The 576,716-nt window shown below is 38.9% G+C and overlaps 7 protein-coding genes and 1 long non-coding RNA gene across 10 annotated transcripts; 6 read left to right on the top strand and 2 right to left on the bottom strand.

The window, feature by feature from the left end:
- The first annotated feature begins 27,499 nt into the window (after window positions 1-27,499).
- Window positions 27,500-64,015, top strand: ST8SIA6 (ST8 alpha-N-acetyl-neuraminide alpha-2,8-sialyltransferase 6). Its single transcript, XM_032235069.1, has 7 exons — window positions 27,500-27,594; window positions 35,135-35,233; window positions 48,350-48,436; window positions 59,467-59,611; window positions 61,028-61,137; window positions 62,855-62,947; window positions 63,547-64,015. Exons 1-7 carry the CDS (start codon window positions 27,500-27,502, stop codon window positions 64,013-64,015), a joined length of 1,098 nt encoding a protein of 365 aa, XP_032090960.1.
- A 21,106-nt stretch (window positions 64,016-85,121) lies between these two features.
- VIM (vimentin) lies at window positions 85,122-97,597 on the bottom strand. The gene is made up of 9 exons (XM_032237058.1): window positions 96,968-97,597; window positions 95,265-95,325; window positions 89,364-89,459; window positions 89,118-89,279; window positions 87,820-87,945; window positions 87,188-87,408; window positions 87,046-87,089; window positions 86,469-86,551; window positions 85,122-85,658 (listed from the first exon to the last, which is right to left on the bottom strand). Exons 1-9 carry the CDS (start codon window positions 97,498-97,500, stop codon window positions 85,620-85,622), a joined length of 1,365 nt encoding a protein of 454 aa, XP_032092949.1. The 5' UTR covers window positions 97,501-97,597; the 3' UTR covers window positions 85,122-85,619.
- A 37,935-nt stretch (window positions 97,598-135,532) lies between these two features.
- Window positions 135,533-159,123, top strand: TRDMT1 (tRNA aspartic acid methyltransferase 1). Its single transcript, XM_032237437.1, has 11 exons — window positions 135,533-135,623; window positions 143,868-143,977; window positions 145,126-145,202; window positions 146,002-146,073; window positions 148,079-148,144; window positions 148,913-148,982; window positions 150,444-150,527; window positions 152,168-152,526; window positions 154,689-154,746; window positions 155,883-156,012; window positions 158,029-159,123. Exons 1-11 carry the CDS (start codon window positions 135,557-135,559, stop codon window positions 158,139-158,141), a joined length of 1,206 nt encoding a protein of 401 aa, XP_032093328.1. The 5' UTR covers window positions 135,533-135,556; the 3' UTR covers window positions 158,142-159,123.
- CUBN (cubilin) lies at window positions 158,164-345,201 on the top strand. Its single transcript, XM_032235067.1, is given in 51 exon segments — window positions 158,164-158,242; window positions 165,238-165,379; window positions 165,519-165,648; window positions 168,120-168,212; window positions 170,203-170,241; window positions 170,347-170,448; window positions 171,766-171,869; window positions 183,860-183,986; window positions 185,331-185,499; window positions 188,066-188,161; window positions 189,960-190,072; window positions 194,412-194,481; window positions 196,206-196,387; window positions 198,183-198,345; window positions 198,820-199,010; window positions 204,162-204,318; window positions 204,931-205,109; window positions 207,377-207,539; window positions 216,325-216,511; window positions 219,076-219,236; window positions 220,392-220,573; window positions 221,630-221,786; window positions 222,802-222,989; window positions 230,262-230,421; window positions 232,021-232,165; window positions 253,140-253,192; window positions 253,195-253,355; window positions 270,589-270,763; window positions 282,041-282,155; window positions 286,177-286,303; window positions 286,854-286,990; window positions 293,956-294,099; window positions 294,203-294,388; window positions 295,961-296,010; window positions 296,013-296,051; window positions 297,781-297,896; window positions 298,478-298,505; window positions 300,453-300,573; window positions 300,655-300,665; window positions 303,079-303,243; window positions 306,757-307,407; window positions 322,977-323,165; window positions 331,767-331,865; window positions 331,868-331,928; window positions 332,611-332,786; window positions 340,386-340,504; window positions 340,506-340,595; window positions 341,181-341,268; window positions 341,271-341,344; window positions 344,608-344,764; window positions 345,182-345,201. Coding segments are annotated over 50 exon segments (6,729 nt in total). The 5' UTR covers window positions 158,164-158,242; window positions 165,238-165,260.
- An 11,747-nt stretch (window positions 345,202-356,948) lies between these two features.
- On the top strand, window positions 356,949-361,996 carry LOC116522997. The gene is made up of 2 exons (XR_004257020.1): window positions 356,949-357,267; window positions 361,720-361,996. It is a non-coding gene; the product is annotated as an uncharacterized LOC116522997 (long non-coding RNA).
- Window positions 361,997-365,384: 3,388 nt separating this feature from the next.
- Window positions 365,385-459,455, top strand: RSU1 (Ras suppressor protein 1). Its single transcript, XM_032238270.1, has 9 exons — window positions 365,385-365,516; window positions 367,530-367,665; window positions 381,114-381,164; window positions 398,653-398,773; window positions 399,730-399,848; window positions 402,756-402,838; window positions 403,341-403,455; window positions 417,838-417,970; window positions 458,981-459,455. Exons 2-9 carry the CDS (start codon window positions 367,557-367,559, stop codon window positions 459,081-459,083), a joined length of 834 nt encoding a protein of 277 aa, XP_032094161.1. The 5' UTR covers window positions 365,385-365,516; window positions 367,530-367,556; the 3' UTR covers window positions 459,084-459,455.
- A 67,347-nt stretch (window positions 459,456-526,802) lies between these two features.
- Window positions 526,803-535,841, top strand: C1QL3 (complement C1q like 3). Its single transcript, XM_032237548.1, has 2 exons — window positions 526,803-527,659; window positions 534,547-535,841. The coding sequence occupies exons 1-2, from the start codon at window positions 527,072-527,074 to the stop codon at window positions 534,724-534,726; spliced, it is 768 nt and encodes a 255-aa protein (XP_032093439.1). The 5' UTR covers window positions 526,803-527,071; the 3' UTR covers window positions 534,727-535,841.
- A 2,766-nt stretch (window positions 535,842-538,607) lies between these two features.
- Window positions 538,608-576,479, bottom strand: PTER (phosphotriesterase related). Of its 3 annotated transcripts, none has more exons than XM_032235079.1 (6): window positions 576,262-576,479; window positions 569,878-569,929; window positions 554,489-554,950; window positions 549,609-549,874; window positions 544,067-544,207; window positions 538,608-539,299 (listed from the first exon to the last, which is right to left on the bottom strand). In XM_032235079.1, the coding sequence occupies exons 3-6, from the start codon at window positions 554,918-554,920 to the stop codon at window positions 539,089-539,091; spliced, it is 1,050 nt and encodes a 349-aa protein (XP_032090970.1). In that variant the 5' UTR covers window positions 554,921-554,950; window positions 569,878-569,929; window positions 576,262-576,479; the 3' UTR covers window positions 538,608-539,088. The 3 variants fall into 3 exon arrangements, with proteins under 3 accessions (XP_032090970.1, XP_032090969.1, XP_032090968.1); XM_032235078.1 differs by lacking the exon at window positions 569,878-569,929 and adding an exon at window positions 559,572-559,665 and having other exon boundaries at window positions 576,262-576,478; XM_032235077.1 differs by lacking the exon at window positions 569,878-569,929 and having other exon boundaries at window positions 576,262-576,478.
- Between the last annotated feature and the right edge of the window lie 237 nt (window positions 576,480-576,716).

The following is a 576,716-nucleotide window of genomic DNA, read 5'->3' as shown; positions in this document are numbered from 1 at the left end:
AGAGCTGTGCTGAGGGATTGTTCATGCATTAATTGGGTTAAACTCCATTGGAATTTTACTTATTGTTTTTCACTTAGTAGCATCTGTACTTGTTCAATGTACAATTGATTTAAGATGTTTACTGCCACAAGGGACATTGATATTCACATTACTTTAGTTAGCTTTTTAAAAGCATTAGCTAAACCGATAGAAGGTAACATTGTCATTAGTCCCTAGATTTTGAAACCCATTGATTTTTTAAAAACATCTACAGCTGCAAAAATGTACTGTATCAGGCATGTTCTTATAATGTTCTGTCAATCATTCACTATTGCACTAGAGAAGGAATAACATTAACTATAAAAAAATATTGTGGTAGGTTTTCCATGCCAAAAGAAAACTCATTTATTTATCATTTAGGTCTCTAGGACTACTCAACAGCAAAATAAGAATCTAAAAAAAAAAATCTGTTCCTAATTCTTACCTGGCTTCTGTGTATTTTTAAAAATTGTTGGGTTTTTTGCATTAAGGAAAAATCCTCTAGCCCAGTGTTTCCCAACAGGGGGCAATTTTATTTTTAATGGGAGCAATGTGAACCCTGTTTAAACTAGGTTAATGGCATTTTAGGCTTTCTTGGTGTGAGTAGAGTTCACTTTTTGAGTAAAATAAGAATTGTATTTGAGGGTGGGGGCATCAAGATTTTAAAGATGCTTAGGTGGGGCATGGCCAATTGGGGCATCTGGAGCTTCAAAACTGCAAATGTATGTAACAAAGATAGAGGACCTGACTGTGCCTGCTTTCCTGTAGACCAAGGGTGGCCCCAGGCTGGATGCGTCACACACAAGCCATGCCCACCCCAGTCTGCAAAGGGGGAAAATGTCACGAAACGCCACGTGACAGCAACATGCCATAGCAAGTTTGACACCCGTGCTGTGGACTATGACTCCTCCCATGGAAGCCTTCTTTTGGCTCAGCTGGCTGAAATTATGATGATGCTTTGATTTCCTAGATTTTCTCCCAATATATAACATTGCATCTTTTCTTTTTCTTTTGATTGATTGACTGATTGACCTTTACTTCATACTCTTCAAGGCACAGCACCTCCAACTATTTTTTTCATAACAAAAATCCAACTGGCAAAATGGACAATGACCTATATTAAAGTTGACTCCTAGCATGCTAGTATATGTTATTCAAAAGGAAAGTATAGAGAATTAACTCAGTTTAAGTGTGAAAACACTGCAATTTATTGGACTTTTTTTTTTAAAAAAAAAATGGTCCTTGTACAGACCAAAACAAATATAGCATTATAAAAAAATAATAGGATGTGCATTTGTTAGTAGTAAATACTGAATTTATTACCAAAGAAAAAATACTGAGTTGTCTCTTTATTTAAGTCTGTAGATTATTTGGATATATCCTCTTTTCCTTTAAAATGATACAAAAAGTCTCACAGAGAATGGATATTCTGTGGTTTTTAAAATTAAAAACACATTTTTCTAATCGTTACACAAGTCTGTCCTCAGCTATTAATGCAAATTAGGGATTGCCCAATTGTTCACAAAGAAGCTGACAATTCAGCCAGGGAAATCTAAAGACTGTTAAAGAACTCATTTCATTTCAAGCCATTAATTAAGACTTTACTGCCACTTTGAATTATTATCACACTGCAAAATGATAAATTTCTCTTTTGGCAAGGCAGCAGCTGCCTGAGGTGTAAAAAAAGAAGTAGCAATATTTATAAGATGATAGAAAGAAGATTTAGTCCAATTTAATGATAAGAGCAAACCCAGCAACAGCCTGCCAGTGTATCTGAAGAAACCTGAATGTATTCAATTGTAATGCCAATTTGAATGGAACCACCTTTCTAGATTCAGGTATGATGTAATCTTTTATAAAATAGCAGAAGGTGCCTAGTGTCTCTTTAAAACATCAGTAGGATGTAATTCAAAGGGAACAGAGAATAAAAGAGAAGAGACTAAAATAAATCATTGTTTGTTCTATCAATTATTCTTCAAACTGAGGGCTGCCCCAGGCTTCATGAATGGCATCTCTGGGGCAATACTCCCCAAAAATATGGTAAGATGAGACAAAAAGTAGGGGTGGTGATTATTTAATTTACTTTCAATTCAGTTTAATTAAATGCAAAAAAATATGATTATTCTGTCTTTGATGATGTTCCCCTTTTTTTCCACATAAAAGTACTAATTTAAGACAAACTTTGGGGTGATTGTGGGCCTGTGCTCAAGACTTTGTGGGCCATAGATATATTCAGATCCTTTTTTAATATGCCCCAAACTTGTTAGATTATTGGTAACAGGACTTACATATTCAACTTGCAATTAAATGGTTATACTGAGATATTCAAATTTTGCTTTTCATAAAGATAAGATCTTTGATGCTGTGATCTTCTAGATATTTATATGTAAATTGGGACCATTAAACTTAGTTTGAACAGCATGAAAAGCTTTAGAGTTTCTATGAGATTTGGTTTTCAGTGCAAGCCTTAAAAAGAAGAAACACATGTTGGTGCAAGAGAGTATGTGATTCTTCCGCACTACTAAAAGCCCTGCAATTACTTTTTTGCTTTACTTTCTAGACTAGCTCGATGGCAGATTGGCGAGTTCAGATATGAGTTATGGTAATAATAGCAGTTTTGCAAAACACAGTTGGTACTTAATAAACATATGACAAACAGGCCAGCACAATATTTTCTGTGCTTTGGATGTCAACAAGACCACATCTGGAAGCTGCAGAAGTAGGAAGCAATAGAAGAACATTTTTGACAACTATTAAAATGCACCCGTAGACTTCATTTGTTTGTTTAGATCAGGTTTATTTCTGAAAACTTATAACAAGCCGCCTGGGAAAGCCAAGGGAAATCATCAAAACCATTAAAAAGTGAAAGTTAGAATATTTTGGACATGTGATGCGACACCCAGAAAAATATGACATACTTCAGTAATCTTCCAAGGAAAGATTGAAGGCAAATGAGGTCCATGTTGAAGAAGAACATCGTGGCTTCAAAATTTAAGGGATTGGTTTGGACAAAACTCAACAGCACTTTTTCATGTAGCTGCTGATAAAAATAGGATCACCAACATGATCACCAACGTCCAATGACGGATATGGCACAAGAAGAAGAAGCAAAATTAATTCACAAAGAAAGTGAAGGATTTCATGAGCTTTACTGAATCTCAAATAACCAAATACAATGAAACTGTTGTTGTTCAGTCCCTAACTCATGCCCACCTCTTTGCAAACCCATGACCATGGCATGATAGGCTTCCCAATCCTCCACTGTCTCCCAGAGTTTGCCCAAATTCCAGCAGAAATAACAGCAGGGTCTTTTATTTGACATGTAAATAATGATAAAGCATATCACGTTTAGCGGCAGAGAGAAAAATACCAAGATGCTTCTTTAACTCTGTCTGGTTCTTACTGCCTCTTTCTTCTTGGCTGTTTCCATTTATAGCAGGATCTCCCTTTTAAATAGTCAAATCTGTGCCTCAGTGATCTTTACAGTTTCTGAACTGCAATGTCAAAAGTGTTGAAAGAAGCAAAACAACCTAACACATTATATTTTTTTAAAAAAAGTAGGAACCTCCCTCTATTACTGCCCTAAATAAATGCAGCTGCTGCCATCACACTAAATTTCATTCAATGAAATTTCTTTCACTGATGATGATAATCCACAGACTATCATTCTTTCAGTTCAGCCAGTAGACTCAGTCAGGATTTTTTAAATTATTCTTTTTAAAATCTGTTTTGTTTCCATAGAAAAGGTAAACTTTGTTTTATCAACAGCCCTTTTAGTGCCTGCCATTTTTATTATGGTAGGCTGCAGAGTCAGCCAGATTTTAGGCAAGATTTGGCATTTTTGTCCACCTATCAAGTCCTTCCCAAGAACCTGGAATAGACAAATGTTGTTATTAGATGGTGTTCAAAATATTGTTGTGGGATATAAGCTGTTGCAATAAACCTGCCTTTTACAATTGACTCATTGCAATTGATTTTTGTCAATGCCAGTGGTGTTCAAGCAGTGCTCCAAATGTTTTGGGATTACACCTAAGGCATCTATAGTTATGAATGCTGCCTTGGCTTTTTCTTGCCGCAGTCATTCTATTTGCAGCTTTTTATATTTTGTGGTTTTCTATAGTTCTTTTCTTCTATTCTGCTGACTCCAGGTATTACAGCTACTACTATCCACTATCCAGACTTTTATGTCTTTCTTATCAAACATCGTTAAGTCTGGGGTATTGCATTGCAGGTGCTTGTCTGTTCTAAAATCCCAGGAACTTTAGCTTCTTCATTTTCTATTACTTTGTTTATTTTGTGACCCCATCAATTCTTGCTTGCAGGCAAATGGTATTTCTTGCAGATACTATACACATCGTGGAATACTCTTGCTTATATTATCATGCCATTGTTTATAGTCAGTCCGTGTGATCTTCTTGCAGCAGCTAATTAGGTGATCCACTGTTTCTTCAGTTTCTCTTCAGAGACAACAACAATTACTATCTTTTGCTGTCTTCTTAATTCTGGCTTTATATGCATTTGTTCTTAATATTTGGTCTTATGCAGCCAGAATTAGTCCCTCTCTTTCTTCAACTTTTCTGCTCTTAGTGATTGCAAGGTCTTGTTTTATATGCTTTGCCTGCTAGTTTTGTGTGTGTGTGTGTTTCTGGCCATGTAATAATTTGCCTTGCCATGTCTCTTTTCTGTTCTTCATTTGGTCTTTTTTATACACCAGTTTGATCTTTCCAGTATTCAATAAGCCTTAGGGCATCTTCTTCACTATCCTTCAGATATTCTTCCAATCCGCTTTTTTTCTTCTTCAACTGCCTGGTGTACTTGAAAGATTTCACTCCACCTACTGTATGTTCCTTGGCAAATAGAGTCTGTCAATATCACTGGGTGGATGAAAGGCATGATTCATTGTCACTATTTTTCTGGTCTTCCATCCAGGGCTTTTAATTCTGCCTGAGTCCAATCCACTATTCCAGCTGTGTATTGAATGACTGAAAATTGCTCAGATGTTGATTGCTTATTTCCTCCAAGGAATTTGGACTTAGGATCCCCTTCACTGTCATGATGTATTCACTTCTAAACTTCTTGACTTCAGTTGTCTTCATTCAGATACCTGATATTATTTTCTTAGAGCATCTTAATTCCTTCAGTTTTCACTATTTTCCCCAATTGATGGTAAGGTGCATTTGCCCAATTCAAATTGCATTGCGCCATCTTGGTTCTAGATATATATGGACAGTGCTGAGCAGCGATTCCTTTTCAGATCATGTTTTTCTATATAGCTTCAATATTATCCATGTAAAGGAGCTGGAATAACCTGTTTTTGATGTTTGAAAGTCATGGCTTGAGTTGTTTAGTATTTTTGACTGAGGGAACAATGCAAGGACAAACAGTAGTGACAATAATGAGCCCTTTTAAAAGAGTCTTTTTTTCACATTAATCTCTCTCAGTCTATCTCCATTATTATTGTTCACTGCAGCAGTGGGATTCATGTTCTCCCTACCAGATTGCAAATGTGAGCATGCATGTGCCACAATTGCACATCCGCATGACCTTCTGCGCATGCACAGTGCTCACCCATTACATCAGGGCGGGTGGGCAGAGCCTCAGCAATCACTGCTATCGGTTTGCCCGAACCAGAGAGAACTGGCTGAATACCACTCTGGTTCACTGCAGTAGAATGACAATGTTTTCTACCTTCATGTTTAAATTGTAAAATTTTGGACAAACAGAATTCACGGAGTATTCACATTCTGATGCCAGTTAGAGGAAAAGTATTGTTCCCTGCCTATACTTGGTAGAGAAGAATTGTTTTGCCCTTACCTCCACACAATTTAGAGGAACTCAGTGGTGGGTTGCAAATCCTGTTCCAACTGGTATGGTTGGAATGAAGCCGGCAGCGTCCTCATGGGCACACGCAGCGTGCATATGCATTCAAGCGCCTCCGCAATGCTCCAGTTGCTCCAAGGAGCATTGCGCAGGCGCTGTATGCACTATGCACCTGCACGGAAGCGCAAAAGCCTTTAAACTCTGGTGAGGAGTTCGGGCGGGTGGGTGGGCCCTCCGGAGCACCATACCGGAACGGTATCCGGTGCTTCGGGCTGGCTCTGGTATGCGTGTACGGGGGCGTACCACCTGCAACCCACCACTGGATGAATTACAACAATCAAAACTATAACAGACCAACTACTGTTTTAAAATATTCTCTGCAACAGCTAATTTTATAAATGTTATAGAGCAGATGTTGTATATTCAATAAACTTATTTTAACTTGCTTCCCTAACTTTATGCTGCAAATAAAATTATCTGATTTGTACATTATGTTATTACTTCTTTGAAGTCGGGTATTTGATAGTAATTCTGTATATTTTTTCTGAAAATATAGACTTCAAAATAAAATGTCAGATAAATTACAAAAAAATGGAAGCATGCAAATATTAACATGTCAGATATCTAGTTCTGGGAGTATGCATTGGATAAACTATGGATTTATTTTGTTGTTTATTTGACTCAATATTATTAGAGCCATTCTTTATTTTTTAAAAATAACATTTTAAACATTTTCCTTTTACCAGATGGCATATGTTGTTACTGTAATGAAGACACAAAAAGGTGAGCAAAAATTCCAATTTAGGTTCAACATAGATATGGAATATTATTATTAAATGGTTTATTTTTTCTTCTTCTAAGCAAGATATAGTGTATTTTCATTGTTTTTGTGCTATTAGTGCTTTAGTAATCATCCAGCTTGCTTCTTTTTTGGAATAGTTACTGTGCCATCTAGTGTTTTATCTTATTGATGAATTATGTGCAAGATGGGAAAGGCATTGGAGATAATTATGTGTAAGCAGCTGCATGATGGCAAATAAATATGGAAAATTAATCCAAGCCTCTTACAGTTTTAACTGAGACTTTATGGAGACTACGCAAAACATTTAAAATACTTTTCCAATAAAAAAAACAATTAATATAGGTAATACAATCTAAAGCTCCTATTAAAAAAACCATCCCAAAATCCAAGAAAAAGATTAAATATCATTTTCAGATATATTCTGTATCATAAAATCCTCATAAACCAAAAACCATGAAAGGTACTGTGAATTCAAGTTACTATTTTTTTTTTAAAAAAAATAAGCATCTGAATGGAATTTCATATCCCATAGAACAAAGATATAGCTGCTTTCTTGCATTTCTCATTTCAGTTTATTATTTACCCTGCAGACAACAAGAGAAAAGTAATATGAAGATCATTTCATTACTACACATTCTATTTTCTCTTTGCTGTTTCTCACATACTGGCCTATAAAGAATTCTGGTGTGTGTGTGTGTGTGTGTGTGTGTGTGTGTGTGTGTGCGCGCGCACACACACATACACACACACACATACACACACACACAAGTATTCTCTATAAAAATGGATTTTCAAAGCTTTTGGTGTGCGTCAATGTTACCATTTACCTGGTTCATAATTAGTCATTCACTAGAATTAAATAACATAAAGAATTGAAGTCTGGGTTCAGACTTTTTGCTTGGAATGTTATCTGAATCTGGACTTTGCAGTGAAAAAATGAAACGTGTGTCAGAGTTGGTCAAAAATGTTAAGATGGTAGCTACAAACTCCATACTATTTTATGTGCCTCACACATGCAATAAAGTTTTTTTTTTTAAAAAAAGGGATGGGTTTCAATTGTGTTGCTTGTGATTGCCATCTTCATTGTTTAATACATATCCCCCCTCCCCCCCGGATTCCTGTTTTTAAAAAAGGTGTGGCCTGTGGATTGGATGCAACCTCAGTGGTGTTTGCACTTGCACAAAATGCTAGGCATGCTTTCTTTTTATGTTAGTCTTCTTTCTTTGGGACATCACATGTTGGATAAACCCAACAGTTGTGGTGCCTAAAGCATAGTTTTGGACAACATGTTGCGTGAACCCCACTATCTGAAATTTACTCAGTGTTGTGGTCTAAAAAAATTGCTACTGTAGTTTATTCAATAAATTAAGGCCGAGAACAAAATGTGACCTCAATCAAATACTATTCTTCTTGGCTAGATTTTAACTTGATTATTTAAGGTTGTTTAAAAAGAGCAGGAAGTTTTTTAGCATGGCAATCTGGTAATTAATCCTTTAATGCCTCCGGTTTTATTCAGATTCTTTTTCTCACTTTCATTGCTAATAATCAATTATTTATCCATTAATAGTAGCATAAATTCTTAAATGACAGAAACATATGCTGCAGAAAATCAGAGGAACACAATCAGCTGTGCTACAAATATGATTGTTTGATGTATCAACAGTCCATAAGTTGGCTTATGTGAGTATTAAAAGCAGTGATACAAACATTACTCAGCTCTATAACAGCATGGAAAGCAACCTTGAAGGATTCAAGAATAGCACTATAGCATTTTTCAGGCAGTTGTACATCTCTTACTCTTAACATGGCATCCCATAACTAATGCTAAAGAAGTTAATATTTATCACTATTGTTGTGTTCTTCATATGTTTCCTGTTGCTGGAACTAACAATATATTAACTAATTCAGCATGCTTCCACAATATCTGCTGACATGTCAGGGTAAGAAATAGGCATATCATTTATTTAATGTGCTGTGTAGAGCACAGTTCACATTATTTCATATATTAATATATCATCCCCATAACCAGTATGCATCTTCATCTTTCATAATCAGACAACAAAACTTTAGCAATTGGGGTTGAATTCATTGAGTTGTTATTCAACAATTCATGGTTATAACCAATCTGAGATGGTATGATATTAATATTAGTTATTTTTGGTTGTCCATTTAGGTCAAATCCTTTAACATCCTAAACCTAGAATTTCAGTAACAAATTTTCATTCCCAGAACAAATGTTGAGTATTAGAACTTAGAAAATGCTCAACAGGTTAATATCTGATTCTAATTAATTTAAGTCAGTAGACATATTCATATGACCAATCAGATACAAGCAATTAAACTCTAGAAATGATGCAAGCTACTGAATACTGAATAATGGGGCTTATTAAGACAAAGCTTCATAATTGTGAGTTTATTGGGGTTTTATTGCAAATGGTAGAATAATTATCTATAATCTCTCCTTCAATTACTTCTACAGTAGTTGCTGAAGTGAAATATTTTAATTCTCTTTATTTTTAGGAAGTCCTTAAAGAACAGGGGCCTTCTTCAATTGCTAGTTTTAATTTTATTTCTTCTATAGTTTCACCTAATACTTTTGAAATTTGTTTTTGTTCAGTAGGATCCGATGTTCCTTTGGTATTTACTTTCCCTATTTTCTTTTAGCTTACTTTATCATTACAAAATTAATTCTGAGATCATGACTTCATCAGCACTGACCTTTCTAGACATAGATCTGAAAAGTCTTAGATAAACTTTTCCCACGGGACAAAGATAATTTGATCAGTGCCCATATCTAAAGCAGACCAAGAAAGATTTCTGAAGCCCTGAAAAGATCAGGAATTTTAAAATCTTCTGATGGAGGCTTTTAACAGAATGCCTGCCAAGCCTGGATTTGGCTGGTGAAAAAAATATTTGCCTTGAGTCCATATAATCACTATGCTGCACTCCCACTCATGTTTTAAATTCGCATAAGGAAATCTTGACCAGACTGAGATACTCAGATTGCCTGATCGTTGGTTTGAAATGCAAGCAACCACATCCCCTCATATTTTCATATGTGCGTGTGTGTGCAGGGCGCACACAAATGTATGCTTTCTTGCACATGTATGTGCACATATATTTGCACACACACATACACACACAGGTATATACATGACACTGCACAGATATATAAGATTCAAAGACCCAGTTGTGGGACTTTGGATTACTCTTAGTCCTATATTTAAATTAATTTCAATATTTTGTACTGATATAACTGAAATAAATTTATCGAATTGAAAAGGAAAAGAAGCAGAATATTTTTTTGGGGGGGAGGGAGAATCCAACTTCCTCAAAACTGCTTAGGTTTAATCAGACACCAGCAGCAGGGCCAGCTTTTTCATAGAAGCTGAGTTTCACTGAAATAATTGTGGGTCTCCCCTAGCATATTAGCCACTTCATAAGCATTTAATGCTTACTTTGGATATTTTAAAAGCATAAGGAATTTGTGAGCTCTGCATAAGCTTTTCAGGAACAGGCATACTCCAGTGTTTTGCAACTTTAATTCAGCCTTGCAGCTGTTTGCCTTTAAGAATGTTTTGCTCTTTAACCATTTTTTTTGTTATCAAGCCTTTTTTATTGAAATTATGTTCCATATTTATTGCTCAGTACCAACAGCTATCACAATTTCTCCTTTTTCATTGTGCAGTATGTTTCAAGTTAGATAATATATGCTTTCAAAAAATGGTAATTGCTCAATAACTGCCAAAAAATCAAAACACAGAAGCCATTGGGTGAGGGCGCATTCAGGTCCTCATTTAATGGTATGGCTAAGTTTAATGACATCAAATACTATGTGTATATCAGTGAAGGTGAGCTTCATGGCCGGTGAGGCAAAAAAAACCTCGAGCTCCAATGCTCTGAACTCAGAGGCTGGATTCAGACAACATGTGCACACCTGGCGTGGGTTTCTACTTGCTTGCATGACGAGCGCCTCCCACACACCTGCATCGGAAGCGGAGCCAACTGCAGGGAGCCCAGCCAGCCATGGGGGCTTAGCCGACATACCGCGACAGAAGCATGCTCTGCACGTCCCGTGGAGAGTTGGCTTCTGCCGCTGCTGCTGCCACCGCTTCCCCCCTCAGTAACTTTGATCCAGGAGGGAACAGCCTCCCTGTCAATCAGCCACATGCCAGCGGAGGGAGCCCAATCGTAACCCTAGGCGGCCACATTTCTGTTGTCCCTTGGAAGGGAAGGTGAAGGGGAGGGTTATGTGTTCAGGATTTGGATGGGTCTCCGTTGAATGAAACTGCAAGCTCCTTTTAAAGCGAGGTCGGGAGAGGGGGCGGAGGGGCGAGCCAGCCAGCACTGCAGTGGAGCTATGCAGGAGCCTAGCAAAGAGGGAAGCCATGGCGGCTGTCCCTAGCTCAGCAGATTCCTCGCCGGCTCACCTCTCCGCACCTCCTCCAAGCCTCTGTTTGTGGCCGGCATCCCCCACCCACCCCCACTCCTACCCCTCATTTGGCCAAGGCGCCGAAGCCTTTGATCTGCTTGCTGACCCCCCCCAACTCAATTGCGATTGCTCCCCTCAGGTGAGAGCAAAGGACGAGGAAGGTGAGGAGGGCGCTCGGGGGCGCCTCTGGCTTTGCAAAAGGAAAAGGCAGGAGAACCGCAGCCCTTACCATAATTCACCTGCCCAGAGATGCTTCTCCTCCTCCTCCTCCTTCCTCCTCCCTCCCTTCTCCCCCACCTCCTTCTTTCCTTCGTTCTCTTTCTTCTCCCTTCACGGTTTTCTCTCTCTCGCTCATCTGCAACCGAGAAGTTCAACCTGCAGCGAGGAAGGCTTTAACACGCTTTCCCTCTGCAGCCTAGGAAATGGAGTCTCTGTCCTCCCCGCTCAAGCGGCACAAGGCATGATTTGCTGCTCCCAGATCAGGAAGCGGGAGAATCACGTGCCTCCTTTGCATACAATTTTTTTTGCTTTTTAACCCTTGCTTAACTCTTAAAAGGCGAAAAATTCCTTATGCAAAGGAGGCCCATAGTTCTCTAGCCTCCCCCTATAGTTAACACTAAGCAGACTCAAAGTCACTGTGACTTGGAGTCTGGCAGCAACTACCTTGGCCTTTTTAATTATTTTAAAAATTCTTTCCTTTTCTTCATGAGACTGGTGAGGCCCCGCCCCCTGCCTCTAGTGACTGCACGTCCCTGGTATATATTAATGTGTGTTTGTGTGTTTTTCTGGAGCGAGGGACAAGAAGCTCCAGTGGATGGTATTAACACGCCCAATTGGCCACGAGACTGGGATGAAGCTGAAGCCACGCCTCTGTGCTCCACCCTTTACTTCCAGTTTCATCTCAGTCTAGCCAAAAAGTGAGACATAATTTTTTCCCCTCCTGATTAATATTATCTACTAGTGCCTCCTTGCCTTTTCAGCTTCTGGAAAGAAGCTCCCTCTGCCACCAGGGAGATTAGTTTACACTGCTGGGGACTGAATAGATTGGTTCCTGCTGCAGCAGCCATTTTCAGCTCTGCTGAACATGTGGCGTCGGTCCCTGGGTCCTGAGCAATCAGGAGGCTTGCAGGCTCAGGATTTCCAGCTCCACGGCCTCCCATTGCTGCACTTTGCAAGCTGAAGACTTCGGTGGCTAGATTCGAGCCATGGTGATCCCAGAGCGCTAGCAAGTGTGCGAAGAAGGTTTGGGGGGCTGTGGGTGGTGCCACGGAGCGGCAAGAAGGCACATGGGCATCCGGAGCCTCGGCAAGCCTCAGAAGCAACCCCTAGGCATGCCGTTTCCTCGGCTGCCCAGAGGGCGAGAAAACAGCATTGTTTCTGCCTTATTTCTCCTTTACCTGTTGCAGCTGAAGAGAGGGAGTTGAGAGGCTTCACAAGGAAGGTAAGTACTGCCACGTGGCAAGGATGGTGGAGGAAGTGGGAAAGTCCCCTTCTCCCCCATGTTCCCCTGGGGAGGGCCCATCTTCCAGATAGCGCCCCACTGCCTCTACCAGAGCTCAAAGGGCTGCTGCTCCCTCTCGTCCCTCTCATGCCACACAGACGGGTGAGCTAAGGAGGCATAGGGCAATCTCAAAAACTTTTTCCAGGGCTGAGAAATTGAGGGCCCGGCAGGGCAGGCTCTGTGCTCCCCCCACCCACTCTAGATCACCTCTAGGGAGTGAGCCTCAGCCAGTTCCCCCCAGGCTCTCCAGAATCCCTGGGGAGGTTTTGGGGGGAAGTTTCCCCCTCTCCACCTCTTTCCCTGGAAGACCAGGATATGGACTTGGAAGACTCCTGTGTCCACATGGAGCCCTTGGGGGATCAGGCCTTGCCTAGGCCTACCCTGGTTCCCTAGGCCGGGGTAGCTCTAGATCCAGGGAATTCTGGCTGGGATTTCTTGGATGTGGACAATCTCCAAAAATGTTTGCAGAATCTTATTGAAAGGGCCATCTCCTGAGGAATTACAGCTGGTTTGCAGCAACAGGACACTCGGCCCTTAGCATTAGATCAGGACCAGACCCCTAGAGCCAGCTCCTCTCAGGCATGCCCTCCATCTGCATCTGCTTCCCTTCCCTAATTAGTCAGGGCCCGCTAGCAGGGGATAAGGCCCAAAGAGACCTTGATCTATCTGAGGATGAGGAGGATGACAAGCTGGAACCTCTGGCCTTTCCCGCCCAAATTTATTCCAATCTCTTCTGTGCAAGGCGCGTGCTACTGCACTGGTTGAAGAGGGTGAGGGGAGTAAGGAAGGAGTAAAGGATGGGACTAAGGCTGGAACTGCAGAGGGGGCTACAGCAAAGAAACCTCGGGGGCCGGTCTTCTCTTTTCTCGGTTCCCAGCTCGGGTAATAGAGGGGGTCGATGCCCTTCACACAAGGTGGCCAGGTGGGCTACTGTATGCTTTTCCTCCTCTCCCCCTCATTCCTGGGGTAGTTCAGAAGCTAGTCAGGGAACAGGCAGAACTGATCCTGGTAGCATCTCACTGACTGAGGAGGACCTGGTTTGTGGATCTCATGACCCTATCAGTCCAGCCTCCATGGCATATCCCAGAGGGGAAATAGAGTTGCACCAGGGGAAGCTAGTGCACCTGGAGCCACACTGGCTGCAACTAGCCATGTGGAGATTGAGCGGGAGTGTCTGAGGGAGGCTCACTTGTCATTGCGAGTGATTAGAACCATAGAGGCCTCGCACAGACAATCTACTATGAGGATCGATGACTCCCCCTGGATTTCCTTTGTAGCCTGGTGTCAGGTGAACCAGGTGGTGCCCACCAGGGCCTCAGTTCCACAAGTCCTGGACTTTGTCCAGGATGGATTGGATAAAGGGCTCTCCCGGGGTACTGTGCATAGGCAACTGGCTGCCCTTGCTACAGTTTTCCCAGATGAAGGCCCGGTTCCCCTCATCCAACTACTACTAACTACATGTTATTAAGAGGTTTCTTCAGGGGGTCTCAAACTTGATCCCTCCAGTGGTCCATAGGTTCCCCACATGGAATCTCCCTACCGTGTTGCGGGCTCTCATGGATGAACCTTTTGAGCCTGAAGCTCCTAACCCTTAAGGTGGTGTTTTAGTGGCTATCATGTCGGCTAGACGGGTGTCAGAGTTAGGAACACTTTCCTCCAGAGAAGATTTGTGTTTGTTCCACAACAATAGGGTTGTGTTGAGGTTAGATCTGGCCTTTATGCCAAAGGTGAATTCCATCTTCCATCATTCCCAGGAGGTTGTACTTCCGGATTTTTGTCCAGATCCGGTTAGGAAACGTGAACATCAGTGGCACCAGTTGGATGTCCAATGGGCCCTGCGTATTTACTTGAAGCGGACGACCTCCTTCCAGAGGTCAGAGGCACTATTCTTATCCTTATAACCTTCGTCACTGGGTAAGAGGATGATGTCTTCCATCATTAGCCAGTGGATCCGCTTAGCCATTACCCTGGCATAGGAGTCCCAGAAGTTACATGTGCCAGCCGGTATTACGGCACATTTAACGAAGAGCACTGCCACCTTGGTAGCTTGGGCCTCCCAGGCTCCGATAGGTGACATTTGCAGAGTGGCTACGTGGGCTTCCCCATCATCGTTCATTCGGCATTATAGGTTTGACATGTTCGTATTGGCTGATGTGGCGTTTGGGCGTAGGGTGCTACAGCAGGTCATTGCAGATAGTTAGTTTCCTGCCCATGGGACTTAGCCTTGGTGGGTCCCATCCACTGGAGCCTCCTGTCCCTTGCTCCAGAAAATGGCAGTTGGTCTTACCTGAACTGCTATTTTCGGGGCTGGGACAAGAGGCTCCAGTTCTCGCCCTAAGGAAATAGTCTAGCTACCAGTTCTCCTTTGTGCCTTGTTTTCAGGTCTTGAGGGAGCTTGCTTCGATGAAACTGGAAGTAAAGGGTGGAGCACAGAGGCATGACTTCAGCTTCATCCCAGTCTCGTGGCCAATTAGGCATGTTAATATCATCCACTGGAGCCTTCTGTCCCAGCCCCGAAAATAGCATTTCAGGTAAGACCAACTGCCAATCCCCACATGGCTGGATGGTATAGTGGTTAGAGAAGCTTTCCCCAACCTTTCTGGCTTTGCAGACCAGCAAGGGGTGGAGGAGATGGAATGGTTCCATGCAGTGGTGAAATTCAATTTCTTTTACTACCAGTTCTGTGGGCATAATGTGGGCATGGCAGGGGAAGGGTACTGCAAAATCTCCATTCCCACCCCACTCTGCGGTCAGCCAGAAGTGGCTTTTGCTGCTTCTACAAACTACTTAAAATTTCCACTGCTGGTTCTCTAGAACTTGTCAGAACCTGCTGGATTTCACCCCTGGTTTCATGAAAGCAGCAGGCAAGCGTGCACACACGAAGATCCATTTGCACAAGCATTGGGCATGTATGCCTGCCACTTGCACAAGTGCAGCTGCATGTTCACCCACTGCTTCCACAGCCTGATTCTGAATGGGCCAAGGCCCAGTAGTGGGGCATGGGTTGGGGACCCCTGGTTTAGAGTGCAGCCTTTGTGCAGGAGACTGGGGTTCAAATTTCAGATATACCTAATTCACAGTAGGTGTCCTTGACCAAAGACCCCTCCCCCAAAAGACCCCTTTCTGCAAAATATGACATTAATTTGGAAGGCTCATGCTGGCTCAGACCAGATCCGCATCAGATGTTGAGGAAGCAATACTATCTGATGATAGGTGGGCCATTAGAACAAACCATGTGTGAAAGAGACAAGAGAACCTGGAATTGATGTAATATACTACAACAGTAGACCTAATGAGTGGGGATTTATGAAACCTATGAGGGGACAATGTATGGACAAAAGATCTGTTTCCACACAATTGAGAAACAGCTAATTATCCAATTCTTCAACATAATGAAGAGGAAGCTACTCTCACAACTTACAACAGAACAACTTCACACTGCATCCCATATTCAAGAAGATCCAGAAGAACAACTGAAAGTGCAGCCAATCCCTGAGTCTAGAACATCCTCTCCATTACATAATACAACAGTTGATTTGGGGCATAAGATCATGGATAAACTAGCTACAATCAGCCCTTGAGAACAATTACCAAGCCTTAACAGAGAAAACCCATCAGATTACAGACTAACAGAGTTGGAAGGTACCTTGTAGGTCATCTAGTCCAACCCCCTGCCCAAGAAGACCCATCACACATACTCTTGTGGAGAATAAGGTTAGAAGCTAAGGTCAAGACAACTCAGAGAGAGATTAATCACTTAGTACAGTTGTTTTGTTCCTCTCCTTGAGCTTCCTTCCATGTCTGTTGCTGCTTCAAGCATTTTTTCAGCAATTCATCTCTGGATGCCATCTTACAGATATATTCCTATGTGACCTGGACTCTTCCTGGACTTTAACACTCATCAGATCCCAACCTCTCTCTTTCTAGCGTGTACAAGTTTTTGAGTGTTGGACTTGGTAGGGAAACCTCTGTACATCGCGAGGAGCTTCTGGATCTTCAAATTGATGATATCCATGATCTTTTTTGGCCATTTCAACCTTCACACATTTCTAGGTATTAGCCAATTAACCAGACACCATGGCAATAGACAAGCACCAGAAGATATTGATAGTGATAGATGTAATGATGCCATAACCAGGAAGGATTATGAGAAGCTGAAGAAATACCAGAACCTGAAGAAGGAACTGGAGATGATATGGAAAGTAAAGGCCAAGTAGACCTTGTGGTATTAAGAGCATTTGGGTCTCCTAATCTGGAAAGTGGCTCCTCAGATCCAAGCAGCAGCAGCAGCAGCAGAGTTCTCTGTCCAGAAAAGTGCAGTGCTAGGAACATTAGGAACCCCCCACCCCAGGAAACTCAAACTATTTTGTTTATCCGAAAGTAAGACAGGGTCTTATTTTCTTTTGACAGCCCTCCCCCGAAATAAGCACTTGGCCTTATTTTCAGGGAGGTCTTATTATTTTTGAGGTGCAGGAGGTGAAGAGCATGGTCACCTCATGGCTGCTGCTGCGTTGCAATATTTTCAGGGAGGGCTTATTTTCAGGTGAGGGCTTATTTTAGCACATGCGCTCAAAAGCCCGATTGGGCTTATTATCTGGGGAGGTCTTATTTTCAGGGAAACGGGTATACCAGGCCTCTGGTAGAGGACCTGAGATTGAAGAAGACACAGACCACACCTAAGGGTGAAAGAGATGGGTTTTTTTTTTTTTGCTAACTATAACAACCATAAGATATGATAAAGTACAATAAAAATATAAAGCACTAATAACACAGGAGGGAACAATATATTGAACAATGAATGAGTGATATTTATACTAATGTATATCCATAAAATGTTAAGAAAGAACTACAGCAGATCCTTAATGTATTATTGAATCTAACCACATAAACCATCTATTGCTGCATCTTCTACGTTATAGACCAAGATGTTGTTTCAGTACAATAATATTTATATAAAATGCTTAGATTAATATTCAATTAAGCAGGTTCCCTAGAGTATTAAATGTAGATAAGAGGAAATAAAACAAAAATGAATATTCCATCAATATTAGTACAATTTCAAATGCTAGTGTTACAAACTTCATAATTATTTGACTTTTTACTGTATATGTTGTATGTTTAATGCCTTCAGCCTTTATTTATTATTATTTATAAAAAATAATAAAGACAGGATTTAAACACATACACACAGAGAGAGCTAGAGAGAAAGTTGGGGAAGATGGGCTATTAAGCAGCTGTCAATCCCATTGGCACATATGTACCAAACTAAACACCAGACTGGAAATGCTTAATTTAAAATAATAACAACGATCATTATCATCATCAAGATCATCTGGTGTTTCTGACATCAGCAGGTCCCTGCAGACAAAGCCAAGGAATGGAAATTTCAGTATTTTTTCCAAACCTTACACAAAGTTGACTTAAATTTTGTCAAAAGAAGAATACAAGTTTAGCCATTTAAATTTACTCTTCGTTTGCAAAAACTCACTGGCTTCCACAGGTAAAGAAAAAGCATATTAAGATTGAGTAGTAATTCCATATTATGTGTGTCTACATTATTTTTATACTCTGGGATTGGTTTGTTTGCTTGTTTGTTGGCACATTGACAAGACCAGTATGCACAGATTGGAGTGTAAATTTTTTTTTAAAAACAATCTGATTGAATCTTGACATGGATGGTAATCTAACATTTATAGAATAATTGACATAATGAGTAGGATAATAGGATTAGTAAAACTATTTTAATTGGATGAGGACAGTGTTAGAGATGATTTTATCATGCTGACTCTGAACAATTGCTTTGAATTCTCCAGCAAGCCACATGCCTGCAGCTCAATTGGAAAAGTCTGCACAACTTTATTTGCATTCACAATGTGCTTCATAATAGTTCCTGGAGAATTCACACTGTGAACTTGTGTGAACAACAGAGTAAATTCTAGGTTTCTGTGGAAAATGCTTATATGCAGTGATTATGAAGATAATTGTTCTCTGCTAGCCAGGCTAATTTAGGATATCAAGAATCTCCTAGAAATAATCAATTCTACTTCCTGCTTCATTTGTTGGCTTGTATGTATGGAGAATGCATGCAGTAAGAAGCTTATGATGGATTGATATTGCCTGCAGGAACAAAGAATAAAATTGAACTTGATAGCTTTACATTGCTTTTGAATTCTTTATTGCAGATCTTCATGTGCCTCTGTATTTGATCTGATCTAAATGTGGTTCCTTGAGAGCTACTTTCCACACTGGTGAACTTGCAAAAATGTGAATCAATGCAAATGCTTGGAGTGCCAATTTTAACTCCTTATATAATCAATAGATTCACCAAGAGTCACTTATAACATCCTCAATTATAGAAAAATTCAACCCAGTTATATCCTACAAGATATAGTTAAAATCCCCTTCCCCCAAGAACTGTCTTGGGTAAATCAGTCCAATATTTTGGCATTTTGGCCTTCTCTAAAGATTGGAGAAAGTTGCCTGTTTTTCCCCAGCATTTTTATTTTCACTCTAAAATTTGTCAGAGCAAATTGGTTTTCACAATGGGGCAGGAAATGCAAGAAATCACTTAATTTTTGCCTTTTGAAAAAGGAATGGTACACATGTACAGTTATCTAAAGAGGAATTATGGAAGAACATTAAGTACAGGATCTGTTATTTATCATGGATCATGGATGCAATTCTCAGTCCAGCCACATGACCTTCTTATGTCATTTTCTATGATGCTTCATGTGTTCTTCAAACGTTGAACAGCAATTAATTTCTCTTGACGGAAAATCTCATTCCACAGGGAAATAGGAAAATGTTTCAAAATATTTTACTGAGTTTAGTCAACCAACAATTGAACTTAAGGAAAGGATTGTGTCTGGAATTTTTGAGACAACACATTATTTTATATTGGTGGACTCATTGAGGATCGGGAGTATATTTTGAGAGCATTCCCAAAGTGGTCCCCATGTGTAAGAAGCCACAAACATCATTTTTATGAAAGAATTCCCTCTTAGTTGGAAAGAATATAAACGTATGTCTGACAGCTTTAAGTATTCTTTAAATAAAGTTGGTTCTGAGGCTACTGCTTTTCTCTACAGCATGCTGATTTCCCATTTATTTTTATTTTTACTTAAAAGAAGCTTTAGAAGAATTAAGTAAGTTGAAAAATGAGGGTTTGTTAGTGCCAAGGGAGATGTCTGCAAGCATATCATTTCCCATGGGCACCAAGTTCATTTCTCTTGCTAAAATTAATTAAGATTCCTATAGGAGCCCTTCAGTTTGGAATTGTCCCCAGGAGCCGCTTACATCATATGAATAAAGGAGAAAATCTGATGTTCCATGAACAGAAAGAAAACACTCAACGCCAGACTGCATTTGGAATGAAAGTTGTTTTAATTGATGGACTGTAACTGTTATTACTTTCACTGATGGTATTATATTTCTGCCCCATTTTATTTTTCTTTTTTGTATTCCACTTGGGGGTCCTTCAGGAGGGAAGAGTAATATTAAAATAAAGTAGCATAAATTAATCATCAATAATACCGTAAGTGAAGTAACGACTAAAAACAGCAGCCACTTCCAGTTTCAGCAGCAACTGAGCGTCATCCAAGATTTAAAAACCTCACCAAGTTAAAGAGACTTCACCTAAGACATTAGTTTTCCTTTTAATTATTTCAAGGTCTGGCAAGGAGCTGAAGACAATGAAAAATGAATAAATTGCTAAGCACATGAAAACAACAGTAAAATGACATGACTGATGCCATAATTGATATTAGATCACTATTAATGTTTCTATGTTGTATATAAATCCCTTTGGGTTTTTTTTTCCTGAATCAAAAGACTAGATAGAAATAAAAATAGCTAGCAAAAGTAGCAACAGGATGTGGATGGCTAAACTTTGGGTTCACATCACATAGCATTCCAGCTACCTTTGAACATCTGCGGCTGTTTTCCTTCTGGGTTTTGCCATAGTAACTAATTTATATAACTAGGGGGTTTTATTAAGGGAACAAGACGGCTAGAATTTTTTCAAGAGCAGCTAATGAATGGATATTCATCACAAAAGAACCAGGACAAGAAAACATCAATTTGTTTGCACATGTTGTATAACATACACACAAACACAATTGAGGAGAGATAAAAAAGATAAGGACTGCTCATGTGATTGAGGTCGAACCCAGCGGTGGGATTCAATTTTTTTACTACTGGTTATGTGGCCGTGGTTTGGTGGGTGTGGCTTGGTGGGCGTGACAGGGGAAGGATACTGCAAAATCCCCATTCCCTCCCGATCAGCTGGGGGTTCGGAGGCAGAGAATAGAGGGGGATGGAGTTAGTCAGAGGTGGTATTTTCCGGTTCTCCAAACTACTCAAAATTTCTGCTACCATTCTCCAGAACTGGTCAGAACCTGCTGATGTTTGTAACATAAACACAAACACTAATTTTAAAATAAAATAAAATAAAATTTTAAAATGTTAAGGGATTGGGCTATAGAGACTGAGAGACATAAGTTCTACTCCCACCCTCGGCACAAAGCCTGAGTGGTCATGGGCTAGTCACTCTCTTTCAGCTCTAGGGGGGAACACTTGTGAAGAGCCTTGAGAAGAAAACCTCAGGGAATTGTCCAGGCAATCTCGGAGAATCAGACGTGATTGAACGAAAAGAAAATACATGTACACCAGGGGTGGGTTCCTGCCAATTCTAACCTCTTCTATAGAAGAGGTTCCACAAATCTACATTGCCATTTAGAACTAGTTCCAGCTCCCTCCCCCTGCCCATCCGCATATCATCAAGATGAAGAGCGAGAGGAGGAATTCTGGGAGTTGAAGTCCACAAGTCTTAAAGCTGTCAAGTTTGAACACCCCTGGGGTTTTTATCCAAAAGGGTTAGGGGTGCAAGGGTCTTGTAACTTGACAGCTTTAAGACTTGCATGCTTCAAATGCCAGAGTTTCTGAACCAACATTTTGGTTACTAAGCAAGAGCATTGTTAAGTGAGTTTCACCACATTTTACAAGTTGGCCACGCCCACCCAGTCACATGGCTGGCAAGCCACTCTCACCCAGTCACATGGCTGGCAAGCCACTCCCACAAACCAGGCCACACCTACAGAAGAGGTTCTACAAAATTTTGAAACCCACCACTGATGTACAGATATACACCCTACAGGCACCCCCTACCTTTATCATTTTATTAGTCTTGCTTGTCTGGATTCCCGCTAAAACCCCTGGAATTTTGCAAAAGGGGACCTGTTTGCAAACTTTCCTTTTTGTTGCATGCATAGATAAACATAGAGAAATTTATTCTAACTCTCCTTGATTATAACCAACCTGGAGGATGAAAACCCAAGGTTGTTTTGGCCATAAAAAAGAAGCTCAAATATATATTAAGGCAAAGTGGTTAATTCAATAACATGCAAACCATTTTGGTTCTCTATGACTGCTTCTTAAGAATGACGGTAACCAAGCAAAATGATTTAAAAAATTTTCTTTTTTAAAAAAAAGATTCTGATTGACATTGTGACTACATCTCATCTTGTGATGGGAACAGTCTTTACACTGTCTGTTCTGACAATAAGCCGAAGGCCCTGCACATTTCTTGATTGTTTAGGATTTACTAAGCTCTTTTCCAAAAGCTTCTTCTCTTATTAACTTGAGAGATAAGACTCAAGCTGAGCACCTGATAAATACATGAACACTTTCTTGTACATTTCTTGGCAAAACTACAAAAAATTAATAAACATGGAGCTTGGTAGCACTTTCAAGACTAATCAAATTTATTAGAGCATAAGATTTTGAGAACAGCTTAAATCCTAATGAACTTAATCTTGAATGTACTATCAGACTCTGTTCATAAACTAACTTGGCTCTTCCCCCTCTCCAGTTTAGACTATATTTCCTGCTATCTCCTGCTGGGATACTTCTCTGAAATATTTTACAGCTTTAAAATATCATGGTGACCCTAGTATCAACATGTTTATCCCTGCACAGCTATTCAAAATCACCCAAGGTTGCATAGATGTTTAAACAAACAGGGAGGCGATGGAGGAGGAAAAAAGCCACAAATAACACATGCTTTATTTCAGATATTTTCTTTTGGTATGGCAGCATGAAGGAGCCATGGCAGATGATAGAGGAAGCGATGGAAAAGGAACTGATCCTAGACAGATAGTGTGAAAAGTCTGCAGCAAACTGGCAGTGGCTGTAGGCAAGGCCCGGGGATGACAGGAAGAAACATAATGAATCACATGCTCTGTCAATCCTTGGGTCCATTTCATGTTTTGTCTGAATGTGATCTGAGTTTTCTTCCTTCCCCTTTTCTTTTGCTTTGCATAAAGTGACTTAGCATATTCAAATGCTCGTACAGTATTCTGTGCTCTTGACTTGAACTACCATTAAACATTATTACCTTAATTTGCATGTTAGCAAGCATGAAAGAAACATTCAAGTGGGTCCAGATTGGAAATCATGTAGTCATGTAGTTACCTAAGTGAAACACTTATGTTTAGAGAAGATAAATCTCTGAAACCCAAATGCTGACAGCAGACATTAGGGGACAGCTGTTGACTAACAATTACAGTTCCTGTTTACAAATTTACAAGAAACATCTGGCTGACCACTGGAGGAGACACAGTAATTAGGGAATGGTTTAATTCTGTAGAGTTTTTACCCTATCTGAGTGTCATCCTTGCCTTCATTTCTGCTTTGTTGGATGTCCTCTAATTTGTCATGAAAAGAATTTTTCACTTTTTAGATGTTCGGTACTGCCGGCACTTAAGAAGAATTTATTTTGAAGTACATTTAAGTGTTCTTAAGTTCAGTGGTATGAACACATTTCATTATGAAACAGATCATAAAGAAGTTCACCCTCTTGAACACAAAAATATTGACTCAACACTTTGATACAATTGGTGGTACATTTTTGGGGGGGGGGTGAAAGTGGAGGGAGAACAGGTACCAAATTTATGGCACGCTAAAAATAAATGTTCTTCAGAGCATCAAAAGCCTCTTCATGCATTGAAACAGCATCTCTGAAGGACAGAAATAAAAAGAGTTGAGTTAACTGGAATATGATTCCCTCTTTTTTAGAGTTCAAGTATAAGAACTTGTTCCTTCCCAATGTCTCTTACTGTAAAAATTACACTGACATAGGCACACAAGCATTTTGCATATCAAGTGACTATCTTTATATCTTGTGGTGTGCAAAATCCCCAGGAAGACAAAAATCTGACACTAATAACCTCGTATTAGAAGTGCCTGCATATATGACATGTTTCTGTCAACATCTATCTGAGGCAAAACAGCTTTTGGAAGCCCCACAGGGATTCAGAAAGCTGGTTTTGTTTTCTCTTTTTTTTAGCCAATTCAATTATCTTCTATGAGTTTCTTTAAATTATCCATAAGCGAAAAAGGCTTGCCATTTTGTATCTGTAGACGTTTTGCTTGCGTAATACAATATTTAATACAATTATTGAAGGAAAAGTCTTGCTATGTTGGTGGATGATAGACAACAAACTATACTAGGCTGGCTGTAACTTCCAAACAGAATTCCCTGAAGGACATTTCTGTAAAAACAAAGCATTGAAATTTAAAGAGAAGCTTTGCACAAAGTCTCTTGACTTGTCTGCCTCACTGAGATTTATGGAGATTAACCTTCCTATGCTAGCAAATTTCAGATCAGTTCAAACAATAAGCAAAAGACAAAGAATAGTTATTTGGTAGTCCAATCTCCATGACAAATCCAGTGAGGAAATCATGATGATCAAGGGCCAAATCCAAGAGTAAACATATGACTCTTTATCAAGATTAAAGGGATGAGTAAATATTAGAGTTGGGCATGGGCCATCTTCAATGTGCCCTCCCTATTTCATGTGCCCTCCACACAATTTAGACCTTTAGAAGGATAATCTCTGGTAGTCTTCTGAATATGGGGGTGGGGGGGTGGGGCGGGGCAGGAAACAGTGAGAAACAGAGAATCAAAGAGAAGTGAAAAAAGAATCAGTGAATAAGAAGATGGCAGAAAACAAATATATTTATTTGGTTTTGTCCAGCCTATTATTTGTCTGGTATATCTTTTTTCAGATTTCTATGCCACCTTATTTTCATGTACAACTCAAGATGACAAACATACACAATACTCTTTCCTCCTCCTATTCTCCCCACAATAACAAACTTGTGGGGTGACCTGGGCTGAAAGAAAAGTGATTGGCCCGAAGACATCCAGCCAGCTTTCATGCTTCCTTCATGACTTAGGCACATGCCCTATAGAGATCCTTACCATGGTGGGTTGTTGCCGGTTTTACTACCGGTTTGCAACCCCTGTCTGTGCCACATGCGTGCTATGTGCATGTGTACTGTTCAATGTAAATTGTTCTTTGTGCATGAACTGCGCATGCACAATCACTAAAAACCAAAATGGCAATGGCCCAGAGGAGGCAAGGGAACCAGTTTGGGGGTGTGGCAGGTCTGGGTCACTGCTGGTTCTGCAATCCAGGCCTGAATTCCACTACCAGTTCCGCCGAACCGGGCTGAACTGGGAGCAACCTACCTCTTACCGTTACCCACCCACTACATTTGGGTCCCTGCAGGTGGTTCAGAAAGGAAGATAGCTCTCCCGCAATAAAAATATTTCCTATTCCATGTTTAAAAGACAGGATGAAGACAATGTGATGCTGAATTAGACTATACATTCTTCCAGTCCAGCATTTTCTTCTCAGCTCCTTTCCACAAACAGCTATTCAGGGAAGCCTTGGAAAAAGCAAAAACAGGACCTGTGGTCTGATGCTGGGGATAACAGCCTGATACTTCACAAGCTATGGATTCAAAAAATATATTCATTCATTAAGCAGGTTAATGCAGTGAATGGAGCCAATGAGTTTGTTTGTACTGATCCATGACTAAGTTCTAAGTTTACATGATGAATAAATATTTTTTTTAAAACCTCAAAGTAAAAATAACATTTAGCATGTTGCAACTGCACATGTGCTAGATATAGAAGTGATCTTCTCAAGATGGTTGTGTCAATACATTGTTGATAATTTTTTAGTATTTTTTTAGTATTTTATTGGAATTTATAGGCCGCCCTTTTCCCTGAGGGGACTCAGGGCGGCTTACAATCAAAAAGGGGGGGGGGTGCAAATACAAAAACAAAAACAGTAGGTGAATAAAATAAGACAATAAAAACACAACTTGCATTCAACATTCAACACTTGGGTGGGGCGAATTAGGAACTTATCCCCAGGCCTGACGGGATAGCCAGTTCTTGAGGGCTGTGCGGAAGGTCTGGACGGTGGTGAGGGTGCGAATCTCGACGGGGAGGTCGTTCCACAGGGTCGGAGCTGCTACAGAAAAGGCTCTCCTCCGCGTAGTCGCCAGTCGACATTGACTGGCGGATGGAATTCGGAGGAGGCCCAATCTGTGCGATCTAATTGGTCTGAGGGAGGTAATCGGCAGGAGGCGGTCTCTCAAGTACTCAGATCCACTACCATGGAGAGCTTTATAGGTGGTCATTAGTACCCTGAAGCGCACCCGGAGATCAACAGGTAGCCAGTGCAGTTCGCGGAGGATGGGTGTTATGTGGGCGAACCGCGGTGCGCCCACTATCACTCGCGCAGCTGCATTCTGAACTAACTGCAGTCGCCGGATGCACTTCAAGGGCAGCCCCATGTAGAGCACATTGCAGTATTCCAGCCTAGAGATCACAAGGGCTCGAGTGACTGTTGCGAGGGCCTCCTGGTTCAGGTAGGGTCGTAACTGGCGGACCAGGCGAACCTGGGCAAATGCCCCCCTGGTCACAGCTGACAAATGATGGTCGAAAGTCAGCTGTGGGTCCAGTAGGACTCCTAAATTACGATAACAAAAGTAACTAGTGAGAAGACATGAGGAGGGGCACAGCTGACCCTCTTCTGTTTGCCTTTTCTCACTATTATCTATAAAGGAAAAGTGAGCAAAACATTGGTCTCATGGGAGGGCTTGGCATTCCTCCACTCTAGTAGTAGCTTTGGATGGATGCCCACAGTTTAAACCTCAGAAATTTCCTATCTAGAAGGTTTTACAAGTTATGGGAGCTTCATCACTGGAAGCTTTCAAGAAGAGACTGGATTTCATCTGTCAGAAATGGTGTAGGGTCTCCTGCTTGAGCAGGACTAGTTGATATACAAGACCTCTTCCAACTCTGTTAATCTGTTAAACATGGTAAACCTCCCAAAGCTTGGGTTGAAACCTTAACTCTCGGGACACTATCATTAAATACAGAAAGGGCTCTGGTGGCTTTTTCACACAATGCTTGCTTGGGCCTCAGGAGAAGATTAAAACCTAGTTATTGTCCCTAAAGCTTTATGAATCCTTACATGCTCAGTGGCACCCTTTTTCTGTCGGTTTACACCAGTTGCTGCTGAAAAATGGGTGCTGGCAAATATTTTGGTTTCGCTCCGCTCTTCTCTTTCACGACGCCCGATTACTCCCACCATCTCCTCCCCGCGCCACCCTCCCTCCACCTCCAACCCCCAATTCCGTTTCCATCCCTCCAGGCGCTGGTGTCGAGAGGAGAAGAGCGAGCGAGAGACCGCGGGGGAGAGAAATGGAGGCGGGCTGCCAAGGGATGCTCGCGGGGCTGGGACAAGGTGCTCCCCTCCCCTTGGCTTCGTCAGACCCAGAAGGAGGCGAATCTCGTGCCACCGAGCCGGACTGGCGGTGGTCGCCCCTCGCGAGTTGAAGCAGCTGGGGAGGCGGCGCGGCGCGGCCAAAGAGGAGGAGGCGACCCTGGGCGGGCCCCTCCTTTATCCACCACCGCCACTGCCGCCGACCTGACTGGGTTGCCATCACTGCAGCGGGGGTCTGCCATCGCCGTCGCTTCTTCATCCTCCGTTCTTCGCTCTTTCTGGAGCTCTCGGCTCGCATCGCCGTCCAGCTGCCCCGGCAGATGCAGGCGGGAGAGCGCACGATGCGGGCGGTCCTTGCCCTGCTTGCTCTGGTCGGTAGCCTGCTCCTCTTCCTGTGCTTGGCGCGGCTCCCGGCCGACGGCGCCGGGGGCGCAAGGTAGGTGGAGGAGACCCGGAGCTTCCACGGGGAGGCGTGGCTTAGGAAGGGGGGAACAGAGTTCGGAGGGGGGCGCAGATGGCAAATGGGGGAGCCGCTATCCCGGACCGGGTGTATGTAGCTCATAGGAACTACAAGTAGGATTAGCCTCTGGGTAAGGGCGTGCTGTGGCTCTTGCTGACCTCTCCTTTCGCTGGGCACTCTAAGACAACTTTGGTCTCTCTTGCTTGCTTCCTTGCTTGCCAGTGGCTGGGACATGGAGGGCAGAGCTGCGACGGACTACACCCCCAGAGTGATGAGGTACCTTCGGTCCCCCGCGAATGTCCATCTGGTCGCTCCTGCGGCCCTCAACAGGTAAAGATGGTGAGGGGCTTGCTGTGTTGGGAATACATCTTTGCGTTATCTGGAGCCAGAAAGGGTTACTGCTAACATCAGCCTGCGCTGAAACTGTGAAGCATCTCAAAAGCTCTCAATGGTTTGTCAATTTGGGTTGGGCAGTAATGTAAGGAATTATTCCACAGGAAGTTAAGATGCCCCCCTCACCCTTCTTCTAGATGGCTGATCCAATTATTTCCTAAAGTTCAGTTGTCTGTTAGTGCAATAATCTTTCATTACACTAATAGTTGGGCAAATGTGTCTGATGTTCTACTTGCAGCACTTTTAAAACTTTGTGTAAGTGTGTGAGACTATATACAATACATATTTTAGATCTCTTGAAGTAAACCCCAGAGTTTCAGTAAATGCTATCTTTACACAACAGCAGAAAACACACTAATTTGTAACACTGGAAAAATGGTATGCTTTGCCTTAGACTTGATTTTGTTCCACATTTAAGCAAATAGAATAATAATATTTCTGAAGTAGTTTGGAAAATTATTTACTTGGCACCCATTTCTATTTGCTTATATGTTTCTTGAATTTTATCTTTTACTTTCTCTCCTGTCCATTCTTTGATATGTTACTAGATGTTTGTGTGTGTGTGTGCACGCACATGCACATAGTAACATCTTTCATGTGAACATTAATACCATCATCATTTAAAGGTACCTGAGATGAATTTTTTTCAAAAGAAAAGAAATTCACATTTAAGCTCTTTGGCATCATATTTACTAGTACTCATCTATCATTTGTTACACTAGCTTCCTATAAACCTCAAATTCACACAGAGAAGTAGTGAAATATATCATTACAAGTGCCTCTTCACACAATAAACATGCAGCACAAAAAACTAAGTTGGAATTCAAATCAAATGATGGTTGAATAAAGTTTGCAATTACTGTGCTTTAAAAAATAATTACTGTTGTGGTCAGCCAAAGCAATGGCCAAATGACAGACAGAATGGGAAGTAGAGAGCAACCTTCCTGTTCATTTTCTGTTCTCTGTATTAAAAAAAGGGCGGGAGATACTTCAGGAAAAAGTGCTCCTGTTATTTACTTTCAGAAAATCTCTTTGAGTTGACAGGTTGGTAGGTAGGAAAACAGTAAGCCCCAATGCCCTTCTTTTTATGTTTATCAGGTTTTTGATTCCACCTGCATTTTAGAAATATATTATTTTAGGAAGCAGGTAAGTAAAAGGTAAGCACTAGGAATGAAGACACCTCAGTTCAAGTCCATCCCTTCAACCATGGATGGTTTCTTTCCACTGAAGGCACTTCAGAGCCAAGGTGGCGCAGTGGTTAAATGCAGCACTCAGGCTACTGCTAGATCAGCAGTTCAGCGGTTCAAATCTCACCGGCTCAGGGTTGACTCATCCTTCCGAGGTGGGTAAAATGAGGACCCAGATTGTTGGGGGCAATATGCTGACTCTCTGTAAACCGCTTAGAGAGGGCTGAAAGCCCTATGAAGCGGTATTTAAGTCTACTGCTATTGCTATTCATAGGCTTATTGTGGTAAGAGGAAAAAGAGGACAGAACGCTACGCACCCTTGAGCTCTTTTGTGAAAAGTGGGATATCGATCAAATCAGCCAATCAATATCATAATGCAAACCACTGGTCCTTACCATTATTTATTGGAATGCTTTGGACTGTTAAAAGATCTCTCTTCATCTCCCGGAAGGGCAGTGCATCCTGAGAAGTTCATTTACCTCATGAAAAAAAATCATGTTTTTGTTCAGGATACTAGATTTGGGTTACATACCTGCAGGGAGGTACAAGAAGATGCATAAAACTTAACTCTTTGATGTTTCCATGTAGAAGTTGTAAGAGTTTGTAGCTTGGATTTGACAGCTCGATGGCCCTTCCCATTTTAAATAGGCAGATTTCCATGGTAACTCTTTGGGAATGCAGCAGCTCACATCTGCTCCCAATGTTCCAAGTGTATCCCTGGCTGAAAAAAGTTGTTCCACTGTTGTGTGATGTAGCTATATGAAACCAGTTGTCACATAGGAAACACATATTATTTTAAGACCATTTACTGTTTGTTGTACTGCAATACTTTACAAATATAATATAAAAATGTAATGTAAATATTTACCATTACTACCAATCTGAGCGGATAAAAACTGTGATGCTCCAAGAAGTCAGCAAAGAGATACAGAAAACTGTATAACACCTTACTGTTATCTAGCAATTGTCTGGATTTTTGTAGTCCAGATGTAGGTAGCCCTACATTTCTCTCCCTCTCTCTCTCTCTCTCTCTCTCTCTCTCTCTCCCTCCCTCCCTCCCTCCCTCACCCTCCCTTCCCCTCCCTCCTTTCCTCTCCCCTGTTTCTCACGCACATGACTAACTACTAGGGAATGCAACCTTGTTCATACACACATTTTTCTGGTAGATTTATAAATGTTAAATCACTGCAGTGGATGGTTCAATAGAAATTATTTTGCTTAAGAGGATGTGCTCCTTTCCTTGATTCCAAAGAATTGCAAGATAAGGTCTAGAGAGGGGGAAAATAGGGTCAGATTAACAATATTTAAGTTGCAAAAATCCTAACAGCCTCTAGATGCCAGAAAAGATGTACAAGTGTAGATACAAACATTGAAATGTAGATGTGATAGCGCGAGTACCATAGAACAATCTGGTGGCAGGAGGAAATTTCATCTAGATTAGGCATGGGCAAAAGTACAGCACTTTTGGCTAAGTGCGATAAGCTGCAGAGAATTGCAAGGTGCATCTCCAGTGATCCACATAAAGAAAGGAGACATTTTTGAGTTTGGAGGAAGGCTGAGATAGATAATAAATTTAGAGCATTAACATATAAAGCAAAAACCAACAACAACAACAACAAAAACAAATATACCATCCCAACATAGCATCCTGCCATCAATAATTGGTTTAGTTTACTTTGGATTTCTCAAATGTTGGTAGTGAGTTCTGAAGCTGGACTCAGGCTGCTAAATGGGGAGCTATGAGGCAGGCTCTCTCTCTCTCTCTCTCTCTCTCTCTCTCTCTCTCTCTCTCTCTCCCTCTCCCTCTCTCTCTCTCTCTCTCTCTCTCCCTCCCTCCCTCCCTCCCTCCCTCCCTCCTCCCTCCCTCCCTCCCTCCCTCTCTCCCTCTCTCCCTGTGTGTGTGTGTGTGTGTGTGTTCCATAGACTGCACATCCCAATTGACCCAGCAATTAACTGCATCCAATTCAGGAGCTGTCTGAGAAGAAATTATAGAACTATAACTAAAATAACTAGAATTTTTGTAAGGAGTTATGGTATGGACCCAAATTTAGTTATGCTTAGAGAAAGTCTGCTGAAAATACTGAAATGAGACAAGTTACTTATTGCTATCTTAAATCAATTTAAGATATTGATTTCAATGTGCTTACCCTAAGGACAAGCAATGGTTAGAGAAGGTCTTTCCATTGCCATTCTGAGAAATTACAAGGACAAATACTACTCACATCAAATAATATTTATATTATTTCAAGTTTCCATTAATAAAGATTTTCAGAGATAAAAAGGAAAAAGGCCTTTTAAAAAGTAAGAAGGAAGCACTGAATTTTCAAGTTGTAATAAATTACAATGTCTTTAATTTTTCTTCAGTTGCTTAGTGAATGAAGTGGCTAACTTAAAACACTGAATTAAGTCCATACAAAATAATTTACCTTCTGACTTAGGACAATAAGGTAAACACAGAAATATATTTCACTTTGCTAAAACTCTTATAAGAGAAAACAGGTTTTTATTCGTGCCTCTGTGCTTGTTTGTTACTCTTTTATTCTGCCAAGGTATTTTATGCTCCAGAGCACTGATATTTTTATAATCTGTCTGACTGTCTCTCTGTTTCATTTTGTAATGCAGTGATTAGGGTTCACACCATGGCTGAATAGTGTTAATTACTTTATAAATTTGACTACCACCTCTTAATGGTTGTTTTCCTATCCTTTTGCCTGGCTTTTAACTGTGGTCACAATATTAGGAAACAGAATAATAGAATAACAGAATTGTAAGGGAGATTGGAGCCCCTATATCAGTGGATGGTAAACCTTTTAGACACCGAGTGCCCAAACTGTGCATATTCATGCCCAAACTGAAAGGTGACTGCATGCGCGAACATGCTCATGCATGCTCACACACATGTGCAGACATGCAAGCATGCGCAGCAGAGACCCAAAGACTAGCTGGCTGGTGGGAGGTGGGGCATCGCAGCAAGAGGTAAGACCTTTTTCTTTTGTGAGCTTCTGTTTCGTCGTTTGCAGGGAAACAAGCTCACAAAAGAAACGCCACGGAGATCTGATCTGGGGCAACAGCGCGCATGCTAGCAGAGGGGGCTATGTGTGCCATAGGTTCACCATCACGGCCCTATATTATTCAGGACAAATGGCTTTCCAATCTCTTCTTAAAAACCTCCAGTGATGCAGCACCCACAACCCCAAGAGGCAAACTATTCTACTGATTAATTGTTCTCACTGTCAGGAAATTTCTCCTTAATTGTGGGTTGGATCTCACTTTAATAATCTTCTATCTGTCACTTCTTGTCCTGCCCTCGGGAAAACATTCACAACAGCTGCCTTCTTTATCAACTTTTACCGCGTCAAGGGCAGACTTTTAGACCACATCAAAAGCCAAACATTCCTTACTGTGATTATTCAAACATTATTTTTCAATGCCAGTTTCTGTAATGTGCATGTTGTAGGAGCCTACTCTTATCCAAGTGGAAGTGAGAGATAGTATTAGCTGAAGGACAGTGGAAAAGAAGCTGCTTTCAGGGATGAAACAGATTACATCAATATATTGGGCTATGTTCAACTAAAATTCATGGCTGGTTATTGTAAAAGGTTGAGTGCAATTCAGCCCGCCTTCTTATTTCTCAAAGGGCTTTGAGATATTCCTACGTCCAATAGCTTTGTAAATTTCCTTGCTTGTTCCATCTTCGTAGCTCCCTTACAGAATTCAATATTACTTGCAAATCCTGGGAGGAAGTGGAAACATGTCACTTTGACAAATTTTGAACAGAACATTCCAAGATGCTTCATAGGATAATATGCACTATTTCCTTGCTTTGGACTGTAAAATTAAATGGACACATAGCTTTGCTTCTTCTGCTTTGCTTCCTTTCCTTATGCCCTCCTGTGGCCAGAAGTGGACTCCACAAAGGTTAGAAAAGCCATGAATAGAATACAATAGAATTTTTTATTGGCCAAGTGTGCTTGGACACACAAGGAACTTGTCTTTAGTGCATATGCTCTCAGTATACATAAGGAGAATAAAATACATTCATCAAGATTGAAAAAATACAACACTTAGTGATAGTCAATGTTACTAATAAGCTATCAAATCATATTAGGAAAAGATTTCTCTGGAGTTGCAGAAAAGCTGCAGAAACGTCACTTGTAAGCATCCCAACCATTTAATGGAGGCTTTTGGGCTACACAGAGAGCACTTATGGAAGGGCTGAAGAGGATGGGCAGACTATGTGGGCTGCATTTTACCTTCACCTCAAAGAACATAATATCCTTGGGGTATGAAGCTTTTTGTCAGGCTGTATTTAAATGCCTGCCAGAGGCTCAGTGCTTGCAGCCATTATAACGGTTTCTCCCTACTGCATTGCAACCCTCTTGCTGAGGCAACAAATGTCATAAGTTGTTTTTCAGCTTGGCAGTTTTAAGTTTCACGAGCTTCAACTCTCAGAGTTCCCAAGCCAAAATATGTGAGCTCATTTGATGATATTGTTGTTGTGTAGAATAACTAAATTGCCATTTATTTGGCTTTTTTATAGGAGCAAAATGAATGAATTAATAAATGGAGAGATTGGGAGAAGGAGGGAGACATAAGAAGAGAGGGAGCAGAGGTGGGTTTCTGCCAGTTCCCCCCGGATTGGGTGAACCGGTAGTGGCAGCATAGGGGACTCTGCCCAGATGCCTCTGCGCATCCGCAGAAGTGTCGGGCGAGCACACAAGGTAACCGGTAGTAAAATAAATTGAAACACACCATCTAGAGGGAAAGAGGGAGGGATAAAATGAGAGAGAGAGAGAGAGAGAGAGGGAGGGAGGAAGAGAGGGAGGGAGAGGGGGAGAGGGAGAGAGAATGAAAATGGGAATATTTGGAGAAAGAAAAAAAATATTTAGAATAAAAACTTGAACACAAGGTCACAGTGCCACATATAATTAGCTGGATACCCAAAATGCAGGATAAAAGAATCAGCTGACATAAAGATTAGAGCAAAGCAGAGTGACTAAGTATTTGCTTTAACTATAAATAATAATTGATTTGGGGTAAATTAATTTGCCCTAATAACCGCTCCAATTATTAGGCCAAATTAATGGCTACGATGTTGATAGCTGAAGTTGCTTTGCTTTACTAAAGTTTTCTGCTTTTCACTATTCTTCCAAATACTTAAGTTGAATTATCTGTTTTTAATGGCAGCATCAAGTTTTTGCAGTTCTAGTACAACTTCACTCCAGGGTAGCTGTAAGAAGGGAGCATTGATTTATAAGCAATTGCATTCTGACACATTAATTCTGAATGCTTTATGCTGTGCAGTTTGTACTATTTAATTCAGCTAACTTAGATTAGGGTTCACTGTTTTACTTTATATGATCATCTGTCCATAGAACTGTTCTAGGGACAACTGCCCAGCGTAAAGCATTCTGAATGAGTGTATCAGAATGCAATTGCTTATAAATCAGTGCTTCCTTCTTACAGCTGCCATGGACTGAAGTTGTAATGGAATTATAAAAACTTGATGCTACCATTAAAAACAGATGAGATCCTGTAATTTTTTTTAAATAGCATTTTGAGAACACTTTAAAAAACATTTTATATTTATATGTCAGTACAATTTTGAATTGTATTTCTATTGAAGTTGAGAAGTGGGATTGAAATGTATTTCTATTGAATTTGAAGTGGGAATTCTGTTCCTTTTAATGTGTTTCGGATTTACATTAGCATCTACACAATGTGCTACACAATTCAATCAAAAATCAAGTTTAAAAAATAAATTCTGCATGGGGTGGCAATTCAAAGTCATTCTTCTTTAGACTGCAGTAGACCTCATTGATATTTTTTGTTAGTTTCATAATTTGACCTGTTACTTATCTTTTCAGCAACTCATTGTGCTGTTGCAAAGAGTGTTTGCTCTTCTTTCAAATTGATTTTCCTTTTTATATAAACAGACCAATTCTTAATACAGCCAGAGTGCAGAAATCTGAGCAAGCCGCAAAATGCAAGGATATATGGAGTAACAATTGGTCATCATCGATCAAGAAGAAAAGGTAAAGTGTCTGCATTTGGTTATAAATATACTTGACTGGCAAGCAGCAATGGCAATTTTACAAACCTGAACAGCTAAGTATATAGTATAGCAATTTTAGGTGTGAGAAATCCATTGGCATCTCCTTATAAGAACTTGGCCAAGATCTTTTAATAATTGAATTGGCCAACATCTGGTTTAATCTAAATATGGTTAAAATAAGAAATTATTATAGTATCATATCTTACTGTCATGGCCCTTGCTGTCTAGAATGACATATCTCCAGAGGTTCACATGACCCCAACTTCATTGCCCAGCAAATTAGTTTTAATTGTCTGGTTCTTTTCCCAGGCCCTCATGTAATAAATTGTTTTTGGTGCCTTTTTGTTATCAGGTGGACATTTTTGTTTGTTTGTTTGCTTTTCTCATTTTTATCTAGCCTTGCTTTTAATTGGGTGTTTTGTATTAGCTGTTTTGTTGTATCTGTCCTGAGTTGGTTGACGTGGGTAGCTCTATTAATTTGATGCCATGCAGTATATAAAATCACATGAATTCTGATCTGGAATATGTATTTTCCTATTCAGAGAAATGTCCACTGGTGAGTTATATATTTAGATACAAAGATGGAGGTTAGAGTAGAGATAATATGCTTTGTACAAAAATACTGCCTATTGGCCAAGCAAGGATAGAGTCCAGATTGGTATGGAAACTGCCTTAATGACATTCTATGGAAAGCATGAGGATCTAGATTATTGCTTATGTTAGACTATCAAATCATATGCCTTAAATTGCTCACAATGCCACCAATTGAGATCATTCTGATGCATTGTGGGCACTAACCCAATGGCCTGATGCCTTGTAAGGAAAGCTTATCTATATCAGTAGAAAATAGTTGATAATTGTATTAGAGGATATTACATCCAAGATACTCATTAAATAAAAGATGGATTGAGGACTAACCAATCCGGGAATCTACCAGCCATTTGAAAAAATCTAGTTGCTACAGATTATCTCTTCATGTGCCTGAGGCTGTGTTTTGAGACCACCTTGCTCCATGTAATGCCCTCCAAATATGTTGTTTTTCTGCAACCAGAAGATCAAGATCTGGGCATGCTGCTTCTATATAGTCCCAAATTGCAGATGGATACTCTGAAGCCTGAACACAAAGCTGGTGGTTTACCAGCTTTCTGCCTTAACAGTCTATATATTTCTAATACTGTGGGACTTTTACCTATAGTTGAGGAAAGAGGATAATTGAATTTCATCTGTTTATTTAGTTTTAGAAGCTCTGTTTAAGGTGTAATTTCATAAAAATACTCACTTGTGTTAATGCAGTGATGCATGACATCAAACAAGCTATCAGCTAATAGTCTTTTTTTGTTGCTATGGTTGAGTTTTCTTCCTTCCATACTGATTTTTATATTACTGGTTTTAAAAAGCTCAAATTTCCATGGCTTTATTTTTTTATATTTTATAAAATATTTTATTTTATATCTATCTGTCTGTCAGTTAATCTCTGCCTGTCTGTCTGTCTGTCTGCCTGCCTGCCTGCCTGCCTGCCTCTCTCTCTCTCTCCATCTCTCTACGTATCTATCATCTATCTAATTCTTATCTACCTTACTCTCAAGGCACTCATACCAATACCCCTTCCACCTCCTATTTTCTCTCCAGCAACTCTTTCTACTTATGAAGTGAGTTGGGCTGAAAGAAGGATGACTCGCTCAGTTGGCTTTCATGTCATATGTAGGTCTCAGTTTCCAGTTTCCTAGGTCAGCACATTAACTACTACACCAAACTGATGTTTGTACGATACTTTTATTGATGTTGTTATTGCTTTTGTTAGATGTCAAAAAAAAATCAAGAATAACATACTTCCATTCAAACTTTTGGGGTATTTTGATTATCAGCATTGCTTTGATGAAGAATCTCCATGTCAGGACATTCATATATAATATTTCAATGAATTTTTCATGACAAATAACCCAACACAGTTGATTGTCGCAGCCACCCAGCTATACAGTATTGGAGACTGGATCTCCAGGCCAGAAGAAGTCAGAACAACTGACTCAGCAGGGTCAGGCTTTGAGGCACACAAGTCAGGTTGAATCAACAGCAGCCTGTCAAGCTGTTGGTTGCCATAACCCTTGGCAGCCATTACAGAAGTTTTTAAATAGCTGTAAAATAGAATGTTTTTGGAGACTATTTACATAGAAAACCTTTAGCTATTTCTTATTTAAAGATTAAGAACTTGCAATAATCTACATCTTTTGGTTTTATTCACCATAGCATGCTGATAATTCTAATGCAGCTTCAGAAAACTTTGACCTATATCAAGATTTCTTACAGTTATAGATCTTTTATGAATTTACAATAAAACTTTCAAAGCAACACAGTGATTAACAGTATCTGCTTCACTGAACATTAGAATCTGATATCTTCTTTCTCATAGTGCTGCTATGTAAAATCAAGCAGTGATGTCCAATTAAGAATTTCTTTCAGATGATATTACTAGGTTAAAGGCAAGGTGTATAGGTTGGGAAACTTCAGTTTAATATAATTTTGAGACCTCATATCAAAGGGGACATAGAGAAAATGTGACAGAAAGTGTCAAAGTACTAAAATAGGACAAGGTTTATTAGTTATAAATTTCTAATTGGCAACTTCACAATGAAAGACGTGTTGCCAGTGGTGGGATTCAGACAGTTCACACCACTTTGGGATAACAGGTTGTTAACTTTCTGAGCAGTTTGGTGCACTGGTTGTTGGAAAAAAAATCATAGGACAAAATTGGTTGTTAAATTATTTGAAGCTAACCACTGCTTGTTGCTCATTCTTCAGAAACCATAGTATCCTTCAGGTATTAAAGCAATCCAATGATTGCTTTAATACAATATATACTGTGGAAACCACTCTACTCTATGTAGAGTATAGGATTTATCATCTATCACTGATACCAGTTGATTTAGTATTTTGCTGGAGATTGTTCACATGACACTTAGCCAAATTGGTATTTGCATGATCTTTAAGCAAATTGGAGCTTTCAAGAAGTTTTGGGGTATAGCTACTTAGGTCCCTTGTAACTGACTATTCTCAGATGGGACTGACATACAACGGACATACTCAAGTATTAAGAATATAGACAAGAGGCTTTTTATAAGTAACTTTTTGCCATAATGTACTACAGTCTGTTCTGATTTCAGAAATCTTTCTTGATCACCTATAACTTCATCAGAAGTAGTAGAAATCTATTTTACACTTAGTTTATCATTTCAAAATTAAACCACTTATATTCCATATGCTTTTGTAATATCTATAGACCATTAAGGGAATACCATTCCATCTCTGCATAAGCGTGAAGAATTAAGAGTTTCTGAACATTACCATAATATTTCTCTGGATGCATCTACATGTGTATACTTTGTGGATGATACTAATTCTTATCTTTGCTCTATCAATGAAATAGTGGAATAGAATCATTAAAGAAAGGATGCAAAAGGAGGGAGAGAATAAAATGTGAACAGAAAAAATTAAAATAATTGTTATTTATTTTAAATAATTGAATAGAATTGTTAAATTGTTCCACACTGAGTTGTCCCACTGCAAGTTGGCAGTGGTGAATTTTCCTATGGCAAGTTGGCTATGGTGAGTTGGCTTCAGTGAATTGGCTGTGTTAAGTTGTCCCATTCCCCATCTCAGCTTGGCAGCATCTTTATATAGTTCAATTTTGAATCAGCATGTAAATGCAATACCTCTATCCCCAAAAGTAGAAATCTACCCATTCCTTTCCCTACTTTTTCCTCTGTCTTAATGAATCCTTTATCTTGTCTTTCTCATGCTACGGATTAATTGATAGTTGGCTATTGGCAAATTAGGCTTCCTGCCTTGGAAATAAATATATCTCACTTGGATATACTATATAAGTTTGAAGCAAAGAACATGTAATGTCTTATTCGCCATATTTTCTATAGATAATTATTTATTAACAAGGTATTGATTAGACAGGGTTCAATTAGATTGAATTAGTTTCAGTTCAAGATGCTGGAGAAATCAGAGGGAGACTGAGACTGTATTCTGATGCTGAAGCGTGTGTGCCACTTTCAGAAACACCTAAGGAATATTTTTCCAAAGAAAGGATTGCCAGTCCAGCTGGTATTTGGAAATGGAATGGGGAGCGGTATCATTGTGTTATATCTTAGGCCAGTCTGTAAGATAACCGTTCCTAGAAACTGTCCTTGCTTTGAATGAAAGCATCATCCAGAGAAGGGGTGTCAAACTCACATCATCATGCGATGTATCATGACTCCCCCCCCCTTTGTTAAAATGGACGTGGGCATGGCCAGCATATGACACATGGCCATCCATGCATGTGTCCGCGGGCTGCAAGTTTGACACCCCTGATCCAGAGCATATGTTTATTTCATATGTCTAAGCTCGGGTGGAATCCTACTGGTTTAACAACTGGTCGCTGAGCGCATGCTGCGCATGCGTGCACAGTTTGCACAAAATTCACTTTCCACGTTACTGCTGGCGAGGAAAACAGTTGAGATGAAGCAATCCATTCTGCTGCGCCAATCAGCTGGGCTGATTTCAGAAAAGAAAATATAGTATAGCCCAGGGGTAGGTGAGCCCACTTCAAAGTTGGAGTGAACTGGTTTGCTCTCAGCTGATGGTCAAAGCTACTGGTTTGCCTGAGCCGGTCCGAACCGGTAGAATTCCACCCCTGTCTAAGCTATTTAGATTCTGAATTTCAAGGTTCAAGCTTCAGAGAATCTTCCTTCCCATTATATCCTGAGCTAAAGTGCTTCTTTAGGACTGCACAAATCTTTTCAAAGCCTCATACCCCAAGGGCTATTCCTAAACCTTTTGTATCTACTGTGAATTCTAGAGAATATGTAAAAATATCAGATTCCTACTTAATGATTTTAAAAATAGTGTTCAGATTGTGAGATTCTCTGGAATTGAATGTTGCAGCTACCATTTTCCATTATGTTGCCAGTTAATGACTTTTCTTCCGGAGCCAGAGAGTTCTCATTTTCTTATCCCCAGCCAGTGAATGTCTTTAGGCAACAACTTCCCATTGTAAACTGGCAGGAATTTCTCTAGATGAAATAATTGCCCCAAGTCACTTCCTTCCCCTCTGTAATATCAGCTTTTATACTCTACCCCTTAATTTATAGAAATTTCCTCCCTTAAGCTTCAAGCTTCTAAGTAAAATTATTTTTTGTCATATGATGATAACCAGCATAACTAAAGGAATGGCTGAATAGATACTCTTATTCACTCTTTTTTCTCTGCTCTGCTGAATGATAGTCTGACCCCAAGATTTCTATAAAACGGAAAGCTTAGTAAAATTAGCAATATTGGAGAATTGGTTTCTACAGAAACATTTATTGAATACTCCAGTATTCACTACACTGAATGTTTATTTTAAGAGCTTTTAAAATGAAGTATTTAATACTTTCTCTATTTTTGGAGTGTACAAGCATGAATAATAATCTCTCTATATAAATGTCTGTGTGTGTGTGTGTGTGTGTGTGTGTGTGCGCGCGCGCGTGTGTGTGTCTGTCTGTCTGTTCCAGCATAATTCTGGAACGCCTCCAGCAATTGCAACCAAACTTGGTACACAGATGACTTATTCTACTTGAGAGACCGCCTACTGCCAATTACCTCCACCCGACCAATTAGATCCCATAGATTAGGCCTCCTCCGAGTTCCATCTGCCGGTCAATGTCGACTGGCAACTACGCGGAGGAGAGCCTTCTCGGTGGCAGCTCCGACCCTATGGAACGATCTCCCCGTGGAGATTCGTACCCTCACCACCCTCCAGACCTTCCGCACAGCCCTTAAAAACTGGCTATCCCGTCAGGCCTGGGATTAAAGACTGTAACCCACCCGAATAGTATGAACATTGTGCTTTTAATGATGTACTGTCTTATGTGTTAATTGTTTGTTTCCCTCCCTTTTCGAGTTGTAAGCCGCCCTGAGTCCCCCCAGGGAAAAGGGCGGCATATAAATAAATTACTCAATACTCAATTACTCAATATTCTCTGGAAACAAACACTCCGAACACCCCTCGGGATGTGTGTTCTGTTAAGATACAGCTTGTTGTGCCTTCAAGTGGCTTCTACTGTACTGCCATAAAATGGCTTCTACTGTATGGCACAATGGAGTTGCAATGGTAACGGCTTCGCAGTACTCCACAAGGGGCTCCCTCTGGTAAGGGGGAAAATCCAACGTTAGAAATTACGTTTTACCTGGACATTTCCGCCCTATAAATAAATATCCGGGCAACGCTGGGTTATCGGCTAGTGAATTACAAATTGGAAAGATTTGAGGGGGGGAATCTTCTTTTTCCAAATTTGTTTTATCAGCTTATCACTATAATCAGAGTGAACATAATAATATATTATGATTATAATGAAAAAAATGCTGTTACGTGATTTATTCCAAATATCTTGAAATATGTCAGGACGTCCTTCTTCCAAAAACCCCTTCTCATTTCTCAAAGATAGAATTGTTGTGATATTCTAATGTAACCTGCTTACATTCATACCTGCAATGCCTTTTACTGTTACTACAGGGCAAAATGGCATTCAAAATTAGAAAAAAAAACGCCTCTCCTACACTAGAAACAGAAAACCAGTTTGGTATAGTGATTAAGGCATCAGCAGATCAAGAGGCCTAATCCCATCTTAGACACAAAACCCACTTGAAACTAAGTTGGACATACTACATCACATTAAACATGGTAAAGAATCATCATACTTGGGACAAATTTTTAACCTGGGCAAATTTGCTGGAAGTGGGGGAATCATAACAGAGAATACTAATAGCATTCAGAGTTTATACAATAGCAGGATTGGAAGGGACCTTGGAGGTCTTCTAGTCCAACTCCCTGCCTAGGCAGAAAACCCTATACCGTTTCACACAAATGGCTATCCAACATCTTCTTAAAGACTTCCAATGTTGGGGCATTCACAACTTCTGGAGGCAAGCTGTTCCACTGATTAATTGTTCTAACAGGAAATTTCTCCTCAGTTCTAAGTTGCTTCTCTCCTTGATTAGTTTCCACCCATTGCTTCTTGTTCTACACTCAGGTGCCCTGGAGAATAGTTTGACTCCCTCTCCTTTGTGGCAACCCCTGAGATATTGGAACATGCTATCATGTCTCCCCTAGTCCTTCTTTCCATTAAACTACAACCGTTCTTCATATATTTTAGTCGCCAGTCTCCTAATCAGCCTTGTTGCTCTACTCTGCACTCTTGTGCTGGCCAGCTGAGTTCAGCTTTTTTAAAAGCCATTTTTCGCCCTCCCCAGGCTCCAGAGACTTTATAGGAGCCTGAGGAGGGTGAAAAGAGCCCCCCCCCCAGAGGCCCTCCGGAACGCAAAAAAAATGACCCTATGGGCAAACCGGAAGTTCGGGAACAGACTTCTAGTTTGCTCGTATGGTCAGCTTAAGCCCTCTGGAGGCTTCAGGGACCTTCAGGAGATTTTCCTGAAGCCTCCGGAGGACTAAAAACGACCCTATCAGCAAACTGGAAGAGACTTCTGAATGCTCGTAGGGTCATCCTGAAGGTCCCTGAAGCCTCTGGAGGGACTCTTATGGAGGACAGGCTGTTTTCACTCTCCCCAGGCTCCTATAAAGCCTCTGAAGCCTGGGGAGGACAAAAAAAGCATGCAGAAAATGGGGGGAGGGCCCCTCATGCACACTGGGGGTGTCGCACATTACATTATGGGTATGGCACACCTGCACATGACCCCCCTGGCACTCCCCCTGCTTATGGCATGCGAGCCAAAAAAGGTTCGCCATCGCTGACCTATACTGTTCCTGTGCATTTCGTTTTTCTTGCCTATATGTAGAACCTTACTTTTTCACCACTGAATTTCATTTTATTAGATAGTGCCCAATGTTCAAGTTTGTCAAGATCCTTATGTATCTTAAGCCTATCTTCTGGAGTGTTGGCTATTCCTGCCAGCTTGGTGTCATCTGCAAATTTGATGAGGTCCCCATTTATTCCCTCATCCAAATCATTGATGAAGATGTTGAAGAGTATTAGGCCTAAAAGAGAGTCTTGGGGTACTCCACTGCATACTTCTCTCCATGTAGATGCAGTTCCATTGAGGGCTACATGTTAAGTGCAGTTGGTTAGCCAGTTATGAATCCATCTGGTAGTGATGCTGTCTAACCCACATTCTTTTACTTTATCTAGTAGTAGGTTATGGTCTACCTTATCAAATGCCTTACTGAAGTCCAAGTAAACTATATCGACGGCATTCCTCTGGTCCACTAATTTTGTCACTTTGTCAAAGAATGCAATAAGAGTAGTCTGGCATGATCTGTTTTTGACAAACCCATGTTGGCTTTTGGCTATTACTTTGTTTACTTCTAGGTGTTCATTAATTCGTTGCTTGATTATCTTTTCCAGAATCTTTCGTGGTATTGAGGTCAGACTGATAGGTCTGTGGTTTTCTGGATCTATTTTTTTTCCTTCAGTTCAGTGATGATGCTTTCTACCTCTTTGACACTCAGAGTAACCACATGCTACAGCTATTGAAAACATAGAGAAAATGTTTTCACTCTATATAAAACAAAAGACAGAGGGGAAAAAGTTTGAATGGCATCTGTCAGAAGCAAAGAATCAGGACTATTGTAGAAGATTTATTGAAGCCTACTCACAAGAATCTGGTTGACTAAAGTTCAGCACTAAATTGGCACCAGATGAGGATCAACAGAATTCAGGAGAGGTTGGACTTGGAGTACATGTGGGAACTCAATGACTCTAAACTGATGATATACTTTACTCTGCCTGCTTCTATATTATTGTCCTTAAGAATAAGGCTTTAACAATTTAGGAGCAAATTTGTCAATGCATTTAATAAATCTGGCACTTACTGCATAAATCCCCTTCCCTTTTTTTCCACGAATTGAGTATCTCACATTATGTAAATTTTGTTTAAATAAGAGCCGAGGTGGCGCAGTGGTTAGGGGTGCAGTACTGCAGGCCACTTCAGCTGACTGTTATCTGCAGTTCAGCGGTTCTAATCTCACCGGCTCAAGGTTGACTCAGCCTTCCATCCTTCCAAGGTGGGTGAAATGAGGACCCAGACTGTGGGGGCGATATGCTGACTCTGTAAACTGCTTAGAGAGGGCTGAAAGCCCTATGAAGTGGTATATAAGTCTAACTGCTATTGCTATTGCTATTGCTAAGTAAACTTTCCCCTAGCCTGTATTTTCCTTCTTAAACTCACCAGATTACTTGTCATATCCATTTATTCATTATATGCTGTTGGTGGTTTTCTTAGTGTTTGTCCTGCGTGGTTTTAAAGTTTGCTTATTTTTTCAATACACACTAACCTAGTCCTTACATGAGAGGATGACATGAAGATCTTTTTGAACTAGTTCAGCTGACAACCATTTTGAGAATTGGCACTCCGTTCTCATGTCAGCCATTTTGTTCAACTATCCAAAGCATGTGTCCAAAATTTGAAACACATTCCACAGACTTAAGAGGGAGACGCAAGCTTGTTGTGTGCCAAGTAGTATAAGCCACCACCACCTCGCTTTTTATGGTGAACTCCCCTTTAACTGTAGTCCCATTTATGTATGCTCTCTTGGTCCTTGAATCAAGTATAAAGAAATGAAGTTGCATACTTTGCCATGACATCTGTAATGGCTAAAATGTGCCAATTTACCAGCTGCAGAATAACTGGATTCTCATACTCTAACATGGCTGTGAATACAGAAAGAAAAGAGTTGATAAGAAACATTACTGCTACTTGTTTTGCCTTTTCACTGACTTAAAAGATGTGGCAGTATTTTAATCCATGGTACAAAATTTGTTTGGGAATAGAAATTGTGATTTGGGCTTCAGAGGTTCTACTCCTTCTCTTAATATTGCAGTCGAATTACCCACTTTCAATTTTTTCAACATTTGAATTGCTCTAGAAGCAGTGGTGGGATTCAAAACTTTTTACTATTGGTTCTGTGGACTGTCTTGGTGGGCTTGGCAGGGAAAGGATACTGTAAAATCTCCATTCTCTCTCCATTCCAGGGGAAGGTTAGTGCAAAATCCCCATTTCTTCCCGATCAGCTGGGACTTGGGAGGCAGAGAATAGATTGGGGTTGGTCAGTCAGAGGTGGTATTTACCGGTTCTCCAAACTACTCAAAATTTCTGCTACTGGTTCTCCAGAACTGGTCAGAACTTGATGAATACCACTTCTGTCTAAAAATGTTTCGAGTGTTATCCTGCTTAGAGTTCTCATTTATAGACTAAAGAGATTTTTGCATGAATAGTTATATGAAGAAAATTAAATCATACAATGATTTATTCCAGATAGGATTAGGTTTTTCTCATCCCCCCAATTTATAGGAGCTCTACTGAATTACAATACAATTACAAGTCTAAGGGATGAACTGCCTGCACTCCTTACCTGTATTTGAGCTGTTCGGGGCTTCCACGCACATGCACAGAGCATATGGTGCCTGCGCGATGCCCCGCCAAGCAGCTGGAGCATCGTGGAGGCATTGCGGAGTGTCATGGGCGGTAAGCACGCATGAACGTGCTACACGCATGTGCGTGCATGCTGCACACGTTCATGTGGAAGTCTGGCCCCATTGCACCGTACTGGTTGCAACAGGCTCCGGAACCCACCACTGGGTGCAAACCATTGCTGGCAGTAAATTGCACTAGGCTTCATTTTTGAATCTATAGTAGAATCTGAGTAGGAAAATAGAAGTTTATATCAGAGACAAAGAATCTGTCACTACCCAGGCTTTTAGCAAAACAAATATCAGCTGTTCTAGAGAGTATGACATTAAAATGCTAACAATTGAAGTTTGAAAACATATGAAAGGCTGTACTGTAAATTCCTCTTGGTTGGAATATATTATATGGGACTTTCAAGTTATTAATACTAATAACATACATAGGCTCCATGGATTTCAGTCTAGTTACTCTAAAGAAAACTAATTCTGAACCCTAGCCCATTAAATTTGTTTGCTTTTTTTACATCTGAACAAACTCTCTATGCAAGATGCATTATTATAGGAAAAAACAAATTATTCTGTCGCCATCTTTGTAACCTTTAGATGGCTCATTGCATATGAATGTGATATTCTGTGAAAATGTGTCTCAGAAGATAAATGTTCATTTAAAAAAAAAGTATTCAGAACACTGGCTTTGGACACAAAAGCTTGTGGAAAGATGCCAAGAAATAAATCAATGAAAATTCAAGGCAATGTGCCATCCTATGTTGCCTTCACAGAGATTGTCTTTCTCATTAATGTTTTAAGGACCTGATTCAACAACAAGAAGATATTTTTGGCACAAAAATAGGAACAGATCCCTGTCTCAGAAACTGTTTCAGGCAGGATTTCCAGATCTTTCTTTAGAAGGAATTTAGGCTGAACCTGAATGTTCTCTAGTGCAGTAAAATGTATGTCCCATTCAGAATTGATTGGGAAAGCTTTCACATAACCATGAAGTCTATGGGTGCCTGATGGAAGACAAAATCATTCAATTCAAAGGGAATAATCATATTAAGATATGCAATTAACTCAATTCCATTTATATTAAATCCTAGCTCAAAAAGAGTCTTGCTTCTGAAATAGAGGTTTAAATTAAGAATTGTAGTGTATGTGCAAAGTAGAATATATGCCTTTTATTCTGGATGTGAAACAGGAACCATAATTTTAAATTGGTATGAATAAATAAATTATTTCCTCAGCTACACTTTGGACAAGTATAGCAAGTGGATGAGAAAAACATGGATAATCTATAAATAGCAGTTGAGAATGGTGAAAGAGCTGCCTTGAATTGTTTTGGGTTTTTAAAGGAAATTCAGTATTTTTATTTGAATAGTACTTTTTGTAAAGACCTTGGATCTCAGGTAAGTGGCATCTAAAACTTTGCATGTACGTATATATAAATAAAGAGGCAAAAATCTCAGGCCATAGAACTGGCATCACAAAGTACCTTACAACATGTCGTGTCTAAATACTTAAAATCTATTGGCTGAATTATTTTGTAAGTTCTTATTATGTCCTACTAGACATGATAAATGTATTATTTGTCTAATTCCTGTGTCTATGACATTATTTCTCCTATGTTATGCTGTAAAATTTCAATTTACATCAATTAAAAATATTAGCATACATTCCTTCATTCTAGCAAAATCTTAGTACCTGCTGTTTTCAAGCAGGTATATCCAACCTTGGGCCACATTTGTTTGTTCATTTACTTGTTTATAAATTTTATAGGTCACCCATCTTACCACAGGGTAACTCTGGGCAGCTTACAGTTACATCTTAGTTAAAACATAAAATGTTAAAATCAAATCTTAAAACTATGGGAAGTGGAATGGGGGTGGAATGGAGGAGAGGTGTGATTTGCTATTACTCAATCAACCACCTCCACTACATTGTTCTCCACTGAGTCCCAAGCCAACTGGCAAAGCCACATCTTTAGGCCCCCTACGAAAAGATAAGAAGGTTGGTGCCAACCTTTCAGTGGGAGGTAAAATGTTCTAGAGCAGGGGTCTCCAACTTTGGCCACTTTAAGCCTGGGGACTTCAAATTCCAGAATTCTGGGAGTTGAAGTCTTCCAGGCTTAAAGTGGCCAAAGTTGGAGACCCCTGTTCTAGAGGGCACACAGCAAAAAAGGGCCTCTTCCTGGACCCCACCAGCTGGAATAACTCTGCTAATGGAATCTGTAGCATGTCTTCTCTGGTGGCATGAATGGTACGGGCCAATCACAGTGGGGCGGAACGATTTTATACATTAAAATGAATCTATGCAATTCATTTAATGCAGCTTAGGCAAGTCAAAAGTCAAAATACAGCTGTTTTATAGGTGTAACCTAGTGGGTATGCTTTTAGTTCTATTTTAATTTTGTTCTATGCTGCCCAGAGTCAGTTGCTTATGAGATGGGCAGTTCTATAAATGTAAATAAATAAAATACATAAAGAAAGTCAAACTTTGCAATAGATTATTTTTTCTCTTACCATGGAGACCATGGGCTTTTTTTTCTTATCAAGCTTGTCTTTTCAACTCTACATATCTATTTCATCAGATGTTGAGAAAAAATGCTAATATAACCATCTGCTTCATTGCTATGTGTTAAATTCTTTTTCTTTTAGATATTCTGAAGATTATTATTTGCAAATAGTTGGTAAACTACAGAACTGTACCTGGAATAGAAGGCCACAAGAATATGCCAAATTCAGGTAAGGGGTTTTGGAAATGAGCCCCACTGAATCTTTGGAACTAGCTAGTGTGACACATAAACTTAGTTTTTTGTTTCTTAATTCTACAAAATTAACGGCAGAAGAACTTTAAATGAAAATGTGATATACTAAAATAATAAAAATGGTATTTTTAACTCTCTCTTGAAATATATTACTGTTTGCATTTTTACACTGCTTTGGGAATACAGTGCTATATTAGGACACTTTTCAGTGGAATGAAAACTAGAGAAATGATCAGTAATACTACTTTTTCTTTCTATTTTTGTGGATGGATTGCAGAATTAACCAGAATTAGCTTAGTGGCTGCAGCATGTTTCCTTCTATGAGTTATATTACATAGAATGCTCTTACATGGCATGTCCTTATTTATGTGAACATGCATTTATATTAGATACTAATTTTGCCCTTATACTTTCTTTATGGATTCTACCCCTCCACTTTGTGGAGCGGAGACAGGCAGATATTTTTTAGCTATAGGCCACATTCTGTTGCTAGAGGCAGAAGATTTCAGTGACACGGCAATGTGGTTGAAATGTTCAGCCACATGATTTCTTGCTTTTTTATCTTTGTTTTGTTTTCAAAATAAAAAAGTTGTCTAGTAAGGGATTGTTACACTTATTTTGCTTTTTGTTAAAAAAATTTTTTTACCAAAAGATACCATTTAAATGCTTTTTAAAAAATGAACAGAAATGTCATGGAGAATAAAGCTACCAGTGACTCAGTTTGTATGATATGTTTACCGATATGTAATAGAAACATTGCTTAGTCAATAAACTCTTGTTCTGGGTTTGCCCAACACACTGAATCATGGACTAGATGGGGTAATTTGAACAAATGCAATTTGTATTCAGAGCATCATGCAAAGTTCAGCCAACGATGAGTAATCATGTTTGTGACATGCTCCTTCTAGATTTAAATACAAGCTCTTATCAACTGCTAGGGAATTAAGAAATTCTTAATGCCTTTTTGGCAATGCTGTTACAGTGAGCTCTGGGACTAAGATCGTTTGAGATGAGTACTCCTAGGTCTTTAATAGAGTAAGGGTTGCCTACGAGATTGTATTCACCCAGTTTGTATTTTGTGTTCATATTTTTGTTGCCAATGTGTAAGACAGAACGTTTGTTAGTTGAGATTTGGAATTGCCAATTGCGCGACCATTCTGGCACATGATCAAGGTCGTTTTGTAGGGAAGCAGCATTGTTGGTGGTGTTAAATAGTTTTGGGTAATTGATGAAGAGGATACTTATAATATGATCACAAAGGTAATTTATGTAAAGTAGAAAGAGTGTGGGTCCTAAAACGCTGCCTTGGGGGATACTGCTGCTAACTGGTGCCAGATTTGACAGGGCGCTCCCTATTTTGACTACTTGTTGCCTGTTTGACAGGAATGTGGCAATCCACTTGTGCAAGAATCCAGAAATGCTGTAAGAGCTTAGCTTTAACAATAGTTTGTCATGTACCACTGAATTAAAAGCTTTACAGAAGTCTATGTAAATTGCATCTATTACTTTACTCTGGTCAAGTTGTGTGATCCAAATGTTTCTACACTGTAGGACTTGCAAATTATAAGACAAATTTTTCGTGAAACCAAACTGCTTGTTAGAAATCAGGTTGTTTGTCTTTAAGTAGAGAGTGATGGATTGGTTTGTAATTGACTCCATGACTTTACAGGTGATGCAACACAGTTAGGTAACACAAAGAAATTTTTCTTTGTAGCAACTTAGCAATTTTGAAAACAATGTCCAGATCAAAACTTAAAATAACAACTTAAAAAGCAGATTTAAAAAAATATTCTGTGCAGTACTTCTTGTAATTCAAACATGATATAAAGATTCCAATCCAGGGAATTGAAATATAAAATACATATATTTTCATTTCTGCATGTGTAATCAACTGAATTGTCAATGATTCTATGAAAAAAGTATCTTACAAGTATCTACCTCCATGAAGTTGTCTTTTCTCAGTGCTCTTCCTTATTATAACTTTCAGAAACTACACATTAAAATTTTACTGTGATCTTGCTTTGAAAAAACAGAGAATAGCAGGCATTGTAATCTTTTTATAAACATGAGAAAACAGCCTTTTCCTGTTAAAAAAATTACTACAGTCCTGGCATTTTTTTGTGCAAATATATATTGTGTGCTCATATGTGGGTTTCTTCCAAAGGCCAAATGTATTATGAAAACTAACCAAACAATCTTCTAGGAAGTTTGGGTTCAGAGGTCAGAAAATCTCTCTCAGAGTGAAGACACAGAGTCTATTCCTTTAAAAAAGGTGTACTGAATTTTTAATGGAAGATAGGTTGATCCCAGCAAGTAAACTGGGCTTGATTGAAAAGTTTCTGATTTCCACTTATCTCCCAGTGGAATTAGTTGCATGTTCTTGTCTACATCCTTCTCGTACAGTGGTAACCCATCTTCATTGGACAACAGTCATAAAAAATAATTGACATGTGTAGGGGCTACCGTAGGATAGATAGACCATAGTTTCCCTCTCCCTCCTCAAAATCAAATAAAGCATGGCATATGATGGCAGAGATGTACAAAATCAGTGTTGGGTACTATCAGAACTAAAACATTTTTGAGCATCCTATTTATACATGCGCGCGCGCACATGCACACACACATACACATACACACTGATCTATGATTGTGGACAATTATTTGGCTGTATGTATGTATGCATGCATGTATAAAACTGTATTTAATTAATGGGCAGTGTGGAATAGTTAGTGTGCAGTGAGCTTAACATCAATCACCAACCAAGACAAGTCATTTAAAGTAGGAAGTTTGAAGCAGAGAGAATGTCTGTCACCATCTGCAGTCACAAATCAATTCTCAGTTGAAACACACAGCCTGGTAATTAACCTACATTTTTGTTTATGTTGTTGGCCTAAATACCAATGCTGTAATTCTAGGCTAAAGCTGCAATGGAAATAAAAGAGGAAAACTATTGTGGCAGAAAGATATGTTAATAAGTGTATGGAACAATAATTGCTAAAAAAACCCCCTTGATTTAGGAGCAGGTGATTTGAAATGTACTGCACAATTCCAGAAACATTTGAATGTACCATATTTAAGGGGGTCTGTATTGCCCTTCAAAAGAAAATATTAGTCGTAGTCTCTAGACCAAAATGGTATTCGAATATATCCATTAATCAGATTTAAATATTGTTAAATACCATAGGATAAAACTGAAACAATGGAAATAAGATTTATTAAAAGGTTCCAATGCAAAATAAATAGGTATTGACATTAGAAGGACTGAAAGAATGAAAAAAAAAACTACTTTTAACCTGCCTTAGGCACGAAAGCCAGCTAAGTGACTTTGGGTCAGTCATTTTCTATCAGCCTAACCTACCTTACAAGGTGGTTGCTTTGGGAAAACAGGAGGAGAAAGCTCAGATTCGGTTTTCCCAGATGTGCCAACATGGCTCTCTTAATAAATTGGAACTTTGAACAAAACTGATTTAATTTTGGATGTTATTTGGAACCTTGACATTAACCTGAATCTGAGCTTCCTGAATTTTCCCCACCCAGTTGAAAGTTCATGATCTTGCCCCACACCCACAAGTCCATCTCATGGTCCAATCTTCCACTGCCATGCTGGCAGTTCTACCTATCCAGTTCCGGTCAGGTGCAGAGGTGTAGAGATAAAGGATGATCTTGGATCCTAGGAAGGAATTTTATTTTGACAACATCACATTCTACTCCTTACTATTCCCCCTCCCAATTCCACACTAATGAAACAGCATAGCAGAATAGAATATTAGTGTGGCAGGCCAAAGATCCCAAAAGGAACTGGCTGCCTGACATAGGCTCAAATTTTAAAAAGTGAACTGGAAATAAACGGGTTGATTAATACTTACGTAATAGAAGCATAATGTCCTGTTTGGTCAACAATCTTGCTAATAACTGCATATACAGGATGCAATCTGAATCAGTCACTGGGACCAAAAAAAATTTATTCCAAATTTTTAGACTCATGGTGGAGCTGATCACTGGGAAACTTCCAGCACAAGCACAAAACCTTGGAAGAATAAACCTTTGACTCAATGACTGATTCAGATCCTGCAACATTATTCTGGGAGACATATATTTGCCTTCATTCACGAGAGATTTGGGCAACCAGAGCTTTATATACTACATATACTTTTGAATGCACATATTTTAAACACTTAGGGTAATAACTTTATTTTTACAGATGTTTTTATTAACTGAATATAAAACAAAAAATAAATACCAGAGGAAGTTACAAAGAATGTTTTTTTAAAAGATACAGATATAATATTTTTATGTAGATAATATATATCACAATTCTATATATATTTAGTTTTGTTATATGCTGTCCAGAGTCATTTACTTGGGAGATTGGTGGCTATATGAATTAATTACATACATACATACATACATACATACATACATACATACATACGTACACATTTCAATAAAAAGTAACCATAATTTATTATAATCATCCATAATGAATTTACATTTGTTGAGATTCAGGCATACACTCCCAATAACCTTGTTATCTGCTTAGACTTGCAGGAAAAAACCTACCTCTTCTCAATTGCCTTTAATTATCTGGCTGTTAATATCAAAGTTATACATAATATATCATTTCCAGATAATATCCTTATATCTTGATTCATAATTACAATAGTAGTTTCTGGAGTTCGATTTATACAACAGGCACCAGATCCATTTATTTAAAAGTATATTATCTTGTCATGATCCCGCGGGAGAAGCTACTGCAATTTTTACAGTTCAGAGAGTCTGTATTATGTAGCTGGTCTCTTTTGGTGATCTGCATTTTGACACTAATCCTCAATACCTACATAAAGTATTTTTAAAATAAAGTCTTGTAGGTAGCCAATCTCGCAAGCAGCAGCAGCAGCATTTGGCTGGGCTTGGCTGGTCCCCAAAAGCTAAGCAAGCCTGATAGCATTTGAATGGGAAAAATTCAATTCTGGGATTGAGAAAAAATAAAAATAAGAACATCTCAGGAAAGGGCAGCTGCAAAGCAGTTTCATATTGCTGTTAAGCAAACTACATAAATGTATACCCAGGAAGCTTCTGATTCTGACTTGAAAGAAATATTTTAATATGGCTATAAGTGAGAGTGTAGATTCATTCTCCGAGCTTGAGGGTAGTTTCTGAACATTTCGTTACCAGGTGAAGTAACATATTCAGTGGAATTTATGGAATGTCAGTGTTGGTTATTCTACTTATAAGGGTTTCGAGATGTCAGTAGGTCTTGTAATAGAAGGGTCACATCAGGTGAGGGATCAGGTGTGAGTCACGTCAGGTGAAACCTGAAGTGTGGTGGTTGGTAGTGTGACCGATGATTCTTGCATTGCTCCAATCAAATTGGTACTATTTGGTGTCAGTGTGGGTAGGGATTAAGAATTTGGGATCATGGCGATTGACTGCCAGCTGATGTTCATGAATTCTGGTTTTCCGTTGATGTGATGTTTGTCCCCCATAGAATTGGTTGAAATTGTTACAACTGATTTTGTAAATTGCATTGTTTCTTTCAACCTCTAGGAATAACAATAGTCCACAAACCCACAGTCACAATCCGCCAGGAATTATCCAGAACCGAAGACATGATACAGAAGGATGAAAGAAGCAATGTAATTTACAAAAACAATGGTAATAACTGCAGCCAATTCTATGTGGAACAAACATCACATCAATTGAAAATCAGGATCCATAAACGCTAGCTTTCAGTCAAATGCCATGATCCCAAATCCCTAATCTCTACCCACACTGATCACCAGTTGTGATTGGAGCAATACAACATTCATCAGCCACACTACCACCCGCCATACTTTCAAGTTTATTGAAACTTGGCATTCCACAAGCAATTCAACCTACAATCAACCTAAGAACCCCTGAGAATTCAATTAACTGCACAACCAACCAGTGTCCACAATCCCCCCCAACCAACATTTCACTTCCCAATGACTCTCACCTGATGTAATCTCCCCACCATAAGACCCACCACAAGACCTTCACTTTACATGACCCACACTGAGAAGACCCATCATTAGACCTTCGCTTAATTTGACCATCCCATCACAGGACCTACTGACACGCAAAGTACTTATAGGCAAAAGAACACCAAAGCTGACATTCCCTAAATTTTGCTGATGATGCTATCTAGTTTGATAACAGAACATTTGAAAAGCAACCCCCAGACTCTGAGAATGAACCTCAACAGCCGAGGTGGCTCAGTAGTTAGGGTGCAGTACTGCAGGTCAATTCAGCTGACTGTTATCTGCAGTTCAGCAGTTCAAATCTCACCGGCTCAAGGTTGACTCAGCCTTCCATCCTTCTGAGGTGGGTGAAATGAGGACCCAGACTGTGGGGGCAATATGCTGACTCTGTAAACTGCTTAGAGAGGGCTGAAAGCCCTATGAAGCGGTATATAAGTCTAACTGCTATTGCTATCCTACACCTGAGCTACAGATATTTGCCACTGTTATGTACCTATAGATCATATATAATTTGTAATGCAAATCTTCCAGTCATACATCTAAGGCACAGTAACCTGAGAATAATTTTTATGGCTCAAAAAGCTAGATAAAGCAATTGTAGGTGCTCAAATAATGCAAAATTACACAATTTCAATTCTAGTAGGTAAAGGATGCCATTATGATTTTTAGTTTCCTCTCTTATGGAAGTCTTTCAATTTCTGATCATATTTTGATATGGAAGCTTGTGTATGTGGTGTATGTATACATATTTATTTTATTTTATTTGATGTAATCTAATCTGGTTTGATTTGACTCAAACTGAATTGATTTTGGCACCACCTTTCTCCAGAGCTACTCTAAGCATCTTGAGATAGAAATACAATAACATAAATACAAAAATACAATAAAGACTTTGCCATACATTTTTTTCAAGAGTTAATGAACATCCTCCTGGGCTGTTTTATTATGATTTTCCTACCAGTTTAAACTCATTGATTGATGTTTAGTTTATAAGTATGAATCTGGTTTTAATCTGTTAGTTGTAATCTATTATAATGAAACATTTTGTTGTTGACTTTGGCTTTATACGTTTCATTGTATGAAAGAGGGATCTTTGTGTTGTGCTATTAATTTATTTTACATCAAAGTAAGGTATTTTCATAAAATTGTACATTTTATAAATACTAGATAGTAAGTTCTCACATTCCAAGGTGTGATTAAACCAAGGTGATTTATAGACCAAGTATTATTTGGTGATTCTCAAAGAGGAAAGTGTGTGTAATTACAGGTGCTAAAATCAAAACATTGCCAGTATTTAATTTGGCATAATTGTATTCATCTTAAGAAATGAGGAAGGAATAATTTTATAAATATTCTTGTGTTGTCTCTTGCCCCACTGACACATGGTATTAGCATAATACTCCTTGATTGCATTTACCTCATTAGACGAAGCATAAAATTAACTGTGAACTTTTTGTATCAGTTTCTAATTTAAAAAAAAAACATTGGGCCATTTCTGGTTATATAGCTTTGCTTTGCTTCTGAATATTATCCATCATAGAGACATTTTAACTGATATTCACATTTTTGGCTAAAGCAGATATTTGCATAAAAATAAATGTACTTTGTAAAATGCAAATTTAAAATGAAAACATTGCAAAAAATATTATAGCGTTCATATTTGTATTACTGCAATGCACTCCCAAGCTGTGGCTCAGTCGTTAAGATGCTGGTCTTGTAAACTGGACAGGTTTGAGACTCAACACAACAGGATGAGCTCCCATCCTTGCCCCAGCTCCTGCCAATCTAACAGTTCAAAAGCATGCAAATGCGACAGGGGTGGGTTACTGGTTCACAACCTGCGCACACGAGCAAAATAAGCGTGCACGTGTGCTGTTCAATGTAAATTGTTCTTCATACATGCACAGAACAATTTGCATTGAACTGTGCACTAAAAATCAAAATGGTGGTGGCCTAGAGGCAGTGAGGGAATCAGTTCGAGGGCGTGGTAGGCCTGGGTCGCTGACGGTTCTGCGACCCAGGCCTGAATTCCATGACTGGTTCGGGAGCAACCTACTTCTGAAATGAGAGTAGATAAATAGGTACTACTTCAGTGTAAAGTAGTACCTATGCAGCGCACTCTGCAGCATCATGCTGGCCACATGACCACGAAATGTCTTTGAACAGTGCTGGCTCAATGGTTCTGAAATGGAGATGACTAATCCACCCTATAACCAGGAATAACTAGCAGAGTAAAATCCTCATGGACTCCTTTAAAAAAAAAAAAACTACATGGGGTGCCATTGAAGACCACTCAGAAACTTTAACTGGTTCACAATGCAGAAGTGCATGCACTAATGTGATAAAAAATTGGATTTCCCCATGTGTGTAACACCTTTGTGGCATGAGCTGCACTGGCTTCCAGGGGTTTCTTTGTGCAATTTAAGGTGTTGGTCATCACCTAAAAAGCCCTATATGGCACCAGGACAAGTTACATGTGGGATTACCTTTCCCTAAATTATTAACTCTTAATTCCCTGAATATACCCAATCTGCCAGGCCAGGTAAGGGACACATACTTCTATTCTCTTCCCCTAAATATTGCCATCTTACGGGAGCTAGGAAGTGTGCCCCTTCTGTAGCAGCTCTTGTCCCATGGAATCCTTTTCTTCTACCCTATAATGCCTTTGAAGACTTGATTTTTTTCCCCAAGCACTGGAATAAGATTAGATGACTGAATATTTGAAGTTAGATTTGATGCCAGGTTTTTGTTTTTAATGTTTTAGTGTGTTTAGTGTCATAAATTTAATATAGTTTTATGTGATATTTTACTTTTGATTAGGAGCCACCCGGAGTTGGTTAGAAAGTACATGACTGTATAAATGTTTTAATAAACAAACAAACAAGCAAGCAAGTATTAATAATGAATTAAAAATCATTATTTTTTTCCTTATCTGTATTGGCTCCTTTGAACTACACTATTCATGGTAGTAATAGGGTAAGTAAAGCCTTACAGAATTAAAATATTTCATAACAATCTCTCTCCTAATTTGTAACACATTGTGCACCCATTTTATGTCTCATCCCTATTTACTTCCTTGGAGAATTGATTTAAGTAGCAACTGCTGCTGTATAATGAGTACAGTGATGGAGTTGGAAAGGAGAAATCCTCTCAAGGTGCCTGGAGGCTGTGTGGATCTGGATGGGGACAGTGGCTTGGGCTGAACCCTGGCAAGACTGAACGGTTTTAGGTGGATGGAAGTCGAAGATCCAGGACTCAGACATCTTTAATTCTGGATGGGGTGGCACTACCTCACATGGATCCTATCTGCAACTTGGATGTTTTCTTAGATATTCCTGTCGAAGAGCCGCTAGGAGAGTCTTTGCAGAATTTCAGACGCTGCGCCAATTGTGGCCTTTCTGGATCAGGAGTCCCTGTGCTCAACCATTCAAGCCCTAGTCATCTAATCATTGGACTACTACAATGTGCTCTACATGGGGCTAACTTTGAAAACCATTAGGAAGCTTCAACTTGTGCAGAGTGCAGCAGTGCAGGGAATATTTGGAGCCCCCTAGAGTGACCCATTGACTGCCACCTTTTCTGGGTGCAATTTAAGGTGTTGGTTATTATCTACAAAGCCATGCATAGCATATGTACTGGAAGAACCATCTCACCCAGGCCCGCCCCACCCATGTTACAGAGGAGGCAGGCTTCAGATCCTGTCAATCCCAGCTTGTGGGGTCCAGGAGAAGAGCCTCTCTTCCATGACCCCATGACCCCAGTGCTTTGGAACTCTGTGCTCCACCAATATAAGTATTGAGGTTTGTTGAGGTTGGACTTTCAGTGAGGTTACAAATAAAATGCAGCAACCTATATATACATTTACCCAGGAATAATGGGACAATTCTGAATTATGGGATAATTCTGAAATACTAAAGTGTGTACTTCAGAATAGATTTTCTATGAGTTGACCTTCCACTTCTACATCCTGTAACAGCAAAGTGGATTGCTTCATCAAAAGCTTAGGATCCACTAAGATTAGATCAACTAAATTTAATATTATTCAATCCAGTGCCTTTATACTTAAAAGGCCTTTCCCTAGTGTAATGGAGCAATACATAATTTCTTGGAAACAATCCCACTGAAATCCTGAGCTTAATATTCAGCAGAATCGCACTATATAATTATAATTATAAATCTTAGTTTAGATATCATGCATTCCATCACAAAAGGAACATGACTAAAGAAAATGATCAAGTATCATTATTATTCTCATAGTCAAAAAATGAAGTTTTTTAAAAAAAAATGTCTAAAAGCTATAGATAATATTAAATTAGGGTGGGTTTTTTTACCTTTTGCAACCTGTCTGCTATCATGGCTAAATTTACTTGAACATTGAAAATAACAAGAAGCCTTTTAAGTTAAAACACACACACACACACACACACTGTGTAAAACTATCAGATCCTAACATTATAGATACATAACAATATTTTTCCCAGAAGTCTTAAGAGTACCTTGTATTTTAAATCAGAACTTATTCATAAGCTGAATCCACTCTAGCCTTTATGTTAACATACTTATTAATATAAATGGGATGTGAAATTAGAGTTATCTATTAAGTCCTATTTATATCTGTTCAATTTTGTTCTGCCGTAGAATTCTAAAACAAAATCTGCAGCAATAGCATTTTCTCATTGTTGTCTGGTAGTCCTGGATTTGATCAGCACTAAATCCATCCCTTATTTTAAAAAAAATAAGTACGTAGATCTACATAGTAATAAAATAAGTTGCATTCCACCTCTTAAAATCCTCACCTAGCCCTTGTTGGCCAAACTGGTTGATGAATTATATGAATTAAAATCCAACTTATAACAAGAATGTCTTGTTGGGGGTCATTTAATGCATGTTTATAATAATAAACAATATGAATCAGAAGTTAATTTTATTTGCTGATGATTATCATCATATTAATCTCTCTACTAAACTCATTGTACTGGTCTTTCATTTTTATTATGAACTTCAGGGCAGAGCTTGCTTCATGCTGCGATGCTATGCATAATTTTATTGCTTCTCAAAAAAATACCCCATTGGGAAGCAACATGACTTATGAAGTGGACAATAAAAAAACCATCCACATTACAGAGGACATATTCCAGATGTTACCAGAGGTAAGAAAAGCTGTGATGTTTATAATGTACCATAAACAAAGCAGTATAGGACCAATAAGAGGTGAAGAAAAAATATCTTTTGAGTTTAGCTTTCGCAAGAACAATTTTTTTAAAAAAAGTTCTATTCTATGCAACTCTAGTCAGACGTGATGTCGAATTTCACCTCACCAGAACTGGAGAATGTCTCTTGCTTGAGAAAATTATTGTCCGCTTGAAAGATATGATTAGGCAAAATACAATGACTCAAATGTAAAATTGCTTCCATAAATATATCCAAGGTCACTGCTATGTAGCTCTTGTATTTTAGAAAGCAAATATGGTAAGAATATGCTTATGGCTTTGCACAGTGGCATTTCAACAAACCATCATTAAATGAAAATTGGTTTAATGCAACATGTGTATCAGGGACGTGCAGTCACTAGAGGCAAGGGAGGCGGGGCCTCACCAGTCTCCTCAGAGAAAGGAAAGGATTTTAAATAATTTTCTTAAAATAATTAAAGCCAGGGTAGTTGCTACCAGATTTCAAGTCAGAGTGGCTTGGTGTCTGCTCTCAGTATTAACTAGGAGGAGGCCGGAGAACTAGGGGCCTCTTTTGCATAAGGAATTTTTCGCCTTTTAAGAGTTAAGCAAAGGTTAACAAGCAAAGAATTCCTTATGCAAATGAGGCACATATTCTCTTGCCTCCTGTAAAGGGCATTTTTAGAGGCTTTTTAGAGTTCTCTGGGAGCAACTAGCTCAGTCTGACTCAGAGCTCTGGCTTTTCAAGAGGGCAGGGCAGGGCAGGGCAGGGAGAAGCAGAGTTGAAATTGTCTCTGAAACAGCTGGAAAAGGTGTGTGTGGGGAGGAATTCCAAAAGTTTGATCGGAAGGCAGCAGGGGAAGGAGGGGTATGGCAGAGGAACTGCTTTCAAGCCTTTGGAAAATATATCCAATCCAACTTCTATCTTTGTGTTTGAGAGTGAGTGAATGAGAGAGGGATCGAAGTTCTCTGTGTGCGTGTGTCTGTTTGAGAGAGGGGGGAAAGAGGGAGGGAGGAAGGAGGGGGAGGGAGAAGAAAAAGAATGGGAAAATTTATTTTGCAAGGGGGAAAAATGTTGTCGCTTTAAATCGGAACTGAGCATGCCTGGCTGTGGAATTCTGGGAGTTGAAGTCCACAAGTCTAAAAAGTGCCTCACCAGGGCTAAAGCTGACCGCACGTCACTGATGTGTATCCAGAATTATTTGGCCTGTAGAAAATACTGGGAGTTTTAAGGATAGGAGATTTATAATACTTATGAGCAATTGAGGTAATGATTACTCAGTAAGTACTCAAAAGTACTTAAGTACTTAAAAGTTAAGTACAGTAAGTACTTAAAAGAAATGCATGCTCCTGCCTTTTTAAACTCTGACACATTCTGTCACTGTCTCTTGTTTTCAGTCTCAACCTCTGGATTTTCCTTTCAAGCAGTGTGCAGTTGTTGGAAATGGAGGAAATCTTAAGAGTTCCAATTGTGGAGCTGAAATTGATAAATCTGACTTTGTGTTTCGGTGAGAAATTTTAAGTACAATAATCAACTCATTGCAGCCCATTAATAAGAAAGGGAGTGAACCAGCCTTTCCCAATGTGGAGATATTGGCTATGGATGACTGGAGTTATAACTTAATTAATACATCTAGAAGTTGAAGGGACATGTTGTGGAACAGGGTTGTCAAACTCAAGGCCTGTGGTCCAAATGTATCATGCCATGCACATCCCTGGTTTAGAGAAGCAAGGGAAAGTTGTGATACGTCATGGGATGACAATGTGATGCTGCAAGTTTGACACTCCTGTTGTAGAAGAATATAAAGGTCATTTAGCTACAAATATAAAGGGACTCAATGGCTAAGCTTGCCGATCAGAAAGGTCAGCAGTTCGGCAGTTCAAATCCCTAGTACTGCATAACGGAGTGAGCTCCCGTTACTTGTCCCAGCTTCTGCCAACCTAGCAGTTTGAAAGCATGTAAAAATGCAAGTGGAAAAATAGGGACCACCTTGGTGGGAAAGTAACAGCATTCTGTGCGCCTTTGGCATTTAGTCATGCCGGCCACATGACCATGGAGACGTCTTTAGACAGCGCTGGTTCTTCGGCTTTGAAATGGAGATGTGCACTACCCCCTAGAGTTGGGAACGACTAGCACATATGTGCGAGGGGAACCTTTACCTTTTACCTAACTAATAATATGACATTATTTGTCCACACCTTTGAGTACCAGCTGATTGTGCTGGAATTTAGATGTCCAAGGTACAGTATGGTCAGTTCTAAGTGGGGATAGCAAGCAAGAGATGTGGTGGTGCAGTGGTTAGAATGTAGTATTGCAGGCTACTTCTGCTGACTGCTGATTGCCAGCAGTTTGGAAGTTCAAGTCCCACTGGCTTAAGCCTTCCATCCTTCTGAGGTCGGTAAAATGAAGACCCAGATTGTTGGGGGCCATACGCTGACTCTGTAAGCCACTTAGAGAGGGCTGCAAAGGCACTATGAAGTGGTCTAAGTGCTATTGCTATAAAGGGTTGTTGGGTTATTTTGCTATATTTGCCTGTATGCTTTTTTATTGCTTTGTAATGAAATCAGCTGCATCAGATCCATATATGTGTTGAGGTGTGCTTAGTCCTAAGGTTTATCAGTGAATGAAAACAACTGAATCAAATAAATACACGGTACTTCTTCCTCACCAATTTTCTGTCCCCAAATGATTTAAGTACTTCCATTGTAACTTGTTGCAAACGTAACTGGACTTAAGAAAACCTCACATCTGAAGAGTTATCTCTGATGATCCATTTATTCTCCCTTTTGTCAGACAGATACCATGTCTGACAAAATTGATGACATGGTATCTCATTTTTAGCAGATGCATAAATTTGTATCACAAATCCATTTAAATAATTAGATAAATATCCTCCCATTATATAGAAGGAATGCTATAAGTTGGATATGATTCCTAATTTTGAGCCTCAAAAATTATGTATATGATACATTTTCAGCATATTTTAATGCCAAAATGTAAGTTCCATTAATTTCTTAGAGGTATATTTAGAATAAGCCTTAGAAATCCAATCCTTCAAATACAGTAATAAAGCTATTAAGTGATTAAACTACAATTCTCAGAATTCAGTTAGCTAGAAGTTAGATAGAGCCTGATTTGGTAAAATTAGTGTATCTTTTAATACTTGAGAGAAATCTGACTGTTACAATAGGAGTGGAATCTAAACACCTTTTGTAAAATTACAGGTGCAATCTTCCCCCAACCAGCGGAAGTGTCAGTCAAGATGTCGGCAATAAGACAAACCTTGTAACTGTTAACCCAAGCATTATAGCTCAGAAGTGAGTATAACTGTGGTATTATTTGCAATCTGTGTTTAATCATTAGGCTAAACACCCAGAAGCTCATTGGTGTGTTATCATCATCACCATGGCTTCTTAGTTCTACTGGCTTCATTAATGCCCCAAACCCCCTCTTAAAAGGCAGGCTAATGGGACTCCTTAACCTTTTATTCTTTGAGAAAGTAATGGAGCCGTGGAGTCCTATAGTTTCTGCTTCCACAAATTTCTCCATCACTTTGAGATCAAGAAAGCATTGGAATAATGAAAACCATTATCTAAAAAGTGGCAATGGGCTTTCCTGTCTCTCAGTGCCCCTTAAGGTTTTGCTTCAGTGCTGCAGCTAATTTTATATTATGCATTGACTGAACATATGGCAAAGAACCAAAATGAAAGGAGGGAATAGATTCTCCGAGAAACAAAATCTGCATAGTCATTTTGTTAAAAGTGGCTCGCTTTGTGTACAAACTAAATATGCTAAATTTAAATAAACTGTAAGCTCAATCTGACTGCCTGTCTATAGTTAAAGTACTGCTGTTTAAGGTAGATGCCCTGTATTTTTAGCACACATCCACATCCAGTGTCTTTGCTCTTATGATCAGATATAACAAACTGAATGACCAGAAGGCCACCTTCCTGGAAAACATTTCAAGTTATGGAGAAGCTTTCCTCCTACTGCCCGCTTTTTCCTTTAGAAGCAACACAGCAGCATCTTTCAAAGTGCATCACACCCTGAAAGAGTTCAGTGCGAAGCAGAAGGCTATATTTTTCTATCCGAGGTATCTCAAAAGTCTTGCCCAGTTCTGGAGAACTAAGGGTGTCAAAGCCTACCGACTGTCTTCCGGCTTCATGATCACCAGCGCAGCAATGGAACTCTGTGAGAATGTGAAGCTGTATGGTTTTTGGCCTTTCTCCAAAAGCATAGCAGGTATTCCCATAAATCATCACTACTATGACAACCAACTTCCAAAGCCAGGTTTCCATGCCATGCCCAAAGAGTATAACCAGATACTCCAGCTCCATGGAAGAGGTATCCTGAAGTTGCAATTTGGCAAATGTTTGACAGAGTAGCCCAAGGTATGTTTTTGCTTCAGAATGGAGGAAACCTCTGTGAAGGCCATGCATTCCTATTTTGATAGCCGGGAAGACAGTATATGATAGGTGATGCCAGAAATGTTGGATGCTGGAACTCAAACTGGGTTGTAAAACCTCTTTTCTCTCTGTCTTTCTGAAACTCTTTTTCTTTCTTTCTTTGTGACAGTCAATCTGTTTATAGCATTCCATTCCCTGATTCACTCTATTTTACCCGCTTGACATTTCCCAAAATTATTGTCTATAAAGGGCTTTTGAAATGAAGACACCTGCACAGAATTACGGTGAGAACCAGAGGGTGCATTAGGATCATAGGTTTGTCATTTTTACTTTCAATAAAAGAGAATATTTATAGCTCAGGGTTGAACTGTGGAGTCCTTGGTGCTCTCTGAGTCTGGTTGTTTTCTTGCAGATGTTTCATTAGCCAACTAAATAAAATCATTGGTGACTCACATTGATTATATTAGCTAGGCAGGTAATGAAATGTTTGCATGCAAATAACCAGACTTGCAGAGCACTAAGAGCTCCACATCTTTGTTTTATTTGAGTATCTAGTAATTAATTAAACAGCAATGGCTTCATGTTTTATAGCTGGGGAGGACAATCTGTAACCCATAATCACATGCTATCCTCAAAACCAATCTTCTATGATTGAAGTCGATTGCATAGTTTGTTGTTAGTTGGAGATAAGAGATGCATAAAACTTGTAAAAGAAACCCTAAAATATTTTTTAAAATAGTAGATCTTAATCCTGCCCAGGGTTAAATAGGGCCACTACATGATCATTGAACGCCCATATACTTGAAGCTGCTCTAGAAATGTTATTTGACTCCACCACTTTAGAGTGCCTCTGACAACAGTGTTATTACTTGTGAATTTTCCTGGGTATATCCTTAACTAAAATTATAATTTTAATTTTGCTGTGTGCCATGTGGACATGATACTTCCTTGTAGAGGGAACCTTGGAGATAAATAAATGAAGTCTCGCTAGATCAGAATCATTCTATTAAATGTGGTCCTTGTTCCCTACAAAGATCAGCAAGCACGTAAATTAAAGTTTATTTCATAATATATCTAAAAACGTGCATGATGTATGCAAAGATCTTTGAAAAACAAGAACTTGCAGACTTAACATATGAACTTCCAGCCACGGATTTGATACTAGGGGAGATATTGGCTTAGAATGAACAATGTTTAAATTTTTTAAATCATTAACCTTTAGGTTAAAAGAGAAGCTATGTAGCTTTTTATTGAGTTTTCCAAGGAAAGTATTGTTTTGATGATATTCTCATGGAGGAGGTCTGAACTTTTTGTATTTATTTGATATGTAAGGAATTTCAAGGTACTCTTATCTTTCACTGGACAATTATTTCTCCATCAATATTCAGCCTTTTTCTCTTTATTGAATCCCAGAGTAAAATGTCATGACACAGAGTCCCACTGCAATCTGTTGTTGGATTTGATCGTCTCAAATGATTAATTTTGCAAGCATAACTACAAACCATTTTGTACTTAAGTATGGCATTATAAAAGTAAATGTGTGCCATTGTAAATGGTTGTAATCTACTTTTTTACATAGATTACATTTTCAAAGCTCAGAATGTTCACTAAGAAGACACAATCTCAGGATGAAAGTGGTATTTATGTAGCTATTGCATGCTTAGTTGTTATTGTTATAAACATATTTATTGTTTTCTTACTGCAATCTAAAATAGTAGAGCATTGTCTGTCTAGCATCTGGGAATATTACTAAACCTTTTCTAGTGTGCAAAGAGTTATACACAGACTATTTTCAAATGTAAGCCTTTCTCTGCATTTTGCCACTGCTTTCTTGTTTTTGTTACTTGTGGAACATCAATGTAGCATCCAGTTTATTTCTGTGAAGTATTGAATTGCCAAAAGTGCAACTCTCTGCAATCTCTTCACACCTGTGGGCAGGTAACGTGTACTGAATCTTCTGCATATTTGTCTTGTCGCAGTGGTTAAATGCAGCACTGCAGGCTACTGCTAGATCAGCAGGTCAGCGGTTCAAATCTCACCGGCTCAGGGTTGACTCAGCCTTCCATCCTTCCGAGGTGGGTAAAATGAGGACCCAGATTGTTGGGGGCAATATGCTGACTCTCTGTAAACCGCTTAGAGAGGCCTGAAAGGCCTATGAAGCGGTATATAAGTCTACTGCTATTGCTATTATTCTACAGATTCTTCTTTTATACTCATTAAAATAATAATGATTAAGAGCAGGCAAGCAATTTTTAAAAATATTCCAACATGCCTTATACAATCAAATACTCCAAGAATTAACACTCCTTGTCTCATTCTCCAGTTATAATATCAAAAATTACATATTGCTGTATTTTGTAACAAAGATAAACTTATACTTTTAAGTGTGAGGCTAAAGAATGGAATTCATGAGATCAGAGTAGTGTGAAAAAAGAAAAAAAATCGCTTGGCAGTATATACTGACAATGTGCTTTGCACACCCATTTTCCAATCTCATAATACTTTTCTGGTATGGGCAGAATATATTTCTAATTGATGTATGTTTTACAGATAATCATCTGGACTCTGATATTTAATTCTTAATGTGTGTTTCATTAAAATACTATTAGAATTAAATTATTAACAAGTCTTGATTAAATTTTCTTTTCTTAACAACATGGAACAAGGGAGAACAAGTTATATCATGCATTCCAATAAAAAATTGGATATGCCTCTTGGGCAACATTTTCAGACCCATTGATGGCGTTCATTAACCAAATGAGGCACTTGTCTATAAAAATTGGAAAAATAAATAACTTTTTGGATTTGACTTTCTCCAGAAATGAAAGACAGAGCAAATATTCTACTGAGCATTAGACACTGAAATTTTGCTTAATTTTGACCACTTAGTGAACAAAGCTGATGGAATCCGATCTAGGTCAATCTATTTATGAAAAGCATATCTAGTTTTGGTAAATCTCTCTCATATAGATTTTTCATAGCAAAAAAGCAGAAACTACATATGTTCTCAATCTTGCACAAAGATACCACTAGGAGAATACAGAATAATAGAGTTGGAAGAGACCTTGGAGGTCTTCTTGTCCAAGCCGAAGCCCAAGCAGAAGAGACCATATTGTTCCAGACAAATTGAGGACTACACATTGAGTGTGATTGGTCCGCCAGTTGCTATTCTATCTAGTGGTGATACTGTCTCAGATGTTCTATTTTACCAAGAAGTAGGTTGTGGTCTACCTTGTCAAATGCCTTACTGAAGTCCTGAAGCACATGCTACTATTATACTCCAATCCCGATTCTTGATTTCAGAGAAAAGTAATCTAGGTGGAGACACATAACTGACAAGATCCAGGTGAGACATTCCTACACATATGCCATCTTGTCACAATGTCAGGCATTTTGCACTGGACTTAGAAGCATGTTGTATTTGAAAATTGATTAAACACATCAATATGGTTTCAGCTTATAAATCCAGGGAATGTCCTTTTGGTTTTTATGTCTATTGAAAGATAGCTTATATGATTTTCTCCTGGATTCTTAAATAAATACTTTTTCATTGTACTTATTGGTTTATTGAATTTCTACAATGTTGAACTATTGGACATAGAATCCCAAACTATTTATGCTTGTGTAGGTATTTTCCTCTTCTTTTAGTCTCTTTTCAGTAAATTTGTCACAACACTTGATAATTTGCAGTCAAAGTATAATATTATTATCTATTTGAAATTGTTATTAAGTGTCTGACTATATTTATGGATCAATACCTTCATTTTCTGTGCAATGCATTGGGAATTGTACTCTGCTACCTTTCTGTATCGGTGTATTGTTTATTGGTAATATTTTGTCATCAGCCAAAAGACATTGTTGATGCTTTGTTTTAATGAAGTATCTCAGTGCCAAAGATGTTTGCTTTCACAGATATAAAGTATATGTTGGTTGGTGAACTAGAATATTTTTGTGGGTTTTTTTTGAAAATCTTGCTAATAAAAAGTTTTGTGATATTTATTGCATCTACCAATTCATTTTATACCTACATTCAGATCATTATGAATGCATACCCATATTAAAATGAGGGATCCTCAAATATTTTAGGATTGGTGGGCAATGTGGAATTTTGAAGATTGTATGGGCACCATCAAGAAAATGACACCATGGTGCGTATAAGTGTACAAATTATCAAACACATGTGTCAAAAGGCAAGTTGGCGAAGTTATTTTTTTCTTCTGTACATTCTCTGTGGCTTCTCAGAAAATTCTGCCTCCCTCAGATTCATGTGCATGTATGCATCTCTGAGCATTCACCCAAAGAACTAGAATGCAACCATTCAACATGTTTTACTTAAGACTGTTTCTTGAATGTGCAAGGGATTCAGAGATTTTTGTTTCAAATAAAGATTATGTGGTGATTGTGTTTTGTTTTTTTACACATGGAATCATGAAAGTCAAACATACCAGGTCAAACATACCATTAGGAAGATCACCATTAAAATAAAACAGGGGCAGTTAGCATATTTTCTCATTTGCTTATAAACAAGTCAAATGACTTAAAACCTACATTTAAGAAATTAATTGAAGAATAAATAAGGTAAGATTTATTTTATATTGCCTCCATGTAGGGAGCAAGTTTGATTTATTATAGTTGGATTTTTTATGTTGAAAAGTCACCAAAACCAACTGTTTTTGAGAAAATTCTCTTTAAGTATGACCTGAATCATGACATGAAAATGAATTGTTTATCATGGCAGAAAACTGGAACTGTATTTTTATAACCAATGTCTCTGGTTAACTTCTGCTGGAAGATTCTCATTTGCATGGCTTAATTAATTGATGGCCCCAAACCTCCTTCTTCTGAAACAAAAAGTTTTCTGTATGCAGTAGTTGTTAGGTCTGTTGTTAACATGGTTTACACACATAACAAAATCTTGGGAAATGAAAAATCCCCCACTTTCCTCCTCTTAAAGCCATCTAACCTTCTGACTTTTGTTATCAAATCTTAAGGCATTAATTTATATAGATTAATTGTGAAGTATCACAATAACTATTGTACTGCATTTACAGGAAAGAGGCTATATAGTACAAGTCTACTTCAATAAATCACAGAATTAGAGTAGTTTTTTTGTTTTTGTTTTTTGCTCTACTCCTCTCTCTGTCTTTGTGGATAAGAATTTAAATCTAGCTTGCCTTCCCTAAAAATGAGTCACATAAAAAGTGAATTATAAAATATGAAAAAGCACACACACATACACACAAACACAATACTTTAAAATCATAAAATTGACCCTAGATTGGCTGGATTTGTGAGGTGAACTTTAACTGGTTATTATTATTTTTTACTGTGCTGTATGAATTGAGTCTTTATAGTTTATAAACAATGGCTTTATATCACAGTATGAGCCAAATACAATCAGATATAGCTATAGCACATAGACATATACTGCTTCACAGTGCTTTACAACTGTCTCTAAGTGGTTTACAGAGTCAGCATATTTTCCCCAACAATCTGGGTCCTCATTTTACCCATCTCGAAAGGATGTAAGGCTGAGTCCACCTTGACCCTGGTGAGATTTGAACTGCCAAATTGCAGGCAGCCAGTAATAAGCAGAAGTAGCCTGCAGTACTGCATTCTAACTACTGTGCCACCACAGCTTATGTACTGCACATGTTTTATGCAATAAAACAAGGTGACACCTGACTTAACCTTACTATCACCTAGGGCTAGGGGTTTGTTTAGATATGTGTACTTTTTTCTTTTCTATTTTTTTGCCAGAATTTTTTTTATTTTTTTCTCTTACATAGCATTTTAAGTATAAATTCACATAATTGTTATTCTTCTTATACATTTATCATTCTTATACATTTATTATTTCATTTAATAGGATATAATATGCAATTTGGGTTGCTTTATTTACCATCCCTTCCTCCTGTTGTAACACCACATTATTTTCCCTTTCTTTTCTCCCTCCCTCCCTTCTCTACTTTCTTCTTCCTCTCCTTCCCCTTCCTTCTTCCCTTACTTTATTTATTCCTCCATGTCATTGGCTTATAGGTTTAGTTGATCTAATCATTCTCAGCTCCCTCCTTTGTCTTTTTAGTCCCTGTTCCTTATCTTAGCGCTTTCTCTTCCTGTTCTTTCTCGATCCTCCCTTGATCTTTCCCCCTAGTTTCCTGGCATTTGGCTCCTCCCTCTTCTCTTACCAACATTCCCTCCTGTGCTACTATATGATGTTCATAAAATGATTCTGATTTCTCTAGTGTATCTAATCTGTGCCTTTGTTTTTGCCAGTTTACCAAAATCCCTTCTGGAACCAGCCATCTAAAACTCATCCTTTCTTAATCAGACTCTTGGTCAGAAAGTGGTATTCTTTTCTTATTTTTCTAACCTTCCTTGGAATTTGCTTCAGTACCACTATCTCTCTAGACTTGTACTTGATTCTAGTACTTCTTGTTGTTTGCAGTATTTCATTTTTTAGGGCTTTTAAAAATAAATCTTATGTGTACCTCTCTGAGCAGGTTATTTCTTATTACATATCTTGTATGTACTTGTCTCATCTATTCCACCTAAATGTGTTCCTTACTCATTTCTGTGACCCCTGCGAGGATTTCTGCAATCTTCTCTGCTAAATTCTCTCCTTTCTCCTCTTCAATGTTCTGAAATCTTAGGTAGAATTCAGATCATTCCATTTCCCAGAGTATGGAGGATTTATCTTGCTTTTTATCAATTGTTGTCAATTTGTAATCCATCTCCACTTTTTTTGCTGTTATTTCTGCTCTTTCTTCCATCTTCCTTCTGCAATCTCTGTTCGTTTTCCCCCATCATTTCCTAGACTTCTTTCAATTCATCTTCCACCTTACCCACTTTCTCTTCTACTTTGTTTACTTGCTCCTTAAGATCCGGGTGTATGGCTTGCAACATACTTTTAAACTCCAAGGTAGCTTTATCATGTTGCATTGATATACTTGTTACTTTGTGTATCGCTGGACCGGGCGATGTCACTGTTGCAGATGCCTATGGTGTTATTTTCTTCATCTTGGTGTTTGATTCTTACATTGTTGTGTTTGAGTTATAATCAGATTTTATAAACCAAAAATAAATTAGTAGATTAATTGTAATCCTGAAATCGACCACAGCAGCTCAAACACCAGCCTTCAAAATACCGTTCTTGGACCCAGTCTTCAGGTTCTTGCTACCTTAATCCATTCACTTTGTAATGTCAACGTGTGGTAAAAAAAGAAAAAGAAACAAAGAGAAAAAATGGGGATTGGTGAAAAAGCTCTCACCTCAACAAAAAAGAAAGAAAAAAGGCCCAAAATTAATTCCACAATGGTAAACCAATCTCCATTGCTAAAAGGCAAAGGAAAGAAGAAGAAAAAGAGAGGTGAAAAAAAGGAAGGGGAAAGATAAAAACTGCATTGAAAAAGGACTGAAGTAGAAAAGTAAAAGGGAAAAAAGAAAAAAAAACCTTTAGTCTAAGTTGTGTGGTTTATCCAAATTTCTGCTTCCAGTAAAAAAAAAAAAGCACACTGTCAAAAAGTATTCTCTGCTTCTCAGCAGCCCATTATAATGAGCACGAGAGTGCAACACTGTGTTTACACAACTGGTCTCAATTTCTTCCTTCTAGAAAGACTTTATCAGTTCAATGTTATCAGCCATACTTCAAGGTCATTTCTTGTTTGCCATCTCTTCTTTTTTTTCCTATGGCCAACTTTGTTCAACCAACTTTTATTTGCCACTAGATGGCAGTGTAAACAAATAATTCATCATGTCTATCTTTTAAATTCACTGCTTTAAAAGCAAAGAGATTGTCAAAAGTTATTAGAGTTCCTAAAAAAACAAATGCACAAAGTAAAAGTTTGTAAAAATCTGTAAAGAGTAAAGTAAAAGTCAAAATTCCAATTTGGTTTTTAGCTTTTAAACAGTTAAACAGTTCTCAAGATCTATCGTTCCTTTTGTCTTAATGGCTTCGTCTGTCTGTTCACTGCTGGTTTAAGGATGGAGAGCTTTATAACGCCCATCCTGCCCATCTCCTGCCACTCTTTCTTTAAAAAAGTTTTTCAACCCGAGATTAAGGTTAATTGCAAGAATGTTGTACTTTCAAGCAATCTTGTTATCTCACCCAAACAAAGCACTTCACTGATTTTCCAAACTGCTCAGCCATGGAAGCTCACAATGGCTGCCTTTCCTGCTTTGGGTCCAGGAGCATTGCATAGAAATTTGCAGGTGCTTTAGGGGAGTTGCTGGTTCCCCAACCACACCTACTTGTGCTCCCTCTCTTCATGCCCCCACAAGACAGCTATGGTTAATCACCCCTCAACATAGCAGGAAATCTAATGGTTCTTTGGAGAACCTCCTGGAGTACACGTCCTATTGCTGAGATTCAGGCCACACTCCTGGTATGTGTGCTTTTTTCTGAACCTACAGATTACTCTTTCTATTGTAAACCTTGTAATCTTGTAAGTACGATAAATGAAGGTTTGATCTGGCTGCTCTAATGATGTAAGTACCATAACTATGGAGGAATAGAAATACCCCTTTATATTATGCAGCCCTGTATCCATAACATAGTAAGGTATCATGAATTTGGAGAAGGGACAGAAAGATCTCCACACCAATGGCCAAAACAATTGCCCTATATATCAAAATGTTTTCCTCACCTTCAATTTCTGCAGCAACATTTACTGCTCATACATGGAAAACACTGGTTTCCACAAAACCTGACAGCTCACTGAAGGAAGTTGGGACCAAGGATTATGGGTAAGTGTCCTGTTGTGTTCTGAGCATGCTCAGCACATTGTAGTTTCGGCGGGAACACAACTAATACCTGATTGGTGGAGTCATCTGACAGCTCATATAAAAGCAAGCTGTCAGACAGCAACTTCAGCTGCTGCCTGTCAGTAAGCCAGTGCATTTGACTGTTAGCTGTTATTGTAACGGAATAAACTTGTTAGCCTTTATTCATGCCTGAGCCTCAGTTATTCTGGCGCCCCCACTAAGTTCAGAGTATTGAACATGTCCAGTGATAGCTCAGTTCTTCCCAGAGCAGGGCAAGCAGTTTGCTACATTGAAGGATGTTAATCTGTATTGGGAAATCCCTGTCTCTCAGAAATGTTTCCCCTTCTGGATCCATTGCTTCAAGGGATCCATTGCTTCAAGGTTCACCGTGATGGCGAACCTATGGCATGCATGCCACAGGTGGCACATGGAGCCATATTTAGTGGCATGCCAGCTGTCAGCTAATTTTTCACATTTCTGAAGGGCTTCACGAAAGCCTCCGGAGGCTGGGGAGGACAAAAAATGGCCCCAACACATTTTTTTTGCATTTTTCACCCTACCAAGCCTGGGGAGGATTTCCTGAAGCCTAGGGAGAGCAAAAACAGCCTTTCCTCCCCCCCCCCCCCCCAGAGGCCCTCTGGAAGCCAAAAATGGATCATTTCTGAACTTCCAGCTGGCCCGCTGGGAGCGTTTTTCACCCTTCCCAGGCTCCGGAGGATTTCTTGAAGCCTAGGGGGGGCAAAAAATGACCACAACGAAGGCCATTTCAGACCAGAAGTTCGGAAATGGTCTTTTTCTGGCTTCTGGAGGGCTGGGGAAGGCCATTTTTCCCCTTCCCAGTCTTCAGGAAAGTCTCTGGAGCCTGGGGAGGTGTTGCATGCACATGTGCAGGGGAGTCACAGACGCATACACAGTTAGGCAAGGAGATTGAGTGGGTTTGCCATCCCTGTTCTAGGGAAAGCTGATTCGCAATCAGATGCTTTCCTTCCACTTTGATTGAATTTTGGTTTTTTGTAAAAGATATTCATTAGTAGGGTATTTTATATTTATTCATTCTTTTTATATCCTTTATCGATTGTTCTGCACCTCCCATAGCCACATCAGTGAGATAAGCAGCTATATAAATGTGATCAATAAATAAGAAATAACTTCAAAGAAGAACAAAGCTTCCCCTCAGTTCAAACTAAGCAGAACATAATTGGCTTCTCTTGCTGACAAATAATTTGATTATGTCCCATACGTCAAAAAAAATAGGTAAGCTGCAAGCTAGAAAATTAATGTCTAGCATTTATCTGTAAAAGTGGGACTCTGCAGTCTATGGCTTTGGTAAATTGCATTTTTTTTAAAAAAAATTCACAGAAGCACTTTAGTGTAATTTCAATTACTTGAAATGTTTATTTGATGAAGGGCAATTTGACTGAAGGTCTCCTGGGCACTAAGAGAATTCCCAGAAGGAATTTGCCATTCACTTTCAAAAACCAAGCAAAATACTCAGAAGTTAAAAATATTACTTTCCTTGCTTTCCTTGGTTTTGCAGTAATTGCTTGGAAACAGTAGCATTGGAAAGATGGAAACATACATTGAAGATGCAGGCAAAAGAAACATCTTTTTGATAGCTTTGTTGTGACATGAAATCTTTAAAAAAGGGGTAGCTTCATAGTCTTGGCTCCAGAATCAGTGTGTGTTAATGTAGTTATTTAAGGACTGGGAGCAGTGTGTGTGCTCTTTTGTAAATCTTTACAAAGTTTTGTACAGTAAAGTAGAGCTAGGAAGGAATAACTGGGTCATTTGGTCTGGAAATTTAATTCAATTTTTTCTCCCTACCTGTAGGCCAAGGATCAAACTGCTAAATAAAATGAAAATTAATCAGGCAATGACTGTATTCACAATCTCATTGAGCAACAGTTCGATTATCTGTGTCTTATGGAATAGAATTAATTGGCTGTGTCAACTATACCAAAAGCAGGCAAGCTATATCTTGACTTAGAGTGGTGTAAATCAGAAAATAAGTCAATATCTGGTTTGTCTTACAGCTTTTATTGTGAATGAATCCAGCCAATTAATGCTTTGTTAACAAACCATGAGCTGATGAAGATCGCGAGCCTAGAGGCATCAAAAGCAAAGTATTTTTCCTATTGCAAATGCCAGCCATCTGACTCAACCCACCTTCTGCAATATTCATCTATTAATGATTCTCCTTTGGAAAAGGGTTTTCTTGAATCTGTCATCAAAGGATGTTTGATAGACAAAACCACAAACCATTGGGAAAAAAGATGAAATAAACGTTAAAAAAGTGAAATGAGGAGGTGAAATGCAGTAGCACTTAATTTTAAAAATCAGTCTTTTAGTTGTATGACTAAAAGAGCCGAGGTGGCGTAGTGTGTAGAGTGCAGTACTGCAGGCTACTTCAGCTGACTGCTAGATGCAGTTCGGCAGTTAAAATCTCAAGGTTGACTCAGCCGTCCATCCTTCCAGGGAGGGTAAAATGAGGACCCACATTCTTGGGGAAAATATGCTGACTCTGTAAACTGCTTAGACAGGGCTGTAAAAGTGCTATGAAGTGGTATATAAGTCTAAGTGCTATTGCTATGAGTATGAGTGAAAGTTGTAGTCCTTATCCATAATGACATCGTAGTTCAAGTGTGTTGTCAGTGCTATGCTGAGCAAAGGGCTTGTGCTCCTTCAATGTTGTGAAATGCCCTTCTTTAGTACAATTTTCCAAGATGGTATAGTCCTGTCTTGAGGTTTTTGCTTTTTGTTTTGCTTTGTAGCTGGCAACCCAACCTCACACAATTTCGCATGATTTGGCCTTGTGACACATGGGTGCATTTCAGACTGCAGCTGCAGAATTAATGTCTGCTTCAGTGGGCGGAAAGGTCATGTTTTGCTTGTGACAAACCACTATGGTATGAATACAGGGGAAACACAATCTCCAGAAGCCCTTTTCCAAGACGAAAATGTCAGGATCTTATATATACATTATGCATAAGCGTGTGGGAATTACATTACCACTTACATTACCAAGTGTGTGGGAGTTACATTAGAGAATACACTAAATCAGTGTTTCTCAACCCTGGCAACTTGAAGATGGTAGACTCGAACTCCCAAAATTCCTAACCAGCAAAACATTGCACTAAGAAGAAAATCCTGCCTCCTCCTGACCCCTGCACATCCTCACTCAAAACAAATCCTATGAGAAAATTAGTGCTATAATGGTAGGGACTCTTGTCTCAAATAGCCCATTGTTACATCATCCATGACCAGAATAGCTGGTAGATATGATCAAGGTATGTTTTAGCTGGAGTAACTAATCAGCTTCTTCATTTCTTCATACTTTTCTTTATTTGCAATATTTTCTTCCTCTTCACACTTTTTGTATCTTGTTCCAGACATTGCTTGGAATGCCAATTTATTTTATTTTGTCAATGACAATTCTTTAAAAGCACTTAGAAGGCTCCCTTGTATTAAAAACAACCCTGAAACCATCCAGCCCCAATGTAGTTTTTTTGTCCCTTAGACAAAAAAAGTACATCCTTTATGAAAATCTCTCCAGAATGGGGCATGGGGAAATATTAGCAAGATATTATTATTAGAAATATTTTTTTTGTTTTATTGCTTTTAATGTTGTAAGCCACTCATAGTCATCTTGTGGTGTGATGGATGGCAAACAAATAATTAAATAAATAAGCAAGATATATAAAAAAATGCTAAGGAATAGCCAGTAAAAAAATGTTATTGGAAGGATACCTGAGAGTAATTAAAATAATCATGGTTAATAAACGTATTGCTCCAAATGTAATACGACATATGAAGTATTTCTGCCTGGTAATTTAAAATAATCCATAAAAAAGGAAAATTGAATGTTCATGAGTAATTCACTAGGAGGGAATAAAATGGTAATTGGAAAGACAGAAAGGGAAGCCATCTGTGGCGTAAGAACTTCGAAAATATATAATGGCATGATTATGCATAAGGTAATTCCATCAATTTAAAGTACAAATGAATAAAGTGGTGTCACTTGTCTAAGTATCTTAAATAATTTTTTTGAAGAATTTCTTGAAACACCATAGTTAACATTATCTCAAGACTAAATATTATTTATAGATCAAGGAATGGAAGGGTGGAAGTTCATTAAATTAGTTCCGCTTAGTGCACAATTATGGTTTGAACATTTCTAAAAGAAGTTAAAAGAACTTTTTTTAAAAAAACAGCTTAGCCATGGCAGTAGAAATTATATTGTTTTCTCCTCAGAAAACAAAAATTAGAGACAATACATTCACAATTTAGTACTATAGAGACAGCCATACTAGTAATAGCATTTATTGGTAATTATTTATGTCCAGTAATGCTCTCCTTTATTTTGAATACATCAGCATTAGCTTCCTTCTCCCTTTAAGTCAATTCTGGCTGGGGAATTCTGAGAGTTGAAGTCCATAAGTCTTAAGTTTTGCCACCCCTGCTCTGGATTAATCAATGATTCCCAAACTACTTCTTTATGAAAACCACCACATCCTCACTGAAAACCTTTAAGGACCACTATAGAGGTATACAGAACCATGGCACAATGGCTCATGGTTAAGATATTGGGCTTATCGCCTGGAAAGCAGACAGCCCAAGTGCCATGTGAGTTCCCATTACCCATTCCTGCCAAACTAGAAGTTCAAAAGCATGCAAATACTAGTAGATATATAGGTATCACTTTGGCAGGAAGGTTACTGCATTTCATATTTTCACACTGGCCACATGATGATGGAAATGTCTCTCAGACAACACAGGCTCTCTCGGCTGAGAATCAGAGATGAGCACTGCCCCCTTGTTGTCATTTATAACCGGAGAATGGAAACCTTTTAAACCTTTTATAAAAGCAAATAGAAGTCCTGTAGTTCTCCATCCACCCTCCAGCTGGCTTTGAATCCTCCCTCCCTCCTCCCTCCCTCCTTCCTCCCTACCTATCTCCTTCCCTCCTTCCTTCTCTCCCTTTCTCCTTCATTCCTTTCCTTCCTCCCTCCCTCCCTCCTCCCTTCCCTTCCCTTTTTTTCCAGGGCTTCCTACATAAACCTTTTCCAAGGTTGCTGGGGCAATTTTGCCTCAAAAACAGAAAGGGGAGCTTCAGTTCTCCCTCTGTTGGAATGCTATCAATTGGATAATCCAACCATTTTAACTTCTTGGCACAAGGATCCTCTAATTTAACCTATGATGGTCCTGGGCATAATGGATTAATTTTAGGGTCAACATTCTAAGAAAGCTAGTGATCATTTTCTAATTGGACTGCCATTTACCATTTCCCAGGCATGGATGTGAGCATCCTATGAAACTGATCTGGAACAAATTCATTGAAAGCAATGAAAACAGTGCCCTTAACCAGCAGTCCCATTTGTTAGGACCATCGATCCAGGCAAGTTATTGTTTGGTTTTATGCTGTACTGATTTATTGAGGGTTTTACTGAAACTTTATTAAGGTGTCATTACAATACTTTGATTGAACTGTGCAAGGCTCAAGAATTTATTTGTAAAGCTCTTAAACAAATTCAATAAATAAAATGCTTTTCTCTGATCCTTGGTTAACATGCCTCTCTTGATTTATGTTTGTAACAGCAACATCTAGTGGTGGATTACATTACCTACATCCTTAATCAAAGTCAAAGTCCATAGGACTTAAAGTCACCAAGATTGAGAAACACTGATCTAGATGCACCAATTGCAAGGGCATCCACAAGAAGGTCAAAGGGCAGCTGTGACCATGCGAATAAAGCCCTACCTCCTTTTTTTTGGGTCACATGTAACATTTATGAAAATATGGTGGGATCTCACATGATCATTTTGCTTTTTGAACATCCTCTATGGATACTCCCAGAATGGATGCATTTGAAAATCAGTAATATTTGAGAGGCAAATACAGAAAGTTAAATTTCTGAACCATATGCATCCCAAACATGGGAATAAGATGTGTGACCTTCAGCTCCAGAATTGAAGATTGGCAGATTGGCTGAGAAGTTCTGGGAGTTGAAAAGTCCACACATCTTATTTGCCATGTTGGAGAAACAGGAAGCTAGAAAGCATACAGTGATATAAAATCACAGGAAGGAGCAGCATCAAGACATTTGAGTTTTAAGAATAAGGAGGGGAGACCAGGCCTATGTGATTTTCCACCTTTATAATTACCCAGTTAGTTAAAAGATTTAAATAAAAATAAGGTGCTGCTTCCTGCATGAATTGAGACACCCATCTAACAAATATTACAACACAAGCATTATTGCAGGCTTAACTGAGAGTTATTGGCAATATAGTTCCCCAGGGTATAAAAAGCTGCATAGAAGGAAAAACGGACGGTAAACATTGTGCCTTCAGTCTGGGAGGCACCACAATTATCAGGGGAACTAATCTGTGCTTGGCAGACAAAGCAGCTGGGAGGAAAAGAAAAGCCTAATCAAAGAATAAATTCATCCTCTAATGTATGTGCATGCACTCTCACACACACACTTATCCCACCACGATTGCCTTTGCTTGCTCCTATTAGTACAGTCACGTTTGCAAAAATAATCTTTCTTTTCATGAAAAATTTAGAATAGATTGCAAGAATAAAGAAGAGCCACCTTAAGATTTTAATATAAAATGGGAGGGTAGTTTTGTGAACAAGGCCATGAAGCAGTCTTCCATTGCTGTTTTTTTGTTGGTTTACTTTTACAATTTTTCAGCATTACTACCATCCAAATAATAACCCAGCCTACTTTAGAGAGGATGTTATAGTCCATTTTTGAACTATAGTTTATGTTACATGCTGACAGCCAGTATGGTAGGTTCCACCAAGGTCCTCCAATCCAGTGGGAAAATACTCAAAGGTGATTGAGCCCTATAAAAGGGCTTCTGCCAAACAAAGCAGCACTGGATTGTACATAGTTCATTCTAATAAAGAGCTGTTGTTTACTGCTGTACCAGAGTCTGACTCATCCATTCACCCGGTCTAACACTGGCAATGAGGATGGGATTGGAAGGCAACTAGGCATGAAAAGAACTGACAGACAATCCAGCACAACAATCCAGCCAGAGTGAGAGTGGCATCGAGCAGCCATCTTTAAGCGGCAAATTCAAATCTGCCTTGACTGAACAAGATGACAACGCACACCCCACTGTCTCCTTACAACCCAACAACCGAACACTAGGATTCATATATGAGGAGGTTTGAGTGCTTCTTAGAAGTGAAAGCCCTCCTGGGGATCTCTGATAATCGTAAGAGAGCCATGTTCCTGAGCTACTGTGAGCCAGAGGTATTCAACACCACCAAAGACCTATCCGAGCCAACGCCAGTACAGACTGTCACCTGGTCAGTGCTTCAACACACGCTGAGAACACACTACGCTCCCAATCTTTCTAAATATATGTGGAAGCACAAATTCAACCTCCGAAACCAAAAGGAAGGGGAAAGCATAAATCAATATGTTGCCGCGCTTAGAAAATCCACAGCATATTGTGAGTTTCATGACCTGGACAAACTATTGATGTACAGAATAATTTGGGGAGCGGACCGGGGGGCGGAGCCTGTTGCCGAGGAGAGCTCAACCGAGCTCCTCTCAGAGATCTGGTCTGTATATCTAATTAAGATCATAGATATCACCCCTTTTTGGCTAAGAAAGGGGCAGGAAGTAGCTCTGTGTGCTAGGGTCTATTCGTAATTCACAGCCTTTCTCCTTTTTTTTGGCTGTGGGCAGAGATTAGATCCAGCGTGAGCGGAGCTTTTATCTCCAGCCAGTTCTTCTCAGCTGCCTTTTTTTGCAGCCCCAGACAGGCGACCCCCCCCCCCAGGACAAAGCAAAGTTGTTTGAAGCTAGGATTAATACGGGCGGGTCCCACTCCTGTGAGATTTATGCTTTTATTACTATCTTAAATACCAGCACCATTCGTCTTAGAGGCTTCTTTGTTTAAATGGACTTCAAAATGGCGATTTCTCTCCGTTGGTGGCTGATAGGGGATGTACGTAGCCGGTTTTACCTTCCTGCAGACCGCTCCTTAACAAAATAATTTTTTTTTTGTTTTTTTTGGAAACAGAGGGGAGCGAAAGCACTGTTTATTTGTTGATTTATAATGGCACCCAGGTCAAAATTGAAGCGTCTCTCTACAAATGTGCCTAAAGAATCTGTGAAGGAATTTAAAGAATTTATACTGGAACCGCAGCCCTTGTCTCCTACGCCCTCTACTGGAGAATTCTTAACACAGGAATTTTTTTTTTCAAATCTTTAATGATTTTAAACAAGAAATTAAGGAATTTGTATTCGAGCTATATGGTGATTTAAAGTCTAAAATTGACCAAATGAAGGCGAATACGTTTGCAGCCGTGTCTGCCCTGTCAGATTATACCGCTGAAATAGAGAATAAATTGGAAAGTTTGGAGGAGGCTAATTCTAATTTGACTACTAATATTCAAATTTTACAACAAAAAATTAGAGACACTCAGGAACAGCTCGTTATGATAAACTTTAATAAGAAGGCATTCGCAATAAGAGTCAGAGGATTTCGCGAAAAGGAGCGAGAGAATTTGAAACAGACCTTTGTTGAAGCCCTCAGCCATGCGGTGGGAAGCCCGGGACTTAACCTTGATTGGCAGATTCGGAAAATCTAACTTTCCATGGGCTCAACAGTAATTGAGTAAAATTCTAAGCCACTGCAGTAGCTGCTTTTTGGTTTTATTTTTTTTAAATATTTATCAGTCTCTCTTTTAGTTGAAGAGTTGAAGTCCACAAGGCTTAAAGCTGTCAGGTTTGAAGACCCCTGGGTTTTTTTTTCCTAAAGGGTTAGGAGTGCAAGTGTCTTGTAACTTGACAGCTTTAAGACTTGCACGCTTCAATGCCAGAGTTTCTGAGCCAACATTTTGGTTGCTAAGCAGGACCGTTGGTAAGTGATACTGATAATAATATCAAGGGCAACATACGAAATCGACTGATGAACAAAGAAGTTACTAAGCAGCTATGTTAAATAATTTGTTTTTGGTTTATTAAATACAATTATATTGCAATTATATATTTTTGTAGTTTAAACTATAAATTGCGCAAAATTATGTTTTTGTTGAAGTGACACACAACGCGAGTTATGCTCGATTTTTTGCCGATTTTTGACACACCACACCAAAAAGGTTGCCCATCACTGCCCTATTGTGACCCCAGTCAAGCCTGACAGGTCTGTCCGCATCTGAGCAGACTACAAGCGCACCCTAAACAAGGCCCTCCAACAGAACGTTTATCTGGTGCCCATTGTCCAATATTTACTTCATTCTCTTGGCCCGGGAAAAGTATTTCCAAAATTAGACTTACAACAGGCGTACCAGCAACTGCTGGTAGATGCACCACAGTGGAGGACCAGACCATTGTGATGCATAGGAGGATTTAAATATACCCAGCTATAATTTGGCGTTAGTATTGCCCCTGGACTGTTCCAAAGGGTCATGAAATGGTTTTTGCAGAGGATACCAGGAGTCATCCCATATTTTGATGACTTCTTGGTATTGGCTGCAAATAAGGAGCAACTTTTTAAAAAATTATGAATAGTTTTGGCTAGAATTCGAGACAAGAGCCTCTGCTTAAAAAAAGAAAAATGTGAAATTTCTCTGCCAAGGATAGAATTCCTGGAGTAATTCAGGAATTCCTGAATAAAGCAATCCAGGATGCCCCTACACTTCGCAACCAGACCAAGCTGCAGGCATTCCTTGGACTTTTCAATTTTTACAGTGTATTTCTCAAGCAGAAAGCAACTGTAGCTGAGCCCTTGCATTGGCTCCTCAGCAAGGATGCCAGATGAACCTGGGGCAGAGCCGAGGCCATCGCGTTTACTGCGGTCAAGAAACTGCTGTCAGGGGACACATTCCTGGTCCAATATAACAGGACTCTGCCACTTGTCCTGATTTATGATCCTTCGCCTTTCAGCTTTGGGGCAGTCCTCAGCCATCGAATACCCAATGGAACAGAAGCCCCCATCACATACTATTTGAAGACCTTGTCAGCCACTGAATGCAATTACAGCCAATTGGACCGCGAAGCATTGACTGCGGTGGCTGGGGTAAAGAGGTTTCACGAATACTGGTATGGCTGTGATTTTGAAATTATCAGACCATAAACCTCTGCTGGGGCTCTTGGCTGGGGACCGACCAACTCCAGCATCACTGTCACTGTGAATGACCCATTGGACTATTTTCCTTTCTACCGCCTCATTCACCACCTAGGAAAGATTCTGGGACATGCTGGTGCCCTCAGCAGAGGCCCACTACCGGAACTTTTGGACTATCCAATGCCAGAAACCCTGGTTTTGTTAATAGACTCACTTGAGGCCAGTCCTGTGTCATTTAACAAGTTCGCCTGCCACTCAGTGAGAGACAAAACTATCTCTCAAGTTTTGAACTGGGTGTGGAGGGGGTGGCTCCAGAGTCCAGTGAGGTTTGAGTTCAAAACTTTTGTTAAAAATCAAACTGAATTGTCTGTTTTGCATGGGTATCTTCTGTGGAGGGACAGAGTAATTGTTCTACCCAAACTGCAAATTGCAGTATTACAGGCCTTGCACATAGGGCATCTGGGAATTGTCCGGATGAAATCTTTGTCGTTATGTGTGTTGGCCTAACATGGATGGGGAGATAGAAGAATGGGTGGCAATCTGCACTCCATGCCAGGAATCCAGACCAATTCCCCCAGAGGCGCCCTCTTGTGAATGGGAATGACCTTAGGTAACCTAGTCCATGGTACACATTGACTTTGCTGGCCCTGTGCATGGCCAAGTATTTATGGTTGTTATGGATGCCTACTCGAAGTGGCTAGAGGTAGTCCTCATGAACGTCACCACGGCAGAGGAGGTCATCAAGATGCTACAGAGACTTTTCTCCATGCATGGCTTGCCTGACGCTCTAGTCTCAGACAATAGGCCCCAATTCATGGCCATCCAATTTGAGACTTATTTAGCTACCTAGGGAATCAGTCATACCCTGATAGCACTCTTCCATCCGGCTAGCAATGATCAGGTGGAGAGAATGGTGCAATCTGCAAAAGAAGCCCTATCCAGAATGGGGCCAGGAGATTGATAAACCCGGGTAGACCAATTCCTCCTTTACCAGGAGATCACACGAAGTGCCACCACTGGCAGAAGCCCCACTGAGCTTTTGATTGGTTGCCAGCTAAGATCTCCCTTAAACCGGCTACACCCTAATTATTCTGCCGAACCACCAATGGATTCAACCAGCAGAATTAGAACATTTAGTGTAGGGGATCGAGTTTAGGCCCCAACTATGCTGGGGGGAGCTCTCTGGATTCCTGCTACAATTGCAGAAATCACCAGACCTCGCTCTTCCAAATTGGAGCTCGAGGACAGGAGAATTTGGAGGCAGCATATTGACCATTTTCGAGGCTGCCTAGACCAATCTACTCTTAGGCAACCAGAGGTAACTCCTGCATGAGTTAGCCAAAGCCCTACCCAAAAGGAGCAAACATTCACTCCTCTCACAGACCACTCAAGCCCGAAGGTACCGGAGTACTTATCTGAAAAGGTTGCGGGGCCGCAGCGAATTCCGAGCGAACTGGCTCTAGGAACTCCAGCCACGCCCCGGAGAAAATTCCAGGACTTCCACCAGGCGAAGCCAGACAGGCAATGGGTCCGATGAACTGATCGAAGTCTCAGCGCCAACTGAACTGCGCATGTCAGAGGGAGTCTCTAGAAGACCCGCCTATCTGCATGAGTATGTTACCAGCCAGATCAGCCCATCTAACAGGGGAGGGGTGTTACATACTGACAGCCAGAATGGTAAGTTCCACCAAGGTCCTCCGAGCCGGCAGGAAAATACTCAAAGGTGATTGGCCAAGCCATTTGACAGCTCCCTATAAAAGGGCTGCTGCCAAAGAAAGCAGTGCTGGATTGTACATAGTTCATTCTAATAAAGACCTGTTGTTCACTGCTATGCCTGAGTCTGCCTCATCCATTCACCAGATCTAACAGTTTATTTCTGGCTTGCTCCTAATAATCAGTGCCTTTCAAGAAGTTGTGGGTGCTCCAACATTGCAGATTTTTAGGAAGAGATTGGACAGCCATTTGTCTGAAATGGTATAGAAGACCTCCAAGGTCCCTTTCAACTCTGTTAATTATGTTCTGCTAAATCTTAGATGCTACCAGGATGAATAAATCTAATCTGGATCGGTCACAGGACCAGAGTTTTATTCTTCCGAGCTAATAGCCTGGGACTAATACTCCAGTGGAGAGAAGTTCCCCAAGGGTGATTTTCAGGTTTTCCCCTTACATTCAATCCCATGTTAGATACTTCGGTTCTTTCAGCAAAAATGAAAACAAATTAACAAATTAATCATTTGCAAAGTGACTTTATTAAAGCAATAAGAGTTGTGCATACAGTGATGAAAAAAAGTAATTTAATTGAGTACAGAAACTTAAACAGTAGTGCACCTTGATAGTTATTTCAACTAAATCCTGTTTTCTGTAGCCCCTTAACTCATCAAGAGAGAATCAATTCTCAAAATCTAAGGCCTATTATTTCTATCATAACCATCCTGTGCTCATGAGAAAAAGATGTAGAAAGGCACTTGAAAGGGTTAAGTGTGCAAAATATTTCAAATGTGAAAAGCCCTGTCTCAAGTCAGGATCTGTCTCAACATTAAAAGCAGATCCTTCTGATAAGTATTTGGATGCTTTTTTGAGCTTCCTCAAAAATCAAAATTAAAGTGGCCTTATTCCAAAAAGGATATTTCAAACTTGAAACATTTTGCACACTACTTGAAAGCTGTTTTCATTTAGTGTTGCTGGTAAAGGATCCTTTTGTTTCTGCACTAGGTGTGTTACCCTCACTTCATTCCAGCTCATCGTGATGAGAAGTTTCATTGATTACCTGTCAGGACAAATGACATCAAGTATTAGAATGGATTTTAGCAGACTCGGCTTCTAAACATTCACTCATGACCTTAAAGAGGGGTGTTTTTTTTTTTTTTACATTTCCTACATTTCAACTGATGCCAAGAAAATTCATTTGAACTTCTCCATCTGTTCGTCGGACAGTGTAGCTTCCAAACTCAAATCCAAAAAAGTTCTTTCAAAGAACTTTTTGGGAGAAGACTAAGAGCCACTGAGTTTGTAATAGATCTTCTAGATTTATGGGACATAATCTTAGAACTGTTGGCAATAGGTGCTGTGTTTGGATAGCTTTCTGACTTCTGGAAGCAAAGTGGTGCACAGTTCTATAATCCTAGTATGGAAGGGTTACTATTTGATAATTTAGCATTATCAAATATTGAGAACCTTGCCTAGTATAGTCTTCAACTGTTGCTATAGATGAGCAGAGCAAATTACAGGGAATTTGCAATAGCCAACGGCAGTAGCCAAGCTATGAAAGTGAAAATATATTTTAATTCTGCTTAATATAACCCACCACTCAATCATTAAGCACAGAGAGCAGACAGAAAAGTAACAAGCAGTTCAATACTGCCCAAATGGACATGTACATGTTTCTATAAACTGAGCTAAAATTCAGCAGCTTTTGCTCTCTTGGATAAAGATAGGTATCATCTTAACTATTGTCTCAGCATGATCATGATACTGCTAAATGACTAATGTCCATCCTACAAAACTGCATAAAATGTGTGCCTAAACAAATATCTCATACAAACATTTATTTATCTATAATAAGGTTAAGAGCACTCACTTGGCCATCTCTAGTTTCAACAGTCTTGATTAGCAGTGTTCTCTTGGAGTGAGTATCAATTGGGATAGACTCAAGATTGGTTTCTGCAGATGCAAAGGCAATTGGTTACAACATCCAGCATGCAATTGCCAATATATGTGAATTCAAAATGTAGCAATGCTGATTTTAGAGATCAGGCCCAGATAAAGCAGCACACAAAGGAGGGATTTTCAACTTCAGGTTCTATAAGCTTCAGCCATTAAGTTCACTTGTTTGGGTCATTGAATAAACAGTGATCAAAAATATCTGAAATCCACTAGTTGGCAACCTCTCTATAATTGCCAGACCATTAAGTGTTTCAACTACTAGTAAGAATCAAGATAGGAAAAAAAACTAAAGTGGGCTTTCTGACTGTTTATACTACAGTCCATCCATTTAAGGCATTTTGTTTTTTTCAACAATTCAAGTGAGCATGATATGGGGCACACTAACCTGTGAAATCCAAGCTACTTCTCTTGATCATATGACAAAATGATATCTCAAAGTGCTAAATGAAAGCCAAAAGTTCAGTTTCCTGAGACAGCCAACAGCTACTTACCTCTCAGATTCAGGGAAGCAAAAGTTGGGATTGGCACATTAATTCTATATATATAAAAAAAAGGACAAAATTCAGATTAGATGAACCAAGAATGACCATACTGTCACCAACCTCCCCCAAATTCAGCCAACGTATTTTGTACCTGCTCTCCTCTCCCTCCAGCAGTTTCCTGTAAGTAGCAATTTCAATATCAAGAGCCATCTTTACATTGAGCAGATCTTGGTACTCGCGGAGGTGGCGAGCCATTTCTTCTTTCATGTTCTGGATTTCATCCTGAAGTCTGGAAATGCTGTCTTGGTAGTTGGCAGCTTCAACTCCAAAGGCATCTTCCATCTCACGCATCTGGCGTTCCAAAGACTCATTCTGTATTTTTTTAAAAAAAAAAGTCAATATATTAAACCACTGGCAAGCTCAGATTTTAAATTTAAAAATTCCCTTCATCCATTTCCTTTTCTTTATTGTTAACATGTCAACTTTTTAAAAAAACTACTTCACAAATGCTTCACAACAGTTCAATTGCTGATTATTTGTTTACTTTCCACCTTTACTGTTTTTACAAATAACTCAAGGTTGCAAACATATCCAACACACCTTCCTCCTCTTATTTAACCCACAACAACCACCCAGTGAAGTAGCTGGGCTGAGAGAGACTGACTGGCTTGGCTGGTTGGCCAACTAGCCAAACAATATAGCTGGATTTTAACAATAAATAACAAGAGACAAATCCTGAAGTTCAACAAAAGTCATCACTTTCTTGCAACATCTTTCACTTACACTTCCTTTTAGAGCATCCACTTCACAGGTGAGAGACTGAATCTGCCTGCGGTACTCACTGGCTTCTTGTTTAGCCTGACGCAGAGCATCATTGTTCCTGCTGGCTGCTTCAGACAGATCTGCAAACTAACATCACCATGCCAGGTTATGAAACTATAAATGTGCATGAATAACAAAAAAAAAACCTTTATCCATTCAGCATTCTATAAAGATTGTAAGATTTGGTTTGGGTTGCATCAGGACTTCTAGATATCTCTCTTCATTTACTTTCAAAAATCAAAGGTGCTGTTTGCTATCAATATTGCAACAATAAATTTGAGTTACCACCTGCCTTTGAACAGCAACTGAATATGTATGGTTAAAAAACTACTTTTTCTGATTGCTTCTACTTTTCTAGCATAAGGGAGGACATAAAAGGGTGAATAATTTAGCAAAAGCTAGTGTAAATATTTAATATTAGTGCTAAATAAATAGAATCCGATAGATTTATACCTTACTTAACAAGTCACTTCTGGTGGACCAGGTACACATTATTAAGATTCTTTTAAACTTGCATATTAAAAAAACACTCATTTTAATTAGCTCGCTTTGGAAGATTACAGCCTTAACTCCTGGCTCTTTATTTTCAGAGCTTTTGTTTACAAGGCAAAAGTAATCCCTACAGGATTTCACTAGCTTTTTAACAACAAAACCAAACCCACTCATTGATTCTCTGACATTTCTTAGCAACAGTGCAGAAGGGAACCTATTTCTGTCTTGCAGCTTCAGGATATAAGACACAAGGAATCATTTAGATTAGTGATAGCTAACAAATTGACCTGAATTATATGAAATATTCTGGGCTAGCATCGATGAGTCATAAATGTATTTGAGAGTCATGTAAAAAAATCTGGCTGATAATCATATCAGGGCAAATTTAGGCATCACATACCTACCTTTTTACCCCACAGAAGTCAATAGGATCTACTTTTGAGTTGGCAAATACTGAACTAATTCTTTTAACTGAAAAATGCAAGTGTTGACTAAATTCTCTTCTAGAAGTAGAAAATGCAAGGTTCTAAATGGCAAGCATGCTAAAAATGTTAGCATTCTACATTAATATATAAGGCAGATTTTAAAAATACCTGTGTTATTTTTAATGGTCATAATTCTGTCTAATTCCAAAATGCACATTTTGTGCATGAGTGCAGACATGGTTGTTCTACCTTTAGTCAACAGAATTTCAAAATTTTAAGTTGATCAACTACAGAACATTTTTCTTCTTCTTCTTAAAGGGTTACCGATAACATTTTGCTTACTTTGGATTTGTACCACTCCTCAGCTTCCTGAAGGTTCTTTGTGGCCACAGATTCGTACTGCTGACGTACATCACGCAGTGCAGCAGTGAGATCAGGCTTGGCAACATCCATATCAATCTGGATATGCTGATCCTGGATTTGGGCTTGCAGCTCACGGATTTCCTTCAGGGATGAACAAACACTGGTTAAGCATTAAACGCATTTACCAAGATTGGTTTTTGTCCAGAAAACCTTAAAACCATGTACCTCCTCATGAAGTTTCTTCAAGAAAACAATTTCTTCTTGCAGGGTTTCAACTTTGCGTTCCAGATCCAGACGGGCCAAAGAGGCATTGTCAACATCCTGAAGTAAGAAAGAATAAAACTAATTCACCAACCACCTGGAAACACCTTTGAAATGCAAACTAATAATGCCCACAATAAACTCTGTGGTCAATTCTTTTCATGCTTCAAGCAATTACTGTCTAAAGGGTGAGTCAATTCAATTTCTTTTCAAGATACTTAAACCGGTAGGAGGGAAAGAGATCTGACATTTTGCCACGGAAAAAAAAAATTGACAATTTGCAAGGAAGAGAAAGGGCAAGTCTTTCAGTGTCATATTTTTCCTGTAGTGCTGTGTGCTTAACATAAATTGTTCTGTAACATTCAAACAAGGCTAAAATTAAACTATAATTATTATGCTTCAGGTTTACGGAAGTTGGAATTGATAATACCATTCAGCATCTTCACTTTCTTTTATTACGTGACAAGATGAGTGTATGAAACTGTCAGGTCTTTAAAAAAATTACTATCAGTGAATTTCCAAACCTTGCTACCATTTTATACATCTTATACACATAACCAGAATTGGGACCAGCAACTTAAGCTTGTCATTAAGCAAAGCAGTCACTAAATGATATCTCAACTGTGCTTAAAGCTTTTCTTTGATTTAAAGCCTGCTGTAAACATGAGGATTGTTTGCAAATTTATTTTTCACTACTGGTGTTACTGCCAAATGAGGCAGTTGCTAAACAAGGACTATCTGTATGCAGATGTGATACTATGCTTAAACCAGGGGTGGAATGCTACCGGTTTGGACTGGTTACCCGAACCAGTAATAAAAATGCTACTGGTTCTCCTGAACCAGTAGTTAAAAAATGCTACCGGTTCGGGTGAACCAGTAGTTCCGACTGATAAATCACGTGGCACAACTGATTGTCGCACAACTGATCACTGGAACTACTGGTTCGACTGAACCGGCAGCATTTTTTTACTATCTGTTCAAGTGAACTGGTAGTTCCGATGATCAGCTGTGCGACAATTAACTGTGCCACACAATGTATATTCACTGCTTTCTAGCTAATCTACATCACGCGGCACAGCTTCCCCCCTTTGCTGTACTACTTACCTTTGCAGACTCAGAAAAGGCTTCTTAATCCTTTTTCAGCGCTGCACGGTAGCACCTGCGGTGCAAACCGGTGAACCGGTAGCGAAGCGAACCGGTAGCAGACTTCAGAGCATTTGACCCCTGGCTTAAATTGTTATTTATCCAGGATATCCATTTGAGGGATACTGTGAGTTGTAGCTGAACAACATCAGGAGGGCAAATGATTGCTGTTGCAACCACAATGAAGTCTGGAATTTCAGTTGTAAGTTGAGGCACCACATGCCCAGACTTGGATTTTTACCACCGCTTTTACAATGGTCAAATCCAAAATAGCCAATAGGCGTTTATTTCTGTTTTCTAGAGGGGGAAAGAAAACATAGTATATAACACTCATATGATCATGGGATGATGCAACTGGTTGTAAATGTGAACCAGTTACCAAGCACCCAAAGTATATAAATCAAGAACTACCTTTAGTTAAAGCATAGAACACAACAAGAAATATCATGCAACAGTCTGGACCTTCCTCAGTGAAGTCAGCTTAAAAGCCAAGTATAATAAATTACTGTTGGCTCACAAGTGAAATAAATATAACCTTGCCCCAGCCTCCCTTGGCACAGAGTTCCAAAGACTGAAAAAGAAGTCACTGAGAAGCCCCTTTCCTATCTCAACAGACACAGTGTTGTCACAGAATGAGAGGGGAGAAACTCCCCTAAGGCTTATAAAAACTTAGCAGATTTCCGTAAAAGAAGGCACTCTTCTCTTTCTGATTAATTACTATGAACTTTGCTTCACATTCCATTCAGGGTAGCAAATAGGCTACCTCTACAATGTGGGCTTTCATTAAATATGTCAATTTTTCAAGCAAAACATCCAAAATGGAAAGGGAAGAAAATGCTACAACCAAAATTGAAGCACCGTGTACCTGGCAATGTATGAAAAAAAAATAGAATTTGTATCAGTAACTTTGGTCTCCTATGGTCTTTGCAAAACTATCAGACCTTTTCACAAAGCAGTTTAAACTTGAGCATACAGAAAGCTTGGGCTGGGCAAATATAAGCCAGGAGTATGACTTCACATCTTTTTCGAAGTCCATTTTCCAGCCCAGTGCTCACTGAACACTTAACCATACCCATATGACTTTCCAGCAGATTGAAAGTCATCTGGATACGGTTAAATGTATTCAATCCTTCTTGGTGCCCCAACTGTTTTTCAGTAATTAGTGAGTCAAAGAAACCGAACAGCAGGCAGCCTCAAGACTGCGTAGCTAATATTTAGCTACAAAATGCTAAATTATGATGGAAGAGATTTCCATTAAAATTAAAGACTGTCTACCAGTAAAACAAATACATTAAGCCCAGAATGTATTTAATGCAGTGTTTTACTAGTCCTCCCAAGGACTTCATTGCCTCATTTTGCTCCTGAAAGCAGGTGAAAAGACAACGGTGGTCCCATGAGACCGTATGCTGCCCATATTGAGTTAAGGAAACATCTGCAAATGCTGCTATACTGAAAAGTATTTTGCAAGCTGATTTGATTACCATAAGTAGGTCAGTGTTTCCCAACCTTGATGGCTTTAAGATGTTACGGTCCAAAATTCCCCAGCCAGCAATTTAAAAGCCCTAAGGCTTTGAAAAAACCCCACTGCATCAGACTTATGGTAGAGAGAAGAAAATAATATCTCTACCACAAAGCAGGCCATGTAATAGCGTGAAGGGTTTTTTTTTTTCAGTGTAACATTATGGGGAAAAGCCTAAACCAAGTGTAATTGGAAACAATAGATTACAATCCAATTTTTTTTAAAAGGCACTACTGAAGTTTAATTACTGAAGTTTACAGATAATATTAATTCAGAGGCTAGCAATCTTTACTGGCACTTGGAATACTCATAAAATTGTGGAGTTCTAAATTTAAAAAATTAACAGGATAGACCTTTTCTAATTTCAACTGAAATAGCCCAAGTTTCTAAGGAGAGATATCAAAATCCCACAATGTTTTGTAACCTTGCAATGTTTTTAAGATTTGTTTTTAAGTATATTTTGTCAGCCATCTCATTTTTATTTTATTTTATTTGTGGTTTTGCAGTCTTGGTGCCCACAGGGATCACACTAATGGTATTTGAATCAAGCCAAGGTTTGTTCACATTATACTGCCTGGTTCAAAATCACACATTACTGTGGCTGAGAATTTGTGGAGCTGCATTTTGAACACATTATGTGTTACACTAGAAAAAAGTTTTCTTCGGGTTTTAAAGTTATAGAGATGCAACATTCCAAGGGACACTTACAATATTTAAAGTGGCATTCAAAGGCATTTACATAATCTGAAGTATGTAATATGTAAATTTAAAACTTTTCCTCAATGTGTAAAGCTGGTGAGTAAACTAGCTTATGTGGAATGGAAAATGAAGTAGTTGTTTTTTTTCAGGATGAGAAAATGAACTGCCACTGGGAATACCCAACACATGAAATCCAAAGCAAACCACTTTGAGAGCTTGCACTGTTACCTGAAACCAGTGAAGGCAGGACATTGATGCCTCCAACAAAAAAGGCTAAAAGGCAAATGCCTGCCTAACTCAAAGTTAGAAGGGAGAGAAGAAAGCCTTGCTACATGTGACATATGCTAATAGGGAGGAGAAGGCCTGGGATGGGACATCTCTTTAGAACAAGAAACGAAATATACAGAGTGAAGCTCTTCTTTTTGGAAGCCATTGGTACCTCTGTGGGGCTCTTCCTTTTGCCGTGCATATCACTTGGGGGGAGGAGGGGATTTCCTTTTGCAAAAATAAGAGTGTTATTTTATGGGGAATCACAGAATTTGTGAATTATGTCCAATTAGCATGCATATTGAGTCAAGGTGGTGCAGTGGTTAGAGTGCAGTACTGCAGACTACTTCAGCTGACTGCTAGCTGCAGTTTGGCAGTTCAAATCTCACCAGCTCCAGGTTGACTTAAGCCTTCCATCCTTCCGAGGTGGGTAAAACGAGGATCCAGATTGTTGGAGGCAGTATGCTGACTCTGCAAACTGCTTAAAGATGGCTGTAAAAGCCCTATGAAGCAGTATATAAGTCTAAATTCTATTGCTATACAGTATGAATTAAGTCTCCGTGGTTTCAATCACTATGTAGAAGTGTTATTGACACCTATGGCTTTGGCACCATCCTTTCCTAACATATGTAACTGGAGTCTTTTCCATTAACCTGGCTTAAAAATGGGGGGAAAACATTAGAACAGCCTAACACTTACCCATCATTGCTAGTGAAATAAACCAAAACACACAACCTACTATTTTTTTTAAAAAAAAACCTTTTATACTGCAGTTGCTTTAAATTCTTTAGGAGGGGAAAATGTCTCAGAGATTGGCGGCTGAATTATCAAGGGGCCCCAATGATAGGAGGTTCTTTTCTATTTGAGTTAAACGGCAGCCTGTACAAAGAGCTAAGCTAATTGATGGATAAAGATGATATGCAAATCAGCATTCAGATTCAGCACTTTTTCTTTCAGCCTTTGAAGAAAGTTTATTTTGAATGAAATAAACAGCTCTGGTGCCTCTCCACCACTCTCCCCAGGGAAAGTATCTGCAAGGTTCAAACCCTAAATAAACTTTGTAAAAAAAAAAAAAAACCTCTCTCGGTTTAAGCTAGTACTTAAGCCAGCAGTTAAAAAAAAACTATGTTCAGTGCCTGCTTATAAATTGTAATAGATAAAATGACCAATACTTTAATTTGTGGGTTCTTAAAATGTGCTTGCATCGTGACACATTTAGTAAGAATGCAGCCTTTGGTTAGAAGCACCCCAGAATACAAAAGGTTCTGTTATTTCAGTCTCTGGCCACAAGGCAGGCTCCGCATTCCAGACTGAATCCCATAGAAACTATTAATACCTTTCAGCAGAGAGAACAGATGTTCCCCTTTCACCCATACGGAACTGGGGGAGGGGGGTGGATTCCATAGAACCTCTTGGACGGCAGGCAAAAACTTTTGTCAGAATTTTTAAAAACCTTGGCACTACAAATATCTGAGCAAACAAATGTGAAGCGTTGATATGTTCACAAACTAATCTAAACACAGGTCTAAACATTAGATGTAACACTTAAAGAAATTATCTTAAAGCATTTGCATAATAATGAAAATCTCAGTCACGTATCTACAAGCTATTAGCAAGAAGAAATCTCTCGAGTTTTGAGGTTACTAAAATAATCTAAAATTAAGTTGGACCCAAACATTGTCAAAGCCAGGGCTTGCCCCATTTATTTTATTAGGTCTTCTCTGGATCCAGGATACTATAGGAGGAAAAAAAATCTTTCTTCCAGATACCATCTTAAAAGCTGCCCTTTTCTGTGAACACAAAAGTGTGTATTTATGGCACATAAATCAATATGTGGCATACAGATACTTTCCTACATTGTAAGCTATGTCTAGAATTTGAGATAGTAGGATTGAATCTAAAGTTTGGAGAGCTGAAATCTTAAGGGTCATTGTCCTCTTCCTTGCAGTCTTCATAGAAACATGTGTTTGGCTGGTGTATAACAGAGAATTTCTGGATTAAAAGATAGGCATTTTAATGGATCAACTAAAATTCTAATAAAATTATTAATGTATTTCTGCACAGTCAAAAATGTAAGTTTATTAGAATCAACAAAAATGTGTTTATATCAAATAGGCAAGGCTCCCCTTCAGGCATTTTTAAGTTTCAATCTAAAAAACTACTTGCCTACAAACTTTTTAACCACTAGGTGGCTTCAGCGTTGCGTTACATTTTTGAGGAAAGCTACTGATACTAACCTGCCTGAAAGACTGTAGGGTATTCTCAGCATCTTCTCTCTGAAGCATCTCATCCTGAAGTCTGAAAAAATAATTCAAAGATATTGAAAACATCAATCACGAAAAGATTAGATGTCACAGGAAGCCACACCTAAGAAAGAAAATAAGGGGGGGAGAAGAACAAAGCTTCCAATAAAATTATCTTTGTTATGGACAATTCTTCTTTATTGTGGTGTGATCAACTCTGGAGTGAAACTACTTGAACAGCATTATTCTTACAAAAGTTTACAAAAACTTTTTCACCTACTTCAGTCCAATTATAACCTAGCTTTCCTCAACTTGCTACCGTCCAATAAGCTAGGCTGATGAAAAAAAATTGAGGAAGGAAATTTAAAACCAAATAATAAATTCTAAAGCAGACTTAAAATGGCTTTAGCAAATTTAAAAAAATATATAATTTCTGCTCAAAAAAATTGAAGAAAAAGAATCCCACATCCAGCTACATACATGGTGTAACCTCACTTATTGAGAGTTTTATCCCTTCAGTATAAATGAGCTGAGACCAAAATGTTGCCTATCCAATGCTACAAAGCATCAAAGTAAATGGGAGAGAGAAAAAACATATCATTTGTTTCTGTGCTACAGACCGTGGGAAGATGACCGCCTAGTGCATTCTTCTGGACAAAGAATTTTATTGTGCTTCCATTTTTTTTTAAAAAAAAAAAAACTCCATAAGCTTCATTCTGGAAATGTCTTTTCAAGTTTCTATGCAGTTTATCATATTTATGATGATTTTTTTTTTCAGATTAGCGAGAATATGAATTCTTAAGTATTCACTCATATTTGAATACAAAAAAGTTTTCACAAATTTTTAAAACTAAAAATTTGGAATTAACCAAAGCTAACACCAACAAGTTTTATTTCTAAGGGAGAATTGGGAACATCTCATGCTTAATTTCAGCTTCAAGTTCTTGGAAACGAAGATACCCATTTGCTATTTCATTTGCACATATCTAGGAAAAGCTGTATGTTTGCATGTTTATCAAAAAAGAGACTACACATAGGATACATACTTACCCTACAATCAAGGATAAACTATTAAACTGGTGTTTTCCTCTGCAATCAAGTTTATACATTAAAAGGGAATATAGAATGCCCAGTAAATTGGGAGATAGTGAGAAAAGGCTCCTTTTCCCTTGTTCTCCAATACTTGTTACTACCACCAGCGGACACACCCATTATCTACTCGGGAGAGCATGCTCTTCTCTGGCAAATAAGCAGCTATTAACTAATAGTTCTAGTATCCAGATAGTTCGTTTTTAGGAACAGAAGATCTTGTAGTCCACTCTTGAGACTGGACTCACACAAAGGGCTTTATAATATCCTATGTCGGGGCTCCTAAGCAATGATTCTTTGGGGTTGATTTTTAATCCCACTTTTATTATTTCATAAGTTATTCAAGGCGGGGGAACATACACACTACTCTTTTTTTCTTCCCCCTTTCTCCCCATCACAACCCTGTGAGGTGGCTTAGGCTGAAAGAGTCTCACTGGCCCAAAGTCACCAGCCGGCTTTACGTCTGTGGCAGAACTAGAATTCCAGTCTCCTGGTTTCTAAGGCCAGCACTTTAACCACTACACCAACTGGCTTATTCCACCACTCAGCCGAACGGGACCTGCCGAGCACGCTGCCCCAGTATCCCACTCGCTTCACGGGCCACTTACTTCTCGCGCAGACGCTGGATGTCATCGCCCAGATTGTCGCGCTCCACTTCCACGCGCGCCTTCTCGTTGGTGAGCTGGTCCACTTGCCGGCGCAGGTCGCGCATCTCCTCCTCGTAGATGTCGCCCAGGCGGGAGGTGCCTTTGCCCTTCAGCTGCTCGAGCTCGGCCACCAGGATTTTGTTCTGCTGCTCGAGGAAGCGCACCTTGTCGATGTAGTTGACGAAGCGGTCATTGAGCTCCTGCAGCTCGGCCTTCTCGTTGGTGCGATTCGCTTTGAACTCGGTGTTAATGGCGTCGGCGAGGGTGAAGTCGACCATAGAATCGCCGCCGAGGCGCAACGGCGGAAAGCTGCTTCGAACTCTCACGGATTTGGAGGCATAGATGCCGCCGGGAGAGGAGACCAGGCGGACGGAGCTCGGTCGGATGGAGCTACCCAGCGAGTAGCGGCTGCTGGAAGTTATAGAGCGGGTGCTGCTGGGCCGGCCGCCGCCGAACATGCGGCGATAAGAGGAAGAAGTGCTCCGGGTGCTCATCGTTGGAATCCGATGTGCTTCTCGATGCCGAAGTAGCGTCGTCGTCTAAGTCTTGCTTTGAGCGAGAGCAGCGGTGATGGAAAGGAATTGCTCCTCCCGCGCGCGCCCTTTATACCAAACCCAGTCCCACCCTCCGGAGCGTTACCGTAATTATCAGAGAACTGCTTCTTTGGCACGGAGCACCCGTGAAAGTGCAAGCTGATTATCGTCAAACCTAATGGGCAAATCCACCAATCGTGGACAGCTTGCGCAAGAACTCGACACTTTTGAGCAGAGGTAATTTTGCTCTCCAAAAAAACCTGTCCCGTTGCTCTGTTCTATGAGCTATTTAATTAATTACGTTCACCAAACATTTTAAACAAAAAAAGGGTGACCCAAGTATTTTATTGAGCGAACACATTGCGTTTAGAGTCATTGAATACTTCCGCGCTTTCCTCTAAAGTAGCTCTTCTTTTGTGCGTTTGTAACTTTTTGTATCTCAGATCGATTCTCTACCTCCCTGTTCACGTGGGTGGAGAACCTCAGAAGCTGATCTGATAAGCCTGAAAGCCCCCCACCCCAAAAACCTCATCTGTGTGGTTGCACAAACTTAGGGCGGTTTCCTGGCCGAGAATTCTCGGCAGCAGGGCGGCAGAAGAGAGATGGCGGAGAAGCAGCGCTCCCTTGGAGCGGTCCAAGTTGTTGCTACGAAAACGGAAAGAGGCCATCGCGAAAGAAAAGAGGAGGGGGGAGAAAACTAAGGCGGGGGACTCACAGAGAGAAAGAGATGGAAAAATGGGAGGAAGTGAGTTGGAAGCTCGTGGCAGGAGTGGAAAGGCGAAGGATCCAAAAGACTGCATAGTCTTCCCGACGCCTGGACAAAAAGCGAGACTCGCATCCGAACTCCTTCATTTTAGAAGTTGAAAAAGGAGGAAGAAGCGATTGGCACTCGCTTCGTATGCAGGAATTCCTCCCTTGTTGCCCGCTTCTAGGCCGTGGACGGCCTTATGTGTGCCCATTATCAGTCACTTCCATGTGGCAACTCTTCTTATCTTTTTCACGAGGTGCTTTCCTAATAGTGCTGCTGGTGTTAATTTTTCGAATATATTGCCTAAAGGGAAGGATGTGGTATTTAGATCAGGGCATGCTAGGCCAGGGTTTGTTCCAATCATGGTGAGTTATTAAACACACCATGCCTGTCAAAATCAAGTAAACTGGTATGCCAGACTTGTGGGTGAAGCCATTTAGAGTTTGTAGTATGGTAACAAAATATAGTAGATCACCGTTAAAGTTAGTACCAAGTTTGCAAACTTCTCTTGAAGCAACAGTTGTATCTACGCACAATATTTTATCCCATGGTAGAAATTAACTTTTTTCCCTAAATATGTAAGGGAAGGAAAAGTAAACTTAAATTGCACCAAGAAAACTTAAAAGTGAGCCAAATCACTTTCACACAAACTTTTTGGACTATAGAACTGCATTTGAACCTTTCAACAGAGCTAATGGTTCTCTAGTTTCTAATCTGATTTATTTTTTACAATACTGTACTCCAGTTCTGCGGAGCCTGTGAAGAATTCATTTCCTATAGGGGGCAATGTTCTTCTCATTCCACCAAAGTTTGACCTTCATCCCTGGAATTTGCAGATCTTGCTTAAGGTAGACCTTTTCCTATTCAGATGCAATAGAAATATGCAACCATAGTTAGAGATGTTGGAGGGGGGAAATCATCTGATTTGTAAAAATGTTGCTGTTATTTCAACAGCATGAAAAAAATTTCAAATGAAAAAAAAAAGCTTTACAATCAGAGACCTACTTCTGATAGAAATTGTTCAGATATCTGTAGTGGATAAATGAAAGTATACTACATATACTAAAAATGTGGATTGTGTGTTGTAACACAATGTATTTGGAGGGCTTTATAAAAGGGGTGGGATAGGTTGAAGGATAGTTGTAGCTCCAGGATCTGGTACCTTGGAATGCAAGGAAGGTTTGGTTGGCTGGGAGTGAATATTAATATTATAGGATAGTTCAAATGCACCATTGAATGGTGAATATAAAGTGTTCCATGCATGATCTCAGTGTTGTGAAGTTGGTCAGCTGTCCTTCCTCATCTCTGTGGGTCCTTTCTAGAAGTGAACATAAACCATCTTCATACATCGGTACTGTTTCTCAACCCTGGAAACCTGAAAATGTATGGATTGCAGTTCCCAGAATTTTTGCAGTTCCCAAAATTTTCAAGCTGCCAAGGTTGAGAAACACTATACTGAAGGATCAGGAAGTGAAAATAGGTAGCTTGAAGGTGCTTTAAAATTATTTTGCATTAAGATTATTTAGATTATTGGCTGAGAATCATGAGAATTACAGTCCCCATCCTGGAAGATGCTACTTTGGGAAAAGTTGATCTAAATCAGTGTTTTTCAACCTTAATAACTTTAAGATATTTGGACTTCAATGATCATAATCACAGTTCATATATCTTAAAATTTCCAAGGTTGCGAAACAATTATCTAACTACTGTATTTTGAATTTATAATACTCACAAAATAATATCTAGTTCAAGATAAGGTGTTTGTTAACATTGCACATGACTTATCTGGCCACTTGCAACTGTCTTGTCAAATTTAATCTGAATTTATTCTTATCACACCACTGAGGAAGATTCTTTTAAAAAAAAACATGGAAGGAAATATAACAGGAAAAAAGACATTAAAATGCCAATATGAAGTAAAATGTTTTTAAAAATACTGACAGGAAAATTACTTGATAACTAATTCTTTGGCTGAATAATTTTGATTTTGATCTGGAAGAAACAATGATGTCAAATATTATTTAATGTTTCATGTTCTTCTCAAGTTGTAAATAACACTTGATGAATTATAATCCCTGGTGAATGTGGATCCAATTGCAGTGGGGCTAAAGATATCAGTTATGTCATAAACCTCATTGTTTTTAATTGAAATAAAATGAACTTCATGAAGAAATTGTGTCCATGTGTTCATTAGTGATTTATATTACTTTATAGCATGATTTAACCATCACTGTAGCAATATATTAGTTTTTATGTTGCGTCAACAAGTTTTTAAATTACTACAACTAGTGGGGGATGCTACAATCTATATATATAAAAGCCAAGTATCACTCACTCATCATGAAATTTCCAGAACCGTAAAGCCTACAAACTTGAAATTTGGCACGTATGTTTCTCTTGGCTTCTAGGTGTTCACTAAGAAAGGATTTTTTGAAATGACCATCAGATCATTAGTACAGTAATTAATACGCTCTGGTGCTAAGGAGTTCTACTCACCCTTCCCACCTAAAAAGAACTCTGTTCCAACTGCCAGTTGCCTTATATTAACATGCTCTGATGCTAAAGAGTTAGACATTCTATTCCCCCTCCCCACTTGAAAAGAACTGTTCCAACTGCCAGTTGCCTCACATTCCGTTACCTCAGTTCAAACTGACAGACGTTCCACTTCACGCAGGAGCGGTCAGGGGCTCCTTACAGTACTAAATATAGGTACCTCACCAAAATGTCTATGCCTTCCCACTATGGAACTGCTTCCGGACTCAAGGCAGCCACGCGATATTCCCTTATGTTCCCAATCCCCGGCCACCACTGAGCCAACAGATTGTGAACCAAATTTCTCCTGCATAGCCCGATCACATAGTTTCATCCCAAATCATGGCTAGTAAGCTATAAATCAATGTTTATTTTCCAGGTGGCTGGGGAATTCTGGAAGTTGAAGTTAGACTATCTTAAACTTGCTGAAGTTGTGAAAGACCTCTATAAATCACAACTGAGGAAACAGCCTTTGTTTGTTTTAGCTATTCCAAAAGGAAAATATTATTTAGGGGAAAGTGCAGTTTCATTCCTCGGAATTCAGGCAAAGATCATGATTTCTGTTTTGTAAAGAATCCTTTCCCATCCTACACAAACACACTGAAGTAAAAAAAATGCACTAATTATAATTAACTGCATCAAAAGAATTCTGTTACCTCCTTATCATTAATTTATTAAGTTATAATTTGCTTATTTGTGCTGTGTAATTACAAGGGGATGCAGTGGCACAGTGGCTAAGACACTAAGCTTGTTGATAAGAAAGGTTGGCAGCGCCGCATGAGTGAGCTCCTATTACTTTTCCCAGCTTCTGCCAACCTAGAAGTTCAAAAGCATGAAAAAATGCAAGTAGAAAAAATAGGAACCACCTTTGGTGGGAAGGCAACAGTGTTCCATGCCCCTTTGGCATTAGTTATGCCAGCCACATGACCATGGAGACGTCTTTGGATAGTGCTGGCTCTTCGGCTTTGAAACAGAGATGAGCACTGTCCCCTAGACTCTGGAATGACTAGCACATATGTACAAGGGGAATATTTACCTTTACCTAATTACAATAAAAGTGGCCAGTTAGATGGTTAGCTTTTGACAGCGTTATACTGTAATCATAAGCATATAACAGAAGCTACAGTGACATCATGGAATTATCACAGAGATGTGAAAAAATTAATTTTTCATGATACACATGTCTTCATTTATGCTCCGCTGGTGTTCCAGCTATAGTCCAATTTGTTGGTTCCACCACAAAACCGCGGTAGACAAAAGCGCGCTCGACGAAAGCACGTACGTGATGTCATCACAGCGCGACGAAAACATCACGCTGTGAGCGGTAAATTTAAAATTAAAGCGAAAACCTTACCCTAACCCCCCCAAACCTAACCCTAAACCTAACCCTAAACCTAACCCTTAACCTAACGCTAAACCTAACGCTAACCCTTAACCTAACGCTAAACCTAACCCTAACGCTTAACATAACCCTAAACCTAACCCTAACCCTTAACCTAACCCTAACCCTAACCCTTACCTTTATGTGAATCGGCTTGCTTTAATTTAATTTTAATTTCAATTTAATTTATTTTTAATTTTTTTCGTCGCGCTGCTGATGACGTCAGGTACGCGCTTTCATCGAGCACGGTTTTGTCTACCGCGGTTTTGACGGGTCACACAATTTGTTTTCCTTATCAATGGAATTTAAGCCATTAAGTTTGCACTATAATTTTTTGGGAGAGTTCCTTAAAATCTGGGGGAAAAAAACACTTCATTCAAGTTCCTAAAAACAAAAAGGAAGGGAAAGTTGCTGGAAAACTTCATTAATAGGTCTCTGGATTGTAGACAGTTTACATGATAATAGCTTATGATACAATTCATTGGGATTTTTTTTTTCATTTTTATATTGCTCTGTGAAAAAAAATTTAACCCGTACGGCGTACAAATGCTAACAATTTACCCAAGAAAGCAGCTCTTTACATTTTGATATCTCTACATTTCCTGGGTGCAGTCAGTTTTCAGAATTCCCAATCAATGTGGCCGCTAGCCATCCTGGTTGGCAATCCATGGATCTGTAATGTCAATATTAATTAACCCTTCTCTATAAGACAAAGAGGAAGACAAGGAGTCAAACAGGAACCAACCCAAGTAAATTGCATTTGCTACCTAATAAATCAATAGAATAGAATTCCTTATTGGCCAAGTGTGATTGGACACAGAAGGAATTTGTCTTTGGTGCATATGCTCTCAGTGTACATAAAAAGACAAGATACATTCATCAAGAATAATACGGTACTGCACTTAATGATAGTCATAGAGTTCAAATAAGCAATCAAATCATATTAGAAAACAATCAATATAAACCATAAGGATACAAGCTACAGAGTTACAGTCAAAGTCATAAGTGGGAGGAGATGGGTGATAGGAATGATGCAAAGATTAATAGTAATAGTAATGCAGATTTAGTAAATAGTTTGACAGTGTTGAGGGAATTATTTGTTTAGCAGAGTGATAGTGTTCGGGGGGAAACGGTTCTTGTGTCTAGTTGTTCTGGTGTGCAGTGCTCTATAGCGTCGTTTTGAGGGTAGAAGTTGAAACAATTTATGTCCAGAATGTGAGGAGTTTGTAAATATTTTCACAGCTCTCATTTTGACTTGTGTGGTATACAGGTCCTCAATGGAAGGCAGGTTGATAGTAATTATTTTTTCTGCAGTTCTAATTATCCTCTGAAGTCTTGTTTGGTTGCAGAGGCAAACCAGACAGTTATAGAGGTCATCAAACTCTTTGCTTTGACTAATCAACTTCGTATGTCTCTATGAATCTTCAAGTTGAACTACTCTAAGCAGTATTAATGATCAAGATCTTAATCAGCAACCAAACACTTGCAGAAAATGACAAAGTAACTTGTACATTTTGTGGGAGGAGAAACAGGAAGTGAGAGATTCTGAAGAAAGCTGTGTTAGTCTACAGAAGTTAAAAAAATAAATCAGGTGCATGATATGTTTTACAACTAACATATTTTATTAAAAGGCATACACTTTTGTGAGCTGCAGCACATTCCATTAGATGCATAGATTAGCTACACTTTGGTAAGATTTATACCGAGGGGCCGTGTGGCAAGGAAGATATAATTTCATGCTTGTCTGTAATTTAAATGCTATACTAACCTGCGGTTGCTTAACAACTGTGTGCTATAGTTATTAATTTATTTATGCTTTCTAATTCTGTCTTTCATTTCTTGCCCAAATTCCATAGAAAAACATGGCTCCCAGCACAACTACCTCTGCCTTGCTTGTCTCTTCTTTGTGCTGGGCTACTGGGGGAGACATTTTTGCAACTAGCATTGGGGCATCCTTTTTCCTCACCAATATTTGCCATCCTGTTTTGCTTCTCTGTGTTGTGCAGTGATTAACACAGAGTCAAAAAAATTCTGATGCTTATGCAGTGCGAAGTTTCCTTGATCTTGATCAGAGAGCCTTTTCTCAGTTAAAGAGTTCCTTATGTGTCCTGGAGCCAGCAAAACTCTTATTGCCCTTTCCTATCTTTTCTCTGTGGTCTTCTGTTCTGACTTTTTGAAGGATAGTTTTTAGCAATGGCACTAGCAATTGCACTTAAACTTATATATCATTTCATAGTGCTTTAACAGCCCTCTGTAAGCGGTTTACAGAGTCAGCATATTGCCCCCAACAATCTGAGTCCTCATATTATCCACCTCAGAAGGATGGAAGGATGGGTCAACTTTGAGCTGGTCAGATTTGAACTGCTGAACTGCAGCTAGTTGTCAGCTGAAGTAGCCTGCAGTGCTGCACTCTGATCACTGCGCCACCTCAGCTCCTTTGAAGGGAAACTAACTTTGTACACCTTTGGCTTTCCCACAGTTACTAGCTGGTGTGATCACAGCAACATCACTATGTTTCTTTGATGGATGGCCGGCAGGCAGCCAAACCCATGGCATTAATTAACTAATTATCAAAATTGGTAAGATGATAATTGATTTACAGTGGAAGAATAGAGGTTCTCTGCCCTCCCACTCTGTACATCTGGACTTGCTGGTGATAAAAGAGTATTTAAATAAATCTTAAACAATTTTCCCAGATCCAAGCAAGTTTTGGAAGACTATAGTAGAATTCTGTCTACCGCATAGATAGAGCAATAAACGCAACCATGCAAATACATTTTTTTGTTACAGGGTCCCACAGTAGCTCAAATTGCTGCCTGATAACTTGCATAATTTGCCATTCTCACCAGTGAAGAACATTCCTGAGGTTCGAGGTCAGAGCCAATGTGGTAAACGCTATGCTGCTGATCTTAAATCCTCTGATGGTTTTAATTTGTTTTATTCTTAGTTTCAAGAAACATCTTGCTTATTTGAAAACTGTACTTTATTCTCATTTCATTCACTTCTTGGTTGTTAGGGCTAGTAACCAAGGAACGTATACACTCAATAATACTGAGTTTGCATACTGTTTTTGGCTGTTACCATGTAAATCCACCAAACACTTGCAGACAGAAATGAGAAATGCACTGGAGATTTCAAAGGAAGTGACTCTAGAGGTGACTTATACTCAAACTTTTTTTTCTTTTTCTGTTTAGCTTAGCTTTTTAGTTGTAAGTATTTGAAGGGAAGTTGTTATTCATGCCATTCAAATCATTCTATGCTCATCTTATGAGTAAATCTGTTTCCACATTTTAAAGGCTTTTTAGAATTCCCCAGATCTTGTGATTTTACCATTTTTATGATCATTAAAATGTACAGAAATTATGTGATCCATTTTGGATTTATTTTGACTTTTCTGACCACAACTTAGAGACATTCTTAATTTAGAAACCTAGGTAAAAAAAATCAAAATTATGGACACAATGGTACAATAAAACATTCAGATAGTGTAACTACAACTGCCATAGGGGCTAAAACATATGAAGAATGGTTGCTGGAACTGAGTATGTCATGTCTGATGAAAAGAAGGACTGGGGGTAACATGATAGCAGTGTTTCAATATCTCAGGGGTTGCACAAAAAAGAGGGAGTCAAACTATTCTCCAAAGCACCTGGGGGCAGGATAAAAAGCAATGGGTGGAAACTAAACAAGGAGAGAAGCAACTGAGAACTAAGGAGAAATTTCCTGACAGTTAGAACAATTAATCAGTGGAACAACTTGCCTCCAGAAGTTGTGAATTCTCCAACATTGGAAGAGATTGGATAACCATTTGTCTGAAGTAGTATGGGGTTTCTTGCCTAAGCAGGGGATTGGACGGCAACACCTTCCAACTCTAATATTTTATTCTGCATTTGATCAAAGACTGCTTGTCCTTTATAACATCCATACTTTTTCATGTCTTTGGTGTATCTAGATTGCATTTGTAATTGATAATAATATTTTGACCACAGTTTGCAGACACCTTAATCTACAAAGTGCAATCTCACCTGCATTGATGCTTTTCTGCTTTCCCATCCTAAATGCTTCAGTTTTTCAGCAAACAATGTTGTGCCTGGATTTATATGGAATACCATCTCATGAAATCTCAGAGATCAGTTTCAGGGAACCTTTGTTCTTCTTACACTGGGAGCTTAATTGGTCTGTTTATCAGTGAGATCTGTACATGGACATCAATTATGTTCAGACTAATTTCCCCAGGCATTAAGATTCCCTAATCCCTATCTGATTTGCCTTAAAGAACAAGATGCGCACAACATGCAAACATAATGTTTGCTTGGATGTGGCCTGAAATGTTCTGTATATATCCAAGTATTATGGCTTATGAACCCAATGTTGTGTAAACATTGCCAGTGATCATGCGCTGTGTTGAATAAACCATCTTTAAATAAATCATAAAAAAAATGTGCGGATGACTTTAATCTGTGCTAATAAGATCAGAAGCTGTTTTAATTTTAAAATAATAATGTGGCATACTGGAACGCATTGAACCACTCTCCCACATCATTTTTATATCTAAAAATGTCTTTAGGCCACATTTTTAAGAATCCAAAACATTATTAGAAAGAAAAAAATGGTGGATGACTTTAATCTATTAGTAATTATGCTCACCAATTTTAAAAAAGACAAAGATAAGCAGCAATAATGTGTGAGCAAACAAACTGTAGTTTATTTAACAAACTGGCTAAGCAAATCACAGTGTGGTGTTATGTAATCATAGCTGTTGATATTATCCTCAGTTTAGGCTTTAAAGAGCCTATTCTAAAAAAAAAATTCAGATCATAATAATTCATTAATATTGGCAAATAGATTGAATATATTTATAGAGAATTATATTAAAAATGACCAGTGTGAATTTATAAGAGGCAGACAAATGTCAGATGTAGTAAAAGAAGGGTATTAAACAGAGGTGGGTTGCTCCCAGTTTGGCCTGGTTTGGCTGAACTGGTAGTGGCGTCAGCGGGAGGCTCCGCCCACCTACCCGGAAGCTTCTGCAAAGCAGCCTCGCACAATAGAGAAAGAGAAAGAGCATGCACACAAGGGAACTGGTAGTAAAACTAAGGTGACCAGATTTTCAGATTGGAAAAGAGGGACGCCCTTGACCGGGGGGTGGGGGGTGGGGGCTTGATTTAAAAAAATTTTTTTTGTCAAAAGGTCACCCCAGGACACTGAAACCAGCATAAATACGAATCTGTTGCCAAACAAAATTTTGATCACGTGACCATGAGGATGCTGCAACGGTCGCTAAGTGTGAAAAATGGTCGCAACAGTCGCTAAGTGTGAAAAATGGTCATCAGTCACTTTTTTCAATGCCATTGTATCTTCCTGATTATTAAAAGTGCAAATTCACTCAGTGTCAATCATGACTCCTGAGTCCATTTCAAAGTATTGTGCATAGAAATTTTAAAAATGGCTTGTTTCAATTTATTTTGGATAGAATCTTTTTTTAAATAGTTTAAGACAATTTAAAAAAAGAATCAACACAGAATAACACTATTTTTAAAAATCATATGCACAATAAATAAAATATTATTTTAAAATACATTAAAAAAATAAAAGAAAAAACCCAGCTCACTTACCAGCAGGCAGGCAGAGTCAGCAGATCTTCGTAGGGATGGATGGAAGCACACAGGGAGCCTATATATACGCAACTGCAGTAACAATGACAATGATGAAGGATTGGATTGAGTTAAAGAATAAAAGAATTCTGATCTTAGAAGGCCATGACCTGCAGGCAGGCTGGCATAATTTCTTATGGAATGAATGACAAACATAAAACGCACAAATACTTTCAAAATCATTTAATTAGAACTTTACTGCAACAATGGCTCAAAATCAAAAAAATCCACTATGTGAAAACCCCAAATTGGCTATCACCAACAGAAAGAACGACACACCCAAATTTTACAGATTGGAACAAAATTCTAAGATACAGAGATCTAATTGACAGACAGGGAAATTTAAAAACAATTGAAGAATTGGCAGATCAGAATATGAAAGGTGACTGGCTAACCTACCTCCAAATTAAAACTAAATACAATAAAGACACTAAAATATATGGTGTTGAAACAGAACCACACAAATTGAATAAAATTATTCAAAGTCTGGACAGAAAGATGATAGGGAAAATATACAAATTCCTCTTGAAGTATCAAATGGAAGAGGAAATTGGAAACTGTAAAAGAACCAATGATAAAATGGGCACAGAACTTTGGCTATAACATTGAACTAGACAAATGGGAAAAATTTTGGGGAATAAATTTAAGAATGACACTATCAATCCCATACAAGGAAAACCTTGTTCTTTCAATCCTTCCAATATTTTTTTCCTTCATTCCCTTGTCTGTTTCAATATTAAGTACATTTCTTCCTTTCTTCCTATAATTTTTTCCATTTTCTTCCTTATATTCTTTTCCATTTCAACATTGTCTTCCTTTTTTCCTTCCTTCCTTCCTATACGTCTTTCCATTTTCTTCCTTATATTATCTTTTCTGTTTCAACAGTCTTTGTTTCTTCCTTCCTTCCTTCCCTTCCTTCCTATACTTCTTCTTTCATTCATTATATTTTCTTTTCCATTTCAATATTAAGTGTAATTCTTTGTTCCTCCTTCCTTCTTTCAATCCTTCCAATACTTTTTCCTTCATTCTCTTTTCCTTCAATATTAAGTGCAATTCCTTCCTTCCTTCCTTCCTAAGTTATTTCCATTTTCTTCCTTATATAATATTTTCTGTTTCAACATAAACTGCCTTCCTTCCTTCCCTCCCTCCCATCCCTTTCTTTATGTTTTCTTCATGCTTTCTTTTCTTTTTCCTCTGCTCTTTTTAACCCCCCCCTTCTTCTCCTCCTCTACATTTAGGTTGGATTAGTTTGTTTATTAGTTAAGTCAAACGTTTTAATAAAAGTTTCATCTTTTAAGATTCGTCCAACACATCCAATTGTAACCTTAACAGAATCCCATTGATTCACAGACAGCAGCGGGGAGCCCCAGAAGCCAGAGGACGTTCTCTGCTGGCGTCCGCCGCTCCCCCGATATCTCTTCCTTCCGTGGCGAATCCCATGGATTCACGAACGGACTCCACGGAAGGAAGAGAGATCGGGACAGCAGCGGGGAGGCCCAGAAGCGAGGGGACGTTCTCTGCTGGCGGCGCCGCTCCCCCAACCTCTCTTCCTTCTGCGGCGAATCCCATGGATTCACGAACGGACTCCACGGAAGGAAGAGAGATCGGGACAGCAGCGGGGAGGCCCAGAAGCCAGAGGACGTTCTCTGCTGGCGTCCGCCGCTCCCCCGATATCTCTTCCTTCCGCGGCGAATCCCATGGATTCACGAACGGACTCCACGGAAGGAAGAGACATCGGGACAGCAGCGGGGAGGCCCAGAAGCCAGAGGACGTTCTCTGCTGGCGTCCGCCGCTCCCCCGACCTCTCTTCCTTCCGCGGCGAATCCCATGGATTCACGAACGGACTCCACGGAAGGAAGAGACATCGGGACAGCAGCGGGGAGGCCCAGAAGCCAGAGGACGTTCTCTGCTGGCGTCCGCCGCTCCCCCGATATCTCTTCCTTCCGCGGCGAATCCCATGGATTCACGAACGGACTCCACGGAAGGAAGAGACATCGGGACAGCAGCGGGGAGGCCCAGAAGCCAGAGGACGTTCTCTGCTGGCGTCCGCCGCTCCCCCGACCTCTCTTCCTTCCGCGGCGAATCCCATGGATTCACGAACGGACTCCACGGAAGGAAGAGACATCGGGACAGCAGCGGGGAGGCCCAGAAGCCAGAGGACGTTCTCTGCTGGCGTCCGCCGCTCCCCCGATATCTCTTCCTTCCGCGGCAAATCCCATGGATTCACGAACGGACTCCACGGAAGGAAGAGAGATCGGGACAGCAGCGGGGAGGCCCAGAAGCCAGAGGACGTTCTCTGCTGGCGGCGCCGCTCCCCCGATATCTCTTCCTTCCGCGGCGAATCCCATGGATTCACGAACGGACTCCACGGAAGGAAGAGAGATCGGGACAGCAGCGGGGAGGCCCAGAAGCGAGGGGACGTTCTCTGCTGGCGGCGCCGCTCCCCCGATATCTCTTCCTTCCGCGGCGAATCCCATGGATTCACGAACGGACTCCACGGAAGGAAGAGACATCGGGACAGGAGCGGGGAGGCCCAGAAGCCAGAGGACGTTCTCTGCTGGCGTCCGCCGCTCCCCTGATATCTCTTCCTTCCGCGGCGAATCCCATGGATTCACGAACGGACTCCACGGAAGGAAGAGAGATCGGGACAGCAGCGGGGAGGCCCAGAAGCGAGGGGACGTTCTCTGCTGGCGGTGGCGCTCCCCCGATATCTCTTCCTTCCGCGGCGAATCCCATGGATTCACGAACGGACTCCACGGAAGGAAGAGAGATCGGGACAGCAGCGGGGAGGCCCAGAAGCGAGGGGACGTTCTCTGCTGGCGGCGCCGCTCCCCCGATATCTCTTCCTTCCGCGGCAAATCCCATGGATTCACGAACGGACTCCACGGAAGGAAGAGACATCGGGACAGCAGCGGGGAGGCCCAGAAGCCAGAGGACGTTCTCTGCTGGCGTCCGCCGCTCCCCCGATATCTCTTCCTTCCGCGGCGAATCCCATGGATTCACGAACGGACTCCACGGAAGGAAGAGACATCGGGACAGCAGCGGGGAAGCCCAGAAGCCAGAGGACGTTCTCTGCTGGCGTCCGCCGCTCCCCCGATATCTCTTCCTTCCGCGGCGAATCCCATGGATTCACAAACGGACTCCACGGAAGGAAGAGAGGTCTGGTCTGGGCAGCACGCACAGAGCGGGAAAGGCAGCACCAAAGCCTGGCCGCAAGCGAGGGAGCGCGCGGCGAGCAGCGACGCCGGGCTGCTTCTTCCTCCGCCGCCGCCGGCGGCTGCTCCCTCCGGGGCAGGAGAGCTGAGAGCAGCTGCCCGAGAACTTCCACGTGGTTCCAAAGGTTTTGCCGCCCGTTCCAGCACAGCACAGGGGCTGGCTGCGAACTCCGCAAGGGGGCTGTCTCCTTCCCCCAGCCCAGCGCCTCCCGATTCCCACGGTACCAAATTTAATACAAAACATGATTTACTCACCACCAGTGAGTAAGCGCAGCTGCCCAAAACAAAGACGAAATAAAATGGAGACTCGCGCATGCGTCCTCAGCTAAGGAGTCCAGCCAATCAGTGAGCTGGTTGGCCAGCTCACTGATTGGCTGAAGTCCAGCCACTCAAATCAGTGAGCAGCAGGCTGGGCTGGCTTAAATTTGTAGGTGGTAGCATAGAACAGAACGATGAGCCAGCCCAGCAGCTGATGGGCGGGAGCTGCAAGCGCCAAAAAAAGCGTGCCTTTTTAAAAAGCGGGCGGGACGCGGGAAAATGCATCAAAAAGCGGGGGTGTCCCACCAAGAGCGGGACGTCTGGTCACCTTAAGTAAAACCGTTACATACCCACCACTGGTATTAAATATGGGTTACTATATAAAGAATCACCAATTAATTAAAGGCAGGTGTATTAGCATTAGACATATTTAAGGCCTTCGATTGTGTAGAATGGCCTACACTGAAGATATTAATAAAAAAGTTAGGTTTTGGAAAAAGATTTAGAAAAGTGATAAATCAACTATATTCAGACAATAAGGTGAGAATAGTTATAAATAATGGTGTTACAGAGACAATAACCTTAAGCTGGGGAATGAGATAGGTTTGCCCTTTATCCCCAGTTTTATTTGAATTATTGATGGAGGTTTTCACAAATGCAATTAGGGAAGATTCATTGATTTAAGGCAGTGGTTCCCAAACTTGGCAACTTTAAGACTTGTGGACTTCAACTCCCAGAATTCTCCACTGATTTAAGGAATTGGTGTAGAGAAGAAAACTAAAATAAATTTATTTGCAGATGATACATTATTAACACTTCAAAATTCTGTAATTATTATAGAGAGTATATATTTACACCTGAATGAATTTGGTAAATATAGTGGATTACGAATTAACTGGGAAAAATCAGAAATGATGTTATATAGCCATAGTACAGAAGTGGATAAATTGAAAGGAAAATATAAATTAAAAATAATAGATAGTATTAAATATTTAGGTATTGACATCCCAAAAAATATCCAAGAGTTAAAGAAAATAAATTATGAAAAGTTAAAGAAAGATATAAAGGATAAAACAGATAAATATGGGAAAGTAAAATAATCATGGTTTGGAAGAATTGCAATGATAAAAATGAAAGTTTTACCCAAATTATTTTTTTGTTTTGGATGATCCCAATTAAATTTTCAGATCAAGAATTAAAGCAAATACAGAGGTTGCTGAAGTGTATTGTAATGAGGATAAGAGGGCAAGAATAAGTAAAGCTTTATGGTATGAACGATTAAAAAGGAGTGGGCTGGGTCTTGGATAGCTAATCAATTAAAGGTAGTCCCAGATATTATAACATTAACTAGAGATTTAATATGGAGAGATATAGAGTAGAAAGAATTAAGAAAGAATTAAGGGAAATAGGTGATCCTATGGAAACATTGGTTTAAAAAGGACATTAAAAATTGCTATTTTTTGGGCTTCCTGGGAGGAGCTTGCTGGTGGTGGCAGCAAAAAATCAGCTGCCTCCGAATTCCTGGCTACGTACCTGTTTAGAGGATCTTCCATCTGATGTCTTATCAGGTTTTCTTATCCTTCAGGCAAGAAGGAAAGAAGAAACTGTTTTGCTGGCAAATGCTCTTCGATTTTTGCAGCTTTTGTGCTTGCAAGGAAAGGGGGGCTAGCCCAAGGTAGAACGGCTGTCCGTGCTGGGAACTTCAAACTGCCTTGTGCAGGACAAAGTAAGACTCCCCCACTCTGCTCAAAGTTTTGTTTGATTTAATCTTATCACGAGCTGAATCCATTTCCGTGCACAATAATTGTTTATCAACATTTTAGCTTCTTTTCTTTTTCTCCTCCGAAAAATTATTTACTTAGAGGCTTTTAAAATGGCGCCGAGCAGGCTGGTTTCTCCGGTAATAATGAACACTTTTTGTTAATCCTCACAAGAATTCACAAGAATCCAAAACAAAAGAGATTGCTTATCACATGTTTTGGTTTCACAATAGGCCAGCAGAAGCTTTTTAATTAGCTTTATTTCTACAAGAATGTTACTCCTTCATTAACTTTGCTTATCTGGAAGTTAAATGGTGATGAATCTGCTGAACGGTCTTGTTACAATGTTTACTCACTGAAAGTTTTGCCAAGCCTTAACTTCAAAATAAAAGGGGAATTCAGCCTCTTCACTTAAAGCTGCATATTCAGGCAATAGAGTTTTATTAACTGCAGGCAGATAAATTTTGAAATGGCCTCAAAACCAAATATTAACTTGAAGTTGTAAATTTTTTTTTCTTATTACTATTCAAAATACCAGCTTCAATTTTGTAAAAGGCTTTCTTATCCAGCTGCGTTACAAGATGGCGATTTTATAGCTTCTGCGTTTGATATATGACACACTCAATCAGCCCTATTCTCCTGAAGACTTCTCCTTATTAACTGTTAAAAATCTATAAATAGTACCCCATTTAAAACCGAGGGGAGCAGAGACTTTGTTTGTTTGTGCGTTTTTTATAATGGCTCCCAAATCGAAGCAGTCTAAGCGTTTCCTTAATAATACATCTCAAGAAATTGTTACAAAATCGCTGCCCTTGCCTCCCACGCCCTCCACTGGAGATCTCTTAACGCAAGAATTTCTTTTTGAAACCCTTAAAGAGTTCAGACAGGAAATTAAACAACTTTTATCGGACTTATATGATAAACTGGACGCCAAGATTGCTCAAACAAGGGAAGATACGATCAGAGTTATGACTGTTATGACAGGCTATGTTTCTGAAATGGAGGACAAATTGGAACTTTTGGAAAAAACTAATTCTAATTTGACATCTAAAATTCAAACGTTACAACAGGAAGTTGAAAATGCTCAAAAACAACTCGTTATGATAAATTACAATAAGACTGCGTTTGCAATAAGAGTCAGAGGATTGCGTGAAAAGGAACAGGAGAATTTGAAACAGACCTTTTTTGAAGCTTTCAGACGTTCGGTGGGAAGTCCGGGATTTAACTTTGATTGGCAGATTCAAAAAATTTATCGCCAGAACTCGTGTGTAGCAAAACAACGACAGCTTCCGAGAGACATAATTATATATTTCACCACAAGAGAATCCAGAAATGCGATAATACAGAAGTTTTACAATAACAGGCTGCGAATCGATGGACAGGACTTGATTGTTTTTAAAGAAATACCATCTCAAATATTAAGAGCAAGGAGAGACTACACTTTCTTAACTGAAAAACTCAGAGATTCTCAGATACAATATAAATGGGAAGTGCCATCTGGTATCACAGTCACATTTGAGAACCAAAAATATCGTCTCAATTCTGTTTGCGAAGCCCGAGATTTTTACTACAAAACCCTGAAGGCGGGACTTCCTGATTCATCCGGACTTGGAGAAAGACAAGGAGAAGGAGAAGATAAGCAGCGGGACACGTGGCTACAAGGCGGCGGGTGTTGCTTTCCCTTTCCAGAAGGGCAGAAGAGTAAAGAATAAAGATCCAGCTATGCCTTTAAAATACTTCTTAAATTTTTAATTTGAATAAAATTTCAGGACTCCTGTCTGGTATAAAATGACAAAGCTGTATACCGATGAAGAGATATTGAGACTGAAAGAAGCGGTGCTGAATTTGGACATATATTATATGGGACTTATATAAGACTTGTTTGAATCTTAATTTAAACTGCGCATGATCTATTCTTTGGGGCGAGGAGAGCGGAGATCATAGTTTTCTTGGATTGTGGTTTGGGATGAATGGAGTCGGGTGCGTGGGGTAGATGGAAGGGTAGTGAAAGTTCAATTAGATTATCTTGATCCAGAATGTAAGCTGATTTTTGTATAAATTGTTATTTGAATACAAGGTTAAGAAAGATTATCTGGAGAGTCTACACGAGGGTGGAGTAAATATGAGAGGAGCAATGGATGAGGATAAAATATATATGCGGACACGGGTAAAGGCAGGATGGGAGGTATAGAATTTATATGCGGAAGCAGGTAAAGACATTGTTTAAAATTTTAAAAATAATGAGAAGCTGAGTTTAATGTTAGAGAGTATATTGACTTCTCTTTCTTGGGGGGGGTTACCCCCCCTCCTTTTTTTTTTCTTTTTATTATTCTTTTCTTTTTTTTTTCTTTTTTTTTATTATTTTTTATTATTTTGTAACTTCTAATCTATTTGGTTTCAATATACTCCAGACTTTGCTTGATAAAGAACGATGCCGGGAATGGGACCTGGGAAGTCGGAAGGGGGTCAGGGAGGGGGGTTCAGGGGGTGGGTGGGGGGGAGGGTGGAAGTATAGACTCAATTTTCAGAACAATGAATGCACTTGGATACTGTTGTTTTTTTTTTCTTTTTTTCTTTTCTTCTTTCTTTTCCTTTTATTTTTCTTTTGTTTTAGTACAAAACAAATAGACCAATGAATACTAGAAATACACCGAAGCGAGGTGTAGAGGGAAAGAAGAGGGGGGAATTAAGAGGGAGTGAGAAGGGAATGTAAGGAGGGTGAGATGGTGGGAAGGGGAGAAAGGAATGGCTGAGGGGGAGGGGAAGTAGAAGAGGGGATTGTTGGAAGGGAGAAATGAAAGTTGGAGGGGTAGAAGGAAGGGTGTATGTAGGATAGAAGTGTTATGAGTTGTTTATTGCTTCTTTTTTTTTTAACTGCACAGTATTTAAGTGATTGTATAAAGGAAAATGAAAATGTAATAAAAGAATCTTTGATTATAATAAAAAAAGAACCTGCCGAATTTCAAAAAAAAAAAAAATTGCTATTTTTTATAAAAATTGATAGAACTATGGAATAAATGGGGATATTGGTTAATGCCAGGAATTTCTCCTTTAACACCAGTGGTGGAACTAGAGAAATTCCCTAAGATTGAATTGAAAGAATGGATTAGTAAACTAAAAGAAAATCAGATATAAAAAGGGAGGACTGGAAAGAAGAATATAACAGAACTAAAGAACATATACCAGATATTAAATTAAATTGGTTGAATTTAATACAATTAAGAGAAATGGATAAAAGTGAAAGAAAGATTCGAGGAGAAAGATAGTTAACAAAATTTGAAATGATTATAAAAGAATGTGAGGTGAATGAAGAATATATAGGTAAAGAAAGAATTGGGAAATATATAGTATATTAACTGAATTAGACGAGCAGGCAAAAGATTTAAAATTAATTTGGGAATCAAGGAGAAATAAATGATAATGGTTGGAAAAATATTTGGAATAGAAGAGTACATAAGAATATATCAGTTAGAGTTAAGGAAAATGGATATACAATGAAATGAAATGTTTTGTTCCCTTGATTAATATATTATCAGAATTGGAAAGGACCTTATAGGTCATCCAGCCCACCCACCCCCCACCCAAGCAGAAAGCCCTACAGCCTACACCAGTTCTGACAGACAGCAGTCCAGTCTGTTCTTGAAAGCTTCCAGTGATGAAGCTCCCATAACTTCTGAGGGCAAGCTGTTCCATTGGTTGATTGTTCTCACTGTCAGAAAAGTTCTCCTTATTTCCAGGTTGAATCTTTCCTTGATCAGTTTCCATCCATTATTCCTTGTCTGGCCTTCAGGTGCTTTGGAAAACACGTTGACCCCCTCCTATCTGTGACAGCTCCTCTATATTGAGACATTGCTAGCATGTCTCCACTGGTCCTTCTCTTCACTAGACTAGCCATGCCCAATTCCTGTAACCGTTCTTCATATGTTTTAGCCTTTAGTCCCCTAATCTCTTTGTTGTTCCTCTCTGCACTCTTTCTAGAGTCTCAACAAATTTTTAATAATGTGGCAACCAAAACCAGATGCAATGTTCTAGAGTTGGTCCTACTAAGGCTTTATAGACTGGCACTAGTATTTCATTTGAACTTGATTGAATTCCTCTGTTATTGAAATTTACGATTGCATTGGATTTTTTTGGCTGCCGCCGCACACTGTTGATTCAAATTAGGTTGCTTTCATTGCCTCCAACCTACCTTAGGGCTTGTATTACAACTTTCATGTGTTTCTTGCTGTCACTAATGTGTCACCAATTTTTCATAATAACAGTGAGGTAGGGGAGTCCAGAGTTTCCCAAAACTCTGGGGTCATGTCTAATCTTGGAACATCTGCTTTATGAACAACTCAAACTAATGTGTATAAACCTATTTGTCAATGTGCTAATTTCCCAATGACTGCAATGCAACATTTGATGATACACTCCATGCCCCTGCACATCAGGTTCATTGAGGACTTGTGTGAATGGGGACATTTGTTCAGAGTCACTGAATCAATATTATGAAATGCTGAACTATGGGCTAACTTAGGATGTTTTATCAGAACAGCAGCATATTTTCAGTATGATCTACCTCAAAGAACTATTAATGATAGTTTAATAGGTTAATTATATACACGTTGTACAGTATGACAAATATAACTCCTGAGATGTAGTTGAACTTGAATTCCTGGCAGCTGGATTCAGACATATCTGGAGGATGGCAGGTTACCCACTCCTGCCTTCCAAGGCTAAACCCAAAGTGACAGTGGCTACTCAGGAACCACTTTGAACTTGATGAGGATGAAGCAAGAAAATACATTGAAAAAAGACAATGGGCAGATATACACTTCAGGCTAATCTGTAAGGTGGTTAGTTTGTATTAGGCTTAATATATTACATGAATCCAACTTCTGCTATTTATATAACATGCTTTATGACTTAGCCATCCCATTATGGTTTACTCAACAAACTGTGGTTAAATAAGCAACGAAGTTGTGTAAACTCAGCAAAGATTGCACATTACTACTACTCTGCCTCTCAGTAAGGGCAAGTTGTTTTAAAGGCCAGAGTTGTGGTACTTGGGTTTCTATAGTGACAACACCCAGATTACTCGCATCATCCTATAGAGGTTCCTAATAAATTATTTCAGGGTTGTAGATTGTTTCCTTATGAAAAGTATAGCTGATGGCACTTTCCTATTGTTTTTAGAGGCATATAAATGCAACTGTTGGTATCTGACAGTTACTCAAGGCCAAGCTAGATGCATGAAACATTTTCACAATGTCTAGTTGTGGTTGGGTTTAAATGAAGTGTTATGACATGAAATATAAGCCCAGGAAGCTCGAATCATGAGGTTTAAAAAAAGGAGGATCTTCACCTCTTTCCTCACTTTTCCCTGCTAAAAACAAAAGTGTCTGAGCTAGCTTTGTGCAGATGAAATATATACCGTATTTTTCAGAGTATAAGACACACCTTTTTTCCTCAAAAAAGAGGGTGAAATTCTGTATGCGTCTTATACATCAATTACAGCATTTTTGCCTCCTGAAGCCCTGCTCCCTTCACCAAAATGGCCATGCATAGCCTTATGGAGGCTTTCAGAGAGCTCCTGGGGCTGGGGAGAGCAGAAATGAGCAAAAAACAGTCCGTTTTTTGCTCAATTTTGCCCCCACCCCAGCAGCATTCTATAAGCTTCCATAAGGCTATGCATGACAAAAAATGGGCCGTTTTTTGCTCATTTTTGCCCCCCCCACAAGAGCTCTCTGCAAGCCCCCCAAGGGGTTTCAAAAAAGGGTGCCTTATTTTGGAAAAAAAAGGGACCATTTTCATGAAAACAGGCCATTTTTTGGGAAGTTTGCAGAGTGCAAAAACTCCCCTTCCTTTCGGAAAGCTCTTTGGTTGAAGTGATTGATGAGAATTAGATTTATCAAGTGCTGTGCCAGCAGAAACGAAGTCTTAGGTGCTGCAGATTGTCAGCAATTTCCTTCTCCAGCACATGGATAAGTACACCTGGAAACATACCTACCTACCTACCTACTCTCTCTCTCTCTCTCTCCCTCCTTATCTACTGTATCTCTCTCTCTCTTTCCTCTATCTACCTACGTACCTTCCTACTTACTCTCACTCTCTCTTCCTACCTACTGTATTTCTCTCTTGCTTTCTCTCTCTCCCTACCTACCTTCTCTCTCCCTACCTACTGTATCTCTCTCTCCCACTCTATCTACCTACATACCTACCTGTACCTACTTTCTCCCCCTACCTATCTACTCTCTTTCTCTCTCTCCCTCTCCCTCCCTCCCTCCCTCCCTCCCTCCCTACGCTCTCTCTCCCTACTTACCTACTGTATTTCTCTCTCTCTTTGTCTATCTCTCTATCTCTCTATCTATCTACCTACCTCTCTCTCTCCCTGCTACCTACTGTATCTCTCTCTCTCCCTCCCTCTACCTACCTACCTACTCTCTCTCTCTCCCTACCTACTGTATCTCTCTCTCTCGCCCTCCCTCTCTCCATCTACCTACCTACTTTTTTTAAAAAAAATTGCCTCTTCAAAACCTTGGTGCGTCTTATACTTTGGTGCATCTTATACTCCGAAAAATACAGTACCTCTGGGGAGAGGAAACAGCTGTTGAGGAAGAAACCTAACTGAAAACTGTCATTTTTCAACAACTGCTTTCAATTAAATTAAACTATCAAAGGGATGGTGTTTCCACATTATAATATCTAGCATGCATCTGATTGTCTGCCAAATGGTTACAATATACAGTGCATTGAAGCAAAACCAATGTTTTCACTTTTTGTTTCTCCCCCATGCCACAAGTGAGTTGCAGGGATTTGGCTGTATCTTTGAATGCTGATCCAAAAATTATTCATTTGGGGATTAATTGATAGCTGCTTAAACATCTCCAAGAATCTCTTGAGGGTTGAAGTGCAAGAAATTGGTTTCTTTTTTTGGATCAATTTGTTTTAAAGAATTAGAGTGCTTTCTATAGGAAGTCTTGTCTAAGTGCATGCACTCTAAATGAATTCAGTCTTAGCTTCCATCATCCCTAATCATGCTCTTTGCAATAATGGAAATTGTTCAACACCTCCAAACCTTTTATGTGGCTTTTATTTTTATTCTCTCCCATTTAATGATGATTTAGATGAAAAAAAATCTGAAGTCACCTTTAAAAAGACTTGGAATTATAAATGATGAATTTATTTCTTGGCAATCTTATTTTCATGGCATTATGAATCTCAGGGGAAGAACTATTTGCACAACCAATTGGATGCATGACAACATGTTGCTTTTGGGAGGTGGCCCATAGATTTTTCTAGATGCTTTCCAGATTCCTTCTTCCTCCTGTCATCTATGTTGAGCATTATATTGGAACGTTTTTGCTAAGGGTATTAGAGATAAATGGTGCTATTTCTGAGCCCTGAAGTGAAATTGACTAATCTGGCAATTGCTGCTTCTTCTTGTGAGAGGCCAAAGTTATTTTCAAAAAGTTGCCAGCTCATCCTTTTAGCTGGTCTCTAATGCCAATTTGCACTGAGGCCAAATTGCCCATACCAAGTGGGCAGCAAATTGGTACATGTTAATATGACCTTTTCCAAAGAAAAGGAAATTGCCTGAACATTTGTCATGACACACAGACCAGAGGAGTATTGCTCAACACACATTTCTAAAATTTTCCTGTTTGCTAGCCAGCACTATATCTCCAAAAAAGAAGTTAGATCTTTAAAAAAGTTACTATTTTAAATTATCAAATTATAACATCAGCAGAATACAAAGAAAACAGGTTTTATTGTGAAGAAAAAAATAGGTATTTTTAAAATAAGCATAACAAAAGAGAAAAACAATAAAAAGAGAGGAAAGTTAAACAAAATCATTGATATTGCTATAAATTTAAGTCCTTAAATTATCATTAGATATAAAAAGGTTCAGATATCATATTTTATCAGGTCAATTTTTAAATAAAAGCAAATATAGGCCAGTTGTCTCATTGTGTAATAGCTGGAACAGGATGAGGCAATGAGATAATTCCATGAATGAGGAACTGAAGAAAGAGATCTACATATATAAAGATGTAAAGTCATAAGGACTCATCTATACATGGAGCTTTAAAAAGCAAACATTTTTGGTTTTGTGTTGAGGTATTTTAGTTTTGCATTTTGCTCCTCTGGCTTTAGTAATTTTTTAAAATAAATTGGTGTTCAGTGAAGCCATTTACAATCATTTGGGAATCAGATGGTCTTTAAATAAAATAAATACTAAATAAGGCAAATTAAGTAAAAAGCTATAAAATAAATGATAAAATGGCAGTGAAATCTTTCACCTGAAAACAGGTGTATTCTTTTAAATAAGTGCAAAAGTGGCACAATAACAGAAACAATTTCCAAACGGTTTAGTTTGTTGAGGAAAGAAACAAAAATCTTTGACATATCAAGAACGAATCAGTTTGTTATAGACAATTTTATCATTTTTGGTCAAGATAATATGACAAAACCTCAAGAAGAATATCTAGTTCAATGAAAACTTGTGTAATAAAGTGGAGTCCGCAGTCTTTTTTTGGGCAAAGTGATATCTGAAGATTTTGCCTTTCACAGTGGGTCTTGGACAACTCACTGTGGTAAGGTTAACATGGAGGGGTGGGTGTGGATGGGTCAGCCTGGCCACATGAGTGTGGCCAGGTCAGCACAGATGGCTGGATGTGGCCAGATCGCCCCACTGGGTAGTCGCAACCAGATTAGCATGGAACAAGTAGCTTGGCCAACTGGAAATGGAGATAACTCAGTGCCTACCAGATCCTAGTCTCCCTAACTGCCAGCACGCAAGCACAGAGCTGGGTGTTGTTTTGTCCCACCCCAGCACCATAGTCTCAAAGGGAGAGAAATCTGCGAAGACTATCTAAGTCCATGCTGGAGTCCAGTGGTGGTCAATCCACCTCCTCCAAGAATAACTTCCACATCACCCTCTTCCCCCTCCTCTGGCCAGACTAGAGGCTATGATCAGGATGGGGAGGAAGCTGGCTCCACCTCAAGCAGGGGTGGGCTGCTGGGGTTTCGCAGGGGTTCTGGAGACCCTCTAGCTAAGATTCTGTGCAGTTTGGAGAACCTCCAAATTCCACTCCAGATGGCCTCTCCCACTCCCTCCCAGGAGTCCCCATGCATCCTGTTTTGGATGCAGGTAAATGTGCACAGAACCTCAGGGAGGGTAAAAAATGGGCCTACTGGAAATTCAGGAAGGCTGGAAACTGGCCTGTTTCTGACCTCCAGAGGGCCTCCGGAGTTTGGAGAGGTTGTTTTCGCCCACCGGAGGCTCAAGGAAAGCCTATGGAGCCCAGGGAGGGCAAACCCCCCCCCTCTGCCGTGGTGCAGGAGGCTGACTAGGCCATGCCTACCCCGCAACCAGGTAGACAAACCCTTGCTAAATTTTTTGAAACCTACCCTTGACCTCAAACCTAACAAAATAGAGGTTTCAGCTCACAGAGATCTCGAGAGCTGTCATGTTTTATATCTTTAAAATGTTAACTTACCATTTTATCTAATCCTCTCCTTCAGGATATTCCCTACCCTTATCCTGCTTCTGGAAAGTGAATTGAAAATCACTGGATTGCAGATGCCCATTAATTGTATTATTTTATAATATATTTATAATATAAATTATAAATATATTATAAATATATAAATTAAAGAAGGACCAGGGGAGACATGATAGCAGTGTTCCAATATCTCAGGGTTTGCCCCAAAGAAGAGGGAGTCAAACTATTCTCCAAAGCACCTGAGGGCAGAACAAGAAGCAATGGGTGGAAATTAATCAAGGAGAGAAGCAACTTAGAACTGAGGAGAAATTTCCTGACAGTTAGAACAATTAATCAGTGGAACAACTTGCCTCCAGAAGTTGTGAATGCCCAACACTGGAAGCTTTAAGAAGATGTTGGATAGCCATTTGTCTGAAATGGTGTAGGGTTTCCTGCCTAGGCAAGGGGTTGGACTAGAAAACTTCCAAGGTCCCTTCCAACTCTGCTATTATATTGTATTGTATTGTATTGTATTGTATTGTATTGTATTGTATTGTATTGTATTGTAAAAGAAAAAGGTTAGTGAATAGCAGCATTTTGGAGCAGGTCAGCTTCCATTTGTTACGAAAAAAATATAAATTGGGGAGGAGTTGAAGCAGGGTAACGTCATATTGGCAAAAAAGATCTATTAGATTGAAGGTGCTACTATCAAATATGGCTAGATTTCTACTACATTATACACAAGGACCATCATCTATAAACAAGATGGTCAGGAGTCTAGCGCATTCAAAGGGCAGCAGATTCGAGAGGGTTGATCTTGATGTACGTGGATCATATAGAGACCAACGCTTCTCCTTTGTTCAGTAGTCTAGGCAACCAGCCAAAGCAGAGGGTAGCATTCAAATGGTAACAACTCCACAGAGGATTTCCCTCCATTGTTATTTTTAAAGGCTTTACAATCCTTGGAAACAATTCTGCTCAAATCACAGGCTACATCTGGCAATTTTGAAGCAAACAACTTTTTTCTTGACAAATCATCTCTAAAATAGATATTTGGGGTAGGGGGAAGAAACAGAAAAGGATGCTTAATTCAAACAACTAATTTGAAGTTCGTAATCCTTTGATGTTACTTTATGGAAGTAATGATTCTTACAAGAGTCTTTCTGGGGAGTAATAAGATAGATCTCAAGTAAATATGTGCCGAATAAACACAGATGGTTACATTTGGTTTGTTTAGCTTAATTAGTGCCAAAAAACCCCACACAACAGAACAGCTGTGGCAAAGTACTAGCACAGCTTTTGTAGGAAGCTAGAGAAAACTTTTGAAATGTATCAGGCTTGGCATGCTTTAGAAAGCCGCAGTTTTATTTGAGTAATGCAAACCTGATAATTCACTAAGCATACTTGGTCTTAGGGTACAATATGAACCTGACAGGAAGTAACTTCACACATTCTAAACCAGAGTTGGATTTAGCTCTGGCTTGCTGAATATGTTACAAAACTATATTAGCACATACTGAATCGCAATTAACTTAGCTTGCTCTGCACACAGCACTGCACTTACAATCCATAGTGTCTGGATTCACACATTGCATTAATTCTAAACGGTTGGAGGCCTATTCCCTTATGGTACCTTAAAACAACCCTTGAGCGACTGGTGGGCTGATATACATGGGTGCCCATTGCTTGGACAAGTTGAGCTGCTCGGGTGCAGTCCAGCCAGTCACTCATGTGCCCTCATTCTGAATAGGCCACAGCTCAGTAGTGGCCCACAGCCTGAGGTTTGGAGATCCCTGCTCTAAATAAAGGCTTGGGACAAACAGAGAATATAGCTACAATGCAACGGGCTAGAATTTAAAAAGATTACCTGCTTAGCGTTCACATCCAGGACACTATGGGCTTATCCACATTGTGTGGCTGGTTTCCTGCGGCCAGAACAGGAAACCAATCATTTTGTGAGGAACTAACCTCTGCCTTCATTTTCACTTTCAAAGTATTTCTCCAAGAAAATGTTTCTGCCTTTGCTGCAAGCATACTTGCTTTGCACTTGGTACCTCAGTTCAAAACTAGCAGAAAACCTATTTCAAATATAGGTACAACTCTACTATTAAAAAAAAAACCTCATAGCTTCAAGGGGAAAAAAATTGAAATTACTTACTTGAAAACACATGCCAGTTTGGTCTAGTGCTTAAGGCACAAGGCCAGAAAACAGACCGGGAGGTCAAATCCCACCTTAGTCATGAAAACCATCTAGATGTCCTTGGGGCAGTTACTCTCTCTCAGCCCAACCCACCTCACATGATTGTTGTTGTGGAGAAAATAAGAAGAGGAAAATATATTGGATATGTTCATCATCTTGAGTTATTGGTAAAAATAATAAAGGTGGAATATAAATGAACCCATTTGAATTAAGAACTAATGTTCAGAAAGACTCTGTAGTATAACAGCCATAACAGAGAAAAATAACTTCATATTTTTACAACTCATTTGGTAAAGTATTGAATAGCTCAATATTTGTCAACCTCAGCAGCTATAAGAAGCATGGACTTCAGTTCCCAAAATTCTCTGGCCAGCATGTTTCCCTGGGGAATTCTGAGAATTGAGGTCTGCACATCCAAAAGTTGCTGAAGTTGAGAAATTCTGGAGTAGCCATTCCAAGAAATTCACAAAATTTTAAACCAACAATGTATGCACACAGCATTTTAAAACATTAGAATATTAATTACAATTATAAACCCAATGTTTTGGAAGAAAGGAAAACATAGGAAGAATATAGGAAGAATTGAACCTGTGTATACAATTCAACCAGTAAGCTTATCATGAAAATCAGTAATTAAATACATATTTTCAGGAAGCTATATTGCAGTAATAAAATCAGGAGCCTTAACACATTATTTTAACATGGTTTTATTACTTTTTTTAATAAAACATCAAAATGAATAAAGAAATAGATAAGGGAGAGAATAGGAATAAAGATAGAAGTTCAGAAAAGTAAAAATTATAGAAAGACAAAAATGGCTTTGAGTTCTTTTACAGAAGATATATACTGCTCAAAAAAATAAAGGGAACACAACATCCTAGATCTGAATGAATGAAATATTCTTATTAAATACTTTGTTCATTACATAGTTGAATGTGCTGACAACAAAATCACACAAAAATTATGAATGGAAATCAAATTTAGCAACCCATGGAGATCTGGATTTGGAGTTACACTCAAAATTAATGTGGAAAAAAACACTACAGGCTGACCCAACTTTGATGTAATGTCCTTAAAACAAGTCAAAATGAGGCTCAGTATTGTGTGTGGCCTCCACGTGTCTGTATGACCTCCCTACAACGCCTGGGCATGCTCCTGATTAGGTAGCGGATGGTCTCCTGAAGGATCTCCTCTCACACCTGGACTAAAGCATCCCCCAACTCCTGGACAGTCTGTGGTGCAATGTGGCATTGGTGGATGGAGCGAGTCATGATATCCCTAGATGTGCTCAATTGGATTCACGTCTGGGGAACAAGCGGGCCAGTCCATAGCATCAATGCCTTCGTCTTGCAGGAACTGCTGACACACTCCAGCCACATGAAGTCTAGCGTTGTCTTGAATTAGGAGGAATCCAGGGCCAACCGCATCAGCATATGGTCTCACAGGGGGTCTGAGGATCTCATCTCGGTACCTAATGGCAGTCAGGCTACCTCTGGTGAGCACATGGAGGGCTGTGCGGCCCCCTAAAGAAATGCCACCCAACATCATTACTGACCCACTGCCAAACCAGTCATACTGGAGGATGTTGCAGGTGGCAGAACATTCACATCTGTCACATGTGCTCAGTGTGAATCTGCTTTCATCTGTGGAGCACAGGGCACCAGTGACGAATTTGCCAATCTTGGTGTTCTCTGGCAAATGCCAAACGTCCTGCACGGTGTTGGGCTGTGAGCACAACCCTCACCTGTGGATGTTGGGGCCTCATACCACCCTCATGGAGTCTGTTTCTGACAGTTTGAGCAGCCACATGCACATGTGTGGCCTGCTGGAGGTCATTTTGCAGGGCTCTGGCAGTGCTCCTCTTGTCCCTCCTTGCACAAAGGTGGAGGTAGTGGGTTGTTGCCCTCCTACGGCCTCCTCCATGTCTCCTGATGTACTGGCCTGTCTCCTGGTAGCGCCTCCATGCTCTGGACACTACACTGACAGACACAGCAAACCTTCTTGCCACAGCTCGCATTGATGTGCTATCCTGGATGAGCTGCACTACTTGAGCCACTTGTGTGGGTTGTAGACTCTGTCTCATGCTACCACTAGAGTGAAAGCACCACTACCATTCAAAAGTGACCAAACCATCAGCCAGAAAGCATAGGAACTGAGAAGTGGTCTGTGATCACTGCCTGCAGAACCACTCCTTTATTGGGGATGTCTTGCTAACCGTGACCCGACAAAAGAGCGAACGACAAAACCGCGCTGACTAAACCGCGTTGCTAAAACCGCAACGCCATCAGCGCGGCGACAACAGTGCGGAGACAGAAGGGCGATTTCAGTCGACAGAGGGGCGATTTAAGTTAAGGTAAGGGTTAGGTTTAGCGTTAAGTTTAGCGTTAGGTTTAGCGTTGTTTAGGGTTAGCTTTAGGGTTAGCTTTAGCGTTATGTTTAGGGTTAGGTTTAGGGTTAGGTTTAGTTTTACAGCGTGCTTCTGTCGCCGCGCTGTTGTCGGCGCGATTCAGCGCTCGTTCGTCGGAGCGCTTTAGAACACACGGTTTTGTCACCGCGGTTTAGTCGGGCGCGGTTTTGTCGTTCGCCCTTTTGTCGGTGAACCCTTGCTAACTGCCTATGCTTTCCATGTGCACAACAGCATGTGAAATTGATTGTCAATCAGTGTTGCTACCTAAGTGGACAGTTTGATTTCACAGAAGTGTGATTGACTTGGAGTTACATTGTGTTATTTAAGTGTTCCATTTATTTTTTTGAGCAGTGTAGTTAAAACTGAAATTCAATTATTTTACTTTACCATTAGCTTTCATTTTTCCAATTTGCCTTACAAATTCTAAATCATACTTGTTATCTTTAGTATTGTGTGTCTTCCATTAAGCAACTCTTTTCAAACTTTGACAAGATAATTCCTTTTCTTGACTATTAAGAATAGGCAAATTAAAATATTGTGTAAGTAAATTAAAATATTATATACTATTTTTTTATTCCATTCAGATAAATTCTGTTCAGCTGAATGTTAATTATGTTTATGATGAGTCTTCTCTTGAAAGAGTGTTGCCTAAGGAAAACTCAATAACTGAGCTGTAATTAGGGAGCAGTAGTTCTGTAACAAAAAACTATCACCAATGATTATGTATTTAGTTTTGATTAGTATTATGTTGTCAGCAGTTTGACATCAAACCAGAAAATAATCTCCTTGGATTTCAAAGTCAGATTGTTCTGAAAGATATAAGAGATGATTTTATGAGATACAGTAAAAGCAAGTTATGTTTTCTCTTTTTTAATTAAAAGGAAAAATATAGTTTTTCTATCCTTAAAAGTTTCCAGACTGAACAGTCATTGAGCAAATCATTGATCTCATCTCTCTATAAACACAATAAACATACTTAGGTTGATTTAGTCCAGCTTTTCTCAAAAGAGACTCTCCATTCATTGTTCCAATACAGAAGAATAGAAGTTCTGGGTCTCAGAAAGTTCTTTACCCCTAAAATAATTCAGAACCATCCTGACACATATACTTGTTGTGACCAGTCAAGCCAAGGATGACATCCATTCAGCTTTAACATTGACTGTTGATTAGGTTTTCCCTACAATGCCCAAACAATCTTGCTTTCACTAGTGAGGCAGTGAAGCAGGTGACCCTGAAGTTGAGCTACAGATTTCAGGAGCAGGTTGGCCCTCAGTCCATCTTCTAATGGCAACAGTAATTTTATGGCTGCTGCCATTTAAGTAGGAAATGTATCTTCTACTCTTGCCTCAGGTCAGTGTTGTGCTTTTCTCTCCTCTTCCCCCTCCTCCTTCACTAGAGGACATTTCTTTGATTCTTCAGAAGGCCTGGAGGAACGTTATCCATGGGGTCGCGATGGATCGGACATAGCAATAGCAATAGCAGTTAGACTTATATACTGCTTCATAGGGCTTTCAGTCCTCTCTAAGCGGTTTACAGAGCCAGCATATTGCCCCCAACAATCCGGGTCCTCATTTTACCCACCTCGGAAGGATGGAAGGCTGAGTCAACCCTGAGCCGTGAGATTTGAACAGCCGAACTGCAGACAGCTGAAGTAGCCTGCAGTGCTGCACTCTAACCACTCCGCCACCTCGGCTCTGGACATGACTTCGCAACTAACAACAACAAAAAGGGAAGAACAGTCAGAACTCAAGATGACTTCATCATAGACCGTTCTCAGAGTTGCTTGTTTACAAGCTTTTGCACTAAGCTATAAACCAGGGGGGAGGGTGAATGTTCTCAAGGGGCTACATAAGAAACTGGGACTATTGTGAAGGACCAAATCAATAGGCTACATTCCACTTGCTTGCCTGCAAGCCTGCTCTTTTACCGAGGCAGCGATGGGTGGCCGCCAAGCCCAGTCTCTTCACACGATACCCTCCTTGCCCTCAGGCTGCTCTAGGTCAAGAACAAGCATTGCATAGACATAGAAAAGCACTTTCTCTCTTTGCACTCCCGCAACCACAAGCCAACTGTACAAGTACATGGTGACTCCACAGAGCTGGATCTGACTCAACTTCTCCTCACCCCATGGCACCTTATTTACTTTTGATTTCTAATTTCCAGTTGATCTCACCTGGGCTGGACAGGGACCATAAACTTCCCAAGTTTGTCATAAAATATGGTCCTCAAATTACAATGGCTGAGCTTATACAACATGCTAAGCCAAATCAAAACAAGTATCTAGCATGAGGTATTAAACAGGTGATAAAAATTTATTGTTCTGTTTTTATAGGCAACTGGCATAAGTTGTTTTAAAAAATGTAAACAGCAATGGAAAATCAAATTCATTATGACCATCTGTTTTACAATTTCTTTCATCACAATAAAAAATGATATTTCAACCAAAACTGTTTACATCCTTTGGGCAGATGATCCAAACCTGGTGATTGTCCAGTTTTTAGCAGTATTTCTTATAATAGTGTTTGAGATTTTTTGCGGGGATTGGCTTCTTGATATGGCATCAATAAATATATGAGGATGAGATGTTCTGAAACAACTGCCTACTTATTCATTAAAGCATTGCCTTCGTTTTCCCTAAGAGATTTCTTTCAAGTAACAATCTTAAATGAAATGTAAAAGTGAAATGAGCAACTCTTCATGTAATTTACAGGTAATGTTAGATTACCACATCCAAAACATTCTTCCTTTATTTTTTTTTATGAATGCATAGGACTTAGCCTGACGAAAAGTAAATGCTGTATGTACTGAAAATATCCACAGTTCATGAATTACAAAAGTAACATACTATTGAAAAGTAGCTTGTTAGTTGAAAATGCCTACATCCTTGTAAAAACATGACTGTCTTCTTCATCCAGAAAGCAAAGATGACAATTGTACAAGTTTAATATTGCAAATTGAGAAGTACGTAGTAGGACACCTGCAACTTTTTACCAGGACTACAGTTAGGAGACTGAGGCTTATAATTGCAGAAGTAGAGCTAAAAATATTTCTTATATGCATACTTCTTTCAAAACAAATTAACACATGTTAATTTGTTAAATTAACATTAAAACAAACAAATTAAAACAAACAAATGTTTTAAACAAGATTCAACTTATGTTTTCCTGTCACAGGACACAATTTCACTATAAACCATTCAGTTGTATAATGGAACTGTGCATACAATAACCTTTTCAGGCAGGTTGCTCCCAAATATCTGTTGAGGTAGGAACTCCTTTGAATCAACATTGAAGTGCTCCAGGTGTTCAGCAAAGAGTAATGTATTCTAACAACTTCCCAGCTTAGGGACCAGCCACATAATCTGTGCAGGTGCCTATATGTTTTGTAATACTTCCAAATCTTCCCATAGAATCTTACACCTTTTCACCAACATTTTATTAGATGTCTTATTGTGAAGGCACAATAAGACATCTAATAAAATTTCAAAGATATTGTAATCTTGATCTCATGTAACATAAGGAAATGATGGTTGTGAAAATTCTCGGTTATCCAGGGTGCTTTTTTTTCAAGAGGCAACTGGACTTTCTGTTTTTTCTTTGAAGACATTTCGCTTCTCATCCAAGAAGTTGCTTCAACCATTGATTGATTTATTGATTGATTTATTACATTTATATGCCGCCCTTTTCCCCGAAGGGGACTCATCCAGTCAGAACTGAAGAAGCTTCTTGGATGAGAAGCGAAATGTCTTCAAAGAAAAACCAGAAAGTCCAGTTGTCTCTTGAAAAAAGAAAAGCATCTTTGGGATAAGGAAATGATGTTAAGATGAGTAAATCTTGAGATCAAATAATCTCATTAGATTTCAGTTTTAATTTTTCTATTTGTTTTTATAAAACTCACACAGCAAGCAATTATAGGTGCATGCACCTGCTATAATCCTTGAGTGTGACATGCATTTTCCCCTTGATGTTATTGGATTCCCAATTTAGCCATTTCAGTGCCTGGTTAACAGTGAGAATTGTACCTAATTATTTCTAATAAGCTATATATTTGCAGCTCAGTTCATCTTCTCAGATTAATTGCTCTCTTTCCTCATCCTGAAAAGCTGTTTCTTTGGCTGACACTGGCTCCAAGTCTTTTTTTAAAATTACCATGGATTTAATTTCTGGGAGATTCAGTTTGAAGTGATTAAGGCAGCATGATAAAAATCAAGAGACTGTGAGTTCTAGTCCTGCCTTAACCACAAAGTCAGCTGGTTGGACTTGGGCCAGTCTCTCTTTCTCACCCGTAGGAAGGAGGCAATGGCAACCCACTTGTGAAATCGTCTCAAGAAAAGGGCTTGTTTGGGCAGTTGCTAGGAGTCAACACTTTTGAAGGCACAATAATACTTATTTGGTAGGAAATTGTAACCTCTTTTGGAGAGTTCTAAGTTGAGGAAGGCTAATTTATGAATAATTAATTTATGTTCATAATATCCAAGTTAGCATTTGCTATTTTGTTGTGCTGTACTTTTTTTTTTGATGTGTTAGGTTTTTCTTTAAAAATATGAGAATTTTGCTTTATCTATAATTTTATACAACTTTGTAATGATCCGCTAAGGAGGTATTTCAAGGAAATTGTAATCCTTCTCTAGGAAAGCATCAAAGTGGATATGAACAATGGACATAATAGTAATAAACTGCACTGATCATCTTGCTGAAGAAGATAAATCATGTACATCCAGGCGATACAGAATGGTAGGAGTAGACTGGCTTTCTATAAAATATAGACCAAAAGGAACTTAAAAAATATTATTTTATCCTAGACTGGAACACAGATCATGCTAAGCTTTGTTGTGTATGAACTCAATCTCTGTGTTGTATAAAAGCATGACATGACATGACTTAAAAATGTGCTATCACTTGATAGCACATTTTTCAACAAATTAACAATGGAATGGTTTAATGTACAGACACACTTCTGTGTTGCAAAATAGATGTAAAGACATCTAAAAAGGGCAATGGCAAACCACTACTCATAAGTATATAGTTATAGGGTAATCAATAAAGTTCTTATCCATTATCTATAAGTCCCTGCATAAAGTTTGGAATTGTAGAAATTTTGCACAATGCTGTTCTAAAGAAGAAAAACTTTTTTGTCTTTTGAAATATCAATAGGTATTACTAATATACTGTCAAGCCTAATTTTAGAAATATAATTACTGGACATGTGTCTGTTGTTTAAATAAAATATTGTAATTTTGCTGCCACTGAAAACAGGGCATCATCCCTGCAATATTAGTCTGGACACAGATAAATGAAAGTAATAATTTAAATACAAGATGCGCCAATGGAAAGATCACTAACGACTTATTAGTAATCCTGTCAGACTTCCAGATACTTTTTCTATCCAATCTACCAAATCTACAGACTGTACACTATCAAGATTCGGTGCTCATGAGCATGACAGGTGAATAAGAGCAGGAGCAAACAGAACTGCCAGCTGGAATAACAAAAATATTACAGATTAATAGACACCAGATGCTGAAGAAGACTTCAAAGGCAGCTGTCACTGAACAGCAAATATTAGGAAGGTCAATCAACTGTGAAGAACTAAAATTTCATGCACCAGAAAAACATTTAAAACTTCTTCTCCAAGTAAATGTTCAACAATATATTGAGAAGGCTAATAAAGGATTTTATTTGGATAATGAAAAGTAAAGAATTACACTTTAGGTAGAAAATATCATGCAGCATTTTCTTAAACAATACACTTGGTACATCATGCAGCATTGTACATAACTGATAATAAACAAAGTGGCAATAATGAACAAACAGAACATAAAAACCACTTGACTGAACAATTTTGTCAAGGCTTTCAATAATAATGGTTTATACAATGTGGTGCATCGTTCCAGCTATTTCCCCTTCTTTTTCCCAGTATCATATATATTTGTACATAGAAAGATAACAAACAATGAAACAGTTTCACCACTAACTTCCTGTTCTTCTATGCCTTGCTACGCCTATAGGTTCTGCAAAAAAAAACTTTAAAAAAAAACAGTTTCACTTAGTAAAGCCACTGCTATAAAAAGATTTAGTAAGAATTTTTTTTTCAATAACTGAATAAAGCAATCGATTTTGAAAGCATCTAATATTGCAGATGAGAAGTTTTAACTGCAGTTCCAGACAGTTTTTTGGGGGAGTTAAACTCATGTAACCTAGCTGTACCAGAGTTTTCAAGTTTGAAGCCTTTACATTGGACCACTGATCTAGCAATTCCGGTTTTATCCACTGTCCACATGGCCCTGGCCCTCATCTTGATTGATGCTGCCTTATTACACTGTATTTTTTTTTTTTTTGCTTTAATCTTGGCAGCCACAGAATCAAAGAACCCCCCCACCCTTCCAAGAAGGACAATTCATCATTATGCCTATGGCAGTTTTTTATCCCTGCACAGCAAGGTCAGATTCTGTTAAGGCAGAGTGGGAGGGGGCTTTGGGGGCCCAGCTATAGTGGAAGGGGGAGGGATGCAAACCGGAGGGAGCTGATTTGTTGAATTCCTTCAACTATGTTAACCATGTTGGGGCTCTTCCATGACATGACTTATATTGATTTATTATGTGTCTAAAAATGATGGGAAGTTTCACGTAATAATGCCCAGAGGTTACCAGAGATTGAAACAGTGGATTTAGTTTCAGTAAACAAACAAAGGATTTAACATTGTATACTTATTTTTGTTAGGAGCAAAAGGAATAGGTGACATGAGGGTGGAGGTTGGATAAAGGTCAAGTTGTCAGAAGAAAGATAAAGGGTTTGTGTAACAAAAGAAATTGTGTGGATTATAAGAAATAGCAGACAGAACTGTCACTGTGTTGTGTGAGCAGCATTGGAATTAATTAAATGCCATCAAGCTAGGTTCAGCTCTTGAACCCAGTATGGATATATGCTTACCAAGTTGATTAGTGTCTGCTAATATTTTGTAGCTGCCAAGTACAATCTTGCTATTCATCTTATCCTTGTCTTTCCTTTCTTTTTCTAGCTTCAATCATGCTGACCATAATCAATTTTCCAGTCTATCAAATGCTTATATCACATGTCCAAAATATGTGATTTTATGCTTGCTAATTATTGCCTGAAGAAAGCAACTTTCTTTATTTGATTCCAGACTGATTGCTTGATTTCTGGATAGTCCAATATCCAGATTCATACTTCAATTGTATCTCTTGCTCATCTCAATTTCTAGCTTTTATGATTATATACCAGTATTTGAAAATCCTTTGACTTGCTGTTTTAATCTTTGTTATTGTTGAAATGTCTTATCCTTCATGATTTTATTGAGGTTTGCTGTTGTCTTCATTGATACATTCAATCTAATATTTACTTCTCCATCTATCATCCTTCTCTAACCCTTCTAAGTCTTCTTTTATTTTGACTAATGAAGAGGTGTCATTCACACATTTCAATTTGTTAGTATATCACTCTTAACTATCATCCCACTCCATCCTGCTGTTCTCATATTTCTGCATAAGTTAAACAGAGATAAGCATAATATCTATTCACTATTTTTTCTGTTCTTTAGTTTTCTTAATTTAACTCTATCTGATACCAGTAAGTTATGATCTGTTCCACAGGCAGTTCTTGAGTTATGGCCACAATTGGGACCAGAATTTCCATCACTAAATGATGCAGTCATAAAGTGTAACATGATTATATTGCTTAGCTATAGCAATCCTGCTATATTTGCTTTTTGTGGGGGGAGGAAACTTTCACTTGTTATGAATAACACTGAGAACAGGCCACATTTCTTTTCTGCTTTTTTCAGAAAGAGGCTGTAGGCGATCTACATGCACTCCAGTTAATGCTTGGAGCAGACAGCTCTTATCCCCTTTTCAATTGTCCTTGTCCATTGCTCAACTTTTTTTTTCTTGGCACACCAAATACTGGTTCATCCAATCATAAAAGATCTGCTTCTTTTTAGTTTTACCCAGCCTTATCCAGGGATTTATGTGCATCTAACTAAAGGCAAATGAACTTTTCCATAATGAGATATTCTTTCAAAAAAAAAAAAATCCCCACCTTGGAAATCTTAACTAAAGAGAATCCTTCTCAGTGTTTTTAGAAGTGGGATCCTAAGTGGTCCGAAAGGAGAGCTTTCCGACTGGTTGCGTTTTATTATACAAATGCAGGAACGGAGTTGGGAAGGCAGCGAATCCTAAAGGATGTAAACAGAAGCGCCGGCCAACCTTTCAACCGCCTGCAGGGATTCTCAAGTCGCCAACGCTCTTCTTACCCGGTGAGATGAAGCTCTCTCGGGGAGACCGAATAGGAACGAAAAAACAGCGGAACAAAAGGTAGTTTACCCCGCGCGGCCGACCGGATGCAGTTCGGAGTTGCTTCTGCTGAAAGTGAGGATCATGGAGCCGCGGCTGCGAGTATTGGAGTTGTACAGCGGGGTCGGAGGGATGCACTATGCGTTGAAGGGTAGGTTTCTCCTCCGAACCGCACAGGTATTCGGGTCCCGCCTCCTAGGCATGCTTTTCATGGCTTGGCTTCCTGGTGGCAAGGACACCTGCAGTTGCAATCTAAACTATAGGAACCAGTGCATTGCAGAAAATGAATCTTATGCTTAATGTAGAGGGTCATGGACGTTTAAATGATTAGCCCTTCACCACCAATCGATTTTATTCTCCGAAAAGGTAACTCCAGCTTTTGCTTTGTCTGCAAATTTCTGACTTTTCGATTTACTGCCTCTTCAAATCAAGTGTGGTTTCTGGCAAGTGCCTGGGACAGGTGCCTGCAGTTTTCTTGATAGAATTTAGAGGGCTTTGCCCTCTGATTCACGTGGAGGAACAGCTTCAGGCAGCTCAGTTCCTGAAGGACTCCAAAGTGGCCACTCCTCTCATCTGACTACAGCATGCTCTCTGGGGCATTCTCTCTGGGGCGTTGAAATCCATTCCTTTTAAAAGTGCTGAGACTAAGAAAAAAAAATATTCTGGGTCTCCCTGGCCAGCCCTTGTTTTGACTGCTAGAGAGTGTCACTTGACAGCTAAAATTTTCTTTTAGACTTCAAAAAAGGAGGCGAAGAATGATCTTATGGAATGCAAATAGTATGCCAAATAATCGGAGGGAATAAATCAACAATCGCCATCACTTTTAGGTGGGTTTTATCTCTTGAACAGTCTGCTGCCATCCTCACCTGACCTGGAACCAAGTGCTTTTTAGGAAGCTTGGAAATAAGGGCAGGATTCCTGCCCTTATGATGAAGGATCTATGTTGAAGGAGGGGTGGAGGGAGCAACAAGAATGAAGGTAGGCCAGAGATCATCATGGTGGGAGACAATGAGGCATCTGCTCAGGAATTGTTGAGACAGCATAGAACAGTGATGATGAACCTTTTTGGCACTGAGTGCTGAAAAGGGGACCCATATGTGCTCGTCTGGGATGCTATTTGGAAGAGGAGCTGCCCAGGAGGCATGTGCATGCTGGGAAATGCACTTTTTTTCCCCATAGTTAAATGTTTTTTATTTTACATTTTACATTTTCATACAGTCACATATATACTGTGCATAGCCGGGGCCATACAACATTAAACAATAATCACAGCAATTCCTCTTGTCAACAATACCCCCCAAAATAGAAACCCAATATACCTCTTCCACTCTCCATACACCTCTTTCTTCCACCCCCCTCCAACTTTCTATCTTCCCTCCATCATTCCCCTCTACCCTACTTCCCCTCCCCCTCTACCACTCCTCTCTCCCAGTCCACTCCCTCCCTTCCTTCTCACCCTCCCTCCCATCCTCTCTCCCGCCCTCTCTACCCCTCTTTCTTCTATCCCACTGCTCCTCCCCTTGGTGTATTTCTACTATATGTCAATGTATTCAGCTTGTCCTATTTTTACAGAGAAATTAAAGAGAAACAGTATACATGTGAAATCACATTACATTGAAATCTAACACATAGTTTATATCCCCCCCCTACCCTCCCCCCTAACACCCCACCTCCCTCCCCCCCGACTTCCCAGAGCCCGTACACGGTATAGATTTTTAACAAACAAGAGTCTAAAATATATTGAGACAAAAGAAATAAAAAAGAGGTTAATAACATCTCTACATTGATCTTAGATTCTTCCTGTTACACTAACTTTGAACAGTTTAACTTATTCCTGATCTTAAGCATAGGCTATCTGGTATTTCTTAGTCCCATATTTGTTTTGTATATAGTCAATCCATTTTTTCCAGTCTCGTTTATATCTCTCATTTGAATGATCTTTAAGATATGCCGATATTTTAGCCATCTCGGCTAAGTTTGTAACTTTCAATGTCCATTCTTGAGTTGTAGGCAAGTCTTCCTTCTTCCAGTATTGCGCCACCAACAGTCTTGCCGCCGTTATTAGGTGCAGAACCAAGTTAGTCTCTACCACTGTAAAGTCAGTACATATACCTAGTAAAAATAACTGAGGAGTAAACTTTATCCTTCTTTTAAAGATATGCACTTCTGACACCGCACGTGCCACTTAGGGCACGTGTGCCATAGGTTTGCCATCACGGGCATAGAAAGGAAAAAAAGTTTCCTTCCTTATCCTATGGAAGTAACAAGAACAGCAATTAAGAATTCCAGTCCTGTGTAAGGACAGTTACTTTCATAGCTTTGTTTCAATGTGTGACTTCTGTTTGGGTGGCAGCTTTAGAGTGGGAGGAAAACCTACAGCCAAGTGGGTTGGCAGGCTCTCTTTCCTGAGAGTTTAGTCTGCAAAACTCTCAGGAACTTTGATTTTTTGAAAACATTTTCATGTTTTGCTTTCTGGGCTCAGTTTAGGAATGCAGGAAAATGCCTTTCAAGTAGTCACTAAGTTGGTCTACTCTATTGTCTACTTTGGCAGCTGGGAGCAGCCACTGAGTTTCTGAGAGAGGTAACCATCTGCTTCTTGTCCTGTTACAGAAACTTAAGTGGTTCTTCATGCAAAGCATGATAGCAGATCTATCTATCTGGATCTCAATTCTTATTCTCTAGCACAGACTTCCCCAGTCTGGTAGCTCTCTGAACTGTCATGCCTACAATTCTTTTAAATTTTTCACCTATTTTAAAAAAGATGCATGAATACAAGGTCTGAATGCTCTTTTGCTATTAAGTGTTGATAATTTAGCTCTATTTGTTACAACTTAAGTGATTATTGCAATATTTAATACACCAAAAGTGTACTGGAATTCTCTTTATACTTATTTTGATAAGGTTTATAGATTAAACTAGGTGAATTAATTTCTTTGCATGTTGAGAAATTATGTAATCTCTGTAATCACCAAATGTCCGTCTGGATCTTTTGTGCTTGGTGTGGTTGTATATTTATACAAAAAACAAAAGATAACTCAAATATTTATACTTTTAGTGTGCAAAAAAAGTGTTAAAATATGGGTTGATAAGAACATTTTTAAACTAATTAAACCACTTTCCTTATATTTAATAGAATACAAGCTGTATTAAAGAAATATGCAGATATATTATTACAATAACAGATTAATTGAATCTGAGCAGATCTATACCTTTAATATGCATTAGCTTCTTCTCTTACACACATACACACACACACACACACTGTAACACATCCATACACATTGGACTTTAGCTCAATTTATCAAAAGGTTATAAGTTGCAAAACCAGAGCATTATGTCATAAAATAATTAACTGGATTATAAAATCTGTAGATCAACTTTTTTATATCACACTCTCATCTTCTCCATTCATCCTCCCCTCTACTCTGGTTTCATAATGCTGTTAACTGATCTGTTAATTGTTGTTTTTTCTCTTAACCTTCAAATACATATACCAAAAAATGGCCATAACATATCCCACATATACATATTGAAGGACTATTGGCAAATTCATGGCACATTGCATTTAACTATCTGGATAGACCAATAATCTAAAGAAAGACTGTGCATTATCATTTAGTCAAGAATAGTCAACTTGATGTACTCTAGATATTTTGTGGACATAGTAGTTTATAGAAATTTAGTCTATACCAACAACAATATTCTAGTGTATGCATTTTAGTGTACTCTATGAATTCAAAGTAAGTCATAATGTGTTTTGTTGAGTGAATGTAATCATTGTTGTATAATTTATATGGTATGAATCCAGTAAATTATGACTTATTTAATAAACCATAGTTAACCAAATGACTGAACAATGCTTCAATCATGCTGTGTTGTAGGCTCAATTTGTTTGATCAGCTAAAGCTGCTTTGTTACCCACGCTAGTGTTAACTGGTTGGCACGCTGTGGCATTGGTTATCCCTTAAACAAAGCACTCTACAATCAAAGAATACCTATTTGAATTCGGATAACCTCAAATTTTAAACAAGGTTAGACCTTATTAGTGCTTGGGGGAGAGGCCACCAAGAGAGCTCAAAGCTGGGAATTAGACTAGGAAACTACAAAGATATCCTGGAAAAGATGCGAAATCTTGTATATAATATTGCCACAAAAACTTCATGGATATGTTGGTAAAGTCATCAAAAGTAAAGCTTGGTACAAAAGAAATGTTACCTTAATACAAATAGAAAGTATGATTACTGTCATCTGTCTACAAAGTAAAATGTGCTTATCTTAAAACTCTTTTATTTCTGGTAAAGTATATACAGTATAGAGAAACTATGCAAAATTTCATGAATGTGCATAACTTCATATGTTTAATGTTTTTCCTCTAATTTTTAATCTTAATTGTGAATAAATCTTATTATGACTCTATAAGCACAGGCCAAATAACCATTACTTATTTCCAAATAAAAAAATATTAAGTTTATTGGGCACCTGGGTCTGATCCTGCTTTGGAAAAAGCATTAAACATATGTATATATACACTGGCTCACATCTCTAAAGGAGCCTTGATGTTTACTTTGGGGGTGCTGTTGACTATGCTTCCTCCCTCTCTTGATGGTAACTGCTGGAGATGATGCAGGTAACACCACCAGGCAGAAGATAGACTGAAATACAGTATCTTCCACCATGCTGAAGGGCTGGTAGGCCTTCATCTATACCAGTGATGGGCAATCTTTTTGGCGTGGTGTGTCAAAAATCGGCAAAAAATCGAGCATAACTCGCATTGTGTGTCACTTCGACAAAAACATAATTTTGCGCAATTTATAGTTTAAACTACAAAAATATATAATTGCAATATAATTGTATTTAATAAACCAAAAACAAATTATTTAACATACCTGCTTAGTAACTTCTTTGTTCATCAGTCACTTTTTTCAATGCCATTGTAACTCTGGTCACTAAATGTTTTCCCCCTCCTCGAGACTCCTCACTTCTTCCTTCATTCCTCTTGCTTATCTACCGTCACCTTATCTGTCTTCTGCTCTTTCCCTCTCTTCCTTCCTTTCTCCTTCCATCCTCTCTTCTTTCCTCACTCACTCCCTTCCTCCTTTCCTCTTCCTTCCTCCTTCCATTCTTTCAGCTTCATTTCTTTTGCCTATCTACCTTCTCTGTCTTTCTGCTCTTTCCATTTCTCTCTTCCTCTTCGCTTCTGTTCCTTCCTCCTTCCCTCCTTCCCTATTTCTTCCTTCTTCCTTCCTTCTGCCTATCTACTTTCACCTTCTCTGTCTTTCTGCTCTTTCCCTGTCTTCCCCTTTCCTCCCTCCCTCCCTTCTTTCCTTTCTAGTTCCATCTTTTCTTCTTTCCTTTCTCCCTCCCTTTTTCTTTTTTCCTTCCTTCCTCTTTCCTCTTGCCTATCAACTTCATCCTCTTTGTCTTTCTGCTCTTTCCCTCTCTTCCCCTTTTCTTCCTACCTCCTTCCCTCTTTTCTCCCTCCCTTCTTCTTTTTCTTCTTTTTTTCTTCCATCTTCCTCCTTCTCCTCCCATTCTTTCTCCTTCCATCCATCTTTTCTCCTTCCATCTTCTCCCCCCTCCCTTCTGCTTTTCCTTCCCCCCTCCCTCCTTCCTTCCTCTCCTTCCCTTTCTTGCACACAGGAAGGGGAGGGGAGGCTTTCTAGTCGCTTTCACAGCATAATTTCTTTATCTAACTTTTAAAAAACAGTGTGCAAATCAAACTTGAGATTTTCGTAACCTGCGAAGCACCAAGTTATTATCTTCTGTTGTTACAAATTCGCAGCTACTCCATTCTTTCCGATAGGGAACTGCATTTCCCAAGATGCCTCAGGTCCTCAAAGCGCTGAACGCGGTTTTGCAATTGACTCCAGCGAGGCCCGGTAGCCGCCGGCTGGGGTGGCTGTCAAGGCGCTGACAGCGGAGCAGACGCGCCATTTGTTACTGCTTCCAGCAATCGAGACGGACGAGGGAAGCGGCGGTGGCGGACGTCAGCAGCGACTGTAACGACCACGCGGGCAAGGTGCGGAGGAAGAACGGAAGGTCCCTCCCGCCCGCGACGACGGCTCCAGCCATGGACGAGCAGGCTGGCCCCGGCGTCTTCTTCAACAACAACAACAACGCGCTGCTCTTGCCACCACCTCCGGGTGGGAAGCAACCACGCCTTGCCGACTCGCTTCCCACCTCAGCACAGGGGCCGCACAGGCGTGGTTGCTTCCCATCCAGAGGTGGCGGCAAGAGCAGTGCGTTGTTGTTGTTGGGGCCAGCCTGGTCGTCCATGGCTGGAGCCGTCGCGGGCGGGAGGGACCTTCCGTTCTTCCTCCGCACCTCGCCCGAGCAGTCGTTACAGTCGCTGCCGACGTCCGCCACCGCCGCTTCTAATTAATATAATTCTCCCTCTCTTTTTCACTCTCTCTCCAGCACACAAACACAAATGCATAGGGCAGCCCACCTCACACACAGGTAACTCCGGGCAGCTTACAACATTATGATGCACGTCTCCCCATAGGAGAGGAGATGGGGAAGCCGGGGGCCCGGAGATCACCCGGGGGATGCCGAGGATGCCTTACCAATCGAAAGCCGGCGTACCTCGTCATAATGGGGGATGGATTTCTTGCCAGGAAACGCGAGGGTTGGACAACGGCGGAGGCTCGGGTTTGTTTTTTTCCCCGGGAATAAAAGTGAACATAAGACTTCTAAATCCCCAGCAAGAAAAGAAATGCAACTGTAGTGGTCTCTCCCCCCTTCCTCTAAAGAACAAATGTTATCCTGCCGCAGAAGCGAAGAAATCTCAGATTTCGCCCTTCTGCAACAGCCTCCCTCGGGATCCCGCTCCTCCGCTACAGATGCATCGCGTCCCAACAGCGGAACGTCTGGTCACCTTAGGGATGAATCCTGTGCGTGTCACCCCAAATGGCTACGCGTGTCAGCACTGACACGCGTGTCATAGGTTCGCCATCACTGATCTATACCATACCTTGCATCAATTCTGATTCACACCCTGCAACTTGCATCTGTTACTATGTCAGACTCTGCTTGGGAATAGATGTCTTATTGCTATTAGAACCACAAATGACTAACATTGAAAAGCTAAAGCAGATGTTTAATTCCCCAAACAACCCAAAGTTTCCCCTGCAAGAGACTGCAAGGCTGAAGAATAGTCACATTTAACTTCCTTTGGGTCCAAGACTGGAGGTAAATCTGAAGTTTCCTCTTAGACCAGTACTCCTCCTGTAGACTCAGATTCAAAGGGTTAGAGTCAGAGGTGGGTTGCTGCCGGTTCGGCCCAGATCAACCGAACCAGTAGTAGCAGCGGCAGGAGGCTCGGACCACCCACCCGGACACTTCTGTGCATGTGCATCCGAACCAGTAGTAAAGAAATTGGCAACCCACCTCTGGTTAGGGTGATATTCTTGTCTGACATTCAGGCTGCTGTCAGGGAGACTATAATCCTCTGAACCATGACAAGAACTTTTCATCATTATCCATCCCCAGTCAGATGACCCAAGATATAAAAATGACCCTCCTCTTGAAAAAGCATTTGTCACTTGATCAGTAGCCCTTGGCTTGACCTTCCTTCTGACCACTTCCTACAATCGGTGCACATGGGGAATATACTACATGTGGCTAGCTAAGCTGTTGGAGCTGGCAGCTGACATCAGGCTAGAAACCTGGGTGACCATAAATCAATCACTTCCTCTCAGTTTTAGGAAGGTGGAATGGCAAATCACTTCTGAAAATGAAGCAAATGAAGTCCTTTGAATTATCAAAGGGCATATCCAAATAGCCTCCAAGAATCAGACAAAACTGAACAGGGAAAAAAGGGATTATAGTTTGGGCCTGACTCTAAGGGAAGGACATTATCATTTTATGATCTAAAGGGGTTGTATTGAAAAGGAGAAATATGAATGTGTTTTTCTCTTTGCCTTTTGATCATCAACCCATTATACTGAATTAAGGCTAAAACACAAATGCCCAAAGAAGCTTTCTTGAATTAAAACAGGATGACGAGTTTGGAGGGAAGCAGAAGCAGTCAGTCAGAACAATGATCTCCCATTCCAACCTTACGGACTCTTTGGAACCAGTTGGTAAACAGAAGCAAATTCCATAGAGAACCACTGGTTTCAAAAGAATAAGGGCTTCAATCTGCAATTGTTTCCATGACCTTGAAAACCTTGAAGCTCAAGTTGGGCAGTTGATTGAAGAGAATGAAAAGACATTGGTTAAAGTTTTCAGTAGTTGCAAAATAAATAAGGTGTGACTGTTTCCTTTTCTAGAATAGCTTTACTGAGATATAAATTACCCAGTTACACTTAGAGAAACAAACATATTTGTTTGTTTAAATCACTGCTCGACAACTGATGCCTCTTATTCTGTTTGTCCTTCCCCGAAATTTTAGCAAGTGAAATACCTGCAGAAGTTGTGGCCGCAGTTGATGTGAATACGGTAGCCAATGAAGTTTATGCACACAATTTTTCTACCACACCACTGTGGCCAAAAACAATTGAGGTAAGTGAAATAATTGTTTGAAATCCTTATACATTTTTCTTTTTTACACGTTGGTGAAGCAATATTGTCTGGTACCATACTAAATAAGAACCTAATTTGGTTTCCTCCACCCCACTCAATTTTGTACTTTATTTCTCTTGCTTTGTAAATGAGGGTGAAGAAGATTCACCCAATTAAAGCAAATGGCTAGTTTTACAGAGCAAGCTGTGCTAAAATGTGATTTGCTTGTTGATGGCTTAACACAGATTCTCGCACTCAGGGTTGCAATCCCCTGGACACCAGGAACAATTTAGTAGTGATGGGAGGGTCACAGTTTTTCTTTAAACCTGATCAAGGCAACGAGTTTGCTCTGGATTTTGAAATTTTGAAATGACGACATTTGAGAATGCCTGCAGTTTAAAGATTTATAACTAAAAATAAGTAATCTATCCTTTGTTTTGTTCATGGGGACAAATTCAGTTATTATTTAGGGGAACCTCCAAGTTTGGCTCAATGTACTGAATAAAACTAATTATAAATTATAGCCTACCACATCACATGACCCTAGCCAGTTTGGGCTCACTCCAGAAAGCCTGATTAAGCAACCCAAAGCATATTGTAGCAATTGATAATGCAACACCCCTAAAAGGTTCCACAGGTGGGAATGATTCATTTAGGCAAGCTGTTAAGACATTCAAAAATTACAGATAAGAATTTATTGAAAAGGGCCACGTCAATGCATTTTGACAATTACAGTCATTCAGGAACAAGCCTATTTATTGAAACACGGTTCAGGCTCATATATGTTTCTTTCTCTTTCTTCTTTGCTTTGCCTATTCTTTTGAATGATTAATCAATCACTCATGTTTTTGTACCAATATACTGAAAATATAACACCTTAAAATATAATAAAAGAATAGGCAACATAGTAGGTAAAATAAAAACAATGAGCAAGAAAAGTCCCTAAAGTACTTTGTGTAAGTACAAAAGGCCAAGGAACAAGGGGAAAGATGGTGATTCAAGTATAAGTTCTTAAAGTTTACCTTGCAGCTTGTCATAAGCAGCAAGAAAAGAAGACATTGAAATAGTCCCATTTCCTTCTCCCTCTGCAAGCCTAACAATATATTGCATATAATGGAAAATGTTTCATTAACCTCTTATTTCTTTAGGGAATCACACTGAAAGAACTCAACAGTTTATCTTTTGATATGATTTTGATGAGTCCCCCTTGTCAGCCCTTTACAAGGTATTTGCCATTATTTTCGTTTGGGGTGTTTTTCTCAATTTTTCAGTGTAGATTGAGGCAGAGTCCTAGGCCAAATACTGGCCCAAAATTGGTTTCGGTGCCTATCCTCTTGATCTCTCCTCTCCTAGTGTAGCACCTTAACCACTACTCTAAACTTGGCATTCTAGTTATGTTAAACTCACAGATTGGTGTTCTGGTTAATGAAAAAAATCTGCCAGCTAAAAGGCAAAAGTGAAATGACTATTTTACAGTAAAATTGTTTTTTTATAACATATTTGCATTTAATGGAACAACATGATATCCTTCATTTCATATGAGCTGTGATGGTGCAGTTGTTAGAGTACAGTACTTCAGGTTATTTCTGCTGCCTGCCAGGCTCAAGGTTGATACAGCCTTTCATCCTTCTGAGATCGGTAAAATGAGGACACAGATTGTTGGGGGCAATATACTGAACCACTTAGAGAGGACTGTAAAACACTGTAAAGCGGTATATAAGTCTAATTGCTAAGTTCCATGCTGCATGGGTCTTCATTTCCACTCACTAGAGTTTTTTGTATTGATCTGTGAAAGAGCATTAGTGTTTCCACTCACACTACTGAACTAATTCTATTCAACAATTATCACAATTCGAGCTAAAGACTCTCAGCATATATGCAATTGGACATCCAAATTTTGATTCAGCTCAAACAGTTAAGAAAATACTATTTTTAGAGGCAGAAGTTTGAGTTCTTCCTATTTTGTGCACAGAAGTTAAACTTACTGGCTTTTTAAATTTCACATCTTTACTTCTTACGCACAGAATTGGTCGACAAGGTGATATTTCTGACCCTAGGAGCAAAAGTTTTCTCCATATTTTAGATATTCTTCCAAAGTAAGTATTCAAGGTAACTGTTCTCCTCTAATATTACTGGTTAAGATTTCTGATGCCATTATGTCTAGATTTTAAAGCCTATTTCACTTTCCATGAGTTGTAGTTTTGTACAATTTTATGGATCATAGATAGTTTATAGTTACAGAGTTGCCTAAGAAAACATGTTAAAAAGAATATAAAATTTGTATTTTCTGATAAAATATTGAACATGAGAAATGAACACATAAAATTATGTTTTAGGAACTACAGGTTTGTGCTGAGCCTGTATAGGTGCAGCCTTTGTCTCTTCCTCTCTTCTTCTTTGAAAATAGCATATGATATATTAATTTGAGTTGATTTGCCAATACAGTATTTGATTCTATTTATCTGGTGTTTTTTAGTACCTATGAGCAGGATTGATACAGATTGGAAAGAGTTGTTTCTATCATAGTCTACTGTATTTCTATTATACATATGCAATATATTGTTACAGTAAATTATCAAACATAGCATATTAGTAGTTAGATCTTGATAACATCTCATATATAATATGTTTGATAGCCAGCATGATATATACATAATGTTGGATTGTCCTAGGTTCTATCCAGTGATGGAAAATCTATGACACATACATGTGTTATGCCATGTAATTTGTGATATGCCTTGAAGCTGGACTAGAATATGGTGTATTGTTGCACAGTCTTTCGACCTTCTGGAAGTTGTGTAAGACAACCTTGTTCTTGTATAGCCTAAGGAGCCTCTGAAAATTATGAAAGAACATTCTTGCATGTTTTTCAGAGCCTCCAAAAGCTATGAGAGCATGAACCTCTAGTGCAATTTCCAGAAGTTCCAGAGACCATACCACATTCTCATGTGGCTTTGGCAGTCTCTAAAAAGTGGGAAACGGTTTTGTGTGAATTGGGGGACTCCAGAGATTCTTGGGTGATTTTTGGAGACTCCAGACTTAAGAATGTAGTGTGTTCTCACATGATCTCTGAATTCTCTGGAAGTCATGTGAGAGGGTTCTGCCCTCACGTGTCTTCTAGATTAGAGCATCTAAAATGCACATGAATACAGGACATGCTTTTCCACTTTGGAGGTTTCAAGAATATGGAAGAGCATTTTCCAAAATTTTTAGAGCTAGTGCAACCCAAAACTGGTTGGATTGGTTTTTTTTTTTCCCTGAGAGACAAATTGAAAAATATTTACATTTGTCCATTTGTTTGTTTCTTTGTTTATTTAATGTGTCATCCATTTCACTAGTCAAAGTTACTTTGTTATGAATTGTTTCTCTCTCGCTCCTCTCTTCGTATGTATGACACACTAGCAGAGTTAAGTTAACCATTTTCTGAATTTTTGTCACAATGACCCCAAAAATTTGCCATCACTGAGAATCTAGCTTGACCCAAGTTCTCAGAGACTCATGGGTGATTTATATCCAGTCGCGTTTGCCCACTCTAACCTATCTCTCAGAGTGTTTTATTAATCCCAACTATGCTTTCAAGAAAATCACTTCATTGAAAGTGCTTTTTTTTAATTATTTAAAAAATATCTTAGATCGTCATATTTCTATTCTACAAATGAAATGTCTATGTTAAAACACCTCACATGCTGATTAATTATATGTTCCTTTTTTACAAACTCAGATGTATGATTAAGGAAGTAACACAAAAACTTTTTGTTTTTGTTTTTCTATGCTTGGAACAGTCTAGCTTGAATGCACTGTGTTATCTGTAATTTTTAAAAATGCATTTAATCTTTCTTGGCCATATGTCTCAGTGAAACAGCAGTTTAAGTCTTAAGCTGCTAAATTCTGAGACTTGGCCTTACATAATTCTTGTCTCCAGCTGAGATAAAAGTTAATACATTTCTGATTGATTTATTTAACCTGTTGTCAATAATTTCTGTTTTTTAATTGAAATAATGAGATGCAATCTGAGGGTAGGATGAAAAGTAATTAAGCTTAATGTTTATTTTGATCCAATTGTTCATACTTATAACTAAGTTTAAACAAATTGTTTTTCAGGCTTACAAGGCTGCCAAAGTATTTACTTTTAGAAAATGTCAAAGGTTTTGAAACATCTTCTGCCAGGTATATTGGAATTAAACATTAATGCCAATTTTTGCTTTGTTGGCAAAAGAGTAAGGAACTAATAAAATTATACAATGGGTATTTTCAGATTGGAAAAAATGTAACATTGCCAATACTTAGAACATGGAGATTAGCTCATAATACCTTATTGTATTGGAAAAAATAATAAAAATTCCTAATTCATATAACTGAAGTTATATGTTAAACTGTTTTTAGTTGAGATGTAATGATAGTAAGGCTATATTTATCTATTATATATTTAGAATTAATATTTCTATTGGAAAATTTGAGGGCATCCTAGCTTTTTATTTTAAGATTAATTACTTAAGAGGGCAAGAGATCTTTTGTTTAAACTGAAATGTTAACTTCTACTTAGCAGTGAGGAAAAACTGCAGGACTTCCATCTGTTCCTTGCTCTCCTTTTCTACAAATTTTGTAGAATGTGCTTTTTTAGTATCAAAATATTGATGTACTTCTTTATTTCAGGATAAATAGGATGGGCAACTAATTTTTATGAAACATTTCCCAGCCCAAATAACTAAGCTGAATTCACATTTCATGTTTTTCTTTAGCTTAGTACTGTTAGGATCTCAGTCATTGCAGTTCATAACTATTTTATGAATTAAGACGAGTATCTTATTGTAATGACATTAATTATAGTATCTGAATCCAATCGTTATGGCAGTAGTAAAAAATGTATTTAGACAACTTTGGATATTCATTCATAACAGTGGAATTCATGGTTTTGTTTTATTTTCATATTGCCAGGGATGAACTTATACGAACACTAAAAAAATGTGGATTTACATATCAAGAATTTCTGTTGTCTCCAACTTGTGTAAGTAATGGTATTGTTAAAATTAGTTCAGTTCAAACTTTTCCTGTAGATTCACTTACTTTTGAGAGATGCTGATGGTTATATACTGTTTCTCAGACCAAAATTATTCCTACCAGTTTGTTCCTGGATTCACTTTATTATTATTCCATCAATATTGAATTTTGCCTCCTTTCTCATAGTGATGTTGATGCAGAAACATTTCTAAAATAGCAACAGAGACAAATCTCTGAATTTTCTCTCATTGAACATAATGATAAAGAATTGAAATCTAAAATATAACACCACCAAATTATACATACTTGGTTGTCATATTTGAGGTGAAGATATTGGGAATCAGGAAATATAATGATGGAAGGATTTGATATTGTCCCCATTTCAATTAGAGAGGCAGTTTGTTGTCAACAGATTAAGATAACAGAATCCATTTGTGTTTATATAATGAAATGGCACTTGCATGTCAGACTAAAATACTTTGCTATTTTGAGAGGGAGATTTGTGTAGAGAGAAAGAGAAATAGAAAGGAGCAGGGGAGGCAGGAAGGACCAGGAGAAAAGGATCCATCCAATTTGTGGTGAGAAAAGAAAGGGATGATTGAGTTAAGGAAAATCAAAAAACCTTGAAAATAACAGTCTTGTAAAGAGATTTGGACTTCATGCATAAACATGAAACTGTCCTTTCAGATGCAGGCACGTATTCACCATATATTCCCAAGCAAAGTGGGAAAGTTTTGCTTTTTCTTTACTTATTGTGATGCAAATTACTGCTTCTCTGTTGTGATTGTTGAAAATTCAGCCTTCTTTGGAGTCCCTGGAAAGAGAAGGAAGCCTTTACTTCTTTCCTTCCAGTCACCTTGTTCCTGAATGATGTTTTTCTTCACTGCTAACAGTTAAATGGAGAAATAAACCAGGGATTTTCAAGCAGAAAAGAGGGCATCAAGGCCACAGGATTGCCTCTGTTGTTTTTCTTCTGAATTTAATCTGAAATATATTTCACAACTGTCGACGTAGCAATTGGTGTGATGAACTTCCACAGTGGAATATTATGCTAGTTCCACCATTATGTTATTATAAGGTCTGAAATTTTCATAACTCAACCATTGTTCTAATCATCAAGTGTGTCAAACTTGCAGCGTCATGTTGTCGTCATGTAAAGGAATGGTATTCATTTACCTTCCCTACCAGTTCATAAATGTGAGCGTGTGCACCCAGCCTTCTGTGCATGAGCTTTTGGCTAAAAAGGGGCCTATATGGGATTCTGTAGAGCCGTCCATGATTTCCACTACCGGTTCAGGCAAACCGGTCCGAACAGGCAGACTACTGCCTTTGATCATGTGACGTATTGTGACTTTCCCCCCTTTGCTAAAACTGAGGCAGGCATAGCCAGCTCATGTCATATCCGCCCTGCAAACTGCGAGTTTGACCCCCCCTGATCAAAACCATTGAGATTGTTATTTATTTACAGATTGGGATTCCAAACTCAAGATTGAGGTACTTCCTGATTGCAAGACTCAATTCAGAACCCTTTTCTTTTCTAGCACCTGGGAAGGTGAGACTACCTTTTCATTGTTAATCACAAAAGCTACTGGTTGCAGTAATCTCAAAATTCAAGTCATCTGTGAATGGAAATCTTAAAATATATTATTGAAATGTGCTAAACTGTTTAAAGAAATGAGAGAACATTTCATATTGAAGGCGAATTATATCATGCAGTATGCTTTAATATGGCACCTATCAAAAAAGGATTATAGTCAAGCACGATGCTTTTCAGTTTTGTTGGAACTGCAATTTCCAGAAGTCTCTGCTAGAAGAAATGATTAAAGCATGCTAGTTTCAGATTCACAATGGTTTTTTTCCTGTTCATTTGTGTTGTATTAAATTGCTATTTAATTTTATATGAATACATGGATTGTTCTTTCTACAGCAATCTCCAGTTAGAAGCATTTGGAAGGATTTTTTTTCCAGAAAAAAACTTGAAACTGCTCTAATGGAGCAAACAAACTTAGTTGTTTAGGGCATATTGAAATATTGTGCAAAGTGATCCAATTTTGGAAGAAAGAAAGCTGGAAGACTACCCATTCAGTACATTGAAAAATGGGTACTTGAGGACAAGAGGTTTCTCTATAATTACTGGATTTTATTATTAGACTGTAAATATTAGATGTCTGCACTATCATATGTAATATCATATGTAAATATTTTGAATGCAATTTGTACATCATGTGTGCATATGAACACCATTTGAAATAAATACCTGAAACACTAATAAGGAGCTAAGACAATGTCATGGCTGATTCATGTTGTCAGGGAACAAGGACAATTTAAGATTTGTAAACAATTTACCAATTCAGGTGATCAATCAATATCAGATTAGGCATCCTTTACTTCAGGGGTGACAAACTCAGGGCCTAAGGGCTGGATCAAGCCCACAGGGTACTTAGATCTGGCCCATGGGGCCACCCTGGAAACAGTGAAGGACCAACCCCCATCCTTCTGCCAGTGAGAACAGAGCTTTGGATGCAGCTCTCCCAAGCTGTGTTTTTGCTGGCAGAGGGTTGCAGGAGGCTGTGGCAGCTGAAAATGGAGGTCAGGAGCCTGTTTTTGCTGGCAGAGTATTTGGGCCACCACAGAGGCCCCTAACATGGATGATGTTGAGGTGGTCACACCCACCCCAGCCCCCGAGGTCAAACACAACTCTGATGCAGCCATCAGAGAAATAGAGTTTGACACTCCTGCTTTATCTGATGATCATCTTCACTGTTAGATTTCATATATTGCTTGCCCAAAAAAGTGTTTGCTAATATACCTGGGTGGCACCAGATGATTTATAAAATAAAATTTAATTATTTTGAAAATATTTGATAGTTGATAATCTTAGAAAAGGATCTTATTCAATAACCTTATACATGGTGACTGATTTAATATATGGCACTGAAATGCATTTCATTTGTCTTTTTGAATAAAGTATACAGTTTGCTAGTTTGCTTCACACATTGCTCTAAACAGCCTGACTTGCAGGTGTAGTACTTGGTGCATAAAATGCAGCAAACTCCAAACCATACAAATCCCAAGATAGTGGGAACCTGATCTGCATATGTTGTCATCTTTGCTAAAATAAAATTTGAAACTTCCTTTGAATGTTTGTGAATATAATACTTTATGATTAGCTGTATATTTTTCTTCAAACAGATTTTGACTGATTTCCCAATCCAGGAAACAGGGAGTTCAAAGACATGTAAGGTTGCTGCAACTGTGACAGAAGGTGGTTCTCAAGGACTTCTGAAAGACCCCAGTTCTTGTCATGATGCTAATGACAAGCAGTGCCAGGAGAAGGGGCAGCTTCTGTATAAACTTGAAACAGAGTCAGAATTGGAAAGAAAACAGCAGTGGGACAACAATTTGTCTTTACAGATGCTCAAAAGTTTTCTCCAAGATGACAGAGAAGAGCTGAGTCAGTACTTCTTACCATTGAAGTCCTTGCTACGTTATGCTCTCCTTTTAGATATTGTCAGACCCACTTGCAGAAGATCTACATGTTTCACAAAAGGGTAAGATCCTCATTGTTGGTGAACCTTTTCAGCACCGAATGCTGAAATGGGAGCGTGCTTGCACATGCATGTGTGTGCGTGCCAGAAACTGGAAGAGCAGCCACTTGGTGCGCATGCACGTGCCTGGAAAATGATCTTCCTGTTTCCAGTGCATGCATGTGCACTGACCACCTGTTTTTCTGGTTTATGCCCTGCAAGCGCACGCAAAGACCAGCTAGCCATTGCGTATGCCGGAAACCGGAAGATTATCTTCCTGGTGTGCTACTCTGCTGGTTTCCAGCACTCCAACAGAGCAGCTGGCCAGTGCTCCAGAACCTGGAAGGTGATGGCTCACATACCCAGAGAGATGACTCTATGGGCCACTTCCAGCATACATGCCGTAGGTTTGCCATCACGGCTCTGAATTAAGCTGTTAATTCATAATTCATAATAAAAATGTATCTTTGCATCGTCTTTTTTTTTAATTTTCCATAGTCAATAAGCCAAAGCATAGTTCTCCTAAATTCATTTATCCCAATCATTTAAAAGACATGCTGAGAAGAAGAAAATTCTCAGAGGAGATTGACATATTTGATGATCTTTCCAAAGAATAATCTATGTCGCATAAAAGCAAAGCCCTGTTAGTAGCTATTGGCAAAGATATCTGTTATTTCATTTCACATAGTGTTTCAGGACAATGAAGTAAGGGTGGAGAACTGAATCAGGAAAGGGTGGGAAATCAGAATTGGATTCTGTCCATTCACATTCTCCAGATGCCCAGAAGAAGACCAGGCAGCATCATGGTAGTGGAATCCCTCTCCAAAAGACAAGTCTTTGCTGCTCTCTTTGGCATCCAGTTCTCTACAGAGAGCAGGCAGGAACTACCTTCTAGTGGAACTATTATATGTAGTTTAAAGGCTGTTCAGCCTTAGAGATTTACCAATGAATTTTGTGAAATGGTTTGCAGGGGTTTGCAACTAATAAACAATTGAGCAAAAGAGATTTGCTTCATTATCATCAAGCAACTTTTCATTACTATGCCAAATACACAGGATGACTTTGGTTCCTTTTTTTTAAAGTAATGTTACTTCTCTATACAAGTCAGTCTTGTAATATTGTGCATTTTACCTGCAGTTTCTGTCCTCAGAAAGTGTGCAGTGCAGTGGAGAGATGCAGCCTCTATTATTTAGAGGTCCAACTCCTTTTTTCCTCTCTTCTGTTCACCCTGTGACTGTATAGAACAGTAATTTAAATTTGCCCAGCCTTCTTTGTCTCCTTTACTGGAATCAGTGTTTATCTCTAGCTACAGTTCATCTCTCTCTCTCCCATGTCAGCTTTTGTTTTTTGTGAGGGTATGTTTAGTTATTTTGCTTGATAACTGTTTCTCAGGTTCTGCTTGTCCTGTAATTAACAATAAATAACAGTCTGCAAGAAACTGCTGCATAAACGTGTTTATACTAAAAACCCGCAGTGGTTCCAGAAAAAGGATGCCATTATTTTTAGTGCTTCTGTCTCAAATATCAGTGAGCCCAGCATTGTATACATTAGTGCTGTGTACATCTGGAAAATGATTTGCAAGAAGTGTTTTGGCTTTGCAAGAGCACATCATGATTTTGCTGTTCATTAAAGCAGTCTTTATTGTTTTCATGCTTCGACAGCTTACAAAAATGTACCATTTCTTGAAGAGTCACAATAACCTTTGAGTCACTCCTTCAAAGAAAGCAGGACTGTTTTAATGTTCAATACGTTTGTGGTCCTGAAAGGTTCAAATCACTTCTTCCACATTATTTTCAAAGTAGGCATAACCATGGGATGTATAATTGGAAAAAAAAAACTGTGGGCAGATTTATATGCTGAGTAATTTGTATGGATGCAGTTGAAAACAATGAATCCACTATGCATATGATGCACACATATTTCATTTGCAGTTGATCAATATTAAACCATGTTGATGCAGGAAAAAATATTGACAAAGGATTTGAGCCCTCTCTAGTAGCCACATGTATAGAGCATTTGATTTTGTTTATGACCAAACTGGTTGAACTTGTATTCCCCGGACTACTTTTATTAAATTGGTGTTCAGTTAGATGCTTTTATAAGCCATTTGCAAACACAACCTCTCTACTCATTAATGGTGCAAATCTCACAAGGATTGTAATGTATGACTCTTAATTGATTTGAAGGTATGGACACTATGTAGAAGGAACTGGTTCCGTCTTACAGATGGCAGAAGATATTCAGGTACAGTGGAACCCTTTATATATTCATGGTTTAATTTTATGGTGCAGAGTCTTGGCTTTAGTTAATTAAAAAAAGAGATAGAAGTAAAGCTACCAGCAAGAAAACCATACAGGTTGCCTGATGACTAGGACTCAAACTTTGGTATGTTATTTGTTCTTTTTATTAATATATTTAATTACATATTAATATTCTATGGAATAATTATAGGTGGTTCAAATATTTTAAAACTATTCAGATTTCTGAAAGAGATATGTAGATAGTCGTCAGAACATAAACACTCATTTAGCAGCTGTTCAAATTTGTGAAAAACCCTGAACAAAGGGTTTTTTATGACTCGACTTCAGGGTTCTGGCTATCACATGCTCGTCATGATCACATGATCTGTGCACTTCTGATTGCAACATTGAAGTGACGTCGGAGCAGAATATTAATTCCCATTAAAGAAGCTGTGCTAGCAACTTGGCATGAAAAAGCTTTATTGCAGCAGGAGTATAGTATCCTTCATTTGAGCAGAAAAATGAAATCCTCATTTAACACTCTGCACAGTCCTAGCTTAATGATGACAGCTGGGCCTGCTGGAATTGCTGTCAGTTAGCAATGTACTCATGTGATATTGTGCCTTATATCTGTTGTTTAGAAAAGGGCAATACCAGTCCCAACTGATACTGTAACCTAAGGAATACCTATAAAACTAGTACTGAATTTGAGTGTGAAGGAAAATTTATTAATAAAAATATATTATACAAAAAAAATATGTATTTGCAAAGTTTTTTTTTAGTTTTTCAGAATTGCATGGGCGGTGATTTTGAAATGTTATATTTTTAATCTACTTTTTTTCTGTATCACTCACTGGACTTTTCTGGAAGTTTTTATTCCCGTAATAATCAATATAAATTATATCTTTTAAAGTTAATAGTACAGATTCCAGTGGTGGGTTCCTGCCTGTTTGGACCAGCTCAGTCAAAAGCATCAGGTCCTGCAGATATCCCTGACCTAGACAGAGTGTTTCAGCTCAGCTCTGCTAGGATTATGGAGCCTTGCAAATCATGATGATGGATGATGAAATAGTGGATGAAAATAAGATTGTTATATTTTAGTCATACATCATGAACAGTTTGCCAAACTCTTTTCTACAGCTTGAATCTGTATTTAAATCCTTTGATGATTTGTCTGAAGATGAAAAGCTTAAGAATCTATCAATGCTTCAATTGCGGTATTTTACTCCGAGAGAAATAGCAAATCTGCATGGATTTCCCCCTGAATTTGGTATGTGCTTGGTATTTCTTAAAAACAACTATAAATAATATAGAAGCTCAGTGAAGATGCTTACCATATATACTCATGTATAAATTAATCTGCATATAAGCCTACCTGTGAAATTTCAACCAGAATTCCAGGAAAAATGGGTTACTATAAATAAGCACATCTGCAAAATTACAACCAAGCAGAGAATAATTTTCCTTTGCTTCCATTCACAAACTAGTTTTTCACATACCTCACATTCTCTTGTAGCAGTAGCAGAATTGTTTGTTTTTTTTCCATGCTACTCACAATTTTTAGCTTGAAAGTTGCAATATGACAATCATTGGCAATTTCTAGACATTGCAATTTCCTACCTACTGGAAATGTGTACAGAAAAAGTGAGAAACGTCAAACTTTTATGTCATCATTTAAAACTAGTGACTTTTAAAAATAAATCCAAGTTCTGTTCTATGGAAAGATGAACCCAAGTATGGGGATATTTTGGAATAAAAAAATTCTTGGCTTATAGGCTATAAATTGTTCAGCAGGCAGAACATTTCTTCAGCTTATTCAACTTAGTTTGTCCTTATGAACTTTGAATATAATACATTTCTTCTAATATGACCACATATTTTAGATTCTGCATTTGTAGTACATTATAAAATACACATGTTCTCTTTGTTTTTGTTGTTTTTCTATGTGAAAGAAGCACTAGAAGAAGCAGTCATATACTCTTCTAATTGTTTTATTTTCATTAATAAAACCAGTCTCTTAAGGCTGCTGAAATAACATCGTTATACTCAATTACGATGTCCATGCATCTGTGGCTAGCTTTCAGAAAGATGACATCAGATTATTCATAAAATGCTTCTACTGCTAATGTTTTTTCCCCAAGGCTAGCTTAGCCTTTTTTAACCTGGTGCACTTAAAATATGCATGGTTGCATGCAAGCAGAGCATTATACAGATAATGGTCAGATACTTCAGGAAGGCATTAAATTGGATAATGGCTGGGTCAGAATAGAAATGAAGAGAGATGTTGACATACAGGCTTGAGACAGATTTTTCTCTTTTCCAAGTGACAGATTTTTTAGAGCATACCATTTGGTACTGAGGTCATGCTGGAATCCAATTTCTCCACAGTTCAGTGGACATGAATGTAACCAGGAGGAAAAACACTTTAAATGAGGGGAAAAAAATCATTGCTAAATAGTAGTGAAAAGGCAAGAAAGACAAGATGTTCCCTAAAATAGCAAAGTTCTTAAAAGAACCACACTTTACCATGCCAAAGAATAATGCTGAATGTTTAGTGGATTAAATATCATGAAATAATCATGCTTGGTCGGAGTAATCCATATTTCATGGTTCGGATGCTATTTGTGTTGGCAGTTAAATACCAGGAATTATAAAAAAAAAAACAACACCAAATCCCAGGCATTTCTTTCAGTTGAAGGGTTCTTCCACATTTCTGATAATTTTGTAAGTATAGAGAATGCCAAGAAAATATAATGTTTGCAGTACAGTTCTTTTATCTATCTGAAAAGCTCAAGATATTTCCAACCGAAGTTCAATGCCTATATAAAAACAACAATGCAGTTTTCTTGGCAACAATATAGGAGTTTGTCTTTGCTTTCTTCTGTAAAAGTATTTGGGTGGGTTGGTTCGTTGGTTGGTTGGTTGGTTTCTCAGTCTAGTCTATAATCCTGGTGGCTTCCAATCAAAACCCTAAGGAGACTAGCTCTTCTTAGTTTCCAAGCCAAGGTTTTGCTGCTTTCTGCTGAGACGACATATGTTAACTCAAAGGCAATTTATGTTGAGTTCAGTGATCTTGCTCTCAAGTCAAAGAGGACTGCAGTTCTATACTCACCGGCCTTAGAATATGAGTTGTTGAAGTTAACTGTCTATTTATGACTAAGGTTTTATAGGATTTCATTCTCAAAATAATAGCAATAACTGTTAATTGCTTTTGGAAGTAAGATATTTCACATTGCTGAAAAAATAGTGTTTTCTCTCTTTTAAAAAATAATAATTTTTGTTTTAGATTTTCCTGAAAACATTGCCATAAAACAATGTTACCGTCTACTTGGAAACAGCCTCAGCGTATTTGTGGTTGCTAAATTAATCTCATTTCTCGTTGACCCTATCAATAAGTGATGAATTGTTCAAGTGAACTTTCTGGAGACATTACACTACACGGATACATCCATACTAATATGGATTTCTTTCTTGGAAGAGGATTGAATCTGATTACTATGGTATATTTGTGTGGATGCTCATAATTGTTTATAAATAAATAATTGACAAATGTGCACCTGTTTTACCTTTTATGAAAATTGAGGGTCTTACTGAAAGTCTTGTGTTAGTACCGTATTTTCACGCATATAACCCGCGGGTAATGTGCGTTTTTACCTACACAGCATGCCCCCGCGGGGTATAAAAGTGGGCGGGGTATACGGAAAATATTTTACACAGATTAACTAAAGGGAGAGCTTGGGACCACCACTTTCCTCGCGGCAGTGGGCTGGGATGCAGATCAGCGGGCGCCCTTTGCGCTGGCCTAATGTTTTCCACCCTGACAGAATACTATTATTTCTGAAAGGCAGCCTGTGAGTTTAGCGGATGAACGGCAGAGGCGACGCTCCCGGGATGCCGAGGGAGTTCGAGGAATTGGGAGGCAGCTTTACCTCGGCTCCCCGTTCTCCATCGGGGGCACGTGCAACCAGACTGGAAAGGGCTGGGGAGACTTGGCTCGGCGGCTCGGGCTCCTTTTCTCCCTTTTCCTGCTTGGGTTTTGGGACGCCTTCGTGAAAACCCCGCCCCTGGCTATGGGCGAAGCGACCAGGAAGAAGCAGGAGGCGAGAGGAAGCACAGGCGGTGCTCGGCAGTCTGGATTCTGCTTCGCCGCCAGTTCAGCAGCTCCTCGCCTTCTCCGGCTTGGAAGTCCGGCAGGAAGGGAAGGGGAGGTGGCGGCTGGCCTGAAAATGGAGCCACAGCCACGCCACCACCGCCGCCGCCTTCCTGCCGGACTTCCAAGTTTTTCCACAAAAACTTATTTGCATAAATCTTGACTGCTGAGATGGTGGAAGGGACGGGAGGCAGGAACAGGCAGGAACGGAGGAGAAGGGAAAGTGCTGAGGTCGGGGAAGGGACGGGAGGCGGGAACGGAGGAGAAAGCCTGGGCGAGCTGGGGAGGGAAACTGCTGAGATGGTGGAAGGGACGGGAGGCGGGAACGGAGGAGAAAGCCTGGGCGCTGGGGAGGGAAAGTGCTGAGATCGGGAAGGGACGTGCTGTGATTGCGGGTTATATAAGAAGGCGGGGTGTATAAAAACTTTTTTACATAAATCTTGAAAACCTGCGGGTTATTTGCGTGGGCGGGTTATTTGCGTGGGCGGGTTATTTGCGTGAAAATACGGCATTTTAATTTATCAATACTGTATCCTGAATTTATGAAAAAATAGGAGTTTATATAAATCATTTTAAATCTTAAATCCAGCTCAGTACTGGAATATAAATGTTTTTAAATAAAAAAATTAAAGTCAAATATTAAATTCCTTTTAATATCTTGAAAACAGCTCTTTTATTTTTAATATCATTTTATCACTGTTTCTCCCAAAGTAATACTAGAACTGTAATTTCATGATAAGTTCTTATTAGAAACCTCTACTTTATGTTGAATCCAAATGCCATTTTTTAAGTTTCCTCGGGGAAAAGAGTGATTGATAAAGATGCAACTCAACTTACGTTTTGTGGAGTAAATCTATGTATCATAAAATCTCTGCATGTCAAATTTCCTAAGTTCAATTAATAGCATGTAATTATAAAAATAAAAAACAGGCCTTTAAATCTTAGGATTTATATTTAAAGTAAAGAACAAACACCTTCTGGACTCAACACAGATTTACTAGTAGATCCAGTGTTTCATTATTATCAATGTATGTGCCTCTTAGAATATAGAACTCAGAATAATGATTACAAAAACAACCTTTCAGTTAAAAAAAACCTGAATTGCCATAGTTGTTAGAGAAAAAACAAAACATCTTATGATAGAAATTTAAAAATAATTTATCATTATAAATCTTGAATAGATATTAGAAAACAACCATTTGCTTAGGTGCAAAGTTATCAACGAAATCAAATCTGACTTTCTACATTCTTATAATCCTGTGATAGCGAACCTATGGCATGCGTGCCTGAAGTGGCACACAGAGCCATGTCACCTGGCATGCACAGCATTGCCCATTCCTCTTCTGGGCTTTTGGTACACATGCGCGCATGACAAACAGCTAGCCTTTCCTCGTGCTGATTGTCACACGCCCATGTGTGCCAGAAACAGACCAGCTGGACAGCATGCATGTGCATGCCAGAAACCAGAAGTTCATTTTCAAGCATGCACATGCGCCCTGGGCAACTTATCTTCCGGTTGCGCCCCAGACGAGCGTGTGCATCACTCAAATTGCCATCACTCTTATAAAATATAGTACCTTATTTGGTACTATATGGGTATTCAAGAGGTCTGGTTTCTGAATAGTTACCGGATTTTTAAGAGTATAAGACCTACCGGAATATAAGACCCACCAAGGTTTTCCAAGGTTTTGAAGAGGCAATTTTTTTTAAAAAAAAGTTTTTGCACTTTGCAAACCTCCGAAAAATGGCCCATTTTTGCAAAAACATGCTCATTTTTTTTAAAAAAGGGCAAGAATAGCCCTTAGGAGGCTTATAGAGTGCTCCAGGGGTGGGTGGGCAAAAATGAGCAAAAAAACGACCTCCAATTTTTGCAAAAAAAAGCCCATTTTTTGGTCCAAAAAAGGGCATGCATAGCCTTTAGGAAGCTTATAGCGTGCTTCTGGGGGCTGGTGGGGCAAATTAAGCAAAAAATGGCCCATTTTTTTGCTCATTTCTGCCCTCCCCAGCCCCCAAGAGCTCTCTGAAAGCCTTCTAAAAGCTATGCATGGGCATTTTAGTGAAGGGGGCAGGGTTTGGGGAGGCAAAAGATGCTGTATTCAGTGCATAAGATGCACCCAGATTTTCAGCCTCTTTTTTGGGGGGGAGGTGCATCTTATACTCTGAAAAATATGGTATAATGTAGTCGCTTTTCAGACAAGAGAGAAATTTTAAAGTTCAAATAGGATTATACTATAAGAGCACCTGGAATTATGTTGAAAGGGTTGTCAGCATACTGTCATTATGCAAGCTTGAAGACATACTTGTTCTTCAAAACATCTGCAATAGAGTTACAGAAGTGTATATAATTAAACTCTTATCAATGTGATTGCTCCTATTCTTGGGAAGTAATAACTTACCATCGCTCTGAAGATCTGCATATACAAATATACCCTCAATATCTGCCTTGGGAAATACTCTACTGAAGAAACAGAAGAGAAGACTGAGAAGATTTGAAAATGGATTTTATCTATGATACTTCAAAGACACAAAAGGCTCCCAAATTAACATTTTTAGCCCATCTTGAATAAACCCAACTATAACTATCTATATTGAACATATTGCTGCTGAAAGTAATTATAATACACAGAGATATCCAGTAAATATGCTTGAAAATTGTCATAATTTCCGTTTGCATACTAAAATACATTCCTATAATAATGTGTTTTAAAGTAGATTTAATTCAGACTAAATTAATGCTATGTTAAAAATACTAAGAATTTATTGAATAATCTGGAAATTAATTTGTCCTAGCCATACTCATATACAATACTTAATAAATTACAGTATTATGGCTCAACTTCCTCCAGAAGCTGTGAGGAATTCAGAGAATTCATGTGGTAAAGTCTCAGAGAAAAATCCAGACACATAAATCCAGACTGTGTTAACTCATTATCTCTCTGGATTTCATTTTAAACTCTTATTTAGACATAATACTCAATGGAATATCAAAATAGCTGCTAAGGCATGATAATGGTTATGCCTTTTTTAAAAGAATAGAATAGAATTCTTTATTGGCCAAGTGTGATTGGACACACAAGGAATTTATCTTTGGTGCTATGCTCTTAGTGTACATAAAAAGGCAAGATACATTCGTCAAGAATCATAATGTACATTACTTAATGATAGTCATAGGGTACAAATAAGCAATCAGGAAACAACCTCAATATAAATCATTAAGGATACAAGAAACAAAGTTACAGTCATGGGGTCATAAGTGGGAGAGATGGGTGATAAGAATGATGAGAAGATTAATAGTAATAGTAATGCAGCCTTAGTGAATAGTTTGACAGTGTTGAGGGTATATCTTTAAAGTATATCTTCAGTATGATAGCATTTAACATATGTCCAATATGCTGAACATTTTAAAATATTTTCGAAAACTATTTTTAGAACCTAGAAGGAGGAAGAATATAAAAGGAAATGGTCCCAATGAAGTTTTATTGTTTATACATCTCCCTTCTTTTGATTTTTACAGGATTAGCATTTTTGGTCTGCATCTCATAGAATATTGAGATTCAAGATATTATCAAGAAAATCAAATAATATGTTCCTTTTTATTTTGATTCAGTTGCTCAAATCCCTAAAATATTGTTATGAATAAAAGTTACAAATCTTCAAGGAGTATATACAAAAACTGATTTGTTTTGTTAATGGGGAAAAGAGGTGGGGAAGAAAGGAGATGTTTGCTTTTTTAAAAGTTCTGCTGAAATTTTAAAAACTACAAACAAACCAGATTAAAACAAACAAGCTATCAACTATGGATTCAAAGCATCCTTATCCTATTATATACTCTGACTCAGTTCTTACTTACATGTTCTATCTATTTCTTCTTCCTATTTCTTTACACATGTATACAACAATGACATACGTTCCAAGCAGCAGATTTGAAACCAAGCTTAATTAACCTTGCCTAATAGTCTACTTCAGCTTTCTCTAATCTGTATATCTGTTGTGTTACATTTCCCATCTTTCCCAGAAAACATATTCACAATATGAACATTTCACTGTTCTGTTTCATCAGACTATTTGTCTAATTTATAAACACATTAAAAGAATAATGTTAGTATTTCCTGACTAGTAATAAGCCTCCATAACCGGATACATGTACTTTTTAGTTGGAAGTGTGTTCAGTTTAATTTTTAAAAAGAAAGTTGGTATTTTACCATTGAGCTATATATACATTAATGTATTACACAAGTACCATTAAAAAAATCTTGTTAATATAAACTACAAAATATTGTGAAATTATCTCATGTTTTATCTTGGGTATGTCTAGATAAGAAATCTCTGTATAAATGAAGCCTGGAAAATTGCTGACAGTTTCACTGTACAAAATCAGATAATCAATGACCTGACCTGTCATATGTTCTTATGTTCCTGTTTTATTATACCACAAAACCATTATTTAATGGCAATATGTGCAAAGTGGATATGTTATTTTTTTATTTGATTCCATATTTTTAGTTGCAAAGTTTTTGACTAAGGGTGTTTCTCAACTGTGGCAATATGGAGATGTGTGGAGTTCCCCCCAGAATTCCCCAGTTAGCAGTCCATCCATTTTCAAATTGTCAGGGTTAATAAACTTTGGTGTAGACTAATTCTCCCTCTTTTTCTGATATTATGCCAATGATAACACAGCTATCAAGCCTCTCTTAGGCCATCTTCTTGTGCCTAGGCCATCTTCTACAATGTCAGAAATTGTTTCTCAAAGTGTGAAAAAGGCTAAAGTTTAGTGTACACTCTATTGTTGAATCATCTTTATTCATTGGCATAATATAATAATTTGCTTCTGCAAAGATTAAAAGGAATCAAAATTATTAAAAACCAAAAAGTTGAATAGTAGAAACAAAACAAAATTTGGAAAACATTCTTAGATGTGTTTGATCTACATACATATTGACACACAGTTTTCTATTCCAAAGATCCCTTTGGAAAAGCTCGTAAATTAATTAGGTCAGCTCTTGGAAACTTCACACCCTTTCTTTTACAATTTTCTTCCCTCTAACATCTCATTGTCCATCATATAATTAGGCTTCCCTAAATGTGATAGCCTCCCTCCTTTGTCCTTGACTCTTTCTCCCTGCAAATATAGAGTTATACCAGTGTTTGCAAACCAAATATTTTGGCACAAGTAAGAGGGGAAGCCTCCATCTGTTTCAATTCATATTTGTGCTTTTCCAAAGCCACATTCAGTCCCTCTATCCTGTTTCTATGATATCATTTATTTTTCCATTTAAGCCCTTAGGATTTTGTTTCATGCTATATGATTTAGTTAGGAAATACATATTGAATATTATGACTTCATGATACCTTATAACCACTGGGTCTGATTAGAGATGAATGTTACAAAGCTAAATCAGAATAAGGGTACATTTTGCATGTCATCAATTTAAGTGGTGATCAGGAAACACTTTTGCTGTCTCTTACAATATTTTTACAGTTGTTGAATTGTAATGGTGTGTGAACATGTATTTGGGAGACATGGGAGAGAGCTACATGGGGAAAACCATGCAAAAGATTTATCAGCCCATAGAAGAAGAAGGGATGTGAGAAACATTTCCTTTCTTGGTTTCCCACCGAGCAAAAGAAAGGGAGAAATACTTTCAATTAAAATTCCATTAATGTAATAATAATTTAATTTGCCAATACAGATAGGGTGAGTACCTGGATGTCTAAACTACCTCCAAGGATTAATATGAATTCTAATAATACCTCAGTTTTATTGAAATTCCTGCCTCCTTCTGAGCTGTGTTTGCCAAAGTCAATATTTCATAGATATTGATTGAACATGATTAATACATTGTTAATATTTGGTTTATAATTTTGTTTCTTATTATAGGTATTATGATTATCCCCTCATTATATTCACATATAAAATGTACTCTTTTTAATCAGGAATTATTCCTCATGGAGATGAACCAAAGTGAATACCATAAACATGAGGCAGGTAGAAATTGAATAAAACTCAGCTGCAATTCTCAAGAGACAATATAATAATTTGCATGTACATCACACCATTAGAAAATAAGGACCAATATTCCAGTGTCTGCTCAAGAGAAGTCTTGGAAAATTGTTTATTTACTACTTTTAACTACATATTTAGTTGCAAATATGATCTATAGAATAGACAACTATTCCTTTATAGCAAATAAATCATCTCTAGCATTCCTAACTAAGAAAGAGAGGAAAGAAACAGTGCTGAATAAGCATCTCTATGAATATGCAAAGATAATTTCAAGAGCAAAGTACACCTGATATAGGATTAATCCTTGAAGATAATACAGATTTCACTGTATTGACACACAGACAAGACAAGGAAGAAGTGAGGGATGAAGTGTCTACACTTTCTTCCTTGGACCCTGGTGACATTATTGACAATTTTTGGGAAAAACTATGGATCTGATTCTGATGAAAAAAATAGACCCAGAAGGAACATTAATCAGGCACAGTGAGTACCATTCTTGACATTTTAATTACAGATTGCTTAAATTCATATAGATACAGAAAAACGTTGTCACAGGAATAGAACAAATTATGTAGTTTCATTAAAGTTTCTTTACAATGTGTTCTTCCCTTTGACATATCAGGCCTCGTATGTCATCCGAAGGGGGCAATTTAGTCTTCCACACTGGCACTGCCAAGAATATTGAGTTCAGAACTGGATCACAAGGCAGAATAAAACTTAATGAAGAAGACCTTGCTGATGTTTTTAATCAGGTAATGATTTGGATCTGTTGTTTACAATGTTATTTATTACTATCTAAATGCAATTCTTCAAAGGGGATTCAGAAAATCAGATTTAAACATGTTGACACATGATTATTCATATACATTCCCATCAATGATATACTGTTTTCTAAAGATATTATCTAAAGAAGTTTTTAATCTGGTCCCAGATTAAATAATTTCATCCCAAAGTAGGATAATCCATAGATTTTATTTATTTTTATAATTCCTATATTATTTTTCAAAGAATACAGTTACTGAAAGGAGTCCAGTGCATAATGAGAACAATTATTTCAGACATTATATTTCTGTATTTAAAATAGTTATAACCTGCTGTATATCAAATTTCTCAGAATATATTATATTAACCAAAGGTAATAGCTACAATATCTCCAAACCATATAGATAACAAACATGCAGGATGTTTCCATTGGCAGTAAAATATATTGCCTGCAACAATAAATTGATTGAACAAGACTTTGTTATGAAGTGTCTCAGTTATTTCAAATAATACCCTTTAATGTGGTTTTATTTTGCTTTGACTAAGCCATCACTTTTCTGCTTTGCTTATACTATATCTTTATCTATCTATATATCTATCTATCTACACACACACACACACACACACACACACCTGGCTACAGATTCTTGAGGTCCTTTGATATGTGGCAGCCATATCAGTAAGTATCCAGACCACAGATTTGCTCTCTCATATGATACAGTCTTTATACATTTATTAGCCCTGATTACTGTTATTTTGGCAGGCAGCCACAATAGACCAATGCAAGACCAATACTAGGCTCATGAAAATTGTACAGTTTGTATGTCTCATGAATTTTTCAGCATAGGCCAGTGATTAAAAATTGTCATAGAAAGATGAAATAAGGTTTTGTATTTTATTTATTCTTCCAGTCACTGTTACTTTAAATATAGGTCTCTGCTATGTCATTCAATATTTACCATGTTCAGAAATGCAATGCCTAAGTATATGATGACCTAATGCCAGTAGTGGCTGCCCAAGAGTTCATGTTTTTGCTGTGGTAGTTCAACTCCCATTGCAAAACATAACTACCTTCCCAACAAAACACTTGTCAGATTTCAAAAGCCTGCCCAGCTGGGATGCCTGATAGCAGCCACTAGAACAGTGGTTCTCAACCTTCCCAATGCCGTGACTCTTAAATACAGTTCCTCATGTTGTGGTGACCCCCCAACCATAAAATTGGTGTCTCGGTTCCTAAGACCATCGAAAATATGTGTTTTCCGATGGTTTTAGGCGGCCCCTGTGAAAGGGTCGTTCGACCCCCAAAGGGGTCCCGACCCACATGTTGAGAACCACTGCACTAGAAGGATAAGAAACAGTAGAGGTAATAGCATGGTAGAATTGAAAACAAACTCTTCATAATAGCCTAATTATATTGGGTTTTGAATCAACTATCTGGAGTCTTACGTTTTTTAACTAATGGTGTTTAATACTAAAAAGCATGTTATGAAATCTCCTGACTTGTATGGCAACTCAGAAATGCCTTTATATAGAAATATAGTAAATATATATCCTAGTTTAGAAAAGAGATGCCAGCTATGTTAGAAAAGTCTCTATAGATGGTAAAACAGCACAAGAAAATCAACAATTTCCTTCTCCTCCTCCTCTCCCCCACTCCCTCCCAACTGTCTGGATTAGTCCCTGCAGTTTTCTTGGCAAGGTTTTTCAGAAGTGGTTTGTAATTGTCTCCTTCCGAGGGTCGAGAGAGTTGATCAGCAGGCTTTGTTTCTAAGGTGTAATTAAAAATCCAGTCTCCTGGATTCTAGCCAAGTGACTTAAGCGTTACACCAATTGGATCTTTGTCTTTTGTTACAATCCAGAAATCTGTAGAATCTTCAGGGACTCTGCCCCCAGGGTGAAGTTACTCAAGAGTTTCTCAGGGTATATATATAATCTCTGTTTTAGCCAATGTTAGTGTTACAACCCTTTCTCTCCCCCCCCCTCTTTCTCTGAATCATACCCAAATATTGTAAAATAGGGGGATTTTGCAGTATTCCCTTATTTGAACACCTTAGGGAGTGGGGTAGAGTGCTAGACCTCCTCCTACTGATCTACTTCAATGGAACTATTCCACCTTTCATGCATTTGGTCAGTAGGCATTTGTATGTGTAGTGATATACATGTGGCTTAGAGTTTCTCACTCAAGACTGGCAGCTTGATGCCTCATCCATTTTTAATACATGAACTGATCATGTGGGTCTTTCTGCCTGGAGTGGAACTCAATGGAACATTGTTTGCAAATACATCATTCGAAAGAGGACACCTAGCAGAAGCAATCCCTAAAAACAGCAGAGCCTATAAAGAGTAAGAAACAGCGTGTTTCCTTCTTCCTGGACAGAGTTCTCTTCATTCACTGAGAATTATGTTTGCTGAATTTTATAAGCATTTGAGAATTGTTTATTCCTCCTCTTTCTAAATATAGATCCAAAGGAATAAAGATGAAATTGTAGAACTAAAAAGACTCACCAGCATACCTCTCAATGTTTCTAGTGAGATCATCCAGCTTCAATCCCAGGTATTTTTTAAAATATCTCTTATGTATCATATTGTTTTCATAGATTTTCACGGGTGTAGGTAATACAAACACGAAGCTGAAAATACCAGCCTGAAGATGGCAAGTGAGACCTCCCCGAAACGTTGCCAAAACAATCTCAATCTTACACGGGAAAAGACCTGAATACAACAAGGCCAGCATACCTACATCCGTGAAAATCTACAAATACATACATACATACATACATACACACACACACACACACACACACACACACACACACAAACACACACACCGTGTTTCCTTGCAAATATGACATGTCCTGAAAATAAGGCCATGCCACATTTTTTGGTGGGCAAAAATATAAGCCCCTCCTGAAAAAAAGCCTCCAAGCCAAGGGAAGTGGGGGGGGGCAAAGGTGCTCACGTTGCTTGGTGCCTTCAGGATACTGTTAGGTCGATGAGTGACACTGGGCCCAGCTGGAGAGGAAAGATGCCAGGCGGCTGCTCTCTTGTGAGCAGGCTCCCTAAGAGCCGGGCACAGCGTCAGGGACAAACGGCTCTATTGCACTATTGCAGCAGCACAACACAGCAGCCATGAGGTAACCACGCTCATGAACAGCCGCCTGGCAAACCTCCTTTCTAGCCGGACACAGTGCCATTCACTAACCTTGGGGTATTCTGAAGGCACCAAGCTGCAGGAGCTGGGGGTGGGGAACAGGTGCTCACACAGCTTGGTGCCCCTAAGTCAGTGAATGGTGCTCTGCATGGCTAGAGAGGGGAGTTGCATGAGCAGCTGTTCCGCTCCATGCTTGCGCGCCTCCCAGCCTCGCCATGCCCTGACCCAGTTCCCCCTGCAGGGCCAGGGACCACCACCCCTGCCATCCCAGCATGGCTTCTTCTGCGACTTCCAAACCCCAGAGGTAGGCTGCCAAGTCTTCTGGCAATGGCTGCTCTGGGAATACGCTCTAAGTGTGACTGGGGAAAGAAAATGCATACACACACCCCTGAAATAAACGCTTGGCCTTATTTTTGGGGAGGTCTTGTTATTTTTGAGGTGCAGGAGGCGGCAAGCATAGTCACCCCAAGGCTGCTGCTGTGTTGCAATATTTTCAGGGGGAATTTATTTTCGAGGGAGGAATAATTTTAGCGCATGTGCACAAAAGCCAATTGGGCTTCTTATCCAGGGAGGTCTTATTTTCAGGAAAACAGGATTTGTGTGTGTTTGTGTGTGTGTGTGTGTGTTTGTGTACAGTATATGTATATATGCTTGTTTAATTTGCTGTCCTGCAATCCTGCAAAATAGTTTTTATGTCCTGGTTGAAAATCCTACATTTTATGCCACACAAAGAGTAGCCTATGATATCTATCAATTTATATATATATATATTTATTTGCCATAGTTGATCTATAAAGAATAAAATCAATTTTTAACTACTGCCAAAGATGTATTGTTTGAATTACCACTAACTGTAAATTTTGAAAAGAGAATAATTCATTGCTTGTTAATGGGTTCATGTCTTAACCATTGGATGGGGGTTGGGACCGGTACTACTTTAAATATGAAGAAGGACACCTCATGTTGATGAGGAAGTAGAATCTGATGGGCACTGAAGTGCTAAAAGGATTGCGTAGACTATTCTGGATTCAACTTTAGTAAAGGAGAATGGACCATTTAATTATTTTGAAATATCAACACCTACAATTAATGCAGTAAAATAAATCTTTCTTAAATATATGTATTTTTTAAAATTCTGGAAATACTAAAATTCTCAAAGCAGATTCTGCTGAAATAGTACGCTAAGTCAGTTAGAATTCAATTTACCTGAAATCTGAAAATATTCATAAAAGCTACATAAATATAACGTAGAAAATTTGCATTTTCAAAAAAGTTTGTGCTATGGGATGTAGGTGCTTTATTAAAATTAGAAATTGGACAGAGCAGAGTAATATATTATGGTGGCAACAAATAGATTTATGCTAATCTATATGCCATACTTTTTCTGCTGCAGATTGTGAATATTGAAGACCGACTTCATAGTCTTGAGACGGTGAGTAACATAATGTACACTTTTTATGTACTTGGGGGTTAATTAATTGCAAGAAGTAATAATGCTAAAAGAATGATTTTATTTTTGTTTTATGTTTTGTTCCAGACCTTCCTAAAAAAAGCCTGTAATAGCAACCCTTGCCAGAATTCTGGAACCTGCATAAACCTATTAGATGCTTTCTTTTGTCTTTGTCCCAACAATTGGCAGGTAAGGTTCTTAGTATTGCAATGTATAAAATGCACTTTGCACCAGCACTTTGCACCAGCACTTTGCACTACACAAGAGCCATTCCAGTGGAATCAGTCTATCTTATAAAAGGAAATTGGAAACTAGTTAAAAGAGGGCTTGTATGGCCATGCAACAGAATAACATGGTGCAGGAGATATTTGCCAATAGGGCAGACTAGGCAAAATTATGTTGCCATAAATATTAAGAGAATTACAAATTACACAATCTATTCATCCACCTTAGGCAGTGGAGGCAGAACATCTATTATCCAGGTTGTGAAATTCCATTGCTCTCCTAGCCAGCTTCTACATTCTCTCCTTGATCTCAGGCATAATTTGTCTTGGTCCAGTCTAATTGCCATATACCTTAACTTAGTTTGAATAATTATTTCTCCAGATTTTTAGACTGAGGTCTTCCTGTTCATTTGCCATTTAAGATCTTTCTCTTGGAGATGCCAGGAGTTGAAGTGGGATTTTTGGCATGCCAATTTGTATTCTGCTATTGAGTTCCATAATCTTCCCTTGCATTTAATACCTGACAGCTGAAAATCTGATTATTTTGAAAAGTGCTGTATACCAAGGATGGTTAGAAGGAAATTACTTAGTGATGGAATCCTTAGGTATTGAAAATGCATATGCTAGCCAGCCCAAGAATTTTCAGTTGCTTACATTTGTTTGTGTTGTGATGATTCTTCGTTGAAAAATATACAGAAGAGGGCGGTTTAGGGGGGAAAATGGGAGGAGGGAGCAGAAATTATCGATTTCCCCAGGTACAAAATTACAGTTTAATTCGTGCAGACAAACCTTTTTAAAAAAATAATTAGGAATATATATTAGTCATCTAATATTGCAGCAGCAGCTTAATTATCACACAAATGTGTAGTATATTTTCAGTATATCTAATATCAATTTTTTTAGGGCTAACTGTATCTGAGCTAATTTTTAAAAGAGTTTTATGCTTTTTTACAGTATTCCTATGCTTTGATTTAAATGAAAATGCCCTGTACCTCAATGAACAATGAAGGTGCTTATGCTTATGTTTATAAAGGAAGCATTACAGTGGAAAGCTGGATATTCCAAACCAGTCTTTTTTCACCTTCACAGCTTTAAAATGTGTGGATTTTGACTGCCAGAATTCTGCTGGCTTAAGAATTCTTGGAGATGAAATTTACATATCAAATTTGCCAAGATTAAGAAACATTACTTTATTCCTTGAAATTTTATATTATATATTGGCTTGATGCACACATTTTAATCACTGATTTACTTGGAAAATAAACTGTGCTTCTCTTATCAGGGACCAGATTGTTCTGTTGATGTTAATGAATGCCAGGTTTATGAAGGAACATCCTTAGGATGCCAGAATGGAGCAACATGTGTAAATAACCCAGGGAATTACAGGTAATTCTAATGATCTTATGGGAAGTCTTTTGTATAACACTTTTAAGTGCCACTTTTGTATGAGAAAACATCTGTTCTAGTCAAGGGAACAGATGGATAGGAAGTTAACAAATAGATAAATGCTTTTCTAGGACCTTCATAGTAGAACAGGTTCATGTTGCAAATCTCAAACTATATGATTTTACCTTTTCACCATATACTGTAGGTCGTTCTTGATTTATGACAGTAATTGAGATCACAATTTAAGAAGCAGGTTATGACAGTCATAACTGTCACATGTGATTTTAAAAACTTTTTTTGCAGGAGTCATTAAGTGAACGCAATGGTCATTAAGCAAACACCATAGTCATTAAGCAAATCCATTGTTTACCATGGGACATTTTTGGCCGGAAACAATAAATTAACATTGGTTTTTTTTAATGCTGTAAATCATGATCATAGAGTACTAGCTGTACATTTTTGGCTTGATTTATAAACTCACTAGTTACAATACGGTGCAACGGGGCCGGGTGCCCATCACTGAACGTGTGCAGCGTGCACATGTGTACTTACTGCCCGCAAAGCTCCACGATGCCTCTGGAACACTCCAGCTGCTCGGCCGAGCGTCGTGCAGGTGCCATACGCTGCGAATGCGGAAGCCCAAAAACTTCAAATAATGGTAAGGAGTGCGGGTGGATGGGTGGGCCCTCCGATGCACCGTACTGGAGCGGTACCTGGTGCTCCCGGAAGGCACCAGTACGCACGTACTGTGGCGTACCTGTCATAATCCACCATTGTCCTGAGGTCATGTGATCACCTTTTGTAAACTTCTGACAAGCAAAGTCAAAGCCGGATTCACTTAACTACTGTGTTACTAACTTAACAACTGCATTGATTTACTTAACTGTAGCAAAGAAAGTTGTAAAATGGGGCAAAACTCACTTAATACACATCTAACTTAGCAACAAAAAAATTGAGCTCAATTGTGGCTGTAAGTCAAGGACTACCTACATATGTAGAAAAACAAAGAAAAAAATTCAACTCTTCAACAATAAATAAATGTTCTCTCTTTATCTTCTCAGCCGTGCCCACTATTTTCCAGAAAAACATTTGAGTTATCCTTTTTCCTTCAGGCAGGTCACCAAAATCTGTTCGTGATCTTGTTCATTAGTCATGATTCATTTGATTTGAGTTTTGATTTAAAAAGAAACTGGCTTATAAAACTTCCTAACAAAACCTTTCCAATGAAAACCATTTTTTTTCTTGACATTGGAAAATTATACTTAACAATAGCTTTTAAAATAATGTATCTTTACAAATACCAAACTGACATTCTTTTTGTTTTAGAAAATTTGTCATAGCTTAAAAGTTTTTAAGTTTAGATCAACATATACTCAGAGATTCTTTTTGGGAGTGTTATTCAGAGGTTTTCAATGCTTTCAGTTTTAAAATTAAGATCCCTTACAATAAAAAAACTGTAGAACACTGTTTGATCCATCAATCTCCGTTTTAAGTCTTCTAGTGAGGGATATCTTACTGAATAAAATAATATATGAATAAAATCTTGTGAGTGTCAGTATAAGTCTCTGTCTCTCTCTGTTTCTCTCTCTGTCTCTCTGTGTGTGTGAGAGAGAGAGAGACGGGGGGAGACGGAGGGAGAAAGAGAGAGGGAGGGAGGGAGGGAGGGAGAGAGAGAGAGAGAGAGAGAGAGAGAGAGAGAGAGAGAGAGAGAGAGAGAGAGAGAGACTGACTCATATTAGAAGCTGGAGCAACCAATAAATTATTAAAAGTCACAAGTGGATGAAGCCCCACTTTTTTCCTCAAAATTATTTTTCCTCCTGGAATTATTTTTCTTCTATCCCTTGTTTTTCTCTTCTCCCCTCCCCACAACCCAGGAAAAGCTTGTTTGCTAAATCAATTTTTATTAGAAGATTAAACTGACCTTTTTCAGAGGCTTTTGAAACTGGGTGAAAAATAGCATGAAAGTTGGCCAAGTTCCTCTTTCTGTTTAGATAATTGTGTCAAGCCCCAAGCAGCTGTGCAAGATCAAGGAACCAAGACTCACTGAGTTATCTTTAATCCTACATTAGGGCAAATACTGAATCTTGGAAGCTGTTCTAGGATTTCGAGATCTTCATTCATAATAAGGTGAAGATTCTTTGAATAAAACACTTCTTTCCAAGCTTCCTATAGGTTGTGTTTCTGTTTATGAGATACCAGCTGACTTACTTACTGTCTCTTGATTATTCCTGCTCTCTTCTATTTGTTTCACAGCCTCCCCACAATTGTTTCACAGCCTCCCCACAATTCAATAAATTGAATCAGGGATTCAAATTATTCTTACTATCAAAGTGAATTTACTAATGCTCATCTACGGCCAACATTTTATAATTTTAATCAGATTAGATCCAGCTTCTGTCCCCTGTAGTAGCAAAAAGTCCTTTCTTATTCTTTTCTGTGGGACTCTCCATCATTAATTACTAATAGTAATTTTAATTTATTATAGTGTCTAAAACTTATTTCTGTATGAAGAACCAGCTTTGTTATTCTTCTCTGAATATGTTTTAGTTCATCATCTTTTTTAAAATCCTAAACATGATGCAGTACTCCAAATGTGTTACCTCTCATGGAAAAAAATGGTCTAACAGTAGTAGCTATTATGTATGAGAGTTCTATACAGATAGTCCTTGAGATATGTCCATAATGGAGGCTGCCCATTATGGTTGAATATCATGTCAGTTGTTAGGTGAAACATCCCACCTAATGACCCCTCCATCCCTGCTCCTTCCAATGAAATATTGGGGAATGCAGGTCGCTAAACAGAACATGAGGTTCTTCCTGGGTGGGATTGGAGGCCTAATAAAGGCCCTGGCCCACCTATGGCCTCCTCACTTCCCAAATGCCCTTTGTTCCACTTCCCTCACCTTGGGTTCCAGCAGGTCTTTTCCCATTACCACTGAGTCCTCCCAGGCCTTATGCCTGATTCACACCCCATCAGACCAAACATCTTTCTCCTCAATTTCTGAAGAACTCTAAAGCTTTCCAGGGCACTGGAATAACTTCCTTCTTTGTGCGGCCACATTGTTCCACAAAAGCGGCAGCCACATTTGGGTAACTGCCATGAAGCCCATTCTGCTGCATTATCAAAGTCTGCACAATTCTGCAGAAAGTTTCCACATTCAGAAGCTTCCTACAGCACTGTGCAGGCCTCTCTAAGGCAGCAAAATGAAGCGCATTTAGAACACTCTTGTGCATACTGGGGCCATGTAATCTGCCCTCCTTCTACAACATGAGGTCCAAGGAACTTGGACATCATGTTTGAAAAGTTAAGTATGAGATATGATGGGTATGTGGTGGTGGTGGTGGTGGTAAGTCCTGGTGTTGTAGGGTTGCAGTGAGTGGGAATGGGTAAAAAGAGGCAATGGGTATTGCAGCAATCCTGTGCTAGATTGTAAGGACAAACGATTGCAGAACCACTGCAGCTGTCATAACTTTGAAATCAGGTCCTACGTAGCTTTTGGATGGTCTGTTGTACGTAATTTGGAGCATTCATTAAATGGCTTGTTGTATCTCAAGTACTTCCTGTATTCAGGGGAACTCGTGTAGCTTATTTCCAGATGTTGGACATAGAATAAGCATGGATAGTATTGTCTGTACTTTCTCTGAAGGATTGCTGTTTGAGGCATAATTTGGGCCTAGAAACTGGATGGACATTTGATCTTTATTATTTTAGGTGGCAAAAGAATTGTAAATCTTGAACTGGGGATTCTTCAAAGCAACAGAATGAAGACAGCTCTAAAAGTAAAAGACATGCCATCACATATGTAGTAGTAGTAGGAGTAAAGCAGAAAAAAACGAAAAGACTCATTAAAGAATAAATCTATTGCAACACAACTTGCACTGAGTCATAGCTTCCCTAAAGTTCATACAATCAGTGATGGCTTTATGAAACCCTGAGCTTTATACATACAGGACCATAAAATTACAGGTTTACAAAATTGGAAAGGACTTGGAAACTGCCTTGCTCAGCTTTATGCTCAGTGTAAAGTATCAAATGCAGAATGTTGTTATAGCATCTCAGAAAAAAAAAATTTAGTCTCTGCTTAAACATTTAACCATTAATATTTAAACACAGATGAAATTTCCTGAAAAGACTCTTTAGGACATGCAGAATAGATGATGTAAAAATATTTTAGTTTTAGTTTTACATGAACATATTTGAATATATAATTTCTAGATTGATGGCAGACTCCACCTTCCCCCACTGGCTCTCCACCCATCCATTTTTTTGTGATCATATTGATGTATTATTCTTGTTGTGTTCTTTTGTCATTGTTTATTTTACTGTTCTATTACTATACTTCTGTTCTCCTTATGCTTTTTTCATTTTCCATTCTGTCAATTCCTATAAGCTGCTTAGAATAGCTCAATGGTGATATAGTTAGCAAATATATTTACCAAATATTAATAAATTTAACAAATCATATTTTGTTCTCATATAAGCATTCATATGTTCTCTTATAATTTCATGTTACTTTGTCATTATCAGCCAATTTAATAAATCAATTAATCATTGGAAAATCAATGAGATAAATTGCAAGCTGTTTTGTACAAGGGAATTGATCCAGAGGTGGTATTCAACGAGTTCTGACCAGTTCTGGAGAACTGGTAGTGGAACTTTTGAGTAGTTCAGAGAACCAGTAACTGGAGTAGGTTTCAGCTGGTATGGACCTGTATGGGCGTACCGGTTGGTGAAATTTAGCATGCCTTCCCATACCCATTCTTCCGGAGTCCCGGTACCAGAATCCTCACCTCCTGTTCCTTCTTTGGCTGTTGGACAAGCCCGCGTGGCATGCGCTGCCCTCTTCTCTTTGGCAGCCACCTCGTTACCAATGAAGGTGTGGGGAATCCATGCAGAGGGAGGAAATCACATGGATTCCCACCACCTTCATTGGAAACGAGGCGGCTGTCAGAGAAGAGGGCAGTGCATGCTATGTGGGCTTGTGCAACAGCCAAAGAAGGAACAGGAGATGAGGATTCATTGGACAAGTCCACGGGCATGCGCTCTCTTCTCTTCTCTGACAGCCGCCTTGTTTCCAATGAAGGTGGTGGGGAATCCATGTGGAATGGAGGGAGAGTGAGAGAAAAAAAAAGAGAGAGAGAAGTATAGAAAGAGAAAGAAAAAGAAAGAAAGAAGGAAAGAAAAGGAAGGAAGGAAGGAAGGAAGAAAAAGAAAGAAAAAGAAAGTGGGAGAGACAGATGAAAGAAAGAAAGGTAGAAAAAGACAAAAGAAAGGAAGGAAGGAAAGAAGGAAGGAAGGAGAACCTATGACCACAATTGAGCCCAAAATTTTGGTTGCTAAACAAGTGAGTTTCACCACATTTTACAAGTTGGCCACACCTACCCAGTCACATGACCACCAGCCACTCCAACAAAACAAGCCACACCCACAGAATAGGTTCTAAAAAAATTGAAACCCACCACTGACCGGTAAATACCACTTCTGACTGGCCCTGCTCCCATTTATTCTCTGTCTCCGGAGTCCCAGCTGATTGGGAGGGAATGGAGATTTTGCAGTATCCTTCTCCTGCCATGCCCACCAAGCCACAGCCACAGAATGTTAGAAAAAAATTTGAATCCAATCACTGAACTGATCCAATTATTTCCAATCAGTTTCATATACATTACCACATAGGTCCATTCAATTCTGTCACTATATCAACCTGCATTTTAAATTTATTCTTCTAAATTTATTCTTCTGATAAAATATGTAAAATTTTGTTTTTAAACTAATAACTATATTACAATATTTGGAAACTTGAAGGTAACTGTTTTTTATTATTTAAAAGTGATAAAAGCCAAAATACTTTACTATATCTGGTTTTTTTCACTCATATGAAAGAGACCACATTCTAGCTGGGAAAACATTATTGCGTTTCCGAAGTGAGGCGTGGGAGGAGTAACACATGGGTATTAACCCAGGCCTTTTGCCCTGGAGACTGAGGTAAATCTTGAGGCCACACTTCTGTCCCTCCTTCTGACTTCCCAGATTAACCTCAGTCTCTGGCCCAGAAGGAGTGTTTACTGACTCTCCCTTCACTTCGAAGACTTAGATATTTTTATTACAGGTTTTTTTCTACTTTTTACCTTTTTTCATCTCTTCATCTGCTGGATTGCTGCACCACTCCTCTGCCGTGCTCAGCACTGCTAGGTCCCAAGCCCCGCTGCTTGATAGCATGCGTGAGCACCCCAAGCGACCGGATGGTCGCGTAAGAGGGGAAGGAAGCCTTCGCACCGCGTGGTGCGATAGAAACGGCTGTGCGGCCTCCAGAAGGCCAACAAAGATCAGCGGAGGACCGGGGATCCATCGGAGATCGCCCTAACACGCCCCAGCTCCAGGAGGAGATCAGGCCGCAGATCAGCGGCCGCCATCTTGCCCGCCGCCATCTTGAGCACATGAGTGAATGTGTGACCGGCATTCTCCTACGGACACCGAGAGTGCTCTAAAAGCACTGCCAAAGCCAGAAGAGGCTTCTTCAAGGACCAACTCTGCCGGTAATCTGGGGAGGTCTCCAGAGCGGTATCTGCCAGCAACTCAGGCCGTGGATCAGTGGCAGGAAGAGGAAGAACGTGGACTCAGTGCCAGAAGGCTGAATCCACCAGATTGAAGCTGATTGAAAGAGAGAGGAGGTTGGTCGTCAGCACAACTGTAAGTACTATGGCAGAAGTGGCGAGGAGCAGGGATGCTAGGCCCAGATCCCCAGGGGGTGTGGATCTGGACGAGGGGACCTCCGGGGGGCTTCCCCAGTTCCCAGAGGGAGGTCCCCAACCAAGACAGGCAACTCCAGGGCCCATAGGAAGGCAACCTCTGAGAAGGAAGTTAGGATCACCAGGGCTTCTGCTAGGAGGTTTAGGGCAACCACCAGTCCCTCCCCCTCCAGATCCCGCTCTCCCTGCAGGCTTCCAGCTCTGGATGAGGCCCTGGCGGCATCCCCAGGTTCCCCAAGGGTTCAGGCAGAGGGCATAGCTCCCTATCACCCCCCTTATCGCCTGCTAATACATCTGAGCCTAGGGGTGAGCTTTTTGGGTGCAGGGCACCCAGTCCAGCCAGGCATCGGTTGGCACCACAATCCCCTGAACCCAGGGATTACTTACAGCCTCCAGAGCTCCATCCTTCACTGCATGAGCTTCCCTGAAGCTTTCAGGAGGTGCTAGCAGGGCCATAGCCCAGGGGATCACTTCTGTGATGAAGCACCAGCCCCACAGCTCCAGGAGTAGGTCTTCCCGGGACCAGTCCAGAGGTCACCAGGATCGCTCCATGGCATCTGCTGCCAGAGGGGCAGATCGCCTTCTCCCTCCACCGCTAGTGAGGCTTCGGAATTAGAGGAGGGAGAATTGAAGGAGGTAGGGTTTTCTGAAGACGAGGATGCTCAGGCACCTGAGGCCCCCAACATCGCTGGTCTTTTTCCCCCTCCTTGTTTAGCTCCTTACTTCATAAGGCCAGGGCCACAGCAGACCTGGTCCACCCCCCCAGATCCCAGGCCTGCGACTGCCACATCTAGCACTAGCAGGGGTAACAAAAAGGGGGCCTTCCATAGACCTCCGATGGAGAAAGAGGAGATTCCTACTCCAGATATGTTTCTAGAGGTGCTTAAATCCCAGTGGGTTAAGCCAGGTTCATTTCCCAATCCGGGGGGCAATGAGCGGAGGTTCTATAATCTTAATTCTACCTTTGCCCAAGCTCTCCAGGTTCCCGAAGTGGGCAATCTGGTTGCCATTTTAGCTTCACCATCAGCTGTGGTCACTGGAGACATCGCCAACTGCCTTAAAGCGGAAGATAAGAAAGCGGACATCGTGTTGCGTAAGTCATTCCAAGCAATAACCTGGGCCATTATGGCAGCTGCTTCTGCATCCTTTTTCAATAGGTCTACAGTGCTGGGGCTGGAACAGCTGAGGGACAGGACTCCGGCCACAGAGGTATGCCTGCTGCAAGACATCTCTAAGGTGCTGGCAGCCACACAGTTCTCAGCAGATGCCACCCTGGATGCAGTTAAATATGCTTCTCGAGCATTGTCATCCTCGGTGGTGTCTAGGTGCCTGCTGTGGTTGTGCCACTGGCAGGCGGAGTTCCGGGCTAAATGGCACCTAGTAGGAGCAGACTACACCAGGGACAAGCTTTTTGGGACTGCGCTGGACCCTATCCTGGACAAGAATAAGTGGCTATGACCAGAAGGCCAGATCACCGGCATGCTCTATACCCCAGGAGAACTTCTTACCCCCCGCCTGAATCGGACGCCCAGAACCAGAGGTACCAGAACCCCAGGTTCCATAGACAGGGGGATAGGCAGTTTCCTAGAGACAGGTTCAGGGGCAGCAGCAAGGCAAGCGGCCCTTTCGAGGAGGAGGTGGTCACCCATTCTGCAGGTTCAAGTGATCCGTTTGTGGATCACCCCATTGGCGGTCGCCTCTCCCTTTTTGCGGATGCCTGGGAGCGCGTCACTTTGGACGAGTGGGTCCTCTAGACTGTTAACCTCGGGTTACAGCTGGAGTTCCACTCACAACCCCCCAATAGGTTCCGTACCTTCGCCCCCTCCACTGATCCGACCAAACGGGCTCTTAAGGCAAAGGCCATCAAACACCTATTAGATATCAAGGCCATTGAGAGGGTCCCAGAGGGGGAGAAAGGTGCCGGATTCTACTCGAACCTGTTTTCGGTGCCCAAGAGTTCAGGGGGGTGGAGAGCCATCCTGGATCTTAAACTGCTCAATTTCAGGGTGGTCTACCGCAGATGCAAGATGGCCTCTCTGAAATCCATCTTAGAAGGCATCCGACAGGCGATTTCTTGGCCTCCATCGAGCTCACGGAGGCCTACCTTCACATCAGAATCGCCCCAGAACATCGTAGGTTCCTCAGATTCTCCCATGAGGGCAATATAAAGCCCTTCCCTTTGGGCTGGCTTCAGCCCCAGGACCTTTACCAATGTGCTGGCCGCGGCTGTGGGGCACCTGCGAGCCTTTCCAGTCTGACTTTTCTGTTATTTGGATGACATCCTTGTCCTAGCCAGGTCCCCAGAGACTGCCAGGAAGTACCTGGGGCTCACCATCGACACTCTCAGGTCCATGGGATTCTCTATCAACCTAGAGAAGAGGCAGCTGGTCCCATCTACCAGGCTCCAGCACCTAGGATCCATTATAGATTTGGTGTCTGGGGAGGTTTTTCTGTCCCTGGACCGAAAGGACAGCATTGTGCAGCTCATCCATGAAATTCGCAAATTACGCTCTATTCCTGTAGTTCTTCTTTCCAGGCTCCTTGGGAAATTCATTTCTTGTATAGGGATCGTGCCTTGGGCCCACCTATAAGTCAGGGAGCTCCAGTGGTTCCTGCTTCCATACCAGAGAGCCAGGACGAGCGACGCCAACTTCAAGGTTCGAGTGTCACCCCAAGTGCTGCTCTCACTCCGTTGGTGGCTGACTCCAGCATTAGACAAAGGATCCCTCTTCAAGGAGCCAGCAAGGAAGGTATTCACTATGGACGCAAGCCTTTCGGCTGGGGAGCACATCTGGAGGCCCAGATAACCCAGGGCCGCTGGACTCCAACAGACTTGCGCAACAAGATAAACTGGTTGGAGCTCAGGGCCATCCATCTGGCCCTACATCACTTCAAGACCACAGTGACCGGTCACCACATTCTGGTCCTGACGGACAACGTGGCAGCCAAAGTCCACGGGAACAGGCAAGGGTGCACCCACTCCAAGGCCCTTCGCGATGAGGCCCTCTGATTGGGGAACTGGGCAGAGGCATCTGCAGTCCATCAGAGTGGAACACATTTTCAGGCAGAGAACCAGCAAGTGGATTGGCTCAGCAGGGAGATGATCGACAACGGAGAGTGGCAGCTCCATCCCAGCATCTTCCTGCAGATTTGCGAGAGGTTCGGGCGCCCGACGGTGGACCTCTTTGCAACCCCAGCAAATGCTCAGCTGCTGAGATTTATATTGAGATTCCTGTCCAGGGGAGCCATGGACACGGACACCCTTCAATGCAGATGGCCACCAGGTCTTCTCTATGCCTTTCTTCCCCTTCCCCTCGTTCTCAGGATTTTAAGGAAGTTAGTGTCAGAAGGAGCAGAAATGATTCTAGTGGCTCCCTTCTGGCCACGCCGTCCCTGGCTAGCAGACCTGGTGGAGTTGTCCTCAGCTCCCCACTGGAGGATTCCCCGGGGGGAGGTGTCCCTGCACCAGAGGTCTCTGGAGCATCTGGATTCAGAATGGCTCCATCTGACCGTCTGGCGATTGAGCGGGAACAGCTGAGAAGGGCACACTTTTCCACGAGGGTCATTAAGACCGTCGAGGTGTCCAGAAGGCAGTCCACCACTCATATCTACAACACTTCCTGGGTCGCTTTCGCGGACTGGTGTCAAGCTAGGGACATCGTCCCAGCTTCGGCTTCTGTGCCCAGGTTCTGGACTTCCTACAGGAAGGTCTGGAAAAAGATCTGGCCCCCAGCACCCTTAGGAGACAAGTCTCTGCTCTTTCCACAGTCCTGGGGGGGGTGGATGGACCACCCTTCTCCCAACATCTGGTCCTAAGGCAATTCCTTAAGGGAGTGGCAAATCTGAAACCTCCAGTGGTCCATCGATTCCCTACTTAGGACCTACCTATGGTCCTCTAGGCATTGACGGAGGCACTATTTGAACCCCTGAGGGAAGTTTCCTTACAATTCCTGATCCTTAAGGTCGTCTTCCTGGTTGCCATTATCTCAGCCAGGAGAGTATCTGAGATCAATGCTCTTTCCAGCAGAGCTGACCTCTGCACCTTTCTAGAGAACCGGGTCATCCTCAGACTAGACCCTGCATTCATGCCCAAGGTCAATTCTCCCTTCCACAGGGCCTTAGAGATAGTTCTGCCGGACTTCTGTCCACAGCCCTCCAGGGATAGGGAAAGATCTTGGTTGGACATCAGAAGACCCTTGCGCATCTATCTAAAGCACACGGTGCCATTTAGGCATTCAGAAGCCCTCTTTGTATCCTTTCAGCCGTCCACCTGGGGAGCCAAGGTTTCCCTGGCCACCATTAGCAGGTGGATCAGAGCGGCCATCTCACAGGCCTATGAGGCCACCCAGGCTCCCATAGAGGAGATCTGCCGGGCTGCCGCCTGGTCTTTTCCCTCACATTTCATTAGGCATTACCGGCTAGATGCTTACGCCTCCATGGAAGCAGCCTTTGGTAGGAGAGTTCTGCAGGGAGTCCTAGACTCTCGAGGGGCTCAGGCCCATTGATCCGTCTCTAGGACATCTTGCTTTGGTATGTCCCATGTGTTACTCCTCCCACGCCTCACTTCGGAAACTGGAAGTTGGTCTTATCTGAACTGCATGTTTAGAAGAAGGCGTGGGAGGAGTCACTTCCCCTCATTTTTAGGGCGCACCGCACCAGGGGCCTGAGTTAGTTCAGTGGTCAGGCAGGGCCAGGCAGGAAGGATGTGTGCTTGTGTTGTCTCTGTCCCTTCCTTCCGGGTGCTCTGCTACGAACCATCGGTTAATCTGGGAGGTCAGAAGGAGGAATGGAGGTGTGGCCTTAAGATTTACCTCAGTCTCCAGGGCAAAAGGGCTCGGTTAATACCCATGTGTTACTCCTCCCACGCCTTCTTCTAAACATGCAGTTCAGGTAAGACCAACTGCCATTCTATCAAATAGGAATTTTCTCTAATAATATAATATTTCATTTCAAGGTGTAAAAATCAGAAACAGAAAAAATATCAAGTCGTCATGCTTAATGATGTGATGATTTGCTTAATGGCCACAATCAAAAACTGATCACTGGCGTAGTTAAGTCAGGAGTGATCATGTGATGTTGCAATTGCAACATTTAGTGATAGAGTAACTGGCTCCAAATGTTGGTAGTGAGGACTATTTGTAATATAAACATAATGTAAAAATGATGAATGTGCCTGAGTCAAAATGTTAGATTGGACACATAAAAGGAATATTTATATTAATTCATTATTTTCCTTTCAAAAGTTGCATTTGTACACCAGAAACATATGGACAGTACTGCACAACAAAATTTGATGATTGTCAAGGAAGATCCTCTCTTCTCTGTGGGCATGGGGTTTGTGTGGATGGAAACAGAGAACAGCTCCACCAGGTAAGCAAGAGAAACCTTGTATTAAGAGTAGATATCTGCCAGGAATATTTTATTAGGGATTTTTGCAGTATGTGAGTTGTACTCAATTGCTGAAATAGTTTTTTTCCCCAAAACTTTGAAATACACAGCAGTGCAGTTGCTGTACATCCAATTTCCTGGATGTAAGTCTCTTTTTTTTTTCAAATGCCCTTTCAGTTCTACTGAAGATTCCATTAGCTGTGGAACTTAAATCAAAATTAATCTTAGCTAGCTTGGGAATAATAAAATTTGATTTATATTTATTTAGTTAAACATTTAGCAGCAACATTTTCTTAGAATACTGTGCTCAGCATCCTTCATCAACATAAGAAAAAGTGGAAGTGGAAGAAGGAATCTTCAGTGAAGAAGATCACCATTGGCAGAAGGTATCTCTGCCTGATTGTCGAGGATCTCTGTCTTCCATCACCATGAGGATGGATATGTGTTATCACACTCCACCTTATTCCAAAATTCCCCTGATTTTCTTAGTAGCATTTGGGGAATGTTATGCAGACTGCTGGAGGAAAGGGGGGGACAGGAAATTTTGCTTTCAGAAATTGTCTTCTGTAGGCTACCATCCTGCTGTATGAAGAATTCCACAGTTGTCACTATATTTTAGCAATGTTTTATATGTATATTTTCTTATTAATTCAACATTTCCCATTTTTTAATTGCTACAAAATGAACAGCATCCATACTTTGTTTAAAAGATACGTCTCCAAAATGCTTTGATCTCTTTACAATAATATCTTACTTGTCTTTGTAATAACTATAGTTGCCATTTTGTAACAGAGGTGATTTCAAAGAATATCACCATACTATTTGCTGTGTAGTAGAATCCAGACTTTGTCTTCATGATTGCACTTATGTTTGGATTAGGAACCCATTTGATAGCCTGAAAGTCTGTGAATGAGCAACTTTTATTTACCTGCTTCTTTAGATTATAATTACATAGTTTGCCAAAAATAAATCAGCTAATGTTCAGATTGGTGTGTTTCTTACTGCAGGTTTGAGATGTATTTGTTGTTCTACCTCTGTTTAGGTTCATTTCGTGATTACCCATTATTTTCTACCTTTTACAGAGAAAATTATGGGTTTTCTTTTTCTGACATGATAACAATCTTTCACTGCGAGTAAGCATTAAGCTTTAATTGTTGGAGAGGGGAACAGAAAACCTGAGGAAATAAGATAAACTGAAATTGCATCAACAATTTTGACATGTCAGAATCCAGAAGAATGGCTTGGTAAATGTAACAGTGCAATTGAAGTAACTCTTTTAGGAACATTCTTAGTTATTTTCATGTTTACCTTATTTTAACCTGGCAGCCAAATTATACTTGCATCTGTGATGATGGCTGGATGTCGCCTCCAGGGAGCCTTGCTTGCACTGCTGACATTGATGAATGCAGCTTCCCGAACCCACCTTGTTCCGTGAATCCTCCTGTACGGTGTATCAACATGCCAGGCTTTTATTTCTGCGATTCTTGTCCAGCAGGTCAGCAGTATTTCATAAATGTCCTCTCATTTGTTTCCCAGGGGGATTAACATTGGCATTACAAGGAGTTTCATGGAGCCATCATCTTCCCACCCTTCTTTCTGAGATGCTGTTTTCAAACTTTATATTGCTTTATTTGGGGTATTTTACTATTAAAAATAGTAGCTCTCTATATGAGAATCATAGAGACGCCGTGGCTCAGTGGCTAAGACGCTGAGCTTGTTGATCAGAAAGGTTGGCGGTTCAGTGGTTCAAATCCCTAGTACCGCGTAATGGAGTGAGCTCCCGTTACTTGTCCCAGCTTCTGCCAACTTAGCAGTTCGAAAGCATGTAAAAATGCAAGTAGAAAAATAGGGACCACCTTTGGTGGGAAGATAATAGCGCTCCGTGCGACTTCAGCATTTAGTCATTCTGGCCACATGACCACAGAGATATCTTTGGACAGCACTGGCTTTTCAGCTTTGCAATGGAGATGAAACACCCCTCCCTCCGAATCGGGAATGACCAGCATATATGTGCAAGGGGATCCTTTACCTTTACCTATCTGAGAATCGGAGTGGTCTTGGGGAGGAATAACTCCTGTTTGGCCATATTCAAGCATAAGACTAACTTACCATTTTTTAAAAATGTGATTTGATAGCTGGGAGGGAATGGAGTATAGCTCCCAAGGTACTAATGAATTTGAAACAGGCCATGAAAGTTGTTCATCTTTCTCAATTGTGTCTTAACACATTGGAATATATTTTTAATAGTAATCACTGTCCACCAGATAAGAACAAGTCTATATTAGTTAATTAGGTTCACCTTATATTAGTGTGTATGTGTGTGTTTGTATGTGTGTGCATTTATATATCTATCCATCCTTCCTGTACAAATCTGAACAAATGTACTCTTTAATTTCCTTGTTTATGTCTCCATATACGTAATTACTCACACAAATGACTGTATTTATATGATGCAAAAATAAATAATCCACTGCATTTCCATATTGATTATTAGAGGAATAATATTTCTGAATTACAGTAAATACAAAAATTATATTTAATAAATTGAAAAGCACAATACTTTTTGAATAGGTAGTCTTATATAAACTATTGTTCCAGTTGGTACATGTAGCAAAAGCCTTGAACAGAAATATTAGCTCATAACATAATGTAACTTTACACAAGATGTTAGCATGGTCATTATCAGAAGTTGGAATTACCAGGCATTTGCAGAAGTCCAGATTTCAATAACAGAAAGAATGATTAATTATCAGGACTCACTAGCTTGTTACTGTTCTTCTATCCATTGCAAACTCAATCATTTTAGCTAGAAGACTGTCAGTCAATAATACTGTATGAAACAAGGAAAATAGCTGGCATTGCTTGTTTTTTCTTAGGAAAAAAACCTAAATGGGGAAAAGATTGACCATTGAAGAAGGGGGAAAGGATTGTTGAGAACATCTTGTTCAACAGATCTTAGCCAACTCTCTGTCTTCTATACTTAACAATCACAATGGTGTAAGAATAATACAGACAAACTCTGTTAGAGAAAGGGCAAATGTCCAGGAGAAAATAACCATAGATTTCATATACCTTATAAAAAGAGGATTAAGAACAAGAATTCTTAGCTTTGAGAAGAGAAAGCTGAAGGAGAGTTAGGGCTCTTCAAATACCTTGGAGGAAGTCACAGAGAAGAAATCCAAAACTTATTCTTGCATCATTTGATCATTTGCATCTTCCAAGGCAGAAAATAATGGATTTTATGGGTTAAAAGAAAGTAGATCTTGACTGACTTTTAAAATAATAAATAAATGAATAAATTAGCATCATTTTGTATGGAGGTGCAAATTACATTCCTTTTTAAAGAATTTCCTTCCATAAGAGCTGAAGGGGTACATATTGCTATATTTTAATCCAGTGGTAAAATTCATTTTTTTTTACTTCTGGTTTTGTGGGCATGGCTTGGTGGGGAAGGATACTGCAAAATCTCCATTCCCACTCCATTCCAGGGAAGGATATTGCAAAATATTCATTCCTACCCCAGTCTGGAGCCAGCCAGAGATACTATTTGCCGATTCTCCAAGCTACTCAAAATTTCAGCAACTGGTTCTCCAGAATTTGTCAGAACCTACTGAACTTCACAACTGTTTTAATCCATAGTTGAAAATTACCAAATTATTTGCATATTCTGTTTATGGAACAGTTCATCAAGCCATGTTCATCATGGATATCACCATACTGTTCCTTTTTAATGCATTTTGTGTTAGTATAATAACTAGTATTTTGACAAAGACACAAAGATGTCTTGAATCAATGGAATGCAGTATTTAATATAGTCAAAGTCATAAGATTTGATTCTGCTGACCACATTTCCTCCTGATTTATATACTTTGCAAAATAATTAAATGGCTTGTACTGATGTCAGGGGGATCTAAGCCTCTTCCTAAAATGTAGAAATCTGTGAAACAATTTGCCTTTGGCAAAGAGTTCCCTCAACACTGTTGTCTTAAAAAAGTATTTATTCGTACTTCACCATTCCATCCCATCACTACTCACTAAGTTTACTGTTTTCTTTAAATCAGGCTATGAAGGTGATGGGAAAGTATGCACACTGGTTAATATATGCTCAGTCGACAATGGAGGCTGCCATCCACTTGCTGTATGTAACATCACATCAGGTAATATTGAAAACAACAACATTATGTTTGTATAAAGGCTATATCTAGCCAGAAAAAAAATACCCTTTTCTTAGTTAAAATAGTGTTTCTCAACTTGAGTAATTTGAAGATGTGTAGACTTCCAATATCCCAAATTTCCCCCAATATTTTGGCTGGGAAATTTGGGATTGGAACCCACATATCCTAAATATGATTGAGGTTGATAAAAACTGATCTTCAAGACAAGATAGTACCAAATTTCCATTCTGTATACCCAAGCTGGTTGTTGAACCTTAACTTCCAGAGTACTGAACTGGTTCATCTGACAAAACTTATTTAAAGTGCACAGGGCAGGCCACATAATTGGCACAACTGTATCCTTCAGGTGGGCCCTGACACAAATGAAATGAGAACCAATCCTCAGGGCTGATCTTGGAAGAGCACTCAATGGAAAGGGAAAATTATGAAATTGAACTAGAATCCTGACAATCCTGCTTCAAAACTCCATTCAGCCAAAAAGACATATTAGGTGATTTGTTACCTTCCGTCTAAGTTGTTATGAAGGCTTGGGAAAGTAAAACAGGAAGAAGGAAAACCATGCTTATCCTTTAAGCTCCTTGGGCGGTAGACGGGACTTAAATGTGGCAAATCAAATGCAAATCCAAAAAGACATTGCTCAAAACGTACAAGTGAAAAATGCTGGGAGGTTTTATTGTGTGTGTGCATAAGTATATGTACCTGTATGTATGTGTGCTTTAACTTTTAATTTAATTTAATTTTAATCTCTTACTCCTCAATCTTAGCAACTTTAAAATGTTTGGACTTTGAATTCTAGTAGTTCAGGGATGTCAAACTCTATTTCATTGAAGACCACATCATGGTTGTGCTTAATCTTGGTGGACAAGGATGGGCGTGGGCAGCGTGGACATGGCCAGCATGATGTACCTTGTGTCAGGGGGGCCGTGGTGCCTAACCACTCTGCTAGTGAAAACGAGCTCCTGAGCTCTGTTTTCGGCTAAAATAGCCGCCTATAACCCTCTGCCAGCAAAAAAGGAACCCTCTGTCAATGAAAATGGCTGTGTGCGGCCTTCAAGAGCTCTGTTTTCGCTGGCAGAGGCACCGCAGGCCAGTCCTTTGCTATTTCCAGGGTGGCCTCATGGGCCAGATCTAAGCACCCTGCAGACTGAATCTCCAGGGTGCTTAGAAGCTTTGTACTCAGGACTAGCCACAAACATTGTGCTATATGAAGAGGTACAACATGTTGATGTCTCCAAACACCCACTCAAAGGTTTATGGAACACAACTCAAATTTCTTTGGGAGAGTCTCTCAAATTTCAATAACACCTCCATTTGTTTTCTTTATAAAAAAATATACAGTAACAATATTGTTCAGTATCTGACATGTAACCAGGTGGCACAATGGTTAGAATGCAGTATTGCAAGCTAATCCTTACAAGGCTGGTAAAATTAGGACCCAGATAGTTGGGGGCAATATGCTGACTCTGTAAATTTTTACAGCACTTTTACAGGATGCTGTAATGAAGTGGCATATAAGTTTAAATGCTATTGCTATAGTTTTCATAATGCTTCACATTAGCTACTGACTCTGGCTGGTCAGACATCTTCCTTTTTGGCATTTCCTATTACTTTCTTCTCTGTTCACAGCTCTGATCTCTTCATTTTCTGGCATTGATGCTACTATAACATTTGGGTACTCTCAAATAATGAAAAAATGTGGTGTTATTAAAATAGCAGAAAATAAGGATCCCAAAGCAAATTCAGATTATTGTTTTGACTTCCTCCTTTTTTCTATTTAAAGGACCGGTACCTAATTGTGTTTGCCCAGATGGATACACTGGAAATGGTTATGGTTCAAATGGATGTTTTGCCCTATGCCAAACACACAATCCTTGTGTAAATGGACAATGTCTTGTATGTTTTTTTAAAAGTGAATTTATGAACATGAAGTATTAAATCTTTAGTGCTGTTGTTAAACTTTGATTATATAGACTTGTGCTTTCTCAGACCACATCTATCTTATCAATAGATATTCAAAATGCAATTGATCAATGTATTATTGTTATATGAATTATACTACATTATTATTATTTATTATTATTATTGCATGGTTAATCTTTGGTGAGATTCACAGCCTTTGGAGCTGGTTGGTAGCTCAACAGCTTGAGTCCTAACCTTACTTACTAACGTTACTATTAAGATAACGTTGGAGGAGAGAAGCTGTTCCGAGTAGGGTGGTTTTTTATAGAATCAGAATGTTCAAGTCTGATAAATTTAAAATTTCCAAATAGCGAGGTAGCCCTTTAGGTATTGTTCCAAGGCTCCAATTACAATCAGGACACCACACGATTTCTTTTTCCACAGTCACACAACTTCAATTTGCAAGTGCCAGTACTTTGTCATTTTTTCTTGCTGTTTATCTTCAATTCGTGAATCTCCAGGTATTGCAACGTCAATGAATCATACTTTTTTCATTTCAACTATTGTTTTGTCAGGTGTGTGTGGGCCAAGTGCCTGTCAGTCTGAATTCTGAAGTCCCGAAAGATCTTGACTTTCTCATTCTCTAAAACCTTCAGAACCTGATGTTCTCAGTGGTTTTTGCTGTACTCAAATCCAAATTTTTGGCACAATTTCCAGTGAATGATCTTAGCCACGCGGTCATGGCATTGTAGGTAGTCAGTTTGTGAAATTTTGCTGCACCCACTGATCAAGTGGTCGACTGTCTTGTCTTTCTCATTACAGAGGTGACATTTGCTTTTGGTGGTAACATGTTGAATTTTTGCCTTCATGCAGTTTGTGGCTAAGGCTTGTTCTTGAGCTGCCAAAATAAAGCCCTCTGTTTCTTTTTTCAGTGCTCCTGAACTTAACCAGTTCCAAGTTAGTTTTTGGTCAGCTTTGCCATCAATATTTTTCAAGTATTGGCTATGCACAGCTTTGTTTTTCCAATTTTCAGCTTGCTTCTCAATTACTTCTTTCTTATATTCAGCTTTTGACTTAGTTGTCTTCAAAAGGCCTCCTTTATTTACTTCCTTAGTCATTGGTTCTTCACTTTTCTGGATATAATCATTCAAGCTGTATTTTTCTTCTTCAACAGTCTGTTTTACTTGTAGGAGTGCTTGGCCACCCTTTGCTCTTGGTAGATATAATCAGTCAACATCATTTTTAGGGTGCAAAGCATGATTCATTGTCATAAGCTTCCTTGTTTTTCTGTCCAAATTGTCCAATTCCATCTGGGTCCAGTCAGTTATTCCTGAAGAGTATCGGATCACAGGTATAGCACAAGTATTTAAAGCTTTTATGATGTTTCCTCCATTCAATTTGGACGTTAATATATTGCAAATTCGTTGAATGTACTTGGCTGAAGTTAATTCCTTGACTTTATTATGCATTAAGTCAGAGGCCTCTAAAATCCCCAAGTACTTGTAGCCTTCTTCTAGTTTTACTGCCTTTATCATTTCTTCATTCTCAAGTTCTATTCCATCATCTTCTATGACCTTGCCTGTTTTGGTTGCCATTGTTGCACATTTGTCAATTCCAAACTGCATACCAATGTTTTGACTAAATTCTTTTGTGCTTTCAATTAATAAATTCAGTTCAGCTTTTGTTTTACCAACAGCTTCAAATCATCCATGTATACCAAGTGCGAGATTTTCAGTCCTTTCTTTGCAAGTTCGTATCCATAGTTCATCTTCTTCAGAATGATTGTCAGTGGTAGCATTGAGAGTATAAAAAGTAGGGGTGAAAGGGATCGCCATGGAAAATGCCTCGTTTAATTTCAATTTCACCCATTTCATTAGCGATAAGCTTCGTTTTCCAGAGGTTTATTGAAGTTTCCATGAATTTTTGTATGTTGCTGCTGATGCCAAAGATTTTCAGGCATTTCTTGATCCAGCTAAGGGGAACTGAATCAAATGCTTTCTTATAGTCTGTCCAAGCCATGAACAGGTTGGTTCGTCTTTTCTTTGAATTCTTTAGGATTAGCTTGTCAATTCGCAGTTGGTCCTTTGTTCCTCTTGAATTTTTGCAGCATCCTTTCTGTCTACAGGAAGCAAGTTTTTTCTTTCCAAGTATCCATAAATTTGGTTTGCAATGATACCAGTAAGGAGCTTGTATGTTGTTGGCAAACAGGTGATTGGCCTATAGTTTCCAGGATCCTTTCCTTTTTCTTTATCTTTTTGGATCAAAAATGTCCTTCCAGTTGTCATCCATTCATCATTTTCAGGTGTTTTTAAGATCTGGTTCATTTGGGCTGCCAATCTTTTGTACACACTTGTAAGTGCCTTTAACCAGAAGCCATGTAACTAATCTGGTCCAGGTATATTCCAGTTCTTCACTTTTCTTGACTGTCTTTGCACCATTTCTTTTGTTATTTTCACATCTTCCATTTTATGCACTTTAATAGAATCCTCAATCTGTTTGATCCATTTTGTATTTCTGTTGTGCTTCTTGTTGTTTTCCCACAATTTTTTCCAGAATTTCAGAGCTTTCTATTTATCAGACTTTTCATTTGTTGTTACTCCATCTCCACTTTCTAAGCTCTTATAAAACCGGTGCTGATTTGCTCTGAACTGTGAGTTTTCCTTGAATTGAGTTTCATATCTTTTAATCTTTTCAGCAACGGCAACAACCTTCTGCTTCAGCTCTTCGATTACTATCGCAATCTCTTTATTCTCCAAATCATATCTTACTTCCAGGTTGCTTTTGATCTGTTTGTTCTTTAGTTGACGCCTTAAGTTCTTCAAGTTGCTCAAGTCTCCATTAAATTTTTTGATCTTCAATTCCAACCAGATTTTCCATTTAGGCTTCCTCATCTTGCCTCTGGTTCTTTTGTATTTTCAAACCCAATTCTTTGGTGGTTATGAAGGCTGCTACATACATCAGCTGGTTTGTTTCAGCTAATGTAGTGGTTTGAATGGTTTGTACAGCCTCATTGACCTTTTTTAGTACCTTTTTCAATTCTTTCCGGTTCAGGTTTGGCAAATGTGTTCTTTCAGCATCTTCCATTTGATGCTTTATTTTCTCAGCTAATTCAGCAATATCTGTTGGTGTTTGTTTTTCAGTGCTTCCTTGTTCTTTATCTTCATCCATTTCAGCATCCTCTTCTTCCCTTTCTTCCTCAGTTTGCTTTTGAGTCTGCAAATCATTCTTGATGTTACTCTTCTTTGTTGGTATACTCAGACAATTGGTTGCTTTCTCTTCGATTCCTATTAATTCTGCTGTAGTGAAAAATTTGTGGCTTAGAATTACACATTGTTGGTCCATTAGCCTTTGTTTACTGATATCACAATCTGTGTGGTTCACCTTCCAAATCTGATACATTCATTTTTGAAATCCACATTTTGCTGGCTCAGACTGATAGTAAGCTTTCATAATAGAGGCGTTTCTTCCCTAGTCCAGATTTTTCGCTTTTTCACTTTTTTTTCCAGTAGCTTGTCAGCTCCATTCTCTAGTTGCCTAGCAGAGGGAGCTGAGCCCTGTAGCTCATTTTGCGCAGAATGCCCAGGAGCCATAGCATCCAACGGAACCTTTGTTAATCCGGGTGACGATTCAGCCAGCATAAATTTCATTTTTTCGTATTCACCATATTTGAATGGGTTGTGGAGCAATTTTGTCTGGCCCTTCACCTGAGACCTGTCTGATATGGTTGTACCTGTTCAGCATATCTCTTAGGATCATTACATTAACTATGCAATTGCATAGTATTTTCATTAGTACCTTCTCAATTATATGTTGTCTGGATTCAGATATTGCATTAAGCCAGGAGCAAGCTAAACTCAGTTGTTTAGTCCATCAGTTATTAAGGCTTAGTGTCTGCCAAGAAACCTAAAGAAATGAGAGAGTACACCCACCCGGTTGTAAGTCAGGAAAAAGCCAGGATTCTGGATTTAAACACAACCATGGTTAAATAACTCAAGATACACAACACCCACATATATACAGAGTAAGAAACAAATAAAAGTCCGAACTTTAATGTTTGGCTAGCCTTCTCCCACTGCCACCAAATGTACAAACATACTCCCTTCAAAATATGCAACATACCTTGTTAGTTAGGGTTATATGCAAGATTGCCTAGTTTCTAAGCTTTCTGAAGATTCCTGAATGAGCATGTTAAAAAAATCCTAAAGTATAAACTGAATTTAGCTCACGATACCTCAACATGGATAGAATTAGTAATGTATGAAACTGAGTTTTGCTGGGAAATGAAGCATGCTTGCAGCATTACATTTCTTTTTGTTTGGGTTAATATTTACAGGATACAGTCTATGGCTATAACTGTGACTGTGATCCTGGATGGAGTGGAATCAACTGTTCAAAAAACATTGGTGAGTGTTCCAGAAATCCATGTTATTATGGAGAAACTGCATTACTAGCGTGAATGGCTACTCTTGTGAATGTAAGATAGTTGGACTGGACTGCAGTCTCAAATATTCAGCAAAGTAAATGAATATCTCATTTTGATGCAATATAATATTTCCCCACGGAAATTGTGAATGTTGTGGTCTTTGTTTTTAAAGTGTTGTCTTTGTCCAGTTTCCCCCTTCCCTTGTCTATTGTGAGCCACCCGGAGTCCTTCGGGAGTGGGCGGCATACAAGACAAATAAATACAATACAAATACAAATACAATAATGCTAATAGCAGGATGTAGAATAGCAATAGCAATAGCAGTTAGACTTATATACCGCTTCATAGGGCTTTCAGCCCTCTCTAAGCGGTTTACAGAGTCAGCATATTGCCCCCAACAACAATCCAGGTCCTCATTTTACCCACCTCGGAAGGATGGAAGGCTGAGTCAACCCTGAGCCGGTGAGATTTGAACCGCCGAACTGCAGTTAGCAGTCAGCTGAAGTAGCCTGCAGTGCTGCATTTAACCACTGCGCCACAACGACAGAAGTCCTGTTCGTTGACGAGAGAGTTGTTGGTTCAATGAACCATTCCAAGGCTGGTATTCCCTACATAATTGTTTCTTAATCTTGGCATCTTTAAGATGTGTGGACTTCATTTGAACTATGTGGGGAATTCTGGGAGTTCAAATACCCACATCTTTTTGCCAAGGTTGAGAAACACTGCTTTATATAATCAATTTCTTGTGAATGTGACTCATCACAGAAAGATTTAGGAAGAAAGATAATCTGAACAATAAGGCTCAGTATATAAGTTGAATAGCTATAGTATCTGAGAATGGCATTCAGAAAGGTTTTCTTGAGGGGAATTGCTGCAACTAATCCTGCTTAACTCATTATGTAAGAGCTATAACTCAGATATTCCAGGTCATAATGGACAAGGAATCTTGATATTTATATTTCCAGAAAAGTTGTGAATTACTTTATCTATTAGTAGGTTATGGTCTACCTTATCAAATGCCTTGCTGAAGTCCAAGTAAACTATATCGATGGCATTCTATTTGAGGGAGAGCCTTATTCCACTGGGAATGCCTTGTCCCACATTTGCAGTGGGCCCCGTCAGCTCAATTGTTATGGCTGGGGGATTAAGGAAAAGGATATTCTCTGCTGTTGCACATATCCTCTGGAACATCTTTCCCCTCTTTGAGTGAGGTCAGCTCCATCCCACCTGACCTTCCAGAAGAACTTAAAAACCTACAATAGCTTTGTTGGATAACTTGGTGTTCCAATAGGGCAGCATCACAGTGGAGGTAATTGTTCTCCAATATGATGGTCTCTCCAGATATGTTGAATTATAACTTCCTGGTTTGATCACCTAAAAACTATACAGTATATTCTGTCATCTTTCTTTCCTTTCATCCAAATCTAATGAAGACAAGGTAGAAATGCTCAAGGCATTTTTTTCATGCATTTGAATTAAAATTCAGAAAGAAAAGTTTGTACTTCAAGCAGCTAACAAAATAAGATCACCTATGCCCAGTATTAAATATAATATGACTACCAGAAACCATAATAACAATCATAGCCTTAATGAATGGAAAGTTTGAAACAGCTTCCAGAACTATGATGAAAATATTCAAAAGGAAAGTAGTTAACTTTGTTAAATTTTCTCCTTTCCCTCCTCTACCTACCTCTTTCTCTTTAGAATGTGGAGGAGAACTGACCAGTACATATGGGACAATTAATTCACCTGGCTATCCTGGCAGCTACCCTCCCAATAGGGATTGTGATTGGATCCTTTCAACTAATCCTGGTCTTTTTATTACATTTGCATTTGGCTTATTGAGTCTTGAACATCATGACAACTGTATCAAAGATTATCTTGAGGTAAAAATAATTTGAAAAATAAATGGATAGCAACAGCACTTTTTTAAAAACAAAATCCATCACTTAAATAAGCTAAATAGAAAAGGTTGTATATTATAGGAAGGGTTCACACATAGCATTTAATCTTGGTTGCCATGTTCTAGCCAGTAAGTCATCCAGTAACATTCTAAGAAAATCTTAAACAAAAGTTACAAATCATATTATCAGCTTCAATACGGAAACCCTTGTATCATATATAAACCTAGCCACATACATTTCTTGAACACTATACCACTGATTTTCCAAATTACTGTATTGCACAGTCTACACAAATAGATTCTAAAATTTTAGAAAGTAATATATCAATAGACTTAAATATGAATCTGTATTTTTTCATGATAGTTACATTAAAATATTTTCAGAGGTGCAGCTTCATGTCTAGAAAACTTTGCACAAAAATGGGCATTTAGATCTTGTTTACATTGCATAAGAAATCCAATATGTCATTATCCCATTTTTCTAATAAGCTATCAAAAGAAACCACCACAAATATATTACCTAGAGTTATTCTTAGATAAGATTAGATATCTATCCATATTGCAAACAATGAGAACACACTGAAGTTGTTTCAAGTACACCAACAAAAATATGTCAAATGAAACCTGTTTTATAATACAACATAGTTCATAGTTCTAATCTGAATCATTTCTAACCCCAGGCATGAATCAAAAGAATCATATGAAGAACATTTTAAAAAACAATGTTAAGTGCTTATCTCCATTTATAAGAAAATAATTATTTTTCAAGCACTTCTTGAATCATATGCAGCATTGACCACATAAAGAAAACAAACCTCTTCTATTTAACCAGGTGCATCTTCTGAAGGGTTAATAATGTAAACTACTTTTTAAACAGCCAAACATCCACTGTTATTTTTAATGATGTTATCATGCAACGCTTAAGGATTGTTCGATTTAATAAATATCACTAGCTTTTTAGCTACAGTTATTGTCAGGGGAAGCCAGAGAAATCTGAAGTCCACATCTGCAGCTCTAGAGTTTGAAGGTGATAGACGTGGTCTTCTGTCTGAATATGATGGGAAAAAATAGGAAGAAATATTCTTAGATCATGAACACCTCTAGAAAAATGGGTTGGAGTCATAATTCATGGGGAGTTTGGGGTGAATTTATGTGCACAATTGCATAATCCCTATTCAATTTTTCGGGAAGGGGGGATGCAGAAGTATGTGGCTAAAGGTATAGCTACAGGTATATTCTGCCCTTTCAAAAATATTCTAGCCAGCAAACATAACCAATACAACTTTCTATTGTTCCCCCCTCCCCACAACATGTGGGGCTGAACCCAAAGTCTAAGTCCAGCCACCTTGAATTCCCTTCTGTTCTTAACTCCCGTGCATTTTCCTTAATAGTCACTTGGAAAGATTCTTGTAAAGAGCTAATGCTTGCAATAGATCTTTATAGTTATTTGAACTGCCTGAATCTCCTGATTTCTCTGGCCTTTGACACTCTGGTTTCTAGTCTGGTGCCTTAACCACTAGACCAACTGGCTTATTATTTTTCTTGCAGTCAATGATATAAACAGTTGATCAGTTGAATAGCATCAAATAGAACAATAGGTATCTGGGTTGTTGAAATTAATTTATTACAGGCAATATGAAGTATTGTAGAAAATTAATAATTAATAGAAAAATAGACATAATAATAGATAAAATAGATATGCTTTTGATGTTGGATACAGATGGTACATCTACATTTGACAAAGTATAACAAAGACATGACTACATGCTTTTGCTTAGATTCGAGATGGCCTTCTCTCACAAGATCCCCTCCTTGGGAAATATTGCAGTACTGGGTTACCACCTCCTCTTCAAACCACTGGTCCATATGCTCGGGTACATTTTCATTCTGATGGTTTTCATAACAATAGAGGATTCCATATCACATACATAACATCACCTGGTAAGTGTATTTGTTCCTATCAGCCATCTTCTGGTACCTTTCAAATATGTTAGCAATGGAAACCCTAAATTTAAAATTCTCATCCTGCATAACTAGAATGCAGCAAGCTGTACTGGAGCAAAGCATATTCAGATACTTACTGTTCACCAGCTGTAATTGGGATCAGCAACTCCACTGCTATACAATGTGGTTGTTAAGTGAAACAATACAGTTCAGGCAGCTGTTATTAAAAGGCTGACATTATTTGATTGCATTATTTGATTGTGACTTCTTGCTGGTTTCCCCATTGACTTTGCCTATGAGAAGCTGGCTATGAAAGTCATAAATGGCGACCATGTAAATGCATGCCCATTGCCAAATGCAATCACACGGTTGTGGAGTTGCTGGGATGGTCATAAGTATGAAAACTGATTATAAGTGTCCTTCTTCAGTGCCATTCTGAGTAACCTTTTTTAATTGTTCTTCTTCTTGTAGTGGATCCCAACTGTGGAGGAAACTATACTGATAGCAGTGGGGTCATCATGTCTCCCTACTGGCCCAATTCTTATCTGAACAACAGACAATGTGTTTATATCATTCGACAGCCACCCAATGAAAAAATCTACTTGAATTTCACACACCTAGAGCTGGAAAGACACCCTAACTATACTCGGAACTATATAGAGGTAATTATTAGTTCCTATTTTTAAAAAATGGTAAAGAACAAATTAGATTAATCTAAATCTGGCATTCTCTTTTCTATTTTTTTTTCAGAAATGAAAGAAAGGGGGTCTTGGGCCAGTTAGCCTGGCCCAAGTGTCAAAAAGGGATTACGTATTTCTATTTCATTGTGTTCTTGATATCAATCAGCTTCCAGAGAAAATGATATCAGGGGAAAAGTTTAAAGCAGAAAAACAATCCGTTTTAGCCTAAGAGGTGTGGCTAGGCGGTGTAGCTGATGATGTCATAGTATTACCAGAAAGTATTGGGTTGATATTTTTGGCCAGTATATTACAGGATTTGGAAACTGCTCAATTTAGGCTGCTTGAAGGATTTTAAGGAGTGAAATTGATGTCTTAAAATCATCTCTGTCATCTTTTAAATTATTTGAACAATCCAAACGCTCCAAAAAAACAGAAATGTTGTTGTTCATTCTGAGGAGCTACTATAAACTTGTAAACTATGGTTGTGATTCAGTGGAAAATTGTTAAATTAGATTAAATTAAATTATATATATGTAAGTATGTATGTATGTATACATACATACAAGAGATTATCAATTTCATTAGGGTCCAACATCTACAAAGGACAAGAGATAGGTGAAATTAACCAGAATAAAACAAAAGTTCATGAGCAACAAAGATTATCTGTTCCACTCACTCTTTATTTTCCAGCTATGATGATACTCATCTTTTTATGTAATACTTTTTACTGTTCCTGATCACTGTTGATTTGCACATTACACTTATTAATTAAATCTACACCTTATTTTTCCTCCAAGGAGTGCTTTGAATGGAAAACAGTAAGATTATAAACTTAGAATTGTTTGAAAACCAAGCTAAAGTCCAAATTAATCCAGTTTATAAAATAACCAGTCTAAACAAATAACAGTGCATTTATATTCTAAGTCATTTTACAAAACAAAGGCTTTTCTTCCCAAAGAGCTATAGAATATGAGAACAACTATAAAAAAGCAGTTTCTTAATTTCTTTCAAATATTGTTAAGAGAAAATACTCTCGCCTGAGTTACAGTCTATGTGGAAAAGTTTCATAAATCAAAATGTTAATCTAAATTTCATTATCATGAGATCTAGTTTTGTTTAAAGTAGAATGGAGTGGAGTGGAATGGAATGGAATGGAATAGAATAGAATAGAATAATAGGACAGGAGTGGAGTGGAATTGAATTGAATTTTTTATTGACCAAATGTGACTGGACACATAAGGAATTTGTTTCCAATGCATAAGTTCACAGGGTACATATAAACAGGAAGTGATAGGTTATCACATCATACTTATAATCACTAATCATAAGTTAAAAACAATTGATAAATCCTAAGAAACCTATATAAAAAGATAGTAAGAAAAATGGGAAGATGAGAGTAAGACAGTGCTGTGGAATTAAATGTTCAGCAGAGTTAACCCTCCGGGGGAAAAACTATCTTTGTATCTAGTTGTTTGGCATGCAGGTGTCCTGAGGGGAAAAGTTGAAATTTACAATGTGATCCAGCTATTTTAAGATATTCTTTAAAAAGAAACACATGGAGAACACATGACAGTTTTCCTTCAGCTAATTGGAGAAAATTGTCATATGATATTGGTTGAGGTTATTTAAGGCCCAGGGCTTAAAGGGACCTAACTTTATTATTTGAAAGATGGATGAATATTTTTTTTATTCAAGACAGCAGAATTTAACAAAATGCAATAGCTATTCCTGCACAATTCTGTGTGTTGGGAGTTCAATGAAAAAATATAAGTAAATATGTTATTATAGGATGTTATGTAAAGGAAACACAGATAGTCCTTGACATAACCATTCCTTGTAAGTAGTGACCATTTGAAGCTACAAGGCACTGAAAAAAGTGACATGACCATTTTTCACACTTAACACCATTGCCACATTCCCATGGTCATGTGATCAAAATTTGGACACTTGACGACTGGTATATATCTATGATGGCTGCACAGTCATGTGATCATATTTTGCAACTTATGACAAGCAAAGTCAATGAGGAATCCAGATTCATTTAACAACTGTGCTACTAACTTAACTGCAGTGATTCACTTAACATCTGTGGCAAGGAAGGTCATAAAATGGTGCAAAACTCACATGACACTGTCTTGCTTAGCGACAGAAATTTTGAGCTCCATTGTGGTTGTAAGTCAAGGACTACCTGCATGACTATTTTTCCCTTGGGTTCCTCAAAAGATCCTGGGGTCAGACCTTTAGAGAAAAGTGCTTGAATTTTATTGGAACTAACACAAGTCTAGATTTGGTTCAGGTTATTTGCATCCCAATGCTTAAACCCATTTGGAGATTAGTTGGCCCTTGACTGATCTCAATGCATCTGTTTCTGTGATTAGATTAGTTTTAGTTCAGATTCTATTTCAGATTATTTGAAACAGTGGTAAATGCTGCTCTTTCTGATTCTTCAGAACTTGAAGAACTTGAAACATCTGTTTCTCCCAAGATCTCTTGCCTACTTCCTGGTTCAGCTCATATGTTATTCCTTGTTTTCTCCCTGAATATTTCAATGCTTTTTCTTGCATTTGGCAAAGCACCATACAAATGTACACAAATACACGACACAAAGTTCTAGTAATATTTTTTTAATTTCTTTTATATATGGAGTTGGGGTATGGGGATTTTGTTACTTCACAACTCTCAGAGGCTCTAAAGGTGTGTCACAGATTGTGTGATCTTTTTTGTACTTTCTTCTTTGTATTTCTTTGTACTTTCTTCTGTGCATTTGAGTCAGCAAATTGGTTCCATATGGCTTTTTGACTTGAAGCACTAATGAGAAGGAAATGTCCTTAGATGTCTTTATTTAAACTTGCCTTGTGAGAAATGTTGCAAAAGATTTATGTGAGCTAATATAAATGGAGGAAATATCTAGAATGTGTAGATATATTTCTTCTTTCCTTCTGTCATAAGCAGAATTTATTTCTAAAATCACACATAAAATCTGATATAAAATGAAAACAGGAACATTTATTTATTTAGATTCATAATTTTCTTCTCTAGTTGTTAGAAAAAATCATAGTAACATGCCCTAAGCCAGATGAAACAAAGCAAAAACCATTTTAATTAAGAACAATAGGTTTAATTTAGCAAGGCATTTCCTTTGTATTCTGGGAATTAATTCCAGAGATCATAGGTTTGCCTGGTTGAATCTGTGTCTCTTCTGCAGGTCCCTTTCACCCCCTCTGAACCTCCGCACATCCATTGGTTGAGGACTATGAGTATGGAAAGCTACACAAACACTTAGCAACTCAATATTTTTGCTATTTGGCAGCATAGAATCTTGGATGGGGAAAATGGAAAATAGCTCCTTTCTTGCAAGGATCCAGAAAGACTATTTGCCAGATCCTTGGGTTTTAAAATGTGGTGACTGTAGGATACCTGTGAGAAGAATTACCAAGGCCACACATCTTGAAAAATCATAAAGTTCTCATAGGTCCTCAGTGCAATATTTGCTTGCTCAGAAGTGCTAAATATCTAGGATCAAATATGCAGCTGGCTATTTTAGCATGAGTAGGAGATATTTTGACCTTTGAAACAATAACAGTGCCTGGAATTTCTGGCCATTATACTCTAAAACTCCAGATAATATATTTATCTGTACTCTAATGTAAACTCATATCAGAGAATAACTATTGGAAAAGACTGATAATTTCTTAGTAATAATAGCAGTGGGTGCATTATAGGTATAGTTATCAACAGTTCATTTAGTGATCATTCAAAGTTACAACAGCACTAAAAAAAGTGACATGACCATTTTTCACACGTTGATCACATGAATTATATTTGGTTGCTTGACAACTGAATCACGTTTATAATGGTTGCAGTGTCCTAGGATCAAGTGATCTCCTTTTGCAACCTTCTGACAAGCAAAGCCAATGGAGAAGCCAGATTCATTTAACAGCCATGTTACTAATTTAACAAACTACAGGAATTCACTTAACAAACATGGCAAGAAAACTGGTAAAATGGAGCAAAATTCACTTTTAAAATGTCTCACTTAACATTTAATAAATTCTCAATTATAATCATAAGTTGAGGACTACCCATACTTTTTATTAAATACACATCCAACCGCATCAGTGTTCCTCCCAAAGCACAAATTATTGATTAGATATTATTTGTACATGCTTCTAGATGTGGTACTTATCAGCTGTGTTAAGTTGTTCTATTTGCCAATGTGTCAGCGTTCCAAATATATCAAAGTTCCAATTTAATAAGAGAGACATGTTGGTACAACCGGGTGGAAAACCAGCTTCCACCCAGTTATTCAATTGGAACTTTGAGGAAAGCCATGCTGTGGACTCTGATTTAATTCTGGATGATATTTGGAACGCTAACATAATGCTTTTGTCATGAATGCAAATGATGTAACTTGTTCCAGAAAGTGGTGATAAATCATGTAAATTGCAGTTCAGTGAAATAAGGGAACCAAATAGAAGTGTCTGCTGTAGATTAAAAAAAAGTCAGGATGGTGGTCACAATTATGCAATTAATTTTATGAACATCCCAGGTGTTTTGATCATATAGTTGTAGCCACCATTTTATATTTATTTACTTCCTATCTCCCTGCAGATATTCCTGCAGATGTTCAGGAATGTGACAATCCATTCTTTTAACTGATAATGTATGGTACTATTCTAAAAGTTTTGAATTTAAATTAAGTAGCTCATATGTCATATAATAGTGTATTCCTGTAGAAAACAAGTTGGAGACTTTAAAGTGAGCTTAAAATGGCATCTGCATATTTACTGTTCTCAAGCTGCATATATTGCCTTCTCCCAGATATTCAAGAAATTGTATACAGTAAAGCTTTGTAAATTTTGTTGTTATCTCCACTAAGTTTCCCCAAACAAGTGAAATGCAAAAGGGGTGTAAACATTTTTGAAAGAACAAAGTTTTGAAACGCCAGAATGGAAAATATGGAGCAATGGCAAACTAAGCATTCCAATAATTTTCATGTTATTGGCATGTTCTAGCATTTCTTTACTAGCCTTACTATTTCTCCTAATATTTTATTGAGACAATTGTCTGGAATATATGTCAAATTGATGAGATAATTGAGATGATTAGGCTTTTTGTGTGTGTGTGAATTAGATCCGAGATGGTGACACTGAGAGGGCTCCCTTAATCAACAAGTTCTATGGAAGTATGCTCCCTTCTGCAATCACTTCCACACAAAGTAGCCTCTGGATCAAGTTCAAATCTGATATTTCAGTTAATACTTCTAACTTCAGGGCCACTTATGAAGTTGGTAAGTGCAACAACCAACTTAAGGTAAGGTAGCAACTTTTATAAACTTCTAGGAGGTCCGCTAACTTCATGGTCAAACTGTGCTGTAAATTCTGTAGACTATTCTAAATAGTGAACCAAAAATGGGAACCTGATTCTAGAGAAGGGGTGACATATTTTTTTTTCAATCTCACCCATTGCTGTCCTGAAGCAGTTTAGTCTTATAATAGGTTGTTTTACTGTTCAGAATAGCAGATATTTTAGAAGACAGTAATCTTGCGACATTTCAGTCAGATTTTTCTAAGGATCTGAGCGCAGTACTTTTTTTCATGAATCCCACTTTCCTCATTTTTACGTAGGAGATAGGTAGGAGATAAGGAAAGGCTGCAAGAGTGGCCTTCAAACAATTCAGCAGAAAACGCGTAGATAAATTGTTCTGATTAAGTTTCAAATTCCTCCTTATAACTATAACTGTTCCAACTTTGATATTGTTTAAAAAGTAAAGACTTTTTAAAAAAAACCAGCCAGTCAGGCATTTCATAGATTAATCTGGCTCCGTGTCCATGTCAGTCAGCATTCTTCAAATAGTTTGTCAATATTCATTACTAAACTAATTCTCCATTTCTCTTGGCAGCTTGTGGGGGACCCTTGTTTGGTGAAGGGGTCATCAGATCTCCCTACTTTAACAGACCATTGCCAAAGGGTCGTATCTGTGAATGGATCATCTCTGTACCTGAAGACAATATTGTGGTTCTTAAGTTCACTAATTTTCATATCTATAATGACACTACTTGCAATTCAGATTATGTGGAGGTAATTTTTATTAATGGAAATTATTTTGAAAACCAAACATTGCACATGCCATATATATGATCAGCTATGTCCCTTTGAAAAATTACTCACATTTAATTTATACATGATAAGAATCCAAAATCTCTAACGTTACCAATGAAATATAATATTTATCATGACAGAAAGGGAAAACATAAACTTTGTTTTAATGAAATTTAAAGGTTTTTTTAATCAAGGTTAGATTGATCCTATAATTCTAATATATTTGTTTGCACTGAAATTGGTGGGATTCATGCTTTGAGAATACCTACTTAGGACTGAAAGGCGATGCAGGTTTATATATTATTGTAATCTGTATTGAATAGACAATCTAATAAGCAATTACAAGAATTGTTTTTGGTAACTATTAACTTTAGACAATGGTGTCCTAGTTGATGAGGTAGAATTATTTAAATACTTCATAATAATAAAGCAAGAGGTTTGGGAATTTGCACTTCTCAAAATAATATGTAGAATAAAACATCTATGTTGTTTTTACAACATAGCAATACAGCTATACATAGAAACAAAAGAACAAGCAAGTTTCAGATAAGGCAGAGGAACATGGGATCAGACAGATAACCTCAGATGGATAATAGAGAGAGTAAGCAGAGATATGAAGTAATAAAACAATAAACTTTTGCTTTATTGATTCAGTAAGGCCTTTTCCTACGATGCCAGAATGTGGACTATATAAAGGCTAATAACATTCTAAGTGTGCCAGAATATAAGATTATTCTTCTGGTGAATCTTTAAAATGAAGCAGAATTGAAAGAAACAGAATGCTTCAGAATAGAAATCAGGATTAAGGGGAAGAGAAGATGTGGAAGATGTGAGGCTGAGCCTTAGGGAGGGGTCAAATGTGTCATAAATCACGAGTTCCTGTGTCCTGTGAGACATCATATATCTTGCTAATTTCCATTAGTTGGTCAGATTCTTTTAGAGAAATGAAGGCTTGTAATAAATCTTTATACTTTTTTGAACTGCCAGAATCTGATTTCACTGGGACTTGACAGAAGTGAGGACAGGAGATTGAAACATTCTCATTTGGAGATATGCAGATTGACAATGCTTGGTTACACTGAAGTATGGGGAATTATTAGAAGTATTTTGAAAGTGGAAAATAAAAAGCAAAGAACAAGTTTAGTATTAAATACTCAGAAGATAATGATAATAGCTACCCACATGATTAGTGAACTTAACACTTGATAATGGAACTATAGATATGGTATCTGTTGTATTAGGCTCAAAAACAGTTAACGAAAGTAAGGTAAGCTAAAGAAAGTAAGGTAAGATTCATTTTAGAGTGGAACACAATGATAAACATAGGCAGACTCATGAAAAATAAGGATATTTCTACGATACAAAGTTGAAAAAAATTAAAGTTGTACATGGTACAAGTGAGAGAAATAAAATATTTACCCATACATTTTGTATCTGGGCACAGTTACTAAAAATATTAAGGACTGCAAAAGGAGGTATCATTTGATCTTGGTTCCATTAGATTGACTTGCAGAATCTCATTTATTTTTGGCATGTGATGTCTAATGCTTGGCAAGACCAAAGTTGATAAAAGAAGGCAAACACAAAATGGAGGGATGAAATTAAAGATAAAATTATCATTGGGAGAACTACAGGTTACTACTGAACTGGATTGAGATAATTAGCATTGTCCATGCTGAAATAACCAAAGTTGACCCTTGCTCAATGACATTAATTGACATTAGAATATTTCTATTAGAAGAAAATTATTTATGATAGTTGCGAATATTTGTAGCTTGGATGTAGGATAAGAGTGGAGGTTCGTCTTTCAAACTTGTGGGTTGATTTCTAAACATTTCATTACCAGGCTAGATAATATCTTCAGCAGAATTTAAGAGATGGAAGAAGTTACCTAGCCTAATAACGAAACATTCAGAACCAACCCATAAGCTTGGAGAATGAACTTCCACCCTCCAGAAAATGATTGCACAAATAGTTCCACTAAGCCAATTTTATCAAAATGCATATACGGTCAGTCCCTATTCTGTATCAGAAAACATTCTCATATAGAAAGATGAACAAAAATGATATTAATTTTTAAAGCCTTAAAAATGTCTTTAAAAAGTAATAGAGAAGTTGTGTAAAAGCAATCTAAAATAGGAGACAATTTTCCTTCCCTATCCAAAGTCTTGACAGGAATGACTCCCTGTAATATATGTGTTTAGTTCTGTGGTGTTTTCATGGAATTGAACTTTTTTCTTTTGCAGATTAGAAATGGTGGCAATGCAACCTCTCCTTCTTTGGGAAGATACTGTGGGAACACTATACCACCTGTGGTTCATTCAAGACATAACTTTCTTTATATAAAATTCAAAGCTTCATCTACTACAAACCTTGGCTTCATGGCTGAATACAAACCTTTTGATATAGGTAAATTCTGATCGCTCAGCAAACTCTCCCTTTCTCTTTAATTTGTTCCTCAATTATTAAGCAAAATGTAATAAAGCATATAAATTAAATGTACCTGGATTAAATGCTTGGTGAGAGAATTTGAAGTAGATTTCACATTCTTCACCTTGGGCCATGCCATCTGGGTCTTTTAATTCATCAACCCACATGAGGCAACTTTATAAGACTATACATTAATATGTATTAATTACATTTCTTATGTAATGCTTTGCAGGTCTAGTTACCAGTAACTCCCACTGAGTTTAGAGAGCAATAAGGATAATTGAAGGTTAGGAAAGATAAAATTACTGTAATCAACCAAGATCTCTGAAATGATTTTATAGTTCCATTGTTACATTCTTTCTGATTGATATGATGGGAATTTTATTTTCATATGCTATAGCATGTGGAGGTTTTAAAGTTTTCTTTACAACTATGTAAAACAATTTTGAGCATATAACTGAAGCTATTTTTTTTTTCAAAGCAGTTTCCCATTTTAAAATTGATTTTTGGGAAATTTCATATTTAAAAACCAACATATTTTCAAACATAGTTTGTTTGAAACAAAATGTTTCATGAAAGCCTAATTGCCTTGAATCATATCATGAAAATTTCTTATTTAAATTTCTCCTTTTCTAGTTTAGCTAGAAGGTAGATAAGACCAGAGTGGAAATAAGAAATCTGGTTGATTCATTATCCAGTCATCTGGTTGATTAATCACAGTTTGTCAAATAAGTCAATATAGCACTAAGCCATAAACTATATTTCACAAATCAAGTGACTGGGTCCATATAATGTATTAAGCCAAACCAACTAAATTATATTACAACTTAGTGAAAGACTGAAATCTATTCAATATTTCACAAAAATGAATTCCATGAATCCCAGACTAAGTAGAAAGAGAACCTGAGATCTGTACCCTCTAGGAATTACAAATGATTCCTCGGTGCCTTCTTTTTCTGTCTCTCCTTGGTGCCATATCTTTTTAGATTGTTAGCCTGATTGCAGGCTTCTCTGTTTTTATTGACGTATATTCTCCATTGAGAATCTTTCCAGATGAAATGCAGGGGACAAGTAGTCCTCAACCTACAATCACAATTGGGACCTGTCTCACTAAGTGATATGTTCATGAAGTGAGTGCTATCTAATTTTACAGTAATTAACTGTTGTAACTACATAAAATTACATAAAATCATGGTTGTTAAATGAATCTTTATTTTCTACCACCTGCCCCACTTTTTTATTATTATTATTACTTTTAAATACAGCATGTTGTCCATAGTGACGTTGTTTGAGTTGGGAGGTCTTAGATATCTTGAAAATAAATAAATAAATAAAAATAAAATATATGATCTTAGTTTAATCTCTTTCTGAGAAGATACAATTTTGTCTGTTTATTATTAGCTGTTCTTTTGTTCTTTCTATTGAATAGAATGTTGGAAAAGAGTTATGTAAATGACATCAACGTTCTACCCATCAGTAGGATAATTTGTTTTAAAAGTGGATAGATTGGGACTAAAATTTCTTTGCGGAGAAACTAGCAAATTTAAAAAAAAGATGGAGTTTGGAAACGGGCTGTATTCATCTGGGAGCTATGAAGAAAAAACAATTGAGAGGAAAATAATCTCCCATCATTTCATCCTTGTGGGAAAGAGTTGGGCAATGATTGGAAAGTTGTCAGCTTCTCCATACTTACCCTCTTCCCTTTTCCATTCTGGTCACATGATCCAGAAGACAAGGATTTTAAAGAGATGAAAGGAGGGGTGGAATTCAGGAAACTATGTACGCAACCCAGTGCTGGGTTCAATTTTTTTTTAACTACCAGTTCTGCAGACGTGGCTTGATGGGCGTATCTTGGTGGGTGTGGCAGGGGAAGGATACTGTAAAATCTCCACTTCCACCCCACTCCAAGGGAACGATACTGCAAAATCCCCATTTCCGCCCAATCAGCTGGAACTCAGGAGGCAGAGAATAGAGGGGGACAGGGCAGTCATAGGTATTTACTGGTTCTCCGAACTATTCAAAATTTCCACTACCGGTTCTCCAGAACTGGTCAGAACCTGCTGAATACCACCTCTTATGCAACCTTTCTCTCATTTTATAGAATGTGTTGGTATGAGTATGAGGTTTTTGAGGATTTATCAGGTTTTATCCCATTCACTCCAGATTTTTATATTTCTTTCCTTTTTGAGAAGGAAAGCAGTGCTGGAGATCAATTCAACCATTTAGATTTTTTTTTAAAGAATTGCTTTGATTTGTAGCTGTTGTAGATTATTTGTACCAGGAGCAAAACCAAACTTGATTGCACCCAATTAACTAAATGATTTTCAACTATACTAGACAAAAGTTATTGGTATAGCACTCTGGGCAAAGCAGTTATGGCTGAATGCCATAGCATGAATAGTTGCTTATATAACTTTCAGAGGTGTATTCTACATTTCCTTTCTCTGAGCATAGTCAAGATTCAATGAGTCTTTTGGCAAATAACAGGTTCCTCTGAACTGATAGCTCTGGAATAATATTTATTGAAAAATCTGGCAGTTATGAATGAGTTAGGAAATGAAAGCATACCAAAGAAGATGAGTAACTAAAACAAAACATGAACAGAATAAAAACTCATCTAGAAATCCATTTTTACTAAAGTTTCTATACCAAACAAAATCAGATGTCAACTTTTATTAAAATAAATATTTCTTTAGTACTTCAACTTGGAAAAAGCTTCCATCCTTACTTTAAAATAATATGTAGTCTGAACCTGTGTGCTTTAAGGCTACGTAACTTGGTTTCATTGGTGTGGTCCATGCTATGGCCTTTGCAACAGAAGAATACTGCATGCAATGCGGTAAATCAGAAGTGGAGAACTGTTGGCTTTCTAAATATTGCTGAAGTACAGCATCCCTCTCTTTTCACTCTCTGGGGCTGATGAATATATTCTTTAGTATTTCTAAAAGGCCAGTAGTTCCTTACTCAGATTAAGAACAGTTCTTTTTGTTGGAATGGTTTAGCAGTCATTCTCATCTTTTTGTCGTTTTTTTTTTTTTTGTCTGCCTACCCATTTGCTCATATCCTGCTTTTTCTGTTAGTATCCTAGGGGAAATGCTGGGAAAATGTCATCTTTTTCCTTTTTTGCCTTGTCTCTGCAGCTGTTTCTGTCTAGAGATGAATTTTATTCAAAATAAAGTTGAACTCATAGATTACAGTGGCTTACTGCTACTGCCAACTGCCAGTCAGGCTGTACAAATGACTCTTATGCTGGTTTAATCTTGTTGCTTCTTTTTCTTATCCTTTCTATGTATTAAAAGGTTATTGGCATGGTACTTAGTAACTCTGAAGTATATTTATGTAATTTCCATCCTTAGTGTGAAAAGGTTTGCCTCCTTCAGTTATTACAAATCCAGTTAGCTATCATTAAATTAGTTATAGCAGAGCAGAATCTGATCTGGATCACTGATCCTCTATTCTTAATTGCTACATTTGAAGATTTTGTTCAAAGTGATGACAATTCTGTAGATCTCTATTTATATCATTACTAAATATTTCTGCTGGACTAAAAAGAATCAAGGGTTGCTAATGTGTGTTGATCCAACCAATTTATTCTTTGTCCCTGGTAAACCAATATTCTGAAATATTAGGAACATAGGATTCTAAGAAATCCTGTAAGTCTTTTAGTCCAATTCCCTACCTAGATCAGGAATCCTCAGACCATCCTAGACAAATGGTTACCCAACTTTGTTTATAAAAATTACCAGTAATGCAAGCACCTATGGATCCAGAAAATATCCTTTTTAAATCCTCTGCATACTGGACTCAGTATTCCAGGTGCAGTTCTACATCATAGAACAGAATCATCAATCAATTTTGTGATATCAACATCATTTAATGCTGGACTAACACTTTTTACAATCATAGCACAATTGCTATCTTATGCTATGGTTTACCAGGCCACCCCAATCCTACACACACATACTACAGCAATTTAACTAAGTTTGATAAACCAAGTGCTTAGCCTTTAATAGTTATGAAATTATAAATTCTTAGTTTTTTTAAATTTCTGGTGTGCCTTACAATAATCCTTGCTAGCAACAGTCCAGTCAAATCAAACTTGGCATTAGTTTATTATTAGCTAAGTAATAAGTTCTTGTATTTTATTTGCTCTTTTTAAATAGCAAGCACAATTCTGACAGCCAGGATTGAAAAACTGTCATTTGGAGTAAATCTTTCCAAGATGGTGTATTTTTTAGTTGTCTTTTGCAACTAATTAAGCATCTACTTATCATAGAGAAATCCATTTTCATTCCTTCTTATTTCATCTTTCAGGCAATTTGGGATATAAGTTTACATTTCAGAGATTCTAATGAATAATCTTAAAATAGAGGGCGAAGAAGGCATTATGTACTTTAGAGCAGTGATCCCCAATCTGAGAATAATATCCACTTATACCTGTGATAGTGAACCTATGGCACGCTGAGCCCTCTCTGCAGGCATACAAGCCATTGCTATATCTCAGTTCCACCATGTATGCGTGCGTGCCTCCCACCAGCCAGCTGATTTTGGGGTCTCTGCTGTGCATGAGTGGGAAGCAGGGCATAGGCAGGAGACATGCACACATGCGGGAGGGGGGGGGTTGAACACAAATGCATGGGGTGGAGGGAATGCAGAGTGTGTACAGTGCGTATCCCCCCCCCAGGCCAGTTTTTGGTCCCATGAAGCTTCAGGGAGGCCTGCTAGGCTCAGGAGTGTGTGGAGTTTCATGCACACATGTGCCGGTGGGCAGGACACACGGGGGTTGTTGAGTGTACATTGCATTATGGGTATAGGCACATGCCCATGTGCTATTGCACATGAGCACACACTTTCAGCATGTGATGACAAAAAGGTTAGCCATCACTGACCTAGATGGTACCTAGATCATAAACAGCTGAAAGCAGATCTTTTTTGTCCAATGAAGGAACATAAACTCAGGGTAGGAAATTTTATTTAAGGTTTCTTCAATGAATGTACAATATTTGAAAATGAATGCCATAGCCTCTACAAAATCTTCCCTGTTGTTTGCAGTCCTCTTCCCTGAATTGGTCAAATTAAATTAGTTAATTTTGTTGCCTTGTGTCAACAATGGCAATTCCAAGTGTCAATGCTTCCATTGCCTTCAGAAAAATAATATGTTGAGGATGCAAGAAAATTTGGAGGAACTTACAAACTGCTAATTCTCCAAGGAGCTATCCATATCCCTTGAGTATGGGAGATCAGATTATAAAAAATCATCAATGATGCAAGAATCTTTATTTGGCATTTAGAATAAAGAATGTTTCACTTTTGGAAACAGATGGAAGGAAATATGTCTGCCTCATTTTTCCTAGCTTTGTTGTGCAAGCATAGATCAGCAAGAGGCAGCCAAATAATGTTTTAATCTTCTGTTGTCTCTTACAGTTTATCATCCAATAGTCTCACTATTCTTTCTACTGTAGAGCTAATCTGATTATTTGGACCAAAAGCCAGCTAAATCTTTTCATTTTTGTATATTGAAAAAACTTTGTGCATATATTATTCTGTACAATCATTCTTTTCTTTCAATATGTAATTCATATGTTGAAAATTAACACAATAGAAGTTTTTCTATGATTTTGTTAACATAGTAAAACGTCTATGGGACTTTGGCAGAAATGGGTTGCTCCTGCTTTGACCCAAATTGAGTGAATCAGTAATGACCAGGGGGGAGGAGCTCTGCCCAGATGCTTCTATGCATGCGCAGAAGTGTCACATGCGAGAGCAAGTGAACCAATAGTAAAAAAAATGGAAACCCACCACTGTACTTTACCCCCAACAAAAAGTGCAAAATAAAACTTGTTCTTAATTCACATTAGGAGCGTTCAATCCAATAGCTGAATGTGGCATTACCAAAATATTTTCCTTCCTTCATTGAGAAGTCTGGGGAACAGACGACTTACTGTAATGGTTTTGGATAGAACTCCAAGCAAGAAAGCTAGCCAAGCAGGATGTTCATATTTAATATTTTTAGTCATTTGTATTTAATCTCTTGTAGCCATTGTGCAATACTGAGCAAAATGCATGCCCCAGCCCACTTTCCATTGCTTCGTAGATTTTTAAATCTCTTCTTGATTTCTGTGGAAGTCTCAAATGTTTTGATCAGAAGTCAGCTGATTCCTTTTGGGAAAGTAGAATTCTATGCTCACATAACTATATTCATATGTTATTATGAACGGATTATAGGAGACTAGGAGAACAGGATATTTCCAAATATAACATTTATAGCATTTTCAAGGTATCTTCATACAAAGCCCTTCATATTAACTAGTGGATATAGCACTTTTTCCCTACAAATTATTTAAAATAACTGAGTTTTTTTTCATAAGTGTGATTATTCTTCACAGCTGAACACAATTCTGAGGACAGCTGTAGCTGCTTTAAAGAATGAGAATAAGGTGTTAATTCCTTTTTGGGTAAATAAAAAACTATCTTTTCAAAGTAATATCTAAAGCATTATATTACCCCAAAATGTATCTTTTTTTTATAAGTCTCTCCATTTTTTATCACCTCTTTCTTTTTCTTCATGTAGGAAGAAGCAAAGTTTTTTTTATCAACAGAACAATCTATCTGGAAGCATCCTAAATTTTTAACACATTAAAATTAGAACTGTTTGACTTGGGCAACTTAACTGAAATTATTTTTTATACAATATACATTAGTTTTTTAAAATAGCAGAATCAGAAATTAAACACTGGCAAGAGGATTTTAATTTGGTGTTGGAATTTGATGGGATAAGCAACTCTCATACGATCACTTGTTTTTTTTAAAAAAATGTGCTAAGGAATGCCTTGAATTGTCAGGAAAGTCATATGAGTAAAAAGAGTCTTCCACTTGGATTATGATAAAGTTTTTTTTATCAGATTTGTCATCTTCCAAGTTTTGGTATGTCCTTTCAAACAAAGTAGAAAATAAATTCTAAAAAAATCTGATTGAAAGTAGAAACCAGGTTTATTTTTGCCTCCTTCAGATTTGTTTAATTAGGGTAGGGTAGGGTAAGGTAGGGTAGGGTAGAGTAGAGTAAAGTAGGGTAGGGTAAAGTAGAGTAGAGTAGAGTAGAGTAGAGTAGAGTAGAGTAGAATTCTTTATTGACCAACTGTGAATGGACACACAAGGAATTTGTCTTTGGTGCATACGTAACAGCAACAGGTAATAGGAAGGATGAGAAGAATAATTGTAATGCAGTCTTAATAAATAGTTTGACAGTGTTGTGGGAATTAGTTGTTCAGCAGAGTGATAACATTCGGAGAAAAACTGTCCTTGTGTCTAGGGCACAAAAAATTAAAAAGAAAAACAGCATTTCTATTAATAGTATAGCACTATTAAACTGAAATGATTTTTAACCTAAGTCACCATATATTTTGTCCATTGCTAATGTTTCACATAAACATATATCTTATTTCAGATATTAGAAGACACTGTATTTTTATTGACAATGAGAGATGGGACTTTCCCAAAGATGGTTTTCAGTTCTATCCTTTTAGCAAGTTCTGGTATTCAATATTTATAATTACAGTTGGTCACATAGTCCGCCAAATGTTTAGACTAGTTTCAGGGGTGGGTTCTAGCCAGCGCTGCCAATTCACTAGTTTACATGCTTCGCATGCGTATGCTGGATGCGTTCTCCGCATGCATGCACATTTCAATTGAAATTGTTCTACACATGTGCAGAACTAAAAACAAGATGGCGGAGCCGACGACGCCAACTGGGGAACCGGTTTGGGGGCGTGGCAGGTCTTGGTCGCTGCCTGTTCCAGCAACCCAGGCTGCCATACCACTACCAGTTCGGCTGAATGGTCCAAACTAGTAGGAACCCACCACTGACTAGTTTTGGCATTTTGTGCATCTATCAAATACTTCCCAAGAATCTGAGGCAGATGTTTAATTATGTTAAAGGTATTATCACAGGATTTAAATTATTACAGGTAAAGTTGTTTTATGCAATTGATTGATGATGATTTTGTCAATGTTCATAGTGTTCAAATGGCACTCCAAATGTTTGGGATGGCAGCAAAGGCATCTATTACTATTGGTACTATTGGAAAGCATGTTACTATCTGTGCTTTCTTTTGCCACAGTCGTTCTACATTCCACATCTTTATATTTTGCATTTTTCTTCAGTTTTTTCCCTCCGGTATTGGAATGTCTATTATCTACTATCCAGACTCTTTTATCTATCTCAGGGGTGTCAAACTCAACTTCATTGAAGGCCACATGAGGGTTGTGTTTGATCTCAGGGGGCCGGGATGGGCATGGCCATCTCAACGTCATTTGTGTCAGAGGTGCCTATGGTGGCCCAAGTGCTCTACCAGCGAAAACTGATACCTGAGTTCCGTTTTCATCTAGGACGGCCTCCTGCAATTCTCTGCCAGTGAAAACAGAGTTCAGCAGAACTGCACATGGCCCTCCCGAGCTCCAGCGGGGGCGGGGAGATGAATAGGTGAGGCAGACAACTATTCATCTTCTGGCTGGCCAGACTTGCTAGCCTGCAAGAGAAACTTTTTGCCGGGGCTGCCAGCATTCCTAATAAAGGAATCTTTTGAGTTCACATCATAGGGTTTGTCATGTTTGGGGAGCTGAGTCAGAACAAGTATGCAGAATACTACTGGGCCTCTAGAGCCAGTTTATGCAATCTTTCTTTGATTTTCATATGTTAATACTTTGTGATATTTGTGATTACTATCATTATTTTATCAATGTACTTTCTTTTCTATTTCTTTTCTAGTATGTTCACATGAATATATGAACGCCTCTGGTGTGCTAACATCACCAAACTATCCAAATAACTATCCAAACAAAATGGTATGCATATACAAGATCCATGTGGCAAACAACAAACAAATTGCTTTGCATTTCACCAATTTCTCTTTGGAGGATGACGCCATGTGTCTGCATGATTATCTTGAAATTAGGCAAGTTGATTTCCATTTGACCATATTTATACCTCTGAACAGTTAATCACATCACTTCCTGGAATTGTAAGGCATCAAATCAATCAATCAAAATAGAGAATAGAAAGTACCTCGAAGGTCTTCTACTACTACTTTCTGCTCAAATAGAAGACCTGATACCATTTTAGATAGGTGGCTGTCCAGTCTTATTTTTTTAAAAAACACTGTACAGTACTGTAATAGTATTTGAAACTGCTTTATGCTCTCATTTGTTTTTACTCTGTATCCATTGCAACCTGGAACTATCTTCTGGTTCTCTAGAACAGGCATATAAAAGAATTTAAATAAGGAAGGGATTAGGAGCATTCTACCTCAAAGGAATACATAAGATCAAAATACCACAAATTTGTGAAGCCTAACTGATTTCTTAAAAAAAAGCCAACCCATGGAAGATGTAGAATTTGCATTTACCATATGTTTTGGTATATAAGATGCAACCCCCCCAAAAAAAAATGGGTGGAAATGTTTGTGCATCTTACAGAGCAAAGGTTGCTGAACCCACCAACCTCTGCCTCCAAGGAATTTGCCTCCTTGCAGCAAACAACCTGGTCAGCTTCAGCACAGCCTGATTTAGCACAAACAGCTGATTGGCAGTTGGATTGGCCTCCTGGAATATCGCCTATCAGCTGTTCCAGGCTGTGGGGATCGCCACTGCCCATTGCTGCCCATCACTGCCTCCACCTATCGCTGCCTCTGCATGCTCCATTTTTGGCCTCCACGTGTCCTGTTTTTGGCCTCTGTGTGCCCTATTTTCCACCTGTTCCAGGTGGGGATAGGTGGCGGCGGCAATCCCCGCCTCCTGGAACTGGCCAAAAATGGACCTTGCAGAGTCCAAAAATGGAACATATGGAGGTGTCGATAGATGGCAGCAGTGATGGGCGGTGGCGATGGGCGATGGAAGTCCCTGCAGCCTGGAACAGCTGATACGCGGTATTCCGGGAGGCCAATCCAAACGCCAATTACCTGCTCATGCTAAATCAGACTGTGCTGAAGCTGACCATGTTCTTTGTTGTTTGCTGCAAGGAGTCAAATTGCTGGGAGGCAGAGGCAGATTTTTTTTCCTTGTTTTCCTCTCCAAAAGCTAGGTTCGTCTTATACTCTGGAGCGTCTTATAGTCCAAAAAATACAGTAATTGTTTTTATGCACAAAGATATTCCCTACTGTATTTAGTCTTTTAAAAATCCAGTGTATTAGTGTTTGTATAGCAGTCTTCCTTTCCTCAATTGTCTGTATAGTACTATCACATTTCAAGCTACATTGTGTAACTGCCCTTGCTAAGAGATAAATAGATAATAAATTCTATTGTACAACAGACTTCTTATTCCCATCCCTAACAATCAGACAATAATTTCTATTCCTCTTCTTTCTGCATTGATAGATCAACTATTTTTGCTGACACAGATTTCAGCAAAAACTCAGATTTCTGTGAGAATGATTGAGGGCATGAGTGAGTGAGTGAGTGAGTGTTGCCTTTTTTGGGGAGGGCAAAATTTCAGAAGTGATTTGGTATTGCCTCCTTAGAGGCCACTGTAAGGAGGCAATACCAAATCACTTAAAATCATCCTAATAACAGAAAATTTCATAAATCAGTTAAGCATGTTTTTCCCATATAAAAATTAAGAATTATATTATCAGAATATTAAAATATTTGATTATAATAATAAAATATAATATAAACTAAACTTAAATAAAATGTGAATAGAAAGAAAGAAGAAAAGTGCAAGAAAAAAGAGAAAGAAAAGAAAGAGAAAAGTAAAGATGTAATAAAGGGAAAAGAAATGTATAAAAAGTAAATTCTAACTTTCCTCATAACTATAAAGACGTTAGTGGCTCTCTATCCCTTCCATCCCTTTATTTCTTCATCCCATATTTCATTTCATATTTACAGTATAAACAAATTCATAAAACATCATCTTTTCAGGCCTGATGTCAGCAGAAATTCCACAGAAGCTTGGCAGAATAATACATCTTTTTAAAATCTTGGTCAAATAAACCAACTTGATATTCCTTCCTTTTACTTTTAAACATTTTTAAAATGGTTGTGTAAGCAACTTTTTGTTTTGTTTTACTCAATCAGTGTATAGAACTGCATCTATGTAATAGAATGAATATTCCTTTGAATATGTTCAGATTCCTTCTTTAATCTAGTGCCTTAATGTTTCTAATTTGGTGCCCTTGTGTGTAAAATCACACTTGGCCAAATAAAGTATTCTATTCCAAATAGTTGGCTGGAGTTTATAGAAATGGTATTTCATAAAATTAGAGGTCAAAGAAGACTTTTATTCTATTAAATTAGCTATATTTAGTGAGAAATTAATCCTTTATTTTTAGTGGAATGTTTCTAGTACTACAGTACAAATTGCTTTAATATTTTTCTGCTTTTATTTAATTGTCTTTAAATGTAAAAGTGTTTAAAAAGAATTTTCTTATTGCTAAGTATTTAGTTGGCACTTTGTAAGTATAATCTTATTGGAGATTCAGGTTTAATTATTTTTCCTTTTTTGTATATTGATTTTTGAATAAAGAAATGGAGCCTTTGAAACATCTCCTTTGCTTGGGAAGTATTGTGGCTCCTCGTTGCCTCCTGTTACTATTTCCCATAGTAATAATCTATGGATAAAGTTTGTGAGTGATATATATTCAACAAGTACTGGCTTCTCAGCTTATTGGGATGGAACATCAACAGGTAAAATCAAAATATAAAATGTATCAGGTTATTCTTTAGCAAGTACAAAAAGAAGATAAGATAATTGATTTCTTTCATTTTTCTTGGCCATTTTCCTTGATTTCTTTCTTTTTTTAATCATTATCCCCATCTCCCCCTTTAACTCTTAAACTGGCCAATTCAGATCTATGGGAGAAGCCATAATCTTCCTCATATGGAAGAACCTGATGTGGAAAACCCCCGGACATTTTCATAAGTAGACTCAAAATGATAGAATGCTATTCTAAGAGAGATTCAGCAGTGTATGACCCTATACAGGTTTAAAATTGTGACAAAAATTACGGCAGAAGAAAATATTTCATTCCTGGTTTGCATTTTTAAATTTCTCTCTTTGCATAATGTCATTGATCAGTTGCTGTACACACATCTTCAAAAGGGTGTTGCGGGCAGTAAGTACGCATGCAGGCGCTGCACGTGTGCATGCGCGTGCTGTGCAGGTTCATGTGGTGGACACCCGGCCCCGTTGTACTGTACTGGTTGCAACGGGATCCAGAACTCACTAATGGTTTCTTGGCTCAGTGAGAGTGGCTTATGTACAGAAACCCCAGTTTATCAAGCAGGATACCCATCAAAGCAGCCTGGCCTTGACTTGAGGTTCTTTAGAGACTAAATGATTATTCTCAGTGAGACAAAGCATTTTAATGAAATAGGCTATGGGTATCTGGACTCTCTTATTGTATGCTTGATAATTTATGGATTTGGTCTACCCCAATCAGTTGGATGGTATATAAATGAACAGATAATAATTTATACCTATTTTTTTTTATGGAAAGGTTTCATAAATAAAAGAGCTACACAATTGACAGGCAGAAGATTAGACATATTTGCATTCTTACATTTCTCTCTATAAATGTCTATATGGACATTTAAGAAAAATTACGTATGTTAACTTTTAGTTGGAATTTTCATTTCTCTAATTTCAGAAGTGGATGATGACAAGAAATTATCAACATACTGAAAGTTATAAGAAGTATGGGTTTAACCTAAAAAGTAATTACTACTAATTCCAAACTATGCTAAAAGTAAATAGGCACTATTTATACATAGTACTAGCAAAAAGAAAATAATATAGAATTGGTCAATTGTTATTGAATTGAATTTTCTACTTATTTTCAGGTTGTGGTGGAAACCTTACAACTTTTTCTGGAACATTCATGTCTCCCAATTACCCTATGCCCTATTACCAAGATGTGGAATGTTATTGGCTGCTGAAGTCAAGTCATGGAAATGTGTTTGAAATCTATTTTGATCAATTCCATCTAGAGTCGCATCAATCCTGTAACTCTGATTATCTTGCTGTAAGTCTAATTTTCTCTGAGTAAGGATGATAATGGCCAACAATAATAGCTGAAAGACCAATTATTAGTGAAATATAAGTTTTCCACTGCGGAAGTAATCTCAGATCTATATTTCTATAAGAAAAAGAGTACTACCCACATCTGCCATGGAGAAGTACAGAAGAAATCAATATCTATTTTGGGCACTCTGTAACTCGGTCACATACTATATATTGCCATTTTCAGTGTCCTGCAGTCGTGTGAACATAATGTATGATGTTTTTGCATAATTTCCAGTTTTCAGTAAAAGCCATCCAGTAGCAAACAATGTGTTTTCTTAATGAAGGTCATAAAATCAGGCACAGTTGTATGGGTGACCACTTTACAACTTACGATCAAAATTCTGAGCTCAGCTATGGTCATTAGTCTGGGACTACCTCTATATCAGTTCAACATCATTTCAATCTTGCTAGAAAAAAAAGACATAAAAATTAAATTCCTTTCAATTATTTCCACGATGTTAGATTTATGAATTGCTAAACTCTTGGGAAGAGGGGATTATAAAAATGTCTACAACCTTCTCAGCTTGAACTCTGATTGCTATCAGTGATGGACTGCCAATAATGTAAGGTTTCCTGCAGAGTAGAAAAATGCTGTCTCTTCTTTTGGCATGGGGAGAATCTGCTCTCTTATCAAAACTGTCCTTTAACCTTTTTTTCTAGAATGGGGGTCAAGATTTTCCTTGGAACAAGGAAGTGATACATGGCATATATTATGTATCATGTAGAGCTATTCTGGCACAGTGGTTAAAATGCAGTATTGCAGGCTAACTCTGCTCACACCGCTAGGAGTTCAATTACTTCGATCTTGACCGGCTCATCTAGCCCATTCATGATTAGGCAACATTTAAGAACACTAATTGCTTGCTGATAACAGCCTAGGTCATATTTCCAAGAAAGCTACGTGAACATATCTATAAAATTACCAGAAGCAGACTTTAATCCTCCCAAAAATATTGTTTGTTTGCTATATATTAATATTTTTTTTAAAAAAAATTATATATCCCAATAACCACAGGTGTATGATGGCAACAGTAACAACAGTAACATGTTAGGCAAGTTTTGGGGTAATAAGATCCTGCCCACAATTCGTTCTACTGGCAATAATATGTATATAAATCTAAGGACAGGCCCCTCTTTAAATGGAAGAGGTTTCCTTGCTCATTTTAAACAAGGTAAGTTGAAATATTTTAATTAAGTCCTACCAGCTCAAATACATTTGCAGAATCTTTGAATGAACATATAGTACCTTTTTAAAAGTGTGGATGTTACATTTAGGATAACAGGAAATTGTAATCTTGAATTGAAAAGGAGACCTAACTGCTCTAATTATTGTCCTAAAATTGAGGACAATGTAGTTTTTTTTAAAAAAATTGCACTATCTTTGTAAAAATGTATGTTTGTTTGTGTGTGGGTGTGCACGCATGTACATGTGTGTTCAAATTAGCCTTGATTCCTGACAATTTGGCAGAAGTAGTTTGCAACTGCTTTTTACCCAGATTTAAAGAATCAGTGGCCCAAAGGCCCTCAAATAGGTTATATGCCTAAGGCAGGGACTAGAATTTAATAGTGCCTTTAACTACTACTTCAGACTCTCCCTCTATCACATTAAAATGGTTAAAACAGGAGATACAATGATTTACTAATTCTGCTGTACCTGAAAAAAAAACAATGTCTAAATTATCCAGAATTATCCTGGTGATATCACCTTATGTACGGCTGTTCTTTTATTTTCAACTACCTATTATTTCAGGATATTTATTCAAATCACATAGTCCCTTGCTATTTATCAGAAAACCCTGCAAACAGCCTAAAGCTATAACATCATTTCAAGTAGTCTAGATATTACATTCACGACTTTGTCTTTCCAATATAACATTTACTGAGAGCATGGAAGATGAAAAATAATTTGTTGGAGAAGATCAATGGGTGGCATTCTTACCAAAAAATGTTCCTGATCCTTTTTTGAAAGTCATTCTTACATTAAAGGTTATTTGCCTTCTTAAGGTTTATTTCGGGCTTTAGAATTCTGTACTTTATTTCAAAATTAAAATATGTATCCCTTTTTGTAAGTTCATCATATCAAACACCTAACTACTGATTGAACTTACTGATACCAACAGATTCTTTGCATTCTTAAAATAGAAATAATATAGAAAACATATATTTTTAATTTTTTTTTCTTCCAAGTTTGCCAGGGAATAGTAATTGTCAACCATTCCCAAGGCATTTTGGAGAGTTTGGAATACCCTAACAACTATCCTCCAGGTTTATATTGCAACTGGACCATCCAAACTACAACTGGTAACACCCTGAACTACAGTTTCCAAGCACTTAGCACGAAAGGGGGCGACAGGTGTGAACGTGACCATTTAAAGGTATGAAACGCAAATGTTATCCTATATTTTGAAGTATAGTATTAAATATATAACGATGCGGCGGCTTAGTGGCTAAGATACTGAGCTTGTCAATCAGAAGGTCAGCAGTTCGGCGGTTCGAATGCCTAGCACCACATAACAGAATGAGCTCCCATTACTTGTCCCAGCTTCTGCAAACCTAGCAGTTTGAAAGCATGTAAAAATTCAAGTAGAAAAATAGGGACCACCTTTGGTGGGAAAATAACAGCATTCTGTGTACCTTTGGCATTTAGTCATGCCGGCTACATGACCACAGAGACGTCTTCGGACAGTGCTGGCTCTTTGGCTTTTAAAAGGAGATGAGCACCACCCCCTAGAGTTGGGAATGACGAGCATGTGTGAGGGCAACCTTTACTTTTACTTTTATTAAATATATCACTCCTAATATAGAAAATGTCTGTAGTACTGCTTTCTGTTCCTTCCAATCCTGAAGACATTGCTCTTTCATTATCTGTTCTAATCAGATGATAATTATTCCATAACTTCTAGTTTCCCTGCTTATAGGAGTTTGAAGCATCAGGAAGAGAATGTGACATTCAATCATACTCAGTGGCAAGCTTCCATAATTCCATAATTGTTGAAACAACAGCATTATTATTAAATGTTAACCCAGACCAGAAACATTCTGCAACAAATCTTCCTTAGACCTTAAATTTCCAAAGCCCACATCTGCTTGTATATCTTTCATTCTTCATTCTCTATAATTTATGTCTAGTTAAGTTCCTTAAAGATTAGGAACAACCAGACTAGTATACCATTTAATATTAAAATGTACTGTTTTTCATAATATTTGAAAATACTTGAATCACTGAGCTATTATAGCTCTCTAAGTTTATTGCGTATCAGGGGTGTCAAACTTTATTTCATTTAGGGACATATCAGGGTTGTGTTTGACCTTGGGGGCTGGGGCTGTGTGGTCAGGGGATGTGTAGCCATTGGTATTACCAGCTCAACCTCACTCATCTAGGCCCCAATTTCAGCCATGACAGCCTCCTGCAGCCCTCTACCAGCAAAAATGGAGCCTTGGGGGGAGCAGCCTCCTGGGCTCTGTTTTTGGCTGTGATGGCCAGCTGCAGCCCACGTATGGCCTCCCTGAGCTTCCATTTTCTCTAGCAGAGGGTGCAGAAGATTGTTCCAGCTGAAAATGGAGCCTAGGCATGCCACTCATAGCCCTCCGTTTTTGGTGCCCCACAGGTCAGATCTAAGCACCCTGTGGGCTGCATCTTGTCTGCGGGCCTTGGGTTTGACACCCCTATTGTACATATTTTTGCAACTTTTTCCTAAGCCAAAAATGAACACTTTTTAGTTTGATGGATATTATATGCAAAATAAAAGCTCACCTTTTATTTGGTTTAGGGCTTTTTTTAGAAGTAGCTACTACTTTTTATTTTATTATCCTGATAAAAGTCAATATGCACCCAGTGTTTAACATTTTTTGCCAAATTTTGATGATAGAATGTCTCCAAATATTACAAAAAAATGGCCCTGGGAGAAGCCTATAGTTTATAAAGTACTAACTGCTCACGATTTTCTCTTGTTAAAAAAAAAAAAAGCTGTTAATCTCTATCTCAATTGTGACTTGTTATAATATGGAACAGAAAAGGCAAAGTTACCTGAAATTAATTTTATCACTATTCTTCTACAAATATTATTTTAAAATATATTTTCAAAAGCTTTTTTTAAAAACGAGAAGTTTGATAATAAAAATTGACTAGTAAAAGGATAATTACAGATTAAAACTGCATTGGCTCCCTATAAATTGAAGCATACTTCAGAAGGTCTGGTTTTTCCTATAAGGGCCTTTTATTGGACATACAACACCACATCTCTTCTCTTATGCAGCATTAGCTTATGCATCTGATCCTTAAATAGTTAAGAAATTTAGCATCAGGCCATCTGAAGCAGAAGTAAAACCACAGTAGTAATCTACAGGATGCAAGAAGAAATGCCCTCTAATTATAATAAGCCTCAAATGACTAACATACTGTTTTTCCATGGTGCCACCAAAGAGATGGGGGAGGGGTTTCAGACAACTAAATCCCAAAATGAATGACTAATGGCTTATTTTTAGTTGTACGTGTTTCTCAGCTCACATACCCTACCATGTCACTGCAACGTGCCTTTTTCCTCTACTGCAAGAGAACAATTACAGTCCTCTGCCATTGTAAATTGTGTTGCTTGATCTTAGAAAGGGGAAATTTGGTCTCAGATGTATAAATCCCATCTGATGGTCAGAAATCATGGGAACTATTGCTACAATATCTAGAATGCTCCAAGTTGTTTATTCCCCGGTTGCCACAACTCCATTTTTTTTAAATGTACACGTTTGACTCATGAAGTGAGTTCTCATCAAAGGAGAAACAACAATGTTAACCATGTTTACTGATTAGGAATTGTGGAGAAAGTTTTTATATGCTTTCCCAAATAATCCCAATGCAAGGAGAGGTAATGAGAAGTAAAGGAACATCTAATAAATAACTGGCATGCTTCTGAATGATTATGTATCTTTATGAATAAATGGATGGATGGCTATGAATGATCATCAAAGGAGGAGTATGCGCAGTGGTTAAATGCAGCACTGCAGGCTACTTCAGCTGACTGCAGTTCTGCAGTTCGGCTGTTCAAATCTCACCGGCTCAGGGTTGACTCAGCCTTCCATCCTTCCGAGGTGGGTAAAATGAGGACCCGGATTGTTGTTGGGGGCAATATGCTGACTCTGTAAACCGCTTAGAGAGGGCTGAAAGCCCTATAAAGCGGTATATAAGTCTAACTGCTATTGCTATTGCTATTACATACATACTCATTCTTTGATTATCCATCCATATCCAGTCATATTTTTTGTTATGTTGATGTATTTCCATTATGTTCTTTATTTATTTTATTGTTCTATTATTTTACTTCTGTTTACACTCTTTTCCTTTTTTCCTTTTTATTGCTCTAAACCTCCAAAAGTTGCCCCATGGAGAGATAGGAAATAAACAAACAAACAAATAAATAAAAATATAAATACTAAAAAATATAAAAAATAAAATCCAGATTTACAATCCAATACAATAGAGTGTTTGAAAAGACTTTTTGACTGGAAGAGTTACCACCATTTTGGGGAGATAGGACTCTTACACTTTTAATAAAAAGCATAATATTGTGGAATTTTGGTGCTCTTTGAATTTGGTTGATCTATTAAAATCATTATCCAATAGATCAGGACTGTCCAATCTTGACAACTTTTAAGACTTGTGGACTTTTAACTCCTGAATTCCTCAGTCAGCAAAGCTCTGGGAGTTGAAGTCCACAAATTGCCAAGGTTGGAGACCCTTGCAATAGATAATATTATCAGTGAAAGTGAGTGTGGGGCAGAGATGGGTTCCTACCAGTTCGTACCTATTCGGTAGAACCGGTTCGTCAAATCTACCGAATCAGTTAGAAGAGATTCCACCAGTGGACCCGGAAAGCAGGCCACACCTACAGAAGAGGTTTCAAAATTTTTTGGACCACCACTGCCACACACACACACAGAGACAGACAGACAGACAGACAGACAGACAGACAGACTGACTGACTGACTGGCTGGCTGGCTGGCTGACACAGAGAGAGAGAGAAAGAGAAAGAAAGGAAGAAATAAATAAAGAAAAAAGAAAGAAAAAGAGTGAGAGAGAGATGAAAGAAAAAAAGAAAAAAGGGGCAGAGAGACAAAAGGAAGGAGGGAGGGAGGGACAGAGAGACAGACAGAGAGAGAGAGAGAGAGAGAGAGAGAGAGAGAGAGAACACACATGGCCGGCAAGCCATTCCCACCAGGTCACATGGCCAACAAGCCACTCCCACAAAGGAGGCCACACCCACAGAGTAGGTTCCAAAAATTTTTGAAACCCACCACTGGTGTGGGGCTGCATATGTTTGCAGTTAATGCATATAATCAGGGAGCAAAGACCACAAGTAGAAACTGGAGACTGTTTTTATATGTTTATATGTTGTACATTAGAATTGCTCTGTATGACATACATAATGCATAAAGGTAAAGATTTTCCCTGACCTATAATTTCTAATTCTAGGGGGCAGTGCTTATCTCTGCTTCTTAGCCAAGGGAGCCAGTGTTGTCCAAAGACATTTACATGATCACATGGATAACATTATACGCCGAGGCATTCAGAATGCTGTTACCTTCCTACTGAAGTGGGAATAATCCATACTTAGTACTTTCAATCCCACAGACTTCCTCAAAATAAACAAAATTTTTCTTTTCACCTTTTGCTTAGAACTAGCAGACAGAACCCTTCTGTCTCCAACTTGTATTTATTGATGAAGTTTTTTTTTTCATTTCAAAAGTGTCATTCATGAAAGTTGGCATTCTTTATTATTAGTTTCTAGACTTTTTCTGGGACTAGGAGTTAAAATTTGACACAGTATAAACCTATGTGTTTTAATTTTTCGTTTGATTTAGAGAACTTCACTGGCAGAACTTTCTACTCTGTCAAAGCCTTATTGCAGGAAATACCACAGATAACTCCCAAGGTTTCTGGACTAAATTTGCATTTTTTGGCAGTGACTTTTTTTCCTTTAAACCAGAATTTTTTTAAATAAATAATTCATGCAGTCCAGTCATGTGGGTGACTGGTTTTGCTTCTTACCACATTTGTCTTAGATTAACAGATTGTCCAAATGCAGCATGCCTCCTTATGTGTTAGACTACAACTCCCACCAGTTCTAGCCAGCATTGTGAGATTAGGGAAGAATGTTTTAGGTTGTATAATAATGAATGAAAGAATAAAATCTAACATTTGTTAAAACTGTGTACAATATACACTAGTTGGTCATGTAAAAAAACTTCCAGATTCAGCCCTATAGGACTATGGGAAATTACCATGAGGCTGTAGCAGGGGTGGGCTGCTAGGGGTTCACCCGGGTTTGGGAGAACCTGCAGCTAACATTATGGCCACTTTGGAGAACTCCACATCCCACTCCTGGCTGGCCCCGCCCACCCCGCCACCTCCCAGGAATCCCCCACATGGACCATTTTGGATGCAAGGTAAGTGCAGGGCCCGTGCGGAGGCTCGGGAAGGGGGGAAATGGGCCTCCTGGAAGTTCTGGAAGGCCAGAAATGCCCGTTTCCAGCCTTCTGGACCTTCCAGGAGGCCCATTTTAACAGGGGGAGGGCAGTTTTTACCCTCCCAGAGGCTCGGGGAAAGCTGCTGGAGCCTGAAAAAAGCAAAAACAGTCCCCTCCCCATAGAGCAGGAGCCCGATTAGGCCATGCCCACCATGGCCATGCCCACCCAGCAATTGGGGAGAGAATCCGTTGTTGAAATTTTTGAATACCACCCCTGGGCTGTAGCAACAGTTCTAAGGGTGAAAAACAGCCACAAGTTACTTTTTCAGTGCCATTATAACTTAGAGAGGTCACTAAATGAATGATTGTAAGTCGAGGACTATCTGTTTTCAGCTTTGTTTTCCATTTCATCACACTACTTTTGGGCTTCAGTTGAGATCAACCTTAATGAAGGATGATTTCATTTGAAGGGTAGTCAGAGTTAGATAGACACTGTGCTGGGTTTGTTGAGTGCTAAATATTGTTCCCATTAGTTTCAGTTAAGATGGAGAGAATAATATTATTTGGAGCACACAATTCTCACCGGGGCATCTGGTGACTGGAAAATAAGCAATTTCGAACTGTATATTAGTGGTATCCATAAAATAAAAGGAATGGATTTGCACAGGTAATTTTTCAATAAGGAAAAACAATTCTCATACTTTTTCTTTTGGAGACCAAGTTTAATGTCTAAATAATACATATTAGAGAAATGTCTGTCTTTCCCTTCTGCAATCATTACTTTCCATCAATGTCTTCAGGCAAAATATAAAATGAGAAAGGATGAATATCATCACTCTAGAGTGATATCTTGAAAATGCTTTTCTGAGGATTGAATAGCCATCCAGATATCCAAGATAACACAACTGTCCTTTTCTTTTCTAAGCACTGCAAAATTCCAGCAAATGCATTCCACTTTAGCTATCGTTGAGCTTTTTAATATTTACAGCTGTCTTATTTTCAGTTGAATTTAATAATGTGTTCCCTTGCGGACCAAACTGCAGCAGTTCGACATGAAATTATTGTCTGTTTGTGAAAAATAGTCTGTGCAGAAGGACTGCCAAAAAAAAATGATTTATGAAACTGTGGTGTTGGAAGGAGGCCTTTCTCTCAACTGATTAAATAGATGGAAGGAACACTGGAAAGGAAAGACAAATTATTGTTGGTTCCAGATTCTCTTTACCCATCTCTTTCTATTTCTTTTCATCATTCCCACTGTAATCCTGTTCACAAACTAAATAAATCTCAACAGAGAAGCTATAGCAGAACAAGAACATTGGTTCAAGGATACAACCCACATTTCCAAGTACTTGGCGAGTTCTTTATGATCTGCTTTTTATTCTGATTGCGTGAGCCAAGGATTTATCTTGGAATCCACAGCTGCAGTAATTGCAAATATTACTGGTGTCCTCTTTGGGTGTTATGCCATTTTCTCAAATGGTGGGGGAAATGCATGCGCTCTTTCCCTCATATCAACATATCCAATGCAGGCATACGAGCCATGGTGGCGCAGTGGTTAGAATGCAGTACTGCAGGTTACTTCTGCTGATTGCTGGCTGCCAGTAGTTTGGCAGTTTGAGTTTCACCGTCACAAAGTTGACTCAGCCTTCCATCCTTCCAAAATTGATAAAATGGAGACCCAGATTGTTGGGGGAAATAGGCTGACTCTGTAAACCGCTTAGAGAGGGCTGTAAAGCAGAGATGGTAGTGGCGGCGGTGGTGAGAGGCTCCGCCCACCCACCCAGACGTCATCATGGACCATCTGTACATGCGCAGAAGTGTCACGTGTGAGCACTCCTGGTTTTAAACCGGTAATGAAGGTAAGAGAATACTATTACTGCTGTAAAGCACTGTGAAGCGGTATATAAATCTAAGTGCCAGTGCCTGTGCCATCTTCCCTGAAGTGGGAATATGAATTTCCCTAGCAGGGGCCTTGCATTACTATAAATATTTTCTTGCTGCAAAAATTTGCTTTATGATAGTTGAAAGGCTAGGAAGCCAGTTATGGAGGTACAATGAAAAAAATGGAGTCATCAAGTAGATTCCACTTAGAGAGAGCATATACTTAATCATGATCCTTTTTATTATATCCAGATATTTTAAAAAATATAACCATCATCTCACATGTAAATCTTTTCTGCTTCCTTTCAGCTTTATGATGGCCCTAATGCTCAATCCACTTTGATCGGCACATTTTGTGGAGATAATGTTCTTCCATCTGGAGGTACCACAAATTCCAGTCTTCATGTGGTCTTTTTTTCTGATCAAATTGGTGAATCTACTGGATTTCAGATGCTATGGAAAGTAAATGGTAAGGTATATTGGGAATTTGGCAGAAATGATTACTACCCCAAAGCAGGAAACCATCCTCTGAGTTAAGCCTGTAATGTGATTTTTTTTTAAATATATGAGTTGCTTTCTTTTCATTTCAGTTTTAAAATTTTGTTTCATATTTCCAGTAACAGTGATCATTTTGTCTAACAATTTGAAGTCTGGGCTTGGCCATAACAATTTTTGGTTAGGAAAAAAAAAAGTGATATTCCCCCAGAGACAACTGTGCACTCTCTTAATTAGGAATACAATGGTCACAGCAATATTACATTTTAAAAATATTTAAAAGGTAGTGTTAATAGTGACAAGTAGTCTAGTGTAGCACAGTATAAGATTGGATAGCATAGCATAGGATTATCATATTATTATAAACTTTCTTACAGATTTATATTAGGGCGGCAAATACATGTTTTGAAAAGTCATGACAAGATAGCTTTGACCTGAAATGCCCTTCTCATATGATTACTCAGCTGGTTGTAAAGTGGAAAGAATTTCAGTTGATATTGCCATTGTGGAACAAAACGTACACTAATAGTGCAATGTTCTTCTGCCCAGAAATGTTTGAAGAGTTACTGTATTGGCACAATGCTATGTTGTTGGTGAAGGAAAAGAGTTGTGGTGGAGGGCAACAGTTGCAAGGAAGAGTATCGTACTCTTCTGCCAATATTGTAACATACAAGGGATGACCCTGAAGGATCTTTCCACTTGAATTTTTGATAGAGAAGGTTCATATCCATAGACAAACAAGCGAAGCTTCGCATGTATTGGTGATGAATATGGCCATCTGCTAAGATCTGAGCACATCTGAGTTTTGTCACTGGTAATGGGAGCTGTTGGAAACTTGATAACACTGCACCCGGCTGCAATTAATACTTCCTTGCAATGTAAAAGCTTTGCTCTAATAGGCAGATCCACGCTTCTCACTGTCAATTAAGGGTTTTGACCTCTTTCCATTTTAGTTTCCAGAAAAAGTAGTTGTATGACAGGTGAGTTGATTTGTTTACTGTTCATTTATTCCAATTTTAGCAATTATATGTTTCTTTTGAACTTGATGCACATTTTGCTTTTATTTTTATTGTGATCTGTCTGATAAGCAAAATTATCTGTGGGAAATCACCCAGCTATCTAAAAATATTAAAATAAATAGAGAATCCAAGAATTTAGATGCTATAATTAATGGCGAGATGAGATGAGATGACATAAGATAACCTTTATTGTCATTTTTTTACTGTAAGAAGTTTGACCCACATTAAAAATGTAATTCTGTTGCTTGCTCTCAAAAGAAAATGTATATTTACCCATCGACATATATAACACATCTACACAGATGCCACACACACAATCACACACATACACACACATTTATATTATTTGTTATTTAATTGTAAATAAATATATATATATATATATATATATATATATATATATATATATATAAAAATATAAATATATATATATATATATATATATGTACACACACACACACACACACACACATACACACATACACACATACATAATACATACATACATACAGTATATATATAAGTATTAATCACTGTCTATTTTGAATACCTAGCAGAAAAAGGAAACTTGAAAGTTAACAAGGTTGATGCTATATGGAACAAAAATGTGACTGAATCTGGATGTTCTGCTTCAGATACCACAAAGATACCTTTCTCCCAAGGTAACAAGGAAAACTCCCAAGGTAACAAGGAAAACTAGTCATGAAGATGATGTATAGCATCCCAGACAATCCTGCAGACCCTGCTCAAGCACCGTTTATATGCTATGTCCTGGATAGAAGGAAGTGAACTACCAATAATCTTCTCTGCCATCCTCACCACTCTCTGCATTGCCTTCTTGTCTGAAGCAATAATGCTTCCAAACCAGACCTAATGCAGTATGACACGATGCTCTCAACCGTCTCTCTATAGAAAGTGGAAAGGACAGGGAAAGAAAATGTACATCAGATGACCCGCAGGTGAATCCCACTCAGAGGTGTGTAGCTGTGCCTATTTCGTTCTGAAATCAACAATGATCTCTTTAGTTTTTCTTACATTTAAAACCAGGCTGCTTTTGTTATACCAGTTTACCAAACCCTCTAATTCCTTGCAGTAAGCACCCTCATTGTCATCTTGAATAAGGCCCACTACTGTTGTAATTGTAATTGTAATTGTAATTTAATAAATTTATATGCTGCCCAATCCTGTAGGACTCCGGGTGGCTTACAAAAACAAGACTAAAAGATAAAAAGTTGAAAATAGAAAGAGAGGAAAACAAATTTAAAAGCAATGCACCATACACTCAGTCTTGGTGGGGCCAGACCTCATTCGTGTGGTCAACAGCCCCAGGCCTGCCAGAATAGCCAGGTTTTAGTGGCTTTTCGGAAGGCTGAGAAAGAGGGAAGGGTCCGGATCTCTACGGGTAGATCGTTCCACAGAGCCGGAGTTGTATCAAATGAAAGGTATTACAGATTGTAAAATATATTATACTATTATCCCACAATAAGCTGGCCCATTAAGCTCAGACCAATTTGACTTTACAGATGACTTTAGCCCTTCAAATGCCTGGGAGATATGAAATGCTTTAATTTAGTATTGAAATCTAGTAGGCATGTCACAAGGTGAGGCCAAAATTGAAAAGATTCTGTCTCTTTTAAATACTTACCTAATTTTAATTGTAAACAATTTTTGATAATAAACAGATGTTAGGTAAAGTATATAGAGCTGGAAAAGTAAATACTCTCTTGAATCGGACTCTCATGAACTTAACTCCTAAATTCCTATGGGTTTTATGTAGTTTTTATTTTTCCAACAATATGGAAGTTACTCCTCATTGCATTTTTCTGGGATGCTAAGTCCTCTATCTATTCTACAGTTCTAAGAAATTCTTGGTGATCTAAGCTGATGAAACAATTTCAAGACCAATCTAGACCAACTAAGTGCTATTACCATTTATTCATATTTGGTATCCGGAGTCGGTGATCCTGAGTTATTCAGGTTTTAAAAATCAGTATCTAGATCTTGGAGTAGCCCTGGAAATTGTCAGTTTTTTTGTAGGGCTGCGACCAACCCTCAGAGCCTGAGTACCATTAAGATATGTACACACTTTCCTGCCCAAACAAGCATTCATGTGGTTTGATCAAGATGATTATCATTGGTTTACATCTGCCTTTGATGCATGTTAAGAAGCATTAATGTATCTTTGCCGATAGAGCTATGGAATTGTAATAGTCAATCCTTGCAGAGAATGTGAAGATGATGTAAATAGTAATTAAATTGCTACAGCTCCCCTCTCTGCCTAATCAATTTGCATTATTAAATTTGAAGCTGTCCCTTGGAACTGCCTCCAGGCCCCTGGCTGGCTTGAGCTGTTGGATGAATTATTACACAATATCTGAAAGTGAACTCCTTTCCAGGGCAGCCTTACAAAATGCAGTTATTTGTCATCTCTTTCTGGCTAGACTGGTCGCCCATTTCATATTCAAAGGGTGGGTAGGGGGCGGGGAGGAGATTAGGGGATCCTGGCAACATTGGAAAGAGACGGTTTATGGGAAGCAAGTGGTTCTGCTGAAGCTCAGCAGGGAGAAAATGGAAAGGGGATAAGGCTGAAGGGCTCTGAGGTGATGTCACCCCAGAGCTATACAAAGGAGAGCGGGAAGCTGATTTCCTCAATGGAGATGACATCATCCAACCAGAGAGGAGTTTCTAGAGTCTTTTATTAATGTGTAACATCAGTTACATGTGCACATACACAGAGAGAGATGGGGGTGGGGGAGAGAGAGAGATGCATGAATACACATTTTTATAAAGAACAGTGTATAATTTTTTTTAAAAAATAATAATAATAAAATGTTTGACAAATTGGTTATCTTGAAGGAAGGTTTCAACAGGGTTTGGAGCTGATTTTGTGATGCATTCAGGAAGAGTGAAACAGACTCCTGACAGCAGTCCTGAGCACGAGATGAAATTTGGATGCTGTAAAGAATGTCAGCCTAAGTCTTATTATGCTCCTTGGGGGCCCTGTTCACTGCTTTCTTTTTTTCATTAGCAATGCTTCTAAATTGGTTCTCTCCTAGCTGGAAATATTCTTGGATCCTATCAAGAAGGGGAAGGAATGTGAAGGTGAAAGGAAAGGAGCTTTTAAAATCCACTGGCATTTTGCTCTTCAAATTACTCTTTTGGCTTCCTTGTCATCCTTTGTACAATGCTGATTATATTGATGCCTTTTGGGGAAAATTATATTCTTCTGGCACATGAAAAGTTAGCAAACGTATCAATGCCTAACCTTTTGCGGATCACAGTTCACAAACCACTTTATAAATATTTTCTGGGTTACAATTGTTCTTTCCTTCAAAAAGGACAAAAAAGAAATACAATTATTCTTGCTTTTAGCAATGCTGTTTGGTTACTTTTACATACTTGTATCTCTGTGTCTGTTTTTTTTCTTAATCTATGACATTTTTTTTCAGTTGACCCCATTTCACAATAGTCTTAAAAATATGTGCAGGCATTGGCCTTTTAGCTAAACTTTGCTCCTTTGTTTAGATTCAGTTTAGAGTTTTAGAGTTTAGAGTTTTATTAGTATTTGTAGGCCGCCCTTTTCCCTGAGGGGACTCAGGGCGGCTCACATAAAACCGGGAAGGGGGAATACAGACATCAAGATAGAAACATATAATAAAATAGTAGGCAACATACATTCATCATTCGGGAGGGGTAACTATCCTTATCCCCAGGCCTGACGGGCGAGCCAGTTCTTCAAGGCTATGCGGAAGGCTTGTACGGTGGAGAGGGTACGAATCTCCACGGGGAGCTCGTTCCAAAGGGTCGGGGCTACTGCTGAGAAGGCCCTCCTCCTTGTAGTTGCCAGCCGACACTGGCTGGCCGATGGGATACGGAGGAGGCCTAATCTATGGGATCTTATTGGTCGCAGGGATGTAATTGGCAGAAGGCGGTCTCTCAAGTATCCAGATCCACTGCCATGTAGGGCTTTATGGGTGATTAATAGCACCTTGAAGCGCATCCGGAGATCGACAGGCAGCCAGCGCAGCTCGCGGAGGATAGGTGTTATGCGGGTGAATCGAGGTGCACCCGCAATCACTCGCGCGGCTGGGTTCTGCACTAGCTGAAGTCGCCGGATGCTCTTCAAGGGCAGCCCCATGTAGAGCACATTGCAGTATTCCAGCCTAGAGATCACAAGGGCCCGAGTGACTGTTGTGAGAGCCTCCCGATTCAGGTAGGGTCGCAACTGGCGCACCAGGCGAACCTGGGCAAATGCCCCCCTGGTCACAGCCGTTAGGTGGTGGTCAAATGACAGCTGTGGATCCAGGAGGACTCCCAAGTTGCGAACCCTCTCTGAGGGGTGTAAAATTTGACCCCCCAGCCTGAGTGGTGGAATATTAGTCAAATCTTTGGGAGGAAAACACAACAGCCACTCGGTCTTTTCTGGGTTGAGCACAAGCTTGTTAACCCTCATCCAGTCCATAACGGCCTCAAGGCCCCGGCTCATCACGTCTACCGCTTCATTGAGTTGGCACGGGGCGGACAGATACAGTTGAGTATCGTCCGCATATTGATGGTATCTAATCCCGTGCCTGCGGATGATCTCTCCCAGCGGTTTCATGTAGATGTTGAATAGTAGGGGGGATAAGACCGAACCCTGAGGCACCCCATAATTTAGGGGCCTAGGGGACGATCTCTGCCCCCCCACTAACACCGACTGCGACCTGTCCGAGAGGTAGGAGGAGAACCACCGTAGCACGGTGCCTCCCACTCCCACCTCCCGCAGTCGTCGCAGAAGGATACCATGGTCGATGGTATCGAAAGCCGCTGAGAGGTCAAGGAGGACCAGGATGGAGGAATGTCCTTCATCTCTGGCTCTCCAGAGATCATCAATCAATGCGACCAAAGCGGTTTCTGTGCTGTAACCGGGTCTGAAGCCTGACTGGAAGGGGTCTAGGTAGTTTGCTTCCTCCAAGGACCGTTGGAGCTGGAAGGCCACCACCTTCTCAACAACCTTCCCCAAGAAGGGAAGGTTGGAGACTGGGCGATAGCTATTAAGAACAGCTGGATCCAAGGATGGTTTCTTCAGGAGGGGTCTCACCACCGCCGCTTTCAGTGCGGCGGGGAAGTTCCCCTCCCGAAGGGAGGCGGTTACAACCGCCTGGATCCAGCCTCGTGTCACCTCACTGCAGTTCGTAACCAGCCATGAGGGACACGGATCCAGAACACAGGTGGAGGTACTTACAGCTCTCATGGCCTTGTCCACATCCCCGGGGGTAACGTCCTGAAACTCAACCCAGAGCTGTTCTACTTGGTCCCCCTGTGCCTCGGCTGGAACTGCGGGGGTGGAGTCCAAGTCCGACCGAAACCGAGCAATTTTGTCCGCTAAGAATTGGGCATACTCTTCAGCTCTGCCCTGCAAGGGTTCCCCCGCCTCTTTAGTTTAGATTTAGCTTCTTATTCTTTATGCTACTTTGTTGTAGGATTTAATGACATAGCCAGTTTCCTTCTGCTCCCTCTTAAACCAAACAAGGTCAAGGCATAATTACTTTAAGTGTCTTTCTTACACTCCCCTCTTTTTCTCAAAACAAAACTGTCTTTAATTTTGCTTCAACTTTTCCTTCCAATTCTTCTTTCAAGGTTATCGCTGTAGTTTTCTTCATGGACACTTCTGCATGAACTTCAACTTACAAAATTTCCCAGCCAGCATCTTAAATCTGCTGAGCTTGTGAAATGCTGGTCTACATTTATAAAAAAAAAAAAAAAAAAAAAATAGAGCCTCCAAAACCATTCGAACACATTGATTAGGAAATTACCCTGCAGGAAAGGAAGTCTATATGTCCATATAGGGTTTATTTACACAGCTTCTTTTTTCCTGTATATGAAATGATTGTGTGACCACTGAACACTGCATGACCACTTGACTATTTCAGGAAGTGCTGTTTTGTGTTAAAAAGTTCTATAAATGGTGTATTCTGCAGTACATGAAGTAAATTCAGTGTAAGAGAGAGAGATTTCATGAATTTAAGTACAAATAATTTCTGCCACAAAATACACTTTCCTCTTTTATTCCCCTTTTCATTTTATCACAATCAGATAAAATTGGTTTAAAAAAAGCAAGCTATTTTAAAAAATGGTGTAGGATTAATGTACTATAGCAGTGATGGTAAACCTTTTCAGCACTGAATGCCAATGCCGGAATGCTAGAAACCCAAAACCCATTGCCTGGTGTGCACATGGCTGTTTTTTTTTTTTATCGTTTTTGACTGATTTTCAGGCTGTTTTCAGGCCATTTTCTGGCGCTCCACCATCCACAAAGACCAGCTGGCCAGCACGCATGTATGCACCAGAACCAAAAGAGCAGATGGCAAGGGTGTTTGTGCCCACAGAGAGGTCTCTGCGTGCCACCTCTGGCACACATGCCATAGGTTTTCCATTACGGTACTATAAGCAGGAATAGAAAGATAACATGCATTCATAACCCTTCCCTTAGGAAAGAAATTGCCATTTAAAACCTAGTAGGCAGTATGGGTGCCAGAATAATTTTCAGTTAGAAATGCAACAACAGGGGGAAGATACAAAAGAGGCACCTCAATCTTTCCGATTTTGGGGTAGAAAATGTTAAGTTCATTCACACATTTAACTTGCCGCCTGCTTTGCATACCCAGGAGGGGTTCACATAACTTTAGGCATTTAGCTGCTGGAGCTTTTCTTTTTAGTACAGTATTTTGAAAAGATGGGATAGCCAAGTGGGAAGGCATAGATCAGTGATGGTGAATCTTTTGGACTTAATATGTCAAAAATTCAGAAAAATCCTTAATTTGACTCTGCTGGTTTGTCAAACCCAGACACTCCAAACAAAAGTGACACTATTTTCTATCTACCCCTCAACCACCTAGACCACCCTGAACAGTAGACTTAACAGAAGCAATGCGGCTGCGCCAGTGGTGGGTTCCTACCAGTTCGGAGCGATTCGGCTGAACTGGTAGTGGTTTGGCGGCTTGGGTCACTGGAACTGGCAGCAACCCAGGCTTGCCACACCCCTAAACCGGTTCTCTGGGCAGCGCCATAGGCACCGCAATCTTGTTTTTCACTTCTGTGCGCAGAACAATTTTTATTGCACTGCATATTCTTGATAAATGGCTGTCCAATCTCTACTTGAAAACCTCCAGTGAAAGAGCACCCATAACTTCTGAAGGAAAATCAGTTCTCACTGACAGGAAATTTCTCTTTAATTCTAGATAGCATCTCCCTTTATTAATCTTCCATCCAATACTTCTTGTCCTGCCCTCAGTTCAAATTCCTTCTCTGTGAGAATTCCTCAAATACTGGAAGACAGCTATTGTTTAATCCTAATCTTTCTCTCCATTAGATTATACATACCTAGTTTTCTCAATTGTTCATCCTGTGGTTTAGCCTCTGGTCTCCTAATAATCTTTGTTGCTTTTCCTGTACTACCAGGATCTCTGCATTGTTTTGTATTGAGGTGACAACAACTGGGCCAATATTCAAAGTGTGGCCTCACTAGTACAGCATAAAGCAATATTTTCATGTCAGATAATCTTGATACAATCTTCATACTTGGATAGCCCTTTGCCACTGCTTCCACTCAGAAAGGCTACCTTGTACCATTCCCCGAGGTCTGTGAGCCTTAGGGTAATAGTATGATTGCCCCCAGTGCTCCCCAGGATCTGCTTCATTTCACTTATTTGATGCTGTATTCTCTGTTGACAGGCCCATTTGGCCTACCAAAGGCTGTTCTGGGCCTTGGAGTGCCTTCTGAGAATGTTCTTCCATGGTCTCTGCAACCACTAAAAACTGCAAAAGCATTTCTCCTTTTTGGGTAGTTTTTAGGGAGTCCAGAAGTCATGTAAGAACACCCTCCATTTTTGTGTAGCCCCTTCAGTCTGCAAAAATTGTTGAAAAACATGGCGTGTTTTTAAGAATAGTTGCCAGTTGTTGATGAATGCTGGTGTGTCATGCAAAACACTGTTGCATATTATCTTTACCATATTTGTCATAGGTTTGCGATCCCAGTGTCGATGCTTCTCTGATTAGTTTAATATTAGATTTGCTGTAATTTGACATACAGCTTCAAATACATGCATACCGTATTTGATTTTAAAAGAAGTCAGAGTTTATTTAGAGCAGATGCATCCAATGTTGGTTAGGCCTTTTGAAAACCATAATTTATGCCTTTTTCTAAAGAATACAAAGTAGGAAGAGACCATAGAGGTCTTCTAGTCTAACCCCATGCTCAAGCAGGAATCCCTATACTATTTCATAAAAATAGTTGGCCAATCTCTTCTTAAAAACCTCCAGTATTGGAGCACCCACAACTTTTCCAAATCAGCATGTTGCACAGGGTGCTCTTACTAAAGCCAAGATGCCACAGGAAGATACAGTCACCTCTGAGTCATCTGCTTCTTGGTCTTTTTATTTGTTGCAGTTTCTAAGCAATTTTGGCATAGATAAGCACACAGCACTCATACTTAAAAGGAATTTGGAAGTCATTAAAAAATAAACCAATTCTTAAGTTTCATCAGGGGTTTAGAGTTACATCCAAACTTTCTTGCGTAGACCCAAGTATTATTTTGCCCAGCAACCTTTTCCAATCTCATAGTCTTTTGAAGTGATTAAAGTTCATTGACAGATCCAAGTCACTTTTTATATCTTTCTTATAGTCTTATGTATCTGTGTCAACTATTTTAAAATTTGTCTTCTTTGTTGTAACGAATGGCAAAGCTATTCTTTGTCTAATAGCAGCAAAATCAGATATTCCTTTTCCCTGCAGCCAAAAATATCTCTAATCCCACCTTCTGATTTGGCAGATAAATACCAGTAGAGCAAATATTTTCTAACTAATTTTTGCAGAGAGTGTATCATTTCCTCTATAAAGGGAAATTTAGTTATGGTGTCATAATATGATTAGCCTACCATCTGGCTTCATTTTCCTGTCTTTCATATCCATTTGTTTGGAAAATAAGAGCTATTCCTGAACTGGACAGGAACTGTTTCAGAACACCTGCTGAAAAGAATCATGGATATGTATTAACTATGTATGTATGTATGATATGCGCGACTAGACTTCCTCTTACTCTGATCCTGCTTGTGAGTGAGAATGTAATAATTCATTGTACTCAACATTTTATTTGGGGAGCGTCTGTTGGATTCAGTGTGTTAAATGTGACCACTTTCTGCCTGGCCTTAAGTTTTGCTGGTATGTTAGGTCTTTCTGGTGTGGCTGGTTTAGCCAATAGACCTCTAGATCCCTTCTCTACTTCTTTCTATTCTCTCCAACTCAATGGAATATCTATGGAGATTCTCAGTCATCCAGGTAATGGTTGTCGCAAGATGCTTTTTCAAGAGGCAACTGAACTTTCTGGTTTTTCTTTGAAGATGTTTCGCTTCTCATCCAACAATTCTGAAGGAAAACCAGACAGTCCAATTGCCTCTTGAAAAAAGATCTTTGGGACAACTCCGCGGAATGTAAGAAGGAAACAATGTAAAGCAGCTTAAAACTCTGTCCGCAAGGATATTTCCCAAAACCTGAATAGAACTAAACCAGAGTTGCTGTTGGGGAAGAGTCCACCAAAAGTGTAATCAAGTTTGGAAATGATCAGGGCATGCAGAGAAAAACTTTCCAGAAAACAACCACAACCCAATAGACTCTACTGGAAGATGCAGTTGGGAAATGACTCAGAATGTTGCTGAATTTTCCATTCCACTTCTCTCTTTGCTTCTGATCACGTGTCCCAGAATGGAGTGCTTTTAACAGGATTGGAATGACCTCCAGAAGTCACTTTATAAGATTGTTTGATCTCGTTACTTCATGTGGCTCTTCTACAGACAGATGTCTCTGCCAGTAGATCTTGTGGAGTTAACTGTCAGAAAATGGCTTCAACAGCCAAGGGGATTTCAATTGTCAGAATGGCTTTTTGCTTTACTCATCCTAATTGCCTTCAGGCAGGAGGAAGGTAGATTTAACCTAATTATTCAGCAATACAGCTATGTACTGTATTTTTCGGAGTATAAGATGCATTTTTTCCTCAAAAAAGAGGCTGAAAATCTGGGTGCATCTTATACACTAAATACAGCATTTTTTGCCTCCCGAAACCCCGCCCCTTCACCAAAACGGCCGTGCAGAGGCTTTAGGAGGCTTTCAGAGTGCTCCTGGGAGCTGGGGAGGGCAGAAATGAGTGAAAAATGGGCCATTTCTTGCTCAATTTTGCCCCAGCCCAGGGACCACTCTGTAAGACTCATAAAGGCAATGTGTGCTCTTTTTTTGACAAAAAACAGACCCATTTTCATGGAAATGGGTCATTTTTTGCTCATTTGGGGGGGCACCCCCCAGGAGCACTCTACAAGCCTCCTAAAGGTTATTCATGCCTTTTTTTGAGGGGGGAAAACAGGCCCATTTTTGTGAAAAACGGGCCTTCTTTGGGAGGTCTGCAGAGTGCAAAAACTTTTTTTTTAATTTGCCTCTTCAAAATCTTGGTGCATCTTATACTCTGAAAAATATGGTAATTTCAGACAGGTTCTCCTTTTTTAATCAATGCACATAAAGCTGATTTGCTTTAAATATTCTTTCAGAAGAAATAAGGATTATAGAGACATCTTCATGAATGTTATGTGGAGGTCTTAGAAGATGGCCTTTCATCAGATTCAGAATCTTGTCAGGCAGCTTATAAATAACGATCATTTTTAAATTAAAACTAAAACATGTCTAGGACAATTGGTGCAGATGCTTCATTCCAGCTTCCCTACCTCAACCAACCTACCATGTTCATCTCTCCATGGACGTACTGCCCTGGTCGCTTCATCTCAGCCCCCCTGACTCATCATGGCCTTTCCTTCCTGGAAGCCCCCCCACACACACACACTTTTCCCCCGGGTCTCCTCTCCGATGCTTTGTCCAGGTGACTCACCATGGGACAAATTGTCATGGCCAATTTGCTACATGGGACAATTAACCATATGGGAAAGCTCCTAGGATGCAGATGCTGCCACTGCCACACACACAAACATGCCCTGCTGGCCTCAACCCAAGCCTGGAGGATGCAAGGCAGGCCCATCCCCACCAGAGACTGTGCACTCTTCCTGCCTACCTTGCAAAGGTAATTCTCACCTGGCCAGCCTGGCCTTGGCTTCTGCTGTCAGGACCCACATCTGCTCTCGGTGTCAAATCCTACTGAGGTACATTTTTTCCATACACATGGCAAAGATGCAATCATTTTTCACAAGACGCTGCATGCAGCATTGCACATGATCTTGCCATGCACATACACCCTCCACAGTATACACATCACCCTGAGCACATATTTCCAAGCAACAACAAAAAATAAATTTGCAATCCATATAAACAGTCTGGAAGGGGGGGGGAGAGAATACTAGTGAAAGGCGCAAGTCCTGTTAATCAAGTCATTTTTTCAGATTCTCACTTTCTCTACTACCTTGAAATTGAGTTGATCCAGCCAGCTTCTCATGACCACTGCAGTTCCAAAGATGAGTTAGACTAAAGGAGTCTTCCAGGACTTGGACTTTTATTTACCTGGGTTGGGTAATTGTGCAAACACACATACAAGGGTCCTTGTGGCACCTTCAGCTTTGTAGCTTAAGAGGCAATAAAACACAAACTTATATAGAATCGAAGCTGGACTGACAGTGTCCTGATGGGCAAAGTGTATTACAATGGATTATTCACTGTATCTCCTTTTCTCTCTACTTTCCCCCAGGTGGCTTCAAGTCTTTCTGAGGGAGGGGGAGGTGTGGTTGTGCAGTGATAGCATCAGCATCCTGGGAGCTATTAGCTGCACAGATAATTGCCCTGTGCAGTGAATTGTCCTGCAGCAAATCTCCCAGGGTAAGAGGAAGGAGCCACCTGGGAGGAGTGGCCAGGAAGTAGATGATGCATTGGGTTGGATAGGGGGTGGGTGAATGGCTGAGGCAGGGGGGCAGGTGTGGACAATCGTGGTGGGTTGGCTAGGGTGGAAGGGCAGGATGAAGAGGACAAGGTGAGGTGGCTGCAGCCAATTATCCCATTCCAAACTCAAGAACAGTAGGAGATTTAAAGATAAAAGGTGGATAGGTAATTTTGCTAAAGACACAAGCAACTGCAATAAGCTGAAAAGCAGTTTCTTCAAATAAACTAAACATCATTATATATGTATGGTCCTAATATTTAAACCATGAGCAAAGCAATTTATTTGTTGTCTTGCATACTCTAGCTTTCACAATAATGGTTTAATGGTTTTCCATATGTCAATTAAATATGAAGGAAGGCATCAGGAATAACAGAACATGAGGTTAAAAATGGCAATCATGTTTAATTATACCTTAAGTGTACACAAAGAGTAAATAAAGCATGCCTCTGACACATATACAAAGTAGGCAGGGCTTCATGACATTTTCATTACCATGATCTTGGCATGGTAATGTGGTTTTTGTTTAGAGATTACAAAGCATGAACTTCTAGAGAGTTTTCACTTGATGGGAAATTGTGCAACAGAAAGCATCAAGAGTAGAAGTATATATACATCCACACACATTTATTCATTAAGCTTCAAAATCATAGCCTGAAACATTTCTTCAATTTTATCAGTTCTTTTCATTAACTTTTCATTTATTTTTTTAAAAAAATGCTAATCTTTAAAAATATATTTCAATATTTCATCTGAGAAAATAACTTCTCTGTAATCTGAAGGTATAGCACAAGTCTTGCCAAACACAGTTTGCTGCAATTATATGTCACAATTTTTCCACCCATCTATTTCAAATATCAGTAAACCCAATTTTCTTGCTAACAGGATGGAATCAGGAGAAAACGTTTGGATAGAAATGCCTATATTTACACTGAAACATTCCCAGTTCTTTCCCATAACCACAGTGCATTGCTGCCAGAGTATTCACACAGTGGTTTCCTATGGAACTAAGCCACAAAAAAATGCAGTTTCTTGAGAGAAGCTGCATATGTTCCAATATCCTAACATTTATGTTTTGCTGTGAATATTCATTTAAATTCGGATGGCCTGAAGATGGGCTTGCATACAGGTATGGATAAACTTCAGAGGCATCCTGATGCTAGTCTTTGTAATAAATAGAAGGAAATTTTAATTGGTGTATCTTGAAAAGTAACATATTTGTAATGGCCTAATTTTATGGCTGACATTCAAAAAAGTAGATCCAAGAAGGTAATTGAATAAACAATGCAGTCAAAACTAAGTTGATTTGAGTTTTAAATTTTAATTTTCCATAGTTATAATAGCAATAGCACTTAGACTTATATACTGCTTTACAGTGCTTTACAGCCCTCTCTAAACGGTTTACAGATTCAGTCTCTTGCCCCCTCCCCCAACAATCTGGGTCCTCATTTTACTCACCTCAAAAGGATGGAAGGCTGAGTCAATCTTAATCTGATCTGAACTGCCAAATTGCAGGCAGTCAACAGAAGTAGCCTGCAGTACTGCACTTTAACCACTGCGCCATCACAGCTCATTTATCCTATAGGGGCATCTGCATGGGATTATGTATCAAAAAAAGAAACTAACTATTTTTAGGAAAAGTTCCTGTATTTGGCTCTCTGGTTTCATTTTAAAATATTTGCCTTTATGAACCCCCCAAAATGGCTTCTGTCTCCAGTGCTCCCCATACTACACTATGAGAACTGCTGTTCTAAGATAATATGCAATATCATCTGATTGGGATAATTTTAATTAGCTAAGAACAAATGATGGAGTATACATAATGATATTCTTTCTCAATTCTGCATAAGAACAAGTTGCTTTATGTAGACAATGCATAGCACAAGAGACATTACAAGGAGCTAAGCAATCACCTCCTCAAGATAAGAAGCAGGGAAAAATTATGCCCAAATTTAAGATAGTGCTGTAGATATTCTTGATGCAAAGGGAATCAATCCTGGAAACATGTTTATCACACCCATTGATTTTACAGATACCACTACCCTGCATCTTTTCTTTTTTTAAAAAAAAGAAGCCAGAACAAGAACGAAAGGGAATGTACTCTTTTGAAACGATACATGAGCAGAGTAATATTTTACCAAGCTTACAGTGTGAAACTACAAATTTTAAAAACAACTTCAGAACCACAGTTTGATTTACAAAATCAAAAAAATAATCAAATAATTTAATTTAGCAACTATGTTAATTAAGGAAGGCAATCCAATCACTCATATGTTAAAAAAAGTTAAGAAGAGTAATAGATATAAATGCTTCTACAGTTTTCCTTAAAGTCCCCTAACATATTCAAATATATTCCTGTCAACCCAAATGATTTACACATCTCTAATATAATGCCACATCAATTTTTTTTCACAATACAAATAAAGTGCTTAAAGTTTTTATGAACAGGGTAAATTTATAGGTAGAACATTGGTGCCAGAATGATTTTAAAAAAATCAGTATTATTAAGGTAGAAAGGACGTGTGAATTGTTACTGTGTAAGGACACATCTTTGAAGTGAAGTTTTAAATACTGCAAATACTTCAAATGCTAACAAAATGTAGTTAATAATTAGAATAATACCAGGAAATTAGTTTTGCTGGTACAAATAACTGAAACATAAAAGCTCCACATTAAATATCATCTGTGGCTAATCACTAAACAAACCACTGTGATTTAGTTTCAGTAACTTTCTTCTTTTATAACTCTCAAGCACTACCAAAAGTAAATTCTTGTTTTTACACCCAACATTTGTTTTCTACTGAAAATTGATCTCCAAGCATGCTTCCCCTGTGAAGGAGGCATCTGTTTCTCTTACTCATTCTCCAGATGTACTCAATGCATCTAAAATTTCATTTGCAAGTACTGCATTTTTGAATATAAGCCAATTCATGGAGAGTTCAAGTATTTTGGAGGAGGAAAAGGGTACTTATCAACAACTACCATCATTCAGCTGCCTCTATTAGTCACTAAATTCAAATTAATGAGATGTATTGTATTAACTGTTGTTTAGGCAACCCCAAGTTCATGGAACTGGGACCTAATGGAGCAGCGACAAGATATAAAAAAATAAGAGAAAATATGTTCAACCCAGCTTTGAAATTTCCTTTCTTAAGTAAATTCCGATCTTGATCATGTGGCCAAAAAGGAGGGGTACCTAGGACCGGATAGAAAATGTTTTGGGAATTTTTTCTCTGAAGCTTCTTGCTGACTCTAGCTCATTTTTGAATTTTTGAACTTGAACTATTTTAGTTGACTTCTCCAAGCCCCACAAATTTGGACTTGTTCCCACCCTAACTTTCAAAGAGGTATCTTGCTGACAGACAGATAAGAATACAGAATAATAGAGTTGGAAGTAACATTGAAGGCCTTCTAGTCCAATCCCCTACTCAAGCAGGAGGTCCTATAACTTTCCAGAAAAAAATCTCTTCTTAAAAACTTCCAGTAATAGAGCATCACAATTTCTGGAGGCAAGCCATCCATTCTTTAACTTGTTCTGTGATCTATTTTGATAAATGACTTATTGAAGCCCAGATATACTATGTCACCAGGAGTTCCCTGGTCTGTTAATATAATCACTTGTCTGTGAATCCCAACTGTCTCTTTTAGTCTTTTTAAAAGAGACTGGACAATCATTTGTCTGAAATTATATAAGGTATCCCTGCTTGGACTAGAAGACCTCCAAGGTCCCTTCCAACTCTGTAATTCTGTTATTCTTTCATTGGGGTGAAAAAACAATAACAACAAAAAAGAAATTTTTAAACTTTTCTTTACAATTGTGAAAAAGAAAAGCAAAGAACTTAAGACTTGCCATATGTCATTCACCCTGGAGAAAACTTTGATTTTTTATTATGTGTGAGCTAACTTTTGACTATATTTGACATTTGTTAGCTGCTGAAAAGCAAATCCATTTTAAAAACATACTTTTTTGAAATATTAACCACTGATGTGTTAAACTCTAGGACCAATACAGCATGAATGTAGATAACAATAAAAACACTAGAAGAGCCAGTTGGATGTAGAAGTTAAGGTTAAGCCTAGAAACCAGGAGACTGAATTCTAGTTCCACCTTAGGCATAAAAATCAGCTGGATGTCCCATTGTCTCTTAGCCCAACTTGCCTCAAAGGTTTGTTGTTGTGGGGAAAATAAAAGGAGAGGGTATTATTATGCATGTTTGCCATCTTGAGTTACTTATAAAGGCAGGATTTAAAAAATCCAAAAATAAACAAAGAAGTTGTAATTGGGAGGAGGAGAAAGTTGAACCATAAGAAAGGCCGAGCACCAAAGAATTGAGACCTTTGAACTTCAAGACTTTCAAGACTCCTGCGTGTCCCTTGGACTGCATGGCGATCAAACCGGTCAGTCCTAGAGGAGATAAATCCTGACTGCTCTTTAGAAGGACAGATCCTGAAGATGAAGCTCAAATACTTTGGCCACCTAATGAGAAGGAGGGGCTCACTGGAAAAGAGCCTAATGCTGGGAAAGATTGAGGGCAAAAGAAGAAGGGATGAGCGAATGAGGTGGCTGGATGGAGTCACTGAAGTAATAGGTGTGAGCTTAAATGGACTGCAGAGATGGTAGAGGACAGGAAGGCCTGGAGGAACATTGTCCATGGGGTTGCAATGGGTCAGATCTGACTTCGCAACTAACAACCAATTGGTAGAAAAAATGCTTAAATAAATTTATACATTGTTAGCATAAGTAAGCTGATCCCAGTTATGTGGTGTTCTGCAATTCCACATCATCTCCTGGTCAGGATGGGTAATTCTGACTGCGGAAGATAGGAATTCTAATAGCATATATCTGGAGAATGTCATGCTGGAAAAGGCTGTGATAAAATGTGGACTGGAGTTCCAGGCATAGATTAACCCAAAACCATGCATATTTCTTGAAGAACAGCTGTTTATTGTGAAAATGACATAACTAAGCCATTGGGTCTCATATCTTAGGAGGATAACAGCTTTCTTTCTGCATCCAAAATTGAGAAGAAGTCATGTCCTCCCAGGAACTTTTCTCCATACTTTTCCAGACTGAGTCAATGATTCATGCCTGCTTAATGAATCAGATTTGGACACATGTTAGTAGAGCATGGCTCTCAACAATTTCTTTAAACTTTTGAATAGGAGAGAAAAGGAGTTTGTCTCTCAAGAGACCATCTTTGTAATAAATACAATCAAATTACAGATATGACTAATTTTCTTCCTTATGTAAAAAGCAGCAGACTGGCATTAATAATGATTCACTGAAAATATAGTAAAGAAAGGAAACTCAACAAATGTGCTTTTGTTAAATGAATACACTGAATTTTTTTTAGTTTGATTCAAAATTGTTTTAATAGCAGAAAGCTAAGATACCAAGAGTCAAGAAAACTTCTAGATAAAGAAAGGTAATATAGGAAAACTAGAATGGTTTTATTCTAGACAAAGAAAAATTTAGAGAGATATTTGTAAATGTATTTATTTAGTTATTATTAAATTTATATTGCTGCCCATTTGCCATGGTGACTCAAGGCATGTTACAAAATATAAAAACCACATCTAAACACAGTAAAACTAATAAAAAATCAAATACATTAATATAACAAAATCATCTCCATCCCCCATCTCCCAACCCAGCGACAGCCAATTACAGAAGCCATTTAATGGGCTCCATCCGGCTCTGGGTTTCCCAGGCCTAAGCTGGCAGAATCAGGTCTTTAGCACCTTCTGGAAGAGAATTAGAGAGGGAGATGTTCTAATCTCCGGGTGAATGATGTTCCAGAGAGAGGGAGCCACCATGGAGAAGGCCTTCTTCTGGGTCCCACTAGGTATATTTTCCTTGGGGATGGGACCCGCAACATTCCCTGCCTGCCCGCTCTGATGGGTCGGGTATATGTGACTGGTAAGAGATGGTCCCTTAGGCTACCTGGTCCCAAGCCAGGAAGGGCTTTAAAGGTGACAACCAGCACCTTGAATTGCACCTGGAAGCAAATCAGCAACCAATGCAGTTCCTGCAGGATAGGTCATACCAAGGTCTGCATACCAAGGTCACATATGGGCCTGATGCATTTTGCACCAACTGGCACTTCCGGATGCTCTTCTAGGGCAGCCCCATGTAAAGCGTGTTGCAATAGTCAAGCCAGGAAGTGACTAAGGCATGAGCACCTGTGAGTAGGGATGGGTGAAATTGATGAATACTCGTTAGCAACCTTGCCATAGCACACCTGCTCGTGACTTATTAGACTCTATCCCTAGATAGGACTGCCTATGTAGTAACACTATATATTCTCACATAACAGACTTTCCATTTTGATGTGAACATCCCTTTTTTGAGTCACACACCCATGATGAAACTTGTAGAATAAAGTTCTACCAATTGAATGTTTATTTTAAATTTTCAGTAATCTCCGAGTTGTTTTTCTACTCATAATCTTCAAAGCAAATAAACATCTACAGTATTAGTAGTATAACTCTAAGTATAATATCAGGGAGATGGGCAGCTAAGAAATATAAATACATTAGAATTAATTCAAAAGGCTAAAAGAATCATAGTAAAATACAGTATTGCAGCAATGCAATCTATTACCTGTTTATGAATTAATAATCAAATTAGACCCAGCATGTTGTCCTTAGGCTATGATCAGGTATGAAACATAGGACTGCTTGTTTGCTTTCTCAGCATTTTGGCAATGTCATTTGTTAATCAGAATGACCACTGGGTGCATTTTTCTGCTCCACGTCAAATAGTATCTTTCAATATTAGGTTGCCTCAAGCGCTCTTGCATATTTCAAATCACGTGCTTTGGTTTATTGCAGTTCATTGACTACTTTGTAAGTAGAAAGGCCCTTCAAGAAAGCCAATGATTAAAGGCAAAACCAAACAGTGCTAAAGAGTATAAAAAGAACATCTAAGCATTGTCTATGGCTGTGATGGCAAACCTATCGCACATGTGCCACAGGTGGCACATGGAGCCATATTTGCTGGCACAGCAGTCCTCAGTTCTGGCGTGCATGTGCATGCTGGCCAGAGAGTGCAACATCAGAGTGGCTGTGGATGTTGCCCCCTAAGGACAGCCCAGCTAGTCCGTCCTGGACTAGGAGGAGAAAATTTGCTCCCCTCAGAGAGGGTCCGCAACTTGGGGGTCCTCCTGGATCCGCAGCTGACATTGGAACATCACCTGTCGGCTGTTTACCAGGGGGGGCTTTGCCCAGGTTCACCTGGTGCACCAGTTGCGACCCTATTTGGACCAGGAGGCACTTCAAACAGTCACTCACGCCCTCGTCACCTCAAGCCTGGATTACTGTAATGCGCTCTACATAGGACTGCCTCTGAAAAGTGTTCGGAGACTACAATTAGTCCAGAATGCAGCCGTGCAAGCGATACTGGGTGGACTGGATACACCTATCCTCCGCGAGCTGCACTGGCTTCCTATTGGTCTCCGAGCATGATTCAAGGTGCTGGTTATTACTTTTAAAGCCCTACATGGCCTAGGACCTGGATATCTACGAGACCGTCTTCTGTCGCACACCTCCCTAAGATCGATAAGATCGCACAGGATGGGCCTTCTCCAGGTCCGTCAGCTGGACAATTTTGGCTGGCGATGCCTCAGAATAGTGCCTTCTCTGTTGCCACTCCAGCCCTATGGAATGAGCTACCCCCAGAGATCCGGATCCTATCCACTCTCATGGCCTTCTGAAAAGCTATCAAAACCTGGCTATTCCGGCAGGCCTGGGGCTGTTGACCTCTTGATTGAGGTCCAGCCCCGCTTAGATTGGGTGCATGTTGTGTTTCTTTTAATCTGCTGTGTTTTATTTGCTTTTAATCTTTTCTTAATATTTTTATTTCTGTAAGCCGCCTGGAGTCCTCTGGGATTGGGCGGCCTATAAATTTAATAAATAGAAATAAATAGAAATAATAGAAATAGAAATAGAAATAGAAATAGAAATAGAAATAGAAATAGAAATAGAAATAGAAATAGATGGTTTTTTGCCTTCCTGGGGGCCAAGAGAGGCCATTTTCACCCTCCCCAGGTTCATGAAAGTTCCCGAAGTCTGGGGTGGGTGAAAAACAGGTCCAACAGGCCAACTGGAAGTTCGTTCCTGAACTTCCAGTTTGACTATTGGGATGTTGTTGTTGTTTTTTGCCTTCCCCAGGCTTCGGAAGGAGGGCGAAAAATGGCCCAACAGGCAACCCGGAAGTTTATTCCCAAACTTCCAGTTGGGCTGTTTTTTGCCCTTCCCGAGGCTTCAGGAAAGCCTCCAGCGCCTGGGGAGGGCGAAAACTCTTTCTCGCAAGGGGGGACACGCGTATGCCCAGGGGGGTGGGTCATGCATGCATGCCCAGGGGGTGGGTGCATGTGCAATAGCGTGCGCACACACACAATTGTGGCACAACTTTAAAAAAAGGTTAGCCATCTGTGGTCTATTACCTGCCTCCATGTTTTATTTGCTATGCTTTTTTTTGTTTTGTTTTTTGGCCTGCCTCCCGCCATATTCCTTCCTTTGGTTTTGCATTTCTCCTCCTTCTTTTTTATTTAAAGCATAGCAACTATAAGGTTGAAGCAGGCAAGAAATAATGAAGGAACGATTCTCCTTTTCCTGGTATTATTTTGAGCAGCCTCTCTCTCCCTCTCCCCCCTCGCCTTCTTATTTTATGTAGTGTTCTTTTTTCTTATACTTTCTATTGTTTTTTGAAATGGGACAAACTTGATTTTATAGAGGTCTGACTGGCAGATAAGAAAGACAGAAGTTAGAAAGGAAGAGATATTAAAAGAGGGAATATTAAAGTGGAGAATTGTTAAGGTAGAGGATGTTAAGAATCATTGTGATTATAATACTATGATTGTACTACTACTATTTTTTTTTTTATTGAAAAGGCTTTTATTTTCCATTTTTTCATTTTCGTACACTCACATATATACTGTGCATAGCCGGGGCCATACAACATTAAACAATAATCACAGCAATTCCTCTTGTCAACAATACCCCCCAAAATAGAAACCCAATATACCTCTTCCACTCTCCATACACAATAGAGTAGATTGTACAACTACTATTATGGTAATGAATGTTATAACAAAAATGAATACTATGACTGATGAACATTACTATACCCAGACCAAACATTGATGATGAAAATTAGATTAAATATAAATAAAATTAATAAAATGTTTTTTTAAAGAAAGCCAATGATATTTTAGGCCTCTAAAATATTTTGGTGCTATCTTCATTCCGAATGTTGTAATAGCAATACCTACAATACTTGCCCTGTAAATACAAGTTTGCCAGTTTGAAACCCAGCAGAATTTTATTATTTCTATTTTACTTTTCCTGGACTATTTCTTCCTGTGTGTGTATGGTTTTTTTTTTAATAATTAATCCAGCGATGCATCAACTCATTAGTTTTCCAGTCATTGGAGACAGATTTCACCTTCATTTCCAAACGTATATATGAAAGGTTTTGGAAATGGGAGTTAAATCTTTCTACATGACCGGAAAATTATGAAATAGTAAAATGTTAGAATTCTATTTTTAGAAAGTGGTAGTAGAAATAGATTTAAAAGAAGTGATCAATAGGGCTATATAAAAGGAAACTTATTGTAAAACTGCTGTGTGTACAAGTGTGTGCATTTTATGCTTTAAATTTGCTTTGTTGGGGTGTCTGTGTTGTTTTATATTTTTAATTGTTTTTACCACTTTTGTGGGTCTGGAGTCTGCTGGAATGAGTAGTTGTCAACATCCTCCTGCTCCTCTAGTTTTCCAACCAGTACTGCCTGGTTTTTGTTTTCAGAGTGTGGTGGAGAATTGAGCCATCTGGATCTTTCCATAGCCCTGGCTATCCAAATAGGAACCCACAAAACAGGGAATGTTACTGATATATTCCAATAGCACCAAGTAGTAGCATTCAACTGACTATCCTGGAATTTGATGTGGAATACAATTCGAGTTGCAACCATAATGTTCTGGAGATAGTGCTTTTCTTTCAATATGATAATCAATGAGAACTGCAAGTCTTCTGAATGCCCATAGCATTAAAAAAAATCCATCCTTTGTTTTATTTCGGTACTAGCTAGATATCCGTGCTCTGCTATGAAACTATGTGATCGGGCTTGCTAAACCGACACTTTGAGCCTGAAAATTAATGATAGTTACAATTGGCCTCTCCTCTCCCCTTCTCTCCCTCAGGCTTGCCCCACAAAAGCCTCTCCTATCCTCTCCCCTTTTCTCCCTCAGGCTTGCCCCACAGAACCTCTCTTATCTTATCCCCTTCTTTTGGTCAGGCTTGCCCAAAGAGGCCTCTCCTATCTTATCCCCTTCTTTCCCTCAGGCTGGCCCCATTGATCCTCTCCTATTACCTTCTCTCCCTTAGGCTTGCCCCAAAGAAGCTTCTCCTAGCTATCCCCTTCTCTCCTTCAGGCTGGCCCCATTGATCCTCTTTTATCCCCTTCTCTCCCTCAGGCTTGCCCCACAGAGGCCTTTCCTATCCCTCTTCTCTCCCTCAAGCTTGCCCCACAGAGGCCTCTGTACCCAGGCCCAATACCATGTAGTCTAATTCCTTAACATCAGAGTGTTTTTCAGGTATGGAGGGGGAGTAGAATGTTATAAACTCCCAGCTCGCAGGCCGGATGAGTCACGCGCTGGCCACACCCAAGTGGCAGTTGGAACAGGATTCTTTTTGGGTTGGGAGGGGGAGTAGAATGATTAACTCCCTAGCATCAGAACATTTTAATAATAATATAAGCAATACTAATGATCTGATGGTCATTTTGAAAAATCCTTTTTTAGCAAGCACCTAGAAGGTAAAAGGAACATGTAGGCTTTATGGTTCTGGAGATTTCATGTTGTCGCATGAGTGGCATTTCACTTTTATATATATAGATTCTTAGTTTTATACTCTGAATACATTTTGGTTTTAAAAAGTTACTCATAGGTTCAGATATATGATTAATGTTATAACTATTTAATGTTTTTAAGTTTTTAAACCAAGACCTGGCTAGTCAACAGAATCCACAGAGAAGTCTTTTAAAAGAAAAAAGCAAAGTTGGTAGTTATGGTACAATCATGATCAGAGCTCTACTCTCTATATCTACAATTTTGACATTTTTCTATACTTCCTCTCCCCTGATGAATTCATACTTCGCTTTTGATTATGTATTTCTTGATGTAAAGTCAATTCAGGACTCGAGAGCTTATAGATCATGAGATTAGGCCAAATGATAATGCCCATCATTCTTTTCCAGCATGCAATGCTTGGTTGTGGCATTCTGCCACTTTCTCTTTCTTATCCAAGACCAAGCACAAGATTTTAAAGAGATCTATATCTCTTTAAGATAGAAGTATGAAATGCAATGATACTTCTGGGATTCTTTTTCTTGCTTTGGCATGACTTATGCCTAGATATATGCAATGGTCATAATAGCTAATACTTGTACAATGTATAAGGTGACCAGATTTTCAGATTGGTAAAGAGGGACACCATTGATGGGGGGGCTTGATTAAATTTTTTATATTTTGTCAAAAGGTCACACAAGGCGATTATATGACCCCAGGACACTGAAACCATCATAAATACGAATCTGTTGCCAAACATCAAAATTTTGATCACATGACCAAGAGGATGCTGCAACGGTCACTAAGTGGACAGCCTTGGAGGCAGCCGCTAGCTCCAAGAGAGAGAGAAAGAGAGAGGGGGAGGGATGGGCTGCTCAAAGCAACAGAAGAAGAAAAATCTGTGAGGGAAGCCCGCGGTCTCCACATGGAGTAAAGTTATCTCCTCCCTCAGCCACTGGCATCAGCTCCCAAGGACACACGGGCGGGAATGCGCTCGGCTCGAAGAATATATGCTCCCAGTTGCTAGGAGAGCCTCAAGGCGGCTGGAGGCTTTTTCGTAACTTAAAAAAAATCAGGACTTAAAAAAAAAGGGACGCGGGACAAATTGTTCAAAAGAGGGACTGTCCCGCTGAAATCGGGACATCTGGTCACCTTAACATTGTAGTTCATCTTATATTGTTCATGTTTTCCTCCACAGAAGTTACATGATTTCACAAAAATATTTGCAACTTTAAATTGAACTAAATTACGTTAATGCAAGTATTAACATTAATTCCTACTTTTGAACCTAATGTTTTATTTATTTATTTATTTATTTATTTATATCAATCTCCTGCTACCAAGGTCCAAGGTCTTTTTCATTATAATGGGGTTTCCTTGTTTATTACTGAGCAAACCTCAATACTATGTTGGGTTATTCAGCAAACCATCATTAAAGATACAATGGCTTATTTGTTAATACAATGTACAAAACCAGCCACTTTGGATCCAAGGGACATAGTCTCATATTTCAAAATGTATTTGCTTGTCTGTATACTCAATATTTGGGGAAATAATTATCACGATATCTTGAATTGGAAAAAGGAAGGAATCTTGCTATGAGGCTCCTTTAACAAGTCAGTAATCCTTGACTTACGACCACAATTGAGCCCAACATTTCTGTTGCTAAGCAAGACAGTTAAGTGAATTTTACCCCATTTTGTGACCTTTCTTGCCACAGCTGTCAAGTGAATCCTTACAGTTGTTAAACTAGTAACATGGTTGCTAAGTAAATCTGTCTTTCCCATTGACTTTGCTTGTCAGAAGAATGGAATGGAATGGAATAGAATAGAATAGAATAGAATATTCTTTTATTTGCCAAGTTTCATTGGACACACAACAAATTTGCCTTTGGTGCATAAGCTCTCAGTACATACAAGCAACAAAGTGATAAATCATAAGATACAAGCATAAATAATAAAATACAACCAACAAGTGATAGTCATGATGACAATAGAAGTATGTAATAGAAAATGTGAGAAGGATATGAGTTAGTTGCCAAGAGTCTGAATTTTCATCAGATGATCATGGAGATGCAAGTGTGAAACGGTTCACCAACAAAAGAGTGAACGACAAAACCACGGTGACAAAACCGCGTGTTCTAAAGCGCTCCGACAAATGAGCACTGAATCGCGCCGACAACAGCGCAGCGACAGAAGCGCGCTGTAAAACTAAACCTAACCCTAAACCTAACCCCTAACCCTAAACGTAACCCTAAACAAATGTTAAACCTAACCCTAAACCTAACCCTTAACCTAACCCTAAACCTAACCCTAAATGTAACCCTAAACCTAACCCTAAACCTAACCCTTAACCTAACCCTAACCCTAACCCTTACCTTAAGTTAAATCAGCTTTCTGTTGCCGTGATATTGTAAAGCGCCCTTCTGTCTCAGCGCTGTTGTCGCCGCACTGTTGTCGCAGCGTTGATGATGTCGCGGTTTTAGCGACGCAGTTTAGTCGGGCGCGGTTTTGAAGTTCGCCCTTTTGTCAGGTCACGGTGTGAAACATGGTCATAAGTCACTTTTTCAGTATTTTGAACCATCACTAAATGAACTGTTGTAAGCCAAGACTACCTAGATTGCTATTATTAAGAGATATACTTCCTATCATGTGCTATATGATCACACATGTATAAAACATACAGCTTACTAACTAGCATATTGATGGACCCAAGATGATTTGGGGAACATAAACCTAAGACGAGATATGCAAAATGCTGTAGCAAGTTCAAAACAGGTGCAGAAAACATTAGAAGTACCATAAATTTGGGCAGTACAAAAACATACAGTGCTTTTGTAAGATTTTTAAAAATCCAGAACAAAAGATCAGTTCCGATTGCTTGGGTGTTGAAGGATTCATGAGTCTATGGTTAAGATCTCCATATAATTTCCCCAACTAGGAGTTATGTCATTTGTGGGCTTCTTGCTGAGTTGGGCAGTTCCATACACATGATAACAGAATCTAGGAGTTTGGTCATCAGCTTGGACATCAATTTCATTGACAGTAGGAACTCTGTGATAATGGTCACAATTGCTTTTATGTGATTGCTTGACAACAATTTCAGCCCTCTACTATTTCAAAATGTTATTGCTGCAATATCAAGATGACAATGCCGTTTAGAAATTAGAGACATCTTTTTGCAACATACCCTCTAAAATGCATTCATTTATTTCATGTCTTCAAAGCAGATCTGAGGAGACTACAGAGCTGGAAAACAATGAAACCTTGTATTTGCTTCCACTAAACCCTCTTATTTTCTCTGAGGAAGGAGAGCCTTCTCATCTCAGAAGGGCTCCATCCCCTTTGCTAAAACATGTGTTGTGAGTACAGCTAGCCACATAAAGCAGTCTTTTAGTTGATCATAACACTGAATTGTTGGCTCAGCTGCTGCAAAAGGGATGCTAACAGACCAGAGCAAATGGCAAAAAGCAGATAAAACCCTCAGGCTTTATAGGTCTCCTCTGTACCCTTTGCAATCAGTTATATGTTCCAGCTGAACAGCTTTTTTCATTTGATTTGGGCATATGACACTTATGCATGGACCACACCCTGAAATATATTCCAGCTTCCTTCACTGTGGAGCTTTTTTTAAAAATAGATTCATGTGGTAACAATTGGCTTTTCCTCTTACAGACAAAATTCACTTCAAAAAAAAAGTTACAGAAACATTGTGGCCTTGTTTCTGTTCCTGCCTTTATGAAAGGAACTGATTAGCTGAACTGGCATGCTGAGAACAGAGAGGACTTCCAAACCACTCTTGAGATGCTTGTCTTTTGAAATAACTGCCCAAATATGAACCATACAAAGGACAATTGTGAAACTGGCTGGCAATCTAAGAGAGCACTAAACAAATGAAAAGCAAGCTGGAAATGACCATGGACATGAGCAATATTTTCAATGGCCAAGGTACTGCATATGTAAATCCTCTTGTGATATGGCAAAAGGAAGAAGCGTTCATATTTGGCTATTCAATCCAACAACTCAAATCCTGCTCTAGAGTGGGCCTTTCTTATAAACAATAACAAACTCATTGCGAGGTATTTTTCAGATTGGAAAATAGTTTTGTTCTTAGCCAACCAACCTAAAGATCTATTTTTGCCAATAACTCCAGGTCAGTTTGAGCATGATGTCTAGAACTCTGTTTAAAAAATGCTCTTGCCTGGGATAGTTGAGAATAAATACAGTGTATAAAAAAATCCCTGTTGGAAAATAACCTTGGTAAATTGGCTTCTCCTGGACTAAGACATACATATCTGTTCTGCCAAGCATCTTTTGGGAAGCCTTGGGAAGTCTGCTAATATGTAAAAACTTTATGTATTAAATGACTTTGCTAGGAATGGATATCTGTTTCTGCTGTGATTGCAGATGTGGGCAGATGTGTTCTTGTCCATTTCCATTATGCATCTTAAAGAGCGGGTCTGGACTTGTTCAAGTAGGATAGCTTTGTTAAGGCCCCACTCTTCTGCACATAGGTCAACATTGACACTATTTTTGGCCTGAATATTTTCAGTATAAGTTGAAATTGGTTTGATTTTGACTATTAATGCAGCAGAAAATTATTGAGGGTCTAGTGGTTAAGGCAACAGATAGAATACTGAATGAGTTAGTCAAATTGGTCCTGAAGGACTCTTCAAAAAAACTTCATAACTGGAGGTTTTCAAGAAGAGATTGGCCAATCCTTTGTCCAGAATGGTATAGAGTCTGCTGCCAGAGCAGGGGTTGGCTAGAAGACCTCCAAAGATTTTTCCAATTCTGTTATTCTATAAAAACTGACTTGCTGTGGGAGATCCAGGTGGCTAATTCAGGCTATCTCTGCTCAAGGACAGTGGTGATAGAACAAACTTGGATTTACTAACTTTTATTCTTCAGAAAACTGACTTGCTGTGTGACATCCAGGTGGTTTATTAATGCTATCTCTGTTCAAGGACCGTGTTGATAGAATATCCTTGGAGTTATTAACTTTTGCGTTACCTCAATTAAATCTTAAAGTAGAAGAACTCCTATTTCCAAAATGAATTATTAAGGGACTGACTCCCCCTGTGGGAAAAGCCTGTAATTTGTGTTAAAAAAAAAAAAAGGAGCCTTCATTTTAAACAGCATGCTGGCGATAGTAAGATGTTTGACGGAAAGAAGGGTACATTTAGAGTGTCTCCTGGATGGGAGCCATTCAGTCTTTTCCAAATCAACCAATTGCCTTTTGCAGTGGAGAACCTGGCTGAGGGAAAGAATTGTTGCATTTCTGGATCCTCATTTTGCTTATTCATATTCATGTGACTTTCAACAAAGTCAGATCAGTCGACAAACTAATAAGTTATTTTGGATTTGCAATGCATGCCTTTTGTACAGTATTTCCTGGGAGGAGCACTTGCTTTGTGTGTTCCTGTGGATGCCTATGGCTTTGACCTCTTAATATATTCCTCACTCTCTTTCTAGATTCAAAATTAGAAAACCCTTTCACCACCATTATCTATCTTTGAATCACAGTTGCCTTTGCATGATTTTGTTTTAGTTGAATGTTAGTATTTGGATGACTGTGTTTAATCTAAATAAAAGCCTTTTTTAATGTGTCCATGTTGTTAAAAGTAGTTAGGAGTTCAAAAATTGGCAATGCTATTTGTGCCACCACTAGGCATTGTTTGGTTATGAAATCAGTGACATTTGTTTTTTAAGTCTCATTCCTTTATTGCGTAAGTCTTGGAGCAGCTGGGCAAATAACTGCATGTGAACTGAAAAGGGAAAGCTTTTTCAAGGATAGAGGCAGAAAAATCTAAAACATGGGAGCGCTCTCTCTGAGGTTTCCATTGCAGGGAGCCACATCTATTTAAGAGGTTTAATGAAATGTAGGTGAAATATGGTTAATTTGGCAAGTAACTTTTCAACTTTTAGAAATCTGTCAACTGATCTATTCATCAGTAGGCTTGAGTAAATTCTGAGATTCAGAATATGAATCCCATGAATTTATGGAAGAAATTGTTAAAAATACCAGTCTTCAGTAAAAATGATAAAAATATAGCTTTCCAGCAGGAGAGTAAAAGAGAATACAGTAAAATAGAACAAAATAGTAAGAAATAGAAATTAAAAAGCTAATTAAGGATGAGAGCATATACACCAAAGACAAATTCCTTGTTTGCTCAATTACTCATGGCCAATAAAGTATATTCTATTCTATTCTATTCTGTTCTATTCTACTCTACTCTACTTTATTGAGTGAGCTCTTTTCAACAGATGCTACTTGTTATGCCATAGTGAAATTTTCTAGACAATAGATTATTCATCTGGGTAATGATCCTGGTAAGAAAAGTCCATGTTAGTATTTCTCAAACTTCGCAACTTTAAGATATGTGGACTTCAATTCCCAGCATGCTGACTGAGGAATTCTGGGAGTTGAAATCCATATATCTTAATGTTGCCAATTGAGAAACATCAGTCTACAAAGATGCATTGTTACCTTTTCTTCATGCTTTTGATTCAAGTAAGTAACTTTTTACCAAGGTTTTTAATATAGGCTTGTAGCAGTTTAGTTATTTTTTTTAAAGAGTTCCATGGCATACAGAGAAAAACTTACTTTTTTAAATCAATCAGTCATAAAAGAGAGATATTTACAGAAACTCTTAAGGGAGATGTTTTCAAGTTCACACAAAGATAAAAAGGGGAGGACAGAAAGTGCATTTCAGATTTCTGTTACCATAGTTATTCTAATAAAAGTAGTTTAGGCTTACGCAGATGTTTCTTGATTCTAATCTTCCTTTTAGGGCTGACTTAAAAGTAGGAATACCTAGTTTCATTTGGTATGATTCTTGAATTATATTATATATATATTTTAAAAAGTCAATCACAGATTCTGGCTTGTTTAAAAAACTAAAATGCTTTTAAAACAACAAATCATGATTTTCAGGCACAGTGAAATATAATTTTTACATTTATTTTTCTACAGAAATTCTAGAATTTTGCACAATTTATCTCCAAAGAATGGAAAGGATGGAAAAGAAAAGAAAAAAAATACCTGATCTGGCCTACCTAAAACTGGACAACCACTAGAGGGCAGCAGAAGGGTGTCCTCTCTAATTTTTTTTGCTAACATTTAGTCCTCATATCAGTTTTTACAGATAAGATTTTGAAATATTGAAGAAAGACTATGAAATTAGTCTGAAAAATAAACATTAAAACAATTTGGGTATTAATTTCTTGTATGCAGCCAACATTTTTTATTTTGTTATGTACCCCTTGCCTTCCGTGGATTCTTTTCACAGTACAGAAACACAGGTTCCATTTCCTTCAAAGAGATCTAATGTTAGCAGCAATAAAAATTTATATTAATGTACTATATTCATAACATGTTTCAAAAACTAATACAACAGCAAATCTATTAACTCTGAATGTTATTTCTTTCTTCCAAAAATTAAAATGTTCTTAGTTTCTCAGATTTCTGAATGACTATAATAAGCAGTTAACTAAATTGAAGCAAAATCCCATAATTTCTATGCACTTTGGGGGAAAAAGGGTGATTGAATGTCTAGGATATTTTTTTTTACATCCTGCATGAATCAAAGCTATGGAATTAAAGGGGCTGTGCTGTTCTTTCCACTGAGAATTTTCCTTGGGAAAATATGGGGATTCTGTTTTGTTTAATGTAAAAAGGAAGGGCATGGCAGGGTGTACCATTTCAGATATGATAACTACATTCAAACAGAATGAATTGAAATAAATACAGCTGATAATTTTGTTATTTAGGATTCAGGAGACTAATTCTAAAAATTAGACATATTTAGCTATATTATGAACTTTGTAAACTGTGAACTGTAAATATTTAGAAGGAAACCCCAGGAGTTAAAATATACATGGTACAAAATATATATTTAAGCACATATGTAGCTGATACCAGGCATATTATTTTTGCAAATTATGAAAGCCATAAACGTAAAGATAAAGGTCCCCATTGAACATATGTGCTAGTCACTCCAGACTCTAGGGGGCAGTGTCCTCCATCTCCATTTCAAAGCCGAAGTCCCAGCATTGTCTGTGGTCACATGGCTGGCATCACTAAACACCGAAGGCGCATGGAATGCTGTTACCTTTCCACCAAGGGGGTTCCTATTTTTCTACTTGCATTTTTAAGTACTTTCGTACTGCTAGGTTGGCAGAAGCTGGGATAGGGAATGGGAGCACACTCTGTTATGCGGCACTAGGGATTCAAACTGCTGACTGTCGACCTTTCGGATCGACAAACTCAGCGTCTTAGCCACCGAGCCACCGCGTCGCTAATATGAAAGCCTTATAGGAATGATAAAAGTAGGATGAAAGTAAATTCTAAATACAGGTAGTTCTCAATTTATGAACACAGTTGAGCCCAAAATTTATGTTGCTTAATGAAAATTTTGTTAAGTGAATTTGTCCCATTTTATGACTTTTCTGTCCACATTTGTTGCTTAAGAGAACTTTTTTATTTTTTTTTTCTTTAAAAAAAACAAACACAAATATGTCATCATTTGTCAATCATTAAGACATTGAAATACAATTCAATGGGAGGAGCTTACTGGTGGAAGCAGCAAAAAATCAGCTGCCTCCGAATTCCTGGCTACGTACCTGATTAGAGGATCTTCCATCTGACGTCTTATCAGGTTTTCTTATCCTTCAGGCAAGAGGGAAAGAAGAAACTGTTTTGCTGGCAAATGCTCTTCGATTTTTGCAGCTTTTGTGCTTGCAAGGAAAGGGGGGCTAGCCCAAGGCAGAACGGCTGTCCGTGCTGGGAACTTCAAACTGCCTTGTGCAGGACAAAGTAGGTCTCTCCCACTCTGCTCTAAGTTTTGTTTGATTTAATCTTATCACGAGCTGAATCCGTTTACTGCGAGGACAATAATTGCTTATCAACATTTTAGCTTCTTCTCTTTTTCTCCTCCGAAAAATTATTTACTCAGAGGCTTTTAAAATGGCGCCGAGCAGGCTGGTTTCTCCGGTAATAACGAACACTTTTTGCTAATTCTCACAAGACTTCAAAAGAATTCAAAACAAAAGAGATAGCTTATCACATGTTTTGGTTTCACAATAGAAGAATTTTACTCCTTTATTAACTTTGCTTATTTGGAAGTTAAATGGTGATGAATCTGTTGAACGGTCTTGTTACAATGTTTACTCACTGAAACTTTTGCCAAGCCTTAAACTTCAAAATAAAAGCCTCTTTACTTAAAGCTGCATATTTAGGCAATAGAGTTTTATTAACTGCAGGCAGACAAATTTTGAAATGGCCTCAAAACCAAATATTAACTTGAAGTCGTCACCCTTTACTTCCAGGGGCACATCCTCAGTGCCTGGTACAAAGCTGCAGCCTCCGCTTCCTACGCCCCCTGCTGGGGATGTGTTAACGAAAGAATTTTTTCTGAGTAATCTAAGCGAGGCTCTTAATGCACAGACAATTAAAATGGAAGATAAATTTAGAGATAATAGAGAGGAGAGAAAAGAGGAAATAAAAGAAATGAAAGAAGAAATTAAAAGTGAAATTAAAAGTGAAATAAAAGGACTTAAACAGGAGTTGTATGAGAAATTTGAGGCTAAGGTTGATAAAATTAGAGACGACATGCTGAGTCTTGTAACTGTATTAACAGAACATATTTCTGGAGTGGAAGATACTCTAGAGGTTCTTAATGATGCCAATGCTAACTTGACATTGAAAACAGAGGTGGTGGAACAAAAAGTGGAAAATGCTGAAAAAGAAATTATTATGATACAGTACCGACAAATGGAGTTCGCATTAAGAGTAAGGGGGCTGCGTGAGGAGAAACAGGAGAACCTGAAACAGATCCTATCGGAAGCTTTTGACCGCCTGATGGGAAGACCAGGGACCAACCAAGGCTGGCAAATTGACAAAGCTTACCGCGTTAACTCCTGGCTGGCAAAGCAGAAGCAGCTTCCTCGAGACATCGTTATATATTTTACTACAAGAGAGTTCAGAAATATGGTACTGCAAGTGTCTTATAACACTAAGCTTCAAATTGGCGGTCAAGACCTGGCTGTTTTGAAAGAGATACCACCTCAAATGTTAAGAGCCAGAAGAGACTACGCTTTTTTGGTCGAAGAACTCAGAAATCGTCAGATACAGTATAGATGGGATGCACCATTTGGCATCATATTTACATTTGATAAGCAAAGGTACCGCCTCAACTCTGTATGGAAAGCCCGAGATTTTTATTATAATATATTGAAGGCCGGACACCCTGCACCATCTGGACCTAGAGAAAGACCACAAGAAGGACAGGATAGACAGCAAACTACACAACCACCAGACAAGATGGAGCATCTCTCTTCTCTAGAAGTGCAAGGTGCTATGGAACCAAGACCTAGCCGCATGACTACTAGACGTATGGAGAAACAAGCTAAGAGGCAACAGCATCAACAATCATCGGCCATCGATCAAGGAACTACAACAACAAATCTGGAAGCAGTGGGAGGAGCTAGACCTAAGGTTAAACAGGCCGTGCAGGAAGCTCTAAAAATGCTTCAACCAACCAAAGATGACAACTAAGATTTTAACATGGAATGTCAACGGACTGAACTCTCCACAGAAGAGGAAGAAAATATTTCATTATCTTAAACAGTTTAAGAACGATGTAATTTGTTTGCAAGAAACTCATATCAAGTCAACTGATCAAAAATATTTGATCAACTCAAAACTTGGTCAACATTTTGCAGCTTCTGCTATGGAAAAGAAGAATGGTATAGTTGTATACTTAAGAAAAGATATGAAAGCTGAATTAATAGAAGCAGATCCCTTCGGAAGATATATTGCTTTAGACTTAATCTTAGAAGGGAAAAAGACATTACTTTTGGGAATTTATGCTCCCAATCAACAGCAAGATAGATTCTATAGAAATCTTCATGCTAAATTAGTACAGTGGGACTATAGTTCCTGTATACTATTGGGTGACTGGAATGGAGTGATAGACACTAAGAGAGATAAGAAGATTTCCCGCCTAAATACCAAGATGCGAGCAAAGTTACCCAAATCTTTCTTTGACATTATGGATGATTTTGAATTGAGAGATATCTGGCGAGAAAGAAATGCAGAGGAATATGACTTCACTTTCTTCTCGGACAGGCATCAATCCCTTTCAAGGATCGATTTTATTCTAACCACTAATGATTTGCTTTCTAGGGTCAAGAAAACAAAGATTGCAGCTAGAGTCCTTTCGGACCATAACCCAGTTTGGATGGAGTTGGGAAGGATAGTGCAGGCAAGAAGGTTTTGGAGACTGAATGAAAATTTATTTAGATATGAAAACTATATTAATGATTGTAAAAAATTACTATCTGAATATTTTGTTTTGAATATGAATAAGGGTACATCTATGGAATTTGTATGGGATGCAAGCAAAGCGTATATGAGAGGAGTTTTGATGAATATAAATAAAACACATAGAAATAAGCAAGGGCTAAAACGAACAGAACTGGAAGAGGAAATTAAGAGAAAAGAGCTGGAGTTAACAAGGAAACCAGACGATACAAAGGTTAAGGAAGCTATTAACATATTAAAATCTCAATTTGACATGTTGATCTCTGACCAGGTAGCTACTAATTTATTATATGCAAAACACAATACTTTTTGTAATGCAAACAAACCTGGCAGATGGTTAGCTTATCAGATTAGGAAAAAAAGGAAAACTCGAAATATATCTAAACTGATTTACAGAGGGAAGGAGGTGTTCCAACAGGAAGAGATTCAAAAGGCTTTCTGGGAATTTTTTACAGAACTGTATAAAGGGGATAAAATTAATGGTTTAGACATAGACAAATATTTAGACAAGGAGAAAATACCTTCAGTTAGAGAAGAACACAGGCAAAAATTGAATCAACCAATAACCTCGGGGGAAATCCTGCAGGTAATTAAGCAATTAAAGCCAGGGAAAGCACCAGGTACAGATGGCTTGACAGCGGTTTACTACAAAAACTTACAGTTAGAAATGGTAGAACCTCTTAGAGAATTATTTAATATGATTCAAACGGAAGGTAAAGTCCCTCCATCTTGGAAGACAGCGTTTATATCTTTGATACCCAAAGAAGATCAAGATACTACTCAACCCAAAAATTATAGACCCATTTCATTACTGAATGTAGATTATAAAATTTTTACTAAAATATTAGCAAATAGGTTAATGTTGGTCATTCAACAATTGATACATACGGACCAAACAGGTTTTATACAAGGGAGACAGATGAAAAGTAATGTCAGATTAATTATTAATGCATTAGAATATTTGGGAAAGAACAACCAGATCCCTGCTGCGTTTATATTTTTGGATGCTGAGAAGGCCTTTGATCGAGTTAACTGGCAATTTCTGCTGAAGATATTGCAAAAAATGCAGATAGGAGATAATTTTTTACAGTCAATTAAAGCAATATACCAACAGCAAACAGCACAAATCATAGTCAATGGAAGTTTAACAGACTCTTTTCAAATTGGAAAAGGTACAAGACAGGGTTGTCCTTTGTCCCCATTATTGTTTATTATAACTTTGGAAGTATTGTTGAATAAAATACGGGGCTTGGATGGTTTAAAAGGGATCAAGATTAGGCAGCAAGAATATAGAGTCCGCGCTTTTGCGGATGATTTGGTCATAATATTGGAACAACCGCAGGAATCCAGTATGGTTTTAATGAATACGATTAATCAATATGGTCAAGTGTCTGGCTTTAAAATAAACTTAGGAAAAACCAAAATATTAGCTATAAATATGAATATTAAACAAAAGGAAGAATTAGGAGTGATGCTAGGATGTGAGGTAGTTAAAAAAGTCAAATATCTTGGAGTTAACATTTTAACTTCAAATGGGAAATTATATAAGCATAATTATGAACCACTTTGGCATAGCATACAGACAGAGATGAAAAAATGGGAGAAATTGCACTTATCTTTGCTGGGCAGGATAGCGGCAGTGAAAATGAACATTTTACCAAAATTTTTATTTCTTTTCCAAATGTTACCTATACTTAAAAAAGATGCGAACCTTTTAGAATGGCAGAAGGGTATCAACAAATTTGTGTGGGCAGGAAAGAAGCCGAGGGTAAAGATGAAAATAATGCAAGATGTACGCGAGAGAGGAGGATTGAAACTACCTAATTTAAAACTATATTATGATGCAGTGGCATTATCTGTAATTAGTGATTGGATTCATTTAACCAATGATAGAATATTGAACATTGAGGGACACGATCTGGTATTTGGTTGGCATGCTTACCTGTTATTCAACAAAAAATTGGATAAGAACTTTAAAAGTCATATTTTGAGAAATGCTTTATTGCGGGTTTGGAAGAAATACCAATATAAATTAAATGACAAGATACCCATGTGGGCAATTCCTAGACATGCAATTGAAAATATGAATACAGCACAAAAACAGGACAGATTTACTTACAGACAGCTTCTTACCTCGGAAAGGGGGGTATTACAATTAAAATCTTTAGAGGTATTAAAAGAGGAGAAGGTAGTTCAAACATGGTTCCAGTATGGGCAATTACAGGCTAGGTGGAAAATAGATCAAAAAATTGGCTTTATTCAAGTTGAGGATAATCTGTTTAAACAAATAAGAGATCAAAGCTTAATGCATATAAAGAGGATATATAATGTATTAATACAGATGGATTCGGAAACAGAATTAGTTAAAGATTGTATGATAAAATGGGCTCAAAATATTGAGGAACCAATAATGTTGGATACATGGGAAAGAATTTGGGTAAGAAATGTGAAATTTACACAAGCTCAAAATCTGAGAGAAAATTTTTACAAGATGTTTTATAGATGGCATTTAGATCCTAAAAAGTTGGCTTCTATGTATCCGAATGTACAGCCTAAATGTTGGAGGTGTGGTTCTCTCGATGCTACATATTATCATATATGGTGGACCTGCCAAAAGGTTAAGGCATTTTGGATAAAAATATGGTGGGTCATGCAAAATGTTTTTAAAAAAAGGATAAAGTTTATTCCTCAGTTATTTTTACTAGGTATATGTACTGATTTTACAGTGGTAGAGACCAATTTGATTCTGCACCTGATAACTGCAGCAAGACTGTTGGTGGCGCAATATTGGAAGAAGGAAGACTTGCCTACAATCCAAGAATGGACATTGAAAGTAACAAACTTAGCTGAAATGGCTAAAATATCGGCATATCTCAAAGATCATTCAAATGAGAGATATAAACGAGACTGGAAAAAATGGATTGACTATATACAAAATAAATACGGGACTAAGAAATTCCAGTTAGCCTATGCTTAAGATCAGAAATGATTTAAACTGTTAAAAGTTAGTTCAGTAAGAAGAAGCTAAGTTCAATGTAGAATGTCATTAATTTCTTTATTTCTTTTTTCTCAATAGATTTTAGACTGTGTTAGTTAAAAATCCATACCGTGTACGGGTTCTGGGAAGTCGGGGGGGGAAGGAGGAGGGGGGATGGGGGGGTGGAGGGAGGGAGGGGTACACACAACAAAAAAAATTGTATTTCTCTGTCCACATTTGTTAAGTGAATCACTGCAGTTGTTAAATTAGAAACATGGTTGTTAAGGGAATTGTAGGCTCTCCATTGATTTTGCTTGTCAGAAGGTCTCAAAATGATTCCTGAACACTGCAACCATCATAAATATAAGTCATAAATATTGTCAAGTATCCGAATGTAAATCATGTGGCCATGGGAAACTGCAATGGTCATAAGTGTAAAAAATGGTCATAAGTCATTATTTTCAGTGCTGTTGTAACTTCAAATGTTCACTAAACCTGTTGTAAGGCTAGCATTACCTGTATTTTCAGTTTCCAGTTATGTATGGGGTCTTTGAACAAAATATTATGGAAGAGCCTTTTCTTCACAAAAATCTAATAAGATTTCTTTCTATAAATACTTATAAATTAGAGCTGGTTATTTTGAATATTACTAAGTAAAAGAAGTCAGTAAAAATCAAATGCTGAAAGAATGGTAAACTATAAAGTAGCAAAATAATTGTTGAAAAAGTAAAGCCTACTGAGAATAATACTGAGAAAAGTTAAAGTAAAGCAAATCTCTTAAAATTTGATAGTTTTATTATATCAGGTAATATGGCTATCAGATTTAGGCTGCAAAAACCCATGTAAACTCTAGCGGGCAATAAAGAATTAGTTCCCTGCAACATTTTGCTGCTACGCTGATCTACAAATTTTTGGAAATTATCAACCTCCAAGATAAAATGTGTTAATTTTACATATTTTGATTAGATGAATTAGAAAACAGGTGATAAAAGTGCTGGTTCGCTAAAGTTTTCAAGATAAAGATTTATACACAGGGAAGTACAAGGGAGGGAGATGTCTAATAATCATGGTGCCTTGTAATGTCTTGACAAAATACAGTAGAACAATGAAAATGGTACCACATGGAAGTGTATAAATTTATCTTCACTTTGAGAACAACAAGGCAGTTGACTATGAAAAACATGTGGAACATTTGCTTAAGTCCTATTAAGCAATTGGTGCAAATATGTCACTGAAAATTCACTTCTTACTCTCACATTTAGACTATTTCCCTTGGAATTGTGGACACTGAGTGATGAGCATGGGGAGAGATTCACTAAGATACCAAAGGAAATGGAGAAAAGATACCAATGATATCCACCAGGATACCAAAGGAAATGGAGTCTGTCCATGCTCACCGATTACTGCTGGAATCTCCCCAGGGATGATCCTACTGCAATACACAAAAGAAAAGCCAAAAAGCGCAGTTTAGATACTGAATAAAGATGGAACCTTGTCATTTAATCTGATGTTAGAGATTGTCAGTTTTTCATGCAAAAAGCAAGAAAATATTACATGAAAAACCAATAAATGAATGGAAAGTTGTTATTGGTATCAATAAAAAGATAAATTTATAATGATTGGTGTGGCACCATTCTCATTGCTATATTACATTTTGCAGAAAAGTTATGGAGCATAATTACACTTCCTGTTCATAATTTTGAATTATTTTGATGCAATTTTGACCTGAAACTTAATCTTGGAAATTGGAGCCAATTAATACTCAGGAGTTAATTTTCCTTTATTAGTAACCCAATTCTGGTAAAAAATAACCAACTTTTATTTCCGATTAATCAACTTTTTTTCTCCTTGTGGACCAGTGCTATCTACTAGTAGTACTAATCTTTGTCTCAATTACACTGCCAAAATCTTACTGAAATATTCAAGATGATGCCTATCATGTTCTCTTCTCAAATGTTGCATTTTACTCTTGTCCTCAACAAACAATTGTAGAGCTCTTCATTACTTTTACATATTACTTGTTTATCCATTCATTATTTAGCTTTGTTTTGGTTTTTTATATGTCCTTCTAGATCTATGGTGGATATGATTCATCAACACCTAAGCTGGCTCAAGTTCGCACTTCAAGATCATCACAGAGTCCTTTGCATATCTCTAGCACTGGTAATGCAATTACAGTCAGCTTCAAAACAAGTGGGAGAATGAACAGAAAAGAATTCAATGCCAGTTGGCAAGAAATAGCTGGAGGTGAGAATGTGCATGATGATTTGATGGGTGATGCATTCTGAAGTTGTAAAACAGAATTCTGTCTGCCTTGCATCTCCCTATCTAACTCTGTCTGTCTGTCTGTATGTCTGTCTGTCTGTCTATCTCTATTTATCTATCTAACTCTATCATCTGTCTGTCTGCCTGTCTTTCTATCGATCTATCTTCTACCCATCTTAGTGCTTCTCAGTTTAAAGTTGAGATTTGTGTATTTCAACTTCTAGAATTCCCCAGCCACACCTTAAAGTTGCCAAGTTTGAAAAACACATTGATTATTTATTTATTATTATTATTTATTTATTCCATCCATTTCACTATCAAGAGGGTCTGGGCTACAAATATAGGCAGAATTTTTTTAAATTTTTTTTTGTTTATGTGCTTATACTGTACCAAATTCCAAGGAATTGTTTTAGTAATCTTCTTTTTATTATTGAACAGAAATATTACAGATTTAGAATTGGGTGACTACAAATCCATGACCCCCTCTGGTCCTGAAGCCTCTGGAGAGCGAAAAACCACCGAATGCGCAAACCAGAATTTCAGGATTGGGCTTCCAATTTGCACGTTGGGCCGTTTTTCACATTCTGGAGGCTTCATGGAAGACTCCTGAAGCCTCCGGAGGGCAAAAAATGGCCCTAAGGACAAACGGGAAGTCACCATTCCTGAACCTCTACGTTGCTCGTACGGCTGTTTTTCGCCCTCCGGGGAGTGCTGGTCACATGCACATGTGCACTGGTGTCACACGGATAGCATTATGGATGTGGCACGCCTACGCATGACCCTGCTGCACTTCCCCCACTTTTGGCACATGATCCAAAAAAGGTTAGCCACCACTGCTCTAGTGGCTATGTGATGATTCTATTAAAAATAATTTCTATTTCAACATGATAATAACATCCTGTTTGTGGGCTATGATATATAGTATCTAAAGGACACGTGCAAATTATTAAGTAATGAACTAGCATTTATCATGCCTCATCCTATGATACCATTTACCAAATGGCTTCCAGCACTTGCAAATTATTTTTTTCCACTTAGTACCAACATTAAGAAATTTTGCTAAAATTAGGATGGCCAGCTTTTTCTAGTCCTGATGAAGCTGACTAGGGTCCTCAGTTTTAAGTTTAGCAATAGCAATAACTAAAATGTTAATTCAACCCAATGCCTTCAAAAACTGATGTGATATTTATCATTTGTTGTTAGGATGGGAAACAAGAGTCGGTACTTCCATTTGTCTAAACCATAGCAAATTTTTAAAAGATAGAATGTTTTGTCCATAGTCATAGCCTGGTTGAAGTTTATCTGCATTTTTTAAGGTAAAATAGATGCTTCAGCTACCATTGTAAGTCAAAACAAGACTGTTTTATGGCTTTAGGTTTATTATATAATCAGCTGATGAAGATGAACCAGAATTAGAATCATCCCCTTATTTAGCTTACTCTGATGAAGTTGCACTATGTCCTGATTCTGAAGGATATGAATGCACATTGCCATCTTCAATCTTCAATCTGCTCCTAGTCCATCCTAATCTTCTCCCCTCCCCTTTTGCTCTACATCAGTGATGGCGAACCTATGACACGTGTGTCAGTGCTGACACGCGTAGCCATTTGGGGTGACACGCACAGGATTTCATGCGATTCATCCTCGGCTCCTGCACGGCCGCCGAGGATGAAAGAATCTGTGCTGGAGGAACGGGGGGGCGGGATGTGTGATCTCCCCCGCCCACACTCACTTACTGTATCGCCGCCGCCCCTTTCTGAGCGCAGGGGCTGCTGGTAAGGCATGCATGCCGTGCGCACACACGTCATCAGCGCGGCGAGGGAGGACCCGCAGGAGAGGAGCGCGGGAACACTGCGTTGTTTATTTATGAAAGGCTCTACAAATTTAAACTCTGCAAGTTTGAGCATTGCTCACTCCATAGCTCAGCATGCAAAAGCGCTTAATAAGGGAGAATTTATTAAAGAAACTCTCCTAAGATGTGCGTCAGTTCTATTTCACGATATGCAGAATAAAGATGCAATTATTAAGAGAATATCTGAGTTCTCTTGGGGCGGGCTGGAGCGGCATGTTGATGAGGACGTGGAGCTGGAAGCAGCCGACTCCACAGCCCTGGTTCACGGCACCCCAAACAAGTTCAATAATATCAAGGGCAACATACGAAATTGACTGATGAACAAAGAAGTTACTAAGCAGGTATGTTAAATAATTTGTTTTTGGTTTATTAAATACAATTATATATTGTAATTATACATTTTTGTAGTTTAAACTATAAATTGCGCAAAATTATGTTTTTGTCGAAGTGACACACAACGCGAGTTATGCTCGCTTTTTTGCCGATTTTTGACACACCACGCCAAAAAGGTTGCCCATCACTGCTCTACATCAAAGTAGGCTTTTCCAAATTCTGCCAGCACAAGTAGGCCATGTAGTTTGTCTCCTCAACCTCTCATTTTCTTGAAAGTAATATTTCTATTACAATTGGTTTTCTTGTATGAATTGTGGTGGGCACAGTGTCTTTCATCCAGTCACTAATTGCCTCTCTTCACAGTTATTTCACCCAGGACTGATAGAAAACATGAGGACTATTTTTGCTGTTGTTTTTGACAAATGTATCTTTTTAGGGGTTTTTTCTTCTTCTTATCAGATTGATCCAGTGGTGGGTTTCAATTTTTTTTAGAACCTCTTCTGTAGGTGTGGCTTGCTTTGTGGGAGTGGCTTGCCAACCATGTGACTGGGTAGGAGTGGCTTGCCAGCCATGTGGCCAAGTGGGAGTGGCTTGGCAGTCATCTGACTGGGTGGACATGGCCAACTTGTAAAATGTGGTGAAACTCACTTAACACTCTTGCTTAGCAACTAAAATCTTGGCTCAGAAACTCTGGCATTTGAAGCACGCAAATCTTAAAGCTGTCAAGTTACAAGACTCTTGCACCCCTAACCCTTTAGAAAAAAAACCCCCAAGGGTGTTGAAACTTGACAGCTTTAAGACTTGTGGACTTCAACTCCCAGAATTCCTCCTCTCCTTCTTCATCTTGATGATGTGCAGACAGGTGAGGGGAGGGAGCTGGAACCGTTCTAAATGGCACCGTAGATTTGTGGAACTTCTTCTATAGAAGAGGTTAGAACTGGCAGGAATCCACCCCTGGATCGATCCCATGGAAATTACCTAGAAGTAGAGAAATGATAGAGGGCAGGAGCTTGGTGAAGGCTAGATGAGGCTTAGGAAAGATTGCAAGAAGGAAACAAAAAAAATGGAGGAGAAAAGGTCAGGTAGGGGAAAACAAGCAATCAAATCTCAAAATCTTTTGCTGACTATCATAAATATGATGTAGTAAACACGAATTCCCCAGCTGTCTCCAAGCGCAAATACGCCTCCCTGTTTCCTGGCCTAGGATTCTCTAATGATTTGGCTTGTTGAAGTTCTCCTATTGGGCTTACATAGCTTAGTATTTGGAAGAGGTGACAGAGAAGAAGAGCTGGAATGAAGCTGACAACAATTTTGCCAGGTAACTCTTATAACTCAAGTGGCAACAAGAACAGTGAAAGGATGATGTTTTCACACGCTGCCAGTTCGCCAGTGGATTGGTGAAACCCAGACATAAGTAAGCAATATCTGCAGTAAGCGGAGGGTTAGAATCAACAGTCTAGTGCACTGTTTTTCAACTTAGTCACTTTAAGATATGTAGATTCTGGGAATTTAAGTCCACACATCATAAAATTATCAAATTTGAAAAGTCCTCTACAATTGCGTTCCCTATATGTTGCTTGCTCATGTGGATGCAGACTATCCCCAAAACCCCAGCCAAGGAAAAGAGAGCAACTGGTCAGCATTACTATAAAAAAAATGGAAATCCAAATACAGATTTTTGAAGTCAGCTAAGTTTTCCATCATTATGAACATGGTAAACAAGCTGCTTAAGGCTGCCATGTGGAAGAGATCATAATCAGAAGTTGAATAAGTGAAATCAAAGATTCACCCTCATCCAAAATATTCCTCCTTTTAGTAATCCAAATATGACCATTCACTAATCAAAATGAGAACCAAAGGTCTATGGGTTTTTTGTAAACTGTTTCCTAATATTCTCCATCTGGCAATATGACAATCACTAACACATAAAAAAACATACTTTTATAAAAACACCAGAACTGCTATTTAACCTTGAAAGCTAATTAAGAGTAAAAAGTAAACTTTAGAAAGGATTTTTTAAAAAAAAATATTTTGTTGTTATAAGTAGTCCTCATTTAACAGCCACAATTGGGATTGGCAACATGGTCATTAAGTGAAGCGGTTGCTAACAGAAACTGCTTTACAGATTTGTGAAGGTTGTAGATCTAAGAACTAATTGCAAGTTGCTTTTTCATCAATATCATAACTGTGAACACTCATTGTACGAGGCAGTCACTAAAATGACTACATATATATTTTTAGATGGTATTATTTTGAGAAGTTAATTGCTGCTATCCTTATTCATTTAGAAAAAAAAGGAGCAGTAGCAATATTCATATTAACTTGTTTGTTCATTCAAGAAATCTCACTTGGAAAAATAACCAAATTAATTCTCTTTCTGAATAATTTATTCATATTATTTTGCAGCCTCCTGATCTACAATAACAATTTTGAGAAGTTTTAAAACAGGTCAAAAATATGAAGTACTTTCACCGGAAGCAGTTTTGCTTCAGCTATTTTCTAATTTCCTTGTTTTTTTTTCCCCAGCAGCAATAAAGTGTCCAGAGAACAGACTTTGCAAAACTATAATATTCTGCTGATTTCTGAGATGCAGGGATCATTTGATTTAAGTTCCTCTTAAAACCTCTCTACAGTGTCGCTTTTTACAAAGTTATACCTCAGAAAAATGCCATATTCAGTAGCTCTCCAAGATCTGAAAAATCTTGCACCTTCCCATATAGAAACTCAAGAAAAAGAAAATGATTATTGCAGGAAATTTTTATCTGCCTAATATTTTTATTTAGTAGGGACAGAATATAAAAAAGAAAGACCTAAGTATTAGAATAACAAAATTAAATCTGGATAATTAGTTGTAAGAGAATGTTGATTTGTGGCAATAAAAAAGAGCCCCCCAGCTCTTTTTGCAAAATGCTACATGTGTGGGGGGCATTTATTATTATTGCAGTGTTTCTGAACCTCAGTAACTTTAAGATGTGTGAACTCCCAGAATTCTAGGAAAAAATGATAGGGAAACATTGATCTATTATATCAAACGAATAACTTTTGTAAAACATTTGTAGAAAAATAGTTTTTCTATCATTGAACACTTAACGGCTTTCAAGAATTGTACTTCAAATTTTGCTTGCAATTTCTGCATTGATTGTAAAACTTTTTTTTTTTTTGATAATGAAATCCAGATTGTTCTGAGTGACTAATCTTCAGTGGGAATTGTTCGAAATGTCTTCAGCCTCAAGGCCAATATTTTAACTGAGGAAAGCAAGCCTAATCTTAGAGTTGGCAAATGGAAGAGAGTTAGGGCAGAATGGAAAGACAGTCATAGCAGACTGGAAAAACTCTTCCCTTTTATGTATGTTGCATCTTTTTACAAATGTTTTCCATCTGTTCTTTCTTAGTGAGTTTACAGGACTTGGCTAGATTGAAGAGGCTCTTCAAAACGAAGGAGAAAGGGCAATTTCAAATAAATGATTTTTTTCTCAGCTATCAATAAACCTTTGGAATTGTCAAATAATGACAGAACAAACACAGTTGTAAGCAAGCCAGGTATTCATTCATTGCATCTTAGTTTGATTATTAACTTCATACAGATTGTGAAGTTGTTCTTTTTTTTTTTGAGACATTTTATTAGGATTTATAGGCCGCCCTTTTCCCTGAGGGGACTCAGGGTGGCTTACAATCGCAGGGAAGGGGGTGCAATACCAAAAGACAAACAATATGTGCACAGAATAAAATAATAAAACACAACTTGCATTCAACAGTCAACACTCGGGCGGGTAAATTGGGGACCTATCCCCAGGCCTGATGGGAGAGCCAGGTCTTAAGGGCTGTGTGGAAGGTCTGGATGGTGGTGAGGGTACGGATCTCGATGGGGAGGTCGTTCCACAGGGTCGGAGCTGCAACAGAAAAGGCTCTCCTCCGTGTAGTCGCCAGTCGACATTGACTGGCAGATGGGATTTGGAGGAGGCCCAGTCTGTGGATCTGATCGGTCAGAGGGAGGTAATCGGCAGAAGGCGGTCTCTCAAGTACCCAGATCCACTACCATGGAGTGCTTTAAAGGTGGTCATCAGTACCCTGAAGCGCACCCGGAGATCGACAGGTAGCCAGTGCAGCTCGCGGAGGATGGGTGTAATGTGGGCGAACCGCGGTGCGCCCACTATCACTCACGCGGCTGCATTCTGAACTAACTGCAGTCGCCGGATGCACTTCAAGGGCAACCCCATGTAGAGCCCATTGCAGTATTCCAGCCTAGAGGTCACAAGGGCTCGAGTGACTGTTGCGAGAGCCTCCCGGTTCAGGTAGGGCCGCAACTGACGGACCAGGCGAACCTGGGCAAATGCCCCCCTAACATATTCAGGGTCTAAAATTCTGAATTTCTACCATTCCTGGAAAAAATCCTGCCACTCTCAAAATATTCATTGTTGTTGTTAGTTGCAAAGTCGTGTCCAACTCATTGCAACCCCATGGACAATGTTCCTTCAGGCCTTCATGTCTCTACTATCCTCTGAAATCCATTTAAGGTCAGGTCTACTGCTTCGATGATTCCATCCAGCCACCTCATTCTCTGTCATCCCCTTCTCCTTTTGCCATCAATCTTTCCCAGAATTAGGCTATTCTCCAGTGAGTCCTTCCTTCTCATTAGGTGGCCAAAGTATTTGAGTTTCATCTTCAGAATCTGGCCTTCTAAAGAGCAATCTCTTGGGTCCCAACAAATGTGGTTCCTTCACTGATAGTACCTGCATCAGAGTTGATCTCCTCTAGGACTGACCAGTTTGATCACCTTGCAGTCCAAGGAAAACATGTATGCAATTTACTAATCCATATAATGAAAAAAAAATGATTGACTTACTCCAATGTTCTTAAGCAAATGTTCCTTTTTAAAAATGTTTCTAATTATATGTAAATCAGGACAAAATGTAGTTATTTAGAGATTTTTAGTTTTAATTAATGCATGGTTAATAATATTTCATAATTGCACTTACCTTCTATTTGATTTTCATAGGGGGCTCGACATTTACTTGCTGAAATCCAATTTCACTTAAAATTCATCTTATACTTATTATTAATCATTGTATATTATAAATGCATATAATTAGAGATTAGAGTAATCTCTAATTATATTCATAACCAGCACTAGGGTATAGTATTTGCACTAAAATAAATATTATTTTATTATTGTTGCTAAAGATACAAGGTGACGTTTAAGCAAGACTTCAAATAATAAATAAGGACTTTAAATTGTCTGAAATACAAGAAAAAGGATATGGAATGTATTTTTTTTCAAGGAAAAAAAAACAATTTAGTCAGAAATATAATAGGGGAAATAAAGTTTTCATCTCATTTTTTAAAAAGTAACTATCAGGGTAAGAAAAAGGAATTTCATAAACTGGGAATTGAACATCCTTTATCTTTAATAAGCACAGAAAGAGTAGTTTCACACATTGCAGTAAGGCATTTTTTACTTAAAAACTTAAAATATCTGAGAGCCCATAATACTGCATTATGGTGTTTGGGAGCAGAAGTAATGTATTTCTGAAACAGCTGCAGTATTATTTCCTTACTTCCCATTTTTGACTATTACAATGAATAGGCATGGCTGCAATTACTCAAATTTTGTGAAAATGGGTCTGTCCTGTGTTTTATTTATTTATTTATCAAATTTATATAATCCTCTATCTCCTCCCAAAGGGGATTCTGGACAGTGCACAACAATGAATAAAACACCTAATAAAACATATAAATTAACAGATTAACTGATTAACAGATCAGCAGAGTTGGAAATAATGGTGGGTTTCAGGCGGTACGCCCGGTATGGGATCAGCAGCCACCATACTAGAACAGTGCTTGGGATGGCCCACCCGCCCACCTTCGTTCCTTACCTGTATTTAAGCCAACCGGGCCATTTGGCATATGTGCGCAGCATACGGCACCTGCATGATGCTCCACTGAGCAACTGGAGTGTCACAGGGTGGTGGGTGCGCATGCGTATGCAGCTCATGTGCCTGTGGTGGATGCCCGGCCCCGTCGCAGCATATTGGTTGCAACAGGATCCAGAACCCACCACTGATTGGAAGGAACTTTGCAGGTCATCTAATCCAACCGCCTGGCCAAGCAGGAGACCTATATCTGTCTCTACCTAGGATCGAACTCACAACCTCCTGACTGTGAGGCGAAAGCTTCACCTCATCAAAATAAACTTCCAGTTTAATTGGAGCACCAAGGCCTGGCAGCCTAGCCTTATAAAAAAAAGTCAAAAGATTGGAAAAAATCTAATTTCAAAGGGAAAGGATGTTCCAAAAGATGGAGACCACAGCAGGGAAGACACATCTCTTGGGTCCCAACAAATGTGGTTCCTTCACTGATAGTACCTGCAACATGCCTTTTCTTCAAAATCTAATAGAAAACAGGAACTGTGATGGTCAGCATGTCAAAACAAAGGAGACAACTGAACAGGGGAACTGCCAAACAATTTTAGCCTGCATCAAATGCATTGGTAATATGAAAATAATTTAAGGAGAGTCTCCCTTTAAGACACAGGCAGGCTGGTACTAAATATGGATATTTGCATTTGCAGGTAATGCACTTATATAATATATTTCAAATGCTTATAAAATGTTGGAGTTTTTTATGGGACAATTAAACTATGTAATTCTAAAGTTATATTGATTCTTCTCTCCTACAGATTTTTGATGGTCGAAATAGGGAAGCTCAACTTCTTGGAAAAGTCTGGGGTGTGCAGCAATTTTCTTCTTTCACATCTACTCTAAATACTATGTTTGTGTGGTTTCACTATGACTCATCTATACATCTCCAAGGCTTTTGAGATTGGTTCACTGAAGGCAAGTTTCTCAGTGATATAAAATCCCTGCTAGACCAATATCCTTGGCCAAAAAAGCTATTTAAGTATTGAGGTTTTGGATTAATTTAGGCCAATAACAACAATTAAAAGTGGTTTTTTTTGCTGAAACTTTCAAATACAATAGGACATAACTCCGTGAAGAAAAGAGATGAAGTATAATTTGGTCAACTGCACATTTTTAAAAGATGTAAATGAAAACCAGTAGCGGAACTTTTGAGTAGTTTGGAGAACCAGTAAATACCACCTCTGACTGGCCCCATCCCCATCTATTCTCTGCCTCCTGAGTTCCAGCTGATTTGGAGGAAATGGGGATTTTGCAGTAACCTTCCCCTGGAATGGGAAAGGAATGGAGATTTTACAGTATCCTTTCCCTGCCACGCCCACCAAGACACACCCACCAAGCCATGCCATGACTACCACCTGTTCTGGCCTACAGTACCAGTAGTAAAAAATTTTGAATCCCACCACTGGTTTGGTATAATGGTCAGAGTAGAATCCAGGAGATGATGAGTTTTAGACCTACCTTAGACACAAAACCAGTAAATGACCTTGGACCAGTCACTTTCTCCCAGCTCTAGCTCTGGCAAGCTACTTCTGAAAAACTTTTGCCAAGAAAACTGCAAGGCCTAGTCTGGGCAGTCATCAGGAATCAATACTGATTGTTATGCACTTGTGCATGCGTGCACGCACGCACACACGCACACACACCCCTCTAAGAAATCAATCCATTCCCTTCCTCTGAACCACTACAAATGTTGGCCTATCCATGCCAACTGACAACAACTCCCTGAGTCTCCATGCATTTATAGCAGTTAGCTGGGGAATTCTGGAACTGGACACCCGCACATTGCACATTTCCAGGGCTGAGAAAGATTGCTCCAGGGAAGGGGTGTCCAACCCAGTGGGATGGATGTGTCACACGCTTGGCATGCCCACCCCCATTTTAGCAAAGGGGGGGGGAGTCATGATACATCACGTGACAGCAATGTGACGACGCAAGTTTGACACCCGTTCTTTAGGGTCTATCTGAAAAAAACAAGGAATGTTAAAAAATAAAAATAATGGGATATTTAATTGGTGCAGTTCAAAACATTTCATTGAAAACACTTTATTGACATCTATATAATTTCCCAGGAAACAAAATGTATTAGCTTAAAAAAGATCCTAAAAAGAATGTCTATTCAGAAACTTTCCATACAAAAATAAAAATCACACTTTATAGTATTTCAATTTTTATGTTAAATTTCATGCTCTAAACATTTATTTATTTTTTTCAGTTTTTAAAACAAATGTTGAGGTAATTACATTAAAGCAGTGTTTTTCAACCTTTTTTGTGCAAAGGCACACTTTTTTCATGAAAAAAATCACGAGGCACACCACCATTAGAAAATGTTAAAAAATTTTAACCCTGTGCCTATATTGACTATATATAAAGTAATTCTCTCACGGCACACCTTACACTATGTCACGGCACACTAGTGTGCCGCGGCACAGTGGTTGAAAAACACTGCATTAAAGTAGGCATCAGAAAGATTCTGCATAAATTCTGCATATACTTGTAAAATATATTTAAAAGCCTTGGGAAATATTTACAATTGAAAATATATATGAAGAAATTAATATGAAACGTGTGTGTGTGTGTGTGTGTGTGTGTGTGTGTGTGTGTGTGTATCCTCAAACTTTCCATTGTAAATAATTGCAGGAATAAAATAGAAGCTGATTCTGTTTAATGCTTAAAAAAAAATAACTGCAGGGCTTATTCAAACCAGATTTCTCACACAATGCTATCAGGAGCTTGTTCATGTGAGGTAACTATATTCTTGTAGAGAGTTAACAATAGCAATCTGGCTTCAACCTGAGAGTCTACTGATCAGACAAGTTGAATATTCCCAAATGTGAATCCCAGAAAAGAGGCACGTTTAGTGTAGCTCTGCAGATATATAATTTGTATGTGTATGTTGGCGCTCAGCATACAGACTCCTTTAGTGCTTTTCCAACTATATATTGATTTTGTGACTCACTTTCTATATACACATTTTATTCCGTGAAGTTTTAAGTGGAGAATGATGGATACTAGTAGATTTTTATCTATGTAATCAAGTTTCTTTTGGCAACACTATGCCCATTCATTAATTTTGAGATCTATACTATGACTCTTTAATTTCATTGCTGCTCAGCCACTCTAATTACCCGTATTTGCATATTTGTTATCACTCCAAAGTTTGTGGAAATATCTCAGAAGCTTCTTTAGTTGGTGGAGCCATTTCTTCTCCTCTGTATCTAGCAACATACCCAAATAATCAGAATTGTAGCTGGATTATTCAATCTCAAGAACCATATAAATTAATAAATTCATCTCTCCCTGCTGAGAAAGCAAAATGACTAATATCCTCTCCTCTTCTGTAAAAACAATGCAGAATTCCTCCTTTTCTTATCTGCAGGAAATCCTGCATCCTGTTAGATGGAAAATATCAGTAATGCTTATCTCTTAATCTCTTTTTATGGGGATTGAATGTGAAAATATTTAACAATCTGGTGTGAAATGAGATAAAGTGTTTAGTGTACAGCCTTGATTTTTCAGCATTAAACACCATGGGAATTCTATAGGTCAGTTTGCTACACAAGGGAAACCATTGTACAAGCTAGTCCTGCAGGCATAAGAAACATGGACATGCAAACTTACTTACATTTACAATTGAGGTAGTCCTCAATTTATGATCTCTCATTCAAAGTTATGACAGACCACCCAAAAGGTGTTTAGGACATGGTTTCAAATTTATAAATGCTGCAGTGCCATTGTTCATCCTTACAACCAACCAAAGAGACTCCCCCATACATTCCGCCAGGTTCTTGCAGGCCTTGGCTTGCTCCAAAGCCAGCCATTTGGTTCTGTTGATCAGCTTTAAGATCCCTTGCCTGGCTGAATTGGGAGAGAATAAATTTGGGTAATCCCAAGAGACAGGTGGAACCCTTTGGAGGCTATTGGATAGCTGATGTAAAGTAGGCCTTGGCCTATAGGCTGTAACTGCCCTCTGTGTAGTGGTTGCTTCTGCTGACCAGTTTAGGTTCTCTTGCCTGGCTGAATAACCAGCTAGGGATTAGGATGAGGTCTAGGCAACCCCAAGGATCAGGAAACAGAGTATCAAGTGCCTCAAAGGTGGGGAAAGCCTTGGGAAGCACTCCATGTCCCACTTAAAAACCAGCACATTTGTTTAATAATTGCATTAGTGTGAACAGGATAATGGCTATTTGCAATGTACAACCATGGTAGTCATAAGTCGAGGACCACCTATATATATATATTTGGTCTTTTAATTTTAGTTTCCCATAAATGAAGTTAACTCTAGTCATATCTAGTCTAAGAGACTGGCTAGGATCATGAAGTATGCTAAGTCAGAGGTCCCCAAAATATATCAATGTTTATGCAGTGCTATAATGTAGGTTAATTTAGGTTAACTACCTATATAGTGACACTAACACCTTTTTTGAAGCTTAGACATTATGATAAAGGTACTGCTCCTCTTATTGAACATAGGATGAACAATTTCTTAGCCCACACTGAAATTTGTAGTTTGAAAACCTGCACATCATAATTATAAGACCTTAACTTTGCATATATTTAATGGAGAAGGATTCACATTTCTTATAGAGCACAATATTAAATTCTTAAATTCAACTATTTGTTGGAATAGTTGACTGGCTGACCCTGTTTTTTAATTGTAATACAACTTGCTTAGATATCCAAATCATAATTAGGTATGACATTGGAACATTATACAATGTGACAAGAAGGCTTGCATATCCATTGTTTCCCTTTTACCTAGTGACTATTATTCTCCATGTTTTAATAGTTGTTGTTGCTGAAAGCAAATAATAATTTCAGCTTACCCAAAACTAGAGGAAATTTCTGGTTTTCAAACCTGGATGGTGATTTTGAATGAAACATCAGTTTGTGGTATGCATCTTACCTTAGGCAGTGGTGGGGTTCAATTTTTTTTATTACCGTCTCTGTGGGCATGGCTTGGTGGGTGTGGCAGGGTAAGGATACTGCAAGATCCCCATTCCCTCCTGATCAGCTGGGACTCGGGAGATAAAGAATAGATGGGGATGGCCAGTCAGAGGTGTTATTTACCAGTTCTCTGAACTACCTCCAAGAATTGCAATAATCTCTTTTCTCCCCTAATCTTAACCATAAATGCTTCTCTCATTTCTTTCGCATTTAGTTATATATTCCCTAAGATCAGAGGTGGTATTCAGCAGGTTCTGACCAGTTCTGGAGAACCGGTAGCAGAAATTTTGACTAGTTCGGAGAACCGGTAAATACCACCTGTGACTGGTCCTGCCCCCATCTATACTCTGCCTTCGAGTTCCAGCTGATCAGGAAGAAATGGGAATTTTGCAGTAAACATCCCCTGGAGTTGGAATGAATGGAGATTTTATAGTATCCTTTCCCTGTAGTGGGGTGGTAATGGAGATTTTACAGTATCCTTCCTCTGCCATGCCCACCAAGACACGCCTACCAAGACACATTATGCCAACCAAGCCATACCCACAGAACCAGTAGTAAAAAAATTTGAATCCCACCACTGCTGCATCCTAATCACTGACCACCACAGCTCTTTTAAGTAGAAGAGCAGTAAAAGTTATTAAATTTGTTTACAATTATTGTGCAAAGGTTCAATGTTATTTTCTTATATATTTCTTTTCTTTTTATTATTTTATGTTATTATTATTCCTTTGTTTTTATGCTTTATTTTTTTTTCTCTTTTTTCCTTTCTTATTTTTTTCCTGTACTTTTTCTCTAAGTTTAGTTTGTAGTAGTTTTTATTATTGTAATTAAAATTCTTAATAAAAATTATATTTAAAAAAACAAGAACACATTATAAATGACATATCACATACTGCTTGACTGACATCTTGGTTTTCAGAATATACCCTTCTGAAAGAGTCTTATGCTTAAATATTGTCTGGTATTGCTGTTTTTCCTCTGAAAGTAAAAAAAATATCATTGCTAGAGGAATTTTAGATACATTTCACCAAACCTTAATTAAGTAAATTACTCACTTTTTAAGTTCTAGAGCTATAGGCAACAAATCAGATACTTATTTAACTGGCTGAATTCACTTTCCCACTAATTCTATATTTAATGATAAAGGGATTAAAAACTATTTTTGTTGGATGTAAAATTGTTTTATGACAGCTTAGATTTCACATCAGACATATTTAAAAGAGAAAAAAACATCTATGGTTTATTCAGTCTTCTCAGCATTTAGTCAACATAAATATTCTTGGAGGATTTTTTTATTAAAATATAGGAATATTACTTTATTTAAAATTTGGTAGCTATTGATGGATAATTACATGGTTTTAAAGTACCGTATATACTCGAGTATAGGCCGACCCGAATATAAGCCGAGGCACCTAATTTTACCACAAAAAACTGGAAAAGTTATTGACTCGAGTATAAGCCTAGGGTGGGAAATGCAGCAGCTACCGGTAAATTTCAAAAATAAAAATAGATACCAATAATGTTTTTGAATATTTATTTCAAAGAAAAACAGTAAACTAGCGGTGTATTCAATGAAATACTTCACTCACCTCATGATGCTGATGTCCCGCTGTGATGATGATGTCCCGTGCAGCCGCGGGAGCGATGTCCCGCCTCCTATGACACACGGCACAGTGATTCCTATCATTGGATCACTGTACCAGAGGAGGTGGACATCGCTATGTGGCTGCTTGCCATAACAAGGAGGAGGTGGGACATCGTTGCAGAGCGGCAGGAGGGGGAGGAAGGGGAATCGTAAGACAGCCCTGCATTACATTAGAACGTGAGGAGGGGGGATGGTGCGGTGCGCGCTGCGCGGCAAACTGACACAGAGGGAGGGGAAACTCACAGGGGCACTGGGCCATTCACGAGTGTCACCCAGCGGCATGGCCCCACCCCCTTTTCTCCTCCATTTCGGGCAAATTTTTCACTGACTCGAGTATAAGCCGAGGCGGCTTTTTTCAGCCCAAAAAGTGGGCTGAAAAACTAGGCTTATACTCGAGTATATACAGTAGATCATTTCCTGCTAAATAAGGATTTCAAAGTTGTTATTTATAATGCTAACATATGATTTACATAAATGGAAGCTATAGACCAATTTCTTAAAGATTTGCCTAACAACTGATTAGCTGCATGGAATAAGATGCTTGAACTAGATATGACTTCGGTCTGATCCGCAGCAGATCCTCATTCCTGATTAATCTGTTCTATCCAAATTATACTGATAGATCATATCAAGGATGAAAGTTCAGTTCAGTAATCTCTAAAATGCAATACCCTTCCTCATATTCGTACCATTCTTTTTCAACAGTTAACCACATTACATTATCATTCGCTGATTGTGACATTGAAAATGATATACATAGCTGCAGCACTGATTATGTAGAAATTTGGGAAGGGGATAATTCCAATGCTCCTTTTCAAGGCATGAGAAATGTACAGTACTGATTGCCTATATATTTTAAACAGAGATTCTGTTTGTTCAGAACAGAACTTGTTAAGCGATAATGCCACTTTAAAACCAGGTGGGGAACAATGGTCCCTTTATGACTTGTAGACTTCAACTCTCAGAATTCCTGAGCCAGCCATGCTGTATATATTAATCATAGTTCATTTTGAAGACGTAGTGGAAAAATTATGGACATGTTTCAAGGTGTTCTGCATTGTACTTCTGTTTGATGCAACAGTACTAAATTGGTAAAAGGTGTGATCTGGACAAGTGAGATTTGTGAGTGATGTGGGTGATCTATAAAGATGATATAAATAAATAAATAACAAACTCTGAAACTTACTATGTACTTCTAAGATGTGAGGGAAAAAACTACTTATTCCTTAAAACTAGGATTTCCTGTTATAGGCCATATGTTCAAACAATATTTGCTAAAGTGAATTCCATACTTTACTAGATTCACAGTAATCTAGTAAAGGGGTTGTTTTCTCCATTTTCATATTGTACTTTGTCTCATCTCCTGCTTTCCCTGTACAGTTTGGGGAGGGGGGTACCTTCCATATGGGGAGAGGAACCTTCAATAGCCCAAGTTTTCCTGAATCATACCCATTGAACACTGAATGTGTCTGGAATCTTCTGAGCTCCCTTGGCAACTGGCTCCAGCTGTCTTTCATGCAAATCAATTGTTCAAAGAGTTATTGTTTAATCTTTTAATGGAGCAGCAGGAAGGAAATGCTGGGTTTAGAAGAATGTAATTACTGGCATGTAAAACAGTACCCACAACTTGGAAAGTGAATACAATCACAGCCAGAAAGGGTTTGCTTTATTTATTTATTTTCCTATTGCTTATTATCCTGGTCAGCTTTCAGGCAACTAAAATCTATGCTTATAGATACTATCCCAATTTTGCATCTATAACTTTTACAAAGTTACAACAGCAGTTATACATAGGTCCCTCTTTTTTTCTGCTGCTATTGTAAGTTTGAATTATCATTAAATGAATGTTGTAAGGACTGCCTGTATAAAATGTCATATTTGTTGAAGATGCCAGAAAATCTGAGAATATAAATACTGTTCACATTAATTCTAGAAAAAGTTTTCCAGTTTTACTTTATTTAAAACTGGCTGCCATACTGAAAAATACAATATTATTTCAATACAGAAATTCCAGAGTTTACTTAGTACCACTTGAGTTATATTAAACTATGATATATATTTTGGGTTTTTGCTTTCATTGCCCACATGTCAGCCTTGATTTCTGATGATTTCAAGGACAAAGGCCTATTTCAAGATCTATTTTCCACCCTATCTTTATAGAAATGGTTTGTCTTTGTTCAATTTCTGTGACTAAGCAACCTACTCCTAGTCCAGGGCCATAACCATTAGACCAACTCTTGTTTAATTGGCTATACTAAGCTAGTACATTAAAGAGCAATCCCTCCCTCACACCAGGGATCTATTCAATCATTTTCGAGAAAGAATACAGATAATCCTTGACTTATGACCATAACTGAGCCCAAAATTTCTGTTGTTAAGTAAGACATTGATTAAGTGGATTTTCCCCCATTTCTTGACATAATTGTTGCAGTTAGAATAGAATAGAATTCTTTATTGACCAAGTGTGATTAGACACCCAAGGAATTTGAATTTGAATTTACTTTATTTGTATGCCGCCCTTTTCCCTGAAGGGACTCAGGGCGGCTCACAATTCAAGGGAGGGGGAAACAAACAAAGTTACAAAATATAAAGACCATACACAGTTAAAAAACACAACAATCATACCATTCGAAGTGGGGCTGCAAGTCTTTAGCCCCAGGCCTGTCGGAACAGCCAGGTTTTAAGGGCTATGCGGAAGGCCTGGAGGGTGGTGAGGGTACGAATCTCCACGGGGAGTTCGTTCCACAGTGTCGGAGCAGCCACAGAGAAGGCCCTCCTCCGGGTAGTCGCCAGTCGACACTGGGCGGCTGATGGAATTCAGAGGAGGCCTAGTCTGTGGGATCTTATTGGTCTAGTGGATGTAATTGGCAGTAGGCGGTCTCTCAAGTACCCAGATCCAATACCATGAAGGGCTTTGTAGGTGACAACTAGCACCTTGAAGCGAATCCAGAGATCAACAGGCAGCCAGTGCAGCTCGCGGAGGATAGGTGTTACGTGGGTGAATCGAGGTGCACCCACGATCGCTCGCGCGGCCGCATTCTGGACAAGCTGAAGTTGCTGAAGGAATTTGTCTTTGGTGCATATGCTCTCAGTGTACATAAAAAGGCAAGATACATTCATCAAGAATCATAAGGTTGAAAAGTTGATATGTTAGTAACATGGTTGTGAAGTGAATCTGGGTTCCGCATTGATTTTGCTTGTCAAAGGGTTGTAAAAGGTAATCACATGACCATGGGACATAAGTCTGAAGCAGTTTTCAAGCGCCTGAATTTTGATCACATGATCATAGTAATGCCACAAAAATCATAAATGTGGAAAATGGACATGAGTCACTTTTTTCAATGCCGTTGTAACTTTGAACGGTCATTAAATGAACTGTCATAAGTCAAGGACTACTTGTATTCTGAGCATGCACAGAGAAATCTTTAGAAATAGGCTTTTGTATGAGATGGCATGAGATAAAGCTGAAGCCCAGTCCCTTTCATTTGCAATTAAATCAGAACACATGTGGCAGGGATTTTGAGTCATGCATTTTAAGGGGAAATGAATGCACACCCAGTTGGAAAAACTATAAAACTATAAAACAAAAACGTCCAAAGCAACAACTAACACATCAAAGGTTTTTAAATATGGCAAAGAAAATTTCTGGTCACAAGCAGTTCAAAAACAGAAATCCCAACTGAAGAGACTCTTTTCCTAAAAGTGAAAGAAGAGCTCTCTCTATAATGGAAATAAAAACTGATTTTGGAGTGGGAGGTACTGAAGCTTTGCATTCAGCAAATCAACTTTAATGATATATTTTGATCCCCAAAATGTAAAATAATATGCGTGGAGTTCCTCCCTCTACCAAATATTATATCTGGAGTGGTTATGTATTAAGCATCTTTCAAGGAATGCTTTTAGTATGGCATCCAGATGAGCTTGACATTCTAATTTCTCAGTTTAAAAAGTCCAGATACTATCCTCAGAATTGCAATCAGCAGAAACATATACAATTCAAGCTTTGGGGAAGAACAATCACAGCGAATTGACCTACAGGTCTACTCATGGTTCATTTCTCTTAAGATTGCAAATATTATTCTAATTCCCACACACTCAGCTCCATTTCCGTAGGCAATTTAATATTTTCCTTTAGCTCTTAAATGTTAGCTATTGTGTATTGTTTTGTTTTTGAAAGAAATAAATGGAAGGCATGAGAAATCTCCAGCAGGTAGTTTGAAGGTTTAGTACAAAGCCATGACATAAAATAAAATATTCCTTTGGGAAGATAGATAATTGCCTGGCTTAATTCTACTCAAAGTTGGAGCATCTGAGTCATCACATCTGTAATAACAAATTTAAATGTAAACAAAAGAGATTAAAATACATGTAGAAATGCAGCTGGCTAACTTTATTTTAGTCTTTACTTTATTTTACCATTACTGTATATTGGAAAACCTGAAGTTAAAAGAATTGATGAAATATTATAGATAATACTGTTAAAATGTGATCATGGTTCTTTGTGTTCTAAGTGATTTAAGTGGAGTAAAATTAATTGGTCTGGGCAAAGATTTGATCTGAAGGTTTCATGGGCTGTAAAATCAAATAAATAAGGGTTGGCAATATTTTTAGGTGGTGGGCTCATATATGTAACTTTAAATCATAGAATAGACACCAAATGCTTATTTGATTTTCTTTAACAAAGTAGTATTTTTAATTCATTAATATTTTTGCATGTTAACAGATACCATTTAGCAGGATTCCAATGCTGTGCTACAACAGACCACATATGGTGGAATAAATCAATCATATTGGCAGGAATTATTTTTTTACACTGGATAAATAGAAAGAATTAATTCTTTCCATTTTTTTTTAAAAAAATGAAGCTTTCAACAGAATAATACAGGGGAATGGCCAAGGATACAGTGATGCTATCAAAATAAGTGGGACCAAGAGCTTTGGCCCATTTTTTCATTTGGATAGAGCAAGAATGGATCTTTGTAATGCCCTTCTATTCTGAAGAATGGGAGATATGGAAGGACATAACAATCAAATTCAAGCAAATATATTTTTCTTATCTGTAGCAGTGAAAATAAAATTGGACAATTTAGCAGGAAAATGTTTTTGAAATTCTATTAAATTATTATTATTTTATTAAACTTTGTACATTTAATTTATTTATACCAGTATTAATTGGGGTTTAATTGGGAGGGGCAGATATGGCGGGGACTTTAGGGCTAGCCATTACCGGGGAAGGAGGGTTCGCTACATTACAGAGATCCCTCCTTCCGGCCCTATGAGTCCCACTCCAAGACCAGATGGCGCGAGTAGCCAGGACCCTGGTCTCAGGCTGCTGTTGCTAAATGCCAGGTCTGTTATTCACAAGGCTCCTCTCGTCCAGGACTTAATTGTTGACGAGAGGGCAGACCTGGCATGTATTACTGAAACCTGGCTGGGCACAGAAGGAGGAGTCCCCCTTGTAGAGATGTGCCCAGAGGGATTTCAGGTGCTTCATCAGCCGAGAGCCCAGGGAAGGGGTGGCGGTGTGGCTATTGTTATCCGGGAGTCTTTGTTACCTCGTAGGGTCCCTGCTCCGGAGCTTGTCGGGTGTGAGTCCCTGCTGATAAAGTTGGACCTCAAGGGTCAAGTGGGTTTGCTGCTAACGTACCTGCCTCCCAACTGCGTTGCAGCATCCCTCCCCTCGCTCCTCGAGTCAGTAGCCGAGCTGGCAGTTGAGCTCCCCAGGCTTATAGTTCTGGGGGACTTTAACTTGCCATCGCTCGGTGAACGCTCTGACGGGGCACAGGAGTTCATGGCTTCCATGACAGCCATGGGCTTGACCCAGGTAATTCGGGGCCCAACCCATACAGCGGGTCACATGCTCGACCTCGTATTCCTCTTGGAGCAGTGGATGTGTGATCTTGGTCTGAGGGGCAATGAGATTATACCCCTGTCGTGGTCAGACCACTGCCTACTGAGGCTTGACTTCCGGAGGCCAAACCCCCACCGTAGGGAGGAGGAACCGACCAGGTGGTTCCGCCCCAGGCGACTTATGGACCCTTTGAGGTTCCAGACGGAGCTTGGGGTAATTCCTGACGCTCTCGCCCACAGTTCGGCGGAGGCTCTGGTTGCCGCCTGGCATTCGGCGGCATCGGAGTCTCTTGACCGGATTGCGCCACTACGGCCCCTCCGGGTCAGTGGATCCCGGAGACCTCCTTGGTTCACCGAGGAACTCCGGGAGAAGAAGCGCCGGAGGAGACGCCTAGAGCACCTGTGGAGGTCCGATAAGTCCGAGGCGAACCGAGCACTTCTGACCACCTGCACCAAGGATTACATCCGGGCACTAAGAGTTGCCAAAAGAACGCATATCTCCGCCTTGGTTGCATCCGCCGAGTCACGCCCAGCCGCCCTGTTTAGGATCACCCGCTCCCTCCTTAATAAGAGGGATGTGGGAGACCCCTTGCAGGGTAGGGCTGAGGACTATGCCCAGTTCTTGGCGGACAAAGTTGCTCGGTTTCGGTCGGACTTGGACTCCACCGCAGTAGATCCAGCCAAGACACAGGGGGATTATTTGGCAAACCATCTCTGGGTTGAGTTCCAGGATGTTGCCTCCGGGGATGTGGACAAGGCCATTCGAGCTGTAAGTGCTTCCACCTGTATTCTGGACCCGTGTCCCTCCTGGCTGGTTGCCAACAGCAGGGAGGTGACACATGGCTGGATCCAGGCGGTCGTGACCGCCTCCCTTCGGGAGGGGCACTTCCCTGCCGTACTTAAAACGGCGGTGGTGAGACCTCTCCTGAAGAAACCATCCTTGGATCCAGCCATTTTAAACAACTATCGTCCTGTCTCCAACCTCCCCTTTATCGGGAAGGTCGTTGAGAAGGTGGTGGCCTTCCAGCTTCAACGGGCCTTGGAGGAAGCTAGTTATCTTGACCCCTTCCAGTCCGGCTTCAGACCTGGTTACAGCACAGAAACCGCTTTGGTCGCATTGACCGATGATCTCTGGAGGGCCAGAGATGGAGGCCATGCGTCCATCCTGGTTCTCCTTGACCTCTCAGCGGCTTTCGATACCATCGACCATGGTATCCTTCTGCGACGACTGCGGGAGGTGGGGGTGGGAGGCACTGTTTTGCAGTGGTTCTCCTCTTACCTCTCGGACAGGTCGCAGTCAGTGTTGGTCGGGGGGCAGAGATCGTCCCTGAGGCCCCTAACATACGGGGTGCCGCAGGGCTCGGTCTTATCCCCCCTACTATTTAACATATACATGAAACCGCTGGGCGAGATCATTCGGAGGCACGGGATAAAATACCACCAATACGCGGACGATACACAATTGTATCTGTCCGCCCCGTGCCAACTCAATGAAGTGGTGGACGTGATGAACCAGGGCCTTGAGGCCGTTAAGAGCTGGATGAGCGCTAACAAACTGGTACTCAACCCGGACAAGACCGAGTGGCTGTTGTGCTTTCCTCCCAATAATTTGGCCGACATCCCAACACTCAGGCTGGGGGGTCAAATTTTATACCCCTCAGACAGGGTCCGTAACTTAGGAGTCCTCCTGGATCCACAGCTGACTCTTGACCATCAGCTGTCGGCTGTGACCAGGGGGACATTTGCCCAGGTTCGCCTGGTCCGTCAGTTACGGCCCTACCTGAACCGGGAGGCTCTCGCAACAGTCACTCGAGCCCTTGTGATCTCTAGGCTGGAATACTGCAATGGGCTCTACATGGGGTTGCCCTTGAAGAGCATCCGGCGACTGCAGTTAGTCCAGAATGCGGCCGCGCGAGTGATAGTGGGCGCACCGCGGTTCGCCCACATTACACCCATCCTCCGCGAGCTGCACTGGCTACCTGTTGGTCTCCGGGTGCGCTTCAGGGTACTGATGACCACCTTTAAAGCCCTCCATGGTAGTGGATCTGGATACTTGAGAGACCGCCTTCTGCCGATTACCTCCCTCCGACCGATTAGATCGCACAGGCTGGGCCTCCTCCGGATTCCATCCGCCAGTCAATGTCGACTGGCGACTACACGGAGGAGAGCCTTTTCTGTTGCAGCTCCGACCCTGTGGAACGATCTCCCCGTTGAGATTCGTACCCTCACCACTATCCAGACCTTCCGCACAGCCCTCCCAGCAGGCCTGGAGCCTCCCCTGGCTCTCCCAGCAGGCCTGGGGATAGGTTTCCAATTTACCCGCCCGAGTGTTGATTGTTGAATGCATGTTGTGGTTTATCATTTTATTCTTGGTCACTTATTGTTTGTCTCTTGTTACTGCACACCCTTCCCTTTGTGATTGTAAGCCGCCCTGAGTCCCCTCAGGGAGAAGGGCAGCCTATAAGTCTTAATAAAATGTCTCAAATGTCTTAAAAAAAAATGTCTCTTTATTGTTTATACCCCCCTCCCTATTTTATGTAAGCCACCCTGAGTCCCCGTGGGGAAAAGGGCGGCCTATAAATATTAATAAAATACTAAAAAAATACTAAAAAAAAAATTAAAATCCTTTCAGGGACTTTCAGGTGGAAGAAAATGAATGCTGTACCAGAGGCTACATAGAAATTAGGGAAGGTGATTCCAGTGTTCCTCTGATGGGACTGTACTGTGGGAACTCTTTGCCAGTGATTATACCTCAATTACTGGACATCTTCTTTGGGTAAAGTTTGTCTTAGATGGCGCTATCAGTAGAAGTGGTTTCCAGGTTACATTTGCCTACTTTAAGTAAATATTTGACTCAGTTTCCCTTGGTCTTCTTTCAGTTGCACATTAGATTATTTTGAATTACGAGATGGGGCTGATTCCGCAACTCAGCTCATCATTAAACTATGTGAGACCTCTATGCTGGGCTTTCAGAGAACTTCTGGTTCTTCCCTATATATGAGATTCCAATCAAATAGTCTGGAGAGACGGCGTGGATTCAAAGCTAGATTTTCAAGAGGTGCCATGTACATTTAATCCTTGCGTAAGATTTTACTGATCCTAAAATCTAAGGGTATAAAGACAAATCCATGAACTGGTTTTAAAGATTACAATAAATCATCTTCGTCAGGTTCTTTAATCCTTTGAAATACACCAAGTAATGAAAGTGATTTCTGTATCATTGCTCCAATATGTTTAATCTTAGTATTTCAGAACGTTATTAATTATGGGATTTTTTTAAAAAAGTATTTAAAATGAGACTACACTTTTGACGTACATTTCAAAAATATTTGCATAAGTATTAAAAATACTAGAATAATGCAATTATAAAATCATTAAAAATTGGGATTGAATGGTGGAAGGCAAAATATGAACTGATGATACTGATGATTTGGAGAAATTCTTCAGCACCTAGGGCAATGAATGTTCTTAGCTGCTACTTTAAAGGAAATGCTACAAATACAGTTTTATATCATTTCCTCTGAAGTGAACACCAGGAGGCTTCCGCATTCCCTGGAATAATCACTGTCAAGTGTTCAGCAACTGATTTCAATCAAAGGCAAGATTAAAGAGACTTCTTTAATAAGATTTATTTAAATAGAATAAATACAATAAACGAATCTCAGCAACCAGATTACTTCCAATTTAAAACCCAATTTATTTCTCAATGTGTTAGAATGGAGAATTTTTTTCAATTTTTCATTAATGACTTCTCTTAATTGGCGAGAACTCTCTTCATTTTCCTGGTCATTGTGAAATGCATATGTGGTACCTATGAAGTTCTTTCATGCTCTTAACATATAATTATGCCCAGATGTCTTCATTCCTATTCCTAGATTTTCTGGATATATAATGTCTTTCTTCTTTGGAGATGACTGAAAGGGGAATTTCCATAATCATTCCCCCCATGTCCCAGCCAGTTAATTTTGCAATCCCAAGAAGAAATAGTGAAGATGCTTGCATGGCACAAAAGCACTGCACAGAATAAAAGAGGCAAGACTGGAAATGCTCTGAAAAGCATTACTATACTATACAAAAGGTATAGAATCTAAGATACTCACACCTGAAGAGTCAGTGGCAGATGATGATGATGATGATGATGATGATGATGATGATAATGATAATGATGATAGTGATAGTGATGATTCTTCAAGTCAGTCCAGACATTTAATGATTGCATAGGTAAGTCCCTGCAGTATTCTTGGCAAGATTTTTAGAAATGGTTTGTCACTCCCTTCTTAGAGCTGAGAGTGAGTGTCTGGCCCCAAATCAGCTCTCTAGCTTAATGCCTGAGGCAGGACTAGAATTAGGTCTTCCTGATTCTAGCCTGGTGCTTTAACCACTACACTAGCAACCTAGATCTAAATCTTGTTCTCTATAGTATAGTACAGTCACGCTGAAATACATTTTGTCCTTTTTCATGGGAAGGAAATGTAGGACAGGTTCTATGGTTGATTAGCAGACATCTTTGTTTCTTTCAGTGGCAAGTGGTGGCACGCTGACAAGACAAAATGGACTCACTTAAAGTATTGGGTTTTCTGAACTTTACTATCCTGATCATTTATTATGTGAATGGTTTCTCCCTCGACCTGAAATCATTATCTTACCATTAGCTTTGAAGCACTAGATATTCATCACTCACTAAAATGCACAAAAACTACTTGTTAATTCTAGAAAATAGAGTGACAGGTATGTGAATCAATACCATATCTTTTTCTCTCATGCCTTATTGGGTAATTAAAAGGCATATTTTGAGCTATGGCCAACATTACATGGATTTTTAGTTGTGCAATAGAAATACTTTTCAATCTCTTTTTCTCCTTGGCCACACTTTATATCTGTTGTGAAGAGTACTTAAATCTACTTGAGTAGATATAGGGTTGCACAGGGATTTACAGCAGGATAATGGAATTTCTTCCACTGTTAGATGGCTTTTTAATGGCAGATACAATTAGATACAGACTATTGTTTCTCACCGTATCTAGAATTCAAATGGGTAGATTTACTTTTTTTTTTAACACTCTTGTTGCTTATTTTCTTAGCCTACATCTACCCACCCTCCAGCCCTTGAAAACTATTCCCAACTGCTACTTGAATGATGCCATCAAATGTTACACGTGGCTGCATGCCATTTTGTCTAAGATATTCTTGGGAATTTTTCAAAGTTTTGTGGAGATAAATGTTTTAAATCTCCTAAGTGATAACAATGAAGAAGTTAACATTTCCATAGCAAACTATTACATAGACCAGGGGTGTCAAACTTGATTTCATTGAGGGTTGCATCAGCGTTGCTTTTTACCTTGGGGCAGCAGGGAGTAGTGTGGCATGGCCAGCTTGACATCACTCATGTTGAGGAACCTGTGGCGGCCTGAGCGCTTTGCCAGAGAAAACCGGCTCCTGAACTCCATTTTTGGTTGCAATGGCCTCCTGCAACCCTCCGGCAATGAAAGTGGAGCATGGCTGGCCCTCTTGAGCTCCATTTTCGCTGGTAGATGCACTGTGGGCCAGTCCTTCGCTGTTTCCAGGGTGGCCCTGCAGGCCAGCTTTAAGCACCCCGCAAGCCAGATCCAGCCCCCGGACCTTGAGTTTGACACCCCTGACATAGACTATACTTTGCCATAAAAAAACCAGAAATTATTGTTGGCCTTAAGCTTATCCATGAAATGACAACTATGACTCCATTGTCTTCTCTTTCTGTTTCTTTAGACTCTCTAAGCTTTTCTTCAACCTTTTTTACCTACCAATATTCTGTGATGTGCTGTTACGTCCCAAGAAAAAAAGATCTGAGGTTCTCACAAATAGCCAAACCCTGATTGAAACAGAAATGCTTCTAGGTTCAGAAGGAAGTTTGATAATCATTTGTTCCTAAGTTGGTGTTTCATTATGGAAAAAAAACACACAAGTACAGGTAGTCCTAAACTTGCAATAGTTCATTTAGTGATCATTCGAAGTAATAGTGGCACTGAAAAATGTGACTTAGGACCATGTTTCACATTTACAACTATTGTAGCATCCCCATGGCCATGTGATCAAAATTCATAATTATGATGGTTGCAGTGTCCCAATATCATGTGATTGCCTTTTGTAACCTTGAGACAAGCAAAGTTTAATGGGAAATCCAGATTCACTTAACCGTGTTATTAACTTGACAAGTTCACCGATTCACTTAATAATTGTGGCAAGAAAAGTCATAAAATGGGGCAAAACTCATTTAATAACATAAATGTTGGGCTCAGTTGTGGTCATAAGTAAAGGACTACCTGTATACCAGAGAGAGAAATTCAATATTGTGGGGTTTTTTTCCCTTTTCCTGATAAGCCAGGATTAATTTAACCATGAACTCAATTGTCGTCACTTTACTGGGGCCTGTCTACATTTATAGCAAATGTTAGATTGCTTTCTTTTACTTTATCTTCAGGGGACTTACTAGGTAGATGCTATGATGCTACTATACCTGCTGATGTGGACACTGTTAGTAACTTGGCCTATATCAAGTTTGTCATTGATGAATCCATCAATGCTCAAGGCTTTCAGGTTGCATTTTGCTGCCAGTGCTGACGGTAAAATATAACCTCTTTACACATTTCTATACATATCAAATTTCTTTTATATGCAAAGTTTCATTTGCTGCAGAAAAGGGATAAAGTACAGTTTGGGGAGTTCTGAATTTGTATGCTATCTGAATTTTTTTCATTATTGTTTCATAATAGTGACTATATATTCCTGAAATGTGATTACCATACTAGTTGCTGTCATATATCAAATAAAAGAGTATGTATACTGTAGTAGAAGATACAGCAATATAACTGAGTTTTACAATATAGCTTTTAAATGAAGTGAAGAGAGCAATTTCAATATTCTTTATTTTCTGTCCTGAGTATCATTGTAACTTCTTTGTTCCATTAAAAAAAAAAACTTAAAGTCAAAAAAATTGATGTGAGGAGATCTCTTTTTTAACATAATTCCAGAGCATGGAGGTGAACTTAGTGGTACTGTGGGAACATTGTCCTTTCCCAACTACCCGAATCATTCCCTGCACAAATTAAAATGTTAATGGAGAATTCTGTTGCCATTTGGATTACCCTCAACATCAATGACTTGAATTTTGTATCCAGCAAGAACTGTGGTTTGAACTATTTGGCAGTAAGTACATTATTTAGAATTTGAAAAAAGTGTGTACTATGAAACCGGCTACCACAAAAGAGAACACGAGAAATTAAAATGTTGGAAACAATACAAAAGCCATCTCTTCTCTAAGCCAAGGTGATTTACTATTTTGAATGGAAAAGCATATTTCAAAACACGCCTTTTAAAAATACTTATGTAAAAATTAAAATAAGGCTCTACAATATGAACAGTCTTTTCTAGAGGAGTCCTGGCTGTGCTTGATTCATTGATTTATTGTAGGTTCAAAATGGTATTGGTGAAACTCTGTGGTATGGTGACATCTGGCACTCAAGTTAAGTCTTCTGGTAACAATATAATGGTAGTTATAGTAACAAGTCAAGATGACTCAGAGGCCTGCTTCGAAATTACATATACTTGTAATTAAGATGCAAGTAACGGTAAAATATATAAATGTTATATAAATGGTCATGTATGATATTATTGTGGTTTTACTTTAAAAATAGGTGCATATGCTCAGACTTCTGCCCACCTAGCAGTTCTAAAGCATGTAAAGATGCAACTAGAAAAATAAGAGCCACCTTTGGTAGGACAGCGTTCCATGTGCCTTTGGTGTTTAGTCATGACGGCCATATAACCACAAAGATGTCTTCAGACAGCGCTGGCTCTTTGGCATTGAAACAGAGATGAGCACAGCTCCCTATAGTCAGGAACGACTAGCACATTTATGTGAGGGGATCCGTTATCTTTACCTTATGTTCAGACAGTTTTGTCATTTTGTTTTCATTTCAAACAAAATTGACACATGAATTTAAATAGCAAATTCAGAATGAATTTAAATGGTAACACTTCTGACAATTTTTCCAGTGATATCTAAAAACATAATTCTTTTGCAAAGTTTGAGGAAGAATGGGATGTAGATGTAGTATGGCAGGGAGCTTATGATTTATCAATGATTTTTAGAATTTAGGCAATCTATGATATATACTGATCATCAATACAAATGGAAAAAGTGATGGGCCCACAGTCATCCAGTAGGCTTTGGGTCTAAGTTGAGACTAGAATTCATTGTCTCCCAGTTTCTACCTTGATGCCCTTAACCACTATACCAAACTGGCTCTGTAATATAATTATATTCAATACTATTTTTTTAAATATTACTTTTTATTATTTTGGTATTACTATTAAGTTGTTAGAAAATGATATAAGTATTGCCTTGGGAGGTAATCCTGGAAGAAGACTATAATTTGACATTATTAAAGCAAATACATATATAACTGCGATTAATATCTGAGAAGATGTTCTACATATTGTGACTCCCTTCCCTAGGAGAATTCTGAATCAGGACTGATGTTGGAAATATCCTTCCATAAATGTCTAACTTCACAGTCCAAAACCACTTGTATGATTCTCAGGTACAGTGATGGCAAAACCAAGTGCCGAAACCCAAAACCTGGAACCCGGAAAAGGAGCTGCCTAGGGCACATGTGCGTGCCTGAAAATGAACTTCTGGTTTCTGGCGCGCTCATGTGCACTGGCCAGCTAGTCTTTCAGGTTTCTGGTGTGCATGTGCATGCAACAATCAGCTGGCCAGTATGCAGGCTCATAGTGGAAAATGGAAGACCAGCTATTCCAGTTTCCATCACTGCAACATGCACAAAGGCCAGCTGATCATCATGCACACCAGAAACCTGGAAGAGGGACGGGCAACACCATGCATGCCAGATGTCATGGCTCCTCATGCCACTTCAGGTACCCGTGTCATAGGTTTGCCATCACGGCTCTTATCTGTGGCTCTTCCACCTGTCTTCTAAGGTCCTTCCCACATGTACATACACCTACTAAGGTTTTAATATTGATGATTTTTTATTACAAAATTATCTCGAAGTTATATGACATTGGTACATCTACATATCTCTTGAGTATGCATTCATCTTTCTTCAAATATCTCACATTTCATTTTAGCCAATGGTGATGTGAAACAAGCTGAAAGAGGAATTATTTCAAGTCCAAACTACCCACATCCTTACAATAGTTCTACTCATTGTTCCTGGCTCTTGATAGCACCAGAGGGAATACCATCAATGTGAGTAATCAATCATCTGTAGAGAACAAGGAGGCTTTTATATTTCTGATATGTGCTACAAAAATGAGTTTCTGATTTTAGATGGCCATGCAGTTTGTTACCTCTGTTTATATGGATTTCAATTTCCAAGCAAAAAATATAAATCAAAAGCTCATGTTTCTGTAAAGCACCAAAGGGAAAGCTATTTAGGCAAAAAAAAAAAACATTCAAACAAGTGATCTTTACTTTCCACACCAGCAAACATGATTTCCTTTCTTTTAAATTAGATGCCCATTGATTATTACAGTCCAAATAGTTGGAATGTAATAAATAGTTGGACTCCATAGTTGGACTTCATTTATTTTACACACAGTTTGCCCAAACCAAACTCATGCAGTCTATTTTTCAAATTCCCTTGAGAATATTCTTCAATTCCCATTCTTCACTTACTTGATGAGACCAAAAATGCAGTTGTAGAAGAATGGTTAAGGAGAATTTAACAGGAAGAATAAGCCCTTTAGTCAAGCAGCACCTGAGTCAGGCAAGTAGCTGGCAAATACCAGTTCATTGCCTCCCATTGTTGACTCTTGCAACTGTTGTGCTCTCCTTGAGCTTTGGGGACTATGCATCTTAACCTTGAAACATCCAATGGCTATTCTGCCTTGCTTGTTTCAACATTGCCTTGTCTTTTAGTTTAGTTTAGTTTAGTTTAGTTTAGTTTAGTTTAGTTTAGTTTAGTTTAGTTTAGTTTAGTTTAGTTTATTGGGATTTATAGGCTGCCCTTTTCCCTGAGGGGACTCAGGGCGGCTTGCATTCATAGGGAAAGGGGGGGTGCAATATAAAAACATAAACAATATATGAATAAAATAAACAGTAAAACACAACTTTCATTCAGCACTCAACACTCGGGCGGGGTGAATTAGAAACTTATCCCCAGGCCTGACGGGATAGCCAGGTCTTGAGGGCTGTGCGGAAGGTCTGGACGGTGGTGAGGGTGCGAATCTCGACGGGGAGGTCGTTCCACAGGGTCGAAGCTGCTACTGAAAAGGCTCTCCTCCGCGTAGTCACCAGTCGGCATTGACTGGCGGATGGAATTCAGAGGAGGCCCAATCTGTGTGATCTAATTGGTCAGAGGGAGGTAATCGGCAGGAGGCGGTCTCTCAAGTACTCAGATCCACTACCATGGAGGGCTTTAAAGGTGGTAAGTAATACCCTGAAGCGCACCCGGAGATCGACAGGTAGCCAGTGCAGCTCGCGGAGGATAGGTGTTATGTGGATGAACCGCGGTGCGCCCACTATCACTCGCGCGGCTGCATTCTGGACTAACTGCAGTCGCCGAATGCACTTCAAGGGCAGCCCCATGTAGAGCACATTGCAGTATTCCAGCCTAGAGGTCACAAGGGCTCGAGTGACTGTTGCGAAGGCCTCCCGGTTCAGGTAGGGTCGCAACTGGCGGACCAGGCGAACCTGGGCAAATGCCCCCCTGGTCACAGCTGACAAACGATGATCAAAAGTCAGCTGTGGGTCCAGGAGGACTCCCAAGTTGCGAACCCTATCTGAGGGGTGTAAAATTTGACCCCGCAGCCTGAGCAATGGAACACTGGCCAAATTGTTGGGAGGGAAACACAACAGCCACTCGGTCTTGTCTTCTTCATTTACACCATTGTTGGTTGCTGCCCAGGAATTTATTCCTGATCCAGATATGAAATAGAATAGTTGTCACTGGTTCCAGTCTTTAAAAGCCTAGAATGCTGAGTTTTGGTTTTTACCTTGAATTAAAATCATGATTTGAATTAGGATTTGAGAGCTCAACTTCAGTGTCAAGATTAGGGTTAATGTCAGGGTTCCAAATATCACCCCCAACAAAAGAAAACTCTGAGACTTGAGTTTCCTCTAAGTTCCATTTTATTAGAGATGTCATATTGGCACATCTGGGAAAACCAAAATTTGAAAGCTTTCAGGTTTTCCGACCCAGTTGAAGGTTCAAGAGCCTGCCCAGCACCCACATGTCCATCACAAGGCCCAAATGGGAGATGTTTCTCAAGCACACCCATCCAGGTGCAGGGCAAGTGCAGGGCAAATTGACCTTAGCTTCCAGAGAAAGCAATTTTATTTTGACTTTATAGTACCCATACTCCATACAATTCTCCCTCCCATTTTCCCACAGTAGAAAATGTGGCAGGCTTGAAAGGCCAATGTAAAGGCTGGCTTCCAGACCTAGCATTCAAGTTCATTTACACAATCTACAAAAACTCTCAGAATACTAATTATTTTTTAAAAAATCAACCATTTCCAAAATGGCTTTCAATTTTTTTAAAAAAAACTATTTTCAAGAAAAAATATACATGATCAATAAATAGAAGAAGAGAGTGCAACTTTGCTGTTAATATTACTAGAGTTTAGAAAGAATTGCTAATTTATTATTTAATTATAAAATGTATTGACATTATTATGCATTACAATCTTTTTTATTTGTCTGCATAACTAAAAACCACTCTGTGATGTAATCATTCCTTATTCTTGCAGGATGTGATGGCATACTTCATAAAGAAAATGGTACCATAACTTTTCGCTATTGGCCAGAAATCTTTCCTAGTTCCACCAGGTGCTCAAGGGCAGTAATTACCCATGAGAGCAAACATTGTGAAATAATCTTTGATCAGATTCCAGATAACAATTTCCAGATTCCAGGTAACAATGGATACTGCCAGAATAGTTTTGTAAAGAATAAATGGTTCCTTAATCTATCACTGTCTAATTCAATTTCAGAAGTTTTGAGGTTACAGTTCTTAAAATTTGCAGTCAGGAGTGGGTTCCTGCCAGTTCTAACCTCTTCTATAGAAGAGGTTCCACAAATCTATAGTGCCATTTAGAACTGGTTCCAGCTCCCTCCCCTCGCCCGTCTGTACATCATCAAGATGAAGAACGAGAGGAGGAATTCTGGGAATTCTGAGCCTCACATTGGGAACCACTGTTCTAAAGGAAATTCATATAGAATGGATCAATATTGTGGGGATTCAAAATTGGTTACATTTTTATATATCCATTTGAAAGTCTGCTTTTGTTTATTTTTCATTTAGTATCTGAAAATATTCAAAATAAAACTTTTTTTAGTTTATTGATTATATATAAATATATTTGTATATAAGGCATTTCATTTGAAGCGTAGGGATGTTCACAATTCCTAAAAGCTGATAGTTTTTTAAAAAGAATTTGCAAAACTTTGGTCATCATTGTACAAAACTGTACAATAGCCAGGCTGTACAAACTACATAACTCCCACTTGTTGCTAAAGGGCAAACATAATTTGTCAAAATGTAGGAAGTCATGAGTAACTGAGTAACTATTCTTTGCTTAAAAAATGAAAGGGCTGAAATGGCATTTGCTATTTCATTCCTTGAAATATATTCACATAGTCAAGACATTTTGGTGTTTAAATCTTGCCATTATAAATAGTGATGAATATCTTAATTTTAATTTCTATTTTTAATATAACAAGATTGTCAACAATTCTTCCTGTGCCACAAAAGTATATCAAAATGTGAAGTTATGTCTGAATTTTAAAATAACAATGTGTTTGTGCATACTGTTCAGCTCCCAGTGGGTGGGAGTGGGTGGTTTACAATAATAAGGTCAAACAGAATAAACCCAAGAATTAATAAATATATTCTTTAAGAAATAAATGAAGCACATAACTTTGCAAGGTGGACATAAATTGTAATGTAAGTATTTGGGAAGGTAATGGTGATTTGTAAGCCTAAGAAGCAGCTTCTCATTCACTGCCATTTCTTCTATGGTATAGAATTTCTTACAATTTGTCTTCCTGAGCAATTGCTATCAATTACACCAAATTACTGGTGCTATAATATAACACATAAATCAAAGTAAAAATCAGTAATTCTTTAAAAAAAGAATTGGGTGGATTTTTTTTCCTAGTTCTATATTTGGCTGTGATGTGGTAATTAAGGTGTTGGCCTAGAAACAGAGAGGCTCATGTTCCAATTCATTCTTAGAGATCTAATTTACCTCAGGTTTATTAAGAGAAAAAAATAAGTAGGTAATAGTATGTATATTGTCTTGAGTACTTGGAAGAAAGACAGGATATAAATCTCACAACATATAGGATTAGTATTTTAAAATCCATTAAGTTTAAAATCCATTTTAGCATATTTATATGTGTTTGTGTGTGTGTGTGATTTTTTTTTCTCTTATATTCTATTTTAAGTTACTATGATTTCTGTATTTTATGTGCTGACTGTGACCAAATAAAGATTTGAAGTTGAAGTTTATAAAAACAGTTGGTACATAAATAGATGAAGAAAAGATGGATGGTTCCAACATATATTTGCTTCCTAACTTTAAAAATAAATAAAAAGGACAGAGATTTTTAACTGGCAAATGATTCAAGATGTACATGCGCTCAGAGGGGGTTGCTGCTGGTTCAGCCCGGTTTGGCTGAACCAGTAGTAGAATTCAGGCCTAGGTCACAGAACCGGCAGAGACCTAAACCTGCCATGCCCCCAAACCAGTTCCCTCGTAGCTGCCATTTTAGATTTTAGCGACTGCATGTACGCAGTTCACAGTAAATTGTTCTGCGTATGTGCGCAGAACAATTTACACTGAAGAGGGCACATGCGCACACTGCGCACCTGTTGCAAAAAGGCAGTAACACCGGCAGCAACCCATTCCTACATGCACTGATATATAAAATGCCACATGAACCTAAAGGAACCAAGTATAAAGTTTCCCTACCGTGTGCATTGGTGAACCACAGCTATGAAGAAGATTTAGATTTTGTGACAACTATTTTGTGAATAATCTGTGAATGTTTGATATATTCAATATCATTCTGTTGGATTCCACTTAGTGAGTTGGTAAAGTCTTTATTATAATCTCATTTATATTTAGGGATCAGAATATAAATCAGTATCAATGAAAATTACCCTACTGCTTTACATATATACTATCATTTGTCCTCCAGATACTGGGAGGAAGAGATAAAGAACAGGAAGACACCATTTTAGCTGTTGGGTATGGAAACTCAACTCCAGGGCCTACAGTTACTCCAGGAAATGAGATGACTATAGTGTTTCAGTCACAGGACATTTCAGGACATAGGTTTTCTGTATCATTTATAAACAGTAAGTAATTTGTGCAGTGATATTTTCTAAATCTTTCTGCCCTTATATCATGATATCTGTCATAACATTTACAATATTTCATCATAATATACATCATTATTTGCTTTCTCACTCCATGACATCCATGAGTCCAGTAATATTGAAAGATTGTTCTTTGACTTAGTTGAGCGTTCTTTTTCTTTTTTAGTTTCAGTTGATATCTTTAACCTTGTTTTAATTCCACCTGTTGAGGATTAATAAAATCCTTCAGTTACGACCAGGAGGCCAGCAACAGCGTATGCTGAGCCCTGATTGGTCAAGGCGCAGCATAGACTGTTGCTAGCCTGCCAAACCGTTCTGATTGGCCAGGGTACTGCATCAGCAGTTGCTGGCTGCTACCCGGCCGCCCATTGGTTCCCAGTTAAACAAATGTTGTATAAATACCTTGGCGCGGATTTTGACGTTTCGAATCGCTGTCACTACTCTGTTTGAAATAAACCTTGTCTTTTTGGAAGTCCTGGCTCTCGCGTCTTCCCTTCAACCCTCGATCATCAAAACTGGCGACGAGGATGGGATACAGCGATTCCCGTAGCAGAGCCTAGGACAAGGAACGAGAAAGAATTTAACCAGCCGCTCAAGCTGCGTCTAAACCGCCGGTGCACGAACGCTAAAAAAATTTTTTTTTCTCCGCTCCTATCTACTTCCATTTGAACTGTCTCAACCTGGGCGAACATGGCATCCACCTTACCGCCCTTCGCACCATTCGGATCTGCTGGTGAAACCTGGGAAGGTTTCATGGAGCGGTTCGAATGCTACCTGATTGCATCCAAGAACCACAATCAGTCAGAAGAAGAGAAATGCAGCTGCTTCTTAAGCTGCTGCGGGCCCGCGATATTCGCGTCAGCCAGAGCCTTAGCCGCCCTGCGGCCAGTATACCAGCTCAGCTGGGACACGCTCATGACCCGGCTTAAGGGCCACTACGCCCCGGCATCGTCCCACATCACTTGCCGCTTCGTCTTCCGCCGGTGCATCCAGAAGCCAACAGAGAGCATCAGCCAATTTTTGGAATCGCTCCATGTAACAGTGGCCCAGTGCAACTTCCAGAATTTGGACGAGAACTTGGTTGAACAATTTGTGTGCGGCGTTAAGGACATAAATTTGAGAAGCCGCTTCCTGCGGCACCACGACATCACCATGCAGCAGGCCATGGAGGCTGCCAGAGCAGCGGAACTCTCTGAGCAGTCCACGGCCGACATGCAATGCCTGCAGCTGGCATCGCCACCTCCTCCTCCGATGCCGGGGTGCCCTCCACCTGCCACGCAAGCCTGCCTGGTCGATGAACTGTTGCCACCTGAAGACCCCTGCAATGAGGTTGTTGGCCAGCTCAGGGAGCAGCCTAGGCGCCCACCACCACCACCTCCTGCTGCCCCTGCTGCAACCTTGTGCGTGGGTTGTGGTGGCCGCCATGCCCGCACGGCTTGCCCGTTTAAGAGCACAATCTGCCGTCGTTGCAATAAAAAAGGGCACATTGCCCAGATTTGCCGTGCTTCTCTACCTGCGCTGTCCTTCCTACAGCAGCCAGCCGCATCCCAAACGCAGCCGTGCCGCCAACCGCTGCGGCCTGCTCAGCGGGCTGAAGATTACCACACCGTTTACCAGCCGGAGATCGCCGGTGAAACCGTCAGCCAGGCGTCCGCCGGAGCCCGAAAGGTTTCTGCCTCTCTACAACTGGAAGGTCAGCCTTGCCGTATGGAGGTGGACTCTGGCTCCTCCCGCTCCCTGATCTCCTGGGCCGCCTTCTCCCGCCTGTGTCCCCATGTCTCCTGTGCCCAGCTACAACCTGTGGACACTTCCCTTAGGGACTACCAGGGGACTCTCATTCCCACCCTGGGTTCTTTCCCTATCCTTGTTCACTACGGGACCTTTCATGGGCGCCTGCCCATTCTAATTGTAAAAAATTCCCTCCCTGCGTTGCTTGGTCTTGATTGGTTTCCTGCCTTGGGTCTCTCTATCGGGGGGGTGCATAGGGTGGTTCCCTATGGAGCCAAGGTGGCGCAGTGGTTAAATGCAGCACTGCAGGCTACTGCTAGATCAGCAGGTCAGCGGTTCAAATCTCACCGGCTCAGGGTTGACTCAGCCTTCCATCCTTCCGAGGTGGGTAAAATGAGGACCCAGATTGTTGGGGGCAATATGCTGACTCTCTGTAAACTGCTTAGAGAGGCCTGAAAGCCCTATGAAGCGGTATATAAGTCTACTGCTATTGCTACTGCTATTCCCTCCTCCCTGGGGGACGTCCTCTTAGAGTGCTGTCAAAGACACGCTTACATCAGCGGCTGTCTTAGTACAGTACAGTGACAAGCTGCCGCTGACGTTAGCGTGTGATGCCCCCCCCCCTATGGTCTGGGGGCGGTTCTGAGCCATGTCCTCCCAAATGGTTCAGAAGCCCCCGTGGCTTTTTATTCCTGGACACTCTCCTCAGCGGAGCGCAACTACAGCCAGATAGACAAGGAGGCTCTGGCTGCAGTGTCCGGGGTTAAAAAATTCCATGACTATCTGTATGGTCAGCACTTTACTCTTGTCACTGACCATAAGCCACTCCTTGGGCTTTTGGCAGGCGACAAGCCGACCCCCCCATTCTATCTCCCAGAATGACACGCTGGATGGAGTTCCTTGCAGCGTATTCCTATACGCTGCTCTACCGTCCAGGCAAGCAGCTAGGGCATGCTGATGCCCTTAGCCGCTGTCCCCTGCCAGAGACTGACCCCCACCCCTGTGCCCTCCCTGCCAGTCCTCTCGATTGCATCCTCCGGCCTACCCCTTTCGGCCGCGGAGGTCACTGTGAAGTAACCATCCTCTGCTACCAAATGTGATGTTCCCATGGGTCGTCCATGAGGCCAATGTTGAGAAAAGACAGGACACGAACTTTCTCGAGATGGAGCGACCCAGATTGGGGGTCTGAGAGCCCCTTTTATTGAGACAGGACAAAGGCAGGAGGAGCAATAGCATGTGATTAAAAACAGCCTGCAAAAGTACAATTTCTAATCTACTGCTCAGTCTATATATGGTCAAATCCTGGGCGTCAATGGTAGGGCACATCTCAGAATGTTATGTTATGCATTATCAGGATGTTATGGCTTTCTCGGAGCCAGTTGTCTCCTGTGTGATTCAGCGTGACTCTGCAGGCCCTAGTATGAACTAGGCCATGGAGGACACACACCTACACAAGGAACTATATTACAACATCTCCTACTTTTTTATTTTCTTTTTGTCAACAAGACTTTCCCTCTTCATCTGACAGGGCTGATCACAGCATTCTACACATAAACCAATAGAAAATCACATCATGGCAAAGGGTGGGCAAAAGGGGGAACAGAAGATTACAAGCTGCATGGCATTGGGAGGGGAAAGGGCATGTGTGGGAGTAGCTGGCTCACATAGTTCATGTTACATGAGGCTGCATAGTGAGTCCTGGCCCGTTTAGGCCGGAAAGATGTTTCTGGTGCGATGTTTTTGCATCCCTGTGTATGTGTGTTTCAGACAGCAGAAACTGCCCTGCACACACACACCCGGAATGTTTTTGTTCTTTAAAAGGCAGCGTCTCCTTCTTCATCACTGGGCATGCAGAAGGGAGCTTTCCCCATGAAGGGGTTGACTGTTCATGTAACTCCATGTGGTTGACAATGTGAATATTCTTCTGTGGAGCCAAGCTAGAGAGTATATTCTTACACATAGTTAATAAAGAGGATACACATTGAATACAGCAACACAACAGTATCAGCAAAGCAACAAGGGTTATAACGGTCTTGGAAACATTTCCCAACCAGCTAAAATTAGGTAACCAAGAGGTCATCCAATCCCACCAGGAGTCCGAGGCCTTATATGTTTGTCCAACTGTTTGAACGGTATCATGTAATTTGTCCACACTGGTTTCAATTTGTCCGGACTGGTTCAAATAATGACAACAGGTAGCATTCAACCAAACGCATAGTAGGGGGATCTGCGGCGAAAGATGGGGCAGCCTGTCGGTGGAGTGGAGGGTGGAGGGTGCTCTGCTCTGTGTTCCAGATCAGAGACAGAGACAGCCTCAAGCTGTGGTTCCTGCTGGTTGGTCATGGTCAGGTTGCTTCTGTGTTTGTGTAGGTGGTTGTATAGGTGGTGTTGTATAGGTGGTTTTGGCAAATATGGTCTTACGTGCCATCCTGGAATCCAAAGAACTTGTCTTTTAGTTGGATTGCAGCGTAGTTCCTTTCCCAGGTAATCAGGTCAGCAGGTCCTCGCCACATCAAGTCAGGCAAGCAGCGATAGTAGACAGGTGGACGGGAGGTGTCTGCAGTAGGTGGAGCTGCAACATGACGAGTCGCTGCCGAGGATGATGGGCTGCCGGTGTGTTGCACTGCTGGGAGGCCAGGGGGCATTTTCCCCTATTGCCAATATATCTGTCCAGGGCATGTTTTAATGTCTAGTTGGCGCGCTCAGCCAACGCCTGAACCTGGCTGTTATAAGGAATGCCAAATTTATGCACAATGCTCCATTGGTTACAAAAGGCAGCAAAGGCTGCACCTTGTCTGTTTTTAATTCTTTTGGGCGTCCCAGCGATGCAAAGGTCCAAATACAATGATTAATAACATGTTTGGTGGCTTCACCCCTTTGGGGGGATGCCATAATGTAGCCTGAACACGTATCAATGGAAACATGTAAATATTTCCAAGGGGCAAATGGAGGATATTGAGTCACATCAATTTGCCAAATTTGGCAACACTCTGTCCCCCTGGGGTTTACCCCCATCGGGAGAGGGTTTGCCTGCTGGCTACAGGTAGGGCACTGCTGAACAATGGCAGATGCCTCATTTGCAGTAATGCCAAATGGTTTTATGAGCGCTTTTTTATTCTGGTGAAAGTAAGAGTGGCTATCCCAAGATGTGATAGCAGAACAAACATTGACATGGGGTGGCGGGGCTGATGCCGCAGCGTCAGCAACATCATTGCCCTCCTGGAGAGGCCCAGGGAAGGGCTGATGACTTCAGATATGGGAGACATGAAAAAATAACAGCGAGAGGAGACAAGACCTTGTAAAGTGAGAAACAGAGACAAAAGTTGTGAAACAATAGAAGAAGAGAGATAAGACTCATACAAAGAGGTTATAATCTGAGTCACATAAAGACTAGCAAGAATTAAGTTAAATGGTTGTTTGTCAAATAACTGAAAGGCCAAGATGGAAGCGGCCAATTCATCTCTTTGAGCAGATTTTTGTGGCTCTGTGAGCTGGGTGTGCCATGTACCATCCTCCTGCCAGGCACATGCTCCCATCGGCAAAGACAGTTATAGCGTCTTTGATAGGAAAAAGCTGTTGAAGGAGGCTTCCACTGGAGCGGAAGGGCTTTTGTAATTAGGGCTGCAAAAAGGGTGGGTGTCTGAGAAATAGTGGGCAAGTGTCACGAGATCACATTCTTGGGAAATCAAATTTGGATTGGGGAGGCCACAGCGCTCCCACGGGTTGGAGAATTTTATTAACAGCCCACAAATCATGCAAAAAATGCCATTTACCAGATTTCCTTCTCTGTCTCTCTCTTCACTTTCTCTTTCCCTCTCTTCCATTCTTCTGTCACTTTCTCCTTCTCCCTTCTCTTTCCTCTTCTTCTCTCTCCTCTTTGTCTCTTTCTGTCTCTTTCACTCTTTATCTTTCTTCCTCTCTCCCACTCTTTCCTCACTTTCTCTGTACTCTCTACTGCCCAACCTGTCCCCATAATTTACCTACTAATTGGCGCAGTTCCCTTACTGGATCCTTCGCTCACTCAAACACATACACACACAAACTTACACATGCACAAAACCATTTTTCTCCATTCCAATTCGGATCCTATAAATCAATTGCTCTGTGAAACATCTGTGAAAAGAATTCCAAGGGCTTCCCGGGGGGCCGTGGCCTGCAGAGGCCCCGTATCAAACCCATCCCCTCCCCTTAGCTGAGGGGCGGTAACATTGTTGGACAGACCCTTGGCAATTGCCTTGTTAATCTCTCTAAGGTATTCGGAGGTCCAAATGGCAAACTGAGAGGGGGTAAGAAGCATGCCTGACAAAAGGGTTTGGAACAGTCCCTTGCAGTATGGGGATTGCACCCCATAGGTGGAAACGGCTAGCTTAAGATCGTTAACAACCCTATAGAGGATTGAGGTATGAGTGGGCACAACCCCCCCAACCGCGTTGGTTTAAAAGGAAACGGGGAAACAATCCTGTGCCATTTCCATGTCCCCTTGATTGAAAGCATCGCGCAGAGCATCTTGGAGAGCGCTACGCCACACTTGCGGGGTGGGGGAAGGGGCAGAAGGGAGAGGAGAAACCTTCTCTTCCGGAGGGGTCGGGGGAGTTGGAGGGGTCTTGGAGAGGGCCATCGCCTGGCAAGCAGGAGAGGCGATCTCCTTGTAGTGCGGGGGAGATATTGCCGAAGGCTTAAAAGCAGCCCCCTGCATATCTTCCTCATGAATTTGAAGGCATTTTACAAGAAGTCTCCAAGTAGTGAGAACTTCCGGCAGGGCTCGAGGTTACTTTAAGAGAGCCCTTCTCAGGGTAAATGGGACAATTCTTAGATGTAAGCCAATAGAGAGAGGAAATGTTTTTTCGGGGGAAAGGGAAGCAAGCGAACTGCTGCTTGAGAGATTGCAATGGAGAATTTAATGATTTCCCGAAGCTCCTGCAGGTGTGCAGTCTGAGCCTTCGAGAAACCTGAGCCCATACTCACGATTGGGAGGGTGCTCCGTTCGCTAACGGCAGGCCCTGGTTGCGAGACTTTGCCAAGTCGGGGATGAGTGAAAGGCCGGTGACACAGGAAGATCACGTCGATCACGTTGCATCACGTCACGTTGATCACGTCCATCAGAAGGCTGCGTGTTCGAATCACGTCGGGGTCACCAAATGTGAAGTAACCATCCTCTGCTACCAAATGTGATGTTCCCGTGGGTCGTCCATGAGGCCAATGTTGAGAAAAGACAGGACACAAACTTTCTCGAGATGGAGCGACCCAGATTGGGGGTCTGAGAGCCCCTTTTATTGAGACAGGACAAAGGCAGGAGGAGCAATAGCATGTGATTAAAAACAGCCTGCAAAAGTACAATTTCTAATCTACTGCTCAGTCTATATATGGTCAAATCCTGGGCGTCAATGGTAGGGCACATCTCAGAATGTTATGTTATGCATTATCAGGATGTTATGGCTTTCTCGGAGCCAGTTGTCTCCTGTGTGATTCAGCGTGACTCTGCAGGCCCTAGTATGAACTAGGCCATGGAGGACACACACCTACACAAGGAACTATATTACAACAGGTCACAGCCCACACTAAGGCCGATCCAGTCCTAGCCCAGGTCTGCTCTTGGGTGTTGAGGGGATGGCCCTTGGACAAGGTGGCCGATTGTTTCCGGCCGTTCAAGGCCCGGAAAGCTGAGCTCTCCCTCCACGGGGGTGTCTCATCTGGGGGGATCGGGTCGTGATCCCTACCGCACTCCGGCCCCAGGTCCTGCCTCTGCTCCACAAAGACCACCCTGGCATAGCGCGAATGAAGGCATTAGCCCACAGCTATGTCTGGTGGCCTTTGCTGGACACAGAGATTGCGGCCTATGTAGGCCGCTACACTACCTGCCAACTCTCCCGGCCTAACCCCCCAGCCGGGCCTGCTCGAGAGTGGAAGGCTCCGAAAGGCCCGTGGTCCCGCCTCCACATTGATTTTGCTGGCCCTTTCCATGGCCAAACATTCCTGATTGTGGTAGATGCCTACTCTCGCTGGGTGGAACTGGTCCTCATGACCTCCACCACAGCCGAGAGTACGGTCAGGACCCTTCGTCGGTTGTTCGCAACCCACGGGTTGCCAGACATCCTCGTTTCGGACAACGGGCCTCAATTCACATCTACCACATTTCAGGAGTTCCTGGCCTGTCAAGGGATCCGGCATGCGCCCACAGCCCCGTACCACCCGGCCTGCAACGGCCGGGTGGAGCAGGCGGTCCACTCAGCAAAGGAGGCACTAGGCCGCATGGACTGGCAGATGAGGGTGGCGGCTTACTTGCTAAGCCAACATTCCACCCCCTGCCCAACGACCAACAAAAGCCCCGCGGAGCTCTTGATGGGCCGGCGCCTGCGGACCCCCCTGGATAGGCTTCACCCGCTCTATTCAGGGGACCAGCCGTGCAACCTGGGGGTTACTCCTCCCCGTTCCTTCCATCTGGGGCATTTAGTGTGGGCCCGGTCTTTTGCGCGGGAACCTAAATGGGTAGCTGCTGTAATAGTTGCCATAACCGGCCCATGTTCCTACAGGGTCGGACTGGCCAATGGATCTGAGTGGAGGCGCCATTTTGATCAATTAAGGAGGCGCCTCCCTGCGGAGACCAATGGGCCGAAGGATCCAGGGCCCGACGACACAGCTGCCTACCAGCCGGTTCCACCATCACAGGCCTTCCCCCATCCAGGCCTTTCCTGCCCTCTGTTGCCAGAGTTAAATGCTCCAGTTGAGTCTGTTCAAGCCGACCCAGCGCAATTCGAAAGGGCCTTCCCCAGTTCAAGCCCTGCCTACCCCGGCGCCCCCTGTTGACAAGCGCCTCTGCCTTCTCAAACCGCAATCGGAATCCCGCCAAGCTACACCCCTTCACCAGTCACCGCCCCCTTGGCCCGGCCTACCTTGTTCATTGAGCCCGCCTTCTGGGCCGTCCAAAGATGGCGTTGCTCAGAGCTCCACTCCCTTTGGGGAGGAGCTACCACGAGCAGGTCCTACCCCTCTGACGACTGCAGGCGAACTGCGAAGATCGGGGCGGGTCCGGCGCCGCCCTACCTACTTAGAGGACTACACATGCTCCAACCTGGGGCATGCGCTTAACCGGGGGGAAGGGGTGTTGAGGATTAATAAAATCCTCCAGTTACGACCAGGAGGCCAGCAACAGCCTATGCTGAGCCCTGATTGGTCAAGGCGCAGCATAGACTGTTGCTAGCCTGCCAAACCATTCTGATTGGCCAGGGTACTGCATCAGCAGTTGCTGGCTGCTACCCGGCTGCCCATTGGTTCCCAGTTAAACAAATGTTGTATAAATACCTTGGCACGGATTTTGACGTTTCGAATTGCTGTCACTGCTCTGTTTGAAATAAACCTTGTCTTTTTGGAAGTCCTGGCTCTCGCGTCTTCCCTTCAACCCTCGATCCTCAAAACTCCCCCCAAGGCAGGGGTGGGTTCATGCCAGTTCTAACCTCTTCTATAGAAGAGGTTCCACAAATATACAGTGCCATTTAAAACCGGTTCCAGCTCCCCCCCGCCCGTCTGCACATCATCAAGATGAAGAGCAAGAGGAGGAATTCTGGGAGTTGAAGTCCACAAGTGGTAAAGTTGTCAAGTTTGAACACCCCTGGGGTTTTTTTCTAAAGGGTTAGGGGTGCAAGGGTCTTGTAATCTGACAGTTTTCAGACTTGCGTGCTTCAGATGCCAGAGTTTTTGAGCCAACATTTTGGTTGCTAAGAAAGAGCGTTGTTAATTGAGTTTCACCACATTTTACAAGTTGGCCACACCCACCCAGTCACATGGCTGGCAAGCCACTCCTGCCTGGTCACATGGCCAGCAAGCCACTCCCACAAAGCAGGCCACACCTACAGAAGAGGTTCTAAAAAACTTTGAAACCCACCACTGCCCCAAGGCTGGTCATTGTTGTCAGCTATCCAGTTATGTCCAATTCTTGACCATTCTATGGATCACCACTCTCTATGCCCCTCTGTCTGACATTGCTTCCTTCAGATCTGCCATCGACATCTCAGTGTCATCCTTTAGAGTATCCAGCTTGTTTCCACTGATAACTCCTAGCATAGTTGACTTTTTGACTGACTCAGCTCGCATGACATGGCCAAAGACATGGCCAAAGCCTTTGTTTGGTAAATAGGGGTGGTATTAAATTAATTGAGTTGTCCTGGACTTCTATTTGGTTCTTCCCTAACAGATAAGAAGGATTCTGACACCTGTCATTTTTCTATTTTTGTTTGAAGATCCAATTCTAAGACATCATGTTTGTTTGAAATAAAAGGAAAACTTATTTTACTTACAAATCCTTTTCTTGCAAGTGTTTTATCTTTGCTTGTTTGGTTGATTTCTGTAAAGTAAGAGAGTCCAGGCTGATGACATTCATGTTTTTTTTCTTTTTCCAATATCATTCAAAGTCCTTTATCTTTTACCTTTTACCTTTTACATTCATCTCATGCAAAATATTATAAGATAAATTTAAAGTAAAGTCCCATTAAAATTGCTAAAAACTAATATAGTTAAATTGGAAAGAACTGCAAGAAACATGTGTTACTGAGTTGAAAGCTCTCCCACCCCAAATATTGTTCATATTGTTTTAATGTACTAGAAAGCTGCATAGTTAAATGAGAAATAAATTAGGTTGAGATCTTGCTATTTTTGCTATTGAGTGTTTCCACTGTGAAACCCTAGAGTAAATGAAATGCACATATCAGGGCCTTTCCAATTATTTTCCACATAGGACCATCATCTATAGCTATGAACTGAGATACTGACCTAATGTACAGATGCAAGCTTACAGCATAATTGCTCTATGTTGATATGGTAATTCTTGGTCAAATTGTATTATAAGAAATCAAGTCCAACAGATGTGGATGTCCAGAGATATCTGATAATAGTTTAGTAGATATGTCATAAAGAAATTAGTAAGTAACTCTTAAGTCCAAAGTTCTCTGTGCCTCAGTAATACATAATTATATGCATTTAATCTGATACTTCCAGCAATATATGAATTTGTCTACTCATTAAACCCAGCACGAAGACATGATCAAAGCTGGCTTAAGTTTCTGTTCCCAACACTGACTGACACATGATGTTGGATTCTAGGTTATAGGTATATTGGTAGTTGTGAACAGAGAGTCTGCTGCAAATTTCTGCAGGACCTGGTTTTTTAAAATTTGCTCAGATTCTTCCATAACTTATACTGGGCAAGGCTGCTTCAGTGTTGCACAAACTAAGCTATTTTTCTTACTGGGGCATGGAAGCGATCCTGTTTTTTCAAGAAAAGGAAATTCCTGTTTCTTTGATGGCCTTCTGACGTATATGAAGCAGTCAGGCAGCAACAAAGCAACTTTGCTTTGCTCATTAGATGTGGTGAGGCAGATTATTGTATAAAGAAATTATTTTCTTGAGCCTTCTTAAAAGCAAGTCACCCATATAAAGCATACCGTATATACTCGAGTATAGGCCGACCTGAATATAAGCTGAGGCACCTAATTTTACCACAAAAAACTGGAAAAATTATTGACTCGAGTATAAGCCTAGGGTGGGAAATGCAGCAGCTACCGGTAAATTTCAAAAATAAAAATAGATACCAATAATGTTTTTGAATATTTATTTCAAAGAAAAACAGTAAACTAGTGGTGTATTCAATGAAATACTTCACTCACCTCATGATGCTGATGTCCCGCTGTGATGATGATGTCCCGTGCAGCCGCGGGAGCGATGTCCCGCCTCATATGACACACGGCACAGTGATTCCTGTCATTGGATCACTGTACCAGAGGAGGTGGGACATCGCTATGTGGCTGCTTGCCATAACAAGGAGGAGGTGGGACATCGTTGCAGAGCGGCAGGAGGGGGAGGAAGGGGAATCATAAGACAGCCCTGCATTACATTAGAACATGAGGAGGGGGGATGGTGCGGTGCACGCTGCGCGGCAAACTGACACAGAGGGAGGGGAAACTCACAGGGGTGCCGGGCCATTCACGAGCGTCACCCAGCGGCATGGCCCTGCCTCTTTTTCTCCTCCATTTCAGGCAAATTTTTCACTGACTCGAGTATAAGCCGAGGCCGCTTTTTTCAGCCCAAAAAGTGGGCTGAAAAACTCGGCTTATACTTGAGTATATGCGGTAAGTGAATTTGCCTCTTGTTCCCTCTACCAGGGATGGGCAACTTGAAAACCCAAGATCCATTGCAGTACAACTAAAAGTATTTATTTCTTCACCACATAGCAAATGACCAAAGTTATAATAGGCATAGATTATAAGAACTGTACAATATTGCCAAGTAAGCCAAAATGTAACAGTAATGGGACATGACTAGTGGTGGAATTCAATTTTTTTTTACTACTGGTTCTGTGGGCGTGGTGTGGCAGGCGTGGCATGGCTTGGTGGGTGTTGGTTGGTGGGCGTGGCAGGGGAAGGATACTTAAAATCTCCATTCCCACCCCGTTCCAAGGGAAGTTACTGCAAAATCCCCATTTTCTCCCAATCATCTGGGACTCAGGAGGCAGAGAATAGATGGGGGCAGGACCAGTCGGAGGTGATATTTACTCAAAATTTCCACTACTGGTTCTCCAGAACTGGTCAGAATCTGCTGAATACCCCCCACCACTCGGACATTACACAATCATATACTGTTCTCAATTGCATTTCTGGCGGTTGATTTATATAACACAACTGAAAGCAACCTGAGTTATCTATTGTACAAGAAGCACCTAATTTTAATGTCATTGGAAACTAATTTCATATTCAAAGCAGCTCCTCCCCATTTTTTACTAAAAGAGGATTTTGAGATTTGAGATTTGAGATTTTATTAATATTTGTAGGCCGCCCTTTTCCCTGAGGGGACTCAGGGCGGCTCACATAAAATCAGGGAGGGGGAATACAAAACAATGACAAAGACACATATAATAAAAGTAATAAGCAACATACATTCATCATTCGGGAGGGGCGGCTATCCTTGTCCCCAGGCCTGACGGGCTAGCCAGTTCTTAAGGGCTGTGCGGAAGGCCTGGACGGTGTTCAAATTTATTATTTCAAAAGTGACTTAAACGATACCAACATCAACTTCCTTCATCATCTCCATATGTTATAGCTAGAAAACCACTGTTAATTCATCTAGAATACATAAATGCATAACATTATAAAAGGGACTGCCAAAACTGAATGTCCTTGTCCTTCAAAAGAAAAAAGAAAAAAAAAGAAAAGTTTCTTTGCAATAAAAAAAACAGTAAATATCCCAATGTTTATTTCAACTCTAGTATTCTTCTGAAAATATTCATTGTCTCCATGTAGGGATTTTTCTTTTCCTGGCAAATTAAATAAAACCCCAGCTTTCCACTCTGGCACACTTGGAAAATGAATGGGTGAATAGGGAGACCTCAGTAATAGCAACCACACCAGTCATCTGCTCTTGAGTCAAATGATTCCTATTTCCTCATGACAGAATGAAGTTGCTGATACAGATTCATGTGAGACTTTTCTTTAATTGTCTAGTCCATATATCTCAGTAAGAAGTAGAAATAGAAAGGGAGATCTTTTTTAATTGTTGTTTTGTTTTTATGCTTTGAGTCACTGTTGACTCCTGGCAACTGCCTGGGAATTCCAGGCAACTCCCTGTTGTCTTCTTGACAAGATTTTGGAAATTGTTTGCATTGCCTCCTACCTAAGTCTGAGAAAGAGTGACTGCTTGAAGGGCTACCCAGTTAGCTTTGGGTCTAAGGCAGCACTAGAACTCATTGTCTCCTGGTTTCTAACTGCATGCTTTAGCCATACATCAAAATGGCTCTTTTTATTCCATTAGAAAGACTCAATTAAAAGTAAAGGTTCCCTTCGCACATATGTGCTAGTCATTTCTGTCTCTAGGGGGTGGTACTCATCTCTGTTTCTAAGCCAAAGAGCCAGTACTGTACAAAGACGTCTCCATGGTCATGTGGCCGGCATGACCAAAAACTGAAGGCGCACGGAATGCTGTCACCTTCCCACCAATGGTGGTTCCTATATTTCTACTTGAATTTTTATATGCTTCCGAACTACTAGGTTGGCAGAAGCTGGGACAAGTAACGGGAGATCATGGCACTGGGATTCAAACAGCTGAACTGCTGACCTTCTGATCAACAAGCTCAGCATCTTAGCCAATGAGCCACCGCATCCCTAGACTCAAAACACATCATCACATTGCAGATGTTCTGCGGAACCATTTTTGTTCACCCATGGTTTGGCAGAATCAAACCCCACAGTGCTTTAGTGGTCCAAAATTTCAGCTGAAGCAAAATTGGATGGAGAAAGTAGAAAAAGTTGGAATGCATAATCATTCTTTCTCACCAGCACCTACTATTGTTATCCGAGAGTCCCTAGTACCTCGTAGGATCCCTGCTCCGGAGCTTGCCGGGTGTGAGTCCTTGCTGGTGAAGTTGGACCTCAAGGGTCAAGTGGGTCTGCTGTTAACGTACCTGCCTCCCAACAGCATTGTGGCAGCCCTCCCCTCGCTCCTCGAGTCAGTAGCCGAGTTGGCAGTTGAGTTTCCCAGGCTTATGGTTCTGGGGGATTTCAACTTGCCTTCTATCGGCGCTCACTCTGATGGAGCGCAGGAGTTCATGGCTTCCATGACAGCCATGGGCTTGACCCAAGTAATCCGGGGCCCAACTCACTCGGTGGGTCACACGCTCGACCTCGTATTTCTCTTGGAGCAGTGGAGTTGTGACCTTGGTCTGAGGGGTAGTGAGATCTTACCCCTGTCATGGTCGGACCACTACCTACTGAGGCTTGACTTTCGGAGACCAAACCCCCACTGTAGGGAGGAGGAACCGATTAGGTGGTTCCACCCCAGGTGACTTATGGACCCGTCGGGTTTTCAGACGGAGCTTGGGGTTATTCCTGATACTCTCGCCCGCAGTCCGGCGGAGACTCTGGTTGCTGCCTGGAATTCAGCAGCGACAGAGACTCTTAACCGGATTGCGCCTTTACGGCCGATCCGAGGCAGTGGATCCAGGAGGGCCCCTTGGTTTACTGAGGAACTCCGGGAGATGGAGCGCCAAAAGAGAAGCCTAGAGCATCGATGGAGATCCAGTAAGTCCGAGTCAGACCGAGCACTTTTAACATCCAGCATCAGAGTTTACATCCGGGCAATTAGGACGACAAAAAGAACATACATTGCCTCTCTGATTGCTTCTGCTGAGTCGCGCCCAGCCGCCTTGTTCAGGATAACCCGTTCCCTCCTAAATAGGAGGGATACGAGCGATCCTTTGCAAGGCAGAGCTGAGGACTACGTCCAATTCCTCGCGGATAAAGTTGCTCGGCTTCGGGCGGACCTGGACTCCAATTCTGCAGAACCAGCTGAGGCACCAAGGGATAATCTGGTAGGACATCACTGGATTGATTTTCAAGCTGTTACCCCTGAGGATGTGGACAAGGCCATGAGAACTGTAAGTGCCTCCACATGTGTACTGGACACGTGCCACTCCTGGCTGGTTGTAAACAGCAGGGAGGTGACACGGGGCTGGATCCAGGCGGTTGTTGCCGCCTCCCTTTGGGAGGGGGTCTTTCCCCCTGCATTAAAGGCGGCGGTGGTGAGACCCCTCCTGAAGAAGCCATCTTTGGATCCAGCCGTCCTAAACAACTATCGTCCAGTCTCCAACCTCCCCTTTGTGGGGAAGGTTGTTGAGAAGGTGGTAGCCTTTCAGCTCCAGCGGTCCTTGGAGGAAACCAATTATCTAGATCCCTTCCAGTTGGGTTTCAGGCCTGGCTACAGCACGGAAACCGCTTTGGTCGCATTGATCGATGATCTCTGGAGAGCCAGGGATGGAGGTCATGCCTCCATCCTAGTACTCCTTGACCTCTCTGCGGCTTTCGATACCATCGACCATGGTATCCTTCTGCGACGACTGCGGGAGGTGGGGGTGGGAGGCACTGTCTTACAGTGGTTCTCCTCCTATCTCTCGGACAGGTCGCAGTCGGTGTTGGTCGGAGGGCAGAGATCGACCGCTAGGCCCCTAACGTATGGGGTGCCGCAGGGTTTGGTCCTGTCCCCCCTCCTCTTTAATATCTACATGAAACTGCTGGGTGAGATCATTCGACGGCACGGGATAAAATACCACCAGTATGCGGACGATACACAGTTGTATCTGTCCGCCCTATGCCAACTCAATGAAGCGATTGACGTGATGTGCCAAGGCCTCGAGGCTGTTAGGGACTGGATGGGGGTTAACAAGCTTGTACTCAATCCAGATAAGACCGAGTGGCTGCTGTGCTTCCCTCCTACTAATTGGCCAAGTGTTCCACCTCTCAGGCTGGGGGGTCAAACAGTACGCCCCTCAGACAGGGTCCGCAACTTGGGAGTCCTCCTGGACCCACAGCTGACTTTTGAACATCATTTGTCAGCTGTGACCAGGGGGGCATTTGCCCAGGTTCGCCTGGTGCACCAGTTGCGTCTCTACCTGAACCGGGAGGCTCTCACAACAGTCACTCGTGCCCTTGTGACCTCCAGACTGGATTACTGCAACGTGCTCTACATGGGGCAGCCCTTGAAGAGTATCCGGCGACTTCAGCTTGTCCAGAATGCAGCCGCGCAAGCGATCGTGGGTGCGCCTCGGTTCACCCACGTAACACCTATCCTCCGCGAGCTGCACTGGCTGCCTGTTGATCTCCGGGTATGCTTCAATGTGCTAGTCATCACCTACAAAGCCCTTCATGGTATTGGACCTGGGTACTTGAGAGACCACCTACTGCCAATTACCTCCACTAGACCAATTAGATCCCACAGACTAGGCCTCCTCCGTATTCCATCAGCCGGCCAGTGTCGACTGGCGACTACCCGGAGGAGAGCCTTCTCTGTGGCTGCTCCGACCCTCTGGAACGAACTCCCCGTGGAGATTCGTACCCTCACCACCCTCCAGGCCTTCCGCATAGCCCTTAAAACCTGGCTGTTCCGACAGGCCTGGGGCTAAAGACTCGCTGCCCCACTTTGAATGGTATGATTGTTATGCTTTTTAACTATGTATGGTTTTTTATGTTTTTGTTACTCTGTTTGTATTTCCCCTCCCTTTGAGTTGTGAGCCGCACTGAGTCCCTTCAGGGAAAAGGGCGGCATACAAATAAAATTAAACCAAACCAACCAAACTAATGTGATGTATCTCATTGGTTTATTTATCTGTTATCTAAGAGCCAGTAAGATCATGGGGTACAGAGGATGCTGAGCAGAAGAACGGAATGAAACACACTTACTCTTGCCATCATCTTTTATCATTTTTCCCATTTCCCCTGCTGAAGCCTTTCTTTTTTAAAAAGCCCCAGTTTATTCTGTACATAGACCAAAGTAGCCTTACTTTGGTCTCTGCGCCAACCAAATGCGGGAAACATGTATGTATGTCCAACTTAAAGCATCTGAAAGAATTATTCATTGAATACAATGATTACCACATCCCTGCATTCTCCCCCCCCCCCCATTTTTAAAAATGTTTTTAGATATATTTGAAATTCCACATTATAACTAGAAATTTTAGCTTTCTGTAGCTTATTAGTTTTCTTCTTTTTAATAATTTTTCAGTACAATTAATTGCATTTCTTGGATCCTATTTTCTTGCATGTTGTGGATCAAATTTTACAGTATCATCTGGTTGTATTGTTTCTTCTAATTTCCCTGGTCAATATGACAACAACTTGAACTGCAATTATTTCTTAGAGGCAAGACCTCAGGATGTTGTAATTCTAAATTTTGAAAATTTTGACCTGCAGTGTAAGTGGCCAAAATTGTAATTTTACATTTCACTAGTTAATATATGAAGATAAACAATCTGATATGCTGAATAATTTCATTTTTAAGAATCAAGTAGCATCATGATGCTTCGTGATGTAATATATTAATTGTATGTAAGTAAACAAAAAGAATTGTGATTAAAAGATATGTAATTTCATACCAAATTATTCTTCATAGCATTTTATCCATATGCAATCACTTGGCTCTCGGTAGCCTCTCAAACCCATGTCATAATTTTTATTAAACAATGGTAGTTCAATCTATTAAATATTTTTACACTAAGTAATTAAAAAGGATTTTCTCAGCAAACTAGCTGGAGGACCTATGAATTTTATATTACTTTTGTTTGGTAATAAAACTGATTATAGGGAAAAATCACAAGTGTGTGTGTGTGTGTGTATGTGTGTGTGTGTACACCAGTGGTGGGTTCCAAGTGGTACAGCACGGTACGGCCGTACCGGTAGTAGCTGGGAGCAGCTGGTAGGGCCCACCCAACCACCCACATTCCATGGTTTATAATGTCACCAGTCCATTGCGCATGTGTGCATAGCGTGTGGTGCCTGCGTGACCTCCGCAGAGCAGCTGGTTGTTGCAGAGTGGTGGCATGTGCATGTGTGCACAGTGTGCGTGCCTGTCTAGGATGCCTGGCCCTCTATGCAGCGTACCAGCTGCGCTGGGGTCCATAACCCACCACTGGTATGTGTGTATTGATTTGTTTAAAAAGGTATATAACTATGCAAGCATTGGTATATGTTGATGAGTGAATATATATTTAAAATATCCTTACTAAGTTAAGGGTAATTAAGTACTAAGTTTAATGGAACTATTACTATTAAATCAGTTCATCAAACGTCTAGCATTTTCAAATGAATTATAAATCGATTAATTCTTTAAAAATAAGATAATATTGCTTTATATTCTTAGTATTGTTATTTATGGTGCCCTTTCTGCAATTGTGATTAGACCATCAGTTTCAATTATTATCTGTGTTGCAAGATTTAATTGCTTAGTAGTATCATAGTTCAAAATATTTTAGCCCTCTCTATTATGAAGGATATTTTGAGGGAACATAATTCTTCTCTGATAGCAAGTCCGAAGAGTAAGAGAGCTTGCTAAAAAGGAAGCATTATTTAGCACATGCCTCTATTGTGGAATTCCAAAATAACTGTTTGTTAATTTGTCTCTATGAACAAAGAAAGATTTCCACCTTTCAAGTGTTACAGAAGAAATAAAAAATCACTCTCTTCTTAGGAAGTATTCCATACCAGGAGATTTTATTTGTTTTCCAGTACAGTCTTCTCTGTTTGTTAGTTCTTCAAGCTAAATGGCTTCTTAAAAACCTCATTTAAATCACATTATTTTAGCTTTCCTGAAGCTAGTGCTCTATGGATGTGAGAAACAACTCCTACAATTCCCAGCAAGTATGACTAAAAGCACAAAAAATCATCTACACTTCCTGACTTTATTCTGAAAAGGTCATTTCAAGCTGGGTTTGGTTAAAATGTAAACAATTTTGAGCCTTGAATGCTAAATTGCTTTCTTTTTAATGTATGAATATTTGAGGCAGTAAACCATGATCTGGCAATACATCATGGTCTTAAAATGCTTAAGGTCCATTTTCAACAACACTACTTGTGACTGTTCTACTGAAAACACTTGATCACAAGTTAGTTGTATGACTAATTTCTGTGGCAAGCAACTGTTAAAAATCTTGGCATTCACATAAAAAATTGAGTTTCTGGGAGAAAAAATTATTGAGTGAATGTTACTTGTTTAGTAATATTCTTCTGTTTTCTTAAATTATGTTTTTGTTCTCTTTCTATCTTACACATTAAATGTCCATGTATTAAAAATGGACGTTGAAGACAAAGATATGGGCCTAGTAGATTGCATGGCACACGCACATATTGTTAATTTATTTATTTGGATATTGGGATATGAAACCTCTTCATATAATTAACACACAAAGAAAAATCTAAAAATGTATTTCATTTATATTATTCCTTATTGCAATTGGTTTATCAGTAATGATCACTAATCATTATTATAAACTTTGCTTCTATAACATGGGTGGAAAGAAGCACATTAGGATGGATGAGTAAATACAGCCACAAGTTATTGATAAACTGTTTTTCATTTTGGCTCAAAGAACTTTGGAATATTGTGCTTTTGATGAAGTGAAGGTTTTCAAAAGGATTACAATTGTTGAGACACTTTGTGGAAATAAAAGCCCATATTGTTGGCACTAGATTTTTGATCACTTATAGAGTAATCCGTGGATACCCACAAATGCAGCATTTTGAAAATGAAATAACCAAATGTTGTTTATAAGAGGTTACAAATTCATATCCTTATGTGTTTTTCTAAATCAGAAAGGGGACCAAAATGTTAAAAGGAACCAGGGGGAGGAAGGTTAATTCATGCAATCTGTATGTGCAACTTTAAATTTTGAATTTTGTTTCAGAAGTAAGACTCTCAGCTTTAAATAAGACATTATAAATATGTAATTATAAATTTCATCACTATTTGTGCTTTATTTCATAAAAGATAATTGTATACTATATATACTACTAAATGTATTATATATACAGCATTGACCAAATGGCTGTATATATACTACATTTAGTAGTATATATAGTATATAATTAATACTTATTAATTATTATTAGTTTAATAAGACAGTCTTAATTCTATTTTTGTATTGCTTTTTTTAATGGAGTCAATTTTAAAAAGTAACTACATATCCAAAATGTTAGAGATCCAAAAAACTGTTACACATTACAGAAAATATTGATACATTTTTCTCTTTAAAATCTTCCTTCTTAAGTAATAATGAACTTCAATGTTAAAGTCTGATGCAGCCTATTTTTAAGTTGCAACTTCAGTAAACAGTAAACCTAAAGTAGAGGCTTTAATAATTTTAATCTAACATAGTGGTACTACAGTTAATGTTACTGAAATAATCATTGACTTATATTGATCGTTCTGAACATAGAAATAAAATCAACAAAAGACCCTTTCTTACTGATCCAATATTGGATAAGTAACACAAAATTCCAACACTCTGCCTAGCCCAGTATTTGTACTTAATGGGGCATTACAAAAGTAGAGTGGCACTCCTTGTAAATTTGAAAATGCATTTTTCCAGGTTGATTTCATCCCATTAACTTTTAACAGTATAAATTTATATGACAAAGAAATTTACTATACAAACAATTCATACTATAGTTTATGAATATGCATTCTGAGACTTTATTAAATTTTATTAATCTGCCACAAATACTTTGCTTGTAGACGCAAGCCAAAACATTCGCCTTAATTTGCTATTCCATTCACAAAACAAGATTATAATAACAATGGTCAACTGAACTTGAACTCAAGTTCCATTGGTAAATTTCTTCAATAATCCTCGTATGAGTCTTTAAAATATGATGACATGAGTCTGGAAAAATCTTGTGTAAATATTGTTTTCTAAATTTCTGTTTTGGAGTGCATGTGTGTGGCATGGAGGGGGCATTTTAAATGAAACAACAAAGTAGGGTAGGTGAAATATTTTGCTTTCTCTTTCATCCCCCAAATAGACTAGGGTTACCAGATCTGGCCTGCAAAAATCCAATCAGCCATAAAATGGCAGCGAAGAGTTAGAGCAGCGATGGCGAACCTTTTTTGGCTCACGTGCCATAAGGGGGGGGGAGTGCAGGGAAGTTGTGTGTGGGCGTGCCACACCCATAATGCAATGTGCGACACCCTCCCCCAGCGCACATGCGTGCAAGAAAGGCACTCCCCCCATTTTTTTCCATGCTTTTTTCGTCCTCCCCAATTTCCAGAGGCTTTATAGCAGCCTGGTGAGGGAAAAAACACACACACACCCCCCGGAGGCCCTCCAGAGGCTTCAGGGACTAAAAATGACCTTCGAGCAAACCGGAAGTGACTTCCGGTTTGCTTGTAGGGTCGTTTTTAGTTCTCCGGAGGATTCGGGGAAGCCTCCTGAAGGTCCCTGAAGCCTCCAGAGGGCTTAAACCGGCCTACGAGCAAACTGGAAGTCCATTTCTGAACTTCTGGTTTGTCCATAGGGCCGGTTTTTGCACTCCAGAGTCTTCAGGGAAGCTCCTGAAGCCTCTGGAGGGCCCCTGGGGGGCAAAGACAGGGAGACTCTTTTCGCCCTTCCCATGCTCCTATAAAGCCCCTGGAACCTGGGGAGGGCAAAAAATGGCTTTAAAAAGACTGAATTTAGCTGGCCAGTATGCGCATGCGTGCTGGCTGGCTGACAGGGTAACACCAAGCATGTCCTGACAAATGGCTCCGCGTGCCACCTGTGACACATCCCAGAGTTAGAGCCTTCTGTATCTCCTTGCTGCTATCTAGTAATTACTGGTATCTGCTTTTTGGTACCCATGTCTAGTCCCCCTGGTTCATAGTGAAGAACATTGGGGCAATAAAAGTGATTCAATTAGTCTTCTATGACATGATTTTTTTTCCAGATATTTTGGGGTCTTTTTTCTGTAAATTTTTCTGTCTTTTGGGGTGTTGGTTATTCCTACTAGCTTAGTGTCATCTGCAAATTTGATGAGTTCCCATTCTAATCCTTCATCTAAGTCATTTATGAATATATTGAAGAGTACTGGGCCTTAGACAGACCCCTGTGGCACCCCTCTGCTTACTTCCCTGCATGTAGCTGCAGTACCATCTGCTGCTGACGCTGTCTATCCCACATTTTTCTTGTGTTGCTGAAGCCTAGGTATATTATTTATTCAGCATTTCACTGGTCTACTAATTTAGTCAATTTGTCAAACAACGAAATAAGATTGGTTTGGCATGATCTGTTTTTAATAAACCTGTGCTGGCTTTAAGTTATAACTTTATTTGTTTCTTGATGTTCACAGATCTGTTTTTTAATTACCTTTTCCAGTATCTTCCCAGGTATTGATGTTAAGTTGATTGGTCTGTACTTTCCTGGATCTATTTTTTTAAAAGATGGGAACCACATTAGCTCCTTTCCAATCCTCAGGTAATTCTCAGATGTTTCAGGATTTTTGAAAGATATGGTACCATGTTAAAATCATTTCTTTTAAAGTTTAAGACACTTGCTATATTATGTTCTATTGCAAATTGTATTTGCATTATATTGTTTGCATTATATTGAATTTCAAGATAACTTGGTCATTCTCGCACAAAGTTCTGGTAATTTCAACTCCCTCTATCACTTTTTATTAGTAAGAATTAGCTCTAGTATAGCTTTTCCTCTGGTTCCCTCCTATACTTTTTAGGTGCAAAGTTGTCAGCTAAGTTTGTTAGGAATCTGTTTGATCTCCCACTTGCTGCAGAGTTTGTCTCCCAGTTGATATCAGGGTAATTAAAGTCTCCCATTACTATAGTGGTATATTTGCTACATTTGTTAGTATAGCAAAAAGTTCATATATTTCTTCTGCTTGGTTGGGTGGCCTGTGGTATACGCCTATTGCAATGTCATTCTTTTTTACTTTTATATTGACCCTTATAGATTATATGAAGTTTTCATCCTTGGTTTTGTGGATTTCTGTAGAGATGTAGTGATTTTTTATATATAATGCACCTCCTCTTTTGTTAGGTCTGATTCTTTTGAACAGTTTGTATCCTTCCATCAGTACATTGTAGTCAAGATTTTCATACCACCACATTTCAGTAATTGCAATTATATCATATTTACCTTCATATACTAGTATTTCAAGTTAACCTATTTGTTTCCCAAACTTTAAACATTCGGGTTTAGGCATGAGTCCTTTATGAATTTTGAGCATGTTTCTAATATCTCCTACTTTGTATCTGGCTTTTCTATCTTTTCTATCACTGTGTTTTTTCCTTCTCTTTCTTCTTCCTTTTCCTCCTCCTCTTTATTACCTACCTCCTTATATGATTATCTAGTGGTGGTTATCTAGTGGTTTTTGTTTGGAATCAGGTCTAAAGGTCTTGAAGATTGCCCCCATACCGCCTCAATTTTAGTTTTGATTTTAGATATGAGAAAAAGTTCAGAGTCGGAATCAGCTTAGTGGAGGTTATGAAGCTAATTTGAAGATTCTGCATATGGCAGTCTTCCTCAACCATTTGAAGATGTCAGGGTTGACAGATATTACTATTTAGTCAAAGATCAAAAATATTTGTACTTTTCAGCTGATAGTGACTTCTCAGGCAGTGTTCTTATTTATTTTATCTGTGCCTAAATGTCAGTCTTGACTGACTGACAGCGACTAGTCCAAAGTCACCCATCTGATTTCATACCTAAAATACAATCAGAGCTCATGATCCCCTGTTTTCCAACCCAGTGCCTTTAACCACTACACCAAACCAGTTCTCCTCTCACTGCAGGTAAATATATATGAGAGCCAGTTTGATGTAATGATTAAGGCTAGAAAGTGGAAGATTGTGAGTACTAGTCTCACCTTAGCCATGAAAACAACTTGGTGACCATGGGTCAGTTTCTGTCTTTCAGTTCAAATCACTTTACAGGGTGTTGTAGTGGAGAAAATAGGAGGAAGATGGGTGGATATGTTTGCTTTTTTGAGTTGAGTTAAAAAAATAATAAAGGATGGATATAAACAAACAAACAAACTCAGTTGAAACTGGTTGTGAATGCCCCAACACTGCAAGTCTTTAAGAAGATGTTGGATAGCCATCTGTCTGAAATGATATAGGGTTTCCTGCCTAGGCAGGGGGTTGGACTAGAAGACCTTTAAGGTTCCTTCCAACTCTGCTATTGTATTAATGGTAACAGATGGGGGAGTCCTCTTCATTTATTAAGTAAGCTGACTATTCAAAAATACATTCTTTTTGATTAAAAAAAAACCCACTGCCTATAAACATAAATAATCTTCGTTCAAAGTAAGTCACCCTGATAGCTTCTGGCTTGATCGAATAACAACCCTGGGTGACAATATTCATTTACACTTGAAAAAGTCTTTCATAACTCACTCAAATTGGTTGCTGCTATTTGACCTTTGATTTTATGACATTTGTGAAGTATGACTAGAAGCTTTTTATTAAATTGGTTTTCCCCTCCAAAGCAGATTCTAGCAATTAACATTGTTGCCGATCAGCTTTATTCTCAATAAGATTTTTAAAAGGGGGTCTGATGTGTGAATATTTGCTTGCTTATTAAGAAATCTGTTCTCCTATTTTCTGAGTTTAAGTCATTTAATTCCAAGCAGTCCAAAGTGAACTGTTCTCAGTAGACTACTCCGCCCTCTTATAACTGAAAATGGAGACAGAAAACTGGGATAGCCATTGTCCTTAAAAGAGTTTTTGCAAATGTTTGTGACTAATGTGATGACTACTCTTTAGAACTTGGGCAGTTGTGGGTTTCAGCCATTTGTCAAGAGGGCCAAAGTGTGAGTTGCCAAGTCAAGATTATAAAAGAGTACAATTGCTGAGTTGTAAAGCAGGGAATAAAGCCTTATGTCTTGGACTTGGCAAGTCATTATGGGAAATGAAAAAGAAGCTTGCTTGAATATACTATGACTTCTGTTATTGGAAGTTGTTAAGTGGATCTTGAAGGAGAGGACATTAACTTTCACCCCCCAAAATTCATGCAACTAGAAGATCATTCAACTGTGCCGCTTTTGAAAAAAGTTAAAATCTGCTGCTGCCTCCAGCTGAAGCACTTACTGCATATAAAGGCATTCCCAGAAACCATATAAATAAGCAAGGAAGAAGGAAATATTCACCGGCAAAACCTTTAAAAAGGGTCATTTCATCCCACGTGAAGCTACGTAATTTTCCTAAAGATTAAGGAAAGTCTTCTTTTGCTCCATCTCTAACTAAATCTTCTTTGATCAGAACATGCACGGTTTCTTGCAAATACAGAACATATGTCCCTGTGAGAAGTTTTGTATTAGTCTTCTTTATAACGTTTTTTCATCTACTGAAAACTTTTTAATGTTCACCAATTTTTTTAGCTTACAATTTCTTTCTTGTATGTGTGTATGTAGATGATGGTATATCTCCTTAATTGTTGGTATGATTTGCTTTATTTTATATGGATCACTAAATTTTGTAATTTAGTTACATTTATTATTAATTGTACTTTATTTCTAAAAACTTATCTGAAGCACTTGTGTGTTTAACTGGAAAGTCAAAATAAAGGGATGCTGTGATTAAGATGTTGTACTGGAGATTCAACCTCTTTGTAAATCACGACATTTATAAGCTGGTATTATCAGTTACTCATTCTAATTTAGTTTGTTTCATGGTTGTTTTGAGGATTATCAGTATTGCTGCCAGTTAGGCAGAATATATCTATGTATTATAATAAACAGAATTATAAATACCTCTATGAAGTTACCGTATATCCCAAAAAAGTTGATTTAAATTAATACATTATTCAAGACTAAATTTTCACATTCATTTTAATGTAACTGATGCACAGTTAAAAAAAGAGAACACACTGTGGCGCCTTTAGGATTAATTAATTTTATTATATCATGAATCAATCCCATCATCAGATCCACAGATAACCTCATTTAAATCTATCAATGGTTAATGTCTTTTTGTTTGTGCCTTCAAGTCACTTCTATGCACGACTGCATATTTCTTGGAAAATCATAACAGTCATAGTTTTTCATTTCTCTCTTTTCATCAAACCTTGTGGTGGCACTTTTAATGTCTCCAGGGGCAAAATCAAAAGCCCTCTGTATTCATTCACAGAGTATCATCAAATATGAATTGTGCATATCACATATATGTTGAAAACAACAAAATATTGGCAGTCAAGTACGTAAGTCAAAAGCAATTTTTAGTAAACCATAACAACTGTTGTGGGGGAAGATGATGCTTAATTAAAAAAACAGGTTGTTTTTTGAAACAAAAGTAACCTATTGGGACTTTTCTATAATTATGGAAAAACTGTAAGATTGTTGGACCCATATCAAAAAAGAAGTCTTATTCAGGGTCTTTCCATAAAACTATTAATGTTATTTCTTTGAGGGTATAACCATACAGGGGAACCTATTGCCTTCTTGTCTATGGAGATTCTCAGTCATCCAGATCATGCTTATCCCAAAGGTGCTTTTTGATGTTGCATAGTAACCATTCTCTGTATCCTTTAACAGTAGCCAGTATATTTTCTAGGATTAATAGCCATATTTGGCAAGCTACGAGTCCCTCATTTTGGGCTTATAAAATCCCTAAAATCTTACATAGCACAAAGCTGCACTGAAATTCTTTTGTGGCTCAGGTAGCCTACATTCGAGATATAAAAAAAACATCATGCTTTAGATTAATCTTTCCTAATTTAGGCGTTCTTAAAGGTCTCCTGTAAAATGCTTATTCATAACCTGCACAAGTAGATACCAGTTACCAAACCTATATCAGTTGCAGTTACCCTTCTGCATAGATGTGTGTTAAATCTTTACAGATTCAATGGCTTTCACCTTGAGGTCTCTTCTTGTCTCAGAAACTCTGTTGCAGTGTATGATGGCCCAAACATTGCTTCTTCACTACTTGGGAAATTCTGTGATGCAATCCTTCCTTCTCCTATTAAGAGTTCCTCAAACAACTTGCTGCTAGTATTTAGGGCAGATGCCTTTGGAGCTGCTGATGGATGGGAAGCCTCTTTCAGAGAGACAATAGGTAAAATTATATTCATATGAAGAGTTCCTAACATTCTAAATACAATCAGCGGTTATAAAAGTGCTAACCTCTTAGTGATTTCAGGGTCACCAGATTAAAGCAGTTGATCTATAGGCAATCTGCTGCACCAGGTAAGGAAAGGCAGAGAGAGACAATAAGAAGCGTCTAAAAAAATAAGTTGTGAGAGGGAAGGGATAGTATCCCCTGTCTTGTCTTTATTCCTATTCTACAAATAACATTTTTAAAAACAGAGAACAAAATGCAAAACAAAAGATATACATGCAATCTTTTGTTTGTTTGTTTGTTTTTCAAAATTCAAGTCCACAATAAATAGCTAGTTGCTAAAGGTGAGTGTCTTCCTGAGGGAAATAAACAAAAGGCCCTTACAGTCTTCTTAAGCCAAGGCCTTTAAAAGAAAAAGCTAAAATTTTAATGTTCTTTAAAGACTGAGAAGATGGGACCCAGACATATCTCAGGATACTAATCCAGAGGCCAAAAACTGCAGTAATGCTGGATCTTGCGACTAGAGGGCACCAGGGGTGCCAGCATTACTGCCAGTTTGCAACCTGCATGCAACCTGTGCATGTGTGTTCTTCAATGTAAATTTACAATGAACTGCGCATGCGCAGTCACCAAAATCCAAAATGGTGGCAGTCAAGCAGCAGCAAGAGAAACGGTTCTAGGGCATTGCAGGCCTGGGTCGCTACCAGCCTGAATTCCATTATCAGTTCAGACGAACCAGCAACAACCCACCTCTGCAGGGCATTGCTTAATGAAGAGAACAAGAGAGCGCCAATTCTGCCAGATTATGCAAAAATCATGGGAAACAATTGATCCCTGTAACAACTAGGCCTTGTGCCATGTAGGGATTTAAAGGTGACAAGTAGTACCTTGCTCTGCAGTACCTTGAATCCAACTAATAAGCAATGAAACTTCAATGTTTCATAGGTGTGGCATGCTTGTCCATCACTGTTTGTGACACTGAATTCTGTATGAGCTATAGTTTCCACATAGTTTTCAAAGGCAGCTCATATAGAGCAGATTCTTTATGAATGACCATAAGAAAGGATTTTCAGTTTTGGAAAGGCAGAAAATGTCACACCTTGAACATGTTCAAAGACCCTTCTAACAGATGATCATATTAAATAAGGAGAAGTGAGAATACTAACCCCAGGACACCCCACAAATTAGGGGTTGTGGGGTGTCCTGCAGTATCGCAACCATTACACTTGACCAGCAGTACTTCCTACCAATAGTAACTGGAACTGGCCATGGACACATGCGACATAAGGAAAGGAGAATCCTGCAAAACTATGCTCCCATTCCTGCAGTTAGTCTAGCAACCGTGATGGCGAAACTATGGCACACATGCCACAGGTGGCACATGGAGCCATTTGTCAGGGCATGTGAGGCGTGCGCTGGCCAGCTGACTTCGATCTTCTTTTGAGGCTATTTTTCGCCCTCTGGAGGCTTCCAGAGCATGAAAAAGTGGCTGGTTTTAGCCCTCTGGAGCCTTCAGAGAAACCTCCTGAAGGCCCCAAAGGCTCTGGAGGGCTAAAACTGGCCCTAGGAGCAAATTGGAAGTTTGTTCTCGAACTTCTGGTTTACCCGTAGGGTCAGTTTTTCACACTCCGGAAGCTTCAGGGAAGCTCCTGAAACCTTTAGAGCAGTGGTCCCCAACCCCCGGTCCGCGGACCGGTGCCGGGCCGTGGAGTACCTGGCACCGGGCCGCGCAGCGGCCGGGGGCCATGATCGCTGCAGCGGCCGGGGGCCATGATCGCTGCAGCGCAAAGGCTCCTGGGCCGTGCACAAAAGCTCCTGGGCCGTGCGCAAAGGCTCCAGGGAAGAGAGCCCCGCGCTGGTACGCACGTGATATATAAACAATCAATGTGTCGTCGCGAACAACGCCCCCTCACCCCTGCGCGCGCTCAGCGGGCCACGGTAAAATTATCAAAGGCTGACTGGTCCGCGGCGATAAAAAGGTTGGGGACCACTGCTTTAGAGGGCCTCCAGGGGGGCAGGGAGGCTGTTTTCACCCTCCTCAGGCTCCTATAAAGCCTCTGGAGCCTGGGGAGGGCAAAAAAAGCATGCCAAAAATTGGGGGAGTGCTGGTCATGCGCACATGCACGCTAGTGTTGTGCACATTGCATCATGGGTGTGGCATGCCCACGCATGACTCCCCTGCGCTCCCCCCACTTTTGGCACGTGAGCCAAAAAAAGTTCTCCATCACTGGTCTAGAGGAACACCATGTTTAGTAGTATCAAAAGGTGTTGAGGTCCTAATTGCACCCAATCTCATTCTGGTTCTGCCACCAATCATTCATAAACAAACATGATCAATACTGTTTCTGTTCTAGCTTGAACCTGAAAGTCAACTCATGCAGATCTAAATAATCTGTTTCTTCAGAATCTTTGTAGGTGTAACCAAATCACCTTCTCATTACCAAATCATCAAAAAGAGGAGTTTGAAGATAGGATAGAAGTTGCCTAATACATTCTTCTATCTATAAGAAAAGACTATCAGGTATATACAATGGAATTAAGTACTGGATTACATATCAAATCATCATATTCAGATCAGAGGAAACTTATCTGAAGATCTTGCAGAAAACATCTTGCTGAAAAGCTTTATATTCAAGGAACATTTATTAGATCTAAGCCAATTTTTTGGATTTTTCTCTCATGAAGTAATGTTTATTCAGAATTTAAACATTAATTCTGGGTAACAATAATGGATCTATTTTCAATCCATCCTTTCGGTAATATATTAATATCAAAAATAATTAGCTGAAAATAACTACCTATTGAAACAGCCTGAGATAATCCTATTAATTTAGAGTTTAGAGAAAGTAGTAGTTCTTAACTGATCCGTAACAATCTGTAAAGGAAACTCTCCAGATTTAATGACATAAAGCCTTTGTGGTGTAGCTGAACATAGCATTTCACTGAGTCATTGTAACTCAGCCTTTCCCCACCCCCACAGTTAGTAGCTGTTTCTAATTTCTATCAGACTGAAATAGAAGGTAGCTTTCTAAACTTTTGATTTTTGCCAGTGTGATATTCTCACAAAGGGGTGGGATTGAAAAATGTTAGCAACCGGTTCTCTGCCCAGTTGCTGGGTTTGTGTGGCCATGTTGGGCGTGGCCTATTTGGCTCCTGCACTATGGTGGTGGTGGGGAGTTTATACCCTCCGAAGACTCCAGAGGCTTTTCTCAAGCCTCCGGGAGAGCAAAAATGGCTTTCCCGGGCTCCAGAGATCCTTCGGAGGCCAAAAACAGGCCCCTTTTTAAAACTTCCAGTAGGCCCATTTTTCGCCCTCCCCAGGCTCCAGAATCACAGATACTACCTTTTGAATGGATGTTATTAAGCATTTTTTTTATTTAGTGAGCCTTGAAAATACAGAATAAGGTTCCCCTTTTGCAGTGTGTCTCAATTGTATTTCCTCTGCATATGCTAAGGATACAACTTCCAGAACTTTTAGCTACCATGTGAGAGCCATGTGTATTTTGACAAGCAAAAGAAATGAACTATAATGACTAAACTGTTGCGACATCACCCAATCAACAACAGTTTGAGATTCTTTGTTGAACCATTTGTTTCTCATCTGCATTAATTTTTATTTATTTTAAAAAGTCTGCTTAAATCTAAAATGGTTAAATCAAAACCTGGAATGTCGGTTTGAAACAAATCTGCAAAAGAACTCCCTTCAATCCTAAAAGCTTTTATTAGTAGTACAACATATGCTTAACAGGTCTGAAATGAAATTATTCACTAAAGTATAACCAGTGTGTTATTTAGTGACTGGAATATATTAGTAAAGCAACATTGAATCATCTGATTAAAGTATTCTGTTTAATGTTGTTGGTGATTTAGATGAACTATTGGAAGAGAAAAAACAGAAATGGCAAACTCATTTGTAGTAATCTAAGCACTGTTATGAAAAAGCCTCTCATCTTCATTAAGATCTTGACACAAACTATCTTACTTGAAATAATTATCTATGTTTTACCTATGGTACATCTTACTGAGATATAAATCATTTGTCAATTTTAAAGTAAATATTATTTTATTAAAAAAAATAAGTAGTAGGATTGTGATTTTTCCCAAACCATGATCTTACTGCTTTATGCAAGAGCCTTATGGGTTATATTGGGAGCTTGCCAAGTTCATACAATATTTTTCAGAGTATAAGACACACCTTTCCCCACCCTGAAAGAGCGTGGAAATATTGGTGCGTCTTATACACCGGTGCGTCTTATAAAAGTACGGTAGTCTACTTAGTGGAATTCTCAGGTTGCTTAAGTATCCTAGTGCAGCAAATTAATTAAACTTAATTAAATTATAAATTATATTGTCTTTTAATGATGCAATATATGTTTATCACTTTATTTGCAGAATACACTTCAATAGGAGATGATGGGCTGAATTCTGTTTCTACACTTCTAATTGCATTCTTGGAATCATGTATTGATTGTGACTTAGCAGAAAACAAAGAGAAACTATGCTGGGTATTTCCCATCATTTAACCAATATACAGATTTTTGGGCTAGAGTTGCTGTTATTTTCTTTCTCCTTTTCATTCAAAATGGTCTTTTGTAATGCTTGAACTCTAGCCTTAAAAATGTGCCGGCATGTTAATTTTGAATACTGTCAAGAATCCAGATGTATTTGTGTCCATGGAGCTAATTGGAACTGCTTCTCCACCCTTTTCCTATTATAAAAAATTACTTTTGAGAGTCACATTTCCAGATGCTCATACTCTGTGGGTTCCACCCTAATGTTTCCGTCTTCACTGCAACATCTCAAGAGAGCCCCCTGCTGTGGTATATTCACTGCACCAGTGTTTCTGAACCTTGGTAGCCTGAAAATGTATGGACTCCCAACTGCCACAATTTCCCTTCCTGCTTGGGGAATTTTGGGAGTTGAAGTCCACAGATCTTCAAACTGCCAAGGTTAAGAAACTCTGCTCAGAGTCTTGTTGTCCAAGTTTCTTAGTGGTCTTATGCAAATCCTTTATATATAGAATCTGTATCTGCTTGTTGTATACAGGTTGTGAAGGAGCTAATGCAATGCAGTTCCTGCTCCTATCGATATCATAGCAATAACATAACAAGGAGTGTTATGAACATGCACACACATACACAAACACACACACACACACACACACACAAACTTCAAGCATAAATTTTTATTTCTAAGAATGATTTCAGGCCCTTTTTATTCCTAAAACACTCTTGAAATATTAATAATGATAAATGAGTGCTGGCCAGTAATTTCTTTGGATGTGTGCCCAGAACAAACACAGATAAATTGGAAAAATAGCATTGTGGGAGGATAGAGTATTAGGGAGTAATTTCTCACCTGTTTACTTTCAATTAAATGATTTGAATGTTTTGTCCCTCTTGGCAGCTATTTTCTGCCAGCCTTACCAAATAACCAGACAAGAAACATGACCAGATGAGCTACCTCCATTTTACTGTAAAGCTACATTAAACTAATCTTGCAAATCTAAAAATACTTCCCACCACCACCCTGTTTCCCCCTCTGTCCCTTTACTGTCCCCAAATTAAGGAGGGTCCCTCCTCTTGCTGTGTCTGCATTCCTGGTGTGGGTCCGGCTGCCTCTTATCTGACCAGTTCCTTGGCCATGTTGCTTTACCCCAATCTCACAAAATCATTCCCACAAACCATTGCATTTTCAGAAAATAATCTAACATGCTTTCAAATTTCTAAATCTGTTTACTTAGCCAGAAAATATAGGAAAACCTTTGTAAAGGTCATTACATTCCTGTAAAGCAAAAGGAATGTCTTTGTTTTTAACTTTAGGTAGTCATTTAATTAGATCTTATCTCACCTCCTATTGTGAATAAAAATTACCTGCAGGCAATCAGGTATAATATTGCAACTAAAATAAGAGTTCTTCCTCTGGCTCATTCTGATAACTATCACAGCATTTTTCTTAAATAAATCTATATTCTAGCTCTGTGATAAAATGAAAAATGTGGATATGTACTAAGGCTAAGTTTCAATTTTGTGCATTATTTAAACAACTATGGTTAAAATATGGCTTAGTGCAATGGTGAGCCCAGCAATGGTTTGAAATATATCCCTGATTTGGATTATGCCAAAACAAAAATCAGTTTATGTATACCTATCAGTGTATATGTATACTTATATTATGTATACTTATCAGTGTATAATTTTATGTTAAAGTCCTACAGTCTTTCTGATTCATGATAATCAAACAACATTCATTTTTGTTCCTGCATAGAAATGTAATAGCTTAATTTGCAACAGCTCTATAGACAAATTCCAGGAATTTATAGGAATGGTAGTCAAAAGAGAAAGAAACATCTCCTCCTACTGTTCAAAGATAGGAATTGTCTTGGAAGATCAAAGCTGTACTCAAAATTTTATATATATTTCCATTTATTATTCATGAATTCTGGTTTATTTGGCTAAGGAATCTTATGCTGAATGCCAGTTATCTCACTTCATGTAATAAGGAAATATAAGGAAATATTGATTGTGTTTGCTTTCAACACTGATACATTCCATGACTGCTATGAAAAAATCCTATTTTCTGGTGCTTTTTGTTCTCTCTTTGGGCCTTTCCCTATTACTGCACAGAAGAACTATTCACGCATATTCTGTTAGCATAAAATTATATATCAGTATGAAATTAGTTATACTACCTTTACTGAATTTGTTCCCTGCCAGTACCATGACTTTTATCCAAGTTAATGACGATAAAGCGTAACAGATTTTATCCCTTTAAGACTGTTCTTAGATGCTGTCAAAATAAAAAAATAAACCTATTTTAATATCAAAACAGCCAAAGATAACTTAAGGCTATCTTACCCATGGACTATGGATGAGATGACATATCAGCAACATCATGGGAATGATGAAAAACGATGTTGACAGGGCATATTTGATTAGATGCAAAGGAAAAAAGAATTTATAATTGTCAATCATTTACCAAAACTGAAAGAAAATGCTACATACCCGAAGGTACAGTTGCCCAAGAATAATCTAGTCATACTGATTGTTTAAAATTAATAAGCTCAGAGCAAAAATAGTGTAACATAAGAGCTTAAGAAAATAAACAGTAGCCTGCTGGATTGAACTCTTGGCGCATTTAGTCCAGCAGTCTGTTCTCAAGTAGCCAACACACTGGACAAGGAAATCCACTAATCTTGCAACAGCTGGCCTTCAGTGTCAGTCACACTGCAGTCAATGCTCATTACTATGAGCATTGACCTCAGTGTGACTGACACTGAAGGCCCACTGTACTGCCATTTTTTTCCTTCCTCCACACATTCAAAATAATGACAATGTTCATGAATTATTTGGTTGCTTTTCGCTTGGCATCCAACCAATTTAACAATTGTTATACAAGCTCTAATTACTATGATGTGTAAACCAAAGCACTGTGTAAAAGGCATGCTTTTCATGAAAGCAATGTTCTTCATGCTAAACATTACCAATAAGAATAAAGTTACATGTGGTGTATGAGACTGAAAGTAATGATAAAAGTACGGTATCATTTAATGCAGCAATATGAAATATTACTAAAAGGTCATTTGGTTTTTAACAGGTCCTTGGCAAGGTTGTAATGCCCACTTGAGAAACGCAAGTTATAACTTCGGTTCTCTAGACTCTGACAAGGATGGGAAATATAATAAAGACGTAGAATGTGTGTGGGTTTTAGCTGCCCCCAATAAACAAATTGATCAACCTCACCTGTGTATCTTTTGAATTAGAAGCTGCAGCATCTTTTCAAAATTGCCAATATAATTATGTCAAGGTAAGATGATCCATACACCAGATAACAAAAAAAATATATCTATTTTTCTTTTCATTCCACAGCATATATTAGGGAGACAGAGAATGTGTGAGTTACAAATAAATCTTTTTTTAAAATGTCAGAAAGATTAAAACTGAATTCAAAGGCAGCAAGCCAACAAGCAATTGCTAAGTGACTGCAAATGACTTTTTATGAAATAAAAAAACCCCGATTCCGTTCAGATGTACATGTGGCTTATGTTAAGATATGAATACGGTATTATACTTGTGTATCCAATTCCCATGCAATCTTTTTTTGAGTTAAGGTTAATAAATCTTAGTTTTCATTATATTTCAAACAGAAAAGAGACCAGAATTCTTAGTTATCTGTATCTTTTATTTATTAATCTCCATTTCAAGACAGCAAACAAAATACAGGTTATTTTAAAATCCAGGTACAAGAAACAGGTGATAATTTCCTGATTTAAATAAAACAGGACATTTCTTCTACATCTGTTACATTGAAAAGAGATCCATTTATTCATTGATCCAATTTTATTCAAATAATGCCATAAAACCTAATTTTATGTATTTCTGTCGTCTTTAGTTATATGATGGTAGTAATGAAGATGCCAATTTAGTTGGAATGTTCTGTGGCTCCAGACGTCCATTTATTTTCCTTTCTACTAACAACTTTTGACTGTTAATTTTGTCACTGATAGATTGTTAGAAAGAGGTTTCATTGCTACTACATTCAGTGGTGGGATTCAAGTAATTTAACAACTGGTTCTCTGCCCTGATGATTTCTTCCAACAGCCAGTTTGCCAAACTGCTCAGAAAATTAACAACCGGTTCTCCCGAAGTGGTGTGAACTGACTGAATCCCACCACTGGCTATACTACTGTAGATAGTGTTATTTTAAATTTCTTCTAAAGCAGTTTTTTGAATAAAGGATTAGTTTTTAATTTGAATAACTTCAGATAGTCTTAAAAATATAATCACTGAGAGTCTAAAAGTGAGTGATTAAGAAAAGTGAGTGATTAAGATTAATTTTTCTATTAAACATAGAAAAATATCCAGCTTGTACTTTTTCAAAGGTACATTGGAATGAAGAACAGTTGTGCCTGTGAAAGGCAGAGCTTAAAAATTTTCGATACAAATTTGCAGTAAATAATTTTGATGTGGCTTTTAGATTTTACTTTGTAACAGTTATTATTTTGTTTTATATCTGCATCTATCTTTCTTTTTCTTTTTTTCTTTCCTTTCCTTTCCTTTCTTTTTTAGTCATCTAGTCCTTTACACTGAAAATATTGTGCGTTGTGATATTTTTATTAATTTGTACAAACATACTGCACTTCCAAATCAATATTACTTTGGAATTACATTGTAAACTTCCAAAACATAGTATTATACTTACCAACTTGCTTTTCACATGCAAACTGCAGGATCCCCCTATTTTCCAAATGTATATCTACCACTCACATTCTGCCAATGTATAACTGATGCCCCTCCTAAGGGTTAAGCTAGCAGTGTTGAAATTCCATCTTGAGCCCAGCCAAGATTGCACTCAGAATTATCTAGAGTTCCAGGATTTACCATCATTAAGTCAATCAGTCTTACTACCACAGTTACTAGAAATATTTTCTTTCATAGATTGAAATGTTAATAAAAAGAAAACAAAGGTTTCCCTGTTAGTCGTGTCTGGCTCTAGGACATTGTGCTCATCTTTGTGACTTGGATGAGGGAGTCAGTGTTGTCCAAAGACAATTTCCATGATCATGTGGCCAGTATGGCTATATGCCAAAAGCGCATGGAATGCTGTTACCTTCCCACCAGTGGTACCTATTTATTTCCTTGCATTTGCATGCTTTCCAACTGCTCATTGGGCAGGGTCTGAAGCAAATAAAGTAGCTCTCCCCATTGCACAGAGCTTGGGTGTCAAACCCAGACTCTTAGGTCTCCAGCTGAAAACCTCAGTGTTTTTATCCAGTGAACCATTGTGCCCCTGAAATATAACATATTTTTACCTTTATATTAAAGGTAAAATAAAAAGTAAAAATATGCTCAAATTAAACTTGTGCCTCAGTGATTTCATAGAATATAGCTCTGCAGTATCTTAATGATACTATAGAAATGGTTTGCCATTAACTTATACCAGTTATTTTTTGCCTTACCAGTTTAGTTCTCACCCCTGATGTTGTCCATGGTTTCCCTGTGAGATGATACTAGGCTCAATGCTACTTAGCTTCCATATGGTAGGCAAAGGCTGCCATCTGCTGAGACAAAGGTAGTTGAAGAAATGGTAATTCCAATCTGAGTTACTGTGATCCATGCCTTGCTTGCTATAACCTCCTCTTTGTTTAAAACCCTTCATTGGCAGGGCAGGGCAAAATTAAATCTGAATAAATGTGTATAACTTTTGTTAATAAATAACAGCCACAGGTAAATTCAAGCAGCCTTGAAAACAAGAAATTTAACTTTTCTTTCCTTGCCAAAATGTTAATGACCTCTCTGCTTTAAAGTGGCCAAAAGTTACCATTTGCATTTTAAGGAAAACCTTCATCATGAGACATTTACTTGAAATGTAAACATCTAAGGATATACAGAATTTATCAATCCAGGAAAGACTATTCCAGAGAATTCCAGAATTTTTCCATCCTTGGTTTTATATACTGCTCTAGTCACTATGGGGACATGGTGGCTCGGTAGCTAAGACGCTGAGCTTGTCGATCAGAAAGGTCGACAGTTCGAATCCCTAGTGCCACGTAACAGAGTGAGCTCCTGTTAGTTGTCCCAGCTTCTGCCAACCTAGCAGTCCAAAAGCATGTAAAAATGCAAGTAGAAAAATAGGGACCACCTTTGGTGTGAAGGTAACAGTGTTCCGTGCACCTTCAGCACTTAGTCATGCCGGCCACATGACCACAGAGATGTCTTTGTACAGTACTGGCTCTTCAGCTTTGAAATGAAGATGAGCACTGCCCCCTAGAGTCAGGAATGACTAGCACATATGTGCGAGGGGAACCTTTACTTTTAGTCACTGATGATGCTGACATCGATAAGATTAACAAATTACAAAAATGCTGCTTTCTCTGAACTGTGAACTTTGTCTTGGTTCTGGCATTCTACAGACAGTTCAGTACAAATTGCAGACAAGTCCAAATTGCAAATAATTGAAGGTATCCTGGGGATGGTTCGGTTTTTTAAAATATCAGAAGGAAACACATAAAAGACTATTGGATTTTAGAAACCACCAAACAATCCTCTGAAAGAAGCACGTCTGAAGAAGCAACGTGATTCAGAAAGAAATAGAATCTTCTGGACTTTTCAGAGAATAGTCCATTAATAGATCAATGAAATTTTCACATCACTACAAACTGGCTGTTTTAAGAAATGGTATTTATCAGGGCCACAGTAAAATGGTAGAAAAATTAAACATTCTTTCCCAAGACTATTCATTTGTCATCAAATGCTTTCTTTTTACCTCTAGTTTGGCAGTAGTGATATGAAAAATAGATGCAAAAGTTTGGTGGCATTTTTTCCTAAACCTATAAAAATATACAAAGAATTCTGTCAAGACAATAAGAAATCCTTATCACTCTGGGAGGAATAATGACATTAATAAAGATTTCCTCACAGACATTTAGGTATTAGTAGAGGCAGAGAGAAAAATGGGATTTATCACTATTAATGTTCAACCTAGAAAAACTAATTTGTGACTTAATGGGTTTTTAGTATATCCAATTTAATGTTAGTGACTTTTTAAATATATAGTTTAATGGGAGATTGGCAAAGACTCATAAAATCTTGACAGAAAAAAGATTGGATGATTACACACACACACACACACACACACAAACTAAAATAAGATAATGATAGTGATAGTGCCTGAGAGATTTTGTGAAAACACTCCTGTCGTGTTTGTGAAGAACAAAAATAAACATTACTATAGCAATAGAGGGCAATGTGAATTGAATTCTATTGAATTCTTTTATAAAGTTTCATCACTTTACATTTGTACCTCTGTCACATTTCAGGGCATTCAAGAGCATTCTGATTCTATCCACCGATTCTGCACTTCCAACAACTTTATGATCCTAGATTTTTATTCTTACAGGCAAAGTGCCATTGTAATTTTTAGATCAGATGATTATATGATTAATAATGGATTCCAATTCACCTATCAAGCTTCAGGTAAAATTACACAATTTCTTATTGATATTAGCTTCATTAGCATGGAGAAAACATTATTTGTCTGACATAAAATATGAATTTTTTTTTAAAAAAAGGTTCGTGTTGTTGCTGCCCAGCATTCAGTGCCATACAGTGCAACAGGGTGGATGGTTGTCTTGTAAATCTTAGATTTAAGATGGACTGGTATTTGTATGTTATATAACACACCAGTGAGTTGACACCAATGCATGCAGGCTACATTTACCCTTGTTCGCACCTCGCCATTAATATTGCCATTGCCTTGGTAGTGGGATACCGAAAAATGTCCATCTTCTTTAGGTGTTCTCTATTAGAAACTATATAATGGGCCAGACAGTAGTTATCCATCCATTGGATCATACTGCGGATTGATAGTTTTTACTTTTTCTGAATTTTTAGTGAAAGCCAATTTGGTATAGTGGTTAAGGTATCAGACTAGAAACTGGAAGACCAAGAGTTCTAGTCCTGCTTTAGACACAAAGCCAACTGGGTTACGTTTGTCAGACTTTTATTAGAACATTTAGTATTACATTGCAAATATTGAAAGAACAATGGAAAAGTTAAATATGTACTTGCGTACTGTAGGAGCATGGTGAATATAATTTCATTTATTCTTTATCTAAATTATCAACAACCTGTATTTAAATATCTTCAAAATATGTAAAGTGTCATAATGCATTATTCAGAAATATCAATAATTCTGACTCAAAGTGACATAATTAGAAGTCATGCTTTAAACCAAAATGGATCTCTGAAACATCTCTCTAAGAACCAAGCAGTGCAATCCAATACATGTTTATTCAAATCTAAGACTTTTTGCATATTACTTGGCCTGCTCCTTTGAAAGTCTTTTATTAATATGGATTAACTCATACCAAATTGATAAGCAGCATTACTTAAATAACAAAAGAATCTAAATAACCCCAGAACACTTGTTTTTAGTTGTATTTTAATTTTTTTTAAACACCCTAAAAATAGATTGTAATTTTTTTGGGGGACACTTTGGGTTCAACATATTGGAAAAAGTTTATCAAGGAATGACATAAACTTCTCTGTGTTACATTCCCTTTCATTGCACATCCACTGTATTTCCTTGAGTGATTCCATCGGATTGATATCGGATTTGGATTCAAACTGATGCTTATTTTGGACAAGAAAAATAAATAAACAAGAGGATGCATTTATCTTTTACTGGCTTCTCTCTCCAACTAAAGTGGTTCCCTCTCTTATCAGGTAAAACCAAACATATCCTACACATTGCAATATTTGAAAAAACACTTCTGTAAATCACAGGTTTTGTAGTGACATCTAGTGGATATCTAGTGGAAACTTGCTAAAATTATTTTAGAATGAGTTTCTATTGCAGTTTTAAAACTATATAGTTTATGACTTAGGTGGTATAGATCCACCTAATTGGGGCTTATTCAACAATCCTCTGCAGTTTTGAAGGTATACTTCAACTGTTGTTAAATACTGCAGGATTTTATTTTAACGTTTTATTTCCTATTAGAAGCAGCATTTATAGAAACTTGAATCTGGGTGACAAAAATGTGTTGTGATATGCTGCACTGTTTAGTATATCTGTGCAACATTGCAAAAGGAGTGTTATTTCACCATGAGCATAATTCTGTGTCCCAACAATATCTGGGTGTTGCTGCACTTAAAGGTGAGAGGTGACTTAACAAGGCTTAGCTTTTAATACTTTTTAAAACAGTACTTTTTAAAAATAAAAGTACTTTAAATATTTTAAAATATGTTTACCTTAAATCAATGTGTGATGAGGGATGCACCCTCTCCATTAAGGTCTTGGCCAATCTATTCTACATAACAAAGATCTACCTCCTTCAGGCAGAGCCATAATAGGAATCCCAAAGGCCTTTCATTACATCATCACCCAGCAAGAGTTAACCAAGCTTGGGGCTCAGAACAGCTACAGAGTTGGTCCTATGGGAGTCTGACAACCAATCAGAATGCAAGCTCTAATTCAAAAGCCCAGAGAGGGCATAAAACTCAGGCATTCTCAGCATCTCTCCCCTTTTTTTTCTTCGCCCAAGGAAAACAGGCATGTGGTCTTGGAATTGGAATTGGAAAGTTTATTTATAGGCCGCCCTTTTCCCTGGGGGGACTCAGGGCGGCTTACAATTCATGGGGAGAGGAATACAAACAATGACACAAGAACAATACATAATTAAAATAGAGCACAACATTCATCATTCGGGTGGGGACGGATTACAATCTTAACCCCAGGCCTGACGGGATAGCCAGATTTTAAGGGCTGTGCGGAAGGTCTGGAGGGTGGTGAGGGAACGGGAGATCGTTCCAAAGGGTCTTGGCATCCTTCAAGGCTTGTGATCTTGTTCATCAATAAACCTTCTTTCAAAGCAACTTCCATGAATCCAGTGTCTTTTTCCACACTTGGAACTGGACCCAGAAGGATATTTCTTCCAACACTACATTTCTAAAGTAATTTAAATCATGATATAAAGTTGGAATGTTTCAGATCACAATCACAAACACAAACACTACTTGCATTTAAATTTTAGATTAGTTCAGGATCACTCTAAGAGCCTTTCTTGGTGGCAACATGGGATGACCTTGAAAAACTGGAACGAAAAAACCTAGGCCAGCGATGGCGAACCTTTTTTGGCTCACATGCCATAAAGTGGGGAGTGCAGGAGGGGTCATGTGTGGGTATGCCACACCCATAATGCAACGTGTGATGCCCCCAGTATGCATGCATACAAGAGGCGCTTTCCCATTTTTCGCATGCTTTTTTCGCCCTCCCCAGAGTCTAGAGGCTTTATAGGAGCAATGGGAGGGCAAAAACAGCCTCCCTCACCCCCACCCCCCCGGCCCTCCACAGGATTCAGGGACCTTTAGGAGGCTTCCCTGAAGCCTTCGGAGGACTAAAAAGGACCCTACGAGCAAACCATGTTCTATCTGGGAGAACTCGGGTGGAGGGAAAGACTGAGGCAAGCCAGATCTCCTAATGCTAACAGTTTATTGCTAACAAGTTGCCAACACGGCATTTCACTATGCGTGCATCTCAGCTAATGGCAACGCTGAGACCCTGTTTGAAGCTCTTTATATATGCCAACTGTCAAGCAGGAAACAATCATAACTGAGTATGGCACCCCCTAGTGGAACCAGGAAAACTGCCATACATAACACCCCTCCATACTTAGACAGCGCATGCGTAATCAGACAAATATGCTGGGCAGCGCTGGATCTGCCCAGATCTTCTTGGTGTGCTGGCGGCCGTCGAAGATGCAGGTGGGCTCATCCGAGCTTTGGAATTACTTGGTTGTGTTGACTCCTATGCCCCCACTGGACTTGGACTTCTCGCCGCTGGAGGCACTTGCAGAATCCCCGGTAAGTCCCCTAACTGGTCACTATCTTCTGCGGCTGAGTCATTGGTGCCTCGTGGTTGGACTCTTTCCATCTCCTGGTTGGATGATTCTGTACTGCCATCTGTTGTGACATGGCGGGCCCTTAACTGGTTAATATGTCTCCAGACCCTGCCATCCCCTAAGACTATCTCATAAAAGCAGTGTCCTGTGATTCCCCTGACCTTCCCTTGTAGCCATAAGGGGTGGCCAGCATATTTCTAGCATATACCCAATCCTCTAAACCAAACCCCCTAGACTGTCTACAGGACCCAGGAGGCTTCTCAGGGGCATACTCAGGATGCAAACGGTCCAGGATAGTTCTAATCCTCCGGCCGATTAATAACTCTGCCAGACTTAGGTTTGTTGTTGGGCATGGGGTGGCATGCTGCCAGAGGAGATATTATATATTTTCCCCTGCCAATCTCCCCCTTTCAACCTACCAAGGGCCTCTTTAGTGGTACGGACAGCTCATTTGGCCATACCATTGGCTGTGGGATTGAATGGGGCTAAAAATGCATGGTGGATTGCTAATTCCGCTAGAAACTCAGCAAACAGTGCGACCCTTAGCTATGGGCCGTTATCCGATACCACTACATGAGGTATCCCATGTGTGACGAATAATTGCCTAAGGGCTGCTATGACAGACTGCGCATTTGTAGATGACATTACAGACACTTCGATCCATTTAGAGAATGCAACAACTGTCACTAGGAGTGTTTGACCCCTATAAGGGCCAGCAAAGTCTAGGTGAATTCTGGACCATGGTGCCCTCGGCACCTCCCAGCTTTGTACTGGAGCCCTTAGATCGAGGGGTTGTGATGATTGGCAAGGCTGGCAAACGAGTACCCGGCAAGTGATGTTGCTGTCCATCTTTGGCCACGAGGTATAACTATGGGCCAAAGCCTTCATACGCACCACCTCGGGTGCCCCTCGTGCTGGGTAGATAGTACCAAGTGTCACAACAGTTCTGGGATCACCACTCAGTACCCCATAACAAACACCCCTTTTGCGAAGACACTTCGTTGTTTCAGAGTAGACAGGGGCGGAACTCTGAGACCAAATTCCCCACCGGCCACCCCCAATGAACCCAATCCAACACCCTGGACAACACCTTATCTTTCCATGTGGCTCTCGCCACGTCAGCAGCTGTAATGGGTAGCTGCCAATCATCGATGAGTAGAATAGAGGAGGCCAGGACTGCGTCATTGGTGGTAATTGGCAAAGGAAAATGACTGAGCGCATCCGCATGACACAAGTGCTTGCCTGGCTGATGTAGCAATGAATAGTTATATGCGGCCGGGAAAACTGTCCATCTGATCAACCGAGGCAACAGGATTTGTGGTGTCTGCTTGTCTCCCACTTTAAGCCCCAACAAAGGTTTATGGTCAGTCACAAGTTGGAAATGTCAGCCATAGAGGTACTCATGAAATCTCTTTATTCCTGACACTATAGGCAAGGCTTCTCTGTCTAATTGGCTATAGTTCCTTTTTGCGGTGGCTAGTGTTCAAGAATAAAAGGCTTTGGGCACTTCTAGAAGGCAACAGATGGCTTAAGACAGCCGCCACCCCGTAAGAGGATGCATCACAGGACAAAACGAGGTGAAGAGATTCGTTGAACTGCATCAACACGCTGTCAGAAGTTAACAAAGTCTTGACAGCTTGCAAGACTGCAGTTTCGGCTTTACCTCACACCCATTTGGCTGAACGATCAAGCAGTCTGTGTAGGGGTTCCACCAGCGATGCTTTGTGTGGCAGAAATATATTATAGAAATTCAGGAGTCCCATAAAAGCTTGTAACTCTGCCTTGCTGGTAGGTGCTGGGGTCTGATGAATGGCTTAGATTTTAGATGGAGCTAGGCGAAGACCTTCCGCATTCACCACATAGCCCAAAAATTCCACCCTAAGAACTGCAATCTGGCACTTGTTGGCTTCAATTTTAAGCCAACACTCTGGAATCGGCGAAGCACTGTGCGGAGGCTGCTGAGGAGATCAGCATGGGAGATAGTGGATACCAGGATGTCATCAAAATAAGGGACAACACCTGGTATACCGCTCCATTAAGTTTTGGAATAACCCTGGAGCCACACAGATCCCAAACTGCAGGCAGTGGCATTTAAAGCCTCCCCCCACCACCCGTGAGTTACTATTGTCTGGACTTCAGCAGTTGCGTCATCGACAGGCAACTGCTGGTATGACTGGGCCAAATCAAGCTTCCCAAAAATTGTCCCTTGGCCCAGGGAATGCAATAGATGTTGCACCACTGGGACCGCATATGCACTTTGATGCAACGCTAAATTCAAAAAGCATTTGTAATCAGCGCACAAGCGCACAGATCCGTCTCCTTTGAGTGGTGTTACAATGGGGGTCTCCCAGCAGGCATGATCTACAGGTTCCAGGACCCCATGATCTATCAGATTGTCAATCTCCGCATCTACTTTTGGTTTTAACGCAAACGGAACTCTCCGCGGTTTGAACCTCCTAGGCAGGGACCTGTGGATCTAGGCTGAATGATATCGGGTTTTACCCACGATCGCTCGCGCGGCTGCATTCTGGACAAGCTGACGTCTCCGAATGCTCTTCAAGGGCCCATGTAGAGCACGTTGCAGTAGTCCAGTCTAGAGGTCACAAGGGCACGAGTGACTGTTGTGAGGGCCTCCCGGTTCAGGTAGGGACGCAATTGGTACACCAGGCGAACCTGGGCAAATGCCCCCCTGGTCACAGCCGACAAGTGGTGTTTGAAAGTCAGCTGTGGGTCCAGGAGGAGTCCCAAATTGCGGACCCTGTCTGAGGGGCGTACTGTTTGACCCCCCAGCCTGAGAGATGGAAAACTTGGCCAATTAGTAGGAGGGAAACACACCAGCCACTCAGTCTTATCTGGGTTGAGTACAAGCTTGTTAACCCCCATCCAGACCCTAACCGCCTCTAGGCACTGGCACATCACGTCAACCGCTTCACTGAGTTGGCACGGGGCGGACAGATGCAACTGTGTATCGTCCGCATACTGATGGTATTTTATCCTGTGCCGTCGAATGATCTCACCCAGTGGCTTCATGTAGATATTAAACAGGAGGGGGGACAGGACCGAACCCTGCGGCACCCCATGATTCAGGGGCCTAGGGGTCGATCTCTGCCCTCCGACCAACACCGACTGCAACCTGTCCGAGAGGTAAGAGGAGAACCACCGTAGAACAGTGCCTCCCACCCCCACCTCCCGCAGTCGTTGCAGAAGGATACCATGGTTGATGGTAACGAAGGCCGCTGAGAGGTCAAGGAGCACTAGGACGGAGGCATGACCTCCATCCCTGGCTCTCCAGAGATCATCGGTCAGCGCGACCAAAGCGGTTTCTGTGCTGTAGCCAGGCCTAAATCCCGACTGGAAGGGATCTAGATAATCGGTTTCCTCCAAGGACCGCCGGAGCTGAAAGGCCACCACTTTCTCAACAACCTTCCCCACGAAGGGGAGGTTGGAGACTGGACGATAGTTGTTTAAAACCGCTGGATCCAAAGATGGCTTCTTCAGAAGGGGTCTCACCACCGCCGCCTTTAAAGCGGGGGGAAAGAACCCCTCCCGAAGGGAGGCGGTGACAACCGCCTGGATCCAGCCCCGTGTCACCTCCCTGCTGTTAGCAACCAGCCAGGAGGGGCACGGGTCCAGCACACATGTGGAGGCACTTACGGCTCCCATGGCCTTGTCCACGTCCTCAGGGGTAACAGCTTGAAAATCAATCCAGTGATGTCCATCCAGATTCTCCCCTGGTGCCTCGGCTGGCTCTGCGCAATTGGAGTCCAGGTCCGTCCGAAGCCGAGCAACTTTATCCGCGAGGAATTGGACGTAGTCCTCAGCTCTGCCTTGCAAAGGATCGCTCGTATCCCTCCTGCTTTGGAGGGAACGGGTTATCCTGAACAAGGCGGCTGGGTGCGACTCAGCAGAAGCTATCAGAGAGGCAATGTGTGTTCTTTTTGTCGTCCTGATTGCCCGGAAGTAGACTCTGATGCTGGATGTTAAAAGCGCTCGGTCTGACTCAGACTTACTGGATCTCCATTGTTGCTCTAGGCGTCTCTTTCGGCACTTCATCTCCCGGAGTTCCTCAGTAAACCAAGGAGCCCTCCTGGATCCACTGCCTCGGATCGGCCGTAAAGGCACAATCCGGTTAAGAGCCTCTGCCGCTGCTGAATTCCAGGCAGCAACCAGAGTCTCCGCCGGACTGCGGGCGAGGGTATCAGGAACAACACCAAGCTCCGTCTGAAAGCCCAAAGGGTCCATAAGGCGCCTGGGGTGGAAACACCTAATCGGTTCCTCCTCCCTACAGTGGGGGTTTGGTCTCCGAAAGTCAAGCCTCAGTAGGTAATGGTCCGACCATGACAGGGGTAAGGTCTCGCTACCCCTCAAACCAAGATCACAACTCCACTGCTCCGAGAGGAATACGAGGTCGAGTGTGTGACCCGCCGAGTGAGTCGGGCCCCGAATTACTTGGGTCAAGCCCATGGCTGTCATGGAAGCCATGAACTCCTGCGCTCCATCAGAGTGTTCACCGAGCGAAGGCAAATTGAAATCCCCCAGAACCATGAGCCTGGGGAACTCAATTGCCAGCTCAGCTACTGACTTGAGGAGCGAGGGGAGGGCTGCTGCAACACTGTTGGGAGGCAGGTACGTTAACAGCAAGCCCATTTGACCCTTGAGGTCCAACTTCACCAGCAAGGACTCACACCCGACAAGCTCCGGAGCAGGGATCCTACGAGGTACTAGAGACTCTTGGATAACAATAGCCACACCCCCACCCCTCCCTGGGGTCGCGGCTGATGAAGCACCTGAAAACCATCTGGACACATTTCAGTGAGGGGGACTCCTCCCTCCGGGCCCAGCCAGGTTTCAGTAATACATGCCAGGTCTGCCCTCTCGTCTAAAATTAGGTCCTGGATGAGGGAAGCCTTGTGAACTACAGACCTGGCATTTAGCGACAGCAGCCTGAGACCAGGGTCCTGATTACTCACGCCATCTGGCCTTGGAGTGGGACTCATAGGGCCAGAAGGAGGGATCTCTGTAACGTAGCGAGCCCTCCTTCCCCGGTAATGGCCAGCCCTAAAGTCCCCGCCATATCTGCCCCTCCCTGTTAAGACCGTAAAGCCTCCTGAAGGTCCCTGAAGCCTCCGAAGGGCTTAAACCGACCTTATGAGCAAACTGAAAGTCCATTCCCAAACTTCCAGTTTGCCCATAGGGCCATTTTTTTTTTTTTTTGCGCTCTGGAGGCTTCAGAGAAGCTCCTGAAGCCTCTGGAGGGTCTCCAGGGGGGCTAGGGATGCTCTTGTTGTCCTCCCCAGGCTCCTATAAAGCCTCTGGAGCCTGGGAAGGGCACATATGCCATAGGTTCGGCATCCTGGACCTAGGCCGTCCATGGAAACAATTAGGAAAACTTAACAACTGTTGACTAAACTGGAAAGTTAAAAGGAAATCAGAAAACAATAAAATAACTTCTTTAGTGCTACCAATGAAGTATTAGTTCCAACACATTTGGGTAACATCAGGTTATTTTGTGTTTCCAGTACTTTTTAATATTTCTAATAAGGAAGTATATTCTTGTAAGATAGCATTATGACTATTCTGTTGATATGTTACAAATAGGTATCAACTATACAACTATATAGATATGTCTTGAATTGCTCAAAGTACAGATGCAGTTGAAGAAAATTCTTTTTTTTAAAAAAATTACTTTATGTGCTGCAGCTCACATATTATATTACAATTATATTACCTTTCTTGGCCTTTGAAGCAATACAAACCTGTCTCCTGTTCCCTTGGCATGAGTTTCTACTTCAGTATCTGAATTAGATCATTTTATTGGATGTCATCCAACAAATTATTTCAGCTCAACTAGAGGTAAAGATATTCACTGTCAGAATTCTTACTATATTTTTCTTTAAACATCCCATATCTATGCAAATTAAAAATCTCATTTAGAATAGAATATAATAACAGAAGGGAAGGGACCTTGGAGGTCTTCTAGTCTAACCCCTTTCTTAGGCAGGGAACCCTACGTCACTTCAGACAAATGGATATCCAACATCTTCTTTAAAACATACAATGTTGGAGCATTCACAACTGGAGGCAAGTTGTTCTATTAATTAATTGTTTTAAATGTCAGGAAATTTCTCCTAAGTTCTAAGTTGCTTCTCTCCTTGATTAGTTTCCACCCATTGATTCTTGTCCTACCTTCAGGTGCTTTGGAGAATAGCTTGACTCCTTCTTTCTGAGCTATTGGAACACTGCTATCTTGTCACCCTCAATCCTTCTTCCCATTAAACTAGACATACCCAGTTCCTGTAAAAAAAATCTTTTTTTTTCCATTTCCAAAATATTTTCCTTATGAAAACATCTAATCAAATGCTCTCTGGATTCAGAACAAATTCAAATCCTCTGAAACATGATATAAAATAATTTGTTGAGTACTACTGAACAATGAGACAATTAACATTTAGTAAATAGAATGGAAGAGTGACATATACCAATTGCTACCTGTTCCTTGAATAGGAGTCATCAATCCGGGATGCCATTGTTGGAATATCCAACTCCAATATCGTATTTCACTATTGCCCATATAGAGACTATTTGCTTTGCCCCTGGGATCATCTTCACATTTTGGCCACCCTGCAGGAATTTACACCTAGTGTACAAGCATGGCATTCTTTGCTTATTCCTCTCAGATATATTCTCCCCAGGATATATCTGGGCATTTGGGACAGGCAGCCCTTCCATTGGCCTAGAGCAGTGCTACTTTCTGATTAAAATTGGGTGTCATGTTATAAATACCAAAAATTTGAAATGCTAAATCTTCAGTGCCATATTTTTGTTTTTTTACAGCTGTAGTTATGATATTGGAATGACTCACATCACACAGACCAGCAAAAAGTTATACTTTTATTCTTAACTCTTGTTTTTATTCTTATTTTCAATTGCACCGGATTTGCTGAAAGCTCACAAGTTTGACTGTCTTGGAATAAGTAGACTGGGCTTAAAGATTAATCCCAGTATCATATTGAGTTAATTTTTAAGAGAATGAATCATTATAGAATCGGGCAAGAATACAACTTACAGTATTCTTTTACTTTTATAATACATATTTGGACACTAGAAGTGATAATTTTGCCATTTTATTTTTGTACCAGATGCCATGGCAGTACAGTACACTTTTATTAATTATGTCTGTCAGAGCTTGAGGATATATCAGGTTTTTTTTACATGCATAGCTACTGAGGGCTTCAGATGTTACTTTTATGTTCCAGCACTTAAAAAGATGGTATTTTATTCAATCAAAATGTAAAACATAAAACTAGAAACTATGATTAATTCTAAATAATACATTAGCAAGATAATAATAATAAAGTTCGCTAATTAAATAAATTGTGATTTTTTTTTGCAATAGCACTTTGAAGTCCTATGTTAATCAAGTTATCACACAGGCAAAACCCAAAGATGCTTTTTTCAAGAGGCAACTAGACTTTCTGGTTTCTCTTTGAAGATGTTTCGCTTCTCATCCAAGAAGCTTCTTCAGTCAGAGCTGAAGAAGCTTCTTAGATGAGAAGCAAAATGTCTTCAAAGAAAAAACAGAAAGTCCAGTTGTCTCTTGAAAAAGGCATCTTTGGGACAACAATGACCTGAATGACTGAGAATCTCCTTAGGCATAGAGGCAAAAGTGAATGCCAATAATAAATTGTTTTCATATAAGCTTGCTTATTCAATGAAATACCTATGCTTAAATTGAATGGAATGTAAGTAGTAGTGTGTGTGTAGCTTACATTCTGCTTTGTATAAATCAGCTGAAAGTATAATCAAAACTAGAACTAATTATGTATATGTTCATTTATAAAAGGAGGTTCTGATAGCAATATTTTAGACTGTATTACCAAAAATATGGAAAAGGGAGGAAACAGAGATCAAAAACAAATACAAATATCATCTGGAGGTCAAAAAGAAGTTTTAAAACTATCCCCACTATTTTTTTAAGGAATCCAGTCCTTTTAAAATAAGATAATTTTAAAATAGTAAAGCATAGGATAAAGCGGGGGCATTCTTCTAAAAATATAATGGAGTGTAAATCTGGCTCTAAGAATAGAGAAGAAATGAAATAATTAAATAATGAACAATTAAGAGAGGAGTTTCAAGAAAGACTGTTTAATCTTGGGAGAGAAGAAAGTATGAGAAAGAAACTCAACATAACCCCATATCGATCTATTTGAGGCAAAATGGAATAGCAAGACACTCTGAGGTTTTCAAGTTTCTGTAATTGTACCTATAACACTGAAGCACTCCTGAAATCCCTGTAGCTCCTGTGCCTTGATCTGGCCTGCTGTTGAAAGGACTGGAGTAATAAAATAATATAAAGTGTTTATATTTTACTGAAATAGCCCACTAGGGGGAGCTATACCACGTGGTAATGGCGGAGGGAAAGAATATGTAAATGCTTGAGAGGAGAACAATGAATTGTAAAGGGAGTGGCTATGAATTGAGCGGGAAAAATGTGATTGCTTGATTGGCCAGAAGGATGCCAAGGGCTAATTGGTTAAAAATTGTATTTCCAAATAAGGTAAAAGATAGGGTAATTATTGTCTCTGATTGGTCTGTAACCACCCTCGTCAGGCTAGCTGACCAGGAGTAGGAGGAGTTAGGGAGGGTATAACTACTGTTTCACTTTCGAATTTGGTGTGGCTCTCCTTTGTGACTCAGGTGAAGTCAGGGTGAGACCCACCAACGCTTTGCAAACCGTTTTCAAATTAACTCTGATTTTTGGAAAATAAAAAGGAACTTTATTTTTCTACCCCGAACCTCGTCTCTAGAATTCTTTTAAAATTCTACAAACAAATTGGGGGCTCGTGTCCGGGATTCAATCTCTTGCTGGGCTCTAGGGGGGTCTCCCTTGGGTGCACCCCTCTCCGAATTTGAGAGGAGGGGGAACTACCTAGAGAACTGCGGAGCTCTTGGAAGCCCGTAAAAATTGTGCGATAGACGAGTAGTAGGGGGAGTTGAATAAAGGGAAAGAGGTTGAATAAAGAGGAAAAGACGGCTTGGAGATCGACCGGGAAACATCTGTGCACAGAACCCTGAGTGAGTACCTGGTAAAAGGCACCAGAACAAGACCCCAGGGCGGTCACGGTTAGAGTTGTGTGGTGAGAATCAACAACGGGGGCTGGGAAGAAGTCCTTTTGAGGGGTCCTGGGGGACCTGCAGGACGGAGTGAGTGAAGGGGATATTGTTGAATGTCCGGGGACGGTGACGTGTGAGTTTGGAAGGGTTGTTGAGAGGGACATAGGAACACATACTCGGGAGAAAGGTTAGCCATCAATCGGGAAGATGGGTGGTGGAAGTTCAATTAAACCAAAAATGAAGTGTGTAAAGAAAATAAGAAGTAATCCCAAACTTAAAATCAATCCAAATGGCCCTTTGGGCAGAATATTGGCTGGATGGGGATCCCCGCCCTATAACCGGGAGATTTTGAGGTTGGGGTTGAACAAAGAAGATATGGTTAATTTATGTTGTTTTATATAGTGGAAAGATAATAATGTTGAGTGGCCACAAGATGGCGCTGTAAAATTACTTTCAATGCTGTAATCTGTATGATTACGTGAAACAAAAGGGAGGTTTGTAGGGGAAATGAGCTAGCAAACGTGAGGAAAGATTTAACAAGGCAGATGGAGGAAGAGGAACTAATTAGACAGCCTCCTTTGGATTCCACACAAGAAGGAGAACAAATTAAGCAATTCCCTTTAAGGGAAACCCTGAACGGAAATGATCCCAATGGGATTCCGATCATAACATATGTACATGAACCCTTGCGATCATCCGAAGTACGGGCATTTAAGAAAGAAATGAAAAGTTTTGTTGAAGATCCCCTGACCGTAAGCGATCAGTTGGATGCCCTATTAGGACCTAACGTTTACACCTGGGATGAAATGCAAAATATAATGAGAACTTTGTTTAGCCCAGAGGAAAGAAATTTAATTAGGACAGCTGCAATGGCAATTTGGGAAAGGGAGAATCCGGGAGTACAAGGAAATCAAATCAGAGAGGACATTAAATACCCATTAGTAAGGCCAAATTGGAATAATAATGATGCAGAGGGAAGACAGAATATGATGGATTTGAGATCAATAATCATAAAAGGAATGAAAGAAGCTATTCCACAAGCACAAAACATGACCAAAGCAGTAAATATAAATCAAGGGAAAGATGAGGACCCGGCGATAGATTTGCAGCGTCTTAAAGACGGAATGCGGAAATATGCTGGGGTGGATCCGGACAATGCTCTAAATATCCAATTGGTGAAAATCCAGTTTGTTACCAAAGCCTGGCCGGATATTGCTAAGAAATTACAGAAGAGGGAAAATTGGACCACGGAAGCTATGAAGGTTCTGTTAAGAGAAGCACAAAAGGTTTATGTAAACAGGGAGGAGGAGGTAGTGTCCTGAGAACACCCCTCCAGTGTATGTTGAAGAATTTTAAGAAGGCATATAATGGGATTATGGGGACCCCCCAGCAACCCAGGCTAATTTAAAATATTTTGTGAGTCAGAATGGCCCACTTTTGGTGTAGGATGGCCCCCAGAGGGAACTCTGGATCCTAGGGTTATAAGCTTAGTCCATCAAGTTGTAACAAACTCAGGAACTGGCCACCATCAGGTGAACTGAAGAGAAGTTCTACCTGAGTTTCTTCCCCAAAGCGATTAAGAAGTCCACAGGGACATGTTAGAAAGCTGTTAATAGTTGTCTTTTAAAAGAAAAGTAGAGCTCGAGCCCCACCCAGATGCAAATGATGTGTTAATAAAATATCTATATATCTTGCTCTTTAAAACTATGCCAGCGTTCTGCTGGGAGAGCTAAGAGTTTGGACCTTTAAAACTATGCCAGCGCTCAGCTGGGAGGTCCAATCTAGAACCCTGGCCAAGCAATGTGTGGACAAACATCCCTATACATTGTCTCTATAAATCTTGACCTTTAAAATTATGCCAGCGTTGCTGGGAGATCAAGATAGAAATGGAACACCCCAGGGCAGAGACAGGTATTAACAATTTAGTGCTTAAAGAGATAGAACAATGGGTGTAACTTCGAGCAAAAGTAAGAAAGTTAGCAGATAATAAGGTAAAGCCTGACTGAATGGGAAGACCTAGGTAATTGGACTTGATTAATTTGATGTAATGTCTGTTAAAAAAAAAAAAAAAATTCTTAGATGTGAATCTATACTAATAACATGTAGAATTGAATGGCGTTGAATTGATTGTGATATGTTTAACCAAACTAGCAGAATAAATAAGCTTCTCAGCTTGGGCTTGAAGCTATGGGGGAAGGGAGAGTAGTTAGGATTTAAACTGCTCTCTCTGAGTTTCTCAGCTGCTTGGAGAATGAGCCATAAGTTCTCCAAGGAAAGAAATTTGAAGATTTAAAGTGACAGGACCTCCCCCAGGCCTGAAAGTGTTGTTTCATGGTATGTGTGCATGTGTGTGTGTAATCATTTTCAGACCTGGAGGGAAGTTGAGACTTCTTAATAATAGAAAATGGAGCTCATTGGCTTATGTACAGCTCCCTGAAATAATTATAATAATTGCTTTGTATGAAAGAAGAATGAAATGGGATATTTTTGTATGTGAAATTAATCTAAACAAGCAGCCTGATTGCAGTGCAAATGTATGTCATGGTAAAAGTTGATATGAATGTACTATAAAGAAACAGTAAGCTGCAAGATTGTTTAATGGTATATGCATGTATGCTTGTGTGTTATCATTTCCAAACCTGAAAGGAGGGTGAGATCCTCTAATAAATAAAATGAAGCTTGGTGGCTTGTGAAAAAGCTTCCCGAAATAATTATAATGATTGGTTGGCATGAGCAAGCATGATTACAGTATGAATGTATATGTCCCCGAAAGTGATAACTGAAGAGATCCAAAGACCTGTGATCACCTGCGTGAATCCCCCCCCTCTTTTCCCCCTGAGTCATTCTTTGGAGGAAAACAGGAGAGGTGGGGAGAGAGTGTATGTATGTGTTTGGGTGAACAAATGAGGGAATTGCGCCTATTTAGGGAAGTAGGTGAGTTATTGCAAACATGATTAATCAAAGATAAGTATGGGGACAGGTTGGACAGTAGAGAGTAACGAGAAAGTGATAAAAGAGTGGGAGAGAGGGAGAAAGAAAAAGAGTGAAAGAGACAGAAAGAGACAGAGGACAGAATTGTTGCCTATAGCTTTCTGCCCACCCCCAGCTAATGGGCCATTAAGATGGCCCGGCTAGCTCACTTTACATAATAAGACTTCTCCTCACTGCAGCTGTAGGGGGAAGGGATATTACTCAACTGACCACAAGGTATCTGAGAACTCATCACAGCCTAGATGAGAGAGAAGAATGGAAAAGAAAGAAAAAGAAAGTGAACAGAAACAAAGAGATAGAGGATGAGAGAAACAGAGAGAGAAGAGAGGAAGAGGAAGTGTTGGGTTTAGAGGAAGAATGAGATGTGCAGATAGTTAAAATTCAGTTTGTAACTAAGGCGTGGCCAGACATCGCCAAGAAATTGCAGAAAAGGGAGATGAGGTTGAGAAGAAGGGAAACAGGTTGGCAGACCAGGAAGCTAAAGAAGCTGGTATGAATGAAGTTGTTGAACAAATCAAAATTATGATTCCCCATGTGTATGAAGTGAAAGAAATACCAATTTTTAATGAGAAGGAGGAGAATAAAATTAAACAATGGGGGGAAAGAAGGATGAAGAGGGGAAATGGTGGTTACCAGATGGGAGACAAATCCTCAATTACCCCCTAATGAGACAAATCTTTGAGAGATTACATGAGGGGAGCCATTGGGGAACTCAAGCTTTGATTGATGAAGTACTAAGAAGTATGCAGGAATAAAAGTTTATACTGCCGCGCAACAAGTGACCCAAAATGTATAATTTGTCAGAGGGTAAATCAAAACCAATTAAGGGAAAAACAAGAGGAGGGAGGCCTTTAGCGCTTTATCCTTTTCAAAATATACAAATAGACTTTACTGAAATGCCACAGGTGGGAAGATATAAATATTTGTTGGTTATTATAGATCATTTAACGGGGTGGGTGGAAGCCTACCATGTTTTGATGAAACTGCTAGAACTGTTGTCAGATTAATCTTAGAGCATATTATACCAAGATATGGAGTGGTTCAGAGAATCGATAGTGATCAGGGAAGACATTTCACGGGGAAGATTACTCAAGGAATTGCTAATGTATTGGGAATTAAGTGGGACCTGCATAGCCTGTGGCATCCGCCCTCTAGTGGGAAGGTGGAAAATATGAATGGAAAGATTAAAACAATGCTGACGAAATTGTATTTGGAGACAGGGATGAATTGGACAAAAGCTTTGCCGATAGCTTTATTTAGAATAAGAACACAACCCAGGAGGGATGTGGGAGTTTCACCTTATGAAATGTTATTTGGAATGCCACTAAGGAATGCTGGGATACGAATGAGGAATTTACCTAGTAAAGACAAAGGGTTGATACAATACTTGCAAATACTGTCCCAGACTTTTGATTCTTTCAGAAAAGCGGGCTATTTAATACAGACTCCTCCATTGAGCTTCAAAGTACATTCCATTGAAGTGGGAGACCAGGTGTGGATAAAGACTTGGAAGGACGATTCCCTAAAGCCAAAGTGGGATGGACCATTCCTGGTGTTGCTGACCACAGACACTGCCATCCGGACGAAAGAAAAAGGCTGGACCCGTTACACCAGAGCGAAGAGAGCCAACTTGGAGGAGTCGGAAACATGGAAAGCCTTTCAAAAAGAACCATTGAAACTGGTGTTTAAAAAAAAAAAAAAAAAAAAAAACAGTGACTTATATCCTTTTGAATATAACCCTAGTGGCGGTTGGGGGAGAATTATGGATTGAACCGCCTAGAATCTTTGAACCTGATGGAACTTGGACACAAATTTGGTGTTATAATGACAAGGAGAGTGAGTGTTTCCCATGAATTGGATCTTTGAACCCAAAATTTGGTGGTATGAATCTAAGTTACAACCAAACTGGCAACAAGTAGGTCAGGAGGAAAGTTGGATAGTGGTAACACAAAAGAGAGGGGGTAAGTGTCAAACCACTCTATATTTGCAAATAAACCGAGAGACTGTAGGAAGATATACTTGTACAATGTGGGAGGAGAAAGACTATTTAAACACAAGCTCTTTAGTGGTCTCCCCAAGTTCTTTCGAATTTCCTCCTATCCCCTCGTGGATGCTGACTGCTTCAGCTATTAGGAGACGCTCCCTGCGGAGAAAGAATAGAGCCGTTGGTATGGTGATCTGTTTGAAAAGTGGGGGACATCGAAAGGGAGAGTTCCAATACTGGAAAACTGCCCAATATGGATGTAATCTGACTCTGGAGGTAACACCAAGGCAAACTCAGAGAGATCCAGCTTGGACTTGTAAAAATCAAAGTAGAGAGTGGATGAGTGGAATCACCCAGATGTGTGAAAATGCAACCAGGGGAGACTCAAGGTGCTATTGGATAGGGAAGGCCTTGTGGTTCAGTGGTTGTGGCACGGAAGGGGAAGGCACTGAGAATCTCCACTTTCTATGTGATAATACTAGGAGTCAGTATTTACAACCAGGAAGGGGTTGTGTAAAGTATTGTGGGAACCTGCTCGGAGTCATCAACCAGCCTATCCCTTAAACCCCCATGGAAAAAGAAAGAACAGAGCATTACTTGCCATAACCCAGGCCTACTCACAAGGTATAATGTGACCCTGTGGGTTGGACTGGGAATTATTAGTGGACAACCTGGGGCAGCATTACTAAAATATCTTAATCATACGGTGGTCAAGAAGAAGAAGAAAAGAAGAAAATGGGAGCTTTCATTAGATGTATGTAGAGCAATGGATATGATAGCCTTCCGAAAATGTGGTTCACAAACCTGGACTGGCCTGTTAGATGAAGGAGGGTTCCTAGGGGACATTTTCAGAAACTGGAAGCAAGCCTTATTTATGGTGGGTGTAATTTTTATTGGATTAATGTTGTTGCCATGTCTAATCCCGGTAATAAGAAACTTAGTAATCACAACTGTGAAAAGTATTATGCAGGCCCAACAAACAGAGAAAACAATGATGGTACTAAAGGAAATTGGTAACCAAATACACCTGTTGGAAAGTATGGACACTCTACACCCTATGAAAATACTGAAACTGAGAAAGAAAGATTGAAAGAAATAAAAGAAAATATTAAACAAATCACCAAATAAGAAATGGGGGAATTGGAGTAATAAAATAATATAAAGTGTTTATATTTTACTGAAATAGCCCACTAGGGGGAGCTATACCATGTGGTAATGGCGGAGGGAAAGAATATGTAAATGCTTGAGAGGAGAACAATGAATTGTAAAGGGAGTGGCTATGAATTGAGCGGGAAAAATGTGATTGCTTGATTGGCCAGAAGGATGCCAAGGGCTAATTGGTTAAAAATTGTATTTCCAAATAAGGTAAAAGATAGGGTAATTATTGTCTCTGATTGGTCTGTAACCACCCTCGTCAGGCTAGCTGACCAGGAGTAGGAGGAGTTAGGGAGGGTATAACTACTGTTTCACTTTCGAATTTGGTGTGGCTCTCCTTTGTGACTCAGGTGAAGTCAGGGTGAGACCCACCAACGCTTTGCAAACCGTTTTCAAATTAACTCTGATTTTTGGAAAATAAAAAGGAACTTTATTTTTCTACCCCGAACCTCGTCTCTAGAATTCTTTTAAAATTCTACAAACAGGACTGACACAATAAAAAACAGGAAAAAAAATACCCACAATTTAAGAACAGTGTCATACCATTTTAGTTGGCATCCTATGCTAAGCACCCCAGAACAAGAAGTAGCATCCCACCTTTAGCATCCTACTTTTAGTTTCCTAGCATTATCCCCATAACAGTACTGTGAGATAATTGGGATACTGTAATTTTGATTAGTCACAAATCAGTAAATTTGCAATAGAGCAAGGAGAGTTTTGAATTCTTCCTAGTCCACCCTGCACCATCATGCTACCTTTTCCAACCCTCATGGGCAGCCACTGAATATAAATATGGCTCATTTCCGAGAAAGCAAAATAGAATTATATTGCTAATTGACTTGAAGTTATAACTGTGTGGTTTATATTTAAATAGATGATACCAAGCTGGACAAAATCCAAAGCAGAATTATTTAAAGCTGCAGGAAAGCTTATCAAAAATGCACATATATTCAACACATGGCTTAACTATGAATCTTTGCAAATACAAAGATCATTCTTAATTTTTTTTTATACTACCAACATGGATTCTAGAATGCAAAGAAGAGCAACTAAGGAAGATTAGGGGGCTGGAGGCTAAAACATATGAGGAACTGTTGCAGGAACTTGGGCATGGCTAGTCTAGTGAAGAGAAAGACCAGGAGATACATGACAGCAGTGTTCCAATATTTGAGGGGCTGCCACAGAAAGGAGGGGAAGAAGCTATTTTCCAAAGCACCTGAAGGCCAGACAAGGAATAATGGATGGAAACTGATCAAGGAAAGATTCAACCTGGAAATAAGGAGAAATTTTCTGACAGTGAGAACAATCAACCAATGGAACAGAAATTGCCTTCAGAAGTTGTGGGAGCTTCATCCCTGGAAGCTTTCAAGAAGAGACTGGACTGCCATTTGTCAGAAATGGTGAAGTGTCTCCTGCTTTGGGGGGGGGGGGAAGGCGTTGGACTAGATGACCTACAATGTCCCTTCCAACTCTGATAATCTGTATCTGTATACTAACTTCCTCAATCTTGGCAGTTTGAAAACTACTCTATTTTCCTAGCGCCAGCAGAAACGAAGTAAAATAAGCCTGCGCTTAAGGGGAAAAGATCACATTCAGTTTGCCTGCATTGTCACTTGCCCCATATAAACCACCCCACTCCCGGGTCCTACTTTCCTGCATGAGCCAATCTTTTTTTGTTGTTGTTCGTCCTGAATAAATTTTCAGGGACTTCCAACTGCAGAACTGCAGGGCGCTCGTTTCCCCAACTCATTTGGCCGCTTTTGAGATCTTCCCACCAATAGCCGTCGCCCAAAGGCAAAGGAACTTTGGGATTGGGTAGCCGCCGGCCGCATATTCCGAGGGATGGGCGGGCCTTTCGCTCACTCAGGCAATTCGCCTTACTTGGAGCGGAGCGTGGCCGGATCCCCCGAGCCCCCTCCTTTTCGGGCGCCGGGTATCGAAGCGCCTGCGCACTTCGAGGAAGGCAATGACGGGACCCGACGGCGGGAGGCGGACCTTGTGCAGGGTGTGTGCACTGAAGTCCGGGGGCTGCTCTGCTTCCGTACGCTTGGTGTCTCCGATCTCCCGGTCGCTCTTCTCGGTGAGTTTCCCTGCCTCCCCCATCTCCTATAAACCGTAGCATCTTCCACCCCTTTGGAGAAATGTCTTGTGTTGCTTTGGCCGCTTTGAAGCATGAAACGGTCGCCTCGCCCAAGAAACAATTCTTTTCAAGAGAGCAAGCAGTGATAAGCAGGCAGTATTCAACAGGTAGAGTTGTCCCCATGATGGCTGTTGTGATGAGAAAGAAAGATTTTAATCTATGGGTTTCTGCCTAGGGTTTTGCACCATTCTTTAAAAAGTCCTGACTTACATACATATTGCCTCTTTTCTCTTTGGGGTAAAGTTAGTTTCCATGTTTGTCCCTTTTCGTGGTAATGATAGGACAGATCGTGGCCACAGCTATGGCTTTAGTGATGCTCTCCTTTTATGTGTTGGTATATGGCGTGCATTTATTGATGAGGCTTGACATGCAAACTGCTCCAAACTTGATTGCAGAAAATACGACTTCAGCAACAGAGTGCCTGACACTGTGGTTTCTTCCCCAAACTTTAAATTTAGATTGTCTATAGTCGACCTCACCCCATTCCTAAGAGGTCTTTAAGGGGCGTGCATAAGTGCACCAGCGTGCCTACCATCCCTGTCCTAATATTTCCTTGTTTTCATATTCATTTCATGCATTCATGATCATGTTTAGACTTATATCTGTTATCTAATTCATGCCTGATGAAATATAAATAAATAAAATAAATGTCCATACTCTCTCATAAATGCTTCTCAGCCTGAGATTTCACTTCTTCCAGCAGTCCTTCCTTTTTCCCCCTCTCTCTTTTCTTCTTTCTCTAACTATTTCTGTCCCATGGATTGGATATTGGCTGTGGTTTCCTGGAAGAGATGAAATCAAAACTGATGTGAGTTGTCCCAGAAGACAGAAAATTTACATCCACTTTTACAAGGGATGCTTGAGTGGTTCCCAGATAGGTTTAAGACATTTCTTCAAAGTAGTTACTTTCATTAAACCTAACTCAGGTTTATTCCCCACCTAGAAATAATACATACATTAAATCCTGTTTGCCATCCCACTCTCAACAAATATGTCCACTCACTATCAGGGCTAAGTGCAAATACCACATGACGGGGGTCAGTGGTGAAATTCAAAAGAAATTACTACCAATTCTGTGGCTGTGGCTTGATGGGCATGGCAGGGCCCATCCCCATTCCCCATTCCCTCCCCACTCTGGGGCCAGAGGTGGTGTTTGCCGGTTCTCCCAACTACTCAAAATTTCTGCTACTGGTTCTCCAGAACCTCTCAGAATCTGGGACCCTATATCACATTAAACCATATTTTGATTATTGTGCCTTATAGACTAAATCGTATTTGCCTGACTATACGTTCCTATTTCCTATTCTGGACAGTTGCTATTGAAACACAGCAGAAAAAATGGATGTTTTGGAGAAAACCTGAAAACTCTGGAATTTGATTGTACATTTGTAGATTCCATTACTTGTTATTTGATACTTTAATTGCAAATGGAGGGAGCTCAGTTTTATGGAAAGCAGATGGTCTCTCATTGTGATTTGTAGCCATTCATCTATAATCTGTACATTCAGGCAAACAAATTTAAAGTACTTTGACAACTTTAAAAGTTAGGTAAATTGCATTGATTACTGTACATGTAATCAACTGCATTGATTACTTAAATAAAACATGATTAGAGAAAAAAATGTATATTGTTTTTTTAGTACATTTTGCTTTTTAGTACCTGAGAAAAGAGGCTCCAAGATATGCAACCTTGGATGCAACTTCTCAACTTTGCTACTATTTTTTAAATTACAGTTTAATCAGAGAAGGGACTTATTAAATGAATAAGACATAAATATGCATATGTAATTAATAGACTCATACTTAAAGTTTTATTAAATTAAATTTCTTTTGCTTTTTTCAAATGCAATTTTCAGCATGGAAAATCTTGTACATTTTCGGGGTAAGCAATTGGAATTAACTGTAAAAATGTCTGCTTGCTGGTTGTGATTACTATATTTTTTTATTCTACAGTGTACCCTGTTTGTTTCAGTTTAAACCATGTCGAAATCCCTGAAAAAGATTGTAGAGGAAAGTAGGGAAAAAAATATATTGGAAGTGGACATGTGTGAGCGTGGCATATCAAACATGGTGGATATACCTGGATTATGTGAGTATTTTGCTGCTTCTTTCATCAGTGCAAGTTTAATAACTTCTGCAGGCATAAATAAGGATTGATAGGTAAAGTGCTGTTTTGATTGTCTAATACATTTGAATAACAGTTTCATCTTATTGTTTTGCCTCTTGATCACACTTTTTATAAATCAGTCTCAAGAGCTATTATTGCACAATAGCAAAGAACTAGGAAGTCTTAAGTTTCAAAACTTAATTTGTCCAGGAATTCAACATGCGGTATAAATAAACAAATTACTTTACTTATAGGTCCCAAGTGTCATATGGCAGCAAGTATATATTAACTGCACAAGGCATAACAATTAGTTTGATATTTATATGAATGCTTTGTATGTAGATAAATATTTACTGCTGTGAATGATAGTCATAATAGTTGTTATGATTTTATACTTCTTCTAAGATTCAAGGCAACATGTGCCCAGATTCTGGCTTCCAGAAAAATAGGAAAATAAATTTTTTTGCATTGCCTTGCTTGTGATTTTCCAAGGACATCTGGTTGGCAATTAAGGGAAACAATGCATCAAACTAATTAGGTCTATGATTTCATTCCATACATATCTGTTTGATTTTTTTTTAACAATTCAAAGATTCACAACCTGAAGGCCACAGCTCATACCTATTACTTCCCTGAAAACCATCAAGCATCTTTTTCCATATTAGTTTTATAGTGAGAAATGATGCACAGTGTGACTGACAGCCTCATAAAAGATTTCACACCTTAGTCTAAAAAGTCTGTATAAATCCATATTATTAAGTTGAGTTAGAGGACTTTTTCCCTTCCATCAACATTCTCCTTAAGCATAGTTTGGCTCTGCTTAGTACATATTGGCTATGTACTTAATTGAGTACTTGTAAAAAAAATATTAATATGATATCACTGGATAGAAATAACTTCATCGGAGCTATTTTTTTCAGACTTAACTATAAACTCCCTATAAACTATAAACAACTCTGATAGTGTTGTGTAAACAGACGTTTCCAGTACAGCCTTTGTATAACTTGCTCCCTAAACAACAAGATATGGAAGAGGAACTATTCTCCTGTCTGATGCTTTTTTATCAGTTAGCATACACTATTGGAAGTTGTTTGTGATTCACAACAGAATTAAAAAAAACCACACATTCTTTGCCCCATATTTTGTAGTTCTGTTTATATATATATTTAGAGCAATGCTTTTTGTGCTCTCTTGGCTGCCATTCTGTTGCTGACTTTGTCTTTTGGCTGTACTCTAACATCTGGATATGAAAGTTGACACCCCCCCCCCCCAATTTACCTTTTAAATGAGTCAGTTATCATAAACTTGTGGAGAATGGTATGAGAGAAAGGAACGTTTTTTATATGACTTAAAAAAGTAGTTCAAGAATTTTGAGATCTCAATATTTTAAATTATTAGATGACTTGAAAAAAAATCCAATTGATTAAAGTACTGTAGCAGAATGCTGAACCTGTGGTACACGAAGCCATTTTTGAGGGCACACGAGGCTTTGCCTTATCAGCTCCAACGTGCATGTGCACACTAGCCAGCTGATATTCGCCCTTGATTTTCGGCCGTTTTTCACCCTCCAGAGACTCCTCCTGAAGTGTCTGAAGGCTTCAGGAAAGCCTCCTGAAGCCTCTGGAGAGCGAAAAACTGCCCAATGTGCAAACTGGAAGTTCGGGAACGGAATTCCGGTTTGTGCGTTGGGCGGTTTTTCGCTCTCTAGAGGCTTCAGGGAAGCCTCCTGAAGCCTCTTGAGGGAGAAAAACCGCCCAACACACAAATTGGAAATCCACACTTCTGGTTTGCATGCTCTCCCTCCCTCAGGAGGGAGAAAAAAATGCCCAGCTGGCAACCTGGAAGTCAGGAAATTGGCTTTTTCCAGCTTCCAGAGGTCCTCTGGGTGGTGGGGAAGGCCATTTTTGCCCTCCCCAGGCTCCAAGAAAGCTGTGTGTGCATGCGCAGGGCAGCAGGGGGGGCATTAACTTATGGGGATGCGGGTACGCATGTGCTTTTGGCACCCGAGGAGAAAAAGGTTAACCATCACTGTAGTATAGTGTTCTTTACAAAATGACATTAACGAAAGCTTTCTGACGAAAACTCAAATATACATGCTGTCTCAGAATGAAAGGTAGGACATGTCATACAATAAAATATCAATGTATGATTTTCTGATAGTTCATGTTTATATGTTCATATAAACAGTACAGGCAGTGCTCCACTTACAATCCCAATTGAGCCCAGAATTTTTGTTGTTTAGCAAGATGATTGTTAAGTGAATTTTGCTCATTTTATGACCTTTTTTTGCCACAGTTGTTAATTACTGCAGTTGTTAGTCATATGGTTCTTAATGAATCTGGCTTACCCATTGTTTTTGCTTGTCAGAAAGTCACGAAAGGTGATCACATGATCCTGAGACACTGCAACTGTCATAGATATATGCCAGTTGCCAAGTGTGCCAGTTGCCAATTGTGATCATGTGACAATGGAGATGATGTTCTGGTCGTAAGCGTGAAAAATGATAAGTCACTTTTTAAAGTGCCATTGTAATTTTGAACTATCACTAAACAAATGTTTGTAAGTCAAGAACTACCTATAATCTGATTTGTTTCCACCTTCCCGTGTTTCTCAACCTTGGCGACTTTTAAGTCCTGTGGACTTCAACTCCCAGAATTCCCTAGGTAGTTGAAATCCACAGAACTTAAAGTCACCAAGGTTGAGAAACACTGTTCTAAAGGATTTTTTTAGGATTTAGGATTTTATTTATGATTTATAGGCCGCCCTTTTCCCTGAGGGGACTCAGGGCGGCTTACAATACATGGGAAGGGGGGTGCAAAACAAAAACATAAGACAGTGCATAAATAAAAATAAAACAATAAAACGCAACTTTCATTCAACATTCGGGTGGGGCGAATTAGAATCTTATCCCCAGGCCTGACGGGATAGCCAGATCCTAAGGGCTGTGCAGAAGGTCTGGACGGTGGTGATTGTGCGAATCTCCACGGGGAGGTCGTTCCAAAGGGTCGGAGCTGCTACTGAGAAGGCTCTCCTCCGCGTAGTCGCCAGTCGGCACTGACTGGCGGATGGAACTCGGAGGAGGCCTAATCTGTGCGATCTAATCGGTCGAAGGGAGGTAATCGGCAGGAGGTGGTCTCTCAAGTACTCAGATCCACTACCATGGAGAGATTTATGGATGGTAAGTAGCACCTTGAAGCGCACCCGGAGATCAACAGGTAGCCAGCGCAGCTCGCGGAGGATAGGTGTTATGTGGGCGAACCGCGGTGCGCCCACAATCACTCGCGCGGCCGCATTCTGGACTAGCTGAAGTCACCGGATGCTCTTCAAGGGCAGCCCCATGTAGAGCACATTGCAGTATTCCAGCCTAGAGATCACAAGGGCTCGAGTGACTGTTGTGAGGGCCTCCCGGTTCAGGTAGGGTCGCAACTGGCGCACCAGGCGAACCTGGGCAAATGCCCCCCTGGTCACAGCCGACAAATGATGGTCGAAAGTCAGCTGTGGGTCCAGGAGGACTCCCAAGTTGCGAACCCTATCTGAGGGGTGTAAAATTTGACCCCCCCAGCCTGAGCGATGGAACACTGGCCAAATTATTGGGAGGAAAACACAACAGCCACTCGGTCTTGTCTGGGTTGAGTACCAGTTTGCTAGCTCTCATCCAGTTCTTAACGGCCTCAAGACCCTGGTTCATCACGTCCACCGCTTCATTGAGTTGGCACGGGACGGACAGATACAACTGAGTATCGTCCGCGTATTGGTGGTATTTTATCCCATGCCTCCGAATGATCTCGCCCAGCGGTTTCATGTAAATGTTAAATAGTAGGGGTGATAAGACCGAACCCTGCGGCACCCCATATGTTAGGGGCCTCGGGGACGATCTTTGCCCCCCAACCAACACTGACTGCGACCTGTCCGAGAGTTAGGAGGAGAACCACTGCAAAACACCCCCACCTCCCGCAGTCGTCGCAGAAGGATACCATGGTCGATGGTATCGAAAGCCGCCGAGAGGTCAAGGAGAACCAGGATGGACGCATGGTCTCCATCCCTGGCTCTCCAGAGATCATCGGTCAATGCGACCAAAGCGGTTTCTGTGCTGTAACCAGGTCTGAAGCCGGACTGGAAGGGGTCAAGATAGCTAGCTTCCTCCAAGGACCGTTGAAGCTGGAAGGCCACCACCTTCTCAACAACCTTCCCAACAAAGGGGAGGTTGGAGACTGGACGGTAATTGTTAAAAACGGCTGGATCCAAAGATGGTTTCTTCAGGAGGGGTCTCACCACTGCCGCTTTAAGTGCGGCGGGGAAGTGCCCCTCCCGAAGGGAGGCGGTAACGACCGCCTGGATCCAGCCTCGTGTCACCTCACTGCTGTTGGCAACCAGCCAGGAGGGACACGGGTCCAGTATACAGGTGGAGGCACTCACAGCTCGTATGGCCTTGACCACATCCCCAGAGGCAACATCCTGAAACTCAACCCAGAGATGGTCTGCCAAGCTATCATCCTGTGTCTCGGCTGGATCTGCAAAGGTGGAGTCCAAGTCCGACCGAAACCGAGCAACTTTGTCCGCTAAGAACTGGACATATTCCTCAGCCTTACCCTGCAGGGAGTCCCCCGCATCCCTCCTATTTAGGAGGGAGCGGGTTATCCTAAACAGGGCGGCTGGGCGGGACTCAGCGGACGCAACCAAGGTGGCAATATATGTTCTTTTTGTTGTCCTCAATGCCCTGATATATTCCTTGGTGCATGTTGTCAAAAGCGCTCGGTTTGGTTCGGACTTATCGGACCTCCACAGGTGCTCTAGGCGTCTCCTCCGGCGCTTCTTCTCCCGGAGCTCCTCGGTAAACCAAGGAGCCATAGTGGCGCAATCCGGTCGAGGGACCCCGATGCCGCCGAGTGCCAGGCGGCAACCAGAGTCTCCGCCGAACTGTGGGCGAGAGTATCAGGAATAACCCCAAGCTCCATCTGGAACCTCAGAGGGTCCATAAGTCGCCTGGGGCGGAACCACCTGGTCGGTTCCTCCTCCCTACAGTGGGGGTTTGGCCTCCGGAAGTCAAGCCTCAGCAGGCAGTGGTCTGACCACGACAGGGGTATGATCTCATTACCCCTCAGACCAAGATCACAAGACCACTGCTCCGAGAGGAATACGAGGTCGAGCATGTGACCCGCTGAATGGGTTGGGCCCCGAATTACCTGGGTCAAGCCCATGGCTGTCATGGAGGCCATGAACTCCTGCGCACCGTCAGAGTGTTCACCGAGCGAAGGCAAATTGAAGTCCCCCAGAACCATAAGTCTGGGGAACTCAATTGCTAGCTCGGCTACTGACTCGAGCGAAGGGAGGGCTGCTGCCACGCAGTTGGGAGGCAGGTACGTTAGCAGCAGACCCACTTGACCCTTGAAGTCCAACTTCACCAGCAGGGACTCACACCCGACAAGCTCCGGAGCAGGGATCCTACGAGGTGCTAAAGACTCCGGGATAACGATAGCCACACCCTTCCCTGGGCTCTCGGCTGATGAAGCACCTGAAATCCTTCTGGGCACATCTCTACGAGGGGGACTCCTCTCTCCGGGCCCAGCCAGGTTTCAGTAATACATGCCAGGTCTGCCCTCTCGTCTAAAATTAAGTCCCGGACGAGGGGAGCCTTGTGAACAACAGACCTGGCATTTAGCAACAACAGCCTGAGACCAGGGTCCTGACTACTCGTGCCATCTGGCCTCAGAGTGGGACTCATAGGGCTGGAAGGAGGGATCTCTGTGATGTAGCGAACCCTCCTTCCCCAGTAATGGCCAGCCCTAAAGTCCCCGCCATATCTGCCCCTCCCTGTTACGACCGCAATGCTCCGACCCACTCCCGTGGCCGTAGTCCCCCCAACCACCCCGGTGACCCCCGCTTTCCCCGGCAGGCCCTCCGAATCAGACATACTCATTCACTCACTCAAGCAATCCCCACGTAGTAGTTAAAATACAAAAAAATACAACGATAATTGCAATAAAAATGGGAGCATTCACCCAATTACAAGCATAACACATACATATCCCATACTAAGGCAGAAGGAAGAGGAGAGAAGAAAAAGAAAGAATTTAAAAGAAAGATAAAATGCGCAGCTTTTAAATTAAAATTGCAAATTCAGAGAGAGCCAGATGGCTCTCACCCGATGGCTCTGCAGCCGACAATAGCGATGTTGAAACAGAAAACTAAGCCACAGGGAAGAAAGCAGGGGGAAATGGTGTCCATGAGGGTTGCAATGATGGCAGTCACAGTCAATTCCAGAAAGTGGCCAGTCTCTGCAGGCACCCAAACCGCGTTCTCTAAGATAATGTTGATTTAATGAAGGGACCGGAAGTTCAGAAAGCTGGGCAATGTTGATCAAAAGGTGCTGCAAGGATTCAACAAAAGTACACAGTACCGCCATCCTCTGTCCACCCGCGGTCCCGGTAGCAGCCCAGTCCAAAAGTCTTCTTTCTGGGGGTAGAACCGCCCCCGGGGGTCCCCAAAGGCTCACCGTCAAGGGCAGGCAGGGCGAAACGATGGAGCAGACGCTGGAAGTGCCAGAAAACGCCGCCGCCGCTCCCAAAATGGAACCTGCCTCGTCGGCACCAAACGGCCAAGACAACGTGGAGGCCACCGGAACCACCAAAGCCGCTGGAACTACCAAGGTCTGTACGGCCCGGGGGTGGTCTCCCCGGGCCCTCGTCCTCGCTGCAGACAGACAGGGCAGGAAGATGAAAAAGACCACGGAACCGCCGAAAGGCGCCGTGGCTGCCATCAGAGTAAGGCTAGGGCTCCTCTCCTCGCTGCCAAACGGCCGAAATAGTATGGAAGCCGCTGGAGCCGCCAGAGCCTGCGTGATCCGGGGGTGGTCTTCTCGGGCTCTCGTCCTTGTCGCAGACAAACAGGGCAGGAAGATGAAACAGATGGCAGAATCACCGAAAAGCACCGTCGCTGCTATCAGGCTAAGGCTGAGGCTCCTCTCTTTGCTGCTCTTCGCTGCCGAACGGCCGAGATGATATGGAAGCTCCAGACACGTGCAGAACTCTACTGCTTGAAAGTACTCATGATAAGATACCACATTCTGGATTCAAGATTTCAATCTTGTCAAGTTCTTGCATTTTCTTCCACCTACTTCCCCTCCCCAAAGGGGAGAAGCCAGCAGCCGCCACGCTGCGCCATTTGGAACCGATTGCGTAAAGCCCCGGCGACTAGCGCGTCGGCCAGGGGCAGCATTAGTTGCAGGAAAGGACAGGAATGCATTAGTTTCTTGACAGAATAATTTCATATTTTATTTCTATTGGCTAAGGATTAAAGGACTGAAAAATACTATTGTCTAAGACTATTCTTTAATATTATTTCATAGTATATTCTGTGAAGATTACATAAATTAGTAATGATTTTTCTAATTGTAGAAAATCAGGATGAAAAATGTCTTTTGTGTAACCTATCCCTGAATCTTCAGAGACAGACAAATTTTAACTTTATGCTAATTATCTTATAATTAATTCAGTACTGCTGTAAGAAGCTTTCTTTTTCATGATGTGACATTAGTGAAGTCGTAACACCTGTCTCAGGAGTTCCCTTTGTTTGAAACATTAAATTATCCAATCAGAAATTATAATATTGTTTAATAATGCCAAAGATGTTTAAATTATTTATTATTTCAGTATAAAGTAGCTTATTAGGCAGCTGCTGCACTTCAGCTCCCATTGTGGTATTTGGTTAATTAGATAGTAGTTGTAACCAATATCTAGACCACATGGAAAAAGAGTTAACTCTTTTCAATCAAGAGAGAATTAAAACAACATCAAAATTTCTCAGATGTTTAAAGAGAAATCCTAAAACGGAATATACTGATTTGTTTTCAGGTATGGGTATCTTCAACTTGAGCAGAAGAAACAGCAAAAATTACAATGCTTGGTTCAAGGCTATCAAGCCCAATGGCTGACCCAACCCACGCTACGGTTTAGCGAAGGGGGGGGGAAGTCCCAATATGTCACATGACTGCCATGACAATGCGAGTTTGACACCCCTAGCTTAGATTGTTTTCCAATGGTTAAATTACTGTTGCAATTTTAAGGCAGGAAAGAGACAAAAGAAAAAAATTACCAAACACAACTTTTAAGACTGTTTCCAAGGAATCCATTCTGCCTGACATTTAAAAATTGTTATTAAGATGTTAGTATCTTAACACAGAATGTGCAATTTATGTATATATGTACGTATGTACACAAACACACACACACACACACACACACATACATACATATATTCTGACCCTCCTCATTCCACACCAAAGCATACTCCGAACCAGAGATACATTACAGCATTTAATTAACAGACAAACATGTCCTTGACAGCAACCCAACCCAGAGAAGCTTGGGCGGCAATAAACACAGATAAGGCTTGGCAGCAATCCAGCCTGCCAAGCTCACACAAAGTTCTCCGACATTCGATTCTGTGTTGATTTCTGCAAAGAGGGGCGTGTGCACAAGTAGCTTTTTATAGTCTGGAGAGGAGCCTAATGACCACCATCTGAGCGCAATTACCTCCTGTAATTGCGTAATTGTTCCTGACGCCTAGTAGCTCTTAGAAGGCGTGCATCCAGGAACAACTCCCTCTCCGGCTCACTCTCCCTTGTCTCCTCCCCACTGGTCCAAGGCTCAGGTGCCTCCCGGTGGCCAACCAGCCTCTCTGTGCCTTGCTCGGAGTCGGAACCCTTTCCAAGGTCCTCCACATCCTCCAGAGCCGACTCATAGGGCCCCTTGCTGTCAGAGTCTAGTGGCAGTTCCAATGGCTCCTGCTGAGCCACAACATGTGTGTGTTTATGTGTGTGTATATGTGTGTGTATGTATGTGTGTGTGTGTATATATATCTATATATATCTGTATCTATATATATATAAAGATATGAAAATCACCGCCATTAATTCAGTAGATGTTATATCTGAATGAGAATGTATAAGATTATACTGATTATTTCAGCATAATTTAAAACATTATTTCTAGGGGCAAAAGTATATAAAATATTCACATTGAAAATGAAGGTTAGATTGCATGATTTTCTATATCATGCAAATTATTAGTTCCAATGCATAATTGGCTGCTGCTTTTTTGAGTAAAACTAAATAGGTCATGGGTGTCACATGTGGATTGTAGATTACATATTGGATTGTAAAAATGCATAATTCAATTTCCTGTAGCATGTGAAGCTACACTAAAACAAACACTGATTAATAACATGATTACTTAGGCGAATTGGGATGTGTGAGAAATAGCAACAAAAATGCAGTGTTTAAATATGTGTGTGTGATATTTTGTATATATATTCAATTGTGTATGTATATATTTTTTCTTTCATCAGTTTGCTTAATACTAAGAAAAATTAAGGCCTTGTCAGCACTTCTTCCCTTAATCTATGCATGGAGTACCTTTGTTCAAATTCCTCCGTTTGCTCCCTTTCCATCGCTCTCACACGGGTCTTCCGCTCAGACATAGCTTCCTCAAGGAGCCGTTTTGCCTGGGACAATCTGTAATCCTCGACCCCAGCTTCCTCCCATTCAGCTGGTTTCTTTTTCAGTCTCCTTCGGGTGACTCCTGCATCCAATTCTTCAGATTCCTCTTTTTGCCCAACACCCAAAGTCCATCGAGGGCGAACAGTAGGCTCTTCAACTCTTAGGCCAGCCAGCCTTTCAGTTAAAGATGGTTCTGCAGTTGCCCCTTCAGTCTCCTCTTCATCGCTCGCATGCAACGACATTCTTCTCTTTTTTTTTTCTTGTGAGTACACCCCCCCACGGTAGGTTGAAACTCCTGGTGGAGTGTATTGTGAGACTTCACTTAAATGTCAGCACTTCTTCATTGGATAATCAGGAAAGAAAACCACAAGACTCCATTGATAGAAATCAAGTGTACTTTTACTAATTATAAATGAACAGAAGCGTAGCAAAGCGAAGTCTGATTATTTAGGCGCGAAAGCAAATAATATATTGTATAATTCATTCCCCTCCCCTTGGCATCCCAATTGCAGTCCAATCATAATTCTCCCAAGTGTTAGGTGTGAGATAACTTCGAAAGGCATCACCAGGATGGAATGCCGGTGCCGTTGGCCTTGGCGGGAAACCTCCTCCACATGCACAGTAAGGTGGACAGTTCAAACTCCAGAATCTTCCTCCAGCACAACAGTTAGTCCCCTCCCGAATACCATGCCCTCGCCTCCCCGTTTCAGTGGCAGCCAAAGCAGCAGCAAAGCAGAGGCTGACAGGCCTCCTTTAAATTGAATTCTATGACTTATGATCAAATAAAATAATAGATGATGTAAATTAAATAAACCAAGTACATAAATAAAAGGTAAGTCTTCTATGGCACACTTCCCTGACAAACTTTTTACACAAGTCTCAACAGCAAAGGATGCTATTTAAAAATAAATAAATAATTGCATTTGTATAAAAACATTGGCTAGTTTTTTAAAAATCATTCTTGTGTCTAAATTACTACAGAATAGTTAATGGATGCTATATCTACCATTTTAAAATATAGATCTAATTTGATTGGAAAACAGATTCAGTTTGGAAGTAAAAGTTTTATGCCCCATCTAGGCAAGTTCCCTATTAATGCAGTTCCTTTCTTTTTTTAAGACAACCATGTGACAAATGCATATCCTGAGTCTTAATCTTATTTCTGTTTGCTGTACTTTGGGTAACCGCTTTTTTTTTTATCAAAGCCTTATGTGGCTTTGTAACCTCAGAAGGTTTTAACTGCAATCATTTGAGGACTTTTAAAAAGAAAAAATGCTAATGAGTCCTTCTCATACAGCCCAATGTTAAACTGTAGGTCCATTATCTCTTGCCATAGTGGCTGTGGATAACAGAGAAAATATTCCTCAATAGAATGCTATCTCTATTATCCTCAGCCACTATGGCAAGGGACTCATATATCCACGGCTAGTATATGCTTATCTTTTTTTAAAAATTAATTTCAGTGATTGAGTTTTGAAATGAGTAATGCTCATTTTTTTAACATATTTATTTTTGTTTATCAAGAAGAATAAAATACAGAATAGAGAAAACAGAAAAATGACTTTCTTTTTTTCACTAACAATTAAAAAAAGAAAAAAATATTGTGCATTAAAAAAGGGAAAGGAGGAAAAAAGCCAAATGTAAAATATATTGAACATTGAACATAAAGAATCAACCCCAGCTGAATGCTGAAAAATGAATAAACCAACCAACAAACTATAGATTCTCCTTCCCTTACACAATGAGTATACAAATAGTTATAACCATTCCCATCCTTATTTAACAAAAATACTAAATAAATATGTATTCCAGAATTATCTAATAACTAAAATAACCCCACTTTTAATAATATATGCTTGTTATTTTGACATGATGTGCATTATCAAAAGAGATAGCAGAAAAGGTAATATATAGAGTCAGGGACATGATTTTGAAAAAAATAAAACCTTTGTAAACAAAGAGGATAGAAACATTTTTTAACTCTTAGGAAGGTAGTCAGATTTGGAATGACACTTTCAAAATGTTGTTATACAGTAAGGTATAGTTTGATCATACTGTGAAGTATGTTGCCTAATGTTCAGAGGTGGTATTCAGTTGGTTCGGATCGGTTCACCTGAACCGGTAGCAGAAAGAGGCAAATTGCTGGGAGGCAGAGGCAGATTTTTTTTCTCCTTGTGCTAATCAGGCTGTTTGCTGCAAGGAGAAACTCGTAAGTTTACTAACTCTAAATGCCTGTAGAATGTTCCAATTGTTAGACTTACTTTTTAAAGACTGCTTTATTATTGTTCTAGACAACTTAACAAAATGAACATTTTTAAAATAAATGCTTGATCTGAAGAGGCCCAGTGCTATTGTATCTTCTTTTAAATAGCAGAGAATAACTGTACAGTATAGGTGGTACGTTTGCCTAATGATAGTAACTGTGAGAGGGATCTTGGAGTCCTAGTAGACAACCATTTACATATGAGCCAGCAGTGTGCAGCAGCTGCCACATTTTTTTAAAAATTAAAACAAGTTGCCATAGACTTCAGCTAATACTTTTTTTAAAAAAAAAAGATGGAAATCTGTCATTTCCCCTCTGATCCCCCCCCCCCACCAAACTACATGAGATTTACTGTGACAGTATAAACACTTCCTTTCTCAATGTTATGTACTGAATTAAAAACCAAGCTAGAGTGCCATCTTGTGGATCTGAAGGAACAGTTTATTAGAATTTACTTATTAAATAATTTTTTCAGTAATTCCAATTACATTTTTTCTTCCTTATAATCCTTCAATCTTCCTGTTATTCTATTTTTAGTCTTAGGGGTTAATCATTTAATTAAGAATTGGTGGGAAATATTTTTCTCCAAGCATGCACATTCTGTCTTCAAAAATGTTTTAAGTTGCCAAGAATGCAAAATAGTTTTCTAATGTATATAATGCAATAGATAATGAAAATTTATTCTTTTACAACCTGTTGGCAGTATCTTGAATGGCACAGATGTCAAGTTAACATTAATTGATCCCTGCTTAAGTATATGAGCATATTAAAGCATCCTGTATTTAATTAGTTAATTATATTTAATTAGTTTTTAAGTTGCTTTATAAGTACATAGGTAACTCACCATCAGCTACTTTGTTCTTTCTCACTATTATTACTGTTTTCCCCTTCATCTCTCTTCCCCGGAGTCCAACACAAATACGTATTTCCTCTGAAGGTTAGATAATTATTGCTACGTTTAAGTTGATTGAGTTTATTCTTTGTGAACCAATTGAGTCTTTGAAATGTAGCCAATCTTTTTTTTTTTACTTAGTTGAACTTTAATATGAAATAAATTATATACAAACCTATACAGAACATTTACAAATATATACTGTATATATAGAGCATTTTAATTAAGTATGTTTTTAAAACGATACCTAATAAAATAAAAGTCAGGTATTGCTTATGTGATGAGTCATAATTCAAAATTTTAAAATGATATTTTGCAAAGCATAGTTCTATGAAAAGTGTTACCGTGTTTCCCCAAAAATAATTTCTTATTTTCTTTTGACCCCCAATATAAGCACTTGGCCTTATTTTTGTGGTGGTCTTATTATTTTTGAAGTGCAGGAAGTGGCGAATATGGTCACCTCATGGCTTCTGCTCTGTTGCAATATTTTTGGAGAGGGTGTATTTTCGGGGCAGAGTTTAGTTTAGCGCATGCTCTCAAAAGCCCGATTGGGCTTTTTATCCGAGGAGGTTTTATATTCAGGGAAACAGGGTATAGACTTATGGTACTCAAGCCTATCTCACTAACTAGGTCTTTAGGGAAAGTATACAATGTTTTATATGTAAATCTTGCTAGGAAACTATGTAAGAATAACTTCCAACCTGCTATTTACGTACTTTCTGCTTTGTAATTAGAATGTGGGCTGTTTATTCATTCTTTCTTTTTCTTTTTCTTTACAGTCAGTCTGTCTCATATCACACAGCTGGTTCTCAGTCACAACAAGCTCACCTGTAAGTACATTTATGCATATTTCCTTTCTTCCTTGATGTAAATGAATTCCTGGAAATTAATTGATTTGAACACGGTTAAATATTACAGATTTTGTAAGTGTATTGTTGAATGTTTCCAAGCCATTTTATAGAATTTTATTTCTGTTCAACATTTTATTGGCAGGAATAATAGCAATTTCATTCAAATAATGTTGTCAACACTGAAATAGCAAAAATATTTATCAGCATATTGCAGAAATCATTTTTCCTTTGCAATTAATGTTATATAGTCCTAATTTTTGCACTGAGGGAACCTTTCCTGTATCCACTAAATGAGAAGGATACTGAAGATAATCTTATCCTCCTACAATTTACTACTTTTCCATGTCTAACCTGGTAGGTTGGCAGATTAGTTCCAAAGTGGTCTAATATGTTTCATGTATTGTTTGTTTGTTTGAATAGCTTGTAATGGCTTCTAAATTGTATAGTTTGTTGAATATATTTTCATATCTGTATTACATACTTATATATAATGAATTTTGAGACTATTAGTAGTATTGTTTTATTAGTACTTGAACCTTAAATTTCTAACTTAATGTAGAAATCCTATGATTAGTGGATTATTTTTGTATGTTATTTAAACATTGCATCTATAGTGAATGTTATAAATTTCTAAATACTGTATCTGTATGTGTGTATACAATTTTATATTGTATACAAACATTTTAAAATGTTATTTTAAAAAACTTAAACTGTTGAAGTTGATGTGTATACGCACGCACATACGTAAAACACTTTTAATTATATTATGGTATAAATGGGCCCCAAGTGTTCAGTTTTCTGCAGAATTATAATCTCTGTCATTGCCATCAAGCCTTACCTAGAAGTACTTGTGCATATTATTTTGATGTTATTTGACAGCTTTACCAGGTAGACCAAACAAGGAACCAGATAAAATAATTTTAGTTTGTTGTAAAACTACATTAATAGCATCATGCAAATCTGAAAGTACAATTCTCCCACATTAATCTTTACAGCCTGAGAACTTAAGTAATGTCCAGAGGTATGTTCCTACCGGTTTGGCCAAGTAGGTAGTGACTCAACTGGACATGCGCCTGAACCGGTTCTATGTTCGGTGGCGCCATCTTGATTTTCTGTTCTGCACATGCAAGAACAATCTTCCAGTGTCATCTTCCTTTCTATACATATATACAATTAAACAGGGCATGGTTCAGGATAATACAGAAGTCTTTGGATGTATAGTGATGTACCATTTTATGGTTTAAAGGAAGGCTTCTCTGCTGCAAGAAGTCATATTGTATTTGTGTATATTATATACAGGGGAGCATCTGTTCATCAGTGCTTTCAAAGTAAGTAGTACACATAAACACATGAGCTTTAGAGAAAGGTATATTTTGTTTGATTTAGAAAAAGGGTGAGAGTCTAATGGGATTATGTAACAGTTGATTGTGTGATATTTTTTTCACTTTCCAAAACAAGGAGATACTTGAATGGAAGGAATATTTCCATTTTCACATTGTTGATGTGGAAAACATTATCAAAAGTGTATTGGGTAGGAAATATTATAGCAGGATATGCAATTCTCCCCCTGCTCTGAAGGGGAGATCTCTGGAAATAATGGTTTCCACATGATAAAGAGATGTTGAGGCTGGAATAAGCAGGGCATGCCTCAAAGAAACTTTCTGTTCATTGCTAAAAAGAAACATTTTGCAACTACCTTTCAGCAGATTCACCATAGACCCTAAGTGTGGGAGGACCACAGATGAAATGCTGAGGTCATATGCTGTCTGTGAGTTTCCCAGTCCTGCGCTATAAATTATTCAATAGTGTAAGTGAATTTATTACATATGCCCTATTTCCATTCTATAAGGGTCCTCAAGCTGGTAATCTTACAAACAGGATCAAATATAAGTCATTCACTTGTCATCTGATGGAATTGTGCTTTTCAGTGCTTAAATATATTTCATTCTAAGCCATACTTTTGAAACTTCTTGTGAGGCACATAGGAAAAAATGTTGCAAGACAGACTGCAATCCAGCTAAACAATAAATAAAAATAAATAGTGTGTCTTACCATTACTAAAAAACTGGATTTCAGTTTTCTTATTTGTCACATTTGGCATTCTTGACCTAATCCCTTAAAAAGATACAATTAATTGTCTGAGCAGATTGTTATCAAAATGACTTGGGAAAACAATGTCAGTGACATTTGATAAGCTTCACTAAGGTCATATTAGCATCTCATACTAGTTTTCTGGCTTATAAATGAGCATGCTTGCTTTGTTGTTCCACTGTTTATAGTAAATATGTCTATTTTCTAGGGTGGTAAATTATTCATGAAAGGTAAGCAGATGTCCAGTGTTTTCCACAGTTAGTGTTTGCAGCCTGACAAAAACCAGCAAGTTTTATCACTACAATAAGTCATAGCTTCTTGCTTTCAGGCTACCACTTCACCATTTTATTTGTTCCTAGCATGTCTTTTTTTACATTTCTATCCATAAACCTGTCAGAGTTAGGTATACCTGTGTTCTATAGGTAAAGGCAAAGGTTCCCCTTGCACATGTGCTTCCTGACCCTAGGGGGCGGTGCTAATCTCCGTTTTAAAGCCAAAAAGCCAGCACTCTCTGCAGATGTCTCCATCGTCATGTGGCCGGTATGACTAAACGCCAAAGGCGCATGGAATGCTGTTGTCTTCCCACCAAAGGTAGTCCCTATTTTTCTACTTGCATTTTTTACGTGCTTTCGAACTGCTCGATTGGAAGAAACTGGGACAAGTAACAGGAGCTCGCTTTGTCATGCAGCGCTAGGGATTTGAACTGCTGAACTGCCGACCTTTCTTATCAACAAGCTCAGTGTTTTAGTCCTGAGCCACCGCGTCCCTTTTCTGTGTATTATAGAAGTACGCATAAGACAACAATTTATGCCTAAAAGTCTTTGGCTAGGGAAGTTTGTCAAGGGAATGTGTCCTTCTTCCAATTCTCAGCCACCCCTGGAGGTCATCTGAGCAAAGACCAAAGGTATCCTGAAAGCAAAGGGGAATTTGACTTTGGAGGAGTAGTGAGAATCCTCTTCTGTCGAATAGAAAACTGAACTCCCACTGTCTGTTCAAGCTGCCTTTTTCCTATTGTCACACGCAATAAAATTGCCTAAACTACCCCTAGGCAAAGAAAGAAATGTAAAACAGTGCTCAGGCAGTGTGTGTGTGTGTGTGTGTGTTTGTGTGTGTGTGTGTGTGTGTGCGCGTGCACAAAACAATTCTTGTCTCCTCCCCCCCCCCATATTAGAATAAAAATGTGGGAGAAACATTTTATTAGCAGTTTTAGCATTGAAAATGCTCCATGTTGGAATAGTGGGGCTCTGAGCTGAGAATGGGGTGCTGGTTAGGATATTTTATGGTGCTGCGGCAGAGCGTGAATGCAGTTCCAGAAAGTTGAATTAAAAGACTGAATCATCCCACCTGGAAGAGAGACAAAAACTGCCCTCTCTTAAGCAGCACCCTCTTGGACAAGAAGCAAAAAGGATTGCAATTGTTGAATTAAAGTTAAGATTATCGGCTGCTGGAAAAACAGCCACTAATGAGGTTACTATAATTGTTTCTCTTTTTTATCGCTTCTCCGCTTTCTGCTGGGTTGTAGAGGAGGTTTTGTTTTGCATTCCTCATTTTGTTTATTGGGGGAGAAGCCTAGATATACTTTGGTTGCAGACTTCAGAAGCAGTGGTGATTCAGTGTGTTGATGATTTATGGCTGTGTGCCGATGATATCCAGGCACGTGCACAGTTCACTATTTCTTGGTTGAATTTCTTGAGACAAGCTGCAAAGTAAATCTCAGTAAAGTTTTAAACTTTTCAAGCACAAAGAAAGTTGCTGCAGCCTTCTGGCAATTAGAACAAAGGCTCACAAATTCCTTTTCTCATCTCCTTCTGACAACAGATGACAGGGAGACCTGGTGAGAGAGAATCTTGTAGAATCTGAAGAAGGGAACCTTTGAATGTGGGTAAAGTTGGGGCAGATAAAGGGGCAGCTTCATACACATGTCAAAAACAACATGCCAGATAGTAGCAGAGCCTCTCAGACACTTGACTCTTGTTAGGATCATTCCTTGGGGATGACTACAAAATGAATCTAGCAGATTTTGGTTTGCTCAGAAATGATGGATCCATTAATGGATGAAGATGGCAAGAAAGTGATGGAGAGCAGAAAGAAAGAAGAACTTTTCAATTCCCTCTTTGCAGCTATAGTCACATAAAAACCTAGTCCAACCTATGAAAAACAACTAAGGGAACAGGAACACAGAAAATAGACAAGAAATTGGTAAGAAATGTTCATTCTAGATGAGTTCAAATCTCCAGGACCAGATGGATTACATTCCACATTGTCTGAAAGAGTTGGCAGACGTGATCTTGGAACCACTGAAAGAAGTCTTTCAAAGCTCCTGGAGCACGGGAGAACTGCCAGAGGACTGGAAAAGAGGTGATATAGTTCCAATTTTCAAAAACAGGAAGAAAGTGGATCTAGGAAACTACAGACTAATCAGCTTGACGTCAATAGACAGAAAAATCCTGGAATAGATAAATAAGTAGCAGATTTGTGAACACCTAGAAATGAACAAAAGGTAGTTGGTAAAAGCTAGTACCAGTTTGTTAAGAACAGGTCATGCCAGAAAAACATTATTGCCTTCTTTGATAAAGAGACTAAATTAGTGGACCGGGGAAATGCTGTGGATATAGTATACTTGGACTTCAGCATCCCACTTTTTGTGAGATAGAAAGTACCATCAGCAGATGGATTCACAGTTGGCTGACCAACTACACTCATTGTGTAATTCTCAATGGAGCTACATCTATATGGAGGGAATCATTCAGTACATTACCTCAAGATTCTGTCTTGGGCTCAATACTCTTCAACATCTTCATAAGTGATCTAAATGAAGGGTAGAAGTGGAACTCATCAAATTTATGGGTGATTCCAAGCTAGAGATAATTGCTAGCACTTTAGAAGATATACTCAAGATATAGAATTGCTACTAGAAAGAACAGGAATTTCCTGTTCATATTGTGTAAATGTGGTGTACGTCTAAGTTTTGTGTGTGTGTGTGTGTATTTTACATGTTTTTTAATAAAAAAGGGGGGTGGAGAATGAACTCACTAGTCTTTAACACTGGGCCCTATCCAACAAAATGCAATTTATTGGTGAGAAAGTAAGATCTTACATGTAGGCAAGAAAATGCACAGGTATATAATAGGTGGTATATAGGGATATAAAGTATATACTGCCAAGATCAGTAACTGTGAGAGAGATCTAGGTTTCCTAGCGGACAACCACTTAGATATAAACCAGTATGTACTGCAACTATCAAAGAAGCCAATGCAGTCCTACTCTTCCTCAAGAGAGGAATAGTATCAAAATCATGTGAAGGTTAGTATCGCTAGACTACAGTGTGAATACTGCATCCAGTTCTGGTCACCATGATAAAAAAAGTTGTTGATATCCTAGAAAGAGTGCAAAGGTGATAAGGGGTCTGGAGGCTAAACCGTACAATGACTAGTTAAGGAAATGATATCTAGCCTAATGAAGAGAAGGACTGGGGTGATATGATAGCAGTCTTCTGGTACTTTAGGGGCTATACAAAGAAGAGGAGATGACCTGTTTTCCAAGTACTTGATGATAGGACAAAAAGTGGAAGCTCGTCAAAGAAATCCTACCTGGAACTAAGGAGAAATTTCCTGACAGTAAGAGCAATTAATCAATGGTACAGCTTGCGTCCCAAGATTGTGAATGCTTCATCCCTGAAGTTTTTCAAGAAAAGATTGGACAACCATTTGTCCAAAATGATATAAAATCTTGGGTCAGGTAGGGGGCAGGACTAGACATTCCTAACTCTTCATTGACAGAGGAACTGAGAAAAGTGACTATATGCATCTGTGGTGCAAGAAAGTAAAGACTGCAAAGCTCACATACACAGAAATGATCAATATAGATAAACAGAGTACGAGGTGTTTAGTGAACTTTAGTTATTCGGAAGACTGTAACTTTTAGTAATACTGTAAATATTGTTCCATGCTATAAAATTAATCCAAAATTACATCATGTTATTGGAATGAAATAATGTAATCTTCCCTAAATTGATGAACTTGAAATGTGGTTCTAAGATTCTCAAAAAGTCAAACTACAAGCAAAATTAATATTTTTTCTTCTCTTTCTTTCAACTGCATGAAGTGTTCTATTGATCCAGAATTATTTTTGTTTATATGCATTTTTTCTTTATTATTTAATGTCAGAAACCTTTTGTATTTATTATTCAAATGCTTTTAATTGAAAAATAGCTTTTTTGGGGGCTATTTTCTATTTGCCATTTAGTAGCTCACTGATGGTGCTTAAAAATGAGAATTTGGTTGCCAAGTGATATGGATATAGTGTGTGGTATTATGTGAAGGCCATTCCAGTTGCTATTGTTGGGCGAATCCCACATGTTAGCATCTTGCAATCAGGTGATCATCATTTCCAACTTCCTGCCAGCTAGGTTTCCCATTGACTTTCCATGAAGGCACAAATGGCAATCACATGACTGTGGGATGCTGCAACAGCCTTAACTCTAAGGACCTGTTGTAAGTTCCCCTTGTCCAGAGCCATCATAACTTAGAACAGTTGCTGAATAAGTGACGACCTGTTTCTCAGTAACAATGTACTGTTGCTTTGACTCTAATTATAAATTGATAATTCTTGCATTTTGAATTTATGTTATGCTTAATAACACAGTTTCCCTAATTTACATTTTCTAGTTGCATCTACTGATACATTTTTGTACTGATAAATTAGACACATAACACACCAATTTGCAAAAAAAGCAACAACAACAATAAAAAGAGGATTAAATAAAAATATCTGTAGTGGGCAAAATAACTCCTTTCTTTGCATTATTTTTCACTGGTAAATGCAGTATAAGTTTACAAATGGGATTATATATTTATTGCTTATTTAGAAATAACTTTTAATTGAGTACTTGAGATAGTTTGATATTAAATATCTAATATATCCAATCTATAAATTTATTAAGATTAAAAGTGAAATGAGGTTAATAAATACATTTTAGAAGGCAATTCTCCTTTGTTTCTTCTAAGTTCTGATTGCAGTGTAAAAAACAAAGCATTGCATAATTTATCCAGTGGAGGTCACTGCTGAGATATATTTTTACACTTTGACTTGGACACTTAGAAAACTTGTGAGTGGGTAACTGCATTTGTTACAGAAATATTTGTGAGGAACAAGGTGAACCTTTTTTTACTTTCATAGCCTTTTTTCACATGGAGAAAAATGGCCAAATTCTCTCTGTATCATCTTTAAATAGTAGAAGTTATATAATTAATTTTGCAATTTTATAGTGATTGATTTTGCATCAATATAATTTCTCTTTTTACATATGCAGATATGCAACAAGGAATCAGTAGTAGGTCAAAGAAATAGAATTTGAACTTTTTAATGTAGCCATACATCCATGCTATCAAAAACATAATTTATTTGGACACCATTTTGAAGAAATGTGAAAGTGAAAAAATTCTGCAAAATTGGCTTTGGGCCCACTTTCTGTTTTTAAATCACATATTTTCTGCTGCCTATAGATATTTAGTATTCATTTTGGTGTGTGTTTTCCTCCCTAGGTGGTGTTCTGATAGTGTTCTTTTCATATTTGTTCAAAGTCTCCCCCCCTCCCCCTTTAGCTCTGTGAATCATGTTCTGTCCAAAAAAGGTGATTTGTAAACACTCTTACTTAAACAAATAAAGATGGCCTCTTAATTGTGAAATATCTGTTTGGAACCAACTCAAATATTGGTTAATAATAATAAGATTATTAAGCAATAATGCCTTTTCAAAAATACAAAAATTTTGACATTTTTATATGGTAGGCCTTTATATATTTCAGAATAATATACACAACAGTGGATAACTTTGGGCTGAATCATGGATGTTAATTTTAAAATACTTGATGTAGCACTCTTGAGTGATGATGTGAAGGCAGGTGTTTAAAAAGTATTAGAATTTTAGAGGAAGTACTGGTAACAATGCAATTTATAAAATATATTGTTACAATATAAAGGGTATAATCCCAGATATGTCCTATAATAATATTTTATTTTTTAAGTCTCTGTGACTTATAACACACTATTATATTGTATCATATCATATATCATACCATATTACATTAATTTAGCTGTCCTTATGAAAACACGACCCAAGGCATGGTTCAAATAACAACATTGTTCTAAAAGTTTTCACTGATTTGATCCTGTCAGATTCTGGATTTTTTTGATCCAAAAACAGGGAGCAGTGACTTGTAAACCTCTAAGAACATATTAATTATAAGTAGTAGTTTAAAATACTTCATAAGTAATGGAGTAAATCTATTTGGTTGTTAAGAGTCAACAACGAACTTGGTGGCGCATAATCCTGGAAGATACAGAAATATTTTATATTAACTTAATAGTTAATTCTGAAGCTTAAGTTAAAACTTTATATTTAAATTAGCATGATTTATTGGAACCATAGTTTTTATTTGGAGAAAAATGGCTTAAAATTTTGACATAAACTAAAGTAGCTTAATATGGAAGTATGCAGTTAGATTAATGAAGTGGACTGATTTAGTGAGGACAGTAAAATAATCTTTTATCTTGTCAAAAATACAAGTATCTGAAGAAACCAAGAAAAGTGCAACTTTTTTTGTTTATTTTGTTCTTGGACTATAGCAAAAATTTTCTCAGAGCCTTTTCCTTTTTCTGTATTTTGTATTCTTGGCACAGATTACAGACAATATATATGGGTCGTTGTATTTTATTTATTTAAAAGATTTCTAAATTATATTTTATTTCCCAGGATGATATAAAAGAAGACTTAGATTAATGCTTTTCTCCTTTGTCATGAATCACAGAATAGCAAAAAATATCTCCATTGAATCTGCTACTAGCTGTACGAACAAAACTGCTAGTAGCCTGACAGTGAATTTTCTTTGGGAACATAGTAGAGGGTTTAAAAATCTCCTTGCATCATTGCTTTAATTAAGTTTGTTGTGTCCATACTGATTATTAATTATTTTTAAGCACAAGGAATTTGAAGTTTAGAATTTTATCTAATTTCCCTTTGGATGTATTCTTGACTAGATTGCTTTTGTTGTGCCTACTAATGTATAAAATAATTATGGTAGACAATTTCTTTTAAAAATCGGATCTCAATGGTTTCCAAATTTCCTATCTATATCTATCTTCTTTCTGTCTGTCTTCTATACTCTGTCCTAATCAATAAAGTCTCTGAATAGGATACAACAGGATTATAACAAAGAAATAGTACAGCACAGACTTTTATACAAAACTATTAAATAAAAAGGGGGGAAAGCTCACAAAGATGCCCTAATGCTCATATTACCCTAAGAGCTAAACACTCACCGAGATAACATTTTCTAGTGTTTCATTCAGAGGTGGTATTCAGCAGGCTCTGACCAGTTCTGGAGAACCAATAGGAAAAATTTGAGTAGTTCAGAGAACAGGTACTGGAACAGGTACAGGTAACAAATACCACCTCTGACTGGAATTGGAATTGGAATTTATTCGATTTGTAAGCCGCCCTATTCCCCAAAGGGACTCAGGGCGGCTGAACAAAAGCCAAGGGAAGCGGAACAAATACAAAAAAGTAAGACAAAAACAGGACAACGATACAAACGATTTAAAAAACACAGCAAGCACAGCAAATTCGAGTAGGGGGGGGAACTCAACCCCAGGCTTGCTGGGACAGCCAAGTCTTAATGGCTGTCCGGAAGGCCTGAAGGGTGGCGAGGGTCCGAATCTCCACGGGGAGCTCGTTCCAAAGGGCTGGAGCCGCCACAGAGAAGGCCCTCCTCCGGGTGGTCGACAGCCAGCACTGGCCGGTAGATGGAATTCGGAGGAGGCCTAATCTGTGGGCTCTAATGGGTCTATGGGAGGAAACTGACCCTGCCCTCATCTATTCTCTGTCTCCCAAGTCCAAGCTGATCCAGAGGGAATGGAGATTTTGTAGTATCCTTCCTCTGCCATGCTCACCAGGCCATGTTACGCCCACCAAGCCATGCCCACAGAACCGGTAGTAAAAAAATTTGAATACTCCCACTGGTTTCATTTATGAAACACCCAATAGGGTTTTGCCCTTTATACCTCCGAACAAAATATTGCTACTGAGAAACCATTCCAACTTACCCATGCCTCGTGTATTTCTCAAAAGTGAAAGACACACAACAACTCTGTGTACTACAACTAAGTGAGGATATGAGCTATTGTTGCTGGGTGATTTTGATCCATGTAAGGAGATCAGCCTATCATGGGCAAAATGTCTCCTGACCACACTTCACCTGCTCTTCACGGGAAAGTCAAAAACAACTTCTGAGACGTGAATCAAATCTTTTCTGGGAAGCATGCCCTTCTCCAGAGTTACTTTACGGACCAATGTAATTAGCTTGCCATCTTGTCCTGTCTAATAAATACAAACAGTTCTGTCTTGGTAGAATTTGAACAAGTATAAATGATATGAAAATTGTAGACACAGATCCCACTCTCCAGTATTAAAATGTATGTCTATTGAATGAGATGAAAGTGAAAAGATTTTTTTTTTGGTGGGGGGTGTCAGTATAAAATTAATAGCACAGATGTAATTATGGTAAGTGTAATGGTTTTTAAAAAAACAAATTCAAGGAAGGTTAGATTATCAATAGTAATTATTTTTAATGTTATATATTGGCTCCAAATTCAACATCAGTATGTCTTAAGTTCTAGTTGATAAGTAATGGTAAGGAATAACAACTGATAACACTACTGCTTTATCTCTTATCTCTTACGATCTTAGCCAGAAGGCAGAAAAAAAATATTTGGACAGAATCACCAGGACTCTTAGATCCTCAGGTGATATGGGTGCAGATTTTAGTGGAGTATAGTTGTAACTTACCTTTCAACACCAGCAAATGGAAAATCTCATATTCATAACTTTCATCTCTAGCAAAAGAATATATGCCTTTATGCTTTCAGATATCTCCCCCCCCCCCCAAAAAAAAAGTAAGGTCTCCTTCAAATTGAGTTAAACTTCTCATTACTACATAGTGCAACTTGTTCTCTCCAGGCTGGTTTTTCAACTTTCCTTAGCCTACAGCTTGATATTCTGTGGATACTACTCAGGTCTAAGTCTGTCTGGCCTCTGCTTCAAGATTCTGTTATCTGCTGCTACAATTTATTCAAATATACTTCTACTTTAATTCTGAAGTATGACAATACAGGAGAAAGCGTTATCATTTGTGATCACCTACCAATCCATAAATATTATTTGCTTGCTTAGATTTTGCTTTAATAAATAAAAGAGAAAATTAAACCAATAGAGAATTTAAATCTTTATCTGAACTGTAGTATTCATATCATGCATCAGGGCTTTTTTTATATTTCTAGATAATAGCTAGACATTGATTTGATGCTAATCTGATGTAACCTTTTTTGTAAGTATTGATCATAATAGTATCGTCTTTGGAATTGCCTCAAAAATGGTCTGGCTTGATCAGTGTATTATTTATTTTAAGTTAATAGCCAAAGTTTAAATGGAGATTAAATTTAACTGAATTTTAAATTTGAATTTAGACCAAATGCATATCATTTTGAACATCCAATGTTAATATTATAGTTGTATTATCTACAGGAGAAATAAAGTCACTCCTCAAGATTAAATTCTGAAACACCAAATGTTAAAGGAAATAAGAAGCATGCTAAGGTTCCAGTTCTTAGAACACCAGTTGAGATAGTAGTAGTTCTGGTAGTTTGATGGAGCAGGATAAGTGATAGCACTTAAGGATAAGCCAAAAGCTGTTGGTATTTCAAAAGATGATAGAATGGAATGTTTCCTTTACATATATCCTTAATGAAATAACAGCTGCCAGGTAAAAAAATTCAGTACAGGTGCTTGTTCATAAACATTGTTCATTCATCATGAAGCTAAAGCCTACTCAGACATTAAGAGATTTAGAAGGCATGTTAGTGACAACAGAGGTACGTAGCTGGAGACTGCAGGAGTGCATGCCCTCAGAATCCCTCTTATAGATGCTACCAATTTGTAGTTTGAAGTATTGCAGAAGTAAATGTCCAAGTTGCTTAAGTTTATGTTGGGATTTAATGGGATTAATTGTAGAGTTGCCCTGCCTCTGCCATTTTTGAAGTCTAAATTCTGGTGTACTCATTAAAGGTTAAATTGACTAAAAAAGAGTTATAAACTACTCTGTTATAGTGTTAGCTGTCCTGAACTATGATCTGAATAAGACCTAAAACCATCAACATTTTTACTCACTAATATTAGCTTCATATTTGATATATGTATCAGTTGAGTTCTAGATAGACCAAGAAGTCTTGGTAACTGAGACTCACATGTTCATCACCACATGACTAGATCACTGTAACATGCTCTTGGATGCCTCAGGTAGAATCTGTCCAATCCTTGTTTGCTTGCAGAAAGGGGTCATTGAGGGTCCCCTCCAGGGGTGGGTTTCAACCGGTTCGCGGCGGTCCCCGCGATCCGGTTGGTCGCCGAACCCGGAAGTAAGTAACTTCCGGGAACGGCGAAGCCCCCCCCCGCACGCGCCCGCTCCTTACCCGGTTTTGCCGAATTCTGTGCTTCCACGCATGCGCAGGACGCATACAGTGCCTGCGCGATCCTCCAGGAGCAACTGGAGCATCGCACAGACGCTAGTACGCACGCGCGCGCTGTGTGCATGCGCGAGGACGCCGCCGGCCTCGTTCCAACAAAACCGGTTAGAACGGGGCGAGAAACCCACCCCTGGTCCCCTCCACACAAGAATTCAGGAAGCGGGGCTTCCGGGGGGGCGGAGTCTGTCGCCGAGGAGGGCTCAACCGAGCTCTCTCAGAGATCTGGTCTGTATATCTAAATAAGATCATAGATATTACCCCTTTTTGGCTATAAAGGGGCAGGGAGTAGCTCTGTGGTTAGGGTCTATTCGTAATTCACAGCCTTTCTCCTTTTTTTTGGCTGTGGATAGAGATTAGATCCAGCGTGAGCGGAGCTTTTATCTCCAGCCAGTTCTTCTCAGCTGCCTTTTTTTGCAGCCCTAGACAGGCGATCCCCCCCCCCCAGGACAGAGCAAAGTTGTTTGAAGCTAGGATTAATACGGGCGGGTCCCACTCCTGTGAGATTTATGCTTTTATTACTATCTTAAATACCAGCACCATTTATCTTAGAGGCTTCTTTGTTTAAACGGACTTCAAAATGGCGATTTCTCTCCGTTGGTGACTGATAGGGGATGTACGTAGCCGGTTTTACCTTCCTGCAGACCGCTCCTTAACAAAATAACTTTTTTTGTTTTTTTTGGAAACAGAGGGGAGCGAAAGCGCTGTTTATTTGTTCATTTATAATGGCACCCAGGTCAAAATCGAAGCGTCTCTCTACAAATGTGCCTAAAGAATCTGTGAATGAGCTTAAAGAATTTACACTGGAATCGCAGCCCTTGTCTCCTACGCCCTCTACTGGAGAATTCTTAACACAGGAATTTTTTTTTCAAATGTTTAATGATTTTAAACAAGAAATTAAGGAATTTGTATTGGAGCTATATGGTGATTTAAAGTCTAAAATTGACCAAATGAAGGCGAATACGTTTGCAGCCGTGTCTGCCCTGTCAGATTATACCGCTGAAATAGAGAATAAATTGGAAAGTTTGGAGGAGGCTAATTCTAATTTGACTACTAATATTCAAATATTACAACAAAAAATTAGAGACACCCAAGAACAGCTTGTTATGATAAACTTTAATAAGAAGGCATTCGCAATAAGAGTCAGAGGATTCCGCGAAAAGGAGCGAGAGAATCTGAAACAGACCTTTGTTGAAGCCCTCAGCCATGCGGTGGGAAGCCCGGGACTTAACTTTGATTGGCAGATTCGGAAAATCTATCGCCAGAATTCGTTGGTAGCGGAACAGCGACAGCTCCCGAGGGACATAATCATATATTTCTCCACAAAAGAATCCAGAAACGCGATCATGCAAAAATTTTACAATAATAGATTGAGAGTTGATGGCCAGGACTTGACTGTCTTCAAAGAAATACCTTTCCAGATGTTAAAGGCAAGAAGGGACTATACCTTTTTAACTAAAGAGCTTAGAAATCATCAGATTCAATATAAATGGGAGGCCCCAGCCGGCATTACGGTCACATTTGAGAATCAAAGACTTCGTCTCAATTCTGTTTCGGAGGCTCGAGATTTCTATTACAAGACTTTGAAGGCGGGACTTCCTGATTCACTTGGAAAAGAGGAGAGACAAGCCGAAGGAGAAGGCAAGCAACAGACCACATGGCTGCAAGATGGAGGGGGTAGCTCCCCCTCCCTCGGAGAAGCAGAAAAGCGGAGTTTGAGGATTTAGACATTCTAAAATATTCACCAAAGTTGTGGATTGAATGGGGGTTTGCGACCTCTCTCCGGCAGAAAAAGCGGAATGTATTGGTGGGGTGATACTGAATGTATATATGTAAAATGCATGCAGAATGATTTACGTTGTTTAAATTTTGTTAGAAGGGAAAGTTTGAAGAGATTATTTTAAAATAGAAGGTAAACTGATTCTTGTTGAAACTATTATTTGAATATGTGGAATGATCTATGCTATTTAATTTTTATTAGAAGGGAAAGCTTGGTGAAATTATTTTGAGCTAGATTTTAAACTAATGTTTGTATAAATTTGATAGTGGCAAATATTAGAGAAGCAAGGGATGAGGGTAAAATGCATGCGGAATGATTTACGTATATTGGTGGGGTGATACTGAATGTATATATGTAAAATGAATGCAGAATGATTTATGTTTAAATTCTGTTAGAAGGGAAAGCTGGATGACATAATTTTAAAACGGAAGGTAAACTGATTCTTGTTGAAAGTATTATTTGAATATGTGGAATGATCTATGCTATTTAATTTTTATTAGAAGGGAAAGCTTGGTGAAATTATTTTGAGCTAAATTTTAAACTAATGTCTGCATAAATTTGATAGTGGTAAATATCAGAGAAGCAAGGGATGAGGGCAAAATGCATGCGGAATGATTTACGTTGTTTAAATCCTATTAGAAGGGAAAGCTGGTCGGGATCATTTCAAGATAGAATGCAAACTGATTTTTGTGTAAAGTAATACTTGATCCACGCTGCTTAAACTTTACTAAGAAGGGAAAGTTTGGTCAGATTATTTTGAATTATTGTTTGAAATTAAGGTTAAGAAAGGGAAAGTTTGATTATTCTTCTATAAAGTAATATTTGAACATGTGGAATGATCCACGCTGCTTAAATTTTACTAGAAGGGATTATTTTTGAGTTAGATTGTATATTGATGTCTATACAAATTTGGATAAATGTTTATCTGAATACAAGGTTAAGGAAGAGGAATGGGAGAGTCTACAGGAGGTCGGGGTAAATAACAAAGAAGCAAGAGACGAGAATAAAATATAGATAGAATGACTTACACTATTTAAGCATATATAAAGATGGGGGGCTGAGCTTAACACAAAGAGTTTCTTTTTTTGGGGGGGGGTTTGGTTTTTTTTTTTCCTTTAATGTATTGCTTTTATTTTTAATCCATACGAACATAAGATACTTTAGATAGAAGGCAGTGCCAGGTGTGGGCCCTGGGAAGTCGGGAGGAGTAGGGATGGGGATTTATGGTGGGTGGGTGGGTGGGTGGGTGTTAACATAGTCTCAATAAGAACAAGAATGCACTTATATACGGTTGTTCTTTTTTTTTCCTTTTCTTTTCTCTTTTCTTTCTTTAAATTTTTTTTTCCTTGGTTTATTTTACTTTTTATTAGATTATAATAAACAACACTTGAATAAAGGAATACACCAAGGAGGGAGGTAGAGGGAAAGAGGAGGGAGGAGTAAGGAAGGAGTAAGGGGAATGTAAGGAGGGCGTGTTGGGAGTAAGGGGAGAAGGAAGGTTTGAGGGGAAAGGGAAGTAGGAGGGGAGCGTTAGAGGGAGAAAAGGAAAGTTGGAGGGGGTAGATGGGGTGTATGGAGGATGGAAGTGTCAGGTGGGGTTGTGAATGATGAGTTGTGTTTTCTTTTTTATTTTATTTATTTTATTTTATTTTTATTTTTTTTTATTTTTTTTTATTTTTTTTTTCTTATAGCAAATACCCTGTATATAAATGATTGTAAAATGGAATGTGAAAATGAATAAAATATATTTAAAAAAAAAAAAAAGAATTCAGGAAGCCTGGGCCCAAAATACAATCCTTGTCCTTTAAAATATCTTGTCTCCTGCCCCCCCTCTCTTCCAGTCTTCTGCTAGTTAGTGAAAACTGTTTTATTAGAATAAGCCATTCAGAATTTAATAGAATTAATGATTCTCAAAGCAATTTTTTTCATCCTGTTTTTGTTCTGTATTTTCTTGCTGTTTGTGCATTTTTATATTTTGTTAGATAGCCATGACCTCTATTCAGAGATATTTACTTACCTAAATAGATTAACTGAACGACTTGAGGATGAGCAAAAATGTAATCGAAATGGGAGTAACTCCTGCTGGCTTCTAAAATCACAATCATATGATTATAGCACTTGCAACAGTATTGTAATGACCACAACTTTGCATATACAATTTATCTTAAAATGCTTGAAATTTCAAATCCAGGAATAAAGGTCCAGGATTTTGTACACATTCTTTAAGTTACTGCATTTAAGATACCTTGATTAAAAATGGTTGTACTATGATTCAAAATTTCGGGTAATTGAAAATTGCAAGCAGAGAAACAGGAAAGTTTTAGTAGTAAAATAGATATGAACTGTCATAAGTCATGATTGATCCAAGTGATATAAAAGTACTGAAAATAAAACAGATGCAACTAATGATGGCTTAAAACTGTTTTAATGCTGGAAGCAAACCAAATATTATACTATGCTGCCAGAGCATGTTTATGCTGTGATTAGTACAAAAAAATCACTTGAGGACCTACAGGTGGAATGGTGGGTTATGACACGGTGCCTGCTGGGACCACTGGATACCGTTCTGATTCGGTGCTCCTCCCCCCCCCCCGAGCTCTTACTGGTATTTAAACTCTTTGCCGCTTCTGTGCATGCACATGGAGTGTACGGCACCTGTGCGACACTCCGCCAAGCAGCTGGAGCATTGCGGAGGTGTAGCAGAGCATCACAGGAAGTAAGGACGCATGCACGCACTCGTGCTGTGCGCTTTCATGTGATTGACGTTGGGCTCCGTTACACCATACCGGTTGCACCGGGATCCGGAACCCACCACTGTACAGGTGAAGCCAAGTATCAGAAGCTATCAAGGGCAAATTTCCCCTTAAAATGACAACATATCTAGTATTAACTGATTTTGTTATTGTATGCCTACTGCATTGTACATCATACTGTATTGTATGATTTAAACATTTCCATTGATGGGTTGATGTGATTTGTGTGTCCTATCTTGCTTTTGATGTTGTTTTCTTTCTTTTTGCAGCTGTGTCACCAAATATTGCAGATCTGAGGAATTTAGAAGTACTCAATTTTTTCAACAATCAGATTGAGGAACTGCCAACTCAGATCAGCAGCCTTCAGAAGCTGAAACACTTAAATCTTGGGTAAGTAGAAGTTGTGGCCAGTTGTTTTAACTTTGTTTAATTGCCTTTCCCAATCTAATGCTGGCTGGGAATTCTGAGAAGTATAATCTCAACAATCTAGAAGGTACCAGACTGAAAGAAGACTCTTTATAAGATATAGTTGGACAAAATTATTAATTAGTTAGTTGTTTTGAAAAATATTTACCAAATATTATTCATGACCAGCAATTTTATCTTGAAATAAATAGAACTAAAACATTGTTTCTTTCAAATAGCAAATCATTCAACCTTTTGTATCAATATGAAAAATAAAATTGTGTTTCCCAGAATGGAAATAAAATAGAAATTAGATAGATAGATAGATAGATAGATAGATAGATAGATAGATAGATAGATAGATAGATAGATGATAGATAGATAGATAGATAGATAGATAGATAGATAGATAGATAGATGATAGATAGATAGATAGATAGATAGACAGACAGACAGACAGACAGACAGACAGACAGACAGACATTTCCAACTCTGAGTAAGCATGAGAAAAAGATTCACTTTGTTTGTGTTAGGTATAGACTGAAGTACTTGTGGTTTGACGGATGTAAGGATACGATTACAATACCCTGTTAATTAAAGCACCTTTCCTTAACCACTTCAATTTCCTGATCTTGTGAAGAGCTGACATCCATCTTGAAAGTCTATCAAACCCACTTAAGATTTTGATTTTTTTTAAGGATGCCCATTTATTAATTTGACTTTTTATATAATTCTTCCTGCCTTTTGGTATTTGATCAGGGTTTTTATTATAGTATTGTTACCTTCTTTGTTTAGGATTGTGCAAGGTATTATTGAAAAGATACTCCATATGGATTTTAAAATATAGTAATACTGATACAGACTATATATACCATGTAAAATGTCACTATTTCTTATGTATCAAAAATAATGCCAATTTAAAAACCTGCATTCATTTTTAGGATGAACAGGCTCAACACTTTGCCCCGAGGATTTGGCTCTTTGCCATCTCTGGAAGTTCTTGATTTGACTTACAATAATTTAAATGAAAAGTCCCTGCCTGGAAACTTCTTCTATCTAAGTAAGAAATAGTATTTTTTTTAAAAAAAATAAATAAATAAAACTTTAATCATCTTGAAAAGTTACTTTGCTTTCTCTAACTGATTTATTTGAGAAAGACTATCCTAAAAAGAATGTTTAAGATATATGTCTCCTCCTGCGAGTCCTCTTGAATATTTCTACATAGCTTGGCGATTTGTATCTTTTGATCTATAGTCACCTGATATTTGTGGAATAAATGGACAAACAGGCGTGCTTGATAAGCTGCGCTTCAGTCGTATTTCCTTGAATTTTATTCAGCATTTGTAAAATGAAATTTGGGAAATGCAGTACTCTGTTGAGACCATTACAGGAGCTGTTGTTTGTGTCAAGGAATACTAGCTGGCAACCAAGTTGTGATTTACTTTCTTTTAATAACTCTTAGTTATATATCTTATAAATATCATGTTCTCTATTGACAATTGGTATCATCAGACAAATGCATTCACTTCATCAAGGCTCAGTGATGCTTTCCTTTTTTTTTCTGGATACCATACTTTTCGGAGTATAAGATGCACTTCCCCCCCCCCAAAAAAGTGGGTGAAAATCTGGGTGCGTCTTATACACTGAATACAGCATTTTTGCCTTACCGAAATCCCGCCCCCTTTTCTAAAAGGGATGCTTGCAAAGGGCTCCTGGGGGCTTGGGAGGCTTGCAAAGTGCTCTTGGGGGCTGGGAAAGGCAAAAATGAGCAAAAAAAAAGCTGTCCCCCCCCCCCGAAACCCCAGGAGCACTCTACAAGCCTCCCAAAGCTCTGCATGCCCCCTCTTTTTTTTCAGGCCATTTTTGCTCTTTTTGCCTACACCAACCTCCAGGAACGCTCTACAAGCCTCCCAAAGCTCTGCATGTCCTTTTTTTTTTTTTTTTCCAAAAAACGAGGCATGCAGAGGGCTTGGGAGGCATGCAGAGTGCAAAAACTTTTTTTTTTAAAAAAAATTACCTCTTCAAAACCATTGTGCATCTTATACTCCGGTGCGAATAATAGTCCGAAAAATACAGTAGGTGCATATATGTTTTTATGGAGGCAGACAGGGGAAGCGGAGACGTAAAGATAGATATACAAGAATATTAAGTTAATTTTTGAAAGTGCCATTTGCTAAGCATATCATTTCTGATATGGCTTTCAGTGAAATCATAGGGTTAGGGTTAGAATTTGAAATCTATGATTCACAAAGAAATCAGCCCACACAGATCAAAAGAAGCTTTTTTCTTTGAAAAACAGTGATGAAACACTATAATTTCAATTTATACTGAATTTAGGATGGAGGATTAAGGCACAGTGCTATGTCTAATCATAGTCCCAAACTAGTTTCCCCTAACCAGAAATTAAGAAACTCTTCGAAATAATTTTAAAAAATTAAAATATTATTCCAAAACTCTATATTCAATATATGGAAAATTTTGTGTAGGCCTGATAATTAAAAAAAAAATCACAGTTTGGAATAGAAATGGAATGGAACAATTTGAAGCTTGAAAATGAGAAACTAAAATAAACTTTGCTCTTTCCTAAGCATGAGTACTATAATCTGCTCAGTTTTGAATATGATTACTGTTTTTTCGAACGTGCTTAGACATTTCAAATGTCTAATGTCTCATTAATGTTCCATAAAGTGTTTTCTTAGGGCTCCATGACTGGAATGATTGAAATATTTCTGGAACCATACAATTTGTATAAGAACTAGGGGGCAGAATGAAAAATATACAACTAACCCAAATTATTTAAATCTTTGTTCTCTTAAAATGGTTCAACTTTCTGTTTTCATTGTGGAAGTAAAGAGATTTTTATGATGCATAAACAGTTTTTTATTTGTGTGTGTTCCATGCACCAGTTCTCAACATTTCATATTTTAAAATTTCACCAAACGTTTTGTCAAAAAATCTGGTCAGGAAAAAAACAAATTGTTTTTTCCACAAGAAGAAGATAAAGTATTAGTGATTGTGTTACAATATTACTAATTAACTTAATTTAAGCACATAAAACATTGCAACAATATTGCTGACAATACTGTCCTATATTGCAAATATTCTAATATAATAAAAATTGTTGTAAATGGCATGTTGATGATTAGTTAATATCATAATAATAATAAAATAATAATTGTTGGCTAATTAGTGGGGAAGCAATGCTTGCCACTAGGGGGACTATATTTCCACAAGCCTCAATCAAGAAATACATCCAATTAATGAGTGTGTGTGCTAATGAGCTGAAACAGTATTTAGCAATATATGCACAGCCTTCCCCTAAACTCAACCCACAAATTTTACCCAAATAATTTTTGAGAGCTAACTAACTCATAACATTGTTTTATTGTATTTTAACTGAAGAAACACTCTGTAAAAATGCTCTTGGAGGCTTCAATTTGCCTTCATTCTTTTCCATTTCTCTCTCTTGGGGGCTCCTTCAACATCTGGGGAGGGGAATTGTGTCCCGCTGATTATTTCTGCATATTTGAGAAATAATATCCTAGTCTATTTTTTTTAAAAGATGTTACAGCTTCTTGTTTCACAAACCTAACAGATGTATACAAAATAACCTTTTAAGGGAGATTATGGATGCTAATTTGAATAACAGTTAATAATAAGCTTGGATAGTTTCCGTCTTGACAAGTTAGTATTGTAGTGGCATGTTACAACCTGCCAGAGAGTAATGTAGTAGAATTTTTTAATTATGTCGGCCCTTTTGGATATAGATGTTTTCCTGAGCAGAGCAATAGTACATAAGCCAGTAAATCTAAGTTTGACCTGCTTGTTATTATTGTGAGCCTTGGATATGTCAAAGGCTTTTCACCAAGTCAGGGTTATTAATCAAACCTGACACATTTTCATTGATCAGGTCTCAAATGGTCGAGTTGTATGCCACCCTGTTTATATATTACTGTTTAATTTGCAGCCACCCTGCGTGCACTCTATCTAAGTGACAACGATTTTGAAACCCTGCCATCAGATATTGGGAAGCTCACAAAGTTGCAGATAGTAAGTAATTTATCTAAATTCTTGGGGGGGGGGGATCAATTTATTTTTGCAGTCCTAGTTTGAGTAGAATCAAATCAATTTGCAAGAAGTCATGGGAGTTTATAGGAGTTAGCATCAACATCTGTATTGTCTATTTTTAATCAGAAAGTACTTATGCATACATCGGAAGGATGGGTGGAGTGAAATAGCAAAAAGAAAAAGAGCTAGTTTCTGACAAGCCTTGGTCTACTTCTTTTCAGCTGAGAATTGATCTGATAACTTCATCCTGTAACAGGCTTAATATCCTTACTAAATTAACCTGTTTTCTAGTATTATATATACATTAAATAATAATTTGAGCAGTCGGGATTTATGCTACATGATAAATTATTCAGTTCAACCAGTTAAGTCTAACTAAGCTTAGCGTGTTGTACATATGCAGTATCTCGTGTTTGAGTGTATTTTGTATAGGCAGATTGTTTGTGTCTCTGATTAACTCTTAACTATTTTCCTTTTCGTAAAGCTTAGCTTTAGGGATAATGACTTGATATCACTCCCAAAAGAAATTGGGGAACTCACACAACTTAAAGAACTTCATATCCAAGGAAACCGTCTTACAGTATTGCCTCCAGAACTAGGTAAGTTTGGTACTTAGTTGAAGTCTAAATAGCCAAAGAGTTCTGGAAAATGTATAGTTTTGGGTAGTTTTATATTTCAAATCAATTATTGTTGCTTCTCATCTTGTTCTTTCCTCTGGTTTTATTAAATCATAGGGAGTATTCAGCAGCAAAGTTTAATAAAAATTGTTGCAACTTCTATGGGTAGCATAGAAGTTTGAGGGAGGGTCAAAGTTGGGAAGCCAAAGGATATAAAGTGAGTCATCACATGACCAGACCCAATTTTATGATAAAAAGTTCCGCTTCCCCAATGGAGGTTTTTTTTTGTTAGAAATTAACCAAAAAAGGAGTCGCGAATTACGATCACATAGAAAAGTGATGGCTAACTTTTTTCTAAATGTGTGCCAAAATTGTGTACGCATGTGCGATCCTCTCCCACATGCGGTGGGGTTTCGCCCTCCCCAGGTTCTGGAGGCTTTCCTGAAGCCTGGGAAGGGTGAAAATGGCCTTCCCTGGGGACCCCTCTCAAAAATGGAAATGGATCAACCAGTTGGGTCTGTTTTTCACCCTCCCCCGGCTTCAGGAAAGCCTCTGGAGCTTGGGGAGGAGGGGGAAATGGGCCCAATAACCAACCAGAAGTTCAGAAACAATCCGGAGCTTGGGGAGTTTGGGGAGGGTGAAAAACAGACCCAATGTTGGGCCTGTTTTTTGTCCGCTCCAGAGGCTTTCTTGATGCCTGGGGAGAGCGAAAATGGCCTCCCCCGGCCCTCCAGCTGGCCGACACACACATGTATGCCAGAGCTGAGGGCTGCCATGCAGGCAAATATGTCTCTGTGTGCCACCTGTGGCATGCATGCCCTAGTTTCCCCATCACGGGAGTAGAACATTGCAGCTGGTTATAATGTGAGCTGACAAGTGGCCAAATTTCAAACATGTGACTGTGGAAATGAGCAATAGCTGTAAGAGTAAGTACAGATTGTAAAACACTTTTTCCAACACCATCATAATTTTGAACCATTGTTAAACAAGTAATCAAAAGTTAAGGATTACCAATAGAGTTTGAGTCAATTTCTATGTCAATTGGCATAGAAAATGATTGGGAAGAATAATTTGTACCTTGCATTTATGGTGTTCCTTTCTATTTTTCTTTAAGCATTTTTCAGGTTTTTGTGTGAATCTCAAAAAAGATACTGCTGATTTAAGAGTTATATCAATGACACTCTGTTTAATGATAAAGTTCACTGGAGCAGCAGCATCTTTTTTTCAAGCTGACCAGGAACTGAAAAAAAGATATATGTGATTTAATAAATATGAAAGAGATGCTGTGTTCCCAATCACTTTCTGTATATGAGGTAGATAGTATTGTACCTTGGAATATTAAAATACATATTTCCCCCCTTTTTTCAATCGACTAAACTCTTACAATCATTTAGAATTGGTTAAAACTGGATTTACACTTACAGTAAGTTAAGTTATGCCACGAATCAAAGACAAATCTTAATAAGTTATCTTTGTTTTGAATTTTGAATATTCCTTGTACCCATCATTTATCATTTGTGGCACGACAAAACCGCGGTCCACTAAAGCGCGCCCGATTAAAGCGCGTACCTGACGTCATCAGCAGTGCGACAAATACGACCGCGGAGAAAAAAGCGCTTTAAAAAGCGCTTTTAAAGCAAGCCGATTCACGTAAAGGTTAGGGTTAGGTTAAGGGTTAGGGTTAGGTTTAGGGTTACGTTAAGTGTTAGGGTTAGATTTAGGGTTAGGTTAAGAGTTAGCGTTAGATTAAGGGTTAGGTTTAGGGTTAGGTTTGAGGGGGTTAGGGTAAGGTTTTCGCGTTAATTTTAACTTTACCGCGCTGTGATGACGTCAGGTACGCGCTTTCGTCGAGCACGCTTTAGTCTACCGCGGTTTTGTGGTGGAACCGTATCATTGACCTAGGCAGGAGATTAAGATTTAAACTATGTTGTTCGTTTATCAATATGATGTAATGAACTGTTGAATAATGGATGAAATAGAAGAGCCTTCTAAGAGATGGTTCCCTCCCAGTGGAACATTAGCCTACGAAAATAAGACTGCCCCCACTTGGACACTCTTTCAAAAAGCTTTGAAGGCATGGGTTTGCAAGTGAATCTGAAGATGATATGGAGCCCATCAAATACTTGGCTTGATTGTTGTCACCAGGGATATGTGGATTTCGTATTCGGCATTATTATTTCTGTAAGCTGCCTGGAGTCACCGTGGACATGTAAAGTCATATAAGATTTGTTAAATAAATAAAAAGGAATTGCTGAACTATCCATCCCTTCTAACTAACTTTTCTAGAGCTGAAATTGAAGTTCACCACACTTGGTAGACCTTAGGTTACATAGGATATAGTTTTTTTGAAACATAGTTTTGAAAATCATGATAAATAAAGCTTTTCAGAGCTTCAGAGGAGTACTTCAGCTTGATAAAATCTTGGTCAAAATGCCCTTGGTAGTACGGCTTCAGCTTCAACTAATAAGGTACAGTTTCACAGTTTTGATCAACACGCTAAAAGGGGTTTCTATGCATGCACGGCAAAGCAGCAAAATGAATTGAATTGGCCCACTTCAGTGCTTATATTTGATGCATCAGAAGAGCAATATGATTTTCTGACTCCAAGTAAATTAGACTGCTGTCATAGTTTGAACGGTCAGTGCCTTCGGGTGGAGCTGCTTCATACAGCCTTGTAAAATAAGCCCTCCCATGTAAACATTGAAGTTGGTATTCAAATATCCAGGATTTTAAAGTTGTGTACTGAAGTTGAAGACATCTAATGATTTACTGCAACTAAAATATTGCAACCAGTTACGTGAAATGTCACAAAGCACTAAATTTATGAAATGTGTATGTATGTGTTTATGTTTGTATACACATACCTCATGTGTGTGTGTGTGTGTGTGTGTGTGATATTTGTGCTGATAAATAAATAAAGGGAGACTAGTATAGATCTATTTCAAGCTATTTAGCTCTCATCAGCTAGCCATACCCTTACTGGGATTCGAACCTGTGCTATATTACATCTTAGGCAGACGTCTTAGCCATTAAGCCACAGGTCCTCCTCCTTATCAGCTGAATATATATATTTAAAGTCACAACCCCTGGTATGCCCCAATTATGGGAGGAAGTTAACTGCTTCCATTCTCTGTCCATCTGCTCATTACAAGAGACCATCCAGACAGAAAGCCCAATATTTTACTGTTGCCTTTGTTACATTTGTGTAGTATTTGTGCTGATAAATAAATAAAGGGAGACTAGTATAGATCTATTTCAAGCTATTTAGCTCTCATCACCTAGCCATACCCTTACTGGGATTCGAATACCCTTACTGGGATTCGCTAGCTGATGAGAGCTAAATAGCTTGAAATAGATCTATACCAGTCTCCCTTTATTTATTTATCAGCACAAATACTACACACACACACAAACACACACACACAAACACACACATATACATAGAAACATCTACACACTAATTGTTTAAGATTTGGAATATTGCTTTAGGAAAACGAAGAGGGAGGTAGAGCTGAAACAATCAGATACAGTTGTCAAAATCTGTAGGGCATACCTTAAAGTGCATTGCTTTAGCTTGCCTGTGTGCAATGCTATTTAAAATTTTCAGCAAAATGCATAGTAGCCCTAAGTAAGGGACTCATTAATGGTTATAAAATGGTGCAGAGTCATCAGAAAAAACACAACCATCGATGAAATAATGAAATGAAGTTGCACTGCTGTAACAAATTTTGTGGATGTGCAAAAATAATCATATCTAAAAACTGATGAGTGTAGGTTTTATTGCATGCCTTGTTTTATATATAGAAACAAATGATTTAACAAAATGTCAAGAGGAGGAAAAGGAAGAATAAAATAAAGAAAGTAAGGTATTTTGGGTAATGAGTGGAAAGAGGAAGCTGCTTTTTGTTCAGCTTTTGCATTAAAAAATATGCTGCATTTATCATGTGGCTGTGATATATTAGGATTTCTGGAGTCTGGAAACTAAATCATTTAAGATGTATAACTTAAACAGTGTCTGTCATTTGGCACTGGTGATTCTTCCGTAACATAAAATCAGCCTGGTCATCATCAAACACAAAAGAAAGGACTAAACTCCTATAACAAGATCCTATAACAGCATCTTGTTTGTCTTATAGTGGTCTGAAAAAAGTACAGGGAATTCATTTTATCCTTATGTTAAGAAGACAGGATCATCCGTAAAGTTTGCTTTGATGGGAATGCTAGTCATGATATTCTTTGCATGTCAGTTTACTAATTTTATGAATTGAGAAATGCTTGACAAAAGAGAAAACTATATTCACAAGGAGGAATGGGTGTTCCAGAATAATTTCTAGTCTAGATTTAAGCAGATTTGCTAATATCAATTGAGACCAGCATTTGTTGGAAATACTTTGAATGTGGGATTATTTAGCTCTTTTTTTTTTGCCTTTCTCTCCCAACACATTGGATATAGTATTTTCTTCACAAGTGCCAGTGAAGCTTGCTGTCCACCTTGCTCTTATGAGAAATTCATCCCTGTCAGAAGGACTTGCATATCAATACATCCTCAGTGGATTCTGTCATGTCTAAGGCCTTTCTTCTTTTCTTTGGGAAACAAGGCACGTGATCTCAGAGTAATAAAAGCTAAGCTTTTAAAGCATATAGCAAAGCTGAAGAAAATCATAGTTGGCTATAACTGAACATTCTGTTCAGTGGGGTTATCCCATGATTAGCCTTTAATAAAATTGGATCTGGAAGTATTTATATCTAAATAGGAAAATAAAATTAATGTCGTTCCTCATAGTATTGAAGGAGAATATATCCTTTCTGCTAAAGTTAAAAAAAAGCCCTTGAATTTTAGTTTCTGTCATCTGTGACAGAAAAGTATAATAATATGGGAGGATCTTTTTAAGGACAAAGAAACAGAATAAAGAAAGGGCAATTGAGAGAAAAGTGTTAATGGAATAATAACCCAAATATTGGAATATTTAAAAAATATTTCAATGAAAAACTCTTATTTAAAATATGTTACTACCTTAATTCTTTAAAACCTGGCTCAAATAGTATAGTTTTTTTCCACAATGGACGGGCTTTTTTAAAGGTTTTTTTTTTTTTTTTTTTTTTTTTGCTGGTGCTAGAATCAGATTTGAAGTAACCAGAATCTTTGCCTATATGATTCAGTATTGGACTTAGAATGGGAAGACCCTCTCCACAGAAGATTACTGACTTAGTTTCAGCTACAGAGTTACAGCTACAAAAGGGAATGTTGAATATGTTTGAGTATCTGGAAAAAGGGCAGGATACCTAAGGAATAAATAAAATTAGAAAGAATAATTCACATATCTGAATTAAAGAATGGAATTAGGGTTTTGTTTTCAAGTTTTTGAACGCTTTTCAACTGATTTGAATTTTTTCCACACACATTTTAAATTGTTTTATAGTCAGCTGGTGTTTAATGAATGCTTCCCTCTTTCTATTTAAAATCTGGTAATGTACGAATAAAATGTCAAACAGTTTTCTTAATTTTTGGAAAACTCTGCTCTAATTTTTAACATTTTTTTTATGTTTACCAATGTAAATTGTTGAGATATATAATTTTAGTGCTACATCAATAAAATAAATGTACAAATATTAATCCTGAAGTGACTGAGTGGGCAAATCCATACTCATACTTCTAACCACCATACTTTACTGTTTTTCTGGATTGCTGCATACAAAGTTACTTTCCGTCCAAAGGTGGCTACATAAACAAACATTCAAAGTAGAATGGCTGTATTTCTCAAGCTCTCCTACGGAATTTCATATTTTAAAAACCGTTGATTGACAAAGTTGGGAGAAATCCATTCCTCTTTTGAGTGCAAGATGACAGCATCTTTAAAGATGTCTTTATTTTTTGAATAAATCTTTAAGCATCTCAGAAAGATGCGTATTTTGAACTCTATAACTAACTGCAATTTTGGAACTGGGCATTAGCAATATAGCAATAGCAGTAGACTTATATACCGCTTCATAGGCCTTTCAGGCCTCTCTAAGCGGTTTACAGAGAGTCAGCATATTGCCCCCAACAATCTGGGTCCTCATTTTACCCACCTCGGAAGGATGGAAGGCTGAGTCAACCCTGAGCCGGTGAGATTTGAACCGCTGACCTGCTGATCTAGCAGTAGCCTGCAGTGCTGCATTTAACCACTGCGCCACCTTGGCTCTAAGGAAGAACAAAAGATTAAGATGGCTCCTGATGCTCTTCTTCACACCAGCTGAGCTAGCTAAATTTAAGGTGGACCAGAACTCTGAAATAAGAACTGTATAATTAATTGTAGCTTTGGAACTGGACATAATGGAAAGGTGGGAATTTAAAGAACTACATGAAATTATAAAAAATATGCATAAATCATTAAAATCAAGTCTAAATAGAATTTTGAATTCAGAAAAGCAGTAACTGAAAAAAGAAGTGAAGGAAGAAGGGGATAGGGATAATGAATGGGTAGAAACAGTGGCAAATAAAATCAGACAGAAAACTTCATTGGGTTCACAGTGGAATGGGGAAAATTGAAAGGGGGGGGATGTGTCCCAACAAAAGGAAATAAAAAGCAGACAAAAGACCTTATGGAGGTTGACAGTGGCATAGGAAAAACTGAAAAGGGGGTTACGCCCCAACAAAAGGAAATATAAAAGATTTCTTTGGGTGTGACAGTGGCTTGAAGAAAATTGAAGAGAGTGGATGTGTCAAAACAAAGAAAAGGGAGAAGACAGGAATAGAGAAGTGGGACAAAAGACTTACTAGGAAAAATTCAGACAATTAGAAATTGTTATATGGGGAAATATAAAACTGAGATATGTGGTTTACTCCTAAACATGGCAATAAAATCGAGTTGCTAACTGTTTGAACATGATAATGGAAAGATAATAAAATAAAGGTTAAAATATATGGAATATGAGGAGATCATAAAGCAGAGGTGTATGATTCACTTTTATACCTGATAATTAAACTGAGTTGCTAATTGATTTAATATGACAATGGAAGGACAACAAGCATGGGATAAAATATATGAAACATGGACCTATATAGAACTCCTAAGATGATGAACAAAGTGAGATGTGTACTGCTTGTTATTCTATATAGTAGATTGAGGGAATTGTAATTAACATTGAAGAGTAAGGTTTGTTATTTATATATAAGAGCCAAGGTGGCGCAGTGGTTAAATGCAGCACTGCAGGCTACTGCTAGATCAGCAGGTCAGCGGTTCAAATCTCACCGGCTCAGGGTTGACTCAGCCTTCCATCCTTCCGAGGTGGGTAAAATGAGGACCCAGATTGTTGGGGGCAATATGCTGACTCTCTGTAAACCGCTTAGAGAGGCCTGAAAGGCCTATGAAGCGGTATATAAGTCTACTGCTATTGCTATTGCTATTGCTATTATTTAAAGACAATTAAGGGTAACCTAAGCCAAGATATGGAAAAATAGAGAAGGAACATGAAATATACTTACAATAGGAAATTACTGAGATTTAAAGACAGAATCACAAATTTGGTGTGTGTAAGGTTGCATAATTATATAAATATAATGATGATGAGAATAGCTGGGAATTATAACCAAGTCTACATATTGGCCAAAAATAGGCTGGGGGTGGTTGGTTGGTTAAAAACACAATTACTATATATGTACGTATACTTTTTTTCCTCTCTCTTAAAAAAAGGAGAAAGATATATCTTAAAGTTAAATATGTATATTGAAAAGGAATTATAAATACCACCAACATAAAATGGAGCTTGCTCAGAAGCTGGAATACACCAAGTAAATGAGATGAAGAGTGTGAAGTAGAGGAGAGAGGTAAGGGAAGAAGAGAGGGGTAGAAGAGAGGGTGGGAGGGAAGAGGAGGAGAGAAGGAGTGGAAAGGGGAGAGAGAAGGAGAGAAGAGGGGGAAGTAGAGAAGAGAAGGATGGCAGAGGAAAGAAAGGAGGTAGGGAGGAGGAGGAGAGAGGGAGAAGAAAGTGATGAATAAGATACAATTATGGAGTACGGCAAGCAGAAGAGCCAATAATTGTTTAATTGTTTTTGGGAGTTGATGGTAAGAGAAATTGATGTAAACATTAATAATATACGATGTTGGCTATGTAATAGTATACATGTGGTTATATGTTATGAAAATGAAAAAATAAAAAATTTTATATACAAAAAGAATAGTTCAGCAATTCATTTGAAGTACTGTATTTAACCAGTGAGAATGTCAAACTTATATGTGCATGTCTGATTTAGTATTTTCAACCAGTGCAGAATAAGAATCGTGTGCTCTTCCCAGATGAAATTTTTGAAGTATGAATTTTACTTATGTTGTGCAATTGCAGCAGGCTGATTTTTATCCCAGATGTAACATAGCGCTTGCTGAATTGTAAGTCGTGGTTACTGTGTGTGTGGCTTTTAGACAACTTATGTGGTTCTTTTCTACAGGTAATAAAATAGAAAAATCCAATATGCAATTGCAGCATAAGCCTTTGAATGAAATATGATTTTAGTAGCAGCTTTGGTCAGAGGGTTACCACTAATCATACTACTGGCTTGCTTCCCCAGCTCTTGTTTGAACTAGCTAGCATAGATTTAGACAACCCCGCCTTTTGCTTATTAGGTTCTCTTACTCATAGTGCTTAATCCCACTGCCTGATCCTTGTTAAAACAGAAATACTTTTGCAGTCTCTAATAAAGGAGATAGGGTGAACTATGGGTGTTCTTGGGACTGTTGGGAGACTGAATTGCTTCCTACATATTACTTCTTAAGAAAAGATCGGATACTTGGATATCTGGCAGAAGAGCATTACAGGTAGTGCTTAACCTATGACCAAAATTGAGCCCAAAATTTCTATTGCTAAGCAAGACATTTGTTAAATGAGTTTTGCCCCTGTTTTATTACCTTACTTGCATGGTTATTAAGTGAATTGTTTAGTAAGTAACACACAGTTGTTAAGTGATTCTGGCTTGTCAGAATCTCATGACATTGAGAACCGGATACCAAGCATTCGAATTTTGATCACATGATCATTAGGGATGCTGCAATAGTTGTAAGTGTAAAAATAGCAGTAGCAATAGCATTTATAGACTTACAGTATATACCCCTTCACAGTGCTTTACAGCACTCTCTGGTGGTTTACCATCATATTGCCCCCAACAATCTGGTCATCAGAAAGATGGAAGGCTGATTCAAGCTTGAGCTGGTCAGGATTGCGCTGCAGACTGGGAAGAGTTAGACTGCATTCTAACCACTGATCATAAGGCATTTTCCAGTGCTTTCTAATAAGTGTATGTGAGTGTATCACGATGGCAATATAGGGTATTCTGTTATCGTTGTAACCTAAGTTATGAGGGTTGTTAACCAGGAAGTGGCAGGAGTCCCAGCTAAGGAATACAGGATGCCACCCATGAGTTGGTGATGGAATGGCTGAGGACAGAAGGTACAGTGTGCCTTCCATAGGAAATATTGGGAAGGAAGATGCAAAGGGCCTGCAAACAAAGGAAGGCCAGGAAAGGAGGGTATAGGGCCATGTTGGCGAACCTATGGCATGGGTGCCACAGGTGCCACACAGAGCCCTCTCTGCGGGCATGCCAGCTGTTGCCCCAGTCCAGCTCCACTGTGTATGCACGCATGCCTCCTGCCAATCAGCTGGTCTTCAGGTCTCTGCCATACATGTGCAGGTGGTGGAGTGCATGTGGCGGGTACATGCGGCGAGTGCTCACATGGCATTTTGGGAATATGCGTGGCATTCATGCACTCTGTTTTGGCTTCCAGGTTGGTGCTGGAGGCCTTCCAGGCCCAAAATGGGGCGTGGGGGACACAACCCCTCGCACACTGTTTTGGGCCTGGAAAGTCTCCTCCACCAATCTGGAAGCAAAAAAGGGTGAGGGGGGGGTCGGGCGCATAGCAATAGCAATAGCAGTTAGACTTATATACCGCTTCATAGGGCTTTCAGCCCTCTCTAAGCGGTTTACAGAGTCAGCATATCGCCCCCACAGTCTGGGTCCTCATTTCACCCACCTCGGAAGGATGGAAGGCTGAGTCAACCCTGAGCCGGTGAGATTTGAACAGCCGAACTGCAGAACTGCAGTCAGCTGAAGTAGCCTGCAGTGCTGCGTTTAACCACTGCGCCACCTCAGCATGAGCGGGAGCATGCACAAACATGAGTGGGGGAGTGTACAGCGGGTTGTGCACGCATTGCATTATGGGTATGGGCACACGGGTGTGGTGTTGCGTGCACACCCTTTCGGCATGCAATGACAAAAAGGTTAGCCATCACTTGTATAGGGTATAAATGTAGGAAGGCTGGGGAAGGAAGGCATGTGATGTATATGGTATACTGTTTGAGCGGCCTCAGAAAGACGAAAGAAAGGCAGGGTGCTGCATGAACACAAGGAGGCCAAAGGTGGAAGGTCCAGGATGCGTGCAAGCACAGGGGAAGAGGTTTCAGGGCATGTGCAAGCATAGGAAATCTAGGGAAGGAGGGCATGGGATGCACAGTATTTGGAGAATACGGTGCAAGCATAACTTCATTGAAAAACTGACCACTCTATTTAATAAAGTGCTTCAAAATGAAAAATTTGGAAAAACAGTAGTTTTAAAATTCTACTATTGTCATTTATTTTTGCATTCTATTACAAATAAATTCTTCACTTCCAACAATATTCAAACAACTAATTGGTTTATTTGCAAGTACAAGTTGAAGTTACATATTCAAAAATTGTATCCACATGATCAAAAAATCAGAATTAATGAGATTAGAAGATTATTGATTGATGAAATGATGGTAAAATGTGCAAGGTAAACCAGTTTACAAAAAGAGCTTGGATAGATAATAAAAAGGATTTTATCACTTACATAAGTAGATACATAAACTAAGTGGCATTAGAGCAGACATCCAGAATTTGTTTTAAAAAATTCTATAGAAAAATGGAAGATAATTTTGATGGTAAGTAAAAATTAGAAATATGAACACTAAGAAACAATTTTTTCAAGGGTATTCATTATCTCCATTGGTACTTATGATCTCAGTAATAAATCTCATTCATATCCTGAATAAAATAAAATTTGGATATGAACTGTCAAAGCAAAGTGGAAAAATATTCCACTTGTTATAGAAAGATGATTTGAAGCTATGTGGGGAATCAAAAATATGATGCTGAATACTTACATAAGAATATATTGTACACCAAGGATATTAAAATAAAATTGGGATTTGACAGATATGTGATCATCAACATAAGTAAAAACATACCTTTTATGTTCCATTAATTGAATATTAGTACTGGTTTTGTAGCTCTAATTTGTATCTATCTGTAACTTAGAGGTATACTATATTGCCAAAAGTATTCGCTCTGTATGTGATAAACTCCTGATGATAAAAGTGATCTTATGCAATCCTTCGCTGATATAATATAATAAAAGGGACCTTGTAGGTCTTCTAGTCCAATCCCTGCTTAGGCAGGAAACCCTACACCACTTCAGACAAATGGTTATCCAACATCTTCGTAAAAATTTCTAGTGTTGGAGCATTTACAACTTCTGGAGGCTTGTTCTAATTGTCTAACTGTCTGTTCGAACTGTCAGGAAATTTCTCCTCAGTTCTAAGTTGCTTCTCTCCTTAATTAATTTGCACCCATTGCTTCTTGTCCTACCCTCAGGTGCTTTGGAGAATAGCTTGGTTCTCTCTTCTTTGTGGCAACCCCTGAGATATTGGAACATTGCTATCATGTCTCCCCTAGTCCTTCTTTCTATTAAACTAGACATACCCAGTTCCTGCAACCGTTCTTCATATGTTTTAGTCTCCAGTCCCCTAATCATCTTTGTTGCTCTTCTCTGCACTCTTTCTAGAATCATTTCTTGAATTTTTCTTGTTGACTTGTAAGATACCTTTTATGTTATGTTTTTACTCTTTGAATCCATTTCTGTCTATAACATTTTCACCTTTCCTACTGGGGGTGATTTGTTCTTAGATGTACAGATATATAATGTTTTATTGCTGTATTAAATTACTTGTCTGATCTCACTGGCAGAATAACTATCAGTCTGGAAAGTGTGTCAAGGCATTTTCATCCATTGTATTAACTTTCAACCTCAGAAATAATAGCTCATTAGACCACAGACTATTAGTTCAGAGGCTCATAACCATGGAATTGGTGTTAGCTATAAAACCCTAGATCAATATATAAAATTTAGGAATCTATTTGAAATATATATTAAGTCATTCTTATACTTATTGACACATTAAGGAAAATGACAAATATATTAAACATTTTTCAAGTATTATATCCACTATGGAATTGGAAGATATATCTAATTTTATCAGGCACATATCATATCTTGCTACATTGCTTGGATAAATACTTACATTTTGGCTGGAACTTAAATTCTTCCAAAATATTGGCCAAAGATGTGACACATTTTATTTCTTCTTTGTATTGTGTTATTATTTAATAATCTGTTTTAAGATGACACAGAGCATTCTGTTTTGAAATCTTGCTTGAAATCTCAGTAAGTTTGCCAATTGTACCTATTTAAATGTAGATACTTTTGACATCTGAGGGGTGCTATGAAGCCATGGCCATCATGTTGCTTATGCTTCTATCATGGTCTCGAACCTCTTCTTCTTCCAAGCGTCTTCATGCAAGCCTACTACAGTAGATGAAAGAAAACTTCTTTACATGTGTTCCTACTGAAATCCTAACATCATTTTTAGATTTTCATACCTATCATATAGTTATTATATATTTCATAGCAATCTTTCCAGCATTACTTGTAATTGTGTAATACCTTCTTTGGTGAGATGTGTCTGTTACCTGCTTTACAGATAACCCTCACTTAACTATGGTAATTGAGACTGTAATTTCAATCCCTAAATAATATGTATGATTACGAAGTGCAATGTCACGTGACTGCATCATTTAGTGATGGCAATCCCAGTCCATATAATTAAGTGAGGATTGTGCGTTAAGTAAGCCCCTGGTGGTTCTCAAGCAAGCTAGCAGGCAGGTAAGTTGCTGCTGTTGAGTGCAAAGTGTATGGACAAGGGAAGCTATGTGGGTGATCAGCACAAGCATTGTTGTGCTTGGCTGGAGATGGTTCATGCCAAGTAGGAAAGGTTGCTAATGCCATGATTCAAGGGTAGCCGCTGCTAGGCAGGAGAATGGGTGTATGTAGTTGGCAAAGGGTAAGCGCAGCAGCAGATGTTGAGGGCTTACCTGTCTCAAGAGGTGAAGTGTTTCAAAGACTGGGGCCCACTTCTAAAACAACATGTTATCAACCTGACTCACCTCATCTCTCACATGGTAGTTATCCTCAGCATATCTCCTCTCAAATAAATTTTTCTGTTTCAGATCACATGCAAGTATTTTCACGGAAGTCACAATACTTGGATGGCCGGAAAGACAAAGATGGTTTTAGGTTTTAGATGTCTTTTAGGTTGGTTTTCAAGTTTAAAAGGCTCTAAAAGACAGAGATAGAGACGAAAATTTCATATTCATGAGCATATGAATTTTATGACAATATACTAAAATGTCTATCTTTCATATGTCTATCTAGCAAACAAAAATGTTTTTAGGGGCTGGACTGTGCTTAACTCAGCATTTCAAATTATTTTTTGGGTAAAAAACATAAGAGTATCACAAGATTTGATATCTGTCCCTTCAGGACTATAGAGGAAGGTTCAATTTCAAACCTTAAGGGCAAAGATAATGAATCTACAATTTGCAGAAATTTCCAACACAGCCCACACACCTCTCAAGATGTTCTCCCTTCCCCAGAACTAATTTATCAGGTGTTATGACTAGATCATTCCAGGTCTGTCTAATCCTTCATACAGTGAAATGTGCTGAATAATCTAGTGCTGGGAGTCTTCTGGTTACTTCCTATAAGATTGCAGAGAAATCCAAGGAAACTGTATATTAACTTTTAGACTAATAGATTTTCACACCTCTCTTCTAGGTCACATATTGATCTACTCAATATATAGGATTTTGCATACCTCTACTGCCCTTGCTGCAGAGGTAGTATTCAGCAGGTTCTGACCAGTTCTAGAGAACCAGTAATTTCGAATAGTTTGGAGAACCGGTAAATACCACTTCTGACTGGCCCCACCCTCATCTATTCTCTGCAGTAACCTTCCCCTGGAGTGGGGACGGAATGGAAATTGTACAGTATCCTTCCTCTGCCATGCCCACCAAGCCATGCCACACCCACAGAGCCAGTAGTAAAAAAAAAAGAATCCCATCACTTCCTTGCTGTTGTTGCTTCCTCCTGTGTCTCTTCTTATTCTTTTCTTCTTCCTGAGTAGTATTAAAATATTCTTTTTGTAATCAGGTGGCAACTGTTCTTCAACAATATTAAATTCCTGTTTTAATTTTTTCAGGAAACTTGGATTTGACTGGTCAAAAGCAAGTCTTCAAAGCAGAAAATAATCCATGGGTGACTCCTATTGCAGATCAATTCCAATTGGGTGTTTCTCATGTGTTTGAATATATTCGTTCAGAAACATACAAATAGTGAGTATTGCATTTTGCATATGTTTTGTTCTATGGTTCCTTGCTCTGATATTTATTAGGGCATTTTGTTCTGTAATTCATCTCCTCATAAACCAAAGGGTCAACATTTCTCTAAATTTAAATTAATTTTCCCATTCTAATGTCTTCAGGATATAGTGTTACAGTTCTCATCATTTGAAGCCACCATAATTATTGTTTTAATGCTTTTGTTTACCCTAATATGTGATTGTGGCAACGCAGGAGGTTTTTCACATGTATTTATTCCTTCTGGCCTACATTTTGTCTAAACAAAATTGCAGTGTATTTCAATTGAACCCTTCATATGATTCAACAAAACTGTAAAATTGGATAACCATTTGTCTGAAATGATATAGGGTTTCCTTCCTAAGCAGGTTTTTGGACTAAAAGTCCTCCAAAGTCATCCTAATTCTGTTATTCTATTCTAAAAGTTTTATAAATAGATTCTGAATAAGGAAAAAAAAAAATAGAAGAATTTTGCCAGTGTTGTGTTGCATATTACTGTATATCAGTAAATATATGCCTTAAGTAAACATTAAGTAAATAGAACATTATATACTATTGAATTATTGTTTGTAACCTTCACTTGGCCAAAAGTGGAAGGTATAGGGCAACAATTTTTGAACCAAGTTAACTCCAATAGAGTAACTTACAGAATGTTGCGATCCATGAATCCCAGAGGAATGAAATTTGGGCAAGTCATAGCATTTAAACACCATCATGTCTTGCAACTATACTTTCCAGAAATCCATAGGTTATGTGGCTCAAGAGAAGATGGGAACACCATATGTTCACTGTCTTCCCACTTCTTCTGTTACTTACAGCCAATTGGCTGGCAACAAATTTTGACATATGAGCAACCATTGTCTGCTTTGGATTGAGGCTGAAATTTGAAATCTTTTAATAATGCTGGACAGTAAGAAAATTTTGAGATATCAACTCAAATGTCTGCAAGCCCTCTTCCTCTCACTATAGAAGGGGCCTTGAGGTCATGCTATGGTGGGAATCAGGTACAGTTTTCCTAGGATTCCACTCCCTTTGTTCTTTCCGCTCCAGAAAAGTGGCAAACAGTTCCTCTTCCCTCAGCAAAGTGGAAGTGAAGAAGGAAAGGAATGATACTCCCTGCTAGCTTTCCACCAGCAACATCAATGAAAAAAACAGTAGGAAGTTGAAAGTTGCTTCTGGTCCTGTTGGATTTTTGTGGTCTTCATTTACAATATTCCATTAGTTTCCCAGCCAGTCTCACAATCACATACGGAAGGGGGGGAGGGAGGAAGGAAAAATTCTGCTCCCCACCAGAGTCCCCTAAGGAAACACAGTGGGGAAACTGGGAGGAAATTAAAAGTTGCTACAGTTTCCCTGAAAATAAGAACTCCTCAGATAATAAGCCCAATAGAGCTTTTGAGCCCATTCGCTAAAATAAGCCTTTCCCTGAAAATAAGCCCTCTCCGAAAATATTACAACAGAGCAGCAGCCATGAGGTAACCACACTCATCACCTCCTGAAAAGACCTCCCCAAAAATAAGGCCAAGTGCTTATTCAGGGATCAAAAGAAAATAAGACCCTGTCTTATTTTCAAGAAAATATGGTTATTTTCTCCACGGTTTGCTTAACTTTGACTTAGAAACTACCGAGGATGCGGCGCAGGCTGCCTGGAGCTCTGGGCAGTGGATGGCAAGCACCCAGCTCGGCCCTCGAGCTCCCAGAGCACCGGGATCCCACAACCCAGCCCAGCCCCGCTTCCCTAAGAAAGCGCCCATCTGCTCTTACATCTTCCTTGAAGTCACTGCTGCTGTGCTCACTCTCCTTGGCTAGGTTGCTCATGGCGGGTGTGGGAGGAAAAAGTGGGTCAGAGAGAGGCCCACTCCCTCTCCTTGAGAGGAGACCCAGCTTTGTAACCAAAGTTTCCTCAGCTATGGGTGGGAGAGCACCAGGAGAAAACGGGGCAAGGGGATGGCAAAAGGGCAGCAGGCTGCTGGTGCCCAGTGCTGAGGCAGGACTTTCCTCACATCCTCCCTCCTTTCTTCTCTTTCTTCTTCGCCTCTTCCTCCCTTCTTTCTCCTTCTCTCCCACCCTTCTGTCCCTTTCCTTTCCTCCTCCTTCCTTCCGTCTCCTTTTCCTTCTCCTCATCCCCCTTCTCCTTCCTCTCTTCCCCCTCCACCTCCATTTCACACTCTTACTGCTCCTATTCCTACCCTTTCCCTCCTTCCTTCCTTCCTTCCTTCCTTCCTTCCTTCCTTCCTTCCTTCCTTCCTTCCTTCCTTCCTTCCTTCCTTCCTCTGCACTCAGGAAGGGACAAGGGGAGGGGGAGAGATTGTCAGCGCTGCCTGTGGCCATGCCACCACCAGCTGTGACTTTCCTATGCAGGGATGGTCCTGATGAAAGGGAGCCTTGCAGGCAGCGAAGCCATACTGGTGAATGGGGTATAAAGGCGTTAGTGTGAGCGCAAGCTGGTGTACTTTATAATGTGCTGGCCATCAGGCCTAAATGCAATCAGCCTTAGATCCACCTCACTGCCTCAGCCCCACCCCATGGCATGTGCACAGGAGGCAGCAAGCACTGACGTTCTGGGTGAAAGGGAAGCACTCAGAACATAGGCAATCTGCAGGACAAGACTGTTCCCAGGGACATCAGGCTCAGCGTACATGCCGCTTCATGTGTATACTCAGGGGATGGGGCAGGGCAGCACCTCACTGTTTCCAGAGCGGTCCTGTGGGCCAAGTCTAACCACATCATGGGCTGGATTTGGCCCATGGGCCTTGTGTTTGACATGTCTCGTTTAGGGTAACATAAAAATGGGATTAGCAGAAGGCAAAAGAAAGAAAATTCTGGTAGTAGTGAGTAGTGCAAAAGTTGGAGTATCTTTTACATATGGGTAAGATACATCAGTGTAATTGATGTTGTGATTGGAGGAGACTATTTCCTGAATATTCTAAAAGGAAAATTCAAGTAGAATATAAGGAACATTTTAAGTCCTGTTTTATTTTCAAAGGTGTTATAGACACATCCAGAACAGACCTAATCCAGTTACTGAATATGTTTCCTGTTTACATTTAAAGGCCCATTTCTACCCATCCAGCTAATACTGTTAGTGGAATAAATATGTCTCCACACTGGCATAAACAAATTATATAAGTAAAGCTTAATTATGTCCTAAGAACATTATTTAGATGTGAGTCTCTTCCAACCAATGTTACCTTTTTCTGATGGAGTAGAATCTTTGGTAGTATCAGCCTGGATCAAAACATCTCCTATTTCCTGTCATCAATCCTATCTTCCCCAGTATCTACCTATTTACCCAAGTAGATTTATGTGATATTTACATTCCTACCAGTTATTGATTATCTCACTGATTATTGATAATTTGTAATATAAAATAGATTCACAAATTGTCCTAGAATGTTGTTTGTTTGACACATATTACGAAAACAGAAGGTATTTGAGAGTAGTATATCAGCTCTGTGTTTGGAAGTGCCATAGCTTAGAAAGGGAATTAAAGTGCATAAATTATTGAAATAAGCTTTCACCTTCTGGTACATGATGCATTTTCAATGAGGCCTTCAGTAGTAAATGAATTACCTTTCCATGGATTAGAGTATATGTCAATTGCAACCACCATATGTTAGGAATTATGATGAAACCATAAAAAAATGTCTGGCTGTCTTAAATGAGATGTAAATCCAGTAATATTGCACTGAACCATTGTCTTAATAGTTAAGAAGTTGTAATTAGCCAGAGAATGTAATGGATCCTTAATGGATAAGAATTTTTGATGCAATGTAGTTTTGAGACATGTCCTTTTAAGACAAGTTAGGTTCTCTTCCAGGTAGTTTCAGGGTCAGAAATTTTGGGACAGAAGTAACTCTAAGCTCTTTCTATATGCAGAAAGGTTGTTGTTGGTCTTTTGTTTTTGTTTTTTGAGTATCAAATAATAATTTAGGGAACTTTGATTATATTAAAAAGGAAAGTGTTATGTGAGATTATACAAGAAAAAAAGAAAAGGTTACTTTTTATGGTTGTCCTTAAAATAAACACTTAATAAATAATCATTCTAGACTAACTCTGATTTGAAATTCTAAAGCTAATATGAATACATATTCCATTAAAATACAGTATATTACTTTTGATAGTATACCACATTGTGTTAAAGCAATTCTTTCCTTTGAAACAACAAACCATAGTGTATTTCTTTTATCCTTTTGTTGACTTAAGTTTGGGTTTAGTTCTTAGAGGCTAGAGATATTATTTAGATGTTCCATATAATCCAATGTTGTTTTTACTTGCTTATTTATTCATTGCATTTTAAAGTGATACGCTGATAAACCGAAAAGATACGGAAAGGAAGTGTAATGGAAAAGATACAGAGAAGAGAGATGCATTCTTCAAATCCATAACAAAATGGATGTACCTTCCCCAAAATACAGCCAATATATGTGGTTGGGAAAACTCAGAGTTGTATTCTGATCCATCTTGAAGGCTGCACATTAGGAAAAAATACTTCCTAGGATGCCTATATTTAATTTAACCTCATTCCTCCCTCAGGAGAAAGATCAGACCTTTCTCCTTCTTCTAAGCCATGATGCTAAAGCCTTTCCATTGAAAGTATTAACTGTATAGTTTTTATTGTGCTCCTAGTCACCTTTCAAAGTAACCTTTTATATTTGAAGTATAATTCTCCAGGGATCGTGTATGTCTAAGATAGCAACAAAGACATGATGAATAGTAGACTTTATTGGTTATCATGTACTCAGCAAGTGCACATAGACATAAATGTTTAAAACAAAACAGCAAATTAAATTCCTTTGAATAATTGCATTCCTGAAACACTATTCAAAATTGGTATAATGTAATTAGTAATCTGGTGGTAAGCTTTTAATGTGATAAGAATGAAGTAATGTTAAGGATTGGCCTTAGTGGTTAGACTTCATGAAGCAAGAGGAAAATTTCTAAATATGTTGTGCATATTAATTATGTTGTCCTGATTATTTCACTACGTACAGAGCTATTTTTTCTGAACAACATACTATTTCAATGATCTAATTTATGGTCCTGATTTTGAAGTCACAATCTTCGTCTCAGCTAAAGTTTTTATTACAGTGGTTGCACTATTTTTCACTCTTTTGCTTTTTTCTGTGTAACTGTTATACTAAACATACAATTTTTTCACACTTGCTTTGAGAGGTGTTGTTTCCTTCAGTGACCTTGTCATTTCACTTCATGCAGTTCTTAAGAAGTGTTTTGCTTCATTATCATTGTGGAATTAACTTCTAGAATTAACCTTGTAAACCAGAGCAATTCAGTTCCATGTTTGAAAAATGGCCAGTCCTCAGAATGCCAACATTGACCAACATCAGAAGGCGCTTTGTATCTATAGTCCAACACTACTTCCATCTTGTACTCTTCCTCCCTGTTTACAAGAATGGGAATGTCATCTGTGAAGGTAGAGTGTAGGGAGAATTACCTTCCTAAGTAATGATCAATGGAACCCAGAGTGACCTTTAACTGCAAATAGAAAGCTGCTGAATTGATTAGTTTTATCACTGAGAAAGGGCTAATACACTTTGAATCCAGTTTCTTAAATTCAGTAAGAAATATGAGATAGTGTGTGTGTGTGTGTATTGTGGCAAGAAATACAGCATTTTAAATATTGCTGCAATAGTTGGGTTATCTTCTCAGCTTCTTCATGTGATGTCAGATGATTTTAATATGACAAATGAATTTTAATATTTAATAAGTGAAAGAGAACTTTTCAGGAGGGCTAAATAGGAAATTGGACAAGATAAGCTAATTCTACTTTATTATAAGACTACATTACCAGAATTGTGTGAATCTGAAAGTAAAAAGTCTTGGTTTGTGCCATTTTGAGACAAAATTATTTAGGATCCGAATTTCAGAAAATAAGTGGTTTTAAAAATGGTTATATGTTACCTTTGATTCATGTCTTGTACATAGTCTTTTGTTTTCATCCAAATAAGAAATTTCTAAAATGTTGGAATAGAAATATACTGTGCCAAGGGCTTGTTCTCTCAGGTGGATGCTTCTAGGGGAAATATATCACTGCCAAATGTTGTTTAAGGAATAGAGTCTGTTTTATAATAAGTCAGTCCTGAACTCCAGAAAGAATTACTTAGTGATATCTAAAAAAAATTGAGGGAACCCAAATTTTTCAGAACATATTTAATATTTAATGCCCTGTTTGAAGTTACATACTGCTTTTATATCTCCCTTTAGATTATTCAGAATGGTTAACACTGTTCTGTACTAATACGGGGATCGTCTACAAAAAGTTCTATATTAGAAAGAAGGAAAATTGATGACAATATCTGCAATAATGGTTTTCTCTCAAAAGAAGTCTCCTTGGTGACATCATGTCATTACACAAAAGAAATCTTAAGATTGTATAGAGGGATACTTGATCTTCCAGATATAATTGGGCTCCAATTCTCATTCTAGTCAGATTATGATTTACTTCAAGTGATACAGATGTTTGATCATTTGAATCTGTCAGTGCTTGATTGATTAGATCAGCACGGGCCTTTTAAATTATTTTTTTGACCCTTGTGGGCCACAGAGGTATGCAGAGTGAAGAGTGAAATGCTTTTTGTTTTTTAAATCTGAGAGATAGAGACACCTACACAAAACATGCCTGTACATTTCTCCCAAATTTTATTTTTCAATGGCAGGAATAAAATCATGGGGACTCCTGAAATCTTGAAAATGGCATTGCATTTCACAGAATGTCCATCATAGAATTATGAAATGAAACATTTATCTTGGCGTTTAACTAGTTAGCATTCTGTTGTTGATGTGAGTCAATGCACTATGGGATAACAGTTAATTGATGCAGCCTTCCTATGTATAGGTAGACAAGCGGAATCAGAATTGCTAAGGCAGTTGTTTAAGGAAGTCACAATCAATTTTATGACTATTTTTGCCACAGAATTAAGCTAATTACTGAAATTGTTAAGTGAATCATGAGTCGTTAAGCAGATGTGACTTCCATCATTAACTTTACTTGTTGGAAACTGTCTAGGAAGGTTATCAAATGGCTATCATATGTCCCCAGGATGCTGCAACCATCATAAATACGTGCCATGTGCACGGATTTTGATCATGTTACTGGAGGTTCTATAATAGTTGAAGTATAAGGACTGCTAGTAATTTTTTAGTGTGTTGTTATATCTTCAAATGGTTGCTAAATGAATGGTTATAAATCGAGGGCTACCTGTAATCCACATAAGAACAGGTGCTCTATTTCTACTTTATTGTAAGGCTACATTAACAGAATCTTAAAAAGTCTTGAAAGTACGAATCTTCCATGTCTCTTTTACATTCTGATAAGTTAGAGGGCTCCTTTATGAGTTTCTTTCTCTTCCCCTTATGCAATTGCATGCATTGGCCCCTCTAATCTGATTGTTCTTTAGCATTTCTTCCCCCTTCTCCCAAGGTCTTTCCCACACACTATGCTGGAAATGGAACAGTTCAAAACTAAGCTAAGGAAGGACAGTACTAAAAATTGTGACATTCTTAACCCCATTATAATTTCAAAACCACTTGGATGGTTCATCATATTTACAGTGGGCAAGATGAGTTACTATGTACATTGCTTACATTCTACTTGAGACATAAATTAAAAAGCAGCATTTTTATATAAAAGAACACTCTGCAGTTTCTATTCTCTATACAGTAATATCTTGTTTTATTATATGCTGGATTTTTATTGAGCTCCAGTTTCTTATTTCAAGCTTCATATTGTGCAAGACTTTTATGTTATCCCAGGCAATTTGTTTACTTGGCTGTTGAGGGCTATCTGGTAATTGAGAAGTCATTCTTGCATTGTGAACCTTTTATCTAGTGTAGAGGTTAAGTGGATATTATTTCAAATTAACTTGACTAATTTGCAATTTAGCTTAATCCTTAATTTTATTTTAGTGAACAGATGCTACTTAAAGTCTAAAATAACTATTTTCATGCTGCCGTGTAGTAAAAGTATATGGGTAGTACAGCAGACGTAATAATATGAAATCAGAAACTTTGACTAACTATTTAAATGCTGTCCAACTATATTTTAATTTGAAAAATAGGAAAACCAAGTTACTTTCTTTTCAGGATGTTTCTATACATTTGAGAACTTGTGATTTATCAGTGATAGACATTCAGTGTAAGGGTGTATGTCCTTTTATGCTATAATATTTAATTTTTTAGATATTTTAAGCAAAATAAGCTAATATTATTTTTTACTAGTAAGGTTGTACATGTTCTTAAAATTCATCACATGTTAATACCATTCCAGCATAATGTTTTCATTTTTACCTAAAAATTGACTTCTCATAATAATAATATTTTGCCAACATTAGTTTGATGTAATTGTTAAGGCATCAGGCTAGAAACTAGGAGACTGTGAGTTCTAGTGCTTTGGGCACAAAGCTACCTGGGGACCTTAAGCCAGTTGCTTTCTCTCAGTCCTAGGAAGGAGGCAATGGCAAACCACTTCTGAAAAAACCCTGCAGAAACCTGTCCAGGAAGTGTCTGAGAATAGATGTAATTGAACAGTATGTATGTATGTATGTATGTATGTATGTATGTATGTATCCATCCAAACAAGATGGAGACTAGAAGAGTGCTGTAAAAATGAAGACTCTCACTGGCTTAAACACACAAGGCGTTAAAGAGATTAGATAAAGTTGGAAAAGACTCCCCTCAGCTAGTTCTCACAGAAAGTTAAATAGCTCCCCTCATATATCTCTCAGCAGACTTATTTTGATGGGGAATAAATGCTAGCCACAATTTGCTTTGATCAAGAATTCCTCAGTGAGAAACTCCCAAATCTGCACTAATAGAAATTCATGGCAGAATGATTGATCAGTTTTCAAAGAATTTGAAGACTTGCTTGTTTTGTGGTAATGCAAAATATATAAATGTGTCCCAATTCTTCCAACACTTATTTCATTTTTAATAGCAATAGCAATTAATATACCGCTTCATGGTGCTTTACAGCATTCTCTGAGCAATTTACAATGTCAGTATATTGCTGCCAAAACAATCTGGGTCCTCATTTTACCAACCATTGTGTCACCATATCTCCTCTAGTTAAATTTTTGTACCAAACTCTTACTACCCATTGAAATTATGCTCTCTTGACCCAATCAACTGTTTCAAAAAATAAACTCTAATAAATGTGTATTTTACAAAACACCAAGAAAATTGGCTATACTTTTATCTGGGTTCATAACCCTGAGCAGAGACTGGCCTCAAAAGTACTTGGGTGATCAACCACCATGAAATATCAGGACTGAAGTACAGATTGTAGGTTTTACTTCCCAGCAAGAGGCAATGGCAAACTGCTTCAGTATCACTGCCAAAAACACTGACTTTTTCTTTCTCTCTTTAATGAGATAATTCACAAATCTATTCAAACTTTGAAACATTAAAAACAAAGCAGATGCTTCTAATTTAAAAGCATTTATTGCTGAGTGAGAGACCATCTAAGAAGGCCTAGGTGGTGGACTAGGCTAAAAAAATGGAAGATATCACTGAGGAAGACATGTCTATGGAGTCATTGAGAGTCATGCTCTATTTGAAGGTATCTGTCTTAAAAGCTACCCTGTATAACTTAAGCAGTTCACTGCTGATGGGAAAATTTGTGCTGCAACTGTAGGTTTGTTGCTTTTATAGTACAAAAATACTATATAATCCATTATATGTGATCCATTGTCCATATTATCTGGTGGTGGTATCCTATCTGATTTGGATGGTCATAACTTTCTTCCTTCAGGCAACTAAACATAAAGGAACTAAGTTCCTTCCTTTAGTAAATTAAATTACTGCAATATATTTTGTCAATGAAGTTATCTTATGAAGCTTTAATTTTTTCATACTACAGTACCTTCACACTACCCATTGGAACATAATCCATGATGTATTATAATCCACCAGTCTCTCTGCTTCTATATGAACTGGAAGAATACAAAAGATGTTTGGTTTTGTTTCCTATTTATTTTTTGGTGAAAGCAGATGTTCCCAGCATTCTAATATTCAGAGGGTCAAGAATGTCTCTCTTTCTCTCTCTCCTGCTGGATTTTTCCCATTGGTTTATAGGATTTATAAGAGATTTATCAGACAAGCTTTAAGTAGAATCAGAAAGGTCTTCACAATATGGAAAAACTCTTAGTTGTGTATATTCCTACTGACTTTCAAGTGATCTTGAGTAAGCAGATCTTCTGTTATAACCTACTGGATTTCAAGTATAAATACTACTATAATTTATTTTCAGAAAATGTTTGATATGATGCAGTTCTCGCCAGAGAAATATATCATTTTAAATACTCCCCCTAACTAACTTCTGAATATTATTTGTGTTACAGAATTTCCTCATAGTTCTACCTGAATGTTTGCTTAAAGTGGAAAAAGTTATATCAGATTTCACAATGAGGAGCTTGATGGTAAAACTGTATAAAATAAATATGTGCAAAATAATATTGTCAAATGAGCCCTCTTTTTATTCTGTTTATTATGGAAGCTCTAATACATATTTGGCAGTAATTTCAACTTTAACATATGAATTGCTGACAGTTTCAATTCCTCAGACTTATTAATCATGGCGTCAGCACTGGAGGAATTTTATTGGACTTCCCTAGTCATCAAAAATTTATTATCTGATAAATCAAGAAAAACAAGTAGCATCTTAATAGTGAAACAAAGTAGCCTGTGAAGAATCATTTAGGACTATATGTTAGTCAGTCATATTTTGCAATGATTGTTGCTATTGGCAACTTTGTTTATATATTATTTAAGGTGATCAGTGTCAGAATATATATTTAAAATAATGTCTGTATACCTGGACCAATTGCTCCTACGTACAAGCCAAGTCTCCAAAATACAGCATAAGTTGACTTGCATTCAGTGTTGATAATTATACTATGTTCACCCAGAAAAATAGCTAACCTTTTTTTTACCTTTTAAGATCTGTATTCTGTGAAGGTTTACGGTCACTCTATAGACTAGGCTGAAACAAATGCCAGAACTAAAAGTGAGTCCTCTCTAACTGACATCTGAACCGCCAACCTTCTGATCGACAAGCTCAGTGTCTTAGCCACAGAGCCACTGCAACAAGTAGAAGGCCACAAATGGTCCATCTCTTAACCAAATACGCTGTTAATCTAATTATTTAACATGAAGTATATGAGAAGAATTCTGCTTCAAGTTGAATTTGACTTAATGATTTCATGGACATAATAATGCAATTACTTGGTGACAGCATAGTTCCAGTGTCCACTACTGGGATCTTTTCCAACTTCCCAATACATTCTACAACCATTGGTGAGAGATGCTGTGGCACATTTTTAAATTAACATTGTAAGATTCGAACAGTAACCTGATCAACCTTGTCTGTGCTTGAAAGCTAACTAAGCTCAGGCCTGGTAAGTACTTCAGTGGTAGACTATAGAAAATTATTATGGTCGTTTACGTAGTTGGCCAGATGGCAATTTTCTTTCAGATGCTAATTGGTGGCTTACTGTTTCTTCAACTTCTTTGTGAAGGTGGGATATCATGATCTCTTCTCAATTCTGGCTTTGTATGCATTTGTTCTACAGATTTGGTTTTGGGCTATTTTTCTTTCATTTTTTTCTGCTCTTTGCCACTGCCGGTTCTTGTTATCTGCTTTGCCTGCTTTTTAATGTATTGTCCATGTAATACTTTGCTTTGCTCTGCTCTGTCTTTTTACTAATTCATCTGGTCTTTCTTCAAGGCATTTTGGTCTCTCCAGTACTCAGTAAAGCTTCCTGGTGTACTAGATTCAATGCATCTTCTTCACTGTCCTTCAGATCGTATCATTATTATAGTTAGTCTCACAGTCAGCCAGATGTTCAGACTGGGTTTGGCATTTTTGTATTATTATTTAAGATTTAATCCTCAATTCGATTCACAGTCTGAAACTGGTAAAGCCCTTAACCATTCAAGCCCTAACCAAGGACCTAAGAGCTGTTAAATTAGCGTCTGAGTTATCAAGCAGGTCCGAGTATGGTGGTTTTTTGCAGAGTCAGATCTAATAAATTCAAAATTTCCATGTATCTAGGTAACCCTTTGGGTATTGCTACAATAGCTTCATATTACTATTGATACAACCATTGATTTCTTCTTCCATAGTCACTCAATTTCAATTTGCAAATCACAATATTTTATTATTTTTTTCTAACTGCATTATTATAAACTTTTATTCATTAAACTCAGTCAAATGAACATTTAAAAATTTAACACAAATATTATTGACTGGCACTGATAGTTAATAAGGGTTGATGCCAATATTCTAGGTATTAATAGTTAGGTATAAATAAATAAGGTTTTATTATTATTATGTTTCCCTGAAAATAAGACCTTCTCAGACAATATGTCTAATAGGGCTTTTGAGCGCATGTGCTAAATAAGCCCTCCCCTGAAATAAACCCTCCCTGAAAATATTGCAACACAGCAGCAGCCATGAGATGACCACACTCACCACCTCCTGCACCTCAAAAATAATAAGACAACCCAAAAATAAGGCTAAGTGCTTATTTCTTGGGTTAAAAGAGAATAAGACCTTGTCTTATTTTTGGGAAAACATGGTACTACTACTGTAGGATAAATTAGGAAATTGAAAAAAGGAGGAGATAATGGCAAAAGATAAGGGTCCTGGGAATGAATATATTAACTAGAAATTATGCAAGTCAAGGGCATATTTAATTTTACTATTTATACATATTGCAATAGATTAATGTTTAACAACTAATGAGTTTCCAGCTTATGTAGCTATTTATTTCTATTGCCATATTTTCCTAAATGTCACTTTTTATTTTTTGTAGGTGGAACAAAGTATAATTTGATCCTATTGTCTTGGAAACAAGACAAAATTTAGATACTATGGACAAAGTGTTTTCACATTATAAAACATGGCTGTAAAATAAAAATAGGAATTACAAGTGAGCATGTATCACATGTAGATTGATAGTATAGATAAAAGTCTATGGTAATCTAAATGAATAAAAAACTGGTGCAAAATATAGATATTAAAAATGTGTCCATGTATTCATAGACATGATTATTTAATTCTGAGAATTGGAATGTTATAGATGAGAATGTATTGCAGGTTTACCACTGACTAGCTATTTTATGTGACAGAATATCATCATTCCATATTTATTAAAAATATTCATAACTGGCTGCTGCTTGGATGAACTATGCAGTTCATGTCTCTTGAGCCAATATATTATCTTGACCACTTTATCATTGTAATGAAAATCATGTAAATTTTCAACTAATCCATGGGTGAAAAATCCAGTGGCATTTTCAGTGAGCCATAAAACATGCCTGTCCTGGGATGTGCATATGTATGTGTATGTCTAATAAAAAAAGAAGTTCTGTATACTGTAATACAAGTAACAAAGTAAGCATCAAAAATAAGCAAATATGTAGAAAGATTTTAAATGTTACAAGAGAATATTTTTTTGCTGGTTTGCAAAAACGTAACTGACTATGTATAATTTTAAAGAGCAGAATTCTGTTTTTTGATTTAAAAATGTGCTTATTTCACTACTTTTCTCAGATTGTGAAACAAAGTAATCAACCCATTTTTGCAGTTATGCATTCAAAATTATTTTTTCTTTTGCTAGTTAGAACATGGTAAACTGAACTCAAATAACTTTGAGTCCAGAAGAATTTGTTACTAATTCACTTTATCATATTCTTTCTAATTAGGACATGCATAATTAATATGGTAATGTGGAATCCTTGAATCAACTTTTTTCAGCCTATATACCCTCCAGTGTGTGGACTTCAATTCCTAGAATTCCTTAACCAACAGGACCATTTTTTAAGATTATTGGGAATTGAAGTTCACAAAATGCTCTGATTGCAGTAGGTGGTACTTCAAACATATGTTCTATGCATAGCCCCTTTGATTTCCATGAAGTCATTTCTAATCAGATTAAAATCTGATGTAACTAGTTAGATAAATACATGCAACTGTCTTTAAAATAAATAGAAATCTATGTACAGAGTTTCCAGTCAAGAGACAAGAGATTAATACAGTTGCTTTTCTCTATGTATTCTCAATCAACTAAATATGTGCGCTTGACATTTATATTTTGCTTTTCAGCTTATCATTCTGGCAGAATGGTCTCCTGAGCACAGAAAGGCAGTCCCTTTAGAACTGAAGCTATATAGAATTTACATGTTTTTGTAATGTATGGGATCTAAGCATTTCCTATGGTATAATGTGTCACAGAAAACAATCATTTATGAGAAATGTGTATATTGTACACATTTTGGTGCAGAAATTATAAAAATATAAAGGCTAAAGGATTTGTTTCTTAATACTGCACAGAATCTTATGTATACATGTATGGCTACTAGATGATCTAAGTATATTTGAAGTGTAGCATGCATCCAGCTGTCATGCTTAGATGATTTTGCTGTTTGGAAAATAGCTGTCTGACAGAATTAGGAGAAAATTTGCTTGAGTTCACGTGCAAAGGGGGGGGGATCCTTTTATAACTCATTGTTATAAAAGAAAAAATGGCCAGTTATCAAGCCCAATGTCTAACAGGTGCACAATGCACATGTGTTACAGGAAGGTCCTTGACTTACAACCATTCAAACTTACAACGGTAAAGCAGAATGTTGACTTGCATCTGGTTCTCACACTTAACGATGGTTACAGAATTTCCAGTCACATTTGGGTGCTTGGCAACTGGTATATATTTATAATAGTTGCAATATCCTGGAATCATATGATTGTCATATGTGATCTTCTGTGAGGCTTCTGATAAAGATTCAATGGCTCAACAACTATGGTGAAAGTCATAAAATTGGGCATGACTCAATTAACAACAGAAACTCTGGTCTTAGTCATCATCATCATAAATTGAGCACTACCTGTACTAAATATCATTCACTCTCATACCCTTGCTTTTAGCCATATAGTAGTGGTTCTCAACCTGTGGGTCAGGACCCCTTTGGGGATCGAACGACCCTTTCACAGGGGTCGCCTAGAACCATCAGAAAACACATTTTTGAAAAAAATATGGAAAACATAAAACAATTGTATGGTTGGGGTCACCACAACATGAGGAACTCTATTAAAGGGTCGCGGCATTAGGAAGGTTGAGACCCACTGCCATACAGGATTTGGTGGAAAATGAAATTCAGCAACATTTGGCAGATGTTACATTGTGCCCTCATGTACTTGATTACACACAAATTCATTTCGCTATATAATATTTCTTAAAAGAAAGAAAGAAATAGGTGCTGTTCAGCTAATATTATTATATGAGGAATGGCATTAAAAGGTTACAGTTAAGTTCTTCGATTAGTGTGTGGAATCAGTGGTATTTGTTCCATACACTGATGTCATTCCATCAGCAGATAGTGACTGTATTGGTCTCCATGTGAAATACAGTATTGACGTTCTGAAACTTATGGCCCTTTCCAGCCTCAGTAGCTTTTTATATAATGCTGTATAATCCCTTTCCCAAGCCATCCAAATGGATCAGCATCACTAGCACTGAAAAACATTCTAGAGTTTAATTATGTCCTTTGTAAATAAAAATAAAATTGAGAAATTTTTTTCCTGCCAATTCTGAATCTCTCTAATAACATTTTCTAACAAATCTTAATAAGGTAAAGAATGTTAGGCTTTTTTAACTAGTTTCATGAATTATATTATCCTGAACCACCAAAATTGGTTATCTGAATAATGTGTTTTATTTAGAGCAGGGAGAAAAGAGACTTAAAACAAGCTAAAATAATTATTTTCTCAGAGTAGAGCATGCCTTGTTAACCCAATCATTGTTGCGTTCTTTACTATTCCTGTACTTCACAAATTTTAGAACAAAAATCCTGATGAACTCTGACATGGTAGAAATGTCAAGTTTATTTGTTTAGAGTTGTCAGTCCGTAATTTCAGAAATAAATTTTCACCCACACATCACTTTCCTGCACTTTGAACAGTAAATTCATGAGCAATCAAAAATTGAAATGAAAGGATACTAATATAATCAAAATAGTTAAAGCTTATTTGTGAAACTTGGCAGAATCTTGCCTTCTCTAGCCTGTTCTCCAGATGTAGTGAAGTATAACTCCCATACTCTGACGTATAAGGGTGATGGATTTTGAAGTAAAAGCTCATCTGGAGGGCAACGTAAGGGGATGTTGATATAGTGAGCTAAGCATAGCCTTGTTCACTTTCAGAATGAAAATTTGGAGATTATCCAGCATGCTTTCAATTTGCATGTCTGCTAATTACTACTATTTAATTTGTTGAGTTGTTCACCGGTGTTACAACACCGGCTTTATTATGTCAATATTTTATTCTTTTGTTTCAGAGCTGCAAATAAACTTGAATTATGCTCAATTCATAAAAGGTCTTGCTGAATTATTTTCTTGACAAGTTTAAAATACCAGTCAATTTATTAACTTGTTTGTTAGGAAGTATAGTTCAGTCTTTATAGATCAGTGAAAATATATCTCAGGAAGAAGCACTTTTCTGCCTGTGGGTTGCTGAAACTTAATTTTGTACCATGGGAAGTTTTTCAGTTAATTTAACATTTTGTATTTTCTCCTTTTATATTTTATGTCATTTATCAGTTAACTGAGAATTAATTAGAAATATATTCAAAATGATACAGTTCTCTTTCTAGTGACAATTTCTAAGTCAGGTGCTTTGTAATACCAGCAATTATAATATCTGTATATTTTTATTATTTTCATCTGTATATTATATTTTAATTCTTTGTGATATGCACCCCATAGAATTTTTGGCAGATTAGTAAAATATGAACAAATCACCAAAAATAGTTTTATTTGCCAATTTTCCAATTACAAAGTTTGAAAAATAAAAAAGTGTTTGAAGCTATGTATTTTGTGAGCATACACAGATACTAGCTTTCTAATACCCAAAAGCAGAGCTTCAGCTGGTGTACAATCCATCCTATGCCAGTTTACTAACCAATGATCTTATAACTCCCAACTTTTGAACTATTGACTAGGTTAGCCATCTGTCAGCTAAAAATGTACTCTCCTTCCTTAGTAAAATGAATTGTACACTGTGAAGTATCCCTCTTCCCGGAAGTTACTACTATTGTTGAAAAACCTATCTTGTTTGTACCAACATTACAACTGGAAGTTATTTACATTTTACCTTCAAAGTCCACAATGTGTTTCACCCTTTTCTCCAAAGCAAAAACATCATTTTTAATAATCTCAAGAAAATTCCTGACAATGTTTGGTTTGATTTGATTTGATTTATTGCATTTTATGCCGCCCTATTCCCAGAGGGACTCAGGGCGGCTCACAAACCAAAGTAAGGGGGGGGGATACAAACAGGAGGAAAACAACAGACAAACAACAACAACAACAATTTAAAAACAATCAACAACCACACAATTTGAGCGGGGACACAAACTCGTCAGCCCCACGCCTGTCGGAACAGCCAGGTTTTAAGGGCTTTGCGGAAAGCCTGAAGGGTGGTAAGGGTCCGAATCTCCACGGGGAGCTCGTTCCAGAGGGCCGGAGCAGCCACAGAGAAGGCCCTCCTCCGGGTGGTAGCCAATCGGCATTGGCCGGTAGATGGAATTTGGAGGAGGCCTAGTCTGTGGGATCTAATAGGTCTGTTGGAGGTAATTGGCAGCAGGCGGTCTCTCAAGTACCCAGGTCCAATACCATGAAGGGCTTTATAAGTGACGACTAGCACCTTGAAGCGTATCCGAAGACCAATAGGCAGCCAGTGCAGCTCGCGGAGGATAGGTGTAACGTGAGTGTACCGGGGTGCACCCACAATCGCTCGCGCGGCTGCATTCTGGACAAGCGAATGTTATTTGTGCCCACAAATATTAGCATGGAGAATTTGTAATCAGCTGATCCCATAGGCTTTATCAGTCTTTCTGTCACATATCAAATTTCAATATTTGAGAAACAGCATATATACTGAGATTTTTTAAAAAATCTGTCCATTAATTAAGAACTTCTATGCTCTCAAAAATGTATTGTCCACAAGAATATTCCTTTTATAATTGGTATCTTTTATAGCTTATTTTTGTATTAGCTCTTTTGCAGGACAGAGACTAGAATCAGGTGTTGAGATCTATGGGAATATGTTGTGGCCATTTTGTTTCTGATGATAGCATGTTGCCAGCAACTTTATTCCATACTTTATTATTTCCAATCATTCTGACACTCCATTCCATGGTCTTTTCTTAAAAGATTTATATTTTAGCCTCAAGTTAATTATTATTGTTCTTCTCAGCTTGAATCAGAAGAGAGCTGGAAGGAACCTTGGAGGTCTCCTAGTCCAGCCGCCTGCTCAAGCAGGACACCCATTTCAGAAAAGTGCATGTCCAGTCTCTTGTTAAAAACCTCCAATGATGAAGCATCCACAATTTCTGAATGCAAGCTGTTCCACTGGTTAATTGTCCTCACTGTTAGAAGTTTCTCCTTAATGCTAGGTTGCTTCTTTCCTTGATTAGTTTCCATCCATTGTTTCTTGCCCTGCACTCTCATGGTTTGGAAAATAAATTGACTCCCTCCTCATTGTGGCAGCCTCTCAAATACTGGAATACTGCTACCATGTCCCCACTTTTCTCAAGACTAGCCAATTCCAAATCCTGCAAGTGTTCTTCATATGTTTTAGTCTCCAGTCCTTTAATCATCTTAGTTGCTCTTCTTTGCACTTTTCCCAAAGTTTCAACATATTTTTTTAATGTGGTTGACCAAAACTGGATACAGTTTTCCAGATGTGGCCTTACTAAGGCTTTGTAAAGTGGTGCTAATACTTCAGGGATGTGGTGGTTCAGTGGCTAAGATACTGAGCTAATCAGAAAGGTCGGCAGTTTGGCAGTTCAAATCCCTAGCGCCGCATAACGGAGTGAGCTTCCATTATTTGTCCCAGCTTCTGCCAACCTGACAATTCAAAAGCATGTAAAAATGCAAGTAGAAAAATAGGGACTACTTTGGTGAGAAGGTAATAGTGCTCTATGCGCTTTCAACATTGAGTCATACCAGCCACATGACCACAGAAACATCTTTAGACAGCGCTGGTTCTTCAGCTTTCAAACAGAAATAAACACTGCCCCCTAAAGTCGGGAACAACTAGCACATATGCTAGTACATATACTAATACTTCATATGATTTTGATTCTATACCTCTTGTTTACACAAGTAAGGATTGTATTAGGTTTTTTTCATGTTGTGACATTCTTGATATTTGGTGTAGTTTTCAAGCAAGCTGTGGATTCAGATAATAGACATGCTATCCAGCCCAAGTGCCAGTCAGGCTTTCAGATTTTTTACTGAAAGCAAGATATGTCTATATCATTATTACTAATGAAATTATAATCTTAGTTAATAAAGAGCAATTGCCTAGAAATATCTTTTTTATTTTCTGTCTTGGCACCTACACAGATGTGATTTGCCAATGTTTTCCCCCATGTTGTTTTCATAAATTCCAGTCTAATCTATGTAGACTTCATGCAGACTCCCACTGCCTAATTTTCCACATTAATACAAACTAGGTCTGAGACCAACTTACTATTTTGCTTCCTAGATATTTATCTTGAGCTTTAGAGAACTCAGATTGACTGAGATTGACTCTTCTCCGTTCCTCCAACCCTTCCCCAGCTGGCACAGGCTTTCTCCTCTGTTGCCGCCTCCCGTCCCTCTCCGGACGTTCCCTTCTCCTCCGTTCCTCCAACCCCTCCCCAGCTGGCACAGGCTTTCTCCTCCGTTGCCGCCTCCCGTCCCTCTCCGGATGTTCCCTTCTCCGTTCCTCCAACCCTTCCCCAGCTGGCACAGGCTTTCTCCTCCGTTGCCGCCTCCTGTCCCTCTCCGGACGTTCCCTTCTCCTTCGTTCCTCCAACCCCTCCCCAGCTGGCACAGGCTTTCTCCTCCGTTGCCGCCTCCCGTCCCTCTCCGGACGTTCCCTTCTCCTCCGTTCCTCCAACCCTTCCCCAGCTGGCACAGGCTTTCTCCTCCGTTCCTTCCCCCGATCTCAGCAGTTTCCCTTCTCCCTTACTCGTCGCGGGTTATATAAGTGGGCGGGGTATACAGAAAACATTTTACACGATCTTGAAAACCTGCGGGTTATTCGTGTGGGCGGGTTATTTGCGTGGGCGGGTTATATGGGTGAAAATACGGTAATCTAGTTCTGGCTTTCCCTCTTTTGCTAGTTGTCTCTTTTTCTGGCTTTTGGAAGAAAGTAGAAACAAATTTATCCTGTTCCTCTTGACTTCACCTGTTTTCCAAACTTACTTAAAAATCATTAATGGACATTTGACGCAACCAACAAAACTAACACCCACTTTAACTGACACTTGAAAAAAATAACTCATCCTAGATTGAGGAGCTATTGATTGATTATATTTCTATTAAATTCTAGCTAGAATCCTGATCCTTTAATGAGCAAGGCAGTCTTTTGGAAATTTAGTCAAAGGATGGGATAAGTAAAATTTCCCTGATTGGGGCAACAAAAGTTGTCGATTAGTACTATTTTATGCTTTTTAAAAATATATAATTTATTTTTAGACATGATTATCCACACTTCGTCTTTACTTAAATGATTGCTAGTTGTAACCAGCGGTGGGTTCCAGATTCCATTCCAACCGGTACGTTTGGAACAGACCCAGAGTTACCCACATGCACGCGTGCTGCGCGCGCATGCATTCTAGTATCAAATGACTCTTCCGCAAGTGTCCGCAATGCTCCAGCTGCTCCATGGAGCTTTGCGCAGGCGCCTTACATGCCATGCATGTACACAGAAGTGCCAACACCATAAAGCACCAATTACCGAAGCACCATATCGGTATCCGGTGCTCCGGGCAGGATCCGGTATGCCCGTACCGGGGCATACCACCTGCAACCCACCATTGGTTGTAAACAACAAGAATACTGATATTATTCAATTGTTCATATTGTTAAACTTTTATGCTTTCAACAGTGCCACTTAATTCATTCCCTGTATTTCTATGCAGAAGTAGGCCTTTTTAACAAACTTATTTTTCTATTTCTTCAGTTTTGTTGTAACATATTTTTTGCTGTAGTCACATAATGAGAATCATCCCAATAGGTCTCAGTTATGCTTTTAAATCATATTTGCCTTCCTGTAGTGTGAACTCAAGTTTGTTTTGTTTATTTTCCATACCCTTTGCATTAGTATATAGAAAATAAAAGCCATGAATTTTATGAGTCTGGGTTCTTTCTGAATTTTCATTGACAGATTTAATACTGCGTAATCAATTACTAATAAAATGCACAAATCCTTATGTAAAGTTCCTTGAAATCTCTATCATTATTTTTCACCACAGTTTAAAGTTCTTTTGGAAAAATGTGATACGATATAGCCAAATAATTTTTTTGATGAAGAGTGGTCAATCTTGTCCCACCAACCATCACCCAATTAAGAAAGCTTAGATCTAAAATCTACATAGATCAGTTCACATATCACATAAGCCAAATTTTGATTAACCATGTCATTTGAATGAATGACATAGTGAGTTGAGCTAAAAAACAAATATTTTTGCAAATAATTAGTACCTAGGTACATAGAGCATATTCTATATTCAAAACAAGGAATCTATATTTTAATCTTAGTACAGAATAGACAGTGATGGCTAACCTTTTTCTCCTTGTGTGCTGAAATCACGCGTGCTTGCCTACACACATAATGCAACCCCCCCCCCCCGCACATCTACGCACGACCTCCTGTGCTCCTTCCCACGCATGCACGTGATTCTCCTGCGTCCCATTTTGGGCCTAACAGGTCTCCCTGAAGCCTCCTGGCACCAAAAGTGGGCCATGGGGGCATTGCATCTGTGGCACGCATGGTTCGCCATCACGGGTATAGGAAGTCATAGAATTGTGCAAAGCCAAACTGGAAATTTATTTGTGAAACACATATCCTCTGACAAATGAATCAAGAGTGTAGTCAAAAGAAAGTTAAATGGTTGGGTCCAGGATATCTGAGGAATTGCCATGCCCCACTGGAATTGGCCAAACCCACTTGTTCCAGCAGAATGGGCCTACAGGAGACCTGATCAACCTAGAATTTTGGGTGATGTGTATAAGAGAAGGGCCTTTTCTGCTATGATCCATGCCCTTTTGAACATCCTGCTGCTGAAGGTGAGGCCTTCCTCAACCTTTCTGCCATTCTGAAGAGGCCTTAAGAACTTGTTCTGCTGGTTGCCATGTGGCCCTAAGGTCAGCACTTTAGATTGGGGGTGGTTGGTGCAGTGTCAGGAAAGGCACCACTTCCTCTCCATTTTAGCCTATGTTTTTTTAATATGTATTTAATCCTGAAATTTTAACTCTTTTTTACATTTATAATTGCTTTATATTGCTATTTTTATTATTGTCTAAGCTATTCAAAGTTGCTTTAGAAAGCATGAAAAGTGGTATCTTAGATAGATAGATCATAGACAGACAGACATAGTGTGTCTGAATTGCGGGTGTTAGAAACAATAGCGCAAATAACTCAGCTATAAGACATTGCATTTGCCTCTTCAATAAATAAGCTTTATTTTGGATGCAACGCTGATTGCAGAGTATTGTATGGGTATAATATAAGGTAATGCAATGTAAATTCTTCTGAAATCAATATAATTTAACCATCTTGGTGTTCATGAAATCTGCAAAGGAGGTTTTCAGAAGGGGAAGAAAACAACACAATCAGTTTGAGTCATTTTTAGGTATTCGTCAGAGCAGAAATATCTGTTTGTCAACCCATGAAATAGGCTGATGATGCTACTATTAACCTAGGTTGGTTAAGTTTAATTAGTTTAAGAACATTAGGGATAGCAAAGTCATTTGGTCATCATATTTTTGGAGTAGGTGGCTGTATCATCTTCTGCAACATTTCTTTCCAGGTAATTGTTATAATTCCTAATCCTGAAAACAGCCTAATGCTATCACCAAATATAGGGGGGGAGGGGGGAACAACAATAGCATTCTTAATATCCAGTGTTGCCATTAGGTGATTTCCTTATGATAACAACATTCTTTTACTAAAAATATCAGAATGGTCACCCTACCTTCTCTGTTCTTGGGGATGATAAAAAGAGTGTCCATTTTGCTTTGAGTCTCTGATGGATTATTCTTTGAAGACCATATTGCTTTGATTTTTGTTGTGGAATAGTGTGTGCGTGTGTGCCTGAGTGACTGTGTGTGTGTGTAAACTGTTGTCTGAAATTCCTATGTTATGCTGCTTCTACTTTGCCTGCATATTTACAACTCTAGTCTTTTGGTTTATGAGTAGCAAAAACCAACTATCACTATTGGCTGTAAATAGAAGCATTTAATAATTTTTCGGGTCTGCCACATTTGTCAGCTTTGAATATTCTGTCAGTTGAAAATATAAATAGAAGCAACATTCAGCAATATTGACACTAGAAATTTATCTGGTCACCATGGGAAGTATCTACATTATCTAGAAAGCATCAGATACGAACTTGACAAATGAGCAATTTACAGGTGTTCTTTCCTTCCCAATACACTATTTTACTGCTTTAGTTTAGTGGTAAAGAGAATAAGTAATATATATTACTTCATACTGCATAAAATGTGTGACCATTCAGTCAGGTTTCTCATGATGTGTTGCATGCAATCATGCAAAGGTGTCAGGGTACCTGTTTTTAAACTGTACCTAATTATATTGACACAGACTCAAGAAAGCACAAAATTGCTAGATAAGTGGTTTCTTTATATCTCTTGGAGGGATGTTTAATTTTGTAAAAACAAGCATAAAAGTGATATATGATTGCTTCTTAAATTCCATTGATATGTCTAATGCTATTACAGTAATTATTACTATTATAATACATTATTACTCTTCATTTACTATCACAGAGTTTATATTATATATGGTTAGAAGTCAATTACTATTACTTTACCACTATTATTACCTATTGCTCTTACAACTTCATACATACTAGATTCTATGGAAAAATTAGTACATATCAAGCTTTCCTTCTCAAACCTGTCCTAAGCCCCCTCTTTGAGATTTCCTTTTGCTTTCTGTTAATAGTCAGCATGTAGAGTTCTTCCTTTTTCTTTTTTGCACTGTGTTTTGTCTTGCTGTGCTGCTATACTTCATTTGGACCATCTGTTCCTTCTGAAGGAAGAAACACCTTCTTTCATTTGGTTGCTGAACTGTTTCCAATGGCTGCCAAATGCCAAATACAGAACTCCTCCCAAGCTATGTCAAGTTTGCAGTCTTATTGGCAGCTCTACCAGACTGACAGTAATGGGCTGAAATGGGAAGCAAATGGAGGCCCCACAGCACAATTCTGCTAGGCAGCCTACTTTTCCACACAATTTTCATTCACTTGCAAATCATTCTCCCTCCTCACAATGGGGAGGTTATTTCTAACAGGATTACCAGATTCTGTAGCAGTTTTGTTCCCCATGACATTAATCTGATAAACTTGCAGGATTTTTTTTTTTTTTTTGCTATGTACATGTATACACCAGTGGTGGGTTTCAAAAATTGTTTGAACCTACTCTGTGGGTGTGGCCTCCTTTGTGGGAGTGGCTTGCCGCCCGTGTGACCAGATGGGAGTGGCTTGCCGCCCATGTGACTGGATATGAAGATACCGACAACACTTGTCAGAACCACCTTAAATTACCTCACACACAGCACTGGCATGCATAAGAATAGGATGTAAACTTGTTTTTGAAAAGGCATCTTTGGTTTGCGTTAAAACAACTTCAACACATGCAATGTTCTGATTGCACCACAAACGTAGTAGTCATCCTTACCTTTCACAGAGGCACTGGGTTTTATAAATATGAGCATGATAGTGTAGAATAATCATATCCAAGGACCAGTGGTGGGTTTCAAAAAAATTTGGAACGTCTTCTGTTGGTGTGGCCTGCTTTCCGGGTCCCACTGGTGGAACCTCTTCTAACCGGTTCGGTAGATTTGACGAACTGGTTCTACCAAATAGGTGCGAACTGGTAGGAACCCACCTCTGGTACACACCCAAACTTGACTGTGTTGTTTCTTTGAGTCATATAATATATGTGGGTATATGCATAATTTTGTATTTATTTATTTAGTCTGTTTATGTAGTGTATATTGGAGATGGTAACCCACTGAAAGTTGTATGCAATGAAATTTCATTTTAATGTATGTCGATTAGTGTGCATTCAAAGTGACAATGAAGTTATTCTATCTATCATCTATCTCTATCTATCATCTGTCTGTCTGTCTGTCTGTATTTGGAATAGGAAACTATCTTGCCAACTGGATATTATGATGCTGAGCATGAACTTGGCCACTATAAAAAAAACCATTAAGTTCCAGATTTGTTTATAGAACTTTACTCTGAGGAACGTTATACTATTTTTGGATTTCTAGATATTAAATAGTTAATTATTTCATTTGTCAGAGATAATATAATTATGCTAAAACTTTAGCTTGGTGAACATGATAAAAATATAGGAAGACCGCAGGCAATGCTAACAAATTTGCATTTAATAAATAACTAAGCATATGTGGTGTTAGGAACCACTGATACTGTTGTTATGCTTTTTTTTGTAAACTGCATCAAATGTTTATTTGAAAGCTCTTCTGGCTTCATAAGAGTGATGAAAGCTTGGTTCAGACTTAACATTTAAATAAGAGCAAAAAATCTTTTTCAGGCTACAGACTAAAAGATGGGCCAGATCAACCTGCTTAAAAATATGCCTGCTTAAAAAGAACCATTTTCATGACATGAAATTCCAGTGAAAAGGTTTTTGTTCAAACCATGCACTTACATCTCTTGGTATGTGTAGCTCCTACACTGGCATGTCAAACTCAAGGTCTGCAGGGTGCTTAGATCTTGCCCATGGATCCAGCCTGAAAATAGCAAAGCACCAACCCATGGTGCCTCTGCTAGGGAAAATGGACCTCTTCCAAAGTCCTGCAGCAAACACAATTCCCTCACTAACCTACTTTCCAGGTCTGTTCTTTGGCATGCAGAGGAACAAAAGAAGTTCATGTGACTATCAATAAAAAGTTCAATCAGGGTTATTTTTTCATAACCAAACAAAAATGTATTTTCTCTGCAGTTCACACCCCTTGCTCACTGGTTCTGGATGTCACAAAGCAAAGCCCACATTTTGTAATTAACCTTTGCATCCAGAGTGCTGTCACACCCATCCTGGCCATGCTCTTGGCCATGCCCCCTGCCTTCTGAGGTCCAACACAATGCTGATGCGGACACTCAATGAAATTGACACCCCTATCCTACACCAACACATAGATGCAACCAGTTTCCGTAGGGTAGATCACATATTCCCAATATCTTTGAATCACAACAATTTTCCAATGCCCAAAATACTACAACTCACTCTATAAAACTCTTTCTCCAGTCTTTCCTAAAATACTCCTCTCCCCTGCTTAAGACACAGATCTACACACTTTCCATACCCTGCTACACACTTTCCATACCCTGCTAGGGATGCATGTGCACGCTATATGTATAAACTTCTTGTTCTGTCGCCCTCTAGAGCAGTCCCCAACTTTTTGGCACCAGATATCAGTGTCGTAGAAGACAGTTTTTAGACAGATTGGGGGGGAGAGAGTAGTTTCGCTCACTTACTCGACACTCAACTGGTTTTGTGGGGGACAATTTTTCTATAGATGAGGGGATGTTTTTGGTTTTACTTTTCGCCCACCACTCAAATGATTTTGTGGAAGACAATTTTTCCATGGACCAGGGGAGGGGATGGTTTTGGTTTTGCTTGCTCACTCACTGTTCACCTCCAGTGGGCACTGTGCAGCCCACTTCCTATCAGGCTACAGACAGTACTGATCCAGGTTGAAGACTCCTGTCTAGAGATTCAACACACAAATCTCTTTTTTCCTATATATCTCTAATACGGAGCAAAACATCTCTTCAGATATCTGTATAGGCCATATTCCCTTTCTCTGCTAATTGTCTAACAATAAACGTAAGTGACCATAGAAAGCAGCTTCCTATATCTTACTGCTTGTGAATATATTGTGGGTATTTCTTCATCTAGGCTTAGAAATTGTTTTTAGCCAGGGAAGTTTCTTTCAATTTCCAGTAGGACATTTTACAAGCATTACAGACATTCAGTGTAAAATCTCATTGTAGGGAACACGGTTGGTACTAAACTTCCTTTGGTGAGGTTGTATAGATAGAATGGCACGCTTCAAAATTATAGCTGGAAAATATTATTGCTTTAATTCATGCTGAAATAAAACATGACCTGGTATAACAGGGATGTCAATGTGAACTACAGTTCAGCAATAAATATTTGAGCATCGACAGAAAGATAAACTAAGAAAAAAAGCAGTGCCAAGTCAACAGTGTTGTCACAAACTTTGCAGAATAAAGTTGTTTGATTCCTTCCCTGGTGATTTGGCTGCAGATGAAAATGTCTTCAGGATTAAGATTTCATGCTTCAGTTTCCATTCCCTCTGATCATCCATCAGCAAATGGATGCATCAAAGATCATTTTCTTTCTTTCTTTTATGATTAGTTAGATATGTTGGCAGAAATATGAGAAGCATTTGCTATTCCTATACACTTATGTGCATAGATTTTCTTTGAATGCATAAGCGAACATTTATTTAACCCTAATATACTGCAGCTTCAATTTATACAACCAATCAATAGCATCACAAAAACTTCCAAGGATGTCAGTATTAAACTATAGCCAATGATTCTTAAAGCATTTAACCGAGGGAATTAGATATAATACATTTTAGTAACTGCATAAATGAACAGTATATCTTTGTAAGAAATGATAACTTGTTGTGGCTAATTACAGTTTTTAAAACATTGCATCAATTACATATTTACAATTTGTAGAACTTGCACTTATAATTTCTGTTACGTACTTAATTACATTGTTCTATCAGATCAAAATGTTTTTGGTAGCTATGTTTGAGAAGTATACAGGTAGTCCTTGACTTATGACCACTTGCTTAGGGACCATTTGAAGTTACAAAGACCTCTCCAGGGATTCTTATGACCCAGATCCGAAGTTATGATTACTGCCCTTTTCCCCAAGGATTTTACATGACTGTATTTTATATGCTCAGCAACCAACTTGCATTGATGGCTACTTGAAATCCTGCAATCACGTGATTATGTTTTGTATTATTTTTTCTAAAAAATAAATGGCATTTAGCTCTGATTTTCAAAAAAGCTGACCATTGATTTGCTTAATTACTATAGTGTTGCTTTATGACCATGGCATTTGCATTAACAAACACCTCAAAAGAAGATAATAAAATTGGGTGATCCATTTTACAACTATTATAGCTTATTACTATAATGGGCAGATTCCATCATGTAAGTCAAAGATTACTTGCAGAGAGATCCTAAGACAGGCTTTTTAATCTGAATGAATTGGGCTTCAATATACATTCTGTTATTCCTAATTAGTAGATAAATAGGTGTTTGCCTGGTTTTTAATTCAAAGAAACTTAAAATCACAGCGGCTAAAAGGCTGTCTTAGCGGTCCATCAAAAAAAGAAAAAGGTTTTGGATTTTCTCTTATTCTGTATTTTGTCTGAACAACAAAATCCAGTTAATCCAGTTATCCCCTCCAATCTTCACAATCTAGCTCAGTGTTTCTCAACCTTGAAGATGCCTGGACTTCAACTCCCAGAATTCCCCAGCCAGCAAATGCTGGCTGGGGAATTCTGGGAGTTGAAGTCCAGACAACTTCAAGTTGCCAAGGCTGAGAAACACTGATCTAGCCCATTATGATGCAGTTGTAGACAGGAACTGTGATTTGGATTCTTACATTTACATCTGTGTTCTGTCACAGAAGTGCATTTCTGACCTAAATTTTAACTTATAAAGAAAAAGTTTGAGCAGTTAAAATGTAAGAGAAGAAATTAACGCTCTTATATGTATTTCTCCTTGCTTTATTGAAAAGAAAAATCTCACTATATTTTAAACATTCTTCGGAGGCTCCAAAAATGGGCCAGGTATCATGGATGACTCATCTGCTATGTATTGCCCACATTAGATCAATTCTGAATGCTTCCGGAATGGTTTAATTCCTTTTGTTTATTCAATCTCATCATGTTTTGATTTCAGTACAAACACCAAAGTAATTATTCCCTTTAACAGCAGTCAAGGACTTCCTTTCACCATGGAAGGGTCATTGTTACTTAGTTTAATGGCCATTTCATTTCATATATTTATTTATTAGACATATACATGCCATTTACCATGTATAATGCAATAAAAATACAATGAAGCACATGTTATAAAAATTAAATATAAACCCAACTTAAACATAAATGTTTGGAACTTTATAAAATAACCTGTTTTTTAAATAACTTTTGCTAAAGTACAACAGTAAAGAAGAGCTGAACAAATTTTGATAGGAAGGCTGTTTCAGAGTGCAGAGATATCAGTAGAGAAGAAAAAGCACATTAAGGAAGTGAGGAATTTTAAACATATTCTCCCAATCACCCAACTAGTGATTAATTGGAGAAAGTGGTCCTTGCAATACTAAACCACCCATAATCAGATTAGATGGGTTGAATGTGTAGAAATTTGATAAATAAATATATACATTTTAAAAAGCAACCACAACCTACATCTATAATTAGCCTTACTACAGATAGCTCTTGACTTACTACCATAATGGAGCCTGCCCATTAAGTTGTGATGGTCATAAAATGAGTCATTCATGTAAGTGACCCGATTTTACAACCTTGGAGGGGTCATTAACTGAATGTTGTGGTTGTAAAGTAACAACCATGGTCATGGAAAACTGAAAATAAATGCCAGTTTTCAGCAAAAAAAAAAGCCATAAAACATACTTACGTGACTGTAAGATGCTGCAAACAGTCATAAATACAGGTCAGTTGCTCAACACCTGAAATGAAGCCAAATGGCTGCAGGGGGAGTTCAGAACTTCAGAATAGAGTTGTAAGTATCCCAGGGAGGTCCATCATAACTTTTGAATGATCACTGGTCACATGCTGAGGGCTACTTCTATAGAGCTGTATAGAAAATTGTGGGGGGGGGGAGAGACGATTGAAATGTATCTTGAATGTAACAGACAAGCACGTCAAGTTAATAAAAAATGCATCCTGATGTAGACTGCTATTTTTCCTGTAATCTATATTTTGTACATAATTTGTGAATAGCCAGCAAGTGACTAGAGTTCATTGCTGGAAGGCATGGAGGGCTATTATAAGGAACTTTGTAGTATGCTGTTAAACATTAAAACAAACAAAGATAGCATCTATACTTTGCAAACACAGAATTCTACAATGAAGGGACTGAAAAGACTCCCTTCTCCTCCTGTGATCCTATAGGACTCAACCTGAAATCACTGGACCTTGGGAAGAATTTCTTTGGCTGGGATGCAACCCCAAGGATCTTTAATCCTGTTGCAGGAATTCAGGGTCCTCTTGTTTCAATGTTATTACAGTTCATTATACTCTCATTTAATTGGGTGCCCCCCCACCCCCATTAATTGACAGTGTCCTACTTGGCACTCTATACATCTTTAGTACATGATTATCTCCAAGCAGTTAAAACAAGGTAATTAGCTGGAGGATTGATCTACAATGCCATTTCAAAATATAAGAAATAAGAGGGGAGGGTTGTAATAAAAATAATGGAGAGGGGTGTGTGTGAGAGAGAGAGAAAGAGAGAGAGACTTAACTGATGTGTATTCATTACAGGAAGGGACATTCACCAACATGGACTCCCAGTCCACCTTGTTTACATTGGTAATAGCTATGAAAAATTGCTGATGCCTTCTCTGTTACCTACATTGCCCTGTAATTAATATCATATAACTTTGTTTTGAAAGCCACACCCCTCCATCTATGTTACTTTGACACAATCTTATACTGTGTATCTGAGGGGAAGGAGCTCCGATGTTCACATTAGCTAATAATGGAGGTGTGTGCTAAATAGGGAAATCTGTCAATAACTCCCTTTATAATCTTCGGCTTTTACAACAACAAAAAGGGGGGCAAGCCAATTAAAATGTGGATTTAAGATTGGAAAGGAAGTATACAGGTAGTCCTTGACTTATAATAATATTGGAACAACCGCAGGAATCCAGTATGGTTTTAATGAATACGATTAATCAATATGGTCAAGTGTCGGGCTTTAAAATAAACTTAGGAAAAACCAAAATATTAGCTATAAATATGAATATTAAACAAAAGGAAGAATTAGGAGTGATGCTAGGATGTGAGGTAGTTAAAAAAGTCAAATATCTTGGAGTTAACATTTTAACTTCAAATGGGAAATTATATAAGCATAATTATGAACCACTTTGGCATAGCATACAGACAGAGATGAAAAAATGGGAGAAATTGCACTTATCTTTGCTGGGTAGGATAGCGGCAGTGAAAATGAACATTTTACCAAAATTTTTATTTCTTTTCCAAATGCTACCTATACTTAAAAAAGATGCGAACCTTTTAAAATGGCAGAAGGGTATCAACAAATTTGTGTGGGCAGGAAAGAAGCCGAGGGTAAAGATGAAAATAATGCAAGATGTACGTGAGAGAGGAGGATTGAAACTACCTAATTTAAAACTATATTATGATGCAGTGGCATTATCTGTAATTAGTGATTGGATTCATTTAACCAATGATAGAATATTGAATATTGAGGGACATGATCTGGTATTTGGTTGGCATGCTTACCTGTTATTCAACAAAAAATTGGATAAGAATTTTAAAAGTCATATTTTAAGAAATGCTTTATTGCGGGTTTGGAAGAAATACCAATATAAATTAAATGACAAGATACCCATGTGGGCAATTCCTAGACACGCAATTGAAAATATGAATACAGCACAAAAACAGGACAGAATTACTTACAGACAGCTTCTTACCTCGGAAAGGGGAGTATTACAATTAAAATCTTTAGAGGTATTAAAAGAGGAGAAGGTAGTTCAAACATGGTTCCAGTATGGGCAATTACAGGCTAGGTGGAAAATAGATCAAAAAATTGATTTTATTCAAGTTGAGGATAATCTGTTTAAACAAATAAGAGATCAAAGCTTAATGCATATAAAGAGGATATATAATGTATTAATACAGATGGATTCGGAAACAGAATTAGTTAAAGATTGTATGATAAAATGGGCTCAAAATATTGAGGAACCAATAATGTTGGATACATGGGAAAGAATCTGGGTAAGAAATGTGAAATTTACACAAGCTCAAAATCTGAGAGAAAATTTTTACAAGATGTTCTATAGATGGCATTTAGATCCTAAAAAGTTGGCTTCTATGTATCCGAATGTACAGCCTAAATGTTGGAGGTGTGGTTCTCTCGATGCTACATATTATCATATATGGTGGACCTGCCAAAAGGTTAAGGCATTTTGGATAAAAATATGGTGGGTCATGCAAAATGTTTTTAAAAGAAGGATAAAGTTTAGTCCTCAGTTATTTTTACTAGGTATATGTACTGACTTTACAGTGGTAGAGACCAATTTGATTCTGCACCTGATAATTGCAGCAAGACTGTTGGTGGCGCAATATTGGAAGAAGGAAGACTTGCCTACAATCCAAGAATGGACATTGAAAGTAACAAACTTAGCTGAAATGGCTAAAATATCGGCATATCTCAAAGATCATTCAAATGAGATATATAAACGAGACTGGAAAAAATGGATTGACTATATACAAAATAAATACGGGACTAAGAAATTCCAGTTAGCCTATGCTTAAGATCAGAAATGATTTAAACTGTTAAAAGTCAGTTCAGTAAGAAGAAGCTAAGGTCAATCTAGAATGTCATTAATTTCTTTATTTCTTTTTTCTCAATAGATTTTAGACTGTGTTAGTTAAAAATCCATACCGTGTACGGGTTCTGGGAAGTCGGGGGGGGGGGAAGGAGGAGGGGGGTGGGGGGGTGGAGGGAGGGAGGGGTACACACAACAAAAAAAAAATTGTACTTCAATGTCTTAATGATTGACAAATGATGACATATTTGTATTTTTTTTAAAGAAAAATAAAAAAGTTCTGTTCAAACATCAAAAAAAAAAAAAAGATTGGAAAGGAAAATTACCAAGGGATTTGAGCCTGACTCGATTACACTTGACTATCTCCTTTTTAGGTTGATAAAGGTAACTTACATTTTTCATTTTTAGCTTTGCGTCGTTTAGTGGCGTTCATGAGAATGCAATAAAAGGTATAAATTCCTTCTAAAATACAGTACGTTGTTAAATCTGTGGTCCTTTTTTTGCCATTAGAAAAGAAAAAAAGAAAATTTCTGTATCTGTATAATTAATTTATTAAGCATTAATACTAACAGTAAGTAAGAAATAAACCTAGGAAGAAAGAAAAAAAAATCTCCCCTCAAAAAAGATAATAATAAGAAAATTTTCCCCTTCAGTCCCAGCAAGCATATTCCACATTAACAATTTAGTGCTGTCTCTTAAATTATAACCAGATACGTCATTCCATATCCCATCCTATTTTCTATAAACTCATGTCTAAACCTTCGGCTGTCTTATTGCTCAACAAAGGTCCAATAAAAATTAACAAAAATACTTAACAAGAGAGATATATAATCTCCCTTTCCATACAGTTTAAAACCCCTCATAACAATTGATGAGTGGGATAAAAATGCTACACCAAAGATCTGGCTGATTATGCAATGAACCATAATAATACCTATTCCAATTCAATTCAGTTTTGATTATAATCACAGACCAGCATTACAAATAAAGCAACAACAGCAACAATAATAATAACAACAGACAATAATATATTATGATTAGTGATACATTATCAGTGGGTGGCTAGAGTCTGCCTAATTTTACATACAATATAACAAAATTTGACCATATTCAAAGAAACTACTTCGTACTGATCTGATAACAGCAGTTGTACATAAAAGAGATTTTGCAGTATTTTATTAGATGAGGTATTATAAAGTGAGTCCATGAATCCTTATAGAAGATGCAGTATAACTGATCATGAGCTGTAGTTCTAATTAGCCCTTGTTCACAGAATCACAATAATCTCTGCTCATCTGGTATTTTTTTGTACCGACCCTCCAAAAGTATTGTGGGAAGTACATTGCAGCATGCTAAAGTTAATGCCCTTCAGATTTTTGGAACAGTTATATCATAAAAGTGTCTCACTGCTTTAAAAAGGAGAGTTTGATTGCTCAAAAAAAAATCTGAGAAAGAGCAGCTGATATTATTATTATTATTATTATTAATAATAATAATAATAATAATAATAATAATAATAATAATAATACCTATTTCAGGTCCGTAGGAAGGACTTCATAGATGGATAAAAATACTAAATCCAGTCTAAACATCTGATTGACTGGAATGAACTATAATAATAATTAAAGTTATTAAATATTACCAGAAATAATAAGCCATTATTTAGATATCCAAAGTGTAGAAACATAAATATTACAAACTAATCAACTACATCATTGAACATTGCGAAAAAAGAAGCTATCCAATCCAGATAAGCATTCAACATAATCAACAATAGCAATTATTTTTGTGATTCTCCCTCCCCTTCTTCCTCCCTCTTAAATCCCATAGATAAAAATTCAATTCCTCTTTTGTCTGGTTTCTTTTGTTGAACTTATCATTTTTATCAAAGTCCATTTATACTGTACTTTTCATGAAGTAACTTCAGTAAATATTTTTTAATTCAAAAGGATAGTTCGCATTGTTCTTGGGGTATATTATTTGTGTATCTCTTGATTTTTCAATGATCATCCAGATCCACTGTAGATCCACTATTTCCATCTCTTTCTTGTAAGTTGTAATTTTAAGTCTCCTTTAAAGTCCATTTCAGTTGTCTTCAAAGTGCTATGTTCATCTTCAATAACCATATTTTGTTCCAGTAAAGTTTTAAGAAGTTCAATCACTACATTCACTCACAGATCAAAAATTTCCTTTAAAGTAGCCGAATTTTTTCCCAGGGTTTTCTCTTTCTAATTCATTTCAAAATCTTTCCTTAATCAGTTTCACCAAGCCTTAGTCTTTAAACTGTTTGGAAACAACTTTAAAATCTAAAGTCATTCCTTTGCTGTCTATTGCAAAAAGTTACAAAATAAATAAATACCTTACAAAACTGAAGAGGTAGTTTCATTTCTTTTAAACAGATTGAAGGAAAGCTCAGCCAGTGACTTCTAGGCTTGTAAATTGTAAATGTTTTTTTTTTTAATCTTAAAGAGACAGTACAAAATATTAAACTCAAAAGTGCAAAAACCTTGCATCCACTGGGGATGATTTGACAGGCAGTTCTGATTTGAGAATGTTGGTTTGCAGTGCTTAAATTACAAAGCAATGTATTCTTTTAATCTTGAGTAATTTGAGAGGATAAAATAACAGTGGCCTTACAGGCCAATTCTTCCTCAGAAGGGTCATTGTGGAACACCTTGAGCAGAAATCTGCAAATGTACTAAGAATAAAGATGTTTGCATGATTTGCTCTGTATTGTGTAGGACATATTCCCCGGTCCTCAGTTATATTCATTGTTGATGTTATGCCAGTATCATTTCTATGCATCTTCTCGTATGTTTTGTTTTTCATAACACTTCTGAAAACAGGGAGCAGATCCTTATTGGGGTAATCTCAGTTAGAGCTTACGTTACATCCTTATGCCAAAAAAGCAACAGGTTCAAATCAGAACTGCCTGCCAAATCATTAGGAGATTTCTCACACACTCACAAAGCTTTCAGGATCAATCATCTACCAGAAGTGGGTCCTTTTCATAAATTTATTATCTTTACAGAGATCCAGAGTGCCCATGATATCCAGTTCATAAGTGATTAAAGAGTAAATAAAGGGATAATAACTAAATCACCCATGAATGATTTAAAGGGATTATCAATTGGAAAGGAAGGAAAATGAAAAAGAGACGAGCTACTTCCAAATAATTTACTCAGAGCAGAAAGATAACAAGAGAGAAAATGATTGTGCATCCATATCCTTTAGCACTTACTTTTTTATTGCCCATCATTTTTCTAGTATAAGTGAAAGATAATGAGCTTTTCTGGTTTGAATGTTGGACTTGGATCAGGGAAAAGCCGCTTTAAATCCCTATTCAACCATAAGACTCACCAGCCCTTCCATTTTCATTCAACCTAATCTAGCTAACAGAATTGTTGGGCTTATAAAATGGTCAGGGAGAATCATGAGTTCCTGCAGAAATGCATGGGTTTGGTTATTATTTACTACAAATATTTTTGCACCACATAGTTGTATTATTCTAAACATTCATTAAAACATCCCTGCGAAGTGAATTTTGAGAATTTAAGGCTGCTGTTTCTAATGGACTGCCGGATCTTCATAACCTAAAATAAATATGTTATCAGATAGTTAATAACACACTTGTGCATTCAGATAGATGAAACAAATCCAGGCATAAACATATCACACATTGTCTCTGGCATATCAAATGAATTTGTACAGATGTTGGATGGGTCACTGTTTCTCTTTATTCTATTATGTTAGAGAACATAGCTGGTGGCTGTTGCTGCGTTTAGCAAAATATTTAAGTGGAGAGGAAGGGAAAATTCATTCAAGGTATTTTCCATATTTCCCACTCCTTTTATACCACGTAAAAGTTACAAGCACAAATAACAAGATTTATAGCTGAAACGTGTGAGAGTTTCAAATATGGTGATTTATGTTTTAAATTGTAGCATTTAGCACTTCATACTTTAATTTAGACAGATCACCTATTTCCTTAAATGCTTAAGTAATGTTCCAAGCTGCAGTTATTGATTCTCTCTGCATTTATTACAAGGAGGTTGTATTTGCCCTGTCCTCTTGGGAATGCAGCTCCTGAACTGCATCTTTGCCACTGACAGCTCAGACCTCTGATACATAACCAAAGGCCTTGCCTAATACCCCTGCAACTGTTCAGGGAATTTTTATTAAGTAAAGGCATCATTAAAGTGGACAGAATGATGAAGTTTAATGAGCATCTTTCTCCCTTATTGTTAGTTTTGCTGTTGCAGCCAGAGTACCCTCATTTGTTACTCTCAGTGGGGCAGGAAAGGGAATACAACAAGCTTCTTTAGCGAACTAGGTACCTTTAAAAAAATAAAATAAAGATTTGCATATTTCATCTAGTAGCAGACTTCTCAGCAAGTATGCATTTATAACCACCTCTATAACCAAGATAAAAAAAGCTACAAAAAACTTATTTAATCAAGATGCTTATTTGTAAAAAAACATATTTTCAGATTCATGTTAAAATCTGGAAAACAGTGTACCCACTGCCTTAATAAGAAATCTGCATATCACTTTCTAGTGATTTAGAAAGATTCTGCCAATTTTCAGTTGCAATTATAGCACCAATATCTTTTTAGTTTCTTGTCTGGGAAATCTATAGGTGGGTCCTAACTCCACAGAGAATTCCTGCTTCTAAAGATTTGGAAATGGTGCACTTGAAAAGCATTTTGAAAACGTATTGGATCACAAGCTGAGTATGAGTCAGCACAATGATAAGACTGCTGAAAAGGCAAATGCAGTTTTAGGCTTCATCAATAGATGTATGATCTCTAAATCTGTGCACATATTCCACACACACACACAAAATGCTTCAAAGATTTCCTAGCAGTTTCCTTGCATGCTCACCTTCCTTGTGCATACATAAACCACCGGTAGCGGTTTCTCTGTCTGCATGTGTATGCACAGCCACTGGAGACCGACACGTACAATCAGCCAGGAATAGTTTCCACTTGAGTCTGTAAAATGACAGGGCTGCTTTAATAATTCAAAAAGAGGTGCTTTGTATTCATTGCTATCATTCCAAAGCACCTGTTTTAAAGGATTTGAACAGCTCTAATAATTTCTGATTCATTGGGTGTATAAGTTCCACTATATTCTGCATACAGTTTTATTAGACATTACTATGCACGGGCAACAAATTGTAAGATTAAAAAAAAAAGAACAGATGTAAAGAAGGGTCACAAATATTAGATTCACAAAGTTGAAAAAGGCATCAGAGATCATTATCTCATTCAACCTCCTTAGCTCAATGCAAGATTCACTAGAGCACCCTAAAAGATGACCATCCTTCGCTTGTGACTTCATTTGTCAGTCTCATTCTGTTGTCTAATAGCGTAGATGTCCTTTCTGAACCAGTTTCCTTCTAGTTTTAATCTTGAACTTTCGGTCTTGCCCTCTGAGGAATGAATCCATAAAGAATGAATCCAGATGAACAGATTCTAAGTCTTACAAAGAAATGCTGAGGGACCTGCCTGTTTTGTAGCTTTCAGAAGAAAGGATAAAGCAGAGATATGCTAGCCTCTCTTTCAAGGACTTGAAGACATTGTGTAATGTTGTTTATGTTCCCTTTCCCCTTTGAGTTGTTCGCCGCCCTGAGTCCCCCTGGAGAAGGGCGGCATACAAATAAACCAAAACTAAACTAAACTACTACATAAAAATTGCCATGCATAATATGAGCAAAAAAGTTACAGGAAAGCAGATTATGTTTAAGTTGTCAAAAACTTCTTATCAGTAGAAATTCAATTCACCAACATAGGTGGGGGGCTCCCACTTCTACCTGTGTTCAGGAAAAGCTGATTTTTTCCATTTCTGTGTTTCTGTAGTGTAAAGATCTAATACATTATTAGTGCAATGTAGTTAATGCACCCACACACTATAAACAATTACTTTTGGCATTATTCTGTCATTTTGGCATTTTGGCATTCTACATGTCATTGTAAAGGACGTTTTTATTGTTGCAGCCATGTTATCATTGCTATTCAATAATCATCTTTTTCCAACAAAATCACCGAAAGGAAGCTATATTTTGTATTCTGAAATTGCAAATAGGTCTGGCTACGGAGTCCCTTTGTTAAATTATTAACATCCTTTTTCAATTTTGTGACATGATAGAAGAGAAGCTTGGGACAGAAACTGTAACACAGTGAGAACTGAACTTTTATACTTCAATTAGTTTTGCTTCAGAATCCAAAACTAGATCTAGATCTTGGTCAGAAATTGACTAAGAGTCGTCAGAGTTGTGCCTTGGAACCATTGAGAATCATATATCGATAGTCCTCAATTTAACAACTGTTCATTTAGCAACTGTTTAAAGTTACAGTGGCTCTTAATAACTGAAATGATTCGCTTAAGAATCATACAAAAAGGCCCTAAAATCTGGGGTGACTCATTTAAGAATTGCCAATGGAATTTGGATCACAAGCTGCTTTAAATTGAGGACTATTGTATGGGTGGTTGATGGATGGACGGACGGACGGATGGATGGATGGATGGATGGATAGATGCAGATGCAAACATGCATCTGGTGGCGTAGTGGTTAGAATGCAGTACTGCAGGCAAACTATCTGCAGCCTAGAGTTTGATACTAGCATGACTCAAGGTTGACTCAACCTTCCATCCTTCCAAGTTTGGTAAAATATAAAACAATTGTTGAGGGTAAGATGCTGACTTTGTAAACCAACCAGAGAGTGCTTTAAAGCACTATGGGGTAGTATATAAGTTTAGGTGCCATTGCTATATATGTATCTCCTTAATATATAACAGGTTTGGTAACATTGCCTTCCCCAACACCTCCTTTGCAAATGATTGGGATATGGCCTTTCAGAATTCTAGAAGCCACAGCATAACCAGTGAATGACAGATTGGAAATAGCAATAGCAATAGCAGTAGACTTATATACCGCTTCATAGGCCTTTCAGGCCTCTCTAAGCGGTTTACAGAGAGTCAGCATATTGCCCCCAACAATCTGGGTCCTCATTTTACCCACCTCGGAAGGATGGAAGGCTGAGTCAACCCTGAGCCGGTGAGATTTGAACCGCTGACCTGCTGATCTAGCAGTAGCCTGCAGTGCTGCATTTAACCACTGTGCCACCTTGGCTCTGGGCATTGGGATATCCTCCTTTTGCACCTTTCTGATTTAGGAAGTTCAGTACAGTTTTTAAACCTTACATCTCAAGAACTTATCACTTATATATTGAGCAATTTCTTTTACCTTTTTCCTAAGTGATGTGAGTAAGAAGTCATGTTCAACAAGATAGACACCACCCTTTAGGGAAGGAATTGTCAGAATAGGCCCTTTCTGTTTCCTTAAATTTAATCAAAATCTACTGAACTAATTGGATGAAACACACATATGGTATGTATGAATCTACCTTATTAAGGTTTCCAAGTATTATCCTCTCTGAGTGTCAATATAAACATTTGTTTTGAAGGTTGAATATGCTGAGCTTGGTGGCATATGTATGATATATAACAGATACCAGATTTTGCTTGCCTTTGTTACCATATTTTATGATTGGTATGGCTGTTGTCCAAGTAAAAAAGTTTAGAGAACCCTTTCTCTCTTGACACCTCAAACAACCTCTAAAAGACACTTTGTCAACAGAGCAAGTCTTACATTTGCATCCTGTTTGTTTTGAAGGCTTTTAATTTTAGTTTAAGTAGGAATTACTCATAAATTATCCATTAATTGCTCTCTGGTGTTCGGTGTAAATCCTTTCAGGCTTAGAGTCTATTTAGCTTTCTTGTGAGTGCCAGCAATCTTAATTGCAGGATACTTCGTCAACATTTAATCAGGGGGTCTGTATTAATGTGGCATTGATGTGTTGGTAGCTCTTTTCCAGCAATCCATCATGTGTGAGAAGCTGGCACTATTGCTTGGTGTCACTTTATCAAGCCCTTGAGTATTCCAGTTAGACTGCAAGCTCACTTTCCTTGATATCGCCATTCTGTCTTATTAGTTTAATCCAATTTTTGTCAGTGTCTCCAAACCTTTAAGACTTTAAGTTTTTCTTATTTTGCCTTCCCTGTTGTTTTGCTGTCTCCTTTTTCCTCCCAGCTCTGATGCAAATATATATATTTCAAGATTTGTATGTTATAGGGAATTTCAAAACTGGGTGAATTGTTTTTCATTAAAAAATGACATTATTAGACAAAATGTTTTCCATGCTGGGTTGAAAGCGCTGAGTTACTGATAGGGCTAACGGTGTGATTTGTGTAATCTCTTTGCAGCCTTTATGGAAGACACATGCAGGCAAATCCCGAACCTCCAAAAAAGAACAATGACAAGTCCAAAAAGATCAGCCGTAAACCTCTAGCAGCCAAGAATAAATAAAGCATCAGCATATGCCATCCTTCTTACATTCTTTCTTTTGCATGTGCCTAAATTGTTATGTTTTTATCTTAGGAAACTGTTGTTTTATAAAGAAAAAGAAATAAATGCATTTTTATATCTACAGGAACCAGAAAAGTGCAAATTATCTAAGATAGTTAATCCATTGTTAGAATTATTAACCAACTATTGCTTAAATTATACAGACATTTTATTAACCAAAAACAACTTAATCTATTCTGACTACACATGTGTAAAATGCTTCTTTAAAAAAATAATTAATTCCCACAGTTGGCTACGTTTTTATTGCTGCATCACACCATGTATTATTCATATTTTGTTATCTGTTATTAATAAATACAGCTTTAAAAATGATTTTGGAAGAACCTGTGATTTTTACTGTTTATTAGCCAATCTAAAGCATTGTAAAACTCTGGAAGTACCAGTAGTTCTTCCCAGGCAGAATTACAGTTTCACTACTTTGCTTTCAAATCTTTTGGCTCTATTCTTGAGTTGAAAACCCAGATGTCAATATCCTATGAAAAAAACAAGCTACTTTTCCCCACTCTTGCCATAGGAAAAGATACTTATGAACACTGGAATCTCGGACAGTCCTTAGTACATGTTGGCAAATATAATGAATCCAGACCCAATCTTATAGGATTGTTGTAGGATTAAGGGAGTCCCTTTCAATATTTTCTTTTCCAACATGTCAGCTGGGAAAAAACACTGATTTCATTTTTAGTTAACAAGCATATTTTCTAAATCAGTAGAAATATACAGCCGGGTGTCCAACCTTGGTGATTTGAACAATCCTAGCTGGGGAATTTTGGGAGTTGAAGCCCATTGGTCTTAAAGTTACCAAGCTTGGCACCCTCGACATAGAGTTTTTGGTATTAGAAATTATTTCAGCTTCCTTTTTTAAAAAAATGATATATTATTCTTTCCTTATGATTCGGCTCCCAATTCCCTCTTTCCTATAGCTAGATGAACACCAGAAAGCTATCTTAGAAGTAATTTCTGGAAGAAACTTCCTGACTTAAAGCATTCCTTCAATGCAGCAAAATAAGAGAGGATCCTAATAGTATTTCCTTTCCTTGGGGAGGTTGTGGGGAGAGAATTTGTTTGAAGGTTTCCGCTAAATTAGTTGCCAAAGAAAGTATCTGTAGTTACTTAAAGCTTATCAAAATTTAGAAACTGTAGTTGATTAAACAACCCCCTTTTTGATGAGAAATAATATCTTTCTCTACCTATTGTCTACCTTTAATGATAAAGAAAATATGAAAATACATGAAAGTGCAGAGTTTCAATTCATAGGAGTACAACAGCTAAAACACGTGGTGGCTGAATGTATTCATAAAGTGAATATTAATGTGAATTCCCCTCCCCCCCAAGCTTTCTTGTGCCTTCTTCCAGTTGAACATTTGTTCATATGTTGTGGCGGAACCAATAACAAACCCAATGCCCTGTCAAAAGACTGCATGTAGATGTGCATAGGGCTATTTGTTAGCAGAAAAACAAAAGACAAATAATTTGATTCTTTACTCTGAAAAAAATGAGGTGAGGGGGAGGTAGAAAACAGACTTGAAGCACCTTGGGGATAACCACGTTAATTACAGTGAAAATGTACATGACCATTTGTTTAAAAATTGGTAGACTAAACCAGCATCTACTTCTTGGAACCCCTAAGTGCTCTTACAAAATATTAACAGGGCATACTTAAAAGGTTAAAAAAGAAAAGACTAATGATTTACAAGAAGAAATGGGAACTGGTCATTAAGGAAAAGTAGTCTTTACATGTTTCTTCCATCAGATGTGAAGTGCATGATTCCCTTTACAAATTGTTAATGGGCAACAGAGAAAAGAGGATAATTTCCCAAGAACTGAACTTCACGATTCAATAGGCTTGACTGAAAAAACATGCCCCTTCTGGGCACACTAGAGTAGAATTGAACAATTTGTCTTTATTATAGTATTTACTTAATATACTGCAACTTATTTAGAAAAATCCCAAAATGATATACTGTCATTACAGAAACTTAAATAAAATGGAATTTAAGGTAAGCCAGAAACAGTTAAAACAACCCACCCACCCCCCGCAAAAAAAAGTTAGGTATGAAAGGCAGGTGGAAGTTATAAAAATGTTCCTAAACGGTATCAGGGTTGGGACCTGAAATATTATACAGGAAGGGCCACTGTAGAAAAAACTCCATGAAAATATTTTTTTTAAAGGTAGATAAAATATCTAGCCGCTTCCTGGCATCCTGCAATCCAAATGCTACAGGTTTCGAACCGGTTTGCCTGAACTGGTAGTAAAAAATGCTATCGGTTGGTGTGAACCAGCATTTCTGACGAACAGCTGGGTGACGATCAGTTGTGATGCATGATTTATATTATCTAGAATCATCGGATTTCCTGCTTTCTAGTTAATATGTCACGTGGCACAGCAGATTCCCCCCCCTCGCTGCTCTACTTATCTTTGCCGACTTGGAAAGCTTCAAAATGTTCCTTTTTTAGTGCTGCATGGGTGCACTTCAGGCGCACATGCACACATGTCAGCAGACTCACTGAACCGTTAGCAGATATCGGAGGATTTCACCGCTGTTGCAAACCATGACACAGCATATTATATCCTTCATCATAGATACCCAAAGACAATTATTTGGGTCATCGGAGCCTGAGTTATTTAATATTTTATGTTTTTATACTTTACGTTGAATCTCTCTCCATGTCTCACCTGGATCTACCTTAAGAAACATAAATCCCAGCATCTTCTTGGAAAGTGGCACACAAATCCACAGACTCATCTATAGCTGAAAGAAAGCCAGAAGTTATGACCAGAAGATGAGTAGATGTTCTCCAGACAAGAGTCCCTGATGTGCTGCCCAAGATCTGGAATGAGGACAACCTACTTACAGTCAGTAAGAATCCCCAAAGATTGGCAGAGGGGCTTTTGACTCAACATCAATGGCTAATTGATGGAGATTCACCCCATCATGGAGCCTTAAATGACAATTGCAGAACTTAATCCCTTTTCAGTTTTAAAAAAATGTATTTTTTTCTGGTGAAATTTGCTGTGACAGTCTTTGAGTAAACTATAGAAATATAAGTCTTGAAGGCAGTAAAAAGAGATTACAAGGCCCCACATGCAGCCTGTGGGGCTCTTGGTTGTTTCTGCTTGGTGTACCTGCATGCAAGATGATGGAGAAGTGCTGTTTTCCAGACCTTATTCACAAACTTTGGCATATGTAACCTAACTTCAAAAGTTCCCAGAAACATGTACATACATACCAGAAATGGGTTGCTCCCGGTTCAGCCCAGGTAGGCTGAACCGGTTGTAGCGGTGGCGGGAGGCTCTGCCCACCTGCCCAAGCGCTTCTGTGCATGCGCAGAAGCATCGCACAGGTCTGAACCGGTAGTATAGAAATTGGCAAGCCACCTCTGATATATACATACATACAACATACATACATATAGAAAAAAGCTCAAGGAAGCTAACATTAAATTAAAATTTAAAGTCAAAAGGGCTCACAATAGTATTAAAAAGACACAGATTGCAGATGATCCACGGCAGTTAAAGTTGAGGTGCTCACTTTTCCAAGCTTGGCCTCTTATGGTCTCATCTAGGTTTCTTTCTTCCTTCTCTCTTCCTGCATCAATGCTGTTCCAAGCGGATCTAGAAGTGCAGCATTTTTAAAATTAGCATACCAGAATTTTAAAATATTTTAAATAAATATTTCAATATTATGTATCTTAAACAGAAAAAGAAGTGTTGCTCACCCACGTTGAAAATACAGAAAGCACTGATACTTTCAGCTCAACCATCTGATGGTGTCATTGTTTCTCTATCCTGTCTTCTGCCCTCTGTTGGCCAACACTTAAAAAAAATTAATGCAACTTACAGTCACAAAACATTGCCTGCCTTGCCCCCTCCCCCCCTTATTTCCTGGACCTTATTAGCTTTTTAAAAGAATTTTATTTACTGTTCATTAAGAGGATTGCAACTATTTAATATGTAGCTCATGAATCTGGAGCTCAATAGTAATCTATTTTAAATGTGGACACAAAAATCAAATATTTGACTTAACACTGGAGCCTTTACAACAACTTAATTGTCAGGAGGTCTATATTTTATGCATTATTAGAATGGGAAGCTGGGGAGACATCCAAAATGTAATATTTATCCTTCATTTGCCCTGGGTATGTTTCTGGTAGTTGGAACAGAAAGTAAAATAGCCGATATGAAACCTCGTCTGATTTTCTTCTTTAAATTCGCACAACATACCAATAACAGCCAAGAATTCACCTGAAGCACAAAAGTAGGTCCTGGGGAAATCAGCAAGAATTTATTTATTTTTTCCTTACTCTTGTATCTGTCCATTCAACATAATATCAGAAGCAGCTACATAACAAATATCTTTGAAGAAAATATTCTTCAAATATTTATAAAATATTATAAAACACATAAAACTGTTACAAAATTCTACTGTAAATGATATAACAGATGGGTCAACACAACACACTAAGCTAAAAAAAATCTGGTTAATGACATCTCATTTTACATTTTTATATCATTATAGTGTCTGCTATGTCCACTCCCATTATTTCCTAAGGGCATCTATTTTGACTTAAGTGTTGCATATCCATGTGTAGATTTATCTTGCTCCTTAATACCCATCTTGTTGTCTATATCTCAAACAGAGAGGGACATGAGGTCCTTCCTAATCTGCCCAAATATGGGAGGGAGCATGTATATAAAATTTTTCACATTCTCAACATTTATCAGCAAACTATTTTCTAGCAAAAGGATCTTCTTATAGCTGTGTTTTCCAACTTTGGCAACATTGACTGAACTCAGTTTGGCTTTCATGAATTCATTATTTTTTCCCTAAAATTTATTTCTTGAAAAACAGGAACAGTTCTTGAACTTAAATATCACTTGCATCTGCTTTATGTTGAATCACTCTGGTATCTTCCAATTTCCTGGCTGACATCAAACTTGACTTCCAAGTTTGCCTGGATAAGGTATTTCTCATCATCTGCTACCTAAGCTTTTGATTTCACTGCTAAAGAATGAACTTTATATAAGCATATATTCTACCATTGAATCATGGCTGCCTTGTGATAAATATAGTTCCCTCTTGAACCAAATAAGAATTGTTCCTCTAATGTGTTGGTGTTTTTTATTGATTATTTATCTTAACGCCCCTATCTAAATGTCCTTTCTTCTAACTTTGAGCCATTTTTGGTAGAAATGAGTGGGATGCTTCATTGTATCAAGAGAAAAGCTTTCAGCACAGGCTGAGCAATATTTTGATGAGTTTTATACTTTTATATTTTCCAGAGTTGAACCCTGGTGTTTAAAAGTTTCAGGGACTGAGTTACTGCTCAAATTAAGCTCATGCAGATGACAGTGTTGTGCATCACTAACTTTCTTGTGTGACAATTAATCAGCCAAGCCTTTCAAGGAGGACAGGCACACCACTGAAGAGTCATTTTGAAATGCTGTCAAAATATGAAGGTCTAAGGCTGAACAACATCCAACTACATCATTTGCCTACATAATTGTATTGACGGATACTTTTTATTGGCTAATCTTAAAAAAATCTTGATTGAGCCTAGTATTAACCCTTAGGTGGTATCAAACTTCTATGAATTTGGTCCTTTAACACAACGGGTTAATGCTTTGGTCATATTAAGATAGTTCTTTCAATTAAAAATATTCTCAGAAACCATAATGTACATTTGATATCAACTTTTCTAGCAATCAAGTTTAAATCCATTATATTCCATAACTAAATAGCGAGCATCAGCAGCTTGAATGTGAATGCAAATGTTAGAATTCTCCTCCTCCTATAAGGCAAGGATCATTCACATCCATGTTTTCCACCCTCTTCTTTAGTATTCAGGGGGGAAAAACAACCAGAAAAGCCAATTTTGACACAATCAATTACTGAGACATGCATTTCTATAGACACTTGAGTCTCTTAAGAGTAGGTGGTCAAGGCTGAGTAGGCAAGGTAGGTAAATCAGTTACAATCCAGGAAGTTAAAGCAGAGACAGCAACTAATGGAATCTTGGAGAGCTGTGTATATTTATTGGGCTGGCATATATACTATAGCTAAACTATAAAATAAACAACAGACTTCATTCAACTATCTCAGAAGCAACAATGAGCTTCCTCTCAAAATAAAACAAACATAAAAAATCATTGACAGGTTGTTTGTTTGTTTTTTTGGCAAGATTTAAGGTTTTTGTGTGTTTGCATGGCAATATTGAAATTCTCATGCAATTAATATAGCAATAGCAGTAGCACTTATATACTTCATGGTGCTTTACAGCCCTTGCTAAGCAGTTTACTGAGTCAACATATTGCCCCTAACAATCTGGATTCTCATTTTAATAACCTCGGAAGGATGGAGGCTGAGTCAATCTTCAGTCGGTCAGGATTCAACTCCTGACAGTGGGCACAATTAACCTGCAATAGTGCATCCCAACCACTGTGCCACCACAGTTATTTTATCATAAGGTTTATATCGTAATGTCTTAAACATCTTTGTCTCATGCCCCTCCAAAAAATCATGGGATTTGGGAAAATTTTGCAAAAAGAGATTTTATAATTTATTTAGTGGGTGGGGATAAGTTTTGGGCGCACTGGACTAAATTACCAAATAAAGCCTAGGAGATAGAAAGATTTTAAAAAAAAGAAATAGTATCTTTGAGATTTGGACAAAATGCAATATTAATAAATTATTTAAAAATTAAAATAAAAACTTTATACTCTAATGCTATAATTAATAAATGGATAGTTTTTATATTTCTTTATAGCATTTTAATATATATTGAAATACACTTCAATCAAATATTATATCCTATATGTTTAGCATGATTGAAATGCTAAGGATTATCAAGTGATGAAGAAATTGAATATGGTGTTCCAGGAGCAATACAGTTAATTTCAAGTGATTTTTTAATATCAATCTGAATTTAATATTCTGAAATAAATCAGGGATAAAAATAATTGCCAGTTAGTTCTAATTTCTTTTCTATATTTGCTTTTATCTACAGAATTGTATCCTAAGATACATTAAAGTGGAGGAAAGTTCTCATAAGCTTCTCTCACCATCTTTTTGAAAGTATTTTAACTTCATTTATTGTACAAATAAAGCTGTATAAAGCCCTTGTCCTGTTTAAACGTTATTGTTTGAAATCCTCAATAGAGCAGTTAAGCTGTATAAGCAATGATGAGTTTTCATGACTAAACGTGCCTGAGTTCAGAATCAGTAATCTAGGTTCTAACATCTAGAAGAAGCTATCAAGAAAAGACACTTAAACTCTGTTAAAATCCATTAAACACGGGGTGAAAGGAAAACTCATTTGACAATGTGTTTTTGTCTATTTCAGATGTTCTTGGTATCTTCATTTTTTTAGATACCAGATTTTCTAAGCTTAAATATTCAGTGTCCCAGTGTCAGTTTTTTTAGGTCCCAACAAAAGGTTCTCTATGTCCCATGTTCATAATGATTAGCATGCTTAGTTCTACAATGCTACATAGATATCATTCCTACTATGTATGCAAAGCATTAACCAAGTGAGAATCTTACATCTTTGGGGGGTAAAATAATAAAATCTGACAGATGCAACAAATTCCATGAGTGGTCAGCTACCAAATGTACTCCTAATACAAGAAAGCATTGCAGATGTTGCTGGACAAATTTCCAGACCTTTGGCACATCTAGTCTGGCATTCAGTGGTGCTTAGTAGCCAATTGGATATACTTGGAAAGTTCAAAAGCATTCCCCAATATATTTAAAGTGTATTGCCTATAATCTAGCACATGCTAAACAACAATCAATATTATTAGTCACCAACAATCTTATCCTTCATGAAACTGTCATTCCCAGTTGGCTGCCATTACCACTGCTCCTGACAGGCAATTTTAAATGTTAACTCTTTAATTCATTTATTGATTTATTACTGATTTCATCACTTGGGCTTAGATGTCACTCAAATACAAGAGTGACTAAGTAGCTTGCAATTTCTACTATTTAAAAAATAGAAAGAAGAAAGTACTATGAGTTGTTGGAAAAAAGTATTTCTCTCTATTGATCCCGAATCTCTTTGCATTTAATTTCAATAGATGACCTCAAGTCCTATCACTGGAAACAGGAAGCAAAAATCTTATGCCTTTCTACATTATGAATGCCATGGATGCATTTATGTATTTTTGATATTATTGGACCACCCCTCCTTTATTCCAAGCAAAAGCACCCCAAACTCCATACTTTGTGGGGCCATTCAGATTTGGTAGAAAATGCCTGCACTAACATGAGAATGCTCCCACACACAAAAGGTCATTACTACCAAAATACCTGGAAAGGGCTAATGTTTGTTTTAGAGCAAATGTTGGGAACTTATGCTCCAGAGTTTGCTTGAATCTGATTCTAATAAACACTGGTCTGCGACTAAAAAGCTGTTTGATTATTTTCATCTAATTTCCATGTATTTTGGTGTGCTGAAAACAAATAAAATATTGAAAAAACTCCTAGACATCATGATTTGTCACAACATGTAAAATTGTCTTCAAATTTATAATTTTTTTATTTTTGGTATTTTTTATATTATGGGTTTTTAATCAAATTTAAAGTCCAAATTACTATTAATTAATTCACATAAGTGCATTTAAGGTATAAAATGCAAAAAAAAACCTTTGAGAGGTTTGTCCGAGTTATGTAAATAAAATATAGCACTGTAAATCTGATGATCAGCAATATATACATAAGCTAAGCAAGTTTTAAGTCTGTGCTTCTAATGATAGAAGGGGTTAATCTTTCCTGAAGAATCCAGTGGAGGGAGACACAGGGCAGATAGCAGCATCTCCGGTCAGTTCAGGGGCCTGGTCAGCACTGTGATGTCTTGTGTACAGATACAGAGCTGCTCTCTCCTGCATGCTACACTTGTGCATGAATCATCATCAGGTTCTTGATTCTAGGCTGTTCACACTTTTTCATCACAATTCATGTTAGCTCATCATTCTTCAACCGTTATGTTATGGCTCCACGAAAGTGTATTAATTCGCCAGACAGTTTCTGTTTCTTCTGTGGTGAATATACAGTGTTGAAGCAACAGCAGAATATTACAGACTTTGTGAAAAAAGTATACTTTGCATACTTTGGACTAAAAATTGGAGTTCAAGATAAAGTTTGGGTGCCTCATAAAGTGTGCAAAGGTGTGTTGAGGACCTCCGAAACTGGTTCAAGGGTAAGAAAAAAATCTTTCCGTTATGGGATTCCTATGGTATAGCAAGAGCAAAAGAACCGTAGCGACGACTGTTACTTTTGTTCATTCGATGTGAAAGGGTTTAATTCCAAATGGAAGCATTCCATTTCATACCCCAATCTTCACTCAGCAATTCGTCCCATCCCCCATGGCACAGATATACCAGTTCGTTCCTTACTTCGCCAGGAAGACAAGTTGGTTTATTGCATTGATGTTGAAGGTCTGATGGGTCAATTTAAAATCCAATATGATTCAGAGCAATGGCGTCTTTTTATAGATTCTTCAAAAAGAAGTCTCAAAGCAGTTTTATTCCACAATAGTTTTTACGCTTCCATACCTGTAGGTTATTCCGTACACTTGAAGGAAACCTACGAGAACTTGGAATTGGTTCTTCGTAAACTTAAATATGAAAACCATGGTTGGCAAGTGTGTGGGGACTTGAAGGTCTTGTGCATGCTGCTCGGGCAACAAGCTGGGTATGCCAAATACCCTTGTTTTCTGTGTCTATGGGACAGTCAAGACTGTCAAAATCACTGGACCAAGAAGAGTTGGCAGCCGAAGGTACTAACAGTCAGTGAAAAAAAATGTCCTCCAAGAAACTTTGGTACCTTCCCATAAAGTTCTTCTTCCACCTCTCCACATAAAATTGGGATTGATGAAGCAATTCGTAAAATCATTTCCAAGAGATGGAGAATGCTTCAAATACTTGGTCACCAAGTTTTCATGCCTGTCAGAGGCAAAATTGAAGGAAGGTATGTTCGTTGGATCAGACATTACAAAGGCTTATAGTTGATCAAGAGTTTGTCAATACCATGACAGATCCTCAAAAAGAAGGGTGGATTACATTTAAAGAAGTTGTACAGAACTTTTTGGGCAATAACAAAGATCTTCACTAAAAAGATCACTGGAAGAATACTGAAGGCATTTCAAGCTTTAGGTTGCCTGATGAGTTTGAAAGTACATTTCCTCCAGTCCCACCTTGACTACTTTCCTGAAAATTTGGGAGCTGTAAGTGAGGAACAAGGTGAATGATTCCACCAGACATTAAAGAGATGGAAAGGAGATACCAGGGAAAATGGAGCATTACAATGATGGCAGACTACTATTGGATGCTTGAGAGAGACATTCCAGATGCTACTCACAAGCAAATGCACCAAGAGGAGCCTCACAAGGAAGAAGAATCGAGTTTAGTGTGTGTAGGTGAGTTCATTTCAGTTCAAAAAAGGATTTTCATGAAAATATTGTAATAAAACTTTAATTTTATAAGTCTATTTCCATTTATTTTGAGATATTGCCTTATTTAACAAAATTACCTAAATTATCAGGAAACATGATGTCCTATGACAAAATGGAGGCCATTTTCGGATTCAGCGCACCAAAAAACATAAAGATTATGTGGAATAACCCAAACAGCTCTCGAAATTTTTTTTTGCAGACCTGTGATTTGCACACAATACAGCCACAGTCAGACCAGATGACTGTGGTGATCACCATCAAAGTCAAGATTCCCATACCAGTCCTTGTCTTACATCAATATCAGCTTTTGTCCAGCAAGTTCCCAAAACATTATTTGTTGAACAAGCCATAAACATTGATTTAGACACATTACTAAGCCCCAACAGGTCACATTTAGCAAAAAAAGAAATCCATTAATGCTTCTGGAAATCTTGTAATTAATGGTTGTTTGAATAAAAGGGGATCCATTCAAGCCAATCTACATCATGTGGCCTGAATTTTCATCATACGTTAAGTTTCTATCAATATATAAAAATATATCCATAATCACATAATTGTTGTAATTACATCATTTGGATTATCCAATAACGCCAGTTGATAGCAATGTTGTAAAATGACATGCCTAAATTAAATCAGTATCACCTAGCTCTGGATTGGTCCCAAATTTTTGCCACTTTTAAACTCAGCCCCAACCCAAATATCCAATAGTTTTGTGTTTCTGATGACCTCATACCACCTAAAGCTTCCACTCCCATCTTAAGAAACAGCCCTTTACTTTGCTTCCCCAATCATTCCCTCCACATTTCATTGGTAGATAAATTTTAGCAGGCTTAGGGATCAGTTGGCCATGACAGCAGGGAGAACTACTGACAAGGCAGTGGCCTTAAATCAGGGGGGCAGGCTGCAGAGGGAAGTCTCCCTAAAGGTTAATTGTCAAGCAGAGTAGACATATTACCAAGAGCAGTTGGCTGAATCTTTTCTAAGCAGGAAACAATCTGCAGGCAGAGCAAGATAAGCCATGCAGCTTATGCATACCTGCAACAGAGAAAGAGCTACATTGCTTTTAAAGAGAAACACAAGAAATATTTTTAAGGATGCATAATGAAGCCAGCTGTTTTTTTTTAATTTGTTTGATTTGCACCTGACCTTTTGTACAGCTCAAGGCAGCATCAAAATGCTCTCATTTTCCCCCACAGCAATGGAGAGTAGCTATGCTGTGATCATTCTTGCAAGGAGTCCAAAGGTGGTCCAAAGGAGCACCTCCCAAAGTACTAGCTCTACTTCATTGTAAAGTTACATTAAAAGAATCTTGCAAATCTGAAAATACTTTTCTCTCCATTGCTATTGCAATCCAAGTAAGTAGGGTGGATCCCTTTGAGATGCTTTCCATTCCTTCAGTGGGCTAAGCTGTCTCTTATCTGACCATTCTCCTGGCTATGACTCTTTCCTGTCACCCAAGGTTATTTTCAGAGTGGAGCTTTTGTACCTGAAAGGGCACTAGAATTTGGGTTGACCTGCTTCAGTCTAATATCTCTAACAAAACTGACTCTCTGAAATTTTGAATGTATATGATTGGTTAGATTTGTATCCAACTTTTCATTTAGGAGCAAAAAAAATATCTACGTAGCATTCGTTTTGCCCATTTTTCCTCATAACAAAACATTCTGAAGTAGTTCTTTGAAGAGAATAGAAGAGAGTAGAGTAGAGTAGAGGAAAGTAGAGTAGAATAGAATAGAATACTAACTTTATTGTCACTTTGAATGAACACTAATCAGCATATATTAAAATGAAATTTCATTGCATACAGCTCTCAAAGACTCTCCATCTCTAATATACACAACATGAACATGGTGAAATAAATAAATATACAATTATGTATATGGACACAAATGTTAAATGACACAGAGAAACAACACAGTCTAGTTTGTGAGTTTACCATATGGATGGATATATGGTCCAAAGTCATTCAGGAACTTCTATGTTGAGCATGGAATAGATCCTAGATTGACACCTTGCTGGCTTTCCTCAGGGTAACAGTCCAACAAGAAGGAGAAATCTTGTCCAAGGACTGATATTAGTTTTGATGATGGGCCATACTTTCTCAGCCTCTGGGGAAAGCAAGAGTTGAACTAATGAGTCAGGTGCAGAATGTTTCAATATAGTAGGAATTTTTTGTGTGGTATCAGTTAATTGGTGCAGCAAAAACATGATAAAAAACAGAAACTGAACACTCTCGTGAGTACAACTGGTCTCACTTTTTTGTCTCACTCGCTTTTTGTCTTTATTTCTCTTCTGATCTTTCTCTCTTCCTTCTTGAAACATTTGCCTGGGTAAAGAATTACACCATCTTCATATAAACTACTTACATTTCAGTTTACTTACTGTCAAAGTTTATAAACAAATGGGACAAAAAAGACATTATTCTATGTAATCATGCCAGGAAGAGGAAAAGAAAGGAGCAATAAAAAGGAACAACAAAAGAGCCAGATCAAAAGAATCTTCCAGAACCTCACAACCACCAGAGGCCTTACACATATGAACAAACTATTAGCTGCTACAATTAACCTTTTGATGTTCATGTAAAGCTGCTTAGCCCAACAGAATTTAGAGTTTCTCCTTTTATTTTAAACACTGCCAGACCTGTTTTCATCTTACAATAGGTTTCTCTCTTTTTTTTCCTATGTGAAAATGTTGGGAATCTGTACCATCACTTGTTTTCAGCAATATCTGCTAGAGTGAACTCTAAAAACAGTGACGAAAACATCTGAAGGATGTGTGTTACACAGGATTGCACACTGTCCACCCTTGGGTACAAGATAGCCCCAAAATGGCTACGTGGGGGTGGGGGTGGGCTGGGAACTGTAAAATCAAACTACAAAAAGCTACAGTGATCTCGAAGGTCATGTGCTACCTGCCAGAATTGCTGCGGGGGGAGGGGGGACCCAGAGTGAATCCGATATAGGTCTGGGTCCATCAGCACACTCACCAGTTCCACATCCTGTTTTTAAAACCCTTGCCTTCCACTTGTACAAAACTAGTTTCTCTGATCTCCATTATATAAATATACAAACTTATTTTTCCTGTGTCTGTCATTTTATGAAAGGGCAGTTCTACATTAAATTTAATTAAGGTAGCAGGCAGTACAGTTCGCAGCCTTATTTAAAAACAAGCAAGTAGTCAATTAGAGCATTTAATTTTGCCCTTTTTTTAAAATCCACAAATGGGAGCATGATTTGACATTTCTGTCCACCATATTCACAATAAGGTGTGAGGTTCTCCTTTAAGCTCACTAGGAAACAGAATATTAACATAGTCATGCATAACAACTATAACAATAACAAAAAGAATCATAGCAAGATGCCGCTGACCTGAATTTTATTGGCATGAGACTGGAAAAGGGAACAGATAAAAATTCCTTCTAATGTGATTTTCTGTTGATTTCTAGGATTATACATCAGCTCAAAAGAGCCCTTATATTTTGCTCTGGGATGTGAATACTGACACATGAGAATACTGTAGCTAACAGCATCTCAGAATAACAAAGTGGAGGTTCCCTTCATTTGGATAGCCACATTTCACATTATAATTCTGCAACTAGCTTTTGTGTATTGTGGCTAAACGCTTTTGTTCCCACTGAGAAACACTGCCCTATATTTGTCAGGAAGAGGAGAACAAAAAATTGTGCAGAATCTCATATGAGACTAATTGGAGGTTTTGTAATTTTAATAATGCAAACTCCTTCCCTCACATCATTGACAATTAGAGTGATATTTTACATACTTGCTGTTGTGGCCCACCAGCAGCCAGCGGAGGTGGCAGCAGAATCGGACAGTGAGGAGGTTGGAGAGGAGTATGGGCCAATCCTGGTGTCAGGCCTGTAGTTATGTTCCTTTTAGGATCTTTGGGCTGCCACACTTTCTATTATTTCATTATGCTGTTTCAGTTGGGAGGGGGGAATAGAAAGGAGTAGAATTGTGGAATGTGTTGTTGTCATTCTTTTCTAGAAGCCCAAAGTCATCTTTTGTCTCCTCACCTCTGCACCTGACCAGAACCAGTTGGGTGGAGATGCCAGCATGGCTGAAGAAGATTGGACCATGTGATGGATTTATGGGTGTAGGGATAAGATCATGAACTTTCAACTGGGTGGAATCCCAGGAAGTTTTCAGATTTGGGATTCCACAACCATTGCCAACACATCTGTCTTATTAAATTGGAACTTTAAGGATAGCTCTGCCTTGGACTCTGATTTAATTCTGCATGATATTTGGAATGCTGACACTTGGAGGCTGGGAAAGGCTCGGCGAGAACTCTACATCAGAGGCAGAGAGTGGGCCAAGGCCGTCTGACAGTGATCAGGTGCCTACGGAGCTAGACAGCAGTGAGGCAGAGGAACAGCTAGAGCCTGTTCCCAGTGTGTGCATGCGCAGAGCTGCCAAAAGAAAAGAATAACTCAGAAATCAGGGTAGAGTTGGGATAAAGTCACAGATGGAAGGTGATTGGTCCCTCCCATAAGAAATAAAAGAGGAGCGAAAGGGGAGTAGGCTTTTGCAGGAAACAATTGTGTTCGGTCATTAGATTCATTTCAGGAGTATGAAGATCTGTCCGTGAATCTCAGAGACTCTGTGCCCAGTCTTTCCTTGCAGGGCACCTCATTTGGAAAATATATACATGGCAGCTTTCCAAGATAGATAAGGTCTGTAGTCATAAATGCTCCCTTGACAGACTGTTTGCCAGGCATTGCTGAATGTGAATGAGAAGAATTCACATTTGTTTAATAAAAGAGGTTTTGTCAAAACCAGAACTCTGCCTCAGGCTTTTTGGGGAAGCTTGGGTCACAACCCTTGCATACAATAAATGTGTAACATACACAATTTCCCTCCCCCACAGCAATTGAATCCATTTTAATAAGAGAAGATGTATCTATCTCAGCAAGTTACAATTATTTTCAGATGTGCATATATTTAAAAATATTGAACTCTGGCACCAGGAAGAGTTGGCCGGGGCTGAATTTCCTTTGGGATGGAATTCTAGGATAAAAACATAATCATTCTGAAGGCTTTTGCTTTGTAAATACATAATACTTATAGCTGAAAGGCTTCCTGAGATCTTTTCAGTTCATGAATTGGGTCTTATGAAAGGAAGAGCTTCAGATATTTGATCCAATACCAATTAGGTATTAAAAGATGCTTGACTTCCATTTCTATTTCCATTTGGCAATTACGGTGGCAACAGAATTTTCGATGTAATAGAGGTCAATAAGTCAGAATTCAAGTTCCCTATCAATTAAAGTTTCCAATACATCTCAGAAGGCAATCCCATATAAAATGATTTTGGCCTGATCCAGAATTCAAGTAGCAAGTGACTTTTTTTGATATGATCCAGTGCTAGAATATATCATTAAAAAAAAGGATACTTCATATCTCACCAGGTTATTAAATCTACCAAATTGAGAGTTCAAACCCTGACAACCTGACCAATTACCTATGAAAATTCTGTATTCACATGAGGCTTTATGACTGTTCATCAAACTCCCATGAGATCTCAGCAAAGCATGAACATCTCACAAGATTAGGAAATCTTGTATTTGTTAGTCATTTTAACTCCCCCCCCCCAACACACATATTTTTGTTGGGGTTCTATAGTTGCCATCTAGGGAGTATTGTGCTTTGCTAACCACTGTATTTTATATTTACCAGAATATTTGTTGTTGTTGTTGTTGTTGCTGCTGCTGCTGTTGTTGTTGTTATAGATTTCATCTTCAATTTGATTCACAGTCAGACTGGTAAAAAAACTAACAATTCAAATCCTAACCAAGGACCTAAGAACTATTAAGATAGTGTCTCAGTATATTGACAGCTCTGAATATGGTGCTTTTTACAGAGTCAGGAATTTCAGGTCTAATAAGTTCAACATTTCCTGAATCTAGGCAACCCTTTGGGTATTGCTCCAAGGGCTCCTATTACTATTGGTACAACCATTGATTTCTTCCTCCATAGTCGCTCAACTTCAATTTTCAAATCACAACATTTTGTTATTTTTTCTAACTGTTTCTCTTCAATTCATGCATCACCTGGTATTGCAATATCAATAAACCAAACTTTTTTTCTTTTCCACAATAGAAATGTCAGGTGTGTTTTGGGCCAGATGTCCATCTGTTTGGATCCAAAAGTGTCTTAGGATCTTGAGTTGCTCATTTTCAAGAACTTTGTTAATTTAGTGTTCCCAGTGACTTTTGCTTCATTTGAACCCGAACTACAGACAAAGCTTCCAATGTATGATTTTGCATTTTTATTAATATTTTTTTGTTTTTGAATAAACACAAATAGACAAAACACAATAAACATCACAAAAATATCTTCCATTACAAATTGTAAAGAGTGTGTCAATTGGTTACAGAGCTTTCATGCATCCTTTCCATAGTCATCACCTACAATTCATATCAAGTTATATGTTTTAAATCATATATTATATGATATCGCCATTACCGGGGAAGGAGGGTTCGCTACATCACAGAGATCCCTCCTTCCGGCTCTGTTAGTTCCACTCCAGGTCCAGGTGGCGAGAACTGTCAGGGTCCTGGTCTCAGGCTGTTGTTGCTAAATGCCAGGTCTGTGGTTCACAAAGCTCCCCTTGTCTGGGACCTAATTTTAGACGAGGGGACAGACCTGGCATGTATTACTGAAACCTGGCTGGGCCCGGAAGGAGGAGTCCCTCTCACTGAAATGTGCCCAGAAGGATTTCAGGTGCTTCATCAGCCGCGACCCCAGAGAAGGGGTGGAGGAGTGGCTGTTATCGTCCGAAGGTCTTTAGTTCCTCGTAGGATCCCTGCTCCGGAGCTTGTCGGGTGTGAGTCCCTGTTGATGAAGGTGGACCTTGGTGGTCAAGTGGGTTTGTTGCTAATGTACCTACCTCCCAACAGCCTTGCAACAGCCCTCCCCTCGCTCCTTGAGTCAGTAGCCGAGTTAGCGGTAGAGTTCCCCAGGGTTATGGTTCTGGGAGATTTCAACCTGCCTACACTTGGTGAATGCTCTGATGGGGCGCAGGAGTTCATGGCTTCCATGACAGCCATAGACTTGACCCAAGTAATTCGGGGTTCGACTCATTCAGCTGGTCACACGCTTGACCTCGTATTTCTTTCGGAGCAGTGGAGATGTGATCTAGAGTTGAAGGGCATCAAAACCTTGCCCTTGTCATGGTCTGATCACTTCCTACTGAGGCTTGACTTTCGGAAACCAATCCCCTACTGTAGGGAGGGGGAACCGATTAGGTGGTTCCGCCCCAGGCGCCTGATGGACCCTATGGGATTTCAGACGGCGCTTGGAGAAATACCTGACACTATCGTCCACAATCTGGTGGAGTCCTTAGTCGCTGCCTGGAATACAGGGGCGGCGGGGGCTCTAAACCAAATTGCGCCTTTGCGACCTCTCCAAGGCAGCGGATCCAGGAGGGCTCCTTGGTTTACCGAGGAACTCCGGGAGATGAAGCACCAAAAGAGCGCCGCTGGAGGGCCAGTAAGTCTGAGTCAGACCGAGCACTGATGAGAGCCTTTATCAGAGCCTATCTCGTGGCAATAGGGGCGGCAAAATGTTCGCATTTTGCCGCCCTTATGGCATCTGCCGAATTGCGCCCAGCCGCCTTGTTTAGAATAACCCGCTCCCTCTTGAAAGGGAGGGATGCGGATGACCCTTTACAAGGAAGAGCTGAGGAATTTGTTCAGTATTTAACGGATAAAGTCGCTCGGATTCGGACATAGCTGGACTCCAATTGCATGATATCAGCCGAGGTACCGGGGGAAGGTCTTGAGCATACTTTATGGATTGAGTTTCAACGTGCTTCTCCTGAGGAAGTGGACAAGGCCATGGGAGTGGTGAGTGCCTCCACCTGTATACTGGACCCGTGTACCTCCTGGCTGGTCTCAACCAGCAGGGAGGTGACACGCGGCTTGATCTGGACGATAGTTAACACCTCTCTCCAGGAGGGAATCTTCCCGCCCCTCCTAAAGGATGCAGTGGTGAGACCCCTCCTGAAGAAACCGTCTCTGGACCCAGCCATTTTGAGCAACTATCGTCCAGTCTCCAACCTTCCCTTTGTTGGGAAGGTTGTTGAGAAGGTGGTGGCCTCTCAACTCCGACGGTCCTTGGATGAAGCCGATTACCTAGACTCCTTTCAGTCGGGCTTCAGGCCTGGCTACAGCACGGAAACTGCTTTGGTTGCGCTGATCGATGATCTCTGGTGGGCCAGGGATAGGGGTCTCCCCTCTATCCTTGTGCTCCTTGACCTCTCAGCGGCCTTCGATACCATCGATCATGGTATCCTTCTGCAACTGTTGCGAGAGGTGGGAGCGGGAGGCACCGTTCTTTGGTGGTTCTCCTCCTACCTCTCGGACAGGTCGGTGTTGGTCGGAGGGCAGAGATCGACCCCAATGCCCCTCACTTACGGGGTGCCGCAGGGTTCGGTCCTGTCCCCACTCCTATTTAACATCTACATGAAGCCGCTGGGTGAGATCATACGCCGGCACGGGATTAAGTACCACCAATACGCAGACGACACACAGTTATATCTGTCTGCCCCGTGCCAACTCAGCGAAGCAGTAGAAGTTATGTGCCAGTGCCTGGAGGCTGTTAGGGTCTGGATGGGAGCAAACAAGTTGGCACTCAATCCAGACAAGACCGAGTGGCTTCTGATGTTCCCTCCCAAAGATTGGCCAATTATTCCATCTCTCAGGCTGGGGGGTGAAATTATACGCCCCTCAGAGAGGGTTCGCAATTTGGGAGTCCTCCTGGATCCCCAGCTGACTTTAGAACACCATTTGTTGGCTGTGACCAGGGGGACCTTTGCACAGGTTTGCCTGGTGCACCAATTGCGACCCTACCTGGATCGGGAGGCCCTTCAGACAGTCACTCATGCCCTTGTGACCTCAAGACTGGATTATTGTAATGTGCTCTACATGGGGCTGCCCTTGAAGAGTGTTCGAAGACTTCAGTTAGTCCAGAATGCAGCCGCGCGAGCGATTGTGGGTGCACCCAGGTACACCCACGTCACACCTATCCTCCGCGAGCTGCACTGGCTACCCATTAGTCTCTGAATCCGCTTCAAGGTGCTGATCGCTACCTATAAAGCCCTACATGGCATCAGACCTGGGTACCTGAGAGACCGCCTCCTGCCGATTACCTCCCATAGACCGATTAGATCTCACAGGTTAGGTCTCCTCTAGATTCCATCCGCCAGCCAATGTCGGCTGGCGACCCCCCGGGGGAGAGCCTTCTCTGTTGCAGCTCCAGCCCTCTGGAATGATCTCCCCATCGATATCCGGACCCTTACTACCCTCCCGGCCTTCTGCAAAGCCACCAAGTCCTGGCTGCTCCAGCAGGCCGGGGGGCTTGTGAAACATCCAGCCCCATGGAAATTGTGAATGTTGCGGTTTTTGTTTTAAAGTGTTGTCTTTATCCAGTTTTCCCCTTCCCTTGTCTATTGTGAGCCGCCCGGAGTCCTTCGGGAGTGGGCGGCATACAAGACAAATAAATAATAATAAAAATTATATATATATATATATATATATATATATATATATATATATATATATATATATATATATATATATATATATATATATATATATATATATATATACACACACACACACATACATATATATATATATATATATATATATATAGTTTTTATGTCCCTTTATATGAAATATTCCAAAATTTAAACCAAACCACATGATGGCATTCCATTATCCAGCAACATTACATCTTTATGATACTTTCTAAATAAAAATTAATTATGTTTAATAACAAAGTTTCTAGACCTCCTTTCTTAATCACTGTTTACAATTTATATCCAATTTCCCTTTTATCATGTCAATACAAATATTACATTATTATAATTATCAATCATTTATTTAACAATATCCCTCATCCAGTGGCAAAAGTATCAAAAGTATGGCACATCGTACCATTGCAACTTTAGCTCCTGTCTCCATGATTTTGCAATTTTGATCATGATGTTGTAAATAGTTTGTGAGATTCTGCTGCAGCCACTGAGAAAGTGATCCACTGTTTTACCTTTCATGTACAAGTGACATTTGTTGCTGACATGTTGAATGTTTGCTTTCATGGAATTGATCTGCAGGGCTTGTTCTTGAGCAGCCAAAATGAAGCCTTCGGTTTCTTTCTTCAGCACTCTTGATCTCAATCAGTTCCATGTTAGCTTTGTATCTATCTTTCCTTCAGTGTTCTTCAGGTAGTGACTGTGCATAGGCTTCCTTTTCTAGTTAAAAACCTGAAGCCCCGTTGTTTCTTTCAATAGTTTCATTAGTCTATCTTGTTGTTTTCAAGAGGTTTCCCTTTCAAGAGATTTCCCTTTCAAGAGGTTTCCCTACAGAGGCTCTTAAGAGATCTCTGTCACTCTGAGATCTTGGTAAGTACCATCAATCAGCATCACTTTTTGGGTGCAGAGCATGGTGCATTGTCATTAGTTTTCTTGTCTTTCAATCCAAGTTATCAAGTTTTAGCTGAGTCCAATCAATTATTCCAGATGATGATGGTAATGATGATTGTGATGATTTATTAATTATTATTATTGATTATCACACAGCCAGCCAGATGTCCAGACTGGGTTTGCCATTTTTGTCTACCTATCTCGTCCTTACCAACAATCTGAGATATGCAGATGATGATGATGATGATGATGATATTATTATTATTATTATTATACAATTGTATCACAGCAGCCAGTTGTTTCGCCGGATTTGGCATTGGTTACTAGTCGGGCCCCACCCAGGTGCCTAGGACGTTGTAATGTATTTTTGTAATATGCGTACAGATCCAAGCAGTGCGGCTTTTTGCATTTGACTGATGGTGATTTTGTCAATTTTTAACTGTTTTAAATGTAATTCCAGTGCTTTCGGAATAGCTCCCAGTGTGAAAATTACCATTGGAATTACCATTGCTGGTTTGTGCCATAATCGTTGAATTTCGATTTTTAAGTCCTGGTATTTTGCGATTTTTTCATATTCCTTCTCGTCGACCCTGCTATCATCTGGTATTGCGATGTCTATGAGTGTAACCTTATTTTCTCAACCAGTGTGATGTCTGGTGTATTATGCAACAGTATTTTGTCCGTTTGTATGCGAAAATCCCACAAGATCTTGACCATTTGATTTTCGGTGACTTTTTCAGGCTTATGTTCCCGCCAGTTTGTTGCTGTTTTAATATTATAATTTTTGCACAAATTCCAATGGATCATTTGTGCTACTGAATTGTGTCGCAATTTATAATCAGTCTGTGTGATTTTTTTACAGCAGCTGATTATTATACAATTGTATCACAGCGGCCAGTTGTTTCACCGGATTTGGCATTGGTTACTAGTCGGGCCCCACCCAGGGGCCTAGGACATTGTAACGTATTTTCGTAATATGCGTGCAGATCCAAGCAGTGCGGCTTTTTGCATTTGACTGATGGTGATTTTGTCAATTTTTAACTGTTTTAAATGAAATTCCAGTGCTTTTGGAATAGCACCCAGTGTGCCAATTACCACTGGAATTACCACTGCTGGTTTGTGCCATAGTCATTGAATTTCGATTTTTAAGTCCTGGTATCTTGCGATTTTTTTCATGTTCCTTTTCGGCGACCCTGCTATCACCTGGTATTGTGATGTCTATGATTGTGACCTTATTTTTCTCAACCAATGTGATGTCTGGTGTATTATGCGCCAGTATTTTGTCTGTTTGTATGCGAAAATCCCACAAGATCTTGACCATCTGATTTTCGGTGACTTTTTCAGGCTGATGTTCCCACCAGTTTGTTGCTGTTTTAATATTATAATTTTTGCACAAATTCCAGTGGATCATTTGTGCTACTGAATTGTGCCGCAATTTATAATCAGTCTGTGCGATTTTTTTTACAGCAGCTGAGTATGTGATCAACAGTTTCATCAGCTTCTTTGCAAAGTCTGCATTTGGCATCATCCGAGGATTTTTCGATTTTGGCCTTGATGGCATTTGTGCGGATAGCTTGTTCTTGCGCAGCCAGGATTAGTGACTCTGTTTCTTTCTTTAATGTACCTGTTGTCAACCATAACCAAGTTTGTTCACTGTCCACTTTATCTTTTATTTTTTCCAGAAATTGGCCATGCAGTGCTTTGTTCTGCCAACTCTCCATTCTTGATTTTATCACATCTTTTCTGTATTCTTGTTTCGTCTGTTGGGCCTTCAGTAGATTTTTGTTCTTTACTTCGATTAATAGATGTTCTTGACTTTCTTTTAAATAATCAGCCAGTGCATGTTTTTCTTCTTCAACTGTTTGCTTCACTTGTAATAATCCTCTGCCACCTGATTTTCGGGGCAGGTAGAGTCTATCAGTATCACCACGTGGATGTAAACTGTAGTGCATTGTCATTAGTTTCCTGGTTTTTCGGTCCAAAAGGTCCAAATCAGCTTGTGTCCAGTTAACTATACCAGCTGTGTATCTTATAACTGGTATTGCCCAGGTATTTATGGCCTTGATTGTATTTCCACCATTTAATTTAGATTTCAAAATTTTCCTAACTCTATTGGTGTACTCTCACCTGACAATAGTTTTTACTTCTCCATGCTTGATGTTATCCAACTGCAGAATGCCTAAGTATTTGTAGGCTTCATTTTCTTTGCATTTAATTAATTGGCCATTGGGCATTTCAATTCCCTCACATGCAATGATTTTGCCCCTTTTTATGGATACAGTGGCGCATTTTTCCATACCAAACTGCATTGAAATATCAGTGCTGAATACTCGGACTGTGTTTGTCAATGATTGGATTTCTATTTCTGACTTTCCATAGAGTTTCAAATCATCCATATATAGTAAATGCGAAATTTTTTCAGCTTCTTTGGCTGTTTGGTAGCCTAATTTCATTTTTTTTTAAGATTACTGATAGTGGGATCATTGCGATGATGAAGAGAAGAGGTGAAAGTGAATCACCCTGGAAAATTCCTCGCTTAATATTAACCATTCCGTAGCTCTCATTCCCTACTGCCAACTCAGTTCTCCATTGTTTCATCGCCTTTTCAGTAAAGGATGTAATATTTTTGCTAATGCCAGTTGTTTCTAAGCATTTTATGATTCAACTATGTGGCAGTGAGTCAAATGCCTTTTTGTAATCAATCCAGACCATATTCAAGTTATTATGATACAATTGTATCACAGCGGCCAGTTGTTTCGCCGGATTTGGCATTGGTTACTTGTCGGGCCCCACCCAGGGGCCTAGGACGTCGTAACGTATTTTCGTAATATGCGTGCAGATCCAAGCAGTGCGGCTTTTTGCATTTGACTGATGGTGATTTTGTCAATTTTTAACTGTTTTAAATGTAATTCCAGTGCTTTTGGAATAGCACCCAGTGTGCCAATTACCACTGGAATTACCATTGCTGGTTTGTGCCATAATCGTTGAATTTCGATTTTTAAGTCCTGGTATTTTGCGATTTTTTCATATTCCTTCTCGTCGACCCTGCTATCATCTGGTATTGCGATGTCTATGAGTGTAACCTTATTTTCTCAACCAGTGTGATGTCTGGTGTATTATGCAACAGTATTTTGTCCGTTTGTATGCGAAAATCCCACAAGATCTTGACCATTTGATTTTCGGTGACTTTTTCAGGCTTATGTTCCCGCCAGTTTGTTGCTGTTTTAATATTATAATTTTTGCACAAATTCCAATGGATCATTTGTGCTACTGAATTGTGTCGCAATTTATAATCAGTCTGTGTGATTTTTTTACAGCAGCTGATTATTATACAATTGTATCACAGCGGCCAGTTGTTTCACTGGATTTGGCATTGGTTACTAGTCGATATTAACTATTCCGTAGATCTCATTCCCTACTGCCAACTCAGTTCTCCATTGTTTCATCGCCTTTTCAGTAAAGGATGTAATATTTTTGCTAATACCAGTTGTTTCTAAGCATTTTATGATCCAACTATGTGGCAGTGAGTCAAATGCCTTTTTGTAATCAATCCAGACCATATTCAAGTTCGTTTTTCTGTTCTTACAATTTTCTAATATCATTTTATCAATTAGAAGCTGATCTTTTGTGCCCCTGCTCCTTCTTTTGTTGCCTTTTGCTCTACTGGCAAGATGTTGTTTGTTTCCAAATAATCCATCATGTTATCTGCAATAATGCCTGTGAGTAATTTGAAGGTTGTTGGCAAGCATGTTATTGGTCTATAGTTTTCAGGTGTTGTTCCTTTAGTTGGATCTTTCTGAATCAAGTATGTTTTTCCAGTTGTCAACCATTCATCAATTTGGCCCTTTTGTAAAATTTCATTCAGTTGCCTGGCCAATATTGCATGTAAACTGGTCAGATATTTGAGCCAGAAACCATGTAATTGGTCCTTTCCAGGTGATGTCCAATTCTTTACCTTTTTAACTCGATTTTTGACCATCTCAGTTGTTATTTCTAATACTTGCATTTGTTTGTTGCCAATGCTTTTCTCAAAGTCATGTATCCACTTTGCTTCCTTGTTGTAGTCCTTTGCATTTTCCCACAATTCTTTCCAGAATTCAACTGTGGCCTGTTTTTCTGGTTTTTCACTTTTGGTGTCACCATTTACATTAAGACTTTGATAAAAACGCCGTTGGTCTGATCGAAATTGCTGATTTTGTTTATATTGGATGATTCGTGCCTCATATCTTTCAATTTTTCTAGCTGTTGCTGTTATCTGCTGTTTTACAATCTCTACAGCTTCATTGATGTTTCTTGTATCCAATCTATATCTCCTGATTAGCCGATCTATGATTTTGTTGTTTTTAAGCCGTTGCTCATGCATGTTCTTTAAGTTACTAGCATCTGCCCTTAATTTTTTATTTTTTGTTCTAAACGGATTTTCCACTTTGGCTTTGATACTTTTTCTGTTGTATGACTAGGTACTTTAATTTTAATGCCTAGTTCATTAGTGACTATTACAGCTGCGCTGTACATTAACTGGTTTGTTTCCAAGATGGATCCCGGTTCAATTGTTGAAAACACTGCATTAACCATTTTCATGATAGGGGCCAAAATTTTCTTAGGCACAGTTTTTAGTGATGGTAAACGTTGCCTTTCCTCATTAAGCAGAAAATGCTCCATGATCTTATCCTTCAATTCTTTTTGTTTTTGAGTTAGTTCATCAGTTGGTTCAGTGATAACTGGTTCTAGTGGTGGTGATGTTATTTCCTCCCTAAGAGCTTCTTCTGGGAGTTCTACTATAATGTCTTTAGTTGTGTCTTGAATATCAGTTATTTCCGCTTGTGATATTGTTTTTTGGGTTTTGCAATTTGCCTGAATTTCCTCATGTTCAACTTCACTAAACACTTTATTCCATATAATAAATCGCCTTTGATCTGCTAGTCGTTGTTCACTAACATTTGAATCTGGATATTGTTGTTTCCATAATTCATACATTCGCTTTAAATAGCCTCTTTTTTCTGGCTCTGAGTTGTAGTAACAGGCCATTATGGCACGGTTTTCATCTGCACTATATTTTTGTCATTTTGTTGGCTGGTCCACTTGTAGCCCACTTGTCGACGGATGTCCAGGGACCCCAACATCCGCCGCGGCCCTTGTTAACCCGCGCGACGACCGATGCGGTATGGAATTCTTATTTGTTTTTTTCACCATATTGTATGGGTTGGCGGGGGAGTTTTTACGGGACCAGATGCCAACCTGATCCCAACCTTCCTCCTTTCTCATCCGGGCTTGGGACCGGCAATGGCGGAGTTTATTATTATTATTATTATTATTGTTGTTGTTGTACAATTGTATCACAGCGGCCAGTTGTTTCGCCGGATTTGGCATTGGTTACTAGTCGGGCCCCACCCAGGGGCCTAGGACGTCGTAACGTATTTTCGTAATATGCGTGCAGATCCAAGCAGTGCGGCTTTTTGCATTTGACTGATGGTGATTTTGTCAATTTTTAACTGTTTTAAATGTAATTCCAGTGCTTTTGGAATAGCACCCAGTGTGCCAATTACCACTGGAATTACCACTGCTGGTTTGTGCCATAGTCGTTGAATATCGATTTTTAAGTCCTGGTATCTTGCGATTTTTTCATGTTCCTTCTCGGCGACCCTGCTATCACATGGTATTGCGATGTCTATGATTGTGACCTTATTTTTCTCAACCAGTGTGATGTCTGGTGTATTATGCGCCAGTATTTTGTCGGTTTGTATACGGAAATCCCACAAGATCTTGACCATCTGATTTTCGGTGACTTTTTCAGGCTGATGTTTCCACCAGTTTGTTGCTGTTTTAATATTATAATTTTTGCACAAATTCCAATGGATCATTTGTGCTACTGAATTGTGCCGCAATTTATAATCAGTCTGCGCGATTTTTTTACAGCAGCTGAGTATGTGATCAACAGTTTCGTCAGCTTCTTTGCAAAGTCTGCATTTGGCATCATCAGAGGATTTTTCGATTTTGGCCTTAATGGCATTTGTGCGGATAGCTTGTTCTTGCGCAGCCAGGATTAGTGACTCTGTTTCTTTCTTTAATGTACCTGTTTTTAACCATAACCAAGTTTGTTCCCTGTCCACTTTATCTTTTATTTTTTCCAGAAATTGACCATGCAGTGCTTTGTTCTGCCAACTCTCCATTCTTGATTTTATCACATCTTTTCTGTATTCTTGTTTTGTCTGTTGGGCCTTCAGTAGATTTTTGTTCTTTACTTCGATTAATAGATGTTCTTGACTTTCTTTTAAATAATCAGCCAGTGCATGTTTTTCTTCTTCAACTGTTTGCTTCACTTGTAATAATCCTCTGCCACCTGATTTTCGGGGCAGATATAGTCTATCAGTAGTAGTAGTAGTCTATCAGTAATAATAATAATACTGATAGATTATTATTATTATTATTATTGTTGTTATTATTATTATTATTATTATTATTATTATTATTATTGATTTGGTCTTCATTATTACTTACAGTCTGGGCCTGGTAAAAACCTAACAGTTCAAGCTCTAACCAAAGACCTAAGAGCTGTTAAGGTAGCATCTGAGTACGTAAGCAGTTCCAAGTAGGGTGGGTTTTTTGCAAAGTCAGAATATTCAAGTTTGATTTCAACCTTTCTATGTATCTAGGAAACCTTTTGAGTATTGCTCCAAGGGCTCCTATTACCATTGGTACAACCATTGATTTTTTCCTTCACAATTGCTCAACCTTAATTTGCAGATTGCAATATTTCATTATTTTTTCTAGTTGTTTCTCTTCAATTTGTGCATCACCTGGTATTGCAATATCAATGAACCAGACTTTTTTCTTTTTCACAATAGTGATTTCAGGCATGTAGAGTATGGTGCATTGTCATTAGTTTTCTTGTCCTTCGATCCAAGTTATCAAGTTCTAGCTGAGTCCAATCAATTATTCCAGCTGAGTATTGTATTGCAGGCACTGCTCAGGTGTTAATTGCTTTTATGATATTTCCTCCACTCAGCTTTGAAGTCAAAATTTTCCAGACTTGTTTTATATACTTTGTTGAAGTAGTTTCCTTGAGTTGGTTGTGCAACAGTCAGAAGTTTCCAAAACTCCTAAGTACTTGTACCCCTCGTCTGGTGTTACTACTTTTATCAGCTCTTCATTATTAAGTTTGAATCCATCATCTTCAACCATTTTTTCTGCCTTAACAGCAATTGTTGCACATTTGTCAATGCCAAATTGCATTCAATGTCTCTGCTAAACTCCTCTGTGGTTTCACCACTGAGCAATTCAGCTTTTCTTTTTCCAAACAGTTTTAAATCATCCATGTAGAGCAAATGGGAAATTTTCAACCAATTTTTAACCAATTCATAGCCACAGTTTGTTTTCTTCAAAATGCTTGTTGGTGATACCACCAAAAGTACAGATTGCCTTAGAAGATTCCTCATTTTATTTCAACTTCACCAAGTTATTTTCCACAGGTCATCAATTTAGCTTGCCATAGCTTCATTTAAGCCTTCAGAAAATTATGAATGTTGCTGTCAATTCCAAAAATGTCTAAGAATTTCTCAATCCAGTTGTGTGTGGCAGAATCAAATGCTTTCTTATAATTAATCCAGATCATGAACAAATTCGTTCATCTTTTCTTTGCATTTTTGAAAACCAGTTTATCAATCATGTTGTTATTGTTGTTGATACTATTGTTATTACTATTATTGATTTAATCTTCAATTTGACTCACTATGTATCTGATAAAAACTTAGCAGTTCAAGTCCTAACAAAGAATCTAAAAGCTGTTAAGTCTGAGTACGTAGGCAGTTCCAGGTAAGGTGGTTTCAGAAATAGTCAGAGCTGAATATTTTCAGAATATTCAGGGCTTATAAGTTCAACATTTCCATGTATCTAGGTAACCCTTTGAATATTGCTCCAAGTGCTCCTGTTACTATTGATACAACTACTGGTTTCTTTCTCCATAGTCACTCAACTTCAATTTGCAAATCACAATATTTTGTTATTTTTTTCTAGCTTTTTGTCTTCAATTTGTGCATTACCTGGTATTGTAATATTTTTTTTTTCTTTTCTACAATAGAGATGTCGTGTATGTTGTGCTGTTTGATTTCAAAAGTCACACAAGATCTTGACTTGTTCATCATCATCTTTAGCATCATGTTATTGTTGTTGTTGTTATTGTTGTTTTTATTTTATTTATTTATTAATAAAATTTATAGGCCGCCCAATCCCAAAGGACTCCAGGCGGCTTACAAAAAGAAGAGGAAAAAGCAATAATAAAAAATAAAAAAGACAGATTTAAAAAACAACACATGCACTTGTTCTGATCGGGGCTGGACCTCAACAGTGAGGTCAACAGCCCCAGGCCTGCCGGAATAGCCAGGTTTTAACAGCTTTTCTGAAGGCCATGAGAGTGGGTAAGGTCCGGATCTCTGGGGGTAGCTCGTTCCAAAGGGTTGGAGCAGCACAGAGAAGGCTATCCTCTGGGGAGCCGCCAGACAACATTGTCTGGCTGACGGCATCTAAAGGAGGCCCACCCTGTGGGATCTCACCGGCTACTGGGAGGTATGTGGCAGTAGGCGATCTCGCAGGTACGCTGGCCCTAAGCCATGTAGGGCTTTAAAGGTAATAACCAACACCTTGAATTGCGCCCTGAGACCAATTGCAGCTCGCGGAAGATAGGTGTAATGTGGGTGTACCTTGGTACACCCAATATCGCTTGCACGGCTGCATTCTGGACTAGTTGCAGTCTCCGAACACTTTTCAAGGGTAGCCCCACGTAGAGCGCATTGCAGTAATCCAGCCTTGAGGTGACAAGGGCATGAGTAACCGTTTGAAGTGCCTCCCAATCCAAATAGGGCCGCAATTGATGCACCAGGAGAACCTGGGCAAAGGCCCCCCTGGTCACAGCCGACAGATGGTGTTTCAGTGTCAGCTGTGGATCCAGGAGGACCCCAAAATTGCGGGCCCTCTCTGAGGGGTGGAAGTTTTCACCCCCCAGGATTAAGAATGGGCTGTGCTTTGGGGCCAGCATCCACAGCCACTCAGTCTTGTTGGGATTTAGTACAAGTTTGTTCATTCCCATCCAGATCCTGACAGCTTCCAGGCATCGGCACATCATGTCCGCCGCTACACTGAGCTGGCACAGGGCAGAGAGATACAATTGCATATCATCTGCATATTGATGGTACTTAACCCCGTGTTGTCGAATGATCTCGCCCAGCAGCTTCATGTAGATGTTAAATAGGAGGGGGGGCAATATTGAACCCTGTGGCATACCACATTTAAGGGGCCTAGGGGTCAACCTTTGCCTCCCGACCAACACTGACTGTGACCTGTCAGAGAGGTAAGAGGAGAACCACCATAAAACGGTGCCTCTCATTCCCACCTCTTCCAGTCGTCGCAGAAGGATACTATGGTCGATGGTATCGAAGGCCGCTGAGAGGTCAAGAAGCACCAGGATAGAGGAATGTCCTCTATCCCTAACCCGCCAGAGATCATCGGTCAGTGCGACCAAAGCAGTTTCTGTGCTGTACCCAGGCCTGAAACCAGACTGAAAAGAGTCTAGATAATCCGCTTCATTCAAGGTCTGTCGGAGTTGAAGCGCCACCACCTTCTCAACAACCTTCCCCAGAAAAGGAAGGTTGGAGACAGGATGATAGTTCTTGAGAATAGCTGGGTCCAGAGAAGGCTTCTTGAGGAGGGGTCTCACCACTGCTTCCTTTAATGGAAGCGGGAAAGACCCTTCCTGCAAAGATGCATTCGTAATCATCTGGAGCCAGCCTCGTGTTACCTCTCTGCTGGTCGAGACCAGCCAGGAGGGCACGGGTCCAGTAAACAGGTGGAGGCACTCATCGCTCCCATGGCTTTGTCCACTTCCTCAGGGGTGACAAACTTGAGCTCATCCCAGCAAATCTGACCAAGACTCTCCCTCAGCATCTCCGCTGGTACTGCCCAAGTGGAGTCCAGGTCTGCCTGAATCTGAGTGATTTTATCCGACAGAAACTGAACAAACTCCTCAGCTCTTCCCTGCAGGGGTTCCCCCGCCTCCTCACCTTTCAGGAGGGAGCAGGTCACCCTAAACAGAGCGGCTGGGTGAGATTCCGCGGATGCAATAAGAGCGGAAAAATGTATACATTTTGCCGCCCGTATTGCCACTAAATAAGTCCTGATAAAGGCTCTTAATAGTGCTTGGTCAGATTCGGAGTTACTAGCCCTCCAATGTCGCTCTAGGCATCACTTTTGGTGCTTCATCTCCCGGAGCTCCTCAGTAAACCAAGGTGTTCTTCTGGATCCACTGCCGCGGAGAGGCCTCAAAGGTGCAATCCGATCCAGTGCCTCAGCTGCCACAACATTCCAGGCAGCAACCAAGGACTCTGTCAGATTGTGGACAAGGGAGTCAGGTATCTCTCCAAGCTCCTTCTGAAATCCCTCTGGGTCCATCAGGTGCCTGGGGCGGAACCACTTAATCATCTCCACCTCCCTGCGATGGGGGAGTGGCATCCTAAAGTCAAGCCTCAGCAAGGAGTGATCTGACCATGACAAGGGCGAGGTCTCCATTTCCTTAATTCAAGATCACATCTCCACTGCCCCGAGAGAAATACAAGGTCAAGTGTGTGTCCCGCTCTATGAGTTGGACCCTGAACTATTTGGGTCAAGTCCATGGTTGTCATAGAAGCCATGAACTCCTGTGCCCCATCAGAGTGTTCACCCAGAGATGGCAGATTAAAGTCCCCCAGTACCATTAGTCTGGGGAACTCCATCGCCAACCCGGCTACTATCTCTAGGAGCGCAGGAAGGGCTGTTGTGACGCATCTGGGAGGTAAGTACGTCAAGAACAAGCCAAATTGAACCCCTAGGTCCAACTTCAAGAGGAGAGACTCACATCCCACAATCTCTGGGGCAGGGATCCTCCGAGAAACTAACAACCTTCGGATAATAACTGCCACTTCCCCACCCCTTCACTGATGTCGTGGTTGGTGGAGCACCTGGAACCCATCTGGGCACGTTTCTGAGAGGGGGACTCCTCCCTCATGGCCCAGCCAGGTTTCAGTTATACATGCCAGGTCTGCCTCCTCGTCTAATATTAAGTCCCAGATGAGGGGAGCTTTATTTACCACAGACCTGGCATTTAGCAACACCAACTTGAGGCCACGGCCCTGATCTCCTCTGCCACCAGGTCCTTGAGTTGATCCTGAGGGGCCGGAACAAGGAATTACTGTGATGTAGCGAGTCCTTCTTCCCCGGTAATGGCTAGCCCTAAAGCTCCCATCATATCTGCCCCTCCCTGTCGTAACCGAAATGCTCCAACCCTCTCCCATCCCCGTAGACCCTCCCCCCCTCTCCCATGGCCCCCATTCTTCCCGGCAGGCCACGCGCACCATTCATTCCAGGATTTCTTGAACTTGAATTTCCTCAAGTTCAACTTCACTAAACACTTTATTCTGTATAATAAATCGCCTTTGATCTGCTAGTCACTGTTCACTAACATTTGAATCTGGATATTGTTGTTTCCATAATTCATACATTCGCTTTAAATACCTCTTTTTTCTGGTGCTGAGTTGTAGTAACAGGCCATTATGGCATGGTTTTCATCTGCACTATATTTTTGTCGTTTTGTTGGCTGGTCCACTTGTAGCCCACTTGTCGACGGATGTCCAGGGACCCCAACATCCGCTGGGGCCCTTGTTAACCCGCCGACGACCGATGCGGTATAAAATTTTTATTTGTTTCTTTCACCATATTGTATGGGTTGGCGGGGTTTTTTTATGGGGCCAGGTTGCCAACCTGACCCTAATAGTCCTCCTTTCTCAGCTGGGCTTGGGACCGGCAACGGCGGAGTTGTTGTTGTTGTTATTATTATTATTATTATTATTATTATTATTATTATTATACAATTGTATCACAGCAGCCAGTTGTTTCGCTGGATTTGGCATTGGTTACTATTCGGGTCCCACCCAGGGGCCTAGGACGTCGTAATGTATTTTCGTAATATGCGTGCAGATCCAAGCAGTGTGGCTTTTTGCATTTGACTGATGGTGATTTTGTCAATTTTTAACTGTTTTACATGTAATTCCAGTGCTTTTGGAATAGCACCCAGTGTGCCAATTACCCAGGGAATTACCACTGCTGGTTTGTGCCATAGTCGTTGAATTTCAATTTTTAAGTCCTGGTATTTTGCGATTTTTTCATGTTCCTTCTCGGCGACCCTGCTATCACATGGTATTGCGATGTCTATGATTGTAACCTTGTTTTTCTCAACCAGTGTGATGTCTGGTGTATTATGTGCCAGTATTTTGTCTGTTTGTATACGGAAATCCCACAATCCATCTGATTTTCGGTGACTTTTTCAGGCTGATGTTCCCACCAGTTTGTTGCTGTTTTAATATTATAATTTTTGCACAAATTCCAGTGGATCATTTGTGCTACTGATTTGTGCCGCAATTTATAATCAGTCTGCGCGATTTTTTTACAGCAGCTGAGTATGTGATCAACAGTTTCATCAGCTTCTTTGCAAAGTCTGCATTTGGCATCATCAGAGGATTTTTCGATTTTGGCCTTAATGGCATTTGTGCGGATAGCTTGTTCTTGCGCAGCCAGGATTAGTGACTCTGTTTCTTTCTTTAATGTACCTGCTCTTAACCATAACCAAGTTTGTTCACTGTCCACTTTATCTTTTATTTTTTCCAGAAATTGGCCATGCAGTGCTTTGTTCTGCCAACTCTCCATTCTTGATTTTATCACATCTTTTCTGTATTTTTGTTTTGTCTGTTGGGCCTTCAGTAGATTTTTTTTCTTTACTTCGATTAATAGATATTCTTGACTTTCTTTTAAATAATCAGCCAGTGCATGTTTTTCTTCTTCAACTGTTTGCTTCACTTGTAATAATCCTCTACCACCTGATTTTCGGGGCAGGTATAATCTATCAGTATTACCACGTGGATGTAAACTGTAGTGCATTGTCATTAGTTTCCTGATTTTTCGGTCCGAAATGTCCAAATCGGCTTGTGTCCAGTTAACTATACCAGCTGTGTATCTTATAACTGGTATTGCCCAGGTATTTATGCCCTTGATTGTATTTCCACCATTTAATTTAGATTTCAAAATTTTCCTAACTCTATCGGTGTACTCTCGCCTGACAATAGTTTTTACTTCTCCATGCTTGATGTTATCCAACTGCAGAATGCCTAAGTATTTGTAGGCTTTATTTTCCTTGCATTTAATTAGTTGGCCATTGGGCATTTCAATTCCCTCACATGCAGTGATTTTGCCCCTTTTTATGGATACAGTGGCGTATTTTTCCATGCCAAACTGCATTGAAATATCGGTGCTGAATACTCGGACTGTGTTTGTCAATGATTGGATTTCTATTTCTGACTTTCCATAGAGTTTCAAATCATCCATATATAGTAAATACACATTTTTTCAGCTTCTTTGGCTGTTTGGTAGCCAAATTTCATTTTTTTTTTTTAAGATTACTGATAGTGGGATCATTGCAATGATGAAGAGAAGAGGTGAAAGTGAATCACCTGGAAAATTCCTCGCTTGATATTAACCATTCCGTAGATCTCATTCCCTACTGCCAACTCAGTTCTCCATTGTTTCATCGCCTTTTCAGTAAAGGATGTAATATTTTTGCTAATGCCAGTTGTTTCTAAGCATTTTATGATCCAACTATGTGGCAGTGAGTCAAATGCCTTTTTGTAATCAATCCAGACCATATTCAAGTTCGTTTTTCTATTCTTACAATTTTCTAATATCGTTTTATCAATTAGGAGCTGATCTTTTGTGCCCCTGCTCCTTCTTTTGTTGCCTTTTTGCTCTACTGGCAAGATGTTGTTTGTTTCCAAATAATCCATCATGTTATCTGCAATAATGCCTGTGAGTAATTTGAAGGTTGTTGGCAAGCATGTTATTGGTCTGTAGTTTTCAGGTGTTGTTCCTTTAGTTGCATCTTTCTGAATCAAGTATGTTTTTCCAGTTGTCAACCATTCATCAATTTGGCCCTTTTGTAAAATTTCATTCAGTTGCCTGGCCAATATTGCATGTAAACTGGTCAGATATTTGAGCCAGAAACCATGTAATTGGTCCTTTCCAGGTGATGTCCAATTCTTTACCTTTTTTACTCGATTTTTGACCATCTCAGTTGTTATTTCTAATACTTGCATTTGTTTGTTGCCAATGCTTTTCTCAAAGTCATGTATCCACTTTGCTTCCTTATTGTAGTCCTTTGCATTTTCCCACAATTCTTTCCAGAATTCAACTGTGGCCTGCTTTTCTGGTTTTTCACTTTTGGTGTCACCATTCACATTAAGACTTTGGTAAAAACGCCATTGGTCTGATCGAAATTGCTGATTTTATTTATATTGGATGATTTGTGCCTCATATCTTTCAATTTTTCTAGCTGTTGCGGTTATCTGCTGTTTTACAATCTCTACAGCTTCATTGATGTTTTTTGTATCCAATCTATATCTTCTGATTAGCCGATCTATGGATTTGTTGTTTTTAAGCCGTTGCTCATACATGTTCTTTAAGTTACTAGCATCTGCCCTTAATTTTTTGACTTTTTGTTCTAATCGAATTTTCCACTTGGGCTTTGATGCTTTTTCTGTTGTGTGACTAGGTACTTTGATTTTAATGCCTAGTTCATTAGTGACTATTACAGCTGCGCTGTACATTAACTAGTTCGTTTCCAAGATGGATCCCGATTCAATTGTTGAAAACACTGCATTAACCATTTTCATGATAGGCGCCAAAATTTTCTTAGGCACCAAATTGGTTTTGCAATTTGCCTGAATTTCCTCAAGTTCAACTTCACTAAACACTTTATTCCGTATAATAAATCGCCTTTGATCTTCTAGTCGTTGTTCACTAACATTTGAATCTGGATATTGTTCTTTCCATAATTCATACATTCACTTTAAATAACCTTTTTTTTCTGGCTCTGAGTTGTAGTAACAGGCCATTATGGCACGGTTTTCATTTGCACTATATTTTTGTCATTTTGTTGGCTGGTCCACTTGTAGCCCACTTGTTGACAGATGTCCAGGGACCCCAACATCCACTGTGGCCCTTGTTAACCCGCGCGACGACCGATGCGGTATAAAATTTTTATTCGTTTCTTTCACCATATTGTATGGGTTGGCGGGGTTTTTTTGTGGGCCAGTTGCCAACCTGACCCCAACCCTCCTCCTTTCTCATCCGGGCTTGGGACTGGCAACGGCAGAGTTGTTGTTGTTGTTGTTGTTGTTGTTGTTATTATTATTATTATTATTATTATTATCATTATCATTATTCCTAAATAGCATTCCTTCAGAGAGGGAATCTAAAAGCACTTGCTTTATGCCTATTATTAGAGATTTAGATAATATACAATAGCAGTGACGTGCGGTGAGGTTGATACCTGGTGAGGCTCAGCAGGGCAGAAGTTGGCCTTGGCGGGGGGGAATTTGCATCGCGGGAGCAACCAAGCGCCCGGGTCTGCAGCAAAGGCGCTTGGTGGCTCCCGCGATGCAAAGTGCCCCGCTGCCCCCCCCCCCGCTGTCCCGGCCTGCGTCCGCTGCTTCTCCAAGCTCCGCCGCTGGAAGTCCTGGACCGCCCCTGGGGGAAGGCTGAGTGAAAAACGGAGTGAAGCTTCTCTGTGGCCTCCCGGCGCTGCCCAGAGGCTCTTGCAGGAGCACGTGTCAGCAGCCTGGAGCGGCCCCGGCTGTGAGACAAGGGAGCACTTAAAGTAGCCGCTGCCGCTGCCACCACCACCGCCCCGCCTGGCGAAGGAGGGGCGGTGGCGGTGGCGGCAGCGGCTGCTTTAAGTGCTCCCTTGTCTCACAGCCGGGGCCGCTCCAGGCCGCTGGTCGCTGACACGTGCTCCTACAAGAGCCTCTGGGCAGCGCCGGGAGGCCGCAGAGAAGCTTCGCTCCGCTTCTCACCCAGCCTTCCCCCAGAGGCGATCCGGGACTTCCAGCGGCGGAGCTTGGAGAAGCAGGCCAGGGCAGCGGGCGGCAGCATCGGGGATGTGGGGCACTTTGCATCGCGGGAGCCGCCAAGCGCCCAGGTCTGCAGCAAAGAGGCAGCCTCCTCCTTCTCGCCCACTCCTCTCTCCTCTGAAGCACGCCCCGCCCAATGTAAGTGTGCTCAAGAAGACACGATTGGCTGCTTCCAAATCAGGAGGCGGGAGAATTAGTGCCTCTTTTCCATCTGAACTTCTTTGCCTTTTAACTCTTTATTAACTTTTAGAAGGCGAAAAATTCCTTATGGAAAAGAGGCCCCGAGTTCTCTCGCCTCCTGCTTTGGTTAACACTAAGCAGACACCAAGCCACTGTGAGCTGGAATCTGGTAGCAACTATCTTGGCTTTAATTATTTTAAAAAATATATTTAAATTTCTTTCTTTTTCCTGAGGAGACTGGTGAGGCTCCGCCTCCCTTGCCTCTAGTGACTGCACGTCCCTATACAATAGATATAATAACATACATACTGTGTTTACCTGAAAATAAGATCCAGTCTTATTTGGGGGGGGGGGCTAATGCAAAATAAGCATTAGGACTTAATTTTGGGGAATTACGGTTTCAGGGTGATCAGCCGAACTCTCCGGCACACACCCAAGAGCCAACAAGTGTGCAGGGACCAATGGTATCCAGTAGCAGTTGCAGCCCATCGATTCCTTGATTGGTACACTCCATGGTTGCACAGAGCGGATGGCATGAAGCAGAAGTCAGGTAATCCTGATGTGCGGAGCAGAAGGCAGGTGATCCAAATGCACCACATGGGCTGCAGGCAACCAGAGAGATGTGAAGATGAGCCTCCTGTAGCCTCCCACCATTCTGGTTCACCTCTGATCAGCTTTCCTGTGGCCCACGCGGCATGTCCGTATCTTCCCCCCGTACTTTTGCCTTGTCTGCTGCCAGTGTCATCACATGAAGACAATCCCCCATGGCTTTCCGTCGAACAGCCCATTGCTATTCAACTTTTCTATGCCCATGTGGCATGCCTGGATCGCCTGCCTCCCCCTCTCCCTGGTACCTTTGCCTCTGCTGCTGGTGTACTGGGTAAAGATGAGACTCCCGCAACTGTCTGCTGCTCCAGCCCATCATCCCTGACCTTTTCCGTGGTCCACATGGCATGTGCTGCTCTGTTTCTGCTTGCACACGTACTTAACTTACCTGTGCTGTGCGGACTACGGTTGCTACCAAACACCGTCAACCTGTGCATGTTTGTCACCTCCTATGTTGGCCATGCCCATCCCCTTCACTAAGGCTTACTTTTGGGTCAGAGCTTATATTAGGCACACACATAAAAAACAGGGGCTTATTTTGGGGTAGGTCTATTTTGGGGGGAAATTGTAAGGAATGTAAATAATGAACACAAGTAAAACAGCATTTGTTCAGGGAAAATCAGGGACTTTTATATGACTGATGAAGGTGGGAGAGGGGTTTTAAACTCAGCAAAAAAAAAAAAACACCTTTGAATCCCAGAATGTTAGCTGTGCATTTTTGGCTGGTGCTCATTCTTATCCTAATCGGTGTCTCTCCCTTCCATTAACACTAATAGGATAATAGCCTTCATATATCTTCATTAAGACTTGTCCTCTTGCAGCTGCAGCATTCTCAGGGTGAGACCATCACCTCAGCAATTTTGAAGCCAAACCTACTTACTGGTCAGTGGACTATATGGAAACTTTGACTTTAAAAATGTAGAAGTTTGGGAGTTCACACATGTGGGCATAGTTCTAATATCAAAGAGCCACTGCATACTCAATGCTGGAATGATAAACCTTCTTAGGCTGCTCCATGGAAGGAAGAAATTACATTTCTGGCTCTTTCTACACTCCCCCTTCCCTTTTTCTCAAAAAATTAGGTGCCTTCTTATTATGACCAATGTGGGATCAGCCACTTACTGAATATCTGTATTAATGCTACAACATCTTATGTGTGGATGTTCAAACCTGATTCCAAGTGATTCCAAGATCATATTCTCACCCTGCAAATGCACATGCGCACGTGCGCGCATGCGCACACACACACACACCACCTTTCATTCACAGAGCAGTATTCTCAACTTTGACAACTTTAGACATCAACTCCCAGAATTTCCCAATCAGCATAGGGAAAGTCACACATGTTAAAGTTGCCAACACTACCCCAGAGACTTTTTCCTTTCTCCAGAAAAAGAGAAAGTTTGAATGAGACTTCTTACATGACAATGATATTGTTTGTTCTCACAATGCATAAGAGCTGTTCTATGTTTCCAATGCAAGACAGGGCCAGATTTAAAAGGTTTTAGACCAGTCTTTATAATGGCAAGTGGATGCCAGGAAGAAGAGCCACAGATTAGGCAGTTGCCTGGTAAGAGGCACATGAACTGGCAGAAGTAACAGGGCATAATAAACATCTCAGAAGATATCTTCCTTTACAGTTTTTTGACCTGTAAAGATGAGGGGAGAGAAATGTACTTTCAGACTTAAAGGATTCTGTTAATGTAACCTTACAATAGAGTTAGTGTAAATATTATTAGTTTTAAGAATTGCCTCTAATCCCCAAGGGATCTATCAAACACCTAGTGGCACCATTGTTGCAACAACAGTAGCAGGAAAAAGTAAAGGTAAAGGCAAAGGTTCCCCTCATACATATGTGCTAGTCGTTCCTGACTCTAGAGGGTGGTGCTCATCTCCATTACAAATCCCAAGGTCATGGGCCACGTCTCCGTGGTCATGTGACCGGAATGACTAAATGCCGAAGGCGCACAGAACACTGTTACCTTTCCACCAAAGGTGGGTCCTATTTTTCTACTTGCATTTTTACATGCTTTCGAACTGCTAGGTTGGCAGAAGCTGGGACTAGTAACAGGAGCTCACCCCGTTACATTGTGCTAGGGATTCGAACCACTGAACTGTGGACCTTTCTGATCGACAAGCTCAGTGTCTTAGCCACTGAGTCACCACTTCCCAGGAAAAAGTACAAGTTGCAGAATGCCATGATTCAATTAACACTACAACTGGAATAGAATTTACCAGGCCCCCATTCCTTGTACAGACTCATCTACCATTTGTCTGACGAAAAAGTCTAGTGCCATGTAAAATATTCAATCCAAATAAACTTTGAAAATTATATATCAATTATTTTAAAATAATATTCAAATCATGAAACAGCTTTTTGCCAAAGTGAGTTTGAGCGCAGATTATCACTCCCAGTTAGACAGAATGAGGAATGTTGGGTTTTTTTTTGTTTATATAAAGTTTTTTATCATTTCATTTTCATAACATATAGCAACATGTATACTATTACATAACCATCATTATATTTAATTATTAAATGTTTACATCAATTCATCTTACCATCAACTCCCAAAAACAATTATTGGCTCTTCTGCTCTCCATACACCATATTTGTACCTTATCCATCACTTTTTTGTCCTTCTCTCTTCCTCCTCCCTATCTCCTTTTTTCTCTCTGTCATGCTTCTCTTCTCTGCATCTCCTTCCTCTCTCCTTCTCCTCTCTCCCACTCCTTCTTTCTCTCCTCCTCTTCCCCCCACCCACTCTCCTATCCCTCTCTTCTTACCTTACTTATCTCCTCTACTTCACACTCTTCATCTCATTTGCTTGGTATATTTCAGCCTCTGAGCGAACTCCATTTTATGTTGATAGTATTTATAATTCCTTAGGAATGTTGGTTTTTTACGGGCTGAAAGAACAACTTTTAAAAAACTCTACAGTAGAAATTATCTCTAATATAATTTTTAATTTTAATCAATTATATGTCCCACTGAGAATCACTGCTCTGTTTTCATCTCAATTAAATAAATTGATCCAATCCCATCTCTTTCCAGGATCTAACATCACTTTTTTGAGTCAAACTTATGTAGAAACTCATTTAAAGGTTTGATGCACAATGGAAGGGGTGGGGGTTAGGGGTTAGGCAGCTAAAGCAAAAAAAAAAAAAGGAGTATAATTTATATTTTAATGCATAAAATTTTGAAAATGGAGATAAAGAAACATTGGCTTCCAACTCTCTCTGTTGCTGTAAAATAAGGAAACCAGAATGTTTCCTTTTGGGCCTAATGGAAAAATTTGGAACTTTGTTACTACATATTTTGACAGCAGCAAGTTTATTGTATGCACAGAAATGGAAGGACACTTCGATCCCTACCATGGACGAATGGCTGAAGAAGTTCATGGAGTTGGCTGAAATAGAAAATAGAAAAATAAATTATTTTGATTGAAGAAAAGAATACAAGTACTTTTATTTCCACATGGAGACCACTTCTGAACTTTGTGCTTAAAGTGGAAAAGAATGAAACTTTAATTGGGGGTTTTACCGATTAGATTGATAGATTCCCATAGAAATGGCTTGCTCATATTATTATGAAAAGACAAAAAGTTGTGATTTGATGTTAATGCCTTATTTTACTGCAAAAGAGAGAATTGGAAGTCAATATTTCTTTTTCTTTTCTTATTCTTCCACACTTCTCTTCCCCCTCTTCCTCCCCACCGTTTTTCTATTTACTATTGTATTTTGTATCTTATTTTATAACTCAATTAAAAATGTTAAAGATAAAAAAAGAACTATCCCAGAAGACATTCTAATTAGATTGGACCAACTTTGATTTATATTTTGAGTTTATTTTTGAACTATTTCATGTTTATCTTGTTTTAATTTTATGTTGACTTTAGTATTACCAGAGATATTTTAATTTTTTTTCATTAACTCTCAACACTGTGATGGGATGTCCATTTAGTAAATAAATAAGCAAATCAATCAATTTTCTTGTATCCCAAATCTTTCTGGTTAAGATTATGTATGAGTGTATGTGAGTCTGTGGTTTTTCTTCTGAGACTTCCTATCTCATTGAATACCCATCTCAGGATGAATGCAATGCACACAAAAAACCTAATGTTTCAGTATAAATGCTATTAAATGTCATAATTTATGATTTCCTGGCTCTCTTGTCAAATGCAGCATCAAGGGCTAAAAGCAACAGTCCATTTCGTTTCCCAATTCCCATTCAGCTATTTTTATATTCAAGTCTTAACCTGAAGAAGCATCCATCTCCGGTGAAAATCAAAACCATAGATTTCTACAAGAGGCACATATTCATCCCCAATTGCTATTGGGTATTTCAATCGAGACACCCAAATAAATACTGCACTCCTCTTCCGGATTTAATTAAAAGTATCCACTTGACTGTGTTTCCTCTCGCTTCCTTCTTCAAGAAGACTAAAAATGACTGTCTCAAGAGGATTTTATGACGTATTTGCCAATATACAATAATATGTGTTTATTGCACATAACAACGAGAGCCTGTGAAAGAATCTAGTGGGTAGAAAAAAAATAGACAAGTACAGACAGTTTGGCAAAATCTATAGAGGTTGACATTCCAAATGAAGTACTGGAAGGTCAAGCTGAACTAGCACCAAGAAACAAAGACTTTTCATCAGCTTAATGAAAGAAGTATGTTGAGCAGGATCCGAATTTTTCTTCAACTGATGGGCCGTATTTGGTCTTTGAAAAGTTGACAGACTTAAACTCATCTTTTCATACAGGAACTCAAGCTGAAATTGTGTCCTTTCTCTCATTTTTCTGATCATCGGAACTTTTTTTTACTTTGTTAAGCATTTTTTTTACTATCCTATTTTTTGGAGTATAAAATGCACTATTTTTCCTCAAAAAAAGAGGCTGAAAATCTTGGTGTATCTTATACACTAAATACAGCATTTTTTGCCTCCCAAAACTCCACCCCCTTCACCAAAATGGCTGTGCATAGCTTTTAGAAGGCTTTCAGAGAGCTCCTGGGGAGGGCAAAATGAGCGAAAAACAGCCTGCTTTTGCCCCCCAACCCCAGCAGCACTCTATAAGCTTCCAAAAGGCTATACATGCCCTTTTTTGACAAAAAATGGGCTCATTTTTGCGAAAAACAGGGCATTTTGGGGAGGTTTTCAGAGTACAAAAACTTTTTAAAAATCCTCTTCAAAATCTTGCTGCGTCTTATAATCTGGTGCGTCTTATACTCCAAAAAATATGGTACTGGTTCGGGCGAACCAGCCTGAACTGGTAGCATTTCACCCCTGTTGTTACCCCTGCACCTAATAATTTGTCTCTTCCAACCTATCGAGAATTATGATTTGGCAGGCATTTTTTTGAGGGATTTCAGAAACCACAAGATTTCAAGGCTACAAATGTAGCCTTCACATTTGGGTGTGAAAGAAGATAATTTATTAGCAATGGCTACGTTAGAAATTTCCAAGGTCAATAATATTCATGGAGTTAATGTTGCTGCAATGCATCCATAGAGAAGATTGGTCTCTATACACAACATCCTTCAATACAAATCTATTAATATAAATTTAGATTGATATTATCATCATTATTTCAAAGGGGAAATAGTGTTAATACACTTTGCAATGTACTGTTTTATTTTTTAAATATTAGATTCACACTTCACTGTAAATCAGTGCAATTTGCTTAATCAGTTTGCTTCAGTGAACTACATACAGCACACAAAGTAAATTTTGGTTTGGGCTTAGTATGAACACACCCATTTATTAATGTGTTGGAATCCATATAGGAACCCAGGGACAAAGTTAATATTAAAATTAGTACTATGATGCTATTATAGGGGTCAGTGTGTCAGTGAGACAAATTGGCTCTAAAACTACTTCCCCCACTTTGTATACAGAACATAACTGGACTATTCGTTAAATCAGCTCTGCTATCTGATTTGAAATGATAGGAAATCAGCCAATTTAGGAAACAAAAATTGAAGATAGGCACAGCACCCAGCATGGCCAATCCCTCATTATTTTTTTCCCAAAAGAAGGGCCAACTCTGAAAGAAAGCAATTCCGATTTATGAAAAAGACATTTAAATTGAAAATTTGGAATTCAGTCACAGGATTCAGAAGAAAAAGCAAGTTAATTTATCTTCTATCCTACAAAAGGTAGACCAAGATTTGCAATTTCAGTAGAATATATATTTACGAATGCATGTATTTTATAGTGTTTTTATCACTTCAGTTCTAAATAGCTCAGAAGCAGCAACATACAAATTGTAAGGAAGATTACCCTGAGATACATGCAGGCAGTTTTGTACAGGCCAGGAGTATCAAACTCGATTTCATTGAGGGCTGTATCAGGGTTGTGTTTGACCTTGGGGGAAACGGGTGGGCATGGCTGGGGTAAGTATGGCCAGGGTAGGTATGGCCAGCTTGACGTCACTTGTGTCAGGAGCACATGTGATAATCAAGTACTAAGGCAGGACTTTCCTCAGATCCTCCCTCACTTTCATTACAATATCCTTCCTTCCTTCCTTTTCTTTTTTCCTTCCCTCTTCATTCTCTTTTTTTCTTCCTTCCCCTCTTTCCTTATTTTTCCTTCCTTGTTCTCTTCCCATCTTCCCATCTTTTTCTTTCTTCTTTCCATTTCTCTTTTCAAAATCCCTTCTTGCATGCTCAAATGCAAAAGGGGAAACATTTTCCCTTTTATTTTCTTTTTAGTTTGTTTTGCTAGCCCTCTGCCAGTGGAAACAGAGCCCACGGGGGCCGTAATGGTCTGTTGCAGCCCTCAGCCAGTGAAAATGCAGCGCAGGACGCTATCATGGCTGAAAATGCAGCCCAGGAAAGCTGCACACAGCCATTCCTGGCACCATTTTCACTGACAAAGGCACCACAGGCCAGTCATATGTTACTTTCAGGCTGGCCTTATGGCTTGATTTAAAGCGGTAGGATTTATGGCTTGATTTAAAGCGGCAGGTCCATGGGCTGGACCTGGCCTGACACCGCTGCTTTGCGTTATACCACACATTAAAAACAGGCGGAATTTTGATCACATAATGCATTTTTTTACCCACTCACTGCAGAAACTCTGAAACTTTCATAAAAAGTTATTAAAAATAGAATCCTTGGGCCTTTCTGTCACTTGCAATTCTGTAACTCTCCTCATGTTAGGATTGGAACATCCATTGAATCACATCCAATTTTATGATCTTTTTGTAATGTTCCTTAAGCAAATCATACAGTTGTTAAGCAAATCCAGCTTCCCCATATGCGTTGCTTGCCAGGAGCCCCCTGGGAATGTTGTAAATGACAATCACATGACTTCCAGGATGCAGCAACCATCATAAATATATGCCAGTTGCCGACCACGGAGACACTGTAATACTTTTTTTTAAATTTAATTTATTTTTATTTATCAAATTTATTGGTTTCCCATATTATCACAGATTAAATCTTAGTTGCAAGTGCAAGGATCTTTTAAGGGCCAAATTCATAAGTCACTGTTCAGCACCATCATTACATTGAACAGTAGTTAAACTCTTGGTCACAAATATCAGTGGTCCAACTAGTCAACCCCAAACAAAGAAACACTCTCTGGGAACTTTATTCCCAAAACATAAACTTTATTGGATACACCATATTGATACTGAAGAAACAAAACCAGCTCTGGTTTTCCTGCTCAAATGCTTGCCTAGTTAAACAATAGCTTCCCATTTTCCTTCGGGTAATCACATTGTCCAATTATGAGACTTGTTATGGGAACAGTCCATCTCTTTCCTTAATAGTTTCCATATTCTCACAATCTCTGCATACATACTTGGCATTCCATTTCTCCTTCATTCCTCCCAATTCTTTGGCAAGTTGAAAAGCATTAGGGTTTGAAACCTGCAAAGCCATTCAATCTTGACAACGTCAAGAACTACCTGTACTGGAAGGACTTTAAAGATTTATTCTTTTCTTGGTAATTGTATCAATATGTTTAGATGGCTAACCTTCTATCAAGGTGTCCTTAACCAAGCTGTCTGCAAGGAATAGTGACAAAAGAGAAAATGGCAGGCAGAATAATGTGTGAACTAAAACACTGAAAGTTAGATGAGACAGAATCCTCGTCTACTATATAGCTATAGTGTATATGTATATAACATAGAAATAGATATAGGTTTAAGTATATGAAGAAAGTCAAGAGTTATTTCATGAAGTCACACATAAGCATCATCTACATAACATGTGGGCAACATTCAGTAACTGAAATAATAATAATACATTTAAAAAAGCAACATCCAAAGCTCCAACAAGGAGGTATGTAAATTATCTTGTATAGAGGTCCTTGCCAGTTTTTAATCAAAGCATACAAAAGCAATTATTAAAATTAATGCAATTAACCATGTGCTTTACTTCTTAAAAATCTATTTTTGGATAAAATCACCATCTGTCCCATTCAGAACGATCGGCTTTGGAATTTTTACTCTCCATTCTGCCTCCTACGAGTCCCACGTATAAGTCTGCAAACATATCCATTTAAAAGAAAACTCCAGAATATTGGCACAGGAACAAATCTGACTTTACTGCAATTGGCATAGATGGAAGACAATTGCCTTCTCCTATATCTATACCTGTATAATAAGTTAAATTGATTGTTACCTTACCTCTGTGTGTTTACATATTTTAGAGGATATTTACTGGAATTTTTTTTTTGAATTGACATCTTTTATTACATTTTCATTTTCCTTTATACAATCACTTAAATACTGTGCAGTTTAAAAAAAAGCAATAAACAACTCATAACACTTCTATCCTACATACACCCTTCCTTCTACCCCTCCAACTTTCATTTCTCCCTTCCAACAATCCCCTCTTCTACTTCCCCTCCCCCTCAACCATTCCTTTCTCCCCTTCCCACCATCTCACCCTCCTTACATTCCCTTCTCACTCCCTCTTAATTCCCCCCTCTTCTTTCCCTCTACCCCTCACTTCGGTGTATTTCTAGTATTCATTGGTCTATTTGTTTTGTACTAAAACAAAAGAAAAATAAAAGGAAAAGAAAGAAGAAAAGAAAAAAAAATAAGAAAAAAAAAAGCAACAGTATCCAAGTGCATTCATTGTTCTGAAAATTGAGTCTATATTTCCACCCTCCCTCCCACCCACCCCCTGAACCCCCCTCCCTGGCCCCCTTCCGACTTCCCAGATCCCATTCCCGGCATCGTTCTTTATCAAGCAAAATCTGGAATATATTGAAACCAAATAGATTAGAAGTTACAAAATAATAATAATAAAAAAAAGAACAAAAAAGAAAAGAATAATAAAAAGAAAAAGGGGGGGAACCCCCCCCAAGAAAGAGAAGTCAATAAACTCTCTAACATTAAACTCAGCTTCTCATTATTTTTAAAAAAATCTTAAACAATGTCTTTACCCGCTTCCGCATATAAATTTTATACCTCCCATCCTGCCTTTACCCGTGTCCACATATATATTTTATCCTCATCCATTGCTCCTCTCATATTTACTCCACCCTCGTGTAGACTCTCCAGATAATCTTCCTTAACCTTGTATTCAAATAACAATTTATACAAAAATCAGCTTACATTCTGGATCAAGGTAATCTAATTGAACTTTCACTACCCTTCCATCTACCCCGCGCCACCCGACTCCATTCATCCCAAACCACAATCCAAGAAAACTACGATCTCCGCTCTCCTCACCCCAAAGAATAGATCATGCACAGTTTAAATTAAGATTCAAACAAGTCTTATATAAGTCCCATACAATATAAGTCCAAAATCAGCACCGCTTCTTTCAGTCTCACTATCTCTTCATCGGTATACAGCTTTGTCATTTTATACCAGACAGGAGTCCTGAAATTTTATTCAGATTAAAAATTTAAGAAGTATTTTAAAGACATAGCTGGATCTTTATTCTTTACTCTTCTGCCCTTCCGGAAGGGGGAAAGCAACACCCTCCGCCTTGTAGCCACGTGTTCCGCTGCTTATCTTCTCCTTCTCCTCGTCTTTCTCCAAGTCCGGGTGAATCAGGAAGTCCCGCCTTCAGAGTTTTGTAGTAAAAATCTCGGGCTTCGCAAACAGAATTGAGACGATATTTTTGGTTCTCAAATGTAACTGTGATACCAGATGGCACTTCCCATTTATATTGTATCTGAGAATCTCTGAGTTTTTCAGTTAAAAAAGTGTAGTCTCTCCTTGCTCTTAATATTTGAGATGGTATTTCTTTAAAAACAATCAAGTCCTGTCCATCGATTTGCAGCCTGTTATTGTAGAACTTCTGTATTATCGCATTTCTGGATTCTCTTGTGGTGAAATATATAATTATGTTCCTCGGAAGCTGTTGTTGTTTTGCTACACACGAGTTCTGGCGATAAATTTTTTGAATCTGCCAATCAAAGTTATCTCCCGGACTTCCCACCGAACGTCTGAAAGCCTCAAAAAAGGTCTGTTTCAAATTCTCCTGTTCCTTTTCACGCAATCCTCTGACTCTTATTGCAAACGCAGTCTTATTGTAATTTATCATAACAAGTTGTTTTTGAGCATTTTCAACTTCCTGTTGTAACGTTTGAATTTTAGATGTCAAATTAGAATTAGCTTTTTCCAAAAGTTCCAATTTGTCCTCCATTTCAGCAACATAGTCTGTCATAACAGTCATAACTCTGATCATATCTTCCCTTGTTTGAGCAATCTTGGCATCCAGTTTATCATATAAGTCCGATAAAAGTTGTTTAATTTCCTGTCTGAACTCTTTAAGGGTTTCAAAAAGAAATTCTTGCATTAAGAAATCTCCAGTAGAGGGCGTGGGAGGCAAGGGCAGCGATTTTGTAAGAATTTCTTGAGATGTATTATTAAGGAAACGCTTAGACTGCTTCGATTTGGGAGCCATTATAAAAAAAAAACGCACAAACAAACAAGCAAGCAAACAAAGTCTCTGCTCCCCTCGGTTTTAAGTGGGATACTATTTATAGACTTTTAACAGTTAATAAGGAGAAGTCTTCAGGAGAATAGAGCTGATTGAGTGCGTCATATATCAAACGCAGAAGCTATAAAATCACCATCTTGTAACGCAGCTGGATAAGAAAGCCTTTTACAAAATTGAAGCTGGTATTTTGAATAATAATAAAAAAAATAATTCTCAGGAATGGTCCCTGCTCGAATTAATCTTAAATAGCTTAACTTTGTCCTGAGGGGGGGGGGCAACCTGCCTAGGGCTGAAAAGAAACAGCCGAGAAGAACTGGCTGGAGTAAAAAAAAAAAAGCTCAGCTATTGTTGAAGCTCTTCTCCGTTCACAGCGACAAAGAGGGCTGCGAATTACAAAGAGATCCTAACGACTGAGCTACTCCCTGCCTCTTTCTGCCAGAAAGGGGAGATATCTATAGATCTTTTTAGATATACAGACCAGAACTCTGAGGGGAGCTTCGTTGAGCTCCCGACGGTGACAGACTCCTCCCCCGGAAGCGATATTTACTGGAATTTTTAAGAGCACATCTAACACAAATAGTAACAACGTGCAATTTGATAATGCTTGATTTATATTGCCACATTTGTAAGAATAAAGTGAATGAAGTTACCAATAGGGCATACCTTCTATAGCAAGTTCAGCAATACTATTCTGGCTGGTATTAGTTTTGGTACTATTCTGCAACTACAATGGATCACACTACTCTTTGTCAATTATACACTCTTTATGGCTTAAGAAGATAAACTCAATTCCAAGGGTCTGGATTGAAAGAGGATTATTTATGTATTTATTAATTTATAAAATTTACCATAGGATAACTCTGTAATATTTACAGGTACATAAAATCTAAACCAAAAAAAGTTAAAAACAAACATTAAAACCAAAAACATATGAGGAAGGGTGGGAGTGGCGTGGGGAGGGGAGGGGAAGGTGGGATCTGTTATTATTCAATCAATCACCTCCACTGCGCTGATCCCCCACTGGAGTCCCAAGCCACATTGTCACATGGGGGGGGGGCAAAATGTTCCAGAGGGCAGGAGAAACAGCAGGGAAGGTCCTCCTCCAAGACCTCCCCAGCCAGAATACCTGGGCTGATGGGACCCACAGCATGCTTCCTCTGCCAGCATGACTGGTAAGGGTCAATCCCAGTGAGATGAGATGGTTCCTCAAGTAACTTATAGCATGAAGGGCTTTAAAGGGTGATCAGCAACATCTTGAATTGAACCTGGAAGCAAACTGATAACCATTGCAGCTTGCAAACCAGTGCTGTCACAGGGGTCATTCTTGGGGTCCGGAGAACTACCCACAACACTGCACTCTGCACCAGCTATACGAAAGATTATGTAAAGCCTGTTCTATTATTCCTAGTAATATAAATTACTAATATACTAATTATTAATAGAAAGTAGGTCTTGTCAAAGAAATCTGAAAGACAAAAAGGACAAGTATAAAAAGTGGAAAGAGGGGCACATAACTAAGGGAGAATATAAGCAAATAGCAAACCACCCAAGAGTGCAATGATGAAGTGTGGAAAGCTAAGGCTCACAATGAACAAAGGCTTGCGGCAAAAGTAAAAAAATAACAAAACAAAAAAAAGTATCTTCCAATGTGTTAAAACCAAGAAAAAAGCCAAGGAAACAATTGGTCAATTGCTGGGAGAAGTGGCAAGAAGGTGACAAGCAAAAGGGAGAAAGCAGAACCACAACTCATTTTTTGCATCTGTCTTTACACAAAGGGAAAAACAGCACCACAAAAAAACAGATTAGGAACACAAGTTAAAATAGGGAAGAAAATGATAAGTGAGCACCTGTCTATCCTAGACGAGTTCAAATCACCAGGACCGGATGGATTGCACCCCAGGGTTCTGAAGGAACTGACAGATGAGATATCAGAACCACTGAACCATATCTTTCAGAGATCCAGGAGCACCGGGGAACTACCAGAGGACTGGAAAAGAGCTGATGTGGTTCCCATCTTCAAAAAAAAAGGGGGGGGGGAATAGACCCAGGAAACTATAGACCTATCAGCCTGACCTCAATACCAGGGAAGATTCTGGAAAAGATAATCAAGCAACAAATCAGTGAACACCTAGAAGTAAATAAAGTAATAATCAAAAGCCAACATGGGTTTTTCAAAAACAGATCGTTTCAGACTAATCTTATTGCATTCTTTGATAAAGTGACAAAATTAGTGGACCAGAGGAATGCTGTTAATATACTATAATTTATTTGGACTTCAGTAAAGCATTCTATAAAGTAGACCAAAACCTACTATTAGATAAAATAGAAAAATGTGGGTCAGACAGCATCACTACCAGATGGATTCATAACTGGCTAACCAATCGCACTCAACGTGTAGTCCTCAATGGAACTGCATCTACATGGAGGGAAATATGCAGCGGAGTATCCCAAGGATCTGTTTTAGGCCCAGTACTCTTCAACAACTTCATCAATGATTTGGACGAGGGGATAGATGGGGAACTCATCAAATTTGCAGGTGACACCAAGTTAGCAGGGGTATCCAGAAGGTATGCTTAAGATACAGAAGGATCTTCACAGACTTGAATATTGGGTGCTATCTAACAAAATGAAATTCAATAGTGAAAAAAGTAAGGTTCTATATTTAGGCAAGAAAACCAAAATGCACAGGTACAGTATATGTACCTTGCTCAATAGTAGTAACTGTGAGAGGGATCTTGGAGTCCTAATGGACAATCATTTAAATATGAGCCAGCTGTGTGCTGCAGCTACCAAAAAAGCCAACACAGTTCTAGGCTGCATAAACAGAAGGATAGAATCAAGATCAGGTGAATTGTTAATACCACTTTATAAAGTCTTGGCAAGGCCACACTTGGAATACAGCATCCAGTTTTGGTTGCCACGAGGTAAAAAAAGATGTCAAGACTCTAGAAAGAGTGCAGAGAAAAGCAACAAAGATGATTAGGGAACTGGAGGCTAAAACATATAAAGAACAGTTGCTGGAAATGGAAATGTCTAGTCTGATGAAAAGAAGGACTAGGGGTGACATGATAGCAATGTTCCATTATCTCAGGGGCTGCCACAAATAAGAGGGAGTCAAGCTATTATCCAAAGTATGAAGGCAGGACAAGAAGCAATGGGCGGAAACTAATTAAGGATAGAAGCAACTTAGAACTAAGAAGAAATTTCAGTTAGAACAATTAATCAATGGAACAACTTGCCTCTAGAAGTTATAAATGCTCTAACATTGTAAGTTTTAAAGAAGAAATTGGATAACTATTTGTCTGAAGTAATGTAGGGTTTCCTGCCTAAGCAGCTGGTTGGACTAGAAGACCTCCAAGGTCCCTTCCAACTCTGTTATTCTATTCTATTCTAATCTGAATATGCAACATAGACTTGCAGTGACTATGATGCTCATGTGCTTTCAAGGATCTACACAACTAATTCTTTCTAAAATCTGAAGATGTTATCACCATGGCTGAAATTAGTAGGAAGTAAAAGAATGACCAGTGGAAGTTTCCATTACATGAATAAGAAAGTTTTATTGGGCAATCCTCAAGTAAAGTGGTGCAGACCAATGCTAATTAAACCCATTGGAATCTGAGGGTCAAAATAAATGTGATACAGGAATGTATCACTAATATCAAACATTGGCAGATGATATGTGCCAATGTTTGCTAATTTCTTTAAAAATCTTAATGCCATAGTCTATGATCTTCTAAACAACAAACAGACAGTTTTGATCTCTAACGATGAAGTTCTAATTTAAGATACCCAATTCCATCTTCTGTAGAAATTTAATAGACCTGAAAAAAGGCGGAAAAGAGGGTAGATTAGTGCGCTTACTCAGAACAATGCAGGGATTTTTCTGACCTAGTAACACTTCCCCACGGGGCCTCCTGTCTAAGCGAGGTCAATATCTGCATTGAAAAATGTGTTCCATTTATTTCAATGGAAGAGATTGTGTTAGTCTTTTTTTTTAAAAGAACTCTGGGGGAGGTGTAGAAATGTTGTTCCAATCTTTCTCTCCTAATGGCATGGGCCAAGCAAGACTTTATATTTCTTGGGGTCACTATAATTACAACTTCTCACTAATCCAGATGACTAGATAGGACTGAATGCATTAACCATAGATGAATCACTTAATGGAGTATTCTGGCAAGTCACACAAAAGTCACACAGTAAATAATAATACTTTACTTGACCTTGCATTTCCTTTTAGAACTTGTTAATTATCACCTTCTCAGGTTAGATATATCTGTACTCATCTATTGAAACGACGTGTTACAATTAACACTGCTTTTTTTTTCCTTTTTAGAAAAATTGAAATGGATGAAGTGGCTACTTTGCAATTCAAAGACCATAGCTGCCCTTCAAAATCTTGTGTCTTAGAATTCCTCCAAAGAATCTGTAATCTTTCATATGACATAATAGTATCATTATTACATACATACAGAATAAATTGGTGGAATATATTTACAATATATTTACTTATAAGTAAGTAAATAAATGAATACAATTGTTTTTACACAAAAAATGGTTTCATCCTGATCCCATCTAGTGTTGGAAATGCAGCCTTGAATTTGCCCCTGAAAAGCCTGTGGCTGTTCTGCTGAAAATAGTTGAATTCCTTTTTCAGCCTCAAATTCCTCTTTTATAACATTATTTTAGTCTTTTAAATGAAGCATTAACGTCCTAGTGTTTTTTTAAACTGTTTCTAAATATTACAATTGTATTTGTTAGTTTGCTTGCTTAGTTGATTATATAAAACTAGATAACACCTAAAAATCATCCTTATTTCAAGTCAATCCTATACATATATCAAATATGGATGCTCTCTGATCTTGTTTGTTTGCTTACCGACATTTCATGACTGAGTAGGTAGCATTATCAATGCTCCAATGATGCTACCTTATCATGAAATGTCCATAGGCCCATGATGGCAAACCTACGGCATGAGTGCCACATGTGGCATGCAGAGCCATATCTGTCGGCACATAAGCTGTCAGCTCCAGCATGTATGTGTGCACTGGCCAGCTGATTTCCAGCTCTCCAGAGGGCCAGGGTAGGCCATCTTCACCCTCCCTAGGCTTCAGGAAAGCTTCCAGATCCTGGGGAGGGTGAAAAATGGGTCCAACTGAAAATTTGGAAATCATCCATTTCTGGCTTCTGGAGGGCCTCCAGGGAGCTGGGGGAGGCCATTTTCGCCCTCCTCACGCTCCAGGAACGCTTGCACAGCCTAGGGAGGGCAAGAAAACAGGCCCGATGGCCTGTTCCAAACTTCCGGTAGGCCTATTGGGCCTGTTTTTCGCCCTTCCCAGGCTCCAGAGGCTTTCCTGGAGCCTGGGGAGGGTGGAAACGGACTCCTCCATCCCCCGGAGGAAATACCAAGCTCATCTTGAAAGCGAGCAGCACATAGGGAAGTATGTGTGGGGTTGTGCATGCATGCACATGTGGGGGTATGCTTTGCATTATGGGTGCCAGCACACACACACGATATCGCACACACATGCTCGCATTTTTGGCACCCAACAACAAAAAGGTTAGCCATCACTGTTATAGGCAAACCATGCTAGAGAGCATTTCACAGTTCAGCCCTGAGCTTACATGTATTCTTGTCTGCACTCTAACCACTGCACCACCTTGGCTCTTACACCTTGGTGTAACAAATAAACAGGGTACACAAGGACATATTTAACAAAGGTTTCTACTAATTGTGCAGGATGCTTTAGGAACACAGGATTTGTTCTGTGAAGTAGTTCTCAATAAGGCTTTGCAAAACTTCAAAATATTCTGGACACGTATTAAAATCACTCAACATCTTCCAGATGCTGACTGCATGGCCATTGGCTGTTCTTTATCTGGAAAGAGGATTCCCTGGTTTGAAATACTCTCTCTACTTTATTATCACTTTAAGTTTTACAAATGAATAATTAAAATGATTGCAATTTGCAAAGTAAATTATGCCATTAACGACTCAAGAATTAATAAGCAGAGAACAAAGAGAATAATATATTGCAAGGATGACAAGGGAAAAAAATAAATCTCCTGGCAATTCACCACTCTTAGGATTTTAATTTTGAGTTCTCCACTCCCAGCTATCCATTCTTATTGCACATCCATCAAACTCCTGATGAATATAAAGGACCACGGTATATCATGCCATAACATTGCAAGTTTAGAGAAATGAGAATCTAGCAGGTTTTAAGGAGACAGAAGAGAAATGTAGAAGATACTGGAGATGTGTTTGTTTCTCCAGTTTTCTATCATCTCTGGCATTCAGATCTCAATTTCAAAGTTTCTCAAAATCCTTTTTCATGACCAACAGCTCCTTATGACTGACTTTAACAACTGACAAAGCTTTTAATAAAATTTCTACATGATTTATACCACATCTTATTCATACATTTCAGGATGCCTGTTTAATTTCAGCTCTTCATAAAAAGCATTTGTCTCCAGCCAAAGTTGCCCCCACCCTTCCACACACACTTCATGTTTATTATTTGCTTCTTAGTTTAAATAAGAAGTGGAAAGAAGAATAGGCCTTTTCACCATGATCAAGCAGTTTATGCCATTTGAATAAATATTCCTAGGCTAACATCTTCAGACACTGCATAATGACTGGAGTCTCTATTTTGTGTTCTTTCCAGCAGCAAGGTATAGAATCTGAGATTTAGCCTAGCAAGGGTGAAGTATGATTGCAAAGGTTTAAAATGTGTGATATTTTTAAGAACTACTGGCCAACATTATAGGTTGGGTGACAGAAATTATTATGAATTTATGCTTAGAAAAAATAGATAGATGATATTCTACTTTATTAGCCTTTCTTCTTTTGCTTTATTGACTCTTTATGATGTGTTATGGATGCACTTCTGATGTAAAATGCTTAATAAATAGATATGGGCATGGAAAAGTTCATTTCCACCATCCAATGTAAAATCACTCCACTGGGAACACAATTATTTTTTTACTGGTACAGGAAAGTATCTTCCATGGCAGCATCATCATTGTAGCATGAATTAGGAAAATGCTAGATGTTATGTCTTCTGAAAGCATCCAGAACAGAAACAGTGGTTGCTATTTTCATTCCAGAATTCCTTAGAACAATACCATGTTCCTAGACAAAGATGGGAAAACAAAATGGCAACTGCCAACAGATAATTACTCAGTTGCCATGGCTGCATAAATGAAAAGAATGGGAAGTCAAGAGAGAGGGGGGGGGAGGAGGGGGGGGAGAGAGAGCGTGCAAAACAAACAATAAAGATAAACAGAAGAATAAGAGAACAATGTTCTGAACAACTTTTAATAAGAAAATTATGAGAAAATAACACACACATACACTCCAATTATTCGTGTTGCCAAATAGTAATCTTTTACAGGTGGTCCTCAGCTTATATCCATAAGTAATCTCAAAATTTCTGTTGCTCAGTGAAACATTTGATAAATGATCCAAAGATGCTTTTTCAAGAGGCAACTGGACTTTCTGTTTTTTCTTTGAAGATGTTTCACTTTTATAATACAATACAATAGCAGAGTTGGAAGGGACCTTGGAGGTCTTCTAGTCCAATTCCCTGCCTAGGCAGGAAACCCTATACCGTTTCAGACAAATGGCTATCCAACATACTTTCATCCAAGAAGCTTCTTCAGCTCTAACAGGATGGTGAGGAAGGATGGAAGAATGGAAAGATTTATATTTCTTGCAGACAGCTGGTCATTTGCAATCTTTTAGAGAATCAATGAAGCCACTTGGAGGTTTGCCTGTATCCTCATGATCACCTGCATAGTTCAAATGGGTGTGAAGCCTTCTTGGAACTGCTAAAAGGACTGGGTTGTAGACTGCAATATATGTGTGTATATATATACACATACATATACATACATACATACATACATACATACATACATACATACATACATATTCCCTCCCTTTCAATGGCACTATAACTCGGAATGGTCACTAAATGAATTGTTGTAAGTGGAGGACTACCTGTACTTTTCTGTATTTTATTTTAATATAATGTATTACTGTAGTTGTATTCTGTAAACAGTGCTAGCTATTATATGTTGATAGTATAATCTTATATTATTAAACCTGATATATTAAATATCTACTCTTTAACTGCTTAATTGCATAAGCCTGATCTAATATGCGTGGCTATCTTATCTAGATGGCAATTCAACCATCAAAACTGTCTATTATCAAAGATTTAGATAATAAGATGGTTTAACTTTTTGAAAACCTTATTCTACAACTGACTAGAATTCAGATTTGAAGCTGAACAGAAGTGGGGGGTGATGAATTTGTCTAAAAAAATAAATCCTGGCCATCTTGTTAATCATTAAAGAGCATGCCTATGATGATTTTTAATCATCCAAGTCATGGTTGTCTCAAAAGTGCTTTTTCCAAAATGTTTCATTTTTCATCTAAGAAGCTTCTCCAGTTCTGAAGAAGCTTCTTGGAAGAGAAATGAAACATTTTCAAAAGAAAAAAACAAGGAAGTCCAGCTACCTTTTAGAAAAGCATCTTTGACACATTAAATGGCATATAGCACACTTAAAATTATTTTCTTTAATTATGTAATGACTTATCCCTAAAAACTATTTATTACATTATTATGGCAAATATAAATGCATCTGAAAAATCAGTTAAATTGCCAAAATGTCATATAAAAGTTTGCTCTATTTGGTCAGTATTGAGTGTGGGCCCAGAAAAATCTAGAAGTTATTGCCCAAACATAATTTTCAAGATGATAATGCATAAAAATTAATAAATACATAACTGGAAATTAATCTTATTAACTATGCAGCATTTTATTGAATTTCAATGAAGGTTAAATCATTTCCCTCCCTGATCCTTCCCATTAGTTTTGGAGCATAACCCCCAGTAGTCAAAGGATCAATCTAGCTTTTGGTCTGGAAAATTGCGCATAGCTTATTTAATCAGATGTGGAAAGCATCATTTGCAGAACAAAGAAGAAAAAGGCAAGGAAGCAGAAGAACAACCCCACTAAAAACAGTAAAACTTTGTGAAATGTTTGCATTTCAATTTTTATATGGAGAAAGGAAACATGAAATATATATGATGCTGGATCAATTGCGTAATTGACTACCAGCATATACAGTCTAGTTACAGTATTTCTCCCCTAACAAGGATCAACACTAACAAAAACCATGACAGAAAAAATATAAACCCCACCTCACCCTTTCTCTAAGCTCAAAATACCACTTCTCTGGCAGCAAGAACCAATAAAGGTCAAATACGGTGGTGATGCACTGAAACAAGTCTTCCTATTTTCACCTCTTTTATTCTATGGCTGTGCAGCTTAATGAAGCAATCCACCTACAGATCCTTTCACATTTATTTGCTACTTTGAAATGAGCATGTGAAGCCACAACAGCTTCCCCTACTTTTTGTCAAAGCAAACTGGCCAAAAACAGCAAAGTTTCATATTATTAATAAAAACTGTATTCGTGGAGTGACTTCAATAAAGCATCTTCAAGTTTAACTATTCATTGAGTCTGGTTGACATGTTTGCATGAAGACCATTAAAAAGGAACAACTCGTTTTTAGGAAATGCAGCACTTTGTCAAAGTGTACCACAGACAATCTACTACAGCTTTAGAGAGTAAAGTGTTAATAAGCCTGGGAATGAATATCACCACGCAAAATTAGAGGGGTGTTTTCTGCACTTTCAGGAAGTTCCATTTGAATGCCAAAGCATCTAGTTTTCAACACTATTTTAAAGGACATTTTCACAAGAAAATACATATTCTTTAATCCTCAAAAAAACAGAAATCTAGGATCCTTAGGCACTGAGCAGTGGGCACAATGATGACAATTGACCGACACCTTTTTGGTATGTAATAATGTGGATATGAAAGTTAAATAATGTGGATACAAAAGTTAAAGAAATAATTGCAATGCAATAATGTAGGAAATTCAATAAAATTCATCCATATTATAACTTCAGTAAAAACGATATAGTTTTTTTACAGACAGTCCCATCAATGCGAAAATAGGTAAATCATATAATATATAATGCTTGGAAAGATTGTGATACAGAAGGAATATTTTGTCATATAAGGTGTCAAGTAAAAAAGCCCTCAAAAGTACTGGAAAAAATACAAAGCATTATTTAAAAAAAAATTTAAAAATTGAATTAAATCTTCACTTTTTGCTATTAGTATTTGCTCCAGAACAATAAATAAATAAACATCACAATTTATTAAGATATATGGCCACGAGGACAAGTTTAACTCAAAATTGGAAAAGAGATCTTTACTGAGATTATGAGACTTTAAAATCAAACAGGACAACAAAACTAACAGTGCAGATATTTGACGACATTTAGGTAGGAATATCTCCCTTATATATCTGAACTCACAATACAAGGCAAACTCAGACACACTGAGCCATCATCAGTTGGTTATAATGGGACGGAATTTATGTAGTTTCCCAATGTTACTTTTACTGATTTTGCTTTCTTTTTAGATTTTGCTCTGCTTTGTTCTCTCCTGCAAATCTTCTTCCCTTTTTTCCCTTTACATGATTACATGCATTCACCCTTGGGATAATGACAAACAGTGAGATACCCATATTACTATTTTGTTCAGAGTTTTTAATAGAGATTTATACTTATTTCTTGAGAGGAAATAATAAACCTAGTTTTTGAAACAATGAATTTTAGATTTTATTATAATTGTAAGATCTTCATTTATTGATTTATATTTTATTCTTTATCCCTTTGGCTCATTTCTATCTTCTTTTTATTTTAGGTAGCTATTTATTCTGTTCCTCTTAATAATTATTAATTATAATTTTTGTTGTAATAAATATAAAATATAACAACAAGTCATATTTCATTGCAAGGCATGCAAAGTATTATATTTGAAAGAATCTGATTTTTTTAAATGGAACAATTAAAGAAAGAATGATAAGCAACTTTTATTCTAGTCTGGGATCTTATTTCTTCTTTCCAACTTCCTGTAGATGAGAAAATGTTCACATTTAAAATCTGTTTGTGGTAATAGATCTTCTCTATTTAGGAAGAGTGGTTTGGATCAAGATTTTCCAGAACCATCAGAAATGATTAAATGACCAGCATGGGCTTTAAAAGCTCCTTTCGATTTCCTTCTATCTGTTTGACTAGGACACTTTTTTTAAAAATGACTCCCCCCCCCCTCCCAATGAATGGCATTCATACATGGATACTGATGATACAAAGATCCTAAAAGCTCTTTACTGCTATTATGTGAAAAGGTCTTCCTGCTAAATAAATGGAAAGCTTTTTTGATAAAGAAGAGGAAGAAATAAAGCTGATAGATTCATAAACTTAGATGAGATGAGAGAATTATATAACAACAAAAAAGTAAACTTTAATAGAATGAAGACACTAGGTGACCTTGATTCTAAATTGATCTAAGAAGGTTAAGAAAGTCTGGCCAGTTACTTTTTGAATTGGGGTTTACCAGGAGATTTCTGGGTTGCAAAGTAAAGTTCAAAATAATCCGGAAAGAAATAATGGCCAATCATTTCCAGTCAACAATTCCAGAATCTTTGATACTTGAGTCGGATCTGTTGTAGACACAAAAGAAGAGCCAGGCAAAAAGTCAGGAAAGGACTAGAATATTATTGTAAATATGCCAGAAAGTATCAGCATGTGGTGACATTTTTTAAAAAGAGGAAAGCCTTTAAACTTAAGGATTTTAAAAGAGAAAACTGGATTAGGACAATAATAGTGCCAATTTACAAAATACAAAGGTGAAAAATGAGGAATTTTGTATCACACTACCATGATATAATTGGATCAATATGTAAATCATGTTGTTTACATTTTTATATATAATTTTATTAAGGATTATAATTACAATAGTAAAATCTAATGCAAACAAAGAATACAAAGAGTGAAAAAGAAAAAGAAAAACATAGAAATAGAAAGAAAAGATAAAGAACATATAAGGATATGATAAGAACATAAGGATAGTGTAGAGAGCAAAAGAATTATATAAATAATTCTATTGAACTTCATTCCAAATACAAACAATTTTTGTAACCATTTACTTTCTCTTAGTTTACAACCAATGATATCTTCATCCTATACCCCATCCATTATCTATAAACACATCTATAACTATCTTCTTTTGAGTCTCAGTTATAGCAAAAAGTCATTACAAAAGGAAGTTTGAAAAACTTAAGTGTCCTTTAAAAGATGCTGACCATCTTTTGAACAAAATGACTATTATGATTATCTCTCAGTACTCAAGACTTCCCAGGGATTATTGTCTTCTGGCCTGCTCACAAGGAACAACTGTTCAGAAGGCAAATTGGCAATTTCCTGTCCCCTTCTTGTCCATAAAGTTTCCAAGTCTAGGTCTACTCACCAGCTCTTTGTTCCTTACCATAGTCCTTGGCTCACTTTTAACAGAGCTGTCTTCAATTCACAATTTTTTCCATAAATCATATGATTTGCAATGTAAGGTCATGATACACATTTATTCATTTGCTCGTCTTGCTCCCACATGTACAAAAATTATTGCAGTACAAATATTAGGGGAAGATTCTGAAGAGAAAGCAGAAGAGGAGGAAAGGGTGGGGAATAACACTATTTAGCATTTAAAATATAAAATATTCCATAAAACATAAATGGAGATTTTGTACTGCTCCTGATGTTCTTGAAATGCCTAGCATCCTTTGGAAGTAAGATCAGAGAAGACGGATTCTGAAAATAAGAGCATAGGAATTATATGTAGAATCATAGATTTAACACCAGCCCCAAAGTTGATTTGCCTTGGTCCTCGACAGCATGTTAAACCAAGAAATTATCATAAGATTTGACTGATTTCTTTGAACACTAATAATTAGCATGTCCAAATTTGAAAGACAAAAGGCTTTTAAAAGGGAAATCACCCCATAGATATCCAGAACTGATGTGCAAGTTGAAACATTTCCTAATAAATGAAGTATTTTATCAAAAGCTAAAAAAAAGATTATGGATATCAAAGAAGGTAAAAGGATTTGTAGACATAAGATCAGAAGATAATTACAAAAGAGCTGCAAAATGTCTAATATGTGTGAGAGCATCAAAATTAGATCTGAAGTACTTCTCCCATACATTGGAGAATAAATTTATGGATTCCTGTGTTATCACAAAAACTACAGTTACTTTCTATGTATCAGAAAAACCTACCTCATAGGATTGTTGTAAAGATTAAATAGGAAGAATGAAAACAGCATGCACTAATTCGGGGTCCACTTAGAAAAGTATTTAAAAATGTGCATCTCCTTTCCTTATACCAAGTTGTCAAAGTACAAAAAATAGCTCTAACTGTAGGTTAGGATTAGGGTGGGAGAAATAGCTATTTTGTTGTTTTAACGACATTTAAAATAAATATTATTACATTAACAGTAGACTACAATCCACTATTCAGATGTCGCAAGAGCTGTCCTAAATTGCATACCCATAAAAAGATATAGATGTATATATATATATATATTATTAGAGACTGAGGAATGAATTGACTGGATAAAGTGAAATGAAATACAGAAACTTCAGAGACAAAATTGAACAAAGCTTGACAAAATCAATTGTTTAGGTTTTATTTAATCATGTTATATAAGCAAATCAGTTAATCAGTGCAAGTACAGTATATTTGCCTTTATCATCCAATCCTCATTTTGTGAATAGCTGTCAATTTGTTCCCAATTATCAGCATTTCAATCATTTTGTGCATTACATTTTATTATCATGTATTGTTTACAATCTTCCTTACAGATTGTTAAAAGGCATTTAAAAAATTTTATAATATGGTCCCTATGATATAAATCTATTAACACTAATTTTTTACTATACAGTATAATTAAATTTAAAATTACTACTTTTTATTTAAATTTCACCAAAGGCAAACAAAGTTCTACATCTTGTACCAGAATCGCTGCAAATAATTGTTTAATTAATTGGCATACCTTATCTTCAAAATCTAGTCACTGAATGTTTCCAACTCTGAGCAAATTGCAGGTAGAAAATGAACAAAATATATTAGTTAATAGTATAATCTTCCATGAACTTAGAGAAGCTTTTGTGTAGAAATACTTGTTGCAAAAATTAGTAGGCTATTTACCAAAAATTAAGCCAAAAGCTAATCAGAGATCTAATTACCCAATTTCCTTTTCCTTATTTATTTCCTTATCTTACTTTCAAGAATGCAAAATGAAACAGAAGCTGTGCACAATTCATTTGTGGAGGAAAGAAATGAACACTCACTAAAGAGTTAAATGGAAGAAAAAGGGCCCATTCCAGATCATGACAAAAAGAAAAAAAGAGTCCAGATACACACAAAATAGACACAAAATGGCCTCATCAACATGGGCACCATCTTGACTTTTCTTATCAGACCCTCCAGATTCCCATGGTCAAAGGGAAGAAGGAAGCAAGAAATTAGGACCAGAGGGTGGAGCAAACAAGGGGACAAAGCAAATAATCTGAAAAGAAGGAAAGTGAAGCAAGAAAACAGAAGATCTCTCTGTCTCTCTCTGTCTGTCTCTCTCTCTCTCTGTCTCTCTCTCTCTCTCTCTCTGTCTCTCTCTCTCTGTTTCTGATTCTTTCTCTTGTTTGCTCTACCAGGTAAACCAGAAAAGAAAAGCATGACAAGATGATCTTATTCTACTTTACTGTAAGATTACATTAACATAATCTTGTAATTCTGAAAGTACAAATCCTCTGCTGTCTTTCTAAGTCTCAGAAGTTTAGGGCGCAACTTTTTGGGTCTTTTTATGCCTATTATGCAGCTGCATGTTCCCACCCATTTTATCTGATCATTCCCTAGGCTGCATCTCTTTCTACTGGCTCTCAAATCAATACCAAACACCATTACAAATTGTCTGTGCACAGTGTGGACTTGAGATTCTCTCTGGTGTGTGTATGTGTACACCTCTCCTGTGTGTGTGTGTGTGTGTGTGTGTGTGTGTGTGTGTGTGTGTGTGTGTGTATGTATGTATGTATGTATGTATGTATGTATGTATGTAGTGGATGTCTGGACAGTTGCAGCCAAACATTAGTAGCTCTACTGAATAGAAAAGCAAAGATCCTCACTATGGACCTTGTTTGTTTGTTTGTTTATTAAATTTGTATGGTCATCCAACTCATATATAGATGACTTGGGGCAGCTTACAACAATAAAATAAGAACCATAATACTCCACCCCTTTCCATTGTTGGAAAACATCAGCTACATGGAACAAGATATGTGACATCACATCCCTGATTAGGATATAATACATTCTATATTTTAGGATGTATAGATTTCAAGTCACAGAATTGTCCTTCTGGCATGGTGGTTAGGGAATTCAGGAGCTTAAATTTCACATATTTGGCAAAGTTGCCAAGTTTGAGAAAAGGGATCTAATACATATACCTGACCTATAGTCAGGCTTTCTAACCTTTCAGGGTAGTATATTAGTCCCACTTAAGAGATTGTGATTTGTATTCTTTCTAAACCAACAGAATGTTGAAAAGAAATTATATAATGAGGTCAGATTTTCATATCTTTGTCCATCCATAAATTAATTCACAAAAAACTGAGGAGAATGAGATAAATTTGGTCTGCAATGCCTGGGGAAGCTCAGAAAAGAAAGATCAGTGGTCTGATCTGGTCTGGATAGCAAAATATTTCCCGAAAATGTTCCTTGAAGCATCTGTGGGTGAGAGCAATGGAGCTGTTGCACGGAAGGATATCACTTGCCAGGGCATACAAGTGCAAAGCCAAAGCACCGCAACTTGCAGGGTGTGCACGAATAAATCCACACTTTTCTTCATTATACAGAAAGAAATACAAACAACTTCTACAGCAACTGCTGATAAACAGATTGAAAGGCTTCAAAATATCACACGCTGCATGCATTTCCTACCTTGGTAATAATGGAATTTGAAAAACTTGGGGCATCTGTCTCAAACCTGCAGGTGTAGCTTGACTGAGAGCTGAATTGCTAATGGAACTGCTGGAAATGTGTTGTATGACCTTAAAGAGAGAAAATTTATTGACAGGAGGAAAATCTGTTGTCTGATATTTTCACCTATTTTATCATCATCATTATCATCATCAACCAGATCATCACTATTTTTAAAGAATTAGCTGTATTCACACAGCTAAACAATCATAATGAATTAAAGCTTAGTACAAATCACTGATATTTCGCTTCTCATGTCTACAGCAGAGATTCTTCTACAGCAGAGGTGCATTATAATGAACTTCTGTAGTTCATTGTGGCTCCCTAATTAAAGATGGATTTGGAAATTATTGTTCTAGCAAAGAAGTGAACAAATCCTGAATTTTGCACTTCGCTTTATGTATATCTTCTCACTGGCAGGTGAAGCAAAGAAGAGACCAGAATTTGCAACAGCCCAAGCACTTAAGGCAGGAGTAATAGGGGATAATATTGGCAGAGTTTCTCTATGTTTAACCTGAACAAGTAGGTTATAAACCAGTGTACAGGCACAGACATCTATCAAACTGTCTGAGCCTCATTAAAGTTTCCTAAGGCAACATGGGCATGATGTATATAGGGCCATTCCAACTTTTACAGATTGATATTACTGTAAAGAAGACAAATAAGAGCTGCAGCAAAATGTGGCAGCACAGTATAACCAGGGTTAGTCAGCCAGTCGTCCTGTTTTCCTATGTGTTCCATTCTTTTCATCCCACATCCAATCACATATTGTACCTGTCCTTATTAATATCTCTTCTTTCTGGGAAGCATATCCTATTAAGCTTTCCTTTTTCTAACACTATTTCTTTGCATTTGGGAAACCTTCCCCCACTTCCACCACCTATTAGAAAGTGCAGCTTTTTAGCTAAACAGAAATCCACACATTCATTTTAGCACACAGAAGGTAAGGGGCTTATAACCAACTTTGTTATGAAAACACCATGTTGATGTGAAGAACTATGGAAAACTGAATAAATGTTTGATTTTTAGAGACGTATTATGTTATTTCTTTCTTTACAAAGATGAAATTTTCAAAATGTTTTCCTCTTGGGAGAAACTGATATTGCATAAATAACATCTCTCTCCCCTCTCCAATTCTTTCAAAATGTGCCAGTGTGTGTATGTGTGGGAGGGGGGAATGGTGGTGTTGAAGGTATTGAAGGCCAAGGGATCTGTCAACTGGGTTGTGTGTTTGTGAGATACGGACATTATAAAAGGTTGAACTCTGACAAAAATCAGGAAAAGAGAATGGTAAGAATATTTACAAGTGAAAAAAACCCTTTTCCTTTTTTTGTTATCAGCATGCTGTTGAGGAGATAAGGAGTTGGGTCAACCCATCTCTATGGCCTACAATGGTCACTCACTTCTTCGCCTTTTGATTCTCTTAAGGAAAAATGCAAGAAGCTGCTGACATTTCTGCGTAAAAGAAAGGATCAATAGATATTTCCTGCTGTCTGCCTCTTTGACCTTATTGTCTTCTGGAACAGAAAGGGAAAACGGGGAGTTGAAGTGTAAGGAGGTGTGTAAAAAAGAGATTTGTTCAAGGCAACAACTTGGACAAGATCACAGCTTCTTGGTCATCATGCATCAGTTGTTTCCCCACTCTCAGACCCCTTTTGCTTATTACAGATGCTTACCCTGCTTCTAATATCTCACACTCTTTCAAACCATCATCTCCATATTGACAAGCAAATGTCATCCCTCATTGAAATGACATCCAATTGAGCCCTACTGTAGAAATATAATTTAGAATCAATGGTTTGTGGGGTTTAAGGTGGTGGCCTCCTTCTGCTTTGCATCTGGAAGAAGGTCAATTTGCTGCTGTTATCTGCTCCAGAGATGGGCAGAAGTGATATGATACATGTTGACCATGCCAGGAAAGCACATTCAACTCTGCCACCAAATGTACAGGAAGGTCTACAAAAATGTTTAAATAAAGAGAAATCCAGGAAGCAACATGTATCACAGCTTCAAAAATTTATTGAATATGGGGAGGGGGTGAGCCTCCCTTCTCTGGCTGTGAATTCCAGAAAAAGAGCAAGAAAGCAAGAAATGAGATTTTTTTGTGTGCGCTTTAAATCATGGGTTACTCCAAGAAGCAGCAGCAGCAGTGTGTGTGTTTGTGAGTGTGTGTGTGTGCGTGCATGCATGTGCGCACTGGGTTGTCAGGTGAATTGTAATACACTACCCTTGTATTCAAAGTGATATTTCACATGACAGACAGAGGCCACTGGGGGAACCATTAAATAAGGAGCAGCATTGACCTTTATATTCAGGATCAAAGACTGAAAGAAGGTCCTAAGTAGATCTCTCTACCTTCCATGAGCTACTCCAGCAAGAAAACGGCCACAACATTTAAGAATGGGCAAGAAGAGAGCTCCCAATTTCATTGCTCAGTGAGAAGAGATAAAAAGGGAGGGGGAAGCAGGGAAAGAGGAGAGGGGAGGAAAACATTTCCCCACACTTGTCAGAGAGATGCCAAACTCTCTGTGAGTGGGCTGAGTGCAGCAGATGCTGGGATGAGATGCCAAAGCAGCTCCTCTTTCCCTTGCGCCTTTGGGTGCTTATAAATTACCCCGCGCCTTCAGAAGCCTCCTCTTGTCGCGATAGCCGGCTTCCTGCGCTCATCGCTCTGCTCCGTTCCAGCGCAGACTGGGGCTTCGCGACTGGGGACCCTCCAGCGGTATCGGTGAGGGAGTGAGCCAGAGCTGAAGAGGCACCTCCGTCTCCTTCCTTCTTCCCAGCGCAAGTGGCGAGCAGGAATATCCCAGGCTCCCACGCGCTCTCCCCCGCTGCCCTCGGAGATTTGGCGTCGCTGCAGAAGAGTAAGAATGAATGAATGAAAGAAGGAAAGAAAAAAAAAGAAAAAAAGAAGGGAGGGAAGAAAAAAAGGGGGAGGGGGAGCGACCCGCGAGAAGACCGCAAAAGAGGCGACCGGGAGGAGCAGAAGGGAAGTTGATTCGAGCTGGCATAGACGGGAAAAAAAAAAGTCGATCGCCAGCCGCAGCATAAAAGTGTGAGCGACTCCACTCAGCCTAACAGCGGCGGCAGCCACAGGTGCCCCAGACGGGAAGCCAAGCCGTCCACGACAGCGGCGCGGAGCAAGGCTCCCGGAGCTTCGGGATCTGGCGAAGGATATCTGCCCGCGTGACCCTCCCGGTCGACGGGAGGAAGAGGGCGACAAGGCCCCACGGACGCGGGGAGGCTACCCCGCGGTGATTTCGGTTGGAAGAGGTTCCCGACCCACCATCAAGATTTTGTCCAAAAGCAGGCAAGAGGATCGCCCTGCGCTGAGCCGCCTGGTGGGCAGCAGGCGCCGGCTCATCGCGGCCGGTGCGCTAGGGGTGGTCATGGTGCTGCTGCTGGTCATCCTCATCCCGGTGTTGGTGAGTTCGGCGGGAACATCGGCGCACTACGAAATGCTGGGCACCTGCCGCATGGTCTGCGACCCCTACGGCGGAACCAAGGCGCCCAGCACGGCGGCCACACCCGACCGCGGCCTCATGCAGTCGCTGCCCACCTTCATCCAAGGCCCCAAGGGTGAGGCCGGCCGGCCGGGTAAAGCCGGGCCTCGGGGCCCCCCGGGGGAACCAGGTCCGCCGGGGCCGGTGGGTCCGCCGGGAGAGAAAGGCGAACCCGGGCGCCAGGGTCTACCTGGCCCGCCGGGAGCTCCGGGCTTGAACGCGGCCGGGGCGATCAGTGCCGCCACTTACAGCACGGTGCCCAAGATCGCCTTCTACGCGGGCCTGAAGCGCCAGCACGAGGGTTACGAGGTCCTGAAGTTCGACGACGTCGTCACTAACCTGGGGAACCATTACGATCCGACGACCGGCAAGTTCACATGCTCCATCCCGGGCATCTATTTCTTCACCTACCACGTGCTCATGCGGGGCGGCGATGGCACCAGCATGTGGGCTGACCTCTGCAAGAATAACCAGGTGGGACCGGGGAGAGCTCCAGGGCGCAGGAATGAGCCCCGGCGGAGTGGGGAGGGGGCGATTCTAAATTTTCTCGGCCAAAGCTCATCCTGGAGAGGCAAAAATTCAACTATCAGCGCGGGGTAGATAGCTGCGTTAGTTGGACTTCTGCATGTTGCATTTCCGCCTCGCCAGCAGCCGCCTCTGGCAGAGTTTGGTTAGAGAAAGCGGACAAAAAAAATTAAGGGGGGAAAAAAAACCTCTCTCATTGGACACAGAGTTCGACCGGTAAGTGTTAGGAGAGCCTCCAGGAAAATAAAAGTAGCTTAGGAAGTTGAAGATCCAGTGGGAGTAAAAATAGGTTCGTCTCTGCAGGCGTAGGAAGGCTACAAGCCTTTGGGGATTTAAGGTCACTAGAAGAGGTGAGTCTGCACCCTTAAAGAGAAAACCCATGGGGAGGTGCTCGCATGGCTAACAGAGCTCGGGGACCCGAGGAAGATGAAGGTAATCCGGGAGAGGAGCGCCACCCAGGCTCTGTTTGTGGGCACCCCAAAAGGCAATATCTTGGTAGGAATTTAGGCTGGCAAGGAGAGATTGGGAAGATAGTGAGCTAGACCCAAACCGAGTTTACTTCCCGAGTAAGACTATGAGGCCAGGTCTAGGCAGAAACTTAGTACTTCGGTGAAAATGTTAATAAATATGAATTCGGTTGTGGCCCCAGGACGGGGGGAAAAAACACCCTCTCCTACCTCGATTGTAATCTGCTGCTGCTTTTGATTTCTGGGTTCAGAACAGCAGCATCTTGTCAACAAGGCAGCGAATGTTTGAGGTTTCTTGTTTTTGACTCCTTGGAGGCAGATATATATTCTTTCTTTTGGGAAATTACAAACAAACAAAGCGCACGCGCGCGCGCACACATACACCGTTTTTAACATGAGAAATGATTAGTTTGACAAATCCTTATTTGGATAGCCGGCTGTCAACGAGTTGTGAAAACACTGCACAGCTATCGGTAATGGTCGTGTACAAGGGAATAGGTATACATGGGAATAGGTGTACACGGGAATAGATCTGGTACTTTAATCGGAGGTAACTGCATATGTGTGAATAGCGAAGTAAAGTTTGCTGTCTACTTGCGACGTCTTGAGCTTTCCCCAATCTAATACCTTCCGGCTGTCTTTGAGATCTTCAAGAGCGAAAGTGGAAGGCAACTGTGCCACACATCACGCCCCATTCCCAAAACAGTGTGCCCGTTGCTTATGCCAGGCAATACGGAGGAGTAGCCGGAGGGCATCGATTGAAGGGCTCCGCCTTGTTCTTTCGTGAATCGCCTGGCATTATGTCCACAGCAAGTGGGCCAAGAAATGGTTCTTCACGCTTTCAGTACCTGCCTTTTTCTGATGGAAGACGCTCTTGGATATCTGGAGTGGAGTGGGGAAATGTACTAACAGTCTTGACTCAATGACGTAAACTGGGCGCATTTTTTTTCCAAGACGAGAAGGCAGGAAGGGAGAAACTCAGGAGACTTATTGCGGGGTGGAGGGCATAGGAAATATAGTCTAACAAGAGTTTAAGTAGATGGGGATAAGGTGTACGTGGGGTTGGGCCCTGCTGGGGAGCATTTGCTGTCGTTTGAGAAAAAGGAGCAATCTGCATTGCCCTTATGGACGCGGGAAGGAGTGAGCCAGTGGAGCGGGAATCGTATTTCCAATACCCCCAGGCATGTGGCTGAGCGGCCCAGTGGGCAATCCTCATAGAAAGCAGGCGAGGGAAAACCTTAATGGTCTAGGTGCGGGGCTGTAACTTCAGAAGCGTCTCCACATCCAGGAAAAAGCAGCTTATAGGACTCCTGCACGACAACGGAGAAATTGTTACAGTACTAAAGTCGGTTGTGGAGGGAGAAGGAAACCAGGAGCGCCTGTTTCAACTGGGCCAGTTAGGAAGCGCCCTCTTCTTCTTCCTTAAGAGGTTTGCATCCGAAATAAAAGCCGGTTTCGCTATCCGAGAAGCTTCCCCAAGTCTGCACGAGGCGCGGGCGAAGCTTGGATAGAAGCCCCGGCTCGTTAGGGGAGGCTTAAGAGGAGGAAAGAGAAGGCCGGGCCGCGCTTGGCGGGTTGAGCGGCTTCTTTCAGCCGCGCCTTTCAACCTGAGAGAGGTTTTCCCCGAGGGCCTCTTGGTACGGCGGCCCAGACTGGAAACAAAGAGCCCTCTATTAATTCCAAATACTCCCGGGGGCTTTTATCTTGGGGTGGTGGTGGTAGTTTTTGAGATGAATGACGAACCGGGCAGCAGCCCTGAAAATCTCTCTCCTTCAAAGCCCAGTTTCTCCATCTTCCGTGCGCCCAGGATCTACTTCACTCACACCTGGGCGTTTTCGAAGGGATCTCCGGAACCTTCGGGCGCTTTCTTAGGATACCAGGCACCAAAAAATGGGTGAAGAAGGGAAGCGGCCAGTGTGTATGGAGAGAATTTTCTGCCGGCGTTACAGCTTCAGCGCACTTTTGGCAGAGTTTTAGGCAAAAGGAGAGTAAGCCCGAAAGAAATGGAAAAGATAAAAATAAAATATGAAATTCTGGAGAAACTTGGGAAGGTGGGAGAATTATTCCCAGTTTTATAAGCACAAAATTAAGCCAACACTTTAGCATCTCATAATGCAACATCTATACATACTTATTGAGCCATAGCTCCCTTTGGAATTGCAAATAAGTCCACTGAAAATGGGTGTGAGTTCATTTCTAGCTTACTAACAGTGCAAGACTTGGAATAGACAAAGTGAAATCAATGCTAAAATATAATTAAACTAAGGCCCAATTATTTTAAATGGATAATCTCCACTTGATTTATTGAATCTTTTGGTCTTAGAATAAAGTTTTGTCAGAAATCAGGTTTTGTTACCATGTTCTTGAGACTTTCTAGAGAAGGTATAATTGTTCTGCTTTCCCCAAGTTTTTGGCAAAAAGTCAAAGCAGAACTCTTCTCCTGATGCTAAAGATCATGAAAGTTTATAAAATGGTTTATAAATTTTAATCATTTTGCAGTAGTGTTACCTATATCTTGCTTACATGGACAATAATGAATGCATATAATTTTATAGATGTCATCTATATGCTAATTGTTTGTATTCATTAATGTCTTTGTAAGCGTGATTGATAATTGTATGACTAAGAAATAAATAGTAATGACTAGATGGATTTGTTCCCACAAAAATTCAGTGGTTTCTGGATAAAAATGAATTGCAAAATGAATGTCCAAATGATTTTGTGAAAATCAAAGTAAAATTATAATTTGATGACATAATGCCAATTTGTAAGACTTATCTTGATTGATTGATTGTTGATTTCACAATCCTTATCAGGAAATACTAAAGAGTTTTTACACTTAGAGTACAGGTAAGCATTGTGTGTGTAAACTGTGTGAACTGTTATACTGAACACATAAATGGCTGTTTTCTCTTTTATTGCCACTTCTAGATTAAGAGATACCAGAAATAATTCATATTTGCTTTTTGTTTATGCATTTGTGTTAAAATTATAGCTAAAACTGAGCATGGTTTTCCTTCATTTAACCAATATCTTGCAAAAACTCAAATATGGACATTGGAAGGTATCTTGTTCCTGAAAAGAACAAGAATGAAATTGGAAATTACTGGAGGCTTTTTTTTGTTTTGTTTTTTGTTTTGCAGAATACCAATGTGCTATACCCAGAGGAGCACTTTTTAATCACCTCAATTTTGGATTGACTGAATATTACAGATGGGGTCATCAGAGGATGATAAATTAATCATGCATGGCTTTTAACCTTGTGTTTATATCTTCTGACTAGTACATGAAAAATAAAACTAAGGAAGCATATACTATAATCAAATAAACAAAAGTCTCACTCGTAAATAATATATATTGGTTTACATTAATTAAAACAGTTAATGTAAAATTCTCACATTTACATCAGATTACAAGGAAAAAGTTATTTCTATTTAAAATCTGACTGAAATAAAAAGAGAACAAAATCTAGTGTATGGCATGTTGTATGAAAACAAATGTTCATATTAGCTTGAAGATAGACTAAGTCTATAGCTCCAGACATTTATAAATTAATTCAGTCACCAAACAAACAGGCAAATATTGATCTTGCTAGTACTGAATTCAGTTCATATTTATGCAGGCATAAGCAATCCTTAAGCCATTTTTTAATATTGATGACTAGCTGTAATCCATTGATATTCTATGGGCAATGATTTGATCTTATAGCATTGATAGTTAATGAACTGTGAGAATTGAATTTTCTATGCAAATTATTGGTAGGGTGGACAAATTATCTTTTAAAAAGAGGGCAACGTGTTATAGATTGCATAGCAATGAGAAAAAATATCAGTCCTGAAATACATGCGACTTGTAAAGGAGAAAATATTTAAGAGAAACATATTGAATATTTGAAGGATTCCCACATAGCTTATTGCTTTTCTTAATAGTTAGCATAAATATAGAACTGCTGAGACTACAACATAATTAGTTTGACTGTCCCTGTATACCTTTATAGCCCAATGTGGTGAGCAGTCATGAAACTTATGTAATGTACACCACATTGTTTTAATTTGGAGATGCCTTTAAGGTGTACAGTAATACTGTTTGGAATATTCCACTGAGGCTGTCCTTATAGAGATTATCCTATCTACCCACAACAACAAAACAAAAGAGAAAAAGCTATAAAGGTAGTACAATGAATATGGGATTCAAGTTAATGCAGATGCAAGGCCCAGTAGCTAAAAAGAAAGTTATTGCATTGTTCAGTTTTTTCACTTCCCTTACTATGGTTTCTATTCTATGATAGTGTACAGTAAGCAATACTATGCATTTATGTGACATCTGTCCATTGCCTCAAAATGTATAAAGCTAAAGCATTTAATGCCAAAGGTAGGGTTTATGTCATATGATAAAAGCACCAATATTATCAGCTGTAATATCAAGCATCATGTAATTTCAACAAATATTTAGATAAAGCATCAGGAATTTGAATATCATATAAATACTTAAACCTAGTGAAATGCAGGAAATAACTATTTCACCTCATGTTGCAATAATCATTCACATACACCAAAAGGTATAACTCTCCTCTTTGTTATTTAGAATTATTGCCTCAGATAGAGCATAGATCCAAAGAATGTGCATTTCAGACCTCCGAATTCTAAGGTCCTCACCCATTCACAGTTTCTTCATTTTTAGGAAATATCCCTTGTGATATTTATTGATTAAAACATGGTCAAGACAGATCACCTCAATAAATAGTAAATTATTTCTGAATGAATCAAAAATTGAACTGTGGGATATTATTCTATATCATGCCATCTTAAATTGGAACATGTTCAAGGTAATTACAAATCCTATAAGCCTTCTTGAAGCTTGGTATACAATGCAGGAGAAGAGGTTTTTTCCTGCTTCTGTTTTCTAAGCTTTCTAATCCGCTGTGTGATCTTGCATGGTAGGAAGTTTTTTATTGTTAACATTTCTGTACTAACATGGGGCTACATATAAATATTTAATATCATCATATCAAAAGTATATCATTTATACTTTTGAAAGACATGTATAGGCATTTTTTTACATATTGTACTTCTTCCAATTTCAAAAATATCCAGAAGATATCAAGTCTTCAACTATTTTTTAGTTCAGACATCCAAAACCATTAAATCATAGATCTATTAAAGAATAGGATAAAACTATAAATATATTGCAAAAAATGGTCATCAAAGGTTAATTTATGCATCTATATATAAATGATCTGATACAATTCTTGTTTAGTTATATGCTGAACTGATATCAAATGTGCTAGCAGCTTCAAGTAGCCTATTTGTTAAATATAGTTATCTAACATGATATATTTTAAAACAAATATTGAGTTTGAAGGCTTAAATAATTGTATATGACTAGAATCTCAAGACTATGCAATATTTATTTCAATATTGATTTTATGAAAATCTTTTAATACTAATATTAAAAAGAATAATGATAGTTACCTGGTGATTTCACACTCACATTGCTTTTTCAGATGATCCATATTTCAATTTGATCTTTTTTATTGAAGAGCATTAAAAATTTTTGACTCAGATCTAAGAGCATCAATGGATTACATACTGACTGCCTTTACACTTCCATATCTTGCATTCTTTGTTTTATTCACAAGTCCTGATTTGGATATAGAACTGATAGGAATCATACACTATCATATTGATACACATCTAGCTTCACCTGGTGAAAAAATCAGTGGGATTATATTACTGTAATCTAGTGAAATAATGTAATGTAATGATGACAACAGCTTTTGCATTATAATTTTCCATATTATTATTTCAAAAGCCATATATTACATATTATTTTGAACTTCCATGAAAAATCCAATGAAACTTGTAAAAATGTTGAATTTGCAAACCCAAATATATTTAAAGAATGTCAGATTGGGAAAGGAGTTGGCAGATCACAAAAAAAATCTCAAAATGGTTAGAGATTTGGAGTAATTATTTTGAATCCAGCTCATTATTACAACTCATGTTTCTCAGCAGATCATATGAAACTAAATGGAGTAACGTCCATGCAGGCTAGCACAAACTTTGAAGATAGTGTATGAATCTGAAACAAAAACAAGTGACATGCTAAATTAGTAGTTTAAAAGGATTTCAGATGTGTTATTTTTGCTTAGGGATGTCAGTGATAGTCAGGCAACAGAATATTTGTTCATAGTTGTACTAGGCTTTACTACAGCTATAACTGGCTTTTTTGTGAAATGTTGATTGCAGTGGTAAAGGGAAAAAATACCAAAAATATAAGTTGGAACTTGCAAGTGAACATGCAGTTTCATTCCTGAGTGTTGACAAGTACTAAAATTATGAACAGTCTTTTTTTCTGTATTTTATTTAGGTGCGAGCTAGTGCCATCGCACAAGATGCAGATCAAAACTATGATTATGCCAGCAACAGCGTGGTCCTACATTTGGAACCAGGAGATGAAGTCTATATAAAATTAGATGGTGGAAAAGCACATGGAGGAAACAACAACAAATACAGCACATTTTCTGGATTTATAATTTATGCTGACTGATATTAAACACAAACTAAATGACCTTCTAATGATCAATTCTCTTGGCAAAAATAAAAGGATGAAAAAAGCCCAAGGGATATTGGTCATAAGACTCTTCAGGAGTGAAGCCAAATGCTACCTAACCCATATCTGTACAACCCAGAGAAAGATGTTTAAAAAATTAGAACCAGTGTAAGAGGTGTGTGATCTACTATCACCAAAGCAAAATAGTCCTTGTTGTTAATGTTCATGTGAATGAATTCTATATAAATCACAATTTTTTATAGAGAGAAAGAAAAAAGAGCACCAAATTACTTCTTCAGCATATGTAGTATCCTTGGTGTGCTATGATTTCATGCTGCTTTTCTTCATCCATCAGCTTTGGTGCTTATGACTTGTCTGCTAACTATGAGCCAATTCTGAGTATATAGTGAAGAATGTTTTTCAATAAAAGGGAGATGTAAGAGAAATTCTACTGTTCCTGCCAAGGGATATATTTGCCTAATATTTCTGTTCCTTGGCTATTTAGAAATAGGAAACAGGCCTCCTTCAAAGCTTAGCTCTAATGTTGTTGTACTTAGATGGAAATACAACTACAGCACAATTGTCTCATTTTCTGTTATTGCTTCAATATTATGCAATTGTTAATATTATGTAATTCCTTATAGGCATACTCCCCTCTAGAACCAGGAGGATTGTCCCATTTAGTTTGATAGAGTAAGAACATATTCAAGAATATGAATATGAAGTAAATGGCCAGATTTCTGTATGCAAAGCAAGAGTCAGAAACAATAATAAAACAATTGCATTCCATGAAAACAAAATATGAAATTAAAAAAAACAGCAACCCTATATTCTGGGACTAGGAGTGTTGGCGGTATTATTTCTAATATTTATTAAGAATATAATTTGATTACTGTTTAAGAAATTAAAAGGGATAGAATTCATGATGTAGATACTCAGGAGCAGCAGTTTGCTACAAGTTAAATGTTGAATGTTGGGCATCATAAGTTACAACAGTAGAAAAATATTTCAGTTTTCTTGCTGCATACTAAAAGAATTTAGTAGCTTTTTTTCAACACCTTTCAAATCTCATACTACGTGCCATTTACAATTCAATTTACAATTAGAGTCCTATGCAAACTTCACCCCAGTGGTGGAGCAGTGATATAATATAGGTAGTTATGGATATAACTGAATAGACGGGCTTTTTAAATCTAATTTGCACCTGCTAATTTTGCCCATCTTAGCACTTCAGGAAGCATCCCACATAGAGTTAACTGTATAAGCTTATGGTAGGGTGGGGTACAGCTTGCAGCACAATCCTATGCAGATCTGCTCAGAAGTAAACTGCTTTAATGGTAGTATATATGTGGTGTTTTGTTCTATTGTATCAAAAGAAATGCCACATAAACTCCATGATGCTATCAAGTATCTTTGGGGCTGTGATCTGAAGATTTGTCAAATATTATAATAGTTTATAATATAATAATCTTGCTCACAATCTGTTAATACTATATAATAGTTACACACTACATTTCATAAAGAAAGGTTATCTAAAAATGAATAATTTCCAGCAAATAATACAATAGGTTTTTAATTATTCTTTTAACTTAAATATCAAGTTTTTATATATTAAAAACTTATTGTCTATAATTAGGCTCTGAACTCAGTAATGACACATCTAGACTTAATTTGTTTACCAACTTAACACAAATTAACCTGTGATTCAAATAGGACTTACTTCTGTGTATTTATGTAGAGGAGTGCATATTTTAAGATGCCAAACTTGTAAATGTGATCTTTCATTATCAGTCCAATGCAAAGAGGTCTTAGGAGAATATGAAATAGGATTGTATATGTATATGTATAAGGAGGTTTTCAAATATGGTTCATTTAAGCCTATTTTTGTGGAATGAAGAGACTCAATGAACTATTTCAGTTATATTCCATAAACAATTTCCATATAATTATTTATGTATAATATTCTTTAAAATAACTGAAAAAGTTAAACTATACTCTGAAATTGAGTCCTCCATCCATGCAATTTTCTTAAGCAAGAACATGGCAGTCATGCCTTCTCAGATACCTGAAAAGAAATGACAAGACGAACTAGGAATGTCAAAATAGCAGTGTTTCAATATTTGAGGGGCTGCCACAAGGATGAAAGGGCCAATTTAGTTTCCAAATCACCTGATGGTAGGACAAAAAGTAATGGATAGAAACTAATCAAGCAGAAAAGCAACCTAAATCTAAGGAGAAATTTCCTGACAATTAGAACAATCACTGGAATGAGTTGCCTCCAGAAATCATGGCTGCTCTAACACTGAAGATTTTTAAGAAGAGATTGGACAAACATTTATCTCAAATGGTATAGGGGTTCCTGCCCGAGAAGGTTGTTAGACTAGAAGATCTCAAAGGTCCCTTCCAGCCCTGGAATTCCTTAGTAATCTCCCATTGAAATGCTAAATAATTCTTCTTAGTTTTAAAACCCAGACAAACACCTGCTCAGGTGCTACTGTGACTAAATAAATAGGCACTATAAATCTACTTATGAAGATACTTTAAATCAATCTTGATTCCTGGTAACTACACAGACAAGTCATTGTTTTTTTCTTGGCAGCATGTTTTAGAAGTAGCTTTTCCTTTCCTTCTCACTAGTTCAGAGGGCCTGACCCAAGGTCACCCAATTGGCTCTGTATCTTAAAACAAGACAAGAATTCATGGTCTCCTGGTTTCTAGTCTGGCACCTTTATTTGCTATACCAAGCACCTTGGTTCTCAAGCACCTTAAAAGTAGATTCCTGATGTGTTTGTTATATCTATTCTTCAATGCACTTTCAAAAAAGTAATTTTTGCCAAAATAAATTAAAAATCTGTCCTATTAATATATTTAAGATCACCATATCGAGAACATCTCCAGTGAAATGGAATTTATTTATGTACAATCCAATATATTCCATATATTTTCAGAAGTTAGATTGAATTGACTCTTTTCTTTCATAATCATACATTTAAACTGCAATCATATTTGTTGGTACAACCCTAACGTCTCTTATATATTAGCTTTAATATTAGATTTTGATTCTCAAAACAATCTCCATTCCTTTCTCTCCTTCTCTCCCTGATCTCTGGTGATTATCTGGCAAATTCCTGTATACTTGGCAAAAATCCACCTTAAAAGGGCCAAATGAATTCTATCATCATCCACTCTGGATTGCATTAAAAGAATTTCATTAAATATCAATATATATTTTCTTGATAATGCCAGTTTGTAAATTGATCAAGACATTTACTTTTCAGTTTGCCAAAGCATACCTAGAACTGTTTTTTTTTTAAAAAAAACCATGCAACAAATTCTGACATTCAGCTCTGAATCTTATAACTCATAATTCCACTTGTTGGACAAGATGTGCAATTTAGACTTACAGCAAAACAGATTGATTTTTCCCCCAAATTGTTAAAATGCATATTTCAAGAAACAGAAGAGTCATGTTTCAGAGAAGTAGGTGGATCTATGCAAAGGGGCTGCTTTTCAGGAAAGCAATAGTTTCAACTATACCAGAGGTGGGTTCCTACCAGTTCGGCCGAGTAGATAGTAACTTGACCTGCCACGCCCCCAAACCGATTCTATTGGCGGCGCTATAGGTGCCGTCATCTTGTTTTGGCTTCTATACATGTGCAGAAGCAGTTTTTTACTACTGTGCATGCGTACGTAGCATGTATAAAGTCCGGGCACAAAGCGCATCCCTGAGCAAGCCAGCAGTAGAAAAGCCGGAACCCACCCCGAACTGCACCTTGAAATGCAATGCTGTGTGTTGCATTTTGGAAATGAAAAGGCCCAATTCACATGTGAAGTTTTTTGCTCAAATGAACCTATAAGTAGACATGTATAGCACGAGGTGAGGCAAGGATGGATTTATTGCTGGATATACTTAAAGCACAATGCATTTCATGTTAGGATGTCCATTTTTTAAAAACAAAACTTTGTAATAATTCTATAAAGGACTTACACACAAAACAATGGCATCTGCATTCAGATATGACCCACATCATGATTGAGGTTTCTCATTCTGATTAATTCAAATGGATGTTTTCCATCCAATTAATTCCATACAAATTATTTAAAAATAATTTTGATTCATTCACATGATATGCTCTATCTTCGTATTATGGATGTTTCATTATACATATTTTTTTTTCCAGAAATACATCTATTTTGCAGTTGTTTTAAGTTGCATACAATCAAAAAGTTGGGGTTCAGGCATTACAAATCTTATTTTCTTATTTTGTATTCCAAAGGTAAAATTCTATTTTCCTCAATTGAAGAAGAATTCTATTTTTTTTTTTTACTTTCCCTGAAATAAACAGGACCACAGGTTTCTTATTTAAACGTCAGCCATTGTTTGGGATTTTCTCGCAATAACTTATCAACTTTATTTTGAGATATTCCTCTCATGAGCATTTTTGGGACAATATTTTCAAGAATATGAGAATAGCCATGGCCACCATATTTCTTTAGTCTATGTTTTGTGTGAATATCATGAGCAATCACAATTTTGTCATCATAACCTTCTTCAATCAACGTTCGAACTCTGCAAAAAAAAAAAAAAGGAAATATTTCTGAATAAATGCTTCAAATTAATTTATGATATTAAAGAAACAATTTCTGGAAATAGATTTTAAAAGTATTTTTTTTACTGAAATCACCTATTCTCCTATGCTGAAAAGCAATTAGACCAGCTTTACAGAAATAGAAAATTTGTGAATTCTGGGACAGTCATGAATTACTATTGTTCTTATAATAAACACTATAACCCTTTTCACTTCAGTGATACCATAGGAAAAAAAATTGGATAACTCTGTGGTTCAATGAATGCTATACATGAGTTGAGTTGAGAATGTTGAGTTATTTCTCTACTATTAAGCTGAAATAAATACATTCTTGGCTTATGAGTCTTCCATCTTAGAGAAGTAAGCAGATTTACCGCTTCAGGCAGAAAGGTAAGCAAATCATGCATTCCTGGTAGCAAGGTAAACTGAATAAAACACCAGCATCTGTTTATTTATGGTTAAGTCTGATTTCCAAGAATTCTGGGTTGTCATGTGCAAATGGCTATATAGTGGAAAAATCTCCAAAGCTTTCATTTTCTAAATATTAAGTTGGTGAATGGATATTTATAAGTATTCTACTTGCATAAGAATTACAAAGTATAGGTAGTCCTTGACTTACAACTATTCATTTAGTGATCGTTTCAAGTTATGGCACTAAAAAAAATGACTTATGATGACTTTTCACATGATATTGCAGCATCCCCATGGACACATGATCAAAATTTGCATGTATTTATGATGGTTTCAGCATCTTAGGGTTATGTAATTCATCGTTTGCGACTTTCTGACAAGCAAAATGAATGGAAAAGCCAGATATCGTTCACAACTGTGTTACTAACTGAACAGCTGCAGTGATTCACTTAACACTTATAGCAAAAAAGTAGAAAAATTGACAAAAGTTTAATTAACAACGTCTCATTTAGAAACCAATATTTGGGGCTGAATTGTGATTGTAAGTTGAAGACTACCTGTATTTTTTCAAATGAGACTACTTCTTTGAAGAAAATTAAATTTAGTTGGAATGAATAGCTAGACTAAAGTAAGTGGCATACTAATGAAGCCCAACAGTTGAATGGGAAGAGATATTTGGCCTAATGGGTTAGACAAATCATAAAATAAATTTAACAAAACAATCAAATCTACCACACATAAATCTACTATTTCAATTCAGTAATATTAAGAGCTTGGCCTTCAGACATATAACTTTTATTATACATTAACATACCTTTTTGAACTTTCTGGTGCATGAGGATGGTAGATGACCAATTTATCTAAAAGAAGTCTATCTCAGATATACCACATAGCCATACAACAATGAACACCACAGATTCATGAACAGCCATTATAAGAAATATTGTTTCCTACACTTCTGAATAAGAGGTCAAGGTCAGTTGAGGAGTCTGATTAACAAAAAAGTTCAATAATGATTTGTGTTTTTCTTTTTTAAACCACTACACTTGGGAATATTTTCCCCCTACAAACACAATATGAAAGTAATTTAAACAAATACATACTGGAATGTTTACATGGTTCAGTAATTGGAACATAACCAATTTTCTGCACTGAAATCATTGAACTTCAGATAATTGGATGGATTTGTAATAGCCAGTTCTAGCTCATTAGAAGAAACCTCATGACCACAGTGAGATAAATGAAGTCAGACTATTTGACTTCAAGCAATAGGAGTTGTCCATCTTGCTTACTGATGGATATAACTGAACTCCATGCAATCATTAAAACCAGAAGTGAGCTATGAAACATTACAAATATTAATATAGCATTACAGTAGGTAATAGTTTAACCTATGTCGAACTTCCTTGGATAACTCGAGTAAAAGCAATCTGGTTATAATGACTATGATGAATGAGAAATAAATTTTTCTCTATATAAATTTCTCACCATAGCAGAATTATTATTTCACTCCTCAATAACTTTTGTAAAACTACAGAGGAACAAATCTATACTATGTCAAGACACATCTTGAAATGATTTCCATGCAAATTAAATGGCCATTCCCCACCTTTATTCTCAAATTAGCAAAGCTGATTGCAAATTGCATGAAAAAAGTCATCCTCCAATTTTATAGACACATAGGTCAATTTATACGACTATGAGAAAGCCAACTGAAACAATATTTGTTGCAGTATCTGCTTCAACAAGTAACTGAAGTCCCAGAAAGCCATCAAAAATAGTTGTAGCATAAATAAGTGAATAAAAGCTTCACCTTCAGTGAAGACTATCTGGGAATGAAGTAACTGTAGGAGGATGAGCCATATTAGAATGGCATCATACATTTATTCAGGTTTTTTTTTTGTTAGTTTTACATCCCACTTTCTTTCAGGAGCATAAAATATAGTGTTCCTGCCTCCAGGATTCTGTATGTTTGTTTTGTTTTTGGGTTGAACACCAAAACAGCTAGGCTGTTAATCATTGGCTCAAAAGTAATTTTGAACCTTGGCTGCTCAAGGTGAAATTGCAACATTGACTCTCATGACTTTTCTATCAAATAAACTGAAAGTAAGTAAGCAGATGATGTAAGAATGATTTCATGTTCATCAATCATAGGGTAGGTTGACAAGAAACAAACAGAGACTATGCTCTCTGTATCTATTTTAATCCCCTTTAAAAATAAAAATATTATTAACCTGATATAGATTTTATATGACTCAGCTACCTGGTTAAAAAATTGTCCAGAACTAAGAAATCAACTTGTTCAACAACTTACATTTTGGCATTTGTTAAAGTATATAAACATATGGTATATACTACACACCCTATTAAAAGTTGAGCTTTTTGAAATGTAAAAAAAAAATCATATTAAAATAAATTACTTCAGAATTTTTCATCTTTAATATAACATGTGAGTTATACAATTCAATTGAAAAACAAATTGAAATATTTTTTTGGGGGGGGGATATAACAATAAAAACATACAATAACAATTGCATAAGTGTGCACATCCTTAAACTAATATTTTGACGAAGTACCTTTTGATTTTAAACCAGCATTCAGTCTTTTAGAGTAGGAGCCTATCAGCATAGCACATCTTCCCTTGGGAATCTTTGCCCATACTTCCTTGCAAAAAGAAGCCCAAATCTGTTGTGAGGGCATCTCCTGTGCACAGTTTTCTTTAGGCTACCCCACAGATTTTCAATTGGATTCAAGTCTGGGCTCCGGTTGGGCCATTCCAAAACTTACATCTTCTTCTGATGAATCCATTATTTTGTTGATTTGGAATTATGCTTTGAGTCACTGTCATGTTGAAAGATGAAATTCCTGTCTTCAGTATTATAGCAGAGACCTGAAGTTTTTGTGCCAAAGTTGACTGATATTTAGAACTGTTCATAATTTCCTCCACCTTGACTAAAATCCAAGTTCTTATGAGATGGTGGGCACACTTATGCAACCATGTTCCTGTATGTTTTCATTATTATTCCACCTCCCCCACCTTAAAAGATTTCAGTTTGTTTCAACTGAATTATATAGCTTATATATTATATTAAAGATGAAAACAATTCTGAAGTGTTTTATCTTGGTCTGGTTTTTTACAACTCAAAAACCTGGCATTTTAACAGAAATTGTAGACTTTTTATGTACACTGTAAATTTAGTAAGACTTTCTTCTCTTTTATACCCTGTGTTTTCTTTCTTTTTTATGGTTATTTACCTTTATTTTTTACACATTGTAAACCATTGACCATTTTACCTGAACAGAACAGTGCATAAAATTGTTCTCCATATTTTGGGTAGGGAGATGCAGTTTCCTACTATAGCATCTAATGAAAATATAAAATTCTTGTACAATCTGCACTCTTTTGAGTACAACACTACATATTCCATTTACTTAGGTACTCGCCATGATTTATGACTTAACTATAATATTAACTAAAGTTCCTATTATGAGTAGATGATGAGGATGGTTTATGAATTATAGCTAAGCAGGAAACTGCCTAGTATTTCTAAAAGTAAGAAGTAGAATTAGATGTTTTAATGTGATTGATGCCAATTTTCTAAACAAATGATATAAAGGACAGCATGTGTGAGAAGGAAGAACTTATGCTATATTTCCTATAATATCTGTTTTCCTTCCAGATTGCGAGAAGATGATCTTCTACCTTTAGAAAGAATAATGTCTTTCTGTCCTTTAATTAACAATGTCTACCAAAGGAGAAAAGAAACTTCATATGGAGAAAGCTATTTAACTTCTCTCTGAACCATGACTAGAAAAAAACTGGTCTGATGAGATTACTTTTTATTTAAATCAGTTTTGCATGTGGTCATTCATAAGTCTGTCCTGTGTTTACATTAATTTTCAATAGGTTGTGCATATATGTGATCTTAAAATCTTAAGAGTAATGCATGTCTTCTACTGAAAACATATTTATAACAAACTACACATTGTATATGTTTTAAAGTGGACAACTGTATCACAAATTTAGTAAAATATGAAATGGCAAAGGTATGTAATGTTCCCAAGATATATGCTTGTTTAGGAGTCCCATTAGGCTCCAAAGAATTTCCTTGGATATCCTAGTTGAGAAAGAGATAATGAACCATGGCCTTCGTGAACTAACTATAAAGGATATGTCAAGTAACTATGATACAATTTATGAACAGACAGCACACATGTCATGATGATGTAAATGACAGGTGGGCTAATCTTATGGCCTTTTAAACCTGGATACCAATGACATTTCTATCATCAACAAATGTTTCAGTCTAAACGTGTTATGACATTGGAATACCTACCGCAAAATTCTTTCGTTGTCACTTGGCATGTCAATATCAGGATTCATATGATAGGAAATAAATTCGGTTCCAAAAAGGTCATATTCTAAGTAGCATCCAAGTTTGGCAAACTCTAATAGTTTCTTCTCATCAAATATAGTCCTGCACAAAAACCAATGTACACCATAAATTTGTTTCACAATCAACTGAAATGTTTTATGTCATTTAATAAGTTCACAAATATAGCACATATTGCTTTATAATTAACAAGTCCCTCTCAAATAAATCCAAAATAAATTAAAAGACCTGTAGAGATTCTGACCTAGTCGCATTTATAAATATTGCTATTTTATACACATCCTGTTTATCAGACGAGTAACGTGTATTTATCTTTTCAATTCTTTGGTAATATATGCCATAAAGAAAAAACTAAGTATTCCAAACAATAAATATGTCTTCAAATACTGCTGTCTTATATCATTACTTTATATTTATTCAGAATATTTTTACTTTTGCCATCATTAGGACTTGAAATTTCTGAATCAAAACAAGTTGCCTTGGGTGGAATGGTTTGAGGTATATATTTTAAATAAAACTAAAACCATCAGGTCATTTTTAACACTAAACAATTCATAAACATCTGGAATATTTAAAAATCTGGTTATATTCAATGCCCCCCCAAACCTACAACATTGTATTGTTCTATATTATAAAAGAGAGCAGGCAAACGTAATAATAAAGATGTACAATAACAATTACAGGTAGTCCTTGAATTTTGACCCCAAAATTTCTGTTGATAAGTAAGATAGTTGTCAAGTGAGTTTCCCCCCATTTTGTGACTGTTCTTGTCACAGTTGTTAAGTGAATCACTGCAGTTGTTAAGTTAATAATATATTTGATAATTGAATCTGGCTTCCACATTGACTTTGCCAGTCTGAAGATTTAAAAAGGTGATCACATGACCATGGGACACTGCAATTGTTATAAATATGAATCAGTTTACAAGCACTGAGCTGCTTACAAATAGTTTATTTACTAATAGCTCCTCTAGGCCAGAGTGTCAAACTTGCGTTGTCACGACATCATCACGTTATCATGTGATGTATTGTAACCCCCCCCCTTCACTTCCCCTTCTGGCATGGGCGTGGCCAGAGCGTGATGCATCCAGCCTACAGGCTGCAAGTTTGACAGCCCTGCTCTAGGCTAATATTTCTTAAAGTTCTTTCCTCCCAGCACTTATTCCCAGTTTCAAAAATTACAGAGGTCCCAAAAAAGAGCTTGTTTTTATGGGTTATATTTATTTACTGTATTTTTAAAAAAACCACATTCACTGCTACTACCACTTTTCACAATTGTCTGATGAGATTTTAATATTCTATTATTTTTCAGTGACTAGCAAATAAATTTGATTTCATGGATTCTTGAGAGGGTCTTGGTGGATCCCCAGGGATCCTTGAACCATATTTTGAGAAACACCTGTCCTGGCTTTAATATGTACTTTCGGTTTGAAATAGGACTAACCTAGAGCAATGAAAGGGCAACACTCCATATTTTATCACTGATTTGATTAATTTTCTAAATTCAGCCAAAGGCAAGGAGAGAAAGTATTCCATAGATCAAACATGACATGTGATCAAGTATTTCTTGCTGCATGATAATATGGAGACAATCAACTAATACGAGAAAGTTCCTGTGCCTATGATTTGTGTTAGAATGGTAATAAACTATAGATTCAGGAAAGAATCATATCAAACAGCATGAAAAGCATACACAAATATGTGCAACTTCAAATACTCGTGCTTAATGTCTTACAAGTTACTAGTGTTCCTTCAATTACATCACAATGTGTTATTCTAAAAATAACTGTTTACAAAAATGCAATGTTTTGATTGAACAAGAATATCAAGGAGGAGGAACAGGTAGAATGAAAGAAACCCTTGTTAAAAAAATAACTGCCACCAGCTGGAATCTCACTTCTTTTTTCTTTCTTTCTTTCTTTCTTTCGGTGATCCCTTGATTCAGGGTACAGTTGGGATTGAATGGAGTTGAGGATTTACTGGCCGGATGCTCTTCTTGATGCTATATGGTATTTGCAGCAGGCATTTGTCTTTGCACCCTGAGAGAAACATCTGCCGCTGTCTAGGATTGAACTTTTAATCTTCCCAGTGGGAGGTGAGCGTCTTCACCACCAGGCCACCATGCTCTCCTCACTCCTGCCAATGCTAACTAATACATTTTTTCCCCAGTAATTTTCAGAGTTTACATAAATCGGAAATGGTAACTAACAAGTTTTTCAAATTGCCATGCTTTTTTGGGTTTTCATAAAGACACCTCTAGATACTGAAGTGGGGAAAATTTTATAAAGATAAATGTCTATTTTGAAGAACCACAGTGTACTCTATTTTGTCTTTATTTGATATCACAAATCAAAGGATGATGCCAGCAATCTTTTAGTTAACATATAAAAGAAAAGGGAATTCATTTAAATGAGGCCTGTTAATAACCACCAGCCTGATTACCTGAGGCAATCAAGGTTCACCTCTAGGCAATCAGACAGAGAAGTATTTGCAATCTGGAAAAAGTCTATTTTTCTTCTAATGCCTCATAGATGAGCAGAATGGAAAAATAGGTTGGTAGCATATTTACTTTCCTTCAAGGATCTATAATAAAAAGTTTTAGCATCGTGACCTCTACTCATGCTTATTTTTCAATCAGCAATGCCTCTAGAAGAGTATTTATTTTTAACAGTGTGATCTAAGGATTCCTGGGGATGCATCAAGACACTCTCAGAGATCCACAAAATCTACAAATTAAAAATCTTTTGGGGTCCTCCATAATTTTTAAAAGTGGGTCCTGAAATCACAAAGTTTAAGAAACACTACTCCAGAACATGCCATTCTGTTCCCCTTTCCAGCCATGGCTTCATTTCTCTTGAAATTCATGGGACTCTTCTAACTGGGCTGCTTTAGACTCTTTTCTCCAGAATGTTCATCAAATCTGAAAAACTTACCAAGTTTGCCAATCCTTCATTTTTATTTGAAGGGAAGTGCTATTATGGAAGTGCTACAAAAAGAATAGTGCATCCCATATTTTCATGATAGTTATATGTTCAAAATAGCTTCAATCTGTTGGTAATGCTAATCAATAATTGTCAAGTTGCCAACATCCGGCCACACAAGGTCACAGAGACTCGGATATATAGATCATTTTTCTCAGTTGAAGAAAGGGGACATTCATTGCTATACTCTTGATTAAGTGCAATATTGTTTTTGTTTTCAGAAGCCATACCTTGCTGTTCTAATACAAAATGAGTCATCTAGTAAAGCCCACTGTCTTTTCCAACATTACATTTATTTGCCTGGTATTATTGTTACAAACGTTAAAAACTCTGGAAAATGATAAAGATTCATCATTGTCCTCAAACAGCTAGCTCTTGAGCTATTGAAGGTTACTTGTTTTACAGATATATTTCTAATATCAGTTTACATATTATAAAAAAGCTCAAAACTTTGACAATTGATTCAGGGAAGGCCAACAGGAAGATTGGTCAACACACAAACAGAGGGACTTGTGAACACTGGTGACAATTAACCAAATTAACGTGGCATTTTTTTCTAAATATTACTCAGAGATATCGTGGATACAATTTAGAACTTTTCTCCTTGCAAAATGTACACTCTATGACAGTGTTGGCGAACCTTTTCTGCACTGACTGCTGAAATGGGAGTATGTGGGGAGTAACATTAAAAACTGGAAGAGCAGCTTCCTGATGCACACACGTGGGAGCACCAGAAACTAGAAGCTCAGCTTCCCGCCATGCACGTGTGCACCAGGGAGCTGTTCTTCCGGTTTCCAGCACTCCCACATGCACAAAGACGAGCTGGATGACACACATATGCACGCCAGAACCTGGAAGAACAACAGGTGATGGCTGGTGTGCCTGGAGAGATGGCTCTGCATGTCACTTCCGGCCATAGGTGCCATAGGTTCGCCATCACTGCTCTATAACTTCACTGTTCTATCTTAACTATTTTAATATTCTGAGAAGGGTCATATACTGCAATACATGTTCCTTCTCAGTCCATCAGTCCTACAGCAAGTCAGGAACATCAACATCAATCCAGGGCCAAGTCTACTTGAGGTACGTCAACCTAACTTGCCTTGTTGTTTGTCTTGACTGGCGACCACAAAACTGTATTTCTTTATCCCGGTGGAAACATTAATAGGGCATCCAGCTTCATATCCAATTTACTGTAACCTTGCTACAAAATTCCATGTTAATTTAAAACATCTAGATAGATTAATACTTAGACAGCAATAAGGAGGCAATGATAAGCAGTTTTATGTGAAAACTATTGTATACCACAAATCAGGACAGCAGTCCCCAACCTTTGCGGCTTGGCAGCCTGGCTGAGGGTGAGAAGGGAACCAGGCCATGTGAGTGATGTGTGGGAGCACACATTCAGCTCAATTCACGTAAGCAATGGGCCAAGACACACACATATGCACAAGTAGTTTGACTGCAAGTTAAGCTGTGCACACATGCACATGCTTGTCAGTCGGCTGCTTGCATCAAACTATGCTGGCCTGCTGCTCACATTAATCAAGCTGCATCATGCTTGTTTACACCAGCCCGTGGCCCAGTTGCAAATAGGACAAAGCCCGGTAGTGAGCTACAGCCCTGGGGATGGGGACTTCTGAACTAAGAGACACTGGAAGGTTGTTATGCATAGGAACTATTTCTTTTCCAAAATATAAATATATCATGTCATAGCTAATTTCGTTGTATTTAAGTACAATGACAATAAAGATTATACTTATACTTTATTCAAGACATCAATGGACCTAGTGTGAAATATTTCATTTTTTAAAAATGGAATCATAAATAGTAAACAAGAGACAAAAGTATCTGTGAAATATGGGAATTAGAATTACAGTTTCTTGGGCATACTATGTAGATATCCAGATGAAGGAAGGAGATGTACATAAGCTGGAAAGGTTTAACAAAAAGGATAGAAAAAGCTGACAATTTTTCCTGTGAAATATTGGAAAAATAGCACAGGTACCCAGAAGAGGTATGTATGGCTTCATAAAATATAAACAATGCTGTAAGAGCTATACATCAATAAAATATTTTGAATTATGAATCAGAACAGTTCTCTGACATAAATAGAACTGGATAATATTAAGTAGATTTTGAGTCTATTTCATTTGAAAAATACAATCTATTTAGGGACTAAGAAGATACTTACATATAAATGAATGTTATAATCTACAAAGCAGCTAGGCTTTAAAAAACAACAACTAGATTTTAGCAGAACTGAGTGCTCCTTTAAAGTATTTAGTTTTGAGTATTTTTAAAGAATTTGTCACTAACTTTTTGATAATTCATCTAAGCATTATAACTACAACTGCCAGTAAGTAAAAATTAAGCTATTCTGTCTAATGATATATCAAAACATGGTATATAGATTTAATTAATTCCTTAAAATTCCACTCTTCAGATGCAAAAATAAATATACAACACGTAAATAAGAGTTCAGTTGCCTGAAAGCCAATTTACCTGTCCAAATGAGACATCACAGTTTTTGAGATGTCAGCCCCAGCTTCCTGCAAAATTCTAATGATCTGGAAAGGTGAATCCTCATTTCGACCTGGATGGATGATGACTGGACAGCCAAGTTGGGCCTGGGCATGTGCTGTTGCTTTCAGAACTCTGTTTTCACTGTCTGTCAGAGGCCAAGAGCAGCCAATTTCTCCTATTACACCACACTTGATATTGCTTCCATCAGCTCCATTGAGAACTTCATTAACAATAACTTCTGTCAACTAAAGAAAACCAATGTTATTTTGGTAAGTGTTCTCTCTGGTGGGTATAATTTGTGGCGAGAAGAGACAAAAAAAGGACATTTCAACATTTTCCACCAGTCAAATAAATATTCTGTTTTCCAAGCAAAAAAGCTGCAGTACAGAACCCACTGCAATTCGAAATAAAGATGTCATTTCTGTTATATCATCAACGGAAGGGTGTCATGAAAATTGCAAGAAACAATTTCTGTTATTTATTAAAATAGGATGAAGTATATAATTGTAAGTAATCCAAAAGCAAAAATGCATTGGGATCTAACCTTAAAACAAACATTACAAAGTTTCTTGTAATTGGCAGAATCACTTTTACATGAAGTCAGGTCCCAAAGATATTTGGTTATTGCCTACATCCAATCGATGCCATTAGAGGGGGCTGGGCAGAAATCATGTGCTCTGTGGAATGGGGAGTTAATTTTTGGCAAAAAATCAGGATTCAAACGAAGAACGAGTGATTGGGATGAAAGATGCCCTGGATAACAAGGCGTTTAATTTCAATATGCAACTGGCGGATGTGACCGGCACTAGGAAGACCACCTTGAGCATTAGATACTGCATGCTGACAGTTCTCAATGGCTCAAGAAGCTCTTCTGTGAGGACCTTAAGTACCTGAGGTAGATCCCACGTGGGGAACCTGTGAACCACCTGAGATTAACCGCCCCTCTCAGGAAGTGTTGGATGACCTGATGTTGAGTTAGGGAATGGTTTCCTTCATCCCCGAGCATGATGGAGAGAGCCACTATCTGCCTGCAGATGGTGTTGTGAGAAAAGCCTTTCTCAAACCCATCCTGCAGGAACTCTAGGATTTGTGAAATAGAGGCTAAAGCAGGAACCACTTTTGCCCTCCTAAACCATGTGGTGTTATAGATTTGTGTGGCGGGCTGCCTACACAAAGCTTCAATAGTCCCGATTACTCTATCTAAAAAGTTGGCTGCCTTTAGATGTTCCCACTCAAGTGCCAGGTGGTCAACTGGAGCCACTGGGCTTCAGGTACAACAGGACTCCCTGGCATAGGGCAACCTTCTCAGGAATTCTCCAGTGAGCGGAGATCAAAAGGTCCATCAGATCCGCAAACCAAGGTCTGTGGGGCCAAAAGGGCGCCACTGTGATAATATCTCTCCTTTCCATGACCGCCTTCCTTAGGGCCCCGGGAATGAGGACAAAGAGGGGGGGAAGCGTAAAGGAGACCTTCCAGCCATCAGCAGCATAATCCATCTACATCCTCTGCTCCCGGAGCTGGGAATAGGAAGATGAATCTGGGGAGCTGGACATTCGATGGCGATGCAAAGAAATCCATAAGTGGCTAACCAAACCTCTGAAAAATCAGGTGGAAGAGTTCGGGTTGGAATTGCCACTCGCCGTGGTCAATGGTGGCCCTGCTGAGCCAAAGACCTTGCTCGTTCTCCAGTCCTGAGATGTGCTCTGCAATCAGGGACAAGAGATGTTGTTCCTCCCAGGGTCCCAGTTTAAGTGTCTCACGCCAGAGACCCACAGAGTGAGTTTCCCCGTTTGTTTATGTGGGATCTGATGGCCACATTGTCTGTCAATACTAGTAGGTGGCAGTTGGAGAATTGCTCCACAAAGTGTCAGAGGGCTAAGTGGACTGCTCTGAGTTCTAGCCAATTGATATTGTGTTTTCAGTCCTACGGAGCCCGCTGACCTTGTTCTAGTTGCAAATATAGCAGAGTCCTCCAGCCAAAGAGGCTCGCATCCATAGTCAAGTTGAGCCTCACCAGATCCTTCAAGACTGAGCCCTTCCATAGAGCCGGTGTCCAACGCAGAGATAGGAGAACTGGGGTGGAACTTTGATCTTGAATGAAGCAAGATGCTGTGCTGTTCTATTGATGAGGAAGCAGCAGCCACTGTAGTGTCCTGGTGTGGAGGTGAGCCCACGGCACTATAGCAGTGCAGGAAATTATTTTCTCCAGCAGCTTTGACAGAAGCAGAACAGGAACAGACCGCTCCCCATAGACCTGCCTGAGCAACTCTACAATGCCTTCTCTATGCTCAGGGGACAGGTAAACTTTACTCTCCATTGCATTGATAATAGCTCTCAGGTGTTAAAGCCTATTCGAAGGAACTAAATGGCTTTTATCAAAATTCATGGCGAATCTGTGAGACTGTAAGGTTCTAACTGTTAGGAACAGATGAATCCTTCTTTGCTCGGATGAGGCTGCATGGACCAAAATATCATCCAGGTAACACTGTATCCTAACAGGGACGGCCCTTAGGTATGCAGCCAGGGTGACTAGAATCTTGGTAAAGGTCTGAGGAGCTGAAGCGAGACCGAAGGGAAGAGCCCTATATTGGTAGTGAGTATCCTATAAGAAAACCTCAGGAATTTTCTATGATCATGATAGATCATAATGTGGAGGTATGCTTCCGTGAGATCGACTGAAGCCATAAAGTCCCCTCATCTAATTCCCTCAAGAATGGTTTTCAAGGAAACCATCTTGAATCTCCTATATACAATGTGGGAGTTCAAAGGTTTAAGGTTCAAAATTGCCCTCTAACCCCCCCCCCCAAACTCTTAGAAACCACAAACAGGAGTAGAACCCCAATCCCTCCTGGTCCTTAGGGACCAGCTCAATAGCTGAATATCAAGAAGGTGTTGAATTGCCACCTTTATGAGATTCCGCTTGACCTGGTTCCTCAGGGAAGAGAAGACCCAGTACCTATTTTGGGGTGGGAGATAAATTCTGGATGAGGACTGAATCTGATCGTGCTGAGAACCCACTGATTGGTGGTAATGGGATCCCATACATCCGCAAAGAGAGGCGGCTGCCTATTGGAGGATTTGCTCCCGAATCACTTGCCTCTGTAGAACGGGCAACTACCTCCCCTTCGAAAGGGCCTCTTAGTTTGGGGCTAGTATCTCGAGGATACACCCTGTCCATCTGTCTATCCTATTGTCTATCACTAGGGGGAGGAAAGTACCTGGATTGATGGAATTCCTGGTCCTGGGCCCAGAAAGAAGGCTTATGGTAATACGGAGCCAGATTCTGTTCCGAACACTTGGTCACCATGGGCAATACCTTCTTTTTATTCTTGTCTTCAACAAGACTAGGTCCAGGGGTTCTCCAAACAACTCCCCCCCCCCCAAGAAGGGAGAAGCTGCCAGCCGCCACTTGGACTTGGCACCTGCCTGCCAGTTATGAAGCCATAGGAATCTTCTAGAGGTCACCGAAGTTGCCAAGGCCCTGGACCCGTACTTCACCGCGCTGAGTGTGGCATCAGAGGAAAACTGTGGTGCCACCATCAGCTTACTCAAGTTCTACTGCAATCTAAGGTCATGTGAGGGAATATGTTCCTGCATCTGACATAGCGTCAGAAAAGTGATCTGGTTAAAGGATGAGGTCGAGGCAACCACCTTAATGGCACAGGATGCAGCTTCAAATGTCTTACATAAGATAAATTCAGCCTTTTTATCTTCAGCTTTGAAGATAAAGTTATCGGCTATGTCCCCTGATACCAGGGATGAGGATGAGCCCAGTGCTGCCACAGGGGAATCTATAGATGGCATTTGGAGCACATTAATCCAAATTAATGCCAACCTAGGTCATCCGCCAATGCCTTTGGCTTCCCTCCTCTGATGGCGAAGATGAACTGCCACAGAGTGTTAGAGGAGAGGCAAAGGGGGGAGGTGTAGAAGAGGAATGGAGATTTTTTTAAAGGAACAACTCGCAGGAGACAAAAAAGGTGTCTCACTTGGGCCAGACTGAGTTGAAAGTGGAGCCAGGCGCAGGAAGCAGAGAGGCGTGGCTTCAAATTTAACTTAATCTGTGGACAGATTGGATGTGAGAATAACTCATTCCATTCCTGGACCCTTCCACAAGTGACTAAGGAGACAGAATTTAATATAAATTATATGGCAGCAACCGCTGATATTCATGTCTCTCTCTCTGACATATGTTCACTTAATAACCATTTCACTTAACAATAGCGCAACTCAGCTGCTAAATGAAGAATGGTTGCAATACTGTAAGTATTGAAAGAATCAACATAATTATATGAGTAAAAAAAAAGCCTTTTCCTGTCATTAAACAACAAATAACTGTTACTCATATTAGACAGACACATAATAAATATTTCAGGAATGTACAGATTTAGTTTTGAATGAAGAGTCATTTGCAACATAAAATATGCTAATTTGAATAGCAATTCTATATATTAAAGGGCATGAAAGCTACATAAATTAAAAATTGTTAGTGTGTTACTGAGAAAAAAAATCACAATTAAATCAGTTTATGCTTGACATTTAGTTTTTGCCTAAATTATTGGAAGGAACAACAGCTCAGCTCCTGAGATACATGTGAAAGAAAGGCTAGATTTTGCACAAACAGAAATTAGTGCAAACAAGGGTCTTCTGTTACTTGTTAAAATGTGTTCAACCCGTTGTGCTTATAGATTTAAACAGAATTGTTTTGCATTCCTGCTCTCATGCAACCATCTAGAAATATTTATCTATTGATGGAGTAAATCCTTCTTTGTATATGAGTGTAGTATCTATAATCTATTAGGTTTATTCAGGAATGTTGAAAATGGTTCTTCAGTTTATGACATCATTTTGATACCTACCTGTTCCACAGACATAGCTTTAGTCTCAGAGGAATGAGTGTCATCTACGTAAAAACCTGCCCCGGCAATAACATGGACACCAGTTTCTTCTGAAAGCTGTTTTAGTATCTTCACATCTCGCATGATCCCACTGGTTGTATTTTCCACTATGCTTCCACCGCCTGCAGCCTTGTAATGAAGGAGTTCTTCTCTCACAGCATCTGTCTCTTCGTACAGTAGAAGATTTTCTTTGTGGCTGTAAGGATTCTGTTTAAGCCAAAACAAATTCTTCATCTCAATGGGTTTTTCAGCAAGAGCTTCTTGAGCTGGAGGTGGTGGGTAGTAACAGCAGCTGAAGCCCATTGTCAAGTGTTCATGGGTCAACGTGTAGCCCAGTTGGCTAGGCTCTATCAGGCCCAATACAGTCTGAATTTTACCTTTCAGCAAAGACATTTCTTGCTTTATTGTCTTAAAATATGTTTTCTAGGGGAAAAGAATAAAAAACAATTACATGCTAACTTTGTTATGCATATTAACTGTAGACACTGTAGGCACATGCAAGAACTTATTTTAAATATTTTTCTTCTATTTTGCTATTTTTCTTCTATTTTGCTATTAAGGGGAAACCACCACCCCCAGACTTTTATGAAAGGAATGATGAATTTTATTTATTTCACTGTGGATTCTAGGGACTTTAAAACTATTTTGTCATATGCAGTTCCAAATATGGTTTTAAAATATTTGATAAGATTTCTGGAATCTTCTGAAGACTGAAAGATAAATTACAGTCAGGAAATATAGCTGCTGCTAATAAATAGATATATGTATGTTGAATTTTCCTTCATACATATTGCCTATACATTTTGAAATACTCACTGGTTGTTTCAAAAGCATCTCTGAAGCATAAAAACAGCAAAGCTTTACAGTTCATAAAAAGAAATAAATAGTGAAAGTGATTCTGGTTTTTCCCTAATCATAGAGTCTTGAACTCAAAATTCTCAGCTTATACTGATCAAGCACACCACAGATATTTAAAAGGCATCAGCAGTTAACTTATAGCTGCAATTGTACAATTGTCTACCTGGGAAAAGAATCACAACTGAGAGAGAGAAAGGAGTATAAACCATCAAAATAATGTATTGCTAAGGGAATAGAAGGAATATATAAACACAGATTAAATACTTTTTTTCTAACTAGAAGCAAAGTATGTCATATATTAAACTAACTGACCAACCATTTTTGTTGCAGCAAGTGAATGATGCAATAACAAAAAATAAAGGGACATAGGAGGATCTGCATAGTTCAGGAATGCAAAATCCTGCAATAATCAAGGGGAACTGAACAGGCAGAGAAAATATTCAGCAAAAAAACAAAATCTACACTTTTCTTCTATTCAGGAGATATTTTCAAAATGGATACAGCAATAACCCAGATGTGGATGAAGGATGAATCTTATAAACAACATAAATTATAGCAAAAAGTGGCTTCATTTCTGAAAAGTCTAGAACTTCTTTTATTTCATTTCATTTCCATTCTGCTAAATGAAAAAGTCTCGAAGGGATCTTATAGTACTATTAAACAAATTTAATTTTAATTTTAAACAAATTAAAATTGTTTTATTAATACCAATTAAATATTGAACATTTACAGTAGAAATGCTATTAGTTAAGACATAACTGAAAACAATAACAATAAACCAGCACAAGGAATGAGGGAGTCATCTAAACCTTGACTGGCTATTCCCCAGGATTGGTGCAGCCACCGAAAAGACCTACTTCCTCCCTTCTATGCCAAAATCATGGGTGAGGGGTGGGCAGGAGAGCAAGGATACAGTTCAGGTCATCCAGGTTTAAGTACGCTGATTGGGTAGAATCTTTGTAATTTTTACAAAGTTATGAAGATCTTTATAGGTAATTATCAACATATTAAATTGGAACCAAAACAAACAGGCAGCCAATATTATGCTCATAGCTCTGCAGCACTGGCAAATGGCTTCATTTATCAGCTTCTATACCTTCACATTCTGCTGAACATCCTCAAAAAATAGAGGTTGTTGTTGCATTCTAGAGCTAAGAAAAACATCAGTTGTTGTTGCCAGGGTCCAGTTATATATATACAGTACAAGCAGAAGCCATGAACCAAGAAACAGATTATGGGTCAGCATGACTCTGTTTAAATCTATCTGGGATTCAGATCCAATAGTTTTTGGACAAAAAATAATTTGGTACAATTCGAGCCAATCCATAATAGCCTGAAGTTACTGGATAAGGATGCTGAAAACATTAATTCCTCCCACCCTTTTGTTGTAAGCAATCCAGAAGGAAACCATAATTGATAGTATCAAAAGTTTCCAACAAAAAACATTTCCAACAAACTAGGACAGATCCTAACAAACATTATGCATAAGGCTGAACAATTCACTTCAATACCATATATGACTCTGAAACCAGACGATAAACAGTAAAAAAAAAAATCAGTTTTATCCAGTGTTCTCTATTATTTTCTAAAACCTTTCTTAAACATGGAAGTTTGGGCATACAGCAGACTTACAACAGTTCATTTAGTGACTATTTGCAGTTACAATGGCATTGATAAAAGTGACTTATGACCATTTTTCACACTTACAACCTTTGCAGCATCCCCAGTGACTTGATCAAAATTTGGACGTTTGGTAATTAATTCATATTTATTATGGTTGCAGTGCCACAGGGTCATGTGATCACCTTTTGCAACCTCCCTGCAAAGTTAATAGAGAAGCCAGATTCGCTTAACAACCTTGTTGCTAACTTAGGAACTGCAGTAATTAACAATTGTGGCATGTAAGGCTGTAAAATGGGACAAAACTCATTTAACAAAGTCTCGCTTGAGGTCTATTATGGTCATAAATCGAGGACTATCTGTAATGCAATATGTCTAAATTTTTATTTTCTGTTAGGCCAAATAAAGAGACACTAACCGCAGAGTACTGAGTCTGTGTTGCCAATTATAGCAATTTGTGTGCTTAGATTTGCCAGTTTATCCACTTAAGTACTGAGGAGTCTGGTGGCAGGAAGTTACTAAATTAAATATCATTGCTTAAAAATATTGAACATCCATCAGATTGCTTATTTCCCTGCATATTTTAGTCACTCATACATGGTGACTAAATTGTGTGTTTTTTTTAAATGGCTTTCCTTCTTTGGAATAGAATTAAGAGTGTCTGAGAGCAGACAATTGACACATTTGTAAAATGAATAACATTGAAGAACCAAACAATATTTAATAATATAGCAATTCAACAAGAACACTGAGAAAAACAATAGAAAATAACATTGATCAAAAGCACAAAATAGCTGAAGTAACTTTTATAGTGTACTTGAGAACTTAGTCTTACAGAGGAGTTAAATCCAATAGGTCTTACTCATGACCAGATAGCATAATCTTGTACTACTTATAAAAATGGGATAATCATATAAGAAAATATATCACATTGCCTAAGGGATTGAAAATCCGTTATTTCCAAAGATACCAATATAAAAGAAAAACATTTTGCTCATGATGAAAGTAACCAGATATAAATAGGTAAGCAAATTCTGAGTCTTTAAAAAAAGTTTTACCCTCCATTTTGCTGACTAGAACCTGAAAATAAACAAAAAACAAAATACAGATCTTTCAATGCCAATAATTTTTAATTATGTGAATCTTTGCATAGTTTGATGATTTCCTGTTTTGTACATAAAATTAGTCTTGTTTAACTATTAAAATTATTAACTAAATCTAAAAGGCTTGTTATTTTTTAAAATGTACAATTTAATTTAATATGTCTTATACAAAAGTTTTAAGCTTGTTAGGAAAAGTTCAAAATATGTAAAAACAAAGGTTATCATTCCAGTACGAGAGCAAGAAATCAGCTTTTGCAACCCCAGTCTTCCAACAGTTAATAACTAATTCAAACCTTTATTTATTTATATTCCATATTATCACTAAGCACAACTGATTATTTCGATTCACTCTTGCCTGCTGGACAATGAAAAAGCTTGAGGAGATAGTTATAAATTCTAGTCAGCCAAAATGATCAGTTATGAAACAAACTACTATTTAATGATGTCCAGAGGATAGGACTAACTGGAGCATACATTATTGATCAAACAGAAGCCCTTTCTGACTGCCTTTTAGTTCATAATAGCATAAACATTTCTTTGTTACTTGCAAAAAAAAAATCTCAGAGCCGATTTTCAGCATTGTCCTTTTGTGTATAAATGCAACAGATAAGAGAGTAGAATTTCCAAAAGTGCATTACTTCTACAGGAAATTAACAAATCATCTATTGTATGCAAAACATACTGTTACAAAGAGAAAACACACAACAAGGCATGTAGAATCCATGTCACAAGGCAAATAGTTACTGGCTGGACAGCTTTGCAAAAATATCATTATGCCATAAGGATATATTATTTTCAATTTGTAATGACTTACATACTTTAACTACTACCCCTACTTTTTACAAAGAAAAAAAATTGATTTGGAAAAAAAATGAGTGTGATCTATTTGATGCATCTATTCTAAAAACAAATATCAGTAAAGAATAGTACTAAAATAAGATTATAGAATATGGGCCAAAATGCTACCTTGCTGATTGAAGATAAGAAGAAGAGAAGACCCTACTCTTTTCACTAGAACTATTTCTAGTTAACAAAATAATGCCTAACCTCTCCAAGGGGATTTTTAAAGTGTGAATCATTAAAAGCAAAATGCTTCTTTTGGGTAACCTCTGTTCATTTTGATTAAACTCAAGTTGCCCAACTCAGACATTAATCAAGTACTTTTGGTAAGATCCAGACTCCAGCTGCCTAAAAGTCTGAGAAAGGTTCAGTGATTTGATGCATATTTATAATCAAGACAAAATGGGAGACTAATAAGTCTTCCCTTAAAATATATTTTGCCAGTGTTCATTAAATGGCATTTTAACATCAATCTAAATTATATTTTAAATATCAATCTAAATTCTATATCAACACAAATCCGTCCATTGACACTTAATCTAATTCTAAATATAAAAACATCTTATGAATTTATACTGATGAAAAGTATCTCTTTTTATTCCTAAGTAAACAGATATTAATACCTGATTGAGATTCAGTATCAGCAAGGAGGATGAGATGCTTTTAACCCTTTCACTTGCACTGCAGTTATACTCCAGAATCCCACGCAATTCACATCTACAATTTTTATTGACAAATAAAATATAAATTGGCATTCTAAAATCATTTGACATCAACATCTTAAAGACTGATTTGCCATTCATTTATTAATTTTATTGCTTTCTTGTTCATTAAAGAGTTGTGCTTATGGAAGTTAAAGGGACACAGTGGCTCAGTGGCTAAGATACTGAGCTTGTTGAAAGGTCGGCAGTTCGAATCCCTAGCATTGCGTAATGGAGTGAGTTCCCATTACTTGTCCCAGTTTCTGTCAATCTAGCAGTTCGAAAGCACGTAAAAAATGAAAGTAAAATGAAAGTAAAAAAACAGGGATCACTTTGGTGGGAAGGTAACAATGTTCCAGGCGCCTTTGGCATTTGGTCATGCTGGTCACTGTGCCGAGGTGGCACAGTGGTTAGGGTGCAGTACTGCAGACCACTTCAGCTGACTGTTATCTGCAGTTCAGCGGTTCTAATCTCACCGGCTCAAGGTTGACTCAGCCTTCCATCCTTCCAAGGTGGGTAAAATGAGGACCCAGACTGTGGGGGCGATATGCTGACTCTGTAAACCGCTTAGAGAGGGCTGAAAGCCCTATGAAGCGGTATATAAGTCTAACTGCTATTGCTATTGCTATTGTCACATGACCACAGAGACCTCTTCGGACAGTGCTGGCTCTTCGGCTTTGAAACGGAGATGAGCACCACCCTCTAGAGTCGGGAAAGACTAGCACATATAATACAATACAATATAATACAACTTCACATGTACTATCTGTGCTGAACCTTCTAGTCAATGCATTACAAATAAAACAAATTGAACAAACATAACTCTCTTGCTAATAGTGAACAATGTAAGACATAGCACAAAACAAAAGTAATTTAAAAAGCTAGAATTATCTAAAAATTATTTTAAATTTATAGATTATTATTTATCAGGCTGAAGTTTTCCTTAAAAACATGGAACTGCTGCACTGTAAATAAATCTCCTGTACAACTGTATAAATTTATTGTGAAAAACACTAGAGTAGATTCACATATTTGAACTATTTCTTTGCAATTACTAAATCAACATCTATCCCAGGTGATTTCAATCTGAAATGATGCATGCTATTTTAGTTGCAAATAGCAGGTCTTATTATATCAGAATAAATTCAATAAATCCAATTTCTTTATGGCTTCTATCAACTTCTCAAACTTTTGACACTTCTTTTAGTAGAAAAATCTTGACAGAATAAATCAGTTTCTCTTCCTGTTCTTGGTTATAGAGATTCATAGTGTAATATAATTTCAGAGGAATTACATAACCATACTTCTTTTCTTATCACACTACATATGTTAGCCAGCTAAGCAATGCAAGAATGTATATGCCATGTCCAAATATATTTTTAGGAACATCCATTTTCAACAGAGCTTGAATGCCACAAAACTTAAGCTAACAGTTTTATTTTAACACTAGACAATCCAGGATTCACTGTGACATCCTTTCAGAGTTATTTGCTTACCTAAACATAGAAAAAGAATGATCATAGATGGTAATGGAAGTGAGAGCAACTTCCAAGTTCCTGCATGGGGCATCAGAAATCATTTCTTTTCTTAGGCTGACCTGCAGAACTTCCTGCCATCTTGCTATGGGAAGGAGTAACAAAGGAGAGCACAGACCACAAGGAAAACTGCACCTCATTCCAGTGTGCCAGTATCCTCCCTCCATGATTGGCGAGACCTCCTTCAATGACTGGCGGATGGTGCCCAGCCTGCCTTATCTTACTAGCAGGCATCCAAGCAGTGGTGGGTTCTGGATCCCGTTGCAACTGGTACGGGCATGCGTCCTTAACTCCTGTGAGGCTCTGCAATGCTCCAGCTGCTCGGGGGAGCATCGCGCAGGTGCCATATACTCAGTGCGCGTGCGTGGAGCTCAAATATAGGTAAGGAGGGCGAACTGATTGCCATTCACAGATTTTACTATCAGTTAATTGAGCACAAGGTCAGAAGGAAGTGGAAAAGAGGATAAGGAAATGCTTTTTGCATTTTTTTCTGGTACCATGCAACCTGTAAGTTTCTGAGAAGTAAAGCTGGAAGGTGAAGCAGTATGGAAGTGGTTATAAATTTGCCAAATTTCATTTCCACAGAAGTCATGATTTCCAAATTTTGTACAATCTATACCAGTGATGGCTAACCTTTTTGTGGCTGAGTGCCGAAAGTGCGTGTACGTGCACACACAGCCATAATGCAATGCACGTATGGCTCCTGTGCCCCTGCAGGCATGCACAACACCCCCCACCACCCTCACCCCAGCACAAAGGCTACAAACAATCAGACACAAGACTTTTATATATAGATAAACTCTTGTATATTAGGCCTCACAATCGCTAGGTTTTTAAGTTAGCATATATATTTTTGTTGCAGAGAACTTACAGTAACTACTTTACTGGAAAATATAAATATATGATAACCATTGTGTGCACCTCTTACATTTTATTTTCCACTGTTTAATATTACGTCTGATCCCAGCAAACAGATCTAAATATATATTACTCCTTTTCCAGAAACATACTCCATGCACTAATGAAGTAGACTGGTCCAAAAGTTATGCCACATTAATTTTGTACATCCTCAAGATGAGATAAAACTAAATTGCAGTATTTCAAAATACTTTTAGCAATCAGCACTAAATTGTCTTATGTTAATTTTATTTTTTATTTCTACATACCAATACAAAAGGAGTTGAGGGAAAGGCAAAGAAAGATCAAACTGCTACTGAATCAAACAATCATTTTAATTTAGAATTTATCACTTAAGCCAAATAACTCTGAATGTGACCTGTAGAAAGTCAATGGTGCATACAGTATAGTTTTCAGAATCACTAATTAATATAATCTCAATCTATAAAACATTAGAATAATAAAGTTTAAGTAATGTGATTTTTATTTTCAAACAGGCATCTTTATATCCATATACAGAATATTTCCATGAGAATTGTTTCTCAAGATACTATAACAATATATCTTTGTTCTGAATATGTATATATCATCAGAATAATTCACAGATTGGAGTAGCTAGAATTACCGATAGTTCTCAATATACGATTGGTCTCTTAAAAGACATTCAAAGTTATAATAGAACCCCCTAAAACTATTTTACAATCCTGTTTTGAAGTTTCATCTACAGTACTCCTGATGGCCATTCACTCTTACAACTGACTGCAGGGATGTTGCAACACCCCTACCTCTCTCGCCTCATCCTGCCCTACTCCGACCCTTCTGGCCTTGGGCTTATTCCAGAGGTGGATTGCTGCCAGTTTGGCCCGGTTCGGCTGAACCGGTACTGGAATTCAGGCCTGAGTCACAGAATCAGCAGCGACTCAGGCCTGACATGCTCTTGAACTAGTTCCCTCACTGCCACTAATGTCACCGCCATGTTGGATTTTAGTGACTGAGTATGTGCTGTACACTGTAAATTGTTTTGCACATGTGTGCAGAATAATTTCCACTTAACAGCGCACGCGCATTGCGCACAGGTTGAGAACCGGTAGTAAAACTGGTAGCAACCCACCCCTGGCTTATTCGGTATACACACTTCACACTTACATTTTTAAGACCCCCAGACTCAAAGTCAGACAACATATCCATGGTTTATATAGCTGCCTCCTGAAAGTTGCTGACAGTTTGGTTCACCCACATAATGGCTTCTGCAAGGCCACCATGCAGCCCACAGATGAAGTGTTCCATTTTGCTACCAGTTTGCAAAGTATTGTGCAGACCTTGTTAAGGCAGCAAAATAGTAGAGTTTATTCCTGGGCCATGCAGTGGACCACTTGCAAGCAGTTTCAGATGTGCTAACGATGATGGTCATTTCCAGAAGACAGTGATGCATTGTTGTTCTCTTTCCCCAGTATGAGATCTGGAGATCTTGAAAAGGTAAATGAGGAGAAAGATATGGGACCTGGTGGGGTGGAAAGGACTATGGTCTACAGGGACCTAGTGAAAGAGCAAAATGGCCTGGGAGGACCCAATAGAGAAGAAAAGGTTTTCAGGACCAATGTGGGAGGTGAAAGGCCTACAGGGAACCAATGGGGATGCAAAGCACGGTGAACCTCAGGGGGTTGTGGAGGTAGGCCAGGACAGTTAGACCTGCATCAGACCCGTAAAGGGCTTTTCCCATGCCTGAGGCACTCAATACTTAATAAATTGCAAGTTTGTTTAATGCCACATCAGAGACAGCATAGAATAGGAGTTGTTAAGGAAGGCTATCTTATTTAATGGCAATCACCATTAGAAACTGTGATGGATGGAGTTTATTATAGGTGTATCTCAAGGACTACCGATACCCATGATTGTGAATCTATGGCATGCATGCCACATGTGGCAGGCAGAGCCATTTGTCACGGCACGCGAGGTGTTGCCCTGCAAGCTGGCCAGTGCGCATGCGCAAGCTGGCCAGCTGATTTCAACCTTTTGAGGCCATTTTTTGCGAAAAGCCAGCCCTACGGCAAACAGGAACTTTATGAACGGACTTCTGGCGTAGGGCTGGTTTTAGCTCTCCGGAGCCTTCAGGAGACTTCCCTGAATGCTCCAGAGGAATAAAACCAGTCTTATGAGCAACTCAGAAATGATTTCTGGTTTGCTCATAGGGTCGTTTTTTGCCCTCCAGAGCCTTCAGGGAAGCCTCCTGAAGGCTCCAGAGAGCTAAAACCAGCCCTATGAGCAAACCGGAAGTCCGTTCCCGAACTTCCAGTTTGCCTATAGGGCCAGTTTTTCATGCTCCGGAGGCTTTAGGGAAGCTCCTGAAGCCTCTGGAGGGCATCCAGGGGGGCTGTTTTTGTCCTCCCCGGGTTCCTATAAAGTCTCTGGAGCCTGGGGAGGGCGAAAAAAGCATGCCAAAAATTGGGAGGGGGGAGCGCTGGTCGTGCATGCATGCTGGGGTCGTGCGCAAAGCATTATGGGTGTGGCACTCCTGCGCACAACCCCCCTGCACTCCCCCTGCTTTTGGCATGCAAGCCAAAAAAGGTTCGCCATCAGTGACCTATACTATAATGCTGTTTGGAAGAAACTCTACTATTTATAAGATTGTAATACCACTAGGTATCTGTTACATTATGATAAACAATGTACAATTTAGGTACTTGTTACATTATAAAAACTGCCTATATAATTTCTATTGCAATACTGATTTGGTAAATATTTCTTAATGCTATTAGCTTGTATATTAAAGTATATTAAAATATATTATTAATAAAATACAAATAATAAAAATTCTAAATCCCAATTACTTTGAGCCACTACATTAAGTTGCTGATATAAACTTTGTTTAATTCTTTGTATTTCAGGGAATAAAAAGACTGCACCCACTGATTCTTTAGAAAGATATTTTTGCCTTCAGTACCTCAATGAACTTTTCAGATAATTTATTCAACAAAATAATATAAAATATTAGTATATCTCTAGTATGTAGAACTTTTACACTTATGGGTCTGGTGATTTATTCCCTGAGCCTGCATAAACAAATGTTGCCTTTCAGGCCATTTTATTTTTATTTGGTTTGCAAGTCGGATGCAATAATGACCTCAAATGACAAGAGGAGCACAATGCAATATTTTGATGCAAATTTTACTGAGTCCAATGAAATGTACTAGAATTTATTCAAATATTTTTAGAATATTTGCAAATTGTTAAAAAGGTAATATTAGACTGCAACATTTGCGAGAATAATACTTCAACTCTCTTTTTTTAAAGGCAAAAAGAATCGGACCAGCTATAAAGCCAGGTAGAATATATTACTGATTTGAAATTGATTGCATATATTCTGCTTGAACTCTATTACAATGTATAACCTTGGCCTTTTCAAAATTGCAGAGATAAAAAATAATCTTGGACTATTCCATTTTTTAAATGCAAAACCCAGTCCATATTAAAAAGTTGCTTTCTATCCCCGAAAAACATATAAAAGTGAATATGAAAATCTGACAATATACCCACCAATTGTATTGATAATATCAAGATATTATCCTAATAAAGAATTTGATTTTTAAAATATATGGCCACTATATTGATTTTCTTTTTGGTGGAACATTAAACTCTTTTAAAAATATGCACAATTTTTTTAGACTAAATATTTACCACTTTAGAACTATTTATTTAAATTTCTCTTTAAATAATTAAAGTAGCATTAAAGCAATTTAGTTTGGAATAGTTTGGTCCAAACAGATTGTAGTTTTCCAGACGAAACAGCAATTAGAGAAGCAATAATGTATTCTTGGTCTAGGTTGATATTCAATATTTGAAATTTTTTACAACTATTCAGCATAGCTGAAAACAATGTGGCTTAAGTCATTTAACTTTCTTGAAGGAATGGACTGGTTTTACAGATGAAAACTCTTTCTGTGAAATTCTAATAGAAAATGGGTGTCCAATCATTTGCCTGGGCCAGCATTGAGCGAAGAGGAATTTTTTGAGCTCCATATACAGTTAATGTATATAAATAAACAACTTCCTTTATTTTTATTTATTTTTATTACATTATTGTGGGACAGTCCAGAGTCAAATGGATTGGACGTGCCTGATCTGAAGTTCCTGCAATGTCACATTATTTTCTTCTAGTTTGAAATTTAATTATAGCAAACCAGACTTTAATACAGAGTGTTTTTACAATATATTTACTATAGTTCTTAAAGTATAGTTTGCTACAATTAAATTTAATAGTTGCACATTATTTTACGCCATAAAATAATTAGGTGGTAACTGCTTATTTCAATTCCTTCAATCAGCGTCATCTTAGCCCTTCTCTACCCACTGCAGGATGAAGGCCTTTTCTGAATGTTTCCAACAAATACAGTCCTGAGCTTTCTTTTGTCAATTAGGCCCACAGTACTTGCTAATGCTGTTGTTCCATCTTGTTTTAGGTCTCTTTCGTGGACGCTTTTTATTAGTGGGATATATTTTATGACTGCCTTAATTCACCTGTCCTCAGTTCTTCTTGCTATGTGAGCAGCCCATTTCCATTTCCATTATTTTACTCTCTTGATGATATTATATACTTTCGTTCATTCTCTAATCAATGTGCAGGTCTTTCTACCTTGTCTTGTAATACCGAGCACATATTTTTCCATGGCTCTTTGTGCCACTTGTAGCTCTTGTATCGATTGTAAGGTCAGTGTCCATGTTTCACTATTAGAGCAGGCAGCACCTACTGATCGAAAACTTTTCCCTTCAGGTATAGCAGGACGTTTTCTTGAAAATTTTGCTAAGCTTGCCAAATGCCTGTCAACCACATTTAACACATTGTTCAATTTCCTTTATTGGATCAACTTTCATTGATTTGTCCAACAGATTTGTCCAACATATATGTAGTAGTCTACTATGTCTAGTTATTCTCCTGATATTTAAAAAATATTTTTAAAATGAATTTATTAAACATAACTTGGCTATTTTTCAGTTTTATTATGAAGCCAATGGTTCTGCTGCTTTGTGCATTTGGTATTTGGCTTCATGCATATGATACTCTTATAAGCACCATAAGAGAAGTAAAGTCATACTGTGGCAACAATTAAAAGTGGAAAGAGGGTGGCATTAGTTCCAATAGACTGCTATGGTTTATTTTACATTAACCTACTGAAAACCATATTGATACTTTGTCTGTGCCAGCCCAAAATCACATAAATCATTCTAGTCATGGCAAAAATCAGACAATCCTGGCTAAACAGTGTGTTAGTACAACACATTTACCATAGTCCTTTTACAGTTAAGAATGATCCGTATATAAAATCTTTTGACTGAATGATGCTAATTGATGATGCTGGCTGTCTTGGCTAGTAATTGTTTCCAAAGAGCCATAATCAAAAAATTAGATGCCTCTCCATTATGCAGTTATTTAATGACAAAACAACCTCAGTCATAATTTTCATTCTTTAATAAAATTTATTTCATTTTATTTTTATTAATTTTATTTCAAAAAGAGGGAACAGAGCATCTTTCAAAAGAACAAAATCAAACTCCACTGCAAAATTTTAGTTAAGTCTGTCATAAATTGCTTTACAAAAGTGCAGTAAGCCATCTATAATCTAAAGTTAAGAGAATATTTTACCATTTAGCCAAAAATAATTTGTTGATGGACCATACTACTTAGCAATATAATTACAATATTGTCATCAACTCCAAGAAAGCAATTTGAAAATTGCTTCAATTTGTTAATGGGCTGAATGAAACTGAAGTTAAATATGATGAAAGAAGCATGGTGCTGATAAACATAAAATTAAACTGACGAAATGAGTTGAATCTGCTTTTAACTTCTTGAAAGGACACATTTATATTTTTTGAAATTACAGATGTCAGTGCATTTACAAATGGAGGCTATGTTCAGGAAAATCCTAGGAATAAATAACACAGGATTTAATTTACATGCAGGATTTTTTGGGGGAGGGGGGAAGACTCCTAGATGCATCATGCTTTACTGAATTGTAATATCATCTACAGCTTCAGCTGCAATTCTTCTGAGGTGGGTCAGATTGAGCAATTATCCATTTTTCAATTACATCCCATCCTGACTACTGAAATGCATTCTATGTGAGACTATTCAATGGTGGTCCAGAAGTTGCAATTAGTGCAAAATGTGTCAGGTTGCTAATTAGTTCAAGGCACAAGGATCATAATGTCTATATTGAACATTTTTTACGAATTACAGTAGGACACAATGTAAGGTAATAGCATTAACATCAGTTCCTAGATAGTTTAAACTAAGAGATTACCTCTTTATAAATCTGTTCATATACTAAGATCTGATGCAGAGGCTGTTTTGAAGGTTTCAACACTGTATGAGACCCACTTTCCTTGCATGTAGGACAAGTGTTATGTTGCTCTCTTATGTGCAACACTTCTTCAGTAGTGCGTTCAATCCCCTGCTCTCTGCTAGGTCAGAAAATATGGACAGATAAACCTCTTTTGCCATTTACATTTTAAATTATTTTACTAATTTCTTAATTTAACCTGATTTTTAAATGTTTATATTCCATTTTTATTTTTTGAATTTTAAACGATAACTGTGCAACAGCAAAAGGGAAGAGATAAAGAAATAAGTAATTAATTAAATAAGTAAACTACCCACATTTTAAGGCAAATGTATTTATATCTTCAAAAAGGAAAACAAATACTTCCTTTATTAAACTTTAAATTTAAAGAAGGAGCTACTCTTTTGTTTCTATTATTCAGTAAATCATGATGCATCCAGGAGTTTTCCCATCCTAAAAATCTTGCATGTAAATTAAATCCTGTGTTATTTATTCCTAGGATTTAAAAAATTTCCTGTTCACATTTTTATCCAAACAATTAACCTTCCTCTGTATTTCTAATACAGTTATACAAATCAATGGAAGGTGAAAACTATTTAATCTGCTACATTCAACAGTAATAATGTAAAATTGTTGATTGTTTTCAAGTATCATACTTTAATTACAAAATGTCAAAGCATTTAACATTTATTTATGAACATATTTTGGTCATTTCTAGTGTGCCTCACCAACATTAGAAGCTCTGGTATTCCTGCTTTTGTAAATGAATTTTTTTTGTCTGCCCTTATGCAAAATATGATATTATCATCAACTATTTCCAATTCTACAACATATTTTTCTATATTATTTTGCCAAGATAAAATATGGGGAATAAAGTTACATCAGAACAGTTCTTAATCTGATGTCATGGGTTTAAATGCCTGGTTCTCTATACACATTTAAATTAGAATGGTATATATCTAGTCTAGTCATGACACTTATTTTCCAATGTTATCCACAAGGACAGTGTTCAATCAAGAAGTCAGGGCTGTAACTTTTCAATTTATCTGCATCACCAACTCTCATCGTGCCTGAAACTGAATGCTGGCTAAAATAGATGCACTGGTCTCAAAACATAACCTGCTTTTGACATACGGCTATATACTTACCAAATCATTAATAATGGTAAACAACTTTATTCATCATGCTACTATTCATCTTTCTGTGACTCAGAATTTGTTCATAATTCACCAACAAGACTTACATTCTACAACAAAGTTGTCAAACCCCCAAATGTCACTTTTTCTAGGACTGGGAGATAGTCATCTATTTTAAATCAATTAAGATGCTATGCTTGGCAGCTGTTGCTTTTTAAAGCCAATCCCTACTATTTTGTTAGGCTGTAAGACATGAATCCAGACCATTAAGTACAGCCAATATTGTCCTGTTCCTCAAAAATGTATACTACTAATGCAATACCTTACAATGGTGTTAGCAGATGTGTCACATGCAGGCCATGCCCATCCCAGTTCTGCAAAGGGAAAAAAACATCATGATATGTCATGTGATGGCAACATGCCGCAGCAAGTTTGACACTCGTGACTTATAGTGATGATTGTCAATGGCTGTCCACAATCGACAAATTGATTCCCACTGAGAATCACATGTTCTATTTTCTGGGGTTCCTCCCTTTTTTGAAAAAAAATATATTTTTCGACTTTAGTAACAAAAGAAAAAAAATCAACATAGCATTGTGATGTTTAATCAATCCATCTCAAATTATTGTTTAAATCTACAACTAGAATGTCAGAGCTTAAAGTCCAAATTTCACTGCACAAATCTAAATGAAGCATCTCCAACCGATGGTGATCTAGTCTCTGCTTTCTGCTTGAATATATCCTCTGAAGGGGAGAATATAGCCTCACTGGGAATCAGTTCCACTGTCAAATTACTTCTAGTGTTAGCAAAAAATGTTTGTACATTTAATAAGAATCTGCCTTCCTATAATAGTGAATTTCACTATTCTATGTCTTGCCCTCTTCAACAAAACAGAATAGTTTTATGACATCCTTTCAAATACTTAAAAGAGTGCTATCATTCTTAAGCGAAGAAGACTGCATTTGTCTATTACATTTCAATCTGTTATTCTTCACTTTGTGATATCATTTTCAATTGTATTTCTTTTTTTGTTAAAAAAGCTACCTCATCAAATTTTGGGTCATTTCTACCATGTTAAGTGTTCTTAGAATTCCTCCATCTAAGTCATTAATAAAAATTACTGAACTGCAGAGACTCAGGACTGAATTTTGTGGTACTCAGGGAACACTTGCTTTAGTATGATGAATAATTTACTTAATTTATTTGAGTTAGCATTGATTCCTTATGACTGCTTGAACAAATCCCTCTAGTTTTCTTGATAAGCTTTCCTTCCTGGGGCTGAGAAAGAATATTTGGTCTATGATTGACTTTTGTGCCCAAAGTAGGACTAGGACTCACAGACTCCTGGTTTATAGCCTCAACCATTATACCATAGGCTCTTAACTATGGTGATTACTCTTATGATTTTTAATATCTATTTAATACAAAATTTCTAATAATGATATTCCTGATTTTGAAAATGAGATAAGGTTAGTCTAGATCAGGGGTGTCAAACACAATTTAATTGAGGGCCATATCAGGGTTGTATGGGGGGGGGACCAGGTGGGCATGCCGAGGGTACGCGTGACCAGTTTGAGATCACTCATGTTAGGGGGGGCTTGCGAGCACTCACAGCCCTCCAGAGCTCCGTTTTTACTGGCAGAGACACCGTGGGTTGGTCCTTCGCTGTTTCCAGGACCGTGTGGGCCAGATCTAAGTACCCTGTGGACTGGCTCAGCTGCCTTGAGTTTGAGATCTCTGGTCAAGACGATAAGTATTCTTGACAATTCCATATTGTGCTCTGGTAGCTGCCATACTGATTGATAAGCACATTGAAACAATTTCTTTGTGATCCACTCTAGAATCCTGCCAAGTATCAATGTCACACTGACTGATCTACAGTTGCCTGGATTCTGCTTTTCCTCTTTTAAAAGATAGGGATCTTTGTGCTCCATCAGTCATCTGGTACTTCATAGTAATCCATGATTTCTTAATACATAAATGTTCAGCTGTCAGCTAGTTTCTTGAGTACAATATAAAGCAGTTTATCTGATCTGAAGACTTAATTTCATTTAAAGTAAACATGTCTTGACAATATTTTAAGCTTCAATACTGTGACTTTGTAGTGCTTAGAATTTCCCATTGGAACAGCTGTTTTTTTAAGAGAAGTTGAACAAAAATGCAAGTAGTCCTGCCCTCACTGACTGTATGTTGCCTTCTTAAGCAATGCTAGGCATACTGTATCAGAATATGCACATATTAAAAACATTAATAATATCAAAATCACACTAAACTTAAAGCTTTTTTTTTGTAGTTTTCACCTAAATGCCTGTATTATAAGGTATTCATAGCATTTTCCCCAAGTCATATTGTTTAGGGGAATAAGAAGATTCTACCTGGAGAAGGCAACAAAGACCCAAATCATACAGGATCTCACAGGTTACAACCAGCACCTTGAAATTGGCTCAGAAGCCTACTTTTACATTGTTATTCTGGTAAATCAGCTAGAGTTGGTCAGTGTGCAAGCAACTGCATTTTGGGTTTGCTACAGTTTCTAGGTTGCCACAAAGAGCAGCCCCACACTAAGTGTATTGCAGTAGTATAACTTAACCTGAGTACCAGTTTCAGCAATTTCTATTTCAGGAATTGACTTAACGGATGGCCAAAGGTTCTTCTGGATAAACAGCTTTCACTTGTTCCAGAAAGAAATCAAAGTCCAAGAAAACAGCCAAACTGCACACAAGCTTTTGTAGAGACAGTGCAGCCCTGCCCAGAGCACTAGCTGAACGACTCAAGGGTTTCTCTACAACAGTAGATCCAACTTAAGGGATCTAGTCCGAGTCTGTACTTCCCAAGGATTCAACATCTTTTTCCTCAAAACCAATTAAAAGCTAGTTGGGAAATACTGTAGTGTTTCTCAATCTCAACAACATTTAAGATGTGTGGACTTCAGTTCCCAGAATTCTCCACCCACTATGACTGAAGAATTTTTAGGTGTTGAAGTCCTTACATCTTAAAGTTGCTTAGATTGAAAAAAATAGTGAAACTATATTAAGCAGTGCTTCCTTTGCTAACTGTTCATATTTTGAGATCCTCGCTACCAGAAACTTTTTCTATTATTTTTAACATAACTAAAGGAGATTTATTGTAGCCATTGACATAATTTATTCACCATTCTGAGATTTATCTTGTCAATATTAATTTCTACAAATCTAGACTATCTGTGTATACTTCTTCTGGTTGGGCTGGTATCATTTCCTATGTATATTCTTCACAAAGCTCAGTAGCTTTTTCCATTTTTTTTCTTTTTTTTCATGGAAACTGTTTGCAATGGTACTTTACTTATAGTATTTCCTTTCTTAGGAACTCCCATCTATCTGAAGGTCCTTTTCCCATTACGAATCTCTTACTATAGCATTCCATAGAATGAATGTGTGTGTATGTATGTATATGTATGTATATGTATGTATGTGTATGTATGTATGTATGTATGTATGTATATGTATGTATGTATGTATGTGTATGTATGTGTGTGTGTGTATGTATGTATGTATGTATGTATGTATGTATGTATGTATGTATATATATATATATATATATATATATATATATATATATATATATATATATGTCTCTAGTTGTTCGGGTTGGTTTTCTCCCGCATAGAATTGGAGATGTCTTGGCGACGTTTCGACAAAGTCTCATTCGTCATCTTCAGGCTGCTTCAGACTACTTCAGGTTTGGTGTTTCCAGGAGTAGTACTCTGGGAGTAGTACTCTACTCCTGGAAACACCAAACCTGAAGTAGTCTGAAGCAGCCTGAAGATGACGAATGAGACTTCGTCGAAACGTCGCCAAGACATCTCCAATTCTACGCGGGAGAAAACCCGAACAACTAGAGACCTACATACTAATACCCGCGAAAACCTCAGAAAACATATATATATATACCATATCTTTTCTAAACATTCTGTCAGAAGCATATAAGTTCAGATGAGAAATAAAACTTTAAACATTTTGATTGTATGAGTTTTTAAAATAGAAAACCTCAAATGAATGGTTTTATACAGGAAGTAAGACAAGATGGATGCACCATGCACCTATCTTCTTCTGCCAGCTGCCAAATACATTGATACACCAGCCTATTTAAACAGTTTCCTTCCCTCCCTTGCTTGCCTTCTAGCGGGTGCCACTAATAATATAAACTATTTTCAAAAATAAATAAAATAAAATACCATAAGGCGCTCAGCAGGGAAGCTACTGCACTGTTACCATCTTGGCTCAGCCCTCACTGCCAATATACCTATCTAAACATTTCCTATGATAAAAGCTGTCTGCCTGAATTCCTCTTTGCTTACACAATCATTCACTTTCATATATTAGAGCTGTGAAGACTTCACTAATAATACTAGATTTGGATTGAAAAATACCTATATAGCAAAGAATATATATATTTTGGCCATAGCAATTCCTTCAGCTTAGATCTGGTAGCCCTACTAGATACCCCCCCCCCTCCTTCTCTCTCTCTCTCTCTCTCTCTCTCTCTCTCTCTCTCTCTCTCTCATCAAATTTTCTCTATGGCTCTCAAAGACAGCCATATTATATAGTAGTAGGAGAAAGAAAAGGCAATGAATGAGTCAGAAAAGCAATGCAAAAGAATAAAAATAATATGTAAAAGCAGAAGATCAATACAGATAATTTGCCAAATGGCAATTTACCGAAGTGTTTATATCATATATATTACCCTATTGAATTATGTGTAAACCATTTCTCATTCCCTCTAGATTTTTAACAGTTCTGTAAAACGTAATATATTCTTCATTTCTCATTGATATATTAAACAGGCTGCCATTTTACCCAGTAAGTTCACTACATTTGAACTGCCAAATTCTGGATAACCATTAGATGGCAGCAAAGGGTTAGAGCAGTTATTCTCAAAGGGTGAGCTATCTAATTATCTCATACTATTTTTTTAGTATCTCCCTACAATAACAATTTGCCACTTACCATCTCATTCTCACAGGCCAACAGTGAGTTTCATTAGCAGTGAGTTGATGAAAATCCATCTGTTGCCTTAGCATTCTCTCCTGAAGCTGTCAAAAAGGGCAAGATGGCAGATGTGGTATATACCATCTTGCTATTTTAACCCTATCCTTTGGCCATTTATAAAAAAATATATTTAGTACAACTTGCTCAAGCAGTAAGAAATAACTGATAGACACAGGTGGCTTGCAAGAACGAGTCAATGATTGAAACATTCAAATAATAAACGAAATACCAACACAAGTATTAATTCATAAAACTGACATAAGGGTGATTACCAATTGTGAATACATGTAAGATGTAATAACCAAAACGGTGATCTTGCAGAATTAATTTTTTTAAAGTTTAAATAAGAAAGGCAAGGATAAATATCCAAAAATAGGTTTTGTTGGACTAGAGATCCATTTGTTGCTAGCCACATAACTACTGGAAACTGAAGTAGATTCTTGTCCATAGCAATATTTATATGAAAGGAGAATAAAAAAGTCAAGACAGCAGATACTGCATTAGCCATGTTGCTTTTTTCGATCCCAACCTTGCAGACCGCACTGCCTGACTAGGTTCATATTAAGCATTGTTATTAAGTGTAGAAGATATAGATTCATTCAAGTAGAAAATAAATATTATTTTGGATTAAAATTTCCAGTATAACATTTAATTAAGGCCTTCAAATTGGTGAGAATAATATATTCACAAAATCACGTTGTGAACATGTGAGTGAATAGTGATCACTGATGATGTTACCTAGTTTGGGCAATGAAATATCTGCAAGAAAACATCTCAGAGAACATCAAGGACCCCACAAAGGCATCTATAATTATTACCTTATAGTTAGCCAAAAAATCCTTTGCTCTTAAAATAAACATATAGGGAAGGATGTATATTTGAGTGCTCTGCCTTTTTTGAACATAGTGGACAATCATCGCAAGACATTTATGAAGTGTCCTGTATCTCTTTGCTGCCACTAAGTCTTGCAACTCACTTTTGTCTGCCAACTTTTTTCTGTAAAAGTTGTTCTGTATGTCACCACTTGTAAATCAAAAGAGAGATAGTTTGATGTAGTGGCTAAGGCTAGCACTTGGTAGACTACAGGGTATTTCAATATTGCCTTGGGCACAAAGCCAATTGGGTGACTTTCAGCCCAAGGCAGTAAGTAATGACAAGTCACTTCTAAAATTTTCCAGGAACATTGCTGGGTTTAGTTTTGATTATCTAATTTATAAATTATAACTTAGTTAATATATGGTGACAATTTGCAAATTCAGGATTCTGTAATTTCATTAATTCAGACTAAGCATTATCTAGTCAAAAGGAACAAAAACAGAAAGTCTGTAGCAAAATCCAGTAATTACTTCGTGCGGCATTGAAATAGCAATAGCAATAGCAGTTAGACTTATATACTGCTTCATAGGGCTTTCAGCCCTCTCTAAGCAGTTTCCAGAGTCAGCATACCCCCACAGTCTGGGTCCTCGGAAAGATGGAAGGCTGAGTCAACCTTGAGTCGGTGAGACTAGAACCGCTGAACTGCAGATAACAGTCAGCTGAAGTGGCCTGCAGTACTGCACCCTAACCACTGCGCCACCTCGGCTCTCGCCACCAAGCCCTCGCCTATCCCGACCCGACCATTTCATGACTCCAATAGCAAAAGGCCTGGCTCCGGGGATTTCGGGTGTCATTGCCTTACCAAGCAGCGGCGAAGAAGAAGAAGGGGCCGGTCTGCGGCTCGGCGACCTAAAACATGGGTTCTTCTTCTTCGGGACGTTTCCGAGGCCTCGCTGCTAGTTCGGGAGAAGGCCGCCTCTTCTGTTAGTCAGCCGCCCGCTTAGTTTCGCTCTTACCGAGGGCGTCAGAGGATTGACAGCTGGTCCGCCTCCCGCCGGAGATTTAGTATCGCGCCCGCGGAAGGAGGCCTCCGAGCGCCAATGCAACTCCGCCTCCCGCCTTAGCCTGGCCCAGGTAGAGCAGCGTCGAGCTTTCCTTGCATTTCGCTGGATGAAAAATGGGGCAGAATACAGTATAAGCGGCCTGACAGAAAAGCAAGGCTGGTGTGTGTCCGACTGCTCTCTGGGTATGTTCAGTAAATTAAAGAGACTTTAACCTATTTTCAGGCTCAACATCATTTTTGTCTAAACCCATGTT

The sequence above is a fragment of the Thamnophis elegans genome, chromosome Z (assembly GCF_009769535.1).
Source record: "Thamnophis elegans isolate rThaEle1 chromosome Z, rThaEle1.pri, whole genome shotgun sequence".
Taxonomy (NCBI): domain Eukaryota; kingdom Metazoa; phylum Chordata; class Lepidosauria; order Squamata; family Colubridae; genus Thamnophis; species Thamnophis elegans.
The sequence above is the reverse complement of the archived record's forward strand: the minus strand, read 5'-3'. Positions and strand labels throughout refer to the sequence as shown.

Coding starts and splice junctions, on each gene's coding strand:
- RSU1 (XM_032238270.1), top strand. CDS start 367,557: ATGTCGAAATCCCTGAAAAAGATTGTAGAGGAAAGTAGGGAAAAAAAT. Junction 381,165..398,652: donor CAGTCACAACAAGCTCACCT/GTAAGTACATTT, acceptor TTCTTTTTGCAG/CTGTGTCACCAAATATTGCA. Junction 403,456..417,837: donor AGTATTGCCTCCAGAACTAG/GTAAGTTTGGTA, acceptor TAATTTTTTCAG/GAAACTTGGATTTGACTGGT.
- VIM (XM_032237058.1), bottom strand. CDS start 97,500: ATGAGCACCCGGAGCACTTCTTCCTCTTATCGCCGCATGTTCGGCGGC. Junction 89,280..89,363: donor TGAAGAAACTTCATGAGGAG/GTACATGGTTTT, acceptor TCATCCCTGAAG/GAAATCCGTGAGCTGCAAGC. Junction 86,552..87,045: donor TGCTTCCCTGAATCTGAGAG/GTAAGTAGCTGT, acceptor TTGCATCTGCAG/AAACCAATCTTGAGTCTATC.
- PTER (XM_032235079.1), bottom strand. CDS start 554,920: ATGTCTTTGCTGAAAGGTAAAATTCAGACTGTATTGGGCCTGATAGAG. Junction 544,208..549,608: donor GTGATGTCTCATTTGGACAG/GTAAATTGGCTT, acceptor GTTTTTGTGCAG/GACTATATTTGATGAGAAGA. Junction 539,300..544,066: donor GACAACGAAAGAATTTTGCG/GTAGGTATTCCA, acceptor TTTTTTTTGCAG/AGTTCGAACGTTGATTGAAG.
- TRDMT1 (XM_032237437.1), top strand. CDS start 135,557: ATGGAGCCGCGGCTGCGAGTATTGGAGTTGTACAGCGGGGTCGGAGGG. Junction 143,978..145,125: donor TGTGGCCAAAAACAATTGAG/GTAAGTGAAATA, acceptor TTATTTCTTTAG/GGAATCACACTGAAAGAACT. Junction 148,983..150,443: donor TTCTGTTGTCTCCAACTTGT/GTAAGTAATGGT, acceptor ATTTATTTACAG/ATTGGGATTCCAAACTCAAG.
- ST8SIA6 (XM_032235069.1), top strand. CDS start 27,500: ATGCGGGCGGTCCTTGCCCTGCTTGCTCTGGTCGGTAGCCTGCTCCTC. Junction 27,595..35,134: donor GACGGCGCCGGGGGCGCAAG/GTAGGTGGAGGA, acceptor TTATATAAACAG/ACCAATTCTTAATACAGCCA. Junction 59,612..61,027: donor TATTCCAGATGTTACCAGAG/GTAAGAAAAGCT, acceptor TCTTGTTTTCAG/TCTCAACCTCTGGATTTTCC.
- C1QL3 (XM_032237548.1), top strand. CDS start 527,072: ATGGTGCTGCTGCTGGTCATCCTCATCCCGGTGTTGGTGAGTTCGGCG. Junction 527,660..534,546: donor ACCTCTGCAAGAATAACCAG/GTGGGACCGGGG, acceptor TATTTTATTTAG/GTGCGAGCTAGTGCCATCGC.